This window comes from Sorex araneus, chromosome 6 (assembly GCF_027595985.1).
Source record: "Sorex araneus isolate mSorAra2 chromosome 6, mSorAra2.pri, whole genome shotgun sequence".
In the NCBI taxonomy this organism is placed as follows: Eukaryota; Metazoa; Chordata; class Mammalia; order Eulipotyphla; family Soricidae; genus Sorex; species Sorex araneus.
In genome coordinates this window covers 165,673,486-166,224,745 of record NC_073307.1, presented here as the reverse complement: position 1 = coordinate 166,224,745, position 551,260 = coordinate 165,673,486, and the positions used below count along the sequence as shown (strand labels likewise).

General features: G+C 61.7%; 18 protein-coding genes across 33 annotated transcripts; 9 read left to right on the top strand and 9 right to left on the bottom strand.

Annotated features, from left to right (window-relative positions):
* Positions 1-3,238: 3,238 nt before the first annotated feature.
* On the bottom strand, positions 3,239-6,973 carry SMIM38 (small integral membrane protein 38). The gene is made up of 2 exons (XM_055144128.1): positions 6,883-6,973; positions 3,239-5,657 (listed from the first exon to the last, which is right to left on the bottom strand). Exon 2 carries the CDS (start codon positions 5,223-5,225, stop codon positions 5,070-5,072), a length of 156 nt encoding a protein of 51 aa, XP_055000103.1. The 5' UTR covers positions 5,226-5,657; positions 6,883-6,973; the 3' UTR covers positions 3,239-5,069.
* A 16,852-nt stretch (positions 6,974-23,825) lies between these two features.
* Positions 23,826-36,598, bottom strand: TPCN2 (two pore segment channel 2). Its single transcript, XM_055144119.1, has 25 exons — positions 36,457-36,598; positions 34,112-34,176; positions 33,870-33,946; positions 33,539-33,716; positions 33,167-33,283; positions 32,768-32,874; positions 32,478-32,550; positions 32,296-32,401; positions 32,012-32,077; positions 31,462-31,526; positions 31,228-31,325; positions 30,940-31,021; positions 30,728-30,811; positions 29,848-29,967; positions 29,050-29,109; positions 28,433-28,561; positions 28,283-28,332; positions 27,780-27,870; positions 26,480-26,551; positions 25,974-26,047; positions 25,742-25,820; positions 25,313-25,395; positions 24,940-25,021; positions 24,661-24,755; positions 23,826-24,506 (listed from the first exon to the last, which is right to left on the bottom strand). Exons 1-25 carry the CDS (start codon positions 36,563-36,565, stop codon positions 24,428-24,430), a joined length of 2,241 nt encoding a protein of 746 aa, XP_055000094.1. The 5' UTR covers positions 36,566-36,598; the 3' UTR covers positions 23,826-24,427.
* Positions 36,599-59,059: 22,461 nt separating this feature from the next.
* MRGPRF (MAS related GPR family member F) lies at positions 59,060-60,412 on the top strand. Its single transcript, XM_004618494.2, has one exon. It carries the CDS (start codon positions 59,060-59,062, stop codon positions 60,038-60,040), a length of 981 nt encoding a protein of 326 aa, XP_004618551.2. The 3' UTR covers positions 60,041-60,412.
* A 4,003-nt stretch (positions 60,413-64,415) lies between these two features.
* MRGPRD (MAS related GPR family member D) lies at positions 64,416-65,378 on the top strand. The gene has a single exon (XM_004618577.2). It carries the CDS (start codon positions 64,416-64,418, stop codon positions 65,376-65,378), a length of 963 nt encoding a protein of 320 aa, XP_004618634.2.
* Positions 65,379-73,824: 8,446 nt separating this feature from the next.
* IGHMBP2 (immunoglobulin mu DNA binding protein 2) lies at positions 73,825-86,824 on the bottom strand. Its single transcript, XM_055144110.1, has 15 exons — positions 86,672-86,824; positions 85,455-85,621; positions 83,735-83,924; positions 83,480-83,577; positions 81,831-81,994; positions 80,624-80,824; positions 80,306-80,453; positions 79,892-80,066; positions 78,031-78,213; positions 77,792-77,910; positions 77,529-77,623; positions 76,786-76,909; positions 75,785-76,675; positions 74,577-74,749; positions 73,825-74,203 (listed from the first exon to the last, which is right to left on the bottom strand). The coding sequence occupies exons 1-15, from the start codon at positions 86,755-86,757 to the stop codon at positions 74,009-74,011; spliced, it is 3,009 nt and encodes a 1,002-aa protein (XP_055000085.1). The 5' UTR covers positions 86,758-86,824; the 3' UTR covers positions 73,825-74,008.
* Positions 86,825-86,889: 65 nt separating this feature from the next.
* Positions 86,890-91,625, top strand: MRPL21 (mitochondrial ribosomal protein L21). Its single transcript, XM_055144124.1, has 7 exons — positions 86,890-87,023; positions 88,931-88,988; positions 89,572-89,657; positions 89,885-90,048; positions 90,370-90,422; positions 90,703-90,806; positions 91,336-91,625. The coding sequence occupies exons 1-7, from the start codon at positions 86,924-86,926 to the stop codon at positions 91,398-91,400; spliced, it is 630 nt and encodes a 209-aa protein (XP_055000099.1). The 5' UTR covers positions 86,890-86,923; the 3' UTR covers positions 91,401-91,625.
* A 20,562-nt stretch (positions 91,626-112,187) lies between these two features.
* On the top strand, positions 112,188-159,281 carry CPT1A (carnitine palmitoyltransferase 1A). The gene is made up of 19 exons (XM_055144120.1): positions 112,188-112,302; positions 126,027-126,175; positions 129,058-129,197; positions 131,316-131,487; positions 133,603-133,704; positions 135,056-135,193; positions 135,922-135,999; positions 136,867-136,974; positions 137,654-137,741; positions 141,624-141,819; positions 142,177-142,365; positions 144,121-144,226; positions 147,614-147,730; positions 148,026-148,190; positions 153,219-153,353; positions 154,793-154,945; positions 155,762-155,875; positions 156,987-157,079; positions 157,503-159,281. Exons 2-19 carry the CDS (start codon positions 126,035-126,037, stop codon positions 157,587-157,589), a joined length of 2,322 nt encoding a protein of 773 aa, XP_055000095.1. The 5' UTR covers positions 112,188-112,302; positions 126,027-126,034; the 3' UTR covers positions 157,590-159,281.
* A 4,569-nt stretch (positions 159,282-163,850) lies between these two features.
* On the top strand, positions 163,851-203,274 carry TESMIN (testis expressed metallothionein like protein). Its single transcript, XM_004618573.3, has 9 exons — positions 163,851-164,315; positions 165,678-165,836; positions 168,035-168,155; positions 170,395-170,471; positions 174,789-174,880; positions 194,912-195,014; positions 198,632-198,769; positions 201,712-201,887; positions 203,082-203,274. Exons 1-9 carry the CDS (start codon positions 163,851-163,853, stop codon positions 203,272-203,274), a joined length of 1,524 nt encoding a protein of 507 aa, XP_004618630.3.
* A 1,339-nt stretch (positions 203,275-204,613) lies between these two features.
* On the bottom strand, positions 204,614-211,254 carry GAL (galanin and GMAP prepropeptide). The gene is made up of 7 exons (XM_055143830.1): positions 211,237-211,254; positions 208,649-208,795; positions 208,388-208,468; positions 208,055-208,112; positions 206,233-206,319; positions 206,041-206,118; positions 204,614-204,806 (listed from the first exon to the last, which is right to left on the bottom strand). The coding sequence occupies exons 1-7, from the start codon at positions 211,252-211,254 to the stop codon at positions 204,739-204,741; spliced, it is 537 nt and encodes a 178-aa protein (XP_054999805.1). The 3' UTR covers positions 204,614-204,738.
* Positions 211,255-220,932: 9,678 nt separating this feature from the next.
* PPP6R3 (protein phosphatase 6 regulatory subunit 3) lies at positions 220,933-306,728 on the bottom strand. Of its 7 annotated transcripts, none has more exons than XM_055144111.1 (25): positions 306,616-306,728; positions 273,123-273,250; positions 265,250-265,482; positions 262,809-262,995; positions 261,210-261,347; positions 259,301-259,366; positions 257,937-258,049; positions 252,728-252,841; positions 246,575-246,704; positions 243,974-244,126; positions 242,336-242,485; positions 241,425-241,489; positions 239,858-239,973; positions 238,645-238,730; positions 236,072-236,158; positions 233,552-233,649; positions 232,569-232,623; positions 232,121-232,251; positions 227,964-228,085; positions 227,542-227,695; positions 226,843-226,949; positions 225,702-225,852; positions 223,276-223,293; positions 222,947-223,063; positions 220,933-222,249 (listed from the first exon to the last, which is right to left on the bottom strand). In XM_055144111.1, the coding sequence occupies exons 3-25, from the start codon at positions 265,474-265,476 to the stop codon at positions 222,198-222,200; spliced, it is 2,637 nt and encodes an 878-aa protein (XP_055000086.1). In that variant the 5' UTR covers positions 265,477-265,482; positions 273,123-273,250; positions 306,616-306,728; the 3' UTR covers positions 220,933-222,197. The 7 variants fall into 7 exon arrangements, with proteins under 7 accessions (XP_055000086.1, XP_055000087.1, XP_055000091.1 ...); XM_055144112.1 differs by having other exon boundaries at positions 233,552-233,631; XM_055144116.1 differs by having other exon boundaries at positions 233,552-233,598.
* Positions 306,729-311,772: 5,044 nt separating this feature from the next.
* On the bottom strand, positions 311,773-368,071 carry LRP5 (LDL receptor related protein 5). The gene is made up of 23 exons (XM_055141798.1): positions 367,951-368,071; positions 352,095-352,491; positions 351,050-351,247; positions 348,224-348,420; positions 347,834-347,965; positions 339,027-339,423; positions 338,090-338,261; positions 337,421-337,637; positions 335,868-336,157; positions 334,535-334,761; positions 333,352-333,536; positions 330,856-331,179; positions 328,926-329,125; positions 325,301-325,509; positions 323,713-323,903; positions 323,276-323,485; positions 322,432-322,557; positions 319,364-319,600; positions 316,781-316,891; positions 316,002-316,235; positions 314,258-314,397; positions 312,931-313,028; positions 311,773-312,139 (listed from the first exon to the last, which is right to left on the bottom strand). The coding sequence occupies exons 1-23, from the start codon at positions 368,006-368,008 to the stop codon at positions 311,878-311,880; spliced, it is 4,812 nt and encodes a 1,603-aa protein (XP_054997773.1). The 5' UTR covers positions 368,009-368,071; the 3' UTR covers positions 311,773-311,877.
* A 16,382-nt stretch (positions 368,072-384,453) lies between these two features.
* C6H11orf24 (chromosome 6 C11orf24 homolog) lies at positions 384,454-391,774 on the top strand. Of its 3 annotated transcripts, none has more exons than XM_055141945.1 (4): positions 384,454-384,576; positions 386,631-386,817; positions 389,139-389,302; positions 390,004-391,774. In XM_055141945.1, exons 3-4 carry the CDS (start codon positions 389,227-389,229, stop codon positions 391,323-391,325), a joined length of 1,398 nt encoding a protein of 465 aa, XP_054997920.1. In that variant the 5' UTR covers positions 384,454-384,576; positions 386,631-386,817; positions 389,139-389,226; the 3' UTR covers positions 391,326-391,774. The 3 variants fall into 3 exon arrangements, with proteins under 3 accessions (XP_054997920.1, XP_054997918.1, XP_054997919.1); XM_055141943.1 differs by having other exon boundaries at positions 390,001-391,774; XM_055141944.1 differs by having other exon boundaries at positions 389,134-389,302; positions 390,001-391,774.
* Positions 391,775-406,138: 14,364 nt separating this feature from the next.
* Positions 406,139-458,345, top strand: KMT5B (lysine methyltransferase 5B). 3 transcript variants are annotated; one of them, XM_055141098.1, is made up of 11 exons: positions 406,139-406,635; positions 421,142-421,377; positions 429,235-429,382; positions 435,449-435,517; positions 439,459-439,624; positions 440,440-440,549; positions 441,988-442,154; positions 442,382-442,401; positions 442,485-442,621; positions 449,436-449,632; positions 454,247-458,345. In XM_055141098.1, exons 2-11 carry the CDS (start codon positions 421,218-421,220, stop codon positions 455,722-455,724), a joined length of 2,652 nt encoding a protein of 883 aa, XP_054997073.1. In that variant the 5' UTR covers positions 406,139-406,635; positions 421,142-421,217; the 3' UTR covers positions 455,725-458,345. The 3 variants fall into 3 exon arrangements, with proteins under 3 accessions (XP_054997073.1, XP_054997074.1, XP_054997075.1); XM_055141099.1 differs by lacking the exon at positions 406,139-406,635 and adding an exon at positions 406,846-406,955; XM_055141100.1 differs by lacking the exons at positions 406,139-406,635; positions 421,142-421,377; positions 429,235-429,382; positions 435,449-435,517 and adding an exon at positions 435,687-435,778.
* A 17,615-nt stretch (positions 458,346-475,960) lies between these two features.
* On the top strand, positions 475,961-504,092 carry CHKA (choline kinase alpha). 5 transcript variants are annotated; one of them, XM_004618569.2, is made up of 12 exons: positions 475,966-476,325; positions 487,265-487,376; positions 492,597-492,650; positions 494,915-495,028; positions 496,359-496,492; positions 496,586-496,690; positions 496,859-496,917; positions 497,258-497,345; positions 497,505-497,613; positions 500,267-500,373; positions 500,696-500,777; positions 503,430-504,092. In XM_004618569.2, the coding sequence occupies exons 1-12, from the start codon at positions 476,030-476,032 to the stop codon at positions 503,487-503,489; spliced, it is 1,320 nt and encodes a 439-aa protein (XP_004618626.2). In that variant the 5' UTR covers positions 475,966-476,029; the 3' UTR covers positions 503,490-504,092. The 5 variants fall into 5 exon arrangements, 4 of the variants coding, with proteins under 4 accessions (XP_054998113.1, XP_004618626.2, XP_054998114.1 ...); XM_055142139.1 differs by lacking the exon at positions 475,966-476,325 and adding an exon at positions 481,189-481,272; XR_008630692.1 differs by lacking the exons at positions 500,696-500,777; positions 503,430-504,092 and adding an exon at positions 499,891-499,988 and having other exon boundaries at positions 475,961-476,325.
* Positions 504,093-504,955: 863 nt separating this feature from the next.
* On the bottom strand, positions 504,956-514,038 carry TCIRG1 (T cell immune regulator 1, ATPase H+ transporting V0 subunit a3). Its single transcript, XM_004618568.2, has 20 exons — positions 513,918-514,038; positions 511,840-511,960; positions 511,625-511,703; positions 510,609-510,829; positions 510,434-510,519; positions 510,112-510,238; positions 509,949-510,031; positions 509,514-509,607; positions 509,218-509,430; positions 508,879-509,023; positions 507,618-507,757; positions 507,390-507,547; positions 507,192-507,282; positions 506,989-507,107; positions 506,142-506,355; positions 505,905-506,030; positions 505,742-505,819; positions 505,512-505,629; positions 505,184-505,361; positions 504,956-505,102 (listed from the first exon to the last, which is right to left on the bottom strand). The coding sequence occupies exons 2-20, from the start codon at positions 511,954-511,956 to the stop codon at positions 505,021-505,023; spliced, it is 2,469 nt and encodes an 822-aa protein (XP_004618625.2). The 5' UTR covers positions 511,957-511,960; positions 513,918-514,038; the 3' UTR covers positions 504,956-505,020.
* A 2,086-nt stretch (positions 514,039-516,124) lies between these two features.
* NDUFS8 (NADH:ubiquinone oxidoreductase core subunit S8) lies at positions 516,125-518,833 on the bottom strand. Of its 2 annotated transcripts, none has more exons than XM_004618487.2 (7): positions 518,757-518,833; positions 517,895-517,952; positions 517,770-517,820; positions 517,534-517,623; positions 517,275-517,447; positions 516,587-516,715; positions 516,125-516,498 (listed from the first exon to the last, which is right to left on the bottom strand). In XM_004618487.2, the coding sequence occupies exons 2-7, from the start codon at positions 517,950-517,952 to the stop codon at positions 516,367-516,369; spliced, it is 633 nt and encodes a 210-aa protein (XP_004618544.1). In that variant the 5' UTR covers positions 518,757-518,833; the 3' UTR covers positions 516,125-516,366. The 2 variants fall into 2 exon arrangements, with proteins under 2 accessions (XP_004618544.1, XP_054998181.1); XM_055142206.1 differs by lacking the exon at positions 518,757-518,833 and adding an exon at positions 518,181-518,697.
* A 1,787-nt stretch (positions 518,834-520,620) lies between these two features.
* On the bottom strand, positions 520,621-531,974 carry ALDH3B1 (aldehyde dehydrogenase 3 family member B1). Its single transcript, XM_004618485.2, has 10 exons — positions 531,855-531,974; positions 528,977-529,139; positions 526,909-527,019; positions 526,710-526,830; positions 526,514-526,599; positions 526,117-526,198; positions 524,015-524,401; positions 523,696-523,862; positions 521,867-521,966; positions 520,621-520,880 (listed from the first exon to the last, which is right to left on the bottom strand). The coding sequence occupies exons 2-10, from the start codon at positions 529,136-529,138 to the stop codon at positions 520,690-520,692; spliced, it is 1,407 nt and encodes a 468-aa protein (XP_004618542.2). The 5' UTR covers position 529,139; positions 531,855-531,974; the 3' UTR covers positions 520,621-520,689.
* A 10,463-nt stretch (positions 531,975-542,437) lies between these two features.
* On the top strand, positions 542,438-550,801 carry UNC93B1 (unc-93 homolog B1, TLR signaling regulator). Its single transcript, XM_055142375.1, has 11 exons — positions 542,438-542,608; positions 542,727-542,868; positions 543,394-543,547; positions 545,301-545,462; positions 545,544-545,676; positions 545,834-545,927; positions 546,237-546,361; positions 547,285-547,467; positions 547,851-548,124; positions 548,951-549,069; positions 549,605-550,801. Exons 1-11 carry the CDS (start codon positions 542,513-542,515, stop codon positions 549,938-549,940), a joined length of 1,818 nt encoding a protein of 605 aa, XP_054998350.1. The 5' UTR covers positions 542,438-542,512; the 3' UTR covers positions 549,941-550,801.
* The last annotated feature ends 459 nt before the right edge of the window (positions 550,802-551,260 follow it).

Here is a 551,260-nt window from a genome sequence, read left to right as displayed (position 1 = left end):
ACACCAGAGCTCCTATCTACACATGGACACACATACACGCATGCGTATACGCATGCACACAGCTTGTACATGCAGGTAGGACGGTGTCATGCACGTGTGGATGGTGTTTATGTGTCAGCACACACGGGTCACACCCCGTCCCCGCCCTCGGACCCAGCCCACTGCTGGCTCTTCTGCTGTGCGGGCAGGAATTCTGCTGTGGGGGGCGGGTCTTGCTGTAGGGGCAGGGCCTGTCGTGGGGTGGGGTCTGCCATGGGAGCGGGGCCTGCAGTGAGGGGCGGGTCCTGCCATGGGGGTGGGGGTCCTGCCGTGGACCGCACAGTGGATGGCACTGTGGATGGCGGGGCCTGCCGTGGGGGCGGGGCCTGCCGTAGGGGCGGGGCCTGTCGTGGGGCGGGGTTGCCGTGGGGGCGGGGCTGCCGTGGGGGTGCCCACGTGGCCCTGGCAGCCCCTCGGTCCAGCCGGACAGTCCAGCAACGCTCCGCGGCGCGGTGGTGGGGCCGCGTCCCCGTCCTACGCCCTGGGCAGAGCGCGCGTTCGGGCCCTGTGTCCACGGAGGGGCCACGGGGCAGCCCGAGCTGGAGCCTGGGAGGAGTGAGGGGCTGGGCGGGCCCCACCCCAGGGGCCGGTCCTCGGAGGTCCCTCCCCACTGCAGCTACAGGGCCGACTCAGACGCACGGTAGCGCAGGTGGGGGGAGCGTGGGCACCCCCAGCTCCCGCCGGCCTGCGCCCAGCCCGGGTCCACCCCACAGGCCCAGGGAGCCCGCTGCCCTCAGGCCGGCACGGCGACCCCCGCAGTGGCTCCTCTGCCCAGCACCCTCAGCAGCCGGCCGCCCTCTGGCGCTCGGGGGCCCCGGGGGCTCCTCCACATGGCCCCAGACCTGCGCCATAAGCGCCCCCGCCCCACGCACCCCTGCATCTGCTCCTTGCGCCTCCGCCTCCCACCCCACCTGGCCCCCTGCATCCTGCGACCCCAGCCTCACCCGCCTGCACCTCCCTCCTGTCCCCAGGTTCCGGCCCCTCCGCTCAGAGGAACCCTGAGCCCCATCACCTCCCCCTCGGAGCCCCTTTCCCCGAATCCCAGCAGTGACCCCCACAGGTGCCCCTCCCCCAAGCCCACCCGGGGCCCAGCGAGCCCAGCCAGGCCCAGCTGCCCTTCGCCACAGTGACTCAGGGAGCACCAGGAAGCACGGGGCCAGCAGACACCCAGCTCCAGCCCGGGGTCGGGGCCTCCGTGCCACAGCAGCGACACCAGCAGGGGGACAGGACGGGGCCCCTGGGTCCCTGCTCCTCACCGTCAGGGCGAACCTGGGGACAAAGGCGGGTCTGGAGAGCGTCAGGAGCTGAGGCTCATTCAATTAGGGACACGAGCGCGCGCCGAGTGTCTGATGTCTTCGCCACCCCCGTGTGCTGCTAAAAGGGGGCGAGGGCGGCTGCTGTGGCCAAGAACAAAGGCGATTTCGGGGGTGCGGGGAGGGGGGCTGGGTAGGGCGGGAGGTCTATGCCAGGACCTCCTTCAGGGTGTGAGTTCACCGTGGACTCCAGCGCCCAGTGGCTGGGCCTGACCAGCGGGAGCCCCACCTAGCCCGCAAGGGACACGTGGGTGCTTGCAGGGGGGAGCCCGGCCCAGCCCAGGCTCCCAGGCCGCACCCCTGCAGACGACGCAGGCTGGGCGGGAAGCGTGCAGAGAATAATGCACAGTGGCAGGGATGCCAGCCCAGACCCCGGGGGTCTCCCTCGGGGGGCCTGGAGAAGCGGGGAGGACCCCAAACGCTCTCGGTCACGCCTCACGGTCACCACCCGCAGCCACACTGGCTCCCGGGGCCCGACACGGGTTTGATGTGACAGATGCTGGAGGGGAAGGCCAGGCCGACGGGGGACCAGGCAGGCGGGCCAGGCCCGGGAAGGAGAGGGTGACAGAGCAGAAGGAGGCCTGTGGCCGGGGACAGGGTGCCAGGCCTGGGGGTCAAGGGCCAGGCTCGGGACACCCAGAGTCCCCGGCCACAGGCTGCCTCGTCACAGGGTCACCCTCCCCAGGGCCCCGAGTCGGGGTCAGGGACTCAGCAAACACCCCTCACAGAACCTCCTCCTGACCCACAGTCCCCAGAGTGGGCCCGGCACTGCATCCTTGGTCCCCAAGACAGACCCCGTGACCCCCGTCCCACAGACAGGCCCCGTGACCCTTGTCTCACAGACAGGCCCCGTGACCCCCGTCCAACAGACTGGCCCCGTGACCCCCATCCCACAGACAGGCCCCGTGACCCCCATCCCACAGATGGGCCCCGTGACCCCCGTCCCACAGACGGGCCCCGTGACCCCCGCCCCACAGACGGGCCCCGTGACCCCCGCCCCACAGACAGGCCCCGTGACCCCCATCCCACAGATGGGCCCCGTGACCCCCGTCCCACAGACGGGCCCCGTGACCCCCGTCCCACAGACGGGCCCCGTGACCCCCGCCCCACAGACGGGCCCCGTGACCCCCGCCCCACAGACAGGCCCCGTGACCCCCATCCCACAGATGGGCCCCGTGACCCCCGCCCCACAGACGGGCCCCGTGACCCCCGCCCCACAGACAGGCCCCGTGACCCCCATCCCACAGACGGGCCCCGTGACCCCCGCCCGTCCCACAGATGGGCCCCGTGACCCCCATCCCACAGACGGACCCCGTGACCCCCCCATCCCACAGAGAGACGTTCCAGTCACCAGCCATGCTTGCCTTCTGGAATTGCCTTCAGTTGCTGGGGTCACACCCGGCGGTGCTCAGGGCTGACTCCTGGCTCTGTGCTCAGGCTCACTCGTGGCGGGGCTCTGGGGACCACATGGGTGCCGGGGACCAAATTCCGGTCAGGTCTGTGCCAGGTCAGCACCCTGCCTGCAGGACCGTCACTTAACCCCTCAAGTCTTTTTTTTTTTTTCTTTTTGGGTCACACCCGGCGATGCACAGGGGTTACTCCTGGTTCTGCACTCAGGAATTACTCCTGGCAGTGCTCAGGGGACCATATGGGATGCTGGGATTCGAACCCGGGTCGGCCGCATGCAAGGCAAACGCCCTCCCCACTGTGCTATTGCTCCAGTCCCCCCCTAGCGTCTTTTTAAAAAATACTTTAAATGTTCAATCTTTTCGAGTCTCTGACACACACCAAGCCCATCTCCTGAGAATTTGGTTTCTTGACATCACTGTCGTTACTTTTATTACCATTTTAGACTTCTATGTATTTTTTCTTTTTTTTTCCCCTTCTTTGATTGGTTTGGCTGGCGGGGAGCCTTTTATTATTGGAATATTTCCTCCCTCCACGGTATCACTCAATTGTACACTTGAAAACGGTTAAAGCAAAATGACGGGGGAAAAGTAACTCAAAGGAAGAGCCCGCTGAAGAGGTGGTGGGCCTGGGCCTCTTTCCCAGCCACCCGGTGTTGATAAGACGCCTCGTCCCTGCCGCCCTCCCCCACCCTCCTGCCCTGACCCAGTCTAAGTGTGTTGGTCCGCGCGAGCGATGCGTGATCAGTAACTTCCCTCCTGCAGAGTTACTGATGGGATGTACTGAGTACCATCACCAGTGGAAGCTTCAAGGCGAGGGGTTTTTCCCTCCAGAGTCGCTTCGGCTGCATCTCCGAGGCACCGACCACGCGGCACAGGCCTGTGGGAACTCCCATGTCCCGTGTGTAAGATGCCAATTCTCAGCCTCGTCTGCATCTGGAGATACATGTGGTTTGATTCTGCTCCATGACAGGTAGAACTAAGGGTCTCTGATCCACGTCTCTCCATAGCGCTCTCTGTCTCTGTCTCTGTCTCTCTCCTCTTCCCACCTGCGACTTGCTGAGATGCCCGGTGCAACGGCACCCTCTTTGTCACCATGAAGACCAGTGCAGCCTGCTGCTGGCATCGCCCAGAGGTGTGGGGAGTGTGCCGGCCGACACCAGCGAGCTGAGATACCATAGCCTGGCGGTGCCATGTGGTCGCAAGATAAAAAAGAAAAGGGGCGGAGGAGAAGCTTGTCCGAGTCACCTGTTATTTACACATACGCTGCTGGCAGCCCAAGGTGACTGTGGCCGGCCTGGGCTGGCCAGCCTCTGTGCCCAGTGCCCAGTGCCCAGTGCCTGTCCTCGGGGGGCCAGGGCTCAGCTGGATGTGTCCGTTGTGAGCAATAAAAGCTGCGCTGGTTCAGGAAGCAAGTGGGACCTTGCAGTGGGAGGGGGTCTCCGCAGCCGTCTCTGTCGCGCACAGTGGGAGGGGGTCTCTGCAGCCGTCTCTGTCGCGCACAGTGGGAGGGGGTCTCTGCAGCCGTCTCTGTCGCGCACAGTGGGAGGGGGTCTCTGCAGCCGTCTCTGTCGCGCACAGTGGGAGGGGGTCTCCGCAGCCCGTCTCCTGCCGCTCCAGAGGGGCGCGCCCCCTGGTCAGCTCCGCGGAGGGCCGCCTGCTCCCCGCTTCCGGGCCAGGAGGGTCTGACTCGCACTGCCCAGCACCAAAGGTTCTCGGACCCTCAGCTTCAGGACAGGGGGGCGGGGGTCCCTCCCCCACGCGCAGGACCCCAGAAGTTGAAACCTGACAACCCTCCCCAGGAGCCCCGTCCTGGGGTGCAGCGAGGCCCTGGGGCCAAGAGCATGGCCCCCAGCGGTTGACAGCACGTAGGGGCCCCTGGCTTCTCCCCGGAGGTCCGGGTGGCTCCTGCGGACAGGGCTTGCCCACCCCACCCCTGCCCTGCCCCTCCCATGGGGGGCCCCCAGCACCTCGGGTCCAGCTGAGAGGGACAGTTTGCTCGTGGCCGAGTGACCTGGGCTGTGACTCAGGGTCTCGTACGTCTGAGCCCCTGGTGGGGGGCGGGGCATGTCCTGCGGAGGCCAGTGAGCCAGTGGTCACTGTGGCCCCTGGGGGCTGAGACTGGGCTCTGGGGTCTCAGCCCCAGGGGCCCCTCAGCTCACCCCGCAGGCTCCCAAAAACCCCGCTACTGAGACTCAAGAGCGAAGGAAGCTTCCGGCGGGACAGTTTGGGTCACTGGTGCCGGCCAGCATGGGCCAGGCACGGGCCAGCACGGGCCAGCACGGGCCAGCACGGGCCGGGCCGGGGGCCACTAGTCCTCCTTGGGCTTGTGGGGGAACCTCTGGGCCAGCCTGTAGTCGATGAAGGTGCCGAGACAGAACCAGAGCAGGAAGCGGGCGAGCAGGATGGCCACCAGCAGCACCATGAGGGGGTCGGGGCCCACGGGCCCCCCAAACCAGGAGCTCATGCCGAGGCCGCAGAGCCCGGGCCCACCTGAGTGCGGCTTCCGGGGCGGGACCTGCGCCCCCGCGCCCCTCTCGAGGACGACGGGCCGGTTCTCCCGCGGGTTCCCAGGCTCACCCTGGGCCCGAGCGGGGCCTCCCAGCACGAGGGGACAGAGCGGGGACGGCGCCCTCGGCCCCCCGCGCACCCCTCCGCCCGCCTACAGCCCTCCCCGGGCCCACAATAGCCGCATTGTCCGAGCAGGGCCCCAGCCCGCCCTGCCCCGGCTGACGTAATCCCCGCGGCTGCGTCCGGTGGCAGCTGCCCGGCGAGGGTGCCACCTTCCCGGCTCTGCCCGCGCCCACGCCCGCTCCTCAGGCCCCTCAGACAATCGGGCGCTTTCTCCTCCAATTAACCAGCACGTCGGGGGCCGGCGCTGTCCAGCGGCAGGAGGGGGCTGCGGACATGAAAAGGGGAGAGGAGAGAACAGTCAGCACCCGGCGACCCCAAACAAGGCTCAATTAGCACAGGGCCGCCCGCCGCGCTGGCAAGGAAGGGTCAGCCGCCACCGCAGGGCCGGGGGCTCGGGGACCTGCTCAGCCTCGGCCCGCCCAGAGACCCCGGCTGGATGGGGCCCGGGGTTCCACGTCCACTCCGTCCCTTGGGCCCGGGCACGCGTGCGTTTCTACGGGCAGCATCTCCCGGGTGGGTGCTGGCACCTTCCTCCCCCGAGGCGAGACCCCCGCTGATGCTGCCACACTGCCCCACCCCCGGGTCACAGGCCAGAGGGACAGCACAGCGGGGAGGGCATTTGCCTTGCACACCGTGACCCCGGGTTCCACCCCCCGCATCCCACATGGTCCCCAAGCCCGCAAGGAGTGATTCCTGAGCCCAGAGCCAGAGGACGCCCCGGGCATCGCCAGGTGCGGCCCCCCAAAAGCATCGGCCTGCCTTCCACACCTGCACATGCAAACACAGGCACACCCAAGCATGCACATTCTACTCTCTCTCACACACACACACGCTCACATAGCACAGGTTTATGATCACATGTGTCACACGTGTACCATGCAGGCATTGCTACGTGGATGCCCCACATGCATGGAGTATATACAGGCACACGTGCACATCTCACGCCCCTTACACATGTGCATACAACATGTGCATGCACACTCATAGGCCACACATGTGCTCAGGCCCATGTACACATGCTCATGTATCACACACATGCACCTCTCACACAAGCTCATACTTGTCACACTCACAATATGTGTGTTCACATGCCTCGCACATGTGCACACATGTGTGTCATGCTCCCACACATGCGCACACGTGCATGTATTGCAGTCACACACGTGACACCCGCAGGGCACACGTGCTCCCCGGGGATGATCCGCCAGACCCTGAGCCCTCGCCTGGATCCTTGAGGCCACGCACAGATGTGCCCAGAGGTGGCCAGAACCCTGGGGAGGGGCTCAGGGCTCCTGGGCCGGGCACGCGCCCGTCTGCAGGGCACCTCGGTGCCTTCAGCCCCAGGGCCCTGTGCCACCTCAGGACCTGGCCCCAGGGCGCTAGGGCGCACCCCCAAACACACCCCCAAACACACCAGCATCCGCAGGCCCGCGCGGGCCCCACCCTGAGGGGAGCACGGTGAGCCAGACCCTGAGCAGGAGGCCCCTTACCTGGGGGTCTCCAGACAGCGTGGGGGCACCGGGCGAGCCCCGTCCTAGCCTCGCACCCCAGCCGGTGGGGACGGGCGGCCGTGGCTCAGCCTGTTTGCCGAGCACACCGCGGGTGCCAGCGTCAACAGCGGCTGGTCACGCGCCTCCCCGCCCCGTCAGACGGCCTGGCACCCCGATGCCGAGGGGCGCGGCCAGCCTGTCCTTGGCCCCACCCGGCCGGTGACCCAGACCTCAGCTGCCGAGTCCCCGCAGTGTCGGCGGGACCCCCGGTGTCCCCGATCCCTGGGACAGGCCCCCCCACGCCACTCTCCGTCTGGGGGAGCTGGGGCGAGGGGAGGGGTCTGGAGGCCCCCCCCCCCGTCTCCGTGTCCCCCGCGTCCCCTCCAGCTCCTGCCCTGGCCCTGCACACAGCGGTGGGGACGGGCAGGGCTCACAGGGGCCCCCGAGCCCGACAGACGCCTGTGGCTGCCACGGCCCAGGGTGAGCCCGAGGCAGACGGGCCCTCAAGGTCACCGTGGACTTGGGGCCCTGCCCGAAGTCCCCGTCCCGCTCCCTGTCCCCTGCCCTGAGTGTCCCGGACACACAGTGACAGCAAGTCCCGGAAGGAGCCATGAGGCACCCAGCACCCACCCAGCACCAGCTGGGAGCCCCGCTCACTCGGGGGGGGGGGGGGCGGCTTGGCGGGCGGGGGGGGCGCTGGGTGCCTGCAGGGCTGGGCAGGAGACTCGGACCCCCACCCCAGGGCCAGTTCGCTGCTGGAGGGGCAGCGCGGCCCAGGCGGGCTTCTCCCTGCCTGAGTCTCGGCTCCGTCAGTCCTGGGCCCTCAGTGTCCCCCAGGCAGGGGGTCCGTGAGCCCAACACTGCCCCGACCTCACTGGACGTGTGTGTGTGGGGGGGGCGCTCCTGGCTGGACTCAGACCCCTGGCGGGTGCGAGCTTGAATCCTCCCACTCCGCCCAGGCCGCCCTGATTTGGGGGGTCGGGCGAATTTGTGCGTTAACCCCCGCGTGACGTGCCCTGGGCTTCTGGCTTGAGTCTTTTTCGGATTCTCGCGAGATCCCCGGGCTGGCAAGGAGGTCCGAGGGCAGGTGCTGAGACCCAGACAGAAGGGGCGGGGCGAGGGGGGGACGTGGAGGGCTCCCGACACGCGTTTGCCTTGGCCCCGTGCCTCAGTGGGACCTGAGCGAGGGGTGGGAAGGCTCGTGTCCCACTGGAACCACGTTTGCGAGTTTCCTGTTTTGGCACAGGCAAGGCCGGCGGGGGCGGGGGGTGAAAGCGAGACCAGCCACGGCACTGGGTGCAGGGTAGGGGGACCCACCCCTGCCCGCTGCTGCCGAGGCGGAGGGGAGGGGCGTGGGGGCGGCTGGAAGCCAGCGGCCGCAGCCCCCCAGTTCCCACGAGGCTCTCAGCACCCCCAGAGCAGGTGGAGCTGCAGAAGCCCCAGTGGGGGGGCGGGGTCTGGGGGGGCCCGGGCGGGGTCTGCTGGGCCCGGCACACGCTCGGGGCAGCCTCGGGAGCACTTGGGGAAGAGGGGCCTCGGAGCCGGCTGGCATGTAAGTTGGCTCAGGGAGGATCAAACGGCCGTCGCGGGCGCTGTCAGGAGCAGAATGAAATTCCAAATAAATTAGCCGCGTCCGAGGAGCCAGCGCAGGCGGGATTAGGCGCACAAAGGAGGCCACGGCCGCCGCCTGCCCGCGAGAATCCTTAATCGCCTCGGAGCCTCTCACCTCGGCCCAGGCCCCACGGGGGAGACGCACATGGCCCCCTTGGGGGGTGGGGTCCTGGGGGGGGCCGGGTCTGGGGGCGCTGAGAACATCCCACCTTTAGGTACACATCTGCACCGCCCGATGGGGCTGGTCTGAGGGGGGAGGCTGGCCCGGGCAGGGGCAGGGCTGACCTCAGGGCCCGGGCTCCGAGGGGGCGGGGGGGGGCGGAGAACCTGCTTCTTTGGGGTGCAGAGGATCAGCTCCCCGAGACCCCGGGCGCCAGGCCGCGTGCACGCCCGGGTCTTTGCCAATCATTTCATTTCATCTTTCAAGGCGCCTCTGCAAACCCACCTCCCGCCATCCACCGCCCGGCCCCCACGGAACAATCCCTGTTTATCAATGGGCCCGACTCCTTCTCTTTCAGAGCTAACAGCGGAGGGCTGCGGCTCCGGGCACCTTTGAAGGCGCGGGAGATGGAGCTCGCCTGTCCAGGCCGCGGAGAAGCGGGAGGGGCCCCCTGCGCACAGGGGGCGGGGGGGGGGGGAGCGTTTGCTTTGCAGCAGGGAGGCATTTGCAAGAGATCAAACCGCAGGCAGGAATTCGGGGCCGAAGGACCCAGACGGAATGTGAAGGCCCTTGAGAAGCGCACACAGGGCAGAGTTTCCCAGGGCCGGGGGGCTCAGCGAGGCCCCCCCCCCCGGCCCCACACAGTCCCGGCCGAGGGGCCCCCAGCCCTGCCAGGAGACCCGGAGGCTCGCTCAGGAATGAGCTTTCAGAGGAGGGGAAGGGCTTAGTGCACCGGCTTTTTTTTTTCCAAGATGAAAGGCGTGTTCGAGGCACAGGGGGGTCTCCTAGCGCCCCCAGTCTGAGGGCCACAGGCTGAGGGCGGGGACGCTCACGACAGGCGGGAGAGAGGCCAGACGTGGACAAGACGCACGGCCTCACACGCACACCCCATCACACACACAACCCCCGCCACACTCACACTCACACCCGTCACACTCACACTCACACCCGCCACAATCACACACCCGTCACACTCACACTCACACTCACACCCGTCACACTCACACTCACACGCCACACTCACACCCGCCACACTCACACTCACACGGCCACACCCACACTCACACTCACACCCATCACACTCACACTCACACCCGTCACACTCACAACCTCCGCTACACTCACACACCTGTCACACTCACACTCACACCCGTCACACTCTCACACTCACACCCGTCACACTCACCCTCTCCCTGTCACTGTCTCACGTTCACATTCACCTGTCACACTCACACTCACACCCGCCACACTCACACTCACACCCGTCACACTCACAACCTCCGCCACACTCACACACCCGTCACACTCACACTCACACCTGTCACTCTCTCACACTCACACCCATCACACTCACCCTCTCCCTGTCACTGTCTCACGTTCACATTCACCTGTCACACTCACACCTGCCACACTCACACTCACACCCGCCACACTCACACTCACACCCGTCACACTCTCACACTCACACCTGTCACACTCACCCTCTCCCTGTCACTGTCTCACGTTCACACTCACCCGTCACTCTCTCCCACACCCCCACGTCCCGCTGTGCTGGGGCCGCGCGTGCTGGTCTGCAGGTCCCTTGAGCCTGTGACCACGTCTCCCTGCTTCTTGCCCTTCTCAGTGCTCCGTTTCTTCCAGTGTGGACACGGCTCGTGTTTGCTATGTCAGCCTGGAGGACCTTGAGACCAGGGGCACCCAGGGACAGTGGGAGAAGGTCAGGGACACCCAGGGACAGTGGGGGAAGGTCAGGGACACCCAGGGACAGTGGGGAAGGGACAGGGACACCCAGGGACAGTGGGAGAAGGTCAGGGACACCCAGGGACAGTGGGGGAGGGTCAGGGATACCCAGGGACAGTGGGGGAGGGTCAGGGACACCCAGGGACCGTGGGGGAGGGTCAGGGACACCCAGGGACAGTGGGGGAGGGTCAGGGACGCCCAGGGACAGTGGAAGAAGGTCAGGGATGCCCAGGGACAGTGGGGGAGGGTCAGGGATGCCCAGGGACAGAGAGGGAGGGTCAGGGACACCCAGGGACAGAGAAGGAGGGTCAGGGACACCCAGGGACAGAGAGGGAGGGTCAGGGACACCCAGGGACAGTGGGAGAGGGTCAGGGACACCCAGGGACAGAGAGGGAGGGTCAGGGATGCCCAGGGACAGAGAGGGAGGGTCAGGGACGCCCAGGGACAGAGAGGGAGGGTCAGGGACGCCCAAGGACAGAGAGGGAGGGTCAGGGACGCCCAGGGACAGAGAGGGAGGGTCAGGGACACTCAGGGACAGAGAGGGAGGGTCAGGGACACCCAGGGACAGAGGGGGAGGGTCAGGGACACCCAGGGACAGTGAGTGATTCGGGCACAGCCCAGTGCAGCCCCTTCAGGCCTCCCGGATCATGTCCTTGTCTCTCCTGCTGGCTGACACTGACCAGACTCAGCCTTCAGATGGGTGGTGGGTTTCCCTATTAGACCAAGGACAGTGAGGTGGGCACACGTGCACACATGTCCACATACATACCCACATGCAGATACACATATGTTCACTTCTACATATACATACCTACATGCAGATACATGTGTGTTCACATCTACACATACCCACATGCAGATACAAGTCTGCATATATAGACCTGCATACAACTACTCATGCAAGCACATGTGTGCACACCTGTAAATACTGACAGACCCAAATGCAGGTAAATTATGCAGAGTCATGCCTACACATACAGGCACAGACAGGCATGCATGTATACATACATACAATGCATGCATCTATTCATAGGTGCACATCTGCATAGACACACACAGCCACATGTCTGTGTGCACAGGAGTATGCACATACAACCACACACAAGTGCACATATATGCATGGTCCGTGTATGAACACAAGTTCGCACAGTCCCACATGTACGTGAGTATACATGCGGGCCTACACATGTATGACTTTCCATGACATGTGTCCATGCAGGCATATAAACATGCATGGCATGCATGGCTCATGCATGCACACACAGGCTTGCACGTACAGGCACAGGTGATGCACATACCTGAGCATACACATGAGCACACACTGATGTTCGTGGATACGCATGCTCAGCACACACATGCACGCGCGCGTGCACACACACACACACACACACACACACACTCCCTCTCTCTCCAGACTTGTCACTGCCGGCCTTCCCTGCTGCTGGCATGCCCAGCGGCGTGTGCGGCTGGGGGGCCTAAGCCCAGCACCCCAGGATGAGGAGCGGGGGAGGGGGAGAGCAGGAAAGCGTGACCCGCCCCCACCTCTCCTCCCCCTAGTCCACCTAGGGACACTCCCTGCAGGGCCCCTGGACACTTGGGGCAGTGACCAGCTCCCCGCAGCTGCCTGACTCGGTTCCCTCCTCTGGGAAGAGGAAGAGCAGGCTCTGGCCCACTGGGGAAGCGTCTGGAACGTTCCGGGCGTCCATGTCCAATCTGACAGAGGGGAGACGCGAGCCCGGCCACGGGAGCCTGCAGTGTCCCCTGAACGGCCTGGTTCTGGGGTCCCTTGCCCCGCCCAGCCGTCCCCAGCTCACTCTCCCCTCGGACAATGGGGTCCTGGCTCCCTGGGCCCTTGCCCAGTGGCCCTGGGGGGCTGGCGGGTGGGCGGCTGGGGAGGGAGAGTTGAGCCCGAGGGCCTGTAGGGGAGGGGCGGGCAGGGGCTCAGGCACTGAGCAGAGCTGGGGTCCGAGGGATTCGAGCGTGGTCCAGGGCCCCTCACACCCTGCGTTTCTATTCTTATGCCACACCCGGCAGTGCTCAGGGCTCACTCCTGGCTCTGCGCTCAGAAATCACTCCTGGGGACGCCCGGTGGTCATTTGGGATGCCAGGGGTCGAACCCAGGTCGGGCACGTGCAAGGCAAGGGCCCCACGCACCGTCCCATCCCTCCGGGTCCCCTGCCACCCAGCTGTGACCGAGCAAAGAAGCCTCAGCCGACAGGACAGGTCACTGTCCACAGGGCAAAGGTCACCAAGGAGGCAAGGGCTGGCAGCCCCCAGGGGCGTCCTGGCCGCTGGGCCTCGGGCCTGGAGCTCTGTGCCCGGCCCAGCCCAGACCCGGTTCCACACAGGCCTCTCGGGGTGGCTGGACGACCCAGCACCCCCTGACCACCAGCCTGACTGGGCCGAGTCTAGACCCCCGCCCCCAGTAAAGTAAAAGGAAAGAGAAATTCTTGCAGGCTCTGGCTGGGCAGGCCGTCCTTCGGGATGGCCTGAAGGAAGGAGGCCACGCGGGGATTGTCCTACACCTGACACTCAGAGATGCCACTGGGACATTACAGGACAAGCCACAGAGCAGAGAGGCCAGGGCGGGACGGACAGTGGCTGCGGGCCTCGTCCAGAAAGACCACAGCACCTTGACCCGGGGCTCACACCAAGCTGTGCTCGGGGAGCTGTGAGCCGGGCTCTGGCACGCACAACTGGGCCCCAAACTCGGGCAGATGTTTTAGCAAAGAAGAAATTAGGGGAAGACAGGAAGGAAAGACGGAAGGAAGGAAGGAAGGAAGGAAGGAAGGAAGGAAGGAAGGAAGGAAGGAAGGAAGGAAGGAAGGAAGGAAGGAAGGAAGGAAGGAAGGAAGGAAGGAAGGAAGGAGGAAGGGAGGAAGGGAGGAGGAAGGAAGGAGCCGGTGAGGTGAGAAACTGAGGCCACTTCTCATGGCTGACCCTGGGGGGACGGCCGGGTGTCCGGCTGCTGCCCCTGCAGCAAGCCCAGCATGTGTCCACACTGCATCCTGCAGGACGGCGCAGCAGGGCCGGAGCTGGGGACGCGGTGGCCTGTCCCAGAGCCTGCTGGGCAGCCCCTGCCCCCTGCAGCTCTAGGGCCGGCAGCAGCCAGGGTGCCGGCGCCCTCTAGAGGCCAGACAGCGCCAGTGCCTCCTCTGCACGGGCCCTCCCCAGGCCGGGCCCTCCCCAGGCTGGCCCCCTCACCCCCCAGCCTGCAGCTCTGCTATTTCCCCTCGGAGGTGAGGTGAGGCTCAGCCGTTGTCCACGCCCGACTTGTGGCTCGCGGGGCTAGTGCAGGTGGCTGAGGCAGACAGATAGTATTTCCAATGAAGACCCCCACACCCACCCCTGCCCCACCCCCAGGGAGCCCCTGGAGGCAGCTCCTGCTCCTGCATTAGGGCACGGGGCTCCGGGGCGGGAGGCGCAGGGCTGCGCGGTGCAGGCAGTTTCTCGGGACAGACTCCGGGATGAGGCCGCTGGGCACTCGGTCCCTCGCCACCAGGGGTGTGGCTGGGGCTCTGCCACCACAGAAGGGACGAGCCGGCGACACCCCTCCAGGGCACCCCCACAGCAGCCTGGGGCAGAGGGAAACCGAGGCTGCAGAGGGCGGCCCTTCCTCAGGGACAGAAACAGAAGCTGCTCCCCAGGGCCCGCACCCCCCCAACCCCCCGAAAGGCCCCTCCCGGCCGGGGACAAGCCTCGTCTCCTCCAGCAGGGCTGGGGGCTGAGCCCCTCCCCGAGCCCCGCGTCGCCCCACCTCCCGCCTCAGCCCCAGGGCTCCGGGGACCCCAGAGGCGGCGCCCCCTCCCGTCTGCAGCTACAGACACAGGGCCCCAGCCCCGCAGTGGGCCCTCTGTGGGGTGCTAGTGCTAAGTCCCTGTCACTGAGCTGGCTGCTGAGACCTCGCTCCCCAGGGCCCGCACACTCCCCTCCAGTGCTCAGAGGAAGGGAAGCATTTTGGTGACACCCTCAGGTCCCCCGCACCCCGCACACACCGGCACGTGTGCGGGACTGGGCGGCACTTCCTGACCCCTCCCGGGCTCCGGGGCTCCGGGCAGGAAACATGCTCGCAGCGTGGGCGCCCGCCCCGCCCGCGGCCCAGGAATTCGGGCTGGGCTCCTCCACACGCCGTCATTCCTCACATAGCTGCCCGGTGACCGCGCGCTGGCACCCGGGCCCATTCCACCAGCACCTGGCAGCGGGGGGGCGGGCACAGCTGGCAGTGACGAATGCGCCCCCCCACTGTACCCCTGAAGCTGCCAGCCTCCCCGGGCACAAACCCCAGAGCAGAAAGGCGCTGGCCGCGGGACACACACCTATGCCGGCCCCCCAGGTGGGGGGGCCAGGATCCAGATGGGGGAGGGGGTCCGGCGGGCAGCTGAGCTGAGCGGGGCGGGGGCGGGGGCTAAGCAGGGGACAAAGCACAAGGCCCTGCACGCGCCCCCACTCCTGCGGGGGTCCCAGAGTCTGGCATGTGCTAGTTCGGGGCTGGGGGGGGTGTGGGGTGGGGGCTCCTCGGCCCGACCCCACGCTGTCAGCCACAGAATCTGGGCTTCTGAGATGAGGGTCCACCTTGGGGGTGGGGACAGGGGGTTGGTGGGGGCAGAAGTGGGGCTCCCCCAGGGATGGGCAGTCAGGCTTCAAAGGTCAACTCTGCTCTGGCCCCCCAAGCCCCACCAGCTTCTCTCCACCTGTGACTGGGGTCACACAGGAGGTCAGGGAGGGGACAGAGATGGGCCTGTTCCCGCCTCCCCAAGGACGGCCCCAGCAGGAGGCCGACGGGGTCACTGGGCACAGGAGCGGGGCTCCGAGTGCTCTGACCCCCCCACCATGCCCAGCACCCAGCACCCACACTCTGGGCAGGGACAGTGCTCCGGGGAGGGCCCCAAATCCCGGGTATCAGGTATGGTGGAGAAAGCCGGGCAGGAGCCAAGCTGAGGTCAGACCCTCCCAGCAGGACCTGGTGGACGCGGCCACTGCCCAGGAAGCAGGTACGGAGTCAGGGGTGTGCAGATGGAGGGTCCCTGGGGACCCAGGGGGCAGTGCTCAAGGCCCCTGAGGACTCAGGGGGCAGTGCTCAAGGTCGTTGGGGACTCAGTGTTGAAGGTCACCGGAGACTCGGGTCAGTGTTGAAGGTCACGGGAGACTCGGGTCAGTGTTAAAGGTCAGCGGAGACTGGGGTCAGTGCTCTCACAGGCACGGCCGTGATGGGAGCTTGTGCGTCAGGAGCGTGTGAGCCAACAGCCTGAATTATGCCCCAGGAGGTGGAGATCAGCCATGGGACATGGCACAACCTGTCTGGCCTCAGTTTCCCCAATTAGACAAGGGACCCTGACTCCCGCCTCCCCCGCACACACCAGACCTGCTTCAGGCCCCCACTCTGGGTGGACCGTGGCCTGGGGTCACGCCCCCCGGAAGTGATTCCACTGGTCACTGTGGCTGGGAGACCGAGGGAGGGACTCCAGAGCAGGACAGAGGGCCAGGCGGTGGGCAGCTTCAACGGAGCTGAGGGCGGCCACTGTCATAGTCACAGCCAGGACACCCGTGCGTGTACAGGCAGGGAGTGTGGGTGCATGTGGTTCCAAGGCAAGGAACCGCCCACAAGCTCCCACACACCATGCCCGCACACACACAGGTGAGCAGACACACATGCACAGAGCAGGGCCAACTCACGACAATGCTGTCAGCATGCCATCAACATGCCATCAACATGCCATCAGCATGCCAACATGTCATCAACATACCATCATCAAGCCATCAACACACCAACATACCATCAACACCATCAACGTGACATCAGCATGCCATTAACATGCCATCAGCACATCAACACATCATCAGCATGCATCAACACGCCACCAGCACACCACGACAAGCCACCAGCGTGCCATCAGCACGCCATCGGCACGCCATCAAAGGCCATCGGGATTGCACGAGCAGTAGGAGGGAAGAAGGGTGGTCAGCGGGTGGCCGGGGTGGGCCCCTCTGAGCAGGACGCCCCTCGGCGAGGTGGCTGTGGGGAGCAGTCAGGAGAGGGGGAGCATCCCCGCAGCAGAGACAAGGTGCAGCGTCTGGGCAGCAGGACCCGGCCAGGCCGTGGGGCGGGGTCGTGCGGGGCAGCAGGAAGCTGTGAGGGGGCCTGGGGCGACCCCCTCCGACGCAGCGGGCGTGCTCAGGGCCCGGCTCTTCCAACGCCCTTTGACCCCGCAGCTTTCCTGCAAGGCCGCCCGGAGGGGCCCTCGAGGTCTGGGCGCTGGAGGCCGAGAGGCCCATGGGCATCCCTCCTGCCACAGGCACGGCCTGCACAGACTCTGGAACATTCCTGGCAGGGGAGTCTGCTGGGGAAGAGGCCTCTTGGCAACGAGCACGGGAATGGGCAGAGGTCAGCAGCCCTGCGGGAAAACGCTCTCCCCGGAGGGTGACCCCAGGCCCTTGCCTTCTCCTTCCGGCTCCCACCAGCCAGCCCAGAGCCCAGGACCCGGCTGCCCGGGGAGGAGCTGGGCGCGGGCACGTCTCCGGACAGCGCCCGGCGTCCAGCCTGACCCTGGGCAGGTGTTTGAGACGTTTTATGGCCCCATTACGGCAGTCCTGGGGCTCGGGGTGCCCGGCTGATGATTAACCGTCTGCTACGTGTGGCATTCCGGAGGCCCGCACGCCAGGTCCCGCTGCCCGTGGGGCCGGGGCTGGCCGGGTCAGGCTCGCCCCGGCAGGCGGGCAAATTCCCCGAAAGCCAGCGGCTGGCCTAGGGCAGCTGAACGACGCCGTCTGGCAAAGCCGCCAGCCCACCCCACCTCACCCCACCCCACCCGTGTCTTTCGGGGCCTGTGGCAGCTCTGGGCTCTCACGATCTCCCCGCCACTGTGTCCTGGTCTCTGAGGGAAGGACACGCCGTCACGGGGCCTGAGGCACGGGCTCTGGCCGTCAGCGTTGGGCGGGCCCAGGGGGAGCTGGGCGGGGTGCACCCCCACTCCCAATCGTTATATTTTCTTGCTGGATTTTTTGGGGGGTCACACCTGGCGATACTCAGGGGTTACTCCTGACTCCACCCTCGGGAATTACCCCTGGCGGTGCTCAGGAAAACATGGGATGGTGGGAGTCGAACCCGGGTTGGCCTCGTGCAAGGCAAACGCCCTCCCCGCTGTGCTATCGCTCCCAATCCCGCTCCCCATCGTAAAGGCCCATTTTTCACATTCCCCCAATTCCATCATTTGACTTATTTCATCCGGTTCAGGGGCCACACCCAGGGGTGCTCAGGGCTCGCTCCTGGCAGAGCTCTGGGGACTGTGTGCGGTGCCAGGGCCAAACCTGGGTCAGCAGGTGCCAGGCCGGCGCCTTAAGCCGCTGTACTGTGGCCTAGTGTCCCCCGAGTTTCTATTAAGCTTCTAGAAGTGTCGTTTTGGGGTGGAATGAGAGGCATTTGAGAGGTTTTTGGTTTTTTTTTCTTTAGCTGAGGGCAGCGCACACGGCGGACAGGAGTCGGGAGCGGATGCACCGATGCGCAGAGAGCGGCCTGGGGGCGCCAAGCCCGAGCCCACCCAAGAAAACAGAGAAGTCAGCAGCGCCCCTCGGCAGGGCCCTGCCCAGCTGCCAACTGCCCAGCTCGGGCCCGGATGCTTCCAGACGCCGGCACCATCTCACTCCCGGGCCTAGAACTTTCTGTGGCCCCCCCAGGACTAAAGGCCAGGAGCGACCCCCCAGGCCTGGGTGGGTCCCCTCTGCTCAGTCTGCGCCGGCCGCACCCCTGCTCCCCTCCCCCCCGCAGCCCTGACTCCCCAACTCCCTCCCAGTCGCTGCCTCGCCGCGGGGGTCCAGGAAGGAGGCTGCGAGGCGGCCAGGCGGGAGCCAGGGGGCCGCGGTGGACGGCCAGCCAGTTCCCGAGCCCTGGACACCGTGCAGGGCCTGGTGGCTCAGGTCCGGGCCTGAAGACACGGGACCAGCAGTCCGGGAGGGGGGTCGCAGAGAAGGGTCCGTTGGGCAGGACTCCCCTGCTCACGCCCAGCTCTGGAGCTCTGGGGGAGGGGACAAGCCCACGGAGAGTTGGGGAACTTTGTGGCGCTCAGTGGGCGTTGCGGGACGTGGCGCTAGCACAGTGCATGCTGGGAAAAGGGCGATGCGCGCTGGGAGGAAGGAGGGTGATGCGTGCTGGGAGGAAGGTGGAAGGAGGGTGATGCATGCTAGGAGGAGAGTGATGCATGCTGGGAAGAGGCTGCGGTGCATGCTCGGAGGAGGGTGATGCGTGCTGGAAGGGACTGGCGGTGCATGCTGGGAGGAGGGATGCGTGCTGGGAGGGAGCTGCGATGCATGCTGGGAGGAGGGATGCGTGCTGGGAGGGAGCTGCGATGCATGCTGGGAGGAGGGATGCGTGCTGGGAGGGGGCTGCGGTGCATGCTGGGAGGAGCGTGATGCGTGCTGGGAGGGGGCCGCGGTGCATGCTGGGAGGAGCGTGATGCGTGCTGGGAGGGGGCCGCGGTGCATGCTGGGAGGCGTGCTGCCGCTGGAGCATCGCTGGTGCCAGCTTGCTGTGTGGGCACCTTGTACTCCTGGGCTTATCTTAGCAGGTACGAGCTGCAGCCGGTGACCCCATTCCCTGGATGGCCTCATTGTCCCCCCTGGAAAAGCGACTTAAAAGTACGCAGGTCGGGGGCTGGAGTGATAGCACAGCGGGTAGGGCGTTTGCCTTGCACGCGGCCGACCCGGGTTCGATTCCCAGCATCCCATATGGTCCCCTGAGCACCGCCAGGGGTAATTCCTGAGTGCAGAGCCAGGAGTGACCCTTGTGCATCGCCAGGTGTGACCCAAAAAGCAAAAAAAAAAAAAAAAAAAAAAAAAAAAAAAAAAGTACGCAGGTCGGGGCTGGAGCGAGAGCACAGCGGGTAGGGTGTTTGCCTTGCATGCCGCCGACCCGGGTTCGGTTCCCAGCATCCCATATGCTACCCCGAGCACTGCCAGGGGTGATTCCTGAGTGCAGAGCCAGGAGTAACCCCTGTGCATCGCCAGGTGTGACCCCCAGAAAAAGCAAAAAGGAAAAGCCTGCAGGTCTCTCTGTGCAGCGGCCCGGGCGCACATTCCTGTGAGTCAGAGTGTGGAGCGGGCGGGGGCGCGGCCCTGACCACCGGCCGCGGGCGCGCGGGCACATGACCGCCCGGCACTGCTGGCACCGACTCCGGCCGGCGTGGGCAGGGGGCGGCCGTGCCAGGGCGGGGTGGCCTTTCGCCGCTTGGCACCTCGGCCGGTGACGGCGCCTCCTCCGGCGGGCAGCCAAGGTGTGCGCTGGGAGGCTGGGGGAGGCGCCTCCGAGGACCCCCGACTCCTCAATGGGCGGATGGGCCTTGAGACAGCCCCCTCGCTGACGGGATGCCGGGCCGGGGCACTGTTCCCGCCGTGCCAGGTGACCACAGATGGGGGCACTCAGCCCAGCCCCGCTGCTCTGCAGGGCGCGTCCTGGCTCCCTCCTGCGCCCTGCAGCTCCTCTGGGTGCCCAGGGTTCCAGAGAGTATGGCTGTCCCCCATTCCCTGCTTGCACCTTGCCCACTCTGTGCTGGGCAAGTCCCTCTGGGCAGCTGGGGCACACCTGGTGCCCTCAAATGCTGTCCCCTACTCCAGCCCCCAGGCGCCGGGGAGGGCGGTCTCCAGGGCAAGGGCGGGGGCGTTGCATCCCTGTTTCTCCAGCCCAGGCTGCTCTGGGGGGGGCGGGGCCCAGAGCCACCTACTCCTCGGCCACCAACTCCGCCTCCCAAAGGGCCGGGCCGGGGTCACCACGGCCCAGAGAACGGTCCAGGGGCCTCTCAGCTGGGCAGAAACGCCTTGGGCCGCTCGGGCTGTACCTGCCTGGCAGCCGGAAGGGCCCCAGGGCCAGCCCGAGGCAGCGTCACAAGGTCCGGCCAGCCCCGCCTGGCCCAGCCTCCCTCCCTCCCTCTTCCACTCCCACCTCTCTCCTCCCTCTCTCCTTCTCCTCTCCCCCCTCTGCTCCTCCCTCTCCCTCTTCTCTCTCCCTCTCTCTCTTCTCTCTCCCTCCCTCTCTCCCCCTCCCCCCAGCACCTGATATCCATCAGCCGCATCCTGATAAAGATCAGTGACAGCCCCTTGGCACTGGGCCTGGCAGGCCCCCAGCTGCCCTGCAATGCAGCTGTGGAGAGTGCTCCCCGGTGCAGCTGTGAAGAGTGCTCCCCGGTGTAGCTGTGGAGAGTGCTCCCCGGTGCAGCTGTGGAGAGTGCTCCCCGGTGTAGCTGTGAAGAGTGCTCCCGGGTGCAGCTGTGAAGAGTGCTCTGTGCACAGTCCCCAGAAGCCCCTGTCCACGGCAAAGATCACGGGCTGGCAGAGGGACAGCACCCGGGAGCCTGAGCCTCGCTTTCTCCTGACCGAGACCCCTTTCTCCCACAGCACAGGGAGCCGCGGGTCCCAGCCTCCTGGGTGGGGCCTCAGGGCAGGCGGGGGCGGCGGGTCAGGCTGGGTGGGGGGTCAGCCGGGTACCTGTGTCCGTGGACCCCACGTCAGATGTGATCCCTCACCCGAGGACAAGACTGTCAGGACCCTTCGCGTGGGACGGGGCCCGAGGGAGGGAGGGAAAGGGCCCCTGATGGGCAGTACCTGGGCAGCCGGGCCCCCCACATGCACCCCCGCGGCCCCAGCACACCCCACACGAGCCTTTCGGATGGCAGGAGCATGGGTGGGGCCCCGTGGGCACGGCCCGCACAGCCCCATGCCAGGAACAAGTCACTGTCCACTACACCTGCAACCAGCACTGCCCGCCGGGGTGCTGACCGGGTGGCCTCACAGCACTGACCGCTGGCCACGCTGGCCTGTGGACACCGGCAGGTCCCCCTCTACAGCTGGGGGAGAGCAGTGTGGCGGGTGGACGCTGCTCCAGTCACACTGCCCATCCCTTGCCTGTCCCTGCAGCCCGCCTGGCCACGGCTGACAGGCAGAGCCGGGACAGGCAGACGGGAGGCCCCTGGGCCCTCAGTGGCCACAAGCCCACCTCGATGGCCGGGTCCTTTTCCCTCTGCCCCCTGAGGCCTGCTCACCCCCACACCCCCAGGGAAGAGGCAGGTGCGGGCGGGAGAGGGGGTGAAGACAGTGAGGTCCCCCCCACGCCCCACCCCTGCAGCCCCTGGGCGCCGCCTGGTCCTGCTGAGTTTCTGTGGTGAAGTCCCCCAGTTCTGGCCCCAGAAAGTGATGCCTCTACATGGGGGAGGGTCGCGGGGCCACACCCGCCTGGCTCCCTCAGCTGCACGTAGAATGTTCTGGAAGAACAAGAAAACAAATGCCCATTTCTTTTTGGGGGGAATGGGTCACAGGAGTTACTCCTGGCAGTGCTCGGGGGACCGTATGGGATGCTGGGAATCGAACCCTGGTCGGCCACATGCCAGGCAAACGCCCTCCCCGCTGGGCTGTCGCTCCAGCCCAAAACCCCCAGTTCTGATTGTCCCCCGTACCCTCAATCCTGTGTGTGGACAGGGCCCCCGACAAGCCCCCAAGCATTCCCACCCACCCCCAGGGATGCCCAAAGGGTGCGGGGCCCCTTCCCAGCCTCTCCAGGACACAGGCCCCCCACCCACCCGTCACCTCCAGACGCCCGGCGAGTGGGTCCCCCTTGTTCTGACCAAAGGTGCCCTCACCACCTGCTCCCCCAGACTCAGCCCAGCACGGTCCTCCCAACACAAGCACGAGCCTCCCACTGGAGGGCCTCAGAGGAAGGGGGTTCCAGAATGTTCTGCACAGCAGCTCGAGAGTGAGCCGGGCACACGTGGAGGCGCCGTGGTCAGTCCTCAGCCTGGACTGTCCTTGGAGCCAGCACCAAGGCTGTGGGCTGGTGCCAGGGGCCCGTCCTGGACACTGCCCCTCTGCCCCCAGGGGCGACACGCATAGCCCTGTGGGAGTCTGGGGCCCCTTCCGGGCCCAAGGCAGGGCACACCTCCCCGCGGAGGGGCTGGGATACTGGGGTGTGGGAGATGGGGATGAGGCCTCTGCCCACTCCTTGGGTCCCCCGCACAAACCTCCAAGTTGGTGACCACCAGCCCACCCAGCTCCCAGGAGGAGCCAAGGCTATGGGGGTCCTGACAACGCCCCCCCCAGCTCGGGTCCTGAGAGGTCAGCACTGGTGTATAAACTGGACACTCGCAGCCCTGGACCCAAGGCGGGCTGAGGGGGCCTCTGGAGAGAATGCGAGGAGGGGGAGGTTGGGACTGGTATGGGGTGTAGGGGAGGTGGGGCACGGCTGCTGGAGCACCGCTGCCACCCACTGGCCAGACTCGATACTGCAGGAGGTGGGGGGGTCCCTGGTGTGGGCCGCGCCCTGCAGGGCAGCAGGAGCAAACCCCTTTACTGTGGCGCCCTCTGCTGGCGGCCGGCAGCGCACTCCGGAGTGGGGGCGACCTCAACCCCAAGCCGAGCGGGAGGAGCATGCGGGTGCCCCCTGCTTGGGGCTCGGCTCACGGAATCTGGGAGTACAGTTGCACCCCTCCCCCCCCCGCTGCAGGACCGCCAACACTGCCGGCCGTGCCTTTGGGGGCTCCCTCTGGGTGACACCATGTGACACTGACCATGTCATGCTGTGACCATGTGACACTCCTGCCCGGGTGTGGGCTGGTAGCACCCACATCGCCCCCTCCCACGGCAGCAGCTCCTCACCTGCAGGGCCAGGGCCAGCGCTCCCGCCCTCCCCCCCCCACCCCGGGCCAACAGCGGGCTGGCTGGGGTTGGGGGGCCTCCATGTCCCCCCGCACTGGGCAGGGCCTGTCTCTCCCCCTCTGGGCGTTGGGAAGGGCCTGGCAGGGGGCCCCCCGCGGGCCGGCCTGGTGCTTGTTCACAGCTGGCAGGGACAGCGCCACCGCCAGGGCCAGCCCTGCAGCCGCAGCTCCGGAACTTGCTGGAAAGGACGGGAAGAGCCGGTACCGGGGGCATGCCCGGGACTCTGCACGCCAAGGACCCTCCCAGGCCTGGGCACGGGCCTTGGACTTGCCGTTCTAGAATGTTCTGGGCGCTGGCGAGGGCGGCAGCAGGGCGCCAGGTGGGCCCTGGCCGGATTAGCCAACTGCGGGCCCCTGGGCAGCAGGTGTGGGCCCCGCGCCTGCCAGGCTCCGATTACGTTCCCAGAGTGTGGGTCCCCGGGGACTCGGGGCCGGCTGCATCCGCTGGCCACTTTGATGTGAGGCGCCGGCCACGCCCCCTCGGAGCCCACAGCTGCTGCGTGCTGCTTTCTCAGCGCAAACGGGGTGCCCCCTAGGAGAACCCCCCCCCCCGTTACCTGCACGGCAGGAAACGAGCCAGCCCAGCTGCTGCCCTCCGCAGCGCCCCTCAGGACCCCAGTACAGACAGGGAGCCCACCCGGCAGGCACGGCCCGGCACGCACAGCGCGCCAACGGCCCGCCCCGGAGCAAGGCTGAGGGCAGCCCCACACCGCACCGTCCCGGTTTGTTTCTGTCCAGTTTTATTTAAAAGCCTGAATGTGCGTCTGTCGCCGTGACCCGGGGCAGCCGTAACACTGGGAGGGCTGAGGTCTAGGGGGCTGCCTGGGGGTTCTTGCCCACCAGCGGCTTCCTACGGTCTCCCGGCGGATCGCAGGGCAGACATTCCCTCCGGGCAGCCTACAGGTCCCAGCACGGGCTGAGACCCCCTGGGGTGTCCCAGGGCCCCAGGTGTCACACTGGCGGCTCGGGGGTCTTCCCACGACCATGCCCCGGTGGCCCCAGCAGTGCGGGTGGAGCTGGGGGCACAGCACCGGGTAGCACGCACGCCCCACACTGCGCTGTCCCCCACGAGAGGGCTGGGGGGCGGGAGCCGGGCAGGCTCTGGGCCAGCTGGTCACTCTGGCAAGCCCCGCGGTCAGGGACACAGGGTGGGGCCCGCAGCCAGGGAGAACCAGCTCACCACCAAGAGAAAGGGACCCGGGGCAGCCAGTGGCAGGAGGGCACAGAGGGGCGTGTGCAGCTCGGACCCTCAACGACAGATGGACGGCAGTTACCCACCCCCTGCCACGCCCACCCAGAGACGGGCTCGGCCGGACTCGGCCTGGGTCGGTCGGCGGCTGGGCCGTCACCGGCACAGCTGCAGGTACGAGTAACTGCGCAGCTTCTCCAACAGCTGCTCCTCCGTGGGCTCCTCCAGGATGTCACTGTGCACAGAGGGTCCAGAGAGGAGAGGCCGCGGTGACTCAGCACCAGGGCACGGGCCACGCTCTCAGGGAACTGGGGGGCCGGGGAGGGCGAGCCAGGGCCCACCCAAGCTACAGAGGAAGCAGAGCAAGCCCGGGTCTGACCACCGCCCACCTGAACAGCAGCTCCATGGACACGGCCCGAGTGGCCTCGTGGACCCCATGTGGCAAGGCCACATTGCCGTGCCGGTCCCACTTGCTGAGAAAGTTCTGGAAGGTGGGGAAAGGGAGGCCTGAGACCCCCGTGGGTTGCAGGGACGCTGCCAGCACCCCCAGGTGAGGCCCCGGCTCCTGCGGGAACTCAGTCGGGCCCCAGAATCCTAGGTCAGAGGTCAGTGCACCCGGCCGGGCATTGTGGGCGGGGCCAGGGGTCCCCCTCAGGGCACGCCCGCACCTCCAGAATCAGAGCCAGGAACACATTGACCCAGATGACGGACGACACGAGCCACCACAGGATGAAGTAGACCTTGGACCACCTGCAGGACAGCGGGGCCCCACGCGGTGAACGGGCAGAGACGCAGGACAGGGGCCCCCCAGGGACACAGGCCCCCCAGACTAGGGTCCCCAGGATACAGGAATGCCCCAGGATACAGACCCCCCCAGGACACGGGCTCCCACAGGGTCCCCAGCGAGGCCCCCGCCTGGGCTTGGGAATAACCAGAAGTGGGCCGCGGGGGCCAGCTGCGGGGTCGGAGGTGCGGCCCACTGCCCGGGAGCCCCAAGTCAGGCGCTCCTGCCCCCAGCGGGCCTGCGGCGCCGGCACTCACGGACCAGCGTAGCGCACGAAGGCCTCCAGGAACACCTGCCAGTTGTTCACCACCATCACGTCCCACAGCACCACCAGGGCCGCCTGCGGGGGGCGGGGGTCAGCGGGGGTGGGGGGGTGGGGCTCAGTGGGGAACCTGGGGGTAAGGCGGGGCTCAGTGTTGGCGGGGTGGGAGGGCTCAGCAGGGGGCGGGGCTCAGTGGGGTCCCGGGGGCGGGGTTCAGTGGGGGGTCCCGGGGGCGGGATTCAGTGGGGGCGGGGCTCAGCGGGGGGCGGGGCTCAGCGTTGGGCTCAGTGGGGGGTCCCGGGGGCGGGGTTCAGCGGGGGGCGGGGCTCAGCGTTGGGCCAGGGGTGGGGCTCAGTGGGGAACGGGGGTGAGGCGGGGCTCAGCGGGGGCCCGGGGGCGAGGCGGGGCCCCGCGGAGGACTCACCGCGAAGTCATCGAAGTTGTTGGCCCAGTAGTTGAGCTCCTCGAAGGTGCCGCAGGACGCCGAGGCGTTGGCGGCCAGGCTGGGGGACAGCGCCGTCACCTCAGGGTCTCCGCCACCATGGAACCCCCCCCCTGGGCCCCGAGAGGCGGGCGGGCGGGACGAGACCCCTCCACTACTCGGGCTCAGCCCTGGGCCGCGGGGGGGGGCGCGGGCAGAGCCCCCCAGGCCTCACCTGCTGTTCCCAGGGGGCACGACGACGCCTCGGAAGAGGCTGATGCCGACGATGGCGAATTCATAGTACACCACCTGGGGGTGGGGCCAGCGCCGTGAGGGCAGGAGAGGGGTGTCGGGAGGCTGGGGGAGGCAGGGAGGGCCGCCAGGCTCAGCACCGGGCCCCAGGAAGGCCGCTCTACCCCCTAGGGCCCCCAGGGGGCACCAGAGGCTGCGGGAGGGGCCCACAGGGCTAACCCGGACCCCAGTGAGTGAGGGGAGGCACCCTCCGCGGGCCAGCACCTGACCCCCACAGGGCTCCCTCCGCTCCGGCGCGGTCCCCTTCTCTCCTGGGGCGGGCGTGTCCTGCTCCCCACACCCTGGGCACCCCACCTGGGACCCCTCCACCAGTTCCCTGTGACCTGGCCGGGCGCGCCCCGGCAGGAAAGTCCTCTAATGGTCCCGGGCCCACCTGCCCCTGCCGGCTACCCTGCGCCATGCCTGCCCGCTCTCTGTGCCCAGACTCACCAACAGGATCCCGCCGAAGGCCCGCATGCTCCTGATGAGGTCCAGCACGGTGCTGGCCACCACGGCGATGAGCTGCGGGGGAGGCCGCTCCTAGCGCCCTGTCCGACAGGGGCACCCGCCTGCCCGTGCCCCGGCCCGACCCAGGCACAGTGGACAGTGGCTGCCCATCACCCCACACACATGCACGCTCACCTGCACGCATGGCCATCCAGCCCCGCCCAGCAGACACCCAGACACACCTGTGCCCAGAAACCCCCACGGACACCCAAAAGCACCCCTGGAGACGGATACCTGAGCCCGGAGACCCCATCAGCCCAGTCGCCCAGTTGGCGAGCGGGAGGGCAGGCACGTGTGCGAAGGCAATGAAATGCATTCACGTGACTGTGAGTGCAAAGGCATGCGCACATGATGACTGCTTCATAGACATGCATGTGTCAGGTATGTGCTTGTGTGTGACCACTGGAAGATTACATGGACGTGTGCCTCCACATGCAAGGTCGTGCCTCACTGATAGCATGGAAAGATTCCATGGACGTGTATGATCACATTACGGGCCCCTGTGAGTCCACATGATTACATGTTAGCAACAGCCTGTAGGAAATGACATGGGTGTGTAGGACTGTAAACGTGTTAGTGACTGCAAGAAACACGTGTCACATGTGTCAGCGACACTGAGATACATGACCATATGCAGACAGTCATGTGGGTACAGGACTTCATGTGCTACCAACACCATGTATGTAAGATGCAGGAGTACATGTACGTAGGCCAGTATGGTGACGTCACACCTGTGACGCAGGCAGAGAAGGGGGCGCGGGTGTACCCAGGGCAGGCGGGACACTCAGAGGGGCTGTGCTTCAGCTCCTTCTCTCCAGGAAAGGCCTCAGGAAGCTGCAGGAGCAGCCCGAGTGCCTGAGGGGCCCCGCCTGGCACCGGCCACCCCACAGGGTCACTCCAACGTGAAACGGAGCCATGGCCGGGCTGAGAAAGGTCACACGCCACACGAGCCCCATCCTGGGGCTCCAGAGGGGCACCCCGGCTCGCCAAAACCAACTTCCTGGGTGGGCAGCTCGGGAGAGCAGCCCCCGTGACCCGCGCCCCACTCTGCCCTGGGTCTAAGTGAGCTCCCGTTCCCCGTCCCCCTCCTGCTCTGGCCGGTCCCCAACACCGGGGTCACGCAGCCTAGAGCCCGGGAGACAGACCCTCAGACCCCGGGAATCCTGGCCCACTCGAGGGCAGCTCCCCTGCGCCCCCAAGCAGCCCCCAACGCGCGAGCGGCCAGAGGCAGGGCGAGCCCCACCTTCACGTTGGGGATGACACGCAGGAAGCGGAAGACGATGAACATGTTCACCAGCCGGGCCAGGTCCCACAGCGACAGGAACGGCGGCTTCCTGGGGACAGGGCGGCACCAGGGGCCATGACGGGTGCCCGCAGCACGACCCCAGGCCCCTCGGCGCTGCCACAGCCCCGCAGCACTGACCCCGCCCCCACCTCCTGGTCCCCAACTCCGTCCTGGGCCACACACCCCTGCCCTCTCCACAGGCGGCACAGCGCCCAGCGGGCACGGCTATCCCACCGCCCCCACCGCCCTGCAGTCTCCCAGGACCCCCAAGCGCTCTGGTGCCCGCCCTGAGCTGGCACCCCCAGTCCATCCCAGCGTCCTTCCTGCTGGGGGGCTGGGTTCACTCCGGGGGGCCCCTCCATAGCTCCAAGGCCACCTGCCCGCCAGGAGCAACGCCCCAAGAACGCGAAGGATGTGCTCCCCATCGTGCTCCCCCCAGGTGCTCGCCCTCGGGCACGTACCAGCCCAGGTGCGGGAAGCGGTACACAGCCAGCGCGGAGACCTCCAGGACCTGCGGGCAGAGGAGAGAGGAGCCCGCTGCAGCCACACCGGCGGAGACAGAGCCAGGAGCGGCGGGGAGCCCCTGCCCGCGGGTCGCCCTCGCGCGTTACCAGCAGGACCAGGGTGAGCAGCCCGTCGAAGGCGTTGCTGGGCCGGGACAGGTACCCGCGCGGGCCCAGCGCGAACACCTTGAGCAGCGCCTCCAGCAGGTAGTAGAGGATGAAGATGCAGTTGAGGACCTGCAGGGGGCCAAGGGGGGCGCAGGAGCCCCAGAGTCTCAGGCACGCACAGACGCGCCCTTGGCACCCCCAGGCTCTGGGGACCCACACCCTGCGGCAGACTGAGGGTGCGTCCCCCACTGGCCGCGGGGAGCCGCCCTCACGCATGGGCCCACGAGAGGGACGCGGCTGCGGGCCTGCTCGGCCTCGCCACCACTCGCACCGCAGCTGCAGTCCCGGCTGGCCCGGCTTCCCCCATCACCATGGCACCCCCGGGCGTGACCCCGGGCGCCGCGCCAGGCACTGATCAACCCGACCAAAGAGTGGAGAGCGCAGCGCGGCACACCGGGCCATCCCCACGGGGGGCAGACACCACGCTCCCCCACGGCCCCCCACGGCCCCTCGGTGGCTCCGCACCAGCCCCCCACAACCCACGCACGAAACAGGCCCAGCGCAGCGGGCCCCTGCGCCCCGCGGTCTGCCCCACCACTCTGCAGGCGCAGCCTCACCTCCATGGTGAAGTTGTCCCACTGGCCCGAGGGCACGTCCGCGTCCAGCTCCAGAAAGATCTGTGGGCGGGGAGGAGGGAGGGGCTGGGTGGGGGTCTGGATGGGGAGGAGCCAGGAGACTGGAAGGAAGCTGGGGGGAGTGTAGACAGAGGAGGAGCTGAGGGCGGGGCCTGGGGGGAGTTGCTAGGGGCGGGGCCTGGACGGGAGGAGCTGGGGGCCTGCACAGAGGGCGGGGCTGGGCCTGGACAGAGAAGGAGCTGGGGGCAGGGCCTGTGTGCGAGGAGATAGGGGCAGGGTCTAGTGGGTCAGAGCTAGGAGCAGGGCGGAGCTTGGACTGAGAGCCGCTGAGGGAGGGGCCTAAGTGGGGAGGAGCTGGGGGCGGGGCCTGGTGGTGGGCGGGGACGGAGGCGGGATCTAGATGGGGAGGAGCTGGAGCCTGGCTAGGAGCCAGGGATGGCCTGTGTGGGGTGTTGCTGGGGGCAGGGCCTGTGTGGGAAGGCGATAGGAGAGGGGCCTAAATGGGGAGGAGCCGGGGGCGGGGCCTGGTCAGAGGGAGGAGTTGGGGCAGGGAGTTGCTGGGGGCGGGGTCTGGATGGGGAGGAGCCGGGGGCGGGGCCTGGTCAGAGGGAGGGGTGGGGCAGGGGCGGGGCCTGGATGGGGAGGAGCCAGGGGCGGGGCCTGGCCAGTGGGTGGGGTAGAGGGCCGGCTGAGGTGGGAAGCCGCGGAGGGCAGGGGCTGGGGACAGCAGGGCAGGGCCGGGAGAGGCCGCCCCACAGGCAGCACATACCCCACACTCACACAAATGGACACCAGGTTGCCAAGGGCAACGACGTTCCCCAGGCAATCAAAGCCGGGGTGGCTGAAGACGAACTGGGCAGTCTGCAGGACAGGAGACTGGTACTCAGGCTTCGGGGGGTGCTGGAAAGGGGTGCACTGGCTCAGAGAAGGCCCGCAGGAGCCGGGGCTGCGGAGGTGGGGCTCCCCTGACTCCCAGTCCTGGGCTGCAGGGCTCAGGCCCAGGACACCACCGAAGACACAGGCTCCTCGGTGAGGCAGTCAGGAGCCAGGAGCACATCCCGGGCGCTCAGGTCACTGCGACCCCGCAGGGCCGTGACCACCGTCCACCCGCCCCATGGAGCAGGGCCGGCAGGGGGAGCCGCATGCCCGACCCAGAGCTGGGGCCACAGCGCCCACAGCGAGCCCTCGGCATGGCGACGGCCCTGTCAGCACAAATGAAGGTGCGCTCCAGCCCCCGAGTGGCAGGACGAGCGAGCGGGGAGCCCCGAGGCGGCCAGGCTGTCACTCCTGCGGGGCGCCCTCCCCGCTCACCCCTCTGAAGTGACTGGCCGAGTAACAGGGCGAGGCCTGGGCCTGGGAGGAAGGCTCAGACCAGATGTGCAGTGACACGACCTGGAGGCCCGGAGTGAGGCCTCGGAGACCCCGGCCCCCCGCACCCAGGACCCTCCTCTGGGACAGGAACTGAGTTCCGTACTAAGGCCCGGGTGCGCCCGTCCCGTTTCCTCCCTGAGCCCCGGGCCCTGGCAGCGCAGCCGCAGCCTCTGCACACGGCACGCAGAGCAGGGCCAGGCTGGGCAACCCCGCGGGGGGACACCGAGGCCCCCGCCCCCAGGGCAGCTCCCCGCGTCGCTGCCTGTCCTGCGGGCCCTGGGACACGCACCTCGTTGTTCACCTTCCGGTCAAACTGGTAGAAGAGCTTCTGGAACTCGCTGGCTGACAGCATGCTTCCGTAGGAAAGTGCATTCTGCAAAGAGGGGCCCCAAGATGAGGCAGAGCCCCCCAGGCCAGCCCGGGGCAAAGGGCGCGGCAGCGGGGAGACCCCTGGGCCACAGGACGGCCTGCCACTGGCCTCCTGGGGTCGCCCGGACGTACCTCCAAGATGGCATTTTTGTGGATGCTGGACAGCTGCACTTTCTCCAGCACCTCCAGGAAGTCTTCCATCTTTACCCCAATTCTGTGGGGAAAGAGCCTGGTGGGCCCTGCTGGCTCGGAGCCCGGAGACCCCCATCTGTGGCTGCGCCCCGATTCAATCCAACCGGCCTCCCCGAGTCACCCGGAAGCACAGCCCCCGCCCGACGTGGGGCCAGAGCCACACGGGGTCAGCGGTCCCTGTCCCTGCCAGCAGAGCACCGTCCTGGGGAGCAGAGGGGCCACACTCACCCCTGCGGGTGGCCTTCGTCCTGCACAGCCGTGGCCAGCACCTCATAGGCTGCCCGGGTCCCCAGGCGCCGCCGGAGGAGGGACGTCTGCAGAGACTTCTGCAAAGGGCCCACGGCTCTGCCAGTCACCCACGCGGGGGCTGCGAGACCCCATGACCGCACCACGGGGGCAGGGGGCAGGGCAGGCTGTGGCCCCCACAGGCAGTGCTGGGGCAACGTCCCAGCAGGGGCTCACCATCAGGTAGCCCCGGAACTGGTTGTAGATAATGGCCGTCAGCAGGTTCATCAGGAACAAGCTTCCTAGGAGGGGTGCGGAGGTCAGGGGCAGCAGAGTGGACGGGCCCCTGCAAGCTGGGGCTACCCACAGAGGTGGGGCGGGAGGGCCTGGGCCGGCCCACGGAGCTGCCCGTCCAGCGGGAGGGAGGCACCTGCCAGCCACAGGCACCGAGCCCAGAGTCTCAGGGAGGCACAAAGCACAGGGCTGGGGGTCACACTGAGGAGATGTCACGGGGCCAGGGGTCACGATGAGATGACATCATGGGATGGGATTAAGTGGAGGTGATGTCGTGAGGTCAGGGATCATTCTCCTGATGACATCATGGGGCCAGGGGGTCACACTGAGGTGATGCCACAGGGCTGGGGTCACACCTGGGTGACGTCCCAGAGTCAGGGCCCCGGTGAGGTGCCGTCAAGGGCCTGGGGTCACACTCACAGGGAATTCGAGATCCTACCGTGGGGTCAGCCGCAGCCCACCACCCCCCCCCGAGCACCCCGTGCGGACGCACCAATGAGGGTGAAGAGGATGAAGAAGACGGCGTAGGCCCGGTTCTCGGAGTACACGGGGATCATCACTGGGGGAGCACGCGGGGCTGAGGGGGGCCGGCTGACCCCACTCCTGCAGGGCGGCCGGGCGCCCCCGGGCCACGGGAGGGTGGTGGCCTCGGGCAGGAAGTTCCCGGAGCTGAGCGGGTGTGGCCTCCCCGGAGGGCCCCCCCACGCCCAGGCCTCTGCCCCGGGGACCAGCCCCCCTCCCCCCGAGTGTGCCCCGCCTGCCCCGCCGCGCACGCACCGTCGGGGTTGTTGGCCATGGTGAGCAGCACCAGCAGCGAGGTCAGGGCTTCGGGCAGGCTGCGGAAGTAGCTCTGCCGCTCCCGGTCCCGCCCGCTGCTGCCCTCCTGCGGGGGGGGGGGGCGAGCTGAGGCACCACCCGGGCCGCCTGCCGCGCCCGCCCGCACCGCGCCGCGCGGGTACCTTGTCGCTGGCAAACAGCAGCATCCCGAACATGGTGAAGAGGCACAGGTGCAGCAGCAGCAGCAGAGCCACGCTGGGGCAGGGGCCGGGCGGGGCAGGAGTCAGCGGAGGGGGGCTCGGGAGGGGGGAGGCGGGGCGGGGGCGGGAGTCAGCGGAGGGGGGGCGTGGGGGGAGGGGAGGCAGGGCGGGAGTCAGCGCGGGGCGGGGGCGGGAGGGGGGAGGCGGGCCTTGCGAGAAGGGGCCGTGGGGCCACAACTCCTCCCCAGAAGGCAGAGCGGCCCCAGGCCCACCTGGCCATCTCCGGCAGTGACCACTGGATGCACTTGAGGGTCTTCTTCATCATGGACGAGTTCTGCAGCAGGAAGAAAGGCCGCAGCAGCCGGCGCACGCGCAGGGGCTGCAGGGACAGAGGCCACAGAGGGTCCACCGCCGGCTCGTGCTCCTCAGGCCCGCACAGATAACACGGTCACGGCCAAAGGTCTCTGAACCAGCGAAAGGGGGTGGCGTGGACGCGCGACGGCCCAGGGCCCAGGGCACAGCTGGGCCCAGCTGCCCAAGGGCGCGCGCCTGACACCCGCCGACACAGGGCTTGGGGCCCGCGGGAAGCAGAAGGGGGGTTTGGGCTGGTCGGCCCAGGTCTGGACCCCGCGGGACTCCCAGGGACTCCCAGGACCACGCCCTGCCCCCACCTCCTGACACAGGACACTCAGCGACACCACCCAGTCGGTGAGGGACACGGCGAGCACCAGCATGTAGGACAGCAGCCAGGGGTTCTTCCGGAACCGGGCCGTCTGCACCAGGTAGGCCTGCGGGGTCAGAGCCCGGGTCAGGGGCGGGCGTGGCCCTCAGTCCCGTCCCCGGGGGACTCGGCCTGTGCTGCCCGTGCAGACACCACCTGGGGGGGCGGGGAGGCAGCCCCTGCACAGAGCCAGGAGGGGCCCTGAGCACCGCCGCGCGGCCCCCAAACAAGCAAGCAAACCCCAGGCCCTCCGTGTGCGTGTGTGTGCGGGGCCGGGCCCCGGCACAGCCCCTCCTGCTCCCCGGGGGGCGGCGCGGCTCACCTTCACCGATACGTCGGCCACGAAGACCAGCAGGCAGAGCCCCTCGACGCTCTCCGTCAGGCCGCACGGCGGCTCCCAGGCGGCCCGGCGGTAGCGCACGTCCGAGGTCCAGGAGAAGGAGGACGGGGTCTCCACGAAGGCCAGAAGCAGGATCAGGAAGATGGAGAAGCTCAGGGTCCTGGGCCGGGGCACGGCACTCAGAGGCAGCCACCGGGCCGGGACCCACGCTTCCCGCGTCCGCCGACACCGGCCACGGCTGGGAAGGTTCTGGAAAGGCCCCCTCGCGACCACGAGGACCCCCAGGAGGCCGGGCGGGGACGCGCTGGCTCACCTCTGCCACAGCTTGGAGTAGTACCAGCGGTACAGCCACATCGACCAGACGTCCATGCGGTGGTTGATGGAGCGGTACTGGGGGCCACACGGCAGGAGTGGGTGCCCCTCCTCGCGCCACAGCCAGCAGGGGGCCTGGCCTGGGACCCCCGCCAGCGCAGCTGTGCTCCCGTCCACCCCACGCAGTCTGTGGCCTCCGGGACGCCCCCTGCTGGCCCGAGCTGGGCACCCCGAGAAGCGCACCTGGATGGCGTCCTCAATGAAGACCACAGCCTGCTCCAGACACACAGCCCGCTTGTCCGTGGCATCTGCAGGGGGCGGGGGGGCACGTCAGGGGAGGGGCCCCCACTCCAGAACACACCTGCTTCTGCCCGCGGCAGGGGCTCCCCGAAAGCGGGAGGGAGGCCGCGCTCAACCTGGAACGAGCCTCAGTTCTCTGGGCCCGTTCCCCTCCCGCCCACGAGCCAGAACCCCACGGAGGGCTGCACCGTGAGGGGCCACCAAGCTGCCCTCTGTGCCCCACTGCCCGCCCAACCCACCCCCCACCCTGGGGTGGCCCACAACCCTGCACCCCATCCCAGGAGCAGCGCTGGGCACCAGCGGGACTCTAGTCTTCACGCAGCCAAGGCTCCGGGGACACGGAGGGGGGCGTCAGAGAGGAAACCACCCAAGTGTCCAAGGGTGGAGCCCCGAGCACCCACGTCAGCCGCCGAATGGATAGCCCTCAGTCCCTGCTGTCCCCAGGGCACACGCACAGGGGGCCTCTGCGGGAGCTGTTAGGGCCCTGGGGTGCATGAGTCGGGTGGCCCTTGTCAGTGCCAGGGAGCTGCACACCCAGCTCCGTAGCACCCACTTCCGTGGCACCCAGCTCTGTAGCACCCAGTTTCTTGGCACCCAGCTCTGTGGCCTCCAGGCCCCGGGGCACCCAGCCGTGTGGCACCTGGCAGCCTTGTCAAAGTTCCACGTAATGCGCCTGGGCGGGAGCCACCTGAGATGTCCCCGCTGCAGAAGCCACTTTGTGTCGGAATTGGGAGAAGCTGCCCAGGACCAGGACGGGTCAGGCAGGCAGGCAGAGGGGGGCGGGGCGAGGACATACATCCAGTGGGCAGGGGCGGGGCAGGGCACGGGGGACACTGCCTGCTGGGCGTCTGTCGCAACCTCTCCGCTGCCATGGCTGCTGGTCTCCAAGAGCCTGCGCCTGCTCCCTGGGCTCTCGAAGCCCCTTGGGGAAGGAGCCCACCCTTGCGGCCCCCACCCCTCCATCCCAGGCCCTCGGGAGCACACCCTCCTCCTCTCCCGCGGCCTTCCCCACCCAGATGCAGGGGACTCTGCCAGGCCGAGCTGCCCGGAGCCTGAAACAGCCCCAGCCCTGGGCCCAGCAAGGCCATCACCTGCCCCAACTGCCTCATGGGGCAGGGACCGGGAAGGGGAGTGACCTTCTTATGGCGGCTCCGCCACACCAGCACAAGACGCCCTCCGTGGCCATTTGGGGCTGCTGGGCAGGCCGGATGAATAGCCCTCAGTCCCCGTTGTCCCCAGGGCACATGCACAGAATGTCCTGTCCATTGGCAGAGGACCCCCGTGGTGCCACTTTCCCAGGGCGGGGGCAGGCAAGGGTCCCCACCCCCGCCCCAGTCCCCCCAGCTCAGGCCCTGGGCTGAGGGTCCCCTGGGGTCCCAAACCCCCCACAATGCCCCAGGAGTGGCCACCGTGGCCACCCCATTTCCAGAGGCCCACACGGCACCCCCACGTTCCTGACCAGTCAGGCACGGGTCACATGGGGGCCTGGCCAGGGGACAGACTGCCACCTCAGCCTCCAGTTTCGTCACTGCTGACTCGGGTGGTTCCAAGGAGGCCCCCACCCCCAGCACCCTACCCCGACCCCAGCAGCTCTGCAAAAGGAGGCAGCCGGCGCTGCGCCCCGTGTGAGCTGGGCAGGGAGGGCACCTGACCCAGTGGTGCGTGACCTGGGGGGTCCCAGTTCCCTCCCCTGCACCTGCCCCGCCAGGCTCCGCCGTCTAAACAGGAAGGAAGGGAGGGTGCTGCGGCCGGAAGGGAGGAAGCTGCTCCGGGTGTCCCGAACCCCACCCAGGCACGACACCCCGCCGGGAGTGACCAGCGGCCAGCCAAGAGGAAAGCTGCGGGCCACTTCCTGGTTGAACGTCCCGTCCCGGGGAGGGGGGAGACGGGAGAACGGGCCCCTGGGCCTCAGTTTCCCCGAAGAACCGGGGGGGGGGGGGGGGACGTCCAAGGGCCGCCTCGTGGGCGTCATGGCCCTGCTCCGCGAAGCACGTGTCGGGGCCGGGCCCGCCGGGACTGGCCGCTGGCCGCTGGGCGTCCCGGGCTGTCCCCGGCCGGCCGGGAGCGGCCCCCTCGGTCCCGCGCCGTCGCGGCGCGCCCCAGCCCGTCGCACCCCTCCGCTCCTGGGCCCGGGGGTCGCCGGGGCGCCGCCCCCCCGACCCCGGAAGGCAGCTGCCCGCGCCCCCTCGGCCCGGCAGGGCCCGGACAGACGGACGCGGCCGGCGCGGACCCGACTGGGAGACCCGCGCGCGGACCCGACGGGGCGCCCCGCGCGCCACCGCGCTCACCGGGACCGACGTGGGCGCCGTAGTGAGGGGCCGAGTCCGCCGAGCTGTCGCCGCTGCCGTCGCGGGCGCCGCTCAGGAGCGGCTTCGACTCGGCCCCCGAGTCCGCCATGGGGTCGCGGCGCGCGCCGAGACCCGCTCGGATGCGCCGGGCCCCCCAGTGCGCAGGCGCGCGGCCCGGCCCCCGGCGCGGAGGAGTGGCCGGCACCAATGACGTAAGGGAGTCCCTCCCCGACAGCCAATGAGGACGGGGAGTCTCGCGAGTGGGGCGGGGCTTCATCTGGCCTCGGCCCGTTCGGGGCGGGGCTTAGTCTGGCCTCGCCCCTGGGGGCGGGGCTTCGCGTACTCCCCGCGGGTGGGAGCGATTCAAAAGTTCCCGTCGGAACCCGGCGCAAGGGAAGGAAGGTTTCTCAAAGCCGCTTTTGCATCACTCCGGGCCCGACGTAAATGTAGATGCTCTTCCTTCCGGAGGAATAATGCAGGGGCGTAGAGCCTTGCAAGCATCAGGTCACGAGTTTACACCAAATGCGAGCCGGGGCGCGCTGCTGTTGGAGCCTGGCCAGCTACTCTGCCCACCACGAAAGGGGGCAGGGAGGTGACCTCCAGCGAGCACCGGGAACTGGAGGCAAAAAGAGACGTCCCAGCGCCACCGCCTGTAAGGGCGACCTCCAGCATCCCCACTCCCCACGGGGCCCACAATCCTAGACGTGTGGGCCGAGAGCACTGCCCACCGCGAACCGCGTGCAGACGACGTGGGCGTCACAGCCACCGCGGGGCGGGGGCGCAACAGCAGTAAAGGGAAGGGGCAGGCGGATGGCAGTTTTAAAGGCTAATGTCATAGTCTGCCTTCTCAAGCCCGCCCAGAGCTACCGAATTCTGGAAGTTCAGAGCCAGTGCCGGGAATGAACTCACCGTTGGGACGTGAGTGTTGGGTATAAACTCCAGGGTTGCCTTCTAGCGATTGTGCTTTTTTTTTTCTTTTTTGGGTCACACCCGGCGATGGACAGGGGCCACTCCTGGCTCTGCACTCAGGAATTACCCCTGGCAATGCTCAGGGGACCATATGGGATGCTGGGAATCGAACCCGGGTCGGCCGCGTGCAAGGCAAATGCCCTACCCGCTGTGCTATTGCTCCAGTCCTGCGATTATGCTTTTGATCTTGGAGCCCCATCCGGCAGTGCGTGGAGGCTACTCCCAGCTCTGTGCTCAAGAGTGGCTCCTGGTGCAGCCCCTGGGTATGATGGGGTGCCCCGGGATGGAACGGGCCTCCTGCATGCCTGGTCTGTGCCCAACCCTCTGAGCGCTTCGTCCAGCCCAGCCCTCGTGATGAAACCAGAAAGGTTAAATGTGAGTGAAGGTAAAGTCCAAAGACAAATGACACATTTGCGAAACTATTTACAAGGGCCACCAGGAAGGTCCCCGGTTCTCTCTGCATGGGGGCTGGGAGGTCTGTCTCCCTTCCTAGAGGCCCCTGGATTCCTTTGGAATTTCCAAAACGAAATTCCCCTCAGTGGGGGCAGAGGGTCAGAACCTGGAAATCACAGGTCAGCGAGGAATATTCCAACCAAGCGTCACCTCATCAGCATACAGAGATGCATATCAAGAGACTGCAAATAGGGCCAGATCGATAGTACAGCGGAGTGGGCATTTGCCTGGCACGCAGCTGACCCTGGTTCAATCCCCAGCATCCCATAGGGTCCCCCAAGCCCTGCCAGGAGTAATTACTGAGTGTAGATCCAGGAGTACAACCCCTGAGCATCACTGGGTGTGACCCCCCAAAAAAAAAGAGGGAATGTAGATATTAGGGGTAAGCCCTGAGCACCGTAGGGCATGGTCCCCAACCCCCCCCCAAAAAAGGTAGTGAAGGAAGCAGTGTACTAACGGCCAGTGTCCATGGTTCTTTTTGTTCGTTGGGGGGGGGAGAGCACTCCTAGTGGTGCCCCAGGCTTACTCCTGGCTCTGTACTCAGGAATTAACTCAGGAATGTCTCATGGATCCATATGGGGTGCCAGGGACCAAACCCAGGTGGGCTGTGTGCCATGCCAGCACCCACCTGCTGAACTATCACTCTGGCTGCAGGCTCAGTTTTTGTTGTTTTTGTTTTTTTTTAACTCATTGCTTGTATAGGGACAGCCACTCCACGGCAGGTGACTTCACCCTCTCTCTCCAGCCCAGGGGTATGTATTTTAAAACCTGAGAAAAGTCAGATACGCTTATCCTGAAAACACAGGAATAAATGCCAGCCACTTTTTGCAAAACCCATCCCTGCCCAGCATCCCATATGGACCCCAAGAACACCTCAGCGCAGAGCCAGGAGTAACTCCTGAGCACAGCCAGGTGTGGTAAAACAAAACAAAAAAAAAGAAGCTAAGAAAAAGAAGAAGAAAAGAAAAAAGGAGGAGGAGGAGTGGGGGAAGGAGGGGGAGGAGGATAGAAGAAGAAGAAGAAGAAGAAGAAGAAGAAGAAGAAGAAGAAGAAGAAGAAGAAGAAGAAGAAGAAGAAGAAGAAGAAGAAGAAGAAGAAGGAGAAGAGGCGAAGGAGAGGAGGTGAGGAGGAGAAGGAAAAGAAGGAGGAGGAGAAGAAGAAAAGAAGAAGAAGAAGAGAAGGAGGAGGAGAAGGAAAAGAAGAAAAGAAGGAGGAGGAGGAGAAGGAGGAGAAGAAGAAGAAGAAGAAAGAAGAAGAAGAAGAAGAGAATGAGGAGGAGGAGGAGGAAGGAAGCAGCGGCAGCTGCAGCGTTGGGTGGTGGAAGCAATGGACTGGGACTGGTTTTGTACCTCCCCAGTTTGCTAATGCTGTGCCCACCCTACTATCGCTCTAGCCCCAAGGTGTCCACTTTAAAGCTCTCTGCAAAAGCGGGTGGGGTGGGGGGAAGATGAAGAGATAAAATGGAAACAACCTGGGCACCCGAGAACAGATGACTGGATAAAGAAACTATGGCGCATCTCATCTATACGACAGAGTACTATGCGGCTGTCAGGAGAAACAAAGTGCAAAAATGTGCTGACATGTGGATGGTCATGCAGAGAGCCGTGCTGGGTGAAATGACTCAGGGAGAGGGACAGACAGAGTGATCACACTCGCTGGCAGGAAATGCAAAAACATCGTGTGAGAGTAATATGCAAAGACAGCAGAAACTCTTCCTGCGGGGCAGTTAGGACAGAGAAGGGGCCAGAGGACAGTGATGGCTGGAAATGATCACTCTGGACAGGAACTGAGTGCTGAAGGGAAGTCAGGTGATATGCGTGACACCCTTTCAGTGCCTAAAAGGAAAACGAGAGAGGGTGGGGGAGGTGTCCCCCACAGGGCGGGGGACTCTGGGGCCAGAGAGAGAGAGCACAGCCAGGCAGGCGCTTTCTCTGCGTGTGGCCAGTTCCCAGGTTCAATCCCCAACACCCCGTGCAGTTCCCTGAGCCCCTCCCGGAGTGATCGCTGACCGCAGAGTCAGGAGTGAGCCCTGCGCACCACCAAGCGCGCCCCCAAAAAGGGAAGCTCTGCTCAGGTAGCTTCCTCTAGGCGCCCACACTCAAGACCTCTTTGCCCCCCGCCCTTGCTGAAGCAGATGGGCTCACAGGTCCTTAACCCCGCGTGATTGGCCGCGGCCAGGGATCCAAAGGAAACGGAAGGGAGAGGTCACTGCCAGGGGCCAGCCCAGCAAGGAGACAGCGCTACACTGTCGAGCGAGGGCGCATAGGCTGGACAGAGAGTGGCGCGGGGTCAGGACCAGGCCGGGTGACAGGAGGCCAGCAGCGGGGAGCAACAGGACCAGGGTGTCGCCCTCTGGACAGGGCATTGAGGGACAGGACAAGAGACGTCAGTCACCGGTAGAGAATGACCTTGGCATCAGAGCCAAGACCCCCTAAACTGTGCGATACTGACCTCCTAAGCAACTGGTGTTTTGACTTTTTGGTTTTGGAGGGTTTTTTTTTTTGGAGGGGGGAGCATTGGGGTCACACCTGGTGGTGCTCAGGGCTTTCTCCTGGCTCTGCGCTCAGGGGTCACTCCTGGCAGGGGACCAGGGGGCCATGTGGGGAGTAGGGGATGAACCCAGCTCAGTTGTGTGCAAGGCCAGAGCCCTCCCCACTGTGCTCTGACTCCGGCCCCTCAACTGGAGCTTGAGGGGCTGGTGCCATAGCACAGCGAGTAGGGCGTTTGCCTTGCACGCGGCCGACCCGGGTCCAGTCCTCAGCAACCCTTATAGTTCCCTGAGCACCGCCAGGAGTAATTCCTGAGTGCAGAGCCAGAAGTAACCCCTGATGGGGCTGGAGCGATAGCACAGCGGGGAGGGCGTTTGCCTTGCACGCGGCCGACCCGGGTTCTAATCCCAGCATTCCTATATGGTCCCCTGAGCACCGCCAGGGGTAATTCCTGAGTGAAGAGCCAGGAGTAACCCCTGTGCATCGCCGGGTGTGACCCAAAAACCAAAAAAAAAGAAAAAACAAAAACAAAAAAAAAAACAGAAGTAACCCCTGAGCATCACCGGGTGTGACACCCCCCCACAAAAATAAAGCCAAAAAAAATTGGAGCTTGAATGCAAACCTGTCATACCCTAGTCCAGAACCCACAAGCTCAGGCGCAATCCACTCCCTGCCCCACTCAAGCCTGCAGCCCTAGCCCTGCACTGGGGCTCGGTCTGTGCATCCGTAAAATGGGAGGGAGGGGTTGGTCACACCCAGATTTGCCGTGAGAAGAAGCCCCCTCCTGCCCTGCCCTTCCATGCACTTGCTTGTTTTGTGGGGGTTTTTTTTTGAGGGGGGAGGGTGTGGATTGGGGCCACACCCTGCAGTGCTCAAGATTTGTTGCTGGCTCTGATCAGAAATGACCCCTCGCAGTTCTAGGGGACTCACCCGTGGTGCCACAGAGATTCGAGCCCAGGTCAGCGGCATGCAAGGATGCAAGTGCCTTGACCCCTATCTACCGGCCCAGAGATGTTCTAAATAGGGTGGGGGGAGTGGGGATTTCACGCAGCCAACGTTGGTTCGATGCCCAATGCCACATAGCGTTTCCCAGACCCCAGCGGGAGCGATCCCTGAGCACAGAGCCCCGCCCTGGGATGCTCAGGAACCACGCCGGCCCCACCCTCAGGGGCCACACCCGGCAGCGCTCTGGGGGCCAGAGGCGGTGCTGGGATTTGAACCAGAGCCTGGGTCTCAGCCGCATGTTGGTCCAGCGCCTTAACCTCTGGCCCCAACCTCACACTTGCTTTGGCATCGCCGGCCCGGGAGAAAGTGTGTTTAAGGAGCAGGAGCAGCTGTGGGCATTGACCACGGTGCAGTCCACAGGCTCATCCTCCCGTGCGCGGGGACCTGACACGGGGGGACCTGTGAGTGGTCCACGGTCACTCAGTGAGAGAGGGAACCCTGGACACCGCGTCTGGGCACCACAACCCTGCTGGCATGCGCCCCGGGGCAAATGCTTCCCAGGCCCCCGGGCTCGGCTGTGCTATTTTGAGTCTCTCCCACATGACACAGCCTGCAGGAATCCGGGACCCCCCATCACTCCTCGGGGGTGGGAGCAGCCAGAAAAGAGAGTCAGCAGGAAGGGGGTTGGAAGAGCAGAGGGCCGCGGGGTGGGGGCGGGGGTCGTGCTGGGGAAAAGACCCAAGGGGGGCCTGGGAGAGGCGAGGGGTCAAGTCAGGCGTTCCTGGAAGGCGGGTCAGCGGGGGCAGGACCTGGGGCACTGCCAGCTGCACTCAGGCCGGAATGTTTCCTCCCGGCTGGGAGCCCCCGAGGCTGACCCGGTGGCCCCGCGGGGTGGTGGGGCTGGAGGGAAGGAGGGCCCCGGGGAGCAGGCCGGGCGGGGAGGGAAAACTCGGAAGGTGTTGTGGCAACAGTCCCCCGGAGCTCCAAACAGGAGCGTCAGGGGTCAGAGAAATAGGACGGAGGGGAAGGCATTTGCCTTTCATGCCAGCGTTGGCTTGGCGCCCCGTACCTCAGAGGGTTTCCCAGCAGGAATGGGCCCTGAGCACAGAGCCGGGAGGAAGCCCTGAGTAGGGCGGGTGTGGCCCAGAACCAAAACTGACGAGGCGCCTCAGAGAACCCCACTCCCACACCAAGCACCGGGCAGCAAAGCGTCCCCCCAACTCCCGCCTCACGCTGGTCTTCAGCCACGGGCCGCTGGGGGTCACAGGGCTCCCCGCTTCCGACAGTCCCTGCAGGAGACACACGAGGAGAAGCACTGGCAGAGGCAGAGGGAAACTGAGTCTGGATAACAGGAACTTGTCAGGGCCAGAGAGTCCAGTGGGCAGGGCACTCGCCTTTCACAAGGCTGACCCAGGGTTGATCCTTGGCGTTCCATACGGTCCCCTGGGCATAGCCAGCAGTGATTCCTGAGCACAGAGCCAGGAGTAATCCCTGAACACTGCCAACTGTGGCCTAAGAAAGCAAAAAATAAAAAAAAAGTTTATTTTGTATTTAAACTTTTGATTATAGTACTGTGATTTACCAGTACTATAATACTGTGATTTACAGGACTGGAGAAATAGCACAGCGGGTAGGGCGTTTGCCTTGCACGCGGCCGACCCAGGTCCAATTCCTCCATCTTCTCGGAGAGCCGGGCAAGCTACTGAGAGTATCCCACCTGCATGGCAGAGCTTGGCAAGCTCCCCGTGGAGTATTCGATATGCCAAAAACTGTAACAACAAGTCTCACAATGGAGATGTTACTGGTGCCCACTCGAGCAAATCGATGAACAACGGGGCGACAGTGCTACAGTGCTGTGATTTACCAAGTTGATCACAATACAATTGTTTCAGGCACGAAATGTTCCGACGCCAGTCCTGGGGAGGGACAGTAGTACAGCTGTAGGGCATTTGCCTTGCACATGGCCACGCCGGGCTCCATCTCTGGCACCCCGTATGGTTCTCTAAGCCCACCAGGAGTGATCTTGAGCACTCTGAGCAAAGTCGGGAGTAAGCCCTGTGCATCGCCAGGTGTGGCCCCAAAGCTTTAAATTAATAAACGTTCCAACATCAGTCCCACCACCAATGTGATCTTCCCTCCACCAATGTCCTCAGTTTCCTATTCACCAACCCCTTAGCACTGTAGCACTGTTGTCCTGTCGTTCATCGATTTGCTCGAGCGGGCACCAGTAGCGTCTCCAGTGTGAGACTTGTTGTTACTGTTTTTGGCATATCGAATACGCCATGGGCAGCTTGCCAGGCTCTGCCATGCGGGTGGGATACTCTCAGTAGCTAGCCGGGCTCGCCGAGAGGGACGGAGGAATCGAACCCGGTCAGCCACGTGCAAGACAAACACCCTACCCGCTGTGCTATTGCTCCAGTCCATACCACACTGAATGTGGCCGATCTCGTCTGATTTCAGAAGCTAAGCAGGGTCGGGCCTGGTTAGTACTTGGATGGGAGACCCCTCAGCAGACACAAAAAGATTTACTTCATGTATTTGTTACAACACAAAGACAAATGAAATTTTCTCTCTTTCTCTCTTTCTTTTTTTCTTTCTTTCTTCCTTTTTTTTCTGTTTTTTTTGCTTTTGGGGTCACACCTGGTGATGCACAGTGGTTACTCCTGGCTTTGCACTCAGGAATTACTCCTGGCGGTGCTCAGGGGACCATATGGGATGCTGGGACTCGAACCCGGGTCAGCCGCATGCAAGGCAAACGCCCTACCCGCTGTGCTATTGCTCCAGTCTCTCTTTCTTTTTTTAATGTAGGAGTACTGCTAGTTATTCAGCCATTGATTAAGCTGGTTGAATTGGACATGAACTCCACCTTACATTTATAAAATTAAAAAAAAAATTTTAATTTGGGGCTGGAGCGATAGCACAGCAGGTAGGGCATTTGCCTTGCACACAGCCAACCCAAGTTCAATTCCCAGCATCCCATGTGGTCCCCCAACATTGCTGGGAGTGATTCGTGAGTGCAGAGCCAGGAGTAACACCTGAGTATCATTGGGTGTGACCCAAAAAGCAAAAAAAAAATTAAAAATTGAAAGTAAAATTTTTAATTGAATATCCATGAGATAGACCATTGCAAAGCTGTTCATAATTGGGTTTCAGTCATACAGTGATCCAGCACCCATCCTCCCTCCACTAGTGTATATTTCCCACTACCAAAGTCCCCTGTTTCCCTACCACCATCCCCCAACAATTGCCCCCCTCTGCCTCCCTCTATGGGAAGCACTCTCCTTCTTGCTCTTTCTCTCCTTTCCCTTTCATGCATTATGGTTTACAGTACCGGTGCTAAGAGGTCATGGTGTTTGTTCAGGGCACTCATTATTTTTATTGGGACGATAAGGCTGGAGTAGCTTTTCAATTGGGTGGCCGCTTTGGGGTGTAGATGGGACTGCAGAGGCTTCTGGAAGAACAGGGAGATGGGGGGAGGTAGCCCATCCTGACCCTGAGAAAGCCTGGAGATTTCAGTCACAAAACCCGCAAGCCTGAATCTTCAGCAGATTTTATCTTGGTGAGGTCCGTCCTGAGACCTTGGAATCAGGTCAGGATTATGGTAGTGATTTTGGATTGTGGAAGCAAGCGGCTGCTGGGAGCTCTGCTTAGATGGGCCCCAGGCCAGCTCGCCGCCCCCCTTTCAATTTACCCTGGTCTGTTCAGCCATGCGCAGGTCTGAGGTTAACTGTGGCTGGCAAATGGAAGTTTCAAAACTTAGATCAATAAAAGCCAATCTGGGGCCAGAGCACTAGGACAGCGGGTAGGGTGCTTGCCTCACACACACCTGACCAGGGTTTGATCCCTGTATCCCATATTGTTACCTGAATCCTGCCAGGAGTATATTCTTAAGTGGAGAGACAGCAGTAATCCCTGAACACCATTGGGTGGGGCCCCCAAAAAAACAGAAACAAAGATTTTTTTTTAAGTCAATTTGTGAAAAATTGTTCTATTTCGCAATGGCATCACTAGAATCATTGTCTGAGGATTGACTGGCTGCTTGGAGCTTGGTGCTTAGTGCTTGGTGCTGGGTTATTCTTTTCATTCATTGAGCTTGGTGGGCTCCTAGGCCTCATTTCCATCAGACTTGCTGGGATCCTGCTGGGCTGGTTGTACTGTGGGTTTTGGAAGTGTCGCCACGCCACGAATGTGACTATGTGCTCCAGGTGCCATAGAGCCGGGCAGTTTGGTGTCTCGGCTGCTCCGTGAGGCTCAGCTGTGGGACTGACTCTCAGTTCTCTGTCGGGGTGTCGGTGGGGCCGCAGCTGCGGTGTCTTTCGGCAGAAAGGGGAATCTGCCTGCGCCCGTGCTGGGACGGCCCCAGAGTTCTCAACCTGAGCTGGGAAGGTTCGGTGACATCATGTTCTTCTCAGATTAGTTATGGAGCTGGGGTGTTTCCTGCCACCAACGTGGTGGGTGAGGGTGGCAACGCCGGGGTGTCCAGTGCGGGGAGGGGGGCGTGGTGAAAAATGAAGTTTTTAAACCGCACACGAACCGTGCTCAGAGCAGAAAACCCAGCGGCAACGGCAGAGGAAGCCGAGGTCGTGATATAAGGGAAGGTGGGGAGTGTCGGGGCAAAACCAGGAAATTTTCCAGATGTCATCAAGGGCGCCCAAACCAGCTGCGACGTGGAGGGTGTGCGGTGTTATAACCCCCCCAACTCACTTCTTGGGATTTGTGCTGCCGGAGCAAGCACACCTTTTCCCATCTCGGAGGCCTAACCCCCATGAGTGGTATTTGAAGGTGGGACCTTTGGGAGGTGATGGGGCACAGCAGGTCATGAGGGTGGGGGTCCCCATAATGGAGCAGTCTCCTCCTACAGAGACAGACCACGGGCTGGCGGGCTCCCCACACCCAGCCCAGGAGCGTGGCTGTGTGCAAGTCAGCAAGCAACTCCCAGAAGCCCTCTGCCCACCCTGATCTCGGACAACGAGAGATCACAGGCGTGACTGAGGGTCACCTGTACTATTCAGCTACTGCAGCCCATATGGACACGGGATCCCGTCACCAACCGGCGCCATGGCCACACCCTGCCAAGGCTGGGCATTACATGCACCGGGATTACCCTTCTTGGCCTCAAAAATCTACAAGGGGTCAGGAACCCGGAAGACCCTCTGGGGAGGTCTCCTGCAGGAGTGACTCCTGGCTCTGAATCCACTTTGGCCATGCCTGCGGTCACAGCTGGAGCTTCAGGACTCCTCAGTGTGGACAGTGGGACAGTGACACCCTCCTCACCCCCAGCCCAGCCCTCCAGTCCCTCCTACATCCAGATAAGCCCATTCAGCCCCGCCTACATCGGGTACGCCCATTCAGCCCCGCCTATATCAGGGTAAATCCATTAGCCCCGCCTACATCGCGGTAAGCCCATTAGCCCCGCCTACATCCAGGTAAGTCCATTAGATCCCGTGTCCATATGGGCTGCAGTAGCTTATCGTGGTTACCACATTAGCTCCGCCTACATCCAGGTATGTCTATTAGCCCCGCCCACATCAGGGTAAATCCATTAACCCCGCCCACATCCGGGTAAGTCTATTAGCCCCGCCCACCTCGCGGGAAGCCCATTAGCCGCCTGCACTCGGGTAAATCCTGCACTGACGCCCCTTGTTTCTAGAGAAGGTGACTGGGGAGTGGTAGGCTGGGGACGAGCCCAGAGGTTTAGCTGCACAGCTGGACAAGTTCCAGTTGCAGGGTGGGGGTTACACAAAAAGCAATCGAATGGCGAGCGCAGGGTCCGGGGGCGGCAGCCCGCTTCCCCTCGCCGTCTCCGCCCCAGGACCCTGCACTCTGCACAGGGGCTGCGGGGTGCAGGCGCGGGCGTGTTGTCGCGGGACGCCGGCGCTGCCCCCGCGGAGGGTGCCAGCAGCTTGGCTCCAGCCCCGACCCAGGGCAGAGGATGGGCGCAGCCCCCAGGAATCCAGCCGCTGCCCGTCATCCTGGCAGGCACTCCTCGGGCTGTGCCTTCCAGAGTGGGGAAGGGCGAGCTGGGGCCCAGTGGGGGGCGGGGGGAGCCGAGGGCTCCTTCCAGCCACTCAGTCTGGACTCCAGGGAGCCCCTGGCTGGGTCATGCGTCTCCTGTGCCAGGCCTGGGGTGGACCCCTCAGGAAATAAATAAACGGCAGTGATGGCAGGGCTTTCCCGTATTCCAAGCCCGCATTTTTAAACAGCACTAGAGACAGTTTGCGTCTCAGGACTTTTTGCTGGGGGCTTGCTGTGGGGCACCCGCCTTCTGACTTACCAGCTCGCCCATCGCAGGCCTGACCTCACCACACAGCTGCGTGGGATGTGTCATGGCAGCAGCCATGGGCCCCCCCCCCCCCGCCCGCCCACGTCTGTGGCATCCCAGGCGAGGCACCTGGCAAGGAGGGCGGTGAAGGAACGGAAACTGCAAAGGTTGCTGAGGCCTGGCACGGGCTCAAGTGCCTGCTCAGGCGTGTGGTCGTGAGTTCAAATCCCTGGAGTCCCACATGCACGGAAGCTGCCCCATCCCAAACCACAAGCGATTTCCCATCACCCCACAGCAAGCAGCCCCTGGCGAGCGCCACAGCCCTCGTGTGTGAGCCGTGACGAGGTGCGAGTGCCCGTGTGTGGCGTGGGGCAAACACCGCCGGGAATAGTGGGGGGGCCTCGGCAAGTCCGTTAGCTCTTCCTGCATGTCGGTAAGCCCGTCCAGGGTGTGAGACCTCGCCGTGCCAGAGCAGAGAGGGTGGGAAAGAACAAGGTGCTTTAGAAAGCAAAGGAGGGGCTGGAGTGATAGCACAGCGGGTAGGGCGTTTGCCTTGCACGCGGCCGACACGGGTTCGATTCCCAGCATCCCATATGGTCCCCTGAGCACCGCCAGGAGTAATTCCTGAGTGCAAGAGCCAGGAGTAACCCCTATGCATCGCCAGGTGTGACCCAAAAAGAAAAAAAAAAAAGCAAAGGAGTGGTGCCGACAGATTGGCAGGACTGGCTGAGGGTTCAGAGGTGGGCCTGGACGGTCCCTCTCAGAGGCAGGAAGCGGGCAGGAAGTGGATGGGAAGTGGGCGGGAAGTGGGCGGGAAGCAGCCGCTGGTGCCTGTGGCCCAGAGTGGGCTGGAGGAGCGCCCCCTCCCACAGAGCAGGGCACCCCCACACCAGGCCCGGCTGGCAGGGTCGGGGGTGGTTTCCCGGGACTCCTGGCGTGCTCTGGGTATGGCTCTGCTTCTCCGGGCACCGCCCCGGGCTTCCAGCCGTGGCCCCTCACAGGGACAGGAGCAGGGGTCCCCTTTCCACCCCGGCTGCCTCTGCCCGTGCCCCTACCATCTGCTGACCAAGGGGCGCCCTCTCGGGGCCCACACACACCCACAGACCCACAAACACGGTGAGCAGCACGCCCTGGGGGTGCCCCGCCTGTGCGCAGGCTTTGAAGGTCTGGGGGTCATTTATTCATGTTAAGGTAGGGCCCGACATCTGGCAGTGCTCTGGGCTTCCTCCGGTCCCTGCTCGGGGTCACTCCTGGAGGGGTTCAGAGACCCGCCTTTGGTGCCGGGGATCCAGCTTGGATCTACCACGGCTGGTGTTCCACCCACTGTGCTACCCGGCCCCTCCAGAAGAGAATCTTGAAGCTTTCCTTCGCTGGCGCTTGCAGTGAGCTCAGGTTTTGCATTTCCAAGTTTATGAGAAGGATTCTAAATGTCGCAGTAGAACATACTGCTGGCGTCTTTTCTTTTTCTTTTTTTTTTTTTCCCCAGAGCCTCTCAAAGTTTTTCTGAAAGTTTTTTATTTGTTTCTGTTTCGGGGCCCCACCCGGAGATGCTCAGGGCTAACTCCTGGCTCTCTGCTTGGTCGAGGCTCATTCCTGGCAGGGCGGTGGGGGGCTGGACCTGCGGCCGACCCTGTGCGAGCCCAGTGCTCCCCCTGCCCTCTCTCGTGCGGGTCGATATTTTTAGAAGTGACAGCAGGGCCAGGGTCCCCAAACTTCCTTCTTTCCAGTTCCAGGCCGAACCCTCAGGAGTCAGGTGATGTGAGGGGGTGTGGCGGGAAGGGGGTGGGGGGCTGAGTCACACCCCTGGCTGCCCGCGGGTGGATGCAGGCCAGTGACTCAGGGGGCCACCCAGGAGGAGGGCCCAGAGAGGGGGTGCCGCAAGCCAGTGTCCATGGCGGGGGGGGGGGAAGAAAGTGCCCCTGGGAAAGTGTGGGCCTCCTTGGGGGGGACGTGGGGGACAGTATCGACCCTCACACAGGAAGGAGAAACCCGCCCGGCATGGGGTGTCCCGAGCCCTCAACATCCGCCGCAGCTGTAGGGGGTGGCACGGAGGCCGCAGGACCTCCCCAGCCCCCCCGCCCCCAGAGGCCCCCCAGTCTCCCGTCCACTCTGACCCCCCGTCCTTCCTCACCCCACTCTGCACCTTCTGTCTGTTCCCCGACTGCTTTCTATGGGGACCCCCCGGCGGTGCTCAGGGCTGACTCTGGGCACTGTGCTCCGGGCTCAGTCCTGGCAGTGGGCCGCGGGCAAGGTCAGCCCTGCCCACTGTGCCATGGCCCACCCCGGCCCTTCCTGGTCCCGGCGCGGGTCTCTGCGGGAGCACGTGAGCCGGCCGGCCCGCGCCTGCGCCCCAACACCCACAGCCCTGGGTTCCGAGGCTCACGGGGCCCCGTCGGCCTCACCTGCTGCCCGCACCTGCTGCCCTCTCGCCCGGCCCCGCAGTGCCCCTCCCCAGCCCCCCTCTGCTGCTCCCGCCTTCGTGGAAACCTAAGGGGCCGGGCCAGGAGAGAGAAGGGGCCTTGCGCCCCGCCACACACTCGCACTGGGGGACATAGTCACAGGCTGCTCTCGGCTCTGTGCTCACGGGTCGCTGCTGGCCGTGCTGGCGGGATCATGGGGTGGCGGGGACTGACCCTGGCTGCCGCTGGACCGCGGCCCAGCTCCCCGGGGAATTTCCCATCGCCCTTGCTGCACTGTCCAGTTCCTGTTTGTGTGTATCTGCTCCCGCCCTCGGGGCATTTCCCCTGGTTGCTGACCAGTGACTGCGTGAGAATTGGCTAGGGATGGGGTGGGGCGAGGGGAGCGACAGGGACGGGGCGAGGGAAGCGATGGGTGCATGGAGGCTGCGTGATGGGTGATGCTGAGCGGAAGGATGGGAGGTGGGGGGCAGGTGAGTGATGGGTGACGGATGGGTGGGTCAGGAGATGGTTCAGATGGTGGGTGAGAGGATGCACAGGCTGGAGGATGGATGGATGGATGGATGGATGGATGGATGGATGGATGGAAAACGGGTGACAGATGGAAAAGGTCGATGGATAGAGGGATAGAGGATGGGTGGAGGGGAGTGGAGGGTGGAGGGAGGGACGCTGGATGGATGGATAGAGGATGGGTGGAGAATGGATGTATAAATGATGGTACAGGATTGATGTAGGGGAGTGGAGGATGGATGGAGGGATGGTGGATGGATGGATGGGTGGATGGATGGATGTATGGGTGGGTGGATGGATGGATGGGTAGATGGATGGATGGATGGATGGATGAATGAATGGGAGGAGGGATGGATGGATGGAGGGATGGTGGATGGGTGGGTGGGTGGGTGGATGGATGGATGGATGGAGAGTGGATGGCTGGACAGTGGCTGGCTGGTGGGTGGCTGGCTGGGTGAGGACAGCTGGAGGGAGGACGGGCAGTGGGTGCTGGCGGGGGTGGCGGGTTGGGTGGCTGTGAGGCGGGCTCGTGAGTGAATGGGCACGTGCCTACTTTCCCACGCCCTTGCCGGCTCCGGCCAGCCCTGAGCTGCGTTGGCTTTCTCAGACAGCCCAGCCTGGCTGGGTGCGGGTACCGCACTCCCCACTCGCCTTTCCCCACCAGTGGTGAAAGCCAAGGACCCTGGGCTTCTCCAGAGACACAGACCACCCCCAGGTCTGGGCCACCGCAGCCACCTGGGACCGAGCTGGTCCAGAGTGGGCCCGTCCTCAGGGGCCCGCCAACCACTCAGCCTAGAAGCGTGTCTGTGCCCCGGGGAGGCAGGGCGGAGTAGGCTGCGGCTGACAGAGCGCACGGCTCCTGGCGGGCTCACCCCAGCCCCCTGCACCCCTGCTTCCAGGGCCGGGACCCTCCTCTGTCCCTGGGAGGGGCTGAGGAGAGAACCCCCCAGCACCGGTCTGGCCTGTGGGGGCCCTGGGTTCCATTCCCTGCTGGGAGTGACCCCCCAGCGCAGCCAGGTGTGACCCTCATAAGGAAAACAGGTCCTCCCCGATTAAGGTCTCTCTGTCCCGGGGCTGCGGGCAGGGAGGGGGGCGCTGGCAGGGACAGTGTGCAGCCCGGGCCTGGCGGAAGGGACAGAGAGCCGGCCAGCCTCGCCGTCACTGCACGGAAGGGACGGAGAGCCGTCCTCGCTGTCACTGCACGGGAGGGACAGAGAGCCGGCTGGCCTCGCCATCACTGCACGGGAGGGACAGAGAGCCGTCCGCACCGTCACTGCATGAGAGGGACAGAGAGCCGGCCGCACCGTCACTACACGGAAGGGACAAAGAGCCGTCCGCACCGTCACTGCACGGGAGGGACAGAGAGCCGGCCGCACCGTCACTACATGGAAGGGACAGAGAGCCGTCCGCACCGTCACTGCACGGAAGGGACAGAGAGCCGGCCGCACCGTCACTGCACGGGAGGGACAGAGAGCCGGCCGCACCGTCACTGCATGGGCCCGGAGCAGACAGGGGAGTCAGCAGAGCAGGAGCAAGCCTGGGCCCAGAAGGACCCTGAGGGTTGGGGGCTCGTCCACCTGGAGGTCCACGTCCTCACCCCAGCCTCTGCCCACGCCCATCCGTGCTGCTGATCCCCAGCGTCCACCGCCCCCCACCCCTGCCCTGTGAGGCCCCGAGGCCCCCACGATGCGGCTGAGGCCACTCGCTGCCAGCGGGGCCCCGGGTGTCCAGCTCGGTCCCAACTTTGTCTCTGCAGGGAGGGGATCAGCCTCCCCGTTTTGTCCAGGGCACATCAGACGTGCCTGGACCCAGCTCCTGTCCCCAGGGTCCCCTGCCAGCAGACAGGATGGTCTGGGGGCAACAGGATCCCTCTGAGCCACCTGAGGTGGAGACAGTTTTGTTTTGATGGGGGCCACACCCGGCGGTGCTCAGGGCTCACTCCTGGCTCTGCACTCGGGGGTGTCAGGATCGAACCCGGGTCAGCCGCGTGCAAGGCAAATGCCCTCCCCGCTATCCTGTCGCCCGGGCCCCTGAGACAGATCATCGAAACCCAGGTCTGGCCAGCAGCTGGCCTATGGGGGACCCTGGGCTCCAGTCCCTGCTGGGAGTGACCCTCCCAAGATAGACAGAACCACCGAGATCAAGACGGGCCCCCTCCCCGGGGCTACGGGTGGGGAGAGCACTGGGCCAAGAGTGCACCCTGGGAAGTGTGCACAGCTTCCCCTCCAACCTGTCCTCCCACTGGGCAGCCCTGCCCCCGAGATGGGGCAGTGACAGGGCCGGGCAAGGTACAGCTGTCCCCACTTACCCCAGGAGAACCAGACTCCACCCCCTCGCCCCCTGCTGCAGGGTTAGGGAAAGGAGGGGCAGCAGGGGGACAACGCCCCCCTGGGGTTGGGGGCTTGGAACAGTCTGGGGGACTGCGCTCCCTCCTTGGGGTGCCCCTCACTAGCTGTGGCAGGAACCAGCTTCCAGACCAAATAAGGCGCAGGCGCAGAGCCCAGCCCCCCGGCGGGGCCTTGGAAGTGTCCAGGCGTAATTACCCTTGGAACGCGCAGGATTCCGCCCCTCCACCCCGCCCTCCCCCGCTCCACGTAAACAGCGGCCCAGCTGGGGCCCAGCTGGCCTGCCCGGCCGAGGGGGGCTGGTCACCCTGCCTGCCTCTCTCGTGACCGCACCCCAGGCCGCCCCTAAGAGGGAAACTGAGGCTCTGCGGGCGGAGGGCGCCGGGTGCAGCGCGGGGTGCCTGCGGCGGAGGCACACAGGGGTCCCTCGTGTGCCTCCGTCTGGGCCTCGGCCTCCTGCACGCCCAGGCTTGGCTCGGGGTCCCGGGACCCCGGGGCTCTCTGGGGAGGCTGAGTCACCGTCCCGCGGGGCGCGCGCGCGGGTCCAGGCGAGCGCGTTTTCCATTTGGCCCATCTGATTGCTATTAAGGGGACCCCGGGCGGCTTCCGGGAGGGAGGAGGGGGTACCTTGGTGGTCGCGCTGCCAAGCCACCTCTCCGGGCAGCCACCCAGCCCCCGCCCGCCGAGCCCGGAGTGCCCACTCCCAGGGGCGGGGCGCTCGCGCTGGACTCGGCGTGCAGTGCTCGGGCCAGCGTGACTCACGCGTCCCGGCCGGGCTCCCAGCAGGGCTGGTGGAGGGGGGGCTCGCGCGGGCATTCCTTCTCGCCGCCTCATCGCGCCCCTCCCCCGCGCGGGGCTGCGCTGGGTTTGGGGCGGTGCAGCTGGAGTCCCGGCCGGCCGCTCAGTCCAAGTTTCCGCTGCTCGGGGCTGCTCCGCGCGGCTGCGGCTGGCCGGGCCGCCCGAGGACCGAGGGACCTCGCGCACCACGACAGCCGCAGGTAGCCCCCCGGCCGGGCGGGGCAGCGAGGGGGCAGCTGGGCGGGGGTGTGCAGGCATCGGCTCTGACTCAGGACCGCAGTGCAGGCTCGGGCCCTCCAGAGGGAGGGGTGCGGCTGGCTCTGGCGATGGGTCCACTTACAGCTCCCACTGTCCCAGGGGCTCCCCAGGGGCTCCCAGGCTGGTGGGGGCGGGGGGAAGGGGACACAGGCGACCCTCCTTTGTCCCGCTCCTGCCACCCCATTCTCCTCTGTGGGGCGGCCCTGGGGGACCTCGAGGTGGTACAGAGAGACGGCACCATCCTTGGCCCCATGGGAGGGATTCTTGGGGAGCCGTGGGGAGGGTCCCCCAGAAGGCCTAGGAGTTGTGGCCGGTTGGGGGAGAGTTCCTGTACCTGGGCTGGGGGCCCTGAGGCGGGAGAGGGGCTGGAATGGGGGTTCGGGAGGAAAGCTCCCCCCTGGCACTCTGGGGGGGCTCCCTGAGTCTGCAGGAGGAAGACAGGTCGGGCTGAGGGGGTGGTGTGCGTCCCTGGACTTGTGTTTAGGGGTCAGGACTGATCTGACCTGGCAGCTTTGGGGGTTGCCGGGACGGGGGCTAGTTCTGATAAAGGCCAGAGCACAGACTGAGCACATGCATACACACACGCATGCAACAGCACGTGTGCACACATACATGCACACACACAATCGCATGCATGCACACACACAAGGAACCACACGTATGCACACATGCATGCAATTGCACATGCACAGACATGCACACATGCAACTGCACATGTGCACACATGCATGTGCACATGCGTGCACACGTATGGAATTGCATGTGTGCGCACATATATGCACACCTTTGAACTCTGTACACACATGTTGCCACCGTGACCCACAGGTCTCTGAGGTACGTCTCTGCCTGCAGGTGCTGCCTTCCCTCTCACTCGGGACCAGGCAGGCCCAGGGCACAGACCCAGGGGCGCCGCAGAGGAGTGAGCCGCAGGGCTGCGCTGGGAGGGTCTCCAGGCCCGGCCAGGCCCATCAGGGCGTCTGAGGTGTTGGGGGGTCCTAACCTGGCCAGGGAGAAAGGACCAATCTGTCAGGACATGCAGGGCTCCAGACTCGGGTGGCCTCTACCAGGGGGTCAGCCGAGGACAGTGGAGTTAAGGGGACTCGCCTGGGGCCAGGGAGGGCGGTAGAAGCGGATGCGGAGAGCCAGGTGCCGGGGAGGCGATGGCAAACCCGCTGTGTGCAGACGAGCTGGGGCCAGACTCGGAGCGCTCCCGCAGACCCCCGCCAGCACCCCCCACTGGCCAGACCCCCCACATCCTGGGAGGGGGGCAGCACCCCACCCTGCCCGGCACAGGGCTCAGAGGGACCAAGGGTTAGAGACAAAGCGGAGGGGGGTGGGGCAGGAGCCGGACAGGGGTTCTGGGGAGTCGGCCCAGGAAGAGTCCCTGACCCTGAGCCTCAGTTTCCCTACCCGTGAACTCCTGGGAAGGTCCTGTGCTTGTTTATGAGTGGGGGACAAGTGGGGACCTGGTGAGCGCTGGAGCCACTCCCTGCCCCCCCAGTGGCCGAGGGCCCCCAGAGTGGCCGCTACTTTGTCCCTCCACACCAAGGCCCACACGTGGCCACACCAGAGGGAACCGAGGGTGCCGCCCATGGCTGGTGGCTGACCCGGCGGGACCAAGACCGCCTGTGTCACATGCAGGCCCTCAGTCCATTACGAAGACCGCTGTGCCACTTGCAGGGGTCACCCGGGCCCTCTGTTCAGCACAGAGCAGCCCCTCCTCCAGGAAGCCTGCCTGTCAGAGGTGACCTCTGCACCCTGGCGCAGGCGGTGTGGAAAGGGGGAGACTCTGAGCCCCCAGAAATCCCACGCGAGGAAGGGACCGCGAGGCTGGGCCCCTCGCGGGTGGGGGTGTGAGCCAGGGACCCCCCACATGCTGCCAGAGGGGCTCCCGGGGCCCCCGCCCCGCCCTGACGCGGCCGCTCGCTCACAGGTGCGCCTGCAGAGCCCAGACTCTGGGTCCACGGGCCTGGACATGGCGGCCAACTGCTCCTGGGAGCCGCAGCCAGCCGCCGCTGACCGGAACAAGGCAAGTGCCCGGGCGGGCGGGTGGCGGGAAGGCCCAGCACCCCCTCCTGGGGCCCCAGTTACCCCTGGCTGTCAGCGGGCTGCAGCACCCATCTGGGCCATGGGTGGCCCCCCGCATGTCCAGGGGCCTCACTGGGCTGGGGACCGGATGTCCTTGAGGCCCTTCCGGTGTCACCTCGGGCTAAGTCGCCTCCCCTGCCCTGGACGGGCCCTGAGCCAGGCTCCCTGGGGGGGTGGCACCGTCCCCCACTGCACACAGCCCTGGGGACCCCCCCCGCCCATGCTGCCCAAGGCTCGGTCCCCCAGTCCCTAGGTACCCACGGCAACTGAGACCCTCACAGCTGCCATCAGGCTGACGCCCTCTGCAGCCTCCCCCTGCCTGCACCCCCGTCTCTGGGGCCTCCCCAAACCCTGGCGCCTTCCTGAGCCCCAGGGAGAATGCGAGCTAGCCCAGGGATGCCCCTGCCGCCACTTTCGAGGAAACAGTCGCAGCCCGGCAACAGTGTGGGGGGAGCTCAGGGGGCAGGGCGGGGTGGGGGCCCTTGCCCCGGGCCCCCGCAGTGCTCCACCCTGCCCGTGGCCCTGTCCAGCCTTCCAGAGGAGGTGGCAGGCGGGGGGCGTCTGCAGCGGCTGGCAAGGGTGGCCCCACGCCCTGTGAGTCACCGGCCTCCCTCGCAGCCGGGCCAGGGAACGGCAGGCTTTTTCCACACCCGCTGGGTCCTCCCGGCCAGCCCTGCCCCACCCCCACAGCCCCCCACGACCAACAGCTGCTGGCACGTCTCAGGGAGAGGACAGACAGACAGACGGGCAGACGCGCTGAGCCGGCACATGGAGTGGACTGATGCACGCAGGACGCCCTTCAAGGGCTCGCCCTGTCCCCACGAGTCTCCCCCAAGTTCTGCTGCACCTCAAGTCTGCTTGCCAGAAGCTTCTGCCCCTGCCCCCACGCGCCCCCCCAGTTCATAAAGGGCTGCCTAGCGCATCACTCTTGGCCCAGCTTACCTGGGAGGGGCTTTCTTCTGCCATGGAGCTGCCGATGCGTGAACTCTCTCTTTCTCTTCTCTCTTCCTCTGCTCTCCTTTGTCCTCTCCTTGCCGCTTCCCTTCTTTTTTCTCTTTTTTTTTTTTTTTTTTTTTTTACTTTTTGGGTCACACTCAGCGATGCTTAGGGGCTGGCTATTCCTGGCTCTGCACTCAGGAATTACTCCTGGCGGTGCCCGGGGGACCATATGGGACTCCGGGGATCAAACCTAGGTCAGCTGCGTGCCAGGCAAACACCCTCCCCGCTGTGCTACCTACCGCTCTGCCCCCTCCTCTTCCCCTCTTTCATCCTGAGTACAGGTAACTGATCCCCAGCTGTTAGGGCTGAGAGAGCAGCTGAGAGCGACAGTGTGGGTGGGGGGGGGTTGTGATGCCCCTGGGTACGGGAAGGGGCGTTAGGGGGTTAGTGCTGTCCACTGGGTGCGGGAGGGGTATTGGGTGGGGGTTACTGATGCCCTTTGCATGTGGGAAGGGAACAGTCTTGGCCTCTTGTTGTGAGTCTAAACAGCACCAACCCACGCCGCGTCCAGACTGTACGTTTGGGTCAGCACGAGGTTCTTTAAAGATCAGCCTTTTTAAATAGTAATTTTATATTTTATTAGAGTTTTCCGGGCTGGAGCGATAGCATAGCAGTTGGGCTTTCGCCTTTTCATGCGGTCAACCCGTGTTCGATTCCTCTGCCCCTCTCGGAGAGCCCGGCAAGCTACCGAGAGTATCGAGCCCGCACGGGCAGAGCCTGGCAAGCTACCCGTGTGTATTGGATATGCCAAAAACAGTAACAATAAGTCTCTCAATGAGAGATGTTACTGGTGCCCGCTCGAACAAATCGATGAGCAACGGGATGACAGTGTTAGAGTTTTCCATGTGTAATTGCAATAATCTTCCTTAGTTTTTTTTTTTCTTTTTTTGGTCACACCCGGCGTTGCACAGGGGTTACTCCTGGCTCATGCACTCAGGGGACAATATGGGATGCTGGGGATGGAACCCGGGTCAGCCTCGTGCAAGGTAAACGCCCTCCCTGCTGTGCTCTGGCTCCAACCCCAGGATCAGCCTTTAAAGGTCAGGGTCAGAGCAACAGCACAGCAGGTCGGTCTCTTGCCTTGCATGTGGCCGGCCCAGGTTCGATTCTGGTTTCCTATGCGGCTCCCCGAGCACCGCCAGGAGTGGTCCCTGAGTGCAGAGCCAGGAGTAACCCCTGGGCATCACCGGGTGTGACCCCAAAAGCAAACAAGCAAATAAACTGAAGGCCAGGAAGGTTCACGGCACAGCCGTTCGGCTCCTCTGGGCGGGGGCAGATTATGGGCGCTCTGCCCCGCGTCCTCAGGGCCCGCTCCCTTGGCCAGTGCCCCCCCACACCCCACAGTGCCCGTGTCCATGGGCCTCGGCCCGCCCAGCAGCACGCCCGTGTGGCAGGACAGCTGTCCACACCTGCCCACGCCTGAGCCTTGGCCCCAGACACCCAGGCCGGCTCCCACCCCTCTGCTCGAGCCCCAGCCACGGCCACTTCCTGGGCTTTTTGTGGCCGGAGGTTTCTGCCATTGTTCCTTTCGTTCTGTTTGTCAAAGAAAGTTCCCCACGGTTTAGCGTGCAGAGGGGCGCGTGTTGAGAGCGTGCCCGAGGCAGGGCCCCTCACGGGGCTGCTGCCCTCTCTCCAGACTTCCACTGTTTCCCTGAGACCACCTGAAAGTCAGCCCCAGGCAGGCACCACGTCCGGAAGCCCAGGCAGCGGTCAGCCAGGGGTCCCCGAGCCCCGCCGGGAGTGGTCCCTGAGCACAGAGCCCGGAGTAACCCCTGAGCACCGCTGAGTAGGGCCTTCCCCTCCCCCCCCATAAAAGAGGGCGGCCTCCTCCCGGTGCCCACACGGTGTGTGTCCCGCAGAGGAAGTGGCCTGGGACCTACCCGGCTCATGTTCAGCTGTGACCAGCTGCTGTCCTTGCATGTCCTTCCTCCGAAAGGCGCCTGGCCCGCCCTGGACCTAGCCAGGGGCCTGGTGGGACCCAGGCCCGCAGGCAGATGTGGTCCCGGGGCGGGGCGGGGCGGGGCCCAGATGAGTCCAGAGCGTCCCCCGTGTCCCCTCCCGCCCGCGCAGATGTGTCCGGGCGGCGGCAGCGAGGCCCCGGAGCTGTACAGCCGCGGCTACCTGACCTGGGAGCAGCTCAGCGCCCTGCCCCCGCCCGCGGTGGTCAACTACATCTTCCTGCTGCTCTGCGCCTGCGGCCTGCTGGGCAACGCGCTGGTGCTCTGGTTCTTCGGCTTCTCCATCAAGCGCAGCCCCTTCTCCGTCTACTTCCTGCACCTGGCGGCCGCCGACGCGGGATACCTGGCCAGCAAGGCGGTGCTGGCGCTGCTGGGCGCCGGCGGGCTGGCGGGGCCCGCGGCCGACTACGTGCGCGCCGTGTGCCGGCTGGCGGGGCTGTGCGCCCTGGTCACGTCGGTCAGCCTGCTGCCCGCCCTGGGCGCCGAGCGCTGCGCGGCCGTCGCGCTGCCCGCCTGGTTCTGGCGCCGGCGGCCCGCGCGCCTCTCGGCCGTGGTGTGCGCGCTGCTCTGGGCCTGCTCGCTCCTGCTCACCGGCCTGCACAACTACTTCTGCGCCGTGCTGGACCCCGCCGGGCCGGCCTGCGGCCACGTGGACGCGTTCCTGGGCATCCTGCTCTTCCTGGTCTTCTGCCCCCTCATGGTGCTCCCGTGCCTGGTGCTCATCCTGCACGTGGAGTGCCGGGCACGGCGGCGCCAGCGCTCGGCCAAGCTCAACCACGTGGTGCTGGCCACAGTGTCCGTGTTCCTCGTGTGCTCCATCTACCTGGGCATCGACTGGTTCCTCTTCTGGGTCTTCCAGATCCCGGCGCCCTTCCCCGAGTACGTCACCGACCTGTGTCTCTGCGTCAACGCCGGCGCCAAGCCCGTCGTCTACTTCCTGGCCGGGAGGGACAAGGCGCAGCGCCTATGGGAGCCGCTCAGGGTGGTCTTCCAGCGCGCCCTGCGCGACGGCGCCGAGCTGGGGGAGGCGGGCGGGGCCACGGCCAACACCGTCGCCCTGGAGATGCAGTGCGCCCCGGGGAACGTGTCCTGAGGCGCCCGCCGCCCGGCCCCGGGGCGAGGGGGACACGGGGGGCCCTGGCGCCAGGACCTCGGCCGAGCAGGACAGCGGGGACGCGCCCCGGCCAGAGAGAGGGCCCACTGGGAACCTGCTGTCCGTCTCTGGGGACACTCCGCGTGGGGACCCGCGGGGCCGGGGATGCCTGCCCCCCACCCCGCCTCGGGGCGCCGCCTCTGCCCCTTGGTGAAAGCTCTGTTGACTTCCGGGGTGGGGCAAGGGTGCTGGCCATGGTGAGACATGGGCAGCCTGACCGTCCCCGGGCATCTGTCCTCCTGGCCACCTGCTCATCTCCGGGGCCCGCCCCGGGCCAGCTGCAGACACTGCAGCCCGGACCGGAAGTGCCTCTGAATAAAGGTTTCTCCCTCACACAGAGGAAAGCTGCAGCCTCTGGCCCCTCGGGCCGTGTCCCCACTGTGTGGAGCCCCCGGCCCTGGACCCCTGTCGGGGGACCCTGCAGTGGCAGCCGTGCCTGCTCCGTGCCCTCCCGACTGGCCGGCCCACCCCTACCTGGGTGGGGGAAGGTCCCCCTGTCCGGAAGGGCACCTGACCACCCCCCCGCAGGCAGCTGTCCCCGGTGGCCCCCGCCTCCTGCAGACTCTGCCTTCACCCCAGTCTCGGAGACGCTGGGCCTCCTTGCGTGCCTCGGCACCCCCACTCCCGGGCCAGTGAAGGGTGCTGGGCAGACGGGGACCCCCTGGCTATTCCAGCCTGCAGCCCCTGGAGGGGGGAGGCACGGGGGGCCTCTGTTACCTGCCCCCCGGGAGCTGGCACCCCGCACTTGGGCTTCCCGGGGCCCCGGCCTGCAGGAACACATGCGGGACCCTTGGCACCTCCAGGTGGGCATGTCCCCTGCGGTCCCCAGCCTGTGGGGACAGTTCCCTGGGCTAGCGAGTGCTCAGGGCCCGGGAAGGGGGACGCCGAGGCTGCGGCTCCGGAAACAGGATTCAGACTCAGCCATCCCCCGCTGGCGGGCAGGGGTACAGGAGCTGGGGGCTTGGGGGTGAGCCAGGGGCGCCCTGGTCTTGCTGTCGGGAGGAAATGGAGGCAGAAGGCGACACGGGTGGGCGCGGTCACCAGCCTGGCCGCTGTCATCGGGGACCCTCCCTGCTCCCGGGTTCCAGACGCTGAGCCTGTTCCCCTCCGGTCCGCAGCACCATGGCATCCCCGCCTCCACCCAAGCCTCACCCTGACCCCCGAGATCTGTGCTTTCCTCCCGGAAGGAACACGGAAGATCGAGGCCGCGACTTCCGGAGGGAAGAGACGGGCGCAGGGCGGTGCTGCTGCCTGGCCGTCGTCAGGGGGTGTCGATGCGGGGCAGGACGCCCCCGCCGCAAGCAGGGGACCCCACGGGCAGGATGGCCAGGCCTGTCACAGGGCGGGGAGCTGCCCGCGGTCATCTTCTGCCCCCCTGCGGCCCAGCCCCCTGGCCCTGGCCAACGGAGCAGAATCGCCAGCGCTCCCAAATCTTCCTCCACACGCGGTGGGCCCGGGAGTGGCCAGACCCCCCCCACTCCAGATTGTCTGGCAGAATCTGTGCTGGGACCCCCACGGCAGACAGCGGGGCTTTGCGCCCCCCTCCACAGGGCCCACCTGAGGCGGGGGGGTGCACTAGGAGTTGGGGGCGTTCCCCTCTCCTAGGAAGCCCCCTGCTGTGAGAGGTGCTGGCTCTGGGGCGCAGCTCGGTGAGCCTGTGAGGGGCTGGGGTGCTCCTGCAAGCCAGGGAGACCTTGGGGACCCCTCAGCCTTCCCCCCACTCTGACACCGTGTCCAACACATCCAGCCACCCCCGCCCCTGGCTTCTCCTTCGCTCCCTTTTCTTCCCAGGGCTGACGCCGGCAGCCACGCCTGCTCCTCCATCGGAGGGGGCGGGGCTGGAGCCCGTGACCCCACAGGGTCTGTCCGAGCCCCTGCTTGTGATCACCCGGAGCCTCCTGTCCAGGAGCGCGGGTGGGGGTGTCTGCGCTCACAAGCAGAAAAGTGCCCTTGGTCACCTGGGGAATGAACCCCAAGCAGGGCTGCAAGGCTCGTCGCTTCTGTGGCCACAGGCAGGGCACGGGGAGGCCAAGAGAGGCCATGGGGGCAGCCACGGGCTGGCCAGGAGGAGACCATGGGTTGACCATGAGGCCACAGGCTGGCCACGGGCTGGCCATGAGGAGGCCACAGGCTGGCCCCGGGAGGTCGTGTGGAGGTCTCCGATCCTGTGTGGTCCTGGGCTCGGCCGGGGCTTCCCGGAAGCCTGGTGTGCAGAGCTCTGAGCGAGTCCATTAGCCAGAGTGGCTCTCCTGCGGGCGGCCAGTGCACGGGCGGGTGGGCCGCCCCAGGCCCCTCCCCAGCAGCCTGCCAGGCCGAGGACCCCGGGGGTCCAGATCACGGTCAGGAGGGGGCCTGGCAGCAGGGCAGGGCTGAGGGGTCCCTCCCCGCGTCGCTGACCCCCCGCTCCTCCTCAGCCCCCACCGCAGCGTCCAGTCTAGTCCTCCTGGGCCCAGGGCCACGCCTGGCCAGACCCATTACTGGGCCCGCTCCTCCTCGGAGGCATCTATCTCCAGGGTGGGGCGGCCCCTCGCTGCTTTCCCCCCTCAGATCCTGCCGCGTCTCCTCGGGGAAGGTGCTGGCCTCCGAGGCTCCGGGCGGGTCAGCAGAGCCACCGCCAGCAGCGGGACCTCAGGACGGCCAGCTGCATCGGGAGCAGGTGAGGGCTTTCTCCTCTGGGGGGCCTGGGGGTGCTGGGCGTGCTGGGGGTGAAGGGACAAACCACAGCAGAGTCCCACGGTGACGCGGGCCTAGCTGAGAGCCGTGGGGCTGGGAGCACAGGGTACAGAGACCTTCTGGACCCCCACAGAGAACCAAGAAGCAGCTGAGCAGGGGCAGGGGGCTTCATGGGGGCGGTAGCGCTGCTGGGGATCGAACCTGGGGCCTTGCACTCACCCACCATCTGAGCACTCCCGCCCCGCCCCGGAAAATGCTTCCATGCAGGGAGCACGAAAGGCAACGGGACTTTGGGGAGTGACCCTGCCCAGGGCTGAGTCTGGGGTCTCCTCCCCGGCACCACCTCCGAGGACACATTTGCTCAGGACAGCGGCGCCCTGGCCCAGGCCCCAGCCTGGCTCGGATGTTAGCAGTTAGCGGAGAGGGGGCGCCCCCACCCTACTGGAGCACAGAGCAGGGCCGGTGGACCGCCCGCGCGCACTGGGCAGCCGGAGGGAGGATTCCCCCCTGGAGGGTGGTTTGCCCGTGCAGCAGCCCCTCCTGCGGGCCGGGTTGCGGGGGTGGGGGCTTCTGATTGCCTCCCCCGAGGTCAATGCAGGTGGCAAGGAAACAGACCTCGGTGGGGGCGGGTGCACGAACATCCTGGGGGATGAGCTGGGTGGCAACGAGGTGTCCCCTCAAGGTCCTGAGGCCGCGAGTCCGCACCCCGGAGTCTGTGGGCTTCTGGAAGGATCCCTGGGATGCAGTATTTACCGCCCTTGCCAGGCCACGCCCAGTGAGGGCAGAGTGAAGCAGGCCACGCCCAGTGAGGGCAGAGGGTGGCAGACCACGCCCAGTTAGGGCAGAGGGTGGCAGGCCACGCCCAGTGAGGGCACAGGGGATCAGGCCACGCCCAGTGAGGGCAGAGGGAGGCAGGCCACGCCCAGTGAGGGCCCATGAAGACCGGGGCCCTGTTCTACTAGACCAGGGTCTGTTTGTTGGCCCCTTCTGGGAGTGTCCACAAACTCCACACTATTGACAGGCATAGGGGCTGTGGGAAGAGGGTGCCATGGATTCCTTTCTGAGAGTAGTTTGCAGGTGGACAGTAGGGGCGGGTGGGGACAGCTGCCCTCACTGTGTCTATATGGAGGGGGTGCAGGGAGAGTGGAGACAGTGATGGACAAGAGACAGAGAGAGGGGGACAGAGATGGAGATGGGGACAGAGGCAGAGAGACAGACAGAGACAGAGACAGAGACAGAGAGTCAGGGACAGAGACGGGACAGGGAAGCAGAGACAGGGACGGGAGGGGGCCGGCAGGGGGCAGACCCTCTGGGCTCTCTCCCTCGGCCCTGACCTTCCCGACCAGGCCTGCCCTCATAACCTCCCCCCCGGGCGTGTAGACAGAAACGCCCAGAATGGAGAGAGCTAGACAGAGGGGGTCTTGCCCGAGGCAGGGGGCCGGGGACAGGCTTGAGATGTCTGGTCACTGCCCAGGTAAAAAGCACACGAGCCTAGAGCAGACGCAGAAAGCCCGGTGGTGCGTGTGTGTGTGTGTGTGTGTGTGTGTGTGTGTGTGTCGGGGGGGTGGGGGGCTCCCAGAACTCCGCCCTCGGCCCCAGAGCGAGCCCAGAACCTCACGGGGGCCCTGCTTCCTCCCCTAGCATGAACCGGACGGAGAACGGCAGCCAGGCCCTGGGCCCCGAGACGGACGTGCTGGACGCGGCCCTGTGGGGGCTCCGCGCCTTCATCACTGGCGTCTGCATCCTGGGCATCGCCGGCAACGGCGCGGTGGCCTGGCTGCTGGGCGCCCACGTGCCCAGGGCCCCCTACTGCGTCTACGTCCTGCACCTGGCCCTGGCCGATCTGCTCTTCCTGCTGTGCGCGGTGGCCGTGCTGCAGCTGGACCCCGCGTCGCTGGCCTATGAGGCGGTGAAGCGAGTGAAGAGCGTGGCGGACACGGCCGGCCTCGGCCTGCTGACGGCCATCAGCGTGCAGCGCTGCCTGTCCGTGCTCTTCCCCGTGTGGTACAGGAGCGCCAGGCCACGCCACCTGTCCTCCACGGTGTGCGCACTGCTCTGGGCCCTGGCCGGCCTGGCCAACGCGCTGCTGGCCGCCCTCTGTGTCCGGCACCCGAGCCCTTACGTGCTGCTCCCCGGGGAAAGGTGTTTCCTCCTGGACTTTGTCTTCCGGCTGCTCACCCTGGGCGTCTTCACGCCCCTCATGGCGCTGTCCAGCCTCCTCCTCTTCCTCCAGGTGCAGAAAGTGGCGCGGCGGCGGGCCCGGCGCCGGCGGCCCACGCGGCTGTACTCAGTCATCCTGGCATCGGTCCTGGCCTTCCTGGCCTGCACCCTGCCCCTGGGCATCTACTGGCTCCTCATCTACCTCCTGGGCCTGTCGGAGCGGGCGAACGCCCTGCTCCGGCACCTGGGCCGCCTGTCCTCTGCGGCCGGCTGTAGCGTCCACCCGCTCATCTACTTCCTGGTGGACCGGTGGAGGGGCCAGGGCAGGGGCCGGGCCCCACGAGAGCCTCTGGGCTCAGTGCTCCAGCGGGTGCTGCAGGAGGAGCCGGAGCTGGGGCCCGGGGAGCCACCCTCCCCCGCCACGGGCTCCACGGAGGGGCCCTGAGCGCCCCCGGCCTCCACCACCGGCCCCGCCCGGGGTTCGCCTGGTCCTGGGGCAGAGTTTGACACGGACCATCTGATGGACCTGTGGGGGTGAGGGGGCGTAGGCACCCGGCTCGTGGGAAAGCACCTTCTCCCTGCTCTGGGAGGGGCTGCCAAGGGGGTCTGCGGCCCATTCCTGGCAATCCCAGGCACCAGGGTCCTGGGCACCCAGACCCTCAAGGCCTCTCTGGCAGCGCTGGGGTTAAGACTCGGCATCTGGGGCTGAAGCAATAGCACAGCGGGTAGGCGTTTGCCTTGCACAAGGTCAGCCTGGGTTCGATTCCCAGCATCCCATATGGTCCCCTAAGCACTGCCAGGGGTAATTCCTGAGTGCATGAGCCAGGAGTGACCCCTGTGCATCACCCGGTATGACCCATAAAGCAAAAAAAAAAAAAAAAAAAACTCGGCATCTGCCCTGCCCTGGCCTGAGACCACCCACCACGGCCACTCTGGGGGTCCTGGGGGTCAAACCCGTGTCGTAGCACCCCTGTCCAGATGTGGGCTGTGCCATGTGTGACCTCACGACCCCACCGGTAGCAACTGATGTCTGCGGCCTGCCCGGGGGTCCACAGGGACTCAGCAATCACTGGCTACTCCTGGGCTCCACATGGCCCCTGGATAGGGCCTGACATTTGCCTTGGGGTCACCAGGGTCCACTGACATAAAGAAGGACGTTGGGGCGCTGGCGAAGGGACAGCCAGGGTGGGGGTGTCTCCTGTGTGTGGGCTGACTGTGGCAACGGCACCTCCATGCCACGGGTTCTGACCCGCTGTCCAGGCAGGGGGCGGGGTGGCCCTTCGGGGCATCCACCGCCCCTCTGCACAGGATGTGGGGGACAGGCCCTGGAGAGGTCTCCCCAGCTGGTGAGAGCAGCCGGGGGACACCGGCTCCCTGCCCAGCACCGCAAAGAAAAATAAATGAAGCCACACAAGGGCGGGGACACCTCAGAGAGTCCCAGGGCCACAGGCCCTGTCATTAACCGTCCTTTCCCCTTGTTCCTTTATGAAGTGGGGATGTTGGGCCGCAGCCTTGAGGCCCCAAGACGGAGTCACTTCTGGCTGCAGAGGGCCACACGGCATGATTCTGCTCCCGCGCTTGGGGACTTCGGGAGGCCAGAGACGGGGTCCCCACGCCCACCCCTGCAGGGGTCTCCCTCCAGGGGCTCGTGGCCCTCAGGCATGCACTGAGTCTGCAGCATCCAGCGGAAGGATGGGGCTGGCCAGACCCCGCTCTCCCGGGACTGGACCTCAGGGGTGGGGAGCGGCCGGCCAGAGGTGCCTGCTGGGCCGAGCGCGGAGTTCAGCCCTGTTCTACACCTGCTCCCACCGGGCCAGGGCCCCCCCCCCCACCTCTGTCCCTGTAACTTCCTTCGGGACAGGACGGGGCATGTGTGCAGGACGGCTGGTTCTCACACGTCCCGTGTCCCTGCCACCCCGCTGCTGCCCCACACCCACCGTCACGGGTTCTGCTACCAGAGGCCGCAGTGGGGAAGCGGGCCCGGCGTCTGCTCGGTTCTGGCTCAGTGTTACAGAACTGTCTCAGGCCTGTCTGGCCAATGGTGTCCTGGGGGGTCCAGGAGCGCCTGAGCTGGAGGCTGCTGTGGGGGACACTCTCCCAGAAGGACCTAAGACCCACAAGTGGCCTCACCGCGCCAGCAAGAGGTGGCCGCTTGTGGGTTCAGCTCAGCGTCCCCCCCTCCGGGGAGCGTGTGACCACAGGGGCCACCCCCAGGCAGGCCCTCGAGCCCGGCCATCAGAGCGCAGAGGTCAAGACTTGGAAACTGAGGGCCGGGGAGATGCCTCAAAGCTCTGGTGCGTGCTCAGGGCAGGAGCCCCAGTTCTACCCGGCCACCCCAGGGTGGGTCACGCAGCTCCCCCAGGCGTGACACCCAGCGGCAGGCCGGGAACAGACGCTGGGCACGGGGTGTGGCCCCCAAACAACAGCACGGAGACTCCGCGAGCTCACCTCAACACTGAACCCGGGGCCGGAGACAGACAGCAGAGGACTGGCTGCTCACACGCGGGAGACCTGGGGTTGACACTCCACACCTCATGTAACCCCTCAAGCCCAGCAAGAGCAAGGGTCAGCCCTGAGCACTGCTGGGTGTGGCCCAAATGCAAAACCCAAAAACTGAGCTTGGAAGAAAAACACATGCATCATAAACTATAGAATGGTCCCAGTTTTGAAAGGTTTCTAGGAGACATTTTCGTTTTTGTTCTGGGGGGGTGGGGGTGGGGAGCGCAGAGCCTGCCTGGGCAGACCAGCCCCCCCCAAGCCTGGCTGCCGGAAGCCCACACAAAGGGCTTCTCTTCCTGACTCTGTGTTAATCCTGAAAGAATCCTTGTTCCGGGGCGGGGGTGGGGGGGTGAGCCACAGCTGGCAACGCTGGGGGGTCCAGGCTATGTGGGGACTGAACCAAGTGTGTGTGCTTGCGCCCCTGGAGACACGGCCCAGGCCTCCCCCTTTTGCTCTGAGCCAGAAGCCTAAGGTTGGTCCTGGCGGCAGTGAAGCCCCGGGTTGCTCTCTGGGGCACCTGCGGGTGAGCACATGGCCTGAGGGGCTGCCACGTTCACCAAACACTCTGACCTGACCCCAGCCAGCCACTGTTTGTAGGAGGGGGGTACAGCTGTGAGCCAAGCAGGCACTGGGGGAAGCTTCCAGAAGCCCCAGGGAGGGTCTATGTGTGGCCCCGCCCCTGGGAGGGAATCTGTTTGGCCCCGCCCCTGGTAGGGCCTACTGTGAGACCCCGCCCCTGGGAGGGCCTATGTGTGATCCCGCCTCTGGGAGGGCCTATTGCGTGGCCCCGCCCCCGGGAGGACCTATTGCGTGGCCCCGCCCCTGGGAGGGCCTATTGTGTGGACCCGCCCCTGAGAGGGCCTATTGTGTGGCCCCGCCCCTGGGAGGGCCTACTGTGTGACCCCGCCCCTGGGAGGGCCTATGTGTGGCCCCGCCCCAGGCTGGGTCTGGTGTGTTGTGACTCCTTCCTGGTTGAGGAGAGGCCCCAGGGCTCGGTACTTATGCGCCCCCCCCAACCCTCCTGCCCCTGGCAGCTGAGGGTGAGGAGCGGGACCCCCATGCTAGCAGACAGGCATTTGAGGAGACTGGCTTGGAGGAGGGCTTCGCAGGGGAGAACCCCGCGGACAGGGAGCCCCCGGCCCTTGCTCCCTCCGCTGGGGACTCAGCCCTCGGCTCCGCCCAGCCCTGAGCCTGGGTTGGGAGATTGCGAAGCTGGACACACTCAAAGGGGCTGGCCAGGCGGGGGTGGACAGACCCACCCCATTCTAACAGGGCTTGCAAGGGGTTCTCCCTGGGCAGGGGCTCGCGTTGGGGGCTCACCTGGCAGTGCTCAGGGGATCCTATGGGCTGCAGGGGATGAAACCGGGATAACCATGTGATGGACAAATGCCCTCCCCCCCCCCCGCCCCCGTGCTCTCACTCTGGGCCCAGAGCGCCCCTTTGGGTGTTTCCCTGGGTGGTTCACCTGAGGGGCTCGTACTCCCGCCCGCAGGGAAGGACAGGGACACTGCAGCCTGGTCACCTCCTCGGCCCCACCTGCCGCCACCTGAGCCTGCTGCCGACCTGGGGCGGGGGCTGTGGGATGGAGGGTCTCTGCCCTCTCGGGGGCCTGGGTCTGGGACCCTCTCCCAGCTCTGCACTATGTTCCCTGCCTCTGGGGTGCTGATCAGACCCCTCCAGGACTCCGCGGGAGAGCTGGGAGGGTGCTCCCCAAGCCACTGGAGTGGGGTCCCCGATCACTCCGTGGAACCCAACCCTGCATGACACAGTGGACGGCGAGGCCCGCGCAGGGTTAAGGAGCAGGGCCGGGCGCAGTCGGGAGGCGTGGGGCGCGCGCTCCCTTCCAACTGTTCTAGAAAGATCTGCACCCATCTGGCTCCGGGGTGGAATGAATTCCAGAGGCCTGGCCGCGGAGAGGCAGGGATGAGAGCCAGGGCCCGGGGCGTGGCCGGGGTGAGGGCCGGCCGCCGCCCAGCCTCTGTGCCCTCCCTGGCAGAGGCTCCGCAAAGGGGGCGCATGGCACCCCCAGACCTGCCCTCTGCGCCCCCAAGTGCCCCCGAGCCTGCAGGGAGCTAGTGGTCAGGGCGAGGCGGCGTGACCCCCCAGGCCTGGGAGGAAGAGCGAGGACCTGGCGCCCCGGGGCCTCACCCTGGCCCCGCCAGCAGGGCGGGCAGAGCGTCCTGGCCTCCCCACTCCTGACTCCGCCAAGCACGGGGGTGGGATCACGGGGTGCAGGACCCCAACTCCAGGCACGCGGGGCCCCCTCCCTCTCTTTGTAGTCGTGGTTGTCGTCAAGCCGCGCCCAGTGGGCCGCCGGAGCCACGGTGTTCCAGCACGTTCCGTCCCAGGCTCATAGGGCCCCGCCATCAGCCTGGTGCTCACAGGGCCCCACCCTCATGTGACTTCCACTCACGGGGTCACGGGGTCACGAGGTCACGAGGTCACACCATCAGTGGAGTGCTCACTCATAGGCCTGGGGGGCGTGAGGGCATGGGGTCATGGGGCCACAGGTCAAAGTGTCCATGTGATGCCTGACTGGTGCTCTTGAGGGTTCTGTTGTGGTGCCAGGGGCTCCCCAACGGGGCAGCGAGGGCCGTGCCCAGCACACGGGGGCGGCACCAAGGAGCGGGGCTCTGCCTGGCGCCCTGTCCCCGCACCTGTGTCCTGTCCCCGTGTCTGCGTTGTCCCCGCGCCTGCGTCCTGTACCCCAGTGAGCCGGGGGCTGAGTTTGCGCCTCTGTTGTGTTGCCTGGGAAATGGGCGGCTTTGCCCGATGAGTCAGTGGCTGGCGCGCTCTGGGCTGGGAGCAGGAAGGTGGCACTGCTCCAGCCTGGCGCCCGCTTCCTGCCAGGCCAGAGCCCCGCGGTGCCCGGCCCGGCGGCCTCTGGCTTCTGAAGGGAAGCTGCCTCCTCGCTCCGTTTCTCCAGTGTGTTCAGGGGCGCGGGCAGGACCCGGGCCTGCACCTGCCATAGCTCTGTGACCAAAACCTCTGTCCCACCGCAGGCCGCCGGCCAGGGCAGGGGCCAGGGGTCCCCCCCAGGGACTTGACCCCCGCGCCCCCTGCGCCCCCCAGCTTGACTGAGGTGAGCACAGTGTGACGGGCACAGGGGGGCTTGTCCTGGCTTGGGGGCCCCAGGCCGAGACCTGCAGCTTCCCACACTGCAGGGGCGCCCCAGGACGCTCGGGAGACGCTGCGTGTCCCCGGATGCCGTCTCTGGGGCTCCCCCGGGTGCCTTCAGTGGCATGTCCACAGCCTCTGGGGTTGAGGACTACACAGAAGGGAGCAGAGCCACGGCACTGCGGGGGAGGGGCGGCGCTGGCCCTGCACACAGCCCCCCCAGGGGCCATGCCCAACACTGCACAGGGTCCCCTGAGCACCACCAGCAGTGACCCCTGAGCACAGAGCCAGGAGTCAGCCCTGAGCACTGCTGGGTGTACCCCGCACAGAGGGAAAAAAATGTCAGCCTGGGAAGATAACGCAGGGATCAGGCTGGTGCAGAGCCTGCGTCCAATCCCGCCATGGCGTAGGGTCGCCCGGACACCACTAGGGGTCAGCCCTGAGCAGAGAGCCAGAATGCCCCTGAGCACTGCTGGGTGTGACCCCGCAGAAAGGAAGAGGTGTGATTGCTAAAGAGGCAGGACCGGGTCCAAGCTCCGAGGGATGGAGCTGTTATGGCCTGGTTGGCACCCCAAGTTTGAGGCCGTGCACTGCACGGTCCCCAAGTGCCACTAGGGGTGCTGACAGGGCCCCGGGGCCTGTGGGGTCCGAGGAGCATTGCACCGCCAGGCTGCAGCCTCGATTAGGCCAGTCTGGTCACGTGTCACTGAGCGCAGCCCAGGGCCCCCCAGTGAGAGGTTGGACCCGCAAGACACAGTGCTGGGTGCTTGCCTTGCGTGTGGGCGCTCCTGGTTCCATCCCTGGCACCCTGTATGATCCTCCAAGCCCCCGGGAAGGATGCCTGAGCACAGAGCACTGAGCACTTCCAGATGTGCAACATTCACCCCCCCTAAAGAAGGAGGGGCCACAGATGGACCATAGATTCCCTGCCCAGTTCAGGGATGGCCCAGCCCCGGGCAAACCTCCCCACTCACACAGCCGGCCCTCCTCAGAGGGGTCACAGACGGCACAGAAGTCCTGCTGGGCAGAGCACGCGCGGGGTCCAGCCGGAAGTCTAGCCCGCACCCCCACAGAGGCCAGGGGTCCGTCCTAGAGATGTGAGCAGCTGGGTCCAGGGTCACTCGGGGGTCACACTGGGGGCTGAGACACTTAAGGACAGTGTGGGTGGCATGGTCAACAGAATGGGGGTCCCGGGACACAGTGCAGGGTTCACCTCTGGACCCTGAGCGCGTCCCTTGGTTCATGAAGACGCTGAGCTCGACCAGCCCTGAGATCTGCCCGCTGCGGGGCTGAAGCAACAGGACAGCAGGGAGGGTGTCTGGACTGCACACGGCTGACCTAGGGTCCATCCCTGACCCCCTGAGCACTGCCAGGAATGATTCCTGAGCACAGAAGCGGGAGGAACCCCGAAGCATTGCCTGGTGTGGCCACAAAAACAAAAAAAAGGGGCTGGAGCGATAGCACAGTGGGGAGGGCGTTTGCCTTACATGCGGCCGACCCGGGCTCGATTCCCAGCATCCCATACGGTCCCCCGAGCACCATAAGGGGTGATTCTTGAGTGCATGAGCCAGGAGGGACCCCTGTGCATTGCCAGGTGTGACCCAGAAAGAAAAAAAAATTGCTTCTGAGCGAGGAACACCCTCCCCGCACACACAGCAGTCTCCTTGTGGATTCTGCCACAGGCCCTAAGCAACCGAGGGCCTGTGGGGAGCACCTGGAAGTAAAGGTTGGTTTGATCTGCACCAATCCAGCGACGGAAGGACAAAGCCTGGACAGCAGGTCTCCACGCCTGGAGCCAGAGAGGAAGCACGAGACCCCCAAACCCGCCATGACGGAGGGACAGAAAGACCTGCAGGAGGAAACCGGAGCCCAGCGTGGCCGCCGGCTCAGCCCCGCACGCCCACGGGCAGCAGGATGGGGACACACACGGGATGAGGACACACACGGTTCTCCCCGGGAGGTCACTGGGCACGCCTGAGAGGGGGTGGGGTGCGGGGCACCCCGGGATGAGAAATCCACAAAGCCCTGCAACATGGTGGGGGCGGGGGTTTGTGGATAAAGGGGGTCCCGCAGGGGCCGTGGATGTCCGGCCCGAGGAGTGGCGGAGGCCCGCTGCCACCAGAGGCTGGACACCCTCCACCGTGGGCCTGGCCCTCCCGGGGCAGCAGTCACTCTCTTGCTTGGCTTTTCCCCTGAGCAGAGAAGTTTCCAGACCAAATAAGGTGGCAGCATTTTCAAAACTCCTGGCACAGAACCCGACTCCTTTTAAGTGCCAGGTTAGAGCTCGGGTGTAAAGGGGGCCCCTCCGCCCATGTGGAGGCCCTGGCCGGGCCGGAGATGCGCCCAGCGGCTGTGCGGGGCTGAGAGAGTCCGGCTGGGCCCCTCACTCCCTCTGGCCCGGGCGCCCCGCCTGGGCCTGGACCCAGGAAGGCCATGACTAACTGTCCCTGGGCTGTAGAGCTTCGAGCCTCACCACAGCCCACCCGAGCAGAGAAACTGAGGCCTGGGGCCGTGGAGGGGAACAGGGGGGCTTGGGGAGGGCACGGCTGGAACACGCCAGCCCACTCTGCACGGGCTCTCGCTGGGTGGCCCGGGGCAGGGAGGCAGGGAGGGGGCGTGGCTGTGGGGGCACAGCGGGGGCTTTTATGGGGGCGCTGGCTTGATGACGAAGGGGCTGCGGCCAGTCACAGGCTCACGGACACCCCCGCCTCCTGCCCCCACACCCCCCACCCCTTCTCTGCCTGGAGCCTCGACTGGGGCCACAGCCGCGGGAAAGGCAGGATTCTCTCAGCGAGTCAACACCCCAACCCCGCACAGCCTGCGTGGGGCGGGGGCTCACCCCAGGAACAGCGGTGGGCACCCCAGGTAAAGAGTGACCCTTAGAACCGCAGCGACAGAAATCTGAGGCTGGCCCTCTCCACCGGAAAGTGGACTCGTTCCGGATGCTGGGCAGAAGTGGGAGGCGTCAGGTGTGGCTGCATCCAGGAGTCTGCCACCAGGCGGCGTGGGGGTGGCTACTGGTCCCCGTGGAGGCACAGGCAGGTCTTTCTTCCAGCACCCGTGTGGACCCCGTGGAAACCCGTAGCCCTGCTGACGCCAGCTGGCACGCTCCTGGACACGTGGCGTGGGCGAGAGCTTCCTGGTCCCCACGGCCCCCGGATTAGGTTTACGACCCAAAACACACCTCCTCCTAGCAGGCGCCCGGGACTCCGCCCGCTGCGGCCCCACCCACTGGGCGGCGCTGCCACCTGGGAGGGACAAGTCGAGGCTGGGGCCACTGTGCGTCTGTTTGTTTATTTGGTTGTTGCCTAGCCGAGATGCCAGCGACAGGCCCAAGCCTGAGGCTGGGTCAGCGCGTGTCCATCTGTGCTTCTGAGGGCCCAGGAGGGGGTGGCTCTCTCCCCCGAGGCCGGCCGGAGCCGGGTGCAGTGACCACCTGGGGCGGGCCCAGCGGCCACCTCACTTCCGGTCCCTCCTGCGGCTCTGCCTCTGGCTGCTGAGCTCGTCCAGCCTCCGGTCCAGCTTCCGCTGCAGCTGCGCGCGCTTGGCGGCGTCCAGGCCGCGCTCGCGGGGCCCGCTGCCGGGGTACAGGACCCCCTCCCGGCTGATCCGCTGCCGGGCGTGGGCGCGCGCCCGCTCCCCGCAGCCGTGGACCTGGGGGGACACGGCTGTCAGTGCTCAGCCCCGCGGGGAGGGGGGGGGGCCTCCTCCCGGCGCAGGCGCAGAGGGGGTGTGCGGCCGGGAGACCCCGCAGACGTGCTCACAGCCACTGGCCTGACCCCCTCCCACAAGGCCCCACCCACACCAGCGCCACAGCGGGACGAGGCCCGACACTCCCCTCTCATGGCCAGGCCCCGCCCCCAGGGCCCCTTCCTCCAGGCAGCCAGCCAGGCTTGGCCCCGGGCATTCAGGCCACGACTGCCTGCGGGTTGTCCATCAGGGCCCCACATTCTGCTCCCCAGGCCCCAGCTCTGGGCAAGAGGGGACCCAGCCCATGTGGGCCCTGGTGGGGGGCAGCTGGGGCTACCTCGGGCAGGTGGTGGCTGAGGCAGTAGCGGCGGTTGCAGTGGGCGCACAGCTGGCCCAGGGTCACCACGCTGGCCGCACAGCTGGGCATCCCGCACGTGCTGTCGGCCTTCACGGCCGCCGAGATGAGCGCGTCAAAGTCGTCCCCGCCCGGCAGCTCCGGGGCCGCGGGCCCTGCAGGGAGAGCCGGGTGGGCGGGGGTCTGCGGGGGGCCCGGGAAACCCCCGCCCAGTGCTGGGGGCGCCCCTGAGCACAGCACGCAGGGCGCGGGCCGGGCGGGCAGAGGAAGCCACAGTCACGGGGGTTGCGGGGGTTGAGACACCACGCGCCATCGGGGCGCGCGGGGCTGCGGGGGAGGCCCCGAGACAGTGTCCCCCAAGCTGGCCAGGTGCAGGGGGCACAAAGGCCGGCCCAGGGCAGGAGTCAGGACGGAAGGATGGACGCAGGACCCCAGAGCCCCAGCCACCGGCCAGCGCTGGGAGGACGATGGGGCGGGGGGTGGGGGGGGGCGGCTGAGCCCCGGGCAGGGACAGCGCGAGCACCCAAGGGTGGCCGAGAGCGTGGGCGCCCCAGGCGGGAGCCCGGCCCTCGCCCGGCCCCAGCACTCTGGGCAGGCCGGGAGCACTGGCGGCCCCCCTAGAGATGAGCCCCAGCTGCGGGGACGGGCAGCTGGACTCGGGCGGGGAGAGGCCGTGAACCGCGTGGCTGGAAGTCGCCCGGGACACGGCCCGGGTTCGGGCGGGGGGCCCCCTCACGGCTGTCCCCACAAGGCTCAGGCTCCGGCTCTGTCTGCTTGGGTCTGGGGGCCACAGCCGGTCGTGCTGGGACGGGGGTGGCCCCGGGCAGGGCTGCTAAGAACCGGCCCCTCGCCCCCAGCGCTGCCCCGGTCCCATCTCAGCACTTCAGGGGGCCAAAGCGGCTTTCCCTCCCCGGGGGGTGGCCGGCCACGTCATTCCTGCCACCGTGTGGGCTGATGTGTCACAGGCCCAGAACGGAAGCCTGGGTCAGCAGGGGTCAGCGCCGCTCTCGGGAGTGAGACTGTGTGTGGTCACACCGGGGGAGGCCCGGGCTGGGCGCAGCGCCGAGAGCGGGGGTGTCTGGGATTGCACCCGGGCCCCTCGCCCCACGCCGGCCCTGCCCCGAGGGCGAGCCCACCCCCTGCCCCAGAGGGATGTCGGCCCTGGGCACAGCCTGGGGGCACTGGCTTACCCTTGGGCTCTTTCTTCTTGCTTTTCTGGGGGGCCTTGCGCGCCCCTTCCCTGGCCGGCGGCTCCTGCCGGCCGCGCCCCCTCTGCAGCCTCTCCTGATGCAGCGCCTTCAGGTCGGGCGGGGCCGGCCCGGGGCCTCTGGCCTCTGCAGCGGGGGGCTCAGCCTGAGCCGGGCTGGGGGGCGCGGGGAGGGCGGGGGGCGTGGGGTTGGCGGGGAGGGCGGGGCTGGCGGGGGTCTTGGGGCTGGCGGGGGCGGCGGGGGGCGTGGGGTTGGTGGGGAGGGCGGGGCTGGCGGGGGGCGCAGGGCTTGCGGGGGCGGCCCCTGCCGCGGGCGCCCGTTTGCTGATGGTGATGAAGCGCTGTGCGCCCTCCCCGCTGCTGTCGTGCCGCAGGCCCAGCTCCTCGGCCAGCTGGTGGACGCGCAGCCGGTCCAGGGGGCTCAGTGTGGCGGGGAAGGGCAGCTGTGTCCGCTCGCTGGCCAAGAAGGCCAGCAGCTGGGCCCGGAAGCCCTCGGCCCCGTCGCCGTCACGGCTGGGCTGAGTCCGAGACGGGGCCCCGGGGCCCGGCTTCTTCCGCTCCCGCCTGGCCCCCGCCGCGGCGCCCTTCTCGGGCCGCCTCCCCGCAGGCTTCCCGGCCACTGCCGCGCCGCCTCGCCGGGCGCCCCGCGGGCCGGGGGCCTGGGCCCGCTGGTGGGAGTAGTTTTCGGGCACGAGGTCGTCCAGGTACTCGAAGGCCGTGCGCACCTCCCCGTGCTCGGCGAAGTGGTCGAGCAGGCGCCTGAGGAAGGGGTGCTGGCCGGCCGTGTGCGAGTCGCAGATCAGGGCCACGTGGCGCCGGGCGCGGGTGACGGCCACGTTGAGGCGCCGGTCCTCGGCGAGGAAGCCCACCTCACCTGCAGGGTGGGCGCGGCTCAGGAGGGGGGGGAGGCCGGGAGGCCCCACCGTCCCGGGGGTCTGCTCCCCCCACACCCCTGGGGCTGCTGGGCAGGGGACCCGGCCGTACCTGTCCTGTTGGACCGGACCAGGGACAGGACCACGGCCTCCTTCTCCCGGCCCTGGAAGCCGTCCACTGACTTGATCTCCAGCTCGGGGTGCCGGGCCGCCAGGCTCTGGCGCAGCAGGTCCACCTGGAACAGCGGCCTTAGAGCCCGCCCGAACCCAGTACCAGGCGCCAGCCCCCGCCCCAGAGCCCGCTAGGGAGCGCCTGCTGGACAGGGGGTGGGACCAGGGGCAGCAGGTCCATGGCCAGCCCCTGAGGCCATACTGAGCCCCCCACTCCCTGTGGCGGTCACGTGGAGAGTGACCCCAGGAGCACAGCCAGCAGAGGGTGGCCTTGGGGAGGGACAGGGGAGAGGCCGGGCTGGGCGAAGGCAGAGCCAGCGAGGAGGGCAGACAGACAAGACAGGGGTGGACGGAGAGGCGCAGTGGGAAGGCGGACAGATGGGCAAACAGGTCAGGGGATGGACAGACGGATGGACAGGTGGGAGGGTGGACAGGCAGATGGACAGGTGAGGCAGAAAGGAGGAAAGATGGACAGACGGGTGCGTAGATGGACAGGTGGACGGAAGGTGAGGTGAGGGGCAGGCAGGGGTGGGGGGAAGCGGCCAGACTTGCTCCAAATGCCCCTGGGTCCTGGTACCCGCTGGATGTGGCTGGTTCTACCCGGGCGTTTTCAGGGCCAAGACCCAATAGAGCCCCCTGTGTGCTCGGCCCTGCTGGGCTGGGGTCCTCTGTGCCCCAACGCACCTGGCGGTGGTACGGCGTGATGACGGCGATGTCCCTCGGCTGGACCCTGGCGTCCACCAGGGCCTGCACATGCAGGTCCACCAGGCGCACCTCGCCTGTGGGGCAGGAGGGGCGGGGCCTCGGTGTCTAGGCGCCCCCCGCAGACCCGCCTCAGGATGCTGCCTTGGGGCCAGAGGCGAGAGGGCCGGAGTGGCCAGCTGCCCTCAGCCCCCGGGAGCAGGCTGCCCCCACCCCGGCCCACCCTCACGGCCGCCGCGGCTTACCGGGGTTGCCCCTGGACTGCTCGTCGTCCTCGTCCAGCTCCAGCAGCCCGCAGCCGGCCGTGTCCACCAGCAGCAGGGCCAGGCCCGTCTCCTCCGTGGCGGCCACACCGGGGAGGTCTCTGCGCGCAGGTGAGGCGCAGGTGAGGCCCAGCCCGAATCCCGCCCCCGTGGGGGGGGGCGCCGCCGGCTGGGGGCAGGGGTGTGGGGCTGGGGGCAGGGGCGCAGCCGGAGTCGCTCACCGCAGGAGGTGTTGGGCCACGGAGGGGTGTGCCGTGAGCTGGCCGCCGTAGAGCGCGTCGGAGGCCCAGCGCATGATGGCCCCGTGCATGCGGTACTGCGTCGTCAGCATCCGGACCGCCGCGGCCCCGTGCGCCTCCGCCAGCCGCTCCATGAGGCTGAGGGCCAGCCCTGCCTGCGCCGCCCTGCGCCGGGACGGAGGCCTGAGCGTCCCCCGCCTCCAAGGCCAGCTCGGCCCCCCTCGCCAGGGGCCCAGGCGCCCAGCTCCTCATCCCAGGCCCGGGCGTGCCCTGGCAGACGCGGGCAGGAGGGACTCTGGTTGGGGAGACTGCCTGGATGGCCCAGTGACCCCGCATCACAGGGTGCACCCAGAGGGGGGCGGTCTGGTCTGGTGGGACGGGAGGGGCCGGCAGCCCAGGGACGTGGGCGTCTCCCGGAGCTGGATGGCAGAGAATCCCCCACACCCCCCGGGAAAACTCCAGAAGGGACTCAGGCCCACGCCCCCCACGACTAAAGCCACGGACGCGAGCAGCTCTGGGCTCAGGCGTCCACGGGGAGAGAACAGTTGGCAACGGCAGCTGGCCCGCGGGCACCCCGACCTCCAGACGCTCACGAAGGCCCTCGACACAGCACACCCGGAAACTCCCATCCCCAGCTGCCAGCTGGGGCCGCCCCGACACCAGCTGCGGTGCCAGGACCCGGCCAGGCCGGCTGGCTGCAGAGCCCCGGGGTGCCGAGAGAGACGGGTCCACCCGGGGCTGGGCTTTGCGGCTGGCTTAGAGAAGGCCGAGCTCTGAGGCCCTGTCCCCCGCCCCCCGTGTCAGAGACGCCCCGTTTAACTGGAGGATGAACCCAGGGACACGGTGCCCTGCTGGAGTGACGGGCTCAGCAGGAAAGGACCATGACCCGCCCCCCGCCCCGGAGCCAACTGAAGGGTGCTGTGCCCACGCGAGACCTGGGGGAGGGGTGGCCCAGGCGGGGATGATGGGACTGGGCTGGGGCCGGGAGGAGTGCGGGGTCATCGTGAGGCTGGAGCCGCTGGGTGGCACCTACCAAGGGGCTCCCCAGCTGGGTGCAGCCATGAGGGCTCCCCAGGGGCTCCACTGGGGAAGAAGCTGAGCAGCCTGCCTGCTGGGGGTGCTGGAGGACCAGGCCCTTGCACCCCAACCCCCAGGAGCCCCAATCTAGGTTCAGGCGCCTGGGGCTGAGCACGCCCATCAGGCAGATGCGCCCATGGGGAGGCACAGTGATGGGGAAGTACAGAGGACAGAGGCCACTAAGGCGACAGTGGGTGGGGAGGGCGGGGCTGAGAGCAGACCCGTGAGTGGTCAGGGGCCAAGGGTGCACATGGGCACAGCCGGGTGAGAGGGCGGGGCCGTGGGCGGAGCAGAGACACTGAGAGGGCAGAAGGCAGAAGAGAGACAGTGGTCCGGCCGGCCGAGGGAGGTCAGTGAGGTGACGGGGTGGGCCTGAAACAGTGGGCATGGCCAAGGGCCACCCGAGAGACTGGGCAAATCTGAAAACGGAGCTGAGTGGGCGGAGCTGTGACAGGCAGTGGGCGGGGCCAAGGGCCTGGGATGGGCGGGGCCACGGGCACCAAGGTCTCTCTGCAAGTGGGCGGGACTGAGGGTGGAGTTGTGGCCAGTAGTGGGAGGGGCCAAGGGCCTATCTACGAGTGGGTGGGGCCACGGGGACCGTGAGACAGTAGGCAGGGAAAAGGGAGGAGTTGTGGTTGGCAGTGGGCGGGGCCATGAGGCAGTGGGCGGGCTCGGGGGCGGAGTTGTGGTTGGCAGTGGGCGGGGCCTCAGGCCTGTTGGTGGGGTGGGCGGGGCTGTGAGGCAGTGGGCGGGGCCGCGGACAGACCTGTGGGAGACGACAGTGGGCGGCAGCTGCTTGTGGTCTCCGGCCAGGACGCACTTCCTGGCCTGCAGCAGGGGGATCCAGCAGCTGGCTTCCAGGGCCTGGGCGCACTCGTCGATGACGACCATGTCAAAGTGGCCCTCAGGCAGCAGCTTCAGGGGGCCGTCGGGGGAAGCCCCTGCAGGGAAACGGAGCCCGCGGTCATCAGGCGGCACAGGGAGCAGCCCACCTCCTCAGCGCCCCCTGAGCCGCCGAGCGCGCCCGCAAACAAAAGCAGCTGAAAGAACCTGGGAGAGGGGGAGCCCACGCCCACCAGGCTGGCACTCCGGGGCACACGCTCCCCGAAGCCCGCTCGGGGGTGCCCCCCTCCGTCCCGGACAGCCCCTCCGAGCTGCAGTCGCGGTGAGGACCTCTCACCGGTGTTGGTGGCCAGGACCACGTCCGCCGCCCTCAGGCTGGCCAGCACGGCCGCCTCCTCGCGCTCCCGCAGCTCCCGCCGCAGCAGCCGCACCTCCCCGCGCAGGCCGTGCTTCTCCCTCGCGTCGCGCGCGCTCCTGCTGCTCGCCTGCAGGGGGCGCCCGAGACACGCCCTGCCCGTCGGCGCAGGGCCAGGATGCGGGACCCCGCGGCCCCCACATGCAGCCCGCTCCCTCCTTCCAAGAGACTCCACGCTCGCCCGCCCGGGGACGCCTCCCTCGGGGTGGCCGGGCCAGCTCGGGGCGGCGCGGGCCCTACCAGCACCCGGTCGATGTCCTGGCGGATGTCGGCCACGATGCGGGCGTGGTCGGCGCGGGCCAGCACGGCGTCCAGGCAGTGCTGCTGGATGGAGTCCAGCAGGCGGGCCGGGTGCCCCAGGCGCAGCAGCCGCAGCGGGCAGCGCGCCAGCCGCTCCACGAGGTTGTCCACCGCCACGTTGGAGGGCGCGCAGCACAGGACCTGCGGGCGCGGAGGGGCAGGTTCCGGGCCTTTCCGAGAACGAGGATGCCTGCGGCCCTCAGACAGACAAAGGTGCCCCAGAGCGGCGAGGCTGGCAGGACTCACACAGCCAGTCTGTCCCGGGACCAACACCAGGACAACGGAGACCCCGGCCAGCACTGCCCCCTCCTGGCAGGGCAGCGCCAGGGACTCACCCATGAATCTGCCCTCAGCTCTGCAGCGTGGGGCACAGGGGCGGTCAGCATGCAGAGGGGCCTCCCTGCACGCTGCCTGGATGCCCCATCCTGCCACCAGCTCTGCTCTGGTCAGAGCTGAGACCCTGCTCTGTGGGACCCAGAGGACAGGGTCCCTGCCGCCCCCCCCCCCAGGGCCCCTGCACGCTCAGCACCTGGCCCCATGGCATACTGCCTCTGGGACTGGGGTCCCACACACGCCTCGGCCCTGGGACCCAGGGGGCCTCCTACGCGGCATTCAGAACCGTGCCTGCTCCACAGGAGGCACCCCAAAAACGTGGCTGCAAACGGGCTCAGAATGGCGTTCCCAAAGCGTTACCAGCTGGGCCACAGCTCCTGTGCTGCAGGGTCCCCAGCGTCACCAGGGGAGGCCTGGTTGTCCCTGGCAATGCTGCAGATCACGAGCGTCGCGGCCTCGGGCCCCAGCATCAGCTTGCCCAGAGGGCCAGGACCCACGGGACTGGCGCCAGATTCCCTGCACCCCTCAGGGGGTTCCCACCCTGCCAAAAACATGCCACATGAACAATAACATGCGATATTACGGCACATCCCGGGAGCCAGAATGTGGAGCCTGGAGCCCCCCAGCCCGCAGGGCACACCCAGGCCCTGGGGGCGCCTGTCCCCCCACATCTGGCCTGGGGCTGCAGATGCGGGGTGGGTGGCCCTGGGCCCCAAGCTGCTGCACTCCAGAGGTCCTGGGACCCTTCTCGGCACGGACTCGTCTCCAAACCCGGAGGGGGCGGGGCCTGTGCGTGCCACCCACCAGGACCCACCTTCAGGCCCTGCTTGACCGCCTGCTGGATGATCTCCACCACCGTGGTGGTCTTCCCCGTGCCAGGGGGCCCGTGGATGATGGCCAGCTCCTTCTGCGACAGAGCAAAGCGAACAGCTTCCTGCTGCGAGGCGTCCAGGGAGGCGTTTCCAAGGGCCAGCGGGGCTGCAGGGAAGGTGTGTGTGGGAGGGGGCGTTAAGGTGGAGTCAGAGGGGCGGGAAGGTTCCCCCTGACCCTGGGAGCCCCCACTCTGAGGCCCACAGAGCGCGGCGGCTCTGTGGAGAGGGGAAGGCCAGCAGCGTCTCACACCCGCCCCGTCTGCTCTCCTGGGGGTGCGCAGGGCCCTGTGTGGGTCGTGGCTGCTTCCGGAACAATCTGCCCGAGATTACACGAGCCTCTGCCGGGCGGTCTCTCCCCGAAGCCAGGGGTGACCAGGGGAACTGCTGGTCACTGCAGGCTCCTGTGGTGAGACAGAGCTGCTCGGAAAGCAGCTGTGGGCCAGGGCTGCTGAGGTGACGGGCGGGCACCCCCCCGCCCCCCGCTGTCCAGACAGCAGCGGCGAGAGGCAGAGAGGCCGCGGACGGGACCTTTCCGGGCCCGGGGCGGTGCTGGGTGGAACCCAGAGGCTCGGCACGGCACGTGCTCCACCCGGGATGCTCCCAGCGAGGCTCCTTCTTTGAACAGATGCCCCGGGCTGACCACCCCCGGGCGCTGTGCTACGACCCCCCATGCCCCCCAGCTCTGCCGTCAAACCGCCTGCTCGGGCTCAGGGCACAGAGAGGCCGAGCTGCTGGCTCCATCCCAGCAGCGCAGAACAAACCAGGAGCGAGCGAACAGGCGCCCTGTTCAGGCTGCACCCACCCGCCCGCAACAGTATCTGAAGCCCTGCAGGTGCTCCCGGCAGGCGAGGGGACACTGCCGGACCAGATTCAGGGGCAGGGAAGACCAAGAAAGTTTCAGAACACCTCAGTGTCCTGTCTGAGAGCCACTGTGTTGTGAATGCATGTTTGAGTGTGCACATATGTGTGTGGGGCCAGGCCTCTGTGTGTGTGCATGTGTGAGTGTATGTATGCATGCGACCATATCTGTGAGCATGATGCACATGTATGTGTGTGGCCATGCATGTATGTGTGCACATCTGTGTGTACACGTGACTGTATACACATACATGCACGTTTATACACATACATGCACTTGTGTGCACGTTTGTGATAGCACATGAGTATCACGTATTTAACTGAGCATATGTGTGAGTGTATGAAAGCATGAGTGTGCACGGTTGTGCGTGAGTGTCCGTGTGTGTGGACGCAGTGCCCTGTGTGGAAGGAGAGAGGCGGCCGCGCCTTGGCAGGTTTCCCAGTGGTTCCATCCCAAGTTTCTCCGCTGCTCTAGTCCCATGCCCGTCCGTCCCGGCTGCGCACGAACCGTCTCACAGGTGTGGACTGGAGAAGCGTCGCGTTACGACCAGAGACAAGAGACGAGAGACTGCCAGCGCGCAGGACTGGGGCTGTCCCTATTTCCAGGGCCCAAGAACTAGAGAGCTCCTGTCTTAGGACACAGGGACGAAGCCAGGAGAGGGCCCGGCTCCTGCTCCACGCATGCCTCGGTCCCCACAGCACCCGCAGACCCACCTCCCCCGGCCCTGCTTACGGAGCTCGCCGGCAGCGCTGGGGGCCAAACCCCCAAAGAGGACGTCGATGAGCGAGGAGGCGGGGCCGGAGTGACACTTCCTCAGGGCGACGAGGGCTCTGCACGGGAGCGGGCGGGGAGGCACTGGGGCACCAGCGAAGGCCGCGCCTGCACCGAGCCCCGAAGGGGCCCCGAAGCTCGAGGGCAGCGCCAGGAGGAGCCACTCCGAGGGAGGCTGACCGCGCCCTCACGGGAACTTCCGGCCCACACGCTTACTTCTTCAGCCGCCTGTACGTGACGTCGTTGGCGAGTTTCAGCAGCCGGTAGCTGTGCTCCTGGTCACAGCTCAGCTGGAAGTCCTGGGACTCGTCAAAGGCCACGGTGACGCACCGCGAGGTGATGCGGGTCAGGGTCCCCGTGGCCAGCGGGCTGTCCCCCTGGGCTTCGTACAGACCCACGATGTCACCTGCACAGGGAAAACTTAGTTCCACCCGCCTGAGCATGAGCCATCTGACACCCCAATTCCTCACACATGTGACGTCCCAGCCACTGTCTCGAGGGAGCCAGAGCAGTCAGGCTGCAGCTGGAACCAACAACCGCCCGGGGACGCCTGGCCCAAGGCAAGGGACCAGCCACCGGACACAGGAACGAGGCTCTGGGGGTGGAGGCCCTGGTCCGACCCCCACACACCCCCGAGGCTCCTCCTCCGTGCCAGCCCCCGTGGGAGAAGCCCGGGATCAGAGGTCAGTGCTCAGGGCTGTCCGGAAAGGCCACACAGCTGGGGGACAGCTGCAGGGGCCGGGGGAGCTGACCCTCAGACTGGACATGGGTGGGCAGGGCACGGCCTGAGGGGGAGCCGTGTGGGGCATCACAGGTGGCCCAGAGCTTCCCTGTGGCCCTGAAGAACACTGCCCCCTCCTGGAGGCACAGGGCCCTGCGGGGACACCCACCCAGAGCCCCCAGAGCAGCCATGCGACACCCTATTCTAGGTCACAAGGCGCCCTCTCACCCCTCGCCCCCAACACCCTCACGGATGTGCCCCTGCCCAATCGCATGGAACTGGGGACATGCACTGTGGGGACCCCCGCCACCTCCTTCGGTCCCTTTGGTCCCAGTGAGCGAAGGCGAAGGCTCGGTCCCCCCGAAGCAGGATGAGAGACTTTTCTGGAACGGCCGGAGTGGGCAATGGTGTCACTCTGCGGCTCCGGGCCAGGTCCAGCACGACTGCCACTGGTCCGTGGCCTGGGCACCACTTCTGACGGTCCCGCCCTCCGGCATGGTGGCTGCAGGGAGCCACGGGGACACGGCAGTAGCCTGCGCCCCACCCACGGGCTGCCACGGGGGACAGTGTGGGGTGGGAGATGTCCCTGTGGCCACCGTGAACGGGACCCAGTTTCATCACCCCGCCCCTGCCATACTGCCCGGAGTCAGCTGTCGAGAAAGTCGCACTGAGTCACGTCAACATCTGAGGCAAGCCCAGGGCCCCCAGTCGGGGCGGGGGGGGAGGGGGGGGCCGGGACGCAATCCGGGTTGCTGGGCCACGCGCTGGGGGATAGCCCGGGGCCACACACGCGGCCCCTCACGCGCCCTCCCCTGCAGGTAGGGGTGCTCTCTGTGTGCTCCCCCCAAAAAGGAAGATTTCCAGGGTGCGGCACGGTTTGGCTTGGTTTTTTAGAAGAGGGGGAGGCGGTGGGGCCCGGGTGAGTACAGCAGGGAGGGCACCGGCCTGGTTCCCCGAGCCCCACCCAGAGTGATTACTGAGCACAGAGCCAGGAGGAAGCCCTGAGCATCGCAGGGTGTGACCCCCCCAACAAAAAAAATAAGTGAAAACAAGAGTGGGCGGAGGGCCACAGAGTCCTGAGCCCTGCCAGACCCTCAGAGTCCGCCGCGGCCAGTGGCTGGTTCCGCACCTGCTTGGCACCGGGGACCCCAGGGGCCCACCGAGGAGACCCCTGCCAGACCCCGCCCCCCCTGCAAAGAGCGCGACGCCACCGACCGGAAGTGAAGCTGTTGCTCGGCAGTGCCGGGGCGCCGCCCCTCCGGGGCTCCAGCGTGACCAGCAGCCGCCCGTAGAGTCCGGTGCGCTGGCCCGACACCTGCAGCTTCAGCAGACACACGCCGCGGCTCTGCAGCTCCCTGGGAGACACGCTCTCCTGCCAGCACCTGGAAGGCCCCGGGCCCGGGTTCGAGCCGGCCTCTGCGGTGGCCGTCCCGCGCCCTCCCCTCCGCCAGCCACCGGGAGCCCGGGGCTCAGCCTGGGTCGTGCAGACCGGGACCCCGGTGCCTCCGCCCCCGCTGACCTCCGCACCCCGCAGCCAGGGCCGCACGGCACAGGGTCCCGCGTGCAGACCCTGGCCCCAACGTCCCTGTGCCCCGGCTCCTCCCTGGGACTTAGGGTGCTCCGCTCAGCCTCACCACCAACCGGCAGGCAGGAACAACGCCCATTATACAGGGGAGGACACTGAGGCTGGACGCAACTGCCCGCCTGACAGCCAGAACAGAGGGGGGTCCTTTTGGTTCCCGAGGACAGGGGGGCCTCCAACCTCGCCCGAGAGTCGCCCCCACGCTCCGAGGAAAATGAGCAGCACAAAGCCTGAGGCCTAATCCTGATGCCACGGATGCTCCCCAGCTGTGCTCCCGGCGCTGGGCACTGACCTCTCTGCCTCAGTGCCCCTTCCATACTTGGGAGTGCCACCAGGTCACGTCACTCTGCCTTTTAGCCCAGAGATGCTAAAAGAGACGCCCCGGACGTGGACGCCCCGGGCCCCTCTGCAGCTGCCCCTCCGCTGGGGCACCCCCTGCCCCTGCCAGCATGCGGGGTGCCTGGGGATTCTGTTCCCTCCCACTTGGGGGCTGCCCCGGGAGGTGCCGGCCTCCAGAGATGGGGGCCTGGGGGGCACGGCTAGGCGGGTGACTTAGTGAGAAGCTGAGCCACTGGTGGTACAAACTCTTCAACCTCTGTACGGGCCAGATGTCAGCTGGGAGCACAGAGGCTCCGAGAGGGGAGCACCCCGGCCCGAGGTCACACAGCACGGGGGCACCGGCAGGACCTGGGAGCATCGGGTCAAGAAAACACAGCGCTGCCTCGGTGGGACGGTCTTCCCGGGCCTCGGGCTCCGGCTCCACGTGCCCGGGGTCCCACTGGGGACCCGGGGTGAGCGGCCGCGCAAAGCCGGGTCCCGGACGGGGCAGGACGGGCACGGGCGGCCGTACCTGCGCTCCTCCACCTCCGCGTCCCTCTCGAGCTCCAGCAGGTCCAGTTGCTTGGCCACGAAACTCTCCACGGCCGCCGAGTCCATGGCTGCTGCTGCTGCTGCTGATGCCCAGCGGCGCCCGCAGCCAGCCCGGCCCGACGCAGCGCGGGACCCCCCCACCCTCTCCTCTCGGTGTTTCCGGCCGGGCGCGGTGCGTCGCCGGACCGGGTCCGCGCCGTTCCCACTTCCGCTTCCGGCGGGGTCGGGGAAGATGGCGGCGGCCGTGGGCGCGGCGGCGCTGCCGGTCACCCTGGCGCGGCTGGCGTCGGCGTGCGGCCGCCGCATCCCGAGGGCGTCGCGGCCCGCAGCGGGTGAGCCCCGGGCGCGGGGCGCGGGGCGGGGCGGGCCGAGCCCCCCGGCGTCGCCGCGCGCGCGCCCGTGCGCCTCGAGGCTCCGCGCGGCGGTGGGGGCGGGGTCCCGGTCGTGGCGCGGCCGGCCGTGGGTGCTGGCCACGCGGAGGGCCCCCGGGAGAGCGGGCGGGCCCGGACAGTAACGCAGACGGCGGGGCCCGCGGACGTGCCGGGCCGCTGTCCCCCGCGCCGCGGGCGGCTGGCCGAGGGGAGAGCTGCCCCTTTCGCAGGGGGCTCTCACGCCCTGTTGCGGGAAAGGGGCGGGGCCCCAGCTTCCATCCCCGGCACCTCGTGGGCCCCCGAGCGCCACCAGGAGCCCCCGAACAGCAAAGTGGATGCGATTTGTTAGGAGCTGGCAGCGGACGCCTCCCTGTGCGCCCGGGGCACGAGGTGCCCTTGCAGCGTGGCTGCCACCTGCCGTCCGCGGGGACCGAGCACTCTCGCCCTGCTTTGCCGTGGGGCTCTGGGAGCTGGGAGACCTTGGAGCCCGTTCCGGGGCGCTGCCCACTGCCCAGCCCTGCCCCCGGGGCAGACAGAAGGTTCCTCCAGAGGCCACTGGAGAGGGCCCTGTCAGCTGCCCTTTGTGGGGGATCCTGGTGGGAATTACCCGCCTTATTGGGGGCCGAGAGCCGTCCCGGGCCAGGATCCGAGGCACAGCATGCCCATGTGCTGAAAGACGGGGCAGCCAAGGGTGGGAAGCGGGGAGCACTGGAGAGAGGGGCGAGGGGAGGGTGGGGGCGAGCCCCCACGCGGTGTGGGGCGTTGCTGAGAATGGGGACGCAGAGGAGAAGCCTCACACAGCGCCTGCGGGGCAGGGCTTGGGGAGGTGTAGCAGAAGGGGTATTGGGGGTGGAGGTCAGGACTGGGGGTGCCTGTGAGACGCGGGTGGCCAGGTTCGGCCGGTGGGTCACCTGTTTGGGGACCCACTGTCCTGATGCAGTTGCCCGAGGAGTAGCCTGGGGCCAAACCCAGGCGCCCACCCCGGGACGGGCTGCTCGGGGGTGATTTGCTTTGGGCTTGGGGGTCACACCTGGAGGTGCTGGGCCTGGGTGCTCAGAGGACCGAGTGGCGTCGGGGAGCCAACCCCGGCCTCCCGCGTGCAGAGCGAGTGCACCGCTCAATACTCTCTCTCCAGCACACCCTACCCTTGAGCACGAAAGGTGTGAACAAGGCGTGTGAACCGCATTGAAAACAGCCAGGATTGCCAGCAGGGGCCATGTGAGCCCTGCTTGGATCCCAAGGCCTGAACAGGCGACAGCTGCCAGGCTCTGCACTGAAGCCCCGCCCCACCCGCCCCGCCCCCTCAACATCGCCCCGCCCTCAGCCTTACCCCGCCTCCCCGAAGCCCCGCCCACCTGCTTTCCAGCCCTGCCCCTCACTCAGTCTTACCCCGCCTCTTCCTGAAGCCCTGCCCACCTGCTCCCTCAGCCTTACCCCGCCTCCTCCTGGAGCCCCGCCCATATGCTTTCTCAGCCCCGCCCCTCATTCAGTCTTGCCCCGCCCTGTTTCCTCAGCCTTACCCCGCCTCCTCCCGAAGCCCCGCCCCTGAGGCGTCCCCGCGTCCCTGAACACACCTGTCCCCTTCTGCAGTGTGCAGGAGCCCCCACCTGCAGCCCATCCCTGTCACCGTTAGGGCAGTGGACTCGCTGCTGTCGGGCAGTGTGTCTGTCAGTAGCAACTGACACAGCCATAACCCAACTGCCCAGCAACTCAGAGGGACAGAGTGGCCATGTGGGACATGCGCTGGGCTGGGCTGGGCTGGGCTGGCAGTGGAGGGGGACTGGGGGCACTGGGAGACGCGATGCGGACCTGACCCAGCGCGGGTCCAGACCGCGAGGCCCCTAGTGATCCTGTCTCTTGCTCCTCAGCCTGCCTGTGGCCCGTTTCCAGAAGCTTCAGCTCGCCAAGCAGGTCGTTCCCACCTGGGTAAGACCCCCGTGCAGGCTGGGGATGCCCTGTCAGTGGACTGGCTCAAAAGTCCAACCTCGGAGCCGGAGAGATAGACTAGCGGGGAGGGTGCCTGCCTTGCATGTGTCCGACCCAGGTTCGATCCCCAGCACCACCAGAAATAAGCCTTGAGCACCACTCAATGTGATTTCCCCCCCCCAAAAAAAAAAACGCAGCCCCCTGAGTTGGGGTTTGGGAGAACTCTCGGGTTTGATCTGAATTCATTTTCTGGGCCCCATGCAGGGCTGCTCTCAGCTCACGGCGGGGGTCACTCTCGGCCTGTGCAAGGCTCTCGTGTGACCCTCTTAGCCGTCTCCTCGCCTCTCTGAAACTTTTTCTCAGACCCTTAGCATGTTCCAGGGTGCGGGGAGGGTGGTCCTGGCCCCAGGAGGCATGCAGGGAGGAGGCGCATGTCCTGCTCGTTCAGAAGGCGCTGTGCCCTCCGGAAGGAAGTCGGGCACGGGGGGTTGGAATTGCAGGTCCAGGCCCCTGGGCTCAGGGGACGGCCGTGCCTGGAGTTGTGCCCCTGCAGCCTGTCACGCGTGCGTGCTTGTCACTCCAGGTACGTGCCCCCCACATCCCTGAGCTCCCCGCCCTGGCCCGCCGTGGTTCTGCCGGATCCGGCCGAGGAGACGCGCCATCACGCCGGTAAGGGCAGCGCTGCCCTCCCCTATGCAGCCCAGCCTCCCGTCCGAGGCCCCAGCGGCCCCTGAACCCAGAGTGGGCGGGGGCGGGGTGCCCCGTCTTGCCTTGCTGTGCACGGGGACACGGGTGCAGGGAGAGCTGGGGTGCTGGGGCAGCTCCGGGTCTCCCAGCCCAGGGAGCGGAGCCCCGAGTGCCGCCTGCCCAGCTGGGGGGGACTCTCCCTCCCGCAGCCGTGGTGCAGATGGTGAACGAGCTCATCGCGGGCGGCCAGTACGGCCGGCTCTTCGCCGTGGTCCACTTCGCCGGCCACCAGTGGAAGGTCACGTCCGAGGACCTGATCCTGATCGAGAACGAGCTGGAGGTGCCGTGCGGGGAGCGGATCCGGCTGGAGAAGGTGAGGCCGCGGCTGCCTGTGGGGGTGGGGCTGTGCCCAGCCAGCCCTGCCCACGGCCAGACCCAGGGCGGCCCAGGAGGACAGAGGCCGCCCCGGGGTGCACGTGGGGGTGCGTCTGCAAGGAGGGAGGGGCTCAGGCCCGGTTCCTGTGTTTCTGTGGAGTCGGCAGCGAGGGCGACCATGTCCAGCCGCGTCCCCTCTTGCCCCTCCCCCGTCAGCACCGGGGAATCGTGGGGCAGACGGCGCTGCCCTTCCCGGTGGCTGGGGGGGCCCGTCCGGGCTGGGTGCGGCCCCCTCACCGGCCACCGCCTTTTCTTCCAGGTCCTGCTGGTCGGGGCTGACAATTTCACGCTACTCGGGAAACCACTCCTGGGGTGAGGCTCCTGGCGCGGGCGAGGGGACGTGGGGGCAGCCAGCGTGCGAGTCTCCAGAGACGGCCTTGGGGGGTTGGGCTCCGTCCCAGGCTGCCAGGCTGGGTGCCGGCACCGCGTCCTGAGCACAGGAGGCAGGAGCAGCCCTGAGCCCCGCCGGGCCCCGAGGGCAGCCCCTGCAGCCGTCCCGGGGTCCTTGGGGAGCACCCCTCCCCTCGTGTCCAGTGCGCAGGGCAGGGCGCGTGGAGGGGGACGGCCCGCTGCTCACCATGCCCCTCTGCAGGAGGGACCTGGTCCGCGTGGAAGCCACCATCATCGAAAAGACGGAGTCGTGGCCGAAAATCAACATGAAGTTTAGGAAAAGGAAAAACTACCAGAGGAAGAAGAGTGAGTGGAGAGAGCAGCCGGGCCTTCAGGGTGGGGCGGGGACCCCAGGGGACCCTGAGTCTCCCCACAGGGGTCTGGGTGAGCCCCCACATGCACAGACGCCCCAGAGAAGCAGCAGAAGCCGCGGGCTGCACCTGGTGGGGCTCTGGGGGCCAAGTCACGCCTCGGTTCCGGCCTCTGGTTCCCCAGGCTCCTCCCCCTCAGGTCATCCCTCCTGGTCCCCGCGTCACGGGTGTGACCTTGAGACCGCCGAGACTGCCCCAGTGGAAGCCGGGGGGGGGGGGGCAGGAGGGGGTGCTGAGGCCCCGGGTGTGGCTTGGTCCCCTGAGTGCCTGTGGGGCAGATGTGGCACCACCTGCCACCTCTGGGGTGGAGAGGGGGGTGGGGGGCAGCTTGGCCGGGAGGCACGGAGGCTGGGAGCTGGCCCTCGGGCTGAGAGGAGGGTTGGGGGCGGGGCTGTGGCTGGGGAAGGGGTGAGTCAGGGCAGGCCCAGGGCGGGCGTGGGTGTGAGACCCTCCTCTCCCCGCAGTCATCGTGAACCCCCAGACCGTGCTCCGCATCAACACCATCGAGATCGCCCCTCGCCTGTGCTGAGCCTCCCCGCGGGAACGTGAACCAGCTTCAGTGCCGTGGGCGTGGGACCCTCGCAGACAGTGGCCCCCGGGACCTTGGGAAGGGCCGCGGGCGGGGCCTGCGCACACAGAGACCCCGGGGTCGATCCTGGGTGCCCCATGGGACCCCAGGCCCTGCCGGTTGTGGCCTCACAAAATGAAAACAAAGAAAGAATTCCAGGCCCGGCCTCCCGGGGCCGGAAGTGGACGCTTGTGTGAGCCCAGCCTGTGTTCTTGGCCGCCCTCCACCCGGCAGGTGGCAGGCCGGAGCACACGGGGAGGGGGTGCGGGGGCGCTGGAAGGATCCAGATTCCTCCTCTGGGCGAGGAGGGTGAGGTCAGCCTGTGCCCGGCCCCTCCCCCGCCCGGGACTCCTTGTTCTCTTCCCCTTCAGGGTGCGGACTCGGGCGGGCGGGTCCCCGCGCTCCGGCCCCGCGCTCGGCAGTGCCACCAGGGCTAGAGGCCCCTCTGGTGCCTGGGTCACGTTTGTCCTTTGGGGCAGCCAGGGGGCTGCGCTGCAGTTCCAGGGGCCCCAGAAGAATGGCCAGACCCTGGACCCCCCACCGCTCCCTGGGCTCCCCGTCCTGCCCTCCGTGGCCAGCAGGGGGCAGTCCTGGCTCGTGGGGTGCAGTGTGGGCCTGGTGTGGACTTTGCCTGGGTGCCGCCTGCCCGCTCTGGGGGGCACACCTGGGTGGCACTGCCCTGCCTCTCCCCACTGGCCAAGCCCCCCGAGAGGCCAGGGCCAGCTGAGTGGTCAGGTCAGTGTGACCTCGCCCTCAGCCCAGCAGACCGAGCGTGACCTTGTCCCCCCGACCCGCCGTGGAAGGTCGGACCCGCTCTTGTGGGGACTCGGGGTTCGGGGCCTGTGCCCCTCACAGGCAGGGCGCGGCCTTGGCCCCAACAGCCCGGGTCAGACGGCCTTGAGGGACGCGCAGGGCAGCCAGTGTGCTGGGCCGGCACATGGGGAAGAGTCTCCGCGAGGCGCAGAGGCGGGCGGGGCCGCTGGGGTCGGGCCCCTGTCTGCTCGCCGAGAGGCCGGGTGCAGGGGTGCAGAGGCGAGGGCGCCGAGCTCTGTGACGTGGGTTTGCAGGCGCAGGAGGCCCCAGGGCCGTCCACAGCTCTGCACAACAGCAGGGGTGAGGACAGCTGTCCTGGGCAAGAGGCCCGTCCCCCCGCACCCCTGCTGGGCCCACCCAGCCCGGAACACACCTGTAGCCCAGCTGCGTCCTGCCCTGCCGGGCACAGAGCCAGGGGCCCCTGGTGTGGCCTGAGGCCCCGCACGGCCCTCCCCGCCCTGCAGGCCGCGGGCAGCAGTGCCCAGCAGGAGAGACGCTCTGCCACTGTCCACACGTGACCGTGTTTTTAGGGTCCCCGACCCCCTGGGGCCAGAACCCCCAGGCCCGTCCCTCCTCTGGACTTGGGGCATCTTGTTAGGGACACGCAGACCCCGTGTCACACACCAAAAATAGTAAGGGCAGGACAGCGGTAGGGATCGCGGCCATCCCGTGCGGTGTCACCAGGAGCGGGCCCCCCGCCCAGCCTGAGGAACAGGGCACTGTCGGGGTGCCCAGAGAGCCAAGAGAAGGGGGACGTGCTGGCGGGGCGCGCAAGGGCCCCGAGCACCAAGTGTGACCCCCCAGATGGAAAAGGACAAACGGCAGGTGCTGGAGGGGGTGTCACTAGGACCACGCGTCCCTGGGATTCCTCTGCTGGGGACCCCCGCGGGGGAGAGGCAGAGCTCTGGGGCCAGGCGACCCCGAGGGAGCCCCACGGTCAGGGCCTGTGGGTGCTGCCCTGGGGCTCCCCGGCTTCCTGCAGGACGGGAGCGCTCCCCTCCCGTTGTCCCCACACCCCCCTCCTGGGGCCGCAGGGCACTTCCCAGGAGCTGGCACGCCTGCCGCCCGCCCACAGTTCCCCAGATAAGGCGGGTAAGGCTTGGCACCTGCATGGCGGGTGACCTTTGCCCCACTTCCTGCTCCCACAACGCGGCCCTCGGGAACCCCAAAGGCCTGTGGCCTCCCCTCTCCTCCCCCTTGGTGCCCCCCACTCTGCACAGCGCCAGCCTTGATCTGCCAGAGCCGAATGGGTGGGGGCACAGTTTTAGCCAGATTGTCCCAGGAAGGGGGTCAGAGCAAACCTGCATGGCGTGGGGCTGTGGCCACGGGCTGGGGTCCTGCCCGACAGCGCCTGGGTTCCGGGCAGGGCTGGGTTGGGCCTCAGGGGTGGACAGGGCTCCCAGGGGAAAGGATCGATGCATAGGAGCCGTGTCCAGGCCGTGGGGTCAGCCCCGAGACCTGGGCAGGAGCAGCGCCCAGCAGAGGTGCCAGCACGCCCCAAAGCGTCTCAAAACCTTACCAGGCGTCCCGCCCCCAGTTCCAGACCACGGGCATTGGTGGCTGAGGTGTCTCCTCACCAGGGCCACCGGCTGTGAGGGTTTCCTGAAAGCAGAGGAACCAGTGCAGTGCTGGCCTGGGCCTCAGTTTCCCCTTGTGAAAAGTGCCCCTCCCCCCCCGTGCTTGCCCTGCCCTGCGGGTGTGCAGGACCAGACAGGCCAGGCTTGTTGGAGGCTGCTGGTTGTTCTCATGTGTAACTCCCGCTTTCCAGAAAAGTCTTGGCTCTTGGCGGGAGCCAGGATGAGCCTGCCCCTTTAAGGGACACTGTCGAATTGTTAAGCCCCACCCCCATTTCGCCTTTAATTTCCGCTTAAATTTCCCTTGCACCTGGAATGATCCCCCTACCACCTTCCAGTGGGCACCTTGCAGACCCCAGAGCTGGGCGCGCCGGGGGTCTAGCAGGTGATGGAACTGTCAGCCCCTCTCAGGCTCCCGAGACTCAGAGACCAGTTAGTGCATCAAGAGCTCAGTTTATAATCAGCAGCTCCAACTTCTTCCCATCAAGAAAGAGAAAACACACCCCAACTTTGTCCCTTTTCGACCTGAACATATGCTCCCCAAATTGCAACACTACATTTCTTTTTTTTTTTTTCCACTTTTTGGGTCACACCCGGCTATGCACAGGGGTTACTCCTGGCTCTGCACTCAGGAATTATTCCTGGCAGTGCTTAGGGGACCATATGGGATGCTGGGAATCGAACCCGCGTCAGCTTCATGCAAGGCAAACGCCCTACCCGCTGTGCTATCGCCCCAGTCCCAACACTTTGCTACTTTTGAATAGTCCTCCTGATGTTTAGCTGAATGCCCCCTGAAGAATCTTATTGTAGGGGCCAGAGAGATTGCACAGTGGGTAGGGATCCTGACTGTATGTGGCTGACCCAGGTTCGATCCCTGGCAATCCATATAGCCCTCTGAGCACCACCAGGAATAATTCCCGAGTGATAGCCAGGAGTAAGCCCTGAGCATTGCTGGGTGGTACCAAAAAAAAAAAATTAATTTTGTTAAGACAGCCAGAAGCAGACAATGCAGAGACGCAGGAAAGAGGTGATGAGGAGTCACAGACAGACAATTGTCTGATCCTGGGGACCCGCTGGGGAAGCTGGGAGGGCTCCCCACCCCCAGCCGTGCCGCTTCCCTGTTCTTGGGGTCCCCAACTTCTTTCCCCCTGGAGCACTTGTGTCTTTTGCCAGCAGGAAGTGGAGGTGGCCTCCAAGTCACCTGGTTCTTTTCATTGGTCCTCTGAAATCCCAACTCGGATTCGATCCCTGGCATCCCACGTGGTCCCCAAACACACCACCAGGGGCAATTCCTAAATACAGGGCTGGGAGTCACCCCTGAGCATGGCCCCGGGTGTGACCCAAAAGTAAATAAATGAATGAATCTCACCCACGAGTCCCATGGAAACAGTTGGTTGGGAAATGGCAAGCGAGCAAAGGGGACACCCACTGGCCAACGTCCTCTCTGACCCCCAGGCCAGGGCGGGTGGATGAGAGCGGCTGGCTCACCCACGGGCAAGTGGCTTAAGCACCGAGGAAGACAAAAGGACAGAGAGCTGCCAGGCTGTGACACTTGAGAGGCAGCCAGGGGGCCCGGTGGGGGCCGGGCCTCAGCCGCAGACCAGGAGGACAGTGCTGGACTCGGCATCAGAGCGGCCAGTGGAAGGACGCAGGACATCGCCTGAGGTCTGGACAGAGAATAGGAGGTGTGACCCAGAGCGACTTCCCGCTCTCAAACACGGAGTTCTGACTTCATAAGCATCTGGAATTGCGGGTTGGTTTGGGGGCCACACCCGGCAATGCCCAGGGCTTACTCCTGGCTCTGTGCTCAGGGACCACTCTTGGTGGCGCGTGGGGGACTCTGTGCAGTGCTGGGAATGACATCTGGGTCCTGCTGGGTGCCCGGCACGAACTCTACCCCTGTGCCCCGGCTCCGGCCTGGTTTGGATAAAAATCTTTATCCACCACTCTGACCCTCAAGAGCTGGTCCAGACGTTTGCACTGGCGCTGGGGACACTAGTGGACGCTGCTGTCCTCACCCGTGTGTCCAGTACGCTTCTGACCACGACTCCTGCTCACCATTCATGGTCACGTCAGTGGTCCCTTGTCACCGGGGGCTTTGGGAACTCTGCATCCGGAAGTCCAGTGTCCCCATCCTGGGCTATAGTGGGTCACGTTCCACTCCGTGCTAAGGGTATGCAGTGTGTAGGGGTGAGGCCACAGCCGTAGTTCATGCCGAGCCCTTGGCCGATGGCTGGCCAGGGTCCCACTGTCTGGCCCTGTTGCCGCCCGGCTAACTCTGTAGAAGTGTTTTATTATTATCATTATTATCATTATTATTTGCTTTTTGGGTCACACCCAGCAATGCTCAGGGGTTACTCCTGGCTCTGCACTCAGGAATTACTCCTGGCAGTGCTGGGGGACCATATGGGATGCTGGGAATTGAACCCGGGTCGGCCTCATGCAAGGCAAATGCCCTACCCGCTGTGCTATCGCTCCAGCCCCTTATTTTATTTTTTATTTTTATCATTTTATTTATTTATTTATTTATTTATTTATTTATTTATTTATTTATTGCTTTTTTGGTCACACACGGCGATGCACAGGGGTTACTCCAGGCTCTGCACTCAGAAATTACTCCTGGCGGTGCTCGGGGGATCATATGGGATGCTGGGAATCGAACTCGTGTCAGCCCCGGCAAGGCAAACGCCCTCCCTGCTGTGCTATTGCTCCAGCCCCTGTGAGAGCGTTTAAAGAGGACTCCCGCACATCTGGTGTTCCGCCCCGTCTCCGGACAGCATCACCTTCTCCGTGCTGGAGTCATCTTTTTCAGCCACTGTGTGCACAAAAATCTACCACTAGGGGTTGGAGAGATGGTCCAGTGCGGAGGGCACTTGCCCTGTACATGGCTGACCCAGGGTCCTTCCCAGAGCCCCATGTGAGCCCTGCCAGGAGTGAGCACAGAGCCAGGAGTGATCTCTGAGCACCGCTGCAAATGGCTCCCCCAAACTTAAAACAACAAAATGCACCTGATAAAGCTATCAGCCTTGCGTGCACCTGACCCCAGTGTGACCACGCCCCCCCCACCCCCGCACCGCCTATGAACCTCCAGGGGTCACTCCCGGGGTGTGGTCACACACACCACCTACCGTCCTTGCCCCCAATCACCTAGGGATGGTTTCTACGCTCTACATTTGTGTGTGCTGAGTTGGGATTTGAACCAGAGCCTCCCCCCGCCCACCCCTCCAGCAGGGCAAGTGCTGTACCTCCTCCCTGGCCCCAGGACTATTTTTCAGAGCATCCTCTGTCACTCAGAAGTCTGTCCAGCCATCCTGTCCACCTCCTGCCCTGCTGGCATCCGCCTCCCGGCCCTGACCCAGAAGTCGGGTTTGGTTCTGAGACTTCATCCCACTGACCCCCAGGTGGACTGGGCGCTGATCTTCACACAGTTCTTTGCAACAAAGAACTGTGTTTTTTTTTTTGTTGTTGTTGTTTGTTTTGTTTCGGTTTTAGGGCAAGAGACAGGCATTACCGCCAAGTGCAGGAGAGTGAAGTCCACTGAGGCTGGACTATCCGGTACTCTCCAGCAGGACACACACACGGAAGAGGCTCCATGCACAGATGCCGAAGGACTGGGAAGCTCGAAGAGGAAACCCAGGACAAGACGCCAGGCAGGGGTGCTCAGGCGCGGCGGGTTTGCTCTCCCTAGAGAAGGAAGGAATGTACCTGCTCTGGTGTGCTCCGCGGGTGTCATAAGTCAATTCCAAGGGGTACATGGGAACCAGTAGGGGGTGAGGCAGAGGTGTGGCCGACGCTTTTGTCTTGCTTTGGGGAGGACCACACCAAGCAGTGCTCAGGGCTTCCTCCTGGCTCTGTGCTCAGGGATGACTCCTGGCAGGCTCCGGGATCATCCGTGATGCTGGATCTGGAAGGCCAGCGGCCTCCCTGCTGTGCCAGCCCTTCTCTGCCCCAGGTGAATGCTTTTTTTTTTCCCCTTTTTGGGTCACACCTGGCAATGCACAGGGGTTACTCCTGGCTCTGCACTCAGGAATTACTCCTGGCGGTGCTCGGGGGACCCTATGGGATGCTGGGAATCGAGCCCGGGTCAGCTGCATGCAAGGCAAACGCCCTCCCCGCTGTGCTATCGCTCCAATCCAGCCCCTCTTTTGTATTTTATATTGCAGAGATTAGGCCTTTGGGTGATGGTAGTGATTTCATCCAGCCAATGCCTGACTGGAACGAGAGAAGGGGCTGAGAGACAGTACAGCAGGAGAGGCTCTTGCCTGGCACGCAGCTGGCGCCAGTACCACATATGATTCCCCAAGTACTGCGAGGAGTGAGCCTGAGCACTGCTGGGTGAGCCCCAAATACCCCCCACACACACACACACACCCTCATGAGTGCTGGGGGCACCGGGTGCTGCCCGTCTCTGCTTTGTTTTTGTACTTGTTGCCCCACGAGAGGTGAGCCGCACAGCAAGCACCAATAAACATGCGCGCCAAGAATGAATAACGACCCCAGACGACCCCAGAACATTCCACATACTTTGTAGTTGCAAAGGATAGAATATCAGAAGCGTATTAAGGAAGAAAATCTAAGGTCATGGAATTTCCTCAAGCTACGGGGGGCAAAGGGGGGAGAGAGAACTATAACTCTGATTTATGCCACAGATCCCTGAAATACAACCAAGGATGGAGGGATGTACGTCAGGTGTGATGTAAACGGCGACCCGGGCGCGAGCGTCCCGCCAAGGAACAAGAGCGGCCGCTTCCGAGGGGGCGGGAGGCGACCCTGCCCCGCTGCGCGTCGCCCTTTATTCGCAGGGGGAAACGGAGACCGTTAGGTCAGGAAATACAGCCGGGAACGCGGGTCCCACGCCCCTCTCCCCTCCGCGTCGTGAGCGCGCACAGGACGCCGAGGGGGCTCGCCGGGGGAGGGGAGGACGCGGGCGAGAGAGCAGGGGTGCGGCTGGGGCTGGGGCGAGGGGACAGGCTCTGGGGCTCTCCACGACGCCAGCGCACCTCAGCGCCCCATCAAACGTGTCCCTTAAAGCCTGGGTGACGGGTCTGCGCCACCAGCCCAGCCCGGGCGCGTGGGCGCCGGGCCGCGACGTCGGCGCAAAGCCCGGGGTGGCTCTGCAGCCAGGCAGGGAGCCCCGGGAGCAAGGGACGCGCAGGCTGGGGCGGGCTGGGGGTCCCCGCTGGGCGCGGGGGTGGGGGTTGTCCCCCTGGGTGCGCGCGCGCGGCCGGCGTCCTGGGGGCCGCGCTCCCCCCGCCCCCCCCCCCCACTCCTCCCCGCGCGGCCCGGCCGACCTTGACCAGCGCAGCTGCTGTCCCTGCACGCCCGCCCCGGGCCGGGTGAGCCAGCGGTCATCCCTGCCTGGTCGCCGCGCCACCTGGCGCGTAAAAGTGCGGCCCGAGGGCACCCCAGGATGCTCAGGGGCTGTGAGAGGCGGCTGGGAGGGGGTTCCGACCCCCTGGCCCTCCTTCCCGCGCGCTCCCGCACCCGCGTCTGGGTGGCACCGCAGCCCTGCGGGGTTCCCAGGATCTCGGCCACGCCCATCCCATCGGGGGCGCCACATGCACCTCGGGACCGAGGGGGCCCCGCGCCCCCCGCCCTGTTGGCGCCCTGGGCACTTTCCCCTCCAGCCCTGCACCCAGGCGTCTCCGGCCCCCTTTATCCCACACAAGTTTGGGCGGGTGGCCCAGCCCCCAGGAGATGCCCACTGATCCGGAGGGGGCCGGGAAGACCCCTGGAATTCTAGAAAAAGGCTAGAACCTCTCGGGTCAGAGGATTCCAGCCCTCCAGGTTTGATCCGGTATTTGGGGGAAATCCAGGAAAACTTCTTGGAGTAGGTGGTGTTTGCGTTAAATGGGGAGAGGATGTTGCAGGAGGGAAAGGAATCGCCCTGGGGCAGGGCTGGGGGTCCAGGTCGGAGTGGGCAGAGCTGCGCCTCTGCCAGGGCGTGAGCGGATGAAGGTGCTGGCGGGTCTGTGGCCGAAGGAATGATCCCTCAAGCCGAAAACTCTAGAAAGGCGCCTGGGAGGGACAGTTCACAGCGGGGAAGGGACAGGGACTCTTTCGAGGAAGAGATGTGCTCAAAGACGTTCTGAGTCAGACTGTAGACAGACTGTGAGCCTCTGAATTGTGCACTGGGAGTGGGATTCCCATGGCGAGCGTGAGCCGTTGCTTGGAAGAGACTTACAGAGGGAAGAGGCTGGGCGAGGGGGGTCGGGCCAGGGCCCGTTTCCTGGTGTCTCATTCTGCAACAGAGGAACGGTTCCAGGCTGGGCAGCCACTGAGTCGGGGTCTGGTGCCGCCTGGGGAGTCTCCTCTGGGGGCTTGGAGCCGGGTGGGGAGGTGCCCCAGCAGCAGGAAGCTGAGAACAGAGGCTCAGAGGATGGAAGGGGGCAGGGGTGAGGCGGCAGGAGCTCAGCGCCCAGCCAGGCTGCCAGCCCAGGAGGGGCTGGTCCTTCGGGTGCGGAAGGAAGACACAGCGGTGGGGCCCTGCCTCGGCCGGCGGCTGTCTCCATGGCACCCAGCCGGGTCGCCCGGGGCCACCTTTCAGAAGCACTCTGTGCCCCGCTAATGGCTGGTTGTCATCTTGAAATTGAATAACCGCCCTAATGAGTTTTGCACGGGGGTCTCTGCAGTTTTCCTTTGCACGGGGCCTCACAGACGCCATGGTTAGGCCGTGGTTAGGTCGGCCTGGAGCACAGAGGAAGCCTCAGAGCTTGAGAGTCAGATGGTGCCCACGAGCACTGCACAGAGAAGAAAGACAGGAGTGAAGGGCCAGGGGTCCTTCCTGCAGGAGACCGTGAGGTCAGGGCCAGACAGGAGCGAGAGGGAGAGCTAAGCCTCTAGGGTCATCAGCCCATCCAGCCTCTCACGCACCTACCCGGCCCCCTCTCGACACCCTTCCACTCATCATCCCTCCAGCACCCACAACCATCTAGCCCCTCCTACCCGTCCATTTGTATGTGCACCCAGCCAACTCACCCGTTCATCTCTCCATCACCTTACCATCCACTCCACCCCATCAGCCATCCATGAACCCACCCACCCATCAACCATCCACCCATCCACCCATCCACCCATCTAACTACCCATGAACAATCCACACATCCACCCATCCACTCATCCATCCACCCACCAATCCACGCATCCATCCATCCATCCATCCACCATCCAGCCAGCCAGCCATCCACCCATCCACCATTCACCCACCCACCCATCCACCCATCTATTCGTCCATCCATCCACCCATCCACCCATCTAACTACCCATGAACAATCCACACATCCACCCATCCATCCACCCATCCACTCATCCATCCATCCACTGATCCACGCATCCATCTACCATCCATCCATCCAGCCATTCACCCCACCCACCCACCATTCACCCACCCACCCATCCACCCATTCATTCGTCCATCCATCCACTCATCCACCCTTCCATCCACCAATCCATGCATCCATCCAACCACCCATCCAGCCAGCCAGCCATCCACCCATCCATCATTCACCCACCCATCCACCCACCCATCAACCATCCATGCATTCATCCATCCACCCATTCACCTATCCACCCATCCATCCATTCATCCATCCACCCATCCATCCATCCATCCACCCATCCACCCATTTACCCATCTATCCATCCACCCATCAACCATCCACCCATCCATCCATTCATTTATCCATTCACCCATCAACCCATCCACCGTCTATCACCCATCCCACATCCCCCTCTTCCCCACTCCCATCCATCTCCCCATTCAGCTAAGCACTGTAGCACTGTTATCCCATTATTCATTGGTTTGCTCGAGCGGGCACCAGTAATGTCTCCATTGTGAGACTCGTTACTGTTTTTGGCATATCCAATACACCACGGGTAGCTTGCCAGGCTCTGCTGTGTGGGCGGGATATTCTCAGTAGCTTGCTGGATTCTCCAAGAGGTACAGAGGAATCGAACCCGGATCGGCTGCGTGCAAGGCAAATGTCCTACCCACTGTGCTATCGCTCCAGTCCTGTTTTTGAGATGTCGTATGTAACATTTCCTGTTTTCAAGGTTTTCAGCCCTAGGAGTGTCTGGTGGGTTCCCCCCTCCCCACCATACTCTCTCCGACTCCATTTTGTGTTTTTTCTCCCTGGATCTTTCATTTCCGGGGTAGAGTGTTTTCTCTTATCTCTCCCTCGGGACGTGGGCTCCTGATTCGTGGACAGAACAGACAGCTCAATGGGCTGGGCATGCTGGAGGCCAGTTTCCACCCCGGGGGCCACAGTCTCCCTGCGGCACTGCAGAGAGTGGCCGTGAACACAAAGCCACGAATAACCCCTCAAAAGAAGATGGTCTCCCCGCTTGGCCCCGGGGAGACGCTTGGGTGCTGGTGCCCGTCCTTGGCATGGGGTCTCCCGGGCCCGCCGGCCCCGCCTCTGTTTCCTTGTACAGATGCACTGCCCGCCACCGTCCCAGACACATTTTATTTAATAAGTTGTCATTGTTAAATTATTTATTAGCGTTTGCCACATCCCACCCGCCCTGTCCTCCACACTCACCTTCCGCCTCTCCCCACAGAAGCAGAAAGTGGAAGCCACAAAGACATCGGTATATTTGTAAATAAACCAGCCTGTACCCCCCCCAAAAAAAAAGTTGGGGAGCTCTGGCTCACCATATCCAAGCAAACGGATGACGTGTGGGGAAGACCCAGGCTGCCCCTCTCCGAAGGCCTGTGCACCGAAAGGACGGTGGTGTCTTCCTTACACAAAATCAAAAGACAAACACGAGGGGCTGAAGCGATAGTACAGCAGGGAGGGTGTTTGCCTTGCGCACGGCTGACCCAGGCTTGATCCCCGGCCTCTCGGTGGTCCCCTTGAGCACCACCAGGAGTGATTCCTGAGCACAGAGCCTGGAGTCAGCCCTGAACATCAGTTAGTTTGGGTGTGGCCCCAAACCCCAAACTAACGAACTGAAAATAGATCTGAAACCAAAAGTACATATAAGTACATATACGTACATATAAGTACAAAAGTACATATAACGGAAGTTCTCCTTTTCCCTCAGAGCCATTTGCTGCTTTGCATAGAAGGGCCCGTGGCAGACGCTCAGCTGCACGCACACGGCTTAATCCTTGGCTTCCCCCCACAAGAACTTCCAGTCACCCTCACTGCATAAATTTAGTGGCAGGTCCCAGGCCTGCGCTGGGCTGCAAAGTTGACCAGGGGACAGGACAGCGTGGCCAGACGGTCCTTTACCTCAGTCCTATGATGTGGGTCATTTTTCCTACCCAGTGCAGTGCTCTGGGAACTGGGAAGGGCCTTTGTTATTTTGGTGGCTGCTTCGATTTGGCTTGGGGCCACACCCGGTGGTACTCAGAGCTTACTCCTGGCTCTGTGCTCAGGAACCACTCCTGGTGGAACTTGAGGGGATTCTCTGGGTGCTGGGGTCGAAGCTAGGTAGGGCGCACACACACATACAAAGCAAGAGCCTTACCCACTGCACCATCCCCCCGGCCCCTGGCAAGGGCTTCTGGAAGGCCCTGACGGTGAGGGCTTTGCGCTGTCTTGGGCTGTGTGCATCTTGCTGGCTTTGTAGATGCATGTGAAGACCTTCCCGGATTGGGCTTTATTTGGTGAGTCATGAATCGGGCGTCTCTAGTGACCCAGGGGGTGTACAAAATGGGAAAGTTTATACACAGAACGCACGTGAAACTAGGAGACGGTTTAGCGCAAGAAAGAGGGTTTCCAACAAGGCCTGCCCGTGGGGAGGGCGGCAGGGCCTGGGCTGGTTATTGCTACCTCTCAGGGGGTTTGGCGCTGCAGAGAAGTGATACATTGGACTTGGCCTTGGTACAAGCCACTGCATTTGGGGGCCTCTTGCTGTATTTCTATTGTCTAGGTGTTAGGGGGCAAATCCTCGGCTTCATGCATGCAAGGCACGTGCTCTGCTGCTGGGCCTGGCCCTGGATCTCCCTCCCAGCACTGTCCCTGGGCTTTCAGAGGGTCAGCGAGTGGCCAGGGAGAGGTCAGTGGCAGAGGCGCGAGGCCCCGGGTCCCACCCCCCGGTCCCACCCGCATGCCGAGTTCCATCTCGCAGCTCTGCTGTTGGCGGGTCCCTGTCACACCAGCACCCCTTAGGCCCCCAGCGAGCCGGCAGGTGCCAGCACCACAATCCAGGGGTGACCCCACTGAGCCCCACAGACCACTTGGTGACCCCAGGCGTCCACAGAGGTGGCAACAGGGAAGAGAAGGAAAGTGGGGGAGGAATCGAAGGGTTTTAAGTGTTTGCTCCAGGTATCCCTGCTCGCCCCGGGGGGAGACCCCTCGGTGGGCTTGCTGTTCATGCCGAGGTAGAGTCCCTCCCGGAACTGGAAATCTACACCCCCAAATCTGGGCTTCCCTGCGGTCACCCCAGCACTGAAGTCTTGCCTTTTGCTAATGCTCTTGTTCCTGTCGCTTCTGAACAAAACCTCAGCTGGACCCTCATCTCGGGGCGCTGCACCCCAGTCACCCCCCAGCCCTGGGAACGTCTCTCTTTTTTGTGGGGGGGTCACACCCAGTGATGCTCAGGGGTTACTCCTGACTCTGCACTCAGGAATCACTCCTGGCAGGCTCGGGGGACCTTATGGGATGCCGGGGATCGAACCCAGGTCAGCCCCAGCCCGGCCACTTCTCACAGGCCACTCTTCTGGCCAGAGGGGAGGGTGTCCATCCACGACACTCCCTCCCACCTGCACTGTGCCTTTGATCTGATCATCTGAGCAACTTGCAGGGGTGGGGTTGCGTGGGCTCTACTCAGCTGAGCTTGGGGGCTACTCCCAGGTCTGTCCCCGCGTTGCTCCCGGCTGGGCTCAGGGGTCCATGTGGGACTGGGGGTGGACCCAGGCCTCCAGAGAAGCGGGGGCTCGGCCCTGCTCGTCTCTGCCTCCAGCGCTGCTGCCCGCTTTACGCCACTGAAAGAACATAAAAATAGAAGATAGGGACACGGATTAATCGTCGCTTGCCAGTGTATAGGATGCCAGAGTTTCTCCTTCTGCCTCTGTGTGTGCCTAAGCCTCACTGCGCCCTCTTCTCCCTCTTCCCTCTGGTCCCCACGTGGGTTCCCCCCCACACACCCCAATATCTGGAGTTCTTTTGCAGTTTCCTGCCTGCCCCGTTCTCTACTAATTTCCTCAAATGTGTGAATGTGGGGAGCTTTCATTCCCTCCATTCAGCTCACGCCATGTTATTTTTGGGGGGTCACACTCAGCAGTGCTGCGGGTTACCCCTGACTCTGCACTCAGGGATCACTCTTGGCAGTGCTCAGGGGACCCTAAGGGGCGCTGGGGATGGCACCAGGGTTGGCCACGTGCAAGGCCAGCGCCTTCATCCCTGCGTGCTCTCCTGCCTTGGTGCTCACTCAGGTCTGGACTCCCCCAACGGAGAAGGAGCCCCGACAGGCAGAGTACCTGGATCTGAGGGGCCACAGTGCCCACCTCGAAGTGCTTCCAGCCTTCCTCCCAAGCCCGAGAGCGCACCTCACTGTGCAGCTGCCAAGGAGTCAGGATGAGTTGCAGGGTGCAGGGCCACGTCTGATGGAAACTCACTCCCTGTTGGGAAGGCAGCTGGGTGGCAGGGGCGAGGCAGCTGGATGGCAGAAGTGAGGCGGCTGGGCTGCAGGAGTGAGGCAGTTGGGCTGCAGGGGTGAGGCAGCTGGGGAGCAGGAGTGAGGTGGCTGGGCTGTAGGGGTGAGGCGGCTGTGTGGCAGGGGTGAGGCGGCTGGGCTGCAGGAGTGAGGTGGCTGGGCAGCAGGAGTGAGGTGGCTGGGCAGCAGGAGTGAGGTGGCTGTGCTGCAGGGGTGTGGCGGCTGAGCTGCAGGAGTGAGGCAGCTGGGTATCAGGAGTGAGGAGGCCAGGCTGCAGAGGTGTGGCGGCTTGGCTGCAGGGTCGAGGTGGCTGGGCTGCAGGGGTGGGTGGCTGGGTTGTAGGGGCGAGGCTGCTGGGCTGCAGGGGCGAGGTGGCTGGGCTGCAGGGGCGAGGTGGCTGGGCTGCAGGGGTGAGGTGGCTGGGCTGTAGGGGTGAGGTGGCTGGGCTGCAGGGGTGGGGTGGCTGGGCTGTAGGGGCGAGGTGGCTGGGCAGCAGGGGTGAGGTGGCTGGGCTGCAGAGGTGTGGCGGCTGGGCTGCAGGGGCGAGGTGGCTGGGCTGCAGGGGTGAGGTGGCTGGGCAGCAGGGGCGAGGCGGCTGGGCTGCAGGGGTGAGGCGGCTGGGCAGCAGGGGCGAGGTGGCTGGGTAGCAGGGGCGAGGCGGCTGGGCTGCAGGGGTGAGGCGGCTGGGCAGCAGGGGTGAGGTGGCTGGGCAGCAAGGGCGAGGCGGCTGGGCTGCAGGGGTGGAGTGGCTGGGTTGTAGGGGTGAAGCGGCTGGGCTGCAGGAGTGAGGTGGCTGGGTGGCAGGGGTGAGGCGGCTGGGCTGCAGGGGTGGGGTGGCTGGGCTGTAGGGGCGAGGTGGCTGGGCAGCAGGGGTGAGGTGGCTGGGCTGCAGAGGTGTGGTGGCTGGGCTGCAGGGGCGAGGTGGCTGGGCTGCAGGGGTGAGGTGGCTGGGCTGCAGAGGTGTGGTGGCTGGGCTGCAGGGGCGAGGTGGCTGGGCTGCAGGGGTGAGGTGGCTGGGCAGCAGGGGCGAGGCAGCTGGGCTGCAGGGGTGAGGTGGCTGGGCAGCAGGGGCGAGGCAGCTGGGCTGTAGGGGCGAGGCGGCTGGGCAGCAGGGGCGAGGTGGCTGGGCTGCAGGGGCAAGGCAGCTGGGCTGCAGGGGCGAGGTGGCTGGGCTGCAGGAGTGAGGCGCGGGGCTCCATCCCAGCACTGCAAAGCAGCCTGAGCGTCAGCCGATGGTGGAGCCTGGGCTTCTGAAGAATAAAGGGGCAGAGAAGTGACTCCCATCAGCGTTTCCTGCCTCCAGGTAACAACCCAGACGGCACAGGCGCCAGGGAGGGAAAAACCAAACTGTCAGGGAGCCCCGGGTCCCCGCTAGATGGGCCGTCTGGGCATGGGGGTGTGTCGAGCTGAAGGCAGTTAAGGCCAGAAAGATTCAGGACAGCCCTTTAACCCTTCCCACCCCGACTCCCCGCCCTCCACCCTCGGCCCTATTCAGGCAGAAAACCTCTAGGACACAGCAAAGCCCCGCAGAGTGCAACCAGCGAACCTCAACCTGAACCCCTGGCCCTGGGTGCTGGGCAGGGAGGAAGCCGACAGGCTTTGGAACGCCCTCGACCTCCTGTGGGCGCTGCCCCTGGACCCTGGCGTCACCCTGGAGGCACCTTCCTCCCCCTCGAGGCCCCACAGCTCCGTGGTTTGGGGGACGGGCAGAACCTCCAGCAAGAAGCAGTGCCGGTCGCCCCGGGCTCCTCCGGAAACATCCGCGGGCAGCGCCACCTCCCACCTGGGCCGCTGCCCCACAGGAGCTGTGCAGGGGCTGGCAGTGAAGACCCTGGACACTTCCCGCGGGAGTAAGCACAGCCTTCCATGTCAGAACTCACTTCCACCGCCAGCCCCAGCTCCTTGGGGGGGAGGTCGGGGTGACACCAGCTTTGCTCAGAGGCGCTCCTGGCTCTGTGCTCACTCCTACCACCGCCTTAACTAGTGGACTGTCCCTAAGGCCCTGGGCGTCCCTGTCCTAGAACATCACCTCTCCCTCACCTGGCTGACTCCATGCCCTCACTTCACACACTTTTAAAATTTTTTGTTTCTTTGTTTCTGGGCCACGTCCAGCGATGCTCAGGGGTGACTCCTGGCTCTGTGCTCAGGAATCACTCCTGGCGGTGCTCGGGGGACCCTATGGGATGCCGGGGATCGAACCTGGTCTGCCATGTGCAAGGCACGCGCCCTCCCTGCTCTGCTCTTGATCTGGGCCCCTGACTCTTCTCGTTGTTCGGAGTGAGGTGCCTGATGGTTGGGGACACGGGTGTGCTGGACACGGGCACACAGACCCGGTGGGCCCCCCACACTACCACTCAAGTCACCTCCCCGATCACCTCTACACCTTTCCAAGCGTTTGGTTAAAACATTAACGGGGCTGGAGCAATGTGGGTTCGATTCCCAGCATCACATATAGTCCCCTGAGGACTGCCAGGAGCAATTCCTGAGAGCAGAGCCGGGAGCAACCCCTGAGCATCGCTGGGTGTGACCCAAAAAGCCAACTCCCCCCCCAAAAAATATCTGTCACTAGGGTCACAGCAGGAGTACAGCAGGAAGGGCCTTGCACACGCCGACCCAGGTTCTATGCCTGTCACCCCGTCTAGTCCCCCAGCCCTGCCGGGAATGATGGCGTCCACCCTGAGCACTGATGCATGTAGCCCCGGGGGCTGGGGGGAGGGTGCACCCCCCACCCCCAACTTCCCCACGGTCACACAGGCAGCGCCACCTCGGTCACTGAGGCCCTAAGGCCAGATCACAACGCGTGTGTGCTCACAGCCCTGTAGGCTTTTTCACTTCCCCCCTGCCCCCGCCAACTCACCCCCAGCACAGAGCTGGGGGTAGCCGTGGGCCCTGCCACGCATGCACCCGAAACAAAGCATGACCAAACACGCAACCTGGAAAGGGCCAGAGCGCGTCACGTGGGGGGGTGCCTGTGGGGCCCTGGGCTCGGTGCCCGGGACTGCAAATAAGTAACCGAGCGAATAATAAAGCAACCAGCAGGCCGGCCTGGCGGCAGCGAAGTACAGGGTCACCTGCTTCAGCCTGAGGGACCCTCGCGCACCCCCGAGGCCTCCGGTGCCCCCAGAGTCACACGGCCAGCACTGCCTCCGTCCCCGAGGCCCGGAACCGGGGCCACATGTGTCTGCTGCAGCCCTGTGCTTCCCCTGCTTTCTTCCCCCTTCCCTTGCTGCTCAGTCTGAGCCTTGGGGAGAAGCTTCAGTTTACCCCTCTGATGCCCACGGGCATGGGGCTATGTCTAGAGTTTGGGTCACTGGAGGGAAATTTCTGCCAATGGTTTTGTTTGGTCTTTGCTACAACAAACATTTCCCACCCTCTTTTTCGTTTTTTTTGGCGGGGGGACTATAAGGGATGCTGGGGATCGAACCTGGGTTGGACCCATGCAAGGCAAGCGCCCTCCCTGCTGTATTATCTCTCTGGCCCCAGACCCTTAATTTTTTTTTTTATTTATTTGGGGAGTGATTTGGGCCACACCTGGCAGTGTGCAGGGGAACCATATGCGGTGCCAGGGATTGGACTGGCATCGGCCACATGCAGGACGGGAGTGCCGACCTCTCTGGCCCTCTCTGAGCACAGGGGGGGGGGCAGTGGACCAGGGGGCCAAGCGGTGCCGGGGTGGCACCCGCCTGTGTAGCCTGAGCTCAGCGCTTCCGTTGGCTCCAGCCTTGGGTGACTTTTGAGGTGCCGGCGTGGACCTACTTCCTTTCGCACTCCCTGACCCCGGGGTTGCTGGCCAGCAGTGAGTGTGCCCGGTGTCACCCCTGACGTGGACACACTGCTCCCTGCCTACGGGACTCGGGGTTCCAATTCAGGGTGGGGACGAAGCTCCTGGAGGAAGGGGTGGGAAGGCTGAGGGGACCCCTTTGCCTCCTTGGGAACCAGGTGCTGAATCCCAAAGTCACACGCTTTTGGATCTTGACCTTCTGGGGAGCTGCCAGCAAGATGCGGCCAGAGAGGCGGAGGCTGGCCGGGGCTGCAGTCTTGGCAGGAAGCGGGGCTGACGCGTCTTGTGTTACAGTTGTTCCCCTGCTGTCGCCAGGACAATGGTGCTCCGCCCCTGTATTCTTGAGACTTGGGGGCTGGTGACACAGAGAGGACAGTGACAGCAGGTAAGGCGTCTGTTTACAGTCCAGTGGCCGGCACCGACACCACGTAGGGTCCTCAAGGCCCACCAGCACCGGGGGGGAAGCGGAGGGACTGCTGGGTGTGGCCACAGAACCAGTAAGTTCTCTTAACTTAGAGTTTCGAATTCAAGGACTTGTGCACAGAATGGCTGGATTTTGGGGTTTGCTTTGTTTATTTTTAAAAAATGGGGGTACAGGGACCCGGAGCCAGAGTACAGCGTGGAGGGCATTTGCCTTGCACTGCACTTGGCCGACCCAGATTTGACCTCCAACTTCCCCTAGGGTCAGCCAGAAGTAATTCCTAAGCATCACTGGGTGTGGCACAACAGCCAAATTGTAGTAGTAGTAGTAGCAGTAATAATATTTCAAAAATCTTAAAAAGGGGGCGGGTGCGGGTACAGGGCCAGCATGTTGGGGCTAGCTTGATGGTTGGAGCTCCGTTTTCGTCGTTATGCGTGTCTCATTAAATTTTTACATGTTTGGCTTTTTTTTTTCCATAAAAACCTATTTTTGGAGTTATAAAAGGGAAATCTCTCAGGGTTAATTAAAACATTACATGCAGTAAAATAAAAAATTGTGCCCTCATAGCCACAAACAGGCAGCGGGCCGAGTACCTTAAATTCTGTACTAGCAGGGGAAGAATTCGGAGGGGGCGTGGCGGGAGAACCCAGCGCGGGCAAGCTCAGCATCCGGGGATATTGTGGGTCCAGAGGGACTCGGGAACCACATGCAGCCCGGAGCTCCCAGGGCGCCGCGGGCTCTGGATTAGGTGCCCGGGTTGGCGGCCCCAGGTTGCTGCAGGCCGGGGTGCCGCCCTCCCCCCCCCCTCACGCAGGCCGCTCCCAGGGCAAGACTCGGGCGCTGGCCCCGCGAGGCCCGGCCTGCAGGTGGCCCCGAGACACGCACGGGCCCGGACTGGGTCAAGGGCGCGGAGCCAGGGAACAAGAGGGGAGCAGAGCGGATCCCGCGGGCGCACGAGCGGCCCCGCGCGAGGCAGCAAGTGACCTTGGGCGGCCACAGCTGCCTTTCTAGGGACAGGAAGGAAGGGCACTGGAGGGCACGGGTCAGAGGCCGCAAGGCCAGAGCAGGGGGAGGTGCGGGCGTCACCTCAGCCCGGGTAAGGACAGATGCATCGCCCCCTCCTCACCTCCTGAAACCTGCACGTTGGCCGGCTCACGGCAGCGCGGGGCTGCGGTGTTGGGGGGCGGGGGTGTCAACTTGTATCCCCCTGAGCAGTGCAAACTAAACGGGTGAAGGGGTAGCTCGGAGCGGGCGTGTGGGTAGGGGAGATACTTGCTTTTCCTTTTACTCCGCCTCCCCCGTGCAAAACTAAAGTGAGGAGAGCTCCCACACTGCCTTATAATCGTGACAAAAATGAAAAAAAATCAATTAAAAAGGAAAATAGTGCATCGTGAAAGTGCGCGGGAGGCAACCTTTGTTGTTCCTGGTTTGGGGTCTCGCCCGAGCTCTGCGCTGCGCTGGGCTGGGGGTCCCTGCGGTGCTGGGGATGGAGCTGCCCTGCCCCTCCCCCGCCCCCTCTCTCCCCGCGCTTCTCCAGAGGGACCGCAAGAAGTGTCACCAAAACGTCCTCCAAGTGTGGGAGACGCTGCCCTTTGACCTCCGCTTGCTTCCCCTCGGGGATGTGCCGGGAACAGCCGCTCCCGCGGGGCACCGGTGGTTCAGCTTTATTAAAGGAGCGGGGGAAGGTCCCTAAAGGTCCCCGGGAGGCGCTTCCCGCCGCGCGCGCGCCGTTGGGAGGAAATCCGGGGAAACATGGGGTAGCGCCCGGCACCTCCGGGGACCTCAGGCCGCGCCACCCGCCCCGGGAGAGAAAACGCGACAGTTCGAAAGCGCGCCCGTGACGTCGCGGCGAGCAGCTGGGCGGGTCCCGGCCGCGGCTTTCGTTTTCTCTTCTGGACCTTCCGCGGCCCGCGGCTCCCCCTGCACCCCGCGCGCAGGGGCGCACCGAGCCCCCGCGGCCCGCCGGGGCGCCAGCCTGCAGGCCGGGCCCGGGAGCACCGCGCGCCGAGTCGCCTAGGCCGGCCCCGCCCCGTCCCGTCCCCGCACAACCGCTGCCCTCTGTCCAGCCGGTTCCCCCGCGGGCCTTCTCGCGAGCTCAGTGACCGCTCCAGAGGCTCCCGGGTCATCCTGGCCCCGTGTCCAGCCCTTTCGCTTCCGGGCGCCCACTAAATGTTGCCTCCCCAAAGCCTCGGCGGCCGCTCGGGGACGGTCCCACGGGGGCCGCGGGCTCTGGAGAGCGCCCCGAGTGGGCGTCCGGGGGTGCTGGGTAGGGGGCAGCCAGCGTCAGAGGGTTGGACGGCGCAAGGCCTCCGCTTTCGCGGGGTGGGGGCTCGGGAGTCTGCCCGTGTCTCAGAGGGGGGAAACTGAGGCTCGCAGGCGGCGGAAGCTCGCCGCACTGCCAGTCTGGACGGACGTGGAGGCGGCGCGTGCGATCGCGCGGGCCTCAGTTTCTCCACCTGCCACGCTCCCGGGGCGCCCCGCCGAGCCCCGCCCCCGCCGGCGCCCCGCCCCGCCCCGCCCCCCGCCCGCCGGCGCCGCAGCCCCGAGCGCCGGAGCCAATCGGCGCGGCCGGCGTCGGGCGCACCCGGACTCGCCCGCGGCCCTCCCGCTGCCCGGCCGCTCGCCGCTGCTGTCCGCTCCGCCGCCGCCGCGCCTCGGAGCTCCCCCTCGGTAAGGCCCGGCCGCGGCCGCGCGCCGGCGGGCACGGGGGGCGGGCGCCGCCCTGCAGGCTGCCGCGCGGCTCCGCGCCGTGGGGCGCGCGGGGACCCGGACCCGGCTGGGGACGCGCAGCTGCTGCCCGAGGGGAGCCGCCGGGTCCCCCCTGGGACACCGGGGTGCGGACACAGCCGGAAGCGGGAGTGGGACGGGGACCCTCCACTTATGACAGTGGGCTGAGTCCCCGGGGAGGGCACAGGGGGCAGCCCCGAGGTCGCTGCGCGCGGGGCCGGGCTGGTCCAGTGGGCAGCCGGAGGGATGCTCGGCTCCGGACATGGCCGAACGCTCTGGCCCGGGGCCAGGTGGGTCCCGAGTTCTCTCCCAGCCCCGCGGAGTGGATGAGGCCCGGGATTCCGACGGAGCCCCGTGGGTTCCAGCCCGTGGTGCCGGGAGCGCGGGTGATGCCCCGTCCTCTCGGGCCGGGGGCACTGGGGCGCCGGCTCTCCCGCATTCCGCCGCATCCCGCAGTGGCACGGGTCTGGGGTCTTCAGCTCGTGTGCCGTCCCCACCCTGCCCCGCCGAGGCGGGCCTCCGCGACCCTCTCTGTCCCTCTCCCCTCGCGGGTGGTTTGGGTCTGGGCAGGGGTCGTCCCAGTTCCCGGGCTGGCCCCATGCGGGCGCTCCTGGGACCGTCCCCGCTCGGGAAGGTGCGTGGAGCGGCGGAGTCTCTCCCCACGCCGTCGCCGCCGTGCAGCGTCTGGACACGCCCAAGGCGCGGGGACTCCCGGTGTCCCGGTCGCCCGCGGTGGGCTCGGGCCGGGTGGCCGGGGGTCTCTCGGCTTGCGCCCTCGCAGTCTGGTGCTGGGCCTGGCACCGGTGGGCGAGGCACTTGGGTGCTGGGCCCGGGAGATCTGACCAAGGTCGCGCTGGGTCCCCAGTGGTGACCGCGCCAGGGGTGGGGGCGGGGGCGGCACGTGACCAGGCCTGGGCGAGCTTGGCCTTCGAGCCCCGAGCCCCGACGGCGCGACCCGGCGGCCGAACGTCCGAGGCTCGGAACGGGGCGCACTCGGCTGGGCAGCCCGGCTGCCCCCCGCCCCCCCGCTAGCCGAGCGCCCGCTCCCCCGGCTGGGCACGGGAGGGACCGCGCGGCGTCTTTACAATGTAACCCGGGGCTTGGCTTCCCTTTAACGCGGGCGAGACAAGGGTGCGAGCCCGTCCGACTTCTGCGAGCCGAGAGTCGGAAGCGCCCGGCGCTCGCCAGGTTGGCCCCGGAGGGCTCCCACGCCCCGCCGGGCTGGCCGACGGCCCCTCCTGTCCCCGCCCGCCTGGAGGACCGCGCGCAGCCGGGAAGCGGTAACTTTGTCAGTGACGGAAGAAAGTGAAAATCAGTTTTACCCCTGGAAGCGGGTATTTTGTTACACTATTTTCTTGCCCCGGCGTCCGATTTCTGGTCATTCCAGATATTCAGGCTTGTTTGATTCCGTGCAAACCACACGCGGAAAGAATAACAATAATAACAATATATAAAATGGCCGCACTCCGCGGGTCCGTAATTTAGCCTCGCCCCTTCCCCCCCTTCCCGAAGCCTTCAGGGGGGCTGGCCGCGCACGGGGATTAGTGCAGACGCTGGGGATTCTCGCGAGGGAGGGTCTGGCGTCAAGCCACGGGGCGCGCCGCGGGCGAGGGAGCGGGTGCGGGGGTCGGGGTGGTATCTGGGGGGTGGCCCGGCCTCTGTGCGCCCCGGGACTCCTTGGAGAGCACAAGTGACAACAGGGCTTCCTTCCCCGGAAGCATCCCTGGGCCTGGCCTTGCGCTGGCCACTCTATTCTAACAGCTGTTGAATGGACCAAAAAAAAAAAAAAAAATAATAATAATAATAATAATAATAATAATAATAAGGGGGGGGGCGCGGCGCCCAGGCTCGGTGCCAGCGCGCCCGTCGGGGTGGCGGGGCTCCGGGTCCCGCGCGAGCCCTGGCGCCGTTTCGAGCCCGAGGTGCGGCGGGGATGAAACCTGCGCCCGGCCGCCGCCGCCGCCGCCCTTGGCCCGACCCCGACCCGCTGCCAAGGCCGGGCCCCTGGGGAGTCCCGGGACCGGGGCCCGAGGCTTTACGCAACGGCGGCGCCCGGTGCCCATTCATAGAAACACCGCGGGCCGGTCTGCGGGCCCCGCCGCCGCGCCCCCCCCCCCCCGGCGCCCGCCCCCCTCCCCCGCGCCCCTCCGCCGCGCCCCCCGGGGGCACCGCGCGCGGCCCGCCGCCCCCGCAGACGCCCCGCGGCTCCCCGCGCCGCCCCCGGCGATGCGCGCCAGCTCGCGCCGGAAGGTTCCTGCGGGCACGGCCGGTGGAACCGGATCTGAGCGGCGGGGCCGCGCCGCGCGGGGGCGGGGTTCGCGCTAACCTTTCCCCTAGTTTTCTCCGCCGTCACGTGACGCCGCCGTGCGGGGGGTGCGGGGGGTGCGGGGGGCGGGGCCCGGGCCGCGCGCGCGGCCTCCCGAGGACGCGGGCCAAGGCTGCAATTACGGACGCGGCCGGCAGTGGCGGGGCGGCGGGAGGGGGAGGCGGCCCGGCCGCTGCCGTACTTTGATCGTTTGCATTTTTTTTCCTTTGTTGGAAAAATTGTTTAGTCACCCCGGCGTGGTTCAGGGTGTGTGTGTGTGGGTGGGGGGGCGGGGGCCCGGCACCCCGACTCCCGAGCCCCGAGCTGGGGCTTTTTCCGCAGAGAAGCGGCCCTCGAGCGAGGAAGTTGGCGGGGTTCAGCGCCCGGGTGCGCGCGGGCTGCGGCTTCGCGGGGCTGGAGCCCGGCTTTGAACTTGAGCGTTGCCGCGAGGACTTCTCTGTTCCAAACTGTTTGCAGATGCAGTTCCGGGACTGAGCTGGTCGCCTCCCTCACTCCCCTGCAGAAGCCGTTAGCCATTTCTTGGACGGTTCTAGAAATAGAATGGGCTGCCCAGGGCACGTTGCGGTGGTTGTTTTTATCGGTTACTTAACACAAGCGAGGAACATTTCCTTCTATAGCCCCAGTATCCCGTGGCCTTCCGTGAACTTCACCTTTTACCCCATGCAAATATTGGGCGAACTTTGCCGACGTCACTTGTTGCCCCATGCAAATATTGGGTGGACTTTGGGCTCCCAGCGGGGCCTGGGCGCAGGCCAGCTACCCTTTTTGGGGCCAGGAGACGCGGAGTCTTCGCTCGGTGGATCGGCCACTTTCCGTGGGGTTGTTTTTTTTTTTTTTAAATCCAGGCTTGTTTGGGGGAGTTAATAATTGAACGTTTATCATTGCAGAGTGATGCGCTGTCCCCAGGTGGACGGCCCCGCGGTGGGTTGGGAAATACATGGCACTCCTCCCCGGGACTGGGCCAGGTGTGGGGCCCGGACCGCGCTAGGTAAAAGGAAGGACTCGGTGCCCCCCGGTCTCTGTGGCACCCGTCCCAGGAAGCCGGAGCACTTGGATTCGCTGTTGCCTGAGCGCCGCCTGCCCCCGTCTGCCCTTCGCCCAGTCCCTGGGCATCCAGCAGGCTTCGTCGGCCCAGTGGCGGATATTTGAGGTACCCGGATTGTTCCAGCCCTGGAATGGGGCCACACTGGGCGAGTGGACGTTCCTGGGAGGGATTAGGGCCGCAGGAGAAGATCTTGCTGTAGCTGGTTTCCAGCCTCAGGGGAGGGGGAGGCGACCCCACACCGCAAACTCCTTTGGTCCATGCCCAGGGGGGCCCGGGACAGGGCATCCTGGGTCAGGGGCCCCAGGCCAGGGGGTCACGGACTCCTGGGCCCCTCCCCCGCCTTCCCTGTGGGTGCTCTAGGCGGCTTGGACAGAGCTCCCATGCAGTGAGCCGTGGAGAACAGGATGTGTGGGGCTCTGCCGGCTTCCCGTCACCCCCGACTAGAGACTTGAACATTGTTTGTGAGCACCGAAATCCATCAGCCTTCATGGCCCTGCCCTTCCCGGTGTCGTCCTTGTGATGACAGACTGGGGTGCTCGCAGGGGACATGGGGACATAGGCCCAAGGGGGGGGATGGTTTCGATGGTGGCATTTCTTTGTTTGTTTGCTTTTTTGCTTCTTGGGTCACACCCGGCTATGCTCAGGGTGTTACTCCTGACTCTGCACTCAGGAATTACTCCTGGCGGTGCTCAGGGTCAGGGGACCCTATGGGATGCTGGGAATCGAACCCGGGTCGGCCGCGTGCAAGGCAAACGCCCTCCCCGCTGTGCTATTGCTCCAGCCCCTCGATGGTGGCACGTTCTGCCCCTGGCACTCCCAATTCATTTTACGTGCCAGGGTGTTCCCCCCTCCCCCCTGCGGGCCACCCAAGCGGTGGGGCAGGTGCTCAGGGCAGGGGCCCGGGGATGTGGTGGTGCTGAATGCTGGGTGTCAGGGGTCACCTGAGGTTCCCAGGGCCTCCGAGGCTGCCGCGTGGCGGTGTTTGGAAGACCATGTGTGCAGGGCATGAACTGCCCTCCCCCTCGTCCCCTGCACCCCTTTTTGCGGTGCTTACACTCACCTGGTGTGGTGTGGTGGGAGATAGACCCCGGGGGTGGCACCGCAGCAGCTGCCAGGATCGTGCTTCACTCATGAGGGCCCCTGGGGGTTTGAACCTCAGACCACATGCCACTCGGCAGGTACTCGAACCCCCTGCATTATTTCTCTAGCCCCCAAACAGACTTGCTTGCCCGCTGCTCTGTTTCTGTCTGGGGCCACACCCCTCAGTGCTCATCGATTACTCCTGGCGCAGTGCTCAGAGGTCCCTCCTGGCAGGGCTCTGGAACCCTGGGACCCAGGGGGTGGACTTCATGCATGGCTAGAGGCATCCCTCAGTACTCCCTCGCGCTCTCTGGCCCCAAGTACCCTTCTAAGCACTTGCCAGTTCTGTTTTGGGGCCACCCCTGGCGATGCCCGGGGATTCCTGGCTCTGTGTTAGGGGATCACTCCAGGCGGTGCTCAGGAACCTTATGGGGTGCTGGGATCGAACCCGGGTCAGCTGCATGCAAGGAAGAGCTACCCACTTTGCTCTCTCTCTCTCTCTGGCCCCCAGTACCCTTGTCTCGGAGTCTCCCCTGCTGTATGGCTCCACTTTGCTTTTGTGAACCGATGTTGATAAGATGACGCGTTTCTAGCAGCTTTCCTGGGCCGTCTTCTTTAGTGCCCCTTGGAGGGTTTTGTTTATTTGGTTTTGGGGGCCACAGCCAGAGACACTTAGGACTTATCCTGTTCCTGTCGTCAGGGAACACGATGGGTGCCCGGGATGGAACCCGGGTCAGCCGTGTGCACCACGAGGCCCTCCCCGCTGGGCTGTCACTCCGGCCCCACCCAGGGTTCCCTGCAGGCTTTAGGCTTCCTCCAGCTTTTCCGACACTCTCTCCTGTTGCCGCTGTGAGGGACAATCAGGTGCACTGAAAAATCGGCCGCCGCCCCGCTGAGCCCCACATGTCAGAGCTGGGTGACCCAGGTCTGGGGTGCAGAGAGGATGGTTGGGAACCACATTTGTTTCATTTTCAGGCCACCTCAGGAGGTGCTTCGGGGCTACTCCTAGGTGAGTCAGAGGTCACTCGGGGTCACTTCCAGTGCACTTGGGGCACCCACTGTGTTGGGGAATGAATTGGGGTTCATGGGGCCCCTGTGCATGGCCCCGTGAACCATCTTCCTGGAGCCTACTCAGTCTTTTTTTTTTTTTTTTTAGCTTTTTGGGTCACACCCGGCGATGCACAGGGGTTACTCCTGGCTCTGCACTCAGGAATTACTCCTGGCTGTGCTCAGGGGACCATATGGGATGCTGGGAATTGAACCCGGGTCGGCCGCGTGCAAGGCAAACGCCCTACCCGCCGTGCTATCGCTCTAGCCCCCTACTCAGTCTTTTCTTTTCCTTTCTCCTCCCTCCCTCCCTCCCTCTCTTCCTCCCTCCCTCCCTCTCTTCCTTCTTCCTTCCTTCCTCTCTCCCTCCCTCCCTCCCTCCCTCCCTCCCTCCCTCCCTCCCTCTGTCTCTCTCTTTATGGTTTTTAGGGCAACCTGGTGGTGTTCAGGGCTTACTCTCGGCTTTGCGTGCAGGGGTCACTCCTGGTGGGTTTGGGGGACCATATGGGGTGCCGGGGATGCACTCGGGTTGGCTGCGTTTAAAGCAAGCGACTGCTGGCTGCGCTGGCTCTCTGGCCCCCTCTGGTTTTGTTTGTTTGTGTTTGGGGTCCACACTCAGCGGGGCTGGCTCCTGGCTCTGGGCTCAGGAATCACCGCCGGCAGGTTTGGGGGCCCATAGGGGATGCCGAGGTTCGAACGTGGGTCCATGGGTGAAGGCACGCGCCCTCCCACTGTGACATCTCTCGGCCTGTTTTTTTTTTTTTTTTTGGTCTTGGGGCCACACCTGATGATGCCTAGGGGTTACTCTTGGCTCTGCACTAAGGGATCACTCCTGAGGGTGCTTGGGGAGGAGTATGGGATGTGGGGGATTGAACCAGGTTCCCAGGTATGAGGCAAGCGCCGTACCTGCCGTACTTTGACCCCCATTTGCAGGGGGGCGTGGTGCAAAGCTCTTTCTGGAGCACAGGGCTTGCATGCAGGAGCCCCGGGGTTGACCCCCAACAACACACACGTCCCCCTCAGGGGCCCAGGCAGGGCAGAAATCCAGGATGGGCCCTAGCGACGTTTCCCCAGTTCTGCCCTTGGGGAGGCCCGTGGGGGTGTGCAGAGCGTGCCGGCACTGGGGGCTGGTTTGGAGAGCCCCGGGGCGAGTCCCAGTCCCCATCCGCCTGTCCTTGACTCGGCGTCTTTCCCTGCAACGCTGAGACAGAGCGTAGCCACTTCAGCACGGGAAGTGGCCGCGCGGGTAGTTTAGATGCCGAGGCCGGGGCGTCTGTGTGGGGGCTGATCGCTTTGGCCTTGAAGAATCCCCTCAGAACAGACAGTGGGCCCAGGGTCTCCCTGACTTGCTTGTAAGAGCCCCCCTCACCCCTGCAAACTTGCCCGATCTTAGTCAGAAGCAGGGTGGGGGAGCGGAGCCCCCAGATGGGCCCACCTGCATGAGTCTGTCTCAGGGGCGGCCCGTCTGGAACCTTCCGGGGACTTTTGTGAAGGGCTTGGAGTAAGCGCTGGGGCCAGGCGGGTGCTTTATGGTGACTGCCCAACCCGGGAGGTCCCCAGTGGGGCCTGGGGGTGGGGGTGCACCGCCTACGTGTAGCCCTGAGCTTTCGCTGCTCTGTTTTGTTTTGGGGGCACCCCTGCTCAGAGCTTCCTCCTGACTCTGCTCCGGGATCAGTGCGGGCGGGTTCGGGGGTCCTGATGGGGGTGCACCCCTGGCAGTGCTCAGGGCTCTGTGCTCAGGGTTTGGTGCTGGCGGGACTCAGGGGTTCTAATGGGGTGCTGAGGACTGAACCCCGGTTAGCCTGTGCTGTGCCAGCTCTCCGCCACCCTCACCCACCATGGAGCTTCTTAAACTGGGGACTGGGACCTCAGGTAGGGCCGTGTCACTGAGTCTGGGGTCACGGAAGATTCGGCAGCTGTCGAAGACGTCTGGAGGCTCGGTGACCCGAGTCAGACGCCTCCGGAATCCCAGGTGCAGTTCTCAGGCAAAAACGAAAGAGGGGTGCGGGGGGAGGGGTTGGGGTAGAAAAGGCAAAGTCCTGGGCTAGGTAACGCAGAGCCCCCCTGGGCAGGCCACCCCAGGCCTGAGCCCCTGACCAGGCGGCCACTCCCTGCCTCGCGGCGCTGTGTCCTGCCCGCTCCCCTCCCCCATGCTCCTGCTGCCCTGAGCAGCTGCTTCCTGCAGGCCACCTCTCCTCCGCGGACTCCGCTGGACGCCCTGTGTGGCTGCACTGGAAAGAAGCGGTCACTCTGCTGCCGTCACCAGCTTTTCCTTGCCGGTCCGCAACTGACCCAGTTTTGGGTCTGTCACGTTAGGAATGTGAAGTGGAGCCTTGAGGGTCACCTCAACGGAGCCCTGGGGTGCGGCCGGTGGGGCCGGGGGCTCAGGAGCGCTCAGCACAGCCTTGACGGTCTGGTGAAGGGGGGACAGTCTCCGCCTCTGCGGGGTGGACTTGGGGGGCTAGAAGCGGGGAGGTGAGGGGTCCAGCGAGCTGAGGCGAGGGAGGGAACGTCTTCTAGGCACGTAATGCAAAGCCCCAGACTGACGACGGAGGCTTAAGTAAGCCTGTCCACGTCAACTGTCAAACCTGGCTTTCCCCGCTGCTGTTGAAACAAGGTGACAACAGTTTGGTTACATATTTCCTTTGCTAGAGTGTTGCCTTGCCAGTCGGGTCCCCCAGGCAAGCTCTTATTATTTATTATTTGCCTTCAGTTTCAGGGCGGTTTCCACACCCGCAGTTTCCTCGGGCTGTGTTTTGAAATCTGCTCGTGCACTTGGAGCTGGGATTAACCTTTCCCCCGGATTTGTGCGCGTCTCGGAGTTGCGGGAAGCCCAGGGCCATGTGTGAACCTCGGCTCTTGGGGGGTCTGGCCAGGAAACGCCTGACTTGCAAGCGGGTGGCGGGTGGCCAGGGCGGTCGGAATTGCGGGCTCTGAGCTCCCCTGGGCATAGTTCTTATCTTTTCCCCTCCTTCCTTCAGAAGGATTGATCGTGGAGAAGGAGGGCGGTGAGGCTTTTGTCCCAGTGCGTAGTGACTGAGCACCTGGGGACCAGCAGCGGAAGTTTAACTGGACTGAACCTGGCTGTGACCTGAGGTTTGAGCGGAGCGTCAGTGACTGGGGCCTGGAGAGATGGGTCTGGGGGTGGCGCGTGTCCCCAGGTGGGGGACGGAAGCCTGGGCTTTGGGACTGTCCGTGCAAGGGGCGAGGCCTGAGCTGGGCACCGAGTGGGGGCCTCTGTGAGCAGGTGGGGCCCGGCCACTGGGCAGGTGGCAGGAAGGTGTCGGGAACGGCGGGGGCGGGAGGCGAGGTGTGGGTAAGCCCCTCAAAAGTAGGTCGAGGCCCCCCACACCAGCCTCTCCTGGATCGTGGCACTATTTTTCTGGGAGTGGATTAGCCTAAGGGGCTTAAGGGCTCTGGCCGGGGCCTTGGTGACGAGCGCCTCACCTTCGGTGGCCCTCAGGATTTCTTTACAAACTTTCTTGTTTCCTCTGGGGACCAGAGTCGAAATACAGCAGGTAAGACGTTGGCCTTGCTCGCGGCTGACCTGGGTTCCATCCCCGGGGCCCCCTTTCGGTCCCCCGAGCTGTGCAGGAGTGATCCCCGAGCACAGAGCCAGGAGTAACCCCTGAGAATGGCAAGGTGTGAGCCCCCGAACCAAAAGGAAATAAGCAAATAAAAATGTTTTTGCTCTGGGGGCGCGCCGGGCAGGGCTCTGGGGCTGCCCCCCGGCTTGGTTCTTCCCCGGGGCCCAGGGACGCCCGCGGGGTCAGAGCGCGTGTGCGAAGCGAGTGCTCGGCGTGCTGGCCTCCCCGTCCTTGGCTCTGGCGCTCGGCCGGGCGGGTGCACCCCCCAGCGCGCTCCGGGCGAGGGGGCTGACCCCCGCAGCTGACCCGGCTCTGCGACCCACGGAGGCAGACTCTGGGCGTCTCCCTGGCCACTGTGGCAGGGTGGGGAATTGGCGGTCGCGTCTGGCTTAGCCCTGAGCAGGCTGGCAGGGTCAGCAACACCCTCACCCCCCAGAATCTTCCGGTCACTCCGCCGCCCCCAGCCGTTGGACATTGATTGGAGGGAAGGAGAGGGGCCCAAGAGGTCACTCTAAGAAACACTCGGTTTCTGTGGGGGGCTCCTGAGTGGTGCCCAGGGGACAGGCTGGTTCCGTGTCGGTACCTGGTGATTCTCAGGGGCCCAGAGGTGTGGGGGGGGATCACGGTGGGTGGGGACTGACCAGCATATGTCCCTGAGCTGTCGCCATGGCCTTTTCTTTGGGGAGAGGGGGGTCCTAAACGGTACCCAGGGGGTACCACTGGTGGCCACACTCACTCCATGGGCCCGCAGTTCAGTGCTCAGCCCGAGGACTCAGTGTGCCAGGCTGTGAGTGGGCACATGCAGGGTGCCCACCCCCCACCCCCTGTGCTGCTCTCCTGGGCCCCCTGCCCTTGCCCGCTGTTGGTTCTGATTGGGGGGTGACACTCTGCAGTGCCCGGATGGTACCCGGAGCTCCGCTTCTGTGGCAGCTCTGAGATCCTCTGTGCCCAGCGCCCCCACCGCGCCGAGCTCCCCTCAGTTCTCGATCCTTCTCGCCCGCGCTCGGCCCCCCTGCACCCGCCCAAGAAGGCGGGGACCCCTCGGGCGGCTCCTCTCCCGGCCAGATGCCCAGGTGGCATGCACTGTGGGCCCAGCGGCCCCCGTGGCCAGCACGGTGGCGGGAGGCCAGCACCGCTTTGGGACTCGTGACTGGCTTTACTAGTAGGAGAACAGAGAGGGGGGGGCGACCGGGTGGCTTGAACCCCCAAGGCAGAGTCCCGGGGGTGCAGAGGGCCCGGAGGGCGCATGACTGCTCTCCCCAAGCCCCAGGCAGGAGGCCAAGCTGGAGGTGTTCCCGTGGGCTGCACCCCGGGGTGCCCCGTGTCCTGGGGATGGCCAGAGCGAGGCCCGGCCTGGCTGGCAGCTGGCCCCGAGCCCCCCCACTTCCTCCTGGCACGTTGCCCTCCCTGTGGTACTGGTGGGGGACAGGGCGGGGTGCTGTTCCGGGGTGCGTGCCGCCCCCAGAGCCGTGTCCGCCCGCTGACAGCGTGAGCCGGGTTGGCCGCCTCTGGGCCAGGGGTCCCCATGGGCGGCGGGTGGGGGTGGAGGCCGCACCTGTGGCAGGTGAGTTGCGACACGGGTGTGGGGAGCGGGGGCGTGTGCGTCCTGCTGCTCTGACCTGGGCGCTGTGGGCGCGCTTCCGGTTTCTCCCTGGCACCCCGCCGGGCACCCCCGTAGGCGCAGAGGAGGACGGCTCGGCCGGAGAGCGTCCGTGCCCGCTGCAGCTGACGCGAGTCTGCGGCACTGAAGTGCATTTCCTGAAACATCAGGGGCCCCGGGTTCGAGCCGCAGCACCGCCAGGGAGCGACAGCCCCCTGTCCCCTGCCCCGTACTCGTGGGCTTGCCCCCAACAGCGGAATAAGGCGTTTGCTCGTGACGATGCCGAACTCCCGAGGAGGAAGGGCAGAGGCAGGCGGCCCTGCTCCGGGAGGCCCCGAGGGCCAGTGCTTGGCCCCGGGCTCGGCTCTTGCTGCCGTCCTTTGGGCCACTCCCGGTGCTGCACTCAGGAGTCGCTCGTGGCAGTTCTCAGGGGGCCATACGGGGAGCCTGCCCGGTCCCGCCAGCCCCAGAATTCAGCTATCACCAACACCTGCGAAAGATTCAACATTGTTTCCTGCTGGCCAGGAGGTGACAGTTACTGCTTTGGTGGTGCCCTGGGGGGAATCACTTGTCACGTCACATGCCAGGGGCTTGCTCTGAGCCCCGTTCCTGACCCAAAAATGGTTATTTGAAGGAGCCCTAGTGGAAATGGGGTGCCACCGTGGACCCATCCGGGGGCAAGAAGGCTACATGTCTCCCCCGCCCTCATCCCCCCATTGTTGTGCGTATGGTGGAGGGTGGGAAGTGTATGCATGCGTCTGTGTGTGTGCATGTTGTGTGCGTTCATGCACGTGCGTGCATGCGTGCACATGTTCGTGTGTGCACATGCATGCACATGTGCACGGTTGTGCGTGTCTGTGTGCGTATGCGTGTGTGTGCATGTGTGTGTGCGTCCGTGCGTGTGTGTGCGTGTGGTCCAGACATCAGACTCGGGGCTCGTGCATCAGTCTGCGCCTCGTCACGGAGCCGCCGGCCTTTCAAGTCTCTTTATTGCGCCCTAACTCACAGCCTGCCCAGCCACTGTGGCACCGAGCCGGGACCCGCCCAGCCACTTCTGCCGTCCTCACCTGCGCCGGGAAGGCTCCTGTCCCTGCGCCTTAGCCCCCTCCCCTGCCGCCCACCTGCTCCGCCCCTGGCGGCCCTGGCTGCTGTCCTGTTTGTTCTTCCGCCCGTGCTCGGTGCCGGTGCCCTGCGGTGCCCCTGGGCGCGGGCTCCAGGTGTGGCTGTGGAGCTGCTCGGCGCTCTGCTCCCTTAGTCAGCAGCGGCTGAGGGGCCTGCGGGTGTCCCGGGCAAGGCGCTGAGTTTCCTCTGCTCGCTGGACACGGGCTGGGGGTGAGCAGGGGGCTCGGGTCTGTCTGAGCTTGTTTCCAGGCCTCTCGGGTGCGCCCGGGGGCGGGGTGTGGGGGTGCACCCCTCCCCCGCCCCGGGGTTGGGCCTGGCTGTCCCTCCAGGGGGGCCGGCGCCTCTTTCCCCACCCCCCACCACCTTTTGAGCCCCGGTGGGGTCCAGGGTGTGGGCGGCAGGAAGCGTGACCGGCTGCGTTGGTGGCGGCGGCCCCCTGGGAAGCGTGGGGGGTTTCTGCCCTTCCTGCCTGGCCTGGCTCCTGTTCGCACTCGAGGCTGCAGGGCCCGGGCCGGGGCATCTGGCAGCCGCTGTCCAGGCAGAAAAGCAGGGGGTGGGCTTGGGGCCCCTGGGGGGTGCATTTGCGGTCCGGACTCCCGTGTCCCACCCCAGAACCTGAAGGCAAGAGCAGCAGCGAAAGAGCCCGGCTGGGGGGGGGGGTCCGGGTGAATCTCCCGCCGCCTGCGAGTTTGTTTAGAAGACTCTGGGGCATGGGGGTACGTGGGGGTGCTCTCATGTCAGCCCCCTGCAGTGAAGCGTGTGTGCGCGCGCGCGTGTGTGTGTGTGTGTGTGTGTGTGTGCGCGCGCACACGCTGCTGTCTGTGTGTGACTGGGTCCTTGCACCTGCTCGGAACACACACACATAACATGCTGACTCCCAACACACACCCACTTACATGCACACACACATACACAGGCACACATAAACACACACCCCGATACACATAACACACACACATACACGCGTCATACAAACATGCACAATGCACACTTATGCACACACTGACACGTATGCATGTGCACTTGCACTCACACATGCACTCATGCAGACACACATGCATTCACGCGCACACACACATATACCTTCACACACACACTTATAGGTGCTCACACACTTACCAACACTCACCTACTCACACTCACACCCCCACCCCCATGCATGCACACATTCTCACACTCAGGCACGAGCACACATGTGTGCACGCATGCGCGAGCGTGCCAGCCTCTCCTCCCCTGCTCGCTCCCTTCCCTCCGTGGCGTGCCCGGCGACAGACGGGTTTAGACAGTCCCGAGGCGACAGTGCTGCCCTCCTGGCTCCCCTGGGTGGCTGGCGGAGAGAAAGGAGGCAGCCCGGGTGAATGGCTGCAGCCGAGGGCTGCTGTCTCAGGAGGCTGGCAGGAGCGCAGTTCAGGGCACCCAGAATGGTCCGTGGGCAACCAAGAAGGGAGTTGCTTGTGCTTTTCCCTGTGTGGCTGGTGTGTGTGTGTGGAGGGGGGCTGGCCCAGGGGCCTGGGGCATGCCCTAGCCCGAGGAGGAGGAGGGGGAAGAGGAGGAGAGGGAGGAGGGGAGGAGGAGGAGGAGGGGGAAGAGGAGGAGGAGGAGGAGATGGAGGAGAAGGAGGAGGAGGGGAAGAGGAGGAGAGGGAGGAGGGAAGAAGGAGGAGGAGGAGCGGGAGGGGGGACCTGGCCTCCCCCAGCAGCGGGCCGCGCCCCCGAGTGGTCTGCCTCCGGGAGGGACGTCTGTGGGGTCCTTCCACGCTTGGCTTTGCTCAAGAAAAATCCTCCGTTTGGTCCCGAGGGGGCGGCTGGGGGCCGGGCAGGCCCTGGCGGGCCATCGACGTCTCCTCCCGTCTCCCCCCAGGAAGGAAGATGGCGGAGGCACACCAGGCCGTGGCCTTCCAGTTCACCGTCACCCCCGACGGCATCGACCTGCGGCTGAGCCACGAGGCCCTGAAGCAGATCTACCTGTCGGGGCTGCACTCCTGGAAGAAGAAGTTCATCCGCTTCAAGGTGCCTCGGGCGGCTGGGCAGGGCGGGGCTTGGTCCCATCCCCAGGGTCACTGCGGCCGCCCTCTCTGGGGCCTGGGGCACTGCACCCCCTGCTGCGCCAACTCCTGAGAGGCCTCCAGGGCCACTGGCAGCCTGGAGCCGGGCGGGCGGGGCGGGGGTGGGGGTGGGGGGCAGCACAGCTGGAGACCGAGCACTGTGGCCCACGAGGGTCAGTGAGTGCCCGGGTAACTGTCCCGCGGAGCCCGAGTGCAGCACTGCGGACGGCGCAGGGTCCTCGGGACACTGGGCAGCGCCTGGCCTGCGGTGCGGGGTTGGCGCTCAGTTCACCTGCCGGGCGAACGCCTTACGGCCGCGCGCCAGCCTGGCCGCCCGGTTGTAATTTCCTTGTGTGGTTGCTTTGGTTTTGGGCCCGCAGCCAGCAGTGCTCAGGCCTATTCCTGATTCTTTGCCCAGTGCTCAGGGATCACTCCTGCAGGGCTCGGGGGACCGCTTGGGTCCTGGGGCTCGAACCTGGGCCTGCCGCGTGCAAGGCCGGCTCCTTCCCTGCTGTGCTCTCTCTCCGCCTCACCCCTCCCAGTGGTGATTTCTTTAAAACACCCCCAAAGGGAAGAATGAGTGGACAGAAGCTCGAGAACAACACGGAGGGTGTGTGGGGCGTGTGTGGGTGTCCCCCATTGCGTGCCCCCCCCCCCGAGGGCTGGTGGGCCCCCCAGCACCGCCCTGCGGGGTCCAGCACAGAGCCTCAGGCCGGGGCCAGCGCTGGGAGACACCCCTGACCTGACGGAAATGAGGGCTCTGAGCTGGGGGGTCTCTGCAGCTGCCCCCCGGTGTGGTCCATGGGGCATGGGGAGGCGTGCCCGGGCAGTCGGTGACCCTTGGGCCAGCCTGGCTGGGTTCCTGCCAGCAGTTTTAGCAGGTACCAGGCTACCAGTGTGTGTGTATGTGTGTGTCTGTCTGTGTGTCTCTCTTTGTCAGTGTGTATGTGTGTCTCTCTTGTGTCAGTGTGTCTGTGTGTGTCTCTGTGTATATCTATATATGTCTGTGTGTGTCTGTATGAGTCTGTGTGTGTGTGCATGTGTGTCTGTGTCTCTGCATGTGTGTGAATGTCTGTGTCTGTGTGTCTGTATGTGTGTGTCTCTCTGTGTATATCTGTATGTCTGTGTGTTCTGTATGAGTCTGTGTGTGCATGCGTGTCTGTGTCTCTGTGTGTGTCTGTCTCTGTGTCTGCACGTGTGTGTATGTCTGTGTCTGTATGTGTGCGTCTGTGTGTGTCTCTGTGTGTATCTGTATGTCTGTGTCTATGAGTCTGTGTGTGCATGTGTGTCTGTGTCTCTGTGTGTGTCTGTCTCTGTGTGCACATGTGTATGTCTGTGTCTGTGTGTCTCTGTATGAGTATGTGTGTGTACATGTCTGTGTGTGTCTGTGTGCACGTGTGTATGTCTGTGTGTCTGTATGAGTATGTGTGTGTGCATGTGTGTCTGTGTGTGTATGTCTCTGTGTGTGTGCACGTGTGTGTGTGTGGGGGGGCTGCCTTTTCTAGGACTCCTGCTTACCTGCGGGAAGAAGGGCATCCTGCAGGTGAGGTAAGACTCGGCAGGTGTGCGGGGACGTGGCCGGGTCTACGTGGCCAGGCAGGTGTAGCTCATTGTCTGCTGTCGAACCCTGGACAGGGCCCGAGGTGTGGCAGTCCCTTCTCTGAGCTGGGGCGGGGCGGTGCTGAGGGAGGCCCTGCCAGGCTCCGTGACGACTCCCATCTGCCCTGTTCCTGCCGTCCGCCGGGTCCCCTTGCTTTATCTTTGTGTGTGTCTCTGAATCTCTGTTTATCTTTAAACAACGTGACTCGTAACCGCGGGAGCTTTCACAACAAGCCTCCTCGGAGCTCCTCCTGCATTTCCGCCAAGAGGGTGGCGGGCGCTTCCAAACCAAGCTCAGATAAAGCTTTTTTTTTTTTTTTATCATGTATGTAGGCAAAAAAATTCTCCAAGACCCAGCTCTCACACTGAGGTCTGCCCTGTCTGACGGCGCTGCCCAAAATGCACCCAGGGGCCATGCGCTAAGGCTCCGAGGGGCCGGAGTGGTAGCGTAGTGGGGAGGGAGGTGCCAGCCTTGCAGGCAGCAGACCTGAGTTCGATTCTTGGCACTCCACAGGGTCCCCCGAGCACTGTAGGCGTGATCCCTGAGAGCAGAGTCAGGAGGAAGCCCTGAGCATCACCAAGTGTGGCTCCAAAAGCAAATAGGGAGAGAGGGAGGGAGGGAGGGAGAGAGAGCGGGAGAGAGGAGAGGGGGCACTTTGAGATGAAGGAACTCGTGGGGTAGGGCGGTCCCTTAGGGCTGGACACCAGCTTGGCCTGTAGAAGGCTGGTTATTCCCAGCTCTCCTGAGCACCGTCAGGCGTAGCCCCTCGAAGCCCCCCGTCCCTTGTCTGGGTCAGGCAGTCCCATCAGGGATGATTCTGCTGCCTGCCCATCGTCCTGCCAGTGGAGTTTTTAAAATGGTTTTGGGAGCAGGGCCGGGCCCGGCTATTCTGCACCAATTCTCAGTACGGGGGAGCCCCTTCAGGCACACTTGGGGTGTAGACAGAGTGTCTGGACTCCGGGGCAACGGGGTGGTCTTGGAGTATGAGTCTGGGGTATCCTCAGTGGGTGCAGCAGGGGGACGCGTCTCCTGGCTGGCTCTGACACCTTCGTTCCCAGGGCTGCCAGGGATCTCTCCGCTGCTCCTGTGGGTGACACGTGTCCTGTGTCCTGGGGTCCCCCGGGGCGAAGCTCTCGGGAGATCTGGGGCTCGGGAGTAGGTGGGGGAGGCGCTGCAGGAGGTTCCCCCCCCCCCGTCCCGGCCCGGTGCCACCACCCGGTGCAGCTCACGGCGCATGTCTGTTCCAGAATGGCATCATCACCGGCGTGTACCCCGCCAGCCCCTCCAGCTGGCTCGTCGTGGTGGTGGGCGTGATGTCGACCACCTACGCCAAGATCGACCCCTCCCTGGGGATGATCGCCAAGATCAACCGGACCCTGGACACCACGTAAGGCGCGTCGGCTCTGCGGGGGTCTGGGCGTGGCCGGGGCTGGCCTGGCCAGCTGAGGAGACCCTGTCTCCCACCCTGCCCGTCCTGAGAGGCGGCTGTGATGGTGCCGGGGAGCCCTTCGCCCTGGTCACCCCAGTCCCACTCCCCAGGACCCCGAGATTTTCCTTTCTTGTTTCCCCACGAAGTCCACTGTGACCGGCATCCCCTGCCCAGCCCCGGCTCCGGGCAGCTTCCTCCCACCATCGATTTTTCTCAGAGGTTGAATCTTGGCCGGGAGGTGCCCTGGGCTCGGAGTTATTTCTCTGGAGGTCCCAGTGCCAGGCACCCCCCATGCAGGGCGTGGCTGGGACCCTCTGAGGTCCCCCGGGCTCTGTGTCATTGGAGGACACGCTCAGGTGCCCAGTCGAGGGGTGACCCACCTGCCTCCCCAGGCTGCCCGCCCCCCGCCCCGAGAGCCCCCCACAAGCCCACCGCAGGATGAACGGCTTCTCTGGGCCCCTGTCCGGCCGTGGCCCCTCCGGGAAGCCCGTCTCATGTGCTGGTCACGAAGGACTCGGCCCCTGGGACATGGCTGGCTGGACCCTGGGTTCGCCTTGTGGGGTGCAAGATACCTCAGCAGATGTTTTGGGGAGATCCTGAGTCCTGTCCACTAGTCCTGAGGGGACAGGAGCTGGGGGGACACCCCAAGGGATGGGGTGCAGCTAGGGTGTCCCCCTTCCCCATCCACGGTTGGTCTCATCAGCCACTGGTGGGTGTGTGCCAGCAGGACCCACCGGGAGGGCAGGGCGCCAGGGAAGCCCCCAAGACCGTGGGAAAGAGAATGAGCTGATGGCTTCGTGCCCGGACCCCACTCCAGCCCGGAGCCCCTGGGGCCGGGGGTGACTGAGACGCATCTAATTCACCCCCAGTTCTGCTGCCCCTGGACAGTCTCCGAGAGACTAGAGTGAGCTCCCTCGACCTGGGCTGCCCGGGGCGAGAGGGGGGACCTGTCTCCGGTGTCTGTGGCCCTCGCTGCTCTCCCCGAAGACCCCCCGCCTGCCCCTTCCTGCCCCTGACCCGGGACACAGCTGGCCTTGAACTGGGCCTGGGTTCTATTTGGAGACGGTCGGGCCAGGCCTTTTCTAATCCAGGCCCTTACGTGGTTTGCCCCCTCGTTAAACCTGCCCAGTGAGCCGGGCCGCCCGGCTGGCCCCGTGGGAAGGCCGTGTCTCGGTGCAGCTCTCCCAGGCGTGGGCGACTCTGGAACATTCTTGCTGTGAGGTTCCCAGGGCTGTGGGCTTAGCAGCGGGGCCTTGAGGGGACACATCCCTTCGAAAGAGCTGCTCTGCCGACTTCCTTCTCCAAGGGCTGGTGGGTTTATTAAAGATGACTCCCCCCCCCCCCCATGGCCCCGTGGATGCAGGTCATTACCTGGCGCTCGTGTCCCAGTCAAGACTCTCCCAGAGTCACCAGTGGATTGCTCAAAAGCCAGATACTCGGATTCCCCAAATCCAGGCTCGCAAATCTGCCTTGCTGTGAAATATTTCACTTCTTGATTTTGGGGGTTTTGGAGTGGCCACGCCCCTGGCCGTATTCAGGGGGTGCTCCTGGCTCTGTGCTCAGGGTCCACTCTTGGCCGTGCTCTGAGGAACCGTACGTGGGGCCGTGGAGCAGACTGGGATGGCCACCTCCGGGGCAGTGGCCTGGCCCTGGGACTGTCCCTCCGGCCCTGGAATATGCCCCTTTCCCTGCACATGAGAATCTTTTCTCCCTTCAGGCTTGTCTGTGGGTTGGCATGGCGGGTGGGGGGTGGGACCCAGGCCTCACGCATGAGGCTTGCGTCCCGCTGTGCTGTCTCTCTGGGCCCTGGGGTGTCGTTGCACGGGGCCTGGCCACAGCCTGGCAGCGTGTCCTCTGTCCCCATGCGGTGTCCCCGGAACTGCCGTGCCCGCTGAAATGCACCAGCCCCCGTGCCTGCGGGGCTCCCCCTGCTGGTGGGGCGCAGCTCTGCAGGAGGCCCTGGGTGTGTGGGGGGGGCGCTGTTCCCCTCTGCCGGGGCCAGGAGCGAGGTCTCCTTCCACCGCCTCGTTCCCACGCCTGCGCGCACGTGTGTGTGTGTGTGTGTGTCCACCGCAGGGGCCACATGTCCAGCCAGACCAAGAAGGTGGTGAGCGGCGTCCTGTTCGGCACGGGGCTGTGGGTGGCGCTCATCGTCACCATGCGCTACTCCCTGAAGGTGCTGCTGTCCTACCACGGCTGGATGTTCGCCGAGCACGGCAAGATGAGCCGCGCCACCAGGATCTGGATGGTAAGGCCTGCGCCCGCCCCGCTCGCCTCTGCCCGCGCCCGCGGCTCTGGCTGGACAGGGCCACTGCTGACACCGTCGGGCCCGGCCTTCCCGTTCCTTCTGTGGCCAGAGCGTGGAACCAAGCCCTACCCACCCCGTGGAGCTTCGTGTGTGTGTGTGTGTGTGTGCGCGCGTGCGCATGTGTACGTGTGTGCATGTATGTTCATGTGTGTACTTGTGCATACAAGTGGTGCTTGATTGGTTTGTGTGTGCAGATGAGTGCATGTGTGTAGTTTACGCATGCACGTACATGAGTATATGCGTGTGTTTGTGGGAGTGCATGTGTGTGTGAGTGTGCATGTGTACATGGGTGTATGTGTACATGAGTGTGAGTATTCATGAGTGTCTGTGCATAAGTGTTTGTGTGCATGAGTATTTGCATGAATGTATGTGTGCATGCGTATGTGTGAGTGTGCATGAGTGTGTGCGTGAGTGTATTTGTGTGCATGAGAGTATGTGCATGAGTGTGTGCATGGGTGTGTGTGTACATGAGAGTGTGAGTGTGCATGAGCGTGTGTGTGCATGAGTGTATTTGTGCTTGAGTGTATTTGCATGTGTGCGTGTGCTTTTGCATGAGTGTATGTGTTTGCACGAGTGTGTGTTTGCATAAGTGTATGCCTGCATGAGTGTGTTTGTGTGTGTGTGTGTGCACGTGCTGCCAGGTGCCGTCCCAGGCCCCACCTCTGTGCAGACACACTCTGCCCCTGAGCGGCTGCTCCCCGCTCTGTGCTCAGGGGACCACACTGCACCCCTCCTGGCCCTCAGCCTAGTGTGCAGTCGATGACTCTGTCCCGTTAGCTGACACCCCAGCTGAGGGTGGGTATCCGGAACTTTCCTCACACACCTGCCGGCTTATCCACATTGGCAGCCCCCGGCCCCCGGCCCCCGGGCATCCCCTTCCTGGCCCCGTTTCCCTGAGCCCCTTGGAGGTTCCTGTATTTTGTAATGACTGACGGGACGGTTGACGGACAGACCTGGGGCCTCGCCGCCCCCTCCCGGGCCCCGAGGGAGCTGAGAGAGACGCGCGGGGCAGTGCGGGTGGTTCTGGCCCGTGGGAGGAGTCCAGGGCCGTGGGTGTCCGCGCGGGGTGACCGCACGGCCCAGTTCCCACGGGGCTGTTCTGGTGCCTCTGGCAAGTCCCGGCCACCGCGTGTCCTCTGGCCTCTGGCACGCTGGAGCCTGTCTGGCCGCGTCTTGGCGGCTTTTCCCGCTGGCCTGGAGCCGGTGCTCAGGGACTCCTTACACGGTCCAGCCCGCCCGGGTCAGCCTTGACTCGGGCTTGGCTTCCAGAACATTCCCCCGGCTTTCCTCAGCCCTGGGGTGGAGGCTGGTTGCAGTTTCGCCAAGTATTGGCTTGTTCCACGGCCGCAGCCGCTTCGCCCCGACCCACTTCCTGCTGTTGCTCAGGTCTGGCCTTTCGTGCGCCTCAGGGTGACGGAGGTGACCGGTGTCCCCGGGAGGGCCCCACGGGTTCGCCTGGTCCGCCTGGACAACAGGCCACCACACCGGAACTTGTCACTGCGGCTGAGCCGGGGTCCAGGGCAGGCCCGGGGGAGGGGGGTCGGCTGTCCCCGCGTTTGGGAGGGGACAGGGCCAGGCTGTGTGCCGGGGCCTGGCCTCAGGCCAGCTCTGCAGCTCAGCCCCCCCCGCCCGGCTGGGCCCCCGAGATGGGGCTGGACACGCTGGCTCTCATTCAGCCTGGGAGGTCGGTGGGGAGGCCTGGGGGGCTCCCTGGAGGGGGCCCAGGGCACAGCTGGGGCAGGGAGTGGCCTGAAGGACACAGTGCAGTCCCCTGATACTTGTGAGGGGGCAGGTGGCGGCTGAGCCAGGCGGGTGTTTGGGGGGCAGTGGGCTAAGCGGGCCATGTTTGGGGGCGGCGGCTGAGCCAGGGGGTGTTTGGGGGGCGGCGGGCTGAGCGGGCCGTGTTTGGGGGCAGTGGGCTAAGCGGGCCGAGTTTGGGGGCGGCGGCTGAGCCAGGGGGTGTTTGGGGGGCGGCGGGCTGAGCGGGCCGTGTTTGGGGGCAGTGGGCTGAGCGGGCCATGTTTGGGGGCGGCGGCTGAGTGGGTGTCTCTGCAGGGCATGGTGAAGGTGCTGTCGGGCCGCAAGCCCATGCTCTACAGCTTCCAGACGTCGCTGCCGCGCCTGCCCGTGCCGCCCGTCAAGGACACCGTGAGCCGGGTAAGGCGTCGGGCGGGGACCGGGAACCCTCTCCTGGGCGCCCACGCAGTGTGGGGCGTCTTTGTGTTTCTTCAAGCACAGTAGCTGTTAATAATGGCCCAGGGAGATAGTGCAGAGGGCAGGCCCCTCCTCGCACCCGGCCCACCCAGGTTCAATCCACGGTACCACAAGGATCCCCTGAGCCCTGCCAGGAGTGAGCCCCGAGCACAGAGCCAGGAGTCAGCCCTGAGCACAGAGCTGGGAGTGAGCCCTGAGCACGGAGCTGGGAGTGAGCCCTGAGCACGGCCCATGTGCACCCTCCCCCCAAAAAATGATTTTATTGAGAGAAATACGAGAAGGGAGGGACTAGGGCGGGGAGAGGGGAGGCAAGAGAACAGGCCTCGGGGGCCAGAGCGATGGGACCGTGGGGGCACCTGCACACGGCCCACCCGGGTTGAATCCCTGGCACCCCGAGGAGCCCTGAGTTCTCGTCAGAGATTCCTGAGCGCAGAGCCAGGAGGGAGCCCTGAGCACAGCAGGGCGAGGCCCCAGACGAAACCGACAGTGAAATTGCCGCGCGGCAGCCTCTGGGAGGGGCCGTGGGGCTTCGCCGGGTGGCTTCATAGACAAGTGCTCCGCAATTCTTTTTTTTTTTTTGCTTTTTGGGTCACACCCGGCGATGCACAGGGGTTACTCCTGGCTCTGCACTCAGGAATCACTCCTGGCAGTGCTCGGGGGACCCTGTGGGATGCTGGGAATCGAACCTGGGTCGGCCGTGTGCAAGTGGGTCGGCCTCGTGCAAGGCAGAAAGGCAGAAAGGCAGACGCCCTCCCCGCTGTGCTATCACTCCAGCCCCCCTAGGCAGCTCTCAAAAGCAGCTGTCCCCGTGTCTTTTGTGGTGCTGGGGACGGAGCTCGGGGTCCCACGGCGAGCGCCGTCGAGCCCGCCACCCCGCAGGCTTTATCTTTCACTCTCTTTTGCCCCCCCAGCAGTGCTCAGCGGTCTGGGGTGTGCTCCCAGTAGTCGCGGGAGGTCCTGGGGGGCGTGGCTGTTGGGACTCCAGGCCAGCCCAGCAGTGCTCGGGGTACTCCTGGACCAGTGCTCAGGGAACCCTGGGGGCTGGCTGGGGCTGCAGTGGGGCCTCCCGCCCAGGCCAGCGCGCGGCCAGCCCGGCCTGTGAACCCTGTCGCTCGGGGCCTGACTTCACAGCATCAGAGACATCAGTTGGGGGCTTCCCTTCGCGCCCCCCGAGGGCTGCTGCGTCAGTCACTTCCTCCCAGGAGAGGGGGCCCTGCGGCGGGGTGTGCAGAGGGGCGGGGCCCGGGGCCGCTGGCCGAGTGTGGTAGCGACCGCCCCGCCCCTCGCCCCCCAGTACCTGGAGTCGGTGCGGCCCCTGATGAAGGAGGCCGACTTCAAGCGGATGACGGCGCTGGCCGAGGACTTCGCCGTGCAGCTGGGGCCCAGGCTGCAGTGGTACCTGAAGCTCAAGTCCTGGTGGGCGACGAACTACGTGAGTCTGGCTTTTCCTTCTCTTTCTCTTTCTCTTTCCCTTTTTGGGTCACGCCCGGCGGTGCTCAGGGGTTCCCCCTGGCTCTGCACTCAGGAATCACTCCTGGCGGTGCTCGGGGGACCCCGTGGGATGCTGGGGATCGAACCTGGGTCGGCCGCGTGCCAGGCAAACGCCCTCCCTGCGGTGCTGTCGCCCGAGCCCCGAGTCTGGCTTTCCTACGGCTGCGGGGTTCCGCCCCCGGGGATGAGAACTCTCCGCCGCCCGTGGGTGGGTGCGGCTGGCTGAGGAGGGTGGTCTTAGCTGCGGCCACGGGGGATGCCAGCAGTGCTCCGGGCCAGCCAGCGGACAGTCTCAAAGTGGCCAGGTGGTCAGTGGCCATGTCTGGGGGCAGGAGGCGGGTGGGCACGCGGCGTGCTCTGGTTTTGACCCGGTTCCTGGAGACCCTCCACCCTCGGGTGTGCCCCTCACTGCACGCCCCCCCCCCACCCCGTACACAGCACGGTGGGCCTGGGGCAGGCTGCGGCAGGCGGGGTCCTGCCCGAGAGGGGCGTCCCCGAGCCCCCCTCCTCGGCCCATGGTGTTGGGGTGTGCCGTGAGGTGAGCCCCGGGCGCAGGAGCTGAGACCCCATCTGAGGGGCCGGTCCCGGGTGTGTGTTGGCGGGGTGGAGGGTGGAGGGTGGGGACCCCGCGCACGAGGCCGGGGCTCAGCTGGCCTCGGGTCCCCACAGGTGAGTGACTGGTGGGAGGAGTACGTGTACCTGCGGGGCCGGGGGCCGCTGATGGTCAACAGCAACTACTTCGCCATGGTGAGTGCCCGGCGCTGCCCCTTGGGAGGCGCTGGGGGGAGGGGCGCAGGCGGGGGGCGCCTGGCCTGCCTCTCCCTCCTCCTCCTCTCCCTCTCCTTTTTTTTTTTTTTTTTTTGCTTTTTGGGTCACACCCGGCGATGCTCAGGGGTTCTGCACTCAGGAATCACTCTTGGCCGTGCTCAGGGGACCATGTGGGATGCTGGGAATCGAACCCGGGTCGGTCACGTGCAAGGCAAACACCCTCCCCGCTGCTGTCGCTCCAGCCCCCTCCCTCTCCTTTCTTTCGCTGGGATTTTTTCCTCTTGGTTCTGTGTGTGGGCCACACCCGGCAGTGCTCAGGGCTGACTCCCGGCTCTACACTCGGAACCAGAACTGTGTGGGCATATGGGGTCCCGGGGATTGAAGCTGGGTGGGCCGCATGCGCCCTCCCCGCTGTGCGCTAGCCCCTCCCCTTCCTCCTCATGCTTCTGGCACTATTTTCCACCCCGAACGTGGTGACCGTCTAGTGCCTCGAGGCAGCTCTGCCCGCGCCCGCGGAGCAGCCTTGCCGCTGGGGGGGAGGAGGGGGTTGGGGGGCCGTCCCCGCTGGTCTGTCCTGGCCCGACCCGGCCTCTGGGGGCAGCCACTCTCCTGGGTGCTTCTGCAGAGCCGCGCCCGGTCTCCCCCCTCCCCCCCCACACCCCCGGGTGGGCGGGGCTTTGCTTTGCCTTCCCGCTCCGTGGGCGGGCCCGGGGCCCTCGGTTCTGCCCCTTGAGGATGCTGCTCGGTCTGGGGGCCAGGGTGTGGGGCCGGCTCGGGGTGGGAGGCGTGGGGGGCCCGGCCTGGGTGCAGGGGCGTGCCTGAGCCTGCCGCCCTCTCCCGCCCCAGGACCTGCTCTACATCATCCCCACGCACGTCCAGGCGGCACGAGCGGGCAATGCCATCCACGCCATCCTGCTGTACCGGCGCAAGCTGGATCGCGAGGAGATCAAGCCGGTATGGAGGCGGACAGGCCGTGGGGACCAGCCTCCGGGTGCCCCTGCCGGCGTCCTGAGCCCCGCCCCCTCCCCTCCCACCCTCCCCTGTCCCCCGGACTCTGGCACTTTCCAAAACGGTGTCAGCGGCCCAGGCAAAGGCTACTTTCGTGGGTCTGCTCACGCCACGGAGCTTTTCTGGGTTAAATCTCCCGAGTACCCCAAGGAAAAGTGGCTGAGCGCTGGGATGAGTCCGGGACCTCGGGAGGAAACCGTTTGCTGTGGAAGGAAACCACGGAGCTGATTTGGTGCTCCGGGGGAACCAGGCCTTGTTTATTGCTGGGGTCTGCGTGTGTGTGTGTGTGTGTGTGTATGGGTACATCTGTGTGCATGTGTGTGGTGCACGCGTGTGTGTGCACGCGTGCGTGGGTACATCTGTGTGTGTGCATGCATATGTGTGCACGCGCGTGCATGTGCAGATGCTTGGGACCACCAGGGCTACACCACAAAGTGCTGAAGGGCCTCCTCCCCCTCCCCTCACTTCCGTCCCTCCCCTTCCCTCCCCTCGCCCCTCCCTGCAGGGGTCCCCTGAGCCCCACTGGACCTGGGCCCCTCTCCCTTAGCGCCCTGTCAGGACGGGCTGTGCCCCTCTGCTGCAGGCACTGGCAGTCTCAGCACCGGGAACATTCTTGTTGTTCCAGATTCTTCTGCTGGGGTCCACCATCCCGCTCTGCTCGGCCCAGTGGGAGCGGATGTTCAACACGTCTCGGATCCCGGGAGAGGAGACGGGTGAGGCCCTGGGGCCCCTGGGAGCAGCCCGTCCTGCCGCCGGGTCCCTTGGGATGCTCGGTCCTGGCTCGGTCCCGGCTCCCCGGCTCGTCTCTGCGTCCAGGGCTGGGCCGGCCCTGGCACGGATCCCGAGACCCAGCGCCATGGGGGAGTGGGGTCCCGGGGGGGGGGGTTTCCAGGTGTCTGTCCCTTCTCCTGCTAAGTCCTTGGCGTCCTTCTGTCGAGACGAGGCAGCGCGGGCCTTGCCCACACGCTCTGCCGTGCCCTCACGCTGCTCTGGCGTGGCCCCACACGTGGGGAGCAGCCCCCTCGCCGGGGGTCTCTGACCCCACTGACGCCCCCTGGGTGGTCCCTGGGTGACAGGCGCTCAGAGCGCTCGGGGGCAGGCCGTGTGCTGTGTGTCGGCCTGGGGACCCTGGCTGGGCCCCTCCACACCTGGGCACCTCCTGGACGGCAGCACAAGGGCCTGGGGTCACTGGGGGGTCTAGGCTGTGCCCCTCTGCTCCTGCTCCAAAGACATCTCAGGTGTGGTAGCCAGGAAGGACTGTGGCCTGGTGGTCACGCGTGTGCCCTGCAGAACACGGTGTGTGTGTGGGGGGCGATCCCCAGCCCCGGCTCCACCACACGGGAGAGCGTGTATCTGCGTGTCGTCTTGTCTCATCCCGATCCTTCCTTGCTCGGTTACGTGTCCGGGTGGGGAGGGAAATGGGTCTGTGTCTCCAGGCTCGGGGGTGGGGGGGACAGGGGGCAGGAGGGGTGACATTCCTGACCCTTTGGTGGCTTTGAAACATTTGGGGGGGCCACACCTAGCAGTGTTCAGGGGTTCCTCCTGGCTCTGCACTCAGGGGTCACTCCTGGCGTGCTCAGGGGACCCTGTGGGATGCCGGGGCTTGCACTCCGGTCAGCCACGTGCAAGGCAAGATCCTCCCTGCTGGACTATCGTTCTGGCACCTATTTTTATTTTTTTTTAATTTATGGGCTGGAGCAGTAGCACAGTGGGTAGGGCACGCAACTGACCCGGGTTCGAGTCCTCTGTCCCTCTCAGAGAGCCCAGCAAGCTACCGAGTGTATTCCCCCCCCACACACATACCCACAGGGCAGAGCCTGGCAAGCTCCCCTTGGTGTGAACGAAAACAGAAACAGTAACAACAAGTCTCACCATGGAGACGTTACTGTTGCCCACTCGTGCTGCTACAGTGCTGCTACGGTGATGACTCATACTTTTGGTTTGGGCCCACACCTGGTGGTGTGCAGGGGACCCTCAGCAGTGCCCGGGATGGAACCAGGATGGCCAGGGGCAGGGCGGGTGCCTTCCCCCCGCGCAGTCCCTCCCGTCCCCGACAGACTGAGCAAGTCAATTCTGAAATCAGGAAGTGCGAGCCCCCCCCGCCCTCCCGCCCCCCACCCGCCATGTTGCCCTATTCTGAGGTCGGTCGGCTCCCTGGGGGTCCCCTGACACCGAGTGGGCGTCTTAGGGTGAGTTTTCCTCTTTCTGCCAAGAGCGCTGGGGTCTCGAGGCGCAGGGTCCCGAGCGGCTCCAGACTCTGGGCGGTGTAGACGCGAGTTGTGTTCGTGTGTGGGCTGCAGTGCGTCCGTGGAGGTGCGTCTTCCTTTCCTCTGGGCACTGTGTGGTCGTCACTGGGTCTCTCCCGCCTGATGCCCGACGCTCTGTTCTTCCGGACGCTGCTATCGGCACATTGTTTCTGGTTTCCTGTGTCGGTACCTTGGGACGCAGCCCCCGGCGCGTGTTGGTCTGGTGTCGGGGTCTGTTGCCGCCTTGGTTCATTCCAGCAGGATTTGGGTGACTTTCTTCCGGTTTTCTTTTTTTTAATTTTTATTTTTTATTTTTTATTTTTTTGCTTTTTGGGTCACACCCAGCGATGCTCAGGGGTTACTCCTGGCTCTGCACTCAGGAATTACTCCTGGCGGTGCTTGGGGGACCATATAGGATGCCGGGGATCGAACCCGGGTCAGCCGTGTGCAAGGCAAACGCCCTACCTCTGTGCTATCGCTCCCGCCCCCCGGTTTTCTAAATAAAGATCCTTTCCTGTGAAATCTGGCTTCTTCTTTCCAATTTGGTTGCTTTTTATTTATTCATTTTTACTTCATTTTTTGCTTTTTTGGGTCACACCCGGCAGTGCTCAGAGAGGTTACTGCTGGGTCTGCACTCCAGAATTACCCCCTGGCGGTGATTGGGGGGACCAGATGGGATGCCGGTGATCGAGCTCTGGTCTTCCGCCTGCAAGTCAAACGCCCTCCCCGCTGTACTGTTGCTCCGGCCCCCAACTTTTAAAAATTTTTGCCTGGCTCCGCCCCGGCCGGAAGTCACAGTGCCGTGTGGGCATCCTGGCTGCTGTCCTGCCCACCATCTTTCTTCTTTCTTTTCTTTTTCTGGGGGTCGCTTTAGGGCCACTCCTGGTGGTGCTCAGGGCTTCCTCCTGGCTCTGCACTCAGGAATCCCTCTGGCAGGCTCGAAAGCTCGAGGAACCATATGGGATGCCGGGAGTCGAACCCGGGCCGGCCGCGTGCAAGGCAAGTGCCCTCCCGGCCTCCCTGTCACATTTCTGAGGTCCCTGTCATGTTTCTGATGGTAGGAGACTCTCTGTGCTGGCCGTGGAGGGTCCGAGTCCCCCTTGGGGCCCATGGCGAGTGCGGGCGTGGGAAAAGGGCTGCTTTTTCTTTCTTCTTATGGGTCTCGCCTGGCAGTGCTCAGGGATCACTCCTGGCGGGGCTGGGGGGACCCTTTGAGGTGCCGGGGACCAACCCCCCTGGGTAGGTTGCGTGTATAGCAAGTGCCCTCCCTGCTGTCCCACCACTCCGGCCCCTGGAATTTGTGATTCTGAGAAGCTGCCCACTTCATCGGTGACCCTCGGCCTGTTGGAGTGGAATTGTTCTTCTTGTTCTTTATTTAACCCTTTTTTTATCTCTGTAGAGCCGATATGTTGCCACTTTCGCTCTGACATTAGAAATAGTCGTCTCTGTCTTTTTCTTCTTTAGAGGGGTGGTGTTTGGGGGCTCACGCTCCAGTGCTCGGGGGACCATGCGGTGCCGGGGCCCAAACCCTGAGTGCCCACATGCGCAGCGCGTGCTCCAGTGCGGGAGCCGTTTGCCCGGCCTTGGCTCGCTCTCCTCAGCGCGTCTCTTTCCCGGGAGCAGGACCCCAGCCTCCCCGAGCTGCCATTTATCTCTCCCCTAATCGTCGTCTTCTTCTCTCTCCCCCTTTTTCTTTTTCTTTTTGGGTCACACCCAGCGATGCTCAGGGGTTACTCCTGGCTTTGCACTCAGGAATTACTCCTGGCGGTGCTCAGGGGACCATATGGGATGCCGGGGATTGAACCCGGGTCGACCGCGTGCAAGGCAAACGCCCTACCCGCTGTGCTATCGCTCCAGCCCCTCTCTCCCTTTCTTTACTCCGTTTTTTTTTCTTGTTTTGCTTTTTGATTTGGGGGGCCACACCCGACTGCTCAGGGCTGACTCCTGGCTCTGCACTCAGGGGCCACTCCTGGCAGCGCCTGGGGGACCCCTGGGCGGCCGTGAGCAAGGCCGGTGCTCGACTCACAGTGCTCGTCTCCCTCGGCTTCTTCCTCCTGGCTCTGGGCGGACCCGGCCTTCTCCTTTCCGGGCCCCGGGCAGGAGCGTTCCTGTGGGCTTGAGGCCTGGTGTTGCCCTTCACCGCACCGTGTTCTCTGACGCCGATGCTCAGCGGTCGTTCCCGGTGTCGAGGGAGCGTGTGCTGCCAGGGTGCTGCTGACCAGGGTCCGCCCGAGCCCGGGACGACGTGCCCAGTGAGCTCCGGCGGCCTGCGCCCGCTCCGTGGCAGGGTTGATGGTGGCGGAGCCCCGGCCCCGCGCTGAGGCGCCACCGTCTCTCTCCCGCCCGCAGACACGCTGCAGCACCTGCGCGACAGCAAACACATCGTGGTGTTCCACCGCGGCCGCTACTTCAAGGTGTGGCTGTACCACGACGGGCGGCTGCTGAAGCCGCGCGAGATCGAGCAGCAGATGCAGAGCATCCTGGACGACCCGTCCGAGCCGCAGCCCGGCGAGAAGAAGCTGGCAGCCCTCACGGCCGGGGAGAGGTGCCCGCCCCGCCCCGGGCCCGGGAGGGGCGTCCAGCCGTGGACTCGGGGTGCAGGGGCCGGCCAGGGCCGCCTCCCACGGTGCTGCGCCCAGCGGCACCGAGGATTGAACTCGGGGCCTCCCGCGTGCTCGGCAGGGGCGCTGCCGCTTGGGCCGTCTCCTGGCCCGGCTCGCTCTGCGGTGGCCACGGGGCGTGCACACGTGGCCGTGGCCCTTGCACACTGAGCCCTCGGCGGGCCCTCGGCGTGTGGGGGGAGGGGAGGCCCGGGCCGGGCCTCACTGTGGCTCCTCCCCGGGTCCTCGGCACGTAGGGAGGGGGGAGGCCGGCCCCGAGCTGACGTGGGCCCTGCCCGCAGGGTGCCCTGGGCCAAGTGTCGCCAGACCTACTTTGCCCGCGGGAAGAACAAGCAGTCCCTGGACGCCGTGGAGAAAGCCGCCTTCTTCGTGACCCTGGACGAGACGGAGCAAGGCTACAAGCAGGAGGACCCGGTCAGCTCCCTGGACAGCTACGCCAAGTCGCTCCTGCACGGCCGGTGCTACGACAGGTAGCTGGGGCCCTGGGGGTGGGGTGGGGGCTCTGCCGCCCCGAGGGTCCCTGGGGCTGGCACTACGTGAGGGGCCCTGGTCCACCGCGGCTGCAGGCTCCTTCCTCTGTAGCGCCCACAAGAGCCCTGTCACTCGAGCCCTGTGAGTTGGGGTGCTGGGGGTCGAACCCGGGCCTGGGGAGTGCGTGGCGAGGGCTTCCCTCTGGCCCTCTTTGTTTGTCTTTCTGAACCACACCCAGCAGTGCTCAGGGCTGACTCCTGGCTCTGTGCTCACTCCTGGTGGAGCTCAGGGAGCCGTGCGGGGGGCCGGGGCTCAAACCCGGAGCTAGCTGCGTGCCAGGCAGGCGCACTGCCCCTCCAGCCCCTTCCGTGGGATTCGCAGAGTGGGTGGCGTCCAGGCTGAGCTCTGGCTGGGCCGGGGAGGCTGGGCAGCGGGGAGGGCCTTTGTTTGGCGAGCGCCTGCCCGGGCTCTGTCCCTGGCACCGTCTGGGCTGCCGGGAGTGAATCCTGAGCAGGGCCAGATCAGCCCCTGAGCACCACCAGGCGTGGCCCCCAAACACACAGAAAAGCAAAACAATGAATTTGGGGGCCAGAGAGAGAATCCCGTGGGCCCGACGCGGGGAGATCTACTGCATCACCGCAGTCCCCGCCCGTGGGCCGCACCCCTGCAGCCCCCAGCCCTGCGACCTCGGGCCCAGCGCTCACTGCTGCTCTGCGGGGCCCAGAACCACTGGGAGTGGCCCCGGGCCCCCAAGTGCCATTTGGGGGGGTCCTGCCAAAAGAGCCTTTGGAGGGGGAGTGTGAGGGGCTGAGCTCAGCCTGTGGGGCTCCACCCTCAGCGCCGCAGCTCCCAGAGGGAACGAGGAAAACGGAGCCTTGGGCCTGCTCTCCCCCCAACTGGCCCACGCACTCGCACAGACTCACACACGCACACACACACACATACTCAAGTACGCATACACGCATTCACCCGCACATACACACTCACAGACACATAAACATTCACATGCACTCACACACACAACCACACACACACACGCACGCACGCACTTATAGTCATACGCACACACACATACGCAGTCACAACCACACACACTCAGACACGCACTTACACACACAGACTCTCACACGTTCATATACACACACGCACAGTCTCACACACAGTCAGACATGCACTAACACACATGCACTCACAATCCTGTTCACACATGCGCAGACACATACTCACACACAGACATAGCACATGTGGCAATGGTGAAGTCCTGCCCTCGCACACCCGGCCCTGTTTGGAGACAGGAGGAGAGAGGGCAGAGCCTTCCCCTCCCTCCCTCCCTCCCTTCCTCCCTCCCTCCCTCCCTCCCTTCCTCCCTCCCTCCCTCCCTCCTCTGCTGGTGGGTCCTGGACACCAGTGTTCTCTCAGAGGCTGCCCTGTGTGGCCTGTAAGTGCCCTGTCCTACCCCTCCCCTGTCCCGTCCAGTTCTAGCTCTGGGACTGCCCAGCGTTGCAGCCGGCATCAGAGAGGGAATCGGAGTCGGTCTTTGTCCCTGGGTGATGCAGAGTGACTTGCCGTGGGCAAGAGGGATCCCAGCCGTGCTTGAGGGCCAGTCCTGGAGGTGCCCGGGCCCCCTGTGTGCAGGGATCGAACCCGAGGCCCCACAGACAGAACCCGTGCCCGCCCCTGTGCCCTCTCCCCAGCCCTGCTGTTGCCACCCCCGTGAGCCGTGTGTAACTTCCGTACGTTCCTGTCTCCCACAGGTGGTTTGACAAGTCGTTCACGTTCATCGTCTTCAAGAACGGCAAGATGGGCATGAACACCGAGCACTCGTGGGCCGACGCGCCCATCGTGGGCCACCTGTGGGAGGTGAGTCCCGGGGTAGGTGAGTTCCGGGGGGAGGTGAGTCCCGGGGGAGGTGAGTCCTGGGGAGGTGAGTCCCGGGGGGAGGTGAGTCCCGGGGGGAGGTGAGTCCGGGGAGGTGAGTCCGGGGAGGTGAGTCCCGGGGTAGGTGAGTCCCGGGGAGGTGAGTCCCGGGGAGGTGAGTCTGGGAAGGTGAGTCCCGGGGGTAGGTGAGTCTGGGTAGGTGAGTTGGGGAGGTGAGTCTGGGAAGGTGAGTCCCGGGGGTAGGTGAGTCCGGGGAGGTGAGTCCCAGGGTAGGTGAGTTGGGGAGGTGAGTACTGGAAGGTGAGTCCGGGGAGGTGAGTCCCTGCTGTGGGCTGAGTTGTGTGTGGAAGTTGCAGCTGCACATCCAAGCTCCGGCGGAGCCGGGTGTTGCCCCTGTGCCCACCCAGTGAGAGCGACGCCAGGCGTCCCCCAGGTGCGCCCCCTCAGCAGGGGAGCCTCGGGTCTCGGGTCTGGGGCTTCTTCCTTCGGGTGCGCCGATGCTGGCTGGGAGACCAGCTCGTGGCAGCAGGGGCCGAGACTTGGGGGCAGAACCCCGACTCTGGACGCGCACGGCCCCCCTCCCCTCTCGCTGTGCTCCCGGAGTTTCTTCTTGTTTACGTTGCTGTGGCACCCCAGGGCCGGGGCTTGGTCTAGGGGTCACCAGAGCCACATCCGGTTCTTCAGATTTTTCCACGGGCTACAGGGGGCCAAGTCCCACGTCCTCATTACCCAGAGTTGACCACCCTGGGGCTTGACCCACCGACGTTTAAAACCAATGTATCTGTTTGCTTAGGGGCCTGGGGTCAGAGCCGAACCCTCCGCCTGCAGGGCGCGTGCTCCAGCCCGGGTGCTCATGTGCTCCGGCCCTGGTTTTCCTTATTCCCTTTAAACTGTTTCATGTGTGATATGAAAATATCAGAACGAAACGCTGAATTCTTCTGTTAACGTTCTCGGGGAAAGAAATCTCTCCAGTCTGGGGTTCTGCGCGTGGCCTTGACCCCAGAGGGTTTTCTCTTGCTCTCAGGAGCTTCTGGCCATGCTGGGCGTCTGTGGTTTTCACAGGTTTGGGGCCTCGACCCTTCTGGTGTCAGCTTGTGTGCCCGTGTTGCTTCTGGAATGGACCTTGCTTCCGGCCAGTATGTGCCTCCTCCTGCAGGCAGGATGCCTGGCTTTCTTGCAGAGTCACTTCTGAGGGGGAGAGTCCCTTGCCCGCTCCCCAAGCCCGGGTTAGGACGGGGCTCAGACCACTCAGCGGTCTGTTCTTTGTCTTGACTTTTCTTTTTGTTTGGTTTTTGGGCCGCGCCTGGCAGTGCTCAGGAGTATCTGGCTCTGCACTCAGGGATCACTCCCGGCGGGCTCGGGCTGTGGGGGTGCTGGAGATGGGACCCCGCTGTTCCCGTTGAGCCCTTGCTCCCGCCTGCCCTTCTGCTAGGGTCTTGCAAAACTTCTGGCCCTGGAGGTGTTGCAGGTGGGGAAAGTCCCGGAAGGAGCGGGCGGGCGACCTCTCCCCGGGGTCAGCTCCTTCCCGCAGGGGCCGACAAAGCCCTTTCCGCTGATAAGGCGGCACAGCAAAGCTCCCTCGGCGTTTCCGCATGACGCAGCCCCTTTGTGCAGAGCCGCTGGCCCGGCCTGTCCTGTCCCGGGCTCTCTCCGAGGCAGCGGCCCCGCCTGAGCCAGGCCGGGCACGGGCAGGCGCCTGCCCTGGAGGGACCCTGTCTCGGATGGCCCCGGCTTCTCAGGCCGAGGCGGGGTGAAGGGTGTGTTAACACCCCACCAGGGCGACCATCGAGAAGTGCCGTGAAGTCACTTCCTGCCCCACTGACACCGGAGCACGCGCGCGCGCACACACACACACACACACACACACACACACACACACACACACACACACACACACACACACACACACACACACACACACACACACACACGGGGGGGGGGGGCTGCTGTCTCTGAGGTCAGGGGCAAGTTAAAAGAGACTGTGCCAGGGGTCAAGCCCCCCTCCGGCTCTCCCTCCCCCCAACACCACCGCCTCACCATCTGCCCTTGCTTATTTTTCTCCTTCCCCACAGCAGTGAACTCCCTGAGGCTGGCCTTCCCTCCCAGCCTCCTTCTGAATGTGTGTGTGAAGGTGTGAATGTGTGTGTGTGTTTGTATATGTGAATGTGTGTGATGTGAATATGAGTTAATGTGTGTGAATGAGTGAATGTGTGTGAATGTGCGTGTGGATGTAGGTGTGTGTGAATGTGTGTGATGTGTGTGTGTGAATGTGTGTATGTGTATATGTATGTGAATGTATGTGTGAATATATGTGATGCGAATGAGTTGAATGTGAATAAATGTGAGTGTGTGAATGTATGTGTGAGTGTGTGTATATATTTATTATGTATGTGAATGTATGTGTGAATGTGTGTATGTTTGCATATGTATGTGTTAATGTGTGTGGTGTGAGTATGAGTGTGAGTGTGTGTGTGTGTGAATGTGCGTGTCGATGTGTGTATGTGTGTAGCTGTGTGTGTGTTTTTCCCTTTGGGGGCATGCAGCTCTCATTCCATCACCTTAAGCCTCTGAGTGGTATTTCGCCAGCGCCCCTGCGACCCCCAGCACTGTTAATCCCGGGACAGTTTCATTACCCCTCAGAAGCCCCCCAGCCCTGGTGACCACTTCTGCTTCCTGCCTCGGCCCCTGGGCCCGGGTGAGGGAACCCCGGGTCTCCTCGGCTTCTCCGGCCGCCCTCCCTGCTTCCTTCCATCCCTTCGTCCTCGTTTTGTTTGCTGGCTCGCCTCGGGGGGCACTGACAGGCCCCTTCACTGCCCTTCAGCAGAGGGGCGGGAGTGGCGGGCACCCGGTACTGCGTGAACGCGGGGCAGGGCCGGAGTCCCGCCTGGTGGGGTTCGGTGCTTGGACACGTGGTCAGTGCTGTTGACAGAGGCGTCGGGTGGACCCCAGTGAGGAGAGACGCCCCCCAGCCCCCGATCCTGCTGTCCTGAGCGTGGGAACCGGGGTTAGCAGTGGCACCCAGGGGGCCTGGCACACGGCAGGACTCACGGCTCCCTCAGATGCTCTGGGCGGGCCTTGAACCTGGGGGTTCTGGGGACCGAACCTGGGCCCTGGGCCCCAAGGCTCCACCCTGACCCCCAGTCTCTGCGGGCCCGAGGGTTCGGGGTTCGGGGCGGGTGTGCACTGACACCCTAGTGTGGGGTGGTCAGTGGTGCTGACGGGCCCTGGGCGCTCCTGACCCTGCTTGTCTCTGTGGTGGGGTGCGGCCCGGGCCCCTTGGCGTTGGGTGCCGAGAACACGCAATCCCGGGGCTCAAACTTGGGCCCTGTGGCCCGGGGGCTCCTGAGACGTTCCCTCTGTCTCCCGCAGTACGTCATGTCCACAGACTGCTTCCAGCTGGGGTACACGGAGGACGGTCACTGCAAAGGCGACGTCAACCCGAGCCTCCCGCAGCCCACCCGGCTGCAGTGGGACATCCCGGAGGAGGTGAGGCACCCGGCAGCTCGCGCTGTTTCTCCCTGTGAATGGCGTGCAGCGGGCCTGGCGACACTTTCTGCCCCCCCCACACGTCCAACCGCCTCATAGAACCCCGTGCCAGCAGGGTCCCCCGGGAAGCTGGGAGCCCCGAGTCCTCTCGCGTCCCTTCCACTTGCAGCCCCCACAGTCCTTCCGGGGACCGGGGCCCCCAGGGCTGCCCCCGGCAGCTCCTGGACAGCCCGGGAAGGGCACCCCTGTGGTTGCCCGGACATCGTTAGTAAAGACCCCTCTGTCCCTTTCTCAGTGCCAAGAGGTCATCGAGACGGCCCTGAGCAGCGCCACCGTGCTGGCCAACGACGTGGACTTCCACTCCTTCCCCTTCGACGCCTTCGGGAAGGGCCTCATCAAGAAGTGCCGGACCAGCCCCGACGCCTTCGTGCAGCTGGCCCTGCAGCTGGCGCACTACAAGGTGGGCGGGGCGGAGGTGGCTTTCCTGGGAGTGGGGTCCTCACGGGGAGTGTGTGCCCCAGACCTGTGGCGTGTCTTGGCACCCGCACGCAGGAGCACGGAGGGCGGAGGATCTTAGCATCTCTCTTTTTTTTTTTTTTTGGTTTGTTTTTGGGTCACACCCGGCGATGCACAGGGGTTCCTCCTGGCTCTGCACTCAGGAATCACCCCTGGCGGTGCTCGGGGACCGTCTGAGATGCTGGGGATTGAACCCGGGTCAGCCGCGTGCAAGGCAGACGCCCTCCCCGCTGTGCTATCGCTCTGGCCCTCTGGCCATCTCTTTCAGTAGAAGGGGTGTGCAGCCCCTGGAGAGGCTCCGGACAGGAGGGTCCCCCAAGCCCCGTCTCCTCTCTGGGCCCCTTCACGCTGTGGCAGGTGGGGCGGGTGTAGAAAGAGGCCGTGTGTGTCCCTCCCGTCGCGGGGCGGGGGTTGAGGACACGGTGCTGGAAGCAGCCACCGGGCGGGACAGTGGCTCCAGCCAAGAGGGGGGGTTCCCGGAGAGAAGCCCCAGGCGGCGACCAAGGTCCCAGCAGACCAGGGAGCGGCTGCCTGCCCCCACTCAGAGCCCCTGGGTCACGGGGCCCACACCAGGGGCCGCTCGCAGGAGCCAGCCGCCGTGCCCTCGCTGAGGCGTGTCCGTGGGCTGTGGAACTGCCTCCCCAGGACACGCTGCCGGGACTGAGAGCCCGGGGAGCCCCGGAGTGGGCGCGAGGGGGAACTCGGGCCCCCCCCCCAGTGAGGGCTGAAGCAGACCCCCAGGCAGCCGGCACGAAGGGGTTGAACTCTGAAAGAAGTTTTATACGTTAAACACGTGTGACCCTTGGGGCTGGAGAGATAGCACAGTGGGTAGGGCGTTTGCCTTGCACGCGGCCGACCCGGGTTCAAATCCCAGCATCCCATATAGTCCCCTGAGCACCACCAGGAGTAATTCCTGAGTGCATGAGCCAGGAGTAACTCCTGTGCATCGCCAGGTGTGACCCAAAAAGCAAAAAAAAAAACAAAACAAAACAAAACATGCGTGACCCTTGGGTGACGTCTGCGGACGCTTTCATAAGACAGTTGTTGGGCAGGAAGCGAATATGGGCTGGGGGGTGGGACGGTGGCCAAGGTACCCGCCTCGCCCGTGGCTGACCTGGCTCCACCCTCCGCATCCACGCCCTGCCAGGAGTGAGCCTGAGCACGGAGCCGGGAGTAAGCGCTGAGCAAAACCTACAATGACCAGAAGGTTCCCGTTCCGCTCCTGGGCATCTGTCGGGGATGCACAGAGACATAAACCTGACAGGCTACTCGCTGCACAGTGCTCACTCAGTGCCGTTAGTAACAGCCAGGGTCTGGAAACAGCCCGAGTGTCCAAGGATGGGTGAGAGGACACAGAAGTCGTGGCCTGCACGCGGGAGGGAATACTGCCCAGCTACCGGCAAGGGGGACGTTTCGCCACCTGCCGCCCCTTCGCCGGGTGCTTCGTGTTTAGGGAGCCGAGTCGAGGGCAGGGCCAGTGCTGTGCGTCCTCGGGGGCAAGTAAGGAGCAAAGCCAAGGAACTGGGGCGGGGCCAGTGACCGCCCCTCCTCAGACGCTGTGTGCAGAGCAGAGGCCAGCGCGCGGGGAGCAGGGGGTAGCAGAGTAGAGGGGAAGCAGGGAGGTGTGGGCGCCTCTGTTGCTGGGGGCCAAGCCGTGACCTCGCCCCTTCTCCCTGCCCTCGACTATGCGGTTTCCCATCCGTTGCCGTTGTCGCATAGACCAGCAGGGGGCGCCGTCTCACAATCCCCGAGGTAACTGACAAGCGCGTGTTCCCAGAGAGGGTCCTCGGCCTCCCGTGTCCATGTCCGTCATGGCTGTTGGCCTCCTGTGTGTGACGCCGTCCGCACTCTGTGCCCCACACTTTCCCCACTGTCTTAAGGAATCAGGTGCTTGTCTGAAGTGCAGGGTGATTTGCTGTGTGTCGATTCTCTTCCCTCTCGGATCTCTTCAAACTTGCGTCCAGTCTTTGTCCTCTGATGGAAACCGCCAGCATTTCATCATTGGCCACCACACTGATTTTTCACTGGGCCTGTTAAACCATTGCAGGGTGGGGCCAGGAGTGAGGCTTAGCCACAGAGCACACGTGTCCCATACCTGAAGGCCTGGATGGGCGGCTCGGAGCAGGAGAGGTGCGTTGGTTAAAGGGAGCTATTAAGACTCCATCAGGCAGGCTGGAGCCGTAGTACAGCAAGGAGGCGCTTGCCCTGTGCCCAGCCGACCTGGCCTCGGTCCCCAGCATCCCGTGTGGTGCCTGAGTGTCACCAGGAGTGATCCTTGAGTGTAAAGCCAGGAGTAACCCGTGAGCATCGTTGGGTGTGTGTGGGGGGGTAGGGCTGCATCGGGGCGGGCTGGAGAGGTCATCCAGTGGGTCAGACGCTTGCCTTGCATGTGACTGACCCAGGTCTGATTCTCAGCACCCCGGAGGGTCCCTGAGCCCATCAGGAGTGATCCCTGAGCACTGTTGAGTGTGCCCCACCCCTCAAAAAACAAAGACTCTACGTGGAGGTGGGGGGGCAGAGAGATAGTCCAGGGCTTACAGCAGTGGTTGGCCCATGCTGACCCGGGCAGTCCCTGGCACCACATAGGGGCCCCCCGGGCACCGTTGATAGCGGCCCCGAATAAACCAAAATAAATCAAGAGCGGGGGCTGGAGCGATAGCACAGCGGCTGGGCTTTCGCCTTTCACTCGGCTGACCCGAGTTCGATTCCTCCGCCCCTCTCGGAGAGCCTGGCAAGCTACTGAGAGTATGGAGCCCGCACAGCAGGGCCTGGCAAGCTACCCGTGCATATTGGATATGCCAGAAACAGTAACAATAAGTCTCTCAATGAGAGACGTTACTGGTGCCCGCTCAAACAAATCCATGAGCAACGGGATGACAGTGAACAGTGACAGTGACAGAATCAAGAGCACCTGCGCTCGTTCTGGGTCCTGATTGTCGCCCTGGGCAGGCCCCTGCAGGTCCTTGCTGCCCGCTAGAAGCCGCCGCGGGTTCCGATTCAGCCCAGGGGTCCTGTGTGCTTCCGGGGGGGGGGGTTGCGGCTTGAGGCACTCAGGATGCCTCGAGGTCCCAGGGCACCAGGGGCTCCTCGTAACGTGATGGCGGGGATGGGTGGAGGGAAATTGCAGGCCTCGGGCCCCTTCCACGCATGTGTCGTGTTGCCATGTGGGCTGTGCGGGTCTGGGGCGGCCCTGGAGCCCCACGTGTGGGTGTGGGCAGCGGCCCCGTCCCCTCCGTCCTGCCGGGCTTTCTGGTGTCTGGTGGTGAAATAGCCCCAAGGGTCCGTTCAGAGGCTCAGCCAGCGGCTCCGGGTTCCCGGAGTGTCCAGACCGCCAAGTGTTCTTGGAAACCCAGTAATGTCAGTTTCTGTCCAAGAATTAACGTCCCGTCCCCCAGGTGCAGGGACCAAGGTGCCCGCAGCGCCGAGTTGCGTAGAGCTAAACTGGCTCCGTGCCCCGGGACCCCTGCCCGCTCCTGAGAGAGCCCCGAGGAGTCTGCTGAACCTGACATCTCCCACTGGGCGTGGACAGCGTCCTCTGGGCGTGGACGGCTCCCACTGCCCCATGCAAGCCCCGTGAGGGTTGGCGCATCACCTGTCAGAACGTTGGCTGGTTCCTGCGGGTGGACCCCGGGGCCCCGCCTGCTTGGATGTGCTCCCGCCCACTGAGCCAGCGAGCTCCCGTTGGCTCTGTGAGAGCAGAGATCTCACTTGCTCCCGTGGCCCCGGGGCCAGGAACACGTGAGCCACAGAGGAACGGGCGCCCCCAAAGGTGCAGCACCTGGTGGCTTAGGGTGTGTAGTTGGCTGCTGCCACCTGCCTTGGTGCTCTCTCTCTCTCTCTCTCCCCCCTCCCCCCTTCTCTCACAGCTTCCCTCCCTCTCTCTGTCCCTCCCTCCTTCCCTCCCTCTGTGAGCCCCTGTCCCCTGCCCTCTGTGACCTTGCCCTCAGCCTCCGTCTCTGATTCTGCTCCTTAGATACGGGCCATGTGCTGGCAACGGCGGCGGCTTGTGGCAGGTTAAGTGAGGCTGCAGGCGTGGCCCAGCTTGCAGGGAGGGGTTTGTGCATGGGGGTGGGCGGGGTGTCCGAGTGGAGGGGCGGCGTGCATGGCCCTGCTGACCACTCGCACGGTGATAAAGGTTTGGCGTGGAAGAGCTGCATCCTGGATCCCCATTTAACTTCTGTGGAATGACTAAAACGCCCGGTGATGTCCCCCTGGTCCCTTCCCTCCCTCCACCCCCCAGCTCCAGAGGGAACTTGAGGGTTAAACTCGTCTTGGCCTTGGCCTTGAGCATCATAGCACAATAGTCTGTTTGATCTCAGTTCTGTTTGATCTTGCACCTCCTGGGCTTTCAGGCGGGGGATGGATCAAACCGTCCGCGCGTGCTCCACCCGTGGAGCCTCCTCCCTAGCCCAGGAGGGCTGTTCGGTGACAGTCTGGGCCCCCCACCCCAGAATAGAATGGCCCTTGGGCCCTTGGGCCTCAAGGGAGGCTGAGCATGTGGGGTCAGGAGAGGGGTGCTGTGAGTGGGGGTGCCCTCAGGTCACCAGTGGGGACTTTCAGCGTGCCAGAGGGAGTGGCTGGTGACCACTGTCCACTACCAGAGCCCAGCTGGGGAGAGTCCGCTCCCCCAATTTCTCAGGCACACCTTGTCTCTGGGTGTCCCTGTCACCCGAGGTCACTGGGGCCTGTGCCAGGCACCCAAAGGCCCCGGATGCCCCGAGGGATGTTGTCTGCTTCACAAGCTGCCACTTGCCCCCTCAGGCCCCACCTCTGTCCCCTGAGTGATGGCGGGGGCGTGCAGGACAGGAAGGCGCCCCTGGGAACGCAGCCCGCCCTTGCTAACCCCCTGCTCCCCGCCTGCCACACCCCTGCCCCAGCAGAGCCGGGCGGTGACTCAGGAGCTGGCGGGGCCGCACCGCGGTGTGGGCGATGGAGCCAGCCTGCCGGGTACTGACACCCCCTGTCCCCCCAGGACATGGGCAAATTCTGCCTGACCTACGAGGCGTCCATGACGCGGCTCTTCCGAGAGGGGCGGACGGAGACCGTGCGCTCCTGCACCAGCGAGTCCTGCGCCTTCGTGCTGGCCATGATGGACCCTGCCAAGACGGTAATTGGGCCCTAGGCGCCCCCTTCTCCCGGGACCACCCTCCCCGGCCCTTCTCCTGGCCCCGCCCCTAGGTAACAGGCCACACCCCTTTCTACTGGTACCCACCCCTTTTCCCTTCCTGCAGGGGCCCCACCCCTTCTCCCGGCCCCACCTCTTCTCCTGGGTCCCTTCCTGTCATCTGGGCCCCACCCCTTCTGCCCCGCCCCTTTGCCCGGGTCCCGCCCCCTTCTCCCAGGCCCCGCCTCCTGCCTGCCCCTTGGCTCCTCCTCCCTCCTGCCCTCTGCTCACAGGTGCAGGGTGAGGGGGGGAACCTAACCACAGCGGGCAGCCGTGGCACGGGGCATTGAGCAGGGCTCTGGGTGTGGGGATAGGCTTGTGGGAGCAGGGGGTCACCTCCGAGCAGACTCTAGCCCCCCACACCCTGCCTGGGAGCCCTGCAGCCCAGCTGAGGGATGTCCTCAGGCGACTGTCAGGTCATAGGAAGGAGAGACCAGGAGAGCAGTGACCAGCCTGAGGGGGGTCAGAGCATGGACAGTGAAAGGGTCAGTCAGGGAATGGTTTGACGTGGCTCGTCTGGAACGTCTGCATTCATGAGCAAGCGTCGTTTTTCATGCTGGGGACAGAACCTGGGGCCACCCATGTGCAACCCTGTGCCCGAGACCCTCCCATCAGCGGTCTTTGTCAGCATCACCTCTGGCTCTGCCCCTTTCTTTTTTTTTTTTTTTTTGTTTGTTTTTGTTTGGGGCCACACTCGTGATGCTCAGGGCTTCTTCCTGGCTCTGAGTTCAAGAATTACTGCTGGCAGGGTTCCAGGAATCGTATGGGATGCTGGGAAGTGAACTGTGTCTGCTGCATGCAAGGCAGACGCTTCCCTGCTGTGCTCTCGCTCCAGCCCAAGGGAGCGAGAGGTGAGGGTCTCTCGCTTGCGTCCCCAGAGATGAGGGGGTGGCCATTGGGTCCCACTCAGAGCCTGCCCAGCAATCCCAGCTCGGCCGACGGAGGCACGTGGGGGGCTGGGGATGTTGAGTCCCATCTGGGGGTAGGATCAGAGACGCAGCTGAAAATGGGGGGCTGGTGCCCCACTCACTGGTGTGCGGGCAGGGCCCAGCTGTGCCCGGGCTGTCAGGGACGGTCTTGATGTCTATGCAGAGAAACCTGTGGGCACCACGAGCTGCTGCTGAGGCCCCGTCAGAGCCACTCCTGAAGGGGGTCAAGGGTCAGCGCCTCACAGTGGGGCCTACGGCTGTGTCCCCTCACCCTGTGGGTCCGCCTGGCCCGGCGGTGGCCCGAGACTGTGTGGGCCGTGTGGAGGCGTTTCCTGCCTGCGGATGGGACCCCGGCTCTGGCTCCATCACGTGGCCGGGCCCCAGAGTGGCCCTCCGCCTTCCCCCCCCCACGGGCCCCTTTGCCCGGGCATGGCTGACCCGCCTGTCCTTTAGCTGGAGCAGAGGCGCTGCCTGTTCAAACTGGCCTCGGAGAAGCACCAGCTGCTCTACCGCCTGGCCATGACGGGCTCCGGGATCGACCGCCACCTCTTCTGCCTCTACGTGGTGTCCAAGTATCTCGCCGTCGAGTCCCCTTTCCTCAAGGAGGTGAGCCGCCCTTCCTTCGGGGGTCCCCCGCCCCCGTTCTGTGAGTCCAGTGAGGATAAGCGGGTGTTGGGCAGCCCCACCCCTACCCTGCCGGGCCCGCAGTGCTCCCCCTGGAGAGTGCTCCTTTGCACGGCTCCGGGTCCCCGGGCTACCAGCCTTGAGCTGAAACAGTCCAGCAGTCATGGGCACCGAGCACAGCAGACCACGCGGGGGACCCCGAAGAGCCGGGGAGCAAACCCAGACCCTGCCCCCGCCCCCCACATTCACACCTTCACACCGTCTGTCCCAGCCACTTCCTGCCTCCTTGCCTTCTTGTTTTTGTTTTGGGGACCACACCAGGCGTGGTGCTCAGGGATCACTCCTGACAGGCTCGGCGGGGGGGGGGGGGGGGCGGGGGTCATGTATGGGGTGCGGGGGATGGAGCCTGGGTCAGCTGTCTGCGAGGCAAGCGCCCTGCCCCCTGTCCTCTCTCTCCAGCTTTTTGTGTTTGATACAGTTTAGTGGGGGTGGTGCTGAGGGCATCGAAGGGGTCTTGCTTGCTTGTTGCTGACCAGGGCTCGAACTCGGAGATGTGGCTGGTTCCGGGGCTGGACCCGAAACTGACCGGATCTCAGTTTCCAAGTCTGGCCTCCAGTGACCTGCAGTGTGGTCAGCTTCCGGGGTGGGGAGCCTCATCCGCCCCGCCTTCCCTAACAAGAAGTGCTGGCCCTCGGTCAGGGGATTTCCCCCCTGGTGGTGGACCCGTGCACGGGCCCAGCAGACAGAGGGGACGCCGGGGGACGCTCTCACGGGGTCATTTCTCGTGTCCCTCACCAGGTTCTGTCCGAGCCGTGGAGACTGTCCACCAGCCAGACGCCGCAGCAGCAGGTGGAGCTGTTCGACTTGGAAAATAACCCGGAATACGTGTCCAGCGGAGGGGGCTTTGGGCCTGTGAGTGACCGCGCTGCAGCCCAGGGCTCCCGCTGCGCCCCATCTTCCGAGCACCCCACGTTCGGTCTCTTATTGGCGCCCACCCTAACTGGAGGCATTCCTGGGGGCCAGGGAACCCCTCAGAGGCATCAGCACAGACTTCCCTGGAGAGGCTCGGGTTCAAGCCCCCACACTGCAGGGAGCCACCCCCAGCCCCAGAGAGCACTGTGGGGTGTGAGGGAGGTCCTGTGGCTGGAACAACAGGATAGCGGGAAAGGTGTTTGCCTCGCACATGGCACCGGGTTCGATCCCCGCCATCCCATATGGCCCTTCAAGCACCACGAGGAGTGACTCCTGAGGGCAGAGGCAGGAGTCAGTCCTGAGCATCACAAAACCAAAACACTGTAGCACTGTCATTGTCGTCCTGTCAGTGTTCTTCGATATGCTCAAGCGGGCACCAGTAATATCTCCATCGTGAGACTTGTTACTGTTTTTGGCATATCGAATACGCCACGGGGAGCTTGCCAGGCTCTGTCTGCCGTGCTGGCGGGGGACTCTCGGTAGCTTACCAGGCTTTCTCAGAGGGACGGAGGAATCAAACCCAGGTTGGCTGCGTGCAAGGCAAACACCCTACCCGCTGTGCTGTCGATCCAAACCAAAAGAAAAGGAAGAAAAAACGAGAGAAAGGCTTGTTCCTGCTGATGGCTGCCAGAGGCTGGCGCCGTCATCCACCTGCCCTCCCTCCCTCCTCTCCTGCGCCTGTCCCCACCCCCACCTCCTCAGTCCTGGGTTTTATTTATTTATTTATTTATTTTTTTATTTTTTGCTTTTTGTGTCACACCTGGCGATGCTCAGGGGTTACTCCTGGCTTTGCACTCAGGAATTACTCCTGGCGGTGCTTGGGGGACCATATGGGATGCCAGGGATCGAACCCAGGTCGGCTGCGTGCAAGGCAAACGCCCTACCCGCTGTGCTATCGTTCCGGCCCCCAGTCCTGGGTTTTAAACGTGGCACAAGCTCCTGGATGTGGGGGAGCACGGGCCCCAGGCTGCTGGGTTCCCCCTGAGCCCTAGGCTGGGAGGGCCCCCCCCACGCCCTCGCCGGGGGCTGATCCACCGCGGGTTCTCGGCAGGTTGCGGACGACGGTTACGGGGTGTCCTACATCCTCGTGGGCGAGAACCTCATCAACTTTCACATCTCTTCCAAGTTCTCCTGCCCAGAGACGGTGAGCCAAGCCCTGTTCATCTCAGGTCTCATCCTACGGTGGGGGCGGGGGGTGGGGGCGCATCCTTGTTCGCTGGGAGTTTCAGAATCCCCTCCATGGCTGAGAACGCTTGTCTGGCTGGAGGCGATGGTTTCCTCTCGTAGTTCCTGAGTGGGGAGTCACTCGGGCTCTGGGACGTTGGGACGGGGGCGGGGTGCGGAGATGAGAGTGCATGGCACGAGGCAGGGGGCTCCAGTGCCCCGGCCCAGCGCCCAGCCCTCCCTCCCATGAGGCCCTCTCCCCACTGGGCCGCGCCCGGCAGGCAGGGCCCAGGGCCCCTGGGGTGTGCCCCCATCCCTGCCCCGCCCCGGGAGCCCGTGGAGCAGGTGGCGTGGGCGGCTGTGCCCACGTCCACGCTCACGTGCCTCTGCTTTGCTTCCCAAGGACTCGCACCGCTTTGGGGCGCACGTGAAGCAGGCCATGATGGACATCCTCGGACTCTACAGCTTAGGGCCCAACTCCACCAAGTAACGGCCCCTCGGGACCGTGGCCGGAAGGAAGACGAGCTTGGCGAGGAGCCAAATCCGACCCGACGTGGCCGCCAAGCCCAGGGCTGCCGTGCAGGACGAAACCTTCCTCCTCGCCAAGACGCTGCGGTTTTCCTTCTCGCCAAAGTGGGGTGCTCTTGTCGGACTCCGTCCCGGGGTGGGGGGCAGCGCATCCGCGGCCCCTCCCGGGCAGGCCTGTGGCTTCGGGGAGGCTCTAATCCCTCCCTGGGGATTTTTGATTCCACTTGTATTTGTGAAGGGATTAAAAGATTGTTGTGATCACTTAGGTGTTAGCAGGCCTGTGACTTCTCACACACGGGCCTGGAGAGTAGCTCCCGTCGGCTCGGCCAGCGGCCACTGAGGGCTGGGGCCGGCCGGGAGGTGGCAAGGACAGCCGGGTTAGAGCGAGAGATGTTAACCATTCACCACTCACATGCCCATAACTGACTAACTGAAGACGACCAGCTGTGGAGACCGCGGGGTCCCCCAGGGTCCCTCCCTGGCCCTGCCGAGACCCCTCCTGCTGGGGGGGGGTCCACGTGTGTGTCCCCGTGCCACAGGAGAATACTACGCCCCGATTCATTTCACTGAACCCGCATGTCTTTCAAAACCCCAGTGCCTTAAAACAGAGACGGCCCTACCAGTAGGGCTGGGGGGATGGGTGGGGGTCCCACCCCGGGGAGTTCCCAGCCCCCCTCCCAGCTTCTATTAGGAAGCCACAGAAGTAGGAATGCACAGGAGGGGACTAAGGAGAGTGGACAGCAAGACGCTGTGTCCAGAACCTGTCCGAGGAGAGCGTTAGCTGGGCCTTGGCGGGGAGGGGGCAGGACCCGAGAGGAGGGGAGCACGTGCCCGCCCGGCCCATTTCCGCTGCCCGTACCGGGCCAGGTGGAGCACAGCCGCCTTCCGGCGGGGCGACCCTCCCCAGAGGCGTCTGAATGACCCCGGCGCCGGCCCGGCACCCCACACAGTGTCCAGCGTTCCAAGGTGCCCGCCGCAGGATTGCGGGCGTTAAGCCACACAGCCTCTGGCTGTGCCCCAGGCTGCCCCGTGTCTGCCCGTCCTGCTGGCCACCCTGCCCGCCCAGTGGACAGACGCCAGGCCCTTGTGTAGGACACAGCTCCTCCGCGTAGCCACAGAAGCCTCACCGGAGCGGGCCACCGGCTTCTTTGCTCTTGGAAAAAGAAAACCAGTTTTTTTTTTTAAAAAAAACAAACATTTCACCCCCCCACCCCCAATTCATCTGCCATCTGTCGGGGGCATTTAGGAAGGAGGAGCCCCCGGCCAACCCTCTCGAGCGGAGGCCAGGCACCGTCCGCTGGGTGTCCACTGTGAGTTGGCGCGTGGCCACGCGGCACGCGTGCCCGCGGCTTGTCTCCGGGCTCGGGTGTTTTCTTCCGTGCCCCTGTTCATCCGCAGTCATCAATGCAACTTTGTGTTTTTCGCGCAAAGGAAGAAGAGCGGTTTCTCTCGTACCCGGCCACAGCGGGAGAGAGGGAGGGCTAGTATGTATTTAATTTAATTTGGAACAAGCCATGGTCTTGACGGAGCTGTGGTTTGAACTTGTAACCCTCGACTCTCCATTGCATGTAAATACCGTCCGTTCCTTGGGATGTACATCTTAGAGTGCAGCACGAATGTTACCATTAATAAACATTAATCTCTGTCTACTGCAGCACCCGTTTCCGTCTCTTTGCTTACAGGAAGGAGGTTCTAACTGGGCTGGTAAGTTTGGCTGCCTGGTTTGGCTTTGTAGTTTTGGGTCTCCTCAGCTGGGGGCCCCTGGAGCTCTGCCCTTGGCTGTGCTCAGGGGGCCCGGGGGTGACAGGGAGGGATCTCAGGGCCCAAGCAAGTGCTTCAGCCTTTTGAGCCATCTCGCAGGCCTTAAACTCCTGCACTTGGAATCCAAGTGAGAGGCTGAGGCCTGTGGCTCTGAGGGTACATGTGTGTGACAGGAGAGTACGTGAATAGAGTGCATGTGTGTGTGTACGAAGTGTGGATATTTTGTGCATGTGTGGAGAAGGCTGGCTAACTTTTTAGATGTGGTAGAATCCCATCCCATTGAACTGGGTGGAGTTCGGGTTCCAACCTGGGTTTGGATCTAGAAGGATCTAGAAGGCACCAACTCTATGCAAGACCCTGTGCTTACACCGTGGCTCATTGGCACCATCTCGGCAAGCGCACAGAACTCCAGGGGCCCTGCCACTCGTGTCACATTCGACCGTGTGTGCCAATGGGTGCCACCTGTGCCCTCCTGCACAGTCCCGTGGGCACACCACCAAGTCCCACAGTCTCTGCCGCTGAGCTGCTTCCTTCTGGTGCCAGATGTCTGCCCAGGGTCACCTCAGGCGTCCTCCACATGCCTGTGATGGAAGCCAGGGCCTTGCACACACAGGACAAATGCTCTACTCGGTAGAATTTCCCTTTTGCAGGTTTTCAATCACATCCACCGAATTTTGTTTCTGATAGAGACCTCAAGCAGAAGTGCTCGGGTCCACGCCCTGCCGTCCTTGGGGGGCTCAGTTTGTAGCTTCAGACCTGCAAGGAGGGCACTTTGCCACCTGAGCCCCTTCCACAGGGCTTTGAGTCTGGTGGGGTACAGCTGGCTCTCCAGTGCCAGTCCTGGAGCATGTGGCAGACTCACAGAACCGGGAGAAATCGGGCCTGTGTGTCAGTGGATCAGATACTGACTGAGAGACTCCTGTGGGTCAGGTGCTGCTCTGGGCTGGGGGTCAGGGAGGGGTTCACAATGAGTGTTGGAGGGGCTGGAGCAATAGCACAGCGGGGAGGGCGTTTGCCTTGCACGCGGCCGACCCGGGTTCTAATCCCAGCATTCCATATGGTCCCCTGAGCACCGCCAGGGGTAATTCCTGAGTGAAGAGCCAGGAGTAACCCCTGTGCATTGCCGGGTGTGACCCAAAAACAAAAACAAAAACAAAAACACAATGAGTGTCGGAGAGAATCTGTGGGCCCACTTTACACACCCCTTTTCGGTTGCGGTAGATGAGGGTCCTAGCAACGGTCACCCCATACAGTTACACGCACATACATCATGAATTAGAGTGGTCTGAAGCTCCACTTGTTACAGGGAAGTATTCTGGTATCACATAATTAAAGAGAAAAATTGCTGGTTTTCATCTTAAGAGACCTCAAACACTCTGGGCGACCTGCCCGGCAGGGAAGCTGCAGCCACCAGCTCCCCGGAAGCAGGCTGCTTCTGCGGCAGGGCGTCTACTCAGTGCAGGCTTCTAGTCGGAATGTTCGTAAGGAGCTGGTTGCTAGGAACACAGATTAGGTTGTTAGTACAGCAGGAGCGCCAGTGTCCTAACTTGATTATGACTACATTTCCTTCTTTAATGTTTTGCAATGTCAGGGGGAATCCAGCTGGCACCTGGCCCCTGTGAAGCTAGCACATTACTGCCGAGTCACATGCCCGACCCATCATGTCTTTCAAAGTCAGTTTAAAGACTCAGGACAATTTATTGGATGAGAAACTCCTAGTTGTCTTGAAGGATTCTCAAGTGTGCAAACTTCTTGGAGTTTTTGGGGGGCGGCATGCCTTAACTCCTCTACTATCTCTCCAGTCGTCCCTTAGGGGTTTCTTGAGTGCCGAAGTGTATAATATTGCTGTTCACAGTGCTCTGTGGATGCCGACCATGTGCTTCTCATTTCACCAGGGACACCCTGTTTGGTTGCACAGCTGGAGCTCCAGCACCAAGGGCCTGAGGTGACCATCTCAGGTGGGAATTAGCACTTGCTAGCCTCTAGCATACCTGCCACCTGTGGCTCAAAAATATATATTTTTTTAAAGAAATATTTATTGAACCACCGTGAAAAAAAGGAAAAAAATACAAAGCTTTCAGGTTTAAGTCACAGTCAAATACTGATTAAACCACCATCCCTTCACCAGTGCACCCGTTCCACCACCAAGAACCCCAATACACCCCCCTCCCACCCCACCCCCCATCCAAGTAGCTAATGATATTCCCGGCAATATATATATTCTCTATATATATTGAGTACATTCCATATTTCCATACAGAACTCACTATTATTGATTGGAAATTTTCCCCAACAATCAGGCCTGCTGAATAGGCATCATTTAATAATTTCTCTTGATTGCTAAGAGTGAAGACTTTAGCTATCGCGGCCGCGCGGTTTTGGGTTTTTAATATTTTAGCTCAGTTCACAGTCAAAATGGATGGCTGCAAGAATCCGCTCTGGTGCCAAAATGGGTTAGGAGACCTCAGGATCACAGTCAATAGGCGAGGAGGGTCTGTTTCTTGTGCCTCGGCTCCCGGTTCATCTCTGGGCGGAAGGCGCGCCGGGAACGCCCCCCCTCCCAGGACCACCTACAGGCTACGTCACTAAAGAAAGTCCTACCTCCTGGTGGAGGGGTCTTAGAGGGTGGCTCTTACCACGTGGCTGCTACCGCTGCCGCCATTTTCGCTCAGAAAAATGGGGTGGAGAGGGAAAAATATCCCTCCCCGGGCTGCACGAGGTTGTAGCTCAGTTCACAGTCAAAATGCATGGCTGCAGGAATCCGCTCTGGTGCCAAAATGGGTTAGGAGACCTCAGGATCACAGTCAATAGGCGCGGAGGGTCTGTTTCTCGTGCCGCGGCTCCTGGTTCCTCAAAAATATTTTTTAAAAACTAAGGTCAGTGGGGCTGGAGCGACAGCACAGTGGGTAGGGTGTTTACCTTGCATGTGGCCAACCCAGGTTCGATTCCCAGCATCCCATATGTTTACCCCCCCATCCCCCCAGCACCACCAGGAGTAACTCCTGAGTGCAGAGCCAGGAATAACTAACTCCTGTGCACTGCCGGGTGTGAGCCAAACAGCAAAAGAACAAAACAAAACAAAACAAAAAAACCCCTAAAGTCAGGGGGCTGGAGCAATAAATAATACAGCAGGTAGGGCATTTGCCTTGCGCATGGCAGGTTCGATCCTCAGCATCCCATATGGTCCCCCAAACACCTCCAGGAGTAATTCCATTCCTGAGTGCAGAGCCAGAAGTAACCAAAAAGCCAAAATAAACAGATAAAGAAATAAAAGGGGAAAAAAGAGAAGAAGGTCAGGCAGGAGAGGTAATCCAAAGTGTGAAGGCATGCCTCGCCTCTGCGTGGGGCTTATCCCTGTCCCACATGATTCCCAGAACTCCAGAGGGACAGTACCCAGCAGCAGCAGCGGCAGACAAAGCAGGGGTGTCCCATAAACTCCCACGCCTGATACCAGCCCCGGACCCGCCCTCCGGACCTTGCCCCGCCCACAATAAGCCACGCCCACGCCCCATGACCGCGCCCTCTTCCGGCCACGCCCCCTCAACCGCCAACCGCCGCTCGCTGGATGCTCCAGGGGCCCGCGGGTCGCTCTGAGGAGCCAGGACGGGGCGCCCCGCAGGTGCCTGGACCCCGTCACCGGCAGGGAGGGGAGGGGAGGGGAGGGGAGGGCGGGCCTCTCTCCACGGGGCTTCCCTCCCGTCAGCGCCCCGGGAGTGCGGGAGCCCCTGTGAGCCCCTCGGGAGCCGCGGGGTTGCTTCCACCCCCACCCCTCGGAACCCGCCCAGTCAGCAGCGGGAACCCCCGTGAGCCCCTAGGCAGCGCCCCCAACAGCCCCCCTCAGCCAGCGGCCCCGGTTCCCCCTCAGGAAGGGACCCCCGTTCACCCTCAGGTAGCGCCCCGCAACCCCCATTCCCTTCGTCTGTGGGTGGGGACTCCCATTCCCTCAGCAGAGCCCCTCACAACCGCCAGCCAGCCCGTGCCCCTCAGGAACCGCCCCCACAGCCCTCAGTTCGGACCCCCATTCCCACTCAGAAGTCGCCCCCCACAGCCATTAACTGGGACCCCCAGGCCCCCTCAGGAACCGCCCCTCCTCACAGCCCTCAGTTGGGACCCCCCAGGCCCCTTCAGGAATCGCCCCTCCTCACAGCCCTCAATTGGGACCCCCAGGCCCCCTCAGGAACCTCCCCCCACAGCCCTCAGTTGGGACCCCCAGGTTCCCTCAGGAACTGCCCCTCCTCACAGCCCTCAATTGGGACCCCCACAGCCCTCAGTTGGGACCCCAGGCCCCCTCAGGAACCGCCCCCCACAGCCCTCAGTTGGGACCCCAGGCCCCCTCAGGAACCGCCCCCACAGCCCTCAGTTGGGACCCCAGGCCCCCTCAGGAACCGCCCCCACAGCCCTCAGCTGGGACCCCCTCGGGCTCGCCCCAGCCTCAGGCCGACGTGGCTTCCTGCAGGTGGTCATGGAGGAGGCGCCGCTGCTGGACCCCGAGGACGCGATGGTGGGGGACCTGTTCGGCGCCGAGGGCCCGTTCGTGGGCGACGCGCTGGCGCTGAAGCCGGCGGCGGTGGTGAAGCAGGAGGAGGATGAGTTCCAGGTGTTCAAGGACGCCTACCTGAGCGCCGCCGACGCCAAGGAGCCGCTGCTACACGCCTTCAACCCTCCGCCGCCCCCCGACGGCAAGGGCAAGGTGAAGGTAGAGCTGCTGGGGGACGGCGCGGACGAGGACGGCGCCCTGGCCGACTTCCCCAGCCTCCCGGAGCTGCACCCGCTGGAGGATGCTGCGCTGCCCGCGGTGCCGCCGCCGCCCTCCTACAACGTGCATTTTCTCTCGTCGCTGCTGACACCCCACCGTAGCCCTGCCGTGCTGCCCCTGGGCACCTGGGCCCGCGACAGCGCCGCGCACCCCGGCGTGCGCGTGATCCCAGTAAGATACGGGACTACCCGCCCGCGCCCCAACCCTGCACGCCCTAACATCAAGCCTCAACCCTGGGGCCCCATCCACACGTCCTGTCTACAACCCCTGGTGAACCAGTCCCCCACAGTGGATTCGTATACCCCATCAGTATTATTTCTACCCAAGGGTGAATGGAGTTGTGGGTGGGTAGTCCAAATCCTGCCCGCCCCCCCCCCCCCCCGCCCCTGCAGGAGCATCTGGGAAAGAGGCCCCGGGTGTAGCAGGTGGGTAGCAGAGAAGCCCTGTTTGGGACGAGTTATTCTAATCCTGGGTAGAGCAACCAGTGGGAACAGTGTCATTGACTTTTCCGTGTTCACATTTCACAGGTTCCCCCTTCAGTTATATAAGGCCTCTTGATTCACAGCAAGCTGCCACAGTTAATAGCTGTATTTCCCAAGCCTTGACACCAAGTTGTTAAGCTGTTAACAGTGATTGTTCAAGAGTGGATAATATAGATTGCTCAAGTGTAGGTAATATAGTAAATTGCTGCCAGTTTTGCTAAGTACCCTCGACTACGGAGAGCCACTGACAGTTCAGCTGCATTGGAAACATCAGTTTTGAAAGGAACTAAAAGAGCCTAAGCAAAATTGCTGGTTCCCCAAAGGATTCACTTTGGGAAATTCCATTCATTCTTGAGCCAGTAAGTCATTGCAGTAAATTAAAAATCAGCTACAAATGAAGTCTTTGTAGAGCATTTTGAATTGGTGTTGAGCTGTCCAGAGCCTAACTTTGAAGATCATAAGCCACAGAAGCAGGAGCCTGGGTCTCTGCTGTTGAACCCGAGTCAGCTACATGCAAGACAAACCCTCCACCCACTGTACTATTACTCTGGCCCTAGTATGAATAGGTTTAGTGGGATATTTAAAAATATAAAACCAAAAAAAATTAAAAAATAAAAACCAGTAAATATTCATTAGCAATTCACTTTGACATATGTATCTTTGTTTCTCTTCTGTAAAACTTTGATTTCACCTACTTCACATATTGGTTGTATGGGGCTGAAGAAATTATATACATTCATTACACAAGTGTTTGTTAATAGTAAGAGAGGCACTCTTTAAAAAAGATAACTTCTGAATTGTGGAGATAGTTCAAAAGAGCTGGAGCACAAGCTTTGTATATAGGAAGCCCAGGTTAAGTCCCTAGCATAGCATGTCTCCAGAGCAATTCCCAATGAACCAGGAGTAGTCCTAGCAGTGTGCTCCCCCCTGAAATTTAACTTCTAGATCAAGGGATCTGACTCAGTGGTAGAGTGTATGTGTGAGGCCCTGGGTTTCATGCACACACATACACAAACCAATGTCCACATTATAATTTATAATTTTTTTTCAGGTTGAAATCAAAGAAGTAGGTGGTACTATTACAGGTAATAGTCCAGAGGAAGCAACTTTCCAGAACACTCTTGCTCAGGAAAATTGTTGCAAGTTCACTTCATCCCAAGAAACAGAAGACACTTCCAGCTGCTCTCACAAGAAAGATTCTAACCCAATGGTAATGATGTCAAAGAAAATGTGTCTTAATTTTATGCTGTGTTCAGCCCTTGTTGCAAGGCCAACAGTTATTGTTTCAGTTACTGGTTTGATCAGTAGTTTGGGTTGTCTTATCTATTAAAAGGACAGAGAGGCTTTCTAATGTTTCTTTCCCATCAATAATTCTCATTTCTTCTTGATCTTAGCAATACAAAAACGAGCACAGTGCGTGTTAGTTGGAGAGAATAGCCACTGTTGCAATAAGTAATAGAATTCTTCTTGTCCAGGTACAGACAGTGACCAAGCTGTATGCCTCCATGTGGTGATGGGAGCATGGTTCTGTGGGTGTAGGTCTCAGCGTGGTGAAGGCTGTAAGGAAGTGAGCCGGGAGTCCTTGTCCCAGTCACTCCTTTAGCAAAGAGCTTAGAGTACAAAGAACCCAAGAATGACCTTTCCCCCAGAAGCTCTTTATTCTGAGGAAACCCTGGCGCTAGACATTTCTAGTGTTAGGAAATGCTTGAAAAGCAAAATCCTTGCAAATTTGGGTATAGCTATGGCAGACACCAGCACTTACTTCTCTATGGTTCTGCTCAGGCCCCTTGGTTCTGAGAGCAAACTTTCCAGGGCATCCGAGCTAGGGGAGGCAGGATGAGAACCTTTCTAGAAAATGACATTAGACTACTGAGTAATGATACTACATTCCCTGAGGGGTTGGCAGAGCCTAGGGTTGTGCAATAGAGGCCTGAGATTTCTCCCAGTGTTTTTTTTTTTTTTTTTTTGCTTTTTTGGGTCACACCTGGCGATGCACAGGGGTTACTCCTGGCTCTGCACTCAGGAATTACCCGTGGCCATGCTCAGGGGACCATATGGGATGCTGGGATTTGAACCCGGGTTGGCCGCGTGCAAGGCAAACGCCCTAGCCGCTGTGCTATCTCTCCAGCCCCCCAGTGTATTTTTTTTAATGCATGTGTGAAGGTATATGATTATGGTAAATGTGAGTATATGGTTATCATCCAGATATATGCTGAGGATGTGACTAAGAAGTAGATGACATATGTGAGGTCTTATCTTTGATCCTTAGCACCACATAAGAAAAAAACTTTTCCCCAAATACAAATAAAATTTCCACTGAACATGAGTGTTCATATGAATCTTCTTACCATGAGATCTATCTATGCTATTATTTGTACCACATGTTTTGTGTTTATATGAATTTTACTATCTAGGAAGCCCAAAGCAAAACCATTGTCTCTCTGAGTATTTGTGGCTTTCCACGAGAATTAGAGACTGCTCACAAACCACTGCTTCTCTTTTCTTCAAAAAAATTATTTTAGAGGTTATATAGATAGTACGGAGGGTAAGGTGCTTGCTTTGTATGCAGGTGACCTGGGTTGGATTGCTAGCACCCTATATGGTCCCCCAAGCCTGCCAGAAATGGGCCCTGACTGAGGACAGCCAGGCTGTGACCTCCCCAAAATAAAATAATTAATATAGTTTAGGTATCATGATTCTAATGTTGTTAAAATGTATAGTTTTGGTGTATACAGTTAATTACACTCACTACCACCAAGTGTTTAAAGGACATTTACCACTATCCTTATGTTGCTTCTAGTTTGCTTAGGAATTATGGTTGGAATCCAGCTAGGCAATCTTGGCAGGTGTAGGAAAATTGATGTGGTTTCTTAGTATTTTCAGTAGTTGGATTAATTTTTCAAGTTGTACTTGTAGAAAATAAGTGGCCATTAAAAAAATCCCATAAATACTAATAATGTGTATGTAGCAGGAAAGAACTGTCATAAAATGAAAGATTATGCTCTATATGTGGTCCACTACAGAGATAAGAAATAAAATCGGGAGAGATAATGTATTTATTAGCGTTAACTCTTGCTTTTCACACTGGAGTGTAAGGGCAGGAGAACAGTCTTTGGTGTGTGTCACCCACTCCTTACCCTAAACTTTAGTGGCCAGATAACTTTCAATAAAGATATGAACAAGAATTTTTATTTGCACACTGAATACAGCACATAAAATATTTCCTGGAGGTCCCCCTTGTTACCTCTAAAATTTCCACAGATCATGTTACTATAGAGTAAGAAATTGAGAAGTCTGTCATTTTTTCATTAAAACTTAAATTCTGTATTAAAGATGTTTTCTTAACTTTATTTAGGCTTATGTTGCTGGATAGCTTTAAAAATGAAATCTGATTTTTTTTACTTTTAGGTGATATGTCAATTGAAAGGTGGTACACAAATGCTGTGTATAGATAATTCTGGCACAAGAGAACTAAAAGCACTTCATTTAGTTCCTCAGTATCAAGACCAAAATAACTATCTACAGTCAGGTACAAAGTGAATTTATTAAAATATATCATATTATATGTAAAGTGATAAGTTGATGTATTTGAATTTGTATGTAGAATAAAAGTGAAAACGAAGCTGTTATTATTCTAACCTAATTCACTATGAGTTCTGAAGTAACTATGATGCTCACTTATCTAACATTTGTCTGTTCAGAAACATCTTTAGTACAGTAGTAAATGACCTATAAATACTTGATTGTTCTGAAATGCCTTATGAGTGGTTACGTATGAGATGACCCAGTTTTAGGATCATTAGAGAAGTTTGACACTAATTGTTTGAAAACTAGACATCTCTTTGTAGATGACTCACAAATCTTGAGTTAGCAAGAAAATCACATTATCAGATGATTCACTGGCCTTGCCAAGATGTCATTTCACTGGGCCTTTGAAGTGCAGGGAATAAAGAAAGAGTTGGACTCTCCATCCCCAAAGTCTTTTTTATCCAGAGACAGATATAATGCCATCAAGATATTTTCTTTTCTGTGATGAAGAAGCAGAATTAGGGCTTTGGTCTTCAGAAGCCCTTTGCTATGTGTCAGTTTCATATTTTCTGTCTTCATCTGACCCTCTCTAACAGCTTGGAGAGCTTCTCTCTTGATTCTGTTCCTTCTGCATACAGCATAAGTCCTCATGACTAGATTAACAATTTTTTATATGATGTTCTTCAAATATAGTCCCTTGTCACCTAATCACTTCCCCTTTTTAATAAGCTACATGTATATATCATGTTTGAGCAGACAGGCACCAGTAACGTCTCCATTGTGAGACTTCTTGTTACTGTTTTATAGCACAGTGGGTAGAGTGTTCGCCTTGCACGAGGCCGACCCGGGTTTGATTCCCCCATTCCTCTTGGAGAGCCCGGCAAGCTACGAGAGTATATTGCCCCCATGGCAGAGCCTGACAAACTACCCATGGTGTATTCAATATGCCAAAAACAGTAACGGTAACAGAATATATCATGTATCAACAGAAAATAGATGCACCCTGTTAGATCTGAGTCTTTTTTTTAAATTTATTTATTTTTAATTAGAGAATCACCGTGAGGGTACAGTTACAGATTTATACACTTTTGTGCTTATACTTCCCTCATACGAAGTTCGGGAACCCATCCCTTCACCAGTGCCCATTCTCCACCACCCGTAAACCCAGCATCCCTCCCACCCTCCCCAATCCCATCTCCCCCCCACCCCACCCTGCCACTGTGGCAAGGCATTCCCTTCTGTTCTCTCTCTCTAATTAGCTGTTGTGGTTTGCAATAAAGGTGTTGAGTGGCCGCTGTGCTCAGTCTCTAGCCCTCATTCAGCCCGCAACTCCCTTCCCCCACATGGCCTTCGACTACAATGTAGTTGGAGATCTGAGTCTTAAGGTAGCATCATTCAAGCATGCATAAGCAGGTCAGATAGTAGTACAAAGGCTAAGGCACTGACCTCGCCTGCAGCTGTGGCTGTCACTCTGACTTGAATCTCAGCACCACATAGTCTTCCAAGCACTGCCAGGACTGGTCCTTGAACACAGAGTCCGGTGACCCTGAACACAAACCCAAGTGTGGTCCCCAGATGCTGCCAGGAGGTGACCAAACACTGTCAGATGTTTTCTTTCACCTCCCTCCCCCCAAAAAATGTTTCATAAGCTTGGAGTAAATGAGATTTAAGAAACTCGTCTTTCTCCTTTGACTGAGACTCAGAAGGTTTACAGGGTCTTAATTGTCTCAGGAATGTTTATCACAGGTCTCTAGACAAAAAATATTAACAATTCTATCAGTTACAGTTAAGTATCAAATCGCCCAATAAGTATTTATATCCTAACAACTTTGTAACCTCTTGAAGAGATGCCACAAAAATTCAAAGTAGTTCACACAGTGTCCAACAGATGTCACTGTGCTTTCTTTGAAAATGTCAACTAGCTAATGAGTCCCTGATGTGGGCACTAGTCAGGTTTTTTTTGTTTTTTGTTTTTTTTCCCACATAGACTTACCCTGAGAACTCAAGTAGCTTTTAATATGAAGAAACTGAGTGTAATAAGTTAAGGTAACAGCCTCACACATAAAATACATTAACCTAAAAAAGTTTTATACAATAGAAAATACAAACAGGATTAAGATAAATTTAAGTGGCTTTTACATGACATAAATCCACAAAACATCATTTTTTGCTTTTTAATATGTGCAAGTGGGAGAAGAACAATATATGCTATCAGTTAATTTTAATTATCTTCCTTACAGAGGTCCCTAAACCAATGACTACTTTAGTAGGAAGATTTTTGCCAGTACCAGCAAAGTTAAATCTTATTACACAACAAGTGAGTCCTTGTTTTAATAAGAATTGCATGGGAATTGTTTCTTTAAGTGTTGATTGTCAAAATTGGAGTTACTCAGGAAGTTTAATTTACCCTAATTTAAAATCAACAGCTGGACCAGAGAGATAGTACAGAGGGTAGGGTGTTTGCCTTATATACAGCTGAGATGGGTGTAATCTCCAGCACCCCATTTGGTCTCCAATCCCTGTCAGGAGTGATCCCTGAGCACGGAGTCAGGAGTAATACCTGAGCACTGACTTTGTGGCCCAAAACCCCAAACAACTACAACAACAACAACAATAATAATAAATTAAAATTAACAGTCAAAGATAACATAGTGGGTAAGGTGCTTGCCTTATATGTAGTTTAATTCCTGGTACCACATATGATCCCCTGAGCACCATCAAGAGTGATCCCTGAACACAGAGCCAGGAGTAAGCCCTGAGCACTGTCAGCACTGTCAGATGTGCCCCCAAACATTATATGTGTATGTATGCATGTATGTATATAGTAAAAATATCAGCAACCAACACTTACTATATGACCAACTCCTGCACCACTGTCCCAGGCACTGAGAGGAGTAGAGAACCTCTAAGCCGCCATTGCGGCTCCCTGAAGCTGTCTTGTCTATGAACTTATCCTTGGTGTTTTGTCAGCATGTAACCTCCCATTTGGTTTAAGATATACTTCAGGAAATGCTTTTAAAAAGTTTAAATGCTTCTGTTATTTTATCACACTATGCATATGTTACATACAGTTATGACACATTTTCTTTTTTTTCTCCCACTTTATTTAAAACACCACATTTTACAAAGTTGTTCATGATGATTTGCTACAGGCATTCAGTATTTCAGCACCAATCCCACCACAACTGTCACCATCCCTCCACCAGTGTCTCCGTTTTTCCAACCACCCCTCAAGCCTGCCTCTATAACCGTCCTACAATGATTTATTTTATATTGCTGAAGACACATTTTCTTTGCTTTTTTTCCTTAGGTCTTTTATAAAAATAAAAAGTCAAGTTTATGGCTATATGCTCCTACTATAAACTATCAGTTATACCTACTAAAAAGGCTAGAAATTTTTTCTTTTTACCACAGTTGTCTAATTTGTAACAGAAAAGAAATTATGGTGCTGTTCTTTTGGGATGGGCTGGAGTGATAGCACAGCGGGTAGGGCATTTACCTTGCACATGGCCTATCCAGGTTCGATTCCTCCGCCCCTCTCGGAGGCTCAGCAAGCTACTGAGAGTATCTTGCCCGCACAGCAGAATCTGGCAAGCTTCCTGTGATGTATTCAGTATGCCAAAAACAGTAACAACAAGTCTCACAATGGAGATGTTACTGGTGCCCGCTCGAGTAAATCGATGAGCAATGGGATGACAGTGATACAGTGATACCTTTCCTCAATATCTTGATATAAAATGTCACCTCCCCAGGAGGGTGTTCTCTAACTCCTCAGTGTATACAGCAGTCACTGTCATGATCCTCTTTCATTCTCTTTACAGTATTATCACTATCTTGTGCATTTTGAATTTATTTGTCTGCATTCATTCCTGGGAATGCAAGTGACATAGGAGCAAAAAGACCTTGTGGGTCTTGTCTCTATACAGTGGGAAATAGAATAGAGTTGGCACATACAGAGCATTCATCCTTTAGAAGGGATGCCGCAGATCTGACACCTAAAGTCTATCAGGGAACTAGCAGTAAGTGAACCCCAAAACAAAAGACATAGGGGCTGGAGAGATAGCACAGCGGGTAGGGCATTTGCCTTGCACGCGGCCGACCCGGGTTCGATTCCCAGCATCCCATATGGTCCCATGAGCACCGCCAGGGGTAATTCCTGAGTGTAGAGCCTGGAATAACCCCTGTGAATCGCCAGGTGTGACCCAAAAAGCAAAAAAAGAAAAAAACACACACAAAAAAAAGACAAAAGACATAAATCTACCCTTCTGCAGCTTATATTTTGTGTGGGTGTCAAACAATAAGCATATCTACTAAGTAAATGCTAATTAAGCTAGGAGAACAGAGGGTGGGCGCCGGAGAAGGGGTTAGGGGGGGTTGGTGGGTGGAAGCAGTTTGCAAGTTTGTACAGGATGGTCCCAGTTGGCTTTTCTGTGTAGGTGGCACCTCATAAAGGTCTTGAGAGGAAGGGGTGAGCCTTGTGATATCACATGGAAGCACATTCCAGTCAGAAGGAACAGCATTGTACAGGGTCAGTCTACTGTAGAGACAACGAGGAGGGACGGTGAGAGGGAAGGGCAACAGGGGAAAGTGGAAGGTGATGGGAAGACAATGGCTTTTACGCAAAAGAGGCTGGTTTGGAGGAGGACCAGGTAAAGGCAGGTGAACCCTGATATTGAAATCATCTTGTTGAGAGGGGGAGTGATTCAGACCAGGTGATGGCAGTGGAGATGGCAAGGAATAGCCCGAGAGGAAAGAAATGTAGAGTTGGGGAGGGAGGTGGAATTCTATCTGGAGTAAGACCTGAGCTGTCTCTCACATGTACAGATGAAGATGTTGTGTCAGAGCTGGATGTACAAGCCCAGCAGTCAGAGGGAGGAAGCTTCGGGCCACAGGGATGAAGCGGCCAGTGCAGAGATGGTGTGGAAAGCAAACAGTCTGGAGGCATTCTCTGAGACATAAATAAATATGTTAAATGAATGAAGAATTCCTTGAATGATGCATTAACTAGGAAAAGAGTATAGTAATCAGTGTGGGAGATCACAAGACTGAGCCCTGATCCTGTGAGCACGACAGGAATAATCTGTTGATACTGTTTGCCTGCTCAGTCTCTGCTCTAATTTCCTTTCTTCCCACTTCAGCCCCAATCAGAAAGGCACACATTGAGCTTACTCCAAGATCTTTCATTAGAAATATCCCTTTGAACTACCAGGTGTCTGGGGACTGTGAAAGAAATGCTGATTTTAGTAACTTGTGAATGTAAGCTTACCTCAGCCTGAGGGACAGGGGCCAAGCCCCAGAGCTTAGCCAGAGAGAGGAAGTCTGGGGATTGAGTATTCCCAGTTTTCCGCTCTTTCTATACGTCAGCTCCCCAGACTCAGGATTCATAATGAAGAAGTTGAACCAAGAGTATTGCCTATGTCTTCTAGCCAGGACAGGTATTGATCACACACAATTTTAAAAGGGGCAGAAAAGGATGGAAAATGAGTATCTTACCTAAGCTTATACTCCTTAAATGAAGCTTATTTTTAAACATCAAGTTTTAGGGGAGGAGAAAATAAGGTTAGTTTAACTGATACAAATATTCTCAAAACTTAACAAACTTGATCCATTACTTTTGGTATCTTCTAGCTTCTAGGCTAGCAGTGATTTTATTACTTTCTCTATATAGCTGCAAATATTCTCTGTGAGTCACACTAATGAGTAATAAAAAAATTCACAAGAAATGAGAAAGCAAAGGGCATGAATAATGCAGAAATTATGACGTAGCTTTTGAATTTTTAAAAATTGATAACAAAATATGTTTTAATAGATAAATGAGGCAATGGTTGCTAATGTGACTTCAAAATTTCAAAGCATATTATATTATACAAAGAATGCAATAATTATCATTAAGAAAATTTTAGATCCAAACAGATTTAAAAATAAATGCTTAATTTTATATACTTCACAGTTTATAGTTTATGACAATAAAAAAAATATTCTAGTATTTCTCTGTAGCAGAATGAACACTCTGTTCTGCTGGCCAGGCTGTGCCTGTGTCTGGGGCTCAATTCCCCCTGTCCCGGCCTCGTTAAGGCGGCGACTGCAGCCTGCTCAGATGTTAGTGGAATTGTCCTGGGAAAAGACCCCGATGTTGTTGGAAAGAGATGATGTAAATGTTGGGAAGAAAAGGAATTATCTTGTGATGCGGGCCAAATATAGACTAGAGACTGAACGCAATGGCCACTCAACACCTTTATTGCAAACCACAACACCTAACCAGAGAGAGAGAACAAAAGGGAATTCCCTGCCATAGTGGCAGGGTGGGGTGGGGGGAGACGGGACTGGGAAGGGGGGGTGGGATGTTGGGTTTACTGGTGGTGGAGAATGGGCACTGGTGAAGGGATGGGTTATCAAACTCTGTAAGGGAGAAACATGAGCACAAAAATGTATAAATCTGTAACTGTACCCTCACGTTGACTCACTAATTAAAAATAAACTATAAAAAAAAAAAAATAAAATAAAATAAAAATTAGAAGCTTAAAAAAAAAAAAGAAAAGGAATTATCTTGATTTGTACCTAGGGTCTGGCTATGGATGGAGCTTACTGAAAACACAGGCTAATTCAAGTTATGTTTGTCTTTGACTTTCGACAGCTTGATAATGGATCCTTACCATCTGTAGCCAATGGGTCTACTTTCCCCTCAGGATCAACTCTCTCAGGACCACCAAAAATAGCTTTGGCAGGGTAAGGATTAAAAGCCATCAATTGCTCTTTGCTTTTATATAAAAGTTTGTGGAACTTTTGGGTATATTTGTGATTTTCTTCAAAGTTATAAATTATTTTTACCTCTGAACTGTCTGCAAATTATGATTTACATGAATCAATGCCACTCCCAGGCTCTGTGCATGTTGGTTTGCTGTTGTTTGCATTCTACTCACTGGGCTGCGCCGGGGTTTCAGAGGGTTGCTGCCATTCATACCGAGTTGCATGATGGTCTAAACTAAGCTGCTTTGTTGCTTGTCTGTTGCCATCAATGTAAATGATGGTGTGGCAGTTGTTTCCTGTCTGCGGTAGTCTGAGTGTACTTTCATGGGCTGCTGCGGCCCACTGCCTACCCTGCTGGGTCAGCTCATACCTCTGCACGTGCTGAGCATGCACCCTCCAGAGGCACTGAGGCTGCATTAGCCAGGTCCTCGTCTCGTCATTTTAAAGTTATGTTTTTACTCATAACTGAACTAACCAAGATGTTTGAAACTCTTGGTCCAGTTAACAGTCTTATATAACAGTGAACTGGGCAGCCTATTTTGCTCGTTGATGGGCAGCCTATTTTGCTCATTGAGTCCTGAAAGTTGGTTATGGGTAACAATTTATCCCCAGATAAGAGTTTATAGTTATGCAATCTAATGTGGCCATAAATCTCAGAGCCTGAAAAAAATTAGGACAAACCATTTCTGTAAAGTAGACTGTGGCCTCTAGTGCTTCCGGGGCTCCTACTGTCAACGTATCTTCATTGTGGCATGGGTAAGTGTGCACTAGAGTTTTTGGGGGCAGTATGAAAGGTGGAGTGACCCAAAGACTTGATGGAGACGCAATGGGATTTAATCAATGCTTTCACCCCTGCACTGCCACTGAAGAGGGGGGACTGCTTCAGTGACTCACAGCTTTGGTGCTCACAGTTGCTCTTTCAGCAGGATGTAATACTGCGCCACTTCAGTTTATGACTGTCAAGTTTAATGGAACAAGACTGTACTGAGATTTTTCCTTCTCTTTCTTGTGCGATGGCTTGTGAGGAGATGCAGTTGCATTTACTGTAACTGGTCCTTGCTGTCATGCTCTTAACACTTCCGAACCAACTGAAAAGTACACAGTCAAATTGCAGCTTCTGCTCTTTGCATGACATCTTTGGATACAGAGGATGACCCCAGACGTGACCCAACCCTGAAGAGACTCTAACTCTTTGACTCTCTTGTAACCTGGGGACATCTGACCACCAGTACTGCTCACATGAACAGTGAAGGGAATTTGGTGCTTGTAATACTTTAGTTCAAGGAAATATTCCTGCAGACACAGAGCCATTTGTGGTTGCTCTGAGGATTAGCTGCTGTATGTTTTCATGGGGGCTGGAGCTATAGCACAGTGGATAGGGCATTTGCTTTGCACGTGGCCGACCCGGGTTCAATTCTTCCACCCCTCTCGGAGAGCCGGGCAAGCTACCGAGAGTATCTCACCCGCACGGCAGAGCCTTGGCAAGCTACCCCTGGCCTGTCCGATATGCCAAAAACAGTAACAACAAGTCTCACAATGGAGACGTTACTGGTGCCTGCTCGAGCAAATAGATGAGCAACAGGATGACAGTGACAGTGACAATGATATTTTCATGGAGAAACAGTAATGAATATTTGCCCGTATGATAAATTTTTTCTTTCTCTCTCCTGCCTGCCTCTCCTCCTCCTTACCAGTATATGTATTTTGCTTTATTTTATTTTGAAGTGATCATCAAGTTGCAAGCGATTTTTCCTACAAATTATGTGCCAGGAACAAATGAACTTTGTGTTTGTATTTAAGTTACTCAATTCTGCGTCACTCCACTGATGACTTTTGCCTCGGCACGCATAGTGCTCATGGCATGCTGGAATTGTTCTGGGTTTTATCAACTGTGCTAAGAGAACAGGTGGAATACTCTTTGCTGTGGTTTTATGCTGTTTGAGTTTCTAGTCATGACTACCATATCTCTTCACTTCTTTAGATACTTTTTCTTAACCTTATTTTATGTTCCACTAGCTAACAGACCCATACTGTGCCTGAAGATGTGAAAGGCAATTGTCATCTCAATATGACTCAGCCATTGCTAACCTACTCGTAGTAGATTGCAAAGGCTCAGGTCCATCTGGGCCTTTGGCTAGGGATCTAGATGGGTGAATTCCACTTAGTCATCATTCTCTAAAAATGGGTTGTCAACTGACTCACTTGTTAAACTCGCTTATCACAGTAGTAAAAACCCTTTTAATAAAAAGTCATGTCCTTCTGCTTTGTAAAGCTTTAATAACCTGATTATGAGTCATCTATCAATGCGACTTGTAAAACATCTTTGATAAATTATTTTTGCTAGTGCAAGGAGCATTATAATAAGGAATTTCTATGAGTCTTCTCTGGAAATTTTACCCTCAAGGATGGGTGATATCCCATCATGGTAGAGTCTGTAATGCTTCTCTGAGGCAGATCTGTGCAGGTGTCTTCTAACTCTGTAGTATTCAGTCTGGCAGAAGAGAGTTCTCAAATGCTGGTGAAGCCAAGGAAACCTGCTTTCTGCTCACTCCTAGTATTGCATCTTTGCTCATGCCATTATTTCAACTAAAGTGTGGTCAGTAGTGAACTCATAACCTTAAAAGTTAATGTCAAGTTTTATGACTTCAGAAGTATTTTAACTTTTTCCATCTATATTCAATTTTCTTTCATCTTTGTCTTATACCATTTATAATCAATATTCAACAATTTGACACCTGATTATATAATATCTTCTGTTTTCTAATTTTTCCATTGTTTATATCTCATCCCAGATTATTTGGTGGGTTCCTTTGGAAAAGGCACCATAAAACATTTTAAAGCGGATATTTTTGTGTCTCAAAGCATTACCACAGTTCAAGCCCTATGATTTTTCTTTAGTAAATGCCTATTGACCTCTTTCTCACCCCATATTTTCATTTAATTATCAACTACAACTCTTTCTGTCCTTCCACAAGTCTGGTCGGATGGCATTGGAATGTCTCCATGGCCTCACATCCTTTATTTTGGATTTTGTTCCTCTGGATAAGGAGTTCCAGGCTACTCTGTGCCCCATTTTGTAGGCAGATTTAAAGGACCATGGGCAAGGGCAGTGAAATGCAGGTGTCCATGACTCCCTCTGAAAAGCTCATGTCTAGGTAGAGGAGTCAGGAGCAGGACAACCCAACCTGTGACTCTGGGCACCCTCATGGACAGAAATATGCAACCCTCTCTGAAGAACAAAAACTAAACTGGATGCAGAGTGTTCAGTGACATGGTGTGGGGTGCACTGTTATTTCCCCAGAAATAACAATCAGCAACTCACTCATGAGTCAGCTCCCATTAGCCACTTTGAGGGAGCAGCAGGGCGGGGTCACTAACTAAGAGTGTGGGTAGTAATGAATACAGTGCAGGTGAGCCCAGGGCAGGGCAGAGAGGACTGAGCCAAGCCCCACGACTGCTCTCAGTCCTGACAGTTATTCCAGAGAGGCGAATATATGAGAGCACAGTGGTTTTCCTGGCACCTCAGCAGGCTGATTGCAGTAATTCTTCCCCCCACCAAGACCCTCCTATCCCTCAACCAATTGCGTTACTTCTAGCCATAGAGCATGATGCAGGATAAGACACAGGCTCTAGGTGAGGGCAGAGACTCAGCACCTGCAGTGTGCAAGTGCTGAGTTAGGGCCGGAGTCTAAGACCAAGCTGTGCTCCTGCCCAGAAGCAGCCAGTGTTGCAGTGGCGGAACTCGTACATATTCTCCAGGAGCTCATTGTCCAAAGAGAAGAAGACATGGCCCCCACCCCAGGGAAGGCCACTTCCCACAACTGATTTCCTTGGGAAATGGCCCATCCTTTTCACCACAGGCGATCAAGCCTATTACATTGCTCTGGTTTGTAGACAACAGCACCCCTTGTCTATAACAGCATCTGGGATATGTGAGTCTCTCCTCCTCCAGGGCCCTGGAGGCAGATTCTGACCAATCCCCAAGAGAACAGTTAGGAAAGGGGGTGATCACATAATACACCCAGGCCAGGCTTTGATAGTACTGGTAATACTGTAGCCAATATTTTCCTGCTAAAGGGGCCAGAGCAATAGTACAGAGGGTAGGGCATTTGCCTTGTACATGGCCAACCCTGGCATCCCATATGGTCCCCCGAGCACTGCCAGGAGTAACCCCTGAGCATCTCCGGGTATGACACAAAAAGAAAAAAAGTGTTTTCAGCAATCTCAATAGAGGTTTACCTGCTGTTGTATGATTCTTTCCACCAGAATTTAGACTTGGGAAAACACAAAATAAAAGGATTTGGCATGGGGCCCACACATGAGAGGTCTAACAGAATAATAAGGGATGTCTTCTTTGGGGAAGGAGTAACCATAGGGACCCTCTCTGATTCCTCCAATGTCCTGTGCAGGCTGGAGTTGGTGAGGCTAGTTCCAAGAGGTCGAGAAACTGGCATGCCATGTCCATTTCATGATCAGGTCCACCTAGAAATAAAACCTAGAACTATCTGGTGTTGAGATTTTCTGTATTTGTTCAGACACCAGATGTTTAGCTAAATTTAAAGAGTAACTATCTGAATACATTTTCTTTTTTAATCTTTATAGAGTAACTGTTAGTTCATGGGACACAAAGTCTAAAAAGCCATGTAACTGTACCAAATCCCAGTGTCTGAAATTGTAAGTAATCACAAATCCTTCATTATTCAATAGAAATAAGGTTGTTTAGAAGTCACTAAATGGAGCAGAGTCCAAACCAGTCGAAATGGCTAGAGCCATAAACCAGAGCAGCAGGAAGCCCCCTTCTCTACAGACCTGCTTCAGCTATTTGGTATCATCTTGGTCACCAGGACATGGCTTCCACCTACCCTTCACGTAGTGTGCTGTTCTGCGGTTTGGGTCTATATTCGCCAGTCCTTCAGACAAGTACTAAGGGCTCCTCGCTGAGCACCAGCTGTACTATTTCTAATTTCTAGAGGTTGATGAATGAATTTACTCTATTGTGAAGTCTTCTCAGAAAAATTCTCCCCAGGGACACCTGTTCTCAAGAGGGTGGTAGACAGACTAACAGAACCACCAGCTGGGGTGGTCGGGCACTCCTGACAAAATAGTAGGTAGACCTAATGAGCATGAACTCCAGCTTCCTCCACACCCAGTGTAGACCCTTTGCTGCTGGTGTCTGCCTGCTCTCGGCTCTTGTCACGGGCTGCTTTTCACTGCCCCAAAGGCCCGTCTAGCTTAAGTCATGAGTTGGAAGGGGAGAATATGTCCAAGTCCGATACCACCCTAACCACAGTCTCCACGTGATTTTTCCGTTGCAGAGCTCCTGCTGAAGTCACTGAGAGCTCCATTGATGGGACAGTGATGTGGGGGTGCAGACGTGGGTAAAAGTCCAGACGCCCGTGAAACTTGGTTCACAAAGCTGAAAAAGCAAATTGATTTCTTTAAAGTAATGCTTAAATCTAGGGTGACTGTATGAAACTGTTTGAGCTGTCATTGGTTTAGTCTGTGAATGCAAGTCACATGCCTCTCTGAACGTTGGAGACACGAGGAGACAACTGATCAGGAAGTCTTACCAGTGCAGCTCGGGGTCAGGAGGAAGGAGAGCAGAGGGAAAAGCCGGACCCTGTGACACTGTCAAACCCGACGGACAACCTTGCCATGCTGTGGAGGACAAGGTGGTAGTGTCTAGAATGGACAGAGCCAGGAGGGGTGGTAGGTCTCCTGGGACCAGGGACTGAGGAGCTGCTGGCTGGCTTTGAGGCCTGGGAGGCCAGATAACCCAGAGTGAGGTCTAGACAATGGTGGGGGACATAGCGCGGTGGACCCTAAGGATTTGGAAATAAGACGAATCTCCTAGACGGGTTTAACTTCCTGATTACCTCACCACAGAAGGCCAAAGAAATAGCTTTTTGCATAGAAGCAGCTTTGCAGATCAAGCAGGAACTCCAAACAAAGAAAGAATCCACCATCACCAGGTGTGGGCAGCATTGGCACCAAGGAAAGGAAAGCTCAGAGAGTGTCCAGTACTGCCTGGGGAGGGTGCCACTGTCTCTGGGGCCTGGGCCCTGCCTTCTCTGCGAAGGGCCAGGCTCCGCGTGCCTGGTCACAGCCCTCACGTTGCTGCCTCTGCGCCTCCCACCCGGGCCGGCCACTGTGGGAACAGCTTCCTGCAGCATGCCCACAACTCAGGCATGTGCTTAAGGCGACAGTGTCATTCTTTGGGATTTGTCCTACTCTCTTGGGATATCTACTGGATAAAAGTCAATAGTGCTTGACCGTGGTAATGGTCGTAGCTGGTCCATTGATAGAAACACGTGACTGTATTTTTTATAGCCCAAAGTGATGCCTACACAGGGGTAAAAATCAATGACTGTAGTGAGTGCAATGGAAAGCAACAGCGCCCTGCTCCACCTCGCCCTGTTCTTCCAACTCCTCCCTAGTGTTGGCCACTTTACTGCCTCTGTTTTCAGGCTCTCTGTAAAGACCATCTGTCTGCCTTCCTGCATTGGGAGGAGTCTGCACTCACCCCTCCCCTCCTCCTCCAAATAGAAAACCATCCTTACTAGTTTCCGCGTGGCTCCCTCGGCACCTTAAATAATCTACTTCAAGCTTTTGATGATGTTCTATTAACCATAAAACATTGGGAATTGTTGCTCAATGACAAAATCTGTATGCTGATAGTGGCTTTGATGTAAACTTAATAAAAAGGTAGTTAAATGTTTGTGATTTTATTGAAAATTATTAAAAACAATTGTAAGATGTTTAAAGTTCATGTCTACATTTCCATCCCTGTTGCACATGTCTTTTCTTGTTTTATACATTTTAAACATTGATTTGCTTCATAAGTGGTTTATCAAATCATATCATAAAACCCTCTTTTATAAACAGTACCTTTAAAATGTAGGAAGCAACATGGGAACAGAATTCCAAACCTCTGAGCAATTTTATACAGTGAGAAGACCCTCTGCAAAGGAGACAGTTATTGTTACTTTTACTCTTTAAAAGGAGGAATTGGTCTCACGGTATAAATATTTTCAAGGACACTTAATTATCCTTAGATACTTATTTTGAGCAAATGCAAACTCAGAATTTTAAGCATCTTCCCTCTCAGTTCCATTTTTTTTTTTTTTTTTTGGTTTTTGGGTCACACCTGGCGATGCACAGGGGTTACTCCTGTCTCTGCACTCAGGAATTACTCCCGGCGGTGCTCAGGGGACCATATGGGATGCTGGGATTTGAACTCGGGTCGGCCGTGTGCAAGGCAAACGCCCTACCCGCTATGCTATCACTCCAGCCCCCCTCTCAGTTCCATTTTTGCTGAGATACTGGGTAGGATTAGTTAGGAGCTAGTGTGCTACCTATCTATTTTGGTGGGGGACTCAGAGAATGGAACAGACATTGGAAATATGTGCTGCACCACCAAGCTACATCCTCGATTCCACCATAGTTTTTGAACTCAAATCAAATCTGAATCAAGAACGTAATTATAGATAAGGCAGTTTCTAATATTGCTTTTCAAATGGCTGTTATCTCTGATAGTAACCAGAAGAGTGAGTTAAAATTGGTCAGTTATGTACAATAGAAGGTCAAAGCTGGATGGCCACTTCTATATCTTAAATCATTGCTCCTTTAAGTCTTTTAGTTTATGTTTTAAAATAGTAACTAATTTATATTCTCTAGTTTATGATTCTCATACTGTGTTGACTTCCCCGAGTCTTGTGTTTGCTTCTTGATTTTTCCCTTGGGTGACTTACTGCCACATACATTTTGTGACGTTTTAAATTGTGAATCAGGGGCTGGAGCACTAGTACAGCGGGTAGGGTGTTTGCCTTGCATGTGGCCAACCTGGGTTTGATTCCCAGCATCCCATATGGTCCCCTGAGCACCTCCAGGAGTAATTCCTGAGTGCATGAGCCAGGAGTAACCCCTGTGCATCGCCGGGTGTGACACCCCCCAAAAAAATAAATAAATTGTGAATCATTGGAATGTTATATGTGGGAGGCCTTTGAGGCTGGCCTGAGAACACTTTTCTTCTGGAACATTCGTTTGCTTCTTCCTGGGGCACCCTGAGACTGGGGAGCATGGGCCTTCCCCGCTTCCTTCCTGCTGAACCAAGGGGGAGTTTGCTGAGATCAAGATGAACACCGTGAGCAGACTCGGCCTTTCAGCTCAGCCATTAGCATCCTAACTGTGAAGAAAAGGTTCTGTTTGCAAGACTGAATGTCAGGAAGATGGGAACTGTCTTATTTACGACTCGTGGGCTTAGTCTAGGCCTAATGTCCTGTCCACGTTTACAATACACATGGATTAAAGTAGTGACTTTTGGATGAACCAGAAGTTTTTCACTGAATGCAGCCAGAATGATCCCTCTGTTGTCTATTGTTAGTGCCTTTTTGTGCCTTGTTTAAGAAATTAACTGTCTGCCAAGGCTAATAGGTGTGCTGATGGCTGTCTTTGAAATGTCGTAAAGAAAAAACAAATAAACTTGCCATCTAAAATCGATTCTAGCATTAGGCAGGGATCTGATTTAATGTTTGTTCTAAGGATAGTCAATCAGTTGATACCATTTATTGCCAGACTCGAATGTCGTCCCCATGATCTCAATGAGTTGACAAACAGACCCCAGTCCATTCTTGGGTCCCACTTCTTAGTTGTAAGAATTCATTGATGATTTATTTCATGTCTATTTCCTTTTTGGTTTTGGTCTTGGGTCTCGCCTGGCTCTGCACACAGGAATCACTCCTGACAGTGCTCAGGGGACCATATGGGGTGCCATATGGGGGCTCTACCTGTTGTACTGTCACACTGACCCCCTGGTTTCCTTCACGTTTCTAATTAACCACTGCCTGCGAATAGAGACCAGGCTGTCTCTCCCTATCTTTTCTTTGGCTTTTTTTTTTTTGGGGGGGGGGTCACACCCAGTGATGCATAGGGATTACTCCTGGCTCTGCACTCAGGAATTACTCCTGGTGGTGATTAGGGGACCATATGGGATGCTGGGTTGGCTCCATGCAAGGCAAGCTCCCTCCCCGCTATACTATAGTTCCAGCCCCCTCCTTATCTCTTCCTTTTTGTTTTTTCCTTTTTCCTGTCCTGCTGTCTCGGTTGAAGGCCTCTGTGATAGAAATGGGTGGAATTGGGCTCTGTTGCTTAGTTCGGATTTTAACAATGATTGCAATAGAGATCCCTCTGCCTGCCCTAAGAAAGCTGTTTGCTGTGGGTCTGGAGAGCTACTCTGTGGTAGGCAGAATCCATGCTCAGATGCTGTAACAGACTCTAAATCATAAGGCTTTCAGGGCTTCAGGTGGAGTCTTTCACCCTTGAACCTGTCTCTCTAATCAGCTGCTTGCTCATCCTCAGTGGAGACCTTCCATCCCATGGCCTAAGAAGTGCCCACCCTCAGGCTCATATTCTAGCCTCTGAGGAAGAGAAGAGGCGAAAACACCTTCTGATCTTTCAAGGCATAATCACTTCCACTCCATTGGTCAGAGCTATTGGTAGGGTCAGACCACACTCTGGAGGAAGCTGGAGAAATGTCCTTGCCCCCTTCCCTTGTCGAAGTCTCCATTGCAGTGACATCACTTGTACTTGGTTACTGGGCACCTAAGGTGGCACACTTTGTCATAGCACTGGAGGTGCCAAATGGCCCTGGTACGGGGTCACACCTAGTATGTGAGGTGGTGTTGGGTATTGAACTAGGGGCCGTTTGCTGTAGTGAGGTGGTGTTGGGTATTGAACTAGGGGCCGTTTGCTGTAAGGCAGATGCTGTCCAATAAGTTAACTCCAGGACCTAGAAATAATTTGATGTGGAGCCAGCCTTGAGCTCATCCAAAATCACTATCCTGGGGCCAGAGCGATAGTGTAGCAGGCAGGCATTTGCCTTGCATGCAGCTGACCTGTGTTCTATCCCCATGTGATCCCACTAGCCTGCCAGTGGTGATCCCTGAGCTCAGAGCCAGAACCCTCAGATGGAAGCCCTGAGCACGGCCTGGTGTGGTCCAACCCTCACTGTCCCCAACGACACCCCTCCCTCCCCCCAAAGAAATATTGCTGTCTTGTTGCAGAGTGTATTTTTCTTGCATTTGTTGAAATGTTTTACTTTTTAAATCTTCCATGACTTACTGTAACATTGACTTATTGTAACATATTCTCTCTCTGTCTCTGTCTGTCTCTTTGTATCTGTCTCTGTCTTTCTGACTCTCTATCTCTCCCTCCCTCCCTCTCTCTCTCTCCTGGCTCTCTCTCTCTCTCTCTCTCTCTCTCTCTCTCTCTCTCTCTCTCTCTCTCTCTCTCTCTCTCTCTCCTGGCTCTCTGGCTCTGCACTCAGGAATTATTCCTGGCAGTGCTTGGGAGACCCTATGGAATTGTGACATTTTCTAAAGTTGAACTATACTTTTTTTTCCCTCCTGAGATGGGGTTGGGCTATACCTGGCAGTGCTCAGGGCTTTCTCCTGCCTCTGTACTCAGAGCTCACTCCTGGTGGGCTCGAAGGACCATAAAGGGTGCTAGGGATTGAACTGGGTCAGCCACATCCAAGGCAACCACCCTATCAGCTGTACTATCACCTGGACCCCTAAACTATACTTTCATACCAGAGATTAAACCAGATTTGATTAGGACATACTGATTTTATCTTTTGTATGCCTCATAAGATTTAATGTTAAATATTTTGACTTTTTCTTAAGTCAATGTTAAGTAGACTAGATCTGTAACATTCCTATTTTCCTTATTTGGTTTTGCATCAATATTAAATTGCTATGTCTGTAGTTTTATTGTGCCATCTACTTTAGCAAATAAAATGTATTGGGCACACTTCACCATCCTTACTACTGCCTCTTCTTGGGCTTCAGAAAAGGTTTGGCTAAAGTAAAATTCATTTGTTCAAACTACTTAAACTTTGTAAAACTGTTTGGGTGGGTTGGCGCTGGAGAAGAAGATAAAATTCCCATTCACTTTCTTCAAGTTGTTTAAGTTTATATTGCTTCTTGAGTACCTTTTGATATTTTGTATTTTTGTTTAAAAATTATTGATTTCTTCAAGTTGTCAAATCTGTATATTTCTATTCATATAGCCTTAGCTTCAATGCTATCCCTGTCTGTAATTTTTATTTTTTTCTTTTTTGGATCATACCTGGCGATGCACAGGGGTTACTCCTGGTTCTGCACTCAGGAATTACCCCTGGTGGTGTTCAGGGGACCATATGGGATGCTGGGAATCGAACCCGGGTCGGCCACGTGCAAGGCAAACGCCCTCCCCTCTGTGCTATTGCTCCAGCCCCTTGTGTCTGGCTTTGTGTTTGTAATTCTGGGCTCCAGGTGATGACAGTTCAGGGCTCCGGGGCACGTATTTTCACTGAACCCTGGTTCAATCCCTGGCCCTGCACGTTCCCCCTGAGCACTACCAGGTATTGTTCTGCAGGCCCCCGAGTACCTGGGGGGTCCTGGTGGTCCCCAGCACTACAGAGCTCAGACGCTGAATTGTCTATCCAGGTTGGCCGGGTACTGCCAGAGTGGCCCCAGGCCCCTGAGCAGTGCTGGGAAGGCTGCCACCTTGCCATACTGTTTGTAATTCTGATTTCTACTATTGTTTACTTGAACCTTGTCTTTTTCAATTGTCACAAGAGAGATTTGTAAATTTTGTGTCTTTTCAGAGTATTGGCTTTTACTTTTATTAATTTTTCTCATTTGCATGCTACTTCCTATTTCATTGAGTAAGTTAATTTTTACTCGGTGTGTGTGTGGATATCGAGCCTAGGGTCTCACACACGTGCGGCAAGCTCTCGACATTGATCTGTGCATCCCCAGCTCAGTTTTTACTCTTTAAGAATTTCTCCCCACTGGGGGCTGGAGCGATAGCACAGCGGGTAGGGCGTTTGCCTTGCACGCGGCCAACCCGGGTTCAATTCCCAGCATCCCATATGGTCCCCTGAGCACCGCCAGGAGTAATTCCTGAGTGCAGAGCCAGGAGTAACCCCTGTGCATTGCCGGGTGTGACCCAAAAGCAAAAAAAAAAAGAATTTCTCCCCACTATTTTATTTTACTGTCTAATGGGTGGTAACTTTTTGTGTTTAATGCTTAGCTTTCTTACTTTCAGTCTTTTTTATTTAATAGAAAATGCATTTAAAGCTATATACTGCCACATACGTATTATTTTACTGCATCCTACTCTTGAACTGTTACGAGATAATTTCATTGTCACTCACTTGAAATGTTTTGTAATGTTCATTGTAATTACTTTACCTCATGAGTTATATAGGTATACATTTTAAAGTATCTAAGTATATGTATGTATGCATTTATATGTATGTATGTTTATATATTTTAAGCTACATTTTTACTGTTAATTTTAAAATATAACTACACTGTGATCAGACAATGTGGTCTATGTAATATTAATTCTTAGAAATTAATGAGAATTTATGGCATAATGTTTGGCCAATTTTTAAAATATTCTATATTAACTAAAAAATATATGTATTCTCTATTTGTGGGTACATATTCTATCCATTAGCTCAAGTTTAGTTTTCTGATCTTCCAAATGCTTATGAATTTTGCAATTTATCTGTTTTTTTTTAAAGTGTTAAGACTTCTTACTATGATTGTGAACTTATATATTTTTTCTATTTTATTTTAGTTTATATGTTTGAATCTATAGTGTGAATCACATACAAATTCATTATTGTTATAACTTTTTGGTGAACTCTTCCATCGGCTATTAAATATGCCACTGTATCCAGTTGCTTTTTGCTATTTTTCAGTCTAGTATTAATGTTATTATGCCAAGTTTTCTTTACTTAAGATTAGCTATTTATACTTCATAACATCACTTAATTTTCATATTTTCTGTGTGTGATGGCTTGAGCTATTTGTATGCCCTGTAAGCTAAATATAGCTGAGTTTTAAAAGAACACATCTCGTAACTCATGTCTTCTAATAGCTTCTTTATATTTTTGTTGTATTAGTAGTACATGGGGATGTATTTGTATCGTTTGTTGGAGCGGGGGTTGGAGTGGGGGCAACACACAGCTGTGCTCCGGGGTCACTGCTAGCTTTATGTAGGAGGATCCTCTGTGGTTCTACGGGTTGAACTAAGGCTGACTGCATGCAAGGCCAGTGCCTTAACCCCTGTGCTATCTCTCTGGCCCCTGGATCTTTTTTAAAAGGTTTAAATTTTATCTTACTGGGGAAAAAATAATGCCATTCTACACTTGATTTTAAAAATTGTGGTAGAAGTCACAGTCACAGTCATCCCGTTGCTCATTGATTTGCTCAAGTGGGCACTAGTAACATCTCCATTGTGAGACTTATTGTTACTGTTTTTGGCATATCGAATACGCCACAGGTAGCTTGCCAGGCTCTGCCATGCAGGCGCGATACTCTGGGTGGTTTGCCGGGCTCTCCGAGAGGGATGGAGGAATTGAACATGGGTCGGCCGCATGCAAGGCGAATACCCTACCACTGTGCTATTGCTCCAGCCCATGGTAGAAATAAACAATAAAATTTACCATTTTATCTTTTGTAATATGTCATTCAGCGGGCCTGAGTATATTCACAGGCCAGATATGGCCCCCAAACTGAAAGAGGCAGAGGGGTAAGAGTTAATAAAAGTACTTGGTGAGACATGTTGACCAAGAGAGGCAAAGTGCTAGCCTAGTGCTCTGTAGACGAAGCTGGACTTGGTGACATATTCTAAGGGCCAATTGTGTTTATTTGGGGGGAGCAGTTGGGCCACACCCAGGGCTACTCAGGGGCTATTCCTGTCTCCGTATTCAAAGGTGATTCCTAGTGGGTGTGGGGAGTTATATGAGGTACCAGGGATTGAACCAAGATTGGCCACAGGCAAGGCAAGTGGATTCCCCCTGTGCCGGGTCCCCAGCCCCTAGACAACAGCTTTTACCTACGGCTCCCCCTGATGGCCAACCAGAAGCCATCTGTCCAGACTTATTAGCCTTCTGAAATAGAGGATCTCCCACTTGATCGGTTCTAGAAGGTTCACCAGTACATCCTCAAAAGGGCTTTTCTAGCCCTCTTCCCTCTCCTGTAAGCAGGAGAGACACGGCCCCTTCTGACCATCCATTGCTTCTCTTCGCTCCCAGATTTCTCATCTCTATCTTTTTGCACTGTCTCTGGATCGTTTTATTCTTCAGTTTATTGTATTTGTTTAGTTATAATTAATTTCAGGCAACCCTGACTGATGTCACTGTTGTCCCAAAATTCTAAACGGAATCAGACCACTGTCTCCTTTGTGCGAAATGCTACTTCACGGAGCAGGGAGAAAGGGCTGCAACGTTTAAGAAGAGAACTCCCAGAACAACCACCAACTGGGAGCTCTTTGGCACTATTGCAGCAATATGGGAAGATGCCGTCGTTGACAATATCGACTGGTTCAGTATCTCTGCATTCCTCCATCATTGTGTGAGGAATGCAGACAGAGAGAAAGCCACAAAAAGTCGCCTGTCTTCGGAAACTCTCGAGCTCATTTGCCAGTGTAGTCTGGTGTGAGCCTCAGGCAATCACAAGCTAATGTCCGAGCTCGCAAAGCTGTGCAGAGAAGCAATAAAGGAAGACCTCAAAGAGAGAAGAGCAGCAGTGTTGGCCGGTGGAGCATCAGCTGGGGAAAGTATTTGCAATCTCCCCCCAAATAAACAAAAATTGGCACTTAGAATATGTCACCAAGTATAGTCCTTCACCAACTATAAGACCAAGATGACTGCCCTCTGACATCCTGATGGATATCACATCTTCCAGAAGGGCAATGGAAAAGGTTATCCACAACTTCTACTTGGATCTCTGATAGCCACGTCCACCTGCCCACATACCAAATTCCGCAGAATAGATATGTGGTTCCCAGTGTTCTCCCTTCTGAAATCTGACTCACCATTTTGTCAGTAAAGAAGCATACAGCACCCAGTCCAGACAAGGTCAGACCCGAACACCTGAAGAATCTGCCACCAGTACTCGTCAATACACTGGCTCGGCTCTTCACACGCTACCTGTCTGAATGCACGGTTTCATCCCAATGGAAAACCAGCAGGACCGTCCTGTTGTACAAGAAGGGAGACATCCATGATATTGTTAACTATTGCTCGATCTGCCCATTGCCTGTCATCTACAAGTTATTCACTTGAGTCATCCTGAATGGGATTGGCAGAATGCTAGATGAAGGACAACCATTCAGGCAAGCCGGGTTCTGAAAAGGATTAAGCATATTGTCAATTGACTATATCCACACAGTGACCAAGCTCATTGAGATTTCGTGGGAGTTCAAGATGCCTAATGTTCATTGATTTAAAGAAGGCCTTTGAGGGGCTGGAGTGGTAGGGCGTTTGCCTTGTACGCGGCCGACCCGGGTTCGAATCCCAGCATCCCATGTGGTCCCCTGAGCACCGCCATGGGTGATTCCTGAGTGCATGAGCCAGGAGTGACCCCTGTGCATCACCGGGTGTGACCCAAAAAGAAAAAAAAAAAGAAGCCTTTGATTCTGTTGAGACTGAAGCGGTCATCGAAGCCCTCGACAAACAGGGCATTCACTCAGTACATCAAGATCCTCCGCGAGCTGTATTATGGATTCATTACCAGGATAGAGAGGGGTTCAGCAGGGTGACACCATGAACATCATGTGATGACTGGAATGGGAAGGGATGGGAATGGAATGGGAAGGAACCATCTCCGCTTTGCTGATGGCATCGTTCTAATAACACCAAATATCAGCCAACCGGCACGAAGGCTGGCCATCTTCAACCGTGAGTGTGGAAACGTCAGACTGCAGCTGAATCTCATGAAGACAATGTTCATGAGAAACGGACTAGTTCCTGATGTTCCATTTGCCCTAAACGGAAAGAACATCTCCAAATGCAGCAGCTATGTATATCTAGGTCGAGAACTCAACATGATAAACGACCTGGCACCTGAACTGTGCAGGAGGAAGATCGGCGTGGAACACCTTCAAGAGTGTCGTAGAAGTGGTTAAGGATGAAGAACCTTTGGCTCAGAGCACATATTTTTGACTCCTCTGTTCTTCCTGCACTAACATATGCCTCAGAGGCCTGGGCCCTATGTAAACAGGATGAGAATGCTATTCAGGTATCCCAGAGAGGAATCGAAAGAGTCATACTTGGAATATCACGTTTCACTCAAATGAGAAGGAATCTGGAGTTCTGACCTCCTTCGACAATCAAGAATCAGGGACGCTGTCTTGTTTGCCAAGGCACTGAAAATCAGATGGGCCAGACATGTAATGCAATTTAGAGACGACCGCAAGACTAGAGCTGTTACCAACTGGATTTCATGGGACGTCAAAAGAACACGTGGCCACCCACCTACGAGATGGTCAGACTTCTTCATCAAGACCCTGAATGAACGGTTTGAGGCTCTTCCTGTTCCTGAAGCGAGCAGACGCCATTGGGCTACACTAGCATGTGACAGGGACGAATGGAGACATTACTGTCGCCCACTCGAGCAACAGGATGACAAGTGATACAAGTGATACAGTTAATTTATTTGGGATGTGTGTTTGGATCATACCCGGTGATGCTCAAAGGTTGCTCCCGGCTCTCTGCTCAGTCAGTCTCGGCAGTGCTCGGAGGACCCTGTGCATTGCTAAGGATTGCGCCACAGTTGTCTGTTGCAAGTGCCGTCATGATCCTGTCCTATCTCTTCGGCCCCTTAGTCCTTGTTTTTATGCAGCTGATACATATTTTAAAGCCAAGTGCTCATTTAAGGTTTGTGGGGGGATGGTAGCGGCCTGATTATCGCTCTTGCACCTGGGAAGGTGTGGCTTGGCTCGTTTCCTCTGCCCATGCCTTCTTCCCACCTGCCCACCTGCAGACCCCTTTGACAGTAGCAGGTGCTCCTGTGTCTGAGGGTGGGAGCGCTGACAGGGCTGGGGCTCAGTTTCTTCTCCCCCGCCCATGCACCTGCCCTCAGGGCTCGGCTTTGCTCCCTCTGCACAGCCACTGACCTAACAGGACTCTGCTCTGGCTGCGTGACCCTCGGCTCCACATGCTCAGACCGCTGAAGTGTGTGGCCCCTCCGGCCCCTTCTGTCGATGTTTGCTCACTACAGGGCAAGGGGCCGCTACTGGCCACACATCCCCTGGCTCTCACTCTCCCCTGGAAAAGAGCTTCTGTTTTATTTTTCTGCAGCCTTTGGGGATGCCCCACCCACCTCCAGGCTGAGTCCTGTTGGTGGGGCCCCCTCCAGTGCTTCCTGGGAAGACGCGTGGAGAGACACTCGCCCGCTCCCCGAGTCTGCCTTTGCATCGCCGTGACCATTTGGGGCTGCTCAGTTGCGTTTCCAACTCAGATCCACCTGCAGCGAGTTGAGTTTTCCCTCAAGCACTGCAAAGGTTTTGCTGCCTGCTCCCAGTCTCCAGTGGGGCTGTGCGTGGAAGCGGTTCATTCTCTCATAGGATCTTCCTTTGCCCCAGTGCTGGGAAATGCATAGGCCTATCCTGGCTTGGTTTTTGTTCCTCTGTCGTTCCGGGCCCTTGGCAGACCCGTTCACTCTGGAAGCCCGGCCTCTTTCTGGGGAACGCTCTGCAATGATCTCCTATCATTGGAAAGAAAATATTTCTTTTGTCACACCCAGAAGTGCTTAGGAATCACTTGCTCTGCACTCAGGAATCACTCCTGGCGGTGCCCGTAGGGTGCTGGGGATCAAACCCAGGTTGTCCGTGATTGCCCTCCCAGCTGTACTATTGCTCTGACTCCCCCATCTGAAAAAATCTGAGCACTCATGATGTCAGTGTTGAGCTTCATCTGATCCTCTTGTTCTTCTTTTTTTTTTTTTACCTTTTTTTCTTTCTCTTTTCCTTTTTACATCTTTTTCTAGCCTCCTCCTCTTAATTCTAGATTTTATAACTTCCATTACAGTTTTTAATTTTTATGAAGCTTTTTTATTTATAGAACATTTTTATACTGCTTTTTAGCCATTTTTTTTTTTTTGCTTTATAGAAATAGAAAAGTTTGGGGGCTGGAGCAATAGCTCAGCGGGGAGGGCATTTGCCTTGCACACGGCCGACTTGGGTTCAATTTCCAGCATCCCATATGGTCTCCTGAGCACTGCCAGGGGTGATTCCTGAGCACAGAGCCAGGAGTGACCCCTGTGCATCGCCGGGTTTGACCCAAAAAGCAAAAAAAAAAAAAAGAAAGAAAGAAAAGTTTGGTTCCAGGACCCAAACCCAAACTCCTTCTACAGGCCAGGCAGGAGCTGCCCCTTGAACCATCTCCACGACCTGTCCGAGGCTGGGCAGAGCGCCCACCCCCTCGCCTTTCCCGACACAGTCATCCTTCACTGGGCCTTTGTCTTACATCTCCAAGACTCCTCAGAGCGTGCTGGGACTCTCTTCCTATTTAAGAATGAGGCCTCAACGGGCCGGTGCGGGGGGCGCATGGGGGAGCTTCACGGGGCCTGTGGCTGAGACGCTTACTGGGGAAACCCCAATGTCAGGTTCTTCCTTTATTTTCTCTTGGGTTTTCCCGACTTCCTGCTAGAAGTCTAAGAGTGAGGAGAGCTCTGCCTGGGGCCCTCAGCACCCCCTCCCCCCTTTTGTCTGGCCACATGCAGCTGTCTGCATTCTCCTGCATTGGGGTGCACTCCCCCTGACCAGCCCTTTCCCCAGCATCCTAGTGGCAGCCGAGTCCTTGGAGCCCCCTCACTTTCTCTGCACTCAGGGATGTGTTCTTCCTTTTGTGGGATTCTTTTGGGGGGTTCATGTCCAGTGATTTTCGGGACTGCTTCCAGCCTGGAGCTGGGACACAGGGTATGTCGCTCCTAATATTCCTTGGGGACTCCAGGGCCCCCCCATCAAAGCTCGCACCCCGCAGGGCCAGTGCCGTGAGTCTGTATTCAGTGACCGCGTCCTCTTGGGCTCTGAGGCCTCTGGACACGGACTGAGACTGGGCCCAGAGGGGTCAGCACCCCGTTCTCTCTATGGAGCAGACTCGCGAGGCGGTCACCTTTTAGGGTCACACTTCAGAGGGGGTCGCTTTCGCCTCCCGTCATACGAACAGGCTGTGGGAAGCAGCCTGGGGCCCGGCAGACGCTCCAGGCCGGGACTCGGTGGGTACTGAACTCACCCTCAGGGCTCACGGTCTTGTCGACGTGCCCTTGGGGCCTCTGCTACATCCCTCTTGGCGTGCCTGCACTAGATACTTGGCGATACTTAAAGAGCCGCATCAGCACCCCGTGGCAGGGTTCCCTGCGGACACCTCGCTGACCAGGGAACCCTGGCCCCTGCAGTGCTCCAGAGTGGATGTAGGAAGTGTGCGGGTTTCTGCCCTCGCTGCCCGTCTCCAGGACTCCCTCAGCTCGTGACGGCTGCTGCTGACCCAACTCAGGGAACAGGGACCGGGCAGGGCAGACGTTGGATTTCTTGGTTGAAGCCCGCTTTGGCAAGTCTCCCAGAGCACGGGGTGGCTTTTCTCTAGGCGGAAGCTGGTGCAGAGAGTAGCTGACCAGCTTCGGAGAACCTCCCTGGACGGCAGGTGGTAGGCGGGTGTTGAAGTCCCTGGCGAACCTCGCTTTTTACCTGAGCTGAGGACGGGATCTTAGCCCGACCACACAGAAAAACGTCATCACAGGCCTGTCTGTGCTCTCACCCACTGACCACACTGCAGTCGGACTCCGAGTCTGTGGACCCCGCTGACCACTCCCGCCCCCGTGGCCTCAGCGGGGAGCAGGCTGGTCAGAGCCCTGTGGCGTCTCCTTTCGGCCCCCTCCTCAGCAGACCCAGAGTCTGACCCAGAAGGGAGCCCCCTCAGTTGCGTGGGCAGCGTCGGGGAGAGTTGGTGGGGGCACTCTGAGATCTCTGTGGGGCTCCGCAGTGGCCTCCAGGGCAGCAGGGCGTGGCCCTCTAAAGTCCTGCTCCACGGAACGGAAGGTTTAACCTGCTCTTTCCTCTGTGTCTGCTCCGGAGACTCCGCCGCTGTCTGGTTTGCAGGGAGGAAGGAACCACGTGGTGCTCACGCGTGCGGACGCGTGCCCTGCTCTGACGCCTGTGCTCCTCTTCCAGGTACTGTGACTGCTTTGCTGGCGGGGACTTCTGCAATAACTGCAACTGCAACAATTGTTGCAACAACCTACGGCATGAAATTGAGCGGTTTAAGGCCATTAAGGTAATCCATTTTCATTACATGCCTGCATCTAAACAACATTTCAAAGGGCTTGAGTTGGTCGTCTGCACTCTCCAGAGGTTCCTAATTTTAATATCAGAAAAAGGGGGAGGGGCGTGGAGGGGGCTACAGGCAGGAAGACAGACATGAGCCCAGTAACCAGAGAAGCAGAGAAAGTGCCTTAGTCTCCCCTGCAGGGGTCTGGCCTGGGGTGGGGGCTGTGGGATCTTCAGTTGAAAACCATGGCTGCAAACCATGCAGGTAGGAACTTCTGTCTTGGGTTAAGAAACTTAGGGTCGCCGTATGGAGCAGATATGCCTGAGGTTTCAGTGGTGCGGTGGGGATGGCGTGGCCAGGCCACTCCCTGTTTGAAGAGGGAAATAAGCAGTTTGCCCTGTCAGTGTCTGATCTCTACCCCGGGGATTGGGGTGAAGGGTGCAGGGCCCAGGGCAGGCAACGCTTCAGGCAACCCGGAAAATTTCTTGCTAAAGTTTCCATACTGGAATTTGTCGTTTCATTCCTTTGTATAGGCACAAGAGATGATCAGAGACGGGTCAGTTAGGTCATTTAGGCTGGGACCAACCTACCTGAATCTCCCTCCAGGGACACTCACGTGGGGGCCGTCAGATTTACAAAGGGAGCCCAAGGGATGTCACCTGCACATTTGCCACTGTCCTGCTATATCATCGTTGGTCTGTTTCCTTAAAATAAAATTTTTTTTTTTTTGCTTTTTTGGGTCACACCTGGGGTTACGCACAGGGGTTACTCCTGGCTCTGCACTCAGGAATTACCCCTGGCCGTGCTCAGGGGACCATATGGGATGCTGGGATTTGAACCCGGGTCGGCCGCGTGCAAGGCAAACACCCTACCCGCTGTGCTATCTCTCCAGCCCCTAAAATAAAATTTTTGATTAATAATTTTTCTAAGGGCTGGAGCAATAGCACAGCGGGTAGGGTGTTTGCCTTGCACATGGCCAACACAGCCAACGGGGTTCGATTCCTCCGTCCCTCTCAGAAGCACCTGGCAAGTTACCAAGAGTATCCCGCCCATACGGCAGAGCTTGGCAAGCTACCCATGGTGTATCGATATGCCAAAAACAGTAACAAGTCTCACACTGGAGATGTTACTGGTGCCCACTCGAGCAAATCGATGAGCAACGGGATGACAGTGACAGTGAATTTTTCTAAAATAATTTAACTTTCCTTTCAATTGATCCGTTGAAAATCTATTTTGTTTGGGGGACACACTGATAGTGCTCAGAGCTACTCCAAACTCTGTGCTGGGGGGGTCACATGGTGACAGGGGACACAGAGTGCCAGGGAGAAAGCCTGGGCCTCACACACGCTAAGCCTGCGAGCAGCGAGCACTGCCTGCGGCCCTCTCAGTCTGGTCAGCAGAGATGGCCTGGAGAAGCCAGTGTTCCCTTCAGCGGTCAGCCTGCCCGGGTCCAGAGGGAGATGAGAACTGCGACCATACAGGCTTGACATCCAGCCACATTTGCTTTACGAGTGAAAGGTGCTCTCCACGGTTAACAGTGTCAGCAGAATTCACTGTGGTACGTAAAAATAATAGATAGTGTCACTGTCACTGTCATCCCATTGCTCATCGATTTGTTTGAGTGGGCACCAGTAACGTCTCTCATTGAGAGACTTATTGTTACTGTTTTTGGCATATCCAATACCCACGGGTAGCTTGCCAGGCTCTGCCGTGCGGGCTCTATACTCTTGGTAGCTTGCCGGGCTCTCTGAGAGGGGCGGAGGAATCGAACACAGGTCGGCCGAGTGAAAGGCAAACGCCCAACCGCTGTGCTATTGCTCCAGCCCAAAAGTAATAGATAGTAGAAGACCAATATCCATGGCCAGGGCAAACAGGGGCTAGGAGGACTGGTGAGTGGTTGGAACTAAGCACAAGTGTGCATGGGACTGAGGGTAGGTAAGTTAGAAAAGAGACCAGGATGACAATAATAGCAGGAAATGATACGGTGGACAAGATCTGAGTGTTAAAAATAGGTAAAGGGATATTCTTGATAACATTTCAGTATCAATATTGCAAGCCACCGTGCCCAAAAAGAGGGGGGTTGAGGAGAGAGAGAGAGAGAGATAGGAGAGAGAGAGAGAAAGAGTGAGAGGAGTCTGCCATAGTGGGGGGTAGGGGTGAGAGGAGGGAGCCTGGGCACACTGGTTGGTGCTGGGAAACGGTGGAGGGATAGGTGTTAGAACACTTTATGACTAAAATCTAATCATAAACAGCTTTGTAAGGGTCTGTCTCACAGTGATTTAATAAAAAAGTTTAAAGAAAAAAGTGTCAGCAGAGCTGGAGCAATAGTACAGAGGATAGAGTGTTTTGCCTTGCACATGGTTGGCTCACTCAGGTTTATTTTCTGGCACCCATCACATCCCCCTGCACCGTCAGGAGTGAAGTGATCCCTGAGCACAGAGCCAGGAGTAAGTCTTACGCATCACCAGGTGTGGCCCAAAAACCAAGGAAACACAAGTTTTGGCATTTTCACTTAGACCCTGTTGGAATTGTCATGCATGGCCAACGAGAGTACCAACTGGTGTAATTCAGGAAATTCAGCTGACCCTTCCTGTGTATTATCACCGAGAAATCCCACGTCCGAAAGCATAACCCGAGAAAGCGAGTGTGACTATCTCCCAGAGACACCCACGGGTCGGAGTCGCTTCAGCGGCACTCGCCCCGGAGAGGACACCCCCAGGTGTCTGCCCACCCATGCACCGGAGACCCTGCAGCAGTGGGTCAGGTGATACAGCCTCGGACAGCAAGGACACGGGCTCAGGCCTCCAGGCGCAAAGGTGGACGTGCGTGGGGCTGCGCTCCCGGGAGGGGTGGGCGTATGGATAGTGGAGGGTCACACGGAGGGCCTCTGGGGACTGGACTGTCGCTAGCCGACAGGGGTGTGCACAGAGCACCCCCCTCCTCCATGCCCACAGATCTGTGACTCTGCCTGCCCCGCGCTGCAGTAAAGACACACCCCAGGGCTGCGGTCAGCCCTGGGCAGCGGAGGGACGCACAGGGCAGGCGTTCACTTGGTCCAAGCGTGTTGGTCTGTCTGGATAGCACAGAGATATTTTTCCCTTTTAGAGTTAAAATAAACAAGTAAGGATTAAAGGCCACGCGTGATGCCAAAGATACAATCCAGACACGGAGACCTGGTCTCGGGTGAGCGCGGGGACCAGGAATCAAAGCTGCCAGAGCTGTCTGATCTCTCGGCTCGCCAGGCCCGGCTCTCCGTCCGCAGGGCCGCGGCGACGGCTGCTCTGAGGCTGCTGGGGGCTGGCACGCGGATGCTGGGGCAGTGTGCAGGGCGGTGTTAGCGTGGTAGGAAGAGGAAGGCCCTGTGGGCAGGGGGGTTGCTGTGCAGCTTCCCTGGCCCTGGGTTCCAGCATTCTGAAAAAGGAAGCCTGGCCTGGAGAAACTGGGGTGCAGAAGGCATGGAGGAGCAGACGGGTGGAAACTGGGGAGCCAGTGTCTGGGCCGACTCAGGCCTGCTGGGCCCCTGCCGACACGGGAGACCGGATGACAGCCCTATGGACGGCGTCCACACGGCAGTGGTCGACGTGAGACGCCCCGTGTGACGGGCTTTTGCGTTTCTGTGTCAGGCGTGTCTGGATAGGAACCCGGAAGCTTTCCAGCCTAAGATCGGGGAAGGGCAGCTGGGAGCCGTCAGGCCTCGCCACAACAAGGGCTGCAAGTGCAAGCGTTCGGGCTGCCTGAAGAATTACTGCGAGTGCTATGAGGTGAGTGGTCGAGGCCCTGCCTTACTGTTTCCAAAGGCAAGTGCTTGGGTCTCAGTGACCTCTGTGGTTTAAAACAAAATGCTGCTAGGGGCCAGGAGTGTGGCTCAGGCAGGAGAGCGCATGCCCAGCACCCCAAGTGTTTGGTCCCTGGCACCCCAAGGCCTCCAAGCACTGCCTCGTGTGGCGCTGTAGTGAAGGTCTGCTGTCATTTAAGAAGTGTGGGGACGGGGCCTGGAGCCATCGTGCAACATGTAGGGCATTTGTTTTGCACACGTTCAGCCTAGGTTCGATCCCTGGCGTCCCATGTGGTCCCGGGGCACCATCAGGAGTGATTCCCAAGTGCAGAGCCAGGAGTGACCCCTGAGCATTTCCAGCTGTGGCCCCAAAACAAAAAACAAAAAGTACACGAGCTGCCTTCCAGGGCTTCCGCCAGGAGGCACATCTGTCAGATGTGTCCGATGTCAGTGCACCGGGAGGGGCGCTGGGCGTGCAGTGTCCCCGCCCCTGGGACCTGCTTGGCGGGGTGATCCGTCTCTTCCTCCCTGAGCAGAGTGGGGGGCACTCACAGTGGAGGATGACGGCACGTCCACAATGGGCCTGGCACCCGTGTCCCCTGCCCAGTGCTCTCAACAGGGCAGTTCCCCGCTCCCCCGCCCTTCAGGGACAGGACCCTGCAGTTGTCTCCTGGAGAGAAGAACTGACAAATCCAGGTGCAGACCAGTTCCCGGACCAAAGTAGGGAGACGTGATCTCTCCCCCGCCTCTCTCTCACTCTCTCCCTCTCCCTGTCTCTCCTTCCCTGTCCCTGTCCTCCCCCTCCGCCTCCCTTCTCCTCCCCCATCCCTCTCCCTCTCCCTGTCTCTGTCCCTGTCCCCCCCCTCTCTGTCCCTTCCTCCCCCCCTCACTCCTCCCTCTCTCCCCTCTTTTCCTCTCCCTGTCCTCTCTCTCCTTATCTCCTCCCTCCCACCTTAGTCAGGCTCCTTCAGGGAAGCATCCAAGAAACCTTTTCTTCAAAGGAGACTCTCCAGTCTCCGGGGCTGGATAGTCCAGGGGGGAGGCGCTTGTCTTGCAAGCAGCTGCAGGTTCAATTCAGGAGTGACCCCTAAGCATAGAGCCAGGAGTAAGCCCTGGGGGGTGTGGCCCATGCAAAAAAGAAGAAATAAGGCTCAGAGGGCTACAGTACACATCTCGCATGTGGGAGCCCCTGGGTCCCATCCCTGGCACCTTATGGTCGCCCAGGAGAGGCCTCTGAGTACCGATTTAGAGTAGCCACTAAATATGGCCTCTCCCTCAGAAAGGGGATACCTGTGTATTTGATTTTTTTAAAGTTTTAAAGGGCGATTAGATTTAAGAAAAATCCCCGTGGGGGGTCGGGTAGATGCTCAAAGGGCCGGAGCACATGCTGCACACGTGGGACCCTCAGGTCCTATCTCTTGGCACTGCAGGTCCCCTGAGCACTGCTGGGAGTGACCCCTCAGCTCTGTTCTGTGCCCCAGAACCAAAATTAAAATGAGGTGGGAGGAGACTCACCTCAGATCTGAGCGTCCTGGAGGCACTGAGAGAGGAATAAAGCGACCTGGCAACCTCCCAGCTAGGAATCTGGAGGCTTATTGAGAAATACTGCAGAGAGGGCCCAGAGTGATGGCACAGCGGGCAGGGCGCTTGCCTCACTGCGGCTGACGAGGGTGCAGTCCCCAGCACCACACAGGGGCCTCTGAGCCTGCACGCACTGATCCGGCAGAGCCGGGAGTCAGCCCTGGGCACAGCTGAGCATCGCCCCCAAACAAACAGAAACTGTAGAAATTAGTTTCCAAAGTGAGTAACATCGCCCCAGCGGAATCGTTTTCAAATGTGCTTATGGCATCTCTGCTCTTCACGGCGCCGCCGCTGGCAGCAGGGCACAGACACTGAGCCCTTCTCTCTGTGGGCACTGGCACGAGAGGGGCAGGCATCCCGAGAGTCTGGCCTGGGAGCAAGTAGAAATCCTACACGCAATGCCCCCGTGCAGAACCAGGTGCCCAGGAGCCCCCGGGAAGTGGCTCTGGGCGGGAAAGCGTTTCTGGGCCTGGAAAAGAGGGTCCAGCCCGCCGTGGGCGCAGTGCCAGGCCTCAGATGGCTCCTTGCACTGGCACTCTGCACTCTGCACTGGAGCCGAGCTGGCACAGCTGATTGCACTGCCATGTGGGAGAACCAAGCCCCCCACCCCGAAGCCCACGGGGTCCCCTTGAGCACCCCTGGCGAGTCTCTGTGCCTGCACCAGGCCAGCACCGTCCCGGGCCCTGGGCCGCACAGAGCACTGTCGGGCTAGAGCTCCTCCACCAGCTCCACTGGCTTTGTGCGAAATGAGCCTCAAGGCAGAGTGCTCTGCCCCTTCGCCCCTGCTGAGAACCCACGGCACGCCCCCCCCCCCCGCCCACCCATTGTGCTGCCCCCCTCCCCATGTGATGCTGCTGCGTAATGTCCCGGGGCATCCGCGCCTTCTCCCCTTCCCTTGGTTGTTGCCATTGGCGACCTGGGTGGGCCCACACCTGGCTGAGGTTTGTGTCCCTCTCGTGGCCATGCTCGCTGAGGTGCTTGCGGGGTCCTGGCCCTGCGGTGCCCACAGTGCTCCCCATGGATGCCTTTCCCGCCGGCACTGGCACAGCCTAGCCACGTGCGGCTCGCCTGGCGTCATGCCCCCTTTGTGGCGCGCACACAGCTGTGAGACCCCAAGGCAGGGCTGGGAAACATGCCCGGCACATGTGGGACCCAGGGGCTCGAGCTCGTGACCACGTGCCTACAGGGCGTGCTCCCTCTCCCGTGCCCGCCCTGATGGTGAGAACACTGGGGGCTACATGCACACACTCAAGCAGAAACAAAGGGTTTCTTTGCAGCCCAGAGATAATTTGTTATTTGATGAATTACAGGGCAACTTAATTTTACCGAAGCCTTCTCTATTCCCAGGCCAAAATTATGTGTTCTTCTATTTGCAAATGCATTGGTTGCAAAAATTATGAAGAAAGCCCAGAACGAAAAACTCTAATGAACATGACAAACTACATGGACGGTGGGGACCTGGACGGCGGCCGTCACTCACCACCAAGCAGGCTGTCCGTGCCGCCCCGGGTGAGCCAGGAGAGGTGAGTAAAGACGGTGAGCGCTGGGGTCGGCACTGCCCAGAGAGGGCGGGGGAGGGGGCGGGAGGAGGTGTCCTGAGGTCCCTCTCATCGGGGGGCTTGTCCTGCTTGGACTCCACTCAGCTTGTGCTGCTTCTGTCGGTGTGGCCTGTGGGGCTGACCGCAGAGCCTCCGAGAGGGGGCAGAAGGCATGGCCGCAGCGGGGAGCCTGCCGGGAAGTGGGGCACCGCGTTCCCGCGCAGGGGAGCGTCTCCTCCCGCTGGCCTGGCCTGCCGGCACCTCTCAGGGCTGAGCCGAGAAGGGTTTTACTGATTCGACTCTGCCCCCCACTAATAGACTTTCTTTGGGGCCGGAGTGACAGCACAGCGGGGAAAGCGCTTGCTTTGCGTGCGACCAACCCGGGCTCGATCCCCGGCATCCCATAGGGTTCCCCGAGCACTTCCAGGAGTAATTCCTCAGCGCAGAGCCAGGAGTCAGCCCTGAGCATTGCCGGGTGTGACCCAAAACAAGGGACTGGCTTTGAGGCCACGTGATGGCTCGTGTGAGGAGAAAGTGCTGGAGGCTGCTCAGTGCCGCCGTGAGGCGGGGGGGCATGGCCGTCAGGAGCCTCCTCTGCAAACAGAGTGGCCTGGCCCGGCCGGGGGGTGGGGGGGGCAGGCTCTCAGAGTCGCCCGTCTCCCCTCCTGAGGGTGGCCTGTCCCTGTCAGCCATGTCATCTCCACTCCACACGCGCGGTGTCGAGTGAGCTGTCGCCGCTCCAGCCCGAGCCCGGGAGGCTCCAGGGCAGTCAGGGGGCTGGTCTGAGGGGCTGCTGCCCACGGCTCAGAACCTCATTCAGAACCGGGGGGCGTTAGTTGCCCTGTCGGTGCTTCTGGGAGGGGGAGGGCAAATCCTCGGGGCCCCTGACTCCTGGGGCCGGTGCCCAGTGCGGGGGCGGCTGCCCGCCTGCACGTAGTCTCGAGCACAGAGCTCTGCCCAAGGCGTGTGTGTGCCAGCCCTGTCTGCCTCCCTCCCCCCACCCCCAGGCTGCCCTGCCCGTGGGTGTGACTCTGAGACTGACTCTGGCACCAGAGGGAGGCGGCGTGGCTGCGCCATCTTCCCCATCGCGTGGGCACTCGGGCTCCCTGTTGGCTCTTCCGAGCATGCACCAGGCAGGCCCCTTGCCCGGTCCCCGCCCTGACCCCCTGTCCCCCACAGGCGCGCCGCCTCCTGCATCTCCTGGGAGGTGGTGGAAGCCACGTGCGCCTGCCTGCTGGCCCAGGGCGAGGAGGCCGAGCGGGAGCACTGCTCGCAGGGCCTGGCGGAGCAGCGGGTGCTGGAGGAGTTCGGCAGGTGCCTCTCGCAGATTCTCCGCATTGGCTTCGAGGCCCAAGGGCTGAAAGTGGAGTAGCCGCGGGCGAGAGGGGCCACGGGCGCCTCGGTCCCGAGAGAGCGCAGCGCTCAGCAGGTGCTTAGGAGCGCATGGCCGTCACGGCCCCCCAGTATTTAGAAGCAAGCCCCAGCTGCACCCTGAGATCCCTGGGGGCCTCCTGGGAGCCCCCAGCCTCGCGCAGGCCTCTCGGCTGAGCCCGGGGCGGGCAGGCTGGGGGCCCGGGGACAGCTCACTCGTCAGTGAGTGTTTCTGCAAGTTTCTGTTTGCGTTGCGGAAAAGCTCCGTCACCCAGTTAACCTCCCCCAAATTACTGTTATAATATTGTACGTAGAATATAGTTTAAATGACTAGTTTTGCCGACTCAGTGGGAAAGAGCAGTTACTCGTTGATTCGTTCTTTGGTCCTGTTGTAAAAACAAAGTGGAATAAAAAGCTCGAATGCTTCCCTGTGCAGTTGACTCGGGGACTGGGAAGGGCTCAGCACTGAGTCCTTGGCCCAGACTCTCGCCAGAACCTTCCGCTGCTGTGCCGGCCACCCGGACTGCTGGGAAAGCGCGTCTGCAAGCAGCCCCTGGGGGGTGTGGCAGGGCGGGCCAGGGGCTGAGGAGGGTGCTGGCCTGTGTGGCACTGTGCCACGGTCGGTCTGGTGCCACCCCATCTGCAGGCCTTTCGCTTTGCCGACTTGTCAGGGCCCCCGGGCTCCAGGTCTGCTCCGCTGCTGTCGGAGCCTGGCTCAGCTGTGGCTGTCGTGTGGCCTCGGGCAGCACGAACGGGCACTCAGGTGGCACTCTGCTCCCCGCCTTCAGGAGACACGGCCGGGGGGGCCCTTTCCGTCATGGCCCCAGGAGCCAGGAGGGCCCCACCTGCCGGGGCTGTCCTCTGCAGGTCACGCGCCACCTCACCTGCACGCGAGCCGCCACGGGTGCCCCTGCTCGGGTCAGGCTGCCCGTACCTCCCGGCCAGCGGTCGCCAGCTGCTCGTGGTGAAACCGCAGCCAGAGCAGCTCGAAAGTGTGGCCTTGTCTCTCGGGCGCCCTCGGCTTCAGAGGAGCCCCCGGGACCCCATGGGAGGGAGGCGAAGTCCCCCTGGGGGGTTGTGAGCCCCCCTGCTCTCGGCCCGGCCCCTTCCCTCCGCCTGCACTCACTCGCACAGCCTGACAGCGCCGCTGCCCGAGCAGCCCTGTGTCCAGCCCCAGACCTCTGAGCCTGTCACACCAGCCCAAGGGCCCCAGAGACGGACGAGATGGACGTGCAACGCGCCCGGCGGGGGCGTCTGGGTGCAGCACTGCTGTCCTGCCCACGCGCGGGACAGAAGGACACTGCGAACAGCTGCTGGGTTTTATTTGGCCTCGCCGGGTCATAACGAAGGGAAAGGTCAAAGCTGAGAGGAGGGGAGGGCGCGCCCCGCAGGGACCAGCTGAGGACTGTCGTCGGTGTCCAGTCCAACCCCACACGCACGCCCGGCGAGCGTGGCCTGACCGTCCTCAGGCCAGTGCCTTGTCGTCGGGAACAGCCGAGGGGACATCGGGTGGGCTCCCCGGGACGCGGGCATCTGCGGGAAGATGGCAGGAGGAGGCTGCCGCTGCCACGTCTCACACTCCCCGGGGCCAGCCCCAGCGGGCACTACTCCCGGGATGTGTGCCCCTTTCCTGGCTGACCCCCCACTCGGCAGGTACTGGACATGGTCAGCCTCACATGTACGCTGTAGAGAAGTGTGGTTCCCGCTGAGGCAAAACCCACGAGCATTTCTGATGAAAGAAAATGACCCCTAACCCGGAAAAGCAGCCCCCAGCCTCTTGGGGCCCTGGTCGCCGTGGGTGGCTCAGAGGGAAAACAGCCGCCTGAGTGCCCCCTTCCCCGAGCTGCCAGGGCAGCAATCCAGAGATCCAGCCAGAGCTCCCTACACCTACCAGCGGCACCCCACACCGGTGAGGCGTGAGATGTGGGAAGGAACGTGCCTCCCACACCCCCGCCTTCCCAGGCACTTCCGCCCTGGGGCGAGACCTACGGCCATCCCCGGGCCATAGGTGACACCCAGAATGCACAGAAGAGCCACCAGGAGGCCTCACTGATGCATCTGTAGGACATACTGGAAGTCAGGGTGGGTACCATAGAGCAGCAGCCTGGCCCCCGGAGTCTGAAGAAAGGAGCGCACAGTCAGAAATACGGGGGGCTTGGGGCCGGCCAGGGAGATTGTGGCAGGGAGGGTACTTCTTCCACGTAGCTCACCTGGGTTCTATCCCCGGCACTACATAGGTCCCCTGAACCCTGCCAGGACTGATCCCTGAGCACAGAGCCAGGACTAACCCCTGTACACCTCCCGAGTGTGACCCACAAACCAAAACAGAGAACATGGGGTCCTTGGGGCTGGATGGTAGCACAGCAGGGAGGGCGTTTGCCTTACACGCTACTGACCCAGGTTCGATCCCTGCATCGCATAGGGTCCCCTGAGCCTTCCAGGAGCGTCCCCCCCCCACAAAAGAAAAATAAAGTATATAGGGTCCTCATCTGGGGGGCTCAGGCATCATGCTCACAGACGTGGCTGACGTGGCCTACATCCTGCCTGCGTGGCCTAACAGCGGTGTGGCCACCCCGGCGCTGTCCCCTGCTATGGGCGAGCTGCCCCCGGGATGCTGTGGGCACTGTGAAGGTGAGCAGCACGTGTCCCGCCCAGCGCAGCTGCAGAGGGTGCGGACGCAGCGCCCGCAGTTCCGTGGCACCCTACGCAGGCTCCGCAGGGGTCCAGGCCCTGAGCGGCGGGACTGCGTGGACGGTGGTTCACGTACCTCTGACACGCAAGATGTCCAGCAGCTCGAGGACGGTGCGCACGGCATCGCTCTTGGCCAGCGGCCGGTGGAAGCTCCCTGGAAAGCAGCCTGGGTGTCTCCCCAAAGCGGAGCCCCCTGCAGCACCCCCGCCCCCAGCCCCGGGGCCCCTCCCGCCCCCCACTGTCCCCCGCGAGGCCTCGCCCCGCTCACCAGGCCTCCCGTCATCCTCAGGCTGCAGCTCCCGCTTGCCCGCGAGGCTGCTCTGATCCGGGAAGGACCTGTGGTTGTCGATGGCGTCTGGGTGCGAGCAGAGAAAGCTGCTGGTGTGCTGCCTGTTGGGCTGCAGCCCAGACCCCAAACCAACCGGCAGAGACGGGGTAGGGGAAGGGGGCGCTGGCGGGGGCGTGAGGTGAGGGTAAGATCTGCGGGAGAGCTGTAAGTGTGTGAGGTGTGTGTGAGGTGTGTGTGTATGAGTGTGTGTGTGAGGTGTGTGTGTATGAGTGTGTGTGTGAGGTGTGTGTGTATGAGGTGTGTGTGTATGAGGTGTGTGTGTATGAGGTGTGTGTGTGTGTGAGGTGTGTGTGAGGTGTGTGTATGAGGCATGTGTGTGTGAGGTGTGTGTATGAGGTGTGTGTATGTGAGGTGTGTGTGTGTGAGGTGTGTGTATGAGTGTGTGTGTGAGGTGTGTATGAGATGTGTGTGTGAGAGGTGTGTGAGGTGTGTATGTATGAGGTATGTGTGTGTGTGAGGTGGGGTTGTGTGAGGTGTATGTGTGAGGGGTGTTGTGTAGTTGGTATGTGTGAGGTGTGTGTGAAGTGTGTGGTGGATATGTGTGAGGTGTGCATATGTGAACTACATCTGTGTAAAGTGTGTAAGCTGTGTGAACTATATGTGAGGAATGTGTGAGCTGTGTGTGTGTGTGAGGTGTGTGGTGGGTATGTGTGAGCTGTGTATGTGTGGGGAGTATGTATGTGTGTGCTGGCTGTATGTGTGGTGTATGTAATGGGTATTTGGTGTTTTGTATCTGGGCTGTATCTCTGTGGTAGATATGTGGGGTGTGTGGTATGTGGAATGCATGTGTGTGTGTTGCATGTGTGTCAGTGTTCAAATGCAGGAGCCGTTTATGATTGCCAGCAGAGCGATCCCTTAAGAAACGTTTGGAAGGAAAGGGAGGGAGGGAGGGAGGGGTGCAACACCAGGGCCTGGTTTGGGGCTCCTGAGGTGGGGCAGGGCTGAGAGGCCCCCGCGTCTGGCTCCCAGAGGAGGCCCGAGAGCGTTGGTGCCCCAGCCCTCCCGCCATAGGGCTGCCGCCGCACTCCCGTGTGGCCGTTCCTGGCCGTTTCCGGCAGCTGAGCCCGCGGCTGCCAAGCGGGAGGTTCTGTGGCGAGTGCAGGCCTGCAGCCCGCGCACGGCAGATGCGAGACCCGCTGAGGTGCCCAGCCGAGCTCAGACATTCTGCCCTGAGAGATGCTCCCGGAGCCAGCCCATCCCCCGGCCCAGGAGCCACGGCTCTCTCCAGGGGAGGACTGTCATTAGCAGATCAGCTGGGGGAGGTGAAAGGGCCCAGCGACCTGGCACGTGGGCGTGTGTGTGCAGAGGCAGGAAGGGGGGAGGGGGAAGGTCTGGGAAAGACCCTCCAGGCAGGTGGGGGGGGTCACCTGGAGCCTGTCCCCCAGGGTGGCAGCTCCGGCCACGCCCTGCAGGACCAGCCCAGTTCGCTGCCTGGACTCTGAGACTGTCCTTGCTGGCCCAGGTGCCCGCACTGTCACGGCACCCTCCCCCCACCCCTCGCGAGCAGGGAGGGCTGAGGGCCCCTGCCCACGGCTCAGCCAGGCCGGCCAGACCCGCACGTGCCATCACGGGGCACTCCCCAGGTGCTCCCGACCCTGCCCCTGATGCATCCACAGGGGGCCTGGCCGCTGTCCCCAGGGAGCGGGCACTGAGTGGGTGCCGGACGCCCCTCCCTCTGTGCGGATGCGCCTGCACGATGTAGAGGACACAGGGGCAGTCGCGGGGGGCGCTGGTCACTCACGTGGACCCAAGAGGTAGCCGGCGCTGTTGAGGGTCCAGCCTCGCTTGTCCTTGCGCTGCTGGAGAGAGAGAGAGATGGCTCGGAAGCCCCCAGACAGCTGCTGCGAGCGCGAGGGGGACACATTTCTTACCCACTCCCCTGGAAGGAAGTGGGGTGCAGGGCAGAATTGCGCGGGCATTATGCGGGGCCCCCAAATGAGCGATTCTCCCCTGAGAAACTTGACCAGATCCTGCACTGAAGTCCGGGCACCCCCGTCTCCCTGCGGCGGCCGGCGGGGTCCCAGTCTGCGCAGACGGTTAAGCGCCCCTCCCCCTCCCCTGGGGACCCACTTACCGGCGCCCTGAGCCCCGGGGTGGCGGGCAGGGCAGCAGCCAGCAGCAGGACAGAGAACAGCAGGGCAGTGGCCCTCGGCATCTGCGGGGATTGGCGGGCACACGTTGGGCAGACGGCGGGGGTCCCGGGGGCCCCCGCGGAGCGGGGGGTGGGGTCCCGGGGGCAGCCGGGGCGGGGGCGGGGAGAGGGAAGGCGGCCGGAGCAGAGGGTCCCAGGGGCGGTCGGGGCGGGGGTCCTGGGCGCTACTGGGCCGAGCGCTACCTTGGGGTGGGTCCCGGTGTCGCTGGGTCCCGGTGTCGCTGGGTCCGGGTGTCTGCGGGCGCGGGCGGGGGGCGTCACCGCATGGCGCGGAGGCTGGACGCGGCGATGGGTCCGGACCCTCCGACGTGCCTGCAGCCGCCGCCGCGACTATTTATCGGGACGCGGCAGCGCGTCACGGCTCCGACCCGCCCCCGCGGGAGCGACAGCGACTCGGCGTCAGGGGGCTGGCGCTGGGGCCGTCCTAGCGACCCGCAAGACCCCAAGCCCTGGGGAGAATCCCCACCCCCACCCTGGCGGAGACCCCGCACCCCGCACCCCGCACGCTGGTGGGGCCCCACCCTTGGAGGAGACCCCCAAAAAAATATCCCTTGGGCAGATCCCCCCCCCCCCGCAAGGTGGTCCCCAGCTGTGGGGGTGGGCTGAAAGTGAGTCCCCCCAGCCAGCTTCTCTGGGACCCTCAACCCTCAGCCCAGCCCCTGTGCTGTTTGCTAGGGTGCCCCTTCCTGGGGCCCTATTCAGGCTCACAGTTGGGGGGGGGGTCTTGGCAAATAATGGACTTAAGCAGGTCCCTAAAATGTCTGTCCCAGCAGCAGACCCCCAGCCTCCCAGGAACACAGCCTTGATGTCGCAGGGGACCAGGCGCAGGGGTGCTGACCACACGGGGACACCTTGCTCCCCCCCACACCTGAGACCACTCCGAAGTGTAACAGCAACCAACGCCCTGGGCCGTCCCACCCGCCCTGAATCCAGGTCACGTCACAAAGCTCCCCATTTCCCAGGGCTCCCAGGGGTGACCGGCTCCGTCTCTCCTGTCCCCCTTGCTCTGTGTCGGGGGCTGGGGGACCAGGAAGGAGGCGCTGCTTTTCGGGTGGCCCCACTCGGACAGGACCCAGCGCTGTCCCCGGCACAAGCTGCTGAGCCCGAGGCCGTGTAATGGCTCTGCCGCCACGGTGGAGCATTGCCAAACTGTCACCGGGAAGGCGCCCAGAGTGAGGCGGACAAATGGGGCCCCATTAGAGTAATGGAAGCCAAGCAGGAAGCGTAATTGCGCGGGTCGTGAGCGGTCCCTTCCTTAGAAGCCTGTCCGTCACCCAGAGAAGCAGCCTCAGCCTCTAAGCAACGCTCCCCGTCACCACAGATCCCGGACCGAGTGCTCCACGCACCCCGGGCCGCAGACTGTACCCCGGAGTCCTCCACACGCCCCAGGAGACGGGCTGTGACCCCTGGGGACAGCAGCAGGTGTCACTGCCCGCCACAGATCACACCTGCAGACACCTACCCGGAATCACCAGCCACAATCCAAATACCCACTTTGTCACCACAACGAAGAGGTTTGTCGATTCAGGGTCTGACCTGACAGAGGAGTGGGACTGGCAGGTAGGTGAAGCCCAGGACGGTCCAAGTGGAGAAAATCGCATGAGACGTTCCCTACTGGGTCCCTCCTGCCTGCAGCCTGGAATGGGGATGTGAGGGGAGGAGCTGGGCAGCCATTTGGGAGCAAGAAGTACCGACGGAATGAGAGTGGGACCGAGTGGTCCCGAGCCCTGGGATGCTGGCCTGCTTGTCCGACAGCACACAGAAGGACATGTTCTTACTTATGGCAACATTCCTGTCAGCGTCCTATTCTATATACTTGTGACTGCTTAAAAGTAAAACAATGTCACCCAACTACTGGCAAGTGTTGGATTCAAGAATTCCGGTCAGAGCTAGTTCTAGCTTCGTGGGCTAATAAAATGGTGAGGTGGGCTGGATCCGCAGTATGGGGTGAGGCCGTATGCAGCCAAGCCTGTGGGACCCCCAGCACTGCCAGGAGTCACCTCTGTGAGAAGTGGGGGTGACAGCCCGTTCTGCTTTCTTCTGGAATTTGGATTGGGGGTGCATTTAGTTTAGGGCTTGGTAGGGGCAGATTTCAGGTTCTTGGTGGGCGAGAGGGAGGGGCTGCTGAGGACATCCCGGCCGTGCCGTACCCACAGAGTGGCCGCGGGGCTGGCCGCCCCCCAGGACAGGAACTGGCTCGCGCTGGGGTCCCAGGAAGACCAGCTGCAGCTCGGGAGGCCTGCACTCGCTTCCCCAGCCAGACACCCACGGGCAGGGTCCTGGGGTCCACCGGGACCTCACGCTGAGCCCAGCAGGCCCTCCTCAGAAGCAGCTGGACACTTCCCGAGCGTGGGGGACCGTCGATCCCAGAGCGGGAGGCCGGGGCCGTGTCCCGGCTGGTCCTTCCTGGGGGATTTTCCTTCTTCCTACATTCACCGCCACTCTCCCCAGCAGTCTCCTCCGCTGCGCCCCGCTCCATTTCCCACCCCAGCTGCTGCCTGCATCCACCGAGCCCCTCACCCGTCCACCATGTGTCCAGTCCGTCTCTGACCAGCCCGTAGTAGCGGGTCCGGCTCACCACAGGCCCAACCTGTCGCAGGTCCCGCCCACCCTGTGCTCTGCCAATCACACCGGCATGCACCATTTGTCCCGCCCACCACTCGCCCCGCCCATACTGTGCTCCGCCAATCATCCAGCACCCACCATTTGCCCCACCCCCTTTCGCCTCGCCTATTGCCGGCCTCGCCCACTATCCCCCTTGTTCCACCCACCACATCCACACCTACCATGTCCCGCCTGCCACGGGTCCCACCCACCACCACCCCGCCCACCCTATGCTCCACCAATCACACCGGCCCCCACCATTTGTCCCGCCCACCACATGCCCCGCCCATCCTGTGCTCCGCCAATCATACCAGCACCCACCAAATGCCCCGCCCTCCTTCGCCTCGCCCACTTCAGGGCCCGCCCACCGGTACTCTTTTCCCTCCCTGCCCCTCTCCTTTCCTGTGGCCCCTCCAGCCACCCCACCGGGAGTCCATTGGTCCCAGAGCGGCCTCTGGGGCCTGATGACCCCGGGTGACTCAGCCCGGAGGAGGGAGAACCCATGGGCTGCAGCTGTGACTCGGCCTCATGCCGAACGCTGGGCAGCTGTGCCGGCTCGTGGCCTAAGTCAGGCTCCAGGCTTACGAGCCAGGGTGAGGGGGGCTGGAGGTGGGGGCGGGTGGGCTCAGGGAGGGCGGGGTCAGGGTGAGGGGCTCCCGCTCTCTGCCATCCCAGAGCTTGCAGGGGCCATGGCCCCGGCCGGACTGACCCATGAGACCTCCATCCCCCAGAACCTCGGCGAGGGGGGTTGAACCCATTCTTTTGGGGGCTGCGGGTGAGGTCACACCCTTGGGTGCTCGGGGCTTACCCCTGGCTCTGCACTCGGGAATCACTCCTGACAGGCTCAGCGGTGCAAGGGATCGAACCCAGGTCAGCCACCTGCAAGGCCAGCGTCCTCCCGGCTGTCACGCCGGCCCCTGGCATGTGCACTTCTGACAGGGATCTTGGCCTCCCTGGGGGCAGAGGGCACCGTCCACAGCGCCCGTCCCCCACCAGGCCCCGGGCCCCTGGCGGGTGCAGTACCACCCCCCTCTCCCTCTGAACAGGGGCCGTCCTGCTGCCGCTCTGGGGTTTCCCCTGGTGGGGGCTCGTCCTGTGACAGACCCCAGTGTCCGGGAACGCTCCGGCCAGGGCCTGGGGCCTCCGCGGGGCAGCACTGCGCGTCAGCCCCGAGGCTCTGCCGTGTGTCGGGGGTCGGCAGACGCACCCCTCACTGCTCATGTCCACTGTGTCACGCCCTTTGCAGACAGACAGACAGACAGACAGACGGCCACGAGCCGTAACAAGGAGGAAGGCAGGTGGCCGCGCGGGGCGTGAAATGCTGGCCACGGAGCAGATTGTGACCGGGGGCGCAGAATCCAATTCCCCGGCCCCTTATTGCATTTCAAGGGTCAGCCTGGCTTTCCGGAGGAAGGACATGGCCAATTACCACGGCCAGGACCGTCCCTGCAGGCCGAGCCGCTGTCCAGGCGCCCCCCGCCCGGCCACTGCACCCGGAGGACAGGTGTTGGGGCGGTGACACCCGGCTGGCAGCAGGAAATGGCTCTCGGGGCCAGCTGGGAGCCCCTGGCAGGCTGCTCGGGCCCCAACCCAGGTCCCGTCTGGACCTGCCGGCCCCCACTCGAGGGGTGGGAGGTGGGCAGCCTGAGACACTGGCTGCCTCCCCGAACACCCGCGTGGAGCCGGGATGGGACGGGTGGGGGGGGGGGTGGTGCTGGGCCAGGGCTCGCTCCCAGCACGGGCCCCCTCGACTCTGTGGAGGGAGCTTGGGGCGGGCAGAGGGCCAGCGGGGTGCAGGGAGGCGGGAGCGGGGCCTTGTGGGGCATCAGAGCTCACGGGGGCAGCTCGGAGGGGGCTGGCCGCACCCACAGCCCCCAGACAGGAGGACCCAGGTACCCTGGGACATGTGTGAGGGTGTGTGTGAGGGTGTGTGTGAGGGCAAGGGTGTGGGTCTGGGTGAGGGTGAGAGTATGGGTGTGTGTGAGGGTGAGTGTGTGAGAGTGTAAGTGAGGGTGTGTGTGTGTGTGATGGAGAGTCAGGGTGTGTGTGAGGGTGAGGGTGTGAGAGTGTAAGTGAGGGTGTGTGTGTGTGTGTGTGTGTGATGGAGAGTCAGGGTGTGTGTGAGGGTGAGGGTGTGAGAGTGTAAGTGAGGGTGTGTGTGTGTGTGTGTGTGTGTGATGGAGAGTCAGGGTGTGTGTGAGGGTGAGGGTGTGAGAGTGTAAGTGAGGGAGTGTGTGTGTGTGTGTGATGGAGAGTCAGGGTGTGTGTGAGGGTAAGGGTGTGAGAGTGTAAGTGAGGGAGGGTGTGTGTGTGTGTGTGTGTGTGTGTGTGTGTGTGTGTGTGTGTGTGTGACCGTGACATTGGTGGCTGCTGTGTGGGATGCTGTGGGTACTGGACCTGCCCTGTGTGTCCATCCCTTGTCCTCTGACTGGGGTACGGGGACCCTGTGAACGGCCCTTGTCCCCTGGCAGTGAGACGTCTTCCCGAGCGTCCCTGGTAGCTGCCCTGTGTCCCATCATGCGTCTGACCCCGCCGGTGGCCCCGACTCCCGGGGGAGCGTTTGGCCTCCCGCTGCCAAATTGAATCTGACTTATTGGGTTACGGCTGCCCTTTCGCAAGCGTCAGCGCGCCTGGCCGCGGGCCTAATGCAATAACGCGCCCAGTGCGCCCTCGAGCCTGCACCCCGCCATGAGGCAGCCCCTTCCCGGCATCTGTTGCTCCTTCCTTCGGGAGACAGTGCTCCCACACTGTGCCGTTCCTCGGTCGCTACTAACCGGGCCGGGCCTGGGGTGGTGCTGGGGCCAGGGCGTCAGCTGGGGGAAAGGCCGACGCCCGCTGCTCACTCGAGCCCCCGACTCTGGTTCAGGCCCACAGGGCACCCCCGGCAGCACCCAAGTCTCTCATGTCTCGGCGCTGTGACCTTGGCCATGGCACCCCGAGTGGGGCCCCGTGCCTGGCAGAGTTGCGGCACCCCAGGGCCCTGCCCCCGAGCCTTTGCGGCCTCCTGCAGAGCTGGCATGTCCCCACGCACGGAGTGGGGTGGCCTGAGCCTCAGAAGGACCCTGTGACAGGAGCCCACCCGCGGGCCAGCTGAGAGGCGGTCTTGGACGCACCGCCAGGCCCTGTGCCCCGAAAGCCGCGCGGGCGCCCCTTCCCCAGCGCCGCCCTCGCACGCCCCATCCCTTCTCCGTGGTGCCTGTCCAGGGCCAGAGTGGAATGGGGGGGCGGGGCTTCACCCACAGACCTTCCCCACAGGTGCAGCAGACGGGCGGCTACACCCGGCCTCCGCCTCTGGCTGCCCGCACGGACACAGCCCCGCGTTTCCTCCTACGGGCGCTAATCCCAAGGTGAGTCCCTCACCTCACACACCCTCACCTCCACACCCTCACCTCTACACCCACACCTCACACACCCTCACCTCCACACCCTCACCTCACACACCATCACCTCCACAGCCGCACCTCACACACCCTCACACTACACCCGCACCTCACACACCCTCACTTCACACACCCGCACCTCACACACCCTCACCTCCACACCCTCACCTCACACACCCTCACCTCATACACCCTCACCTCACACCCTCACCTCACACACCATCACCTCCACAGCCGCACCTCACACACCCTCACACTACACCCGCACCTCACACACCCTCACTTCACACACCCGCACCTCACACACCCTCACCTCCACACCCTCACCTCACACACCCGCACCTCACACCCTCACCTCACACACCCTCACCTTATACACCCTCACCTCACACCCTCAACTCCACCCCCTCACCTCACACACCCGCGCCTCATACCCTCACCTCACACACCCTCACCTCCACACACCCTCACCTCACACACCCTCACTTCACACCCTCACCTTATACACCCTCACCTCATACACCCTCACCTTCACACCCTCACCTCACACCCTCACCTCACACCCTCACTTCACACAACCTCACCTTCACACCCTCACTTCACACCCCCTCACCTTCACATCCTCACCTCACACACCCGCACCCCCACACACCATCACTCCGAGCTCAGCAATAAACGAGCCCATTTAGTGTGTCTCTCAACTATGCGTCTGCCCTTCTCGGCCACCACGTCCCCTTCCCAGTGACCCTCCTGTGCTTGGCAAAGCCTGAGCCTGGGGGCCCAGACGGCCAGCGCCCCCCTGCGCGCTCCGTCCAGGTGTTCCAGACCCTTCCTTCGGGTCAGCTCGCAGCTGGCCGCACAGCGCCCCCTTCCGAGAGTGGGGTGCGGCTCCCCGCCGTCCTGCCGGGAGACAGAGAAGACAGAGAGTCTCCACCGGGGCGTTAGCCTGGGAGCTGGGGCGTGGGGCTCTGACTGGGGCTGCAGCGCGGCTCTGAGGGCCTTTGGCCGTGTCCAGCCCCTTCCACGGGGTTCGGAAAGGCTGCGCCAGGCCGGCCAGGTGCTGACCCGGCCCCCACCCGGCCCGCCAGCTGCTCGCTTGTCCTCTGCCTGCTTCGATATCTGCGACGCTCAAGGCAAATGGAGATTTATCTTGGAATTTGCTCCGCATCACCAAACAAGATTTGGGTTTCATTTGGGGCTATTAAAAACACATTTCAAGAAAATTTGCCAGCTCGACGGACGTCAGCGGAGAACATTCCAGAGACCTGACCTTTCGGAGGACCGGCGCCTCGGAGCTGACTAACTCTGGCCGGTGTGGCCCGGACGGAAGCGGCGGGGGCTGTGGCGGGTGTCGGGGCTCAGGCCCGGCAGGATGGGGCGCAGGGGCCCTTGGAAAGCAGTCATCACGTGGCCAGGCCCGGCTCAGGGCCCTGCAGCCCAGCAAAGGGTGTGATGCAGGCGGGGGTGGGGGGGAGGCGGAGGAGGGACATGACGGGGTACGGGTGGGAGGAGGAGGCGGGGAGCACCAGGCCGGCACAGTTGCCCCGAACCCTCCTTCCACCTGAAGCCCAGAGGAGGCCGAGACGTCGAGTCCGGCAGGAGAGGGGGCCCGAGCTCCAGGAGGGGTGGGAGCTTCCCCGGAGCCCCCCGAGCTGATACTCCGGGTCCTGCTGGGTGGGGCCGGGTCACTCTGTGGCTCAGCTGCTCCCTGAGGCGCCCCCCCCCCGTCCCTGCCTCCTCACAGAGCCCCCCTCTGCACTCGGGGGTCACTGCAGGCCCGGGAGTGCTGACACCGATTCCAGCCCTGAACCCCAACTCCGGGGCTAGGGGCCGCCTCTGCCCGTCACGGGTAGCTGGACGGTCAGCGCGGGCGGGGGCTAGACCCCTATGGGGACACAGGCACAGAGACCCCGGCTGGCCAGCTCTGGGGTGCCCCCAGGGCGCCTGTGCCAGTGTCCCCAGGGCACCGAGCTGGCTCCCCAGAATTCCCCGTGGTCACTGCCTGAGTCTGTGTCAAAGGCTCCAGCAGACGGGGCGGCCGGCGTCCCCGGCAGGAGCGAAGCCCCCCAGCGCCTGTCCATGGGTGCCCGTCTCTGCCGAGTGCCCGGTCCCACAGCGCCCATCTCCCCTGACTGCCCCTGACCCCCAGTGCCCGAGTCCTGTGCTGACAGCTGCTGGGACACCAAGTGTCCCCTCGCGGACAGAGGACAGATGTGCTGAGGGGAGCCAGGGCCCCGCCGGCCTGGAGAGTGGCCGGACAGAGCAGGCGCCGGGAGCTCTAGGGTGGGGGCATGCGCCCATCTGCCCGCACCCAACCCTAGCCCCGGAGTCTCGGACCCAGAACCGAGCTGAGCATGCAGGGCCCGGCGGGCAGCAGGTGTGGGCCCCACGGGGTGCAGGTGTGAGGGCCCTGCAGCCCCTCAGGCGAGGCAGACTGGGGCCCGGGGGCGCCGCCCTCACCTGTATAAGTGGGTTCAGGTGCTGCACCCCTGGACGCCTCAAGGCCCTGCGTCAGTCAGATGCTCGGATGGGGGGTCTTGGAGGTCCCGGCCCCGGGCCCTGTGGAGGCAGCTCCACACACCTGGGCTGGTCCCCACACCTGGGGCTGGTCCCCACACCTGGGGCTGGTCGCCCATACAGGGGGCTGGTCTCGCACACATGAGGGGCCGGTCCCCCACTTCTAGGCCAGCCGGAGACCCAAAGCTGCTGCAGATGGGCTGGTGTCGTCCCCGCCGGCCCTGCCCTGCTCCTGCCCTGTTTGGTGGCATCACATGGGGACCCGCTGGGCTTCCCTCTCACCGCTTCTCCGGAGGGGGTATCCGGGGCACCATGCAGCCCCTCCTAACTGTGGCAGGACCCCCTCTCCCGGCAGGGAGGTGTGCGGGAGCCCAGGGCATCCCTGGGAAAGGCGCTAATGGCAGCGGCCGCCTCCTGCAAGGTCCCAGGGGAATCTGGCACAGACCTCGGCCACTTAGAGCAGAAGGAGGCGCGACGCTGCGGGGAGCCGCCTCCCGCCCGGCTCTCTCCCTCTCTGCGGCTCAGTCCTCCCGCGCCCCCTGCTTCTGCCAGTGGAGGGTACGGGGATCTCGGAACCTTTGGGGCAATGCAGCCGGTCACTAGGGCCGTGCCCGTGCGCCAATCACGCTGACCACAGCCGTGACAAAGGCCAATCAAGAGGCAGATTCTCTTTTCAGTCCTGGAGGCCAGGGGTGGAGGGAAGAGGCCGCATGAGCCAGGAGCACAGGCCAGATCTTCTCTGGCCCCCATGTACCAGGTACTTAGAACTTGGTTCCCACCCACTTAAGAAACCCGGGACCCCCACAGAAGGCCCTGATGCACTGCACGCTATCTGCAGGGCGCAAACCAGGTCTCTGGGAGGCCTGGAGCATCCCCTGAGCACTGGCCCACGAGCAGTCCCTGAGCACTGAACCTGGAGCATCTCTGAGCACTGAGCCTGAGCCCTTTTGGGTGGCCCTGACCCTGTAGCACCAGACTTGAGCGTGGAACCATGAAGCTTGGTTGGCGAAGTCTTGCCGGGAAGGACCCCCCAGGCCCCTGAGCCCTGCTTGGAGCCCCCTTCCAGCCAACTGAGCACAGGGCCAGGATGTGGGGGTTCCTGCGCCACACCTGAGGCGTCTGCGTCTCATCGCTTCTCTCTCTGCCTGTTTCCCGGCACCATCGGGGCCGGCGAGACACAACGCAGCAGGAGCTGGGTGGCAAGAGCTGTCGGGGAGCAGGAAGAGGAAAGGGGCGAGAGGGGGCGAGCCGGGCCCCAGCCTGCCACATGCAGCGCCAGGACAAAGGTCCCGGGGCAGGGGAGGGGGGTAGCGCCGAGCAAAACTGCTGCTCAGGGTGGGTGGCCTCTGCCCCACGGAGAGACAGTCAGGGCCCGAGTGAGCAGCGGGCACGACCCTGCGACCCTGGCTCTGCCTCTGGCCCGCGGGATGACCCCTCCGGTGACCCCTCCCAGAGGCCCCCGAAGCGCCCACGCCAGGCTGAGTCTGGTGCGGGGACGGACACCGGGCCAGTCTGCCCACCTGGGGGGCTCCCACGCGTCCCTGTCGCCCGAGACAGCTCTCCTGCTGGCCGGGACCCCCCCGCCTGCAGGGTCACGAGGAGCTGGGTGCCCCCATGGCAGCGCACAGGGCACGTGTACCGGGCCCTCTCTGGCACCCCGGGGTGCACACGTGTAACCCTGCGGAGCCCGGTGTCAGAACACCCATGCAGGGGGCCTGCTCCCCCCCTCTAGTCCCGGGAACCCCAAGTGCTGGGGACGAAGCTGTAGCCTCCGATTCTCTGGCGCCCCCTTGTGGCCATCAGGGGCAACACAACCCTCTCCCGTGAATTCAAATGCAGGGACGCGAGCGGGGCTACCCGCTTTAGGGAGGCCAGTGGGCCCCTCCCCCCTGCCTCACTGAGTCCCGCAGCTCAGCGCCTGTGACCCCCATGGGGTCCTCGCAGCCCCGCGGGGGGAGCAGCCGAGGACCCCGTGTGGAGGACCCAGCAGGATGGAACCTCGCCCTTCCCTCCCAGATGCTTCCAGAACCTTCTCGCTCTGCTGTTTTGCCACTGGTGGGTGTCGAGGAAGACGTGGCTGCCGAGTCCCGTGTCAGGGAAACTCTCCCGTCCCCCGGGGGCTGGAGACACTGTAGCGGGTAAGGCCACCCTCAGGGAGCCCATGGAGTGCCAGGGATGGATCCCGGTGATCCCCTGCAAGGCCCTCCCTGCTGTCCTGTCTGCCCCCCCGACGCACACCCGGCCCTGTGCCTTGGGGCAGCTGCTGGCCCTCAGCACGGAAGCTCTGCCCGGTCAGCGGCTCCTCCTGGGACTCGGGCTCTGAGGCCTCCTAATAATCCTTTTCATTTCTCCCGGAGCTGAGTTAGGACCAAGGTTCCGGCGATGCCCTGTGGGTGGGCTTCTGTCCTTCCATGCTGCCAGCCAGCTAGTCCCGCGTGGAGGCGCCCGGCGTGCTCTACTGTGTTCTGTCCGCTTCCTTCATACCCAGGGGTGCGTGGGCGGCCTGTGACCTGACTGACCAGCGGCTTCTCTGCCAAGGGACAGTGGCAGGGGCGGGAGGGGGAGCCAGGTGACCCCAGTCCCTCCTGGGGCTCTGTCCCTTCCTGTCCTGGCTCTCAGCTGGTCGCCAAAACCACGGAGGTTTAGATGCAAACAGAGAAGGAGCCGTTGCCGTCGCCACGGCTGCTGTGGAGCCTGACCAGTGGGAGCCCTGGGACACGGCCCCGGCCATCCCGGGCGTAGTGGAGGCGGCTGGCGAGAGGGTCACTGGGAAGAAGCTGCCAGACACAGCAGCCGGGATGCCAGCGGCCTCGTGCCCGTGCCATGACGCCTGCAGCTGTCAGGGACCCCGTCTGTCTGCCCTGGTGCCCTGCCCCCAAGCACTGGGCGGACATGAAGGTGAGGGTGCCCGGGGCGGGGGCAGGAGTGAGGGCAGGGGTGCCCAGGGTGGGTGGACCTGAGGGTGAAGGCGCCCGGGATGGGTGGACATGTGAGGGTGTCCAAGGGGGCAGACATGAGGGGAGGGCGCCTGCACCCCGGCGGCACTCGGTAGCTCCGGCCAAGGCCCGTATGGCCATGCAGTGGCCTGGCTGGCTGTGGCCATCTGTGGGAGGGGCACGGGCTGTGCCACTGACCAGGGCGGAAAGCGCGTGGGGGCCTCTGGCACACGGGCCTTGGGTCCAGCGGACTCCAGGGCTGAGTGGCCAGCGGGGAAGGCCGGGCCGAGGTGACAGCCAACGCCACCGTCCGGAGACCAGGGGAGACAGATGCCAGGCGCAGGGCACGTGCGGGAGCGGGCGGGCTGTGACTGACCCCGCGGGGGCCCAGTGGCCTGACCGGGCCGGGCTGTCTCTCCTCGCCGCGCCCCGTCTGGTGAGCGAAGGCCAAGCAAGGTCGAGAGGTTTGTGTCTAGAACAGATCAGGCTTTATTTGTCATTTCCAAACAGGTGGCGCGGCCGTGGCCTCACGGTTCCGTCTGGCCAATACAGAGCTGGGTCACGGCGAGACGACGGGCGCCTGCCCGGGAGAGGCCCCTTGGCCCACCCCGCCGCACTGAGGCCTCCAGGAGAGGAGCTGACCGCCAGGGACACCCCCGGGAGCCAGAGCGGCGAACAGCAGCACCGAGACCTGAGCCACGGGGACAGGACGGGGACAGGGATGGGGACGGGGACGGGGGCGGGGAGAGGACAGGGGTCGGGACAGAACAGGGACAAGGACAGGACGGGGACAGGAGGGAGACGGGGACATAATGGGAACTGGGACAGGACGGGGCTGGGGACAGGGGCGGGGACGGGATAGGACGGGGACAGAACAGGGACGAGGACGGGGCGGGGACAGGAAGGAGACGGGGACGGGACGGGGCCCCTAACTGCCCCCGCCATCCGTCAGTGCTCGGTCGGCCGTGGCAAACCTCTCCACGCCTTTGACACCATTTCCAGTGGAAAGTAAATAAGAAATAAGGCATCAGACATTTGCTTTTCTTTATTTCCATATGCAATGTATGTGTAGGCACGCTGCTTGGGATGCTATTTCTAAAAAAATCGTTGGCCGTTTTTCAGAATATCCTTTTGGTTTTAAATACTGGTCAGGAAAAACAAATGCTGTAAAAATACGTGAATGATTTTCTATTACAGAAATGAAAAACTGATTTGCATCTAAAAGTGCAAGAGGTGAGGTCATTGAACCCTTTCACCGGACGACAGGGCGATCGACGATGTATTGCTTCAGCTGCTGGAGAAGGCTGGGATGTATTTTATATTGACATAGAAAATTATAAATTACATTGAATTAGTATCCATAATCACTATATATATACACAAACCAGTTCTAAAAAATACACTGGCTTCGCGTTTGCGAGAGGAATCTCGCGGGTCCAGTGACGGCGAGCGCGGGGCGGGGACCTGGTGTCCGGCCCGAGGCAGCCCGAGCGCGTCCCGCCTCAGCCGCGCCGACCGCTCCGCCACGCTGGCTGGTGACGCCGGGTTTTGGTGAAGGGGCTAGAAGGCAGGTGAACTACCGAAACGAAACGAAACACGGAACAGAAGAAAAACCCAAACCACAAGCCAGGGCCGCTCGGGAGCCCGGGGTCTCGCCTGCAGGAACACGCGTGTCCGGCAAACAGGACGGGAACAGAACATATGGCTTTACAGGAACATCAATTTATCAGCTAAGCTGTAGCAATAAATACTTAATCTCTACCAATAGACTTACGTTTTTGATCCGTTTTAAACGATACAGAAAACAGTTACCAATCAAAAACTGGTTATAAAAAGAACACCAAATATTCCTTATTCAAAATCACTTTTGTAAGTCAGAACAACCAAAGTAACACTTGGGGCGTCTGAATCCTGCCACTCCTCGCCAGCCTGGGAGGAAAATGGATTCCGAATTGTACACGGTGAGAGAAATGGATGCAACTGCCTAATACTTTGGTCAGACTAATATCTGTCGGGTCCAGATCCAATCGCTCTGTGTGTGCCCGTTTCCGGGCGAGCCCGCGGCGGCTCTGGGCGGGCGAGGTCTCCGTCCACAGGCTGCCCGTCCCCAGAGCGGACGGTCTTGGCGGTCGTCAGTGTGCAGTGTCTGTACACGGCTGCTCTCTGTACAATGTCCGAGACTCCGGGAGAGGAAGTTGCTGGTCCTGATCCGTGCAGGGAGGGCGCGGGGCGGCCGAGGCCCCGGGGCCCTGCCGATGGCAGTCTGAGTCCTCGGCGAGCGGTGGCGGGCGCACATCATACCGGGCCGTTCACCGACGAGTCGCCGGGCAGGCTGGGCTGCTCGGGCCTGCGGGGAAACACAACCTGAGGCCCCGCCCGCCCGAGCCGCCCGGCCCCACGCGCAGGATGGTGCCTTCCAAAGCCTTCCGCCGCCTCCCGTGGGCTCCCACTGCTCGGGGCACCTCCAGGGCGGGGCAGCGCCCTCGGCAAGGGGAGCCGAGCCGGGCTTGAGGATCTGAGCCCGCACCACTGTCTGGCCTCGCTCGGGCCCCCCGAGGGGGCGAGCAGCACGTGGGCGCTCGGCACACGGGCGGGACATGCTTGCGCACCCGTGAACGACCCTGGCCCCGCAGCCCTCCCTGCTCGCCGCCGCTGCGGCCAAGCTCCCGGGACCCTGGGCCCACTCCCGCCGGCGCTGCACCCCGAGAGCCGGCACACAGACCCCTCGGCCTCCCGGGAACCAACGCACAGGCGAAGAGACAGGGCGGAACTGGGCACTCGGACCCGGCCACTCGCCCGCGCTCAGGCTTCAGGCAAGCTGTCCTCCTGCCCGCAAGGCCACACGCTGACGGCCGCAGAGACCAGGAGGTGCCGGGCCGGCCCAGAACCTCTCCGGGCACAACGCGGGGAGCACGTGGGCACTCGAGGGGGGCCATAGCCCCGGTCAGCGTCCATCTGCTGGACGCCGGAGCGCCAGGGACGTCACTGGCTCTGCACAAACGCCCGGCTTTGGCTCCGGGGCGGAGCACTGTGGGGGGAGTTACCTCTGCTCGGCACTGCTGGGGGGCCGGGGGGCCGCGGACTTGGCCTCGGGCGCGGCGGGGCTCTCCTCCGCGGCGGTGCAAGCAGCATCTTGAGAGGTAGACAGTTTCCCGTCCTCGCTGCGGAGAGAGGGCGGCGTGAGGCGCGGGCGCGCGCGGGGCGGAGCGCATGCAGATGGCGCTGACGTCATGACGCCGGGGGCCGGGCCCGGGGCTGCACATGCTCGGGCAGGGGCGCACGCCACGAAGGGAGCCCGCGGCGCTGGCGCACGGGGACGCAGAGGGGCACGGGGTGCGGCCGTGTGGTGGAGACGGCGCGCGAACGTACATACCGGTAGGATTTCAACACTCTGAAGCCAAGTGTGCAAAACAGAAAAAGAAATGTACAAGAGTTTCAGAACCTCCTAGCAATGCGGGGCTGGGGCACTAGGCACCGCTGCGCTAAGCACGGCCGCAGACCCGCCGGCCGCACCGACCTGTTTGAAGGAAGGAGGCTTGAGTCACGCGGCTGCGGCCCCCCGACCCGCCACGGCGGCGACGCTCCACGCGCGGCCCTCGTCCCGCCCGCACTCACGGACGGCCCCGGCTCTGCGGCACGGCCCCACCCGCGGCCCAGCGGCGGTCACCTGCCCCTCCCCCGCCCGCTGCCCCGGCGCTGCTCAGGCCAGCGGCCGCACCCACCGCGGGGGCACCGGCCGCTGCCCCCGGCCCGTCAGACGCAGCCCAGGCCGTGACCCCCTCCGGCCCGTCCTGTGCCCACCGGCCTCTCCCCCAGCCCCAGGCAGCGTTTCCACCGAGGCAGGGCCGGTCACCACACGCCTTCTGAGGGGTTCCGCGCGCCTCGCTGACCCTCTTCTCCGCGCCCCTCCTCGCCCCGCGGGGGCAGGACTGGACAGTCTCCAAGTCTCGGGGGCTCCCGCGCGGGCCCGTGAACGCCCCTCTGCTCCTTCCCGGCTCTTCTCTCCTCTCCGCGATGACTCCTTTACATTTCTGCCTCCCCAGCGCGCTGGGACCAAGCGGGAGTCGCGGTGGCCTGGACCAAACTCGGGCCCCACCGGTCCCCCGCCGGCGGCTCCGGCTCCCTGCTCTCGCGCGGACCCTCCCGGCACGGGCGAGTCAAGTCAGCCGGGCTCGTCCTCTACGGTTCGGCCCTTCACCTCCTTCTCTGGAGCCCGCCAGGGCGGCGGCAGGGCTGAGTGTCCCGGGGGCCACAGTGCCAGGTCCTGACTGCCCCCTCCGCGCCGCTGTGGCGCCTTCCGTGCCAACCCAGGCCGATCCCCAGCGCCCGCCCTGCGGTCCCCCTAAGAACACACAGCGGCCCCTCCGGCTCTCCTCGGACACGGCTGCCTCCCGGGCCTCTGGGAGCCCCCTCGGTGTGATGAGAAATCCACTCGCTCATGTGTCTTACTAGCAACCAAGACATACCCCCCTTACGAGTGCCATCACTCCAGACCTTGTCACGTCGCCCAGGGAGCCTTGCGCAGAGCAGGCCTCCTCTCTCGGCCTCTTCGGTGTCCCCAACTGGCCACGCACCCCGCCCCGGGCACCCCTGCACACCTGGGGCTTACCAACCGGCTCCTGCGTCTGCTAATTTAATTACGAGTTTCCAAAACTTTTCTTTTTTTTTCTTTTTGGGTCACACCCGGCGATGCACAGGGGTTACTCCTGGCTCTGCACTCAGGAATTACCCCTGGTGGTGCTCAGGGGACCATATGGGATGCTGGGAATCGAACCCGGGTCGGCCGCGTGCAAGGCAAACGCCCTCCCCACTGTGCTGTCGATAGCTCCAGCCCCTCCAAAACTTTTCTTTTCCTAATGGTTTTTGGGTCACATCCGGTCATACTCAGGGCTCACTGCGGGCTCAGGGGACACCGAGTGTGTCTCTGGGGATCAAACACGGGCCGGCCGCATGCAGCTATACTCTCGCTCCAGCTCTCAATGTTCAAATTTTAACGCCTTTGGTATTTTTCTGATTTCTAGGCGAAGACCACAGTGTAGCACTGGAGGGAAGCGGGGACTTCAGCTCGATCTGTCTTGGGGCTTTTGTTGGTCCGGGGGCCGCATCCAGCAGAGCTGGGGGCCACTCCTAAAGGGGCCGGAGTCGGCTGCAGGCAAGGCCCTGGCACCCCCTCTGGCCCCGAAGTGAGTTTCTAGAACTCCTACGGGTACAGGTGGCTATAGATTTACAGTCGATGGTGTTTACCAGTTTCATGCGCTACTGAAATGTCCCCAGAGTTTGGATGTATCTGTCCTGTCACCTGACTGCCCCGGGGACAGCAGTCGTGGTGGCGCTGGGGACCACGGGCTGGACTGACCCACGAGGCCGGCGCCCGGCCCCGCACGGGAAGCTTTCCCTTATCCAACACTCTGCAGTCCCGCTCCACCCTCCTGCAGGGCCACCCCAGAGAGGCACGAGGCCGGTCTCCGGAAGCGCCTCTTTCTCAGTGCCGAGGCCAGGACTGACCAGGCCCGTCGGCCGTCGCCTGTGACAGCCACGGGGCAGCCTGCCTCTGGCTTCCTTCCGCGTCAGGGAGCCAGGTCCGGCCCGCGCGGGAACCCCAGCGGCCAACCCGTCCATCAGCTGCTGGCTCGCGGGGAGCACCCAAAAGCATTTCTACTGTGAATTCCAATGTTTGCACTTTTCAGGTTTCGAGCACAACCAACGCAGGCGCCAGGCTCCGGGCGCACACTCTCCGTGCGTTAGTGAGGCCGAGCACGCCAGCTTCCTCCCCCCCGCCCGCGGGGGCAGCGCCGTTACCTTCTGAAGACGGCAGTTTCTGTCCTGGCATCGACAGTGAGGCTGAGGGTTTCCTTCACGCCGCCATTCATCACTGTCTCAGTTACCTTGTCTGCAGCCTCCGCGTCCTCCTCCCCGTCGGAGCTGGCTTCCATGGCCACGCTGCCTGCAGCTGGACACGCAAGCCACCAGGTCACAGGCACTGCGGGAGCGGCCCCCCGGCCACCTCCTCCCGGAGGGGACCCGCGCCCCGACAGGAAGCGGCGCGTCTCATCCCCGCCTCCCCTTGGCCTCTCTGAAGTTCCCGTCCACAGCACAGGGCAAAGCAAGCTCGCCCAGCAACCCCCTCACCAGGGCACACGCCCTGCACGCCCTCAGGGCACACTGCACGCCCTCAGGGCACACTGCACCCCCCTCAGGGCACACTGCACCCCCTCAGGTCACATTGCACCCCCCTCAGGTCACACTGCACCTCCTCAGGTCACACCGCACCCCCTCAGGTCTCACCGCTCCCCCTCAGGTCACACTGCACCCCCTCAGGGCACACTGCACCCCCCAGGTAACACTCACTGTACCCCCTCAGGTCACACTGCACCCCCTCAGGTCACACTGCACCCTCAGGTCACACTGCACCCTCTCAGGTCACACCGCACCCCCTCAGGTCACACCGCACCCCCTCAGGTCACACCGCACCCCCTCAGGGCACACTGCACCCCCTCAGGTCACACTGCACCCCCTCAGGTCACACCGCACCCCCTCAGGTCTCACCGCACCCCCTCAGGTCACACCGCACCCCCTCAGGTCACACCGTACCCCCTCAGGGCACACTGCACCCCCTCAGGTCACACTGCACCCCCTCAGGTCACACCACACCCCCTCAGGTCTCACCGCACCCCCTCAGGTCTCACCGCACCCCCTCAGGTCACACCGCACCCCCTCAGGTCACACTGTACCCTCTCAGGTCACACCGCACCCCCTCAGGTTACACTCACTGCACCCCCGCAGATTCCACTCCCCGCACCACCTCTGATCCCGTCCACTGCACTACCTCAGACCACCCTCACTCCCGAGGAAGAATGAGGTTTCAGAATCACGCTACGTGGACAATTTTCAGACCCAGAAACCTAACTGCAACATCTGAATGACTGACGGCTGCACCCACCTTCCGGCTGGGCCGCCAGCGCAGTGCCGCCGGGAGTCAGGGGGCCCACGGGCTCCGCGCTGGTCTCCATGTCCACGGGAGAATTGCTCCGTAAAGAGTCTTTCGTACTTGAGGAGAGAGAACAGCCAGGCGTCAGTGCAGGGCGGAGGGAAGTCCCAGCCGCCACGTCCTGAGGCAACGGGAAGAGGGGGGCCTCAAGGCGGGCACCCGGGGCCTCTCCGGCTCCAGAAAGCTCCTGCCTCCACCCACCCACCCACCCGGGCTCCACCAGCGTCTCAGCCAAGCAGGGCGGGCCCAACAATGCCAGAGTCTGAGGGTGCGATGCTTTAGGGTCCCACAGTGCCAGGGACCCCCCGATGTTAGTCCTGAGGGCGCCAGGGCTGCACTGGGCCACGACTGGGTCACATGCCAGGCACATGCCTGGACCCCATTCCACACCCGGCCCGGGTGGCCCGTTTGCACAAAGCTCCTTCCTTACTGGGAGCCACGACTGCCAAGAGTCTGGCCGGGCCAGGGGACAGCGAGGGGGCCTGGGCACGGGGCAGCGGGTCGTCTCAGCAGGGCGCAGGGCTCTGGCTGCCAGCGGCCAGCTTGCTGGCTTTCCGGGCCGCCAAGGAGACGGCCGCAAGCTGACACCTGGGGCCCCCATGGCCACTATGGGATGGCACCTCCCCGGCTCGGGTGAGCACTGCGCCTCACCTCAGGGAAGACGTGAACTCCGAGAACGAAGCCCAGCCCGTCTCCTTGGTGGGCACGGGCTCCTCCGTGCTCCAGACGTCAGACCCCACGGAGTCCAGGGGAGCACTGTGCGTGGTCTCCATGGGGACGTCAAAGTTGGCCGACCAGCTGGGAGCTAGAGGAGAGGAAGACAGAAATCCCCGTGGAGCACAGTTCAGAGCGGGCAGCCCTGGGCGGCGGCCGGGCTCGGGGCCACACGGGAGCCCTCCGCGGGGTAGCGCCCGCGAGCAGCCCGGGGGCGGGCAGAGGGGTTTCCTGAGTGGACGGGGCTGCTGGGCGACCCCCTCCCCGAAACCCGTGGACACGACGCCCCCGAATTCCGTTTCTAAGGGGAAGGGGGGCCCTGGAGAGCCCGGACGGCCCAGGCTGGGCCAGGCACTCACGCTCGTTCAAGTCCACTTCCATCTTGTCCTCCGTGCTGGCGCTGCTGGGCTCGAACAGGTCGGGCTTGGCGCCGTCCTCCTCCTCCGAGTCTGTGCTCTCCTCGCTGTCGGTGCTCCCGGAGCTGAGGGGAGCGCGGGCGCCGTCAGCAGGGACGCGTCCCGCAGGGACTGCGGCTGCAGACAGGCCGGCCCCTCTTTGGGCTGCACCTGCGTCCCCCCGACTCCCCTCTCGGTCCCCATCCTCGCTGGTGTCTGCCCCGACTGTTCAGCCATCGGAACGGGCTCTCGGGCCTGAGCGGGCTGAGGGGCCGGGCACGGGCCTTGCACGCAGAGGACCCGGGGTGGACACCGGGCATCTCAGGGCTCCCCCAATCAGAACTGGAGCCGCCCCTGAGCACCGCCGCGTGTGGGGGCGGTGAAGGTGTGGAGAGAAACTGGGAGGGGCTGGTTGTTTGTCCGCAGCTGGCCAGAAGGGGCCTGACCTCTCAAGAGCGACTTTTTTTTTTTTTTTTTTCTTTTTGGGTCACACCTGGCGATGCACAGGGGTCACTCCTGGCTCATGCACTCAGGAATCACCCCTGGCGGTGCTCAGGGGACCATATGGGATGCTGGGAATCGAACCTGGGTCGGCCACGTGCAAGGCAAACGCCTACCCGCTGTGCTATCGCTCCAGCCCCTCAAGAGCGACTATTAAAGACACTTTAACTTTGATGAAGTTATCAGACTGTGGTGCTTTTGGTGCTGCCTCTCAGAAACCTCTGATTTTTCGCCACAGTACTTCAGTGAGATTGTATGCGGACGGTTCACGTTGAGTTCTAAAAGCAACTTCAAGTTAACAAGTGTAAGTGTGACCAGAGGGTTTCTAAAGTAGGTTGTGATGTTGCAACATTTGTTTAAGATGTAACACTGCCCTTCCCCACTGACTCTGCGCCTCTGCCGAAACCCACCGGCCTCTCCCTGCCAGACCGTCGGAGTCTGACCTGCGCCCAGAGCGCTACCCCGTTCACGCCTGTGCCCTGACCGGCAGTACCGGCCCTGCGCTTACGCTAAGTCCTTTGCGTTTTCGTGAGTCTAGGGCTCAATCTGTCAAAAGCCTGTGAAGAGCGCGTGAGGCTTCTGTCTGGGATGGTCTTAGGCCAAGAGGTCACTCTGGAAGGAGTGCCCAGGAAATGCTCTTCTTCTTTTTTTTTTTTCAGGATACATTTAAAAAATGTATTTAAAAAATACATTTTTATTGGATCACTGTGAGATAGACCATTACGAAGCTGTCCATGATGAGGTTTCAGTCACTGTTCAACACCCAGCCCTCCACTGGGGTATGATTCCCAGCCCCTGGGTCCCAGCATCCCTCCCATCACCCCAGCCCCCACCCCCTCCAGCCTAGGCACTTTTCCTCCCTCTCCCCCTCTCTCCGCACCCCCCATCTCTTTCTCTTTCTCCCCCCCTTTCTGTCTCCTTTTGGACTTCGTGGTTTACAACACAGACACTGACAGGCTATCAGGAATACCCCTTTACCTACTGTGAACACTCAGTTCTTGTCCACGTGACCATTCCCACTATTACTGTCACACCAGTCCCTTCTCTATCCCACCTACCCTCTGTCCCACACACACTGGAGGCTGACTCCGACCACTGACCAGTCTTCCCAGCCCGTTCTCCCGGCTGTGGTATGAGTGCTTCTGCAATGCTTTTCCCCACTGAAAATACTCTTCTTCCAACAGACAACGGTCAGAGGACATTTGCCCTCCACGTTCCCCTGAGTGCGGGGGCAGTGTAGCTTCTAGGGCACCTCTGATTCCCAGACTCCTCTCCACACAACTGACTGACTCCCGCTGCTCATGGCGGCATGCAGAAGTAAGACCCGCGCAACCTGGACAGCCTCGTCCAAACCTACGAAACGCTCTTCCCCGAGAATCCAGCCGATTCTCGCACTGACAGCCGGGCAAGCGTGGCTCTGCCGCTTCACCCCACACGGAGGCGCCTTCTCGTGTGCTGTCTGCTTGGTTCACACCTGGCGGCGCTCAGGGCTTAGTCCTGACCCTCCTGGTGGTGCGGGGACCGGCCCCGTGTGCGTTCTCTTGATTTGGCGTCTCCTTGTCCTGCCGGGAGCATGCCGCCCACAGGCCGCGCTGCACAGGAGTTACTCAGAGGGGCGAGTACAGTTCGCAGAGAAACCCGCCACTACAGTAGACCACAAGCAACTGATGCTCGAACGTGCTGTCAGGACTGGGCTGCCGAGAGCTACTGTCGGGGTCTGTGCTCGTTGCAGTACTGGCTAACCATGCTACAGGAGCTTGTGCCTGCGTGAATATACGGGGCTCCTCACCCTCCCGGAAATGGACGGGTCTGACAGGCATCTTTCTGGTATGTGCCTATTTTGGTTTGGGGGCCACACCCGGCGAGCTCAGGACTCACTCCTGGCGGGGATGACGGGGTCACACCCGGGGCACTGGGCCCCAGCACCCCCTCACTGCCGCGCTCTCCTGCTCCTCCGCCGTGTTCAGGGGCTCCCGGTGACCCGCAGTGTTGGGGACTGTTTAGGACCCTGAACAAACCGGAAAATTCCATTACCAGCGTTTGCATAACCTGAGGCACAGGTGCCCTTGTGACAGAGAAAATAGCTAAACTCAAGAAGTAAAAGTAGCCCAGGACTTGGGGCTGGAGCGATAGCACAGCGGGTAGGGCGTTTGCCTTGCACGTGGCCGACCCAGGTTCGAATCCCAGCATCCCATATGGTCCCCTGAGCACGCCAGGAGTAATTCCTGAGTGCAAAGCCAGGGGTAACCCCTGTGCATCGCCGGGTGTGACCCAAAAAGCAAATAAATAAATAAATAAATAAAAATAAAGCAATGTCCTTTAAAAAAAAAAAAAAAAGTAGCCCAGGACAATTAACCACGAGACCCTCAGGGCCCCTAGAGTAGAATACCTTACTTAAAAGCCATACCCTAGCTTACGAAACCTTGTACGTTCCTCCCGACAGATGTTCCTGCCAGATAGCTAGATAAACCCTTGTCTACGTGACCACTCTTTCCCCTCCCCACTATTTCTCAACCGACTCTTAGAGAATATTGTAGCCCACCAAAGAACACCCCGAACTTTTCCTTATTTGGTCTGAGAAGACACTTCCCTGATGATTGACAACTCATGTACCAACCCCCTGCTAAGAAAGGTATAAAACCAGCATGACTGATAATAAAGATGCTCTTGATCAGCATGTGTTGTCTTGAGCCTCCTTCTTCCTAACCTCACCAGTTTTATTCTCAGGTCGGGACCGCTCACGAAACCCACTCAATTAGGAGCGCTTTCCACTGTTGTCTCTCCGCGGGCCGAGAGATTTCAGGGAAACGCGCATTGCAGAACAGCTTGGCGGGTCTCGCCGAGACCCGGGTGGGCCTTCGGTCTGTGTGGGAACTGTACACTGAGCACCGCGGCCCCCTCGGACTGTGGCGTGTCTGTCTGTCTGCAAAGGCGCCCTGAGCGGCTGGAACTGCCGAGGCCCCGCGAGGCCGCCTCTCCCTGCCGCCTCGCTGAGTTCACTCATCTTGAAAAACAACTTTGTTTACAGTCATTTCTGATCAGTTTTATGAATCATTAATTTCTGTTCTCATCCTCTCGTCTGTTTCACACCCCGCGGCGCCCAGGGCCCAGGCTGGCCTGGCGCGGGGCAGTGGCTTCTCTCTGCCCCGCCTCTGCGCTAGTGTCTGCGAGTTCTTTATTTCCATTTACTCTGGGTTGTTTCCTCTTTCTAGTTTTTAAGGTAGAAAAGGAGGTCACAGGGGGCCAGAGCTCCCAAGACTCCCTCTGAGCAACGCCCTCCTGGGCCAGGCCCGGGGCGGCTATGGTACGGCTCAGCCCTGAGCTCTCGGGCCCGTGCTCCGGGCGTGTCTGCCCGAGCCCCCGGGCTTCTGCTCAGCCGGGGCTGGCGCTGGCTGTGGGCCGGGCCGGAGCCGGGCTCGGCTTAGACAACGGGCTCATGACAACCCCGGCGGCTCTCCGGAAGGAGAAGCAAAGCCAGGCCGGCCCGACTCGGGGCTCGGGGGGCCGCCGCCTTGGCACAGCCCGTGCTCGGCTCCCGGCAACGGCAGAGCTGCGACTCTGAGCCTGCGTCCCTCCTGCCAGACTGCCCGGCAGGTCCCCCGGCTGTCCCTAACCGTCACCTGGACCGTCGCTGGGACTCGGGCGTGAAGGTGATGTGCTTCTCCTCCCAGATGTCCTCCTCGTCGGAGCCTCCGTCGTCAAACTGCTGTATCCGCTCCTTGCAGCAGGCCTCGAACAGGGCGATGTTCCCCTGCGGGGGGGGGAAGGGGGAACGCCAGCACCACAGTGAGAACAAACACGCTCTGGAGCTGACAACTGACGCCAGCGCCCAACGCCAGCACCCAAAGCCCGATTCTGCCCCTACAACAGGGAGAGCTTGACCCCCACCCGGCATGGCCCCTCGGCGCCATCCAGCCCAAACTCTGCAGCCAGGGCCCAGCTCCGACCCCGGGCATCACTCGGAGAAGCCCCCAAGGCAAGGCCCCCAAGCCCCCTCGGCACGGCCCAGAAGAGCCCAGGGTGTCACACCTCCACCCAGGGCTGCCGCTCAGGGCACTCGACACTTACGCTCTCGTTTGTGTTCAGAGTGAAGTTGATGTCTGAAACGCGATCAAAAGAAACACTGGAAGCCAAAGAGAAGCAGAGGGGCGGTGAGTCAGACGGAACAGGGGCCCGGCCACCTCCAAGGTCCAGGAAACCCGCGCCCAGGTGTCCAGTGAGACAGAGCCCACAGGAGCGCTGCCGCCCACACACGGGCTGGGCGCCCTGGGCCCTGCCTCCGTAAGCCAGAGGGACCCCCAGTCCCTCACCCTCCCTGCTTGGGGGCCCCACCTGGCGTGCTCGGGGGACCACATGGGATGCTGAGGACTGACCCCGAGGCAGCCGCGTGCCAGGCAAACGCCTTCCCCACTGTGTTACGTCTGTGGCCCCCCCGAAGGGCCTTTGCAGAGAAGTCAGTAAAAGCATCAAAAAGTGCGTGAAGCTGCCAGACACTGAACTCTTTCCAGGCAGGGCCACACTCCTACACAAAACACGGGCTCAGGGCAAGCCAGAGCTCCTCAAAGCCATCTTCGGAGGGGGCCAGCTCCGCCCGCCGGCGCCCTCTCGCCGCTGGGGCCTCTGCGCACTCACTGGGGCCAGCGCCAACCGCCCGTGTGCGTCCCTCTTACCCTGGCTGCAGAGTGAGTGGTCTGCCTGCCTGGCGCCTGCAAAAACCCAACTCTAGTTGTGGTGAGGGACCTAGAGAAGAGAATACACACAGGGTGGAGCTGCCCCTGCCGGCAGGAGGCCCCGTGGGCACCACCGAGCTAACGCTGAGGGCACCGTGACACCTCGACTTCCTGCCGGAGTTTCAGCCCATCAAAATGAACCCGGGTGAAACGGGCCGGGCCCAGAGGCACTGGCCTCTCTGTGGGGGGGGGGGGCACTAACGCTACAGAAACCACAGCCAGCGCGGAGGGCAGGGTCTGGAACCCGGGCAGCTCGGGTCCCCCAGACGTCATTCCCCGAGCGGGGCAGGCGGAGTGAGGGGGGCAGAGAAACATACTCACTTGCCAATGTCATCTTGATCTGCAAACTTCTCATCGTTGAAGCCGAACTGGTCAATAAAATTGGACGTCATTTGTTGCATCTGATAATCAGAAAAGGCCTGGCAACCCCAGGACCAGCGACAGTGACATAATGATTCTAATGACACGCCACACACCATCTGCCCACTTGTGATCCAGAAACCATCTTATTCACCTTGCCATAGGGCTTTACAAGTTGGTGTGTTTTTCTAAACAGAAACATCAACCTCAGGCACAATTTACCAAGAAAGGGAAATGTGCAAATTCGGTCACAAATTAATCGTGTTAGTGCACATCACTGAGGAACGGCCGGCTGAGCCTGCGCCTGCTCCCGGGGCTCTCGTTAGAGAGGGGCCTGGGGGGATTAACGAGGTGGCCGAGTGGCCTGGCGGCCTGAAATGACATGCCGCGTCACCTCTGCACACAACCAACCTTCTGATGTCCAAACAGTGCGGACCAACTTCCTCCCGAACAGCCCCCGCCCCCTGCCCCGCCTGCCCCCAGAACAGGAGAACCGTAAGCCCCGCCCCATCCGGCGCCATGCCCGCAGCGCGGCCCTTCCCTCACAGAGCCTCAGGCCGAGGGGACAAGGAACACCAGGGCTCCCGGCCGCAGGGAGGCCCTTCTGGAAGAGCCCAGGCTCCTCGGGAGCTTCTCAGGGGGCCGTGCACCCCACGAGGGGCTCTGCCAGCCCAGCAGAAGATGTACCGGGCCTGGCTCCAGGAGGTAGCCGTGGCCCTGTCCTGCGCCCCCAACGCAGCCCCACATCAGAAGGCGCCGCCCCCGATTCTCCTGCCCAGACCACATGCCCACGGGCACCTTGAACCCGGGTGCTCACCCTGGGGACAGGGAATGACGGCATGGGCCATCTGAACTGCGGCCCAGCTGGCCCACGGGCACCCCGAGACGTGACACCGAGTCTCTGGGGGCGTAAGGAAATGTCCTCACAGCGCCCACGTGAAGGGCTTCCCGGGCATGTACTAAAGGCATCTGGGCACAGCTGGGGCCCCGGGACGTGGCGGACAGACATGGCACCCCCCCGGACACACGTCTGTGGGCTTTCTCCCGAGAGACACAGCACCGACGGGAACCCCAAGCGACCTGGTGGCTCAGTGGTCATCATTAGTATGGTGGGTGGGGGGGACGTTGTTAGGGGGCGGGCGGGAGGCTCCCGCTGGCCGAGAACAGTCTCACTCCCGACTGACTCGCGGAGCCATGAAGACGCCGCGGGACCCTGTCACTGTCGTCTGTGAAGCTGCGTGACGCGCTGGACTCTACGCGTACGACACGCTGTGTGGCTATTAGAAACTACTCCGAAAGCAGACAAAAAGGCCTGCCGCCTCCAGACGGCCACTCGGGCCGGGCCGGGCCGGCCCTCTTCCCCACCACTCAGCCTGGGACCCCGGCGGTGGCGTCGGCCTCAGGGGTCTCCACTTAGACCATGTTAACTCCAAGGTGAACGGGCGCTTCAACGTTCACAGAGAAAGGAGCATTCGGGTTAACGAAGACCAGCGTGCGGTTCTGGGATTCCCAAGTTCCAGACAAGGGCCGTCTGGAGGACACTCCACGCCTCCCAAGTGCGGCTCGGCCGTGGGGCTGGGCTGGACCCGGGGCCTGGGGGCTCAGGGCTGGGCAGGCACAAGCCTGGGAGCCTGGTCAGCCAGCGGTCAGGAGGCAGCAGTGGCCAGAGCTCGGAACAGACGGAGCATCACGCAGTGCTCCCAGCAGGGCGGCTATTTGAGTCCTTCGCTGGTGCCGGCCCCAGGAGCCAGCAGCCCTAGGACTGTCCGGAACTGCCCGGCGGGCGCTGTCCGCAACTCCCCGGCTGGCAGACTGTCACTGCGCCAAGAGCCACCAGCTAGTGGGTCAATCTGCTCTGTCTGCGCCCCGGCCTTCCCTCCCTCAGGGGTGACGAGTGCCCCCCACGCTGGACACAGGTCTGGGGGCCGGGCGAGAGGCCGCCTTGCATGGGAGAGCCCGGGTTCGATCCCTGGCACCACCAAAAGAACAAGCAAACCGAGTCTTGCTCCTCTTTAGCGACCTCTTTAAGCCCCGCCCCCCGTGCTGGGCACATGAGGCCAAGCACCGGGTGACCCCGCTGTGTCCGCTGCTTTAACGCAGGGAGCACCGGCGACCCCGGCCCGCGAGGGATGGACTCCTGGGCTACAGAAGCTTCACTTCCTTACTCCCGGACCACACTCAGGGGTCGCTCCAGGCCGGCTCGGCGCCATGTGGGTCAGCCGCGTGCGAGGCCGGCGCCCTCCGCTGCCCTACGGAAACCCGCCTGCTCTTAAGCTCCTCCCGAGCACATCTCAGGAGTCTTTCATGCACCGCTCCAGCAACGTGCCCGCATCAGCATCGTCCTGTCACGGACACTCCCGCACATGGCCTGTCCCTGCCGCGGGGCCCCGTCACCGGGGTGCACTGCGAGTCGGCGCCGCGCACGGGGCAGCTGACCGAGCATCGGGTAGGACAGAAAGCAGAGCGCCAGGCGTGACTCACTTGCTGCAGAGAGGAATCCTGCGAGAAACCCGTTTCCTTAAAGTCAATCTCATCATCACTGGATGAATGAATGTGGCAGGCTGTGACCTAATGCACAAAAACGTAGAAAACTATTTAACAGAAAATTAGGACATTTGCATCGGCATTATTTTTTTTGCAAAAATCATCAGTTTTCCTCTCATTAACAGCAAAAACAAGAGCAAGCGACAACCGATGGAGCATCCGTGCATTCAAGGGCAGGGGTCCTGACAGCCCTTCCCTCAGGCCGCATGCAGCATCTGGACGGGCCAGCCGTGTCCCCCTCAGGCTGGTTAGGATTTGTGCTTGTTCCTTCTCCGCCTTTCACCCAGAGGGCAGTCGGGCCCGGGCCGGGGCCACACTCCTCACCGGTTCCCGCAATGCTGGAAAGAGTGAGGCGGCCACAGCCGGTGGGCACTGGGGGACGTGCTGTCCCCTGTGATTCTTGGGCCGCTGGGACCGTGGCACCACCCCTCCCCGGCCTGAAGGCGCTGCGGGCCACACCGGGCAGAGCGCGGCCTGACTCGGGCACTCTGGGCAAACCCTGGCTGGAATAAAATCCACCTCACTCCCCACCGGCTGACCGAGTGAGTGGCCCTCTGTTCGCAACTCGCCTCCCGAGGGACAGAGATGCAGCTGGGAGCCCCAGAAAGGCCAGGCCAGAGGAAGAGGGAGAGACGCTGGCCACAGCAGCCGGGGCGGGCTCCACAGGGCAGTGAGCGCCATCGAGCTGCTGTTCCCAGCACGGCTGGGCCCTAACGGCAGCGCTTTCAGCATGTCCTCAGTCACTGGGACTTCCTCCAATGGGCTCTTACCAGCTCACTAGCCAAGAAGGAAGCTCGCTTTAGCTGAGCAACTATTATGTGCCGGGCAACATGACCCCTTTCTTGCGTTCTCTTTGACTTCTCCAGAGCATTCAGTCATTTTCCCCTCTAACCAGGAAGGAATTACCAATCCCGCCACACACACGTCAGGGCGGTGACACCAGGCCCACTGGGATATGACGCGCTGATTCTGGCTCGACAACCTGCTTCTTTGCACACGTGCCCTTTCTCCTCTGCTTCTCTCGGGCTCCCCTCAAACTGATGTGCCCTCGGGCCTTCTCCCCAGCATCCCCCCACCCTCCGATTCACGTCACCTCGGTCAGCTAGCCAGAGCTGCCAGAGAAGTTTTACACAGTCCCAGGCAAAGAGGTTATACAACATGCATGCAAAACAATTGCCAACGGTGAGTCTGAATGAAATTTATTTGAAAACAGGCACCGAGAAAGCTCTGGTGTAAGAAGCTCGGTGCTCTCCTGCCTGTCCCCAACTCCTGTTCCCTAGAACCCGTCTCCCAAGAGCTCCAGTCGGGCCCCTTTCCTGCCGCAAACCTAAGGCTCAGCTCACCAGAGTCTGCCCAGTGCCCGGCCCGCGGCCTCCGGCACTAACTCTGCCCTCCGGCCCTGCTGGCCTCCTGCCGCCGTACCTTGGTCACCTTCTTCGTGTTCATGAGAAGACCCCGCCCGGTGCTTCACCCTGACATGGTACAGGGCCTTCAGAGTCTGGGCGGTAGTCACCCAGAGAGTCACGGAATGAGTGACTCCATATGAACGCAGTAATAACTTTGTTTAAAAAAAAAAAGGGGGGAGCTGGAGTGATAGCACAGTGGGTAGGGCGTTTGCCTTGCACGCGGCTGACCCGGGTTCAAATCCCCTGTGCATTGCTGGGTGTGACCCAAAAAGCAAAACAAAACAAAAAAGCGCTGAGGTAAATGCCACCTCTCCGGACAAAGAATTTTCTTGAATGATCTCTGTGGGCTGGGTGGATGAGCGACACCCGGTGGCGCTGGGGACCGGCTGACAGGGTTTCTGAGAAGCCTCGGAGGCGCCACCGCCTCCTATCCAACACCTGCCATGTGAGGAGTTTCAGGGAACGGAAGCGCTTTCCCTGGCCCGGCCGTCAGGCTGCTGTGTCTGTCCCAAGCCGGAGACCCTCAGAGATACTCCAGGGCTGGAACAGATACGTAACCCGGCACGACAGCCCCCAAAACACTGGTAGGAAGATGAAGAGCCCGTTTCCCGACTGCCAGGCTCTCTGAGGAGACCTGAGGCCCGAGGCTGAGGCCCCGGGGTCAGGAGCAAGAACACACACGCCTCCCGCCCCACGGTCTGAACCAAGGCCGCTGACCGGAACCAGGGCGGGAGCTCTGAGAAACGCTTCTCCTCTTCTTCAAAAGCCAAAGCGACACTTACCTTTCATCAATGTTAAAAAGAGAATACATTCCAAAGTCAGTCTGATGTAAGAACACACCCATCCATGTTCCCTAGCTGAAAGTGCCAATCTGCAGAAGATTCCAAGCCGGGGGGGGGGGGGGGGTCAAAGCTGTGCACGGCACGGCCCGCGGCCCCGGAAACAAGTAACGAGGCCGAGCCCCAGTCAGCGCCATCAGACAACAGTCAGGGCCACGCCCGGGCCGCCGGGGGAGACCCCAGCCAGGCTGCACCTGGCTGCTGCCCACTGCCCACGTCCCCTCTGCAGAAGAACCCGGGGCCGCGAGCCCCGCGGGGAACCTACTAGATCCACCGTGTTCCTCTTGTTGGTCTCCCCCAGGGAGCTCGCACAGAACGTCTCCCACCGCTCCCTGACGCCGTCCGGGAGCTCTGCAGAGAGAAGAGGTCGGGCGTCACCAGCCGCGAAGGACACGGCGCAGTGACCCACACCCTGTGCCCGCTCGGCTCTCAAGTGGGGCTTATGGGGTCGCCAGGAGAGCAACCGCCCACCTACCCCCCAGATCGTCCACAACTGATGCCAGGAGTCCCCAGCAGCACCGAAAAGGCGTCACGTGAAACATGTTTGTAGAAGCCTAACCCGGGCTGCGGGACCCCAACACTCCCCCGAGAGGGGCGGCGGGCGCGGAGGGCGCCGTGTGCACGCGTCTGTCCGGGTGAGAGACGCAGCCGGGGCCACACGCACACATGGGTGTGCGCTGCCAAACGGCCACAGTGCCCAGCGCGGCACCGCGACTGGCTAGGTAGGCCCGGTCCGGCACAGGGCGAGCACGCAACACGGAGCTGAAAGACGGACGCCTCTCTGAGGAACTGGAGCCGCCCTAAAGGGCTCTGGATCCGACACACGCGCGGGCCTGGCTGTGTCCCTCTCGAGGCACCGTTCCAGGCACGCAGGCCCCGCTTCCAGCTGGGAACAGCCCTGCGCTGAAGCCAGCCCCCGGGAGCCTTCTCTAACCACATCCCCAAGGTGACGCTCGTCTGACACAGGATTCAGGCGCACATCAGGGGCGTCTGTATGGCATCTGAACCTGTGCCACCATGGTCACACCTCGTGAACCTCAAAGCCCTCCTGTAAAGGAACGGGCGGTGGGCTGGAGCGGTAGCACAGCGGGGAGGGCGTTTGCCTTGCTCGCGGCTGACCCGGGTTCGATTCCCAGCATCCCATATGGTCCCTTGAGCACCTCCAGGAGTAATTCCTGAGTGCAGAGCCAGGAGTAGCCCCTGTGCAACGCCGGGTGTGACCCAAAAAGAAAAAAAAAAAAAAATGGTGGCTAGCTCCCCCAGGGAGCTCGCAAAGAACGTCTCCCACCGCTCCACGTTCATTGAGTCGTGCGCCCGGTAGCCCAAGGCTCCTCACTGGGACACTCGCTGGGACCCGGAGCCACACTAGAGCGAGCGCCGCGCTGCTCCTGCTCGGGAGGAGACAGTGGTTCTCCAGCGCCGCCTTCTGCCCGAGCCCCCCGGAGGACCCTGGGGCTGCCCACCGGCCCCGCCCTCACCTTTGATGAGCTGCTGCACCAGCGCGCTGTTGGGGCCCTTGTCAGTGCTGTGCACGATGCAGTTCGCTATCCTCGTCAGGTGCCCCATGTAGCCGTGCCGCCGGCCGCCCTCGGCCCTGCGGGAGGAGAGGGCAGTGAGCGCCCAGGGCGTTGGGCGAGGAGAGCTCGGCAGAAGCTCCCAGAAACCCAGGCGTCACAGAGGAAGAGACTCGGGCGGAGACTCCTACTCCATGCAGCCGCGCCCCAGGACCGGGGCTGCTCCAGGACGGCCAGCCCCTGCTCCTCAGCAGCGCGGGGACACCACGGCCGGCGCTCGCCGACACCCAGGATTCTGTCGTCTTCCTTGACGCTCTCCGTGACGGAGATCTGGAGCCCTCCCCAGGCTTCTGGGCAGCAGGTGGGCACAGGGCTGGCCTGCCCTACCTTCCGCCCAGCAGAGGAGCCGGGGTGGCATGAGGAAGGCCCCGTGCGGGTGTCTGGGGGCCGCTGCCTCCCACGTGGGGCGTCTGTGACGGAGCCACGTTCCCACCGTGCTCCGTGCAGAGTCCAGACTCACCCAGCCGAGAGCCCGAGGCCGGGCTGACGGTGGAACGGAGCGAACAAAAGGACACTTTGGTCCCAAGGGAGAAATTTCCAAGAGCCGCAGAAACCCACAGAACGGAAGAGTGTCGGGAAGCAAATCCGCACCCGCAGGGGCCTGGGGACCCTCTTGGCTGTCAGGGGCAGGTCCACGCCAAGCCAGCCGCCTAGCGTGGGGCCCTAGGAGGGCTCTCCCCGGCCTCACCGTGAAGGACGTGCCCGGGGAGGGCGCAGAAATGGCCAGCGGCAGCAAGGGAGGTGGGAGGAAGTGGGGGGCTCCGAGGGCCCGATCCCATCGGATCCCACCGGGCCTGCTCGAACCATGCGGAGAAGACACTGCCCAGGCCAGTCTCAGCCGGGCTGCCAGAGCAACTGAACAAAATCCGAACCTCACAACATCCGCCTGAGCGCTGACCTCTCCCGGGGCCTGGGGGGTCGGAAGCACTCCTGGGAGGGGAGGGGCGTCTGCTGAGGGGCGGGGTCCAGCCCCACTGGTCTGTGCCCGGGCCGACACATCTGGGCAAATTCGAGAGATGCACCCCAAAGAGGGAGAGTCTATTCTGAGGCCCACTCATGAGAGACTGAAGAACCGGCCCCAGAAGCACACGGTCCCGCCTCTGCTCCAGAGTCCCACAGCCCCGGGGCCGAAGCCGGGTCACACGCCGTGACATCAGGTAACGAGCTTTCTAGAAGGGCGTGAGGAGCTCCCCCACCCCCTGCCTCCAGCTCCCTGCACACAGGTTCTGTCCCGAGCGGGGCCCCAGGACAACTGCTGGGAGAGGGCCCGAGGGTGACTCGGGCCTGAGGGTGACGCTCGCCCGAGGCTGCAATATTCCGTTAATGGAAAGTCGGTCAAGGCCGGGGCAGGGCGGGACACAGCGCCAGGCGCTGTTGAAGGAATCTCGGCATGACACTATCAGACAACCAGCCGCGAGCCCGGGTGCCTGCAAGGGTGCCCTAATCGCTCCCTTCCCCGGAAACTACTTACTGCTTCTTCTCGTTCATTTCCCAGGCTTCAAGTATACGTTCTATTAACTGACACTTTTGAAAGAGCTGAATGGAAAGAGAACACTCGGTTAATGGCAACGCACGCGTCCGAGTTAAGTGAACTACAGCCACCACTTTGACTTAGCAGCGGCGGGGTGACCGAGAGCTCAGGACAATCACGCCCGGAGCGATGCCCACTGCAGGGCCCACTTCCGCTAAGGAATCGCAGCCAGGGCGGCAGGCCGAGGGGACGAAGCCCCGGGGGTGCGAGCAGCACTGCGGTGGCACGACCGTCACTGTGACAACACTGTAAAATCACCCAGTTGCTGAATTCCTGCTGGGGAAACCCAAGTGCTGGGGGGGGGGGGCGGGGGACACGCCGGTCTGTGCAAAGCCTGCTGGAGTGAGGCACTGTGAGAACCCCACCCCCGACGGACTGAGGGCCCCCAAGAGGGGCGCATGGTGCGCCCGGCAGCCAGTCCCCGAGACTCTGGGCACAAACTCGACACCAGTCCGACGGCAGGTGCCGAGTAACAGCTCAAAAGCCCTCCGCAGTACCTGATGGGGCCCTGCTCTGGGCCTCGGGGCCATGCTGCTCGTGCCCAGCCACCTGGGGTCCCTGGGTCAAGCAGGGCCGTGGGGGGATCCACCCTGAGACCACTGAGCGCCCTCTCAAGCAGATGCCGTGACTCCTTTCATCACCCCAAGACTTTTAAATCTCCGTTAACTGGAGAAACGCTTTTCTCTCCAGCGAAGTCCACCTGATGACCATCTGGACTCACAGACTCCCTGGCTCAAGCAAGCGCAGCAAGAACATGACGGGATTAATCCTGAGGCCCGGGGACGCCCCCATCCATGCCACGGAAACGGGCACTCACCAGGAGCGCCAACAACAGCCCCACACATGCTTACATGTTTCAGTAACACATTGTCGCCGGCGGAGTCCTGATCGGTGATGGTGCCAGTTTCCGTGTTTTCCAAGGGGCTCGCAAGGATCAGAGCGACACAGATCTCCACTTGTGTGTGCAGGAAGTTATTCCACGTGTATTTGAAGAACATGTCCTGCAAGACAGAAAGCGCTGCTGTCTGCGGCGGCACCTCAATGCACACTCAGGTTTCCACGACACGGAAGCGCACGCTCAGGCCTGACAAGGAGCGGACACACATCCCGGGGGCCTGAGGGCCTAACAGAGGCCTCTACTGCCCCAGTGCACCAGGCAGGATCCACTCAGGGATTCAAAGCCAAATGCAGACGCCAGACCTGTGAGCCTCCTGCAAAGACAAGGGGTCTCAAACTACCGGAGAAGACAGTCGCAGCACGAGAGACAGTCCCCCGAAGTAGAGAATGTTTGATGTATATATTCAGGATATCAGCTGGGTTCGATTCCTCCGCCCCTCTCGGAGAGCCCGGCAAGCTACTGAGAATATCCCGCCCACACGGCAGAGCCTGGCAAGCTCCCCGTGGCGTCTTCGATATGCCAGAAACAGTTAACAAGTCTCACGATGGAGACGTTACTGGTGCCCGCTTGAGCAAATCGATGGGCAACCGGATGAGAGTGACAGTGATTCAGGATATCAATAAAGCTGGTTTTTAGTCTCCCAATGAAAGTCTCTTCAGGAGACTCACCAAATTAGGTATCATTCCAAAGTAGTCCCAAAGATTAACAATGAAACTAACAAGGGACAGATATTGCCCGTAACACAGGAGACTGGTGGTGGGTGAGTCCTGGAGGGCAAAGGTGTCCACTACAGGGCGTCCTGTCGGGGCCACCTTCCACAGTGCCCGCTCTCCCCGTCATCAACATACGAGGGGTCCTGGCAAGTCACTCATCCTGAAGCAGAAATGTCACGAAAGCCACCTCGGGGCACTGGGTGGCGTGAGGAATGGTCAACCAAGCAGGGCTGCGGCCTGCCGTGAGGGCCACCCTAGCCTCCTGCCACCTCCTGCCCAAACAAACGCGCTCTGGGCACTCTGCGCACAGTGCGTCCGAGGGGGACTTCCCGGCAGTGACGCCCCAGACCTGCCTCTGAAACACCCTCCAGACTCTCGGAGCGAGCTGTGCCCCTGCCACCCGTGCCCCGTGGTGCTGAGAGCAGCACAGAGCCCACGGGGGACCAGAGCTGGGCCCGTGAGCGTAAGTGCCAGCCCTGGAACTGGGGGATCCCAGGCGCTGGTTCTGCTTTCAGTACCAACCGGACGGGCCCGTTTCTGGAACAAACCTGGGTAAAAGCAAAGAGCAGCAGAAGGGCTGGGAAGAGCAGGGCGGGGCAGCCTTGCACACAGACAAGCCAGGGTCACACAGGCCTCCGGGGCAGCCCCGGGCCGGAAGGAAGCCCTGCGCACCTGCCTGGGCGCGGCCCCTGCCCCGTGAGAGGGAAAACCACACTGACTCACTTCACACAGGAAGGAAGTGCCGCTCGGCTTATGAGAAATGAAAAGGATTCAAAATTCAGCGTGCAGGTGAAAGACCGCCTGCGGACCGTCAATCAGCGTGTCACCCGAGCCGGCCCACCCCCGTCAGGGCAGTCAGGGGTGTGTGGGGGTCTTACCAAGATGACCCCAATGCTGTTCAGCTCCATCAGGTCCCCGTTGATGCTGCTGGTGTTTGTCTGAAGGAGGCTGGAGATGAGCCTGATCACATTCAAGCGCGTGTTCCCCACGGGAGGGTCGAGCACACCCCACGTGGTCTTCATCACGCTTTTCTGAGGAAGGAAAAGCTTCCTGGGTAAATGCAGTCTGGAGACGAACCAGCGACGGGGTTCACCACTGAGCACAACGGTGACGGGCTAACCGGAAACGAGGCCTGACAAGGACACCCCACAGAAATGCTGGGCTGCGGCTGACAACTTGGAGGTGTGAGGAAGCAACGAGAGGGAAAAGCCGAGTGACTGCCCTAGCCTGGAGGGCCGGCAGAGGCCAGGGGATGCTGGCTCCAAGAGAGCGGGGCTACCCAGTCCGCTGAGAAATGAAAAGTGCAGGAACGGCCAGAGAACAGCAGGTAGTGGGCGCTTGCCTTGCCTGTGGCAGACCAGAGCTCAATCCCCGGCATCCCATGGTCCACCGCGCCGCCAGGAGCCATTCCTGAGCGCAGAGTAAACGGGAGCGATGTTTGGTGTGGCCCAAAATACAATTAAGCTTATGAGGGAAACATGAGCACAAAATTGTATAAATCTGTAACTGTACCCTCACGGTGATTCACTAATTAAAAATAAAAAAATATATATTATAAAAAGAAACACCAAAAAAAAAAATTAAAAGCTGGGGGTAGGGGAACGTAGAGTGATGAGCAGACAGTGGGTAGGACGCCAGCCCGCATGGGCTCCCGAGCACCGCCAAAACCAGATACGGCACAGAACCCGATCAAGTAATCCAGGGTAGAGAAGGCTACAGGGCAGGGCACCTGCTGCGCACGCAGCCAATCAGGGTTCGGCCCCAGCACCCCAAAGGGTCTGCTGATCCCCACCTGGACTGATTCCCTGAGCACAGAGCCAGGAGTAAGCTCTGAACACCGCCAGGTGTTGCTCTAAAACAAAAACAAACCAAAATAATAATGAAATGCCATTTGTCCACGCAGGGAAGGAGGCCACCGAGACCCGGCCTCTCTCTGCCTCAGCGGCCTGTCACCCCGGAAGCTGGCTCGGCCTCCTCCTGCCCCCGCCTCCACTCCTGCACAGGAGCCGGCCATGGGCAGAGAGGCCAAGCAGAGGGCGACAGCACACGAAGGTGCACAGCCAGAAGCAGAGGACAGGCAGAGTCCCCGCGAACACTGTCGCATGAAAACAACCAGGCCCCGGGCAAGGATCCAAGTGATTAAACAGAAGTGGCTGAAAGGTCACAAACCCTGAGGACAGCTGCCTTAGGAGGAGCAAGTCATTCTAGTGGCTGACGGGAGACAGCGCCGACCAACTGTGGGAAACGGGTGGACAACCGTGGAAGACACCACTGACTGGCTGTGGGAGAGAGCACTGACTGGAAGAGACAAAACCGTTGGACTCTGGGAGACAGGTTTGGGAGAGACAGCAATGACTGTGGGAAACAGAGCTAAGCGACCAGTGGAGACAACGCTGACTGAGAGAGACACACACTGACTGGGAGATAGCGCTCATTGGGGAGACAGGGCTGACTAATTGTGGGAGACAGCACTGACTGACTATAAAAACAGTGAGGTCTGTGGGAGACAGCGCTGACTGACTGTGGGAGACAGGGCTGACTGACTGTGGGAGACAGGGCTGACTGACTGTGGGAGACAGGGCTGACTGACTGTGGGAGACACGGCTGACTGACTGTGGGAGATAGCGCTGACTGACTGTGGGAGACAGGGCTGACTGACTGTGGGAGACACGGCTGGCTGACTGTGGGAGACACGGCTGACTGACTGTGGGAGACAGGGCTGGCTGACTGTGGGAGACAGGGCTGGCTGACTGTGGGAGACAGGGCTGACTGACTGTGGGAGACAGGGCTGACTGACTGTGGGAGACACGGCTGACTGACTGTGGGAGACAGGGCTGGCTGACTGTGGGAGACAGGGCTGGCTGACTGTGGGAGACAGGGCTGACTGACTGTGGGAGTCAGCGCTGACTGTGGAGAGTGGGAGAACTGCCAGACCATGACCAGCCCTCTACTGTGGTGTTTCCAGTGATCTCCAGAGTGAATAATCATTTGTTGTTCATACCCCACCGATCCCAACCGAAAACCAAACGTTCACCCTCCCTATGGTCCACCAGACGGCTCCGTCTCCAACTATGAAGAGGACTTAACTTCAAAGGTCAGCCCGTAAAAGTCTATCTCACAGTGAGGACATAACACTCAATCAGAAACAGGCTTTTCTTTCTTGCCCGTCAGAGCACACTTTGCCAGCAGGAAGCCGGCTCGACCCCCCAACACTGCCGTAACAGCCCACGCGCCGAGCTGGGAACAGCCAGAGCACTCCTGAGTCGGTGACAAAAAATTGTTAATAAAAACACTCCAAAAAAACCCCAAGAATTTTTATGAAAGAACAAATGAAACACTGTTCCCTAGGGAACCACTTTGTTTAACTCTAGTTTGTCCATCACCCGGACAGCGCGGGGACGCCGCTCTGCCCTCTAACGTGGACAGACCCTCTCTCAATCCAACGAGGAGCCGCCAACAGGCATACGGTAGCTGCCTACCTTCGGTGGCTCAAGGAGGAGCTCGTGGAAAGATTCAAGTCTTCCTCGGATGGCTTCTAGAACGCTCTTGTTGACCGAACAAGCCGAGTGACTCATGCCTGGCGGGCAGATCTCTATGTGGCCTTCAAATCTTGAAACAAAGCAAGTGAACTTGACTTAGTACGTCTCGAAACACCGCTCACAGGGCTCCCTACCCGCCGCGCTGCTGCGTGAACCAAAGCCCGTGGGACTCTGCAACAGCGATGCTTCTGAAGGGAGCGGAAGAGGGTGACGGGAAAGCCAGGACCTGCCAACATGACCCGAAAGCCATAGGACAGGCCCCTCTCCTGGGCTCTGGCCCCAGAGATCTGAGCCCTGAGCTCCGGGACGCGCCACACTGGGCCTGGGCAAACCAACAGGCCGGGGCACCGAACGACACGCAAATACTGAGCCGAGGGGAGGAGGCAGATGGAAGAGGGAAGGGGTCACTAAGAAAGCGACAGCTGGGGGAATCAGTCGGGATGGGAGATGTGTGCCGAAAGTAGATAATGGGCCAAGCATGATGACCTCTCAGTGTCTGTGCTGCAAGCCATGATGCCCAAAAAGGCGGGGTGGGGGAGGAGAGAGGGGGTATACCCGGGATATTGGTGGTGGGGAATGTGCACTGGTGGAGGGATGGGTGTTTGATCATTGTGAGACTGTAACCCAAACATGAAAGCTTGTAACTATCTCACGGTGATTCGATAAAATTAAAAAAAAAAAAAGGAAAGAAAAATGACAAATACTGACCCCCTGGACTGTATACCCCAAACCTCTACATCATATTTAATTTTAAAACATTAAAAAAAAGAGAGTGGGGCCGGAGCGATAGCACAGCGGGTAAGGCATTTGCCTTGCACGCGGCCGTCGATCCCCGGCATCCCATATGGTCCCCCCCAAGAACCGCCAGGAGTAATTCTTGAGTGCAAAGTAACTCCTGAGCATCGCTGGGTGTGACCCAAAAAGCAAAAAAAAAAAAAGAGAGAGACACACACACACACACAGAGAAACATATAGCGGCGGGTCAGGCCCCCTGAGCACTGCCAGTGAGTCCGAAACAAAGAGCACTAAGAACGGCCCTACACATCGGTTGTTTTGGATAATAAACAGTTTCCCGCTTTCTAAGGCGGAAATTACCCTCTTATACCCCGCTTGGTCTCCACTTGGGGTAAACCATTCCTAACCGCTCAGGCGGCGAATGAGATCCTCAGCTCCCAACTGTGATGAGTGACCAACTGGCAGGACAGACCCAGGGGAGGGTTCGAGGCCGGGCGTGACCCTCAGGCACGGCCAGGGTGGCCGCCGTGGCCTGCAGCACCCCAGGTGCCAGCACCCCTGCGGAGGCGCCTATACAAAACCCCAACAAACCCAGCTCCAGGGAACAGCTGTACCTGATCAATGCCAGCGAGTGGCTACAAGAGCAGCGGGTGTCAGGGAGGACGGGACAGTGGAGGGCGTCTGCCTTGCACGTGGCCCGCGCAGGTTCAATGCCCAGCACCCCAGGAGTGAGCCCTGAGTGCAGAGCCAGGGAACCCCTGAGCGCTGCTGGGTGCTGGGTCCCCACAGAGAAACAAAACAAGAACCCAAACGTGACAGAAGAATGAAAACGCGGAGCTGGAGCAAGCTGACTCCCGGCCCTTGCCCCTCAGTCCCCTGCTGTGCTGACCCCTGGGCTCAGAGCTGGACGCTTGTCCTGGGCTGTTGTGAGGTTCATGCTGAGAACAACAAAGCACCCAGAGCACAGGCTGGCTGAGTGCAAGCGGAATGGCAAGGGCCACGCTGGCCGCTCCAGAGTGCTGAGGGGGCAGTGGCTTCTCTAGTCTCTGGAACCCCTTCCTTCAATGAAGAACTGAAACTTTTTTCCAGAGTATCTTCAATTACTGAGGATTGAATCTCCTGCCCCTGCGACTGGCTGTCTTCACCGGAGCCCCTCAGAGGGGGTCGGGTTGAGTTTCCCTCCCCGCCCCAAGCAGAGCCCCGGCAGCCGAAAATCTCCAGAACCCAGCTGCAGCCATGCTCGAGGTCACTCTCCACATGCTTGGGTGAGCCTCACGCATGATAAAATCGGCAGAGGAACTCAGATATGTGGGACCCGTGGCTGAGATCTCCTATCCTGCTCAGATCGGGACTGGGCCTCCTCCACCCAGATCCCCATTTTTCCCAGTAGCTTGGCAGTCACACCCACAAACTGCCCCCGGCACTGTGTAATCTCATCAATGATCAAGATCCAGAGACTATAAAACCAAGCTCCCGGAAGAGAGCGATGCAGAATCTCGAACAGCAGAGCCTGGCAAGCTACCCATGGTGTATTTGATATGCCAAAAACAGTAACAATAACGTGCCTCATTCTCCTAACCCTGAATGCGACAGACAATGGAGACGTTACTGGCACCTGCCCGAGCAAATCGATGAGCAATGGGAAGACAGTAATACAGTGATCTTCAATTTAATTCACCTGGAATTCTTTTTTAAATGTAAATAGCAGGTATAAACATAATTATTTCCCCAATGGGCAAGTTACTTTCTTAGCCACTAATTTGGAGGTTTTTTTTTTATCTTTATTCACCTAGGTGAAAACTATGTATTTAACTGTCCATGTAAAGAGAGAGTGTGCTTGCGTGCATGCGTGTGTGCATGTGTGTGTGTGTGTGTGCGTGCGCCTGCATGCAGTGCTCGGGCTGGACCCCAGAGCTGTAGGTCTGCAGCGTGAGCTCTGGTGCTACCCTACTCCCCTGGCCTGTTTCCGCATCTCAAAACTCTGAGGTGAGCACCGCTCACCTACAACCCTGACCGAGATACACGGCCACAGCGTTTAGTAAGGCGGAGAGGCAAATCCCAATGAAGCCCGCGGCCCTCGACAGAGACTCCGAGGAGGAGAGCCCGGGAGAGGCAGCAAGCGGCCATACAGAGGCAGACTGACATCCATTCAGGTCATTTACGAAGGTGACAGGCACCGCAGAGGGACTCTCATGTATTGTTAGACTTGGGCAAACATCAAAGGCCAACGAGGCCACGTAACCCCTGGGGCTGATCTTGCTGGGACAGACTGAGAATGTTCTGCCCGTCCCCGTGCCGCCTGCTGAAGGGCAGGTCTCAGCCGTGCAGGCCTGCTGTGGGCCAGCTCTGCAGGAAGGCCCCCGGGAGCCCCCCAGCCTGTGGCCGCCTCCCCCAAGAGGTAGGAAGGGCAGCGAGGCAGGCGGCGACGGTGTCCGACAAGCCCGGAGAGATGGCCTGGCCTCCCCAGGGTGCACAGTGCCTTCGGGAGGCTTGATTCAGGGGTGGGGGCGACCAGAGTCTGGGATCCCGGTCCCCAGACTGCATCCCGCAAGGCTGAGTGGTGCCGGGAACGAGCCCGGGCCGGGTGCGGAAGCGCTGTCCTGCCTCCAGCTGGGGGCACGCTAATGCCAATGACATCGCTTGTGGCCTCACGCGGTGGCTGGCTATACGGAAGCTGTCTGCTCAGAGGCTGGGTTCCAAGTGTTTCTTTGTTTAGGTGGTTTCTGTCTATCTAAAGATGCGTCCCTGGTGTGTCAGAGGTGCGCGCTGTGGCAGGTGCTTTATTGGGCTCTGGCAAGAAACCTAAGTCACCTCTGATTCTGGTGAAAGACTTTTTTTCCTAAAAATTTTAACTCTGGGGATTTAAATTTAGTTTAAGACCCCCTTAAGAATTACTTTGGGGTGTCTGGGGTGACAGTACAGGAGGTAAGGTGCTCGCCTTGCACATGGAAGACCTGAATCTAGTCCCTGGAAGGTCCCCCAAGCCTGCCAGGAGTGAACCCTGAGCACAGAGCCAGGAGCCACTCCCGAGTACCACCAGGTGTACCCACCCCCGGCCAAGAAGGAAACGGAAGGACTTCCTCTGGCATATGGATGTCACTTGTATTCTGGCACCATCTGTGGGATAAGCGACCTCTCCGCAGAGCCCCAAGCGCTCAGAGAGCCACTGGGGCCCACACCTGGAGGCTCCTGTTCCAGTGCTCGCCCGCTAGCGCCACAGCTCCAGCAGAGCACCTCCAGTTTTCTCCTCAGCCTGCTTCTCTTCAAAAGATTCTCTACGTCTCTGCCTGGGCCCGAGCTCAGGGCTCCTCAGCAACGGCCCCTCCCCCATGCCCGTCCACACTGGCACAAAACAACTGTCCAGAGTCTGGACTGGGCACCGCGACTGCCCTGGTGTGACATGGGTCCACGGGCTTCTCACTTCACCCTGCATGCCCCGGGCTCTCTCAGAGCCGCCTCTATGGGTTCTGACTCATTTGGGGACATCTGTCCATCATTATGGTGTCACACAAGGTTCTTTCACTGCCCCCAAAGTCCTTTGTCCCTTTTATTGGCCTCTTCTCCCCCGCCAACTACTGGTCCGTTTTCTGTCCGCGCAGTTTTCCCTGTTTGAGACCGCCGCGTGGCTGGAACCACACGGCATACAGCCTTTCAGCAGGCACACAGCCTTTCAGCAGGAGTTCTCTCCCTCAGCGGGGGGCGGCGGGGCTTCTCTCGTCTTCCCACGCGCGATGGCTCCTGCTGCTCGGTGCTGAGCATCATTTCACTGTCTGAAGGTCGCGTCTCATCCAGCTACTCGCCAGCGGAATCACAGCTGGGCTGCTTCCGTTCTGGCACGATGGAGAGACATTGGCGTGCAAATGCTCCTGTGGGTAGCTGCTAGCTGCTTGCACTGCGGGACGCACGTGTGGTCAGTGTGCTTAGCCTGAACACGGCTGACCCCTCTGCTTTCCTGAAAGCAGAGAGCGGGTGTCCCCGAGGCCCCAGTCTCGAGACACCTGCCACCGTCGTGTTCCTGATACTGCCCTTCTGGTTGGCTCTTTGAAGAAGCTTTGCATGCCCAAGATAAACTCTTTCTGGTCATTTTAACACTGAATCTGCAGATATTTTCTTAAGGAATTTTGCATGTAAGCACAGGAAGAATCTTGGTGGGCAGTTGGCTTCCAGCTGCCGAGAAACGCCGGCCTCATTAAGTATGTTTCTCCTTCCGGCGGTCTTACAGCGTTGACAGAGTCCACTGAAGAAGTCATTCTGAGCCCACAGCTTCTTTCCTCTTTTTATGGTGCCACACCCAGTGGTGCTCGGGCTTCCTCTAGCTCTGCGCTCAGGAATCTCTCCCGGTGGTGTCCGGGGGGCCACATGCCGGGGTCGAGCCCAGGCTGAGCGCAAGGCCAGCACCCTGCCCGCTGCACTCAGACCCGAGCCCGGCGTTTCCTCTGCTGGGAGGTTCAACTGTGGACAGGGGCCTGAGAGCCCATCAACTGTGACACAGGGTTCCCCGGGGCTCTCCCCTCACTCCGGGCTGTTGGACGGACCCAACAACGGGCCGAGCATAAGCTCCAGCTTGGGACAGAAGCCCGAGTGTTCACACAAGTGCTCCCGAGTTCAGACCCCAGGCCAACCGAGGAAACCTGCCGTGAGAGGCTCGGACAGTGGCTGCAGAAACCAAAGCAACGAGCAGGAGCGGCTGGCCAGGCACACGCAGGGTGGAGCCCGGGGCCTTCACACACGCGCCCTCCCGGGGAGCCGCGTCTCCAGCGTCTGAGACTGCATGTGACTCTCAAGCACTCAACACAGACGTTTGCTCCAGTCTGACGGGACCCACCCTGGCTTTCGTAGCCGTCTGAGGCGCTCGCTGCCCTTGTCCAGGGAGCGCCGACCCGGGTCCCAGCGCCCCCTCAAGCAGGGCTGCCATCCAGCAGGAACACTTTGCTCTCATTCTCTTAAGCAAGAAATAAGTGTTTGTGTGTAACAAGCCACTACACACCTTTTATTTAAGCACGTACTAGAATTACGCCACTGCAAAAACCCAGTGACAAGAATCTGAGTACTTTTTTTAAATTTTAGGCACCATGATTTACGAAACCCAATGCTGAGTCTCTTGTACTAAACATTCCATAATGCCCCGCCCCAGGGCCCGAGTCCCTCCCGCTGCCCGCCCCACCCACCCCCCGCCCCGCCCCACCCTGTGGCCAGACAAGTCCTTGGCTCAGCCCAACACTGTTTCTTAGAAACACGTCCCTCGCCCCAATCACAGCCTAGCACCTGACAGTCGGGCCATAATGTTCTAGCTCACTAACATCTCGTGAGTGGTCTAAGCGCAGAGCAAGCGCGCGGCCGGGCCAGGGAGCAGCTTACGCGGGCCGCCGGGTCTCCAGCAGGGTCAGCAGGATCTGGATGGCACTGACGATGGCCGACTCGTTCTTCTCCTTGTGGAAGATATTGGCTAGAAGCTGCTCTATAATTTCTTGCCTGGGGAAACAAAGCAAAAGTCAAGTGCTAATTGTGACACTGCTTGATTACTCTCGAGTCAGACACATCATGCAAGAATTTAAGTTCACTGGGTCTATTTTTTAAAAGAACTTGAATGCATTTGTCACTGGAGGCCAGTGGCCTGCGTTGTATAAATGTGCGTCTCCCGCAGAATCTCAGCCACCCCTCCCGCCCCTTCTCCTGGGCGCTGCTCATCCTTGCTGACTATCCGAGAGCCAGCGCGTGGACACCAAGTCACTCCCCATCGCCACAGAGAGCAGTGGCGGTGCCTGGGGAACGGCACCTTCCCCCGGGCGGAAGGACAGGGACTGTGAGGGCCACTCAGAACCCCTTATGGGGTGGAGCGACAGCACAGCGGGGGCGGGGGAGGCACTTTTGCCTTGCACACAGTCGACTGGGTTTGATCCCCAGCAGCCCACCTGGTCCCGAGCTCCTCCAGGAGTAATTACTGAGTGCAAAGCCAGAGGAACTCCTGAACCAACGGCGGGTGTGAACCCCCCCCCCAAAAAAAAGAATTCCCATGTGTCCTCCTTCTAAGGCACTCGTGTGGAACCCACAGAGATGCAAAGCGGGTAAACATCAACTGCCGCACGCGCTACAACGAACAGTCGGCAAACCACAGGAACTCGGCAGGAGCAAGACAGGCTGGAGTGAACTGCGAGTATTCTTTGCAAATTCTTCCTGTTCTTCACATACACACACACACACACACACACACACACACACACACTCGCGAGCGTGCACACGGACGCATGCACACGCACTAACAGCAGTCAGAGAAATACATTCTCCGGCTCATGAACGTTTTGGAGAATCTGCTAATGTCCAGCCATGAGCTTCTGCGACGGCCTCTCCTTCCAGTGCCCACGGGAGGACAGGCCATCCCAGGCACAGCTGTGTCCCTGTCTCCTACACCGCCTGCCTTGCCACACCAGGACAGCAAGTGAGACAGAACCGCTTTCTGTTTGGGGGAAACAAATAAAATCGGTGAAAATCCCAAATAATAATGGTGGGCTTGGTGTCAAAATATTGAGTGTAATCAAAGTAGGAGAGAGAGTAATGTGGAAATGGCCCGCCGCACAGGTGGAGGAGGGTGCAGGATGGGGGGGGGGTACTGGGCTTTGTGGTGGTGGGAAATGTGCACTGGTGAAGGGTCGGGTGTTTCATCACTGCATGACCGAGACTTAAACCGAAAACTTTTGTAACTGCTCTCACGGTGTTTCAATAAAAAATAAACAAAACAAATAAAACTGGTCTGGAGCCCAACACAGGGGTGCCCCCTCCCCCCACTGGTGAGACCCTGATCAGCAGGGGGAACAGACCTGGGCTGGGACCGAGGGGCACGTTTCCCCAGAGAGCAGGGGTCCCCTCAGGCGGGGGGAGAAGGAACCGGCACCCACATGGAGAGGCCACCAGCCTGCCACCACCAACCATCCTGGTCCCCAGCGTCCCGGGGGGGTCGCCTTTCCCGCCGTGTGCCTGGAGGGAGTCTACTGCAGCAGGACAACGAGCACTGCTGGCACACAAGACGCGATCAGCAAACAGCTCAGAGTCCAGACGCAAACAACCAAAACCCAGAAGACACCAGAGCGGCAGGCTAGCCCTGATCAAACAGACGCGGGAAACGCTGTTCTTTTCTTTCACTCGTCAGGCTCACAATGACCAAACTGGACTTCTTGGGTCGGCACCAACAGAGCCGGGATCTGAGCTGGGCGGCCCTGTAAGTGCATACAGGGAAGCTGTGTCTCGTGAGAGCTGCCCGAGCAAGACTCACTTTGACAGAATGAACCAACTCGACAGGAATCAAACCCAACTGCAGGATAACACTGGTTTGTCCTTTCTCCCTGCCACAAGGAGCTTAGGTTTATTGGGTTACACCCTTCACAGTGCTCAAAAGTCACTCCCATTCCTCTGTGCTTATCCATAACTTCTCTATGCTCTCTTCCCCAACCAGTTGATCAGCTTTTTCCCCTAATCAGAGTCTGCTAACTTGTAAGGTCAGATCCTTCTAGGACACTGAACTTGTATTGTAAGTTAATATTGCCTTTCTCCTCGCCTTGTATCTTTTGAATAGTTTACTTTAAAGCAAGACTGGAGGGGGCTGGAGTGATAGCACAGCGGGTAGGGCGTTTGCCTTGCACGCGGCCAACCCGGGTTCTAATCCCAGCATCCCATATGGTCCCCTGAGCACCGCCAGGGGTAATTCCTGAGTGAAGAGCCAGGAGTAACCCCTGTGCATCGCCGGGTGTGACCCAAAAACCAAAAAAAAAATAAATAAATAAATAAAGCAAGACTGGAGTGATAGCACAGCGGATAAGGCGTTTGCCTTGCACTCAGCCGACCTCGTTCGATTCCTCCATCCCTCTCAGAGCCCGGCAAGCTACTGAGAGTATCCCACCCACACGGCAGAGCCTGGCAAGCTACCTGTGGCATATTCAATATGCCAAAAACAGTAACAAGTCTCACAATGGAGACATTACTGGTGCCCGCTCAAGCAAATTGATGCACAGCGGAAGACAGTGCTACAGTGCTACTTTAAAGCAATGCCCTTTTTGTATGGACAAAGGAAGACAGTTAATATTATGCTTTTATAACTTGGGAGTAAATTGTAAACAATCCGCACTCCGGGGCATCTGCTTCCTCGATTTAAGCCTCGGTTGCCCTTAGTTCCTAGCACCCCAAAAGCAGGGTCCCGACGAAGGACTGAATGGGTCCACAGCAAGCTGTGAGCTACCCTGGCATCGAAAAGCCAAAGCGCCACAATACTCAACTATAAGTTGAGAGCATGGTCATGGACAAATGCTGTCATGATCCAAAAGTAACGACGAGATAAGGACCCTGCTAGGGATAGGGAAGACTAATCTGGCCTGAGCACTGTAGTCTGAGATCGAGATGGCCCTAGGAGACCAATCCTATAAGCTTAATCTCTTACTGTGTCCATACAGAATGATTAATACCATTTTATGATATCATTTTAACGATTAATGATTAAAACTTATCTCTTACTGTGTCCATACAAAATGATTAATATTATGAATGTTTATATGTTAGTTGGACAAGGAGAGGAGAAACACACCCACGGGATTCCGCCCTTGGGTGGGTCGTCCTGCTGAAAGAGAATCTGTCCTAGAAGAAGCATCCCCTGAGGGAAAGACTTTGCCTCTGTTGACTGTACGACCACACCTGGAGTAATTATTACCCCAGCCCCTCACGCGTTGGGATTTAACTTAACTGTGAGAGGGGGCTGGGGAATCGAGGGCGAGAAGGAGGAGGAGAGGCGAGAAGGAGGAAGAGACTCAGAGAATGGAGATGAGAATGAAGCCAACTGCAGCTGACACCAACCAGCCTGACCCTTGCCTTCGGCCTCCCTGGGGTGGGGAAAGCGGCTCAAGACTACCGAAGGCAGGCGGCAGCGAGAGAGAAAGCCGCTGCGCGGCCCCTTCGTATTTTATTTTAGTGAATATACACCCAACTCAGTCCAAACTTACTACCCTCACGAATAGAAAGTTGCCGCTACAGCCCGGGTGGCAGCTGCTCCCACGGGAATTCCGTCCACACTGTTTCCCACCCACCTTACGCCCACCGCGCCCGGGCCGACCCTTAAGCCACCCCCGGGGTCTCCTTCCCGGGCCTGCTGGGGTCCAAGCAGTCTGGAACCTCCTTCACGTCACACATCCCCCAAAGCTCACGATCCGATCCTCCGGGCCTCAGGACAGTGTCACGTGCCCCAGCGCAAGGCGGCACATGTGGCCCAGAGCGCGCACAGGTGCTACGGTCACACAGGCTCACGGGGTCCACAGAAGCTGGGGTACTTCCTGAGTCACAGGCCCTGACGGGGGAGAACAGGAGCACTGTGAGGGCGGGCCTCCCGCTGAGCAGTGACGGCTCCTGCCCCCTCGGCTCTACTTGGCCGGGAAGTCTGCTGAATCCAGCGTTCCGTGCTGTCAGCCTCCGCCTCCCGGGGCCGCCCGAGACTGGACAGAACATAAAAGGGGCGCCGAGAGGCAGGAACGGCGCTCAACACCTCAGTCTGACTCCTTTGGAGACGGCACCCCAAAGGCTAGTAACTAGTCTATGTCACTGTGCTAAGGGAAATTTTTCTTTTTTTGCTTTTTTGGGTCACACCCAGCATTGCACAGGGGTTACTCCTGGCTCTGCACTCAGGAGTTACTTCTGGCGGTGCTCGGGGACCATATGGGATGCTGGGAATCGAACCTGGGTTGGCCACGTGCAAGGCAAACGCCCTACCCGCTGTGCTGTCGCTCCAGCCCCACTAAGGGTAAATTAAGGGCAGGATTTTCAGAACCCTGGAGAAAGAATATGATAATGATTTCAAAAGAAGAATCTACAATGAAGAAACTCACACCCGTTAACTGAATGTGTGGAAACTGATCCTCTCGTCTTTTACTTTAACGTGGCCACTGGGACAATGTGAACCCCCACGGCCCCCGCTCCGCGCCCAGGGCCAGCACTGTCGCGCGGCCAAGAGCAGCCAGCCACCTCCCTGCACAGGCAGCCGAGGCTGCAGCTCACTCCAGCCCCCCGGGGAGTCTGGCCTGCTGGGCAGGAGCAGCGTCCTACCCCAGCAACAACTGCGACGCAGCAGGAAACGTGACACTTCCTGGAAAGCTGATCATCTCTGAGTTTGGCTATTTAAGTCCTTCCAATGCGACACGACACGCTGGGAAATATAACTTGACTTCTTAGAAGGGTCAAATTTAATAAAAGGCCATTCGACAGGCAGTTCCGATCACAAGCCGCCGCGCGCCTCAGTCCGGAGAAGGACGACAGACACGCTGGCCTCCGAGGGGCCGCCCTCGCGCTCCAGGAACCGCCCGGCCAGCCCCGGGCAGGAGGATTTCCCTTGGGAAGCCTCAGGCGACCCCAGGTGCCTCCACCCGCCCAGCTGCATGGCGGGGGCGCCCCTCCCCGGGGAAGGCGTGTCCACGCCAGGCAGGCATCGCTGTCCCCGTGCCCACCTGCCCACCCCCACGGTGACTTCCCACCGACACACACATGGAAGTACGTCGAGACACACGGGAAGGGAAAGACAAGAATTGGGCTTTGCACGTACTTTTCTAGCGTGGCAAGCAGGGGGTCTGGTTCCGGGCTGTTCTGAATTTGCAACATCTGGTCTCTGCTCAGGCGAACAATTTCACAAAGTGACTGTGATGCATTTGAGTGCCGCTGAAAAAAAAGCACAATTTTAACTATGAGACACACCCAAAGTTAGATTCGTAATAAAAAGAGAGAGGAAAGTGTTCAGGAACATTAAATAACACTAGCCACAGCAACAATGAATAAGGTTAACTCAGAAAACACATGCGAAGCCTGGGAGTTTTCTTCTGCTGACACTAATGAACCCTATTTAACAGGACCACAGAGGACATACACTAAACAGAAAGATGAAATCAAAGTTCTGGAAAGGGAAAGAATACTACAATTGGCCAAATTTGGGGAAAAAAAAAAAGAGCTCAAATGAAATATGTTTTAGCAGCATAAAAAATATAATCAATTAAGAAACTTTTCTAGAACGCACGGTGCGGTCAATACCACCGCCCGCCCCTCCTCAGTTCTGCCTCGTGGAGAAGCTCAGACCCGGTGCCCAGGCCCTGCCCTTCCGCTGCCCGTGCACGGGTCTGCACTGCCCAGTGGCCCCGCAAGCCCCTGGCTGCTTGTGCTCACTGTCTAGGCCTTTATGCGGCAATACGGTGCTGCCACCTGTGCGGGCATGCCACTTGCTGCCACGTGCCGCAGAATGGAAGGGGCTGAGACGAGGACTCGGAGCTTTCTGGAGAGGTCCCACGAACACCTGTCTGTGCCACACCCAGCAGTGCTCAGGGTGTGACGCCAGGGACTGAACCCGGGCCCCTGCAAGCCAAGCACAGCCCCTGCGCACTGCTCTGTGAGCCCCGCCCCGACACAGCCCCGGGGGGGCAGAGTCTGTAGGGAGCAGTGGCTGACACTCACGGCTTGGTGCCCCCGAACACCAGGAGTGCAGACGTGGCCACTGGGGCAGCACAGTGCCCCCCGGCTTTGGCTCCTCGAACCAAGGCCACGGTGAGGGCACTACGCCCACAAAAGAAGCCCGCGGCACAGGGTCCAAGGCTGCCGAGCTCCCGCCCTGCCGCCAGAATGGGAAATCCCAATGCAGACGGGGCCACGTCCCGAGGGTGAGGGAGGTCACAGAAAACGTGCGGCTGGAGAACGCGAGGGCCAGCAGTCTGGCACTACGCAGTCCCGGGGAAACAGACCTCGGGCCAGGCCTGCTGTCACGTTTCTGCAAGCTCTCGGGGTAGAGGAAAGCAAAATGCAACAGATGTTCAAAGGCTTTCAGTGCTCGGGAGAGCAGAGGCCCCGGGTCGGGCTGTCCCTGGGGGCGCCTCCCACAGCCCCGCGCTCCTCAGAGCCCCACTGTACAGCAGCGAGAGAACTTACATCTTCTTCCTGCGACGGGTGAACTATTTCTACCAGCCTCTGGATGATCTGCTCCTCATTTAGCCACTGAAAAACACAACGCAGGGGCGTCACAGCATTGACTGCGCTCGTTCCCGCCCACGGCAGACTTACACGTGGGAAACAGCCGCCACATTTTAAGGAGAAGGGTACGGGCCTCCCTGGGCTCTGAATGCTACGGGAAATTAAAAGTCCCCCAAGGAAGCGAGCAGTAAACACACCCTCGGAACAGCCACCCCCAGCACCACCGACCATGTGACCTCTCTAAAGTGCAGCGGGGCAAAGCTTGGTGACCAGGGCAGAGGGAGGGAGAGAAAGTGGGAGCCATTCCGTTTCTCAGAGCAATCAATCACTCAAGAGAGCGTCAGAGAGACTAAGAAAGACCAAGAGCCCCAACTGCAAACAGCCTCGGGAGCAGAGATGACAGCTACAGCCACGACAGGGCCATCTGCAGGAATCGACGACAGTGTGAGGAAGAGGGGGGCAGAGAAGCCCACTGCGAGGGAAGCACCCTCCTCCTCAGAAGACAGAGGAAACGGGGTCCCAGAGCACCTCCGAGACTGGCACCGACAATGCCGTCAGCATCCGGGCCTGTGCTCGTCGCGCACGGGTCCTCACATGAGGTTGGCGCCTGCGCTTCCCACCTTCCCGAGCCGCAGGCCAGCTGGTCTGACACACCCGGGTGCGAGTCTGTTCACGAGTGGACCCCAACACGGGCGGGGCGGACAGAACTCTCATCATTTAACAAGAGCCACAGGGGTTATCTGCCATGCGCCCTCAAGCAGGGAAGTTCTAGAAGGGCTGGTCAAGAACAGGGAGGAGCGGGGCTGGAGCAACAGCACAACGGGTAGGGCGTTTGCCTTGCACACGGCCAACTCGGGTCCGAATCCCAGCATCCCATATGGTTCCCTGAGCACCGCCAGGGGTAATTCCAGAGTGCAGAGCCAGGAGTAACCCCTGGGCATTGCTGGGTGTGACCCCAAAAGCCGGAAAAAAAAAAATGAACAGGGAGGAGGGTCCCAGGGGTAAGCGGGTCGACAAGTCCCTACACTTGCCTGGCTGCTAACAGCCACATTCCAAGTCCACTCTGGGGTGCTGGGAATGGGAGACTCTAGGAGTCTGTAGGATGCCCCCCAACTCGGGCCTGGAGAAGCACTTGACTACGCCCTCCAGAAGCGCGTGTCCTCCTGGAGAGGATCCGAAACGCAAGCTCAGGCACCCAAGGGTATTTCTAAGAAGCCGGACTGAGTAACTTCCCCCTAGAATAACCCAAAGAGAGCGGCGTCGGCTTCCTCTTCTGAGAAGGACCTGGACACCCCCGGGCCTCCGGCCGCGCCCTGGCTTTCCTGCCCTTCTCTGGGGCACAGCCGCAGACCCTCCTGTCTGCCCCGCTGCTCACAGCGCCACAGTGAAGCTTGGCACGGAGCAGCCAGGAGGTCAGAGTCACACAGGCTCAGCTTAGGCGCTTGCCTTGCGTGGGGCCAACCCCAGTTTGATCCTGGCATCAAATGACCCCGAGCACTGCAAGAGTGAGCCCTGAGCACTGCGAGGAGTGAGCCCTGAGCACAGAGCGAAGTGTGGCTCCTATGTACCCTTGGGTATGGTCTAGAAACTTCTTAAAAACCCCAAAGACGGGCCAGGTGCGAGAGGAGCAGGGTGGGAGGCAGAGGGACAGGAGCTTCTGAGGAGAACGCTCACTTGCTGCCCAGAGCCCCCAGAGGGTCCCCGAACGGCCCGGCCCGGAGTCCCCCTCCCCATCACGAAGCACAGACTGCACGGGCTCGGTCCTGGCCCTGCACATGGCGACCCCTCTCCTCTTCGCCGTGAGAGAGGAGGAAGCGTCCGAGGGGACAGATGAGCGGGTCCCCCGCGGCCGGGGCCGCCTACTCACGTTCAGCACGTCCTGCCTGGGCTGCGGGGGCTCGATGCACGTCAGCAGCCGGAGCAGCAGGTCCATGATCGCCGACGTCCCTATGTGCTTGATGATGAGGTCTACGAAATCCCGCTTCTTCTTCAAGAAATCCACAATCTGGAGGCGCACAAATCAGAACGGAAAGAAACGCGACCTAAGTGGGAACGCTTTCAGCCGCTGGCGCCCCTCGAGCCCCCCGCCCCTGAGGGGGTGCCTGGCACACAGGGAGGGAGCAGGAGAGCACTGTCTGCAGAGCAGCCCGCCTGAAGCTCCCGTCAGTCCCCGCCCACTCCACATGCCCCGCGACTGAGGGGCCAGACCCAAGACCCTGCCACGAACGAGCGAACCCCCGTCCCGCTGCTTCTGAGGCAAGGGCGGGCATCTGGAAGCCAGATTACACCCAAGCAAGAACAGACGGACACATCCAGGGCCCTGTCCCCTGCCCTCCGGCCGGGGATGCCACGAGGCCCACCGCGGGGCGCCCCAACTCCGTGTCGGAGCCCAGGGAAGGAGGCTCCGGCCGGGGAGGTACACCGGGGCTTGGCTGAATCCCAGGGTACAGGCTGCGTGACCCGAACACACTGTGGCTCCAGCAAACGTCAGCAGCGTGAACGGAACCATCTCACAGAGTCCTGCGGTGGCTTCCGCAAGCATGTCATGTCCCGGGGGGGGGGGGACGGGACAGGACCCCTGGGCGAGGGTCACCCGTGGCACTATCCCAAGCCCTGCGTGGCTGGCAGAGGGCAGCCCGCAGGGACAAGTCGCCCTCATTACCGAGAGCTCCCGCAGTGGGAAATGTTCCCTCGGGTTCCCAGAGACTAGCGAGGCCGGGGACGGCGTGGACCCGGAGCCAAGCACAGAGGCCAGAAAGCCTCTCACCTCCAGGCCACCTGCTCCACCGTCCAGGCCGGAGAGGGCCCATCCCCCGCCCCGGCCTCTGTCAGGAGCACGATCTGCCCCTCTGTGTCTGCCCAGGCCAGGCGCGGGGTGGGAGGTGCCAGGTCTCTGCCTGGCTGCATCACAGCCGTTGCCGCCCAGCCGGGAGGCCAGGGGACAGGGCACTCCCTCGGCCAGCCAGCGTCTACACCTCGGAGAGAGCCACACGGCCCCCAGGCAGTCTGAATGGCAGTGTCCCGAGGGGTTCTGAACAAAGCAGTGCCAAGGCAGGTGAGGGCAGGAGGCAAGGGAGGCGCAGAAGGCACTGCGGCAGGAACGCACGCGAGGCGATTTTCATCCGGGCAGTCTGTACCCGGATGCCGAGAGCCAAACGCCAAAGTTTCTGTGTCGATTCAACACCAAATCCACCATCCGTACAAACCAAGAAGCCCCTCCACGGAGAGCAAAGGCTTCCGATTCAAGTTTCACTTGGGGCGACTGGGATATGCAGCTGCTCGCCCAAAGTGCTCGCGTCCCAAGAGCCACCAGACTCGCCATCTCACTCGGGGCAGCTGCCAATGCGCCTCCGGAAAGGGTATCAGGAGGGGTGTGCCAGTGTGGGGAGTGGGTGGGTCAGGAGCCCCAGGCAGAGTCCCGGGGCGCCGTCCCGGAGTGGCCGTCGGGGCCGACGGGGCCAGTTACCTGCTCTGGCTTCCTGCTGATGAGGATACTTAGCACCTTGCTGAAGAAGCTGGCGAGCAGTGGGTTGAGGGGGGAGTCGTGCAGGAGGAAGCTGTACAGCCTCATGAGCAGGGCCTCGTCCCCGCCCAGCCTGTCGTTCATCTGGGACACGTCCGAGGTCAGCAGCTCGCAGGATATGTTAGGGTACCTGGAAGGACAGACACGCTCAGGACCTCGCCGGAGACAGGCGCCAGGAGGGCTGCGGAAACTCGTGCAAACTGTCTTCTGAAAATGAGCAAAGCCACTCGGTCACCTGCTACCCCCTCGAGGGAAGAGCATTTTCTACTCCGCCGAGGTTTCAAGACTGCGTCACGAGGAAGCCATTCTCCCTGAAGCTAGAGCTGCGGGCCCAGAGCCGCGAGCTGCCGCCCTGCAGGGTCCATGCACCTCTCCGGGCCCTGAGCACATGGCAGGCGAGGCCGGGGAGTGCAGAGCGTGGAGGAACACCAGGAGGCGGCGGGCTCCAGGAACGAGCACTGCACGCGAGCTGCCCAGGGCCCTCCTTGCACCTTCAGGAGAACCGACTCCCCAAGGCACTATGCCCACAACAGGCTGGTACCCGTCACGGGTCACCACGGTGGGCCAGGCGACTCCAGCTGCAGCCCTGGAAACCCCTGCCTGGCGCATGCCCCACACTGAGCAGTGCCCACAGCGAAGGGCGAAGGGCCAGTGTCCACGGCACGCGCACACCCAGGGCTGGTCTGCTGAACCGCTCCCTGCCGACAGGCCAGGGGCAGCAAGCCATGCCCTGACCAGCACAGGGCAGGAAGGTGGACACAGGCAAAGGCCACAGCAGGCCAGAGCAGGGAGGCTGCGGGCCACCACAGCACTCGGCATAGCAGAGCCAAGCTAAGGGCAGTGTCCAGGGGCAACTGGGACAGCAGAGCCACAGCCTGGGCCATGTCCCAGCTTCTCAGCACCATGCGGGCCCTTCTGCCACCCCACTGCCACCTGTCCCTGGGCAAAGAGCAGGTGCCACCTCCCAAGGGCCCCCCGCCCGCTCTCCCCTCTGCTCCTGGCTGACCCTGCACATTCTCAGATCCGGTGCCTTTCCATTCCGAGGCTTCCACCCAGACCAACCCCACTGAAGGGCAGCGAGCAGCCTCAGGAAGGGCCACGCTGAAGCCACCGCAATGTTGCTCGGTCCGTCCAGCCGGCAGCGGTCTGGCTCCCCCCACCCCACAGCTCAGGCCCAGCTCGGACCTGCTGCCCACCACACACAGCCGGTGACCTGTCGTGGCCACAGGACTGCCCTGGCCGGCTCCTGAAATGGGCGGGGCGGCCCAGGAGCCACGTGGCCGGGGGCACAGCTACCCTGGCACCCTCAACGGGAGCCCGAACACCCCTGGCATGCGGGCTCAGCCGATCACGAGCACCAAGGGGTCACGTCAGTTCTGCCCAGAAGCACGGCCTCGTGTCCCCAGGGACGAAGTCATGCCTTCGGTCTGGGACAACACAGACCAGGGCCAGGCAGGGTCCCGCTGGACAGAGGGGCCGGCCTGAGCAGAGCCCCGCACCCGGCGTGCCAGCAGCGAGGGCCCCACGCGGGCGTTGGTGGTGCAGGCGGGGCTGGCGTGGGGGGTTGGGGGACGGGTGTGCGAGCCCCCTGCACAGCTTCCTCGCCCTCGCTCTGGGCGCTGAGCTCTGGGCGCACACTCAAAGGCTGGCAGAGAACAGGACTCCCTTGAAGAGCCAGGCCCCGGCCCCGTGGCTGTCCAGCTGTGCCCGGGAACAGAAAGGTATCTGAGCAGAGGGGCAGGGAGGACCGCGACAGGCGACCTTCCCAGCCCACCGAGTCTACTCGATGCCCAACAGGCAGCTGCTTTGCCTGAACGCGTTCTGCTGTTGGCGGGGTGTTGCCCAGTACCTCAGGAGTTGCAGATAAAACCAAAATGGAACCCCGATACTTTCAACTCCGACAGAAGGCTCCAGCGACTCTGCAGGGACCGCGCCCGCCACAGGGACAGTGCGGGCCGGAAGGTGGGGGGCCACAGCCACCAGCCCACACGACCACGGCCCACCCTGCGCAAAACGGGCGAGTTCCCGGAGACCGAGGTGCTTCGTTTCGGGTCACGAAATGTCAGGATTAAATTTACCAGCGATGTTCTTCGCTGTGGCGGCTCAGGCTGAAATGGCCCGCGTGAGCCCGGGGAGTCACTTAATCTCGCTTTTCCAATTTGCTAAGCAGAGGAAACACTTACTTGCACTGCCTTACTTACTATTTTAAGAAACTCCATCCCTGTTTATAAAGCACTCTGCTCTTTAGCACAAACCGTTCCACTGGAATCTGGGGTGTCGTGGCTCGGTGCTCGGCGAGCCCGCTGCCATGGCCATCAGACCCACGCGTGGCCAGATTGCCGCCCCCTGCCCGGAGTCCCACGCCAGAGACCGAATGCTCTTACTTGTATCTGATCTTCTCGTCCATGTCTTGAGGTGGTTCTTCTATAATGAACGAGACTAAATCTTCGAGGCATTCTGCTTTTAACAGAAACTCGATAAGTTTGCGGTTCTGGGCTTTACATTCCTGCAAAACATCTTCCTCATCCATTAACTCCTTCAGTGTCACATCTTCTCTTTCTAGAAGGGTGTCTATGTGGGATGATGAGTGAAGATCAAACTTCCAAAACATGCTGGTCTAAACAAAACGCAAAACCAAGAGTATTTAAAATACCATTTCTACTTGCATGAATTCTTCAAGTGTCAGTTTAGGTTCACGGTCTCTTTAACTACAATGTTTCAAACAGAACCTGCAGAACGATTCAAGGCAGGCAAGGTCTGTCCCTTCCCAGAAAATATTCTTATTCACTACAACCATTCTTTACTTGCTAGTGCTGAAAGGAAATCAGAATTTCAGAGAGGAGGCTAACAACTGGAGGGTTTGAGGACAGGGCAGGACAGCAGCCCAGCCCACGCCAGCATCACCGGGAGTAGCCCTGCCCGCTCCCCAGCCTGTGGGGGTTTCAAGGTATCAGGAGCACTCTACAGTCAGCATACGGAGCACTCCAGAGCCAGTGCCGGGAGCACAGCAGTCAGCGGTAACCACGACTGCCAGCAGCCATGACACGGTGAAGACAGTGTCCTTCTCCAGGAAGCAACAGAAACCTGCCTCCAGAAGCACTGCCAGGAGCTGGCCACGAGCTGGCCAGGAGCCGGGGAAGCGGCTGTGCAAAGCCCAGGGCCGTTCAGCCGGGCCTGCCAAGCTGCAGGAACATTCGGCCACCACATCCTTCAACTGCTGTCACTGTCCCTCAGGTGACAAGAGGGTGGGAAGGTGCCCAAGTGCTGGGGGGGACCATGCTGAGCCCCCCGCTGCACTCATGACACTCACTGCGCCTGGTGGAGGGGCCGGCGTCACTGGCGCCAGGAAGGGGGCTTTAGTGCGGTCCTGGGAAGAGCTGGCGCGTGGCACGTGACACCTCGTGGGAACTGCTGTACTAAGCCCACGCCTCTGAGGACATCGGGGTCCATTCGACGCTCTGATCTTGCCTACCTCAAAATGCTCTTTTGGGGGTCAGAGAGGGCACACAGCCCACCTGGCGGCCAGGCCCACACCGAGGTGGGACACCGCTGTCCTCTCTCAGGTCCCTCAAAGAACGATCTTCGGCACAAGGGAACCTGGACAGAAGTGCGGTGGTCCTGCTGGCGGCATGGACAGCTCCAGGGGCCAAAGGACCGACTGCGTCCCCGCAGCCCGGACGAGCAGAGGCTGTGCTAAACGCGGCCCCTGAGCCAGCAGGGCGGGAAGCCCCAGGACCCAGATGTTCCGAGAGCAGCACACCAAGATGATGGGGTGAAGGCAGAAGGCAATTGATCTTGATCCAAAAGTAAATCAATATTAGCACATAAATAAAGGCTCAGCCTGGCACAAGATGCTAGTGCTCTCTTATGCAAGGGCCTGGTGGCTCTAGGGTGAGATACAACAATCTTCATGCATTTTCCTCTAGGGAAAGGGTTTTTGGATTATTTTTAACGCATTATTAATAGAAATCCATACAAATGAAAATTATTTAGAAACTCCCTTTGGGGCAGGCTTGGGTGGTGGTGGGAAAATTCGAAATAATGGCGGTGGGAAGGTGTTACGGTGGTGGGACTGGTGTTATCACTTTTTTTTAACTTACCACTATTTTTAATTTTGTGGAATTTCAGGAATTTAGTTTTAACCACATACACACTTACATGTATGTATGGCGTCACCACCTACAAGCAGAAAGGGAAAAAGAGGGCTGGAGTGACAGTACAGAGGGGAAGGCCGACACGGGTTCCATCTCGGGCTCCCCACACGGTCCCCTGAACCCCACCAGGAATGATTCCTGGGTAAACCCTGAGCATTGCCACGTGTGGTCCAGAAACAAATAAAAAAGAAAGGAAAAAGAAAAAAAAATCTCTGTCATATGTGGGATGTGAAAAAACAGAGATGAAGAAGCACAAATGGCCAACAGCACTGAAACTGGGGATTCTGTCTACAAGCTGAGCTTGGGGCGTGGGGGTGGCGCTGGGAGACTGGAGCGCGCAGTGGCCCCCTACAGTGCAGGGGTGTGTGTGTGCACGCGTGTGCAGTGGCCCCTGCGGTGTGTGTGTGTGTGTGTGTGTGTATATGGGGGGGGGGCGATGCGTGAAAATGGTAGAGGGAGAAAGCAAGCGGCGCCCTCAGGCAGTCTGTCTACGCCAACCCCGGCGGGCGCACAGCAGAGGGGCGGCTTCCCCGGGACCACCAGAGGCGGGCCCAGCACAGCAGGGGAGTGCCAATGCGCTCCTCCTACCCGCAGAGGAGCAGCGAGCCGGGGAACCACAGAGGAGCCTCGCCACGCAGCCAACTCAAGCAAAGGCCAGAGGCAGCTCAGAGGGGAGGTCGCTGCCGGCCCCGCTGGCCAGGCCGGGCCTGATCCCCGGCACCATTCAGTCCCCCAAGCACTGCGGGGTGCGCCTCCACCCACACGTCTCCACTTGAAAAATGAAACTCAGAGCCCTCGCAGCCCCCTGCAGCCCTGGGGCCCTTCGGGGAGCCAGCACTGCACACCGCATGCTGGGGTCACCCCAGGGCGGGGCCGGGAAGAGCGTCAGAGTGAAAGCTGAGTCAGAGCAGAGGACAACTACCTGGCACCACAGGCCAGCCCACGGGCCCTTCCCCAAGCGACTGAGCTCAGCACCCCCACCGCTGCCGCCAGAGCAAGCTGCCAAATAACCTGCCCCGGAGAATTCTGAGGAAAGGCGTCCAGGCAACGGGTCAGAAACTCAGTAACTGATAAAGAGGTGCCAGGTGCCAGAGTCACAGTACAGCAGCAGGGCACTGGCCGTGCATGATGGTGACATGGTTCAACCCCTGGCACCCCATAAGGTCCCCTGAGTCATGCCAGGAGTGAGCCCTAAGTGCAGCCAAGTATATACCTTGCAAGAAAAATAAAACCAATAACAAAAAAGTGTGCCCCAAAGGGAAGAGGAAGCGACAGGGCCGCCCCTGGGGGCGCTCTCCACACGGCGGGGCTGCTGATTGTCGTGGACCTACCCAGGATCTTGATGGAGGAGTTTCTCCAGAGATAGGAGCGACAGCACAGCGGGTACGGCATTTGACTTGCATGCAGCCGACCCGGGTTCGATTCCTCCGCCCCTCTCAGAGAGCCCAGCAAGCTACCGAGAGTATCTCGCCCACACGGCAGAGCCCGGCAAGCTATCCAGGTTGTACCCAATGTGCCAAAAACAGTAACAACAAGTCTCACAATGGAGACGTTACTGATGCCCGCTTGAGCAAATCGAGGAGCAACAGAAGAACAGCTCATTCAAAACTACAAGGCAGTTTGGGAGGGTCACAGGGTCAAGAATCCCAGGCCCGGCCTCAAACCTCCTGGTCTGAGTCAGAAGCAGCCCTCACCCCACGCCAGGCACATCCCAAACCAACACGCCCAGTGCCCCTGCCACAAAGGGGAGAAACAAGATGAGGGAAGCGGCCCCCGGCAGCCGGCAGACCCAGGGCACACAGCCCTCGCACTGCAGCCACGACCACAGCCACCTCTGGCCACCTGGACAAAACAAAAGAGAGGGCTGTGAGGCTGCTCTACGGGCACCAGGACCTGGGAAGGCAAGGCACATGGTGGGCACAGCCGACAGGCAAGGGGGCCGCCCCCGCCCCCGCCTCTCGCCTCAGCACCGTTCCTGCAGCGCCAAAGCAAACGTGCACAGGCCGAGGCAGAGCCAGGTCCAGGGGGCAGTCAAGACCTCTGCGGAGGGCGCCCCATGGACACCCGCCACTGCCCAGCTCCCGCTCCTGGCCTTAGGCGGCCCGAGGCACAGCAGCGTTCTGACCGTCACCCGCTGTGCGCGGGGCGGCCCGCGCTCTCCCAGCTTCCCAGGCCTGACCCGCACTCTGGGCCGGCCACAGCGGCCGTGGGCCCCAGAGGCCTCTCGTTTCGGTGGGGGTGCAGGGGCTGGCCCGCGAAGCTGGGTCAGCTGTGTGCTTAACCGCGGGCATCTCTCGGGCCTGGGCTTCGCGCGTGGGCGGCCCATGAGCCAGTTGGGCTCACGCTGCATGGCGTCCTGCGCCTTACTCGCTCTCTCTTTTTGGGGGGTGCGGGGAGACACCCACCCAGTGCGGCTTTGAGCGCACCCTTGCTTGGCTCTGCGCTCATCCAAGACCAGCCCCCTGCCCGCCGCACCGTCTCCCCGGCCCCTCTGGTGTCGGGGTGTCATGGCGGGGCTGAAGAAGGCATTCAGCATGCGCAGCCCGAAGCAGCCATGTCAGAGCAAGAACACCGGGGCAGCGCGTCACCCAGCAGGGCCATTCCTACCCGGGGATCAAGACTGAAACGGAGCGTCCATCAGAAGCGGCCAGCCATGCCAGGGAGCCGGGATGCGCCCGCGTCCGACTGACTCGCCCCGGGCCGAGGTGGACAGCGTGCAGCTCCAGCAGTCTGTCAACAGTCTCAGGGATGGCTGTGACCTCCAGGAGATGCTGGAGGATGCTGACCGGCTCCCCTGGGGAGGGGCCGTGGACGTGCTCAAAGGGGCGGCATGCCAGGCACGAGGTCAAGCTCCTGGGTTCAATCTCCAGTTCCACGTGGTTCTGGGGGCACCCCCAGGTGTGGCTCTCACAAGAGGGCGAGAGGGCACAGGGGCGCTGCAGCTGACCTGGCCAGGCACACCAGGGGGACCCTCGAGTACAGAGCCCAGGAGAACCTGAGCACAGCCACGAGTGGCCCCGAACCAACAAAGAACCCTGCAAATAGAGCACAGCTGGGTCCTACTAGACAAAGTCACCGAAGAGGAGAAAACCAGCCATGACAGCTCACCCTCCCACTCTCGGCACTGGCACCCTCACCCTTAGCAGAGGTCAAGGGTTCTTGTGAGCTTTCCATTTCTAGGCTAAATCCCGGATTAAACTGCTCTGAACGAGAAGAGCCTTGAGCACCGCTGCCGAGCAATGACTGCTGGGCCTTGACAGCGCTCAGTAACTCCAAGCTGAATGCAAGGTGACCAGCTCTAAGAGCGGACACGGTGCAATAGCTGCCGACTGCAGGGCCCGGAGAGAGTGCACCCAGAGCTGCCCCCAGGCAGTGAACATGGCCCCGAGCCCCCCAGGAGCAAACCCCGAGCACTGCCAGGTGTGGCCCCCAAACAACACAAAAGCAGGGAACTCTCTGGCCGTGGGTGTGCCGCTCTGCACCTCTCTGCACTGCCCGTCCCAGGAGGGCTCACGGCTCTCGCTGCAAACGGGCAGCAACAGGTGATCCGCGCGCTCAAACCACAGCGAAATTATGGTTTTTCAGACCCTAGTGCAAGCTCAGAGGAAAATCTGGTAGTACAAAATCCACTCAGTTAAGCAACTGGGTGTGTTTCACCCATCTTCAATCAGAAACTATTTATCTGCTGTAGGATATCATCCTTTCTTCCTTGCTATAAAGACTTTAGCTTTATCTGGTAATAATCTCTAAACAATTCTAGAGACATTGGTATGTCCTGCTCCCCTTGCCACTAGGAGCTTAGGTATATCAGTCACACCCATCAAAGTGCTCCAGTCGCTTCCATTCCTTTGTTTATCTGTAATCACTTCTACCAGTTAATCAGCTCTTCCCCTAATCAGACTGTTAATTTGTAAGGTCAGACCTTGCTAGGACAGTGAACTTGTATTATAAATTAATATTGCCTTTTCTCCTCTCCTTATGTATTTTGAATAGTTTACTTTAGAGCAATGTCCTTTTTGTATGGACAAAGAAAGACAGTTGTTAATATGTTTTGGTAACATGGGATTTAATTGGCTTCGAATATTATTCACTCCCGGGCATTTGCTTTCTCAACTTAAGCCTCAACTGCCCTTACTTCCTAGCACCCCAAAAGCAGGGTCCCAACGAGGGACAGGACGGACCCAGGGCAAGCGGTGAATTATGTGCTACCCTGGCATCAGATGGGCCTGGCCGAAGTGCCTAATGCTTAACTATAAGTTAAGAGCTTGGTCATGGACATGTCATGTCATGATCCAAAAGCAACGACGAGACTAAGGCCCTGCTAGGGGAAGGAAAGACTAATCTGGCCTGAGCACTGTAGTCTGAGATCGAGGTGACCCCAGAAAAGCAATTCTATAAGCTTAATGCATCTCTTGCAATGTCCATACAAAATGATTAATATTATGAATACTTATATGTTAGTTGGACAAGGAGAGGAGAAACACACCCATGGGATTCCGCTCTTGGGTGGGTGTCCTGCTGAAAGAGAATCTGTCCTAGAAGAAGCATTCCCTGAGGGAAATAACTTTACATTCCTTGAGGGAAAGAACTTTGATGGTAACCACACCTAGTGTAAGCCCCAACCCCTCATGCTTGGGGATTTAATTAGGCTGTAAGAGTTGGGTGGGGACCGGTCCCAGGGCCAGTCCCAGTGAGTCCCAGAGCCAGATCTGGAGAAGCTAAATCGAGATCCAGATCTAGAGGAGAAAGAGAATGAAGTAGCATGGGGGAGGAAGAAGCAGGAGGAGAATCAGAGGAGAATGGAGATGGGAATGGAATAAACTGCAACTGAGACCAACCAGCCTGGCCCTCCTTCCTTCCTTCGCCTGCCTCATCATCGCCATCAACCTCCCCGAGCTGGGGAAAGCGGCTGGAGACTACCGAACTCGGGCGGCGGGAGAGACAGCGTCACTGCCCTGTGCCCACTGCTCGTGTCCCCTTTCTTTCTTTTTTGTGTTTTTACACAATCTGCAATTTAATGACCAGCTACAGGCAAAGACTAAAATTCGATCCTGTACCTGCTTTATAAAATTCCCAAACATGAAATGATCCACACCGTGGCTGCCGAGACTCTCAAAGAGGGGCTAGTCGGTCCCCCGCCCCCACACAGTCCCCTGGGCACACGCCCTGTGGGTGTGTCAGCTAAGTGGAACCTGTAAAATCTGGCGACCGAGTAACAGAGGGATCAGCTCCGTATTGGCAGCAGGTGTCCGTGGGAAATGAACTCTGAGCACCACAGCTGAGAAGCTATAATCCGGAAAAACAAAACAATTTTCTTTCTCTCAGGTTCCTATTACAGAAAACTGAACGAGCTTATTTTTATATTTTCAAACTGTATTAATAAACTCTGTAAAAATGTTTCCTTTTCAAAACAGGGACCGGGACCTCACACATGCAACTCTGTTTGACGATGAGCCACACCCAGCCCCTGTTCCACGGTACCAACACCTTCAATAACACTGTGCTTCCTGGCCCGGAAAGCCAATACACTCACCATGAGGACCTCTGCAACACAACCTGAGCAGGACGCAGCCGGAGAGGTATCACAGTGGGCAGGGCGCTTGCCTGGCACACAGCCAACGGGGGTTCGATCCCTGGCATCCCATATGCGCCCCCCCCAACCCCCAGGAGTAATTCCTGAGTGCAGAGCCAGGAGTAACCAAGTACCATCAGGTGTGGCCCAAAAGGGGAGGTTAACCAAAAACAACTGGCCCGGTTGAGCAGGGCGCTCAGTAAAGGGGCTTCGGAAGCAGCTGCAGTTTAGCTCCTATCACCAGTGACACGTACGTGCAGCCAAGGACAGAGTGGCGCCTTGCTCATGGCCCACGGGAGTCCGAGAGCAAAGCCCTGGGCTGACTAGACAGAGCCTAGCAGGCAGTGCAGCACGGCCCGGACGGTGCTGGACACACGGAAGCTTGCCGCCTCTCTCCTGCAGGGCCTCCAGCCCGTGGAGTCCTGGCGCCCGACGCCCCCACTGGCTCTCCTGGCCTGGCTGGGGGCTCAGCACAGAGGCTGCTTCCCCATGAACAGCTGGGAAAACCCCTGAGAATCTGAGCGGGCTTACCTTTCAAACCAAGTTTAAAACTAAAAGAAACGTCTTCTTCTCTGTGGCTCCTTGCCCATTACAGGCTATCGTGGCAAGTCCTTCCCGGTCACCGCATCAGCAGGCTGCAGGGCCACAGGGAGCGCTGCCTGCAACGGAGAGAGCACAGGGTCGTGACTGTGGCCAGGGTCTGACGGAGTCAATACGCAGCCACGCAACACAAAGGAAAAGCTGAGCATCCCCGGGTCAGAACCACGGGAGCCACGTCCCAAGGAGACACAGCGTGAAGCGGACAGTGATGTGGGGAGACAGGAAAGCCAAAGGGACACAGCGGTGGGGGCCGAGTCTCGCAGAGGCCCTGGGCAACGCTCGGCCACTCTGCGACTCTAAGGACACGAGGTGTGAAAGATGGGAAGGAGTGGAGGGGCCGTGTGCTGGGTGCGTGTTCTGGTCCCCAGCACTGGGAAGCCAACCCCAGTTCCATCCCTGCCCCACACGGTCCCCCAAGCCCCACGAGAACTGATCCCTGAGCGCAGAGCACCCCTGGGTGTGGCCTCATAGTTAGGAATTGGGGAACAGCTCCCCGGGTGCAGGCTCTGCAAGCAGGGCCTGATTCTGTTCCCCAAGGGCCGCTGGGAGTGACTCTGAGCCAGCAGCAACCCCTAAGCACACTGGTGTGGCCAGAAAGCTAATAATAATAACAATAAAAGATAAAAATAAATAAAACCACAACGGTTAAAGTACAAAGGTCAGCGCCTGACTGGATGACCTTATCATGGCCACAGATCTGAGAACATGACAATCTGCCCTGCACAGGAAGCAGCCCATCCACACGCCCGGACCCACCATCAGTCTGGAGCGCCCACTCTGCCTGTCCAGCAGAGCAGCCACACGGGGTGCGATGGGCACGGGTCACTGCCATGGGCCCCTCTCCCGGGGGCGCAGACACTGCCGTGGGCCCCTCTCCCGGGGGCACAGGCACTGCCGTGGGCCCCTCTCCCCTGGTGCAGACACTGCCGTGGGCCCCTCTCCCGGGGGCGCAGACACTGCCGTGGGCCCCTCTCCCCTGGTGCAGACACTGCCGTGGGCCCCTCTCCCGGGGGCACAGGCACTGCCGTGGGCCCCTCTCCCCTGGTGCAGACACTGCCGTGGGCCCCTCTCCCGGGGGCACAGGCACTGCCGTGGGCCCCTCTCCCGGGGGCGCAGGCACTGCCGTGGGCCCCTCTCCCCTGGTGCAGACACTGCCGTGGGCCCCTCTCCCGGGGGCACAGGCACTGCCGTGGGCCCCTCTCCCGGGGGCGCAGGCACTGCCGTGGGCCCCTCTCCCCTGGTGCAGACACTGCCGTGGGCCCCTCTCCCGGGGGCGCAGACTGCCGTGGGCCCCTCTCCCGGGGGCACAGACACTGCCGTGGGCCCCTCTCCCGGGGGCACAGACACTGCCGTGGGCCCCTCTCCCCTGGTGCAGGCCAGGCCCCAGCAGCCAGCCAGGCAGCAACAGGGACACTGAGTCCCACGGAACATCACCCCAACAAGGTCACTACATCCACAGGTTCTGGCGGAACCAACCCAAGGGCGACACAGGACAGGAGGGCAAGGGACAGCCCAGGAGCCTGAAAGCTGAGAATGAAGCAAACCAGGTTCCCGACTGCTGTCTGGAGAAATGACGGAGCCCAGAGACGCCCCGAGAGGCCACTCCTGCCCGGTCACCACTTTCACTTCCACGCGGCAGTTTGACTGTTTCACCCCCCTCTGTGGCTTCTGAAGTCCCCCAAAGGGAAAGGGGTTGTGCTCTGTCAGTGGGAACGCCGACCGTCAGCCCTTTGGAAACAATACGGGCATTCCCCAAGTAACCAGAAACTGAGCCCCCATGTGACCCAGCAATACCGCCTCTGGGAATCCACGCCGCCCGACACTCCGCACAGCCCTCTGCTCTTCTCCGCGCACTGCGGCCCATTCATGGCAGCCAGAGTCTGGGAACAGCCCGAGTGCCCGGGAACAGAGGAGTGAATAAAGAACCATGGTACATCTACACAATGGGGCCCCACACAGCCACCAGGAAAAATGAAGTCATGAAATGTGCTTATAAATGGACGGACACGGAGAGGATCATGCTGAGTGAAATGAGTCAGAAGGAGAGGGACAGATACAGAATGACGGCACTCATTTGCGGGATATAAAAACACAAAGTATGAGACTAATACCCAAGGACAATGAAAACGAGCGCCAGGAAGACTGGTCCACGGTCGGAGCCCGCCACAAGTGGGGGGAGGAAGGTGCAGTTAGGACAGAGAAGGGACCACCATGACAATGACAGAAACGATCACTCTGGACAAGAACTGAGCGCTGAAAAGCAGTAAAATGATATGCCAAGGGGGGAGGGACGCGCAGAGAGGGGAAAACTGCCATAGGGGCAGGCTGGGGATGGGGTGGGGGTGGGAGGGAAACCGGGGTCACTGGTGGTGGAGAAAGTACACCGGTGAAGGGACGGGTGTTGGAACATTGTATGGCTGAAACCCAATCATGAACAACTATGTAACTGTGCATCTCACGGTGACACATAAAATTAAAAGAAAATCATCAAGTCCTACAAAACTCGTTTGCCATGCAAATGAGTGAGGGGAATGACAGGAAGGCCCACTGGGTAGCGCCACTCTGAGGCACACTACAGACTGAGCAGAGGCCAGAGAGGGAAAGAGGCTGCCTTAGTTTCCCCGGCCAGCTGGGGTGAGCGGTCCGGTTTCTGACTGCACCATCCTACATTTTTAACAACCCTGGGAATTCCTGGACTCTTTCTGAGAAATGGGAAGTTAACAATTCCTCAAGATCTTGGATTCTGCCAAGACCTCAGGTGGGAGACTAAGAGACACGATACAGGGTACTCCCCGTGGCCAGTGACCAGAGATCTGAAAAGCCCAGAGCAGCCACACATCCAGCAGAATCCTCGCATGTGATGTCAACATTCTTATCACTGGGTAAGAAACACAAATACCCCATTTTCCTATTAAAACAAACAAAAAAACCCCCCACAAAACCAGTCATATTTAGTAATCCTGTACGAAGGTCCCCCTAGCCTAGGAAATTTCTTTCCTCTTCTACTTTCCAATAAACTTTCTTATTTCCAACTCTGACTCTGAGCATCTTCGTTACTCAGGATTCTCCATCTCTGCACTGCGTGTGGCCCCAACACTCAACACTGCGGGGAAGGACCCTGAGCACAGGGCCAGGAGCGACCCACGAGCAAAGCCGGGTGTGCCAGAAAACAAGACAAGGGAAGCCAAGCGCAGGGCAGAGGCGCAGGCCCTCCGCCTGCTGCACCCGGGCCGCCCGCCGCATCACAGGCCTCAGAGCGTCTCTGGGCGTGGCCCCTCAAAAACAGCCAAGTGAGAGCACATGCTGAGTGAGTCCTCGGGCCGGAAGTGGCCCTGCGGTCCCACCCAGCAGCACTGGGCGTGGCCTCTCCCAACACACCCGCCACAGCATACAAGGACGGGCCGGCTCAGCTGAAGGGCCTGTCCTGCAAACGTGGGTGTCAGTCCCCGAAGCCCTGCACGCACACGGGCCCGGTGGCTCTGCAGCTCCTCTCCCCCCACACGGCTACCAGGGGACACCAGCCACCACAACAGAAAGCACACCTCCCCCCGCACCCCTGCAAGCACCACGACCAAGTAGGTGACACAACCAAGTGTGCAGCCGCTGGTGAGAAGCAATGCGTGCGTGGCCCCTGTCCTCACAGCGGCCACACAGAGGGAGAAGGACTCCAGCTGGACCGTCTCCAAGACCACACACGCACTCTGCAGAGCGAAGTCCTCACTCACAGACGCAACGTCATTAAACACACACACCCTCACAATTACGGCGGTACCCCAGCCTGCTGACGCAGGCCAACACGGCCCTGCGGGGCTGCCGGGATGGAGCCTCATCTCTCGGGGCTCACCTCCCCAGCTGCAGGACCGTCGGAGACAAAAGAGGCCCCGAAGAGGGTTCCAGAATCCCAAACCAATCCTCCCCACGGCTCTAAGAAGAAAGAAACAGACCAGGGGAGACCAGAACTGCAAATGAAGGGAATGGATGCCAACAGTCTTCGAACTCTCAAAAACTGCAAGAAGCAAGCTGGAACAGGAGCTCAAGAACAGAACCTGAGGGGCAGAGAGCAGAGGGCTCGCCTTGCACGCGGCCAACCGGGGTTCTAGCCCGGCACCCCACACGGTTCCCCAGCCCCCAGGAGGCACCCCCGGTACTGAGCCAGGCTAAGCCCTGAGCACCACGGGATGTGCCCCCACACCAAACCTAAACCACACACCCCGCAGACCCGCCTTCCCACTCCTCCCACCCAGAGAGTGACGCGCTGCTCGCCCAAAGGAAGCCCCAAGGCAGAGCCCGGGAGTCAGGTGGCCCGGTGTCGGGACAGGCTCCCAGCCCTCAGGCAGAGGTGGGCAATCCCGACCGTGACATTCCAGGTTCTCAAACACCACCCAGGCCTGCGGACCCTGCCAGTGACCCACAGCCCAGCAAGCCGAGGCTTTCCTGCCAGGCTGCGGTTACTTTCACGAGCAATAAAGGAAACCTGAGCGGGACACGGCGGGAACAGCAGCTCCTCAAAGGCCTATTTCCAAGCACGGTCTGCGGCCGATAAAGCCCCCCAGCACTCTCCTTCCCACCCCTCGGACGAGGGCCTGAGAGTGAGCGCGGAGGCCTTGACGGGGTCAGCCGGGTTCCAGTCCCCGCGTCCCATATGTGCTCCGCACCCCGCCAGCAGTGATTCCTGAGTGCAGAGCCAGGAATAACCCCTGAGCACCAGGAATGGCCCAAAAAACAAACAAAAGCTTTGGCACTCCGCTCATGCTCCATGCCGTGGCCCAGCATTTTCTACAGTAAAGCTGGAAATGGAAACTTGTCTTTAAAAAAAAAAAAAAGCAAGTTTACAAATTCAATTTATAATATACTTTTAAGAAAACAAATAAATAAAAAACACCTGCTTTTTTGGGGGGGCCTTTTTTCGGGGGTCACACCCAGCGATGCTCAGGGGTTACTCCTGGCTCATGCACTCAGGAGTAATCCTGGCAGTGCTCGGGGGACCCTATGGGATGCCAAGGATCGAACCCAGGTTGGGCGCGTGCAAGGCCAACGCCCTCCCCGCTGTGCTGTCACTCGGTGCCCTACTTTATTTTAGGGTGCATGAGCCTTACACTGCGTTTCCCCCCTGGTGTGCTCGCCCTGGACGGCCCCAGCGTGCGCCCCACCTCGCCGTCCTTTGAGGGCCACCTCCACCTTCCCACGGCTTTGGAAGGAAGAATACAAGGCCTCTTCCACTCTCCTCGGCGTGACTGACATTTTCCACTTAGTCTGAATTCAGGAAGAGGAGACACTTACTCTTTCCATAGGGAAGTTTTCTCCGCTCACCGACAAAGCACCTTCTATACCTCAGCCCAACCATGGAGGCCTGCGTAATATTATTTCAGTTTTAGAGAGAACATGTGAAAAAAATCACAGATTCCATCCCACAAACAACTTAAACGCAGCAACCACAGAAGTGGTTTAGATGCTTAAGGTATGTGCCTTGCACGCAGCCCACCTGGGTTCGATCCCCGGCATCCCATACGGTCCCCCAAGCAGCACCAGGAGTGATTCCTCAGTGCAGTGCCAGGAGTAAGCCCTGACATCGCTGGGTGTGACCCAAAAAGAACAAAAAGATTAAATAAGCGGTTTAAATGCCAAATGTCTAGGCCGTGGGCCAAGGCTTTCTGAAGGCAGGCCGGCTACGAGAGGCGAGGGGCCCAGTGCTCGCTCTCCAGACATCCCTCGGCCCCAAGCACCGAGCACGTTCCGCCAAGGGCATGTCAAAACCCCAGGGTGGTGGTCCAGGGGCAGCCTCGCAGAACGGCACGAACTGGCATGGACTGCCATGAAGGGCCCTAACACCGTATCCACCCTACAACACCCGGTCATCAAGGACAAGGAGAAAGGACGAAGGCAAATCAATCGGGCCACCAGAGGTACCTGCTGAGCTTCCAAATGTTACTAGTGCAAGGAGAGAAACTGTTTGGTGCTCCCTGATTGTTGCACAGAGAACCACGGCGAGATGCCCGCTGCCCACACTCGCCACAGTACCAGGCAGCCTGGGCCCCGCAGGCTCGATCCCTGTACTATATATATATATAGTCCCCAGAGGCCACCAGGACTGATTCCTGAGGGTGGAGACAGGAGCAAGCTTCTGAGCACCTTGAGGTGTGGCCCAAAAACCAAGAAAAAAGAGGGGGAGGGATAAGAACGGAGATATCAAAGAGGATGAAGTGACCCAAACTCGCTTGAACAACCACGGACAGAGCGACAGCCACTGTCCCCCCAAACCAGACCTGAAGACACCTGTGTCCAGGGGAGGTGTGTTCCCTCCCAATGAACCGTGTGATGGAGTGTCCAACAGCAAGAACAAAGAACTGCAGGCATTAACGCGGACAGCGCCGCAACCAACGCCGTGAGAAAGAGCCTCGGATGAGGGCAGGTTACAGAAGCCTACACGCCAGCTAGGTGGCATCAGGGCATCGGTGGCCTGCTGGCAGGAAGGGGCTACGTAGGACACAAAGGGGACATTTGGGGACCAATTATCCAGGTTGGTTTCCGCCTGAAGAACCCACTTATGCCACGGCGAGAGAGAGCAGCCACGAGTAACCGTGGCGGCCGGGCTGGTGTGTGCACGACCGTACTGGCCCCGAAGGTGGGGCCCGGGGAGCTCTTTTCCCTTTTAAGTCAGAGGGCCACTAGCCGCCATCAGCATGATGGCTGCCCGCCACGGCCCCACAGACACGTCTCAGCTCTGTGCGGCTCTCGCTGCCCCATCGGATTAGACTGCTCGCTGCCACCTCGGCTGGGCTTGACGGGAGATGAAGTCTGCGGCAGGCACAGGAGCAATGTCAGGCCCCAAAGACCCGACACCGCTGTTCTGTCCCCAGCGACACAGAAACAAGGACGTCCCGGGAGCCCTGTACACCTGACGATGCACGTAACGCCAGCAACAGAGGCGACTGTAGAGTGGTGCGGCCACGAGCTGGAGAGGCGACGCAGAAGGCGAGGTGCCACCCTGCACGCTGGGGCCAATCCTGGGGCCATCTGGTCCCCGTCCCCCGGGCACCGCCAGGAGTGGGTGCTCCTGAGCACAGCAGGGTCGTCCACGCCCACAATCTTCTTAGATACACACGCTGACCCTTAGGGAGATGCAAATGGAAGCTGGTCAGGAGTTTCTTTGGGCGTTACTGGTCTGGACCTCCCTCTAGGGCAACAAGCATGAGAGGTCAGCAGCGAGCGGGTCACAAGCCTCCTGGTCCCAGGCAGAGGGAGTCTGCGTCCACGCCAACTCCCTGGGACTACACACTCCCACGCAGCCACCGTTCACCATGCACGACAGAGACGGCGGCGCCCCAGGCCTGAGCCAACCAAGACGTCTGCTCAGCATGTTGTAAGCGCACCGGTCTCATTCCTGTCCGTCTGAAACCCACCCCGTGCCCTTCGGAAACAGCAGGAGGGCTGGTAAATGTAAGTAAAGCCCGGGGGGAAGCCTGGTCCTCTCCAGAGCCCACAGTGAATGAACGAACCCGGGCCCAGAGGAACGGTAAGCGGGCAAGGCGCCAGCGGCCAACCAGGGCTCAATCCTCCTCACAGAAGGACCCCTGAGTGCAGAGGCAGAAGTAAGCCCTGAGCACCATCACGTGTGGCCCCAAACCAAAATGCATGATAAAAATCAACTGAGTCAGTCCACATGCAGGCAAGGGCTCCACCACTGAGCTGCACCCGGCCCGGTGAAGATCTGTCTCGACAGAAAAGCTGCGGAAACTGATAGTGAAAGTACAGACAGCTGCTAGTTCTCTGACCACAGGTATCAAAAGAGGTCATATTACTCAAAAAAGGGCCAAAAATAAAGTGTTAATATTAACTCAAGAACCAAATGAGTTACTCGGAAGGCGTCCTTCGGCCAGCTATCGCCCTGTCTCCCGAGGAAAGAGCAACGTGCAACCATGTCTAGCGCGCGTACCAGACAGACAGTCAGGACGCCGCACAGTGCTAGTGGTCAGATAAAGCCGGTCGCTGAGAGCCAGAGGGCGCCGAGTGCTGCGTGACGGACACGCTGGCTCTGCCCTCCACTGAGGAAAAGCAGCCCGCGAGCCCCGTGAGCACACGGCGAGGCCTATGCCAGAGCACAGGCTCGCCACGGTCGGACGCTCACTGCGGCGCTGCCCCACCACAGCCCAACTCTTCACGCCCACACAGACACCTACTCAGACGTTCGCAGCGGTTTTAGGCATACTTGTCAAAACTTGGAAGCAACCAAGATTGTACCAGCATCAGTAAATGGATGAACAAAAAGCTGATACATCCCCAACAATGAAATACTATTCACCACTAAAATGTGGGTACAGGCTGGAGCAATAGCACAGCGGGTAGGGCCAACCGGGATCCCATATGGTCCCCTGAGCACCGCCAGGAGAAATTCCTGAGTGCATGAGTCAGGAGTAACCCCTGTACAATGCCAGGTGTGACCCAAAAAGCAAAAAAATAAATTAATTAAAATTAAAAAAATTGGGGCTGGAGCAGTAGCACGGCCGGTAAGGCGTTTGTCTTGCACATGGCCGACCCGGGTTCCATTCCCAGCATCCCATATGGTCCCCTGAGCACCACCAGGAGTGATTCCTGAGTGCAAAGCCAGGAGTAACCCCTGTGCATCGCTGGGTGTGACCCAAAAAGCAAAACATAAATTAATTAAAATAAAAAAATAGTGGGTACGATGTTGGGAGGCAGGGCCACAGTGACAGCACAGCAAGTAGGACACTTGCCTGGCATGGCCAACCCAGGCTCAATCCCCACTATCCCATAAGGTCCCCTGAACACCCCCAGGAGTACTTTCTGAGTGCAGGGCCAGGAGTAACCCCTGAACACCACCAGATGGGGCCCAAAGCACAAAACCAACAAATCCGCAGCATTATGTGGCCAGAGAGAGAGTCATTAGAGGAAAGCACCTTCTTTGCATCTGGTTCAATCCCTGGCACATAGACGGTTTTGCCCTAGCAAGGCCTGCGTGACCCCAGAGCACAGAACCAGGAGTACCCCTAAGAACCACCCGGTCTAGGCCAAAAAAAAAAAAAAAAGTTCTGAAAGCATACACACTCATAAAGGACCTTTCAGTGTAGATCACTAAATGCAAGGAGCCGACCTGAAAAGGCTACGAAGCATGATTCCAACGACAGGATGTTCTGGAAAAGAAAAGGAACAACAGCGAAGGCAGCGGAGTGGCTGACAGGATGTTCTGGAAAAGAAAAGGAACAACAGCGAAGGCAGCGGAGCGGCTGGAGAAACAGGCCGAGCTGAGGTGCCGCCGTGCCGTGAGCCTGATGCCCCGCACACCAGGAGTGACCCCCGGAACAGGAAGTAAGCCCTGAACAAACAGACACCGGGAGGGCGGTGCTTGTCCTTTGGCACCGTAGGTGGCCCTGTGAACCCTGGACCCTGGGAGAGGCCCCGCCCCCCGTCAGGAAGAGTAGTGGCGAGAGCTCTCGGGGCAGTGAGAAGTCAGGCATGACCCCACACACGACCTCGGCACCCTCAAGCCTCACAAACGTCAGCCGCCCAAGTGAGCCCCACGGGCATCGCCTGCCAGGTGGATGATACCGCTGACGGGAGAGGCTGGGGTGTGGGCGAGGCAGGTGAGAAAGCAGCAGCGCCCTTGCAGTTTTGCTGCGTGAAGAGTCTTAGAAAGGGTTTTCCTTGGTTTTAAGCCTAAAAAGGAATGTAAAACTCACAGAAGAAAACAGGTCGGAAAAGCTGACTTCATCAAATTAATTTTGTACTTAATGGATTTATTTACCAAGAAAGCAACATAAACTACAGAACAGAAAGATATACCTGCCCATCAGGTAAGGACCTGTCGCCAGGCTACGTAAGACACGAGGGGGCTCGAAACCAAAGTGCCACAACGAAGGAGCTGGTTGTGATTTGATGCTAGAGACTATTCTGAGAGTTTTCCAAACAGTTTCCCTTCAACAGAGGAGTCCTATGACCTAGCAGGCCCACTCCCAGGCACACAGCCAAAAGGAAAACAAGAAAGCAAGCACAGTGAATGGCCACTGAAAACCGAGCGCACAGGTGTTCACGGGAGGCTCATTGCAAAGGGAGAAACCCCAGAACACCACGGTGCAGCCGGGGAGAGCTCCCCCTCCAACCAGAACAGCCGCCCCCCCCCCAATAACTGACACATGACAACACAGAGGAATCTTGGAAACGTCCTCAAGGAAGAAAGCCAGACCCCAAAACCACGTGTTATATATTCCCTCGATAGGAAACGTCAGCACTGACAAACCTAACGTAACCAGGGCTTGTCGGGGCAGGGAGGATGAGGGCGAAACGGGGAGACCAACTGAAATATTCTCTCCATGACTGGAGCGAGACTCACAGATCTAAGAATATGCTTGAAAAGCACTGAACGGGGGGGTGTGGTCCATCCAGCAGGAGGGCACCCGCGCCCCGTGTGTGGAGCCCTGGATTTGAGTCCCAGCACTGCAGAAAAATAAAAATAAATAGTACATGTGTGGATGTGCAGACTGTACGGTGAGCTATTATACCTCAATAAAGCCTTTATTAAAATTATGTGACCTAGGGGGCTGGAGTGATAGCACAGAGGGAAGGGCGTGTGCCTTGCACGCGGCCGACCCGGGTTTGATTCCCAGCATCCCATATGGTCCCCCAGCACCGCCAGCCAGGAGTAATTCCTGAGTGTACAGCCAGGAGTAACCCCTGTGCACCGCCGGGTGTGACCCGAAAAGCAAAAAAAATAATAATAATAATTATGTGACCTATTTGCAAAAGAAAATGCAAAGAAGAAAGCTGCGTAAGGCTTCCAGGGCGCCGGAGCGATGGCACAGCAGGGAGGCGTGTCCCGTACAACCCCCAAGGCCACCAGAGCAGGCATTCCGGAGAACAGCACATCTGTCTCTCCTAACTCCACCCACAGATGAAGGCGCGGATGCTAAGGAGTTAGGAAGTCAGAGCAGGAGCGTCTGCGAGGCAGAAGGCCAGGCTCAAGGCAAGGCAAACCAAGGCACTCATGGACACCCCGGCCCAGAGCCCCCGCACAGGAGCCCCGAGGGCCAGAGGCTGAAGCCCAAAGCCAGCAGCAACGAGGACATGAGCTGGCCTGACTGCGGTCACTCTCCGTCACCAGCACGGCCTCACAGTCAAGCCATCGACAGGGGCCGGGGCCGGGAACCCAAAGTCCTTTCCAAAAAGGGACAAACTCAGAACGCCAGAGGGTCACTTCCAAGCATGTAAAATGCCTCCTGGAGGGCCAAAGAACACTCATGCAAGAAGACACAACATGCCAAAGACATTACGACGACTAATTCGTCAACACAGAAACAGCTTGGGGGCTGGAAGGACAGTGGAGCGGGTAGGGTGCTTGGTCCCTGGCCACCAGGAGAAGCCCTGAGCACCGCTGGGTGAGGACCAAAACCAAAGTGGCAGAGGCAAACCAAGAGGCCCTGGGCGGGTGGCCTACGGAAGGCCGGTCTGCACCTTCGTTTAGGAAAAAGGACGTGTCACAACAGATGAAATTCGAAGACTTTAAGCCTGACCAGTCACGAAAGAAGAAACACCGGCTGACTTCACTCCCATCAAGTCTAAGCAGTCCACCGCAGAGTCGGAGGGAGGAGGCAGCGGAGAGGGGTGCCAGGAAAGAGGAAGGAGTTTGGGGGGGAGGGGGAGGGAAAACCAGGCGCCCGCGAAGGCCACACCCCACAGAACTTTCACCCTGGGTGCCACCGACAAGGCGCCTGGAAGCCACCGCTGCACCCCGGCGGCAGCAGCAGGCTGACCAAGCTGGAAAGCCGGCCCCGCCGTGACGATCATGAGGCTCCACGGAACCAGGGCACAGGCTCTTCCCTCCCCTCCACCAGCTTCTGCGGGTTTTCATGTAGGGAGCTCTTGAAGGACCCGCTGTCTCGGCAGGAAGAAGCTGCGTCCTGAGCAGGGGTGGGGAGGTAAGGTGACTTCCCCGGAAAGCCTGGCCGGCCACGGGGGGTCTGCCAGTCCCCTCTTCCCACTCGCGCACACACCGACAGAACAGCACCGAGAAAGGCACCGGGCGATCGGACCAAAACGAACACAGCGAGCCCGGCCTGTGAAGGCCAGCACAGCCCAGCCGCCTCGGCCACTGCCCCGGGCAAGCCCGGGGTCCCAGACAGCACCCGCCACTCCCCAAGCCCCCAAACAGGGACTCTCTAGGCCTGACGCTACGGTAAGGGGCAAGAGAACTCCTAGGCCAAACCCCAGGCTGTGCGCACTGCTTGCGGGGCTGGCTTTCCCATCTGGGGCCACATCAGGCTAACTCCTGGCAGGCGCAGGGACCATGCAGGATTCTGGGGATGGGCCCAGGTGGGCTGCGTGCCAGGCCAGCACTCGGGTCTCCTCCGCGATTGATTCAATCCCTGCCATTGGGCTGAAGAGGCCTCGCTCCCCACCTCTGCCTGCCTGTCCTTCCTCACTTTTTCCTCATTGCCCTGGAAGATCATCAGGCTCTCCTTCTTGGAAGCTTGATGCGAGAAACAGTTACGCAATCCTTGACTCCCTGCAAACGAGTGAAGTCTACTCCCAGAGTCCCCTCGCCCGCAGGCAGGACCCTCCACAGGCACAGGGCTCTGAGCATGTGGCCACAGGCTCTCTCCAGGGCTGGAGCAATAGCACAGCGGGGAGGGCATTTGCCTTGCACACGGCTGACCCAAGTTAGATTCCCAGCATCCCATACAGTCCCTGAGCACCGCCAGGGGTAATTCCTGAGTGCATGAGCCAGGAGTAACCCCTGTGCATCGGCAGGTGTGACCCAAAAACAAACAAACAACAACAACAAAAACACAGGCTCTCTCTCAAGTGACAAGGAACCGCCTGAGCCCGGGAACTCATGTCCTTGAAGCAGCCGGACAGGCGCGCTGGCCCTGCTGCACGGGGCCTGGGTCAGCCCCCACCCTGCCCACAGCCCTTTCTGGCCTCGCTCCGTTTCTCTGATTGTCCTTTTCGCTCATTAGTCAAAGGAACAACACTCAATATACAGAAATGAGCACAGAAGTCTCTTCTCCGGCTAGAACAGGTCAACAGTGGTTCCGGGGCTGGCCCGTTCACAACCCAGCTCAGTGTGGTCCCCCGAGCCCTGTCAGGAGGATCCCTGAGCACAGTCGGGCGTGTCCAAAACAAAAGTCTCTTCTCCCTCGGACGGACGGGCCTGGAGTTTTAATATAAATGCTGAATTAGCGTTGCTTCATATTACCGCTCCGCTCCACTTATTTCTACTTTTTTAAGTCTCCTGAATATTATCACGTTATTTAAAACATGTACCTGGCATTTGGGTAGTTAGAAGCAGTAACATACCAAAAGTTATCCAAATTGAAAGATAAAAACTGGGGTAAAGGGTGGGGATCAACCTGACCTGCCGGACAGGTCCATGACCAACATGTGAGGCACAGGAACCCCAGACTCTTCAGTAAGGAGCTACTGAGTTTAGTAATGTCTAAACTCACGCAAAAAATGGAGAAATGCAATATAAATACAGACAAAATGCAAAGGAAAATTAATCAACTGCCTAGAACTGGCTATTTGGCAAAATACCTTTATAGAAAGGAGAAAAGTCATGCCTGAAATGTGTGGATTATCAATCTCTCCCAAACAGGCGCCCGAACTCTGTACAGAGTCAGACACAAGCCTGGGGCTTCTTCGTCAGAACATACCGTGCAGTCTATGGCTTAACTTGGCTTAGTACAATGCCCTCCAGGCCCTGGCTAGGCTGCAAGCTAACGAATTTTCACCTTTTTATAGTCAAGTAGTATTCCTCATGCACCTCCAGAGAGAGGCACTTAAGGTGTTTCTATATCGTCTACTGAAATTAATGTTACAATAATAATACAATAATAATTTTAATAATAGAATTATTCAAATGAGTTTTTGTAGTTTTTCATATTCCTCAAATTTGCCCCCAGAACTAGAATACCTGGATTACATGGTATCGCTAGTCTTAATTTTTCAAGAACTTTCATGTTTTCCAAGATAAAAGCAAGGACCCCCCGATGCTCCCCTTTTCTCAACAAACTCACACAATTATTCTCAAGGTTTAGATATCTCATTGTGACTTCAATTTGCACTTCCCTACTGATAGTGAGATGAATAATATTTTTAATTTCTAGTCGCACCTGGCAGTGTTCAAGGGTCATTCCTGGTGGGCTCAGGAGACTAGAGGGGCTCTGGGGATAGAACCCTGATCAGCCATGTGCAAGACAAGTTGCTGCTACACTATCAAACCAGCCCAAGACAAACATTTTTATGTAATTGTTGGCCATCTGTACTTCTGAGAAGTTTCTGTTCACATCTCCTGCCCATTTTTTAAAATCATTTTAGATTGTGTGCGTTCTTTATGTATTTTGGATCTTAATCCTTATAGATGTCGGATTGCTAACATCTCCCATTCAAGATGCTGCCTTTCCACATGTATGTTGCTTTCTCTGGTTCTGGCTGCACAGAGCCTTCAGCTGAATGCAGTGCACAGTTCCACTTATTTGTTTCCCTTGCCAAATCCCCAAAACTTTCTCTAAGGTCAACGTCACCGACCTACAGCCTAAGGTTCCCTCTGTGTAGCTTGTGGTTAAAAACATTTACATTCATTTTGAATTTTTTTTTTTTTAAGAAAGCCCTCCCAAGTGATGCTAAAGGGTCCCTGGGACCCTCGTAGAAATTCCTGGCCAACAAAGCTGGTGGTTCAACGCGAGGCCCCAGGATGAGATGCTGTCGGGGCCTGCAGTGCCAGGAGTTAGCAAGCCCCGCTGGTGGCACTCGGGGGCTCCAGGCTGCCCCTGCCAATGCTCAGGGGTCCTTACGGTGCCAGAGACAGAACAGGGTCCAGCCTCATGGCAGATAGATACCCTCACCCCGTACTAACCCCTCAGCCCTGTACTACCTCTTGAATTTTTTTTTAATTTACTGAATCACCAAGTTATAAAATTACTCCATGTCAGGCACACAATGCTCCAACCCCAAGGCCTTCCCCAGGGTCTCCTTCCCTCTTCCCTCTAGCAACTTCCCTGCCACCCCCGGCCTGCCTCTACTGCAGACACTTCTCCCTCTTCCCTCCAGGGCACCGGGATCCAGCACTCTACTGAAAGCGCATCACGCCTACCACTTGACCTCCCTGCGGCACCCACTTTTCATCCAAACTGACCACTTGCCCCGGGTGCTGTCTTAGCGGTCCCTCCCACTCCCCACAGAGCCCAGTTCTGCCCTTCGCTTCCATAGTCTTTGGACATTAGTCTCCCACAACGTTTCTTTTATCTCCTGAAAATGAGTGTGACCATTCAATGCCCGTCCCTCCTGGGCACTTCCCCTCAGCACGCTCCTCTCCAGAGCCTGCTAGGAACCTGCGAATTTCACCTTTTCCAATGGCTGTGTAGTACTCCACCATGCATACTTACCATAGTTTCTCCATCGAGTCATCTGTTCTTGGACACTTAGGTTGTGCCCAGATTCGGGCTACTGTAACAGGGCTGCAAACAAACACAGGGGGCTGGAGCAATAGCACAGTGGGTAGGGCATTTGCCTTGCATGCAGCCAACTCGGCTTCAATTCCCGGCATCCCATATGGTCCCCTGAGCACTGGCAGGAGTAATTCCTGAGTGCAGAGCCAGGAGTGACCCTTGTGCATCGGCAAAAAAAAAAAAAAAAGAGCACAAGATGCAGCTGTTGTTTCTAAATTGTGCTTTCGGGCCCTTGGGGTCTATTCCCAGGACTTGCTGGATCACTGGGGTAGCCCCACTACCAGTTTATTGTTTTCCCAAACCCCACGTGACTGAAGCCCCCTTTCCTGTATCCACACTGCCAGTCCCCTTGGTGTGAGCCGATGTCTCACTGATGTTATTTGCACTTCCCCGACTCTAGTGACCTAGTAACAGGACTTCATCATACGCCTTTTAGCCATTTGTAGTTCTCAAGGAAGTTTCCGTTCATCTCTTCTCCCCATTTTTTCGATAGGGATGTTTTTTCTTGTGAAGTTCTAGCGGTGCCTTATATACCTTATCAAACTGAGTGGTAGGCAAATAATTTCTCCAGTCTGTGTGCTGTCTTCGTATTCTGGCCATCTTTTCCGCTGAGGTAAAGAAGCTTCTTAATTTACTATAGTCCCATTTGTTTATTTCCACTTCCACTTGCTCAGTCAGTGGCAATTCATCGTTAAAGATCTATTTACTTTTTTTTTGTTTTTGTTTTTTTTTGTTTTTGGGTCACACCCAGCGATGCACAGGGGTTACTCCTGGCTCTTCACTCAGGAATTACCCCTGGCGGTGCTCAGGGGACCATATGGGACACTGGGATTAGAACCCGGGTCGGCCGAGTGCAAGGCAAACGCCCCACCCGCTGTGCTATCGCTCCAGCCCCAAGATCTATTTACTTTCGATGTCATTTAAAGTGCTGCCACATTTTCCTGTATGGACCTTATGGATTCAGGTCTTGATTTTGATTTGGCTTTTGTGCATGGTGCTAGGAAGGGGTCTGGTTCAGTTTTCCCAGTTTCACTCCACACTTCCTGCTCCTTTACTGATTATTCCACCTGAGGGTCTGTCGCTGAATTTCCAACTACAGTCCACTGCAGGTCTGTCTTTACTGCAGTACCATGCTGTTTTCATTACTACTGCTTGGCGTAGTACAGTCCCTTGTTCTTTTTCCCAAGGACTGCTTTGGCTTTGGGGGGAGTGGGGGCGGGGTGGGGGAGAAAGTATTCCATATGAATTTCTGCAGCATTTGATCTATTTCTTTGAAAAGTATCATTGGGTACCCTTATCATTACTGTATCAAATCTGCATAATGCTTTGGGGGAGTACTGCCATTTTAATGTTGATCTCCCAACCCGTGGGGGGGTTCCCCTTTATTAGGGTGGGGAGGGGCGCGCTAACCGGCAGTGCTCGGAGGTCACTCTTGACTCCACACTCAGGAACTACTCCTGGCAGGCTTGAGGGACCACGTGGGGTACTGGAGATCAAACCACACGGTCCCGCTGTATGCAAGGCAAATACCCCACCACTGTATGACCATCCTGGCCCCCTCTTTGTTTCTTTAGTGTTTGTGGGGTTTGTGGTATTTTTTGGTGTGTGCATGTTTGTTTTGTAGAGGTCTTTGACCTCTTTGGTTAAGTCAATTCTAGGTACTTGATTCTCTGAAGCACAACTGTGAAGGAATTTTTAAAAACATCTTCTGAGCTTCTGCATGTCTGACACTTTACCAAACAAATCCATTGTTTCTAGGAGCTTTTTTGTAGAGCCTTAGGGTTTTCTAAATATAGTATGTCATCTGCAAAGCATGACAACTTGACCTCTTCTTTTCTATCTGCATGACCTTAATTTCTCTTTCTTGCCTAACGCTTTGGCAAGTACTTCCAGCATTAAATATTGTAGGCAGCCTAGTCTTGTGCCTGATCTTAGAGGGAAGGTTTTTAGTTTCTCCCCGAGTATAATGTTTGCTGTGGGCTTGTGATAAATGGCTTTGATACTGCTGGGTAAAATTTCTTCAATTCCCAGTTGGAAAGATTTTATCATGAATGGGTGCTGGATCTTGTCAAATGCTTTCTCTGCATCTACTGATATGATCATGATTTTAATTTTTTTCTCATGTGACATGGTGTACTACATTGATTTCCTTACATATGTTATAAACCATCCACTTGATCATGGTGCGTGATCTTTTTGGTGAGTTGTTGGATTAGATTTGCTAGTATTTTGTTGAGCATCTCTGCATGTTCATCAGGGATATTGGTCTGTAATTATCCCTTTTTGGGGTGTTCTGTCTGTTTATATACCAGGGTAATGTTTCATCATAGAAACTGGGAGTTTTTGTTTCCTCAATTTGCAGAAAAGAGCCTAAAAAGGACTGGCAGCTCTTCTTTAAAGGTTTGGAAGAACTCTCCAGTGAATCCATCTGGACCTGGGTTTTTGTTTGGGCGAGAAGTCTGATTACTATTTCGTTTTCTTCAAAAGTGATAGGTCAGTTCAAGTGTTCCTTATCTTCTTGGTTCTGTGTCGGGAGGTTATGGGAATCCAAAAATTTATCCATTTCTTCTAGGTTCTCTTGTTCCATGGTATGCAGATTTTCAAAGGAATCTCTGATAGTCCTTTGAACTTCTGTGATGCCCTCCCCACCCCGCATTCCTGATTCAGTTTATTAAGTTTCTCTGAATCTTGTTAAAGATGTATCAATCATGTATATTTTTCAAAGAACCAGCTTATTAATATTTCAGATTGATTTTGGGGATTCCAATTCATTCATTTTTGCTCTAAATTATTACTTCCTTTTGCTTCTTCAGGTACCTTTTGTTGGTCATTTTCCAGTGGGGTTTTTTTTTTTGTCTTTTTTTGGGGGGAGGTCTTTTGTTGTTTTGTTTTGGGCAATACCCACCAATGCTCAGGGCTGACTCCTGGCCCTGCTGTCAGGAATTACTCATGGCAGTGTAACACCACCAAAAAAAAAAAAAAAATACAGACTGATATCCCTGATAAACATAGATGTAAAGATCCTCAACAACAACAAAAAGTACTAGCAAATCTAATTCCACCTGAGGGGCCACATGGAATTTCAGGAATCAAACCTAGATCAGCTTCCTGCTAGGCGCGAGGCACACCTGCTATACTTTCTCCAGCCCCCGCCCCCGCCTTCCCTGTTTCTTAAGCTGGAAAGTTATTTATGTGGGCCCTTTCTTCCTTCCTAAGCAAGGCCTGCAGAGTTATAAACTTCCCTCTCAGGACCACCTCTGCTGTCCCCCACAAGTGATGGGAACTCGTGCCTTTGTCCTCAGCTATTTCAGGTATCTTTTGATTTCCTCTTTGACCCACTGGAGGTTCAGTAGTGAGCTGTTTGATGTCCAAGTGTCTGTTGCTCCGTTTGTCATACCAACTTCTACTTAAGTGTGTCATGGTCTGAGAAGATGACACTAGTTCTACCCTCTCAACATTATAGCAGGAGGTTTTATGACCCAGCACGTGGTCTATCTTGGAGAATGTCCCATTGCACTGAAGAATGTGTGAAGATTTTGGGGGATTAAAAGCCGTGTGTGTGTGTGTGTGTGTATGTGTGTGTGTCTTGGTTTTGTTTGGGGGCCACACCCAGCTATGCTAAGGGGTTACTTCTGGCTCTGCACTTAGGAATTACTCCCAGTGGCACTGGGGGGACCAGGAGATGACTGGAATTGAACCCAGGTGAGTTGCGTGCAAGGCAGGCACCCGACTCGCTGTACTCTCTCTCCAGCTCTGGAAACCCATCTCTTCCATTTCCTTCCAGGCCAGTATTTTCTTGCGGAGTTGTAGTGTACCCGGGCTATGGAGAGGGGACAGGCAGTGTTCAAGTCTGTATTACTGTGTTGCTATCAGTGTCTTCCTTCAAGCCTATTAGCAGCTCTAAGTATTCTGTTGACACCCCATTGGGTGCGTATGCTTAGGCATGAATTCTTCCTGATGCACCTATCCCTTAATCGCTAATGATCTTCTCCAACTTTTTTAAGCCTAAAATCGATATAATCTGGTACCAGTATGGCCACTGCAGCCTTTTTGTGGAGACTGTTTCCATGAAATGTCTTCCAACCTTTGACTGTTTGCCTTTACTCTCACAAGGTGTCTCTCGTACGCAGAAGGTTGGATTCAATTTTGTCTTGATTGGTTCATTTAGGGACTGGCATTGAGATTAATCATGTGTATCACTTGTCATCCCGCTGCTCATCCATTTGCTCGAGTGGATGCCAGTAACGCCTTCTTTTGTCCCTGTCACATACTAGCGTAGCCCAATGGCGTCTGCTCGCTCCAGGAACAAGGAGCCTCAAACCATTCATTCAGGGTCTTGATGAAGAAATCTGACCATCTTGTAGGTGAGCGGCCACTCGGTCTTTTGACGTCCCGTGGAATCCAGTTGCTAACGGGCTCTAGTCCAGCAGTCGTCTCCAAATCGCATTACATGTTCAGCCCATCTGATTTTCGATGCCTTGGCAAATGACACAGTGTCCCTGATTCTCGATCGTCGATGGAGGTCGGAACTCCGGATTCCTTCTTTCACTTGAGTGGAAAGTGATACTCCAAGCACAGCTCTTTTAATTTCTCTTTGGGAGACCCGAATAGCATTCTCGTCCTGTTTCCATAGGGCCCGGGTCTCTGAGGCGTATGTTAGTGGAGTGGAGTGGAAAAGTGGAAAAGATATGCCCAGAGCTGGAGGTCCTTCATCCTGTTAACAATTTCAATGCTCTTGAAGGCATTCCATGCCTCTCTCTTCCTCCTGAGCAGCTCAGGTGCCAGGTCTTTCGTTATGTTAAGTTCTCGGCCTAGGTACATACACCTGCTGCATTCGGAGATGTTCGTTCCTTTGAGAGCAAATGGAACATCAGAAACTAGTCCGTTTCTCATGAACATTATCTTCCTGAGATTTAGCTGCAGTCCGACCTTTCCACACTCACGGTCGAAGTCAGCCAGCCAGCATTCGTGCCGCTTGGCTAATGTTTGGTGTTATTAGAACGATGTCATCAGCAAAGCGGAGGTGGTGTAGTTGCCACCCATCTATCTTCACTGGTGTTCCTTCCCATTCATCACATGACATTCTCAAGGGTGGCACTAAAGAGTTTCGGTGTCACCCTGCTGGACCCCTCTCTTTACGTCACTGACCACTTCCTTATAGAAGGGTGAGATCCTGGTGGTGAATCCATAATACAGCTCACGGAGGATCCTGATGTATTGAGTTTGAACTTGACATACTGATGAATTTGAGTTTGATATTGAGATTAATATCATGTGATTTTTATGCCATCTTTCTATGAAAGTTTGGCATGCTTGTGACGTTTGTCTTACCTTAGAGTAGCCATATCAGTTCTCATAAAGTTGTTTTTGAGTCCATGAAGTTCCTGAATTGTGTATCTGTGAATATAGTACTCCTTCATATCTGAAGGCAAGTACGCTGGGGATTCCCAGTGAGATGTTTATTCCACTGAGTTTGGGTTTTTATTAACCATACTTCTCACACCCATTGTTTTCAGGGCAGAGGGATGTTCTTTTGTACGTAATTTCCGTCACTGATTCTGCTTCCAGTCTTCTCTATGGTTTTCGTCATTGTGATGAGGATGTGTCCTGGGGTCTTTTTTATTAGGGTCTCTTTCAGCTGGCCCCTTTTTATCTGGGCCTTTTGAATCTGGGAACACGCGCTCCAGGTCCGGAAACTTCTCAGGGATGATTTAACTATTGCTTCTTCATTAGAATTTCCTTCCTGGCCCTCTGGGACCCGATGATTCTTATGTAGTTCCTCTTGAATTCATCCCACGGTCTCTTATCTGCTGTTCATTTATTTTGAGGCTTTTTTCCCATCTCCTGCTGCCTGGAGATATTCTGCTTCGCAATGATTTTGTCTTCGGCTACTGACTCTTGCCGAGGCCTTCCAGAGTGTTTGTCATTTCACCTACCAAACTCTCCAGCTGTCATTTCTGTTCTCTTACACTCGTGTTTTATTTGCTGTTTGTTCCTTTCAGCTCCCTAAATATCCTCAACATTTCCTCTCTAAACCCCTGTCAAAGAGGTTATGTAACCGGTCGTAACTGGTTAGGCCCCTGGGGATAACCCCATCGCTCATGAAGCACGGTGAAGGTCTACACTGCTTTCCCATCGTGACTTCTGCAGTCTGGTGTTGTGTTTCTTGTGTTGCATGGCAAAGTGACCAGAATTAGGATGCTGATATACACTCACTGTAAGAGACGAAGACATGAAGGAACATCTGGCCTCACCAGCAGTTGCGCACCTCACGGGGTCCTTAATCTAGGGGACAAAATGGTGGATGGCCCCAATACAGCTTCCTAGCAGGGCTCCAACAAACACATGCCCCTGACCCGGGGGGTGATATGGCAGGAGGGCCTGCGTAACACTTCCTGACATGCTCTGAATTAAGTGTCTGAGTAGTGTGACTGTTTTGCCATGTAGCTGCCGTGTGTGTGTGTGTGTGTGTGTGTGTGTGTGTGTGCGCGCGCGCGCGCGCTCGGGCGTGCTGGGGGTAGGGGTGGCGGGGGAAACTAGACACATAGACATAGATCCTCTTCTGTCATTTTTATTCCATGTTTTCAATAAACACATCTTAAAAATTTTTATAAGCACAGTGCAAAGACAAGTCACATAATGGCAAAATCTATTTGAACAGACAGTGGAAGACTGTTAATGAGAATATAAAGGAGCTCAGCTGGAGAGCAGGTAAGGCACACCTGCCTGGCACGCAGCTGACTGGGGCTTGACCCCAGCACCAAATATGGTCCCCCAGGCCCCACTAGGATGATTTCCAAGTGTAGAGCCAGGAGTAAGTACTGAGCATAAAGGGCATGGCTCAAAATCCAAAAAGGAATATATAAGAATTCCTACAAATAAGGAAAAGTAAAGCACGCAACAGAAAAAAAAGTACTTCACAATAAAATCCAGCCAAACACTATCTCAACTTCATGAATCAACAGAGAACATTAAAACCATGTAAAAAGAATAACCACAGATGGGCCAGAACGATAGCACAGCAAACAGGGCGCGTGCCTTGCACACAGCTGACCCTCACCCCATCTGGTGCCCCAAGCCTACCGGGAGCGACTCCTGAGCTCAGAATCAGGACTAAGCTGGCACTGCCAGGTGTGCCCCCACCCCCGCCAAAAAATAGATGGGGAAGGATGCCAATACTTTAGACATGTCGTGAGTACGTGCATGCATGAGCATCAGGTAAAGCAAACCCACACCACAGCGACCACACTGCTCTGGCGCCGGGGAGGCCACCGGGAAGCCGCGCTGACAAGATGGGGGGAGGTGCACTCAGGTCTTCAAAATGTCTAACGGACTTACCACACGGTCCAAAAACTCTATCCCGAAAGACGTGTAGAGGGTAACACAGAGGCCCACCCAGACCTGTCCACAAATGCCCACTGCAGCCCAAATGCCCACCAGCTGGTGAGCAGATGGTAAGACAAGAACACTGTACCCCCGGGAAGGGCCGTGGGCCTGAGTGCAGGCACTCAGGTCAATCCGGCCAGGCTAGGAACAAGTGACCGCCTACTACAGGACTCCATTTAAGTGAAACGGCCCGAACAGGAGAATCTACAGAAAAATAAAAGCACATTAGGGTCCCTCAGGAATCAGGTGGAAATGGGGAGTCACTGCTAATGGTGCAAGGTTGCTTTTTAGGGTGAGGAAAATGAAAATTAAAGTGATCACTACGCAATTCTGTAACTAAACTAAAACCCACTTATTTAAACAATTTAGGTGAGTGAATCCTAACGCTGGAGCATTTAATCCCAATTAGCTGCCAGAGTTCAACGTTATGAAAGTAGAGGCTGGAGAGTCAAGCAGGGCCAACCCATGCTCGATCCCCGCATCCCACCTGGCTCCCCGAGCACCACGAGCACTGAGTGCAGAGCCAGTCACCTCTGAGCACTGCCTGGTGTGGCCCCAAAACAAAACCTGCTGAACGTGGTGTGACATTCACTCTGCCGGTGTCTCTAAGTCCCCACAGCCCTGACAGAGAGCCCAGTCACAGGGAGGGCCACACGGCTGATCAGGACGACGCTGGGCAGACGGGAGTAATGCCGTGACCCCGCAGGGCGCGTGCGTGTGGAGGGCCACGCTAACTCCACTGCAGACCCCGACTGACGTGAGGCTCGCTCGTCAACCGTTCCTCCCTCGAGCACATATCCCGGGTGCTGTCCCCATCTCTGCTCGCTCTTCCAAGCTCGTGTCTCTTTCCTTTCCCCCCCCACCTAAGTTCCACTCAATAAAAACTATCTCACATCACTAAAAAGTTAAATTATTTGAAAACTATAAAGTCATTTTTAAAAACTAACGATGTACAGGGCTCGCAAGGATGCAGCAGATTCCTGCTGGCTTTGGGGGACCTGCGACACCCAGGCCTCTGGACTTGGATGTTTTTTCCCTGGAAGCAGACACACCCTCACCGGCAAGGCCAGATCCAGTCTGGACGAAGCAGGTGCAGAACTCCCGCCCTCCCTCGGGTCGCTGGGGGGCGCTCTCCTGGGGGGGAGGCGTGCCAAGAGGCTGATCCATTCCACTCCCCTCCCACAGGTGCGCTCCTGACAGGTCCCCTCCTCCCCTTACGCGCGCCCCCTCTTCCTCCCCACGAGACCCCCAGATCCCCATTCTGGGCCCTGCCCTGCAGCCTGCCTAAGAATAGGCCCCGGCCAGGCCCCGCTGGCTGCATCCAGCTGCTGACAGCAAGCAAATGTGTCCCCAGGCCTATGGCGACTGGGCCTGGAGCGCCATGGCTGTGGTAACAGGAGTGCGCAGTGGCAGGCAGTCTGGGAGACTAGACAGCACCACGGGACCACGGCCAGGCCTTCTCCCTTCTCAGGTCCTGAGACCCCCCAAGGCAAGTGTCCAACATCCCCCAGGCCCTCAGTCCCTCCCGTGCCCCTCCTGTCCGCTGCCTCAGAAAACCCTCGCCTGCTGCCTCTCCACAGACCCCCAGAGCCATCCGCACACCAGCTGCAGCCCTGGCCCGCCCTCAGCCACCGTCTCCGGGGGCTCTCTGCCAACTGCACCAGCACCTCCAACCCCAACACTGCCCTTCCTGCACACAGACCCACCCCGGGGCTGCTCCCTTCTCATGAAGGGCAGCGCCCCTCGGCCAGCAGCCCCAGTCACCTGCACACCCGCCTGTCCCCCTCAGTCCAGGATGCCGAGACACTGTGCCAGCGCCTCCCAGAGCCAGAAAGCCGCTCCAGACACAGCTGCAGACGGGCAGGGCAGGAAGATGCTCAAGGGCCCCGCCCACACTGGAAAATATATAACAGCCCGGCTCCTCTCCTCACACCTACCTCTCTCGCACAGCCCCCACCTGGGCGCCCCCCGGGCCCCCACTCCCTCTGTTCAAAGGGCACCTTCGAAGGGGGTGCTCGGGACGGAGCACTGGTAGGGCAAAGAGGAGGTCCTGGGTCAGTCCCAGGCAACACCAAAACAAAGGAACAGCCACCGCTCCTCAGGGAGGCCACGCTGACCCCTTCCTCGCAGGGCACAAACAGCCGCCAGCACAGAAACACCTTCCCATGCCACAATCAGCCCCCCCCCCCCGCCCCGCACCAGATGCTGTCCAGGCCCCGCCCTGACACTCACATCCGCATTAACCAATCAGAAACCACCTCGGAGGGAGGAAGGCACGGAACAAAGTGAAAGCCATGCAAACGTTAGGTGTCTGCAAGGACACAGTCACAGTGCCAGGAGCCGCTGCTGGCCTTGGCGGTGGGGGGAGGGAGGAAGCAGCTGGGGTGCCAAGCCCCTCGAGCGGTGGGGAAACACCTGCTGGCCTCACACTCAATGTCGACATGCGTGCCGAGCAACACTGACACATGCAAAAGGAGATGGGATAAAGATCAGAGCCAGGCTGCCCTCAGCCCCACAGGAAGTTAGAAATGGGCCCATCACACACGCTGGCCCGCTAAGCTAAGGGGTCCGTGATGGTCCTACGTGCACAGGACACCGAGAGAAGAGGGGCTCTGGAACAAGGGAGGCGTCAATGCAAAGTCACCTTTAAAATGTCAGGAGAGGGGGCCGGAGCGATAGCACAGCGGGTAGGGCGTTTGCCTTGCACGCGGCCGACCCAGGTTCGATCCCCGGCATCCCATATGGTCCCCCAAGCACCGCCAGGAGTAATTCCTGAGTGCAAAGCCAGGAGTAACCCCTGAGCATCGATGGGTGTGACCCAAAAAGCAAAAAAAAAAAAAAAAGTCAGGAGAGCCAGAATGAAAGTTCAAAGACAAATGTAGCGGCGGGAGCGGGCTGCTGGCTTTGCTGCTGCCGCCTGCCTACGTTCCGGCTCACACCCAGAGTGCTCAGGGATCAGTCCTGAGAGGTTCAGGGTGCCGCAGGGGTTGCTGAGGCTCCAACCCGGGCCAGCTGCGTCCAACACAAGCACTCGACCCGCTACTCCATCTCTCCAGCCCAGGATAATGTTTCAGAAAATAAAGTGTAAAAATCTCTAAGCATCTGATCTTTAATTTCACCACCAAAACAAAATTGTCTAGCAGGTAAAACAGACATCACACGCCCCAACTCTGAGAACAAACGGACTAACCCTCGGCCTCCTGTCCCTGCCGACCTGCCACCCCCACGGCCTCCTGTCCCCGCTGACCTGCCACCCCCACAGCCGACAGCGGCAGCAGAGGTCTGGCCGCGTTTCCGGAGGTCAGTCCCTGCACAGCTGCCCGTGTGCTGTGAACCCACTGCGCTAACAGCGGGCTCTAACAGCCCCCGGGTCAGCCGGAGCTGGCTTACATGCAATGCCCCTTTCCTAGTAAGTAAGGAACAGGGAGACAGGCTCTATTTTAAGCTCGCACAGCTGGAAGACGGTGTTAAGCCAGAACTCTGAAGCCAGCTATTTGAAAATAAAAACGTGGGGCTAAAAGAGCTGGCCTCCACGGGGCCAACTGGTAAAATTCCGACACCACATCCGGCCCCCAAGCATCATCGGGGGTCACTCCTGCGTCAGGAATAGCCCTACGCCCCCCGACCCCGGCACATCAGGTGGGGCCCAAACCCACCACCCCAGGAAAACTACGGGCCCAGAGTGAAAGCGTACAGGAGGTCGGGCGCTTGCCGTGGCCCGGGCCCAATCGCCAGCATCCCAGATGGTCCCCCAAACCTGCCAGGAGTGATTCCTTAACGCCTGAGCACCGCCAGGTGTGGCCAAAAAACAAAAACAGAAACAACAGAATTCTCATTATGGGGTCAGAGAGACAGTGCAGGGGTCATGTGCACGCGGCTGAGCATGGTTCAATCCCAGCACCGCCAAGAGCCTAAGCGGGAGAACAGCGGGGTGATCCGGGTGGTGCCCAGCCCTGACACGAAAGCACCGTCTGCTGAGTTAGCAGAGGGCTCCCGCAGCCTCCTGGCACCGCCTGGGAGGGACCCCTCCAAAAAGAGAGTACAGATCAAATGTTTCAAGTCGGCTGCTTGAGACCCTCTGCATTCCCGGCCCCCGGAACGTATCCTCAACGAGCACTGACCTGCAGCAACCCCCATCTTAAAATAGGTGCCAGGTGCCCGCTACGGGCGCTGACCACACCCAGGGCGAGGCGGTGGGAGCGCCAGAGGAAAGGGACCCACTCTCGGGCCACACTGGCCACAGGCGGACACTGGCCCTGCAGGGGGAAAAAAGGAAAGGAAAACCGAGACGCCACTGTGTCCACTCCAAGTGCCCCGTAGGGGAAGGCGGCACAAGTCACCTTCCGGTCTACGCTCCCCTCTGCTAGCCAGCTGCGACTGTCCTTCCTGAAAAGCCAATGACTCTTTGGGACTGTTCCTTAGGGGCCACCCGGGATCTCGCGGCTCCAGCGAGGCGTGTTCTTCCAAGAATGACGTTTCCTTGCTGCCCGGATCCCCCACAACCTCTGCTCCAGTTCCGAGCCACAATCCCCATGAAAGGGGCCCGACGGGGGCTCGCAGCGGAGCACTGCTGGCCTCATCCCCACCCAGTCCCACCTGGGGGCGCTCTCCTGCAGCCCTGGGCTCCCCCTCTTGCCAACCCCATTTCCCTCCTGTCCGACCAGATGCCCCTTCGTCTGGTGCCACACCGGGGCCACTGCGGACGCTCTTCCCCCCGGGGGCCCGTCAGACTATCCTCCCCCACGCACCGTGGCCCACTGGGGTGAAGGGCACCAAGCAGGCTCGGGCAAGTCCCCGCGCTCCCGTTGTCAAAGCTCGTCCCTGGTGCCGGCTGCCCCACAGACGCCCAGGCTCCGACTGGAAATCCGCAGGGCTTTCTCCCAGGCTGACTCAATGCCCCGTCACTCCGCTGACTCCTGCAACCTTCCCAGCTCTGCCCCCTGAGAGCCTCCCATCCCTGGCCCTTGCTTCTTGCCCTCTGGACACTGGCCAGTTGCAGCCAACAGTCCCACCGACAACACGCGGGCCCCCCAACAGCCCGAGTCTCCGGGCACTGAGCATAGCTGTGGAGAGCCCGTCCGTGACTCACCATGCGCCGGGGGGACGTGACCAGGCGTGACCGGCTGTTGCTCCTGAGGCAGGCCCCGAGGAAGAGGCCTGGCCGCTCACGCCCAATTCCCGCCGCTTTCTCCACCTTAAAACCAATGAACCTGCTGGCCAGATGTGCCCGTTCGTGACCGCTGAAATGTGAAGCTGAGCAGTGATGCGTGACCTCCCCTCACCCACCAAGAAACACACGCTGGCGAGGGCACAAGCAGGCGGCGCCTGTGGCCGCTCCGGCTAAGCCTGGACCCCACCGCAGCACCAGCGCTCGCGTCTGAGCTGACACGACCCCTCTGGCGCGTGTGAGACCGCGGGGGATTCGGGTTAGACAGCGACAGCACAGGGACACCGGCACTGGTTTAGACTCGTGAAACCAACGAGCCCAAGAAGCCACTGACCCAGGAGAAACAAAGGGGTGACACTTTCCTGTCCGGCCACCTCCACCTCCAACCAGCAGGCACGGGCCGCTGTCGAGGGCTTCTCACTCGGGGTGCTGCCCCCCCAAGTCTAACCAGACGGTTTCCGGCCACCAGCCGCCACTGCACCTCCGACTCCTGCCTCTTCCTCCGGCCTGAGAATCCAACCCGTACGTTCCTGAAGGAATCCCCCAACCAATTCCTGGCAGACTAAGGGTGCAAAGAGCCGATCTGCTGATTAAGCCCTGTCACTCCTGGCGGAGCCGCGGGCCCGGCCTCCAGCCCGAGTCAGCAGTGCCCGCCCTGCCCCACCGGTCCAACGCCGCGGACAACACTCAAGGGCTGCAACGTGCAGTTGTTAGGAGAGAGCGCCCCAGCTCCCAACACACTCCATTTCTAACCCTGAAGAGTGCGGCAGAGGAAGGGCGCCGCTGCTCTCCCCTCGGGCACCTCATCTCCCCAGGGCACAGCCGGTCCCGGTCCTAGCAGGCAAGGGTCACCGCACTGACAGACAGACCAGGTTCTCTCCTGCAGAACGGGAGCCCGGGCGCAGGACTCACACTCTGAAAATAGTCCTCCATCAAATGAAGACAAGGGTGATGATGAAACTGGCATCTAAAAACAGAACTGGTGGGCCGGGGAGGTGGCTCAGCGGGAGGAGCACTTGCCGGTTCAATCCCATCGCCACAAAAATAAACAAAACCGAAGGCCTGGGGCGAGGAGAGGGAGGGGCCAGGAGGTGGAGGGAAGTGTTAGACAGGGGAGGGGGTGCTAAAAGGGGGCAGAGTGTTAGGTATGAAACCCTATCTGCCACAGCACTGTAAACCACAGTGCAAACATTCATTTTTTAAAAAGGAAAAAGAAAAAAAAGCGCCCAGAGGCAGACTGGTGGGAGGCAGGGGAGCCGGGTGCAGGGAAGCAGATGCTGAGGGGATCTGTGTTGAAACACTGTATGCCTGAAGCCCAACCACAAATAACTTTGTAATTTCACAGTGACTAAAAAGGAAAAAAGAGACATGACTGGGGTGACTAGGGTACAAGGTAACTCAAAACGACTGGAGCACACTTTGCAGGTGGATCTCCAAACTCGACACTTAACACCACACGGCCCTCTGCGCACACTGGGAGTAACCCCAAAATACCGTCACGTGCGGCCCAAAAAGAAATAAGAAGAGAATGGACAAACGGACAAAATCAAGATGAAAGATTCCAAACTCAAGCATCACTGTGGTGGGCTGGCTTGCACCAGAGCTAACACCCAAAGCAGCTAGAAGCGCAACTAAAATGTTTCAGCAGTGGCCTGGTATAAGGGTAGTGTTTTCCTGAGAAAAGGAACCCAAAAAACGCCATCTAAATCACTTAATTAAACTGAAGGTTCGGCAGGCTGAGTATGCTCTGCAGACCCAGGAGGCCTGGCGGGGTGGGGGGATCCCTGGCACCACACGGGGTGCCCAGAGAGGGAGCAGTCCCTGAGCACTGCCAGCCATGGTCCAAAGTGAACAGGAACGAAAACCAATTCACTTCGTATCGTTTCAAGTTCAGACTTTGGGCCCCAAAGAGACAGGACGGCAGAGACGGCATTTGCCATGCACGTACTCAGTGGACCCCGGCACCCCACATGGTCCCCCAAGCATAGCAGGAGTGATCCCTAAGCACAGAGCCAGGAGTAAGCCCTGAGCACCGCTGGGTGTGGCCCCCAAAAAAACTATTTTTCATTTTACCAAGTTCAGTCTTTGCATGTGAGAACTACACCGTCCCTCCCCACTGCCGAGGAGCCCCAGGGTCCTGCCACCGACATGGCATGCTGGAAAGAGCCTTTCACCCACAGCAACCCCCAAGCTGTGGTTTCAAACAGTGTCAAGGGTTGGGGCTGGTTCAGAGGCAAAAGTTCCTGCCTTGCAAGTGTGACACCGCGGGTTCACTGCCCGGCGCCAGCCTGCCCGGATGCGACCGGCCAGCACCAGCGCGGACACTGCGGCAGCTACAGAAGGGAAGGGAAGGGAAGGGGGAACAGAGCGAGAAACAACAGCAGTTCAGAGTTATGTGTGGAGCTTTTTCTTCCTGAGGCCGGAGCAAACAGTACAGCAGGGAGGGCGTTTACCTTGCATGCAGCCAGCCCAGGTTCGATCCCCAGCATCCCACATGGCCTGAGAACTGCCAGGAGTGATTCCTGAGTGCAGAGCCAGGAGTAACATTGCCAGGTGTGGCCCCAAATCCTAATCCGCTCCCCCCGCCACCCCGAAAAATAGAAGTATTTTCTTCTCTTGGGCCAGGGAGACAATATGCTTGCCTTGCAGTGTCTTGTTCCAGTTTCTACCCCCAGCATCTCACACAGGTTCCTCTAATTCGCCAGGAGCCATCCTTGAGCACTGAGCCAGGAGTAAACTCTGAGCACAATTGTGTGTGGCCCTCCCTCCCCAAAAACAACTTTATTTTAGGGTTTTAGCGTCACCCACATTCAACGATGCTCAGGGCCCTGCACTCAGAATTACTCCTGATGGCGCTCAGGAGTTAAGCACCCTACCTGCTATACTTCTCCACAGCGCTTCCCAAAAAAATTTAATTAAATCAACAGTTTTTCAGGAGCCAGGGAAGATCTGGAAGCGCTAAGGTGTATGCGATGATGCGGAGGTCCCCAGTCTCAGCCTGATGCCACACGGCCCCAAACACTGCGTCCTGGGGACCAGGAGGGGTGCGTGTGACCCTCACCCAGCACTGCAGGCTGTTGTGAGCAATAAGACTCTTGCCCCCGAGTTTTATTTTTCTCGTCTCATCACAAATGTCCAGAAATAGGGCCCAACATCCATACTCCAGTGACCCAAATGCACCCGGGCCAGCACTCCGTGAAGCTGGGTTTCTCGGCCTCTGCCCTCTGCTCTCTGGCTCCTGTCTGTGCTGGGGTTCGCTGTCCTGACCTCTGTCCTCTAGGCGCCAGCCTCGCAGGTGAAACGCCAGAGTGCATCTAGACACCATGAAGTTTCTTTTCTTGGGCCTGTGAGACAGGGCAGGGGTTGGATCCCAGGTGCCATGCACCCTGCCCCCCCCCCCCAAATATTACTCCCCAGCCTGGAGGGCCCAGCTGGGCCGGCACAAGGAATCCCACCCGGAGAGGCCTAGTCAGGAAGCCCAAAACCTTCTGGGGTGACAGGGCTGGGTATGGAACCCCGCCCTCATGTATCTAAGACAACCACGTCCCCGACCCTGAGGCTTCTTTGGCGCCAGAAGTCACTACCACTCCCCGCTGAGATCAGCACTGGATTCGAGAGGAAGTCAAAGCGACAACCATGGGGTCCAGCGAGACTGAAGGGGGTGAAGGCTCCTGCCCATGCATACAGCCGACCTGGCCTCCATCCCTGGCAACCCCATATGATACCCTGAGCACTGCCTGAAATGATCCCTAAGCAGAGTCAGGAGTAAGCCCGGACCACAGCCAGGTGCGGCCCCAAATCCCCAAACAAACAAAAAACAATCATTTATGGCTCTCACGGTGAAAGAAGCTATTTGACAAGAAGCCAAATCTATTTTCTGAGCCCACCCACCCCAGTGACGGGTCCAACACTGCTCTGCCCACACAGGCCCCAGGGAGGGGGGGCATGCCCCAGAGGGGGGCAGGGGAAAAGTGGGGGGGTCAGGAGGGGGAGAGGGAGGGGGAGAGGAAGAGAGAGGGAAAGAGCGAGCGCCAAACCACACACAGAGCCTGCACTCCTGAAATAAACAGCGCCCAGTCGGAGCTGCACCGCATCACCAGCGTCATTTATTCTTCGGCAAACACTGTTCAACTTCAGACCAACACAGGCGCTCCCCCTGCTCCCCCCTACCCTGCCAGGAGAGACCCCTGAGTGCAGGAGTGCGCACCGCTGGGTGTGGTCCAAGAAACGCCCGGCCCCAGTCGCGCAGCTGATCAAACCCAGTTTCTCCTGGACACTAACACCAGTCCCGACAACCGACGCCGTGGAGAGGGGAAAGAGCCCGGCCCGCCGCCGGCCCTCGGCAAACCGGCGCGCTCCGGGCAAGGGCCGGACCTGGTCAAGCCTCCCTCCGCCGCCGCCGCCACTCGCGACTCCCCTTTGCTCCCCACACCCCGAGCCGCCCGCGCGTCTCTCTCGGAGCAGCCCCGCGCGCTCGGGCCCCGGAGCGGCCGGGCGGGCTCCGCGCAGGGCGGCGGCGAGCGCTCGGGGGAGCGGCGGCCGCACCCGCCGGAGAAAGTTCCCGTCACCTGCCCCGGGGCCGGCGGCGCCCGCGGAGCGCGCCAGTCCCGAGAGCACGTCGGGGCCCCGCTCCCCCGGCCGAACTCGGGGCTCCCCACGAGCAGCCCCACCGCGGAGGCGGCGGCGGCGCCGCGGGACCGGCCCAAGGTCACGGAGCCGGAAAGCGGCGCGCGCGGCCCGGCCCGCCCGGCCCGTCCGGCCCGCCCGCCCCGGCCCGGCCCGGCTCGGCCCCGGCCCGGGGCTCCCGGGCCGCCCGCTGCCCACCGGCTGCCCACCGGCCGCGTGACCTTGAGTGCGAGACGGCAGCCCCCGTCCCCCGCGAGTCGCCGAGGGGGTCCCCGGCCCGGGACCGCGACGGGGGTCCCGTCCCCGGCCCGCGCCCGGGCGCATGACCGGCCGCTCCGCACTCGCCGCCGGGCCCGCCGGAGCCGCCCCAAGTTCGGGACGTGCCGGGACCCGGCCGGGCCGGGGGCGGGCGCCCGCCACACAACTTGGTCCCCGGCGCGGCGGCCGCAACAATGGCCGAGCCCAGGCCGGGCCGGGCCGCCGCCACCGGACACGCGCGCGGGCCGAGCGGGACAAGTTGTCCGCGGGCCGGGCCGGGGCCGCGGCGGGGTCCGGGCCGGCCGGGGGGCCGCGAAGTTCGCCGCGGCCCCGAGCCGGCAGGGCGGGGAGCGCCGCCAGCACCTCCCGGGCCGCCGGGCAGCGAATTCCGGGGGGGAGGGGAGGGGACCGGGACGCTCCCTCCCGCGCCGCCGAGCCCGCGCGACGGGCCCCGCCGGCCGCCCGCGCCGCGCAGACCCCGCGCCCGGACCCGCGGGGGAGACAGCCCCGCCCCCGGCCCCCCCCTTACCTGGAGGTGCCCGCGACCCGCCGCTAGTTGCACTCAGGCGGGAAACGCGCTCACCGACACCATCAGCAAAGCGCCCAAGATGGCGGACGTATCCAGCAGGCCTTGAGTTCCCCCTGCCCGCCCTCGGGCCGTCTCGCAGCCAATAGCGGCCCTGTCCCCACCCCCAGGTGCACGCTTATTGGCCTTGCTTCCCCTCCCCCTGCAACCTATTGGGTAGCCTAGCGACCCAGCCGCGCCCCCTCCGATTGGCCCGCAGAGTCAGTCAGTCAAGCGCGAGGGACGCATTCTTTCCCATGGAGTTAATAAACGCGGAGTCTAGGACCCAGAAGCCTAGAGAAACAGTTCAGAAACCGGCAGCCACCTGGCCGGGTCCCCCCGACGCCGTAGCAACAGCTGGGCCTCCGCTTGACAGACACATGTGCCCGCCAATCCGACAGCCAGTACTTTTTAAAACTACAGAGAGCCAAACCAATCGTGGCCGTGGAACTGGGGGAAGCCGTCGGGGAGCCAATGGGGCAGCGGGACGGACGCGGGGCGGGCGGCAGCCGGGGAAACCGGCGGTGACGTGCGCCACAACACAGTCCGCGCCCGGAAGTTGCGCGGTACGGGGGGAGTAGCTCAGGCGGCAGAACGTCCGGTTAGCGTGTGGGTGGTAGCGGGATCGGTTCCCGGGCTCTCCACGACCAAGTTTTTAGGAAAAAGCGCGGGACTTGGTCTCCACCTAATCGAGGTACTGCAGGCCCAGGACTGTCAGAGGAAGAGAAAATGCAGCGTGTTTAGGGGGTTCGCTTCCCCCCCCAAGTACCGGGATCCCCAGTGTCTGTGCAGGACGCCTTCCTCCCCGATTCTGCGCTTGGCGGCAACGGTGTGTCTCCCATCCTTTAGGGCCGCTCGTCCCCATAGTGCCAGCTTGTCCTGAGGCCACCCCAGGAGAATACACACCATGGTGACTGCGCCTGTCCCAAAAGCGACAGCGACGCCACCTCCCGGATGCTCAGCATCACCCCTGCCCACCCTTGGCACCAGCCCAGCGACCTGAGGCCCGACCACCTACTCTTGGAGCACCTAGGGCATGGGCCGGGCGGGGGGTGGGGGGCGTCGGAGTTGTTCCCATGTGTCGACCCAGGGCCCGGGCTTGCCCCTCTCCGCCCTCCCAGGGGTTCATTGCAGGCGACACCCCCGCTGTTTTACAGATGAGATCCAGAAAGCACGCAGAGACCCTGTCTGCTGATCTTGTCTGGGGCGCCCCAGTTCTTATCTGTAAAGGACTCATCATAATGGCTGCAGGGTGTCACGCAGCTGCCCCCGATGCCCAGGGGCCCCTCAGCTGGCCACTCAGCTGGCTGGGAGCAAGGTCTGGGAGAGGCTGGGTGCAAGAGTCCCCAGGGCGGGGCGCAGCGCCGGGCAGAGCCCAGAACTGAGGCTGAGATCGAGTGGGGGAGGGGCGGGGAAGGGGCAAGTCAAGCTTTATGCCGGGGCAGGGAGGTGACCTTGGGGGCAGGGAAGGGCGTGGCCCGGGCTGGCCAGACTTGCAGAGAGGAGCACTGGGCGGTGCTACAGGGCCAGGGAGCCTGGGAGCCGCCGCAGGGAAGCCCCAGGTCAGGAGCTGAGGCCTGGGAAAGCCGGGCGTGGGCAGGAGGCAGCTAGGACCCGGCCCTGCCCTCCTGGGGCCCAGCCACCCACCCATCCCCTATGCCTACACCCTGACTCACCCAGCATCAAAGGACTTGCCAGCCAGCGCCTTCCTCAGTCGCCTCTGTCCCGACTGACGTGGGTCCCAGGGCTCTATGCCCTCTGATTAAATGAAATGACACAGTACCTCACCCAACATAAGTGGTCCCCAAGTCTCCAATTATACCGAGCCCCTAAGCTAGCTGGAAGGGTGGAAGTCACAGGGGGCTTCCTGGGGGCAATGTCTGAACTTAACCCACCCTGAGGGCCAGAGGGAGCCCTTCAGACAGTGATCCTGATGCTGTACACTGGCTGAGCCGTCTTAAAACTTTAACACAGGGCCACTTTCTTTTTTCTCTGAAAACTTTTGTGGAATTTTTGTTTGCTTAGTTTTGGTTTTTGGATCCCACTCAAGTGGTGCTTAGGGCTCTGTGCTCAGGGACGCTCCTGGTGGGCTTGGGGAAACATATATACTGTTGAAGATTGAATCTGAGTTAACTGCATGGCACGCTCCTTCCCCACTATACTATATGGCTCTTGGAATTTATTTTGAATGTTTAAATGTTCGATCCCTTGCATACGGCCAACCCCGGTTTGATCCCCGGCACCTCATATCGTCCCCTGAGCACCCCCAGGAGTGATTCCTGAGTGCAGAGCAAGGAGTAACCCCTGAGCATCAACAGGAGTGGTCCTACCAAAAAAAATTAAATTAAAAATATATATGATGGGACTGGAGCAATAGCACAGCAGGTAGGGCATTTGCCTTGCACACCACCGACCTGAGTTTGATTCCCAGCATACCATATGGTCCCTTGAGCACCGCTAGGAGTAATTCCTGAGTGCAGAGTCAGGAGTAACCCCTGTGCATTGCCAGGTGTGACCCAAAAAGCAAAATAAAATAGATAGATAGATAGATAGATATGAATCTTGGGGTTGGAACGATAGCACAGTGGGGAGGGCATTTGCCTTGCATGCGGCCAACCAGGGTTCAATGCCCGGCATCCCATATGGTCCCCCAAGCACCGCCAGGATTGCAATTCCTGAACACAGAGCCAGTAGTAACCCCTGAGCGCAGAGCTAGGGGTAACCCCTGAGCATTGTTGGCTGTGACGCTCCCCTGCTTCTTTTAAGCCTATATATATATATATATATATATATATATATATATATATATATACATGAATATATATATATGAATATATATGAATCTTTTCAGACTTGTTCCGCAGTAGAATGGAGAAAAGTAGATTGAGCCCTGCACACCCGTCACCTCCGTGCGTACTCCTTAACTTCTAGGGACAAACACGAGAACTGACAGATTTTCACTCTATCAAGTAATGACTATTTTTAAATTCCATTTACTATTTCCATATCTCAGCAGAGAAAGCCCCTTTTAGCAGCCTAGACTGCGATTGGGCTAGCGCGTAGGAAGGAAAGACGCCCCCCTTCTTGCTCAGAGGTCCCGGCGTGGGGCTCCCCTGGGCCCCCAGGAGTGGGTATGGCTGGCACTGCCCGGGCAGGTGCCCTTGGGGGCAGAAGGGCCCGTTTCCGTGTGGGAAAGTAACTGTTTCTCTCTCTCCTGCATGAAGATTCAGTCTGGGCTGGGAAGCCGGGGAGGGGGGATCCCCCGGGTGCTGATGGCTTGGGAGCTGGAGGCTGATGGGCAAAGACAGAGAATCTGGGGGAGGTGCAAGGGGGTGGGGGAGCAGGACTTCCAGGGTCAAATGGGGTTCTGGATGAGGGGAGGAGGGGGGGGCTGGGCTGTGGGGCTCAAAGGTCGAGCTCTGCTGAAGGAACCCGGTCCTGTACCCCACATCCTACCCAGCCCGGTGCTGCCCGGCCCAGCTGTCCTAGACCCCGGAATGAGCAGAGCTAATAGCTGACCTTGAACGGGGCCAGCGGGTGAGAGAAACCAAAGCAGTGGCGCCCCCGCAGAGGGGAGAGGACGGGAAGGGCCTGTGACTGTTTGGGTCACACTGCAGAGCATCCAAGGGCCAATGAGGAATGCGGAAGGAATAAGGGGATGAATGAATGAATTTCTCCCTCCGCCCGGCTGTGTTTCTCCCTCCCTACCTAGGCTACCGACTCCCACCTAGACAATAGTCCACCAGCTTCCTCATCTGAGACACAGATACCTCCTCCTCCAGGAAGCCCCCCCTGCATTCCTGTCTGAAGAAATGGGCCCCAGAGATAGTACAGGGTGAAGGAATTTGCCTTGCACAGAGCCCCCACTGGCCTGATCCCAACCCCCAGATACGCTTCCCCAGGCACCGCCAGGAGTGTCCCTGAACACTGCAGGGCATGACCCCCAAAGCAGCAAACGCCTCCAAGAACCTGGCACCCTGGGCCCCAATATCTCTCCCACACAGGGCCGAGGGAGGGGCCCCCAGCCTAATCTCCAGGGTGCGGCCAGCCCAAGCCGCCTTAGTGCTGACAGCTGCTCTAGCGCCCCCTACAGGCACCCGTGGCAGAAACGTCCGTCCCAGTGACCTGGGCCTCAGATGGCAGATGGTGGGTGGCGTCGAGGGGACCCTCTCCCAGGCCCTCCGCAGGCACTGGGCAACAGGACCAGGAGACGGACAGTGGTATCTTCTGAAGCCAAAATCCGCTTTCCTGGGCACCCGGCCCAAGCAGAGACAAGCCTGGGGGCTCCAGGCGTGGTGAGGACAGGGGACCCTTCCCCCAGCCCTGAGCGGCGTGGCCTGGGGCAGGATGGCGCCTCTCCCTACTCAGACGGGCCACTGCGGGCATTTGGCCAAGAGGGGGCGCTGCCCCCACCTCCCGGGAGAAGGGACGGGCTGGTTGGAGATATGCGTGTGGGCGTGGGGGGTGACACAGAGCCCAGACCCCATCTGCAGGGGAGCTCGAGTTCCCTGGGGGTGCCCAGGGTCAGTGTCCAGCGCTGTTACTCTGCACTGTCCTGCCGTGAGCTTCCAGCTTCCAGCAGTGCCCGCGCCCGGGGGAGCAGCAGCCTGAAGACGGCGGGGCAGGTGTGACCGGCTGGGCAGTGTGTGGAAGCCCAGTCACCCCCACACACACACAGTGGTCACTGCCAGGCCAGACGGCGGGGGGGAGGGGGAGTTCTTCCAGATGTTCCCATAGCGTCTCCGCCCCCCTCAATGTGCGACTGGCCATCCTTGCTCGCACCCCGAGTGCCCCTTCCTGCAAGGGCACCACCTCCGTGCTCACCATTACTTATTTCCCAGCTGCTCCCAAGGATGGGGGACCAGGCTTGATCCCCGACTGGGCACCAGCAGAGGCCTGCAGGGATGGGCGGGGGGGGGCAGGGGCACCCCGCCTCCCCATCCGGTAGCCCTTTCCCCGCTGATGCCCGGGCCGGTGGCTCGGGAGGGCGGGGCCCCGCTGTCCACTCCCTGGGGATGCAGGACTGGGAGGCACACGGGGCAGGAAAGAATGGCAGTGACGCTTACGAAACACGAGCTTTATAAATACTTCCTCTGTACAGTGTCCCCACCCGGCCCGCCCCTCACACCCCAAGTGTCCGGTGAAGCTCCAACTCTCTCTCTTAAGTCATAAAATATATTTTTTTTCTTTCCGTATTTAAAACTATGTACAGCGGCGGGCGGGCGGTCAGGACGAGTCCGTGCAGGGTGACGGCGGGGGTGGGAAGAGGCGGAAGTAGCTGCGCTCGGTGGCGGGGGATGGCGGGCAGCTGTCCTCCGCCGACAGGTACTGGCTGTGGGGCGTGGGCGGTGGGGGGTAGGGGTCCGAGTCGGAGTTCAGGTCCAGGTAGTACTTGCTGCCCTTCCAGCGGCTGGCGCTGTGGTCGCTGTCACACACGTCTGTGCTACAGGGTGTGGTCGGGGGCGCCGCGCCCCGCATGATGTATGGCCTGGGTGTGGAGGGGGGGGACAGGAGAGGTGAGAAGCGGGCCTAGGAGTCCCGCAGCCCCCAGGCACCTCCCAGACCCCAGGACCCATGTCCAAAGGGGCTCACAAGCCGTCGGGAGCTTCTGCGTGGAAAGTGCCAGAAGCCGGACCACCTTCCCTATGTCCCTATGGCACTGCTGGGATAGGTCGGCGGGCACATGCCCACAGGGACACCTCCCTCGTGGCCCCAAGGCCGGAAATCCGGATGAGGCCGGTACCGTACGGCAAACACAGGCGTCTGGAGCATTACAGAGGTCACGGGCCGAGGAAGGAAGGGCCCCTACAGGCCGGCAGAGACTAAGGGGGCTGGCGGGGCCAGGACAGCGCCCTGGGCACAAAGGGGTAACGCCACGTCTGCAGTCCCCAGAAGCGGCCACCAGGGGGCAGGCGGCGCCCCCACGCTTGTGTCCACAGGCGCCCCGCCGGGTGGGCAAAGCCGCAGTTCACCTTCAGCACCCCACAATGCCCGGGGTGCCGTGACAAACCCCCACCCACCGCGCCACCTGCTCTCAGGGAGGGGAGTGGCCACCCCGGAATGGACAAGTGGGCGAAGGGAGTGGGGGGCATTCAGGGGCTCGGGAGGGCACCAGGAAAGACAGGAATGACCACTCAGCAACGACACCAGGGCCAGGCAGGAGGGGTGGACGCAGTGCACTCGGACCCCGAGTCCGTTCTCCCAGTGGGCCAGGTCGGGGGGATCCAGGCACCCCCTGGGCTCCCGGGAGCCCTGGCGGGTCAGCGTCCTGCGGGGTACCTGTAGGGCCTGGCGGGCGCGGGCACGCTGGCGGGGTAGAACACGTCCGCGTTGTACAGGGAGGGGTCAGTGGCGGGGGACGGCGGCGGGTTCAGGACCTGCAGGAGGAAGCGATGACCAGCCTGAGGCCCCCATGCGCCCGAGCCTGCACCCGGGGCCAGCACGGCCGCAGCCCCGGGGCCTCCTACCAGGCGCCCTACCCCACTCTACCCCACCTCGCACCCGCACTGCTGCGCTGGCCTCTGCGGGTCCCTGTCCGCTTGTCCCCGTGGGGTGCCCGCCGGACCCGCCTCCGGCCTCCCGGGGTGACCCCCTCCAGGCCCGCGCTGGGAAACTGCGGCCAGCGCACACTAGCTGCGGGGCCAGAGACCCCTAGAGGCCACTGAGGGAAGTGACCCCAGGGGGCCCTGCCCCCACCGCCGGCCGGCCGCTCCTCTCACTGCGCAGGCGCAGGCCCTGGCGCGTCCATCTAAAAATAGCGCGCCCACCCCTGCCCGGCTGCTTTGGGGGCGCTGAGGCTGTTCTAAAATTAGCACGAGCGCTGGCGCTTATCTGCAAACACGCTCCGCGGGCAAACGGTGCTGTGGGAATTACATAAAAGCCCAGGGCGGGCCCCGCGCCCCACACAGTGCTCCGGGGATGGGCCCGCTCCCCGCACCGTGCTCCCCTGGGCGGCCCCGCTCCCCGCACTGTGGGGAGGGACAGGCCCGTTCCTGACCCCCCCAACTCCACCTCTGCAGGGAAGGGCAGCGTCAAAGGCTCGGGGGCGTGGGGGCTTCGCCTGGTTGGAGGCCACACGTGGCAGTGCTGAGGGGCCGGGTGGTAAGGGGGTCACACCAAGTCTCGGGCATGAGAATGTTGGACCCCATTTCCTGTCCCTGACCGGAGCAGGGCCTGGAGCCTCTCAGGGACTCAGTTCCCCTCCCCAGGCCAGACGGACAAGGGATGATGCCCAGAGGGAGGGGTGCAGCCTGGCCCCAGGGGACAGGGAACCTGGCGCGGGCACACAGATAGGCGGCCCCGGGTGGGCGCGGGCTGGTGATGCTGGGGGGGGCCCACACCGGAGTGTTCTTCCCAGTTCTAGACTGTTCTAGATTGCAGCACCCGCAATGCTAAGGGCAGCTTCTTCTGAACAAAGCAGGGGCCGTTAAGAGAAAGTCAGTTTGCACCAAATGGACCCCTGAGCACTGCTGGAGTGGCCCTTCCCAACCCCCCAGGCCCCCCAAAAAATAGCGCTGACAGGGCTGGAGGGGAGGGGAGCAGCCACCCGCCCCTGTCTGCAGCAGCAGAACAGTCTAGAAAGGGCGCAGCCGCAGCGTCCACTCACCGGCGGGTACAGCGTGGCCTTGGTGCTGGAGGAGCTGCTGGACGAGGCCCCCGTGACGTGGTTCCGGTCGTAGGGGGGCGCCCCGCCCCGGCCCCCCATCAGGCTCACCGAGCTCATCATGGACTTGCCACAGGAGATGCCTGCGGGGGTGTGAGCGGAGGTCAGGGGGCGCCGCACACCCCTCCCCTGCATCTGCGCGGAGGGCCCTGCGGACGGCAGAGGCCGGGCAGAGGCCACCCCTCCAGCTCGGGACACTGCCGCACGGACACCCGGTCCCACCACGAGCCCCAAGGGTGGCATCATCGTGTGCGGGCGCTGGAGCACTTCAGGCCGAGGCCCGGGCCCGGCTCCTGGTGGGCCGCATCCTCTGATCACTGTAACCTTGTGGCCACAGCCCAGACCACGCGGGGGACAAGCTGCCGGCCAGACCCGGTGACCCTTCCAGCTCCCCAAAGGGCTCAGCTGCCCCCCACATCCTCTCGGGCACATGCGAGTCTGAGGACCACTCAGGGCAGGGCCCACCGGACAGCAAGAGTGGGGGGGCAGCAATCGTGCGGCGGACAAGGTGTTTGCCTTGCACGCAGCGACCCTGGGTGGGTCCCCCGAGCCCGCCAGCAGTGATCCCCGAGCTCAGAACCAGGAGGCCCAGAGCACCGCGGGGTGTGGTCCCCCATGACACAACAGAAACAAGCAACAACAGCAAAAGTTGAGTTCCACGGGGTCATCCCACACCTTCAAGGGCACAGTCACGGCAAGAGCCATGGGATGGCAGATGAGGCATTTGTCTTTCATGTGGCCAAGCCGGGTCTGAGCCCCAGCACCGCAGAGGGTCCCCTGAGCACTGCCAGGAGAGATCCCTGAGTGCAGAGACAGGAGAAGCTGCGAGCACCACACACACACACACACACACACACACGGTGGGGTGGAGGGGGTGGACAGAAGCTGCAAGCACCCCTACACACACACACACACACACGGTGGGGTGGAGGGAGTGGACAGAAGCTGCAAGCACCCCTATACACACACACACACACACACACACATACACACACACACCACACACACACACACACCTGGGGAGTGGACAGAAGCTGCAAGCACCCCTACACACACACACACACACACACACACACACACACACACACACACATGGTGGGGTGGAGGGAGTGGACAGAAGCTGTAAGCACCCCCTACACACACAAACACACACACACACATACACACACACCACACACACACACACACACGGTGGGGTGGAGGGAGTGGACAGAAGCTGTAAGCACCCCTACACACACAGACACAGACACAGACACACACACACACACACACACACACACACAGGGTGAGGTGGAGGGAGTGGACAGAAGCTGCGAGCACCACACACACACACACACACACCCGGGGTGGGGCGGAAGGAGCGGCCCAGCTGGAGCTGTGCTGTGACACCGCCGTGCTGAGGACGCAGGTGCCAAGCACGGCTCCGGGAGAGACTGGCGACCCCCGCCATGAGGTAGTAACAACGCTTGCCCGGTGCACAAATGCACAACTGACAAGGCCAGGCGTGAGCAAGCTGCCCTGTGCGTCTAACCAGGGCCACGTGCAGGAGGCGACGGGCAGTGTCTGTGAGCCGGGGGGTGCCGAGCGATCACAGCGCCTGCCACACGCACAGCCCCGCCTGGCTGCCCCGTCCGGGGTCCGCTCCCCCCGCCCACCTGCCGAGGCCCCGCAGGCCACGAACTCCTACCTGGGAAGGGGCCGTGCTGTGCGCCGCCGGGGGCTATGAAGTTGAGGGGCACGTGGGGGGCCGCGCTGACGTACTCGTGCGGGAAGGGCCCCGTGGCCCCTGAGTAGCGCTGGCACACCACGCGCTGGCACACGAAGTAGACGCCCCCCATGACGAAGAGGGAGAGGATGATGCCGACCACCGGCCCGATGGCGCTGCCGTGCACGGGAACGTCGTCGGCCGGCGGCTTGATCTCTGCAGAGACGGGGACAGCAGGGAGACATGCTGGGGGCGGGGGGGGGGACCCACAGAGCTCCCGGGGCGGGGGGCGCCCAGCCAGGAACACGAGCGCCGGGCCGGGCGCGGGGCTGCCCAGGTACCCCCAAGCCTTCTGGGGATGCACCGTGGACCCCTGGACCACGGCTGGCTGACGGCCGAGCACAGGCCCAAGGCTGGACACCAGCCCGGCGGCCCCGCGCAAGGAAGCCCTGGGGCCCTCCAGGGTCAGCACCGCCAGGAGGTCCTCCCTGACTGCCCTTGTGGCCCTGTATCCCTACTCAGAGCCGGCAGGCTGTGTGCGTGCACACGCGCATCCACTCACTCCTGGCCCGGGTGGGAATGGATCCCCCCAGCCCCCAAAACTCTCATCCTGACACCTGGCAGATGCCGTGCCAGGAAGATGATGCTGGGCCTCTGTGCTTCTGTTCCCGCTGGCCGCCGCCTCCTCCTCCGGGAAGCCCTCCTGCCTCTCCCCGGGCCGAGGACTCTCTGCACCCCTGGCCCCAGAGGTTTCTGCTCACCACACATGAGTTCATCGGAGCCATCCATGCAGTCGGGGAAGGAGTCGCACTGCTGCTTGATGAGCACGCACTGGCCGCTGCTGCAGCGGAACTGGTTGGGCAGGCAGCTGGCTGCAGGGGTGCGGGGGTGGGGGCCACGTCAGAGGGGCCCCAACTCTGCCCCCTGAGCCAGACCCAGCAAAGGTCTGGGTGCTGAGTACAGAGCAGACGTGGGGGGCTTTCTGGGGCTGGGTGGGAGTGACCCCGCAGAGCCAGCCCCCGCTCCCTGTCCCGTGGTCCCTGGCCACTGGCAGCGGGGAGCTGGAGGGGCACAGCGCCAGGTAGCGGAGGTCCCGACCCCCAGCAGGGGAGGGGCGGGGAGGGGCCAGGGGCCAAGCACACTCCAGCTAAGAAGGCACCTGGCCCCAGAGGCAGAGGGGCCCATGGCACACACAGAGCCACCTGCCAGCCAGATTTGTTCTTTTTTTTTTTTTTTTTTGCTTTGTGGGTCACACTGGCGATACTCAGGGGTTACTCCTGGCTCTGCACTCAGGAAGTAATTCCTGGCAGTGCTGGGGGACCATATGGAATGCTGGGAATCGAACCTGGGTCAGCCGCGTGCAAGGCAAACGCCCTATCCACTGTGCTATCGCTCCAGATCCTTTTTTCTTTTTTATTTTTTTGCAGATTTGTTCTAGAAGCTTCCCACCCATCCTGCTCTAAGAACAGGAGCCTGCAGTCTCCCGGGGGTTGGTTACGCTCCTGAGACACAGGCGGGCCGCTGAGGCAGTTTCAGGAGGCTGGCTGTCGTGGGGAGAGCCTCAGACTGGGACCAACACCCCACCCCGCGTGGCCTCAGAGTCTCTGTAGAGAGGGTGGTTGGGGTTTGGCCTTCGAGGCTCGGCCACGCCAGGACCAGCTACAATTGAGAAGTAAGAGCATGTGGGTGCATGGCCACTTCCAGAGTCTCCGTTACAGCCTCGACTGCAGTCATGGTGGCCCTGAGCACCACCAGGTGTGTCCCTGGAGGGCCCTGAGACCTCCGGGGGCGGTGCTGGAGGGCCCGAACAGCTCTGAATCCTTGGGACCATCTTGCCGAGCTGCTCTAGTCTGGGGATGGTCCCAGGGCCCCTAAAGATGCTCAGGAGAGTCAAAAGAAACCCATTTTTGATCTGATGATGACATGGGTTTTGGTATCTTTGGCTAGGCATCTTTTGTGGTATGTTCCAAAAACCTGAACTTTTTGATTTGGGGCCACACTCGGCAGTGCTCAGGGCTTCCTCCTGGCAGCGCTCGGGGACCCTGTGGGATGCCAGGGATTGAACCCAGGTCAGCCACGTGCAAGAAAAATGCCCTGACTGTCGTACTACCTCTCAGTCCCCAAATCTGTAAAGCCCTTGACTGTACAGACCAGGAGGGGCTGGAGCGGGCAGAGCGGAAGCACTGGCTCTGCACGCAGCAGGTCTGGGCGTCCAACCCCGGCACTGCACGGTCCCCCGATGTGACCCCTGAGCAGAGCCGAGTGGAGCCCTGAGTACCACCAGTATGGCCCAAAACAGAAAGAAAGACTGGCGGGGGGGGGGGGGGGGGGAGGCGCATGACATGAACGTCTCCCCGCCTCGAGCTGAGGACGGATCATTTCCTTCTGGGCAGAGTGACCAGAGCGGACCTGTGCTCTAACCGCTTCTGGGAGGGGCTTCCTGGCATTGTAAGGGTCAGAGTGGGAGAGGGCAGGGCTGGAAGAGGCAGGAAGGGGAGGCGTGGAAGGAAAGACTAGGCTGGGCCTGGGGCTGAGGACTGGAGGAGCCAGCTTAGGATCTAGCAGGTTCTGCGCTGCAGGGAAGCGGGAAGGAGCCAGGAGGGGCAGAGCCTGGGAGAGGAGGGGCCTGGGCGAGGCCAGGACAGGGGGTGGAGCCAGCGGGAGTGGCATGATCTGGGCGGGGCCAGGACAGGGGGTGGAGCCAGCGGGAGTGGCATAATCTGGGCGGGGCCAGGACAGGGGGTGGCGCCAGTGGGAGTGGTGTGTCCTGGGCGGGGCCGGACAGGGGGTGGAGCCAGTGGGAGTGGTGTGTTCTGGGCGGGGCCGGGACAGGGGTGGAGCCAGTGAAAGTAGCATGTCCTGGGCGGGGCCAGGATGGGGTGGAGCCAGTAGGAGTGGCATGTCCTGGGTGGGGCCAGAGTAGGGTGTGGAGCCTGTGGGAATGGAGCGTCCTGGGCAGGCGGGGCAGGGATGGAACCTGTGGGGTGTCCTGGGCGGAGCCAGGATAGGGGAGGGGCTTGCGGAAGCCCATGTCCAGTTGGGAGTGTCCCCTGTGGGGTGGGGGTGGGGCTGGTGGGAGGCACGTGTCCTGGGAGGGCTCTCAGGGAGGGGTGTGGGCTGGACAGTCAGATGTGGGTGTGGTCTAGACGGGCAGGTCGGGGCGCCAGGTGATGATGACCCGGGCAGAGCCCGCGTGGAAGATGAACGGCCTGTCCCGGGCTGAGAGGGAGCAGCTGGGCCTGCCTGGCGGGGAGGCGGGGACCCGGCGGTCAGTGGTGCGGGGACCCGGCGGGCAGGGGCGCGGGGACCCGGCGGGCAGGGGCGCGGGGGCCGGGCCGACGCACCGTCGCAGTCGGCCTCGTCGGAGCGGTCCTGGCAGTCGGCCTCCCCGTCGCAGCGCAGACGCAGGTCCACGCACTGGCCGCGGGCGCAGGGGAACTGGGCGGCCGAGCACACCGGGCAGCCCTCCTCGTCGCTCTGGTCGTCGCACTCGGGGAAGCCGTCGCAGCGCCAGGCCCCCGGGATGCAGTCGATCTCCCCGCTGGCACAGGCGAACTGGTCGGGCGAGCAGGTGGGCGGCTCTGCGGGGCAGAGACCCCGTCACTCGCTGCCCCGCCACAGGCGACAGGGGACAGGCCCCTCGCTGGGTGCGGACAGGGAGAACGTTCACAGGAAGAAGGAATGAAGGGTGGATCCGACCGGGAAGCTGCAGCCCCCGACTCTGGCTCTGCTCTCCTCCAGGGCTCTTGGGACCCTTCCAGGCCCCGCTGCTGGGTGAGAGAAGTCAGGGGTCCACAGATGGCCAATTTGGTGCCCTGGGTAGCACTGTCCTGGGAGCCCTGGGGTGCTGGACGGCGAGGCCAGGGCTCAGGAACACAGAGCTGGCACCCAGCGGGAGAGGGCAGTGTAGGGCGAGATCCAGAGATCCAGGGTCCCTCCCACCCCCTTCCTCCCCCAGGGCCACCCCTCCAGCTCCAGGGCCGCACACAGACTGGCACGGACACACAGGCATGGAGCAGAGAAGTGCTCAGCTGGGCCACCTCCCCCCAGCCCCCCAGCCCCCAGCCCCAGCCCTCCCTCCTCTTTGTGGAAAAAAAAAACATGAGGCGGCTGGAGGAGGTTCAGGGACACGAGGGTGTCGGTGTCGCGTCACCCCGCAGATACCCCGGGCAAGGGGCAGCTTCAGGTCCCAGCACCTCCCAAGCACGAAGGTTCCTGCCTGGCACCACTGCAGAACAGAGCGGGCAGGGGGGCAAACCTGGCTATCCACACTGGGGTCCGGCACGGGGCTGCAGCCCCTGCCCCAGCCCCCGGCCCCCGGCCCGGCCCCTCATTCGTCTCCACTGATCCCCTGCCAGAACAGAAACAGTTGTTTTGGGTTTGGTTTTTTTTTGGGGGGGGCGCGGATCACACTCGGTACAGGGGTTACTCCTGGCTCTGCACTCAGGAATTACTCCTGGCAGTGCTCGGGGGACCATATGGGATGCTGGGAATTGAACCTGGGTCTTGCGTGCAAGGCAAACGCCCTCCCCGCTGTGCTATCACTCCAGTCCCGACAGCAGGAGCACGAGGGCAGCAGAGAGGACCGCAGCCTGCCCACCCCCTCATCTCTCCAGCACCCTGACGGTGGGAGAGGGGCACCCAAGCAGCTCCTGGGCAGTGAGCCAGCACTAGTGGCTGAGGCCCTGTGGTGTCAAAGGGCGACACCCAGCAGGGCTCGGGGCCACGTGGTGCCAGCCTGGAGCCTGGGATCCAGGCACACAATGGCTGGCTACCGCGCCACCTGTCAGGACCTTCCAGACTACATTCTGGACCACTCCTCACGCAGCTAAGGGAGGACGGGGACCAGGGCGCGAGGAGGGCTACGGAGAGGAGTGAGCGAACATGAGCACTGGAGGTGAGCCCATCCACAGCGGGCAGCTCGGGCAGCAAGCAGGACGAAGAGAACCCTGAGAGATTCAGCACCTTGAGAGAACCCACCGAGGCAGGGTCCACACCCTGGACACTGCTGCACTCACCCCCAAACCCATGGGGGCTGGGGAGACCGCTGGATGGCTGAGAATCCCGGGGTGTGGCCCCAGCACTATCTGGCCGCCCGAGCGCGGGTGCAGTGACCACAGAGTGTGACTGGGACAACCATGAATGACTGAACGGGCCGGGCCGGGGACACAGCTCGAGGATGCTTGCCTGCGTGTGGGGCCCAGGGTTTGGTTCTGGACACCACGTGGGGGAAGAGCAACCGAAACAAAGTTGAAATCACAGAAACCTGCGCTCAGGTCACCATGCAGTTACGCTAGCAATCAGCAATAGGCAAGGCCCTTTTCTCTGTTCTTTGGGTTTTGGTCCACACCGCTCTGCGCTCAGGGAGAGCTCCTGTGGGGCTCAGGGGGTCCTGTGGGGTGCCAGGGACAGAACTGCGGTCAGCGACACACAAGGCCAGCGCCCTCCCCACTATACTACTTCTTCAGCCCAAGAAATTCCTATTTTGAGATCACATGATATCCTTGTAGTTAAGACAAAGAATAACAACAGCAACCAAAAAACAAAAAAAAATCGCAGGAGAAATTTAAAAGTAATCTGAATATGAAAATACAGGGTCTGGAGCGATAACACAGCGGGGAGGGCATTTGCCTTGCACGCAGTCGACCTGGGCTCGATCCTTGGAGTCCCATATGGCTCCCGAGCACTGCCAGGAGTAATTCCTGAGTGCAGAGCCAGGAGTAAACCCCTGAGCATCGCCGGGTGTCACCCAAAAAGCAAAAAAAAAAAAAAAGAAGAAGAAGAAAATACAGGTTATCAAAACATCCGGGATCCGGCAAAAGCAGCTGTCAAAAGCAGCTGTCTCCACATCTTATGGTTCCAATCCGGATGAACCAACCCGCTGCGAAATGCAAACGTCAGGAGCAGCTGTCTTGCTGTAGGCTCGCCCTCAGGTGGGCATGACTGAGTGGGGGACATGGACGCAGCCCCTGCCCAGTGTCACAAGAGCACATCTCACCGCAGGCAGGCCATAGCGCAGAATACTCAACACCTGAGCCACATTTTCCCTAGGAGCAGGTGGTTCCGTATAACATGACCCAGAGACAGCCCAGAGGCGCCCCGGGAAGTTGGGAGCTGGCTGGATCAGCGGAGCAAGGGGGGCACAGGGAGGGAAACTGCTTCAGGGAGCGGGGCCCCCACAACAAGGTTTACAAAGGGTGCCAGGAAGTGATGTGGCAGCGTCCCAGGTGTCCCAACAGATGGTCCCACCAAGGGGGGCCAGAGAGACAGTACAGGGATTAAGGTACTGGCCGTGCACACAAACAACCAGGATTCGATCCCCACCAGTACGTGTGGTCCCTGAGCACACAGCGAGGAGTGCTCCCTGAGCACTGTCAGGGTACAGCGAACCGAGCCCAGCAGCGCCACCTACCGCCACAGGTGAGCAGGTTCTGCAGGAGCACCAGGTGCATGGGGCAGGAGCACCGAGGCGTGCCGTCGCCCTTGGCAATGCAGAGGTGGGAGCAGCCGCCGTTGTCCCGGGCACACGGGTGGGCTGCTGAGGGGGGAAGAGACGGGGGCCAGTTGGGTTCTGACTCTCCCCTCAGCCATGCTCGCTGCAAGGCGGAGAGCGCCCAGGAACTGTGCTCCGGGGGGTCCAGCTCCCTCCCGGGGCAGCCCACGCGCCTGCCCAAGACGCTGCACTCATCGATGAGCAAAAGGCAGTTCCCGGGCCAAGCCCTGGCCCATGGCGCCCACCCAGGCCTGCCACAGGGGGCTGGCGCCGCACGCAGACGGGCATCACGACACCTGGATTGGGCGAAGGACCTTTGCCAATGGGACCCCGACTAGGACCCCGAGCCAGTCCTCCTGGGTCCTCTCAGTGGGTCCTAACCCCTGGGACAAGTGTCTTTAAGGGATAGGACAGAGATGCAGGGAGATGCCCCGAGACAACTGGGCACAGACTGGGCCACGTGGCACGAGGAGCACCGCCCACCACAGCAGGGAAAGGGACCCTCAGCTCCGGGTGGCCTGATGGTCACCTTGCTTTTGGCTTCAGACCTGGTCCCATGGGGCTGGGAATCACCAGCGGGAGCGCCAGAGAGCTAGTCGGAGGTGGTACTGCAGAGGTCCCAGCACCACAAGGCCCCCCAGCACAGCTAGGGGCAGCCCTCCCACCCCACCCCGAGCACGGAGCTGGGAATTAAACACACACACACACACACACACACACACACACACAGGCCCATGCCTGCCCTCCCAGCCCGGCGACCTACAGAAGTCCCCCAGGCTGATGTCCTCCACCGCGTGGATGCCGGTGAGGTGGGGCACGCGGCCCTGGACCCGAGTCCGCTTGTCCCCCGTGGCCTTCTCCACGCGCTCGATCAGCTGCTGCTGCCGGTCCGCCCAGTAGAGGTGCTTGCCCAGCACGGCCAGGCCCACGGGCTGCACGATGCTGGCGTCCACCAGGGTGAGGCGATTGGCCCCTGCAAGGGCAACAGACCCCATGCAGCTCAGTGGGGCCCCTCCCTGCTCCCGCCAGCCCCTGGGCGCCGCCGGGCCCAGGAGCGGGAGGCCAGAAGCTCGCACGGCCACTCCCGGCCCTGCCTGGCGCCTTGGGTGCCACCTGGAACCCACGGGGGAGCCCCGGCGGTGTCCACTCCCCGGAGGACCGCGAGGGACGCCATGCCCAGGCCAGCCGCAGGGCACCCACCTGACAGGTCGCAGCTCTCGATGCGTTTCAGGTCTGCGTCCACCCAGAAGAGCTTGCCCAGCACATTGTCCACCACGAGCGCCACGGGCCGGATGAGGCCGCTGGTGAAGAGGCCCTCCCGCTCCGTGCCGTCCAGCGCCGCCCGCTCGATCCTGGCCGCGCGCTCCTGCATGTTGGTGAAGTACAGGTACCTGTGGGCCAGGGACAAGCGTCAGGACTCCCTCCTCACGGGGACACACGTCACGTCTCCCACCGCACAGGACACGCATATCACGTCTCCCACTGCAAGGGACGTGCATCAGGCCTTCCACTGCGCAGGGACACGTATCATCACTGCGTGTCCCTTGCAGTGGGAGTGTCATATCTCCCATCAGGCCTTCCACTGCATGGGGACACGTGTCACATCTCCCGCTGCAAGGGACATGTGTCAGGCTTCCACTGCACAGGGACACATGTCACATCTCCCACTGCAAAGGACATGCATCACGCCTTCCACTGCACAGGGACACGTGTCGCATCTCCCACTGCAAGGGACATGCGTCAGGCTTCCACTGCACAGGGACACGTGTCACATCTCCCACTGCAAGGGACATGCGTCAGGCTTCCACTGCACAGGGACACGTGTCACATCTCCCACTGCACGGGACATGTGTCACGCCTTCCACTGCATGGGGACACGTGTCGCATCTCCCACTGCACGGGGCCCCACTCACTGTTCTGCCCCAAGGCCAGAAGTGGATGCACTGAGACGCGCCCAAAGGCCCAAAGGCAAGCCCAGAGCTCAGGGGCAACTCAGGGTCAGGAGGGGGCCAGCCCAGCTCCACGCCCAGCACCACTGGGAGAGACCCTCTGAGCACGGTGTCAGGAGTATCCCAGAACACTGCCAAGTATGGCATACAGGCCCGGTGCAGACCCCTCTGAACGCCAACCGCACCAAGCTGAAGAGGCAGGAAGGACTCTCCGTGGCAGCCCTGGGGGACACACACCCGGGGCGGCCTCACCCCACTGTCCCTCAGCCCGGGACCCTCTCCCCGGCACCCTCAGCTGTGCCCGTGAGCGCAGACCCCGCCTGTGCCCTCACGAGGAAGCTGCTGGGAGCGCGGGGTGCTGGGGGCCGCCCCCTGCCACCGCCTGCCCCAGGGTCTCCGCAAAATTCACCCTGCCCAAAGCAGCGACAGCGAACAGGGACCCCAACAGGGCCTGCCCAACCCCTGTACCTGCCCCAGCCACGCCATCCCCTGCCAGCACACACGAGCCGTGCCCGACCCCGCACTCGCCGCCTGGGGAGCCTCAGAGACCTCCAGGAAAGAAGGGCATGGAAGCTGTACCCAGAAAGGTGCCCCAGCTCGGGGGGGGGGGGGGGGCGGGGGGGATGGCTGCGAGGGCGACCCCGGCCTCCCGGGGACCCAGGGGAGGGTCTTTCTCCTCCACGGTGACGAGAACCAGAACTGACGGCCCGGCCGCGCCTCGCAGGCCGACCCCTGTCCCTGTGTCCATGTGCTCGGGCCAGCTCCAGCGCCCTGGCCAGGCCCTTGGAGAAGCCCACCGGGGACCGCCCCCCGCCCCCGCACGGCCCCGCCCCTCGCACCCGCGCTCGGCATTGACGGCGATGGCCCGGGGCCGGTCTCGCTCCCCGCGCAGCACCACGCCCACGGTGCCCCCGTCCAGCCGCAGCACGTTGATGCTGTTGGTGACCTCGCACGTCCAGAAGAGGGTGCGGCTGTAGATGTCCAGGCTGAGGTCGTGGGGCTGCCGGTCGGGGCTCTGGCCGGGGCTCGGGGCGGTCAGGAGGGCGGGCTGCAAGAGAGGGGCACCCCTCAGAGCCCGCCGCAGCCCAGGGCCCCGGGAACCCGACCCACCACCCACGGGGGCACAGCCCGCACCTCACCCGCCGCCGCTCGGCACCCCAACCACCTGCCCTCAAAGGGACCTGGTTTCTACACTGAGACAGGGTGGGGGCTGATGCCCCTCCCCTCCCCCGCCCTGGGCAGCCCGCGCAGCAGCTGGCCCTGGGTCCCAGCCTGAGCCCGGCTAAGGGCCGCGTTTGTCTCCACATTCCTTAAGTTGTGTCCGGGCTGGGCTCCATCCCAGCAGTCACTTCCCGTTCCCCAGACCCACCAAGTTGGGCAGCTGGGGTGCAGGATGTGGGGACGGCCACCCCTGCACTGGCTGAGTCTCCATGGGGACAGGTCACAAAGCACGCACAGGGGAGGGGCAACAGCACAGGAGGAGTCAGTTGGGTTCGACCCCCGGGCACTGTGTGGTGTGGCCCTGGGGGCCCTCACATGGCACCCTCATCCTGAAAGGGGTCCCAAGCTGCTGGACACCACTTGAGAGGCCCCCAAAAGTGGGGGCAAACTCCCCAGGGTTGGCCAGCTGGACAAAACCCCAACTCCAGTTTCTTCTTTTTTTTTTCCTTTTTTTTGTATTTTGGGTCACACCCGGAGATGCTCAGGAGTTACTCCTGGCTCTGCACGCAGGAATTACTCCTGGCGGTGCTCAGGGGACCATATAGGATGCTGGGACTTGAACCCGGGTCGGCCGCGTGCAAGGCAAATGCCCTACCCGCTGTGCTATTGCTCCAGCCCCCAATTTCTTCTCTTTTATTTTTGTTTTTTAGGCCTCACCCACCTGTGCTCAGGGCTCACTCCCGGCTCTGTGCTCAGGGGTCACTCCCAGCTCTGCACTCAGGGCTGACTCACAGCTCTGTGCTCAGGGTCACCCCTGGCTCTGTGCTCAGGGCTCACTCCTGGCTCTGTGCTCAGGGCTGACTCCCGGCTCTGTGCTCAGGGCTGACTCCCGGCTCTGTGCTCAGGGGTCACTCCTGGCTCTGTGCTCAGAGGTCACTCCTGGCTCTGCACCCGGGGCTGACTCCCGGCTCAGGGGTCACTCCTGGCGGAGCTCAGGCCCCCACATGTGTGCCAGGGATGTAACGTGGATCGGCATCACCAAGGCAGGTGCTCTCCCCACTGCACTAGCACTTTGGCCCCCAAATTCCAATTTGTTTGGTTTTGGTTTTGGTTGTTGGGCCACACCACCCAGTGATGCTGGGAGTTACTCCTGGCTCTGTGCCCAGGAATCACTCCTGGGAGTGCTCTGGGGACAATATGGGATGCCAGGATCAAACCTGGGTTGGCCACGTGCAAGGCCAGCGCCCTCCCTGCTGTCCTATGCTCTGGCCCCTTCACCTCCACTCTCTAAGCTGGAAGCAATACTTTCCCCCCTAGCAGACTCGAGGCCTGGGGCTCCCTTCTCCAGGAGCCCAGCAGGGGAGCGCAGGGCAGCCGCCATGTGGCCAGACGGGCCTGCCTGGCACAGCCCGGTGCTAGCAGGACGCTCTCAGCTGCTCCCACGGAGGAGCCTGGAGGATGTCTGCGGCGTCAGACACAGGCCCCAGTCTGTGACGTCTGGAAGTCAGCAGGCCGGGGCGCAGTGAGGGCCAGAGGAGGACCATGGGGGTGGGGAAGGGGACAGGCTCTGGGATGGGTAGTGGACACAGCTGGATGGCACTGTGAATCGTGGGTGGGTGTTTCCCACATAGTGGATGGCTGAAAGGGGGTCCAGGGAGTGAGGCTGGAGGCTGGAGTGCCGGGTCTGCGCGGGAGAGCCCACCTCACTGCCCTGAGCGGCTGAGCAGGGCTCCTCCAAAGTCTCAGCTGAGTGGCTAATACCATGTGCGGTGTATTTTCAATAAAAATAATGGGGCCTGGTGCAGGCTTTGCATGCGGGGGGCCGGGGTATGAATCCAGATCCCCCAAGCACCACCGAATGCAGTTTAGAAAAAAGAACCAAGGGGAGGATTTCAAACACCCGGTGGGCGCCCTTAATGAAACACAGAGGGGGTGCTGGCTCTCCACACTAGGTGGACGCCCAGAAGTCCATCCAAGGGTTCTTGCTTCCCCTGACACTGCTCTGCGGGGTCCTGAGGCAATTTGCACCAGAAATTCTCCCTGCAGGGAGCCACAGCCTCCACTCCCCTCCCGCCCCCTCCTCCTAGGAATCACGGATTCAACAGGCCTGTCTGGCTGCCAGATGCAAAGCTCCACTCCCCACCCAGCACCAGCCTGTCGCGCTCAACCAAGGACCCAACCTGTGAATGGCTGACTTTGCCCTTGGGTGAGTGATGGTGAACCCTCCTCCTCTTCCCCGCCCCCCCAGCAGTCGACCACGCCCAGCAGAGTTGAACCATGCCCGGCAGCAGTAAACCACGCCCAGCAGCGGCAAGCCACACCCAACAGGTTTAAACCACGCCCGGCAGGGGCAAGCCACGCCTAGCAGCAGTAAACCACGCCCAGTACCGGCAAGCCACGCCCAGCATCAGTAAACCAAGCCCAGTAGAGGCAAGCCACAGCCAGCAGCAGTAAACCACGGCCAGAAGTGGCAAGCCATGCCCAACAGGTTTAAACCACGCCCAGCAGCGGCAAGCCGCGCCCAACAAGTTTAGACCACGCCCAGTAGCGGCGAGCCACGCCCAACAGGTTTAAACCACGCCCAGCAGCGGCAAGCCACGCCAAACAAGTTTAGACCACGCCCAGTAGCGGCAAGCCACGCCCAACAGGTTTAAACCACGCCCTGCAGCGGCAAGCCACGCCCAGCTACGCTAAGCTCAGAGCCACCTGCTCAGGGTCCAGGCAGCCAAGGCCACAGACACCAGCACCTTCCCCAAGTCTCCCCAGCTTTTCCGCATCGCTGGGCCGAGAGGGCCCAGATCCCACGGGATGACCACGGCTTCCACCCTGCCCGACCACTCGACAAAATGCCAGGTCCCGAAAGCCTTGACGCCTGTCCAGGGCTCCCAGCTGACTGCCAGTGTCTGCTGGCAACGCCTGTCGGTGGCCACGGGGCCGGGAGGCCCTGACACGCAAACGCAGCCCTTCTGGGGGCGTGGAAAAACCCCAGTGTCCAACTACATCCTTGCTCTACACATTCTAACGGGCCAGGAAAACAGGAGAGGAGGAGACACGTCCCGTCCCTCCTCCCGGCCCCCAGCTCAGACCACCAGCCTCCCCCTCCATGCCAGCCGCAGGGGCAGGGGCTGGGGAAAGCGTGAGGTGTCCCACTATGATCCCCAGACGCCGCGGGCAAACTGCCAAGCCCACGCGTAACCCCTGGAAATAGGAAAACAAGAAGCCCCCTCCCGGCCCGGAGCCCGGCCAGAGCAGCCCCCGTGTCAGGCAGCCTGCAGCAGGGTCCAGCCGCATGGTGACACTTGCCTGGGTACCGTCGTCCTTGGCCCGCTTGATGTTCTGCCGCCCGTCCACCCAGTAGATGAACCTGTCCAGCGGGTCGTAGTCCATGGCCCGGACATTGCGCAGCCCGTGCAGGGGCAGGACGAGGTCGGGGCTCTGCTGGTCGTCGGGGATCATGCGGCTGATGGCGCCCTTCTGGCTGAACAGCAGGAAGGTGGTGGGCGCTGGAGGGAGGAGCAGAGGGGCCGCGGTCAGGGCCGGGAGCCGAGGGCAGACTCGGAAGTGACCAGCTAGCGGACGCAGTCAGGGGCTCTCATGGGGGCCCGCTGGCCTGCGGGGGCAGCAGGGGGACCGTCCAGGCCGCGTCTGCATCCCTGGTCCTGGTACTACAAACGAGCCTGTGTTCCTGCTAACGCCCAAAGGCTCTGCATAGTCGAGGCCAGCGCTGGGTCCCTGGTCCCACACAGAGAGACCCGGGAGCACCGTGCCAGGAGCAGTCTCGGAGCACTGGCAGGTGTGCCCCATAGCCGACATGGAAGAAAAGTAAAATGCAAGGGGTGGGGAAAATGGTAGCTAAAAGGGCTACAACACGTGCATGAGGCCCCGAGTTCAGCACCCAGAATGCACGCCCCTCCGCCCCCGCCAGGCTGCCTACAGTCAGGGGGGCCCCAGAGAGAGGCTGGGCCCCAGCACGGAGCATCCCAGGAGGACCCCAGGCTCCATGAGCACCGCTGGCAACATCCTCCCTTCTCTCACCACAGACTGTCCTGTCACTGTCCTATCATCCCATTGCTCATCGATTTGCTCGAGCGGGCACCAATAACATCTCCATTGTGAGACTTGTTGTTACTGTGTTTGGCATATCGAATACACCACTGGTAGCTTGCCAGGCTCTGCCGTGCGTGCGAGATACTCTCTGTACCCTGCCGGGCCCTCCGAGAGGGGTGGAGGAATCAAACCCAGGTTGGCTGCATGCAAGGCAAACGCCCTACCGCTGTGCTATCGCTCCCACACAGAAGTGGCAATAAATTTATTGCAAATTATCAAAATCCGAGAAAGCAATGGGGCGAGCACAGTGTGTGTGTGTGTGTGTGTGCATGTGCGTGTGCACGCGCAGGACTGGGGGGGGGCAATAGCTGCTGTCCAAGGGCACAGAATGCTCGAACCACGGGTCGAGGTGCCGGGGTCCACGTGCCCCCGGGAACTGGTCTTACAATCTGAAACATCTCACGTGTACACACCAGGCTGGACCCCAGGCGTGCCCCTGCCTGGACAAAAAAACTCGTCCGGGGGTGCTGGAGGCCCTGAGTGGGGGGGGGACACTGTTAAGGAGTGACCGTGGGGCAGGTGGAGCGAGTGGTCACCCCAAGGTGGCCAGCAGAGCACGGGAACTGCGTTCTGTGGGGGTCTTCAAGGCGGGCCCCGGAGTGGGGCGAAGGCTCTGGATCAGGCCCCGGTACCCCGGGAGTCCCATCCCCCCACGGGTGGGGACCAGGCAGGCCGGGCCCCAAGGCTCGCGTGGCAGCTGCTGTGCCTGTGTCTTAGGGGAGCGGGGGCTGCTCGGGGCCTCCTCAAATCCCAGGGAGACGGACCGTTCACCAGGACACGTGAGGCCAAGGGAAGAGACTGGATTCCAACCTTAGCGCTGTGTGGCTCGGGGTGGCTTCCTAGGCATCTCTGTGCGAGGAGGCACCTACGCATTAGGGAGCCAAGATGAGGCTCCCCCTGGGCTGGGTCTACCCAGAATGGTCCGGCCCCTCCAGGGTCAGCATGAAGCTCCACGGCCCCCCAGTGACCCAGCCTGGGCCACTCGGTCACGTCATACGGTGCAGTGCGCGACCTGCCCCACTGTCCACGTGCCCCAAGGGGCGCCCTCCCCCGCCCCGGTCAGGAACTCCTCTCCCGCCGGTGTGGCGGGTGGGGCGGGGGCGCGGGGCGTCACGGAGCCACTTACGGCTGCAGTTGCGGCTGCTGGGGTCCAGCGTGTAGTGCGAGGCACAGCCGCAGCGGTGGCCGCCGGGCACGGCCAGGCACAGCTGCCCACAGTGCCCGTTGCCGTGCACGCAGTCGTTCACGCCATCCTGGCGGGAGGAGTGGAAGACCAGGATGTCCATCACGAAGTCCAGGTGGCCCTGGATGAGGGTGCGGTTCCGGCCGCTGGTCTTGTCGGCCCGCTCGATGCTGTGCAGGTTCCAGTCCGTCCAGTAGATGTAGTCGCTGTACTGCGTCAGGCCGAAGGGGTGCGGGAGGTCGTCGGCGATCACGACCCGGTCCTGGCCTGTCGGGGACGCGGCAAGATCTCACTCAGCCTGGCACGCAGGCCGGCCCCGCCGAGCCTGTGGCCGCTTCGGAAGCCGGGCAGGGGTGCGGGTGGGCAGCCGCGCCCCACGCCTACCCTGGATGGCGGCGGGGCCCGGGAACCCCGAGCACACACGGCTGGCTGAGGCGTCCGCGCTCGCCTGTGCTAGGAGACCCGGGAGACGAAGCGGCAGCCCGGGAAGGGGCCGGGAAGACGCCGCACGCGCCAGGCCCCGGGGGTTTTGCTTCAGCGTCACACCCGGTGATGCTCAGGGCTGACTCCCGGTGAGGCCCAGGGAACCACAGGGGGTGCCGGGGAGCCAGCCTGGGTCGCCCACGGTCCTCCCGCTCAGGCCTCAGGCCGCCCCTGGCCCCCTGTCGCTGCCTGCCTGGCACCAGGTGCAGCCCCTGGCCCAGAAGGACAGGACCACGGGCGGAGTCTCGGACCTGATGGAGTGAAGTCAGGTGCTACCGACGTACGGGGCGAGAGCACTGGTAGAAAGTTCTAGACTGGCTGTGAGGGCATCGGTCGCCCAGGCGTCGAGGGCAGGCCGTGCCCCGGCTGTCTGCACACACACACGCCCTCCCCTGGCCCTGAGGGCTGCTCTCACCTTCCTGTGTCCATCACAGTAAGAACCTTGCATCCGAAGCTCAAGAGTGCCCGCAGCACGCCCCGTCCTGGCCGCCCACGCCGCCCCCGACCACACGGGAACCCGGAAAACTGGCTTCACTCCAGGACCTCTAATCTCCCCGTCTGGCGATCGAGGGGTGCTGGGGGGAGGGCACGAGGTGCCAGGGGCCGACCCAGGGCTTCATGAATCACTGGGTTCTGTCCTCACACAACACCCCCGTCAGTGCTTATTCTTTTCGCTAGGTGTTTGGCCCACACCCAGCGGTGGTCAGGCCCACCCCTGGCTGGGGGATCACACAGTGGTCAAACCATCGGATGCAAGTGCTTTAATGCCCCCTACTCTCTTTCTCGTCCCAGAATATTTATTTGTAAATATCAATATTTTATTTTTGACTTTTTGGGGCCACACCCGGCAATACTCAGGGGTTTCTCCTGGCTCTACCCTCAGGAATTGCTCCTGGCGGTACGTGGGGGACCATATGGGATGCCAGGGGTCGAACCTGGTCAGCTGCGTGAAAGGCAAACGCCCCACCCACTGTGCTATCACTCTGGTTCCAAATCAAAATCTTTAAATCTTAAAAAATGCTCAGGGACTGGAAAGAAATCTGGCCCTGGGGATATTGATCAGGGCAGGGAAATCAGGGCCATCGATCAATCACTTCTTTTCACAGACTTCTGGACTCCAGAAAGGGGCGAAGCTGACTGTTACATCACTACAGAGAATGTCATGAAGAACGCTGACCCCACACACATGTGAACACACCTGCACTCGCACACGCCAGCACACACCTGCACACCAGCACACGGCAGAACACGCCTGCATACACCAGCACACACACCGGCATATGCCAGCGATCACCTGCACGGGCTGGCGCACGCCTACACACACCAGCACATGCTACCACATGCCTGCACACACCGCACATGCCAGCAATCTTCTGCACACACCTTCACATGTTTGTACACAGCTGCACACATGGCACACACCTGCACGCATGGCACACACCCAGGGGCGGGCCGGGAGTGCATTTCTGTCCTGTGCTAAGTGCTCAAGACAACACCTCAGGCCTCTAGGGATAAGGACCGGGGCACAGAGAGGTTAAGGAACCAACTAAGGTCACACAGCAAGTGAGTGGCAGTGCCAGGATGGCCCCCAGCGTCCCCGGTCATGCTCCACAGATGCCACACGGAGGCCAAGTGACGCTCCCTGTGCTTGGCCTGGGGGGCCCCCAGCGGTGCCGTGGCCAAGTTTCCCCGGGCGGGGCTGGTGTGTCGCTGACTGCGGGCAGTGGCCACCGGGGACGAGGCCAGCTCAACCGGCAGCCACAGCCAAGGCGCCCCGGCGAAGCGCCCCTCTGCCCCTTGCTGTCCAGGCACCCCGGGGCTGGCCCCAGGTGGCTGGACACTCCCTGGGCCTTGGGGTCAATGACACTGGCCCAGGGTCTGAGGCGCTGCCTCAGTTTCCCCGCCAGTGGAGTGGCGTCAGTTACAGAGCCAGGGCCGGGCGGGCGCGGGCCTCACCCAGCATGTCGGAGGACTCGATCATGTTGGTGTCCAGGTCGGTCCAGTAGAGGCGCTGGTCGGCGTAGTCGATGGTGAGGTCGTTGGCGCGGCCGACCTTGTCCACCAGCGTCACGGCGCCGCTGCCGTCCATGCAGGCCCGCACGATGCGGGGCTTCCCGCCCCACTCGGTCCAGTAGAGGTAGCTGGCGGGAGACACGGGGCCGCGCGGTGACGGGGGCTGACGCGCCCCGACTCGGTGAACGGGCCCCGTCCTCCCGCTCCCCACAGAGCCGAGGGCAGACGCGGGTTCCAGAAGCAGCCAGGACGCGGCCACTGTCCCCCACGTCCCTCCCCTCAGGGGTGCCCGGGCACACAGCGGCACACGGCGGCCCGCCCTGACCCGGGCACCGACCGTGAGGACCCGCCCTGGCCACAGCCATGGAGCCTCCCGGAGTCTGGGAAGCGTCAGCCGGGCGCACTTGGCGGAGGCAGGGGCAGGCACCAGGGACACGGGCAGGACACGGGCGGGACACGGCCGGATGTGGGGACTCCAGACACGAAACGCCAGAAGCACAAGGGCAAACCGGAAACGCGGGTAGAAGCCGGCCGGTGGGCAGGTGTCCCTCCGTCTCTCAGTCCCTTGGTGTGTCTGTCCCTCTGTCCCTCAGTGTGTCTGTCCCTCTGTCCCTCGGTGTGTCTGTCCCTCTGTCCCTCGGTGTGTCTGTCCCTCTGTCCCTCGGTGTGTCTGTCCTTCTGTCCCTCGATGTGTCTCTCCCTCTGTCCCTCAGTGTGTCCGTCCCTCGGTGTGTCTGTCCCTCCATCCCTCAATGTGTCTGTCCCTCCATCCCTCAGTGTGTCTGTCCCTCAGTCCCTCAGTGTGTCCGTCCCTCCGTCCCTGAGCGGCCCGGACACCCCCCAGAAGCCTCTCCCGCCTTCTCCCCAGGCCTGGCGCCTTCTGGGTGCCGCGTGCCGACACCATCCCTCCCTGACAGGCTGAGCGAGGGCGAGCCCGGGTGGGGCGAGGCCAGGGCCGGGCCCGTCTGCCAGCTGGCAACGGTCACCGCGGGGCGGCAGGGCAGCCACGGGCTCTTCTCCACCCACCCCGAGGACCACAGACCACAGGGCCTCAGCCCCCAGGACACAGCACCACCGGGGGCCCCGGCACACGCGCCCACCCCAAGCACGCACCCACGGCCCTCACCCTCGGGTGGGGTCCAGGGCCAGAGAGCGCGGGTTGTCCAGGTCCTTCCAGACGAGGACCTGCCGGAACTGGCCGTCCAGCCGCGCCACCTCGATCCTGTTGGTCCCGGTGTCGGCCCAGTACAGGTTCTTGCCCATCCAGTCCAGGGCCATGCCCTCGGGGTAGTCGAGGCCGAACTGCACCACGTGCTCCACGGAGCTGCCGTTCAGGAAGGCACGGCTGATGGTCTGGGGGCGGGAAGGGGGGTCAGCGCCGGCCTCCCGCCCACGGCCGGACCCTCCGCTTAGCATCAGCACGCGGAAGGCCACAGCACAGAGCTGGGCGGAGAGAGGGCGGCGGGCCCGTCCCCAGGTTCACAGAGTGCCTGGGACGGGAAAACTCCAAAGAACCCGTCAGAGCATCCAAGCAGGAGGGCAGGGCAGAGGGCAGAGGGCAGGGCGCACGGGGGTAGGGATGGGCCAAGCATGGTGCTTCGGTTTGTTAACTGGGCGGCTCGGGGCCCCTCCTGGAGGTGTGGGGGTGACTGGGCCACACCCAACAGTGCTCGGGGCCACCCAGGGGCTCCGGCCTCGAGAGCTGAGTGGCCCCCACAGCCCAGATGGCACCTGTGAGACACTTCCTCCTTTTTTATTTATTTTGGCTTGGGGTCCAAACCTGGCGGGCTCAGGACTTACTCCTGACTCTGCTCAGGGGTCCCTCCTAGTGGGGTTCAGGGGACCATGTGGGATGCCGGGGGATCGAACCCGGGTCCTCCATGTGCAAAGCAAATGCCCACCCTGCTGTGCTACAGCTCTGGCCCCTCTTTCTTTTATTTATTTATTTATTTATTTATTTATTTATTTATTTATTTATTTATTTTTTGCTTTTGGGTCACACCCGGCGATGCACAGGGGTTACTCCTGGCTCTGCCCTCAGGAATTAACTCCTGGCGGTGCTCAGGGGACCATATGGGATGCTGGGATTCGAACCCGGGCTGGCCGCGTGCAAACGCCCTACCCGCTGTGCTATCGCTCCAGCCCCAGGAGCATGATTTTAGAGGGTGCGAGGAGGGGGTTGGGCCAAGTCCAGGGGTGCAGGGACGGGGCGGCCACACTTAATTATTGATCATTATAATCAATAATCGCCTTGATTATGTCCCTGGGGACTCACACGCCCCAGGATCCCTCGGGGCGCCCACCCGGGTCTCTGCAGCCCCACGCGTGGAGTCCAGGCCGTGGCTCCGCCCCCCAGACAAGGACGTCCCCGCGCCACCACTGCGCGCCCACGGGACACCCCACTCCGAGCGGGACACGGGCCCCGTGGCAGGGGCCGGGGCCAGGGACTCCGCACCCACCTTCAGGCCCACGTCCGTCCAGTAGATGCGGTTGTCGGCCACGTCGAAGTCGAGCGCGGAGGCCTCCTTGACGCCCGTGAGCGGGATGGCCACCTCGTTGTTGCTGGTCTCCAGCGAGATCCGGTGCACGGCGGCGCGGCTGGTGAACACCAGGAAGGCCTCGGGCACCACGCACGTGCGCAGGTCGCCCAGCAGCTCCAGCCCGATGGGGCAGCCGCACTTGGTGGCGCGCGGCGTGAAGAAGCAGAGGTGGCTGCAGCCGCCGTTCCGGTCGGCGCACGGGTTGGTCCCTGCAGGACGCACACGTGAGCCCAGGCTGGGCACCGCGCACGCGGGGGGGGGGGGGATGTGGCCCGCAGTACGGGTGGGTGGTCGGGGTCATGCCTCCAGGGGCAGGGGCACGGGGGAGGATGGGTCAGGGGGCTCGGGGTCATGCCCTCTGGGACCCGGCGCTGAGAGGGGGCGACGAAGGTCACTGCAATACGGTGGCCCCTGGGCCTTGGCTCGTTCCCTCCGTCCACACCGCAAGCTGGAGGGGTGACCCACCCCACGGCCAGAGGATGGGCCCTGAGCGGGGGTGGAGGAGGAGCGGGGAGGACAGGAGCAGGCGAGGAACCCCGACCCGTCTCCTGAGCGGAGCTCGGGTGCCAGGGACACAATGGCCACCGCACACCCCAGGCCCTAAACTCGTGAGACGCCCCCAGTCCCCGCAAGCAGGTCCCTCCCTGCTGAGCCCCCAGGCCCCATGGCACAGGGAGGTGCCCCCTCGCCATTCTCACTCGTACAGGGGTGCGGGGGCCAGGACAGGGCCCTCCCCACCCCGCCCTGCCCCGCCCATCCCCTCCCAGCCCCACCTCCAGGCTGTCACTCAGGGACCCCAACTGGTGAGCCCCCATGTCCAGCGGCTCCCTAGTTCCAAGCACAAATGACCAACCCTATTCTTTTTTTTTTTTTGCTTGTTGGGTCACACCCGGTGATGCTCAGTGGTTCCTCCTGGCTCTGCACTCAGAAATCACTCCTGGCAGTGCTCAGGGGACCCTATGGGATACTGGGAATCGAACCCGGGTTGGCCACGAGCAAGGCAAACGCCCTACCCGCTGTGCTATTGCTCCGGCCCCGACCAACCCTATTCTAAAGCTTCCGGATCCCACTAACGTGCGACTGAAACTGGGGCACAGCAGAGGGGGTGTCATCCGCCAGCTCTAACTTGAAGGCAAACATTGAACAGCTCCACTGACCCACCCACCGCCCATTTGACCACCCACCCACCCACCCACAAAGCCACCCATTCTCACCCACCCCCCACCCACCCACATCCCCGCGCCACCCGTTACTCTCCCCCCACATCTCTCCACCCTCTGCTCACGCCCCCAGCCCCCCTCTGTGCCCAGAGCCCACCGCCCCATTCCCGGCCCTGCCATGGTGGCCGTGCACCGAGCCCCGTCCACAGCCCGACCGGGCACTGGGCCTCGTCCCCCGAAACCATTCCCCAGCAGCCCAGACCCGCTGCCGGCCCACCGCCTGCCCTCCCCCCAACCCCGCCCCGGACTCACCGAGCACCTTGGCCACGTTCACGGCTTTGAGCCCCATGAGGTCGGGCAGCTGGTCGACGATGACGTCGCGGCTGGCCTTGACCTTGTGCACGCGCTCGATGCTGCGCCTCTGCCAGTCGGTCCAGTAGATGAAGTCCCCGAGCAGCGTGAAGCCAAAGATGTGCGGCAGCTTGTCCTCCAGCAGCGTCCGCCTCTTCGTGCCGTCCACGTTGATCACCTGCGGGGCCGGACACACAGGTCGGGATGGGGCGGCCCCCCCCCCCAGGAGGGCAGGAGCCCCCCGCGCTCCCCGAGCACTGCACAAGCCGGGACCAACAGGACCCAGATGGCTCCCACAACGGAGGCCCACCAAGGGGGTCCACGCAACAGAGGCCCACCAAGGGGGCCCACGCAACAGAGGACCACCCACAGCAGTTGTGTTGGCTCGCAGAACCTGGGGTGCACAGTCCTGTGAGTCTCTGGGGTCACCCACGCAAGTCCACGGGCTTGGGAAGGAGCCCCCAGACCCAGCCCCCAGCACCGCCCCCACGGCTGAAGTGACCCCATCGCTTCAGCTCCGGGTCTGGGTGGTTCCCCGGACACCCAAGGCCCGTTTGCTGCCCCAGTCACCCGAGCAGCGGCGGTGGGGGGAACCCAGCCCTGGTGGGGGGAGCAGCAGGCACCACCCACCTCAATCTTGTCCGTCTTGGCGTCGCCCCAGTACAGCTTCCCCTCCTGCAGGTCCAGGGCCAGGCCGTTGGGCCAGCCCAGAGACGTGTTGACCAGCACGCGCCTGTCCTGCCCATCCAGGCTGGCGCACTCGATCTTGGGGTGCTCCCCCCAGTCGGTCCAGTACATGAGGCTGCAGGAGAAGCGAAGCCCGTGAGCCCTCCAGGGAAGGCGGCCCCCCGGACCAGGTGCCCGGGGTGGGCAGCGCGCATGCGCACAGGCCCCGGGTCTCGGGGCTGGGGGCCGAGCCCTGGGGGCGGAGGCGGCATCAGGGCCTGGGGGCAGCTGGGGTGTGAAGTCAGCTCGAGGTCCGGCTGGGGGCCACTGCTCCCACCCCTGCCTGTGACCCCCCCCTCACCACCGGACTCAGACTCACTGGGGGGGGGCACCTGGGACTCGGCCCTCACAGCCCCTCGAAACACAGGGAGCCACTTCCCACCGCCCTGGCCCTCCCCCACGCCTTCCGCAGCTTCGGGGCTGCACTGCCTGTCCTTCCAGCCCCCCACCCGGACAGGGGTCCCCCACAGCCTCATCTCTCCCCCGCCTTCCCTGGGCAAGCCCCTGGCCAGCTGTCCCCCTGCGTTAGGGGGATGGGGCGTCTCCACCAGGGTCCGGCACAGACTGCCCAGCTCTGGGGTTCACGGAGCCCCAAAATACTTGGAACCAGATGGCCGGGGGCAACCAGACCTCCTGCTGTGTGGGCCCGGCCCCTCCCTTAAACCCCCGGCTAAGCAGGAGGGAGAGAGCGCCGGGATGAGACGCCGGGGTGAGCCACGGCCCCACGGCCCACCAGGCTCCCGGAAGGGCAGCCGAGAGCCCGGGGATTCGAGGACACGTCCACGGGCCCTGGCTGGGGCCCCGGGGTGGGAGAACATTCCAGAACGCGGGGGCCGCTCACCCCCTCATGGGGTGCACCACGATGGCACGGGGCTCGTCCAGGTCCTCGGACACCAGGATCTTGCGGGAGGTGCCGTTGAGGCGCGTGACCTCGATGCGGTCGGTGCCCGTGTCCGTCCAGTAGAGGTTCCGGGCCACCCAGTCCACGGCAATGCCGTCGGGGTCGCTGACCTCAGAGCTGACCAGCGTCTGCGCCCCGGAGCCGTCCAGGCGCGCCCGGCGGATGGCGCGCACCTCGTCGTCCGTCCAGTACACGTGGCCCTCCAGCGGGTCGTAGTCGATGGCGATGGCGTGCCGGACGTCGGCCACCTGCAGCACCATGTCCGTGAAGTCCGGCGTGTCCAGCGAGATCCGCCGCAGGTCCGTGCGCCGGGCCAGCAGCAGCACCTCCTCCGCACCTGCAGGCACGCGGGTGGGCTCAGAGGCACCGCGCGGACCCCCGAGGCAGGCCCCCACGGCCCGGGCCCCCAGAGGCACAGAGAGGCGGAGTGAGCGGCCACAGGACACACAGCCCGGGCACCACCTCCTCCGCCCAGCTTCTCCCGCATCCGGTCCAGCCCTCGCCAGACAGCCCGACTCTCCCGTCCTTCCATGCCGGAGCCCAGAGGCCACCTCTGCCCGTGGCCGGCCCAGCGCACGCGCTCAGCGCCCTGCCCGGCCTCACAGACCCAAGGCGAGGGGCCAGGACCGCCCAGGGCACTCGGGGGGGGGGGGGCTGCCCGCAAGGATCCCAAGGAGGAGGGAGGGAAGTCACCCCCACCCCGTGGGCCTCACCCCCCACACCTGCTTCGGGCACCTCGACCTCCACTAGGGGGCGCACGCCTGACAGCAACAACCTAGGAAGCCAGGGAAACTGAGGCCTGGGCCGGGCGCAGAAGTGCTCCGAGCGCCCAGATCCAGGCTCCAGTGGGCGGCGCTCCTGCCAGTCCTGCCCAGCGTGCACAGTCGAGGGCACAGGGTTCCGGATCTCAACACCGGCCTCGGTCCAGCAGGCCATACGCAGGCCACACGCAGGCCACACGCCACCACACCATCCGGACAGCGGCGCCTGACGCCGTCCCACACCCAGCGACGGTCGGCAGGCCGAACACACAACACACACACACACACACACACACTCTCAGCATTCACATCCGCACAGCTGAACACACACACTCACACCCAAACACACACTCAACACAGCCAACACTCACACTAATACACTCCCTCTCACCCTCACACACTGAACACAGCCAGTGCACTCTCACACACTCTCACACCCACACCCCACCCAAACACTCACATACCATGCTCCGCACACCTTTATGCACTGAAACATTCACACACACTCACACCCAAATACACACATTCATATGCCCACATTCACACATGCCCTCACTCACAAACACACATTCACACATTATGCTCACAGACACACATACCGTCACACACAGACTCGCTCACAAACACACACACACACTCGCTCACAAACACACACAGGCTTGCCTGGGCCTCCTACTCACTGCCACATCCAACCCAGCCCACGAGGGGCTCTGCTCAGGTCCCCTGGGGTCCCCCCACAGGCGGCCGGGGTGCGGTCAGCCCTGAGATGAAGGTCAGTCGGCCGCAGAGGCGCCGTCCCTGAGGCCACACGTCACGGGCGCTCACTGTGAGAGGGACACTGGACAGACACCTCAAGTGTCACCACACAAAACTGTGCAAAGGCGGGAACTGGCACCCGGTACCCAAACACGGTGACCCCCGACCCCCATCCCCCAGACTCAGTCTTCTAAGACGCCCCTCGCTCATGCCAGCTCCAGGGAGACGCCCGGTTCCCACAGAGGCTGAGCCGCAAGCCGGGGTACTTGGCAGCAGTGACCCCAGGGCTGCCCTGCAGAGAGGGTCAGCAGCGCCCCAGACCAGCCCGGGCTGCCCCTGATCAGGAGGGGCTGGGCTGGGGCTGGGCCAGGGGCTGGGCTGGCTTTGGGCCTGGTGCTGGACCCGGGGCTAGCAGGACAGGCCCCTCCTCGTGACTCTCGCGCCCCCTGGGCGAGACCCCTCAGCCTGACCCCAGGGGAGCTGCAGCAGGAAGGGGAGTCTGGGTTCTCAGGAGCCTCTGGAGTTCAGGGGGGCTATGACCCCCCACCAGAGAGCTCTCAGGGAGCATGTGCACCACAGCCCAGCCCCCCAAATCAGCTAGCCCAAAGCCCGCAGCCTGTACATCTCACACCCCAGCAGGGAACCCCATTATCGGCTTCCCATAGTATGTAATTAAGTGCTGGGTTAGATCTGGCAGGTGTTAATTAGTTCCAAGGGGGGGCCTCAGACCCCCCACCGGGCAGAGCCTTTGAGGTTTTCCCGAGTTTTGCTGAGGAGGAGAGTGAAGGGGGGAGAGGGGCAGACAGCAGGGGGGGCTGGGAGCCACGAGGTAGTGGGACCAGCTTCTGTGGCCTGTTGGGGGGAGCACAGGGCACTGACAAGGTCACCACATCTCCAGGCACAGAGCGGGCAGGAGTGTTGAAAGACAAGGAAAGTAAACTAGAGAAATGAGCGGGGCGGCCCAATGGTTTGTGCTGGGGAGGGCCCCCTACCACCTGCACTGCAGTTCCCAGAGCCTCCTTCCTGCACAAACGCACACCTGCCCACAGGCGGGAGCCTGGACCCGGGTGCCCGCACGTGGCCAGGCAGGGGCTGCCCCCTACCCCCGCCACCCCGCCATCAGGGTCAGGGTGCACTTCTGAACACCCAGCGGCCAGCTCACGCCCCGCCCCGGGCGGAACCACCGCGGGGGACCCTGTTCGGGACATGTGTTGGGAGACCCCTGCCGTCCCTCCCTCGGCCATCTGTCACCCCCCCCCCCGTCCCCATGGGTCCCTCCTACAAGGCCCCTGGCTCGGGGCGCCCCTGAATCCAGACTCGGGCAGACTAGACTTTGTCCATGTTCCAGAACATTCTTTTGCTTCTCTTCTCATCGGGGTATAGATGTGAGCCCACCCTCAGCTCACAGGCTGCGCCCAGCGGGGGGCTCCCAGCCCAGCACCAGCTGCTGGGGGGCTCTGGGAAGTGACAGTGCCCATGGCAGGTGACACCAGAGGGGATTTGCCACTTGAATTTCCTGCAACTAAAAACTGTTCTAGGGGCTGGAGTGATAGCACAGCAGGTAGGGCGTTTGCCTTGCATGTGGCCGACCCGGGTTCAAATCCCAGCATCCCATATGGTCCCCTGAGCACCGCCAGGGGTGATTCCTGAGTGCAGAGCCAGGAGTGACCCCTGTGCATTGCTGGGTGTGACCCAAAAAGAAAAAATAAAATAAAATAAAAACTGTTCTAAAAAATAAAACTTTGGGGGCCAGGGAAAGCTGGACGGGCAGGAGTGAGCCTCTGCAGGCCAGGGGGGGGGGCGCTTCGGAACTTGGGGGCCCCCAGGCTCAATCCTGGCACCTCCTGGCTCCCCCGTACAGCAGGAGCGGCCCAGAGCAGCGAGATGGGTTAGTGCCAAGCACACCGCGGGACCCGAGAAGCAAACAGTAATTCCAGGGCACTGGCCTTGCACGTGGCCGACCTGGATCTGGTCCCCGGCACCCCACAGGGTCCCCTGAGCCGCGCCAGGGGTGATTCCCGAGTGCAGAGCCAGGAGTAAGCCCCGAGCATCGCCAGGTGAGGCCCCGAACCAAACCACAACAAAATAATTCTAAATAAAGTCCATGATCTGAGTGAATCAGGAGACATCAAGGCCAGCACCCCAACTTATCTGAGGGGGCGGGGCAGAGAGAGCCCGTGACAACAAGAAGGAGGGGCCCCGGGGCCCAGAAGCCAGAGGCCTCCAGCGCCCAGGGGAGGGGGAGACGGGGGGCCGAGGGCAGAGGCACCCACGAACCCTCCGTGCGGACTCACGGCGCCAGCAAGCCCCGGCACCCCACAGAGAACACCGTGGGACAGACAGACTGACGGGGCCCGGCTCGGGGGCTGCGGGCACGGTGGGAACACCCGCAGTCTGGCAGCAGCGAGGTTTCCTGGTTTTATCCCCCATCCCCACCCCACGCTTTTGTTTTCCTTCAGAGGGTGAAGCGTCCTGTGTGCTGGGCAATGGACGAGACCTTCCCCGCCGGGGCTTCCTGCAGCTGTCCGTCCGTCCATCCGTCCGTCCCCCGAGGCAGGAAGGAACCCCACCTCTAGGAAGTGAGATTTACGTGGCCTCAGATCCCAAGCCCCCTGGGAGGGAAGAACAGAAGGAAGGAAACGGGCAGAAAGCCGCGGCCCCTGGTCCCCACACGGCCCCCGCGCGGCTTCCCCACCGGCCCGGGCCACGCGAGGTCAGGCCGGCCCGCAGGGAGCCACACCCTGGCGGTCCCGTCCACGCTGGGCCTGGAGCGTGAAGGCCGGCCTCGGCTCCTGGCGCAGCTGCGGAGTCTCCTGGGGGGGCCCCCGCCCCCTCCCGGGGCAGCCTCTGTCCACACCCGCATTTCTCAGCCATAAACAACGCCGCGGGGAGGCCCCTGGCTGCCCGCTTCTCCCTGCGCCCTGGCGGGGGGCTGGACAAAGGCTGAGACGCGGGACAGGCCCAGAGGAAGTGGCCGGGCCAGCACTGCCCCTGGAAAGCTGAGCCGGGAGCAGCTGTCGCAGGCGGGGGGTGCCCTGCTCGGCCCGCAGGCAGGGGGGCCCCTGGGCCTGGACACCGGGACAGCGACCCCTGCGGCCAGCCCCGGACCACCCCTGGCCTGGGGCCCGAGGGCGCCTCCAGCTCCTGCCCAGCTCCCGATCCCCTGGTCTCGCACCCACACCCAGAGGTCTCTGGGCAGACCCCGGGCCGGGGCGCCACCCGCTCATGAGCCTAACGGGCAGGACAAAGACCCCGAGCCTGATGTCAGGCACCGCAGGGTCCCTGAGCACAGCAGGCTGAGCATGGCCACTCCCTCGGCACCCGGGAGCCTGAATGAATGAATGAATGAATGAAGGGGCTGAAGCCAGTGGGAAGAAGCTGCGTCTCCCACTGCTGTAAAGGCCCGGCGACCCCTGCAGGGTGTGCCCCACCCGGCCCCCAGCCCCGTACCTGCTCCCAAGAGGCGCCGAGACCCTCCGCCTGAGTGTCCCCGGGGCCCCCAGGGGGACCACGCGTCACCCCAACTCATTCTCTGGGTTACGGGTACAGGGAGGGAGAAGAGGGGGCTCGGGGAGGGGGCAGGGAAGGGGTCTGATGTGGGGGTGCAGGGAGGGGTGGCACCGCGGGTCCCTCCCTGCTGGAACGGGCCCCCCAAGGTCACAGAACGGGGGCTGCGGGGGGCAGACACTCGGGCCCAGGGGGGCGGAGCAGACCAGGTGGGGCGGGGACAGGCAGGAGGGGGGACAGGCTGGGGGACACGTGTGGAGAGCCCGGGGCCCCCAGGGCAGGCCTGGAACCTGACACCAGAGGAGAGGAGTGTCTGAGGCAGGCCGGGGGGCCGGCTGGGGGCGCGGAGCCAGGGTGGGCTGGGGTGACAGCTGTCCCTGGGGGGTCCCATGTGGCTCTGCAGGCCTAGGGCACCCCTGGACCCCCAAACACACGTCAGCCCAGGCGACCGGCGTCAGCGTGAAGGCCCCTCTCGCTTGCTGTCCCCTCCCGGGCCCACACGGGGCCCCGTCTGTCCCCCCAGCCCCCAAAAGCAAGGTCAGAGCTCCGGCCGCGTCAGCAGCTGGCGGCTCGGGCCTCTGTCTGTCCCCTCTGACCTACTTCCCTGGCTGGGCCCGTCCCCAACACCAGCCCGGGCCAGCCCCTGGCAGCCCCCCAGCTGTCAGCACCCGGCAGACCCCCCTCTGCTCCCCGTGTGTGACCCCCCATGGCGAACATCTGTTCCAGCCGCTTGTCTGTGAAGAGTTCAGAGCCTCCCGCCCTGGGGGGGCGCGGCAGGGGGTGCCTGCACCCCCCCCCGCTGACCCCCTCCGGGCCGGGGGTGCCCCTGCCCAGAAGCCCCGCTGAGAGCTGGGGGCTGGTTCCGCCAGGAGGAAGGAGGGCTCCCCCCAACCACGGCTGTTTTTAGCTCATTCCCCATAATTGAAAAAAGATGGGCCGCCAGAGCGGCAGCTGGACGGGCGTGGGGGGGGGCCGCGGAGAGGCGCAGAGGGCTGCAGGCTAGGGGGCACCCCAAGAGGCCCCGCCCACGGGGACGGGGAGCACTGTCTGCGGGGGGGGCTGTCCGAGCCCCAACCCTCTAGGTCACGGGACACGGCACCCCGAGCCAGAGCGCGACCCCACCCGCTCGTGAGCCTAATTCACAAACCACAGGCAGCTCTGAGGGCGGGCGCCGGCCCAGTCCCGCCCCTCGCTCCCCGGCACCCAACACGCAAAAGTAAAAAGCAAAACAGAACGAGGAGGGGTAGCACAGAGGGTGGCACGGGTTCAACCCCCCGCGCCCATACGGTCCTCCGGGTGGTCCCCGGGCCGCGAGGGGTGGTCCCTGAGGCTGCTAGGCGCGGCCCCCAAGACAAGGCAATGAAGAACCTGCTTCTCCTTGAACTCGTCTTCTCTGCGCGGCCGGGAGGGGCCTGTCCAGTGCCGGGGACGACGCTGGCCCAAGCAGGGCGGGACGGGCCGGGCACGAAGTCAGGCCCTGCGGACCCCCACTTCCTCCGGCTGCCTGCGCGTCGCATGTGCTGTTCTTTCTCGCTTCCTGCCCCCCCCCGCTAGTCCTGCTGGCAGAAGACCCCAGGACCAGGCGCCCACACCTCAGGACAGCCCCCGCCGCAGCCCTCATCTGCGGTCTCGGTGGCTCCGCCCCAGACTCCAGCGAGCTGCGCCTTGTCCACACGTGCCAGCAGCACGTTTCTGAGGCCCCCGCCAGGCTCCCGGGAGCACACGCCTGTGCGTGACCGTGGCCGGGAGGGACAGGCACGCCCACACGCACAGGAGCGGCCAGTGACTGTCGTGGCCCCTCAGGACCCTACTCCTTCCACACACCCCCATGGCCACAGAACCCACAAGACCTAGAACCTCTCCGCCACACCACAGACCCATGGCCACATCTCAGAACCCACAGGCTCTGCCACGGAGCCCACGGCCCTTCCACAGAGCCCAGCGTCACGCCACAGAAACCACGGTCATGCCGCAGAGCCCACAGTCAGAGTCACGGTCAGGCCACAGAACCCACAGTCAGAGTCACAGTCAGGCCACAGAACCCACAGTCAGAGTCACGGTCAGGCCACAGAGCCCACGGTCAGAGTCACGGTCAGGCCACAGAGCCCACGGTCAGAGTCACGGTCAGGCCACAGAGCCCACGGTCAGAGTCACGGTCAGGCCACAGAGCCCACGGTCAGAGTCACGGTCAGGCCACAGAGCCCACGGTCAGAGTCACGGTCAGGCCACAGAGCCCACGGTCAGAGTCACGGTCAGGCCACAGAGCCCACGGTCAGAGTCACGGTCAGGCCACAGAGCCCACGGTCAGAGTCACGGTCACGCCACAGAGCCCACAGTCAGTCACGGTCACGCCACAGAACCCACAGTCAGAGTCACGGTCACGCCACAGAACCCACGGTCAGAGTCACGGTCACGCCGCAGAACCCACGGTCAGAGTCACGGTCACACCGCAGAACCCACGGTCAGAGTCACGGTCACGCCGCAGAACCCACAGTCAGAGTCACGGTCACGCCACAGGACCCACAGTCAGAGTCACGGTCACGCCACAGGACCCACAGTCAGTCACGGTCACGCCACAGAACCCACAGTCAGTCACGGTCACGCCACAGAACCCACAGGCAGAGTCAGGGTCACGCCGCAGAACCCACAGTCAGAGTCACGGTCACGCCGCAGAACCCACGGTCAGAGTCACGGTCACGCCACAGAACCCACGGTCAGAGTCACGGTCACGCCACAGGACCCACAGTCAGTCACGGTCACGCCACAGAACCCACAGGCAGAGTCAGGGTCATGCCACAGAGCCCACAGTCAGAGTCACGGTCGTGCCACAGAGCCCACAGTCAGAGTCACGGTCACGCCACAGAACCCACAGTCAGAGTCACGACCACAGAGCCCACGGTCATGCCACAGAACCCAGAGGCAGAGTCCACAGTGGTGCCACAGAACCCACAGTCGGAGTCCACGGTCAGGTCACAGAGCACACGGCCATGCCACACAGTCCAAGGCCACACGGCGCCCGTGCTGTGCCACAGCACCACAGTCACACAGAGCACCTGCCTCCACGCACCACCTGCAGCCACAGCTCAGCGCCCGCAGCCCGAGGAGCCCCGAGTGCTGCCCCTTCTCCTTGCGGGCTCACCCTCCCATCGCCGTCACCCTCACGGCTGCGCCTCCTCGGGGTGCCCTGGCCACACACTCCAGGAAGGAGCCCCGGCAACTGGCAGCCGGGAGGCGCCCCAACAGCTCAGCTCCAGGCAGGACGGCCCGGCAGCAGGGCCGGGAGCGCGCTGCAGGGTGCACAGCGCCCGTGTCCCATGCTGCAGTTCTCTCTGCAGTGACATGGGGGTGGGGGGGAGCCGGGTTGTCGGTCAGGGCCATCGGAACCAGAACCGCAGGACAGCAGCCTGACATGCGGGCATGGAGCCGAGACTGGGGCCACCCCCAAGAGTACGTCCCTGGGAGGTAACCCCCACTTCCGGCCAGGTCCCCTCCGGCCCCGCCCCCCGCCAGCCCCGCCCCCACCACCTCCCAGCATCCGGCCCCGCCCCCAATCATAGGCCCTGCCCCTCAGGGCCTACTCTGAACCTGCAGTTCCCATCCCTGAAGGTCCCGCCCCTGCCCGCAAGCCCCGCCCTCATTCCGCAGGCTCCATCCCACAGGCCCCGCCCCAAGCCCGCAGGCCCCGCCCCGAGCCCGCAGGCCCCGCCTCTCCAGCCGTCTCACCTGCCTTGCATGTCTTGCCGTCGTCCTGCAGCCGCACGCCCGTGGGGCAGGCGCACGTGTAGGAGGGCTCCCGCGGGGACAGCAGGCACAGGTGTGAGCAGCCGCCGTTGTCCTCCTCACAGCGCGTGTGGACTGCGGGGTACGGGGCAGGCTGCAGGCAGGGTCCCCTCCCTGCAGCGCTCCTGACCCACCTGTCCGCCTCCCACCTCCCGGCCGGGAAGGCCCCTGGCAGCCCGCCCCTGGCTCCGGGCACCCACCCTGGGCCCGCCCCCATCTCGCCTCTAAGAGCAAGGCCACCTCCACCAGGAAGGCCACCAGGTTTCCAAGGCAGGTTCCCAGGCGGGACTCTGAGGGGCCCCTGAGGCAGGGGGTTCCCGCACCCCGACCTACAGTGCGGCTGCCGCTCGGGCCCGAGCACCTGGATGTCCATGGGCGAGTAGAGTGCGCCCAGCAGCTCCTGCTGCCTCTCGCCCGTGCGCTTGTTGCAGGCGTGGATGGAGCGCGTCTGCCAGTCCGTCCAGTACAGCGTGTCTCCGGAGAGCGTCAGGGCGAAGGGGTGCATCAGGCTGCCCTCCACCACCTTCTGCCTGCGCGGGAAGGGGGCTCAGCCACGCGCGCGGCTTCCGGCCCGCTCCACGACACCTTCCCTTTAGGGTTCTGGGGTTTTGGGGTCTCTTGGGGGCCACACTGGACAGTGCTGGGGGCTCTCAGGGGGACCTTATGGGGTGCTGGGGAGCCGGCCCGGGTCAGCTGCGTGCGAGGCAAGTGCCCTCTCTGTCATCCTGTCGCCCCAGCCCCTGAGGCCACTTCCCCACAGGGCAATGCGATGCCTCTGTCCACTCCCCACACGCGTCCATCCGCCCAGCCCGAGTGCCCGGCCACGGGGCAGCACGACAGTCTGAGAGTCGGTAGGAGCCCCCGGAGCCTCCCCACCGACCCTGAGCACAGAGCTGGGAGTAGCGCCCTGCACTGTCAGGGTGCCCCCGCCCTCACGAGGAGCAGAAACCCAAACCCTGGACTCCAGCAAGAAGTTCCCGCCCTCCCTCGACCCTGGCACCCTCTGATTCCAGTGCCGAGTCCATGGAGACGCCGCCCCACTCCCCGACACCAGCCGCAGGGGCTCTGGGGTCCTGGGGATGGAACCCTGGGCCCCTCGTCAAGGCCAGAGCGCTGAGCTGACTCGCCCGTGGCCCCAAGGACACAGAGCGACGGCTCTGGGCCCTGTCCCTTGACCATGGCATGGTGCCCACCCCGGGGCCCACAGTCGCCTCCAAACACCAGCCGGCTGCAGAGGGAAGCAGGTGAGGGGCCTGAAGAGGAGCAGGCAGGGGACCCCAGCACCTGCACCGGGACATGGGTCCTCTCGTGCTGTGTGGCCCGGGGAGGCTCATAGGCGCCTCTGTGCACCCAGCAAGAAGGGCCACAACAGCGAACACTGCAGAGGGACAGAACACTGGGGCGACCACTGAGCACCGGCACATGTCTGCACAGAAGGATGGTCTACACGGCCACTCCACACACCCGCGCCGTCACCACCTACGCTGCCGTCATCAACACCATCACCATCACCGTCAACACCTCAACCACCGTCACTATTACCACTGACACCAACATCGCCGCTATCACAGCACCATCAGGACCACCAACACTATCCCCAACATCACCTCCATCACCGTCACAACCACCACAAACACCGTCACCATCACAACCACCGTCACCATCACAACCACCATCACTGTCACAACCACCATCACCTCCACCACCACCACCACCACCACCACCACCACCGTCACCGTCACAACCACCATCACCATCACTAGCACCTCTGGTGCCCCTTCCTGTCACCCCCAAACCATGATCCCCGTCCCCGGCACTGCTCCTGCCAGCTCCCCCACCGCCACCCCGCCATCACACTCGTTCCCACGTCTCCCGCTGTGGCGTCATTCTCACGCTCACCGTGGCCGCAGACGCCCTCACCATGCAGTTCGTGCCACCCACAACACCAGGCTTGCTTGCAGTGCCACCGTCCTCACCACCGTCCCCGCTGTGACCCGTCCACCCAGGCCTCTCCATCTATCCTGCACACGTCACGTGACCCCCGGCACAAGGACCCCCACGCTGCCATGTCTTCAAAACCCCAGCCAGGCTCCGGGGCCAGCGGGGACGAGGGGGAGCCGGCGGGGCCTGGCGCAGCAGGAGGGACTCCCCGGAAGCCGCCGGGCGCAGCGCCTCCGACCTCCAGCCTGGCCTGGCAGTGACCACACGGCCCCGGCCAGCAGCCTGGCTGCCGCCCAGAACCAAGCCAGAACAGCCGGCCGGCTGTTTCTAATTCCTGACGCCTCCCAAACCACTGCTGCTCGGGGCTGTGAAGGTCCGGGGTGGGCAGTGTCCACCAGCCGCTCACCGCAGTGAGTTTCGGGCGGCAGCGGGGGGCACATCTGGGCACCCGAGCACCAGCAGAGCGAAGCCGAGACCCCCAACGGCACTCGTGTCCCTTCACTCCTCCCTTTCCTGACTCCGGCCCGGGAGTCGGAGCGTCACAGGCCGGTCACAGTCCTCGGCCACTGTCGTCCAGCTCAGCGCCCCCATCGGCTGCAGACCCAGGCCCAGGCATCCTCGCAGCAGCTGAGGATGAGGGTCTGAGGGGATCGGCTAAGACGTCGAGGGCGGGCGTGAGTCCCTCAGCCATTCACTCACCGGACCCGCTTCCCTAAGCCCCTCCGGGCCGAGGCTCCCGCACAGAGCCAGGCTGACCTGTCCAGCTGGAAACCCAGGGGGGCCAGAGGGTCCTGGCCCCGGTGTCCACGGCCCCTCTCGCCATCCTGAAACCTTTTGTGGCCAATGTGGATGTGTGGCTAAGGGGCTCTCCTCCATGTCTGCCGAGCACGAATGTGGCTTGTTTGGGTATAAAAAGGTACAAAAATCCGCATGTGGGGCCAGAGCGACAATCCAGCGGGGAGGGCTCTTGCCTTGCACGCGGCCGACCCAGGTTCAATCCCCGGCATCCTATATGGTTCCCTGAGCACCGCCAGGAGTGATCCCTGAGCACAGAGCCAGGAGTAACTCCTGAGTATGGCCAGGTGTGGCCCCAAACAAACAAACACCTGCACAAGCAGACGGCAGAGGCTGCCCCGACCCTCTGGGGAGGGTCCCAGGGGGTGCTGGGCCGAGGAGCAGCAGAGGCAAGGGGAGCCCGGGGCAGTGGGCGGCACTGACCGGAAGGAGCCGTCCAGGTTGGCTCGGTGGATGAAGCTGAGCTTGGCGTCAGCCCAGTACAGCTTCTGCTCGTCCAGGTCGATGGCCAGCCCGTTGGGCCAGTAGATGTCCGAGTCCACGATGACCTTGCGCGTGCTGCCGTCCATCCCGGCACGCTCGATGCGCGGCGTCTCGCCCCAGTCGGTCCAGTACATGTACCTGGGGGCGGGGGCAGAGGCAGGAGGGGGCCGTGAGTGTCCCCGTCCAGTGTCCCCACCTTCTTCGGGCTCTGGGGGACCGTGACTCCCAGGCCCTCAGGCAGCAACAAAAGCAATTGTGTCGTTGTTAACTGTTCATTTATTTAGGGTCAAAACCACAGTGCTGGGGCTGGAGCAATAGCACAGCGGGGAGGGCATTTGCCTTGCACGAGGCTGACCCGGGTTCGATTCCCAGCATCCCATAGGGTCCCCCGAGCACCGCCAGGAGTAATTCCTGAGTGTAGAGCCAGGAGGACCCCCTGTGCATCGCCGGGTGTGACCCAAAAAGCAAAATGAAAAAGGAGACCGTGACCCACTGAGCTGGCCAGAGCTTTCCCACGCGGGGTCCCAGCCCGGGGCGAGGGCCCATCCATGGGGCGCTGGGACTCGTGGGGATGGCCGGGCTGGGGGCCGAGGACTGGAGCGGCCCCACCTCCAGGACTGGGGGACAGGGTGGGCACTGGGGGGGCTACCCCTCTGCAGGGACATGACGCCCGCACTCGGCCACACCCGACGCCCAAGGGGGTCCTGGGAAGCCCTGGGCCCCGCTGGGAGCTCAAACAGCCCCAAACAGGACCATGGCCAGGACGCCCTGGACACACCCGGCCGCAGCCACCCTGTGGTCGCCGGAACACGGGGCCAGCAGCAACGGTCCCTCCCCAGGTGCAGGACTGCAGGGGCCAGGGAGTCTGGGCGGGGGGGCAGGGGGCACAGGTTAGGCCCTGAGGCCCCAGCAAACAAACTGTGGAGACTCGGGACGCAGGGCGGGCGCGGGAGGGCAGGGCAGGGGGGCGGCGGGCGGGGCCTACCCGTGGGCGGGGTCCAGGGCGATGGCGCGGGGCTGGTCCAGGTCCTGCCAGAACAGCACCTTGCGGGACGAGCCGTCCAGGTTGGCCACCTCGATGCGGTTGGTCTCCGAGTCCGTCCAGTACAGCTTCTTGCCCACCCAGTCGCAGGCCAGCCCGTCGGGCGACACCAGCCCCGACACCACCACCGTCTGCAGCGCGGCGCCCGAGCCGTTCAGGAACGTCTGCTTGATGGCCTCCTCGCTCACGTCCGTCCAGTACACCGCGCCCTGCGCAAACTGGAAGTCCACGGCCGCCGCGTCCTCCAGGCCGCTGACCACCACGCTCGACTCCGGCCGCACGCCGCCCGCGTCCACCAGCCGCACGTCCCGGCGGTTGGCAAAGAGCAGCAGGGGCGAGGCTGCGGGAGGGACAGCCGGTGAGGGACAGCCGGGACCTCCCCCCTCCCCCCCGCACTCCTGCCTCACCCCCTCGAGCACTCGCTCCCACACGGGGGAAAGGAGCAGGCAGGCCCTGTGACTGCCCAGGCCACTTCTGGGCACTGCGGCCTCAGTTTCCCTCCACGACCCTTGCAGGGTGAACGAGCTTCCGGGGCCAGCCGACTCCGCTCACAGCCGTTCCCCAGGAAGGCCGGGGGTCCCCTTGCCCCTGAGGAGGGGCCAGGGCACGGCCGCGGCGGATCCCAGCTGTTCTGGCCGCAGCTGCTGGACGCCAAGAACATCTGTGCCACGGCCTCAGGGGCACGAGCAGTGGACAAGGACGCCGGCCATCAGAGTCCCCTGCGCCCAGGGCCCGCGGGTGGGCCAACACAGGGCCTTCCTGCCCACGCCATCCAGACCCCACGCGGCGACTGGGCCCGGCAGAGCTCGAGGGGCCAGAACCCCAGCACCACCCGGGCCGCGGGCACGGGGAGCCCCCAGCCACCCCCGGGGTGGCAAGTGTGGCCCCAAAGCAGGCCGAGGGGGCGCTGTTCTCTCAGCTGCAACCAGTATCTCCCCCACGGGCCTGGACGGGGGCCTGGGGGCAAGGAGGCCAAGGCCAGACCCGGAGCCCACCCGGCACAGACACGCGGGCACCACGGGGGCGCCCACAGCCCCCACCTGCGAGGGGCGGGGCCCGCACACGGGCGGCCACAGGGGGCGGATGTGGCCGTGGGGTCCGAAGGGGTGCACTCAGGCCGAGGGAGAGAGAGAGAGAGAGAGAGAGAGAGAGAGAGAGAGAGAGAGAGAGAAAGAGGGAGGGAGGGAGGGAGAGAGGGGGGAGAGAGAGAGTGAGAGAGAAAGGATAAAGAGAGAGGTGGGGCTGGAGCGACAGCACAGCGGGGAGGGCGTTTGCCTTGCACACGGCCGACCTGGGTTCGATTCCCAGCATCCCATATGGTCCCCTGAGCACCGCCAGGAGTGATTCCTGAGTGCAGAGCCAGGAGTAACCCCTGAGCATCGCCAGGTGTGACCCAAAAAGCAAAAAAAAAAGGAGAGAGGGAGGTGGGCAAAGTGGGGGGCTGCGCGGGGGCAGAGCCACAGCAGCCAGACCCTGCCGCACCCCCTCACGCCTCCTCCCCCTCAGGGTTCACTGCAGGAGGGTCCCAGCGATCCTGCAGCAGAGGCGAGGCCCAGGGGGGCTGGCAGAGACGCAGGTGCTCTGGGACGCCGACCCCTCCCCCAAACACAGGTGCCCCCAAGGGCCTGCGGGCACCCACTGAGGGCCCCGGCGTGAGCGCCCTCCTCAGGGGGGCAGAGACAAGGCCCAGGGGCGGGACCCCAGGGACCCCAGGTGCCGGCCCCATGGAGGTCCAAGGCGCGCATGAGAGGGAGTGCAGGAAGGGGTGCTAGGCGGGGAGCTGAGGGAGGGGTTCAGGGTGAGGTGCAGGGAGGGGGTGCAGGGGTCCCGCTCAGTCCGCCACGAGGAGGGCACCCGCCCAGGGCCCCCCAGCGCACGGTCCCAGGACCCCTGTGCCGTCCCAGGTGAGGGAGTCCTGAGGAAGGCCCCATCCCCACTGCCCCGGGACCCGGCCGTCACCACCCCCTGCAGCAGGAGGAGCCTGAGAAGGCCAGGGCCACCAGCAGCTGGACGCACCTGGGAGGCTCACACGAGGCAGAACTGGCCCGGGGGACCCAACCCTCCCCCCAGACCAACTAGACAGAGGGTCTTGCCAGGGCCCCCCGGGCGCTAGCCCAGCTCCCTGGCGTCCACCCGCACACAGTGACCCCTAGTCCTGCAGGAAACCAGGGGCCATGGCCGACACTGCTGCTCAAGACATTCCAGGCACACGTGCACGCAGAGACACACGGGGACACGCGTGTGCACACAGGTGAGAACATAGTACATGCACACATGGACACACGCAAGCAGGTGACACCCCCATGTGGCAACGGTGAGGGGCCCCAGGAGGAACCTGGCGCTCCCCAAGGCACAAGATACCAGAGCCTGGCCCCCCCACAGGAGACCCCTCGCCCTCCCACAGCCCCTGGCCTCCTCCCAGGACCACACTCATTCCACACACAGCCTGGCCGCTGGAACCACCCAACACGAGCAATCACACACTGACACACACACACACACACACACACAAACACACACACCACACTCCACACATGCCCTGGGCCCCGCAACCACCCAATGTATGTGTAGTCACACACTGACACACATCACACACACACACACACACACACACACACACACACACACACACTCCACACATGCCCTGGACCCCGCAACCACCCAATGTATGTGTAGTCACACACTGACACACATCATACACACACACACACACACACTCCACACATGCCCTGGGCCCCGCAACCACCCAATATATGTGTAGTCACACAGTGACACACATCACACACACACACACACTCCACACATGCCCTGGCCCCGCAACCACCCAATGTATGTGTAGTCACACACTGACACACATCACACACACACACTCATACAAAATACTCACACACTCACACAACACACACATGCATACACACACTCACACAACATATATACACTCACACCTACTCACACTCACACACATAAAGCCATACACGCTGACACAGCACTCACACGCGGTCACGCACACCGGCTCGCGCGCACACACACACACACACACACACACACACACACACTCCCTGAGCCCCCGCTCCGGCGGCCGCTGCCCCAGCTGGGGGCGGGCAGGGCCCTGGCAGCGCCAACAATAGGGGCCTCGAGGTTCCTGCCTTTTATGGGCAGATCCGCGCCGGGACCCAGCCGGACGGTGGGGCCAGGCGCCCAGCGTCCCCTCTGCCTGCCCCGGGGCCCAGCCTCCACCTCCTCCGTCTGACCACTCGGGACGCAGCGAGCCAGGACCACCCCGGCCTCAGCGCCCACCCCCGCGTGCCTCGGAGCCTCCCTCCTGGGACGTGCAGCCCGTGTCCCCCGGGCCCCTCCTCCTCCCGGGCAGGGGACAGTGGCACCTCCCGGGCCGGCCCGGGCACGCAGCGCCCGCCAAGGCTCCCCTTGTGCCCACGGGAGGCACGTTCCTGCCCTGCAGGGCAGGCCAGGGCAGGGCGCCTGCCCCCGGCACCAGGGCCAGCACGGGGCACACGGCCCTTTACCCCGGCTGGCAGCTATGCACGGGGCGGGCTGGGAGCGGCTGCAGGAAACTTCCAGAATGCTGCAAGCTCTGCTCCTCGCCAGGTCACCAGGGAACAATGCGGGCACTGGCCAGCTGGCACCGCCCCGGGTCCCAACCGTCCAACCCGCCCTGGTGCTAGGCATGGGGCTCCCCTGAACCTCACACGTCTGCCTGCTCCCCTCACCCCTGCCCTGTCTCCTAAACCCTGCCCACTCCCCTCACCTCTGTCCAGCTCCCCTCTCCCCTCACCGCTGCCCAGCTCCTCTCTCCCCTCACCCCTGCCCAGCTCCCCTCCCCTCTCCCCTGCCCAGCTCCCCTCTCCCTTTACCCTTGCCCAGCTCCTCTCTCCAACTCCTGCCCAGCTCCCCTCTCCCCTGCCCAGCTCCCCTCCCCTCACCTCTGGCCAGCTCCCCTCTCCCCTCACCCCTGCCCAGCTCCTCTCTCCAACTCCTGCCCAGCTCCCCTCTCCCCTGCCCAGCTCCCCTCCCCTCACCTCTGGCCAGCTCCCCTCTCCCCTCACCCCTGCCCAGCTCCTCTCTCCAATTCCTGCCCAGCTCCCCTCTTCCCTGCCCAGCTCCCCTCCCCTCTCCCCTGCCCAGCTCCCCTCTCCCTTTACCCTTGCCCAGCTCCTCTCTCCAACTCCTGCCCAGCTCCCCTCTCCCCTGCCCAGCTCCCCTCCCCTCACCTCTGGCCAGCTCCCCTCTCCCCTCACCCCTGCCCAGCTCCTCTCTCCAACTCCTGCCCAGCTCCCCTCTCCCCTGCCCAGCTCCCCTCTCCCCTCACCCCGCCCAGCTCCCAGCTCCCCTCACCCCTGCCCAGCTCCCAGCTCCCCTCACCCCTGCAGGCTCTCTGGTTATACTGGCCCTGAACCCTCTTCAGTTTCCCAGCACAGCTCGAGCTAATCTCTTCCCCCCAGCTCAGTCACCCCCATTTCTGCCATCCCTGACCCCCATTCTAGTCTGTGCTAACATCTGCGCACACGCACAAACACATGCAAAGATGTATGTGCACAGTCACTGACACACATGCTCTCTGTCACAGCCGTGAATGCTCATAAACGCAGGGCCACGAAGGCGGCAGGGTGAGCCCGTCCAGCCGACCCCAGCGGGCCCACACGCTAAAGGCGGAGACAGGCCCCCAGGAAGACAGGGAAAGAGGGTCAGGAGGGCAGGAATCACGGCACGAGACGGAAACACGGGGAGGGGCCGGGCTAGCCACCTGGACGGGGTGTGGGAGGGTCCCACTGTCCCCTGCAAGCCCTGGACTGGCCAAGCATGGCCCAGGGCACCCCAGGGCCCCCACTCTGGGCCGCTCACCCCAGGGCTGGGCACGTGGTCGCTGCAGGCCCCGGAGTGAGGTGCCGGGGAAGGGCACTGCCATCAGGCGTCTGTGCCCCGTCCCGGGCCAGGAGCCTGCCCTGACCGGACACTGCTCACCCGCGCACCCGCGGCCACAGCCTGAGTGACACCCCACGGGCACGACCTGCTACACAGGGACCGCCTGGGAGGGGGCGGGAGGGGCACAGCCACCGGGGGGCCCTCGGGGCGCGCGTGCGCCCACACTAATTAGACGGCTTGGGGCAGAGCGGGGCCACCGGCCTCTCCCAGGCCCGGCGCTCGCCAGCGGCCAGCCCGACACGAAGGCGCTCATTTCCGACAAAATATAGCAGCTGATTACACAGCGCGCCCCACGCCACTGCCCGCACCTGGCACCCGGCCCAGCCCACGGCCAAGCCCAGCGGGGCCCAGACGGAGACGGGCTCGGGAGCCGCCAGGCAGCCACCGTCAGACCCCCAGGCCGCGCTCAGGGCAGCGCCGGACCCCCGGGCCTGTGTCTGTGTGCACACGTGGAAATGGTGTGCATGCGTGGAGATGAGCCCGTGTGAGTGAAGGCATGTGCACACATGAGCACAACATACATGTGCTCCCGTGCGTGTGGGTGCATGTGCATCGGGGCATATTCATGTTTGCCTGTCTGCACACCTACACGTGTGTTCCTGTGTGTGGGAGTGCCCGTCCGTGTATGCATAACTGTATGCATGTGTGTGCCCATAAGGGAGCACATATTGAGTGTGTAGCTCTGTGGGGGAGTATTTACATGTATGCACGCGTGTGGGGGCATAATGCATGTGTGTACAAATGTGAGTGTGGCATCCATGCACTCCCGTGTGTGTGGGTGCACGTGCATGGGCCTGCACAGCGACTGTGCCTGTGTCCCATGACACATGTGTGCCACACACACGGGTCTGTGGTTCCCGGCCCCCAGAGAGCACCAGCACAGGCGTGCACACACAGGACACACATTCCTCAAAGGCACACGGGGCCCCCAGCAGCCCCCCAGCTCCCGGCCCCTCCCCCCAGCTCTTCCTGCTCTCGGGCGTCTACCAGAGACTGAGCGCCGAGGCGGGCAGCCGCACACAGGCCGCTGGGCCCCACCGACACCCCCGCCCGCCAGGGCAGCTCCCAGGGGGCCGCGGGGCTCGGACAGCAAGGCCGGGTGCAGGCCAGCGCCCGGGACGGAACGGGGTACAGAAGCGCCTGGAGCCACATGACAAGCCCCCACCACACCAGGCCTTCCGGTGCAAACAGAGGCCGGGGGGCCAGCAGGGAGGCACGGCTCCAGCTCCAGGCGCCCGGCCCAGGGTTCCCCGAGAGCAGGGCGGGCGCGGGCCCTGGGGTTCCTGAGAATCGGGGATGTCCAGGGCCGGGGCTCTGCAGGGTCCCGGGGAAGGCAGACGAGGCTGAAGCCCCCACCCAGCCCCGTTCCCCGGTGGGACCTGCTCATGGCACCGCCCCGCCCCCACCGTGCCCGGCTCCAGGGGCTTGGGGCGCAGACTGGGGGTAACTGGAGACACCCAGCTGTCCCTGGGGCCCAGGGCTGCAGCCCTTCCAGGGCAAGGGGGCCCCCAAGGGTAGGACAGGGAACGTGGCCACAGGTACATCTCCTGCGGCTGCAGCGTGCAGGCGGCGGTGGGGTCTCCCACCGACGAACGCTCGGCCGGCTGGGACCCCCAGAGCCACGGCGAAGGGCAGCGTCTCCAGCCCGGTCAGCCGTGAGGAAGCGTGTGACCCGCAGACACGCACAGCTGCCTTCCAGAACCTTCCTCCTGCCTGCATGTCGCCCTGGTGATTTCTGCTGAGCCGGGTCCCCGGGTGCTGGCAGGAGGGGACAAGGATTCCCAGCACCTGAAGTGGGAGCTCGGGGCAGGTCCCGGCCACCCTCACAGCTCAGACAGACCCTCCCATGGGCCCGCCCCCACCCCTCAGGGGCGCCGCGGGGTCTGCCTGTTGGAGGTGCCCGTCCCCCCCCCCCCCCGTCCTCACCCCCTCACCCGACTCTGCAGGGGCTCCTCCTCCCAGCCCAGGATCCAGCCCCCCACCGACTCCTGTCACAGCCTGTGTCTCTCTGGAAGCCCCCTGTGGAGGGGGGCAGGGTCAGGTCACGCCTGGTGGCGCTCAGGGGTCCCCTGGCTCCGGACCCAGGACCAGGCGATGCCGGGACTAGGAGCCGGGTCTCCGGCAGGCGAGGCAAGTGTGCCCTGCAGCACCGCCCCCCCCGGCGCCCCCCAGCTCTGCAGGAGGAAGCTGGCGCAGCCCCCAGCAGAGAAGGGGGAACCCTAACAGCCATGGTCCCCAGGCCCCTGTTTTTAAGGTTTTTTAGAGATTTTTAAAAAAATGTTGGGCTCACACCCGGCAATGCTCAGGGGTTACTCCTGGCTCTGCACTCAGGGGTTACTCCTGCTCAGGGGGCCCTACAGGGTGCCGGGGATCAAGCCCACCCAGGCCAGCTGCGTGCAAGGCAAACGCCCTCCCCGTTGTGCTCCGGCCCCACCTCACTGGGTTCGGCCACATCCTACAAACCTGTGACCATTCCCAAGCAGAGCAGGAAAGAAGAATAACGTACCACACGCTAGCACGAAGACAGAGACAAGCCTAGCGTGTCTCAGTCACGGCCACAGCGGGGCGGGAGCAATCGGAGGGCAGCAGAGCGCTGGCCTGGCATGCGCCCGACCCGAGTTCGATCCCCGACAGCCTGCAGGTTCCCGCAAGCCCGCCAGGAGGGACCCCTGAGCACAGAGCCACGAGTACGCCCTGAGCACCGCCAGGTGTGGCCCCAAAACAAAACCACAGAGCAGCTCCGTGACACCTGTGTAGGGGAGGGGTCCCCACTCAGTGCCTGGGAGACCCGGGGGTCCGTCCTGGGGCCTCCCCCTCCAGGCCAAGGTCGCCACAGGGCGGCACTATCTCTCCAGCTCTGCCATGCTGATCTGCTTATTTTCAGGGCTCACCCCTGGCTGGGCGAGGGACCCAGAGAAGGGACCGGGGTCAGCGGAGCACAAGACTAGGGCCCGGGGCTGTTTTCCAGCCGGGCTGGTCTTCCTGGGGGGCCCTCACGCCTGCTGCACCCCAACCCTCCAGGGTGCTCAGAGCCAAGCTTGCACTGGCAAAGTCCAAGGAAATGCCCCCCACCCCGCACGCCCCAAAAAAAGTAACACCTCAAGGGCCAGCCCACTCCCCCCACTCAGAGGACCACCCGAGGCCCACCACCCCTAGTGGGGAGAGGCCCTCAAAGCTCCCAGGCGCCGCATTCACAGGGGGTCAAAGGTTGGCGGTGCGGGCGCGGGCATCAGGACGGGCCCGGGCAGAGAGCCGAGGCCTCCCCAAGCCAAGCCCGGCTCAGTGCTCCAGAGGGCAGAGTCCAGCCCCGCCGAGGCCGGCCAGCTTGTGGGTCCAGCCCGTTGACGCCTATCGGTCACTGACCGTGCCCCAGCAGGAGATCAAGGACGTGGCAGTCTTTGACGCTGATCTCGGGGCAAATGGACACCCAGTGACACACTCTGAAAAGAACCATGTTGGGGCGGGCGGGGGGACCCACACAGGTCTCAGAATATCCCATGGGACCCCGGAGACTAAAACAACATCAGCTGGTCCCAGACGCTGCACGAGGCCGAGTCGGGCTGGGTCCCCGGCACCCGGGAGGGTTCCCTGCTCACCAGGAGTGAGCACTGAGCTCAGAGCCCAGAGTATGTCCCGAGCACTGCCAGGTGTGGCCCAGAAACAAAATTTTTTAAAAAATCAACATTTTTACAAATTAAAAAGGGGCTGGAGCGATAGCACGGGGGGGGTAGGGTGTTTGCCTTGTAGGATGTTTGCTTGCACGCGGCCGACCCGGGTTCGATTCCCAGCATCCCATAGGGTCCCCTGAGCACCGCCAGGAGTGATTCCTGAGTGCAGAGCCAGGAGTGACCCCTGTGCATCACCGGGTGTGACCCAAAAAGCAAAAACAAAAAAAAAATTAAAAAGAAAACACTGATACGGATTATTAGTTCCGACAGGCCGCAGAGCGGGGCGGGCGGTTCCAGGCGCCCCGTGTGAAGGGCTGCCCGAAAGAGCAGCGCTCTTAAGGGACCGGGCCAGCTCCCGCGGCACTGACCAGCCGGGCAGGACACACTGACCGTCCCCAGAGTCTCCGCCCTCCCCAAACTCGCAGACCACCGTCATATCTGGGATGCAGAACACAGGAGCAGGAAGACGCCAGCGGGGGCGAGAGGGCATTAAACACCCTCAGCCGACACGGGCCAGCCTTCCGCAGCGCCACGACGCCAGGGAGCGTCCACACGGGACGGTCCACCGTCCCGGCAATCACAACTGCCCACACGAGCATCATGGACCTGCCTCGGGACAGAAGGAAAAGCGGCGGAAGTCAAGAGAGGGACCGACTGTCCACTGCAAACACAGAGCAGCACTGACCGTCCACCGCAAACACAGCGCCAGCGGGCATGGGCCGAGGCGAGAGCAGAGACTGGCGGAAGGACCAGCAGCCCTGGGGACAGTGGGGACGAGGGGACACGCCTCTGAAGGCACCGTGCGCTGGCCAGTGCCGGGGCTGCAGGGGGATGCTCGGGGTAAGGGGCCGGAGCCATAGTACAGCAGGGAGGGCATCTGCCTTGCGCACGGCTGACCCGGATGCCACCCTGGCATCCTATATGGTCCCCCGAGCTCTGCCGGGAGTGATTCCTGAGTGCAGAGCCAGGAGTAACCCCTGAGCATCGCCAGGTGTGGCCCAAACCCAAAGGAACAAAAACAACCCCGGCGGGGCGGGGGGACTGGGGGACTGGAGCAATAGCACAGCAGGGAGGGCATGTACCTTGCACCTGGCCGAACCAGGTTCAATTCCCAGCATCCCATATGGTCCCCCGAGCACTTACAGGAATGATACCTGAGCGCATGAGCCAGGAGTAACCCCTGAGTATCGCTGGGTGTGAGCCAAAAAGCAAAAACAAAAACACAACAACAAAAAAACCCTCAGGAATAGGAGGCAGAGAAGAGAGACGGCCCCGGGGGAATGTGGTCGCCTTGCACGGCTGACCCAATCAATCCCGGGCACACGCGGGCCCAGGCACAGCCAGGACGGCCCCAGACACAAGCAGTAAGGAGTGTCAGAAGCAATCACACCGTCCTGTGCCTGAACACGGACAGGCGCGGGTTTGCCTTTGGTCTGCCGAGGTGTTTTCTTCTAGGTTCCTTTTTTGACCGGTGGGAAGTTGGGATTTGGGGTCACACTTGGCAGGGACCGGGGATCTCTCCGGGCAGTGCTCGAGACCATATCGGGTGCCGGGGACCGAGGCCCGGTGGCCGCTGTGAAAGGCACCGCCCTGGAGCTGCACTGTCTGCCTCGCCCATTAATTTTTTTTTTTCTTTTTGGGTCACACCCAGCGATGCACAGGGGTCATTCCTGGCTCTATGCTCAGGAATTACCCTTGGCGGTGCTCAGGGGACCATATGGGATGCTGGGATTCGAACCTGGGTTGGCCGAGTGCAAGGCAAACGCCCTACCCGCTGTGCTATCGCTCCAGCCCCAATTTTTTTTTTTTTAATGGGCAAACAAGCCTGTGGTCCGGGGGTCATGTACAGAAGCACCGTCAGTCACCGGGAGAAGCGCAAACCGAACCCACAACCCCCACAGCACCCCTGGCGGCCCGGGGACCCCAGGGAGGGCCTCGAGGGGCTGCCCCAGTGCGGCGAGGTGGAACCCCACAGGCAGAGTGAAAAGGCCAGCGCCTCACAAACCAGAGCTCCAGGACCCAGCAGGCACGCGGCCCGGGTCCCCTCCCCAGCCCCCCAGGGCCCTGGGCTCCATCCCCCGCTCTGGGCCCCAGAAATGCAGATGACCACCATATGGCCCAGCGAGCCCCACCAGGGCTCCTGCCACTACGGCGGCAACGGCAGAGCCCCGCCCCCTGCCCCCCTCACAGAGGCACAGCCAGGCCAGCCCACAGGCCCCCCGCTCCCCGCACCCCGCCCTCCAGCCCCTCCTTTCCGGCCTGTAGGCCCAGCACGGCAGCCCCCGAGGGGGCACCTGCATGTCCTTGGAGAGAAGGGACCTGGGCCCGGTGTCACTAGCAGGGAGGGCGTTTACCGTGCATGAGGATGACCCGGGCTCTAGCCCTGTCGCCCCATGTGATCCCCGACCTATCAGGAATAACCCCTGAGCGCTGAGCCAGGAGCCAGCCCCGAGCACAGAGCCGGGAGTCAGCCCCGGCACCATTGGGTGTGACCCAGAAACCAAGCACAACCCTGGGGTTCCGCCCCTGTGGCAAACACTGCCCAGGGCACAGTGACCTCATGGTTCTGACCACGAGGACTCACCTGGACAGGCCGGGATCTCAGAGACAGAGAGGCTCAGGGGTCCCCACAGCCTGGGCTGACCGCCCCGAGGGGCAAGGCCCCTCCCCCAGGGCAGGGTTTGCAGCTGGAGCTGCAACTCAAACAGCTGAGACCCCCTAGACCCTCACCGGCCGCGCCCTCTTAGACGGGCACGGGGCCCCCCGGAATCAGATCGTGGGGTTGCAAGTGCCAAGAGGCCTGGGGAAGGGTTGGGGGGCCGTGGCTCCTACCACCGCCCCCCGCTTTGTGAGCACGAGCCGACGGACCAGCGGCCATGGCTGGGGGTGGACATCATGGCACAGGTCCAGCCCGCGACCCAGCCGACAGCCCATGGCCGAGGGCCCTACACCCTCCGGCTTCAGGGACGCGGCAGGAGCCCTCCAGACTCCTGCCCACTGCTTGGGAGATCCCCAGGACTCAGCATCTCACGCTTCTGAGATGCTGGACTCAGCCAGAAGGTGCCACCCCCACCCCTTCCCCCGTCCCTCCTCTGCACCCCCTCCGCCTTCTGGCGGTGAGGGCCCCGCCGAGACCAGCCCCAGCCCCGCGGAGGCCCCCAGGAGCAGCGCGGCCAAAGACAACGGGGCGCCAGGCCAGGCTGCAGCCTGAACCCCAAAACATTCTGTAGTGTAGAGAAGCCACCCCTGAGACTCCGGGTGCACAAACCCCAGAAAGACAGACAGCAGACACACGGACAGACAGCAGACAGACACACGGACAGATAGCAGACAGACACACGAACAGACAGCAGACAGACACACGGACAGACAGCAGACAGACACACGGACAGACAGCAGACAGACACACAAACAGACAGCAGACAGACACACGGACAGACAGCAGACAGACACACGGACAGACAGCAGACAGACACACGGACAGACAGCAGACAGACACATGGAGAGACAGCAGACAGACACACGGACAGACAGCAGATAAACAGACACATGAACAGAGAACAGACACAGAAGACAGACACATGGACAGATAGTAGACACATAGCAGAGACACACATGGACAAACACACGCACAGACAGCAGACAGCAGACATATGGACAGATAGCAGACACAGCAGACAGACACGTGGACAGACAGCAGACACATGCACAGACAGCGGACAGACAGACAGCAGACACATGGACAGATAGCAGACACACAGCAGACAGACAGCAGACAGACAGCAGACAGACACACAGACAGGAGACAGACACACAGACAGACAGCAGACACACAGACAAACAGCAGACAGAAACACAGACAGCAGACAGACACACAGACAGCAGACAGACACACAGACAGGAGACAGACACACAGACAGACAGACATCAGAGAGACACACAGATAGGAGACAGACACACAGCAGAGATACACACAGACAGCAGACAGACACACAGACAGGAGACAGACACACAGATAGGCATCAGACAGACAGACAGATAGGAGACACACACAGCAGACAGACACACAGACATCAGACAGACACACAGACAGCAGACAGACACACAGATAGGCATCAGACAGACAGACAGATAGGAGACACACACAGCAGACAGACACACAGACAGACATCAGACAGACACACGGACAGACAGCAGACTGGCACAAAGAGAGGAGACAGACACAAGGACAGCAGACACAGCAGACAGACACACAGCAGACAGACACACGGACAGCAGATACGGCGACAGAGAGCATAATAGTGGGACAGGGTCAGAGCAACAGGAAGTCACTCCTGAGTGAGCATGGATCTGTCTTCTAGTCAGGGTAGTAGGAATGTTCTAGAACGCGAGAAGTGGTGCGCCCATTATAAAGCTGTGTCCACCCACGCAGGCTTTACAGAGGGTCCTTTAGCTTTACTCGGATTAGAGCTAAAGCAATAACATCAATGGGCCAAAACGATGACAATACAACAGATCGGGGTCTGACTTGCATATGGCTGATCTGGGTTTGATCCCCGTCACCCCAAGGCGTGATCCCCGAGCACCGTCAGGAATGAGTCCTGAGCACGGGGCCAGGAGTGATCCCCGAGCACCGTCAGAAGTAAGCCTTGAGCACCGCTAGGAGTGAGCCCCAAGCACAGAGCCAGGAGTCAGCCCTGAGCACAGAGCCAGGAGTCAGCCCTGAGTACAGAGCCAGGAGTCAGCCCTGAGCACAGAGCCAGGAGTAAACCTTGAACACTGCTAGGAGTCAGCCCTGAGCACAGAGCCAGGAGTCAGCCCTGAGCACAGAGCCAGGAGTCAGCCCTGAGCACCGCCAGGTGTGGCCCCAAAACAAAGAATTCAAGTCAATGAAAGCTCTGTCGATCACCTCCCCCAGGACGCCTCGGCTTCCTGGTTCCAGGAGGCTCTGGGCGTCCTGGGCTGAGGGCACCCCGACCCGCACACATCCTGCCAGGCCCACGGCCCAGGGAGCGGCGGGAAGCGTTTCCACCCCACGCTCCAGAAGACGGAGGCCCCCTCAGGTCAGCCGCCCAGGCCCCCCATCCGGTCAGGCTGCAGGTTAACAAGCTGGGGGGCACTGGGCTCCCCAGAGGGGCTGTAGGTCAGGTGCCCAAAACCCCGAGACAAGTCTGCCGGCCACCACGGACCCCGCGCTGGCCAAGGACCTCGCCCAGTGACCACGTCCACCTCCCAGCGTCCCCTCCTGGGAAAAAGGCACCAAGAAGCAAGGACCTGGCGCCAGGCCAGACGGGTGACCCCCCAGCCCCGCCCTCGACCCCACAAGCCTGCACTGCCGGCAGGAAACCAGCTGAGTCCGCAGGAAGCCCCCAGACCCCCGCCAAGTCTGCACGCTGTGGGTGGCCCCCACCAGCGGAAACCCCCGTCCGGACCGAAGGGGTCCAGGCGCCCCGGGGGTCGGGGGAAGTTGCAACGGCTGGCCCCCGGAGCCTGGAGAAGCAGCGGGGACCGTGGGGGACCCTCGCAGGGGCTCCCGTAGGTCTGGGCTGGCCACCTGCTGGGGAGGTGGCCGGTCCTGGAGCCGGTACTGCACAGGTAGCAGAGGGAAGCGGGGCCACCCCCCACCCTCCACCAGGACCCCTAGAACAAAGGCGATTCCATGGGTCCCCGAGTTTCAAATGGTAACAGGAAGCAATCGGGAGAAATAATTAGCCACCAACGTACTGGCCCGGGTCCAGGCTGAAACGCAGAACTGGCAGAGGCCGTGTGGGACAAGCCACCAGGCAGCCTCCCCAGCCCCGCTCCAGGCGGGTCCTGCGGGAGTCTCGCACCCGGGCGCCCCTTCCTGCCTCCTCCCGAGGCGCCCAGACAGGCTCCAGCAACGTCACCCCCAAAAGTACAGGAAATCCAAAACTACAGGCGAGCGAAAAGCAACGCAGCTGACTGCAAAACCCCACCTTCAACACAAACACCGTGCACCCCCCCCCCCAAAAAAAAAACCCTTTGGCTGCAGGATCCGGCCATTTCCGGAGAGAAAAGGCACAGCCGCCCCAAGGACCCAGATGCTGTCATTGTTTGGGTCACCTTGTTTGGCCACTATCAGTCACAGCGGGAAATGCAAACAGGCTGCAGAGAGCGACAAATTGAGGGGCTGGGAGTGGGGGGGGGACACACTATCTCCATGCTCTGGGGTGGGGGAGTCTCAGTGGTGTGACCTCAGAGAGCCAGGCCGGGGCGCTCCCCGCGGTGCCCACACTGGAAATATTCGGGGAGACAGCTGTGCGCCTCCAAGAGGCCCAGACAAAGGGACCCGGCACCCCCCACACCACCAACTGCCACCGCGGTACGGGAGGGGCCGGGGGAGGGGCGGCGGGCTGACAGGGGCCCCGCCGGCCCCACCCCGGGCGGCTGCAGCACCCCAAGCCCGGGCCGACTCGGGAGGGAGCGCGCGCGCGCGCGGGGCGGTGTCGGGGTGCGGGGACACGTGTCGCTCTCACGGGGCGCGCAGGTTCCCGGGCCGCGGACCTCGGCCGCACCCCTGGCACGCACGGAAAGTTGGAGCGAGACGGGGCGGGCCGGGCCCCGCGCTCAGCGCCTGAGCGTCGCCCCGCGTGCGGCCGCGGTGCCCGGCCCTGTCCCGGCCCGTCCCGGCCCTGTCCCGTCCCCCGTCCCGGTCCCGTCCCGGCCCCGTCCCGTCCCCGTCCCGGCCCCGTCCCGGCCTCTGTCCGGGCACCTGGCAGGTGTCGGGCCGCGGGCGGCGCGGGGCCAGCGGCCGGGCCGGGGCGACGCGCCCCAGAACTTGGCGGGCGGCGGGCGGGCCGGGCCGGGCCGCGGCCCTCGGAGACCGGCCCGGAGCCGGGGCGGGGCGGGGCGGCCGGCCCGAGTCCCCGCGCGGTCCCCGCGGCCGCTCCCGGCGGGCCGCGCCCCGGGCCCGGGCAGGTGAGGACCCGCCCGGCCGCACCTGGCGCGCCCTCCCCGGCCGCCCGGGGCGCGCGGTCCCCGCCAGGGGCCCCGGGGTCCCCGCGACGGGCCCGGGCGGCCGAGACAAAGGGCCCGCGCGCGGCCAGGGGCGCCGGCGGGGGGCGGCGGGGACCCGCGGCGCGCGCCCCAACTCGCCCCCAACTTGCAAAGTGCCGTCCCGGGCACCCCCCCCCCGCCCCGGCCCGGCCGCGACCCCCGCGCCCACCTACCCGCCGCCAGGGCCAGGCTGCAGCAAAGCGCGAGCAGCGCCAGCGGCGGCCGCTCCATGGCGTCCCGCGGCCCGACGGCCCCGCTCACTCGGGCTCCATGGCGCGGCCTCCCCCCGCGGGCCCGGGACCGGCCGGCAGGAGGCGGAGAAGCGGGCGGAAGCCGCGCCGGGACCCGCCCCCCAGCAACGCCGCGCCCCCCGCCCGCCGCGCGCGCCCGCGCCCCCGCGCTCACGCGCCCCGGGACCACGCGCCCCCGCGGCCACGCGCCCCCCGGGACCAGGCGCCCCCCGCAGCCACGCGCCCCCCGGGACCAGGCGCCCCCCCAGATCACGCGCCCCCCGGGACCAGGCGCCCCTCGCGGCCACGCGACCCCCCCAACCGCGCGCCACCCGGACCAGGCGCCCCGGGACCAGGCGTCCCCCCCGGACCACGCGCTCCCCGGGACCACGCGCCCCCCGCGGACACGCGACCCCGCGGACACGCGCCCCCCGGGACCAGGCGTCCCCCCAGATCACACGCCCCCCGGGACCAGGCGCCCCTCGCGGCCACGCGACCCCCCCGACCGCGCGCCCCCCGGGACCAGGCGTCCCCCTCCCCCGACCACGCGCCCCCCGGGACCACGCGCCCCCCGCGGCCACGCGCCACCCCGAGCGCCCCTCAGGACCACGCGCCCCCCTGGGACCCCGCGCCCCCCGGAGCCCCTTGCAGTCCAGAGCCCCCGGCAGCCACCCGCCCCCTCCCGCGGACCCCCCAAGACCACCCGCCCCCGGGGCCCCCGCCGCAATGCGCCACCCCGCGCCCCCGCCGCCGCCGCGCCCGCGGGGCTCTCCCGCCTGCGTCCCCCCCTCCCCCCAGGCCCCACCCAACCCCGTGCGCGCCCTCCGAGCCCGGCACCGCCTGGTCTCCCGGGTTGGGTGGGAGGGGATTGAGAGCCCACCTCTCCCCTTCTGACCAGCCAGCCCGGGAAGCAGGTGTGTCACCTGTGGAGCTGAGTCCCCTGTGGGGAAACTGAGGCTGGGGCGGGGCGTGGGAAAGGCGCTGCTCCGAGGGGGTCACAGCGTGGCAACGCCGGGACTGCGGGACCTCTTAGGGCTGGGGTCCGCAGCCGGGGAGACACCTGCCGGGAGCAGAGAGCCGGGGGCGCGTGAGGAGCCTTGGGGGCGAACTGTGCGCCCCGCACGGAGCCTGGTGGCGCCTGGACAGGCCCTCACCTTGGCTTGGGTCCACAGGCGCCCCCAGGTCTCCAAGCTCCAGATGCAGCTGCCCTGACGCCCACCCCTCCAGGTGGTGGGAGGTGGAGTGGTCACCTGCGGGGGGGAAGGGGGGGGCGGGGAGGGGACCGGGACAACTCGGGGACGGAATTCAAACCCTGTCCCGCGGTTTCCAGCGACCAGCTGTGCGGGGCAGGTCACCAGCCTCAGACTCGCGCCCTCACTTCTAGAAGCAGGAGGCGGCGGGGGTGGAGGCCGCTGCACCCCTCACCCCCTTGCCCGCACTCTCCCCCGACCCCTCCAGCCCCCGCCCCTTCCTAGCGAGGGGGAGGGAAGCACCGCTGCGGGTAGGAGTCAAACCCGGGTCAGGGTACCCAGCTGCCAGCAGGGGGCAGTATCCAGGGCCGGCAGCCTGGCCGCTGACCCCAGGAACTGGGAGGTCAAGGATGCAGGAGAGGGTGTGGGGAGCCGGGCCAGGAAAGGGAGGGGGGTAAACTGCCCGGAGGAGAAGCTGGGCCAGCGCGTGGGAGGGACAGAAGTGGCCAGGACGTGCCCAGGAGCAACACTGGGGGGGGCGGGGCAGCCAGGCCCCCGGAGTAGGAGTGACAGGAGAGGAAAGGCATCTGTCTCGCACCCAGCCGCCCTGGGTTCCGTCCTGGCACCTTAGGGGGCCCTGGAGCCCCGCCAGGAGTGAGCCCCAGCACAGAAGGAACCCGGAGTGAGCTCAGAGCACCGGGGTGTGGCCCAAAAAAGAAAAAGGAAAAAAAAAGGTGGGGGGAGGGACTTGGAGTGCCAGTCCAGCCCATAGAGCACCTGCCTGCACAGCTCCACCCCTGGCACCTCGTGGGTCCCCGAGCCCACCAGGGTAAGCCCTGAGCACCAACCTGGTGTGGTCCCAACCCCCAGAACGACTGTCCCCCCAGTCCTCACACGGAGCAGGACCCCGACTCCAGCTCCCTCCTACCCTGCCTGGCACTTCCGCCCCTAAGGGCCTCCGCTTCCTCCAGGCAGCCCCAGAGAACCCCACAAACTAGCAGACCAGGTGCAGTGGGTGGGAGAGGGTGGGAGAGCGGCTCAGCACCCGCCCGGGGCCCCTGCCCTGGGCCCCTGCTGTGTAGGGGGAAGGGGGGGCCGGATTTCTAATCTCTGCTTGCAAGAGCCCCAAAGAAGGAGCTGGTCCGGGTCTGGACAGGTGTGGGGCAGAACTCGGCACGACGGGCGGAGGGACTTGAGGGCCAGATGCTGGCTGGTGGACAGAGCCCCGGGGCCAGCCCTGGGGGCTTTGTACTCAGGGAACCCTTCCAGTCACCGGCATTTTAAGGCAAGTCCCAAAGGGAAGGTTCCAGAGAAGCCAGGGCCCGCCCCCCCAGTTATGCAAATGACGCAGGAGAAAATGACCCTTGGCCGATTCTTCCTGCCGGAAGGGGGTGCAACACCCGGATGGGAGCCCAGGGACTCAGAAGCTGACTGGGGGGACACCCAACAGCCCTGGCCCTCCCAAAGAACTGGGGCACCCAAAGGAGAGACTCAGGCTTCCTGGTTCTGTGCAGAACCTTGAGGGAAGTGACAGGCGGGAGGGCCTGGAGAACTGGCCGCGCTTTTACTCCATCCCCGGGCACATGCTCCTGGCTTCCTCGGGTGCAGGAGTCCCAAGTCCCGTTCCCCGGTGGGTCTCCCAGCCCGAGCTAAGTCCCCAGATAAGATGCCTCGGCTCTGCCGGGCCCTGCGGTCACCTCCAGGAACGGGCCTCTTCTGGGGGCCTCACAGGGTCCGTCACGTAACGAGGAGGAAGAGCTGTCACAGTCCGGCCCACCCCAGCGAGAAGATGCCACAAGGGGCTGGAGCAATAGCGCAGCAGGTAGGGCCTGTGGCCCTTGCACGCGGCCAACCCGGATTCGATTCCCAGCATCCCATATGGCCCCCTGAGCTCCGCCAGGGGTGATTCCTGAGTGCAGAGCCAGGAGGAACCCCTGTGCATCACTGGGTGTGACCCAAAAAGCAAAAAAAAAAAAAAGAAGAAGAAGATGCCACAAGTCTGGTCCGTATTGCTGGAGCCAGAGGACCCCGGGCTGGCCGAGACACACGCTGGGAAGGGCCCGGCCGTGGAGGGGGAGGGTATGGCGGGGTGGGAGGGCTCAGAGCAGACAGGGGCAGGGCGGGGGCATCGAGAGCAGACACAGGTGCCGCCGGCCAGCAGGGTCCGAGTTCAAGACCGGAGAAGCAGTTGTTTCTGATGAGAAAACAGAGGGGCGTGCGGGGGGCTGGGAGGGCCAGGACAGCCGGGCCCCCTCAGGCTGGGGAACAGAAGGGCAGAAGCCCAGGGGGCGGCCGGGGAGCACCCTTCAGCCCGCGCGGGGCTGAGCCCCCAGGAGCTGTCCCTGTGTCCCTGGGAAAAGTGAGTGTCCAGGGCCTGGGGCTCAGGACAGAGGCCTGGGCTGGGCCGGCAGGGGGAGGTTCAGGACCAGCCCGTGGGCCAGAGGAGCGGCTAGAGGGAAAGAGGGTCTGACTTGGCGCCCCCAAACGCAGTCGTGGGGGCGGGCACGGCGGGGGGGCAGGTCCAGGCCTGGCAGACAGGGGCTGACCTACAGGGGGGGCACCCGGAAGCTGGGGTGCCTTGGGACTCAGAGTGGGGGGCAGGGTCGGGCCACCCCCGCAATGCCGGGATGAGCCCAGAGCACAAGGCCAGGAGCAATCCCTGGAGGCTGCTGGGTGTGGCCCAAAAACAACCCAGAGAGGAAGAAGCTGGCGGCTGTGGAGAGCCAGGCTCGCGGGCTTGGCTGGGGGCAGGCGGCCCTGTTTCTGGGGCAGAGCGGGGAGGCACACTCGCGCTTTGGGCAGACGTGGCTCCAGCCAGGCACGATTTTTATTTATTTTTAATTTGGGTCACACCCGGCGATGCACAGGGGTTACTCCTGGCCCTGCACTTAGGAACCACCCCTGGCGGTGCTCAGGGGACCATATGGGATGCTGGGAATCAAACCCAGGTTGGCCACGTGCAAGGCACGCTTTGACCCAGGCCCTGCCCCAGAAGGAAGGCCATCGCTCGCGATAACAGGCGCCGCATAGAACTTCCTAGTCCTGAGGGGGCCAGAGAGATGGCACAGAGGTTTAGAGGCTTGCTCTGCCGGCTTGGATCTGATCACCCCAGCACCTCCAGGAGTGATCCCTGAGCACAGCCAGGAGCAAGCCCTGAGCACCGCTGGCTGTGCCCCCTCCGAAATACAGAAACCAAAGGGGAGGAGCTGAAGACCCCATTTCAGCCCCATACAAGGTGCCCTGAGCTTCCCAGGGCTGAGACTGGCTTTCTGCTCCCCGCCCCTCCCCTCCCCCGCCCGCAGCCCAGACGCTGGTCTGTAGTAAGACATTTCGCCACGAGGGGGCAGCAGCGGCCCGCCCGGCCTGCTGGTCCAGGCTCCCCAGCCAAGTCCAGCTGGTGACCTGGGACCTCTGCTGGCTTCCCAGGGCACAGCCCCGACGCCGTCAGGATAAAAGCATGCTGGTGCCCAGGGCTGTGGCTTTCGGTATAGCACACGCCTTGAACCCATGAGGGATGGGTTTATCCTCAGCATCACCAGCCCAGTAAGAGTAACAATACTGGGGCTGGAGTGATAGCACAGTGGGTAGGGTGTTTGCCTTGCACGCAGCCAACCTGGGTTCGAATCTCAGCATCCCATATGGTCCCCTGAGCACCGCCGGGGGTGATTCCTGAGTGCATGAGCCAGGAGTGAGCCCTGTGCATCGCCGGTGTGACCCAAAAGGCAAAAAAAAAAAAAAGAGTGACAATACTAAAATTGAGGCTTTGGAGCCATAGGACAAAGGGCAAGTGTTTGCCTTGCACACGGTCGGCCTGGGTTCAATCCCTGGCGTCCCTCATGGCCCCACGAGCACCACCAGGAGTTATCCTTTAGTACGGAGCCAGGAGTAAGCCCTGAGCCCTGTGGTGTGGCCCCAAAGCCGAAAAACAAAACCAAAAACAAGAAGAGGTGAAATAAACTGGACGGGGCTCAGGTGTCCACTGCCCGACCAGCTGCGCAGGGGATTAAGAAAACAAGGAAGAAAGTATAAAATGTCTCTGCCGGGAGCAGGGCCCCCCGGGGTCAGCAGGAGGGGGCACGGCCAGCAGGAGCCAGCCTCCGCACCAATACTGGGGGGCCGGGGGGCCACCCTGTGCCTCGGAAAATGTGGGGGGGTCCTCCCCAGCACCAAGCTGGGCTTCCGTGCCATGCCTTGATGGGCGGTGGACATCGTTCCTGGTCCCTGCCCACCCCCGAGTCTGTGGTCTCATCGCCCCTCAGCTTGCTAATGAGGTCTGGCTTTTTGCTTTATTTTTGTTTGTTTGGTTTGGGCTTGGAGCCCACACCTGACAGTGCTCAGGGCTTGCTCCTGGCTCAGTGCTCAGGGATCACTCATTCCTGGTGGGCTCTGGAGACCATGTGGGATGCCAAGGATGGGACCTGGGTAGGCCGAGTGCATGGCAAACCTTTGCCCCAGTCCTTCTCCTCCACGCACACCCCCCCACCCCCCGTTTTGTGATAAGGAAACAGATTCGGCAAGGCAGAGCCCCTGGCCTGGGGCGGATGCAGGGCCTGGGGGCCTGACGGGGGCAGCTGGAGCCCTGCCCTCTGCGTCCTACACAGCCCGCAACAGGCCCCTGCCCAAAAGGGCCGCCTTGGTCAGACAGGAGCCACAGCACGCAGGTGGGGCACCCGCCTTGCATGTGGCTGGCCTGGTCCCATCGCTGGCCCCGCGGAGGGTCCCCAAGCACAGTCAGAGCCCCGAGCACAGCCAGGTGTGGCCCAATGCCCCTCTCCAAAATACATTCCTGCCTAGAGCCAGAGTGACAGTACAGTAGGGAGGGCATGTGCCTTGCACGAGGCCAACCCGGGTTTGATTACTGTGGTCCCCTGTAGGGTCCCCTGAGCACAGCCAGGAGTAACTCTCGAGTTCAGAGCCAGGAGTAAGTTCTGAGCATCTCTGGATGTAGCCCTCCCCGCAAATTCACATTTGTTGCAGAAATGTTTGGCCCGGGTTCATCCCCCAACACTGCATACAGACCCCGCCACCCAGCACGTCCAGGGCCATAGTCGGGGTAAGCCCTGAGCACTGCCGGGTGTGACCCCCAAGAAAGAAAGGGAAGAAAGAAGGAAGGAAGGAAGGAACGAACGAACAAACGAACAAACGAAGGGAGGGAAGAGGGGCCGGACGGACAGTTCAGCGGGGAGGGCATTTGCCTGGCACGCTGCCAACCCAGGTTCGATTCCCAGCATCCCATTTGGTCCCCCAAGCACCGCCAGGAGTAATTCCTGAGTGCAGAGCCAGGAGTAACCCCTGAGTTACCCCTGGGTGCGACAAAAAAGAAATTAAAAAAAGAAAGAAAGAAGAAAGAAGGAAAAAAGAAAATAAAGGCAAGAATAAACGCGAGAGCAGAAACCTATAAAACTATGTACCGAGCTCAAACTCCGTCGTTTCCAGATGCTTCCGTCTGATCTTTCTTACCAGTTTTCTAGCACGGGCACAGAGACAAACGTTTTCTTTATTTATCTGAGGTAAAAGCTTTATCGTTTTAAGGTTTCTTTCTGAGGGGCCATCTCAGCGGTTCTCAAGGCTGACTCCTGGGGACCCTAAACAGTGCCAGGGGTCAACCTGGGTCAGCCCTGGCGAGGCCAGCGCCCTGCCCCCAGCGCCATCTCTCCGGGACCAAGAGTCCTCTGGTATCAAGGCCACGAAGACACAGCAGAGCCAGAGTGAGCCCGGGGCCCGGGGCCACTCCCAGCAGGGCAGGTGCCAGTGCTGGGGTCAAGGGCTATGCTCCAGGGCCGTGTGGCACCGGGAGCCACACCTGGGCCTCACACACACCCCACGAGCCGTATCTCCAGCTCAGGGGTGATGCTTTTGTTTGTTTGGGTCTGGTTTGGGGGCTGCCCCTGGGAACACTCAGGGTTCACTCCTCACTCTGTGCTCAGGGATCACTCCGGGAGGTGCTCAAGGGACCATACGTGGTGCCAGGGATGGACCCTTGGTTGGCCGTGTGCAAGGCAAGTGTCTCCCCTACTATACTAACTCTCCAGCCTTAGCACAGATGATATTTTTTGGGGGGGTGCCACATCCAACAGTGCTCAAGACTTATTACTCCTGGCTCTGTGCTCAGGGATCACTCCTGGCAGTGCTCGAGGAACCATAAGGGATGCCAGGGGTGGAACCTGGGCTGGCAGCTGGCAAGGCAAGTGCCCTCCCCACTGGCCTATCGCTTCAGCCCTGCAGAGGATATATATATATATATTTTTTCTTTTTGGGTCACACCCAGCGATGCTCAGGGGTTACTCCTGGCTCTGCACTCAATAATTACTCCTGGTGGTGCTCGGGGGACTATATGGGATGCCAGGGATTGAACCCAGGTCGGCCAGGTACAAGGCAAACATCCTACCCACTGTGCTATCACTCAGGCCCCTGCAGAGGATATTTTTAAAGGAATCCATGGCCAAGTGTTTCTGGTTTTGACCAAATAGCTGACAAACTCTCCAGGGAGCTCCTTTTGGTCCCGAGCCCATTAAAATACTCGAAGAAACACTGTTTTGAAAGTGTTATTTTAATGCCTGGTAGCATTGGCAGGAAATGTGTCGGCCTCTTGAAGTGGTCAGGAAGCCATCAGCATTAACTTGGAGGCAATTGGCAGCCCAGACACCAAACAGAAACCTGGACATCAATACTCGAGGAAATTATTACTTAGAAGTGTAGAGGTGAGGGGGCTGGGGCGATTGTCCAGCGGGTAGGGCGTTTGCCTTGGACTTGACTGACTTCGGTTTGATCCCCAGCACCCCATGTGGTCCCATGAGCACGGTCAGGAGAAATTCCTGAGTGCAGAGTCAGGAGAAACTCCTGAGCATCACCGGGTGTGGCCCCCAAACAAATAAACAAGCGTAGATGAGCATAGTTACTGCAGCTCTGTTTCTCGCTGTTGTGACTGTTGGAAGCTTCAGACACTGAAGTATTTTCAGATGAATTGTTGGATGTCTGGAATTGGGTTTGTGGTGTGGGGCTGGAGCCCCTGCACCTCATACATAGGAAGCACGTGTCTAACCACCGAGCTGCATGTACCGCCCTGGTGTTAGCGTTTGCTTTCACTTACTTATTTATTTTTGCTTTTTCTGGGTCACACCCGGCGATGCACAGGGGTTACTCCTGGCTCTGCACTCAGGAATTACTCCTGGCAGTGCTCAGGGGACCATATGGGATGCTGGGAATCGAACCCAGGTTGGCTGCGTGCAAGGCAAATGCCCTCCCCACTGTGCTATCCCTCCAGCCCCTGCTTTTATTTTTTTTTTCTTTAATTTGTTTTAGATTTTGGGCCACACCCTGCAATGCTCAGGGCTTAGTTCTAACTCTGCACCAGAGATTATATCTGGTGGTGTTCAGGGGATATATAGTGGGCTGGGGATTAAACCCCGGTCAGCCGCGTGCAAGGTAAGTGCCTTCCCCATTGCACTATTTCTCTGACTCAGCATTTGCGTTAAAACCAGAATTTGGGCCAAAGCAATACCACAGCGGGGAGGGCATTTGCGTTACATGCAGCTGACCGTGTTCAGTCCCGGGCATCCCATATGGTCCCCTGAGCACCACCAGGAGTAATTTCTGAAAACAGAGTGAGGAGTAAGCCCTGAGCATCACAGGTGTGGTTCCAAACCCAAAATAAATAACCAAACCAGAATGAAGGTGAGGGGCTGGAGTGATAGCACAGCGGGTAGGGCGTTTGCCTTGCACGCGGCTGACCCAGGTTCGATTCCCAGCATCCCATATGGTCCCCTGAGCACTGCCAGGGGTAATTCCTGAGTTCAGAGCCAGGAGTGACCCCTGTGCATAGCCAGGTATGACGCAAAAAGCAAAAAAAAAAAAAAAAAAAAGAATGAAGGTGAATGGGCTTCAAGAGTGGCCGGCGCGGGGACAGGGGGGTGTCCACAATTGCCAACACATTCCTACAGTTGCGGAAGCCACGGAAACAGTATTTACTTATCTCACTTTTTTACGTACTATTATTGGCGTATTCGATATGCCAAAAACAGTAACAAGAAGTCTCACAATGGAGACGTTACTGGTGCCCACTCGAGCAAATCGATGAGCAACGGTGACAGTGACAGATTATTGTTTTTGGGGGCCACACCCAGCGATGCTTGAGGGCTCCCCCGGGCTCTGTGCTCAGGGCTGGCTCCCAGCAGTGTCCGGGGGTCCGGCCAGGCTGCGGGCGAATCTGGGGCTCCTACAGGCAAAGCCAGGCTTGAGGCCCTGGGCTCAGTCCTCAACTGAGACCGCCATGGCCACCTGCTTCCGTGAGCTGCAGGTGACCAATGCCGGAGGTCGCGCTGGCAAACACTGCACGCCCAGCTCTGGACAATCCACGGAGCTCAGTGAGGCGGGGGAGGGGGGGCGCCGGCCTCGGGAGCCCTCCTCGGAAACCGAGCGGAAGATTCTGGTGTGAGAGACCTTGGGGGGTGCCGGGAGGGCCCAGGAAATCAATTTTCAGCTGTGTGATAGCTCCTCCTACCTGTCGGACCCGTGTAACAGACGGTCCTGCCCAAGCTGGGATGGAGAAGGGGTCACTGAGTCAGGGGTGGCTGGAGGGGTCACTCGGGAGGGGCGAGGTGCTGAAAGTAGATAAAGGACCCAGCATGACGGCCTCTCAGTGTCTGGATTGCGAACCATAATGCCCCAAAGCAGAGAGAGAGTACGGGGGACATTGTCTGCCATGGGGGCAGGGGAGGGTGGGATGGGGGGATACTGGGCACATGGGTGGTGGGGACTGTGCACTGGTGGAGGCACGGGTGTTCGATCATTGTATGATTGTAGCTCAAACATGATCGCTTTAACTATCTCACTGTGGTTCAATAAAGAAAAAACCTGGGGCTGGAACAATAGCACAGCAGGTAGGGCATTTGTCTTGCACGCGGCCGACCCGGGTTCGATTCCCAGCATCCCATATGATCCCCCTGAGCACTGCCGGGAGTAATTCCTGAGTGTAATGCCAGGAGTAACCCCTGTGCATCGCCAGGTGTGACCCAAAAAGCAAAAAAAAAAAAAAACAACAACCTGCCCTGCCTAGCTGTGCCCCCCCCACCAGCCCCCCACCCCGGCCTGCAGGGACTCCTCAGCCCTGGGCCAGCCCGGGGCAGCTTGTCCCTTTGCTGCGGAGACTCAGTCCTGTCTGTCTGGTGCTTCACTGCGGAAAGCACTCGCCTTGCACACGGCCAGCCCCGGCTCGGTCCCCAGCACCACCCGGGACCCCACCAGACAGGGCACCCAGAGCACCGCTGGGGATGGCCCGAACAACCCCCCTAATAGGGACTCATTGACCAAGTTTGAAAGCTTCATTTACATTTGTGGAGAGAAAGTCCTTAGGACTGAGGAGATGCGAGTGCCGCATGTGGGGTAAACCTGGACCCCACGGGGCGCTCGGGGTCTGGACCTGGGGCAGAGTCAAAGGGAAGGGGGTCAGGAGAAGGGTGGGGGAGAAGGAGACTCCTTCTCGGGGCATGGGCTGGAGGCGGCAGCTGGGAGCGGGTTTGTCCAGGCAGGGGTGGGGGAGGAGAGAGGGGGTCCGGGTGCAGGCAGGGGAGGTGGCCAGCTGGTTTCCGGTTTGGTTTTTTATTCCTGGGCTGTTGGGCCCCACCAGCAGTCAGGGGCCTCGCCGAGGGGGCTGCATCAGGGGCGCTGCACCCCGCCCTTTGCTGTGGAGACTCGGGGCTCCCTGCTGGCTCCCCACTGGGCCCTGACCACGGGTCCGGGCGGTGTCCTGGCTCTGCCCCTGGCACAGGCCTGTGTGCTCACTGGGGCGCTCAAGCTCACAGGAGTGGCCCGGGTGAGGGGGACCGCCTGGCCTGTAGGCGCGGACCCTGCGTCCACTTCACGTCTGCCCTAGATCGCCAGAGGAGGGACAGGGACAAAGGGCCACCCGGTGACTTCTGCCCTGGGAACGGAGTCTCTGATGCACGCTCCACCCCTGCTCACAGTCATGGCGGCGATGGACGCCCCAGATCAGAGCCAAGGGAACGCCCCGAGGCCCCAGAGAGCAGCGCTGCTTCTGGCCGCCACCCGCTGGCCCTGACGCCCCCGGGGACCGAGGGAACAGGAAGGGCCACGGAGGGTCAGCCTCCAGGACAAGGGAGAGACGCGGAAGCCGAGCGGGTCCCATGGCAGATCTCGCCGAGGGAAACGTGCTCAGACCAGAGGGAGGGCCGCGGGGAGGGGGCCGGCAAAGGCAGGAAGCGGGGACGTGTGGGAAACCGGACAGACGTGGTCCCAGGGGGGACGCAGAGAAATGCCGATGACAGGGCAGGATGGGGAGGGCCCGGACCACTCCAGCCCCCAAATGACCAAAGATAAGAAGCAGAAATGAGGCGAAGGACGTGGTCACGGTGCCCAGAGATCGGGAGGGATGGATGGAGTCGGGGCATCGGGGATGAGGGTAAAGCACGGGATGGCGTCGGCCTTGCACAAGCTGAGGGGGTCCATCCCCAACACCGCATCCAGCCACCACGCAGTGACTCCTGAGCACGGAGCCAGGAGTCCGCCCTGAGCACCTCGGGAGGGAGAAACAGCTAACACGGACACTCCTGTTTCCAGGAGTCGCGGAAAGAAGGAAACACAGCGTTCCTGCGTGTGCGCTTGCCTCGCGGCGGGGGGAGGGGGGCGGGGGGACGACGTTCGTGGATGCATTTGCTGGAATCTTCCACCAGAAGAAAGGAGGAAGCCGAGAAACGAGTTAGAGCAGAGACGGGAGCTGACCCCAGCACTGCTGTGTGAACAGAACAAAGGGGGCAGCCTGCTTGCCTGTTGGGGGCACCCACAGTGCTCAGGGCCTGCCCTGCGCCTCCTCCCTGCCCTGATAAGCGTCTTCCAGGCCCGGAGCTGAGAAGCCTTTTGCGCCCTGGCAGGTGGCTGGCCCGGGTGCTGTGGGGGCGGCAGAAGCACCCCAGGAGGCCCGGCAGAGAGAAGGGGACAGTGGCCCAGGCTGGGAGTGAGGCCAGGACGGAGCCGGAGTTAGGACAGCCGTGCGCGGTCAGCCGCTGGACACGCTTCCCGGAGAGCAGGGCAGGGCAGGAGGGGAGGGGAGGGCAGGGCAAGGGAGGAAAGGGCTGAGGAGGGTGGGGTGGGGCAGGGCAGGGGAGTGCAGGGGAGGGAGGGGGCAGGGGAGGGGAGGGAAGAGCTGGGCGGGACAGGAGGGATCAGAGTCTGGACGTGGCTCCTAGTGGGGTTGGACGGGGTGGACGACAGAGCCTCTGTCCCTTGCTCTCTGCAGAAAGAGGCCAGACCTGTGCAGAGGGGGACAGCCTGGGCGTCCTGGGGCGGAAGGTGATGGGGTCAAAGGGTGAGGGGGTCACAGGTGCGGAGGAGCCCCAGGTGTGACAGATGGGGGGGCACTGGGAGCACCAGGAGGGGTGCCTGGGAGCAGGCCTGGGAGGGGGCCCAGGTTGAACTTGGGGTGAGAGGGGAGAAGTCAGGATGGGCCCCAGGTTTAGGAGGCAGAAGGGCGGCTCTCAGTGGGGGCAGAGATGGGGACAGTCGGACCCCCAGGTGTGGCTGTGAGCACCAGTGCCCGAGCAGCTGGTGCAGGCGGCACCTCTCCCGCACCCCACCAGGAGGCCTTCCTGGGGGCAGCAGAGGGGTCCCCAAGGTGGGGCAGAGCAATGCCCCCGAGATCAGCAGGGTGTGTGAGTGTGAGAACAAGTGTGCGAGTGTATGAGAGTGTGAGCAAGTGAAAGTGAGTGTGCGCAAGTGTGAGTGTGCAAGTGCGGGAGCAATGCGTGTGAGAGTATGTGTTGCATGTGTGTGTGCATGAGTGCATGTGTGTGCAAGTGTGTACAAGAGCGAGTGTGCGTGCGTGAGTGTGCACGAGTATATGTGAGTGTATTCATGTGTGCGAGTGCGTGTGTGTGTTCAAGAGCGAGTGTGCATGTGTGAGCATGTATGAGTGTGCATCTGTGTGAGTGTGTACGAGAGTGCATCTGTGTGCATGTGTGCGAGTGTCCGGGTGTGAGGGTGAATCTGTGAGCGTGTGAATGAGTAAAACTGGTTCAGTGAGCGTGCATGAGTGAGCGTGCATGAGTGAGCGTGCATGAGTGAGCGTGCATGAGTGTGAATGGATGAGTTTGTGTCTTTGTGCGTGAAAGTGTGTAAGAAAGTGTGTGTGACATGTGTGTGCACGAGCGTGTGTGAGTGTGTCAGCTTGTGTCAGTGTGAATGTGTTTCCTGTAAGCAAACTTGGCTAGGTGGTGGTTGTTGTTTGGGGGGGGTCACTGTTTGCAGCGCTCAGGGGGCCAGATAGGTGCCAGGGATTGGCCGTGGGTGAGCCTGTGCAAGGCCCCCACCCTCCCTGCGGAACTGCTGCCGGGACCCTCCCAGAAAGCAAATTTACATCCAGCGAGGGAGGAAGGACCTCGGGACCAGGCCGAGCATGGGGTTTGTTTGCACAAGATTAGGCGGAGGCTTGCCCACGCCCAGCCCAGCGGGTTTGGTCCCTCCAGCACCCGGGAAGGCGGGCAGGAGTCCCCCGCAGAGGATCAGAGACACAGGAGTCACCTACGGGTAAACAAAGCGCCTGGCGCGTGACAAGTCCCAACGTCTGACTAACAAGAAAGTGCCCGTTTAGAACTCGGGCGCGCGGTAGCTCTGGGGCAGAAGCATCTGGGGACAAAGAGGACAGAAGGGCTCGGGGGAAGCAGCCCTGGGCCGCTCTTGCCCACAGTGGGCTGGGAAGAATTTGCTCTGTCCAAGCGGGACTCAGACCCCCGAAGACGCCCCCCCTCGGCCCAGTCAGCGCCGGAGAGGGTGGGTGCTTGGGTGGGCCGTTCAAGGGGCCGGCCCAGGGTGTTCCCACTGGCCGGGAGCCAGAGTCAGCACTGCCCGGTCCCCTGCTGGATGGGCCACGGGCCCACACACACTACACAGAAGTTCTCAGTGGCCACTTTCATGATTTGGCTTTGGGCCACGCCCACCACGGCTCAGGAGTTACTCCTGGTGCTGTGCTCAGAAACCACTCCTGGTGGGGTTCAGGGTATTATACGGAGTGCCGGAGCTCGAACCCCGGTCAGCCTACCCTCTCTTTGTACTATTGCCCTGGTTCTCTGAACCCCCCACACACCTAGAATTCTCTACATGCAGAAAAGCCAATGAGTTTTTGAACATTGCAAGGGACAGGTCAGAGGGTGGATCCAATAACACACCTATAGTCCTCGGGGCTGGAGTGATAGCACAGGGGGTAGGGCATTTGCCTTGCACGCGGCCGACCCGGGTTCAAATCCCAGCATCCCATATGGTCCCCTGAGCACCGCCAGGGGTGATTCCTGAGTGCATGAGCCAGGAGTGACCCTGTGCATTGCTGGGTGTGACCCAAAAAGCAAAAAAAAAAAAAAAAAAAAAACACCTATAGTCCTGTATCAATCTTCTCCAGTTCCTTGTTTGTTCTTGGGACAGTCGGTGCCAGGGATGGAACCCGGGCCGGCTGGGCTCCAGCTAGAGCTACTCAAGTGCTTTACTCTGAACTGGCTCTCCATCTCGCGGGGCTCCACTTTTAAATATAACGTCCTTAGGACAGGGCTGAGGTCTGGGCTGGGTGGAAGAGGCGTTCCCAGCCCCGGTTTCATCCCTGGCCCCGCAAGGGGTCCTGTGAGCACTGTCAGGGATCACTCCCGAGCAAAGTCAGGAGAAGCCCCAGATGTGGGCCCCAAACTCCCCTTTTGATTTTTGGAGTCACACCCGGCGATGCTCAGGGGTTACTCCTGGCTCTGGAATTACTCCTGGTGGTGCTTGGGGGACCATATGGGGGCCAGGGATCAAACCCACTCAGCCGTGCGCAAGGCAAACGCCCTCCCCACTGTACTGTCATTCCTGCCCCTCCTCTATTCTCATCTATGAACTTCTTGGAGCTGGTTTCACTGTTAAAAATACCCCTGGTGGGGCCAGAGTTTAGTACAGCAGGTCGGCACTCATCTGGCATAAAGCCCATCTGGGTTCTATCCCTGGCAACCCAAACGGTTCCCAGAGCACTGCCAGGAGTGAGGCCTGGGTGCAGGGCGAGGTGTGACCCCTGAGCACTGCCAGATGTGGCCCAAAAGATAACAAACAAAAATGGCGCCTAGAGCCTGGAATAAGCTCATGGCACATGCCCAGCTTCTCGTATGCCCTGTGCTCACCCCCCTGTGGCGGGCGCAGACCCCCACCCCTCCCGGCACCACTGGCGGAGGCACTGGTGGTCCCAGCACAGCACCCTGCCCCAGCCCCGTATCACTGGGAATGGCTCCTGGGTGCCCAACTGGGGAGGTCCCTCAAATAAAATAAAAGCAATGCTGGGCTGGGGAGATAGTACAGCAGGGAGGGCGCTTGCCTCGTGCGTGGCTGACCCAGGTTCGACCCCCGGACCCCGTATGATCCCCTGAGCACCGTGTGATGCCAGGTTCCTCAGGCCGAGGCCAGAGCTTCCAGCCACGAGTTCAGTGTCAACAACGTGCAGGAGAAACCAGCTTCAAGGGCTGGGGGGGATGGTCCAGAGGGCTCAGGCTTTGCACGGGGAGTCCCAGGTTCAATTCCCGGTACCACCGGGTCCCAAGCATCGCTACGAACTCTGAGCACCTCCCTGTGTGCTGGCCCCTCCAAAAAAGATGGTGACACAAGCCAGGCACAGAGTCTCAGGCGTCTTGCCTGCTGTCACTCAGCTGAGCAGGGAAGGGTGAGCTGGAGAGAGGTGGACTCCAGCGTGCAGAGCCCGTGGGCGCCCAGCGAGGCCACCTCGGCCACCGCGCTTCCTCCGGAGCTCGGCCCTGGTAAGTCCCTGAGCCTGTGCCTGGACAGAGCACGAGGCTGAAGGGGCCGTGTCCACCGGTCCGGTCTCTGTCGGCGAGTCCGCGATCGCAGATGCCCCTCAATGTACTGGCGGGTGCAGACGCGACAGCGCGAAGGCGGGCACGGGTCTTGCCCACTAGGGTCCTGGTTCAGCACCCGAGCACGCTGGGGGTGACCGAGCCCTGAGCTCGGAGCCCTGAGCACCGCCGCGTGGTCCCCAAATTAAAAAAAAAAGTTTTAAACGCTCAGCACGGGTCTGGACACAACGTGAGTGCTCCTCAAGAGCCGGCGGCCACGCCAATGGCCCGGGCACCCGTGTGTGCACGAGCGCGGGAAAGGCGCGGGTCCACAGCAGCCGGACAGCGACCACTTCCGCCCGAGGCCGAGCCGCTTCCGGTCACCAGCCGGCCCGCCCCGGCCCCGCCCCGCCCGCCGCCGAGGCCCCGCCCGCCCGCTGACGTCACTTCCGGGCCGCCCGGGCGGGGCCCGAGCGGGGCCGTGGACTTGGGCTGTCCGCCCGCTGCTCCGCTGCCGGCCACGTCCCGCGCCGGCTCGCGGGCGCTTCCCCGTCCCAGCCTGCCGCGCCCGGGTAAGGAGCGCACGGGTCGCCCCGGGAGGTGCTGTCACCGCGGCCCGGGGCAGGGGGAGGCTGAATGTGGCGGGAGGAGGGGCACTTGGGGGGGAGGAGGGAGACTTGGGGCGAAGGAGGGAGACTTGGCGGGGAGGATTGATGGGCTCGAGGCCGCTGAATGGCAGCAGGAGGAAGGGGAGTGAGGCACTAGGGGCAGGAGGAGGGTGAAGGGGGCTGAAGGCAGGAGCGGGATGCATGGGGGCAGCGGGGGGGAGGAGCACACCGGACGGAGCAGTGCCGGCCAGAGTCAGAGGGAGGAGGCAGGAGCTCCAGTGGGACGGGAGAACCGAAGGGGACCCCCAGCCCGAGCGGAGGAGGCCTAGGTTGTTCCAGTTTGGGGGTAGAGGAGGAGTGGGGTCACCCCTTAGGGCTCTGCCCAGCCCCCCCCCCCCCCGCCTGCCATCCTGGTGAGACTGGATGGCACCGGTCAGGCTGAACGCAGGGGGCTCCGCCTGCCGCTCGGGTGGGTCCCTGCGTCTCCAGCCTTTCCCTGGGAGCGGCAGGAAAGGTCGTTTGCAAACACATCCTCTGTGTCTGTGCTGAAGGCACCACTGTGCGGGCAATGTCACGTTCCCCCAGGTCGCCAGCAGAAGCCAGACCCTTGCCCAGCAATTCACTGTGATAACGAAGGGTGTGTGTGTGGGGCGGGGGGAGTGACGAAGGCCGTTGAGCAATGCCTGGCGCCCCAGGCCCCCATCTGCCGTGCAGGCACAGGGCAATGTCCAGACACACCAAACCTCCAGGCTCTGCTCCTTGAGCCCCGCTCCCGAAGTGCCGCCGGTGACGTGTCCCGGTCGAGGACCTGCCGTTTTCCAGGACTTGCTCCCCTGGTACCTTGTCCCCGGGTGCACGTGGTTCAGATCTGCTGGCCGTAGGGACCCACAGTTAGAAACGTCACACAGGTGAGCTCCGTCCCGGCCTGAGGACCACGGTCTTGGGGATTGGGCCTGAGCCAGATCAAGGACCCGTTTGGCACCTGCGCCTGTGTACCTGACACGCGGCACGCCACAGCCCGACCGGAAAGGGATCTGGAAGTTGACACCCGGCACTCGGCAGGGGAGGGCACGCTCCAGGGGGTACTGCTGAGCTTTGGGGTGCTGGTATCTGAAAAAAGGGGGGCCCGAGTGATACTACGGCGGGTAGGGCCCTTGTCTTGCATGGAGCGGACCTGGGTTTGATTCCTGGTACCCCATTTGGTCCCCCGAGCCCGCCAGGAACGACTCCTGCGTGCCGAGCCAGGGGTGACCCCGGAGCATCACTGGGTGTGGCAAAATAGAAAAGAAAAGCTCCTCCTGCCTTTCCGCCTGGCCCCTCAGTCTCCTCTTTCCGTTGAGGATGTGCTGAGACCTCGGTCCGGCCGACCGGAAGGTTCCAGAACAGGCCAGCCCTGGGTCGGGGAGAAGGGCCCTGAGCCTTGCGGGGGCGGCAGGGCCGCCGTGTGTGTGTGAATCCGGGTGGCCCCGAAGTGTCCGGCCTGCTCCTGTCCCCGCGGGCCGGTCAGGACACTTGCAACGCGGATACCCGTCGTGCCCACCTCCGTGTGACAGTCACCCGCATCACGTGCGGCAGTGGGTGACACAGATGGGGGCACACGCACGGGGCTGGGTGAGGACGCAGACCACCGGTGTTGCCTGGCACCGGCGCCCCTCAAGGGGCTTGAGCTCCCTGTGCCCGGCTGACGTGGCAGGAGTGACGGGACCCCCTGCGCGCGCGCAGTGGCGCTGTGTGGTCTCACTCCCGGACGTGCCAGCGCGGCGTTTCCCTGCTGAGCTCTGTGCCGGGCCTGCCCACCCCCTCCTGCCCCTGGAAGCTTGCTGGGGCCCCGGGTCTCTGGCACGGGCCGCAGCGCCCACCCTGGCACGCGGTGGGAGCGGAGTGGCTTCCTGGGCAGCGCCGGCCGTGGTGATACAGAGTGTCCTTGTCCGGAGCTGTGGGCAGCGGCGGGCAGGCGGCCGGCCCCTCCCCCACGCCCCCGCGTCCAGGCGTGGCTCAGGAATCTTCTTTCTCCCCAGATGCGTGGGCCCGCGTGGCCGCCCGCCCATCCCCGCGTGTCCTGCGTGCCATGGCCTGGGCGAGCCCCTCCCAGCCCTCCGCCCGCAGCGCCCGCCCTCGCCTGCCCGCCACGTGCCCGGGCCCAGCCCACCGCCCTTCCCGGAGGAGGAGGCCGGCCCAGGAGCGCGCCCTGAGCAGCCGCCTCTGGTGAGTGGCCGGGCCTGCAGGCCACTGTGGGGGGAAGGCGGGGGAGGAGGGGTCTCCGCAGGTCAGTGAGGGGGCGGGGAGGGCGGAGCAGCAGAGTGCCTGGCCGAGCCCCCTGGGAGCAGACGTCGACCCCCCGGACACTGCAGGAGGCCGTCCACTCGGGCCGAGGGCACAGAGCCCCCCAGGGCGGCCTCCCGGCCCCCGGACCCCCACCGCTGCTCAGTGCATCGTGCTCCCTCCACACCAGGACGGGGAGGGCCGGTTGGGCAGGGGGCGCGTCAGGCTCACCAAAGCACAGGCGGGGGCGGTGATTCCTCGAACCCTCTTTCTTCCCCCCGCCCCGTGCCCTGTGCCGCCACCAGCTGGGGAACACCCCCTCCTGGGGCTGGGCAGTAGTCTAGTGGGCAGGGCACTGGCCCTGCGCGTGGCCGGCCCAGGTTCAGTCCCTGCAGCCCTTGTGGTCTCCTGCGCCTGCCAGGAGTGATTCCAGAGCACAGAGCCAGGAGTCAGCCCTGAGCACTGTGGCTGGGGCCTTGCTGGGGGCCCTGTGCCCTCTGGCCCTGCCCCCAGGTCTCAGCAGATGGTACCAGCCCTGGGCAGCCGAGGCTCAGCCTGGGACCCCCACGCCCCACGCCCGTGCACCATGGGCCTGAGCGCGGGTGAGTCCTGGGGCCACGCCCTGCCCCTGGCCTTCGCCCCCCCCGCCCCCCTCCCCCCGGCATGGCCTGTGACACGGGAGTGCGTGCGCAGAACCACGCCCTGCTCCGTCGGGAGGGCGGGGCGGGAGCTGGTGGCTGTGCCCAGATGGGTGCCCACGGCAGTGCCCGCGGCCGTGCTGAGTGGGTCCCACCCGGGCCGGAAGTTCATCTTGTGGCTGAGCCAGACCCCGGCCCCCCTGTGTTCTGGAGCCCGGCGGGGTGGGCACTCAGGGGACAGGCTGGGGGCACCCAGGAGCTTGGGGGTCACCCCAGAACCTGAGGGGCGGGCGCCATGGGGCAGGTCAGCTGGGGGGCCGGGACCCTCTGGGAGTGACTGAAGGGGGTTCGGCTGTGCTGATGGGGTCGGGGTCCACGCTGCCCTGAGAGCTGCCCGAGTGTGAGGACAGTGACCCGTCCTCGTGCCAGGCTGGACGCAGTCTCGGGACGCCTCTTCCGGGCTGAGGAGCTGCACGCAGGGAGCCCGGGAGCAGGGCAGGACCCCTGGAGCCCGTGTCTCCCTGTGTCCTCCCGTGTCCCCCCGTGTCCTCCTGTGTCCCCCCGTGTCCCCCCGTGTCCTCCCGTGTCCCCCTGTGTCCCCCCGTGTCATCCTCCCTGTGCTCATCCTCACCCGGCCTCTCTGGAGGCTGCCGTGGTTGTGCCGCCGCCTCCCCGTCTTGTGGGGGACCCCCTTTCTCAGGCCCACGGTCCCCGGTCTGCCCGTCCCCCCGCAGGGCCTCTCCTGCCCCTGCTCCTGAGGCCCCTTTCTGCGCCCATGGCCCACCCTGCCCCACGCCTGAGAGTTTCTCCAGACCCCCAAAATGCCGATGGCCTTGTGCCTCCAGCCCAGCTTCGGGGGCCTTCCGGGGCCTTTGGCCTCCCCAGCACCCCCGAGAGGTGGGCCCCACCCACCTTTAAGGAGGGAGCCCAGGCGTCACTTGGTCAGGACACCTTCCTCAACCCTTGCCCCTGGCCCCTGCCACCACACACACACACACACACACACACACGTACACACACATACGCACACACACACTCGCACACACATATGCACATACTCACACATATACTCACGCGTACACTTACACACATGAACTTGTGCGCACACACACATACACATACACACACATGAACGCACGTGCACGCACACTTGCGCATGTACACACATACACACTCATGCACACACACACACAAACTCTGACTTGGGGCCACTCCTGGTCACGTGGGGCCCTTTCCCATGGATCCACCGTCAGAGGCCCCTCAGGACCGCCGGGACCACCTGCTCCCTGTCACCAAGTCAGGCCTGCGCCCGCGTGTCCCCGCGTGTCCCCGCTGCAGGGTGGCTCCCGGGAGGGACTGGCGAGGCTGGCGCCTTTCCGCACACAGCCTGGCCCAGGCGTGCCGGGGAGCACTGGGCGGGCGAGTGACCGGAGTGGAGCTGGCCGAGCACTGTCCGTGAGGTGCCGGGCAGCGCGGGGAGGTCGGTCCTGGCTCTGAGACAGGGCCTTGTGCGGTTCTCGTGCCTCCTCGAGCTCCGAGCTCCAGGGGCGGCCAGGTGGGGCGGGGGCGGGGTGTCTGCGGCGTCCAGCGGGGTGGCGTCCCTGTCATGCCCTTTTCCCAGCGCAGGTCCCTCGGCCGGGCCTCGGGAGTCGCACGAGCCTGAGCAGCAGTCGGCCGGTCACCCCGGCACCGCAGGGCCTTCGCCACCTGCAAGATGTGGACGGCGCTGGTGCTTGTCGGGGTTTCCTTCCTGACCTTCTCCGAGAGCCAGGAGCTGCCCCTGACGCCGTGTAAGTCTCGGGCTGCGCCCACGGCTCCCCACAGCCGCCCCGCACCCTGGCCCATGTGCGTGGGGAGCCCCCAGTCCCAGGGCCAGGCCTCGGGGTCCTGAGAGCACCCCTTAACCGAGCCCCAAAGCTTCATTTCTTTTTCTGTGATTTTTTTTTGGGGGGGCACACCCAGTGTGCTCAGGGGTTACTCCTGGTTGTGTGCTCAGGAATTGCTCCTGGCGGTGCTTGGGGCAGCCTCTGGGATGCTGGGGATTAAGCGGGTTCCTGCGTGCGAGGCAAACACTGTCTACTCGGCCCTCATTTCTTCTTTGCTATTGTGGGGGCCACACCTGGCAGTGCTGGGGACGGGCCCGGGGCCGCGCTGCGCCAGGCAGGGACCCCTGCGCCCAGCTCAGTGTGCCAGCCGCCAAGTGGGTGGGATGTCTGGGCGGGAATCCAGCTGGTGCAGCGGCTTTTCCCGGGAGCCTCACCTGTGCCTAGACTCAGCGACACTCTCGAGTCTTGGTGGCACCAGAGACAGGACAGTGGGCAGGTGCTGACCTCACGGTGACCACTGCCACCCCCCTCTCAGCACGACATGCTCCACCCAGCACTGCCGGGAGGAACCCTGGGCACCGCCGGGAGAGGTTCTGGAGTCTTTGCGGGTGTCTAAGTGACAGTGACCCTCCCGTCTCAGTCCCTCTCTCTCTCCCTCTCAGCAGCCAAAAATGTCTCCCTGGACACTGGGCAGCCCAATGCCACGGACTTGGGACACGCCAAAAACACATCACCTGCAAATGTCTCCCTGGGTGCTGGACACACCAACGCCATGGACTCTGGATACACCAACGCCACGGACTCTGGACAGACCAATGCCACGGACTCTGGACACGCCAACGCCATGGACTCTGGACAGACCAATGCCACGGACTCTGGACACGCCAACGCCATGGACTCTGGACAGACCAATGCCACGAATTCTGCACACACCAATGCCACGAATTCTGCACACACCAACGCCACGGACTCTGGACAGACCAATGCCACGAATTCTGCACACACCAACGCCACGGACTCTGGACATGCCAACGCCACGGACTCTGGACACGCCAATGCCACATCTCCCACACAGATGGTGGAGGCGGCCTCTTCCATCCCGCCAGCACTTCACACCTCGGCCCCCACGCCCAAGGCGCCTGCGGTCACATCTCCCAGGTCACACGGAACAGACGCGGGCCCCTCGGCAGCCACAGGAGGTGGCCCTCAGCCCACGTCCCCCAAGGTGCCCACGCCCCCCAGCTCGGCGTCAGCCCCGCGAACCCTGGCTTCCACCGCCGTCCCTGGCACCCCTGGGCCAGCCATGAGCAGCCACCCGCCATCCCACGGGACAGCTCTGACCTCACATACCCTGAGTGTCCCCGAGTCCCCCGGTGCAAAGACCAGTGCCACCACCGCCCCCTCGGGCACGCCCGCCACGTCCCCGCACACCCCTGCCAGCTCCCCAGCTTCTAACGCACCCACACAGGCCACCCCCCCCAGGACCACAGCCACCCCCTCCGGCACGTCACTGGAGCCCGCGACCCCCACTGCGGCTCCCGGGACCCCCACAGCAGGGACCACCCGCAGGGCTCCGGCCCCGACGCCAGCCACCAGCACTGCACCAGCGCCTTCTGCCAGCCCGGGCTCCAGCCGCCCGGGTCACGTGACGCAGCCAAGCCCTGTGCCACCCACAGCCCCGACCACCGAGCCACCCAGACCTGAGGCCACCACTGGCCCCACGCCAGGGCACTCAGGGGGCCCCCAGGTGCCAACCACAGAGGCGTGCCCGCCCAGCTCCCCGGGCCCGTACCTGGTCACCCCCGAGCCCCTGGCGCCCACCCCCGTCAGCAGAAGCTTCCTTCTGGCGGCGCTGGTGCTGGGCGTGACGCTCCTGCTGACCGTGGTGGTGCTGCTGGCGCTGCAGGCCTACGAGAGCTACAAGAAGAAGGACTACACGCAGGTGGACTATCTCATCAACGGCATGTACGCCGACGCCGAGATGTGAGGCCAGCCAGCACCGAGACGGGGGCCCGCGCCCGCACTGCACCTCGCTGAGATGTGGGCCCGTGCCTGGCACTGCACGTCGCCGAGACGGGGTCCCGTGCCCGGCACTGCACCTTGCCGAGATGTGGGCCTGTGCCTGGCACTGCACCTCACCAAGATGTGGGCTTGTGCCTGGCACTGCACCTCACCAAGACGTGGGCTTGTGCCTGACACTGCACCTCGCCAAGACATGGGTCCTTGCCCGGCACTGCACCTCGCCGAGACGTGGGCCCCACGCGCTTCCCCGGCCTCCCAGCTCCACACTTGCTCGCCGGCAGACGCGGCCCGGAGGCTCAAGACTCGCCATGTTTTTCATATTTATTTTTATAGCCGATCGTGATGGCGCAGGCGGCTGCCCTGCCGCGGGGGCCGGGGGGACCCTGGCCGGAATTAAAGCCATGAGCGCTTCCTGCGCCACGCGTGTCGCCCCGCTTCACCCTGCGCACCTCCTTGGCCCCCTGACCCTGGGGAAACCCCCACCTCAGAGGGGACCCCATTTCTGGGCGCCTGTGAGGGGCGTGGTGCCCAGGGCCGAACCCCACTGACCACCGGGTGCTGCGGGGGTCTCGGCACACCTCACTCTGCCCCACTCGCGGCCTTGGCCCCACTGTAAGCCCCGGGTGGCTCCCCCAGCCCGAGCCCCCCCCTGCGGGGCCACGCAGAGGCCCCGGGCTCCAGGGCGACTGGAGATGGCCCAGAGCCTTGCGCACATGGGGTCACGGCAGCGTCTGTCGGGGCTGGGGCTACCGGGGCTGTGGGAGGGGGGGCGTCAGCAGCAGGACCCATCCCCCGCCCCCAGAGCCTGGGGGGGCACCTCCCTGCTACGCCCAGTGACGGGCTAGGGGGTGCTCCGCGGGAACCCCACCCCCGGGAAGGGGCCGTGGGACTCAGCACTGCCGGCCCTTGTTTCCTGAGAACGGTCACACCCCCTCCCACCCGAGGGTCCCCTTCCCGACCCCACACAGCCCCGCGGCCCCACTTGGCTGCACCTTGCACTTTTCTCATGTGCCACCGGCTCGCACAGCAGGGGTGCCCCTGCCTGGCCCCACCCAGCTGACCTCACTGACCGCTTCACACAGGAGCCTGACCACGCCCTTACCCCCTGCGCCCCGGGAATCCTGGGCCCCATGGGAACTCAGGCACCCGGGACGCTGGGGAGCCCCCAGTGGCCTGTCCCGTTCCAGGGGGACGCAGGCCCAAGTGCCCGTCCTAGAGGTCACCATTTGTGCGGAGCTTCAGGAAAGTCCCTGCAGGTCCAGGAGAGGCGCGGGCCCGTCACCCGGGAGGATCTGGGGTGCTGCTGGAGGAGCTCAGACACCCCCTCCCCTCCGCCTGTGGCAGCCTTGGTCAGCCCTGGCCCTTGGGAGCTGGACGGAGACAGAAGGGGCCAGAGGCAAGGGTGACGGTCCTCTGAGGAGCCATGCCGCCCTCTAGTGGCCGCAGGGCAGAATTCTCTTGGTCTTGGAGCTTGGTGGCTGCAGGGACCCCAGGCCTGGGAGGTTCCCGGGGAGGGGTGGGAGGGTCCTGGTAGTCGAGGCTGCTCCAGTCTCCCTCCTTCTGTATCAGGGGGCCGGGCCTGTTCAATGTTCCCGTGCACCCAGCCCCACCCCCAGGTGGTCCCCAGGGTGGGGGCCGTCCCAGCCACTGGGAAAATTCCTCGAGGAAAGATGCCCACGGGAGTGAGATCAGACGGGGCCTGCTGCCGTTAGGCGTCTTGTCCCCATCCCGGAGGACGGGGCCAGGGGGGCTGCGGGCTCAACCGGTCACTTCCTCTCCTTCCCTGCTGGCATAGCCCAGTGTTGGGGCAGGCGGGGGTGTGCGGTCATCAGGACCCCCAGGGATGGCACTCAGCCTCGTGCTCCCCACAGCCCCCATAGCTGCAGTTCGGCTTCAGGCCGGGAGAGCTCCAGGGGTCCGGCATGAGCAAAGTGTGGGGTGCCTGGACCTGGTCCCCCAGCCCTGCCGGCAGCCATGCTGGAGCACCGAGCCAGGAGTAGCCCTCGGCACCCCCAGGTCCCCCGGATGCTGCCCCCAAACAAGCTGGTGGGGGTGGGGGGTATCCGGGGTACCCAGAGCAGAATCTGGTCCTAGTGGACACCAAGCACTGCCCAGGGCCAGGCTGATGCTCTCTGGCTCCCCCCTGCCCCCGGCGGGGCTCCCACTGCCCAGCCCTGCCGCGGCCCAGGCCCCCTTTTCCTGAAACTGAGCTGAGAACACACGAGGCCCTGGGGGTTCCCCAAAGGTCAGACAATGGGGGACAAGAGCTGCGAATCAGGAGTGCGTGGGGAGCAGAGGAGAGACGCCGGCGCGGGGACGAGGCTTGGCTGCTCCCAGGCGCAGTGCTCTACTCTCACATCGGGTTGACTGACTGGTGGAATGTGGGCTGACGTCACGGCCAGGGGACACTGTCCCCCGGCACCAGTTCAGAAGTCAGCATGGGGCCAGGGGTTTCGTATGATGGAGCCCCGGGCCCGCGCCCAGCACATCTGGCCTCCGGGGGCACCCCCGGGAGCACACCGAGCCCCCTCTGCACACACAACAACAAAAAAGCAAGTTCCCAGCCCTGAGGCCCCTGCCTCCTGCCCTGGCACCCTCCGCTCTGTTTGGACCCAGGCTGGAACAGCCCAGCCTGGGGGACTCTGCTCCCTGTGCTGTTTCTGGGGGTACACCTGGCAGCTCTCGGCGGGGGGGTCCAGGGACTCGGCCTCTCCGGCTTGTCTCACATGCAAGAGGCCCCAGGTTCCATCCATGATTCGCCAAGAAAAGAAGAAATGCAAAGGAGACAGGGCAGGGGGGGTGTGAATTGAGCCACACTCTGGGCTTGATCCCCAGTCTTTATGGTCTCCGGAGCACCCCCAAGAGTAGCTCTGGGGCCCCCAACAATCCCCGGAGATGCCCAGGAGTATTTTCCTGCTGCAGGCAGGGGTGCTGGGGGCAAACGCCAGGGGGCGCCTGTTTGGGCCACACCCGGTGGTGTTGTGGGTTACTCTTGGCTCAGAATTGCTCCTGACAGTGCTCGGGGGACCATATGGGATGCTGGGGATCAGACCTGGGTCAGCCACGCCCCATGTCACTGCACACATTGATTTCTTTCCACACGCCCTACTGACCCAAAGCAGAAGGCAGGTTGGTTCCAGGGATCGTGGAGGCCCAGGCTTGGAGGAGGTGCTCGCTCTCTGCATTGTCCTCCTCACCATCCCTGAGCCAGAAGGGAAACAGGCCGTGGGCGTCAGTGCCCGCCCCAGCCCCCAGGCCCAGCGCCTTATAAGGCAGCATTCATGGGGAATGCGTCTCTGTGGGGTCCTGTGGGCCTGGAGTAGGGGTCCAAAGTATAGGAAGACCCCTGAGGAGGAGGAATCGGGAGTCAGACAGATGGTCAGGGCAGGGGGATGAAGACGGGGAGACTGGCACAGCAGGACAGGAGAGAGCACGGCTCCCCTAGGAGCAAGCGGCACCCCCAAAATGAGTTTCAAGAAGCAGGAGGTGGGAAGCCCAGCAGGAAAGGATAAAGGAATGGCCGCATGGCCGCTGATAAAGGCGATAGGTCTAGGTGGTCTTGAGGGGTCTGGGCAGCAGGGCTTGAGCTGTTCAACCAGAGAGGTGGTTGGAGTTCTGGGAAGCTTGCTGGTTCTCAGATGCTGTGCCAGCTCTGGAAGGTTGTGCTGGTTCTGGAAGGCTGTACTGGTTTCAGGAGGTCGTGCTGGTTTCAGGAGGCTGTGCCATTCCCGGGAATGGCTGGTCTCAGGAGGCTGTGCTGGTCTCAGGAGGCTGTGCTGGTCTCAGGAGGCTGTGCTGTTCTCAGGAGGTCGTGCTGGTTTCAGGAGGCTGTGCCATTCCCGGGACCGGCTGGTCTCAGGAGGCTGTGCTGGTCACGGAAGGTTGTTCTGGTTTCAGGAGGCTGTGCTGGTCTCAGGAGGCTGTGCTCGTCCTGGAAGCTTGTTCTGGTTTCAGGAGGTTGTGCTGGTCTCAGGAGGTTGTGCTGGTCTCATGAGGCTGTGCTGGTCTCAGGAGGCTTTGCTGGTCTCAGGAGGCTGTGCTGGTTTCAGGAGGCTGTGCTGGTCTCAGGAGGTTGTGCTAGTCTCAGGAGGCTGTGCTGGTTCTGGGAGGCTGTGCTGGTTTCGGGAGGTTGTGCCAGCCCTGGAAGTCTGTGTCGGTTCTGGGAGGTCGTGCTGGCTGGCTCAGGGAGGTTGTGCTGGCCCCAGGGAGGGACAGGGAAGCGTGGGAGGTGGACAGGGGACCAGGGAGGATCTCGGCTGATCTCTTGGTGTGCTGATGAGAGTTCGCCGTGTTGAGAGGCTCCTTCCGCAGCCCCCGGGCTCTGATGGCGCCCACTACTCGTGCCTGTTGGCAGAGGGCAGGCCTGGCCACAGACAAGGAAGGCAGAGCAGCCTGGGCCACCCGCCTGGCTTCCATGCTCCCACCCTCATGGGCTGTGACCCCTGTTTCCTCACACCTGCCGGCTGGGTTCCCAGCCAAAAGCTCACCAGCGGGGGCTGGGTGCCACTCACTGCCACAGGCCAGGGACCGCAGGAAGCAAGAGCAAACCGCTGACTGGGGTTCAGAACACTTCCTTTGTGGGAACCTGGGGTTGAAGACCCAGCACGCCCTCAGCACCATCAGGAGCAGCCTCTGAGCACTGCTGAGGGAGTTCCCGAAATGATGACCAGGTGGGCCAAGAAAAACCACCCAGGTGGCTCTAAGAGGGGGACTCTGATGTGTGAGTTCTTGGGGGTCTTGTCAGTGGGAAAACTAAAAAAAAGACCGCACCCCTACCTCTGATCTCGCTTGTGAATTTCGGGAGCCCCCAGCCCTCACTCAGTGCTTGGGAAGAAGTATTGGAGCCTGGAGCAGCCGAAGAAGGGTGCGGGGGGCTGGTGCCATCCAGAGGATGCGGGACCCCAGAGCCCCCTTCTTCTGGGTGCCTGTTTCCCCTCACAAGACCCTTCCAGGGACTCTGACCTCCCGCCCATGCTGTCCACAGAGGGGCCAGGCCTGCGCTGACGTCCCCAGCACAGCACAGGGACGGAGAACGTGCTCCTGCCCCCCAGACGCGGCAGGTGAGGGGGCACAGTGCAGGGGGAGAGGGCCTCAGGGTGGCCAGGGAGAGTGGGGTGCAGCGTACAAGGGTGCGCCCTCCTCTCTCTCCTGCCCCCTAGTGGCAGGCGTGGGGATAGCAGAGAGCCCTGAAGGAGTGCCACAAGGAGTGAAGGGTGCTTAGAACGACGGAACTCGGCGGACAGGGAGTTTGCCTTGCACCCACCTCCCGGGGTTTGATCTCCGCCATCCCATATGGTCCCCTGAGCCCCGCCGGGAGTGAGTTCTGAGTGCAGAGCCAGGGCCCTCGACACCATGCAGGGTGTGACTCAAATGCAGAAAGAAGTGTTGTTCCGTGAGCTGGGGGAGGACTGGCCGGCCCAGTTCGTAGAAACACACCTGGGGGCTGGAGCGACAGCACAGCGGGAGGGCGTTTGCCTTGCACACGGCGGACCCGGGTTCGATTCCCAGCATCCCATATAGTCCCCCGAGCACCGCCAGGAGTAATTCCTGAGTGCAGAGCCAGGAGTAACCCCTGAGCACTGCCGGGTGTGACCCACAAAAGCAAAAAAAAAAAAAAAAAAGAAAAAGAAACACACCTGGAAGAGAACAACTTGTCTTTTTGGTTTGATTTGGTTTGGGGCCACATCCAGCGATGCTCAGGGCTTACACCTGGCTCTTCACTCAGGAATGACTCCCGGCGGTGTTCGGGGGACCTGACAGGTTGCTGGGGCTTGAACCCGGGTCAGCCATGTGCAAGGCAAACGCCCTCCCTCTGTGCTATTGCTCTGGCCCCTGCCTGTTCTGTGTCCCCTTTGAAACCTCTTTTTCCTGGATTTTGGTATTGCTGTTTGGATTTTTGAGCCACCCAAACTATGCTCAGGGCTGACTCCTGGCTCTGTGCTCACGGCTGACTCCTGGCTCTGTGCTCAGGGATGACTCCTGGCTCTGTGCTCAGGGATGACTCCTGGCTCTGTGATCAGGGCTCACTCATAGCAGCACTTGGGGGAAGGTGTGTGGAGCTGAAGCAGGGCTGGCTGGGTGTGAGGCTGGCTTACCTTGGGCCCTCTGCTGGCTTTGTGCTTCTATCTTTACGTGGGACCTTCTAGCCACCCTGCAATGCCTGTGGGAACAGAAGCATCTGCAGTAGCACTGCCATTACTCTGCTCCCAGGGCTCAGGCTGCTGTTATCAAGCATCTTTGCTTTTGCATCAGGCCCACAACAAATGTTTCTCACCTTTTACAGTTACTTCATAGTGAGGCTTAAATAAGAATCGCCAGGGTGTGGCTGGAGCAATAGCGCAGTGGGTGGGGCATCTGCCTTGCACGCCGCCGACCCGGGTTTGCTTTCTAACATCCCATGTGGTCCCCGAGCACCGCCAGGACTAATTCCTGAGAGCAGAGCCAGGAGTAACCCCTGTGCATTGCCGGGTGCGACCCAAAACAAAACAAAACAAAAAGTGCAAAAAAAAAGTTAAAATTTAAAAAAGTTCTCGAGGCAATTCAGACCCTCCTGGTTCGGGGTGCTGATCCCCCCTGCTGGCTGACTGTGGGTCTGTGGGCCCCAGCAAACCTCCTCTCCTGGCACTAACTGTGTGGAAGAAACAGACGTGGCCGGCATCAGTCTAGCTGCTTCCCCAGGGAAGGGGAAAGGGACCTTCATTCCCAGGCCCTGAGCATGCACGAATGGAAGCCAGGCTCCGCCACGCCGTGCACAGAACTCCGAGGACAGAGTGTTCTAGAAAAGATTGGACATAGGGGACCAGAGTGATCGTACAGTGGGGCGGCACTTGCCTTGCACAGGGCAAACCCAGGTTCGATCCCTGGTCTCCTATCTGGTCCTCCGGGTCAGGAGCGATCCCTAAGTGCAGAAGTAGGAATGAGCCATGAGCACTGCCAGGTGTGGCCCCAAACAAAAACAAATGACAAGGGGGGCTGGAATGATAGTACCGTGGGTAAGGTGTTCGCCTTGCACAGAGCTAACCTGGGTCCGATCCCATAGGGTCCCCTAAGCTCCGCTAGGAGTGATCCCTGAATGCAGAGCCAGGAGTCAGCCTTGAGCTCTACTGAATGTGGCCCAAAAACACTGTCACTGTCACTGTCACCCCGTTGCTCATCGATTTGCTCGAGCAGGCACCAGTAACATCTCCATTGTGAGACCTGTTGTTACTGTTTTTGGCATATCAAATACGCCACGGGTAGCTTGCCAGGCTCTCTGAGAGGGGCAGGGCGGAGGAATCGAACTCAGGTTGGCCCCAAAACAAAGAAAAAACTTTTTTTTTTGCTTTTTGGGTCACACTCAGTGATGCACAGGGGTTACTCCTGGCTCTGCACTCAGGAATCATCCCTGGCGGTGCTGGGGGACCATATGGGATGCTGGGAATCGAACCCGGGTCAGCCTCGTGCAAGGCAAATGCCCTACCCGCTGTGCAATCGCTCCAGCCCCCAAAGAAAAAACATTTTTAAAAAAGAGAAAAGTTTGTACTTAGAGGTTTGCTTGGCCTGGGGGATGGGACGGTTGTCCCTGACCTTTGCAGCGGTGGTTAAAGCGGCTGTATGCAGAGCTGACATGCAGAGAAGCGCTGACCCAGATAAGCAAAAACCCTAATTGAGCCTTGTTAAGAAATTTCCACTGTAGGGGCTGGAGCAATAGCACAGCGGGTAGGGCGTTTGCCTTGCACGCGGCTGAGCCGGGTTCGATTCCCGGCATCCCATAGGGTCCCCTGAGCACCGCCAGGAGTGACTCCTGAGTGCAAAGCCAGGAGGTAACCCCTGTGCATCGTCAGGTGTGACCCAAAAAGCAAAAAAAAAAAAAAGAAAGAAATTTCCCCACTGTATTGGGGCCTGAGCAATAGTCTATCAGGGAGGGCTTTTGCCTAGCACGGGGCTAGCCTGTGTTTGATCCCCAGCATCTCATTTGGTCAATTGAGCACCTCCAGGAGTAATTCCTGAATGCAGAGCCAGGGGTAATCCCTGAGCATTCTGGAGTGTGGTCCAAAAACAGAAACAAAACACAGAAATTTCCACTCTAGGGGCCAGAGAGATAGTACAGCAGGTCCGGTGCTTGCCTTGCACACGGCCAACCAGATCCACTCCCCTGCATTCCATATGGTTCCCCGAGCTTTTGCTGGGCATGATCCCTGAGCACAGAGTCAGGAGTCAACCCTGAGCACTGCTGGGTGTGGCCCCAAAACCAAATAAGATAAAATGAAAGTGTTCCTAAAAGAGAAAAGAGGGGCTGGAACAATAGCACAGTGGGCAGGGCGTTTGCCTTGCACGAAGCCAACCCGGGTTCGATTCCCAGCATCCCATATGGTCCTCCGAGCACCGCCAGGGGTGATTCCTGAGTGCAGAGCCAGGAGTAACCCCTGTGCATCACTGGGTGTGACCCCAAAAGGAAAAAAAAAGAGAAAAGAAATTTCTACTACGTGTGACAGGAGGCTGAGGGTGGGGACAGGGTCCAGGTGTGTGCAGGGGACAGTGCGTGGGGCTTGTTGGAACCAGGCTGTCCTCTCCTTCCGTCTCAGCATGGCTCTTGTCCTGAGCTCCCCAGCAGTTCCAGGGGCTGGGGGCAGAGCTGGAAGGTTCCTGCTGGGGCCCAACCCTCCTCCTTCCAGCACCTTCCCTCTGCACCCCGGAAGTGAGTCCCACCTCCCAGACCACTACCCCGTCTGCCCTTGGCCCAGCTCCTGCACGCTTCCTGCTGAGTGCCCCACCGAGTCCCAGCCTTGTAAGTGTGGGAATCAAAGAAAGAACTGGGGGAGCCTGAGGGGCTGCAGTGCACACCCAGCGGGTGGGATTCTGGGTGTGAAGCCCTGCACTGCACAGTGCTCCTGGCACTGGGCCAGGTGTGGCCCCCCAAAAAAAAAGAAAAAAAAGAGGAGTCCAGCAGGGAGGGCATTTGTCTGGCACATGGCCAACCCAGGTTCAATCCCCAGCATCCCATATTGGGGTATTCAAATTTTTACCTCTCCTTTGGCCAGCTGTATTTTTTTTTTTTGCTTTTTGGGTCACACCCGGCGATGCACAGGGGTTACTCCTGGCTCTGCACTCAGGAATTACTCCTGGCGGTGCTCAGGGGACCATATGGGATGCTGGGATTTGAACCCGGGTCGGCCACGTGCAAGGCAAACGCCCTACCCTCTGTGCTATCTCTCCAGCCCCCGGCCAGCTGTATTTTATTCTCTTTTTGTGAGACGTGCACTTTCTGCCACTTCTCCAGTGTGTCAGGATAGATATGTTTATGTGTATGTTCATATGTGTATGCGGCTTTTATTTTAAATAAAAAATGATTAGGGGGCTAGAGTGATAGTATAGTGGGTAGGGCGTTTGCCTGCAGGCGGCCGACCTTCGTTTAATCTCCAGCATCTTATATGGTCCCCCGAGCACCACCAGGAGCGATCCCTGAGTGCAGAGCCAGGAATAACCCCTGAGCATCTCCGGGTGTGACCAAAATGCCAGGGAAAAAAAAAGAAGAACGATTAGAGCCGAATACAAGTCAGAAAAATCAATAAAGAATTAGCAGAAGGTGGCCAGAGAGATAGTGCAGCGTGTAGGGCGCTTGCCTTGCATGTGGCTGACTTGGGTTCAATCCCCAGCATCCCATATGGTTTCCCAAGTACCACCAGGAGTGATTCCTGAGTGCAGAACCAGAAATAACCCCTGAGCATTGCCGGGTGTGGCCCAAAAACTAAAATAAAGAAAAATTAGCAGGAGTTTGGAGACGGCGGGAGCTAGCACAGAGAGGGGCGGGCGCCTGGCGTGCAGAGCCCGGGCCGAGTGTCGTCCTGGCCTGCCCCCCCGCCCTGCTGGGTCCACACACCAGCCCCTCAGCCTTGCCTGCGGGGGGGCTACGGAAACCCACGGCCTGCCCATTGCTTTGCTGCTCTAATCGGGCGATGATGCGGGTGGGAGAGTGGCCGGGGCCCCCAGAAACCAGGCTGGAGCGACCCTTTCAGGCTCTCTGCGTGGCTCAGCATTGAAAAAAGGACAAGAACAATGGATGGAGTCGAGTCCACAGGGGGGCTGGTTCCACGCTCCCTGGCCCTGCACGGTCTCCCGAGCACCATGGGGTGTGTCCCCCCCACACAAATAAAAGCCTGAGAACGTGAGCAGGGGGTGTCCGTCACGGCAGCCGGGCACAAGGTCTGGGGGGCCTGGTGGAGGGGAGAGGGCAGCAGCCTGGGGGTGCGGGAGCCAAGCAGGAAGAGGGAATGATTTGGGAGGGCAGTTGGTGGCGGTGATGGGGCTGGAAAGCGGGGTGGGGGGCAGGCCGAGAGGGGCGTTTGGAGCGGGCTGGAGTGGACGCCTGTGTCCCCGTTATCAGCAGGGGTGGCAGGCGCTGGACTGCTGTGTGGCGTCATGCGGCCATGCTCCTGACAGTGCTGAGCCGTGGGCACACCCGCACCCAGGGTGCCCCCCAGAGAAGCCAGAGCTGGCTGGCGGCTCTGAGGGACCCCCCGCATGTGGGGTGCTGGGGCATCAGAGAAAAGAACACGGGCGGCACCTAACTTCGGTCTCCAGGCGCTACGGGGACCCCCAGAGCTGTGGGGGGCTCTGTGAGGAGGACCCCAGTGCCCGCGGGCCTGAGCTTGATCCCTCCAGTCTGAGGGTGGATAGGCCCTAGGGGACACAGGGACCATCAGGGCTGGGGGAGCCCGGGCGGGGTGGGGGCACTTTCCGTTTCTTGGCTTAAAGAAGGGAGATTTTCAGGGGGGCACTGAGTGGTTTTTTTTCTAAAAAGAGGCCAGTGGCCCAAATAAACTCGGGAACCTCGGAACACCACGGCTGCTCCCCGCTCCCTGCTCCCTGCATAATTATCCCAGGTGGGAGGAGCTCGAGGGGGGCAGGCGCCCCCATGCGTGGGCAGGGCCAAAGCACTGTAATACTCAACTGTAAGTTAAGAGCATGGTCATGGGCAAATCCTGTCATGATCCAAAAAGTAATAACTAGATCCGGACCCTGCTGGGGTTAGGAATGCTTGATCTGGCCTGAGCACTGTTAATCTGAGTCCGTGGCGAGATGTCACCCTACAAGCCTAAATGTGTCTATTGCTGTGTCCATACAGAATGGCAAATATTAGGAAGTAGAATTAAGATGTTAATTAAGTGACTGGCCTAAGGAGAGGAGAAAAACAGTACTTCCAAGTCAGCAGAGTCTGATCAGGAGGCAAAGGTAATGGACAGGCCGGGGCAGCGAGCAACTGGCCCCGGCTCCCCGCGGCCAGGCAGGAAGGGCAAACCCATGTCGGCCTACACCCGTGGGTGTCAGGGAGGAGCCTCACCCACCTGGCCCTGGTGCTCGCCGGGCGGGTGGCGGGCCGTGGGCCGCTGGGCCGGCGCTCGCTGGGGCGGGAGTGCGTGCCAGGGAGAAGCGGGAAGGGCTCACGCTCGCAAGGCCGGTGCTCCGGCCCAGCCCGCCTGAGCTCCCAGGACACCAGTCTCACAAGATTTCCTCGGCTGTGAAGCAAGTCTGGCCAAAAACCGGTAAGGAATTCAACTCACTTCTGTCTCCAAGTGTGTGATTTGTTGGTATTGTCGCGGGGCTTTGGGTCACAGCTGGCTGGGCTCAGGGCAAGGCTTGGGGGACCACGTGTGGCACCAGGGAAGGAACCGGGGGGTCAGCCGTGTGCAAGGCAGGCGCCATCTCTCAGGCCCAAAGCGGAGGACGATGCAATTCTTTTTGGCCACTCCCAAGGGTGCTCAGGGCTTGCTCCTGGCTCTGTGCGTGGCGGTCGCTCTCGGCGGGGCTTGGAGGACCCTCTACTGGCCGGGGTTGAGAGGAGATCTGCTTCACGCAATCCCTGTGCTACCTCCTGCCCACAGAGTGTAACTGATTTTTTGTTGTTGTTGTTTTGGGCAACACTCAGTGATGCTCAGGGGTTACTCCTGTCTCTGCACTCAGGAATCACTCCTGGTGGTGCTCGGGGGACCGTATGGGATGCTGGGGATCGAACCTGGGTCAGCCGCGTGCAAGGCAAACGCCCTCCCCGCTGTGCTCTCGCTCCAGCCCGAGTGTAACTGATCTTAGCAGCACGGGCGAGGCGGAAGCCCGTCTCACTCGCCCGTCCCAGGAGCTTCTGGGTTCCCGTCAGTCCCACGGGGCCAACATTCTGCTTGGACACCCACGTTTGGAAGCAAACAATTTGGAACCTCGGCTTCTACTTTCTTTTCTTTTGGGGGGCAGCAGCCAACAGTGCTTGGTCCCTCCTGGCTGGGCCCTGCGCCCTCCCCGTGATGTGGGGGCTGTGGGGGGCGAGGGACCACTCCCCAACCTCTGGCTTGTGCGCTGGGAACTGCCCCGGCTTTCTGGATCTTTCTGCCGTCTGAAGCCCACTCATCCCGCCCGGAGTGGCGCTGCTCCCCGTCCTCGTGGCCCAGGAGGTCCGGCCTCGGGGAGGTTGCAATGCGTCAGTCAGTCTGTTCTTTTCCGAGGGGGCTACGCCCAGGGCGGGGTGCGGGGGGGCCTGATGGTGAGCGGCGGGGTCCTGTCAGAGCTTGGGCGCCACGCCATGCAGGGGCCGGATCTCAGGACCCAAGAGGCCCCCGAGTCTATTGATTCAGGCATCTGGAGTGTCACACAGCTCTGGGGCAAGGAGAGGGGGACGCGCATAAAAGGCAGGACATCAGAAAGGCCCGCCCGGGGCACATCCGCGCCCCCCCAGAGCAGGACGACTGTCGTGGGGAAGGCTGGAGGCCTGAGACAGCCCCAGACACACCCGAGGGGAGAGGGGAACCCCGAGAGGAAGCTGCCCCTCCCATGATCAGAAGTGTGGACAGAAGGTTCTGGAAAAGCACCCTTCCTTGGCCAGCCAGGCCGGCGATGTGGCCTGGGGTGTGGAGAGACGGAGCTGCCCGCACCTGGGCACCGTCTAGAGGCCGTGCGGGACAGCTCTGGGGGACACCAGGATGCGCGCGCGCTTGAAAACAGGCCTCGAGGCACCCAGGCCAGAAGAGCTCACGTGTGCTCTCGGAGCCCCCCGCACCCTGGGCACCCCCCAGGAAGGTCGAGCGCCAGAAGGGAGCCCCCCCCCCCCCCGCCCCGGCCCCCAGGGTGCGGAGCAGGCACGGGGCTCGGCTGCCTCAACAGTGGATGCCCAGCGGGCTGCCCCAGAGGCCTGAGGGAGGCACCCCTGGGGTCCCCAGAAGAGCCCTGACATCGGGCAGTGTGGGGGTGCACACACCTGCAGGCTCAGCAGCCGCAGGGGTCACAGCAGGGCGGCCCTGGCACTGGAAGAGGGGGAAGCACGCCCGCCTTGCTGGGTGGGGAGGAGGAACCGGGGGCGTGTTCCTGGAGCAGACGTTTGGCTTGGGGCTACATCGCCACCCCCTCTTCCGGGCTGGCCAGGCATCTCCTGCCTCCGTCCTCATGTGTCCGAGGGTCCGTGCCGGGCGGGGGAGGGCAACGCGGGCTTAGCACTTCCACCCTGGGGCATCCCGACTCTGCCAGGAGTGCCAAGGGCCCTGTCCGGGCGGGGCAGGTGGCCCCACTCACTTCCTGTACCCCTCCCCCACCCTGCCAGCCGGTGGCAGCGGGAAGTCAAGCAGCGTCTCCCCAGGACCCAGGCCGGCTCCTGGGCTCTGCCCTCTGCCCAGCTCAGTCCTGGCCTCCCCGGGGCCGACCCCCAAGCACCACCTTCATTCGGCTCCACCAAGGTGATAAACTCCCTCCCCCCCATAAGACTGGGGGCTGGAGGTGGGCAGACAGCAGCGCAGGGGCTGGGGGCCCGCAGCTGTGTTGGGGTCTGCTCCCGTGCCCTGCTGGGCCAGGGAACGCCCCCTGCCCCTCAGTGACTCACGAAGGTGACAGCATCTGGGGTGTGGGCGGGCTTTCAGGTTGGGGGGTCAGCCCCCCGGGGCCGGGGGAGCGTCGCCGGTGCACTTGGTTGGGCTGGACTTGGGGCTCGCCCTGGGGCTGTGGGCACTCCTCCACCCCAGGCTGACAGGGGTCCCCGTGTGCCCTACCTGCAGGGCACCGGGGCAATCCTGGGGAGACACTGACCCGAAAGGCGTCAGAACAAAGCCGGGGTTTGTCCCGCGGTGGGCCCGGAGCTCTCGGCGCGGGGGGTGGGGGGCTATGGCTGGGCTCGGGAGGGGCAGCTGGGGCCTTGGCGCAGCCGTGCCCCCGGAGGAGGCGCACCTCCAGGAGGGTGAGCGCGGCGGGCAGGGCAGCCCTTCTGTCCCGACCTGTCCTTGGAGGGACGCGGGGGGACACTGAGGCCGGGCGGGGTCTTCCCGCAGTCCTGCCCGAACACCCCCTTTCCCCTCCTCCTCCCACCGGCCCGCAGGCCGAGGGTTCCGGCGGCGTTCGGCGCGGTGCCTCAGTTTCCCCAAGCGCCTCGTGGAGTCCGCACGGCTCCCACTCCCTGCGGGACGCCGCCAGGAGTGGACGCACGGGGGCCCCAGAGCCCCGTGCCCAGCAGGGGCTGGGCAGGTGTTCGCAGCCGGGGCCGGCCGGCGGGGCGCTGCCCCGCGTCCAGCCGCCCCGGCCGCACGGGCCGGGCCTCCCGCGACACGGCGCCCCACAACAAAGGAGCTCGCGTTCGTGGGGACACCGCCCCTCGGCGCCACCGGGAGGCGCGGGGGCGAGGCGGCCGGTCGCGCCCGGGGCCGGGGGCGCGAGGGGCGCGGCGGCGGGCGGCGGGGCCGGGGGCGGCGGCGGGCGGCCGGACGGGCGGCCCCGCGGGAGAGCGGGCGCGCGTGAAGCGCCGGGGCCCGAGCGGCGCCCGAGGGGAGCGCGGCGCCGCCGCCGCCTCCAGCGGCGATTTAAAGGGCAGCGAGGAGCGGAGGGATCCCGGCGAGGCGCCGCGCAGATCCCTCCGCCGCGAGCGCAGCGCGACGGCAACGGCCCGGGCGGCCCGGCAGGCGAGCTGCGCTTTTTTGTCCATCCGCTGCCGGGAGCTCCCGGCGGGAACTCGTTTCTTTCTCGGGTTTCTCCGCCTCCCCCCACCCGAGTCCCGTACGAGACACCGAGGCGGCCGCGGCGGCGCGAGCTCGCGTGGTGTCCCTCCGCCGCCGGCCGCGCACTCCTTTTCGTGTCCTTCCACCGTGCCCGGGCTGCGTCCGGGCGGCTCACCGGGGGCGGCGGCGCGTCTGCGGCGCGGGCGGCGAGGCTCCGGGGCGATGAGGTGAGGCTACCCGGGCACCGGAGGCGGCAGCGCGCGGCGCCAGCGACCCGGGACGCGGAGCCCCGCGGGCGGCGGCTGCCTCTGGGCCCACCGCGACCGCGCGAAGACCGAGGTGAGGCCTGGGGCGCGGGGGGCGCGGGGGCGCGGGGGCGCGACGGGGGGGTGGGCGCGGGGGCGCGGCGCGGTGGGGGCGGGGGTCTCGGCGGCGGCGGCGGGGACTCCTTTTCGCCCGAGCGGAGGGAGCGGGCGGTGCTGCGTCCGCGCCGCCATCTTGGATCTCACTCTCCATTTTTCTCGGGAATTATTTTTCGGTGATTAATTTTCCGCGGGGGCCGGCGCCGTGCCGGCCGGCGGCGCGACTCCCAGCAGCGCCCCGCGCCTCGCGGCGGCGGCCGGGCGGCGGGGCGGCGGCGCGCCCGAGGCGGCGCCGGGGTGAGTGGCGGGGGCGCGGGGGGCGGCGGGGGCGGCGGGGGAGGGGCGCGGGCGGCGCCGGGCTGCAGTGGGCGCCGCGGCCGGAAGGGAGCGGTAGCGGCCTCGGGCCGGGTGCCGGCGCTCGCGATTGGCGGACGCGCTTCCCCGGTGCGCCAATGGGCGGCCGGGAGCCGCGGGGCCCAATGTGCGGGGCGGCCGTGCGCGGGGCTCCGCCTCCTGCCCGGGCTCCGGGGTCCCGGGGAGACCCGGCGTGGGTCCCCGCCCGCCCGGCGCCCGTGCGGCGCGTTCGCTCGAGTTGGGCCGGCGCGGGGAGCCCCCCGGCGCGTTCCGCGTCCCCCCGGCCCCGGCCAGCCCCGCGAGCCCCACGCCGCGAGCGCGCGCCTGAGAGCGAGGCGCGCCCGGGCGGCCCCTAACCCCGCCGGGACCCGCCGCGCCGGCATCTCCGGGGGGTCCCGCGGGCCCGTGCGGGGGGTCCCGCGGGCCCGTGCGGGGGGCGTGCGCCCCGGCCTGTGCGCGGGAGCAGCTGGCGAGGGAGGCGGTGTGCGGCCCGCGGCGCTTGGATGAGCTTGGACTTGAGTTACTTTGGTGGACTTTTTCGGTTTGGGGGCCACCCCTGGCGGTGCTCCGGAGACCAGGTGGGATACCCGGGAAACTGGGTCTGCCAGAACTTAGGCCTTAGCCTCTCTCTGGACCACCTTCGCGGCATCTGAAGTTTAGTTACTTGGGAAATGATTTTTTTTTTTTTTTTGGGCAGGGCAGAGAAACTTACCTGACGTTGTGTAAAGCTTTTAGTTGTTCGCATAAGAGCTCACTCCACGGTCGGAGAGAGTACCCTGGCTAGGGTGCTCGCTTGTCCTGCACGCTCAGCCTTGCTTCCCTCCCCAGCATCACATATGGTCCCCTAAGTACTTAGCCAGGAGTAAGTCCTGAGAACAGCCAAGTGTCGTCCCCGCCCCCAAACCAAAAGAAGCACAACTCAAATTATTGTCTGTTGTATTTGGGCCACACCTGGCTGTGCCCAAGGCTTCCCTCTGCGTCTGCGCTCTGGGCCCTGGCAGACTCGCAGGGACTATGTGAGGTGATGGAGATTGAACCTAGGTAGGCTGAGCGCCAGGTGTTCCCTCCCAACTGTACTATTGTTCTGGCCCCTTTATCCAGATGATCGTGTTAGAGAAAACTGATATGTAACCAGCAAGCATTAGTGGGTCCTGAGTCTAGAAGAGTGGTTTGGAAAGTATCCCCTCTTGGGTAGACACCAACTTGGAAATCTCATCTGCTTTCTGAGTGTTTGGAGCCCTTTGAACAGGGACTGATCCACGTAGCTGGGCGGGACGGGCTCTGGCAGGCAGACAGGGGGGTGCTGGGTTTGGGGCTCAGGGGTTTGTAACTGAAGGAAGTTTAAATTCCGTGTACCAATTTCTTTAAAGTTTTCTACCAGTTCTACATGCCCCTTAAGAGAAGTCTGCAAAGCTGTGTTTAATTCTCACCGAAATCCCCTTTGTCCCTCCTGAATTGATATTCCTAAGAAGTCTTTGCTGAGTATCTTTGTCCTTATTATTGTGATCTGAGATTCGGCTTGTCCTAGTCAATTTAAATAAAGCTCCTTCACTTGCAAATATATCTTGTTTTATTCACAGGCGTGTTTCCAAATTTTAGTCATGCACATCTTATTTTAAATGCATTACAGGATTTTCCTATTTTAAAGCTGTGCTGTAGAGCTTCCATCTGTACGGGAAAGACTCACCACCTCATTTATTCTTGTGAGCCCATGTTAATGTCTGTTAGCTTTTTTTTTAAAAAAAATTCTTTCTCCCCACACGGCTGGAAGGCAAGGAGTTAGTTCTGGTTCCTGGAACCAGAACCGTTTGCACCCTAGCCCCGACCCGTACTGACTTCCAAGAACTTTCATGATGGGGAAGGACTCTCGGCTAGCCGAGCGCTGAAGGACCACCCAGTGGATTTCTTCTCCACCGGCTATTGCATCTGCCGCCCAGATACGGGCCTGGCCGGTGGCTGAGACATGCACAGACATCAAGCAGTCTTCTGGGTCGCATGTAATTACAGCTCCTGTCCATACGTGTAATTCTGGGGCAGGAGAGTCGGTATCTCTTCAGTAGGCTGTCATTATTTATGTCAGACACCCATGGGGCCAAGCCTCAGTTTCTCATCATAAGATAGCATTAATCTGCTGATCTTCTAGAGTCATAATTCATCTTCCAGCATTTAATTGCCATCCTGTTTTTCACTTCTTAGAATTTGGGGGTGGGGCTGGAGGGAGGGTGTGGGGTCATGCCCGGTGGTGCTCTTGGGTGGCCCCTGGCAGTGCTTGGGGTACCTCCTGGGTACTAGGGATTGAAGCAGGACCGGCCACTCAGGAGAGCGCCTCCTTTTCCCGGAACCATCTCTGGCCCCTTGACTCTCTCTAGCATTGGACGGCTTGCACACTCACCTGTGTGTATAGTTTTCCTTCTATTTTCCTTTGAGGCGTCACTCAGTGGATGGTGTCGTTTGTGTCATCGTTGGCGCTGAGGTTGGCGAGCCTGGGCCGTTCCAGTGGTCTCCAGCCCGCCTGGCCCCCGATGGCCCTGTGTTGCTTGCCAACTTACAGGATACCTTATGTTTTCTGGAAAATGATCCAATAACAAGGAAAGTAACTGGATCCTGGCACCTTTTGGAGTGAGAAGCTCCTGCTTTGAGGGTGGCGCCTGCGTGGCTTGGTAGCCCGGACTGGTTTAGCCACCAGGGAGGGCTGTAGGCCAGCCTTGCGCTTAATAGCAGTTTGCTTCAGGAACGCGGCTTGGTGTCTGAGCTGCGGCCATGACGCCTGGGCGATCGCTCCTGTCCCCTGCCTGACCGGGAGCGCAGACCAGCTCCTGCCCGCGGGCCAGCCTGGCTCGGCCGTCCTGCTCCCTCACACCTGCCCGCCCTGTGGTGCAGACGCTGCCGCGCGCGCGCCCCCTGGCGGTCTCCGGACGCCCTGCGTTCCAGCACCACGAACAGTGCCCGGTGGGTTGGCCCCAGGGCGGGCTCTGCCCTGCGGTGGGGCTGATTGCACGGCTTGGTTCATACACAGGCTCTGGCCTCTGGCTCAGGCTCACGGTCTGGGGGAGTATTTTCATTTTCAGGGCAGTGCTTCCATTGCATACTAGAGAGGGGTAGGTGTTCTTAGCTAGGAAGCCACCCTGTTCTTCCGGGGGGAGCGGGGTCGGTCGCAACCCTGCGGGGCTGCCAGGCCCGTGAGCAAAGCGGTCGGTCGTGAGCTGTAGGCCTCACGCAGAGGGGCAGCCTTCAGCCAGAGCCAGTCACGGCCGGGGCGTGGACAGCCACTGGAGTCACTGTGCCCCTTAACAAAGAAAAGCATAATGCCTTCAGGCTTTAGGCAAAGCCAGGTGCTCCAAAAGTCAGTCAGCGTCAGGAGATGCCGGGGGTGGGTTTGTTTGGAGGCGGGGTGCGCCTGCTGGTGGTGTTCAGGGCTCACTCCTGGCTCCGCACTCAGCAGTCACTGTTGGGGGCTGCCCGGGGACCAAATGCAGTGCCAGGGGTCAAATGTGGGTCAGTTGCGTGCAAGGCCAGCTATCCAGAGTACTCTGGTACCAGCCGGTATAGGTGGGTTTAACCCAAGTGATGGGGCCTGAGGTGGGCGAAGTGGCACCCATCGCTCAGGGACGTTTGTTTCATTGAGTCGCCATGAGATACACGGGCGCAAAGTTGCTCATGGTCGAGTTTCAGCCATCCAGTGTCCCATCACCCGTCCCTTCACCAGGGTACTTGCCCCACCACAAGTGTCCCCGGCCCCCCACCCGCAGCCTGCCTGTGGCAGACACACCCCTCTCCTCACCCCCCATCCCTTTTCCCTTTTCCTTCAGGCACTGTGATCTGCAGAACTCCTGCTGAAAGGGTCTCGTGCACTTAAGTGATTTTTATCTGCTTCCCTCGAGAGGGTGAGAACTTACTTGAAGTTACCAAAAAAGAGTCACCCAGCACCCTTGGTCACGCCTGTGGCCGTGTCTCTGTTGCTCCAGTACCTCCCGGGGGCGGCCACCCACTCTGGGAAACGGCCCCTCTGCCACCCTACGCGGAGTGTGGGGTCCTCACCGGGTGGGGGGGCGCTGGCTTCCTGGCCCTGTGTGTCGTGGGGGGGGAGTGTGCTCTCAGCCTGCTGGCCGCTGGTCGCCCAGTCTCAGCCCCGTGTAAGCGGGACGGTGGCGTGTGTCCGGGGGGAGGTGTACCAGCTGAGTTCGGGGCACAGCCCCCGCCCTGGGAAGGGCTGGTTTGAGACGGTGCCCGCAAGCTTGCCCAGAGGCCAGGCCCTCGGCAGCTTCCTGCCCCGCCCGGGAGGGGCTCCTACCTGCCCGGTCCACTGCCGCCCGGCCCCTTTGCCAGGGAGCCGGGGCTTGGGTTTCCTGTGCTGACCGCTCGCTGTCCTGCCCACCCCCCCCCCCCCACCTGTGTGCGTGGTGGCCGGCAGCAAGGCTCCTTCATGGAGAGCAGTTTCCACCCCCGCTCCCCTCCCCCGTGACCCGGACTCGGCTGCACTCAGGCTTGGTCACCTCTCCCGGAACCCTGTTGGAACCCTGTCGTGGCCCGGGAGCTCCTGCCCACTCCCCGGCCGGAGTTGCCCTTCCCCTCTCCGCCCGCAGCTGCTGGTCTTTCCCCGCACGCGCCCTCCACCCAGGCCCACCGGCAGGGAGCTTTCTGGAGCACGGCAGAGCCCACCCCAGCCCCTCCCCGAGTGTTTCCTGTTTCTGCTACTCTGGCAGGGCTCGGGGGACGGGGGGCAGGGGGGTCCAGGACAGGACCTGCCCCCGCTGACAGAGGGTGGATCGTAGGGGCTCTCCCGGTCCTGTTGCTTTAAATGGCGTTTAAATAGGAAAACAGCTTTAGCCGGTGTGCGGGTTAAACCTCTACCATGACCATTGGCGGCGCCTGAGGTTGCAGCAGGACCAGCCCTCCAGGGGTCTTTGTCTCTCGCAGGAGGGGCTGTGGGTTACCAGGCTGACGGGAGGGGCGGCTTCTTGAAGGCTGGGGTGTGACCAAGGCATCCACCTGTCTTGCCGCCTGTTTCTCAAATAGTTACCTGGGAAGAGGGGACCGTTGGAGACCTTAATTGAAACTTTTTTTCCTTTTTGGGTCACACCTGGCGATGCTCAGGGGTTATCTCCTGGCTCTGCACTCAGGAATTACTCCTGGCGGTGCTCGGGGGACCCTATGGGATGCTGGGAATCGAACCCGGGTTGGCCACGTGCAAGGCAAACCCCTCCCCACTGGACTACCGCTCGAGCCCCTGAGGACCTTAATTTTGCCAGCACTCTCGCTCCTTGAAGCCTTGCTCCGGTGAGAGGAGGTTTTCCCTGTGACGTGTTGACAAGCTTCGGTGCCCGTCCCATGGTCACCCCCAGCGTGGTCGGGGAGCCCAGCCTTCCGGCCCGTGGGAACAGTGTTCGCAGCCCTGCTCTGCCCCTTCGTGCGCTGTCCTGGCCTTCCAGCCTGGCCCGCGGCCACCTCTGGGACTTTGCCCTTGCCCAGAAAGTTGTCTGCTGCGCTCATTGCCCGGTCCCCTGGTCCTGACGCTAGGTGGCATCTGTCTGTGGACGCACAGGCGTGCTCGTGTCTTAGGGAGGCAGTAACAGCGGAAGCATCCTTGATTTTATTTATAGGAACAACTAGGTAGGCAGATGAATCATACACGGAGAAATGAGGTAGCAGGTGTCTTTCTGGAATTTTCCTCAACAGTCACATTAGCTGAATGCTTTTAGAAATACATACTGAGACCAGACCAGTGTTTGTGGGGTGTTTGTGCTTTGTTTTTTGGGTCATGCCCCGCGGTGCTCAGGGGTGACTCCTGGCTCTGCACTAGGAATTACTCCTGGGGGTTCTCAGGAGACCGTATGGGATGCCGGGATGAACCTGGCTCCTGTAGTCCTGTAAAGTCGTGTGTCAGCACATGCAGGACGTTCTTTTGTTTGGGGGCCGTTCCTGCTCAGGCTTCCCCCTGAACCTGCACTCGGGCTCTCCCGGCAGAGCACCGGCGACAGTGGCAGGCAAGTGCCCTCTCTCGCTGCTCCGCTCTCCGGAACTCGGAGTTCTGAGGCACTGGCTTCTGGGCGGGCACTGAGCGGAGCTTGTTGCGGACCCAATGTTCGCTATAGACCCAGAGCGGGTCAGTGCCAGAATGTAAGTGTCTCACCTTAGACCTTCCGGGTGGATTTTCTTCTTTTTTGGTTTTTGGGTCACACCGGGCAATGCACAGAGGTTACTCCTGGCTCTGCACTCAGGAATCACCGCTGGCAGTGCTCAGGGGACCATATGGGATGCTGGGAATCGAACTTGGGTCGGCCGCGTGCAAGGCAAATGCCCTCCCCGCTGTGCTATCGCTCTAGCCCCCCCCCCCGGTCAATTTTCTGTGTAGAATGTGTTGCTATATACAAAGCTATCCAAGTTGAAATTTTATTAAATATTTTTTTTTAAATTTTTGGTTTACATGCCTCAGTGCCCACGGCTTACTCCTGGCTCTGTGCTCAAGGATCACTCCTGGTGGGTTCGGGGGACCGTATGTGGTGATGGATTTTGAACCTGGCTTGGTCACATGCAAGGCAAGCGCCTCCCCTACTGAACTACTGCTTCGGCCCGAAGACTTTTTTGCTTTTTGGGTCACACCTGGCGATGCACAGGGGTTACTCCTGGCTGCACTCAGGAATTACCCCTGGCGGTGCTCAGGGGACTATATGGGATGCTGGGAATCGAACCTGGGTCGGCCGCGTATAAGGCAAACGCCCTTCCTGCTGTGCTATCGCTCCAGCCCCCAGCCCCGAAGACTTTTTGTGTAAATCTGAAAATGCCTATCTACTACCTTATTTTCGGTTTTACTTTTGTTCTGGGGCACATGCAGTGGTACTCAGGGCTCGCTCCTGGCGGGCTCGGGGGACCGTTGTGGGACGCCGGGGCTCGCGCTCCCGTCAGCCACGTGCAAGGGAAGTGCAGCCGTGCGTGTGTAGTCGGAACGTGAGGTTCAGCTGCAGGACCAAATCCTCTCTCGGACCCTGCGCGTGCAGCTGCGGTTGGAAGTGACCTTTTTTCAAAAGCGTTATTTAGGGGTTGGAGAAGTAGGATCCCAAGCACCACCAGGAGTCACGAGCACAGAGCCAGGAGTAGCTTCTGAGCACCACAAGTGTAGCCCATCCCGCTCTGGCGGGGCAGGGGGCACACCCGGGAGGCTCAGACTGTGCACTCAGGCATCACTCGGGGGAGGGGGCGAGGGGGTGTGTATTTAAAAGCATCTTAAAATCTTTTTTCATATGCCACATCGTAATTCTATGTATCTCTGGAGTTAAAAGTGAGTAGTGCACTAAGGCACTGTTACGCTTGTTTAGTGACTTCCAGTGCTTTTCATAATGATGGTTTCTGCACATAATTCCAGCATCACACCCGCCTCCCAGGGACCTCGGTGCCCCTCCCCGCAGCCCCCGGCCCCCGCCCATGCTGTATTAGTTTCTCGTGGTAGCTGTAACAAGTCACCACAGATTTGGTGGATCAGAACGAGTGGCAGGACTCACAGAGGAGCAGTTGCCTGCGTCTCTGGGACCTTGATTTGCTTTCCTGGCACCACCCCAAGGAAATAAATTTACTGATTGAGGGGCCAGAGAGACACAGTCCCACAGGCAGGATGTTTGCCTTGCATGTGCCTGACTCAGGTTTAGTCTCCAGCACCCGCCCTGGCCCCCAGGCGTGACCCCCAAACAAAGCAATCGGGTTGAGGGTCACAGTTGACAGGAGTGTTGAGGTGTTTGACGGTCACAGCGCTGCTAGGCCAGTCCCTCCCTCCCTCTGTCTCAGGACCCACCTTTGTGCCTCCCCCGCCCCTGCGTGCTTGTTCCCCGTTCTGTTCATGCATTGGGCGTTGTCTCATTCCTTTCCTTGTTTCTTTTCACACTGCACGTGAGCAGGTTATCTTTGGGCCGGGAGTGGGGCGCTTACTCTTGGCCTTACGCTCAGGAATCGCTCCTGGCACAGCTCAGGGGACCGTATGTGACGCTGAGGATCGAACCCAGGTTGGCCGAGTGCTGGGCAAATGGCCTGCCTGCTGTACGTCTTTGCGAGCTGCAGGGTTTCTCGGCACAGCCAAGCGTATCCTGTGGTGTGGATACACCCTCACCCGTCCGTTGTAAATAACATGTTGGGGTTTTTGTTTGCTTTGTTTTTTCCTTTTGTTTGTTGGGTCACACCCAGCAGTGCTCAGGGGTTGCTCCTGGCTCTCCTGGCGGTGCTCCGTAGACAGTAGTGGGATGCCGGGGATGAATTGCCATGTGCAAGGCCGTGACTCCCAGGAGTGGAATCGTGCGTCCTGTGGAAGTTCTCTCTGGAGTGTTGAGAGAGCGGAGCCCCGCGTGGGTGCATGGAGCTATGGTGTGGCTCGGCTTTGCTGGGGGCCACCTTCAGGCTGCGTCGGCCTCCTCTGGCCAGTCTCTGCTGGGCCTGCCTTCGCGCGCGCACTGAAGGACGGTGCGTAGGGCCCACCTGGATCATCGCTTTCGGATTAAAATCTATAGTACGTCCCAAGGACACCATTCCTTAGACTGCTGTTCACAGGTTCCAGATTCAGACCTGATAAATAATTGGGAAATTCCCGTCACTGCAATCCCTTAGGGACAGTCAGCGAGTCTGACTCGGTGCCGGCAGTGTCTTCCAGGAGCGTTGGTCCTGGAGAGGCATGAGCGAGTGCGGACGGAGGGACACGGCTGGCCCAGCAGGCCCTTTCCTTGGTCTCCTGGAGAGCTTGTGCCCCCTGAGGCTGCCTTGCCAAGCAGTTAGACTGACGGAACAAATGTCTGGGAGTTGAACTCTGAAAAAAAAAAAAAAGTGGGTGGGGCAGCTGAGCGAGAGTCCGGCAGGTAGGGCGCGTGCTTTGCATGTGGCCAGCCCAGGCGTGACGCCCAGCACCCTTACGGTTCCCCGTCAGCCAGGAGTGAGCCCGAGCGCAGAGCCCGGAGTGAGCCCGGGAAGGTGCCGGGTGGCTCCCTGGGGGTGCAGTGGAGTCTCATGAATGATTGGCCACAGTGCTCCTGTCGGCTTTGCAGAGCTTTCCGCAGCGGCCTCATCCCTGCGCCGGGTTTCTTTCCTGGGGGCTGGGAGTCCACACCAGCACTGCTTGGGGGTCCTTAGGCCACGGAGCGCTGTCACTGGGCCCCGTGAATCCTTACCATAGAATTCCATGGAACCTTGAAAGGATGTTCGTTGCACGTAGATACGGGGTTGTTTTTGGCAAAGACTGACTTGAAATTCTTCGGTGCATCGTATAGTTCAATTCCACATCTGAGGATGACCGAAGGGCCTTCCTCAGAGCGGTTGGTCTGCGGATAGTGGGGGTCGGGCAGGGTCACTCACTCAGATCACTGGTTTCCTGTGCAGAAGCCTGAGCGTCCATCCCTGCAACCCACGGCCCCCGAATACTGGGGCCCTGAATACTGGGGGCGAAGCTCTATCCCCTCCCCCAAAAAGGATGGAGTGGGAGGGTGTAGTGGGGTGTGTAGGGGGAACGAGAGGGTGTAGGGGGGAGGGCGCCTGCTGTGGCTGGTTCTGAGGTAGGAAGGAGCCCCTCAGCCAGTCGCCTGTGCCGAGTGCAGAAGGTGGTTGTGTTGAGGACTGAAGGGAAACGGGGTGGGGGGATGGGGCGGGGGGCTAGGTTGGCAGCACTCCGAGCACCAGGGCTTGTGGACAGTCAAGGGGTGTAAACTTGGACTGTGAGCCTGGAAGGGCGGCAGGTCAGATGGGCAGGAACTGGCCGGCCTTGGTTGGGGTCCGTTCTGCTCCTGGAGAGGGCCAGAGAGAGAGTACGAGGGTCAGGTGCCTCCCTTGCGCGCAGCCAGCCCAGGTTCTGTCCCCGGCCCTGCCTAGCATCCTCCGAGCACTGCCGGGAGTAAGCTCTGAGCACAGCTGGGTGTGGCACAAGAACAGTAAATTTAAAAATTAAATTGAGACGGGGCTGGAGTGATAGCACAGGGGGTAGGGCATTTGCCTTGCACGCGGCCGAGCCGGGTTCGATTCCCAGCATCCCATATGGTCCCCTGAGCACCACCAGGGTAATTCCTGAGTGCAGAGCCAGGAGTGACTCCTGAGAATTGCCGGGTGTGACCCCAAAAAAGCAGAAAAAGAAAAAGAAAAAAATCAAATTGCGGTGGGGCTAGAGATGGAGTACCGTCGGTAGGGCACTTGCCTTGCACACGACTCACCAGTCGTCCCCGATGGTCCCTCCCATGCCGCCGGGAGCGTCGCCAGGTGTGGCCCCGAAACAAAACCAAAAAAAAGAAAAGAATGCAAAGCCAGAAACAAGTGGAATTGGGCTGAACAGAGGCGAGGGAGCCCAAAGACTGGAGCACGTCTTCTGGGTTGGATACTTGACACTGCTGGGAGCGCCCCCCAGCACCCTGCGTTAGAGACCCCGAAGCTCAGGGCGGTGTGCCCCACGGGGGCCTGTGCTGCCTGCCGCGGGGGACAGAGTCCTCCACGTGGGGGGCGCCCCGGTGACTCTCAGCGCGGGCCAGTAGTTGAGCGCAGGGGTCCAGAATGTGGCGTGAGCGAGCCCCGTGGCGGTGGGAACGCCGCGCTGTTCTGCAGTGCCAGGAAGGACTTGGGGGCAGCACCCCCATCGCTGTCCTGTCCCCGCCCCCGGGTTCTTCGCTTCCTTCAAATAGGCGGTTTAAGCTAGGGGCCTCTTCCTGATTCTCCGTTCTGTGCCCAGTGACGCCGCCAGGGAGACGGGGCTTGGACACTGGCCGCCGTAGACGAGCGCAGGTCGTGACCACGGTGCAGTGGGCCCGCACTTGCCTTCCGTGCACCTGACCCGCGGCTGCAGAGCCACACCGGGCGGGGCCAGAACCTGAAACCGCTCCCAAGGCATTGGGTCTCTCCAGGGACTTAGAGGTCGGCGCTCCCTCCCTTGGCTCCGTCCCAGCCCGCGGCTCTTTTCCTGTTCCCCCTGGTTCTTTTCCTGTTCCCTCTGATTCTTTTCCTGTTCCCTCTGGTTCTTTTCCTGTTCCCTGGTTCTTTTCCTGTTCCCGCTGGTTCTTTTCCTGTTCCCCCTGGTTCTTTTCCTGTTCCGGTGTCCAAGCATACTTTTGTGTTCTTTTTTGCCTCGGGGCCCGAAGCAGTGGTGCACGGAGCTTCTGAGCGGCCTCACTGTCCTTGGGGGCCACTCCCGGCCTCCCCGGGGACCGTGTGGTACCAGGGACTGACCTGGGCCGGCTGTGTGCACGGCAATTGCCCTCTCCCTGTTCTCGCTCTCCAGCCCCTGGAAACACGTTTTTCAGTCACTGTTAGGAGTGGTGTTTTGCACGTGGTTGCTTTGAGACGGGTTTCCTTAAGGACAGCAGCCGCTCTGCCTTCTCTCTAGGGGGGAGAGCGGAAAGCCCCCTCTCACCTCCCTCGGCTCGTGCTGAGCAGGACCATCTCCAGAAGAGGTTTCGAGATCGAGGAGTTAACTGCGTTTATAGCTTTGTTTCTGGGCCACACTTGGCAGTGCTCAGGAGTCACTCATGAGGGCGAGAGGGGAGTGCGGGGGTGGCCCCGTATGTGGTGCCAGGAACCAAACCCAGGCTGGTCTCATGCGAGCTGTTCTGTCTCCCTGCACTCTTAATTCATACTTTAAAAGCTTCAGGAATAGGTTCTGTTGGGTGGTTTAAATCACAGCCTCATTTTTTGACTTAGCATCTCAGATCTCTTTCGTACTTACTGTGCTCGGTACAGAGGTTCGAGAAAGTGCTTGCCATCAGAGGTCTTAGTCGCTGTAGGAGGTTCCTGTAGGACTCTTAAAATTAAGTCAGTCTCGCCTCCTGTGTCCTGGCGTCTGGGCGGGGAGGGGTAACCGAGCAGGAGCAGTAAAGGAAGCGTGGCTCGGGGCACTGCCTCTTCCCCACGGCTCTTTGCCTTGCGTTTGTGTGACGCTGAGTTCTGTGGCATTGAGAAAAGCAAAATAACAACTATGCTGAGTCCTTTGCTTATTTGGGGGGAGAGGGGACACACACGGGGTGCTCGGGGGTTCCTCCTGGTCCTGCGCTCAGGAATTACTCCTGCTGGGCTTGGAAGACCATATCTGGTGCTGGGGATTGGTCCCGGGTCGCCGTGTGCAAGGCCAGCGCCTGCCTGCTGTGTTCTCATGCCGGCCCTGAGTCCTCTGCCTTTTTCCTAAGTATAAATATTTGGTTATTAATGTGTGGTTTAATGTTAATTTGATAAGATTTAATCATTGAAAACGTTCAGCTCTTAGCAATATAAAGTTTTACCTGCTCTGTCCCATTACTAAGCATTTCTCTAAATTTAGTAAAAAAAATAAAAATCAAGTGATTGGTGTAATAAAACTATTTAAATATAAAGGAATGAGGAGAAAAATGGTGCCCTGGGGAGGCCCCGGAGAGATCTCGTAGAGAGTAGGGTGCTGGCCTTGCATGCGCTGTCCATGGTCTGAGCCCGGCTCTGAGCCCCCTCCTGAGCAGTCAGGTGTAGCCCGAACGTAGGAAAGGAGAAGAGATCTCTGGGGCCGGAGAGATGGCTTACTGGCCAGCGCACGCCTGGCATGGGCACACCCGGCCCCTCTCGTCCCCTGGACACTGCTAGATGTGACCCCCAAATGGAATATTTTGTGGGGTTTTTTGGGGAGCCATACCTGGAGATGCTCAGGGGTTAGTCCTGGCTCTGCACTCAGGAATCAGTCCTAGCAGTGCTCGGGGGACCATAGGGGGTGCCGGGGACCGAACCTGTGAGGCAAACGCCCTCCCCGCTGTGTTCTCTCGGCCCCTGGAGTATTCTTAGTATGGACAGCTGAGTCACAACCTTTGGGCCAAGCACGTGTCACACGTTCTACCCACACTGGAACCCCACAGAATCTCTGGGCCACAAGTTTGAGTACAGTTAGTTTTGTGTTTGTGCTTTGTGTCTGTTAGGGCGTGTCCAGAGGTGCGTGTGAACACCTGAGCACAGCAGCACATCACTGACGATGGGGAACTTGCCCTTCTTGGGGAACCAGGCCGCTGGGCAGCCGTGTGTGCGCGCGGCTCCAGCCCGTGGCCCCGTTCCTCCCGCGCCTGCCCTTCAAGGCCTGCCAGCTCCAGATGGCCCGTGTCTGTGCTTTCTGGGGAATGCTGTTAATTTGGAGCCGCACTATGCAGTGCTCAGCGTGGCTCTGCTCAGGGATAATTCTGGGTCTGGCGGGGCTTGGGAAAGATTTGGGGTGCCAGGGATTGCCCCTGGGCCAGCCCCGTGCAGGGCCAGTGCCCTCCTGGCCGCCCCTCCTGGAACGTTTCCCAGTCTGGTTTCCTTCTGATGCGCGCCGTAGCCGTGCTCGCTCTCCCGGACGCACACTCCGCTGGCCCTTTCTGCCGGGGGCCCGAGGAGGCCCAGCACCCATCCCTGTCCACGTCCTTGGGTTGCTGGACTCACACAGAGCGAGGCAGGAGGAACGCCTTCCTGGGAGCGTGAGACGGTGACTTGGTTTGTGCTGTCCCCGAGGCAGCCGCTTCCGGAGAGGTGGGACTCGATGCCCGATGCCGGGACCATTGTCTTCCAGCCAGCAGCAAGAGGTGTGGCAGTGGGGCTGTGGGCAGAGCTGAGCTTACTGACCTTCCGTCCAGTGAAACAGAGTTTTGTAGTTAGCAGGAAGTACCTGAGAGCTGGATAAGCTGGGAAGGCGTTGGCTCGGCGTGATCCCGCACCCAGGCTGGTGTGTGAGAGGAGAGTGTGGTCGAGCAGAGGCTACAGCCTGGCCGTAGGCTCAGCAGAACCCGGAGCAAAGTGGCTCCCCTGGGAGAGCGTCTGGGCTGTGCTGGGCCAGCGATGCCCAGGGCTGGCCCTGGCCCGGGACCGTTACGACCATGGCCAGCAGTGCTCAGGAGTCCTTTTGCCTGGGTGCTGATTTGGGGTGCGGTGCATGCAAGGGACTCTGGTGTTATCTTCCTGCCCAAGGACGATTCTTAGCCAATAAAAGGGGAAGGTTTATTGCAAGGTTTATCGCGCGCTCGCTGCGTGCCGGCCGCCGTGGCGAGGAGAAGGTCTTCCCGCCTGGCCGGTGGGGACGCGGCCGGCGAAGGGTGGAAACAGCCGTTACTCCTAACGATTTTCTCTTTCTCAGCGCTTTCTGTCCGATGGTCTTTGGTGTATTTATCTCCCCCGTTTTGTTTTTCATATTTTGTTTCTGTTAGGAGAGAACGTTGGCATTATTCTCTGAGCTCTTTGAAGAGAGAGACTAAATGCACCTGGGCCAGGCGGTCTGTGGGTATGAAGTGGTTGGGAGAATCCAGGAACATGGTGGTGAATGGCAGGCGGAGTGGAGGCGAGTTGTCTGATGGCCACCAGCAGAGCCGGTCAAAGGCGCAGCACGCGGGGAAGGACTCCGTGAAGGCGGGCAAAGCCGCGGTCGAGAGGCGCTCGAGCAGATGTACGTACACCCGCCTGTCGCTTTCCTGGCCTCCCCGCCCCCCTCCACTTTATAATGTTCTTTTCGCTGCTGTCTGTAAAAGCCTTGTTTTCCTGGTTAGCAGTAAGTTTTTTACTGATCCGAGGTTGTGTCCGTTTTTATTCTTACCAAGCAGTGCATACAGCTCCCATTTAATGCTTTCAGTGAACTCAATCATGCTTTTACATCTATAACTTTCTGCCGTGTGGAATTTATACTTGCGGTTATTCTGTTCTATAAAAGGATTAAATTACTGCTACTGAATTTAAATTCAAATTGTTGTATTTGATATTAGCATAAGTATATTAAAAATTTTAAGAAACAGTACAAAGAATAAAGTCATTTCTAACATACGTGATGAATAGAATTGAGAACAGCTTTTACAAATTGTTGCCGTTTTTTCTCTTTGCATAATATATAGTCATTTTCCCTGAGAGTAGAGACTGTTGGTAAACGGTCACTTTCACCCCATCACCTCTCGGGACAGACTCAGATGGTTATTGGGCATATTATTAAAGTGATATGTTTTTCATATAGTTCTCTCTTTCCCTTTTTTTTTTTTTCTCTTTTTGTTCTTATTTTGGGGCCACACCCAGGTATGTTCAGGGCTTACTCTTGGCTCTGCACTCAGGGATTACTCCTAGTGGGTTCAGGGCACCATTTGTGGGGCTGGGGGTCAAACCCAGGTTGTGTGTGAGGCAAGGGCCCTCCCTGCTGTCCCGTAGCTCTGGAGCTCCTGAGGCAAAGAGGAAGGTGCCACAAGGGACGAGGGAGCTGAGTATCTCAGAGCCCGTGAGGGGGCTCGGAGGTCACCAGGCATGTCCCACATGTGCAGCCCCAGGTCAGTCTCCTGCATCACACACACACACACACACACACACACACACACACGAACCCAAGCACGAAGATAGTCCAGTTGTATTTTACCATGCTAAGGACGAGCTTTTCTCTTGCACGAGGGGCTGTGTGTGGGTAACCGGGTTGGGCTGCCCCTGGTAGTGACTGAGAGATGCTTCTGACTCTGGGCGCAGGGAACACCCAGGACCGCCTTGGGACTGTGTGGGGTGACGGATCCATCTGGGATTGGCCCTGCGAGGCAGGTGCCTTACCCCTGTAACATCTCTGGTCCTATGACAATTTTTTTAATTTCCTGCTTTTTTCTTTATTATTTTTTTAATTTGCTGTTTGCTTTTGGGTGACACCCAGCAGTGCCCTGGACTTCCACCTCCTGACTGCGTTCAGAGGCTCAGGGAACCGTTGTCGAGGGTTGAACCTGAGTCACCACATGCAAGGCGAGGACCCTTCCCATTGTGCTGTCATTCCAGCCCTCTGCTTTTTTCTGAGGTTAAGTTAGTCTTTTTTTTTTTTTTTGAGTCACACCCGGCGATGCACAGGGGTTCCTCCTGGCTCTGCACTCAGGAATTACTCCTGGCGATGCTCGGGAGACCATATGGGATGTTGAGAATCGAACCCAGGTCGGCCACATGCAAGGCAAACACCCTCCCCGCTGTGCTGTCGCTCCAGCCCCAGTTAATTTAGTCTTGGCTTGTTTTGAAATCATCTTACTCCTGGTAGATTTAGATTAGCCAGAAGTTTGCTATATTGTTAGAGATACATAATCCCATTGCTAATATAGTTGATAGATTGTCTCAATTATCCTTACCTTTAATGGCTTACTGCTTTCTTTGTTAATTTTGTTTTGTTTTGTTTGGGGGCCACACCTGGCAGTGTTCGGGGGTTACTCCTGGCTCTGCGCTCAGGAATCATTCAAGGGACCATGTGCCATGCTGGCGCTCAAACCCAGGACAGGCACGTGCAAGACAAACGCCTGCCTCTACAGAGTGCTCTTCTAGCACTCTGGCCCCTAGTTTGAATCGATGTTAATGCTTTTTATTGAGTCCAGGCTGATTATAACGTTTCTTTAAAAAAAGAAGAAGGGGCTGAAGTGATAGCACAGTGGGTAGGGTGTTTGCCTTGCATGCAGCCAACCCGGGTTCGAATTCAGCATCCCATCTAATCCACTGAGCACCGCTAGGAGTAATTCCTAAGTGCAGAGCCAGGAGTAACCCCTGTGCATCACTGGGTGTGACCCAAAAAGCAATAAATAAATAAGAAAGGAGACAGTCAGAAACGTGGGCTAGGCATAGAGAGAAAGCCCAGGACTGAAGAGCTGAACAGAAATGTCTTCAGAGAAGATGCTTGATACATAGATGCCAGAAAGCCTCTGAGAAGATGCTCCCATCATTACTATCAGAGGAATGCATGTCAGGAGGTATCCTCACACCGCGAGCCTGACAGGGAAGGCAGAGGGACGTAGCCGGTGTGTGCGGCCGTGGAGAACAACACGGACACCTCAGAGTACGGAGGACTTAAGCGTCCATGTGACCCCAGGTCTAGAAAACTCTTCAGAAAAGACCTTGGCACGCCGGTGTGCATTGCAGCCGTCTTCGCAGTGGCCAGCGTCCGGAGATACCCGTGTGCAAGAACAGATGAGAGGAGAAAGAACTGTGGGACCCTGCGGCTGTGGGGAAGGATGGACGCAGAACCTCTGGACGGATCCGGAGAATGTCTTGCTGAGTGGAGGAGAGTGACAGACAAAGCCTTCTCTTTGCCCTGTGGGATACAGAGAAACGCAGGCGGGGTCTGACAGGGTCCACGGCAGCAGAAACGGATCGCCTGGCCTTCAGTAGGAGGGAGTCACCGGGGGAGGGGCACGGCTGAAATGTGTCTGCACAAAAGCCTGTGTTGGACAGGACCGGGGCTCGGGCCGTCTCCAGGGGTGACTTCTTGCCTGCGCTCCTGGAGGAGCTTGAGCGACCCTACGCAGTGCCGGGGTCTGGGCTGGGGCAGACGGGGCAGAGGCAGACACCCCGCCCGAGGTGCTCTCTCTGGCCCTCACAGGGACGGGATTGTAAAACAAGGATGCCTAAAACGCTTTTAAAATTCTGAAGAGTTGAGCCTGTTTGTAACAGACTGGTAGCCAGCCCGGTGGGTAGAGTGCCGGCCTTGCACTGGGCCTCCGGGTGCCGTCCCTGCCCCCGAGCACAGCCAGTGGTGGCCTCAGAACCCCTCAGAAAAGACAGGAGGTGATGAGATAAGATTGGTCCACACTCGTCATGAGTACTAAGTATGCATGTAAGGTTCATGTAGTCTATTACAGTGTAAGTATGTAACATTAAGGGCATTGCAACAGTAACCATTGGATACTGTGTAAACCCATCATGAAGCACTTACTGTGCAGTGTTACATGTCAGATTTACCCATAGACAATAAACAGAATTGGGCCCGAGTGATAGTGCAAGTTTATGGGCGGGGGGGGGGGAAGGCCATATAATAATCCAGTGAATGGATTAAAAGCATCTGACGAAATTCAGCACCCTCTCAGGAAGACAGCCCTGCACAATTGGGAATTGAAGGGAATTCCTCGGTCTGATAAAAAAACATCTCTTAGCCCGAGAGATGGTACATTGTGTAGAGTGCTTGCCTGGCACCCTACATGCCCCCTGAACCTGCCAGGACTGATCGCTGAGCGTAGAGCAGGGTCAGGTGTGGCCCCAAAACAGAAGACAGCTCTGAAAATTCACAGTGAGTGTCATATTAGTGGCAAAAGACTAAAGGCAAGTCTGTATGGCGGAGAGGGAAAGCCACTGAAACACCCCTTCTCTTAGGTGCCAAAGAATGTGGCTAATACGTGGCCTGGCGAGTTCTAGAGCTAGACTAGATGGCAGCCATCACTGTGAGGTCTGGTCCTCCTGGTGTCCAGAAGTCCTGAGCATCTCTAGGCTGGAGGACTGCTGGGTCCAGCCACTGCTGCAACCCCCCCCCACCACCACCACCAAATACATGCATCAGAACCAAGGAATTCAGCAGAGGTGCAGGATATACGGCCATGTGCAAAGTGTATTTTTATGCAGTTGCCATGAACAGTGGAAAAAGGGACATCCAACTGTGTGTAGGTATAAAATGTAAAATTTGGCAACTAGAAAGCATTGTTGGAATAAAAATCTAAATTAGATAGGGGCTGGAGTGATAGTATAGTGGCCTGCCTTGCAAATGGCCAGCCGGCCTGGGTTCAGTCCCCGGCGTCCCATACGGTCTTCCGAGCACTGTCAAGAGTCGTTCCTGAGTGCAGAGCTGGAAGTAAGCCCTGAGCACTGCTGGGTGGGCTCCCAAGACAGAAAGATACAAATAAAGTAACATTTACATACAAGACCTAAAATTAATATTGAATATTGCCCATGGCCAACAGACTGAAGAGGTTTACAAATTTTGACTGTCTTGGCTGACAGTAGCAGGAGACTGAGAATAAGCAAAACCGTCTTCACAAGCAGAGTCGGAGTCCGCCTCTCGCTTTCCGACTTGCTTCTGAGGATGAGTGTAGCATGTAGCCACACCTGTGTCCGTGGGACAGAACTAAGAATCCAGAACTGAGCCTTCATGTTTGCAGCTTATTTTATTTATTTTTTGCTTTTTGGGTCACACTCGGCATTGCACAGGGGTTACTCCTGGCTCATGTACTCAGGAATCACTCCTGGCAGTGCTCAGGGGACCATATGGGATGCTGGGAACCCGGGTTGGTTGAATGCAAGGCAAATGCCCTCCCCACTGTGCTATTGCTCCAGCCCCTGCAGTTTATTTTTTTACAGGTGCCAAGAAAATTAGTAGAATTTTTTTTTAGATAGTGGTTGCGCTGATTGCTGGGTATACATGGGGAATGGATGAAGTTGAACTTGACTCTCATGATACGTAAAAAATTACCTCTGTATGTGGCTGGAGTATAATGCAGCAGGTAGGGCATTTGCCTTGCATGCGGCCGACCTGGGTTCGATTCCCAGCAGCCCATATGGTCCCCTGAGCACCGCCAGGACTAATTCCTGAGGGCATGAGCCAGGAGTAACCCCTGAGCATCACTGGGTGTGACCCAGGAAGCTAAAAAAGAAACTACCTTAGTGACGCAGAAGCTGAAAATCTCTCCCGAGACTGGGGAGAGCACAGCCTGTAGAGTGCTTGCCTTGCTGCTGTCGACCTGTGTCTGATCCCCAGCCCCCCAGCACCGCCAGGAGCGACCCCTGAGCGCAGAGCCAGAAGCAAGCCCCAAGCACAGCCAGGTTGACCCCAAAACAAAACAAAATTAAAAGCTGAACAGACTCCTAGAAGGCCACATAGCTATTAATTTTTAAGACTTCAGAGTTTTTTGGGAATCCAGTATCAAAATACTGGATTCAACTGGTGCACAGATGTAAAAAGACAGATGCCCGCTGCATTAAAAGTAGGGGACCTTGGGGGCCGGAGGGGACCTTGGGGGCCGGAGCGATAGCACAGCGGGTAGGGCGTTTGCCTTGCACGCGGCCGACCTGGGTTCGATCCCCGGCATCCCATATGGTTTCCCGAGCACCGCCAGGAGTAATTCCTGAGTGCAAAGCCAGGAGTAACCCCTGAGCATCGCTGGGTGTGACCCAAAAAGCAAAAAAAAAAAAAAAGTAGGGGACCTTTACAGGGGTGCCATCAGGGACATGAGAGGCAGTTCATAGAGTGGGAGGAAATACTTTACTTTATAAAATACTAGGAGTAATTCCCGAGCATGGATGGTAGTGCCGCCCCCTCTTCCCCCCCCCATACACACTCTCCACATTCTAAAATACAGAGATCTAGTACAAGGGTTGATGCGCGTGCCTTGCATCCTTCTGACACTGGATTGAATCCTAACCGCAAGCTAGGAAAAATAGCATCAGTGAGCATAAGTGAATAAGGCCCCAGCCCCTGCGATACCTTAAAAAATACTAAAGACCACAGTAAAAGACACACTCTGACTTTACTTTTTCTTTTTTTCTTTTTTTTTATAAGTCTCACAATGAGAGACGTTACTGGTGCCCGCTCGAACTGATTTTATTTTATTTTATTTTATTTTATTTTATTGCTTTTTGGGTCACACCTGGCAATGCACAGGGCTTACTCCTGGCTCTGCACTCAGGAATTACCCCTGGCCATGCTCAGGGGACCATATGGGATGCTGGGATTTGAACCCGGGTCGGCCGCGTGCAAGGCAAACGCCCTACCCGCTGTGCTATCTCTCCAGCCCCTTTTTCTTTTTTTTTTTTTGGCTTTTTGGGTCACACCCAGCTGTGCACAGGGGTTCCTCCTGGCTCTGCACTCAGGAATTACTCCTGGCGGTGCTGGGGGACCATATGGGATGCTGGGAATCAACTCGGGTCAGCCTCGTGCAAGGCAAACGCCCTCCCCGCTGTGCTACCGCTCCAGCCCCCAGACCCTGATTTTAAACCGGGCGAGGGGAGCCGGGGAGGAAGCTGGACAGACAGCGCGTGCTCTGTGCACAGGAGGCCGGGTTTCGGTTGCAGCTCGGCATGACCCGAGTGCTGCCAGGAGCGAATAAAAATGGACCGTCTCTCCACAGATACGGGTGGCTAGTAGCAGAAAAGATGCTCAGAATCAGTCGTTAGGGAGATGCAAGTCCAGAGCCCCGGGCACCACTTCAGAGTGCTAGGGTGTTTGAAATCCAAAGCCCGTGTGTTCGCTGCTGTTGTAGATGTTGTGGACACTTGTAGACGACCTTCAGCTCACCTAACTAACAGGCCCAAGATGTCAGTCCCGAAAGACTCCACCTGCGGGTTAGAGTAGGCAGGCCCGTAGTGAAAGTGGTTGCCTTCCAGGGAGCTTCTCCGAGTTGTGAAAGTGCTTCCCAGTTGGTCTTGGTGACAGTCGCACAACTTCGCAAACAAACGTGATGAGAGTCATTGAGTTGGGGCCCGGGAGAGTGTGGCGAAGGCGCTGGTTTGCACGCAGGTGACCCTGGTTTCGAAGCCTGGCAGCGCTGGGTGTGGACCCCCCAGAAAACGAAACCTACAAATGTAAATTGTATGCTCTTCACCCCCCCCCAAGTTGTCATAGAAAATGCCAAGCTTGGGACAGAGAGAGCACGACTTTGGTCCTGCCGGTGGCCTTCCAGTGCCCTGCGCTTGCCAGTGGCACTACCCAGCAAGCAGGAGGCTCCGTCCCCGCATCTGGCCTGCCCTTCTTTTCTTTATGTTTTCTTCCACAGCCCGTCCCTTGACTGTGCTCATGTATCGGTGACTTCCTGTTTTTATCCATTCCTTCAGAATCTGCTTCCAGCCGCTAGACAGACAGACGAGGGCTGCTCTGCCTCCTCCCCGCACTTATTCCCGCTCTTTGGGTCCCGGATTGCCAACTCGGGCCCCTGCCGCCCGCAGCGTTAGGAAGAGAGTCCCTCCTGTGTCCAGCAGAGGGAGAACTCTCGGCAAGGCCAGGGCGGGAGGGCAGCAGGGAGGGCCCTCGCATGTGGCTCACCTGGGGTTGAGTCCCCGGCACTCCAGATGGTCCCCAAGCTCCTCCAGGAGTGATTCCTGAGCGCAGTCAGGAGAAACCCCTGCGTGCTTCTGTGTGCGCCCCTCCACCCCGACAAAGGAAAGCTAACTCCTCGGGCGTCCCTCTGGTCCTTGGGGTGCGCCTCTGTGTCTTCCTGCACCCAGCCCCGTGGGTCTCTCTCCCGTCCTGCGCGCCGCGGCCCAGGCTGTCCTACGGCCCTTCTCTGGCCAGGGAAGCGGGCGCCAGCCCACCCCACTCCTCCTCTGCGCCTTACAGACCAGAGGGCAAGGCTGATGCCAGACCTCGCTAGAGGAGCGCCGCTGAGCCGCCTGCATTTGGTTTTCTGTTGATGCCGAAGGTGCTTGATTGATCGTCAGATTGGTTGAAATAAGCACTTAGTGCTTCTTTATTAACTTGAATGGCCAGTTGCGCCCCAGGATTTTAAGATGGATTTAAGTCTCTTCCTCTCTGAGTTATTTCCCTTTCTCTTCTTCACAGGTAATGGTAATTCGGGATTTGAAGGGCAGAGTCGCTATGTACCATCCTCTGGAATGTCCGCCAAGGAGCTCTGTGAAAATGATGACCTAGCAACCAGCTTGGTTCTTGATCCCTATTTAGGTTTTCAGACGCACAAAATGAATACGAGGTAATTTGACATCTTTATCCTGAATGGAACAGATGATGTTGAATTTAAGAAAATAGATGGCTGCTTTTATTTTTAGTGCAAAGTTAAAATTACATTAAAGTAAAGTTCTTTGCTACACAAGGGGTTTCTGTATGTGCGCCAAGAAAAGCAATAAAAGCTTCTGAGAGCCTTGTCAGTTTTAATTCGTTGTTCTTATTTTATCTCAGGCTGTTTCTATTAAAACATAAAGCTGGAGAAGCAACTTCATACTCTCTGTCAAATGTTGTTGTTGATGATGATGGTCTTGGCTGAAAAGTCTTACAAGCATCCCATCAGACCTTGAAAATGTATAGGATTGGTTTTTGTCTAAGTAGGTTGCTTCAAGTTTTTTTCATGAATTTATTACAAATTTCTCAAGTATTTGTCATGGGGTATAGGGAATTTTGCCAGCATGTTTAATTTTTGAGATGAAGAGTACTTAGTTATTCATAAGAACAAACATATAAGTAAAATATTTTTAATCATGTGCTTAATACAGTATACAGGCACGAAAGGAACTGTAAATGCTTCGCTGAGTATCAAATACCATCTTCAGAATAATATGATCGCATCATTTTAAAGATCTCTCATCCTTTAAGTCTCTTTGTTCTCATTTTTTTCGTGGGGGGAGAGGACCAGGGCTGACTCCTGGCTCTGCCCTCAGGACTCATCCTGGCAGTGTTCAGGGGACTATATGGGGGCCGCGATTCAAACTTGAGTCAGCCGCGTGCAAGGCAGACCCCTCCCCATGTCCTGTCTCCCCAGGCTTCATTTTCTTAGGCAGTCTCTCGGTCCCCCAAACGCACTTAGATCGTTGCGTAACTGACTCTGCTACCACACACTGGTGGTTTTCTGGTGTTGTGTTTTGCTTATTTTTTTTTTCCCCCGATTTTTCTTTTTGCTTTCTATCTTGGTTTTGGGGCCACACCCGGCATTGCTCAGGACTTACTCCTGGCTCCGCTCTCAGGAATTACTCCTGGCAGGCTTGAGGGCCCATGCCAACCCGGGTTGGCCACATGCAGGGCCAGCAACTGCCCCCTGGATTATCGCTCCAGCACGTCACTTACAGCTTCTCTTTCTCTTACCATGGCAGAGGGTTTTCGGGCCAGGTAGAAGATTTGAACAGCTGGGTGTTTTGTTCGGTTGGCTTGGAGTTTCTGGTTTCTATTTTGGGGGGGTTCGCACCATCCCCAGCGGTGTTCAGGGTTATTTCCTGGCACTGCAGTCAAGAATTAACTCCTGGCAGTATTTGGGGGACCCTACAGGGTGCCGGGAACTGAATCCAGGTCGGCTGTCTGCAAGGCTGGCTCCCATCCTGGTGTTCCCTGCCCCTCACACAGCCACTGTGGTCTGTGGCTCCAGTGCCCAGGACCTTCCACGGACTGGGCACTCCCGGGTGGGCAGGACGGGTGCTGGGTGAGGAAAGGAAAATCTCTGTCCGTTTTCCAGTGAGTTCATTCCCTAGCTGGATACCAAGAGGGCTTTATTAGTTACAAACTTAGAAAACATGCAGGTCAAAATGTGCCTTTGGGATTTCCACATCAATTCTTTTTTTTCTCTCTCTCTTTTTTTCTTTTTGCTTTTTGGGTCACACCTGACAGTGTACAGGGGTTACTCCTGGCTCTGCACTCAGGAACCACTCCTGGCAGTAATCAGGGGACCCATATGAGATGCTGGGAATTAAACCCAGTCGGCTGCATGCAAGGCAAACGCCCTACCCACAGTGCTATCCCTCCAGCCCCAGACGTCAATTCCTGTTGTCGTGTTTTACCGAGACGGGCTTTTCTCAGTGGGCTGAGGTGTGGCGAGACCATCCGTGGCTTTGTGCTGTGGGTTCGGCCTTTGCCTTTCCTCGCTCAGAGCTGCAGGAATAGACCCCCGGGCACAGCCCAAATCAGGTCTGTCCCCCTCTGAGAAGAGCCTGAAGGAGAAGGAGGGGGACTGATGGTCACTCAGGGCCTTTGTCCTGCGTAACGCATGCCAGAGAGATAGTCCCTGGCCTGCTGCATGTGGCTTGCCTGATTCCACCCCATCCTTGACGGGTCCCGCCAGGAGCAAGCCTTGAGCATGGCCGGTGTGGCTCAGAAACACAAGAATGTGCCTCTGGCCGGTCAGCACGGCGTTGGTTGAGGCTGGGGACACAGGACAGTGGGGAGGGCGCTCGCCTTGCACACGACTAATCGGTGCCACCCCTGGCATTCTCTGTGGTCTCTAAGCACCCCCAGGAGGAATTCCTGAGCGCAGAGCCTGGAATAAGCCCTTGAGCACTGCCAGGTGTGGCCCAAAAACCAAAAAGAGAAAAAAAAAAGAGCCGTGGGTGTGGAAATAACAGAAGGCTCCACTCTGCCGAGGTGCGCTGGGTGCTCCCAGCCATGCCTGACCTAGTCTTCGGCCTGACATGCTCAGCCCCAGTGCTGGGGACACCAGGCCACCCTGTAGTGTGCAGGCAAGGCCATTCCCCCCGCGAGCCATCCTCCCTCAGTCACAAAAATGCTTTAGTGCCGTACGAAATAGCTGAATTTCTCTGTTCAGAAACCCTACGCGTTATTTCAGAGAATGAACGTTTCCCTGCTCGGACTTTTATGAGAGGAAATGCCTTCTGTCCTCTGTAAAAGTCCTCCTTTGCCGCTGCATGCCGGCTTACGTCTGAGTCCACCGGAAGTCTTGTTACGGAAGGAGGCAGTGATTCACACCCAGGGCTGAGGCGGACGCTTCATGGCTGGGAGCATTCCACAGCTCTGAGACAGCAGGGTCCCCACCGCCACTGCCAGCCAGGGTGGAAGGTGGCAAGTGGGTGGCAAGTGGCCCGTCAGGGTCGGGGAGGTGGCCCACATGTGAAATCTGCCTGGCACGTTAGGCACCACAGGCGCCCAGCCTGGCAGGCTGAGTGTGGACGTGGCTTCTTGGTGTGTGTGTTGGTTTTTGGCGGGAGGGGGCGGGGGAAGGGCTGTGCTACGGTGCTAAGGGCTTATTTCTGGCACTGTTCAGGGATCACTGCGGTGGGTCTCGGGGACTGAACCCCAGTTGCCTGTATGAAAGGTAAGTTCCCTACCCACTATGACCCCCGTGGCCCAGGAACTTTTGTTTTTATTTTTATTTTATTTATTTTGGGGTCATGCAATGCTCAAGGGTTACTCCTGGCTCTGCACTCAGGAATTCCTCCTGGCGGTGCTCAGGGGACCATGGGATGCTGGGAATCGAACCCTGGTTGGCTGCGTGCAAGGCAAACGCCCTACCCGCTGTGCTATCGCTTCAGCCCTGGAACTTTTGTTTTTAAATATCCTTTGAGTTACTTTTTTTGGGGTTTTGGTTTGTTTTTTAGATCCCACCCAGCAATGCTCAGGGGTTACTCTAGCATACTTTAAAAATGCATAGCCATGGGGGCTGGAGTGATAGCACAGGGGGCAGGGCGTTTGCCTTGCACGCGGCCAACCCGGGTTCGATTCCCAGCATTCCATATGGTCCCCTGAGCACCGCCAGGGATAATTCCTGAGTGCAGAGCTAGGAGTAACCCCTGTGCAGAGCCAGGTGTGACCCAAAAAGCAAATAAATAAATAAATAAATAAAATGCGTAGCCTGGGGGCTGGAGAGATAGTACAGTGGGTAGGGCGGTTGTCTTACATGTGGCCAATCCAGCTTTGATCCTAGACATCTCATATGGTCCCCCAAGCGCCGCCAAGAGTGATTCCTGAGCACATAGTCAGGAGTAACCCCTGAGCATCACTAGCTATGGCCCAAAAATCAAATATGTAGTTCTCTGGCCAGAGTATTAGTACAGCAGGTGGAGTGCTTGCCTTGCACATGCACACCCAAATTTGATCCTTGGCACCCCATATGGTCCCCTAAACCCTGCCAAAAGTGGTCCCTGAGCACTGCTGAGTGTGACCACCCATGTACCCCTTGGCTGGGGCTCTAGTACAGTGGGGAGGGCGTTTGCCTTGCAGGGAGCCAACCCAGGTTTGAACCCCGGCAGAAGTGATCCCTGAGTGCAGAGCCAGGATTCAGGCCTTAGCGCCACTGGATTCAGCCCAAAAACAAAACCAAAAAGAATACAGTTATGGAATAGCAAGGGATCCCTAGCACCAACATAGTGTCCCCCTGCTCTGAGTACTCCAGGTGTGACCTCAAAGCCCCACTTCTCAAAAATAGTAGTTCTCAGTTGCAGAGCTCAGGAATGCCACAAATATGGTAAATTCGAAACTTTTCTCGGTCCATGTACCCCTGAACTCAAATATATCCAGTAAAAAAAAATTATTATTTTTTTAGCTTTTTATTGGTGAATCTCCGTGAGGTACAGTTACAGACTGAGAAACTTTCGTGCCTATATTTCAGTCATACGGTGGTTGAGTGCTCAAGAAAGGGAGTGACAACACCTTTATTGCAAACCACAACAGCTAATTAGAGAGAGAGAACAGAAGGGAATGCCCTGCCACAGTGGCAGGGTGGGGTGGGGGGGAGATGGGAGTGGGGAGGGTGGGAGGGACGCCGGGTTTACGGGTGGTGGAGAATGGGCACTGGTGAAGGGATGGGTTCCCGAACTTTGTATGAGGGAAGTATAAGCACAAAAGTGTATAAATCTGTAACTGTACCCTCACGGTGATTCTCTAATCAAAAATAAATAAATTATAAAAAAAAAAAAAGAAAGGGAGTGAATGTTTGGAGGTAGACTCATGGCCAGCCGGACTGTGGGCACAGTGTCGGGGCGTGAGGGTGCCCACTGTCCAAGGGGCCAGTGGAGGCACCAGCTCGTGCCTTACATTCTCAGCCCGTGGAACTGGAGTGCCCTGGAACCACACTGTGCCCGAGATAGCACAGCGGCTAAGGCCTGGCCTTATAGCACCTGGGTTTGATCCCTGGCACCCCGCTGGTCCCTGAGCCTGCCGGAGTGATTTCCTGCCCACAGAGCCCGGGGTGACCCAAAAGCGAAACCCGTGTCAGACGTGCAGAAGGAGGAGCAACTGCTCACGTCAACGCGACGTTTGACTCTTCCTGCAGTTCCTAGCGGCACTGATGGTGTAGATCCAAGAGGCTGCAGCCAGGCCTCCCCTCGTGCCCAGTGGGCTTAAGGTCGACCCCTGACTCCACGTAAGGGCCCCAGAGCACTGCAGGAATAATCTCTGGGCACACAAAGTTACACGACCCCCATGTGGGGGTCTTGACCCACAGTTTGAAAACTTGGGTCTACACAGCTCTGCCCTCAGGTTGGTTCCGTGGCATCGCTGCCACAGAGGCCGTGCGGTTGGGCAGCTGTTGCCCTCCCCCTGAAGTCAGGCCTCGCAGAGGGGTTTTCGCACAGCTGTAAACCGCCAGGTATGGGACATGCGCTTCTGGCTCTCTTCAGTCCCGTGACAAGCATACACTTTCCTGAGTGAAGTTATTGGAAAATAAAGTCGTCACTACCAGTTCTCCTGAACAAGAATTTATAAGAAGGTTGACTTACCTCATTTTCAAAACTAAAATAAAATGTGTGGTGCTTTATTGGGATGGCCAGAAAACATTCTTAAATCAGTAGCTTTCGGACCTTCTCTTGAGGTGCAAAGTCACTTACCGGGGGACAATGGCTCGGGTTTTGTTTTCTAGACGCACCTGTAGGATTTTATTCCCTAGTGCACATCTGGAATCTAATTGTCAGGCAATGCTCAGGGGAGCATGTGGGGTGCTGGGGATCGAACCCAGGTCAGCTGCATGCAAGGCAAATACCCGCTCCACTGTACTATCACTCTGGCCCTAGTGTTTTGCCCTTTCTCTACCGCCCGCTTCTTCGGGCAGATAAGGAGTGTTCAGAAAGGCTGCAGATGAGTGATCTGAGGTCAAGACTGTTCTGTTCTGCTCCAGTGTATCCCTGTTTACTAACAAGGCCAGGAGACGGGGTCAGTCGAGCCGGCACGGGCATTACTATTTATTGAGCAAGTTTTAGACGTGACTGAATTTCGTCAATGATGACACGTTTCAGGAATTTTGCTATCACATTGTGCATCTGCTCTGGTCGTTACAAATGCAAATTGGATGATTAATGTTTTATTATTTGTGTTTGCATTTTTAATACAGCACCTTTCCCTTGAGGAGCTCCAGGCATTTCTCGAAGTCGGACGGTTTTCCTCATGCCCACCCCGTGAGGTAGGTAAGAGTACATTACGAGCAGCGAGACACCAGCTCACCTGTTTGCACCTTTGTGATGCTTGTCTGTGTTACGTATTAGAGGTGTCCGTATGCAAGACTTTTAAACATTTTGCAAACCTTGTAAAATAATTTGGTCTTAGTAATTAGCAATATTTAAAAAACCACTTGTACTCCATAACAGGGTACTTTTAAGAGAATCACCAAAAGATCAGGAGTCTCCATGGGATTAGCTGGGCACTGGTTGCAGGACTCAGCCAGGTATGTTTCTGGTCGTTTCTTTTCAGGTCAAGAAGGAGTGAAAGTGGGGTGCGAGCGTGCCCCGGGGGGCATGGCCATGCTCGGCCCCCCTGGCTTTCTTACTTGGTCTCAATGGCGGAGCGCTGGGCTCCCCTCAGCCTGCCTCGCTCCTGGTTTCCCTCACTGCCCGCGATGCCGTCGGAAAGACAGCGTCACAGCCGACTGCCCTGGCGCCCGGCTTCCCGCCGCGGTGCGGCCCGGGCGCTGCAGACGCAACGCCGAACAGTTCCAAGATGAGGAGGGGGTCTTGCTGCCCGAGAAATGCCAAACGCCTGTCTCCCCCCTGCCCCCCACCCTGCCCTCCCTGTGCTCTCTCCCCTCCCCTGCTCTGTCCTACCTCCCCTCCCCCTCCCCACCCCTGCACTGCTCTCCTATCCTACGCTACCCCACATACCCTCCCTGACCCCCCAAAGACTGAGGACGTCCCCTGAGTGCAGGGCCAGGGTCGCCCCGAGCCCTGCTGGGCCTGGAGTCAAAAGGCCTGGTCTGGGGGCTGCAGCGATAGCACAGCGGGGAGGGCGTTTGCCTTGCAAGAGGCCAACCGGGTTCGATTCCCAGCATCCCATATGGTCCCCCGAGCACCACCAGGGGTGGTTCCTGAGTGCAAAACCAGGAGCAACTCCTGAGCATTGCTGGGTGTGACCCAAAAAGCAAAAAAAAAAAAAAAAGCCTGGTCTGGGGGACTCCGAGGGGGCACGAACTTGGCGCATGGGAGGCCACATTCGGTCCCCAGCACAGCTGAGGGCAGCCCCAGACAGAGTGCCAGGAGTAGCCCCTGGGCGCTGTGGGGGAGCTGCGAGTCCGTGGGTGCGCCGCCCCGTCAGGCCCTCTGACCCCTCCCTCCCTCTGGAGCCGTGGGGTCAGGGTGCCTTGGTGCGGTCCGTGTGGAAGTTAGCGCCTGGTCCGGAGGGGAGCACAGTTTTCCGCTGAATAGGAACCTCCGCGCTGTGGTTAGATGGCCTCTCACTGTGGTTAGAGGACCTTTAACCCCCACAGAACGCCACCTGAGCTGTCCTCCTCACAAACGCTGCTCTCAGCTCCTCCACCCGCACCCAGAGCCAGTCTCTTCCGAGTTTTCCTCACTGGCTTAGCCCGTTGGCAGTAGATCCGTGTGTGCCAGGTGCTGTGGGTGGCAAGGGGCCACTGGGCTTGTTCCACGGTTTGGAAAAGGAGAAACAAAAGCAGGAAACGCGGAGGGTACACCGTCACCAAATCCAGAGTAAATGTTGCACTGGTTTTAGTTTGTGAACTATCTGACATCGGAGAGGAAGAAGCAAACTAAAGGCCTCGAAGGCCTCGCGCAGACCCTGGCGTCCCACTCTGAAGCCTGTTCCTTCCTCAGGCAGCCGCCAGCCCGGCTCTCACTGACACTCGGAGTCCAGGGGACCCAGAGCCCTGACGTTCAATGGGCTTGGGGTCCCTGCTGGCCTCACAGAGGCTCCTGCCAGCTGCCCTGGGGGCCGTGCAGTGAGGGCCAGTGTCTGGCGCTGGCCGGCTGGGACCCCCCCACCCCAGTTCCTGTTGGGCTCCAGCCCCTGCAGGACCCTCTGCTCAGCATTCCTCTCGCTTGCCCCCTTCCTTTGGTTATTTTTTGCCTGTAGTAATACTCTTCCTTTTTTTTTTTTTTTTTTTTGAAGTTGAATTCACTACTTTGCTCTAAAAAAAAAAAAAAAATCTAGGTCTGGAGCTGTAGTACAGCAGGGAGGTGTTTGCCTTGCACTTGGCCAACCCAGGTTCCAGGTTCGATCCCCAGCATCCCATATGGTCTCCCAAGTACTGCCAGGAAGGAGTAACCCCTGTGCATCTCCATGTGTGACCCAAAAAGCAAAAAAAGCAACCTATAGTACACAGGGTAATAAACACTTGGCTTGCACACAGCTGACACGGGTTCAATCCCTGGCATCCCCTAGGGTCCCTAGAGCACCACCAGGAGTAATTCCTGAGTGCAGACAGGAGTAACCCCTGAGCATTGCCCGGTGTGACCCAAAAAGCAAAAAAAAAAAAAAAAAACCAACTCTTTTACTCTTTTGAAAATTAAGCCAAGTGTGATTGGTATAATCAGTTTTGACATTATGATTCCAGTACCAGGCCATGAGCTAGCCGAAGGGGCTGGGGCGGGCAGAAGGTCAGGGCGCTGTCCGGCACACAGCCCTGGGCACTGTCAGGGGCAGGCCCCCCACAAACGAAGGGCAGGTTCGGTTATTCATAGCACCCATTGTACCCGAGTGTAGTTCGAGAACGAGCAGCTTCCAGCCGTGCCTCGCCGGGGTGCTGTCCTTCGCTAGCGGACGTCAGGCAGCAGGCTGCTCTGACATCACGGTGGCTGGTCTTATAAAAGAAATCTAAAATTGGATCCTGATGCTTTCTGGGGTTTTATTTTTTGCACAGAATGCAGCATATCTGCCAAAACCTTCCTTTCTCACTCTGCTTAGCCAGGATTCGCTCACGGGAGCTTGCGACCCTGGGGAGTGCCCGGCTCCCGGGGTTCTTTCTTTGGAACTCCGTGCACACGGACAATATTTCTGTGTGGGGCAGGATTTTGTTTGCTTCATCATTCTTGTGAAGTTCATTGCTTTGCATTCTTCTGGCTTGATTCTGCATGCTTGAGAAATTCTTGTCATTCTAACAATCACAGAGACCTCTCCTTTTGTGCTCTTCGGAGTGGGTGACGAGAGTAAGCCTGAGTCAGCTTCCTTTTGCTTCATCTGCCACCTTGTTATGGGGCAAAGAGCAAAGGAGGCGGTGGCGGGGGCTGGAGAGATTATACAGGGGGGCGGGCGCTGGCCTTGCACCCGGATTCCATCCCCGGCGTCCCATAGGGTCCCCTGGGCACCCCAGAGTGACTCCTGGGTGCAGAGCCAGGAGTAGGCCCTGAGCATCACTGGGTGTGGCCCCCAAACACAGCCAGCCTGAAAGAGGTCAGCGGAGACACTGGAGAGAGCACAGGGGGCCGGGGCCCGGCTTATGATCCCCGAACACCATTAGGACTGATTCTTGAGCACGGAGCTGGGCGTGGCCTGAAAAATAAGAAAATAAAAAGAAATGTAAGAAGGGAGCAAAGAACTAGCATAGGGATCAGGTGCTTGCCCTGCAGTTGGCTGCCCCAGGAGTGATCCTTGAGCACTGAGCTAGGAGTAGGCCCAGAGCACCACTGAGTGTGAAACCCCCCCCCCCAAAAAAAAGGTAAAATAATAAAAGGCCAGAGATGTGATTCAGTAGGAGATCACGCCGGGCTCGCTCCCCGGGGCAGGTCCAGCTCTGCTGGGTCCCCACACTGCCCCTCTGGCTCCTGAACACACGCTCCAGCATACTCGGGGGCCGGCGTGAGGGCTCAGCGCGCAGGGCCCTTGACTTGCACGCAGCTGACCTGGGTTCGAGCCCAGCACCCCCATATGGTCCCCCGAGCCCGCCAGAAGTGATTCCTGAGTGAGAGCCAGGAGTAACCCTGAGCTTGATCGGACGTGGCCCCGGAACAGAAAGGATCAAGTGCGCTGGTTCCTTTCTCTGGGGGTTGGTCTCTGACAGGATCCTCTTCTCTCTCCCTGGATCTGGCGGACTCAGGTTCTCTGCTTCGCCCGTTGTTTCAGCTCCGGCCCAAGAATGGTGGTGACACCTAATGCCGTTGTTTTTGTTTCTTTTAGATTTCGGCCGATTAAAGGAAGGCAAGAAGAGCTCAAGGAAGTGATTGAGCGTTTTAAGAAGGACGAGCACTTAGAGAAAGCTTTCAAATGTTTAACTTCAGGCGAGTGGGCGCGGCACTATTTTCTCAACAAGAACAAAATGCAGGAGAAATTATTCAAGGAACACGTAAGTTTATTAAGAAGATGGATCCTGGGGCCGGAGCGATAGCACAGCAGGGAGGGCGTTTGCCTTGCACACGGCCAACCCAGGTTCAATTCCCAGCATCCCATAGGGTCCCCTGAGCACTGCCAGGAGTGATTCCTGAGGGCTGAGCACGTGCCTCGCATGCAAAGCCCCATGTGCAGTATGGGCCCCACCCGGAATACCAGGAGTGGGGAGCCGGGAGCCCTGCCTCTTACCCCGCAAACAGTACTGTTGATGTGAATGGCTAAAAGCAAAGGAAACTGGGGGGTTGCAGCAGTGGTCCAGCCAGTAGGGCACTCCATGCAGCTGACCCGGGTTCAATCCCCAGCATCCCCTGTGGTCCCCTGAGCACCGTCAGGAGTGCAGAGCCAGGAGTACCCCCGAGCATTGCCAGGTGTGGCCCAAGAGAACAACAAAAGAACAAAGGAAGCCAGTCTAAAATTATTTTACTTTTATTACTTAATTTACATAATGTAACGTATCTTAGGCACCATGATTTGTAATACTGTTAGTGACAGCAATCTAAATTGTAAGATGCTAAGACTTTAGTTTTCATAAAACAAATCAGTATGCAAAATAACAATGCATGAGTAACAATACAGAGAGAAAACTGTAGTAGTGAGATTATCTTACTCAGTTACATGCTCCAAATCATTGTAGGTACTCCAATATGTGACATTTATAGAATAAAGCTTGTTAATTATCTTGAAATTTTGTATTATTGATGATTTTGTCATTGTGAGATAATTAGCAGTATAAACTGCTTAATACAAAGTTAATATTTTTTTCTGTTTCAGGTATTTATTTACTTGCGAATGTTTGCAACTGACAGTGGGTTTGAAATCCTGCCTTGTAACAGATACTCGTCAGAACAAAATGGAGCCAAAATAGTCGCGACAAAAGAGTGGTAACTATTACACTAGGAACAGCCCCGCATAAGCCCAGTTTCTCTCACGCTCTGTCAGTCAGGCGCTTTGGGTGCTGAGGAAGTTGTGAGGTTCAGTGAAGCAGAGCGCGCCTCGAAAGGGCCAGGGAAGCCCCAGGGCTTCGCCCAGACCCCGTTTCTGAGCCTGTGGCCTTTGCTGGTACTGAGTCTGGGGCGCTCTTGGTGACAGAACTAAAGTCACCTTAGGGTCTCTGTGTTGGCACGGCCTGAGTTCCTCAGTCAGACTTTGGCTGGAGTCCTAAGGACGGGCCCGGGAAGTGAGTGCATGCTCAGGAGTGCAGCACCTCCTACACACTGTGTGAGTGTGTGTGTGTGAGTGTGTGTGCACGCGTGTGTGTGCACATGTGCTCACCTAGCTTCAGTCAGAACCGTTCAGTGGAGTCAGCTGTCAGGGCCAGCAGACATCCTCGCAGGCAGAGTCTGAGGCCAGTTGCCCGCCGAGCGTATCCCCCAGGGAAGCACGGAGCGCTCTGACGCCTCGCTCCCGATACTCGGATACGTGTTCATCGCTCACCTGGGTTTGGGTTGTGTCGTGTCACTGTTTCTTGGCGCGTGCTCCCAGTGCAGCACACGTCCCCGTGGCCGGCAATGACTGGCCGTCTGGGGCGTCTCCCCGGCCTCCCGAGTACTTTTTCCAGCAAAACTTTTCGGGTCATGCTCCTGACAAAGTAATGGATACGGCGTCCCTTCCTGGGCTGGGCTGGGTGCGTCCACACGGGGACATTGTCTCGGGACTCGTGTGGAGACGAGCATGGAGATTGGGGACCTTCATCTCCAGAGGAAGCACAGAGAGTCGCCGCTGGCCACGCGGGCGGGTCCCCCCCGAAGGTGTCTCCTGTGACTGACAGGCGCGGTCCGTGTCCGGGCCAGATTTTGTACTGAATTGTGTTGCCTGTCAGTGTTTTCACGTTGATGACCTGCTCAGGGAGTGTCGGGAGCAGATTCAAGTTTAAGGTCAAGTTTAAGTTGTTTAAGGTCATCGCAGTGGCCTGGGCTTCCTGAGGCTGCATGGCGGCCTCTCTGGGCCTCTGGCAGCGCGGCTGAGAGCGGGTGTCCCTGCGCCCCGTGCAAGGCCGCGTGTCCCGAAGGACTGTCCCTGTCCCTGTCCTGGGCAGGTTCAGTTATTCATAGCACCCATTGTACCCGAGTGTAGTTCGAGAACGAGCAGCTTCCAGCCGTGCCTCGCCGGGGTGCTGTCCTTCACTAGCGGACGTCAGGCTAGCTGTCCTGGGGGTAGGCCGGCCACCGGCCCCGGGGCCCCGGGAGGACGGGGAGACATCCCGGCGGGGCCCGTGTCCGCCCCTCTCTCTCCCGGTGTGTAGCGGACAGGTTTAATTTGTTAAAGCCTGATCAGTTCTAATTACTAGTAATTTTTTAACCCATCACATATTTTAAATAGGAAACGAAATGACAAAATAGAATTACTGGTGGGTTGTATTGCCGAGCTTTCAGAAATCGAGGAGAACATGCTTCTTAGACATGGAGAAAACGACTTCAGTGTCATGTACTCCACAAGGAAAAACTGTGCCCAGCTCTGGCTGGGGCCGGCCGCCTTCATCAACCACGGTAAGCCGCGTCTCCGTCCGGGGGGCTCGCGCCCTAGGGGCTAGGCTGAAGAATAGGCGTTATTTTCCACGAGTCTTAACTGTCCGTCCGCGTGTACTTCAGCTCGGTAGCTAAGCTGTGTCAGAAATGATAAAATTGCATAGAAAGCTTATTTCAGATTTCTGTAATTGTTCGTGTTTCAGATCTTATCTACAGTTAATTGACTTTATCTTTTGGACATTTTTCAGATTGCAGACCTAACTGTAAGGTAAGCGCACTTTTTTTCTTCCTTATTTCAAGTCGTCCGTTGGCCTGGGGTGCGAGGCGCTCAGCGAGGTCCTTTCCTTTCAGTTTGTCTCGACCGGCCGCGACACGGCGTGTGTGAAGGCTCTCCGAGATATCGAACCTGGAGAAGAAATTTCTTGTTATTATGGAGATGGGTTTTTTGGAGAAAATAACGAGTTCTGCGAATGCTACACGTGTGAAAGGTGAGTGTGCCGCGGGGGGCTCGTCTCGGCAGCGTTTGGCCCTCGCCGGCCAGAGGCGCCGTCCTGTCCCTGGAGCCGCAGCTTGAACCGCGCGCGGGCAGCCGAGGGACACGAGCCGTCGGGGCTGACCCTGGCAGGTTACAGGTGTGCCAGGCAGGGCCGAGGGGACCTCCGCGCTCTGTCTTCAGGAGTGTGTCCCTGGCTGCTGAGTCCTGTCACTCCCTGCCAGACGGGGGGACCCCCAGGCGTGCCTTTTCAGAGTTGCTTGATCGGGACCCTCCGCGGGGGAAGGAGTGCCGGCCGCCTGCGGGCTCCCGGCCGTGTGGTGGTCACTCAGAGACGACACTGCGGCCCCGGGGACCGCCTCTGCCTTAGAAACATGGTCGCTCCTCAGGCCCACCCCCAAGGGCCCACCGAGTCCCTGGGTGTCGTTGGACAGTGCTCTGAGTCATTCCGTGGCAGCAGTCGGTCGTTTCCTGAGTGGCCGTTACGCGGGGAGAATGACGGGCAGGAAGTGGCGCCAGCGCTGGTTTGTGCGACTGGCGATGAGGCGGGCGGGCCGGCACCGCTGGGCGGGGCCCTGGCCAAGGTTGTTCTGTGGCTTCCGGGTGTTTCCCCTGAGGCGTGTGCCCCGAAACACGCGCTTCTCCCCGCGGAGGGCACTGGGACAGCGGGTGGCTCGGGGGCTAGGGGGGCACTTTGTTTCCTGAAAGGGGTGTGGGCCAGGTCGGTTGGGGAGCATCCCCTCACGGCGGCGCTTGCCAGCATTTGGGGCAGAACCTGCCCCCCGGGTGCCTTTCGAGTACTCTGTGAGCGTGTCCGTGCCGACCAGCGCTAAGCCCGTGCAGGGGCAGGGGCCCCTGGCCCTGAGCGCGGCCGCGGACACAGGAAGCGCTGCCGAGGCGGGGGGTGTCGGGAGCTGGGGAAGCACCGAGGTTGTGTGGAGTCGGGGCAGCCGGGAACAGGCCCGGTGTTTGGTGCTCAGCGGTGTGGGAGGTGCCGTGCCGTGGGCTCAGAAGTGGGTGAAACTGAGGAAGAAGCTCTTACCAGAAACTCGGGCTTGTCACCCGGTCCCCTTAGGAGAGTTGGCCGAGGAACTGTCCGGCCAGAGAGAGCGAAGAGTGAAGAGGCGTGTGAAGAGTACACAGGCCCCCCAGTATGTGGTGGAAATGCAGCGATTCACCAGGCCCGGAACTGTGTCACCCTGTTCCTGAGACAAAGCCCCGCTTCTCTGGTCAGGCGGGGGTGACGCTGGGGAGAGGGCGGGGCGGCTCACCGCCGTCCCGGGAGGCCTAGGCTGATTCCCAAGCCCCCCACCCCACCTAGTGAGAACAAGTCAGTGGAAACTTCACCCAGTACCAAACGGCGTGGATGACCTGCGCGCTGTTGGCTTAAATCCTGGCTGTCGATATGACTTTTCCCATGTGGGGGCCTTTACCAGTTTGGGGGGTTTATGTGGTGCAGGGCCTCAGGTATCGGGGGCACGATCTCTGCCTCACGGTGAACATTCTGGAAAGCCTCAGGAACACCAGACTCTTTCGCCTTCCCAGAGATTGGGTTAAGGAAACCAGAAGAAACTAAGGAATTTATTGACTCCTCGTCTGATACTGACTGGACGTTACTGTGTCTTAGAACTGGAAGTTGCAGGGGGTACCGGGGTGCAGGGACCTGGGGGCTCCATGCAGGGAGTCTCGCCCGGCGCTGGCCAGGGGAGCCACGGGCTAGGGCAGGCGGGAGAGGCAGCATGAGGAAGAAACGAGGGAACAGAGTGAATGTTATAAGAGTAAGATCATGGGTAAGGTGACACGTTTCGGAAGTAAAATCCAACAAGGGACCAAATTACGTAGACTTCTATGAAAGTGCCTGATGATAACTGGGAAAAAAATATTCGGGCCTAGAGTGGGTAGGGCTCTTGCCTCGCATGTGGCTGACCTAGGTTCGATCCCTGCAACCCATATGGTCCCCCGAGCACTGCCAGGAGTGATCACTCTGTGCCCCTGTGCAGAGCCTGGAATCAACCCTGAGCACCGTCGAGTGTGGCCCTAACACATGGAATAAGGATCCAGAGAATATTGAGTTTTGAGGCTGTGTCTTCCCTGAGGCCCACCCGTGTTTAGTCCCCACATTGCACACTCAGGTGGTGCTCAGGGTACACTGTCGCCTTGCCAGCTGTGGCCCAGAAGCAAAGCTGGAAAGTATACTGGAGGATATTTGCCTTAATGTTGAGGAGATCGGGGGCTGGAGCAATAGCACAGCAGGTGGAGCGTTTGCCTTGCATGATGCCAACCCGGGTTCAAATCCCAGCATCCCATATGGTCCCCTGAGCACCGCCAGGAGTGATTCCTGAGTGCATGAGCCAGGAGTGGCCCCTGTGCATTGCTGGGTGTGACCCAAAAGAAAAAAAAAAAATCTGTTGCTATGAAATGTTATCAGAATCTGATAGTATCAGAAATGGACAGTCAGACAAGAGATCAGAGTTAAGATAGAGTTAAGTATATGGAGATTTTTCTGTCAGATGGGAAACAGTGGTTTCTTTAATGAATAATGTTGGATAATTCATTCCACTTCTTGAAAGAAGCAAAGCTAAATTCCTGTCTCTCACCATGCGCACAGTCCCGAGTAGTAGACAGCCAAATTTTAAAACATAATGCAGGGGCTGGAGTGATAGCACAGCGGGTAGGGCGTTTGCCTTGCACGTGGCCGACCCGAGTTCGAATCCCAGCATCCCATATGGTCTCCTGAGCACCGCCAGGGGTAATTCCTGAGTGCATGAGCCAGGAATGACCCCTGTGCATTGCCGGGTGTGACCCCAAAAAGCAAAAAAAAAAAAAAAAAAAAAAAAAAAACATAATGCAGACACAGTTACCAAAACGTGGCGATCTTTTGAAGGAATGGAAACGGTTCCTGCCCCTGTTGCCCCTCCCCCCACGCAGACGCACACACCTGCCCGTGGTCTCAGCCCCTGAGGCACGCCCGCGGCCATGTCCCTGGCATTGCATCATTTCTTGAGTGCCAGAAAGTCAAAATCCAAATAAAGTTCTCCAGGAACACTCAGAGTGGCGGGGCTGGTGCCGTGGGGCACCGGGGGCGAGACCAGAGGGCTGGAGACGGGCGAGGGTCGGAACCCACTCGTGTTGGTGACCCACCTGGTCAGGAACACGAAGACCGGGAAGCCGTGGCAGAGCCCCTCTGTTCCATTTTTCCACCAAGGGACAAGTGGCCATTGACCTTTCCTGGGCCCGTTCCTCCTGCCGGCGCAAAGCCAGACCCCGGGGTGAGTGGCCTGTCCCAGACGACAGCGGGCCTGGGTGTAGGGCGCGTGTAGGCAGGAGCCGCTGCCGGGCCTCCCCTGGCCCCGCTGTCCACTGGGCCGCTGGGGGCACGGGCTGGGCCAGCTCCCCGTCAGCACGCTGCTCTGGGCGGCCCTTCTCGCTGGCCGCGTGTCCGAGACCCACGCCGGCAGCCCGCCCCACGTTCCGTCCCAGGGGAACACAGCGGTGACTGAGGGGGGGCTGGCCTGTGCGGTCAGCGTCGCATCCTGCTGGCGAACGCTCCGCTCCGTGAGCTCGTGGAAAGGTAGAAGCCACAGGCAGGCCGCTTCCCTCGCCTGCAGCCGACCCGGTTCAGTCCCCAGCACCACATAAATCCCCCTAAGCCCGCCCGGCCATGAGTTAGCCCTGGGCGAGCACCGCCAGGTGTGGCTCAACAGCTAGAGAGAAAAGCTCGAACCCTGTGGAACAGAAAGATGAGGCTGCTCGTAGAGGGTAGCCGGCAGCGGGCAGGGCGCGGGTCTTGCCTGCTGCCGACTCGGGTTCGATCCCTGGCACTACATACGGTCTCCCAAGCCCCAACGTGAGTGACCCCTGAGCACCACCCGTGGAACCCCAAAACAGACAGTCCAGAATAACAGTGTTCGTGGTGGTGAAGCTGGAGACCGAGGGCCAGCTGTCACTGATGGAGCGTGACCAAGTCAACTGCGCAATGTTTGTTTTGTGTAAAAGTTCAGCCTTCAGGGGTCAGTGGACCCTAGTTAGGGAGGCTGGAGCACACGTCTCGCTCACAGAGACCTGGGGTCAGTTGCCTGTGTCACGCGTTCCCCAGGCCCCACGGGATGTTCCCCTTTCCCAGAAAACCTAGAACAACTTTTAAAACATGTTAGATTCACATTAACCTATGTGATATAAAATAAGAAAATTGGTTGAGTAAGACCCATCGTATCTTTTTTTTTTTTTGCGTTACACCTGGAGATGCACAGGGGTTACTCCTGGCTCATGCACTCAGGAATCACTCCTGGCAGTGCTCAGGGGACCCTATGGGATGCTGGGAATCGAACCCGGGTCGGCTGCGAGCAAGGCAAACGCCCCACCCGCTGTGCTATCACTCCAACCCCCCATCGTATCTTCGAGGTCTTGTTTGTTAAAGGAGCCCAGGCATGCAACCCGAGTGGCCCTTCATTCATTCTTTGGGGGAGAAGAGTGACCTTTATCTAAGTCCTGACACACGAAATCGCTATTTCTTCTTGGGGGAGTAGGGGGCACGCCCACAGCACTCAGGGCTGACCCCTGGGTCTTCTCATTAGGGGTCACTCCTGGCAGGGGCTTAGGGACCATATGGGATGCTGGTGATCGGACCCATGTTGCCCCCCGCCCTCACGCAAGGCAAATGCTTTCCCCACTGTACTGTTGCTACAGCCCCAGAAATCACTAGCTCTTAACTCCTTTATGAACTGGAGCACTGTCGTCCTGTTGCTCATCAGTTTGCTCAAGCGGGCACAAGGAATGTCTCCATTGTGAGACTTGTTACTGTTTTTGGCATATCAGATATGCCATGGGTAGCTTGCCAGGCTCTTCCGTGCGGGCAGGATACTCTGGGTAGCTTACTGAGCTCTCCGAGAGGGATGGAGGTATTGAACCCAGGTTGGCTGCGTGCAAGGCAAACGCCCTGCCCGCTGTGCTGTCGCTCCAGTCCATATGTGTACAATACTGCTTTTATAATGCAGCATGGTTATAATTCTGTCAAAAGCTGTTGCTTTCTATGATTTTCCTTAAACTAAGCTCTCTAAAAGTCAGTGGGGGTGGTTTATTAGAAAATATTCTTGGGGCTGGAGTGATAGCACAGCGGGTAGGGTGCTTGTCTTGTACGCGGCCGACCCGGGTTCGATTCCCAGATCCCATATGGTCCCCCGAGCACCACCAGGAGCAATTTACCCCTGTGCATTGCCGGGTGTGACCCAAAAAAAACAATTTCACAATTTTTAAAACAACACAGTGCTTTTCTAACACCAGGCCATGTATTAGCCCAGAGCAGCAGTGCAGCAGGGAGGGCATGAGCTTAGCTTGCAGCCAGCCCAGGCTCAGTCCCTGGCACCTGTAGGGCCCCTGAGTACCAGGAGTGATCCCCGAGAGCAGAGCCAGGAGTTCCCTGAGTATTGCCAGGTACGGGTCCATTTCACCACCACCCCCCTAAAAAAGAAACACCATTTTTTAAAAATTAAAGTTTAAAACAGAAATTTGCCATAAGGCACTGAGTATAGAAAATATCAGAGTTTGAGTCATCATGAAGTTTAGGAGCCTCTTATTAGGGTCTGGAGAGATGCCATAGCAGGTAGGAACCTTGCCTTGCTCACAGCTGACCCGGGTTCTTTGTCTTGCATTTCATATTGTTCCCCAAAGCCCAGCAGGAGTGATGATTCCTGAGTGCAGAGCCAGAAGAAAATCCCGAGCATCACTGGGTCTGGCCCCTTAGACCTCCCCCCGAAAAAGAAAAAAGTAATGTAAGCTCTCGTGACTGGAGGCAGAGTATAGTGGATAGGGGGCTTGCCTTGCACGTGGCCAACCTGGGGTCAATCCCTGAGTGAAGAGCCAGAAGTTACCCTTGAGCATCACCAGATATGGTAAAAAATAAAAGGGGGTAAAATTGGGGCCAGAAAGATAGTACAGTGGGTAAGGCATGTGGCCAGCCCAGTTTCAATCACCAGAACCCCGTGTGATCCACCAAGCACCACCAGGAATAACTCTGCATGTGGTCCAAGAACCACCACCACAAAAAAAAAAAAAAAAAAAAAATGAAGGCTTTTCACTTGGTGAAGTAAAATTTTGTCAACTTAATGATGATCATTATGGTTCTGGTATTTGGGTCTCACTTGGCCGTGCTCATGGTCTGGTCCTGGCTTTGTGACTCCTGGCAGGATCATTCATTTCTGTTGTTCCAGAAGTCAGATTTTCAGTATCACAGTCTAGCTTTCTTCTGTTAAGGTTTCAGTGAGGGAGCTGGAGCTATAGCACAATGGGTAGGGCGTTTGCCTTGCATGCGGTCAACCCCGGTTAGATACCCAATATCCCATATGGGCCCCCGAGCACTGCCAGGAGTGATTCCTGAGTGCAGAGACAGGAGTAACCCCTGAGCACCACCGGGTGTGACCCAACAAGCAAAAAAAAAAAAAGATTTCAGTTAAGGTTTACTATAGCTAACATTTATGTTCTAAGTAATGATGTATAGAAGTTCTCTGGTTTCATTTTTTTAATTCATGCTGCTAACTTGTACTAAACGAAGACGTAACAGAATTCAGGTGAGTTACTTAGGCGTAGCTGCTACCTATTATGCTGGCAGTGTTGAAATTGAAGGATTCTTTCCCTGCACATGGAAGTGCACGGGGTCCGTCGTTTCTCCGGAGTTGGTAATTGCTCGGAGCAGCAGCCCTTGCCGAGCGTCTCGTTCCGTCTGGAGTTGCTTTGCTTCCGCCTGCGGGTTGCGTGGTTCGAGCCCCCGCTCCTGCCGGGACGGGCGCCTTAACCTGTGCTGTTTTCTCTTGCAGGCGGGGAACTGGTGCTTTCAAATCCAGAGTGGGACTGCCCGCGCCTGCTCCTGTTATCAATAGCAAATACGGACTCAGAGAAACAGATAAGCGCTTAAATAGGCTCAAAAAGTTAGGTGACAGCAGCAAAAACTCCGACAGTCAGTCTGTCAGCTCTAACACTGACGCAGACACCACTCAGGAAACAAACAACACAAGTAAGTCGGGGCCGTGACGAGCGTGTCTGTGGAGGGTCTGGCCGGTCGCTTTCCCACGCTTGCTCGGGAAGTCTTGGTCTTTGCGAAACGGGGAGAAGCGCGGGGCCCCGTGCCCGCAGCCCTGCCAGCTTCCAGAGTGTCTGGAGCCCTCGGGAACGGGTAGTCAGTCGTTTGCGTGTCCCACGGTGTCGGTGTCCTGCCCACGCGGTGTTCGGCCCCCCCGGAAGCCTGTCGGCCAGGGGTCTCGGCAGGCACACGCGGGGGCCGAGCCCGTCTGTTAGGAGAAGAGATCAGACGTGCTGAGTTCGTCGTGCCCACTTGTGAGCATGTGCTTGCGACATGCAAGGTGAGCCCCCCCCCCCCCGCTCGCCACAGCGCCAGGGCCAGACGCAGAATCGCGGTGACACAGCTTTCGCGTGTAGCTGTCAGCCAGCTGAGTGAGCCAGCGGGGGCCGAGCAGGGAGAGGGGCGGAGAGGAGCAAGCCTGAATGGGCCGAGGCGGCACGGTGTGTGACTTGTGCGCGCCCTGCTCGTACGTGGGAACCCAGGTGTCCGCTTGTCGTCACCAAGGAGGCTCTCGAGTGTGGCGTGTCTCGGAAGGTTGGACATGCTCGTCCACACGGGAGGCCCATGTTGGCACCGTCGCGCCCACACTCTGCGTGACTGCTCGTTTCAGCCCCCGATCCCGGTGCGTGCAGCCCTGCGAGGGAGCAGGGGGTCCCCAGAGTGAGTGTCACGTCACTGCCACCACCCGAGTCTCCTACCGCTGGGAGACGGGCCGGGCGGTCCTGTGTCCGCGCCCTGGTCTCAGGGTCCCGGCAGGCCCGTCCGCGCTGGACTGCTGGTTCCGTAAGAAACGCAGCATGACCAGCGTTTGTTTTCGGAAGCCGTGGTGACACCGAGGCTCTCAGCGTTTCGTGAAGACACTCAGGAGTGGGCCAGGGGGCCGCGCTCACTCTGGGGCGCGGTGGTGCCGAGCCCACCCCCCTCCCCCCCCCCCCCCGGTTTGCAAGGTCAGCACAGCCTCTTCGGGACGTGGCGCGCCAAGTCCTGCGTGACCCTCCGGGCGGTGTGACTAGCACAGCGGCCTTAGGGGCCTGCCCACTGGGCACTCGGGCCTGTGCCGTGGTGCCAGGCCTGCCCAGGGACCTGCTGAGCGTCCCCCAGGGCCCGTCTGTCCAGGGTGGAGACCTGTGCGGAGACCGAGAGCCTCGGGCTTGGCGGAAACTGGGCCTAGGGGACAGTTGGGGACACGGCCTGCAGCTCTGTGCTCGGGCACTTCAGGCCTGGGCTCTGGCTCGGCCCGGAGCGTCAGCGCCTCGAGCAGGTCCCCGGTGGTCCTGGCCTAGCCCCAGCCCTCGGCACGCCTCCGTTGGGAAAAATGATCCTGTGATGGGAGAAACTAAGGCTCTCGGAGGGTTCCCACCCCGCCTGCTGCCCAGGCCTCCCGCTTCATCTAGACGGTTCCAGCAGCCTCCAGGGCTGGTTCCTTCGGCAGCGAGTTTGAGTCCTCCGCAGCAGCTTTTCCGCGTTAGGGACCGAAAAATGATCCCTTCTTCCTGCTTCCGTACTTCTGTCCTCGAGAGATGTCTCCAGGGCAGCACTGGACCGTTCGTACCCGGAGAGGACGCAAGGCCCCAAGGGCCGGAGATGCGGCCTCAGACTCGAGTCTTCCTGCCTCGGTGCCAAGCCCAGCAGCCGCTCTGACAGGCGGCGGGGGGCGCCGTGTCTCCTGAGCCAGCACAGCCCTGCCCGGCTGGAGGCCGGCTGCCTCCCCGCCCCTCTGGCCGGTCGCAGAAGCACCGGCAGGCCCGGACACTCGTGCTGGCGCCTCGACAGCTTCCGCGCTCTGGCAAGTGCTGTTCCAGGAGCCGGGCCGTGTGCTGTTCCCGTCAGGTGCCCCAGACACGTCCTCAGGGCCTGTCGAGAGTTCACTGGATCCCGGCCTCGGGGGTGTGGCCTTGGCCCCACCTGGCTTGGAGTCTGTGGACTGCAAGAGAAGAAAGCAGAACCCTCGATCCCGGGCCGTCGCTGTGAGTTTGAATCTGCTCTGTGCCGCTCACCCGCTTGCTGCTCTCTGGCCCCCCGGGGCCACAGGAACCAGCGCCATGTCAGCTTTACAGAGAGCCCGGCGCAGGGTCAGGGCACGGAGCAGGGAGAGCGGCTCAGAGACCAGCCTGTCCCGGGACGGGAGAGCACAGCACGGAGGACGCTGAGACAGGCCCAATCCCGGCAGCCCAGGAGGTGCCCCGAGCACTGCCAGGAGTAATCCCAGAGCACAGTCAGGCGTGACCCGACCCTCCTCCTTCAAAGAGAGAGACTATGGGGGCTGGAGCGATAGCACAGCGGGCAGGGCGTTTGCCTTGCACGAGGCCCACCCGGGTTCGATTCCCAGCATCCCATATGGTCTCCCGAGCACCGCCAGGAGTAACCCCTGAGCATCGCTGGGTGTGACCCTAAAGGCAAAAAAAAAGAGAGAGAGACTGTGGGTTGCAGGGGGCAGTTTGGGCCACACCCAGCAGGCCCCATGGGCCCAGACCCGAAGGTGGAACGTGGGTCAGCCTTGTACGTGGCGAGCACCTTGGCCGCCGCACGGCGTCTCTCCCCCAAGTGCGCGGAGCTCGGCGGGCTCCTGGGCCAGCCTCCCTACACCCCCTGACGCCGGGAGACTCGTCTAGCCTCAGGGTCTGTGCTCGGGACAGCGCAAGGCGCTCTGTCCGCACAGTCCCCAGAGCTGGCAGGAGGCCTGGGTGTGCCCAGGGTCAGACGCAGGGCAGATCTCGGGCACACTGAGAGTCTGGGAAGACCCTTGGAGAAGCGTGTCCCGGCGGAGAGAGGCCCAGCAGGAATGAGAAGTCGGCTGAAAGACGCCCCTCGGCGCAGGGTCGAAAAGGAGATGGGCCGGTCCAGGGCCCGCAGCTGCAGGGGCGGTGGACGCATGCTGGCCACGCAGAGCTGGACTTCCAAGGCCCTGGACTATGGAAAGGGGGTCGGGCCCGAGACTGGCTGCTGCGTGGTGGAGGGTGGAGCGCTGAGGGACGGGTGGGGGCGGGCAAGGGGTTTGCCCGGGCTGGGACATGGTGCCAGCGGCCTGAGGCCGTCCCAGAGAGCGGGCAGGAAAGGCGACTGGCTTCCTGTGGTCGCCGGGGTGCCGAGAGGAAGAGCGGTGTGAGCGGAGAGGCTTCCAGGCTGCCTGTCGGAGTGTGGGCTGGCGGGCTCCGTGTGGTCAGTGCAGGGAGATGCAGCCGCCCCTGGCTTTCAGCGGACGGGGGTGTCGCTGGAGAAGCTGGGGGAGGCGTTCTGGGGCTGGGCAGAGAGAAGGGCATTCAGGGCCCGAGGACAGCGCAGCGGGTGCGACACTTGCCTTGCGCGTGGCCGACCTGAGTTCCACCCTCGGCATCCCATGGGGCCCCCCAAGAACCGCTAGGAGCGACCCCTGAGTGCGGAGCCAGGAACGAGCCTGCGATGTGGCCGCAAGAGAAAAGAGGGAAGTGTGTGTCGGGTGCAGCCGGGGAGGGCCCTCGAGTGGGCAGGACTCCCGGGAGCACTGCAGCAGACGGCTGCTATTCTCTTGGCCGGGATCAGGCCGAACTCGCGCCGGCCCCTCATTCTGTTTGCAGACTGAGGGTGCTTGCTGCACGTGTTCTGGTTCCTTTTTTTTTTTTTTTCCCTTTTTGGGTCACACCCAGTGCTGCTCGGGTTCCTCCTGACTCCGCACTCAGGAATTACTCCTGGCGGTGCTCAGGGGACCATGTGGGATGCTGGGGATCGAACCTAAGTCGGCCGCGTGAAGGGCAAACGCCCTCCCCACTGTGCTATTGCTCCGGCCCGAGTTCGTGTTCCTTTGTCCCAGCAGAAACCAACGGTAACTTCCTTGGCCTGAGCCAGGGCTGTCGGGCCGAGCGCGGGCCGGCCCTGGGGATCACTGTGCTTGTCTCGGCTCCCGTCTCGAGCCCTTTCCGAGGAAGTCGCTTCCTGAGCGGGGATGGGAAGACTAAGAGTTGGAGAAATTGGGGGGCTGGAGCGATGGTACCACAGGGAGGGAACTTGCCTGGCACGTGACTGACCCAGGTTCAATCCCCGGCGCCCCGTGTGGTCCCCTGAGCCCAGCAGGAGTGAGCTGTGAGCACAGCCAGTGCGGCCCACACCCACAAAACAAGAAAGAAGGGTCCTGGAGAGCTCCCGGGACTGTCACTCCCACCCCTGTGAGGCCTGTGCCGTGAGGAGTGGCTCTCCGTGGCCCGCCTGTGGTCCCGGCCGTAGGGGACCCCCTGCAGCCCCCAGCCATGAGTGCATGGCATCCAGGGTCTTGGGTCGGGGAAGGTTCTGTCCAGAAAATTGGCCGATGGTTCTCGGGATCTGTTTTTCCTCGGTTTCCCAGGGATAGAACGCGTCTTGTTACCCTCACTCCTGTGGCATTTCTCGCGTAGGCTGGAGGGCGTGGCCCGAGCACTGCTGGCTGTGGCCCCAGGGCCAGGAGTACTAACGTGTCAAGAGTGGGGGGGTGTGGGGATGGGCCCAGGGGCTGCCTCCCCACGCACGGGTGTGGGGCGTTGTGTTTGAACAACGTGGTGGTCCCGGCGCCGTTTTCATCTTCTCGTTTCCGTCCCGCAGGTTCTAACCGGAAATCTTCAGTGGGTGTGAAAAGGAGCGGCAAGAGCAGGACCCTTGCGAGGCCGCCCATGTCGAGGCTCCCGGCTCCCGCCCACTCTACCTCATCGAAGCCAGCTCATGTAAATAATTCCAGGGTACCAAAGAAACTGAAAAAGCCGGCAAAGCCTTTACTCGCCAAGATCAAACTAAGAAATCATTGCAAGCGTCTGGAGCCACGGAATGCTTCGAGAAAACTCGAAATGGGGAACTTAGTACTCAAAGAGCCGAAGGTCGTCTTGTATAAAAATCTCCCCCTCAAGAAGGACAAGGAGCCCGAGGGCCCGGCCCACGCCGCGGCCCCGAGTGGGTGCTTGACGCGGCACGCGGCGAGGGAGCACAGGCAGAACTCGGGGCGGGGCGCTCCACCGCCCGCCGAGGGCTCGCCCTGTGCTTACGTAACCCGGAGGTCCCTGCGGACAAGGGTGCACCCAAAGGAGCCCTCCACCACCCTGCTGGAAACCCCCACGGCCGAGGGCGACAGGAGCGACGGGGCAGAGGCTGGCCCAGACGTGGTGGTGCAGCCCACCGGCCCGGCCCAGGACGAGCAGCCTCAGGAGCCGGCACCCGCGGGGGACACCGAGTGTGCCAAGAGCGACGGCAGCGCCAAGAAGAAGTCGCGGCCGGGAAAGCTGGCCCTGCCGCCGCCGGCAAAGGCAGAGGAACCGGCCGCGGTACAGGACTCCCCCGGGAAAGCCGGTGGCGCCCCAGACCCGGTGGGCTCCCCCGCCGAGCAGGGCGAGCACCCCAGCCCCGAGGGCGCACCCGGGAGCTACCCGGACTGGGCGCTCTCGCCCGTGGGCGGCTCGGTGGTGCCCTCGGACGGCTTCCAAACCAAGGACAGCTGCAGAACTGCGAAAACTAAGAAGAAGCGGCGCATCACCCGGTACGACGCGCAGCTGATCCTGGAGAACAGCTCGGGCATCCCCAAGCTGACCCTGCGCCGGCGCCACGACAGCAGCAGCAAGGCCAGCGACCCCGAGAGCGACGGCGTGAACGCGTCCAAGATCAGCATCAAGCTGAGCAAGGACCACGAGCGCGACAGCAACCTGTACGTGGCCAAGCTCAACAACGGCTTCGGCGCGGGCGCGGCCAGCAGCGCCACGAAGCTCAAGATCCAGCTGAAGCGGGACGAGGAGGGCCGGGCCGCCTACGCCGACGGCCTGCGCGACGGCGGCCTGTGCTGCAGCGACCCGCTGTCGCTGCTGGAGTCGCGCATGGAGGTGGACAAGTACAGCCCGTACGAGGAGGAGGGCAGCAGCGCCTCCTCCTCCGAGGGCGACGACGACGACGACGAGGACGACGACGACGACGACTTCGAGGACGACTTCATCCCGCTGCCGCCGGCCAAGCGGCTGCGGCTCATCGTGGGGAAGGACTCCATCGACATCGACATCTCCTCCAGGAGGAGGGAGGACCAGTCCCTGCGGCTGAACGCCTGAGCCGCCTCCCGCCCGCGCCCCCCCAGAGTGTCCCGCCCCGCGTCCCCCGCTGCCCGCGCGCGCGCCCCCCGGCCTCTCGGAGTCGCCTTTTCTGCGCGGTCGCGAGAGGGGGAGGCCTGCCGTGCGGCCGGGGCGCCCACAGCCTGTACAGTGACCGAGACTCCACCCGGGATTCGGAGACGATAATGTGGCTACACGATACTTTTGTGGTTTTTTTTTTTTTAAACTTCAAGAGCGTCGGCTGGCTCTTTAATACGACTAAACAATAATTGGAAACCAATCATAGTAGCAGCATATTAACGTTTTCTAGGATATGCTAATATCACCAGCAATGATCTTTGGCTTTTTGATTTCTTTGCTAGATGTTTCCCCCCCCCCTTGGAGTTTTGTCGGTTTCAGTTTGCCGGCCCAGTGTGCCCTCGGCGGCCCTGCCGGGGAGGGCGGGCCGTTGGCGGCGGGCAGGTTGGCTTCCTTACTAACAGAAGTCTCAGTCCGTGCGTGACCGCTGACTTTCCAGTACGTTCTATGTACGAGGGTCGCCATGTGCAGGATGAGTTAATACACCGCGTATTTATTGCTTGTCATGTAAATTAAAGACCTTGTATTTAACACTTTTCAATCCTTTTAGATAAAAAAAAAATTGTTCTTTGCAAGAATGATTGGTGCTTATTTTTTCAAAAATTTGCTGTGAATAATGTGATGACAACAAGCGACATTTATCTAATGGACTACAGCTCTCTTCATTTGGGTCTCCAAGTCTTCTGTTGCACTTGTAAAATGCTACAAGGAATATTAAAAAGAAACTATTCACTTTAACTTATAATAGTTTATGAAATAAAAACATGAGTCACAGCTTTTGTTCTGTGGTAACCTATAAAATGTTTGTCTTTGGAATTCAGTGTAAAGAACTGAGACGATGTATATGTTGTAAATATTTGTGTGTTGTGAGAAATTTTTGTCCTAAGAAATTAAAAGAACTTACCAGGAAGGTTTTTAAGTTCAGAAATATTCATGCCAATAAAATAGGAATTATAAATATATAGTTTTAAGCACTGCATCAGTGGACGTTCTTGGTTTATGTTTATGTATGAAAATATCAAAGATTTTTTGACTATATTATCAGTTAAACGAAAAGAGGAGTCAGATTTAATTTGTTTTTGAAGCACTTTGAGAAGAGAAATTAATTTTAAGTAACTTAATGAGCAAATTTTTTTGATTACTACTTTATGTCCAATACCAACCTCTCGTTTCTCTGCATTATTTTGCAAATCATTGGACAAGCAATTTGGGGATATAAATCTGTAACGGGTGTTTGACGCCAGTGGGTCTCTTTATTTCTGGGAAATGTGTACATGTGCTTTCAGCTAGACCGTGTTCCTGAGTAAACCAAGTTAGGGGGTTCATGTAGTGTCTCTAGGAAGGTGTAGCCCCTGTCTTCAAATATTAAAGAATCTTCAGGTCATGAAAAAAAGTCCAGTGCAGAAAACCTCAATGCTTCCACTTAGTACTAACGGATTCTTAACCGTGTCCAGGTTTGGGGACAGCGTTTAAATTAAGTTCCTTAAAGCGATTGTTCGTCGTAGTTTCCAGGTAGAAATTAGTATTAGTCATGGAAGGTTTTTACATTTAGAATTGTTTTCGCCTTTTTTCTTCAAGGAATTCTTTCTGTAGCCCTCCGAGGCCTCATTCCTGTTTGCTCCGGGCAGTTCAATCCCTCAGGTAGTAGTTTGGGGGCCTGAGGCAGGCTTTCCCCCCTCACTCCCCCCCACGCCCCCTCCTCCGGCCCTCGGCCCCTGCCCCTCCTGCTGCTGTGGCTTTGCGTACAAGTGTGAGACTTGGCGCCACTCAGGAAGGTCCCGCTTCGGCCCTGGTGTCTGGCAAGGCCCAGCGGAGCCCTCGCAGGTCACCTCTCCCCCCAACCCCAAGTTTGGGGTGCCCGGAAGAGGTTCCAAGACGAAGTGTGTTGGCGGACCTACCATCCATCCACATCTGTTAGCATGTTCGGTTTGAAGGGGAAAGTAGCAGAAGATCCGCTTCCCGCTCGCCCCCGTTCTCAGCTTCATCTTAGTAACTTATTTATGGCCTTTGTTTTAACTCTGGGGGGGTCTCGAGTGGAGGCCCGCCCCGGTGGGTCCAGGCAGGAGAGTTAGGTGCTGCCCTGCCTGGGGTCTGTGCACAAGCGCCCGGCAGCCGCCGGCGCCTCCAGGGAACCTCATTTCCGTTGTCCAGTTGGGGGGCCCAGGAGGGTGCGGCCCCGCTGCAGACTGTCACGCCGCCGGGCTCGGAGGAGGTCGCAGTCCGTAAGACGTAGCTTGAACTTATGCAATGATTGGTGAAGAGTTTGGCGTTGTCATAATTAGGAAATGATCGTAGAACTCTATGTAAAAATACTCAATTTTCAAATCATTTTTCAAATTGCTGTTTTAAATTGTTTTGCTGAGTTGTAATACTTTTGAGATACAATGTATTCCTTGTACTGAAAGAATGAAAAAAAAAAGGATTTTTTCAGCATTTGAGGTAAGTTCTTTAACGTTTCATTAAAAACATTTTTTACAAATATTTTGTACATGCACTTGCAGTATTGAGGTTAATCATTTTAATAAATTCGGAAATTAAAACTACCTGGCCCGTGTTCACTGTATGGGGGGGCGGAGGGCGGGTAGGATTTCTGGTTTCCGTAGCTCCCCGGGATCTTGAGCGCCCAGTCGCTCCGTCCCACCCGCTGGGGTCGAGTTTGGCTGCGAGGAAGGGGAGCTCCACCAGAGTGCGGACTAGAAGCTTCCGTGGGGTGGTGCGAACGGGAGGGAGGAAGGAAGTGGCTTGATGGGCACAGGACGGTCCCCTGGGGAACAAGAGGTGCTTGATGTGGGGGCCGGTCGCTGTGGCATGAGCGGAAGACTCTCGGAGCTGAGGGCTCCCCGGGGAGCAGCGAGGAAGCCGGGGGGTGCACGCGGGCTGGGTGAGGCGCCAAGGTCAGGGCAGCTGGACCTCAGGACGGGGACCCCAGACCTGCACCCCCTCAGCAAGGACAGGACCCCGGGTCTTGAGGGGGAATGGCTCGGTGGCAAGACCGGCCCCCGTTGTAGGTGGCGAGTCGGAAGGAGGCCTGACATTTTGCTATGTTTGGTTTGTTTTCATGTTTGGGGGCCACACCCAGCAGACTTCCGGGCTCAGTCCTGCTCTGAGGTCAGGAGTTAAGTCCCGGCAGGACTCAGGGGACCGGATGGGGCCCTGGGGATCGAGCCCCGGTTGGCTGCAAGGCAGATACAGATACCCTCCCCGCTGTACTATTGCTCCCACCCCTTTTTTTGGGGGGGGACTTGGGGGTCACACCCAGCGGTGCTCAGGGCCTGCTCCTAGCTCTGTGCTCAGAGATCACTCCTGGTGATGCTTAGGGGATGCCAGGGATCAAACTCAAGTCAGCCACATGCCACCAGCGCCCTCCCCCTGTGCACTCCAGCCCCGCCGCTACGTGTCTGGGAGGCCTCGCTCCGGGTTCATTCCAGCCCGGCCCGGTGGCGGCCCTCTAGTACCCCTCTTCTGAGACTGTCAGGTGCCAGGAGAATTCCGTGCCAGGCTTCCCAGACAAGCACCAGTCAAGCACCGCCCGCCCCAGTTAGGCAAACAGCAGGCGCGGGAGCGGCTGGGTGAGGCGGGACCGGTCGAGGGAGGCAGGTGTGTCCTGAGGGGGGGAACGGAGAAGCCTGGGCGACACGGGGGGCTGCGGGGGGGGGGGGTGGACACAGGCTTCTGCCCGCACCCACTCCCGGATGACTCAAGCTCAGGGGTGGGCTTGGCGGCCAGGGGCGGCCTGGGTTCCCTCCAAAGTACAAAGTGCTCCCAGAGTGTCCCCCGGGGCGGGATTGGCAGGAAGGCCATTCCGGGAACAGCTCAGGTTTCTCTGGGAAGCGGGTGACGCCCACGCCAGGCCCGCGGGCGCCAACGGAAAGCGAGTGGCCTCTCCCCAGCCTCTAACCCAGAGTGAGAACAGAGCCCCACCGGCCGTGCCAGCCTCCACGGGCACCTGAGCCAGGACACGGCTGGCAGTGCCCACAGCCCCCAGGCTGCTGGGAGCCGGGTCCTGGCCCCTCCCGGGGTCTCCAGGGTCTCCGTCCTCTGTCTTCCTCCCCAGTTAGTAGGGAAGGTGCCAGGCGGCCCACAGGTCCCAGGGGTGATTCTGACTCAGCCCCTTCCCGGTTTGTGAGAAGCAGGGAGAGAGCAGAGGAGGGAGTGCCCCTTCTTCCTGCTGGGAAAATCACAGTAGGCTTCAAGGAGGAAGTGCTGGCAGGAGCCAGTGCAGGGGTGAGGCACGCTTGCCTTGTTTAATCCCTGGAGCTGCTTTTTTTGGTTTGGCTTGTGGTTTGTGGTTTTTGATTTTTGTGGTTTTGTGGTTTGTTTTGTGGTTCTGTGGTCACAACCAGCAGTGTTCAAGACTTGACTCCTGGGGGGCTAGAGTGATAGTATAGTGGGGGAGGGCATTTGCCTTGCGGGCTTTTGATCCCCCGGCATCCCATATGGTCCCCCGAGCACCACCGGGAGTGATTCCTGAGTGCAGAGCCAGGAGTAACCCCTGAGCATCACTGAGTGTGACCCAAAAAGAAAAAAAAAAGAGGAATGAGCAGCTCTGGGGGAGAGGGGGACTGTGGGGCCCTGGTGGTGTCCGTGGGACAGGGGGGGAGGAAGGGAGTCAGGGTACACCAGGTAAGAGACTAGGGCCCAGTGGGGAGGGGGTTTGCTCTGCAGCACGGCCAACCCGGGTTCGATCCCCAGCACCCCATGTGCTCCCCAAGCCCCACAGGAGTGATCCCTGAGCACAGAGCTAGGAGTAAGGCCTGAGCACTGCTGGGTGTTGCCCCCCCAAAAAAAACCACAAAAGGACGAAATCCCTGGGGAGCGCTGCTGTCCCAGCCCAGCAGCTGTCCACGGGAGGGAGGCCCAGGCGTGTCTGGGGAGGGACAGGAAGGGGCCGGCCAGGCCAGCGCCCCCTCTTCCCTGGCTCCCTCGCCCTGGGCAGGCGGGAGGGCAGGCGGCCGCCCCTCGGTGGCGGTGCCCAGCAGGGCTGCCTGCACCCCAGGCCGGACTCAGCACTGCAGAGTCCACTTCCCTGCCTCCAGGCTGGCCACACTGCCCGCACCCCAGGCCGGGGCTGGGCCAGCGCGGCAGCTGCTGTTGGCGTGCGATAAGCTATTTGTGTAGCCTCGGCCGCCCGTCACCCGGTTAATGTTCAACCTCTCCGGCCCCTCGGAGCTGGGCTGAGCCGAGTGAGTGGGCCCCTGGAGCAGGGGGCGCGTGGCCGAGAGTCCCCCCGTCCTCCCCACAACAGCGCCCCAAGCCGCAGCTGCAGCGACTCCCAGGCCCCGCCAGGAGGGTGGGAAGGGCCCGCCGGGACCGGCATTCGGGCCCCACGAGGGACTGGCAGGGTGGCCCCGGGGACCACTGGGTTCCGGGGTCCAGTTGCTTTATCCTTCCCGCTCTCCGCCCTGCTCCCCTGAGGGTCCTCCCCAGCCACCACGCCCACCGCCTGCCCCGTCCTGACCCCTGACTCCCGGAGGCGGGGGCCTGTTGGTCAGTGTCACCCTGACACTCCTGCCACCTGTTCTCATGGGAGAGGAGGGACCCCCGAGATGCCAGCACTGTCTCTCTTCCTCCCGGAGAAGCCGCGCTCTCCAGACGTCCTGCTGGACCACGACGGGCACCTGCTGCCCAGGGCCCCCAGCCAGGAAAGGACAGGGGCAGGGGGCAGTCATGAGCTCCAGGTCAGGCCTGAGAATGACCTGCGGCAGGGGCCGGGGGCTGGTGGCCAAGAGGGGTGGCCAGAGCCTCTCTTGCCCCCACCTGCCACTCTCATAGCCCTCGGGCCAGTAAGGTGGGAGCACTGGACGGCAGAGCACCCCGGCACACAACGGGCCCGTTGGGGCTCCACACAACCCCGAGGGCTGGACTCCCACAGCTAGCCTCAGCCAGCCTCCAGGAACCTTCCAGACCTGCGGGGCCCAGCCAGGACTAGAGAGAGAGAGAGAGAGAGAGAGGCACCCCGCAATGGCCCAGGATGCATACGGGACAGAGGTGAGCAGATGGCAGGACCGACTCTCCCGCCGGCCACTGCTGTCCCAACACTGCAGAGGGCAAAGCCGGAGGCGTGAGAGGGAGAAGACTACGGAGGTTGTGGGGTCCCTGGGGAGAGGACGGGGCCCTGCAGCAGCCCCACCCTTATTGCCAGTTTGGGGTCCCCCAGGTGGGATGTCCCCCCTGTGCTGCACACTGACCAGTGGGGACAGTGGGGACACGTGGCCCTCTGGCAAGTCTGCGTGTAAGTGGCCCTCCCGTCAGCTCCGCATGACACGGAGTCAACCAGGCAGCATCCGGGGACACAGCGGGGAACTGTCCACGTGGCTTCCAAAGGCCAAGGGGTCAGCTGGTATGGGGATGAGCTGGCCTTGGGCTCTGGCCAGTAGGGGTTCTGGGGCTGGACACTCCCTCCCCTGTGCTGGCCGGCCGGGGCAGAGGCGCCCAGCGCTGACAAGCAGCCACCATCCCTGGACCCCTCTTGGCCTCCTCGCTTCACCCAGGGGTGGCGGTTGGCCGTGGTCTTCCTGCAGCACCGCAGAGTCCACTTCCCTGCCTCCAGGCTGGCCACACTGCCAGAAGCGCCCAGGCACGAGCGTCCCGGAGCCTCAGGTGCTCCGCTGGATTGGCGGGCTTCCCAGAGGAAGTGGCCTTGGAGCAGGGCTTTGAGGGGTGAGGAGAAGGGCCACGAAGGTGTGGGGAGGGTAGCCAAGGCAGCCGGTCCGCGCCTCTCCCACCCCTCCCGGGCCTCTGTATCTGGTGTCCAATCTCAGGTCAGGGCTGAAGGTCCTCAGCACCTCGCGGCTGAAGGCGCGGCCCGTCCTTCCGCCCCGCATCACCAGGGAGCGACAAACCGCATGTCATCTAGCCCAGGTGATGCACGAACTTCAGGGTTCCAGGTTCAGTTTCTCCTGCGCATGCGCATGCGGCATCCCCGGGTGGGAAAGCAGCCAGGGCAGGGGGCCCTCTCGGGGGCATCCCAGGTGGACAGGCCTGCACCGGGGCCTGCGCTCACCCCAGCCTTTGTCTTGCCGAGCCTGTCCCCTGCAGTCACTCCCGAGGCGGCTCCCCAGGGACTAAGCTCAGTGCCAGGCGTCTCATCAGCTCCCAGTGGCCCCTGATGCCCGCGGCTGGAGGCGGGGGCCACCCGCAAGGGCAGGCTGGCCCAGCAGGCAGTGTCGGGGGGAGGGGAACGCGCTGCTCCCTCTGGGCCATGCCGCCCCGCCATCGCCTCCAGACACCGCCCCACTGCCGGGCTCCTGACTGCCCAGGAGGCCGGGGAGAGAGGTGGCCAGTGTGGCAGCCCCAAGCCGCACTGTCCTGTCCAGCGACGCCTCCTCCCCGGGACCCTCCGCTTCTCCGGAAAGCGGCATTTCCTGGTTCTAGCTTTGTGCCGATCCGATTGGAAGAGCCGGCTCCAGAGCTGGCCAATCAGGGGGCGCGGCCCCAGCCCTCGCCCAATGAAAGGCAGCCTTGGGATTTTTTTCCTCTGACCTGAGGGCGGGGCCCGTCTGCTCCCCTGGAAGGCTCCGGTGCTGGACAGGCGCCCACTCACCACTTGGCCACCACAGAACGAGGCTATGGAGAGGGAGATGCTGGTTTGGAAAAACTTTTGCTGCTGCCCCAGTGTCCTCCGCCTGCAGCTCCAAGACTTCAGGCTTTTGACCCCTGGCTCGGGGCGCAGTTGTCAGCCCAGCCTGGACCACTGGGCCCAGAGATGGGAAGTTAGGCTGGACATCAGCCCAACCTCAGGCCAGGCAGTGCGCTGGTATTAGCCCAGCATGGGGCTAGCAGGTCCTGCGGATACTAAGGCTGGGTGGGGGCTGGCCCACTGCTCCACTTGGCAGCTCCCGTTTGAGGTGGGGGGTGGGGAGGGGTGCAGGCTGGAGACCCCTTGCTTTTGCGTTGTCACCCAACACAGACAAGCGCGCACACCCGGGAGGGTTTGAATCCTGTGTGTGTCTTTCCTCTGAGGCTGGTTCTCACACCTGCTGAGCTGTGCCCTACACACACACACACACACACACACACACACACACACACACACACACACACACACACACACACACCCCAAAGCACTCTGATGGGGGACAGCATGACTCAACAGACCCTGGACTCTAGAAGGAAGCCCTGAACCCACATGGTGACCCAGCCACGCCCCCCCAGTACTAGTTTTGTTACTTCAAGACCTCCGTGTCCACCCTCAAAGCCTCCAGGGTCAGGCTCTGGCATCTTCCGGCAAAGAATCAAGAGCACCGTGAGCCTCCCCCTGTGACATGTCATTCTGGTGGCACCAAGCACCGTGGTGGCAGCTGTGGTCACCGAGCTGCCCGGAGCCGCCCGTCCTGGGACCCAGGCCGGTGGCTCTTCCTTCCTTCCACTGTGCTCCTCTCTCCCCTGGGGGCGGGCAGGCCCTGCCTCTTGCCACAAGCTTCGCTGGTTTCTCAGCTTAGCATGGGACTGCGATGTCAGTCAGGGGACAGGGGGCAGTGCTGTCCTGTCCGTCCTGGGGAAGGATGTGCTGGCATGTGAGTGTGAAGTAAGTTTATCCCCAGAGGGACAAAGGCGCCCGGGGCAGACTCAGGATGGTCACCTGGAAAATGTCCCCGGGCAGAGCGATCATTCTGAATGGAGAGTGAGAAACGGGGGCCTGGAGAGAGTCCAGTGGGCAGGTGACTGGCCTTACACCTGGCAGGGTCCCACACCCACCAGGAGTGATCCCTGTGCACAGAGCCAAAGAGTAAGCCCTGAGCAGGGCTCAGTGTGGCTTCAAAAACCAAAATAAATAAAATTAGAAATAAAGTTGGGAAACAAGAGAAAACATTTACTCTAACTCTATACCCCCCCTGAAGGGAGATCAGTACCCCAGGTAAAAGGCACCCCAGCACCAGCAGGTGGGGGACATCCTGCTTGGCAGATGGGGGTTCACATGAACCCCCTTATGTTCAGCTGGGCTTGTGGCTCGGGCTCTTCAAATCTCACTTTGTCTTGCCATTCTTTTTTTGTTCTTTTTGGGTCACACCCGGCGGTGCTCAGGGGACTATATGGGATACTGGGAATCAAACCCTGGCCGGCCGCGTGCAAGGCAAACGCCCTCCCCACTGGACTATGCTGCAGCCCCCCCCTTTTTTTTTTCTCTTTGAGTCACACCCAGCGATGCTCAGGGGTTACTCCTGACTCTGCACTCAGTAATTACTCCTGGTGGTACTCGGGGATTATATGGGATACTAGGGATCAAACCCAGGTCAGCAGCGTGCAGGGCAAATGCGCTACCCATTGGACTATCCCTCCAGTCCCGTTGCCATTCTTTTTTGTTTGGTGTTGGGGCTGGTGGTGCCCAGGATTTACCCCTGGCTCTGTGTCAGGGAGCCAGATGGGGTGCTGAGGACTGAGCACAGGTCGATAACACATGAAGCAAACGCCTCCCTGCTGTCCTGTCGCTGCAGGCCCACGTCTTGCCCTTCTTTATGAGCAGTTTCTTTATCTGACAGGTGTGGATGTAAATAGAATTTGCAATCACTATTCTGACTCTGCGTGAGGCCTTCCTAAGCATGAAATGATACAGGTTTTACCTCCTGTTAATCTACCTTGCATCAATTTAATTATTAGATTAGACAGGGCCTGGGAGACGGGCCAGTGGTTGAACCCTTGGCCGGCATGGGTAAGGGCCTGGGTCATTCCCTGAGTCCTCAGGGGTGCCCAGCACCACTGGGCACAGAGCTTAAGGCGCAGCCTCTGAGCATCACGGGGCGCGGCCCCAAAGCGAACAAAACATCTTAGACGAGGCAAACACACTCAGAAGAGAAAGAGAAATTTTTTCCTCTTACACCACGGCAAGAGGTGTCTTTCAGGGTTTTCAAGGGTTTTCTTGAACATTTCAAGGGTCAGAGAAATAAAATAGTACAGTGAGTTGGGCGCTTGTTTTGCCTACCAATGACCTGGTTCAATTCCTGCCACCCCGTATGGTCCCCCAGCCCACCAGGAGTGACCCCTGAGCACAGAACCAGGACTAAGCCCTGAGCACCACCAGGTATAGCTCCAAATCAAAACAAAAATATTTTAAGGGGCAGGAGAAATATTACAAGAGGTTGAGGCCCTTGTTTTGCATGCGGCCAACTTGGAATAGATCCCCAGAACTTCACAGGGTGTTCTGAGCCCACCAGGAGTGATTCCTGAGTTAAGAGTAAGCCCTAAACACAGCCAGGTATGGCCACCACCACCCACCCCAGGAATATTTCAAATGACTCGGGTGGGGCCAGAAATATAGTACAGCAGGGATGGCATTTGCCTTGTACACGGCTGACCTGGGTTCAATCCCCGGCATTCCATATGGTTCCCTCAGCACTGCCAGGAGTAACCCCTGAGCTTCATTAAGAGAGTTTTTGACCCAAAAAGCAAAAAGAAAAAAAAAGTCAAATGATTTGGGAAAATGCTCATATGCATGTTTGAGCTGAGTGAGATCCAGTCTGCATGTTTTAATATACAGGACAATTGCTCCCAAGACGGATCACTGCCAGCCCAGAGGCCTTGCTTCCCGTCCCGGAGAGAGGCCTCAAAGGAAACCACTCTTCAGCTCCTCGTCCCTGAGTTGCTGTGCCTGTTCTAGAACCTTCTTTCCTGGGCCCACGGTATATTTCACCCAATAGGTCCCCTAAGCACTTCCAGGAGGACCCCTGAGCACAAAGCCAGGAGTACTTTTGTACTGTTGGATGTGGCCCAAAAAACAAAGCAAAAAATAAGTAAAGACATTATTCTGTCAGCAGTCCTAAAGTGGCCGGTCCAAAGGCATGATGGCTGGACCCCTTGTTTGTTTTCTTTCTTTTGGGTCACACCCAGCGATGCTCAGGGGTCGCTCCTGGCTCTGCACTCAGGAATCACTCCTGGTGGGGCTCGGGGGACCATATGGGGTGCTGGGTATAGAACCGGGGTCAGCCGCGTGCAAGGCAAACGCCCTCCCCGATGTGCAATCGCTCCAGCCCCCAGGTCTGGACCCTTTTGTGAACTGAGCTGCTGGGGCCACGCATCCCCGAGAACCCAGGATGAACTGGGGGGCGGGGCGGGGAGACCAGCTCCAGCACTGTGAGAATTGAGGCGATGTCATGGGTTCTTGGCGAATTTCGCCCTTCGGATGGGGAGACGGAGGGTTCAGCCTGCAGAGACGCAGCTAGCACCTCCCTTGCTCCCCACTTCTTCTTCTTTTTTTTTTTTTTTTGCTTTTTGGGTCACACCCAGTGATGCTCAGGGGTTACTCCTGGCTTTGCACTCAGGAATTACTCCTGGAAGTGCTTGGGGGACCATATGGGATGCCGGGGATCGAACCCGGGTTGGCCGCGTGCAAGGCAAACATCCTACCGTTGTGCTATCACTCCGGTCCCTTTTTGGTTTTTTGGGTTTTTTTGGGTTTTTTTTGCTGCTCCCCACTTCTTTCAAAGGCACTGGGGGACCCCTGGAGCCGTCCACCTTTGGGGGGAGGCGAACCATTCAAGTGATGACATCCAAGGGAGGCGAGAGCACGGCTTCCTGAGAGAGGCAGGGCCCGCCGGACGGGTGTCCCAGGGGTGCGCCTTGGAACTGCTGGCGCTTTGCCTGTGAGGCCAGGGAGCAGGAGGGACCGGCTGGAGACTGCAGCAGCAGGAACCACTCCCGGGGTCTGGGAACTGAGGCAGGAGGGGGCAGGGAAGGCCAGTAGGAGAAGACCGGGTGGGGGCAGGCGGGGAAACTATCCTGGGTCCTGGGGACTTTCAGAGGGCAGCTGGGTGGGGAGCTGGGTGGGGAGCCCCCAGGTTGGATGTGGGGAAACAAGGGCGCAAGGGAGGGGGGGTGCAGTGGAGGGGCCGGGCACCACCTTCCCTCATTTCACTGACCAGGTGCAGGGCTGTGCAGAGCTCATGGGAAGTGCCCAGCCATTTCATCCCTCCAAGAACCGTGAGGCTCCTTGGGAAGGGGGTGACCTGGGACCCTAACACCTCTCAGTAAAGGGAGAGGGGGAGGGGGAGAGGGAAGGGGAGGAAGAAAGGGAGAGGAAAAGAGGGGGAGGGAGAGAGGGAGAGGAAAAGAGGGGGAGGGAGAGAGGGAGAGGAGGGGAGGGGGAGGGAGAAAGGGAGAAGAGGAGAGGGGGAGGGGAGGGGGAGAGGGAGGCGGAGGGGAGAGGGAGCCAGAGGGATGGGGAGGGGTGGGGAGGGGTGGGGATGGGGAGGAGGAGAGGGAGGACCCTCTGTTCCCGGATGCGGGCGGGCCTGGGCCGCCTGGCCGGTCGGGCCGGCCCTGGGGACCAGATGGGGTGCCGGGATACCCTCCACACGCCCCAGCTGATGCGGGGCGCGGGCTCCGCGGGAGGCGTCGCCGGGGTCCGCCGCCCCCGCGGGCGGGAGGGACTTTGCCCGGCCCGGGTGGTGCCTCGCGGTAACCAGCCGCTTCGCCGCCCGATTGCGAAAGCCGCGGCCGCCCGCGGGGTCCGAGCCTGGCTCGAGGGCGGGGACGGCACTGCCCAGCCGCGGGCCGGCCAGGGACGGCTGGGCCGGGGGACACCGGCCGTGCGCACCGACCGGCCCCTCTCCCCGCCCCCGGCTGTGGGCACAGGAATCTCGCCGGGCTGGATTCCTGGCCCCCCGGGCGGCGGGTCACCTTGGAATGTGACCTTGGCGGTGCGAGGGGGGCGGATTCTCCCCAGACCCCCCCAGACTTCTGAAGTTGTTTCCCTCTCTGTCCCGGGCTGACTCTGAGTAGCCGCCGGGGGCCAGCGGCCAGCAGTCACTGAGCAGGGGCGGGGGCAAGCCTCAGGAGGGACCACCGCTGACTTTTTGTTTTTCCTTTTTTTTCAGCAGCGGGGAGGTTCGGGCCACACCTGGAGATGCTCAGGAGGGTTTGCTCCTGGCTCTGCGCTCGGGAATCACTCCTGGTGGTGCTCAGCAGCGTGCAGGGGATCAAACTCGGGTGAGACACTTGGCCCTGGGTTCTTTTTTAGCACACCCAGCTTTTTGTTCTTCAAATTACCTTTAGAGACGCCTGAGAGTTGGTACAGTGGGGAACCTGGGTCCCATCCCCAGCACCCCATATGGTCCCCTGAGCCCTGCCTGGAGTAATCCCTGAGCACAGAGCCAGGAGTCAGCCCTGAGCACCACTGGCGGTGGCCCCCAAGCAAAAAGATTCTTGAGGTTTGGGGGCCCACAGTCAACAGTGCCCAGGGACTCTGAGCACAGTGCTCAGGGGTTGCTTTTCCCTGTTCCCATGTGGTGCTGGGGACCAAGTCTGAACCTCTCACATGCAAAGTATATGCTCGGCAACGTGGGCTCTCTCCCAGGCCAAAGGAAAGTGGGCCTGAGCACACTGGCTTTGGGGCCACCGGAAATAGACCCTGAGGCCCTGAAGATCACTTCCTGTGATGCAATGGCCTTGCCCGGGGTTGGCACTTAGCCCAAGTCTGTTTTTTTTTTTTTTTTTCTTTTTGGGTCACACCTGGCAATGCACAGGGGTCACTCCTGACTCATGCACTCAGGAATCACCCCTGGCGGTGCTCAGGAGACCATATGGGATGCTGGGATTCGAACCCGGGTCGGCCACATGCAAGGCAAACTCCCTACCCGCTGTGATATCGCTCCAGCCCCCCCAGTCTGGTTTTTGTGCTGTCTCTCAATGAAGGCAACCAGATCGTCCCAAGCTGGTGGTCAGCAGGGAAGATGGCCTTCCCCCCACCTAAGGGTGCTACAAACCAGGGTTCTTCCTATTATTATAGATTTTGAGGCCACACCCAGTGGTGCTCGGGGCTGACTCCTGGTCCTGTGGTCAGACATCACTCCTTTTTGCTTTCTGGGTCACACCCGGTGGTGCTCAGGACTTTCTCCTGGCTCTACACTCTGGGATCACTCCTGGTGGGCTCAGGGGACCCTATGGAGTGCCAGGGATTGAACCCACGCGTGCAAGACCTTTCTGGCTATTGCTCCAGCCCCCTTATTTATTTATTTATTTTTGCTTCTTGGGTCACATCCAGCAGTGCTCAGGGGTTACTCCTGGCTCTGCACTCAGGAATTACTCCTGGTGGTGCTTGGGGGACCCTATGGGATGCCGGGGATTGAACTCGGGTCGGCGACGTGCAAGGCAAATGCCCTCCCCACTGTCCTACCGCTCCGGCCCCTCCGGGCCCTTTCATAGCGCGAGATGCTAGTACCACACGACTCTCCCACATGGATCTCGCGATACATATTCAAGGCTCTGATTTGTGGGCTGGGATACAGTACGGCCAGCAGGTGCCCATCCTGGGTCTGATCGCTGGCACCTCCCGGAGCCCAAAGCACCACCAGCTGCAGCCCGAGAGGGCCCCAAGTACCACAGGCCCTCGGACTCCACTGCCCATCTGGTTGGCCAAGCGCCTTGGGGTGTGGTCCCCAGGCCCCCTGAGCACCGTTTGGGAGCAACCTCCCAGAACATGGTCTGTGCTTTGTCACCCCAGGTTCTACCCCCAACCCTGCACAGAGGTCTGACCCCTGAGCACAGAGCCAGGAGAAAGTCCTTAGCACTGCGGTGTGGTCCAAGCTCCACTCCAAAACAACAGAGGCAGCTGTCCCCGAGGGCCTGGCGCGGGGCCTGAGGGGTCGGGGCAGTGATGCCGTCCTCGCAGAGAGGGGGGACGCGTCCTAGTCCAGGGCAGGCAGAGAACCAGCCCCACAGGCCGGGTTTCTCCCCAGTGCTGTACAGAGGCCGGGAGGGGAGGCCTGTCCGCCTGCCACTGGGCCTCGAATCCCCTGATTTCCTTAGACCCCCTGGGCTCTGGGCAGGAGGGCGCCAGGTGTCCTTGTAGGACGTGGCCACAGGCTGGACCTCCTTTGGGCCGGGACGTCTAGCCCGCAGAGGTGCCTGGCGCTCTGCAGCAGCACCAGAGCCAGTCTCTCTCTGTTTTTTTTTTTTTTTTTTTTTTTTTTTTTTTTTGCTTTTTGGGTCACACCCAGCGATGCTCAGGGCTTGCTCCTGGCTTTGCACTCAGGAACTACTCCTGGCGATGCTTGGGGGACCATATGGGATGCCGGGGATCGAACCCGGGTCGGCCGCGTGCAAGGCAAACGCCCTACCCGCTGTGCTATCGCTCCGGCCCCCTCTCTCTGTTTTTTTTGTGTGTGTGTGTGCCTTTGTTTTTTGTGTCACACCCGGCGATGCTCAGGGGTTATTCCTGGCTCTGCACTCTGGAATTACTCCTGACTGTGCTCAGTGGACCCTATGGGATGCTGGGAATTGAACCCGGGCCAGCCACATGCGAGGCAGACGCCCTCCCCGCTGTGCTATCGCTCCGGCCCCCAGAAGTCAGTGTTGAGTGTGGAGGCTGCGGCCTGCCGGCCTTCCTGCTCTCACGTCAATCTGTTTTTTCCTTCTTTTATTTATTTTATTTATTCATGTGTCTTTTGGGCCACACGTGGCAGTGCTCAGGGGTTAACTCCTGATTCTGCACTCAGGGCTTGCGGGACGGTGCGGGATCCCGGGGATGGAGCACCAGTGGCCGAAGCGAAGGCCTTACCTGCCGTCCTCGCACTCTGGCCCCTCAGTCAGTCTTTCAAGGTTCAGCGCAGATGTGAGGCGCATGTGTGGTGCCTGGTGCAGCCTGGAGGGGGTGAGCCCCGCCTCTCCTGTCCTTGAGGGGACCCCACAGCACCCGAAGGAAGAGGCAGATCGTGGGTGCCCGGCTCTGCCCCTTTGAGCTGCCTGCGTTGGCAGCGGTTTTACCTCCACGCAAGGCTCGGTGCCCACCGTGATGCAGCCTGAGTGCAGGCGGGGGTGGGGGGTCTTCCTCCCTGGCTCCTGACCATGGGCCCACCGGCGTGGGGAGGCAGGTTTAAACCACCCTCCTCCGGGCCAGAGACACGGCACAGCAAGTAAGCAGCTGCCCTGCGTGGAGTGGACCAGGCTGGGCTCCACCCCCGGGGCCCCAGGTGGTCCCCTGAGCCTCACCAGGAAGGATCCCAGAGCACAGAGCCAGGAGTAAGCCTGAGCACCCCCAGGCGTCGCCTGCAAACCAAAAGCACAAAATAACTGGCCTTTCTCAGACCCGGGTACGCGGCTGGACTCCTCTTTGCCGTGGCGGAGGCCACTGGCATGCCCCGGGTAGAAACCGAGCAACCCGTCAGCCGCGTGCCAGGAACTGTGAGGGGCTTCCTGGCGTCCCCATGTCCCCTTCCTCCTAAGGCCCATTTCCCGCAGCTCAGGGCACTGACTGCAGCTACCCAAGAGCTCTTGGAAATATCCTCATGTTGCAGGAGAGATGTCATTTATTCATTTATTGGTCACACCCAGAGGTTCGAAACTTAACCCCTGCACTCCCTCTCCAGCCGGGATTTGTTTGCTTTTGGGGCCAGAGCAATAGTACAGTGGGTAGGGCATTTGCCTTGCACACACGGCTGACCTGGCTTCCTTCCCTGGCACCCTGTGCACCTTTGGGTGGAGTAACTCCTGAGTGCAGAGACAGGAGTAAATCCTGAACATTGCTGGGTGTGACCAAAAAAAAAAAAAAAAAGATTTGTTTGCAGTACCATAATGCAGCCCGAGATTGAACCCAGGTTCCTCTCTGGCCCTGTGCTAGGATTGTTCAACCGAAGTCATAAAGGTTGATAACTTTTGCCTTCCATGTGACCAATCTTACCTTCCATGTGACCAACCCTGGCTTGGGGCCATCGGAGTCATCCCCAGTGGTGCATGCTCAGGGCTGACTCCTGGCTCTGGCTCAGGGATCACTCCTGGCAGGGTTGGGGACCATACATGGTGCCAGGGATCAAACCTGGGTTGGCTGTGTGCAAGGCAGGTGCCCTACCCGCCATCCAATTGCTCTGTCCCAATTTCTCCTCTCCTGGGTGAGTGCCGCCAGGACGGACAGTTTCTGCTGTCTGGAGGATCTCTGGGGAGAGCCTGGGCACCGGGCTCACTGGCACAGATGTCCCGAGAGGTTCCCCCTCCTGGATGGTGTGAGTCCGGCTCTGTTCCTGTGTGCTTCTGCGACGGGGTCTGACCTTGCTTATCAGCCTCTCGGGGTCTCCTGGGACGTGGGCTCTGCCCTACCCAGTGCAGTGGTGCCAGCCTGACGCCCGTCTGCCTGCTCGAGGCCTCTGCACCTGCCCAAGCCAGGTCCAAACACCCCAGGGTAGATTTCGTTTTGTTTTTTTTGGCATCTCCCTGCTCAGTGCTTCGGGAATCGGGCCATGTGCTAGTGGAGAGCAAACCGCAGGCAGTGGCCACGTGTCCACATAGAAACCTGCCCTTTGCGCCACCTCCCCTGGCCCCGTTTTCATGTAAAACCTATCACGGGGTGGGGGGTGTGTGCAGAGAGGTAGCACAGCGGGAAGGGTGCTTGCCCTGCACACAGCCAACCCAGGCTTGATCCCCGGCATCCCCTACGGCCCCCTGAGCCCACCTGAGTGCCCCCTGAGGGTAGAGCCAGGAGTTATCCCTGAGCACTACGGAGTGTGGCCCCCAAGCCCGAACTGAAACCAAAAGATCTTTTTTTTTTTTTTTTTTTTGGTTTTTGGGTCACACCTGGCGATGCACAGGGGTTACTCCTGGCTCTGCACTCAGGAATTACTCCTGGCGGTGCTCAGGGTACCATATGGGATGCTGGGATTTGAACCCGGGCCGGCTGCATGCAAGGCAAACGCCCTCCCTGCTGTGCTATCTCTCCAGCCCCGAAACCAAAAGATCTTGAGGTTATCCTGTATTCCAGCATTACGCCACGCAGGTGCCCCTGTGTCTGGCTGAGCAGACCCGGGCTGGACCCCGCCACTAAAGGCGGCTCAGACTGACCCCCTCAGGCTGGGCCAAGCGGGGCGCAGGGCTTTAATCCTGTGGATGAAAGGAGCTGGAGGCCAACTTGCCTAAAAGGGAGCAACAACCACTGGAACTTTTCCAACATCATTGTTTTATTTGTTATTACTTTTTTTGGGGGGGGTGGCTGGAGAGATAGCACAGTGGGTAGGGCGTTTGCCTTTTAGGCGGCCGACCCAGGTTCAATTCCTCCGTCCCTTTCGGAGAGCCCGGCAAGCTACCGAGAGTATCCCACCCACACGGCAGGGCCTGGCAAGCTCCCTGTGGCGTATTGGATATGCCAAAAACAGTAACAACAAGTCTCACCATGGAGACATTACTGGTGCCCGCTCAAGCAAGTTGATGAACAGCGGGATGACAATGATGGGTGACAGTGATTTTTTTTTGGAGGGGGAGTCACACTTAGCTCAGGGATCATGCCTGGCCAGGCTCGGGAGCCATACGGGATGCTGGGGATCGACCCCGCGTTGGCCATATGCAGGGCGAGCACCCTCCCCGCTATACTACGGTCCTGGCCTCTACCCAATAGCTTTAATGAGGTGACCACCGAGAGCTGGAGAACGCAGACCCCAGAAAGGTGACTGCGGTCCTCCCAGCCTGAGCCCGCAGCCACCCAGCCGTCATTTCGAGTGACAGGACAGCCCCACCCTACAGGGCCTCAGCCTCCTGGCCAGGTCATTCACATTCCTTTGAGATGACCCAACTGATGCCAGGGGACAGTGGGACAAAGGGCTTGTCACCTGGGCAGGCCATGCCATATTGCACTTCCTGCGGGCTAGTATTTTTATCCAGAGTCCTTGGCTCCATTCGAAGGGCCAGCCTGGGGGGCTGGAGCGATAGCACAGCGGGCAGGGCGTTTGCCTTGCACGCGGCCGACCCGGGTTCAAATCCCAGCATCCCATATGGTCCCCTGAGCACCACCAGGAGTAATTCCTGAGTGCAGAGCCAGGAGTAACCCCTGAGCATCGCCGGGTGTGACCCAAAAAGAAAAAAGAAAAAAAAAAAACAAAACGAAGGGCCAGCCTGGAGCCCACGCGGCCGTGCAACCCTCCGGGCTAAAACTGCCCCTGCAACTCAGTGACCAGGCACACCCTCACTGTCCGTCTGTGGAAAAGCCCCCCTCCTTGGAGCAATTTCATACTCGATTATTTTGCTTCCGGATCTGGTGAGACCCCCACACTGCTGGCCACTGCCGCCACCACGGGCCAGTCTCCCGGACAGCCAGGGAAAGCTGCAAACCGAGAGCTTTGCCTGTTTGTATTCGGCTGCGCGCCGTTTCCAGAAAGGGTGAAGGGCGGTGGGTCAGCGTGGAGGGAGGGTCTTGGGAGTGGAGGGTTGAATGTCTCATCCCCTCGATGGACAAAGGTGTACAAAATCAGAGCCACGTGGGGGCGGGGTGCGGGCCGGGCGCGACTTCAAGGCCAGCAGTCCGGTGGCACTCACCTTTGGTCACTGTTCTAGGCAGCGACATTGGGGGGTGGAGGGCACACGTTACTGGCAGGGAAGGCGCCACGCCCGCCAGAAGCCTTTGAGGTCCCGGCGTTCTCAGCACCACGGACAGGGAAACTGAGGCAGCAGGCGGCCTCAGTGGTCCTCCGTGCGGCCCGCAACTCGCCTTTTCCTCTTTCCGGGGGCCTGGCCTGGTTCGGCACCCAGGAAACGAGACTAAGAATTCCCCGGGGCCCCGGGCGGGACGGGGCGTGGCCACCCCGCGCGCGGAGCGGAGCTGTGCAGTGCAAACAGTCGCGCCTGCAGCAGGCGGCCGCGCCGCGCCCCAAGGTCACGCGGGACCGGCGCCGTGTCCAGCTCGGGGGCCCCCTCCCTGTCCCCCGGCCGCGCTGCCCTGGGGATTCCCAGAGGCCCGAGGCAAGCTTCCGCCCGCAGGCAAGACCCGGGTGCCCCTGAGGCCCAGAGGCAGGTCCCGCTCTCAGCTCAGCCGGCCGCGGGGGTCTCCTCTGCGACCCCCGCACCCCTCCGCCCCGCCCTCAGCCCCAGAGCCCGCGGGCGCCCGGTGAAAGCTCCGCCCCGCCCACCTGTCCCCGCCTCTCACGCCCCGCCCCTTCCCTGCCCCGCCCCCCGCGCAGCGCCCGGGGCGGGGAGCCCGAGCCGTAGCCAATGGAAACGCGGCGTGGCGAGGGCGGCGGCGGTTGTGATGCGCCGGGGCGGGCGGCGGCGGCCAATCAGCGGCGAGCGCGAGGGCGGCCGGTGACGCGGCGGGCGCTCCTCGTGCGGCGGCTGTATAGGAGCGCGCGCCGCGGCCAGCAGGGCCAGCCGAGCGCCGCCGCCGCCGCCGCCACCGCTGCCCGCCCGCCGTGCCCGCCGTGCCCGTCCGCCCGCCGCCCGCCCGCCGGCCTCCGAGCGCCGCCGCCCGCCGCCCGCCGCCCGCCCCGGCCTCCGCGAGGGCAGCGCCCGCCCGCCCGCCGGACCCCGCGCCCGCCCGGCCGGCATGAAGACCAAGTTCTGCCACGGGGGCGAGGCGGAGGCGCCGGCGCTCGGGCTGCTGCTGAGCTGCGGCGGCGGCCCCGCGGCCCCCGCGCCCGGCCCCCCGCGCGACGCCGCCGGCGAGCGCGAGCCCAAGGCGCGGGCCCGGCCCGCCGCGCCCGCGCCCCCCGCGCCCCCCGCCGCCGCCGCCGAGCAGCCCGAGCCCCGCACGCGCCGCAGGGCCTATCTGTGGTGCAAGGAGTTCCTGCCCGGCGCCTGGCGCGGCCTGCGCGAGGACCAGTTCCACATCAGTGTCATCAGGTCGGTGGCAGTCAGCTGACGCGCCGGCGGGGGCGCGGGGCCCCGGGAACAATGCGGCCCGGCCTGGGGGGCGCCCGGGCCGGCCGGGGGGCGCCGGGGCCGAGGTTGGCGTCCCCAGGTGGCGGCCGCTGCGCCGCACCGAGAGCGAAGGCCTCCCACCCCTCGTGGGGCCGCACCTCGTTCCTTTGCCGACCCTCGAGCCCCCAGATGCGTCTGGTGTGGGACCCGCGGGGCGGGGTGGGGGGACGCGGAGACCCCCGCCTGAGTCTGGCTGGGCCCCACTGTTGTTAGGGGGCCCCGAGAGACAGACTTGCTTCGTGCTTGAGCCCGGCCAAAGGGATCCCTGAGCACAGAGCCAGGAGTCAGCCCTGAGCACCGTGGGGTGTGCCCCAACTGCCCCCCAGCTAGGGAAAAAAAAGGGCAAAAACGGGCTGGAGAGATTGTATGGGGGTGAGTCACCGTCACCTGCCTTGGGTTCCAGCCCAGGCACAGCATATGGTCCCTCAGCGCCAGGAAGAGTCAGCACTGAGCACCCTGGGGTGTGGCCCAGCACCCTCCCCCTCCCCGCCCCCCAATAAAAAGCCAAGTCAGGTTGGAGAGATCCTCCTGGGGCAAGTTGCCGCCTTGGGTTCCAGCCCCAGCAGGACATATGGTTCCTTAGCGCCAGCAAGAGTGAACCCTGAACACAGAGCCAGACACTTGGGGGGGGCCCAGACAACCCTCCCCCTTCTAGTGTGGGCCCTTTGCGGACACCTGGGGACTGTTGGGGCGGGGAGACAGAGTGCTTGGGTGCAGTCTGAAACCTTGGGCGCTGTCTCCACAGCCCTCCCAGTAGAAGGTCTGTGCCGGCTTCTTTGGGGGGTGGCGGGGGGGCCCTCCGGCAGTGCTTAAGGGGGGGTGCTCCTGGCGCTATACAGGAACCAGGCCCTGTGGTGCACTGGGGACACCTCAGGGTGCCGAGCGGGGTCCTGCTATGTTGGGAACCACCAGGACCACCTCGGGGGCTCAGACGCCTTTAGGGCTCCAGCTGGAGGGGGGTATGTGGTAGTGGGGTTTGGCCCTCGTGTCCCCTGGGCCACTGAGCTGCTCTCGGGTCTCCAAGCTTCCTTTTTGTTTGTTTTTGGGCCACTCTCAGGAATTACTCGTGGCGGTGCTCAGTGGACCATATGGGAAGCCAGGGATCGAACCTGGGCAGCAAGGCGTTCAGTGGCCACTGAACTCTCGCCCTACCCCCTGTGCTATTGCTCTGCCCCCACCCCCCCCAGTTTTCTTATAATTAGCTGACCAGGTTGCTACCACCAGTAACCCCCAAATGCAGCTTTAGTCATGTGACTCCCTTTCATGCCGGTCTTTCATCCGATCTGCAAATGCAGCAAAGTGAACTGAGCTTCACTTCCCTTTTTTTTGTGTGTGTGTGCCTCTGGCCTCTGGTACAAATAACGTTTATGAGTGCAGGAGTTAAGAGGCAGTTAGCTGGGACTGCGGTGAGCAGTGGCAAGGGTGCTTGCTTTGCATGTGGCTGACCAGGGTTCAGCCCTCGGTAATGCATATGGTCACTTGAGCACCACTAAGCAGTGACCCCTAAGCACAGAGCCAGGAGTAAGCCCTGAGCATCTTGGGGTAGGGTTCAGTAATAGGGAAAAAAAAAACCAAAAGGTAGTTAGATAGAAGCAAACAACAACAACAAAAACAACAACCCCAACGTGTGTTCTTTTATTCTGTAATCTGAGTTGCCTACTGGAGCGGTTCACATTTAGGGTGGCCTTGACAGCCCGCAGAAGGTTGCCGGGACTCCCTGCAAGGTGCCGTGAGCTCGGCTGGAAAATAAAACCCTGCAGGCCGGCGGCTGCGCGCCCGCGTCCCCTCCCGTGGCTCGACCCTGTGTTCCCTGCTGGTCGGGCGGTCGGAGGGCACCTCAGGAGCGGGCCCGCGCGCCCTGCACGTCTGGGGCCCTGGGTGTGATCCCTGGCACCAGGACAAAACCCAGACACAAAAAGAGCATTGAGGGTGCTTTGTTCCTTCCCCCCTGAAATTAGTATTCCTGGAAGGCCGTGTCCATCCTGGACCGGGGGTGCCCGGGCACCGGGGCTGTGCGCTTGACCTTATCAGCCCTGCTTCCTGGAACAGGATGTCGGCGTGGAGTGAGCGTGGTGATCTGAAGTCGGGGACAGCACGCCGGCTCGCTCAGAAAAGGGGGAAAAAAAAGGGCACGCGGCGGTCAGGGGAGGGCCGGGAGGGCTCGGCCCCGGGGGCTCCGGGATCCTCCCGGCAGAGTTGCCCACGGGGCCTGCAGCATATTTGCACACCCTGACACTTTCGTTTCTTGTTTTGGGGCCACACCCAGCAGTGCTTACTCCTGGCGGTGCTTGGGGGTCCCGCGGGATGGCGGGGATTGAACCCCGGCTGGCCGCGTGCGCTCTCGCGCCGGCCCCGATCCGCACTCTCTAATCTCTCTCCGCAGCCTGGGCTCTCCGCGGAGTTGCCCCTGTTTATCAGAACTCCCTGCCCCGACCCGACCCGGGCGTGTGTCTGCCTCGACGTCCTCCCGTCACCCCCTCCCGCCTGAGTGCACTCTGGGCGCCCTGAGCTCGGCCCGCCGGGGCGCACAGGGGCAGCCCAGCCCCCTGGCCTGCTCTGGCGCCCACGCCTGTCCTGTCCCTGCCGGGACCCTGGGACGGGAGGTGCCTGGGGCTGGCTCTTTGCCCGTGTCTGCCCCATGTGTTCTGTGTATCCGATGACATATTTCTTTGTTCCAACTCCTGCTGTTGCTTCCTGTTGCTAGAGTGCTAACCCCAGAGTTTGTGTGCGTATGTATGTATGCATGCATGTATGTATGTATGTATGTATGTATTTTTACGTTGTTCTAAAGTCCCCCCTGGCCCCTAACCGCCAGCAGCTCCAGTGAGCTGGTGACGTGGGACTCTGTGTGTCTCGCGTGGGCTCTGTCCCCCCGGCCTCCAGGCCTTTTCCTCGCCCTGCTTTCTGCTTGGCAACCTCGCGCTTCACGTTTTAAAGTTCTCCCTTCGAGGCCCGCTCAGTGAGAATCGAGCAGAATTAATGTCTTCCACCAGGCCGTCTCTCCGCAGCCCGCCTGCCCGCACGCCTGCCCCCCACAGCCCTTCCTGGCGGGCGAAGGCGTTTGTCCGTCTCCCCGTTAGCGAGAATTCCTGGAAGGCGCAGCGTGTTCCGCTCTGTATCTCGAGCAGAATGGTGCCTGACTGGATTCGCCCTCAGCGTTTTGCAGCTCGCTTGGTGTGAAGACAGGGGTCTTTGTTACCCGGCGGCAGGCTGCCAAGGCCGCTCCAGCGGAAGAATGAAAATGCCCGTTAGTGGGCTGACTGCTGAAAAGTTTGGGCCCGGCCCAGGTGACACAGCTTGAGTCCAGCCCCTGTCCCCTGCCCGTCAAGTCAAGGGTTGGTTACTCTTGCCCTTACTCTTCTCTCCCAGTTGTGAGATGAAGCGGCAAATCTTTCCAAAGACATGGGACTCTGGTGACAGAACCCGGGTTCAGGCGCTTGCCTTACACCCCGCCGACCAGGGTTTGATCCCAGATGGTCCCTGAGTGTGGCCCCAAAACCAAATGAAACACAGAAAATAAAAAAACAGTTCAAGTTTCACACGGGCATCTCTGGATACGTTTCAGAGCCAGGCCTGGACAGGTGAGGACCAGGGGTCCGTGTCTCAGGCCTCCAGAGGTCCGGGTTCAGGGGCTTGCCTACAATGCGGACCCTGGCCTACCCCTTTCACCACATGGCCCCTGAGCACTATTGGGTGTATTGGGTGTAGCCCCCCCCCCCCGAGCATTGCTGACCTCTGAACTCTGCGCAACCCAAAACCAAAAGACAAAATATCAAAAGTCAGAGCTGGGGCGTGAGGGATAGCCCAGTGGGTGGGGCATCCTCCACCCACCATCAACCCAGGCTCGAACCCTCAGCACCTCCCAGCCCCCCCCGCCCCCCCCCCCCCGATCAGCAGTGATCCCTGAGCACAGAGCCAGGAGTCAGCCCTGAGCACTGCTGGGTGTGACCCAGAAACAAAAGAAGTCAGAACCCCTTGGAAGAGTGGCGACGGCCCCCTGGTCGATTGACACACGTGCAGATGCCTGGTGCGGGGTGGTGGGGTGTGTGTGTGTGTGTGTGTGTGTGTGTGTGTGTGTGTGTGTGTGTGTGTGTGTGTGTGTGTGTGTGTGTGTGTGATGGGGTGGGGTGGAGGGTGTGTGTCACACCCAGCTGTGCTCAGGACGTAACTACTCCTGGCACTGCACTCAAGGATCACTCCTGGTCGGTCCCTCCTTGGGGAAACTTAAGTGGTGCCCAGGATGAAGCCTGGGCAGCTGCCCTCAGGCAGGCGTCCTCCCCTCTGACGCCCCAGGTTTGGTCCCAAGCCGCGTGCAAGGCAAACGCCCTCCTGCCGTGCTGTCTCCCGGCCCCACGGCCTCTATTCCTGACCGCTGCATATCCTTGCTCGCATTTTACTACACGTCCCCCCCATCTGAACCATCAGTTTTTAGATGGTTATAAAAAAATTTGGCAAAGGTCTGTCTTTTAAAATTTTGTGTTCTGAATGAAGTAGTTGCTTTGGTATGAAAGCTGTATTCTGTTTGTTCGGGGCCACACTGGGTGTTGCACAGGGCTTGCTCCTTCCTGGGGTGCACTCAGGAATCACCCCTGGCAGGGATGCCGAGGATCGAGCCCTGGGCAGCAGCGAGCAAGGCAAGCGCCCTACCCACTGTGCTATCTCTCTGGCCCTTCTGTTTTCTGTATCTGGTACAGTGGATTTGTGGATCATTTTTCGGTTGAGATTTTGAGATTCTGGTCGTTCTTTGAATTTGCTTTTTTTCTTCATGGTGATTTTGATTTGCAGATGATACTCTTGAGACTGCGGGTGGAGACCTGGGCCGCGGGGATCCCCATGTGTGCTCAGCCTGATGGTGTGACTCTCGGAAAGGTTTGAAGTTTTTGTTTTTCTTCGGGCCACACTGGTGGTGCTCGGGGTCTGCACGGTGTTGGTGACGGAGTGGCGAGCAGCCACCGTCTGCAGGGCGAGCGTCTGAACTCCGGGGCCGGGGCCCGGCTCTGCTCAGGGACCAGACCAGGGCAGGCTGCACGGAACAAACGCCCGAGACCTGGTACTGCCCGGCCCCTGTGGCCCCACTTCTGAAAAATTTGTCAGGGAGATGGGGTGGGTTTGAGTAGACCACCTAATTTCCCGTGTCAGCGTGCGATTAAAGTCTCAGTGTTCCAGTCTCTCTGGAGCTGGTGTATCTCGGTGTATCATCGAGCCTCGAACTGACTCACGTGGATAGGAACCCTTTGCCAAGAGACTGAAAATATGTTAACTTTTGGCGTGGCTGAAGGGGGAGGAGGAGTTTACATTCAGTGGAATACTATTCAGCCATGAAGGTGGAGAGTCCGGCTTATGCTACAGCCTGGGTGAGTCTTGTGGCCATCGTACAGAGTGGAATTAGCCAGTAGGAAAAACCCACTTATTTTTGGGCTTGTTTTGGTTTTGGATTCACCCTCCACGATGCTCAGGGCTTCCTCCTGGATCCGTGTTCAGGGATCACTCCTGGCAGGGCCTGGGGGGTCGTCTGGGGTGGCCGGGAACGAACCCGGGCCGATGTGTGCGAGGTGGGGGCCTTTCCTGCTGAGTCAGCAGGGAAGAAGTGGCCCCGGGTTCCACTTCTGTGTGAGCTCCGTACCTCACAGTTGCAGAGACCCAGTGGACTCGGCCCCGGGGCCGGGCCTGGGGCAACGGAGCGTTATTGTTTGACGCGCCTAGAGCTCCGTTCCCACGAGAGTTCCGCGTGGTGCCGGGACGGTTGCTCAGAGTGTGCTGTCATCTGCTGGACGTAGGAAGTTGGTGACGAGGGTTATTTGTGTGACAAGTATTACATTACAGTTTAAAATTGGGGTGAAACACAGGTGTTTCACAGACAGCGCATGTGTCAGCAGCTTTCCTTCCCCACCCCCCCTTTTGTGCTTTTTAAAGGGTCACACCTGGCGATGCTCAAGGGTTACTCCTGGCTCTGCACTCAGGAGTTAGTCCTGGCAGTGCTCGGGGGACCATATGGGATGCCGGGGATCAAACCGGGGCCAAGCGAGTGCAGGGCAAGCGCCCTCCCCGCGGTGCTGTTACTTGGCCCGTGTTCCAGCGTCTTGAGTAGCCTGAGGTCTGCGGCTGCAGGGCAGGAGAGGAGGCGACTCAGGATGTTTCCTACAGCGGGTCGGTCTTGCCACCCTTGGGCTTGGGGATCGGAGAAGCAGGCTGCAGGCTGTCAGACAGCTCAGACAGAAACAAGCCCAAAGCACGTTAGTTTTTATGTATTAAATCTCACGTTGTTCCTTCTAGTCGATCCGCTGCTGCTCAGGTGGGGGCCGTCCTCGAAATCTGGGGCACTTCTCCAGGAGCTTTTCCGACCAGCCGGTGTGGGGCACCGAGGCCGATGGCCCGGGGTTCCAGGTCTGGCTCCTGGGCCGGAGGGAGAGTCCGGGCATGAGGGACTTTCCCTGCCGCTGACTCAGGTTCTGTCCCGGGCAGCGAGGCAGCCAGGGCCGCCCGGGAGTGACCCCTGGGCACAGACACGCGGTCGCGAGGAGACGCCGCGGGTGACCTGCTGTCTGTGGACTCAGCTTCCCCGGGCCTGGGTCTGGTTCTGTCCTGGGGGGAGCCGAGGGCCGAGACTGGGCAGGGGCCCTCGGCGCCGTTTGTCACGGAGCCCAGAGCCCAAGTCGTGGCCTGGACGTGGGCCAGGCACTGGGGCTGGGCACGCGCCACTCCCTGACGTGCCGTGAGGGCACAGCCTCCCCCGTGGGTGGGGGCGGTTCGGTGCCGGACCTGGGTTTCTGTTCTCGGGTTTGGTCACCGCCCGGAGTTTCAGGGTGCTGAGTCCAAGGCCGCCCTGGCGGCTTCATTCTCGGGTGAGGGCGGCTGGGGTCAGTGCAGGTGAGGGGGCTGGGGTCAGTGCGGGTGATGGGGGCTGGGGTCAGTGCGGGTGAGGGGGTGGCTGGGGTCAGTGCAGGTGAGGGGGCTGGGGTCAGTGCGGGTGAGGGGGGCTGGGGTCATTGCGGGTGATGGGGGCTGGGGTCAGTGCGGGTGATGGGGTGGCTGGGGTCAGTGCAGGTGAGGGGGGCTGGGGTCAGTGCGGGTGAGGGGGCTGGGGTCAGTGCGGGGGAGGGGGCTGGGGTCAGTGCGGGGGAGGGCGGCTGGGGTCAGTGCGGGGGAGGGGGCTGGGGTCAGTGCGGGGGAGGGCGGCTGGGGTCAGTGCGGGGGAGGGGGCTGGGGTCAGTGCGGGTGAGGGGGGCTGGGGTCAGTGCGGGGGAGGGCGGCTGGGGTCAGTGCGGGTGAGGGCGGCTGGGGTCAGTGCGGGGGAGGGGGGCTGGGGTCAGTGCGGGTGAGGGGGGCTGGGGTCAGTGCGGGGGAGGGGGCTGGGGTCAGTGCGGGGGAGGGGGCTGGGGTCAGTGCGGGGGAGGGGGCTGGGGTCAGTGCGGGGGAGGGGGCGGCTGGGTTGTGATTTGTGGGGGGTGTAGAGTGGCCTTTCTCCCGGTCAGTGTTCGCAGGGCAGCTAATGTGCCCCCTGGCCGGGGGGCTGGTCCCAGCCATCCGGCTCCCCCTGGAGAGAATCACGCTGCAGCTCTCGAGCAGTGAGGCCGGGAGAGAGAAGTGGCGCCTCTAGAACATTCCCTGAAGTCAAGAGTGAAGCATTCCGGGAAGCAGCTAAGGGTGAGGGAGACAAGTGGACCGGAGGGCAGTCTGGCCACTGTTCCCGTCAGGGCCCCCGAGTGGCCCTGGTGGCCCCCCGCGCCACACGGTCTGGCCCCTCAGGCACAGAGCCGCGGCTGAGCACTGCGGAGGTCCAGGTCCCGGCAGCGGGCACCGGCAGGAGTGGCCCCTGGGCACTGCCGGGTGTGGCCCCCGCGGGGAGTTCAGACCCAGGCAGCATGTGCCCTGCAGCTGAGCTGCGCTGCGGCCCCAGGAGATCTCCTTTCTTGTGGGGGCCCGTAGCTGGTGGCCCCGGGGGTTATGCTCGGGGAAGCATATGGGGCACTGGGGATCGAACCCGGGTCAGCCATGTCCGAGGCAGGTGCCTCACCGCTGTCCTATCTCTCCAGCCCCCCGAGGTGAATAGGCTTTTTTTTTTTTTTTTGGCTTTTGGGTCCCTCCAGGCAGGGCCCAGGGACCGTGTGGGATGGTGGGGAGGGGCTGCTGTCACTGCGGGCTCGGCTGGCATTTCTGTGGCGTCTCCTCCTCCGTCTCCCCGGTCGTCTCCCTGGCAGTGACCTTGTTTCGTTGCCGGGATTGTCCCTTACGGAGAATCGCCCCTCTGCTTCCTGCCGCGGAGGCCTTTTGGCGCGGGCCGGCCTCGGCTCCAGGCCGCGTGTGCCCCGCTGGCGGGCGGCCGCCAGGGGCCTGGCTCGCGCTGCGCCGGGTCCCACGGCCGGGAACAGTGGCGCGTCTGTTCCCCTCGGCCTTGACTGCGCTCTGGGTGTGTGACAGGAAGGGAAAGGAGGGCTCCCTCCCCACCGGGCCTGGGAAAGCCCCGCACCTTGGCACTGAAGCTGGAGCACTGGAGCACGGTGACGCGCCCGCCTCTCGACCCCCGGGCGCCAGGGTACCCGCACCGGGTGGCGTGGGAGGGGCCCGGTGGAATTGGGGTTCTCTCCCCAGGAAGGGGGGCTGCTCCCCGCTGTCAGTGCTGACGACTTGCCGGCACGGCCGACGACCCCAGCCCTGCTGGTCCCTGTGCCCGGCGTTCTAGAAAGCGGTTGTGGGATCAGCCAGTGGCTTCTTTTGGGGGCGGGGGCACGGGGATCGTGCCTGGCGGTGCTCAGGGATCACTCCTGGTGGGGCTCAGGGACCCGGCTAGGGTGCTGGGGATCGAACCCGGACCGGCCGTGTGCCAGGCCAGCGCCCTGCCGCTGGCCTGTCTCTCAGCTCCGTCCCTTGGTTCCGTCGCTGTTTCTGGGCCTTGCCCGGTGGGTCCAGCGGGGCCTCCTCCCCAGGCTGCGGTGCTGGTGGCTCGCGGTCAGGCCGGACTCTGGGATCTCTGGGCCCGCGGTAGCCGCCTTGAACCCTAGCTCGCAGGCCTTGCCCACTTCATTACAGGGAACGGTGCCTTTTGGGTGGGCTCACACCGGGCAGTGCTCGGGGGCTCGTCTGGGCTCTGTGCTGGTGCTGGAGGGACCGTGAGGTGACAGGGACTGAGCCAAGGGCAGCCGCGTGCTGTGTGGCCCCTGCAGAAGGATGTTTCTCGGGGCGAGGCCGGCGCACACCCCAGTTTATGTTGTCAGAGCCTCCAGCTTCACGCCTTGCTCCGTGACGCTTCCTTAGGGTCTGTCGTTCCTTACGGTCAGGGCCAGCTTGTCCCCGGGCACAGGGCCGGGAGTGACCCCTGAGCCCCTCTGGGTGTGGCCCAGCCCCCTCTGCCCCAGACTGAGTGTTGAGATAAGAGCAGAATCCAGAGTGTCCAGAGAGAGCCTACAAGATGGCTGACCCGGGCTCGGTCCCTGGCACCCAGTGTGGTCCCCTGAGCCCACCAAGATAGTCCCTGAGCACTGCCCGATGTGGCTCCCAAAGCAAAGCCCGAAAAGTAGACTTTAGAGGCCCATAGAGATAGTGCAGGGGTTAAGACGCGTCTCTTCCTTTTGGGCCGTGCGTGGCGACGCTCAGGGCTCTTCCTGGCCCTGCACTCAGGACTCGCTCCTGGCGGTGCTCAGGGGACCCTATGGAGAGCTGGGGCTCGAACCTGGGTCGGCCGTGTGCACGGCCAGCACCTTAGCAGCTGAACTGTGGCTCTGGCCCCTGAAGTGCTCGTCTCAGCCAGGAGTGGCTCCAGAGCAAACGTGACCTTCCTCCCCCCCCCCCCACACACGGACACACAAATTGGGAAATTTTTGCTAACATTGGCATGAAGTGGCAGATGGAGGAAGGATACATTCATTTCTTCGCTTGTTTGTGTTGGGTTTTGGGTCGCACCGGCGAGGCGCAGGGCTTACTCCTGGCTCTGCATTCAGAATCACCCCGGCAGTGCTCAGGGCGCCTCAGGGGGTGCTGGGGGTTGAACCTCCCTCTGTGCTGAAGCTCCTGCGCTGCTCTGTCTGGAGAAGAACGTTCTGGAGGAGATAGCTTAAGGGCCGTTACAGTGGTTTACAAAAGTCTCTGAGACTTTTTTTTTTCTTTTTGGGTCACACCCGGCGATGCACAGGGGTTACTCCTGGCTCTTCACTCAGGAATCACCCCTGGCGGTGCTCAGGGGACCATATGGGATGCTGGGATTAGAACCCGGGTCGGCCACGAGCAAGGCAAACGCCCTCCCCGCTGTGCTATCGCTCCAGCCTCAAGTCTCTGAGACTTCTCAGGGGGTGGAGCATTGGGTCGCACCCGGAGGTGCCCAGGCTCACTCCTGGCTCCGCCCAGAGGGTCACCGCACGTGGTGCGGGCCGGGACAGCCGCCTGCAAGCTGCCCCGTTGCCCCTGCTCTGGCCCCAGGAGTGGACATTTTTAATTTTTTTCACGTGTGTGGGTCGCACCCGGCTGTGCTTGGGACTTACTCCTGGCTCTGGGCTCGGGGACCACCCCGGTGAGCTTCAGGGACATTGGGGTGCTGGGACCGAGCCCGCGTCGGCCTTGTGTGAGGTGGGCGCCCTGCCTCGTGTCGCCCCGGCCCTCGTGGTGGGGCGTTTGTAGCTCCATGATTCTTTTGGTTCTGGATATGACACTCGGGGTCTCTACTGCCCGGCCCCTCCCTGGCCAGCGGGGGGACTCGGGGTGAATTCATAGAAGGATCTGGACTTGCAGGAATGTTCCGGGGGGGGGTTCTCAGGCTTGTCCCCGCGGGGCCCCTTGCTCGTGCGGGCGCACACACCGGGTCCCAGCACTCAGCAGGGGGGAGGGGGCCCCGCCCGCGGCTGGACACTCACTGTCCCTTTGTCTCCCACAGAGGCGGCCTCAGCAACATGCTGTTCCAGTGCTCCTTCCCCGACACGCTGGCCACCGTGGGCGACGAGCCGCGCAAGGTGCTGCTGCGGCTGTACGGAGCCATCCTGAAGATGGTGAGTGGCCGGGCCGGGGCGGGCCGGGCTCCCGGCGTGTCCCTGCGGACGCCTGGACAAGCGGCCCTGGCTCCTCTCCGGAGAGAGGGATGCTGTTGGTGACGTGTGCTTTCCACGCACGACACCCAGTGACACCCAGTGACACCCGGCTCGGCCGTGCGGTGGCAGTGCGGTGACCCCGCTGCTCGGGCTTGTCCCCGCCGCCCGACCTCAGAGCGCCTCGGTTGCTGCCTCTCGCTCCATCGTCCCGGCTTTGGGGGCCATATGGCTGAAGGGGAGGGGCCGGGCTTGGTCACCAGCGGGGCCGAGGCCACACTGCCCCCGGGTCGGGCCGGCCTGGCTCTCCCAGCCCCCAGGACTGCCGGGAGACTCAGTGAGACAGGACACATGGCCTTGGGAAGGGGCACACGGCAGTGCCGCTCAGCACCCTTGGTCGGGCGGGCGCTGCTCTGAGCTGCAGGTGGTGTACGAGAGGGGGTTGTTTCCTTTAGCGTCTTACTTGGTGGAAACTGAGTTCAACCCAAAAGCCATCATCAGCCAAAGCAAGATAGGAAATAGCCGTTTGGAGGAGCACCAGCCTGCCTTTGCGGAAGGAAACTTCTAGAAGAGAGCTCGGGATAGCAGAGCTGCTCTCAGCGCAGCTTGGCTTCCCCCTCTGACACAAGGAGCGTGGGCTCCGCGGGCCCGGAGCCGCCGTCGCCGAGCAGGTGGCCGTTTGCTTGTTGATCCCGATCCCACACTGTGCAAGACTCAGGTGTCCTCGCGTCCTGTCCTCTCAGCGTCACCCGTGCGGGCCCCTCTGTGCGCGGGCGAGCGACTTGGCCTTCCCGGGCAGGGTGCTCACGGCTCACTCGACCGTCTCCCGAGTGTCGTCTGGGAAAAGGTTTTGTTCCGTTCACCGAGTGACAGAAGGCGAAGCGCGGTGCCTGTTTGGCTCCTAACCTTAATAAAACGGGAAGCGCCGAGGCAGGACGCACAGACGGGTCGCTGACGGGGACGAGTGGCATTGGGGACACGGTCCTCATCGGTCCCAGGAAAACAGTGGCGTCGGCCCTGTTTTCTCTGAACCTCAGCGATTGCACATTAAGCCCCAGTCAAAAACGCGGACAGAGGCGAGCAGCGCGCCGGGCGGTGACTCCGAGAAGGGGACTCAGGACCTTTCCTGCCGGGCACGGGCGCCGGCCACGTAGACGCAGGCGCCCGGCGTGCTACCGGGGCGTGCAGCCTGGCCGCTGGGGCCCGCTGCCGAGAACCAGCCGGGTGTCTCTGAGTTAAATTGACTTTTTGCTGCTTCAGAAGCAGCCGCCCGGCACCTCCGTGCAGTGTGGCCACAGGCAGCCCAGGCCGTCCGCGTGGACGCAGATGCTCGGCGCCAACACCTCGCCGTGCCCTGCCGGCTCCCAGGGGCCTCGGGCCTCGTGTTTCTGGGCCTGTCCTCGGCGCATCCTCCAGGGACTCGCCAGTGCCTCCCGCCCTCCCATGCCGGCCTCGCCGCCGGCCTCTGGGAACGCACCGCACGCTCCCGGGTAGCCTGGGCCTGGGGGAGTCTCTGCGGGCCGGGCCGCCTCTGCCGTCCCCTCTGCTGCAGGTCTGTCCGTGCCGTCCGGGGCGGGGGGGGGCACTCCGGTTTCCAGGTGACAGACACGAGTCACGTGTCATGTGAGCCCCCCGAAGCCGAGCGTTCTCCACAGCTTCCGTGCCACGCTGTCCTTCTGGGCTTTAAGAAATGCTTTTGAAAAAGAAAGCTGCCACGCTTTTGCTCGGGCACCGGCTGTGGCGTGGGCCAGGTGCGAGGTGCGGTGAGTGTGGCTCTGAGCGCGGCCCCGCCCGCTCCTGTGTCCTCAGCAGGAACCGGCCTGCCTGGGGCGTCGGGCCTCTGTCCCGCTCTCGGCAGAGGAATGCGTGATGCCCGGCGGGTGAGAAGCAGGAGCCGAGCACAGAGCTTCGCCCCCGGCCCCCTGGGCCCCGGGCTGAGGGCCCCGCGCACGGGCCTTCTGGGGCCTGGACAGGGCGTCTCTGCTGGCCCCACGCTTCTCAGCACTGCCTTTTCTTTTTAGCTTTTTGGGTCACACCCAGCGATGCTCAGGGGTTACTCCTGGCTCTGCGCTCAGGAATTACTCCTGGCGGTGCTCGGGGGACCCTATGGGATGCTGGGAATCGAACCCGGGTTGGCCGCGTGCAAGGCAAACGCCCTCCCCGCTGTGCTATGGCTCCAGCCCCCTCGGCACGGCCTTTTGCCTGCCCGGAGCGTTGTCGAAGTCCTGGTTTTGCCAGGGCTGTATCGCGGGGGTGGTGCCTCGCCTCGAGTGCTCGGTGCTCTGGGTTCAGCCCCTCGCGCTGCCAGAGACGCTTTCCTCTCGGAATTCCGCCTCCTAGCGCCCGGCAGGTTAGCACCCGGGCCGGGCTGGAGCCTCTGCTCCTCGGCGCCCGGGTAGTCCCCCAAGTGCTTAGTCCCCCCAAGCGCTCCCAGCAGTCATTCCTGAGTGCAGAGCCAGAACTGAGCCCTGAGCACCCCGGGGTGGCTCCGAAACCGAAACCGAACAGGGCCCCAGCTGTTCGGGGCTAACTGGGACGGTATTTGTCACTTCCTCATTTTCCACAAAGGCCCCAATGTTGCCTCGTGGCTCTGGTGTTGCTACACTGTGTCCACTGCCGGGAAAGGTCCTTCCTCCGCCCCTGGTGCCCCTGAGGGTAGTTGAAGGCTCTCCAGAGAGATCACTTGTCTGGGGCTGAGCGATTGGACAGCAGGGAGGCGCCTCCTTTGCACGTGACTGAGCCGGCTTCGGTCCTCGGCATCGCGGAGGGTCCCCCGAGCCCCGCCAGGAGGAACCTCTGAGCAACGCCAGGTGTGGCCCAAAAAACAGAACAAAGGAAAGTACCCCTTGGGCTGTATTTTTTTTTTTTTTTTTTTTTGCTTTTTGGGTCACACCCGGTGATGCTCAGGGGTTACTCCTGGCTCATGCACTCAGGAATTACTCCTGGTGGTGCTCGGGGGACCCTATATGATGCTAAAATCGAACCGGGGTCAGCCACATGCACATGCAAGGCAAACGCCCTCCCCGCTGTGCTGTTGCTCCAGCCCCTGGGCTGCATTCTTAAAAGCCACAGCACGTGGGGGCTGGAGCAGTAGAACAGCGGGTTGGGCGCTGGCCTTGACTCAGCCGACCTGGGTTTGAGCCCCGGCACCCCATGTGGCCCCCGATCATGGCCAGGACTAACTTCCGAGTGCGGAGCAGGGAGGGAGCCCTGAGCATCGCCAGCTGCCAGCTGCGGCCCAGATACCAACACGGCCACAAAACAAAACAAAACAAAACAAGCGCTGAAGTCACGGGAGCTCCCAAAGCTGAACATACGTGAGTCATGGTCAGCTCAGATTTTAATGTGGCTCCGTAAAGTCTTCCCATGAGCTACTTCGAGAAGCACAGACGCAGGAAGGAGGGAAACCGGGCAGGGCCGGCTAGGGCCGACCCGGGACGCTCTCTGCGTACCTCGGACAGTCCCTGGCTGCTGTCCACTCTCGGGCAGCCTGCCCAGTCTCTCTCTCAGGGTGGGGGGGAGCCCCGGGAAACCGAGCCGGCACTGGAACGTTCTTTTTGTCTTAAGCACAAAAGCTTTTTTAAGCGAAGTATTGCAGGGAAGTGGCGTCTGAAACCTGTACCAAACGCATCATGGAAGCACCGGGCGCGTCTCAGAGCTGCCTTGGGTCTGGGCGCTGAGGTGCCTACTAGGCTCACGGAGCACTCCGCACCGAGTCCCACCCCGCTCCCGACACTCAGCAGGAGTGCGAGAAACTCAGTCTCCTCAGCCGCCTTGCCAGAGGGTGGTGGTACCTTCTGGAATTTAAGTCTTAAATTTTAAAGTTTGTGAGTGTCAGTTTCTGAGGTCAGATGGAGAGAGATTCCTGGCAGCGCCTGGGCCCCCCTGAGCACCCCCAGGAGCCACCCAGGGCACTGCGGAGTGTGGCGCCTCAGTGTCCCCGGGACCACCCAGGGCACTTCGGAGTACAGCCCCTGAGCGAGCACCCCCAGGAGCCACCCAGAGCACTGTGGAGTGTGGCCCCCGAGTGTCCCTGGGACCACCCAGAGCACTGCGGAGTATAGCCCCTGAGCGAGCGCCCCCAGGAGCCACCCAGAGCACCGCGGAGGGCGGCCCCTCCCTCCTGCCTGCCTCCCCTCCCTGTCCTTACGGTCCGCAGCCACGTGATGCCCAGACTGCCCGGGTGGCGGTGAAGGGCAGAGGCGGGTCAGCGCCACGCGCCTTCCCTGTTCCCCCGTCACCCGCACCGCGTCCTGTTCCATTTCCTCTCGCACAGCGCGTCCTTCCTCCCCTGCTCCCCCCCCCCGCCCTCCCCCTTCAGGCCACACCTGGTAGAGCCTGGTGAAGGGGCGACTCCTGGCCCTTCACTCAGAAGTCACTCGTAGCGGTGCTCGGGGCGCCACACGGGATGCCGGGACCGATCCCGAGTCCCGCCACCCCGTACTGTCGCTCCAGCCCCGGCCTCACCTTCCTGACGGGGAGTTTTCTGTTCAGGACATCCAAAGTCATTAAAAAGACACGAGCACTGTAATTCTCACATCGGTTCTTTAAGTAATCACTGACTATAAGATCATTTGTCACCAGATCTTTAACATGTGCGTTTGGGCCTTATTGTCTGACCTACGGAGTACCTGGCTTGTCTGGGCCGTGCTCAGCTCGCCGGGGCTTTCCTCCCGACTGCCGAGGGAGCACTCCTGGGGGAGTACTCCTGGCTGGTCTCCGGGGACCTGGTTGTGTTTGGGTCCCAACCTGGGTGTCCCCCTGTATTACCTCTCCAGGCCCTTACGAAATATTCATTAGAATATTGGGAGGGTGTGTTCCTGGGGCCTTGGCGCCTCCAACGCGCTTCCCTGACGCGGGCCCAGTGCCGCGTGCAGGAGCCTTCCCGCTCCCGTGCTGGGGCGGGAATCCTGACACGAGCGCGTCTCGGGGGCTGCCCTGGCTGAGTACCGGGTGCCCGTGCCACTCCCTGCTCCCTGCTGAGCACAGCCGGGTGACCTGGGGTCTGTGGAAGGCCTGGCTGAGGACCCCGAGGGGCGGCCGAGAGCGGGCCGGGGCGAGTTGGAGCACGGGTGTGGGCCGAGGAAGCCTGCTCGGGGCTGGGCTGCTCCCGGCACCCGGCCCGGGCCGCGCTGTGTCGCACGGGGCCGCCCTCACCGGCAGTGTTTGCTCTTTCTCGTTTAGAGGTCCTGTAATGAGGAGGGGCCCGAACAAGCTCAGAGAGAAAGTGAATTCCAAGTAAGTAACTCAGTCCCCGCGCGTCCTGGTGGGGGCGACCTGCCCTGCCCTGCCCTCTGGGGCCGCGTGTCCCGGTCCTGCCAGGAGAGCAGAGTGGGAGCGGGCGGGCGGGAGCGGGTGCTGTGCTTCCGGTCGTGTGTGTGCTCTGGGGGGCGCCCGGTGCCGCTGCTGCCCGTGGTCCTGCCCTGCACCCGCCCGACGGCCACGCTGGCGCCCGGGAGGCTCCGCGAGGGCTGATCTGTCCCCGCAGCCACACGCGTCTTGGAGGGAGGCGGGGGGGGGGGGGTGACAGCTGCACCCGAGGGACGGGCGGGGGGCGTGTCCCGGCTGCCTCCCCGTCTTCCCTGCCCCGGAAGGGTGCTCCCACTCTGCTCTGGCTGCGTGTGGCCACACGGCTCCGGGCCGCGCCTCTGCGGCCAGTGCAGATGGTGCCTTTGGGCTGGCGGCTGGGCTCGGGCGACCGCGTCTCTGTGCTGGGAGCCGCTGGCCGAGAGGGGCCCTCCCCAGCCTCCTCGTGGCTCAGGTCCTCAAGTGCCCTGAGCCCGCCCCTACCTCCACGCCCCGCCCCTGCCCAGGGTCACTGGCGTCCCTCTCTCCTTCCACGCCCTTATCCTGCACTGTGCGACTTGCTGGGCCGCAGCGCCAGGTGCACGGTGGACACCCCGTTTCCCGGATAGGTAGACGGGGACCCGCTTTTGGAGCCGAGAGGGCGGCTTCTGCCGTAGGCCCCGAGGTCTGTCCCGGGCAAGGGGGCGCCCTCCCTGAGGCCCAGAGAGCGGGCGCAGCCATGGCACGCAGGCCCTGTCCAGCGGCCCCCAGTTAGGTGCTGGGGCTCCCGCAGAGCCGCGTCCAGCCCCCTGCCCGCCCCCACCACCCTTCATTCCCTCCGGAGGGGTCCGGCCCTGCGGCTGCTCTGCCCCCCAGGTGGTCCCGTGTCTGCACACCGGGGCTGGTGCTCCCTGAGCCCGGCGACTCCCCGCTCACCCCGGGGGGGGCCCGGCTAAGCACGGGTCCTGGTGACGACCCGCCGAAGGGGACTGGAGCTTTGGGGACTCCTGGCCGTGTGCTCACCAGCTGGGAGGCGCCGAGAGTACCAGGGACAGCCCGGGCGCCGCTGTACGAGAGCTGCACGCACAGGCCAAGCTCCTGCGTCCCGGAGGGTGGGCGCGCGGGCACAGTTGGAGCCTCGGGCCCTCGGAGGGGAGATGGTGTCAGGGCCAGGAGTGAGCCCCGAGCACAGCCGGGGGTAGCCCCAAGCCCCACACAAAGCAGGTCAGATGCAGGGACTCTGGAACCCGTCCACCAGGGGCCCTGTCACGGCGCCCTCGCCGCAGTCCACACGGTCAGGTCACCGTCCCCGGGCCTGCCCTGCAGACAGGACCCGGCAGTCAAGACGCAGTATCCGAGCCTCGTGCGTGTGTATGTGTGTGTGTGTGTGTGTGTGTGTGTGTGTGTGTCTGTCTGTCACGCCCAGCTGTGCCACATTCACTCTGGTGTCTGTCTCCCGCGTCCCCTGCTCTGTCCTGCCCGCAGGCACGTCCCGCACTCTGGCTTTGTGTTTATGCGAAGAGTTTATAAGAGGGCAGGAGAGAGCATGTGTCTCCCCTCCTGGAGGCTTGGGTTCGAGCACTGCTCCCCAGCTGCAGTCCTGGGGCCCAGAGCCCCGCTGGGTCCGTTTGACAGGTTCTCTCTCGGGGGTCACGCCCCAGCCGCCTGCCGGCTCATCTTAACTGGGGCGACTCTGCGGCCGGTGTTGGGCGGAGGGTCAGGGCAGCGGGTGGAGCACCGTCCTGCGCCGGCCGGCTCTGGTCCAGTCCCCAACGCCGTGCGGGGGCCCTGCGGCCTTTTGGGAGTGAGCCCTGAGCACTGCCAGGTGTGGCCAGACCCAGGCTCCTGGCCGGGCCCCGCCCCTCTGTGCCCAGCACCCCCGGGTGGGAGGGAGCTTGGGCTAAGCAGCGGGGGCGGGGCTGGGTGGCTGCGTCCGCCTCGGTGCCCTTGGCCGGGTGGCCGCCTGCCGCACCCCGGGAGTTCACCTCAGGACGGCCTGTGCCGCGAGCGCCCGGCGGGGCGTGTGGCTGCGGCCTTTGAGTAGGTGCCAGGCCAGGACTCAGGGAAGTTTAAGAATAAACAGAGCAATAACATATTGATCGAGGTTCTATTTTGGGCGCCGGTGACCTAGATCGAACTTGAGTGTGGGCCCCATCAGTGAGGCGTGGGGCCCGCGGCCTGGCCCCCGTGACCCGCGTCCTGCCCGTCTGTTGCAGGGCGCCGAGGCCATGGTGCTGGAGAGTGTGATGTTCGCCATTCTGGCCGAGAGGTCGCTCGGGCCGAAGCTCTACGGCATCTTTCCCCAGGGCCGCCTGGAGCAGTTCATTCCGGTGAGAGGCGCGCGCGCCCGCGGTGGCGTCACGGGGGTTTGATCCCCGCATCCCATATGGTCCCCGAGCCAGCCAGGAATCAGTCCTAAGCACTGCTGGGTGTGACCCCAAAACAACAACGAGAAACTGCAGCAGCCGGGCTGAGTACCTCTGGGAGTGGCCCCAGGCCCTTGAGCCCTGCTTGGGGTGCCCCATCTGTGTGGAACCAGAGCAAGCTGCTGAGGGTCAGGGGGTTTTGTGGTTTGGGGGCCACACCCAGCAGTGCTCAGGGGTCACTGTGGGGGGCTTTGGGGGGTGGGGGAGTGGCGCCCGGTGAGCTGTGTTTAAGGCAGGTTCCTGTCCCACGGTCTTACCTCTCTGCCCTGGGTCACAGAAACCGGGGCTTCCTTGGTGGCCGTGGCTTTTGCCCAGCTCGTCTCGAGTGCTGGGGCGCTGGGTTCTGTCTCTCCCGGTCCCCTTCCGCAGGGCACAGGAGGGCAGTGACCGCTGAGCACGGGAGACTGTGTCATTTCTCAGCGTCCCGAGATCGCCTGTGAGCACTTTCGCGTTTCTGTCCTACTTACTCCTGCAGCGGTGGGCTGGACTCAGGCCTTTTGCACGCCAGGGGGTCCCGCAGGCCCACGGGGGTGGACGGAGCTCGCCGGCGGTGCCTTGCGCCCAGGGGTCTTCCCCACCTGCCTTGTGGGCCCTCCAGGCGTGGGGCGCAGCCTCTCCTGCTCGTCGCTGGTGGTGTCCCTCTTCTCTAGCCAGAAAAGGGGGCCCAGAGACGTCGGGGTCTTGCCCTTGGCCACAGCATCAGCGCGTTCCCGGGGCTGCTGCTCCCTGCAGTTGCCCGAGTCCGCTCTGGGCTGTGCCGAGCCCAGCAGCTGCCCGGGCCAGGCCTCCCCAGGGAGATGCAGGCACCGAGCACGGGGCACCAGCAGAAGGTCCGTATGGAGCCTTGGCCTGGTCGACCTTTGCCCCCAAACCCAGTTTGGGGGTGTCAGGCGCCCCGGAAGAGGTATGGGAAACGGCTCTCCCCAGAAACGGAGCGCCGCTGCTGCCAGACCCTGAGCCGAGTGTCCGAGGAAGGCGGGCGTGGGCTCGCGAGCACTGCAGCCTGGATGGGGGCGGGAGGGCGCCCAGAGGCCGGCGGGGGCCAACGGGGAGCCCGCCAGGCTCAGGCGTGAGCGTCCCTTACAGTGAGGAGCCTGGGGTAGCGACCCCCAGCCGCGGGCCTGGCGCTGTGCCCTGCATGAGACTCGGGAGCCCACCAGGTCGGGCGCGGGGAGCCCGCGGTGCCCTCGGGGCCTCGGCTGGTGCCGTGTTCCGATTCCCCGCCCGATTTCAGAGTCGGCGCCTGGACACGGGCGAGCTGAGCCTGCCGGATATCTCCGCAGAGATCGCCGAGAAGATGGCCACGTTCCACGGCATGAAGATGCCGTTCAACAAGGAGCCCCGGTGGCTGTTCGGGACCATGGAGAAGTAAGTGGCGGCCGTGGGGTGGCGGGCGCCGGGGCCTGTGGTGATGGGCCGCCGTCACCTGGTGCCAGCCCGGGTCCGTCCCTTCATCGCCAGGTATCTGAGCCAGGTGCTGCGGGTCAAGTTCACCGGCGAGGCCAGAGCCCAGCAGCTGCACAGGCTGCTCGGGTACGACCTGCCCCGGGAGCTGGAGAGGCTGAGGTGCGTGTCCTCCCCTGGGTCTCTGAGGAGCCGCTGCTTCAGCGCGAGGCAGTGAGCAGTGCCCGGGGCAGTGAGGGGGCCTGTCCCGGGGGCTGCGCTGGGTCTGGGCGGGTGTGGGCGGGACGTGCGCATGCCTCAAAGCTGGCTCTGGCCCCGGCCTTCCCCCAGGTCCCTGCTCACTGCGACGCCGTCTCCTGTTGTCTTCTGCCACAACGACTGTCAGGAAGGTGAGAGTCGCTGCCCGGTGTGCCCGTGAGCACTGTGCCAGTCTGCACGTGTGTGCTGTGTGCATGTGTGAGCACACGTGTGTGTGTGCGTGTGCGCCTGTGTGAGCCCGTGTGCATGTGTGAGCCTGTGTGCGTGTGAGCCCGCATGCATGTGCATGCGTGAGCCCGTGTGTATGTGTGAGCCTGTATGCGTGTGAGCCCACATGCATGTGCACGTGTGAGCCCGTGAGCGTGTGGGAGCTGCACGCATGGAGAGCCTGTGTCCGTTGGCCGCGCTGGCAGGCTTGGGCAGGGCGTCCCGGGCCCAGAGTGAGGCCTGCCGCCCGCCCGCCCGCCGCAGGTAACATCCTGCTGCTGGAGGGCCGAGAGGACTCCCCGACGCAGAAGCTGATGCTCATCGACTTCGAGTACAGCAGCTACAACTACAGGTGACGCGCCCGCCTGGGGACGGTTCCGGGGAAACTGCCGAGAGCGCCCGCGGGCCGGGCCTGCCTTCCCCGGGCACAGGCACCCCGGGAGGTGGGGGGGCCCGCGGGGGCTCTGCTCGGTGCCTCCCTGACCCCTTCTCGGCCTCTTTCCTCTGCCAGGGGGTTCGACATCGGGAACCATTTCTGCGAGTGGATGTACGACTACAGCTGCGAGAAGTTCCCGTTCTTCAGAGCCAGCCCGCACCAGTACCCCAGCCGGGAGCAGCAGGTGGGCGCGGGCACGGGCGGGCGGGCGCGCCGGGCTCCTTCCCGCTCCTTCCAGAAGGGAAAAGCGGCCTGTGCTGGGCCTTCCGGTCCCGTTTCGGGGCTCCTGCACCCTCGTAACTGCAGGCTTCATGCTGCGCAGAGCTCCCCCTGGTGCCGGTGGGATGCTGCTTTTACCTCCTGTCCCAGGTTAAGGGAGCCGGTGAATTCCCCTGTGGAGAATCGTTCCCGGGCGTTGTCTCCTGGGAACCCCCTTCCATTCCTCAGCCCCCAACAGCAGGAGGGAGGGGAGCTGGGGACGGGCCAGCGCGGCTGCTCTGCTTGCCAGGGGCTCGTCTGCAGCGGCCTTGGCGTCTGTGGAGGTGAAAGCATCCTGGGGTGGCTGAGATAGACCCCATCTGAGGGGGGCTGTTGGCTATGTGCCGCAGGCCCAGGTTTGACCCTTGGTACCCCATGCTGCCCCCTAAAGCGTCTCTGTCCGCCTACGTGAGTGATCTTTTGGGTTCATTTCAGCCGTGTCTGGTGCTCACTGTGCAGTGCTCACAGCCTCGTGCTTCTGTGTACTATGATACATGGGCCAGATCCCCGTCCCCATGAGCCACATCCCCGTCCCCTTGGATGTTCATTTGAAAAATTGTTACTAAGATTCAGAGCAGTAGGACAGCGGGCACTGGCCTTGAATGAGTCCAGCACCTCGTACTGTCTCCCGAGCACTGCCAGGAGTGATTCCTGAGTGCAGAGCCAGGAGAAAGCCCTGAACATCGCCGGGTGTGTCCCCAAAACAAAACCAGCTTTAAAAAATTAAGCAGTCTATGGGGCTGGAGTGATAGCACAGCAGGGAGGGCATTTGCCTTGCACGTGGCCGACCCGGGTTCGATTCCCAGCATCCCATATGGTCCCCTGAGCATCGCCAAAGATAATTCCTGAGTGCAGAGCCAGGTGTGACCCCCCCCCAAAAAAAAGCAAAAAAATAAAAAAAATTAAAAAATTAAGCAGTCTATTTGCAAAAGAAGATACAAAGAAAAAACACTATAGGGGGCAGAGAGATAAAACAGCAGGGACGGCGCTTGCCTTGCACGCAGCCAACCCGTGTTTGATCCCCGGCATCCCATGTAAACCCCTGAGCACCGCCAGGAGTAATTCCTGCGTGCAGAGCCAGGAGTAACCTCTGAGCATCAAAAATAAATGCTCCCCCACAAAAAAACCTGGACAAAACACAAGCTGTGGTTCATGGTCGGCTCTTGCTGCCAGTGCTCGTCACCTGGTCCTGGAAGGACGGGTCTCCTGCTCCCCCAGGGCAGACCGGCCCCCCAAACAACACAGGAGCGCTCTGCGCTCAGACGCAGCTCCCGGGGCCAGGCTGCTCTGTTCGGGGGTCTCTCTCCCTGTCTGGGGGTCCCCTGTCTGGGAGTCTCTCTGTTCTCTCCAGGGGTCGGTCTCTCTCTCTGTGCACTGTCCGGGGGTCTCTCTCTGTCTGCACTCTGTCTGCGGGCCTCTCTCTCTGTGCTGTGTTTGGGGGTCTCTGCACTCTGGGGGTCTCTCTCTCTGTTCTCTGTCAGGGGGGCCTTCCTCTCTCTGCACTCTGGGGGTCTCTCTGTTCTCTGTCAGGGGGGTCTCCCTCTCTCTGCACTCTGGGGGTCTCTCTGTTCTCTGTCTGGGGGGCCTTCCTCTCTCTGCACTCTGGGGGTCTCTCTGTTCTCTGTCTGGGGGGCCTTCCTCTCTCTGCACTCTGGGGGTCTCTCTCTCTTCTGTCCGAGGGTCTCTGTGTTCTGCCTGAGGATCTGTTCTGTCTGGAGGTCCCCCTCTTTCTGTTTCCTCCCGGGGTCTCCCTCTGTGCTCTGGGGGTCCCTCTCCTCATCCCAGAGTCAGGTGTGGAGCCCCTAGCAGGGCCTGGTCAGTGGTGGTCTGGTAGTGTGGCCCCGTCACGGCCAGTGTCCCTGTGTCTGCTTCCGTTGCCTCGTCTGCAGGGAGGGTCTGTCGTCATTCATGCAGAGAAATGGTCAGAATGTGCCCGGGAGGTTGTAGCAAACATCCTGGGGTCATTCTGGGCCTGGCCCAAGGTGGGTGGAAGCCCCTCTGGACTGTGCTTGACCCTGGAAGTCTCCTCTGCTGGGGGGGGCAGCGCTGGCATCCGACGGGGCTGGTGGGGCGGCCTGCAGGGAGGAGGCGGCGCTGACCTCCTGGCGTGGCCGGCGTTGGGCGGATCCTGTGTCCAGGCGTGTTATGTTCGTCGATTCCCGAGCGGGGCGCGGGGCCCGGGGTCAGCGTTGCTTCTCTGTAGGGAATTAAGTGAACGAAGCCCCTCCGGAAGGAGCCTGCAGCCTCGCCGGCCCCAGAGGCTGCTCAGCGCCCGCAGCGAGCCAAGGACCCGGCGCCCAGGTCTGTCCCGCGGGGCGCCCGGCCAGACACGCCCCGGGGCCCGTGTCTGCTTTTTGTTTGTTCTGGGTCACACCCGGCGATGCTCAGGGGTCCCTCCTGGTCTGCACTCGGGGCTCACTCCTGGCGGTGCTCGGGGGCCGGATGGGGTGCCAGGGGCAGAGTGCGGGTTCAGGGCGAGTGCCCTCGCTCTGCGCGTCGCCCCGGCCCCAGGGTTTGCGCGGCTGCCCGTCTGCCGGGAAGTCTGACCTGTTGCTTCTGTTGTTTTTGTTTTTTTTAAGCTCCATTTTATTTCCAGTTACTTGGCGGCATTCCAGGAGGAGTTTGCAAGCCTCAGCAGTGAAGAACGGTCCCGCATGGAAGAGGACATGCTGGTGGAAGTCAACAGGTACCCCGAGCGCCCGCGGCACGCGCTCCGGCCCCGGGGCGCCCAGTGCGGGCCTCGAGACGCTTGCGTCGCATGCGGCGGCTTTGCTGTGTCACGGTTGGAGTTCCACGCCTCAGGTGGTCCCCAGAGCACCCCCGGGGTCCTTCCTGAGGCCCGACCCAGACACCAAAGACACCAAACTGCAGAGAGCGCCCCGGCTTCTCCGTGTGGCTCCGCTACTGTTGGCTCAGGCTGCCAGAGCCCCGCCCCGTCCAGCCCGCTGACCCGCCCCGCTGGCCCGCCCCGCCCTCACCATCTCACGCACACCCACGTCTGCTTGCAGGTTCGCCCTGGCATCACATTTCTTCTGGGGACTCTGGTCCATCGTGCAGGCCAAGATCTCGTCCATCGAGTTTGGGTACATGGTACGTGCGGCCACTTCCCCTGCCCAGGGCGCCCGACCCCGACAGGCCGCACAGGGGCGACTCCCCTACTTCCAGGCAGGCTCTGGCTCCAGGGTGTCTCGGGACCTTTGCCCTGGGGACCCCGTGTGCACGCTGGGGGCAGGAGCCCGTGCTCGGTGCCCTGTCCCTGCAGAGCTGGCGGCTGGTCCTGACGCAGACGATGAGCCCGGGGAGTGCTGGGGGCGTCCCCAGCGTCCAGGCGGGACAGGGTCCACTTCTGGCCCCAGGGCAGCAGTGCATGGACGCACTCGGGTGAAGGGGGGCCCAGGGGGCCACAGCAGGGTCGTGGCACATGAGGCCTTCAGAGAAGGGGGTTGCCTGTGACGACGCTGAGGGTGCCCTTTCCTGATGGAAGAGTCGCCCCTTCATCAGAGACGAAAGCTGCTGCTTTAGCGATAAAGCAGGCCCGGGCAGACGGCCCGGTGGGTGGCGCGCGGGGGTCTCGGGTTCAATTCTAGCACCACATGGTCCCAACCATGCCACCCCCACCCCACACCCCAAGATGAGTAGCTGACAGTTAGGGAGCAAGGCAGACGGCGGCCCGGGGCTTGTGAGGGGAAGCGCAGGTGCCCGTCCCAGGGGGTCACACGACTGACCCCCTCGGTGGCACAGGGCACGCGCTTGAGGTAAGAGGACAGCGGGAGGCTGGGGGTGGAGGCTGGGGAGATGGACAGAGAGGGCCCGTCCCTGGGCGTGTGGGGGCCCCGGGGGCGACCCCAGCTCTGCTGCGACCCCCTGAGCACTGCCAGCTGTTGCCTAGTAGCTCAGATGGAAGGATTGAAATAGGAGAGTGTTTCCACCACAGGGGATTTAACCGGACGTCAGTTACCAAAAGATCTAGGATATTCAGTTATTTGGAAATGAAGCAGAGTACTTCTAAATCTGGGATTAAAGAAGAAATGAAAAGAACAGTCACTTAGTTTAAGGTTTAGTTCACCATTAACTCTTTTTGGCTGGGCCGGAGAGACACAGCACGGGGCTAAGACTCTTGCCTTGGCTGTGGTTGACCCAGGTTCAGTCCCTGGCGCTTTGTGTGGCCTGAGTCTCCACCAGGAGCGATCCCTGCGTGCAGAGCCAGGTGTGACCCCCAAACAAAAATGAGCTAGAAAGAGGGTCTGGGGAGACAGGGCAGAGGGCAGGCACGGGCCTGTGTGGTCCCCGAGCAGCCAGGCAGCCCCGGAGTAAGTAAATAAGCAGTGAAAAGAGGTGTCGGGCAAAACGAGGGCGGCCGGGTTTGCATTCGGGAGGCGAGGTCCAGTTCCTGGCACCCGGTCCCCTGAACGCTGCGGGGTGTAGCCGAAAACCCGAAAAAAAGTTAAGAAAGGAACTAGGAAGAGAAGCCCATCAGCATAAGGACTTTAAGACGAGGGCCTGGGGAGATGGCTCAGAGGGCCGGGCCCACCCCAGCGCTGCTCAGCAACCCCGAGCACTGGGTCAGGAGCAGCCCCCACACCACCGCATGCAGCCCCCTGAGGAGTCTGGTAGACCAGATGTTCCCTCCCACTCGCCCCCAGGTCAGGGGACCCCAAAATACAGGGCAGGGAGGACTGCTTCCACTCAGGGTCTCGGGGCAGTGCCGGAAGCGGAAGGCTGGCGTGTGACGCAGGCCTCAAGGTCAGTCTGGAAAGGCCAGTGGTGGGGGGTGGGCGTGCCCTACTCTGGCGTCACTGTCTGTGCCCCCTACAAGCTGTGAGCACTTGTCTGAGCACCTGGGCTGAAGGGTCCCGGGCACAAGAACAGTCCCTGGGGGTCGAAGCCGTAGTGCAGCAGGAAGGGTGCTTGCATTCCGTGGACCCGGGTTCGATCCCCGGCATCCATACGGTCCCCAGGCACCGCCAGGAGTCACTCCTGAGTGAGGAGTCAGGAGTCACCCCGACCGCTGCCGGGTGCGACCCAAAACTAAACGGAAAAGGCCCTTCCTCCCCACGCTGATCTCGGGTCTCTCCCTGACAACGTCCCGGTCACGCTGTCCGCCCGCACGCCAGGAGCAGCGCCCACGGCTGAGGGGGCTTCCGCACACAGTGGTCCTGGCCGTGACAGTTGCTTGGGTCACATCAGCACTTGCCTCAAGGGCCGGGCCTGGGCTCGGCGGAGCTCTTGCACCCCGAGGCCCTGAGTTTGACCCCAGGCAGTGCAGACAGGGAGAAAACCCTCGTTAGACTTCGACACTCAGAGCTCTTGCTCTGAAAGGCCACAGAAAGGCCAGCCAGAGACGGGGGAACGGTGACCAGGACATGCATCTAGAAGGGCCTCGGAGCCCAGCAGGCGGCCAGGGAGCATCTCCCCGTCTGCTCTGTGGAGCCAGCGGGCACAGGCACGCGCAGCTTCCGTCACTGTTACGCCCGTCGGCGGCAGGGGTAAGGGGGACAGTGTGGCAACGGCCAGGGCGGTGACCGGGCGTGGGCACGGACAGCGAGGACCCGGGAGGTGACGGCTCCAGACCTGCATCTTCTATAGCAGTGTCTGCACCGAGCACTGTAGGCAGAGCAGGTACCACATGGACAGCAGGTGGCCCAGGGACTCCTTGCTCCCCTCACAGTACTCTCGAGTCTGGAGGCTGCAGGGAGCCTGGGCCTTCCAGCGGCCACGCTGAGCTGACCCTGTGTCTTCCAGGACTACGCCCAGGCCCGCTTTGACGCCTATTTCGAGCAGAAGAGGAAGCTTGGAGTGTGACCTGCAGGACCCGACACCTCAGCCCCGGCCGCGTGGGCGCGCCCTGCCCGGGCCTCCCTCGTGCGCCCGTGCCCGGCCTGCGGGCAGCACGGAGGCCGGATGTCTGACTACTGAGCACAGACGTGTCTGAGACGGAGGACTGTATTAAAATCGAGTCACATTTCTGTCCTATCTCCTGTAAGATTCCGCTAGGACCTGGGCCTGCGTCGGGAAGCAGAAGTATAGGAACTAGTGCAATAGCTCCCGCCGGCCGCCTGCAGGTGGCGCTGTGAGCAGCCCTCGCCTCCGGGCTGGGCCTGATGCTGCCCGCGCCCCGCTGCGGCCCCCGTGGGCCCGACGCTCCCCGGGCTCTGGGCTGGGCGGGCAGGGTGCCAGATGCGGGACGCGCGGTGGCCACCCGCTACATGCCGGCCCGGCCCCCGCGCCCCCACCTCTGCTCAGCCTGGAGCTGGGAGGCGGCAGCCCGCCTGAGGCCGTGAGTGCCCCCGCGACGTTTCTCACTCTGAACTCTGACTCGGCTGTCCCCCCGTGTACACATTTCTGCAGCTGGACTGTACGCGACAGGCAATAAAGAGCTGCGACCACCTAACTGTGCCCACCGTGGATGTGTGTGAGCTCGTCGTTCCTGCTCCGCGTCTGCCCCCAGTTTGTTTTGAGTGCCCGCGCCCCACCTGGGAAGACAAAGGGCTGTGGAGGCGTCTGCATGGTGGGGGTCGGGGGGCTGAGGGGATCCCAGATGTCAGAAACGGCCACGGGGACCGAGACTTAGCACAGCAGGGAAGGCAGCTGCCTTGCACGTGGCCGACCCCCCTCCCACCCCGTGCATTCCATAGGGGCCCCCAGCACTGCCGTGTATGCCCCCCCCATCAAAAGCCTCTGGGGCACTGCTGGCCTGGGGTCAGCGCTGCGCTGGGCCGGCCCCCTTGGCCTTTCCAGGGGCCTCTGGCTGCACCTGAGAGTCTGAGGCCACCCCTCCCTGCCACTTAGGCTCACCCGCGTCCCGACCCTGGCGCTAGACGGGCTCCCGTGCTGGGGCCTGGTGCCTGGTGCAGCAGCATCACAGCAGCGGTGGGCGCGGCCGTGTCCACCACCTGTCCCCAGCTCCACCCTGCAGGTTACCGCAGATGCGGTGGACGCTGCCCAGAGCCTGGCCAGGTGCAGCCGGGGAGGCACTCTTGGAAGTGGCGCCACGTGGCCATGACACGGGCCCTGTGTGGACTGTGCGGGCCCTCGGGGCAGCCCCCTGCTGGGCACTGTCCCTGCAGAGCAGAGAACAGGAGCGCCGACCCCGGGGCCCAGCCTCTGCCTTCTCGCGGGACAGGCAGACGCCTCCTTCCAGCCAGCGGACACCCGCGGGACGGAGTCCCTGACCGGCCCTGCCCCTCGGCTCTGTGCCAGCCGGGCTCAGAGGGCATCCGGCGGGGCAGCCGGGAAGCGTGGCCGGGTGGGAGCGGAGACCCCCGCAGACAGGACCAGGACGCCATTCCCATTCGCCCCTTTATTCCGCCCCATCGCGGCGAGGCCCGGGGTGCTAGTCCTCTTCGTCCAGGACGAAGGTGAAGGGGGTGAGCTGGTAGCCGGTGCCCGAGTAGAACTTGTTCTGGAACTCCACCCTGGGGGCGCGGAGGGCGGGGGGCGGCGTGAGGCTGGACAGGCCCGGGGTGCCCCGCCCGCCCAGCCGCCCGGCCACTCACCAGTGCAGGCGCAGCGCGTGCAGGAAGGCCGAGAGCCCCTCCATCACCAGCAGGATGGCCACCGTGAGCACCGCGAAGGCGCCGAACACGGGCACCAGGGCCACGGCCACCACGCCCATCTCCCGGCCCAGGCCCAGGCCCACGCGCATCACCATGGCCCACAGCACCTCCGACAGCTCTGCGGGCAAGGGGGGCGCTGGCACCGGGCGCAGGGGGCCCCTTCCGGGGGGCCCAGCTAGGCCAGCACTACCCCTCCCCACTCACCCACTGAACAGGACTATGGCCCCCAGGATGTGCAGCTCGGGACCCAGGGCAGCCGGGCACTTACGGGCGTGGGCCAGGCTCAGGGCCCAGAGACGCAGGTAGGAGGCCGTGTTGGACACACAGCCCAGGCAGAACTCGATGGTGTGGATGGCCTGGTGCATGAACACCTCGGACGCTGCGAACTGTGGACACGGAGGCAGTGAGGGGCCAGCGGGATGGGCCAGCGGGCTCGGGATGGGCGGAGGCCAGGGGGTAATGGACTCCTGCTGCCCCACCAGAAGGCACTGCAGATACCTCGTCGTCCTGGTCCCCGGGGCACCCAGCCAGCTCCTCGTCACAGCCTGATGCATCCAGGAGCCCCTGTTTGTCGTCCTGGAGGTGTGGGGACATGAGCCGTGGTGCTTGCCCATGGCCACCTCCCCGACACCCCCGCCCTGGACGCCCTCCCGGGCCCCACCGGCTGTCCTCCAGCGGGCCTCGCCCTCGCACGCCGGTGCCGGCGGTACAGGAAGAGTGGCGTGCCGAGCAGCAGGATGGGCACCATGGCCAGGGCCAGGACCACCAGCGTGGACTGCACCGCGGCCTGCAGGGGAGGGGACACCAGTCAGGGGCTACTCGAGGCTGTACCCAGCTTGGGCGGCGGACCCCGAGTGCACGGGCCAGGGGCCGAGACCGCAGCCCCACCCCCGCGCACCTGGCCCCGGAAGAGCGCCCGGTTGCCGGCGCTGCTGCTGAAGAGGAACATGTTGATGAAGTGGATGAGGATGCTGGGGGCCCCCGCAGCGTCCGCCGGCCCCACGCTCAGCCACTTGTAGCCGATGAGGAAGACGAGGTAGCCGAAGAGCCCGAGCAGGAAGACCAGCTCCGGCGCCGTCTCCAGCAGCAGCCGATGGCGCTGCCTGAAGTGCCTGGTGGGGAGGGCTGGTCAGCGGGTCAGCTGCCCCGGCACCGCCCTCGGTCCCCGCTCCCACCCCCACTCGGACCCGCCTGTCCTGGGCCCGCTCCTGCCAAGCCCACACGGACAACCCCTTCTCCCAAACTCTGGCCCCGCCCTCCACCACATGCCCCACCCCACGCTTTGGCCACGCCCACACCCATCCCGCCCTTCACATGCCCCGCCCTGCTATCGGATCACGCCCACACCCATCCCGCCTTTTACCACATGCCCCGCCCCGCACTCTGGTCACGCCCACACCCTCTGCCCAGGGCCCCGCCCCTGCCCCATCCCGCCCTCCACATGCCCCACCCTGCGCTGATTATGCCCTGCCCTCCACCCTAGGCCCTGCCCCTGCCCACCCCGCCCTCCACCACATGCCCCGCCCTGTGCTCTGACCACACCCTCCCTCCGCCCTAGGCCCCGCCCCTGCCCCATCCCGCCCTCCACCACATGCCCCACCCTGCGCTCTGACCACGCCCCTCCCTCCGCCCTAGGCCCCGCCCCTGCCCCATCCTGCCCTCCACCACATGCCCCGCCCTGCGCTCTGGTCACGCCCACACCCTCCGCCCAGGGCCCCGCCCCCACCCTGCACCCCCTTCCTCACAAGTGGTTGAAGACACCCAGGACCACCCCGAAGGCCATGTGGGTCACGCCCAGGATGACGGACATCTTCATCTTGAAGGAGTTGAGGAAGCTCAGGCGGTTGACGGCCAGGCTCCAGATCTGGGGGAGGGCAGAGCCGTCAGTGGGGCGCCCCGACCGCACCCCGCGCCTGCCGGAGCACCTCGCCCTCCAGCTGGGACTCACGGGGTCGATGCCGAACGGGTAGGGCCCCAGGAAGACGCCGGTGATGTTGGGGTCCAGGCTGAGCAGCGGGTTCTGGGCCAGGAACGTGTCACTGAGGCAGGAAGAGGCGGGCGGGGTTGCACAGCGGTCAGGGGCAAGGGCGGGGGAGAGGCCAGGGGCGGGGTGCCCAGCGGGCGGGCCGGGGCTGCGCCCGCTCACCTCCACCCGGACTGGTTGGCCATGGCCGCCACGCTCCAGCCCGAGGGGAAGATGGCCGTGGCGCGGCTGAAGCACTCGTTGTAGATGAAGCCGGTGTAGACGGAGAAGAGCCCCATGAGGAGGAGCAGGTAGCGGCCCCCGAAGAAGGTTCTCCAGATCTGGGGCGGGAGCCAGTGAGCCCCGGCCCTGCCCGCAGCCCGCCCGCCGCCCGGGCTGGCCCCTACCTACCTCGTTCTGCGCCTTCTTCACGGCCGGCCGGTCCTCCGCCAGCACCATGGCCAGGGCGAAGAGAGCCATGAGCAGCCCGTGGCCCACGTCCCCAAACATGACGGCAAAGAGGAAGGGGAAGGTGATGATGGTGTAGGGAGCTGCGGGGACAGGGGCCCGCGTCAGTCGGACCCGGGGGGCGGCCACGTCGGCCTCAGCCCTGGCGCCACCCACAGGGATGCCAGGCGGCCACAGATGAGCCCACATGCTGTGTGACCTCAGGCGAGTAACCCGACCTCTCTGAGCCCCACTTCCTCAATCACTGCAGCAGACGCTGTCGCTACACAGCCCCTCAAGTCATCAGCTCCCCCACCCCTGCAGAACTGGCACAATTCCTTTGGGGGGCTCCCAAAAGGAATTTTCCCATGCACCTACCCACTGAGGTCGTGAGGGTGGGAAACCAAGGCTCAGACGGGGGGGGGGGGACATGGGAATGCGAGCCCCCCACAGGGAGCACTGGGTCCCCCTGGGCTTGGCCAGCAGCTGCCAGTAGGCCAGTCCCTGCTAACACTGCGGGCAGGAGCAGTGGGCACCTTCACAGCTCCCCTCCCCACTGCACTCACAGCCCTGCTCCCCTCCCCCTGCACTCACAGCCCTGCTCCCCTCCCCCTGCACTCACAGCCCTGCTCCCCTCCCCCTGCACTCACAGCCCTGCTCCCCTCCCCCTGCACACACAGCCCTGCTCCCCTCCCCCCTGCACACACAGCCCTGCTCCCCTCCCCCTGCACACACAGCCCTGCTCCCCTCCCCCTGCACTCACAGCCCTGCTCCCCTCCCCCTGCACACACAGCCCTGCTCCCCTCCCCCCTGCACACACAGCCCTGCTCCCCTCCCCCCTGCACACACAGCCCTGCTCCCCTCCCCCTGCACACACAGCCCTGCTCCCCTCCCCCTGCACTCCCTCTCTTCCTTACCACCTCACTGCCTGCCCCCCCAACACCATGTGGTCCCTCACTGGTTCCTCACTCCAGCCCCCTAACAGACCACCTGTAGCAGTAGCTCCTGACCCGAGGCTGAGCACCAGCAGGGGGACACTGGCCCTGGGACCCCCGAGAGTTAGACTCAGGACAACAAAGAAAACTGAGGTTCAGAGCAGCTCAAGAGCATGTCACGGGGAGTCACGCTCAGACCCGCCAGCCCCTGGACACAGGCATGCTGGCGCCCTCCAAGCACGACGGGCTTCTGGGGAGCCACAGCGTGTGGGGGCACCTGTGACGCTCACCGGGGTTCACCTCCTGGTACCGGCCCACGCCGTATGCGTCCACGATGCCCTGGAAGCCGGCTGTGAAGCGGTTGGTCCGGATGAGCGTGGGGGGCATGTCCCGGCAGGGGAGGCGATGGGCCAGGGCGCTCACTCCCTCCTCGCTCTGCAGGGGCGAGTGGGAGCTGCTGGGGGGCCCTGCTGCTCCACCCCACCGGAGAAAGGGCAGCCCGGAGCTCAGAATCCAGACGCCACCCGCCTCAGTCGCCCCATCGCTGCCCGGGTGGCACGGTGCCCACCCTCGGGGACAGGAGCCCCAGCCGCAGCTCCTGGGGGGCCTGGGCGCAAGCCCCGACTCACCGAGCTGTCCCGCAGCGCCCCCTGCAGGGCGTGCAGGTCCCGCGCGGCGCACCAGCCCTCGGCGATGAGGCACTTGTGCGTGGCGCTCACGCTGCACTGGTTCAGCACCAGGTACACGGCCTTCATCTTGCGCACCTGCGTCTGCCAGGGCGGCAGCAGCTGCTGCACCCGGCCCAGCACCTGGCTCAGGAAACGCTCCGTCTCGCCCAGGACCTGCGGCCAGAGCGGCGCTCAGTGAGCGTGGGGGCCGCGGACCGGGAAAGGGGGGCTCCGTCTGCCCAGCCCGGGGCGCCCACCTCCTGCAGCTCCTGGCTCTGCTGCTGCAGCTGCTGCAGCCCGCGGTGGCGGACGTCCTCCTGCTCGGCGAACGGGAACACGTGGCAGTGGAAGCTGGGGAGAGCGGGACGGGTTAGCGTGGGCGGAGGGGGACGGGTTAGCGTGGGCACTGGGGCGGAGAGCGGGACGGGTTAGCGTGGGCGGAGGGGGGCACGGGGGCGGAGAGGGGGGACGGGTTAGTGTGCTTATGGGGGCGGAGAGCGGGACGGGTCAGCCTGGGCACCTGAGGGAGAACGGGGACAGGCTGGCACAGGCACCAGGGCGAGGGCAGGGAGAGGGGTGGTGCGGACCCCGGGGCGGAGTGCGGGCCAGGGTTGAGGTGGGCACTGGACGGGGTGCAGGGACGGGATGGCGCGGGCACCGGGGTGGAGAGCGGCCCCGGGCCTGGCACTCACCAGGCCGTGATCTTGCGGATCTTCTGTCCGATCTGCTCGCCCCAGTAGGAGATGAGGAAGGTCATCCAGGTCGCCGGCTCGCCCTGCGGGGGCGGGCGCGTCAGCGGGGAGCCCCCCACCCCCTCGCCCCGCCCCCGTCCGGCCCGCCTCGCCCACCGCCCACCGTCACGGGGTCCTCCAGCGGCCGCTCGCTCTCCCGGAAGCTGGCGATGAGGAAGCCGCGACAGGCCCTCCAGAGCAGGCGCTCCAGGGCGGCCGCCTTGTGGGGCTCCACGGCGCCTGCCACGAAACTGCCAGGCCACGCCAGGCTGGGGGGCGGCTGCCACGGGCCCCGCCAACCCCCTCGCCCGCCCGGGGAGGGGCACGCGGCCTCCAGGGGGCCCGGAGAGGATAGGTCTGCGGGTGGGGACCGTCAAGGAGGGTGAGCACTGGCCAAGGAGTCCACCCGCCCGCGTGGTCAGGGCGGAGCGTGACACATCACCTACTTGACCCTCAGGTCCTGGTGTGGCCCCCCGGGGCTTTGGAGCAGCGGCATGGTCTCTAAGGTCGCGTCCACGTGGGGGGCGGCCAGCTGCGGGGAGGAAGCGCCGTGAGCCCAGAGCAGGCCTGGCTGCCCCAGCCCCACCCCTACCCCCCCCAGCATCCGGGGCCGCCGCTGACCGTGGGACCGTGGCCTTGGCCCAGCACCTCTGCGTGCAGCTGCAGCTGGTGCAGCTGGGCGCGCAGGGCCTGCTGGTTGCCCCGCACGTCGCGGAGCTCCTGGGCCAGGCGGTCAGTGTCCTCCTGGATGCGCAGCAGGTCGCGGGGAGGGGGTGCGGGCAGCCCGGCTGTGGGTGGGGCCAGCGGCAGCCCCGCCCGCCGCACCTCCTCCTGCAGGAAGGCTGGGAACAGGGGCAACAGGGGCGGGTCAGGGGAGGGCCACTGTGAGCCAAGAAGCCCCTCGAGAGGCGCCAAAGCCCACCCCAGGGTCAGGGCAATAGCGCAGCGGGGAGGGCGCTCGCCTCCTACGCGGCCAGCCCGATTCAGTCCCCGACACCTGAAACGGTCCCTGCCAGGGGCGGCCCCTGAGCACAGAGCCGGGAGGAATCCCTGCGTACCACCGGGTGTGCCCCCCCAAGCTGCTGACACCCACAAACTCCCAGGCCCCGTCTGTCCCTGCAGAGGCGCCCCTTCTTCCGGCCGGGGCGAGCACAGCACAGGGGCCGGGCACCCAGCAGGGACGGAGCCCCCGTAACCCCGTGTCCTTAGGGCCCCTCAAGCACCAGCTGTGTCGGGAAAGGCTTTCCTGAGGCCCGGGACGGGGGTCCTCTCAGCTCCGTTTGGGGAGCTGCTCCTTGGGGACCCCCATCCCAACTCTGGCCCACACACTCAGCCTGTCTGCGGCGGAGAAAGCTCTGGTCCTGCCTCTCCCCTGCAAGCAGCCCCCCTGGCCTGGCGCCCTGCGATAGCCCCAGGGCCCAGCCTTTCCCAAGGTGCCTGGGTGCTCTGCTCAGATCACCCCAGGTGTATTCCGTGAACGTCCCCCAGACTACGGCCGGCCTGGCCTGACGCTTCCCGCCAAGCCCGGACCTTCGTCCCTGGCCCTCCGCCTCAGTGATCCAGACTTCCTTCTGTCCAAGTTCGGGGGCACCTTCTCCAGGAAGGCTGCCTGGGATGGGGCCTTGGGGCCAACTCACTGAAGGTCTTCTCCAGTTCCTCGCAGCGCCGAACATCCCCCACAAAGCGTCTCTGGAAGGCACTCACGGAGGCATTAAGCTGGCACGGACACACACACATCAGGCGCCAGGGAAGGGGCATGAGGAGCGGCCAGGGGCCCAGGCCTGAGCCCCAGCAGGAGCCACTCCAGCCCCCGCGCGCGCATGCCGGGAAGGGCCTTCCCCAGGGCACTCACATCTCGGAACTCCACGAGGCCCAGCTCGCCCAGCTGGCTCACGCAGGAGTAGGCCGAGGCCGTGGGCAGGAAGAGCTGCACCAGCGCCACTTCCTCACTCCGGAACATGGAGCCCATGGTCCTGCGGGCACGTGGGGACGCGGCGCGGCTCAGACACTGACCTGCCTACCCCGACAGGCGGGGAAACAGGCCCACAGAAGTCGCAGCAGTGCAGACTGGGCCCAGGGTGCAAGGAAAAGTCCTGCGAAGGGACCGAGGGACACTGGCCCTCCTCTGACCTGCTGTGTCTACTCGTCTGGGGGCTCCCACTAAGCAACCCCCCATCAGTACCTCCTGACTGCTGCAGCTCTTGCTGGCAGAGGGGAGCTCCGGCCTCTCACTCCAAGGGTCACTGACACCCAGGGCTGGACTTGTCCCAACGGGTAGGTGGCTCCCTCCTCCCCAGCTCTCAGGGTGGGTGGGGGGAGCTTTCACAGGTTCCCCTGGGGCTCAGTGAGGGCAGAGAGGCCTGGTCATGTGGTGGGCGTGGCGCGAGCACTGTGGGCGGAGCGAGAACGCTGTAGGAGAGTCAGTGGGCGTGTCTAGCGCGATGGGCGGGGAGAGAACCTGTCTGCAGGGCGCGGTGGGCGTGTCTAGAGAGTGATGGGCAGGGCGAGAGCCTATCCGCAGGGCGCGGTGGGCGTGTCTAGAGCGCGGTGGGTGGGGCGGGCGCGAGCGCCCTCAGCGGAGAGGGAGCAGCCCTAAGGGTGGGGAAACTCAGAAAAGTGAAACTGCAGCGGGCGGGAAGGGCTGGCTGGCCTCCCTCCACGGTATGGCGGGACGGAGGGTCGGCGGCCCCGCAGAAGTCTGTAGTCTGGGGCTCCGCTCTCGTTCTCGGGGGCCCAGAGCCCACCTTTGGCCTCCGCGCGACTGTTTCCGAAGCCCGCAGGCTGGGGTGTGTCGCGGCAGGCTGGAGGGCCGGCGCCGAAGCCCCGCCCACCGCCTGGGACAGGCCTGCGGTCACTTCCTCGCGGGGCAGCCCCGGGGCCTGCTTTACCCGAAACAAAAATACGGAAGCAGAGCCCTTCCCTGGCCCATCCCGGAGACAATGGCCCGGCGGGCGGCAGCAGGCCCGGACAGCGGGGCTGTGACCTGGGGACAGCTCACCCTCTCTGGCCCCCACTTCTTCAGGTGGATGGAGCTTAGCCACCCCCAGCCAGAGACGGGATCTGGGGGTGGGTGAGCAAAATAACAGATCCCTTCCCCACGCTCCTGCCTGGACTCCAGGAGCAAGGCTGGGGACGGCGGGGCAGCGTGTGTTCTCAAGGAACCTGGAAGAGGGCAGGCCAGGTCACGTGGTGTGCAGCGGCCAGACCCAAGCCACAGCGGAACCCGTGGCAGCTCTCGTCTGGGCAGGGCTGTTCTCTGCCCGGGAACCCTGAAAGGATGGGCTGGCCAAAGCGGGAGGAGCCTTGGAAACTCCAGCCTTGCGGCAACAGGGTCCTGGCTCCCCGGGCACCCTCCGCGGAGGTGGGCAGGGTGAGAGCCACTCCAGGCGCAGCCCCTCTCTCCTGCCCTCTGGCGCTGGACCAGATATCTGGGCCTCCAACCTGTGACCTTCGGGACCCTGCAGCCCCTTCCTCCCTCTGCCATCAGGCCTGCGTGGTCTCTGCCAGAAATGGAGACTAAAGCCCCCACCTCCGGGGCACAGCGGCGCTCCTCAGACCCTGGCCCGCACGGTGACCTGAACTGGTGGCGGGGGTCGGCTGCCCACCCCCATCACCCCGAACTGGTGGGCTCCTGGGGAAACAACCCGCTGCCTCCCGCACTGCGTACAGAAACTGGTGAGTGGGACCTCAGTTTTCGCATCACTAGAATGGGTCGCTCCCTCCGCGGCTCCAGCAAAGAAATCTGCGCGCCCGCTGCCCTCGCGAAATGAGGCTCAGCGGCGATGAGCGGCTGGCTCCTTTCTCCCCCCTCGCCCGGGAAGGCGCTGCGACCCACCCGACTGAGCGGCCTCCACTGGCACAGCAGGGTGGGGGCGCCAGCACCCGCTTGCCGGGCCCGCAGGAAGCAGGGGTGACAGCGGCGACACTCACCCCGGGGCGACTGCACGCCGCGTCGCTCAGCGCCGAGTTCCGGGCTCTGCGGTCCGAGCCCCGCGCCCGCGGAACTCACTCTCCGCGGAGGCGGGACTGGCCGCCCCGTCCCCGACTCCGCCAGCCCTCCCGGGAAGCCCCGCCCCGCCCCAGGCCCCGCCCCCAGACTCCGCCAGCCCAGGGCCAGAGCCCTCCCGGGAAGCCCCGCCCCGCCCCCGCGCCCCGCCCCCAGGCCCAGCCAGCCCAGGGCCCGAGCCGTCCCGGGAAGCCCCGCCCCGCCCCGCCCCGCTTTGCCCCTACAGAGTCAGGCCTGCCCAGGGCCAGGGCTAGAATGGGGCGCAGCCTAACTCCTGGAGGTGTTAGGGGGTCGGGGTCGACATAGACGGAGATGCTGGGTATCTCTCCTGTACCTCTCCCCTCTCCCTGGTAGGGGCTGACGGGTGGTGGGCAATCACTGGGACCCAGCATGTTCCTCTGCCCGGTCCTCCAGGGCATGGCCACTCACAAATGCCCTGACACCGCACCACCGGCCCAGGGCTCCTGCACAGCGGCTGTCTCAGAGGACCAGGGCACAGGGCCCCGCAGCAGGTGGCCTCCACCTGGGGGAGGGGTCCTCCTGGCTCGGGGGTCCTGGCTGCTCCAAATGGAAGTCAGGGGCCGGCACTTGACCCAGGAAAGAGCAGAACGCACCATGCACCAGAGCCCCTCAGCTCTGGCCCCTCTATACACGCACCCTCAGAAGCGTGCAGTCCTTTCCACAACAGACCGTCAATGGGGTCCAAGGTCGGAAGGTCCCTGTTTGGGGAGCAGAACCAGGTGGCATGGGGTAGTGGTGGTGGGGTGCTCCCAGGAGGGAGCTGGTTTGCAGCTGTGGACAGCTGCCAGATAACCTTCCACTGGCCATCATGGGGGCCCTTTCTGCAAAGGCTCTGCCTCCTGTGGCCACCAAGGCCAGCAGAATAGGGACCCAGAACACTCCATTTTTTTTTTCTTTTTGGGTCACACCTGGCTCTGCACAGGGGTTACTCCTGGCTCTGCGCTCAGGGATAATCCCTGGCGGTGCTCAGGGGACCATATGGGATGCTGGGAATCGAACCTGGGTCAGCCGCGTGCAAGGCAAATGCCCTACCCGCTGTGCTATCGCTCCAGCCCCAACACTCCATCATTTTCGCTTTTTTTTTTTGCTTTTTGGGTCACACCTAGCGATGCACAGGGGTTACTCCTGGCTCTGCACTCAGGAATTACCCCTGGCCGTGCTCAGGGGACCATATGGGATGCTGGGATTTGAACCCAGGTCGGCGGCATGCAAGGCAAACGCCCTACCCGCTGTGCTATCTCTCCAGCCCAACACTCCATCATTTTCAACTTGAGATCAGCAGGCCTGGCCCGGAAGCTGGGGTGGTGGGGCTCCCTTGCTGGACTTCTCAGAGCCTTGACAGCAAGGGCAGAGCAGAAGGGGGGGCGCCTGGGCCTTTCCCAGCACTGCGGGTCTCGGGCCCCTGAGGAGCATTCTGAAACGGAAGGGCTCGCAGCAGCTCTTGCCGAGCCCAGATTACAGGGGTGTCGTCTCAGGAGCTCCAGTGTGTGAAGACACGTGCCACAATGGAATGGGGGGTCCCAAGGGAAGCTGCCACCCAACCTCCCACCCAACCCCAGAACTGAAGCAGAGGCCTGAGCATGCGCCAGAGCGGGGAGCGCGTCGGCCCTGCATGTCGCCAGCCAAATTCGATCCCCATACGCTCCTGCGAGCTCACCTGCAGTGATCCCCGAGTGCGGAGCCAGGAGTAACCCACGAGCACTCCTGCCCCCTCCCAGCCCCCCCAAAAAGTCCCAAGCAGAGGAAGCAAGTCAGCCAGAGGGCCTGGGGAACTTGGAGAAAAGGAAGTGGCTGGGGTAAGGACAGCTCAGGGACAGCAGGCAATGTGTCACGCCTCGTGACAGTCACCCTCAGCAGCTTCCTCAGCTGGTCTGTTTCTGCCAGAGGCTCGGGGATCCCCAGGTGCAAAGGGTCTCACTGTGGGTGACCGAGGGCCAGGTCAGGCCAACAGCAGCCCTGAGGTCGCCTCTGGGGAATGTGCCCAGAACAGTGTGTGGGCAGAGGCCCAGCGTCCCCAGGGGTGCCCTGCCAGTGGACCCGGTGCTGGCTCTGCCAAGGGGCCCATCCCAGGGGTGGCTGTGTGGGCGGCGCCTTCAGGACAGGAGCCGAGCAGGGGGTGAAAAGTTTATTGGGGGGGACGTCACCGGTACAGGCGGTCAGCCGGACGTCGGCAGCAATCTCTGCCTTCCAAGGGCAGAGAGATTCATTGGGCGTCACGTCACCGGTACAGGAGGTCTGCCAGATGTTGGTGACAATCTCCACCGCCCAGGAGTGAGCGGTTTACCGGGGGCCGTTACTGGTACAGCAGTCGGCCAGATGCCGGTGGCTGCGTCACTGGCTCTGGCGGCCACATCACCGGTACAGGTAGTCGGCCTGGATGTTGGCGGCGATCTCGGCCTCCCATTTGTCCCCGTTGTTGAGCAGCTTTTCCTTGTTGTACAGCAGCTCCTCGTGCGTCTCCGTGGAAAACTCGAAGTTGGGGCCCTGCAGGTGGGGAGGCCGTCAAGGGGGGGGGTCCCAGGAGCCCCCCCCGCCCCCCCCTCCCCCCGCACCCGCCCGGGCCCGGCCGCACCTCCACAATGGCGTCCACGGGGCAGGCCTCCTGGCAGAAGCCGCAGTAGATGCACTTGGTCATGTCGATGTCGTAGCGCGTCGTGCGGCGGCTGCCGTCGGCCCGCGGCTCCGCCTCGATGGTGATGGCCTGCGCATGGGGCACGGGTACAGCCGCGGCCCGGCCCTGCCTCTGCCCCCTCCCTGCGGCCGGCCCCCGTGCTCCTTGCCCGGTGTTCCTGGCGCGGGGGCTAGGACGTCAGCACAGCGGGCACGCGCAGGGGCGCCTTCTACAGTCACCCCCATTTCCCAGGAAAACTAAGGCCCAGAGCGACTGAAGGGATCCCCAGGGCACTGCACGGAGCCAGCGCAGAGCTGAGAGTGGGAATCTCACTTTAGGGCAGTCCTGGGGGCCGAAGGGGCGGGGTGCAAGGACGGCCCCGCCCAATGCCGCTTGATTGGCAGCTCATCTCCCGGCTTCAGCTCCATCACCTGCACTGGGCACTAATCCCCTCGGCCCAACCCTGAGCCGGGCACAGAGCCCGTTCCCGCAGGGCCAAGTTTCCCGGGAAGCCTCCATCTGGGTTGCTCGCGGGCTCTGGGGTTGCGGGCGCCAGTCAGGCTGCAGCGGAGCCTGGGGCAGAAGCCGCAGGAGGTCGCGTGGGACCAGCCCCGAGCCTGGGGGGGCGCTCCTCGGGGCGCCCACTCACCTGGGCGGGGCAGATGGCCTCGCACAGCTTGCAGGCGATGCAGCGCTCCTCGCCCGACGGGTAGCGGCGCAGCGCGTGCTCCCCGCGGAAGCGCGGGCTCAGCGGGCCCTTCTCGAAGGGGTAGTTGATGGTGGCCGGCTCCCGGAACAGGTAGCTCAGGGTCATGCCCAGGCCTGGGGGCGGCAGGGAGGGGCTGGCTGCGGGCTCCCCACCTCCCGCCCCCGGGCCCCCCTGCAGCGCGCCCCAGGCCCGCGCCCACCTCGGGCGAGCTCGGTCCACAGCAGGGTCTGGGCGGCACGGTCAGTCACGGCCTTCATGTCCATGGCGGGCTCCTGCATGTTCACATACTCTGCAGGGAGACAGAAGCGCGTGGCGGGGACTGGGCCATCCCCCCTGTCGGCCGGGTCCCCTGGAACGCTGACCCCCGTATCACAATGAAGCCTGGTCTTCACCCTCATCTCAGCGAGGGGAGCCCGCCGCCCCCTGAGAACTCACTGTAGGTGGCAACCACGGTGCTGCCATGGAGACTCCGGCCACCGGGAGGCCCTGCAGGGAGAGGTTCGATGAGCAGCGGGACCCGATGTCGCGGGAAAGCCCCCGACCCTCACACCCCTTCCTACCTGCGCGGGCCGCCTGTGCCAGGGCCCGGAGCAGCGCGGGTGAGGTCAGGCAGCGCATCTGCAGGCAGAAACAGGGAGGTGAGGGGGGTGATGCGGCACCTAGAAATTCACTCTAAAGGTGTCACTGCATCACCCACCCCTGTCCCAGGTGCAGCTCTCCTGTCCTGCCCCCAAGCCCCCACCCCGCTAACCCGGCTGTGCTGGTGGAGATCCAGAAAGTTCTGTCTCACCAACGAAAACAGCCAAGACACTAACCCCCTTCTGCGTCCCAAATCAGACCCCTTACCCTGTGCCAGGGGTCACACACGCGTCACTGTCCCCACGACCCGAAAGTGCTTCTGCACTGGCAGAAGTCACAGCTCAGTCGGATGAAGGGGCTTGCCCGAGTCACAGCTGGAGGGTGTGGGGGGCTGAAAATCCTTGGAAGGCTTAACGAGCCCCTGGCTCAGGGTCCTGTCCCAGCACCGCGTCCTTCTGGAACTTGGGGCAGGTGAGGTCACCTGACCGTTTCTCACCCCTGAGATGGGGGTCCTTGACAGTGGGGATCGGGCAGCAGGTCCAGAACCCGGCCCTTGGCGGGGGCTTGACTATACCCTGCCCGTAACCTGCGACCTCTGGCCGGCCCATCTCCTCCTGCCCACCGCGTCCACGCTGGGCACCTTCCCCGTGACCTCTGACCCGGGCGGCGCATGCGCCCTGAGGCTGCGGCGCCCCGCGCGCCCGCTGCACGCTCAAGGGCAAGGAGGCCGCGGGCCGGGGCGCGCCCCGAGCGGGCCCGGTGCAGGTCCGGAGGGAGACACGCGTCCGCAGTGGCCCCCGACCGCCCCGGCTCGGCCTCAGCAGTGGAGGTCAGGGCACCCACCTTGAGGCGCAGCCGCTCCTTTCCGTGCCGAGCGACCAGTGCGCCGGGGGGCGGGGCCTACACCTGAAACCTCTGCCATTGGGCCGGCTGGCTGGGCCTTTTCCGCCCTGACTCTCCATGCGGTATCCTGATTGGCCTGTGGGGCCGCCGCGTCTATTCTGATTGGCTCGCACAGAGTCGCCCTTGCGCTGAGTTGGGCGCCGCCATGTTAGATTGGAGAAGCCAATGAGCGAGGAGTCGCGAGCCTCTGGGGGGCGGGACTTCCGGGGCTTAGGACGCGCTTCTGGGTCCAGCCGGAGACCTCGGTCATGGGGAGGCAGCTCTGCGGGCGTCTGTCTGCTGGCAAATTCCCGACCTGTGCCCGCGCTGAACTGGAAGTTTGGGGTTTGTTTTTGGGTCTCAAACGCTTACTCTTGGCTCTGCACGCATCGATCACTCCTGGCGGTGCTGGGGGGCGCCCTTATGGGAAGCCGGGGATCGAACCCGGGTCTGCCGGTGTCCTATCTCTCCGGCCCCGTGCTCAGCCTTTATCCAAGGGCAGCACCGAGGCGAGGGAAGATTATTCTTCCTTTGCAGATGGGGAAACAAGCACGGGCTTATTGAGTGCATTTGCCCATGCCCGGGGCTGCGAAGGCTGCACCAGCGGCCCCAGGCCTGTGTTTTCTCCCAATAAATTGTAGGGCAGAAGAACCCTGAGGCTGTGTTCGGAGTAGCGTTGTTGGACAGCGGGGCAGGAGCAACTCCATCATGCCTGGCTCCTGCTTCACGTTTTGTTTTACTTAAACCTTTTTGTTTTTCTTAAAACCCCGCTTCTCCCCGCCCCCCAGCCATCTGTAAGGGAAGGACAACTGGGCTGCAAACTCAGCCTTGGCAAATAGTCTCATCATCGCCATTCACTGTCTATAGCAGCCACCAGACACAAGCAGGGTGGGTAGCTGCCAGGGTGTTCTGAAAACACGTCTAGATCAACTATCTGTAACTGCTTGTTTGTACTGTTTGAAAGTATGTCTTCTTCTGAATTATGAAACTTGTATTTTCACTGAAGGTTTTTGTTTTTTGTTTTTTTGCTTTTTGGGTCACACCTGGCGATGCACAGGGGTTACTCCTGGCTCTGCACTCAGGAATTACCCCTGGCCGTGCTCAGGGGACCATATGGGATGCTGGGATTTGAACCCGGGTCGGCGACATGCAAGGCAAACGCCCTACCCGCTGTGCTATCGCTCCAGCCCCTTCACTGAAGTTTTTGTTAAAATTCATAAGTGCAGGCTATAACGTAAGCACTGACTATAAAGGTTGCGGCTTTTCCCTTGTTCGGGGTCTTGCTTGGGCCCGCGTGCCCAGAGGCCTGACCCCAGCTAGCTGGCTTAATAAACTCCGCTTCTGTATTACATTAGTGGCTGAACTCTTTGTGCGGGTTCGGAGAGGGGGAAATTATCGACACTGGACGCTAACAGTGTGTGTTCAGGGGCCCAACAGGTGATCAGGGAAGGCGTCCTGGAGGAGATGATGGCCCAGGAGGCGGAGTCCCTCCCGGAGGTGTGTGTGACTTGCCTGCTGAGGACACTGGACCCTGGGCAGGGCCCGTCCCGGTGCAGGAGGGAGGCCGGCCCCCAGAGAGACAATGACATTCTCCCTTCAGTGACCTGGGGAAGAGGTGCTGTGGGCCGGTTCTGGGTGGTGGGCGACATTCTCCAGGCAGGGCTCTGGGGGTCCACGGGTCGCACAGCACCAACCATGGGGAGTGGGCGACAATCCTGTGCCCTGATCGGGGGCAGTCACCACCCGACCTGGACAGGGCGGGGCAGTGTCCAGCCCTCCGCAGCCCCCGCGGAGAGAGAAGCCGAGCTGGGCACAGCTGCCTTTATTAACCCCCGACGACCCCCCCAGCGTCCTGGGGGGCAGCAGGGGAGCCGCGCCCCCCATCCCCCGGGTCTCAGAGCAGGGTGCAGCTGCAGCTGGGGCTCTCCATGGCCGTGAGCAGCAGCCGCAGGCGCCCGGGCGAGTAGGGCGGGTAGCGGAGCCCGTAGATCCGCTCCAGCCCCGACGGGCGCAGCAGGCAGGCACGGTGGTGCGAGAAGGTGTCGAAGGAGAACTTGCCGTGATAGTTGCCCAGGCCGCTGGCCCCTAGGGGGGAGCCGGGGCCCTGAGACGCTGCGGCTAGAGGCTGTCACCCCAAAACTGCTGGGGTGGGGGGTGGGGGGGGCGCAGAAAGACAGGAGCAGGGGCAGAGAGCCGGGGGTGGCTTCCCCAGCGAGGCCCTCGGGTAGCCGGGTCTCCTGCGGGCAGCAGAGCACCCACCTCCTGGAATGCCGGGGCCCAGGCAAGCGCTCACCCGGGAGATGGTGTAGGGAGAGTCAGGGGCCCCACAACCCTCGGGGGAAGCCCTGGGGACCTAGTTGGAGAGGCAACCCAGGAGGGCTTCCTGGAGTGGGTGAGGCCAGAGATGTGGAGTTGTGACAAGGTGGGGCAGCAAGTGAGAGCCATCCGTCCTCACCAGCGGATGAGGACAGTTCAGAGAGCCTGTGTGTATGCATGCGTGTGTGTGTGCGTGCGTGTGTGTGTGCGTGTGTGTGTGTGTGCGTGTGTGTGTGTGTGCGTGTGTGTGTGTGTGCGTGTGTGTGTGTGTGCGTGTGTGTGTGTGTGCGTGTGTGTGTGTGTGTGCGTGCATGTGCTTGTGTGTGTGTGTGCGTGTGTGTGTCCTGAGGCAGGTCAGGAGCTGGGCAGAGCCCAGTGCCAATGGTGGGGGGCAGGGCAAGCCCAAGGCCAGGCCAGGAGGCTCAGGGGCCTGGTTCCGGCCTTCCTTGCCCAGTGCTCCCCTGCTCCCGCCCCCAGACTTCTGGGAAGGTGCTGGGGGCGGAGAGGGAGTCTGGGGGGTCACTCACAGCCCATGCGCCGAAGGACCTGCTCCCCACAGCTGTGGGGCCGCAGAGTGGACGCCGCCCCCGAGGAGCCCCGGGAGCAGGTCTTTGCCCCGGTGGTGGGGCTGGGGGTGTCCACGCCCACGTGCCCGGCAGGCAGGTGCCCTGGACAGCAGGAAGTGGGTGTGCGGGATTTGGAGCCCCCCTCCCCCGGGCAGGGCGCCCCCCCACCCCCCGCGTGCTGGGACCTACCCACGCCCCCGAAGGGCAGGCTGGACAGGGTCATGTGCATGAAGCCGTCGTTGCCACAGAAGCCGCCGCTGCTGGTGGACTCCAGTACGCGCCGCACCACCTGGGGGCGGGGGGGTGGTGAGCGACAGGCAGCCCGCGGCCCCCGGGGACTCGGGGAGCAGGAGGTGAAGTGGCAGGTCGTCAGGGAGGGGCCCTGGGGAGGCAGAGGTGCGGCTGCGGCTCCCCTCCCGGGAGGGGCAGAGGCAGGCAGGGGGGCCCCTGCAGGCGGGTGAGGGGTGCGAGGGTCTTGCCCGGGGTGGACTCGCACAGACCCCTGGACTCCTGGTGGGGGGCACGGGGCCAGGCCCCTGCTCTGCGGGCCGCCAGCCCCCCTGTCCTGCCCAGCTCAGCGCTGCCGGGTGAGGGCAGGTCCCGCGGGGCCGGGCGCGCTGGGCGGGGAGGGGCCCCATGCCCCCCCCCTGCATGCAGCCTGCTTGCGTGTGCTGAGGGCCACGGGGCCACTGACAAGCTGCAGCAACGGCTCTGCAGAAGGTTCCAGAACCAAGGGCTCCCTCCGGGCGGGGAGGTGGGCCACGCGTGGGCACTTGACCCCAGAGAACAGAGGGATCGGTCACCCCTCGACCGGCCCCGGGGCAGACACAGGCTTGACCAAGGGGTGCCCCGACCACCAGGGCCGAGGGCATGTGGGTGGCACAGGGTGCCGGGGACCGTGGCCGGGCCCGTGGGTGAGAGAAACTGCGGGCCCCGGAGATGGGACAGTCCCCTCGAGGCCAGAGGGCACACATTCCCAGCGCCCCCCTGCCCCCCGGGACCTCCACTGTTTTCAGGTGGGAATCGTGTTGGGCTCGGGCCAGGCGAGGCTCTGAACCTAGTTCCTTCTGCGGGCGCTGTCCCGTGTGGAAGTGGACACTGGCGGTGGGGTCGGTGTTGGGGCATCGAGTGCCTGAGACTCCGCTCTGGGTAGTTTTGCCAGACTCAGTGCCTCAGAGAGCACTGCCCAGCCGAGAAGTGAAAAAAGTGCTGGGGCCGGCGCCGTAGGGCAGCAGGGAGGGCGTTTGCCTTGCACGCAGCCAGCCCGGCTCCATCCCTGGCAGACCTAAGCACCACCAGGAGTGAGTCCTGAGTGCTGAGTCAGGAGTGAGCCCCGAGCACCTCCGGGTGTGGCCCCCAAACCAAAACAAGAGGGGCTGGAGCGATAGCACAGCGGGGAGGGCGTTTGCCTTGGGTTCGATTCCCAGCATCCCATACGGTCCCCTTAGCACCGCCAGGGATAATTCCTGAGTGCAGAGCCAGGAGTGATCCCTGTGCAGAGCCAGGTGTTACCCAAAGAGCAAAAAAAAAAACCAAAACAAGAAATAAAATTGCCGTCAAGGCCCAGAAAGATAGTACAGTGGTTAGGGCGCTTGCCTTGCATGCAGCTGACCTGAGTCCAATCCCTGGACCCCCGGTGGACCCCCAAACAGCAGGAGGGATCCCTGGCTGCAGAACCAGGAAGAAGACCTGCGCCCCGCCGGGGGTGGGAGCCCCAAAACCAAAGCAAAGCAAAGTGCTGTCGGACCCTGGTGGCAGCGGGGAGGGGGCACCCTGAGCTGCGGCCAGGTGCCACCCACGTGCTCTCAGGCAGACCCCAGGACTTGAGCAGGGAGGGGGGTCCTGGGGGGCTGGAGGTGCTGGTCATCCCCTGCGCCATCCCCGAGGAGCCCAGGGAAGGAGCCACTTGCCCCAGATGAAGGACCAGGGCAGAAGCACCAGGGCCACCGCCCAGGCACGTGGGCCCAGCCCAGCTTCTGCCCTGGTCCCCGCTGCCCCCGCCTCCCTGGCCGGCCCACCTGACGGCTGCTGGAGAAGGCGTACAGGGCCAGGGGCTTCTCCCGCCTCTGCATGAACTCGATGGCCTCGCCCAGGCCGCCCACCGTCACGATGGGCAGGATGGGCCCGAAGATCTCCTCCTGCATCACCGGCTCTGCCTCCTGCACATCCACCAGCACCGTGGGGGCTGCGGGCGAGGCGGCTCAGCGGGGGCGGGGGGGCGGGCCCTGCACCCCCACACCCAGGCTCTGGGGCAGGGCGAGCCGGAGCCCCCCAGCGCCCTGAGAAGGGCCCGCGCGGGGGTCCCCGGGCTCTGGGGGACGGGAGGGCGGGGCTCACCGATGTAGCGGTCCCGCTCGTCGCTCTGGCCGCCGATGGCCACGCGGCCACAGCCCAGCAGCCGCTTCAGCCGCTGGAAGTGCCGGTCGCTGACGATGCGGCCCAGGCAGGGGGACGTCTGCGGGTCGGCGCCGTAGAAGCGCGTGATGGAGCACTGCAGGGCGGGCAGCAGGCGCGCGCGCATCTCGGGGCTGCAGAGCACGTAGTCGGGGGCCACGCACGTCTGGCCCGCGTTGAAGAAGCGGAAGAAGGCCACGCGGTTGGCCACGGTCTGGGGGTCGCAGTCGTCGTCCACGTAGCAGGGGTTCTTGCCCCCCAGCTCCAGCGTCACGGGGGTGAGGTGCTTGGCGGCCGCGCTCATGACCAGCCTGCCCACGTGCGGGCTCCCTGGTGGGGGAGAACGGCACTGGTCCCGGGTCCCAGACCCCAGGGGTGCTCCCACCGCCGGCCCGCAGATCAGGGGCTGCATCCCTAGCTGCCTCCCCGGGGCGGTTTAGTCGAGCTGGGTCAGCCCGGCCCTGGCCTCTCTGGTCACCATGCCGGGGCCCTGCCCACACCTGGCCCCTGGACAGCCCAGGCCCCGGGTCGTGTGCAGCCAGCCAGGGCGAAGAACCCGGTCCCCACCCAGCTGCAGTCCAGCCCAGGGCTCTGTGTGGCTGCCTGGGGTCACCTGGGCTCGGGGTTCATCTCCTGCCTCTCGCACCCACTCTCACCCGAGCATCCCCCATGCCTGTGAGCTCAGGACACCCCTCCCCATTCTGCTGCCTACCCAGTGAGTGAACGGGGGAGGGAGGGAGTGAATGGGTGAGTGGGTGAAGGGGTGAGTCAATGGGTGGGTGGGTGAGTGAGTGAGTGAGTGAGTGAGTGAGTGAGTGAGTGAGTGAGTGAGTGAGTGAGTGAGTGAGGGAGTGAGGGAGTGAGTGAATGAATGGGTAGGCAAGTGGGTGAGTGGGTGAATGTGTGGGTGAGTGGGTGGGTGAGTGGCTGAGTGACTGAGTGAATGGCTGAGTGAGTGGGTGAGTGATTCGGTGGGTGAGTGGGTGAGTGGGTGAGTGGGTGAGTGAGTGGGTGATTGAGTGAGTGGGTGAGTGAGTGGGTGGGTGAGTGGGTGGGTGAGTGGGTGAGTGAGTCGGTGGGTGAGTGGGTGAGTGAGTGGGTGGGTGAGTGGGTTGGTGAGTGGGTGGGTGAGTGGGTAGGTGAGTGGGTGAGTGAGTGGGTGGGTGGGTGAGTGGGTGGGTGGGTGAGTGAGTGGGTGGGTGAGTGGGTGAGTGGGTGAATGAGTGGGTGAGTGGGTGAGTGAGTGAGTGGGTGGGTGAGTAAGTGGGTGGGTAAGTGGGTGGGTGGGTGGGTGAGTGGGTGGGTGAGTGGGTGGGTGAGTGAGTGGGTGAGTGGGTGGGTGGGTGAGTGGGTGGGTCTGCACATCTGTGGTCTGCACAGGCCTCCCAGGCACTGCCCAGAAACCAGCCTCCGGGGGTCTTCCCGGCCTCTACACCTTCACCCGGGGGGCTCTGGAGCACCCATCTGAGGCCTACAGGGACAGATAAGGCCCCGCACCAGCGTGTACTGGGCATGGCCGACTGTTTGTCCAGTCAAGGACAGCAGTCTGGGTCATGTGTAAGGTCACAGGCAAGCCTGGAGCATGTTAAGTCATGTCAGGATCAGGTCAGATAGAGGCTGTGGGTCAAATGGAGGCTGTGGGTCAGATGGAGGCTGTGGCTTAGATGGAGACTGGGGTTAGTAGGAGCTGTGGGTTGTGGAAGCTGTGGGTCAGATGGAGGCTGTGGTTAGTAGAGGCTGTGGAGGCTCTGGGTCAGATGGAGGTGTGGGCTGTGGAGTCTATAGGTCATGGAGGGTGTGGTTAGTAGAGACTGTGGGTCGTGGAGACTCTGGGTCAGATGGAGGCTGTGGTTAGTAGAGGCTGTGGGTCGTGGAGGCTGTGGGTCATCCATAGGCTATAAGACAAGGGTGTCTCAGCCTCTGGTGCTCGCCAGAGCAGATGCTGTGATGGTGACGAGCTGTCTCCTGGCTGCGCCCGGCGGCCCGTGCTCTGCCACACCCCCGTGTGCCACATCTGGACCCCGCCGGCCGCCTCCCGTCCTCACCCGTGAAGAAGATGTAGTCGAACTTGTGCTCCAGCAGCTGAGCCGTCTCCTCGGGTCCCCCCAGCGCCACGGCGAAGCAGCTCTACAGGGCACAGGGGGTTCACGGTGACCCCCGCCCCAGCTGCCTTCCAGGACGCCCCTCAGCATCTGTGTGGGGCGGGGGCCCAGGATCTGGGTGGAGCGCGGGGAGGCAGGGGTGGGTCAGCTTTGCCTGGGGCCGTCCTGGAGTAGGGGGTGGGGGGGCTGGGCTGGAGTCAGGGGGTCACCCCGGGGCTGGCTCCTGGGGGCTGCGGTCACCCCTTCGGTTCTACTGTGAGGACAGGCTGGGCAGGGCCGCGGCCACCCTGGAGGACGCGGAGGGAGGCCCGGGCTGTTGGGCCGGGCCCGACCCACTCACCGGGTCCAGGTAGCGGGGCAGCACCTCGGCCAGGACCTTCTCAACGCTCTTGCTGACCTCGGAGGGCTTCAGCACCACGCAGTTGCCTGCGGGCGGAGCGGAGCTGGGTGTGCGCGCCCCCCCCCGCCACGCCGCCCCCTCGCCCTGGCTCTGGGGGTGGCCCCGAGGGAGGGGACCGGCCGCGGGCGGCTCTCACCTGCGGCCAGCGCGCCCACCAGGGGCACCATGGTGAGGTTGACGGGGTAGTTCCAGGGCGCGATGATGAGCACCAGGCCGTAGGGCTCCTTGCGGATGAAGGCCGAGTCCAGCTGCGTGGCCTGCGCGGGCCGGGGTTGAGTGGCCGCCTCACCTGCCCCCCGCGCCCGCCCGGCCCGGCCCGGCCCGGCCCCACTCACCAGGTTCTTGGGCACCTTCTCGTCCTTCATCCAGGCCCGAAGGTTCCTGAGCGCCAGCTTGATCTCACTCTGGCTGATGTGCACCTCAGAGAGCTCAGACTCGAAGTCCGACTGGAGTGTGGGCAGGAGGGGCAGAGCCGCGTGAGAGGGTCCAGCCCCCGGCAGGCACGGCCGCCTCCAGGCAAGGCCTGACAGACTCACTCGAACACACACACACACACACACACACACACACACGCACACACGCACACACGCACACACTCACACACGCACACACATACATCGTCTCACACACTCATAGCCTCACACACACTTATTCATCCACTCACACATATGCACTCACACACACTCACTCACTCACTTTCAAACACACACACACACACTCACAACCTCACATTCACTCACACACACACACCCTCATTCACTCACATATGCACACACTCATTCACAACCTCACACACATTCGCTCAAACACTGTCATCCTGTTGCTCATCCATTTGCTCGAGCGGGCACCAGTAACATCTTCATTGTGAGACTTATTGTTGCTGTGTTTGGCATATCGAATACGCCACGGGGAGCTTGCCGGGCTCTGCCGTGCGGGCGGGATACTCTCGGTAGTTTGCCGGGCTCGCCGAGAGGGGCGGAGGAATCGAACCCCAGGTCGGCCGCATGCAAGGCAAACGCCCTACCGCTGTGCTATCGCTCCAGCCCCACTCAAACACACATGAATTCATTCACACACATTTTCATGCACACTCTCACACACTCATGTCTCCAACAAACTCGTTCACTAACACATGCACTCATTCACACACTCACTGATTCACTCACTGTCTCTCACCGCACCCACTCACGTACTCATTCTCTCCCACACTCATTCATTCACCGTCACTCATTCACTCCCACACTGATTCATTCACTAACTCACTCGCACACACTCATCCATAGTCACACACCGTTTCTCACGTTCATTCACTCACACAATGCTCACTCCTATCCTCGTCCAGTGCTCACACACCCATTCCTCTGTCACACTCACTGTCACACACTCGCCCACTCCTCCCCCAGCTCTCGCCTGCCCACACTCCCTCGCTCACACTCCCCTGGGCAGGCGCGGACTGTGAGGCCCCATCACTAGGCCCATCGTCCACTCGACGCCGTGCCCAGGTGGACACTCCTGGCCAGGGTGTCCGGCTGTCCTTCCTGGGACCTGTGGCCCCTCAGCGCGTGCTCCCCTGCTAGAGGGGAGGACAGCGGACCCGGCGGGGACCCGGGCAGCCCGGGGGGTGGACCGTCTCCCAGAGGAGCACTGCGGGAGGGCACTGGCCCACAGGCCAAGCCAGGGGCCACCCCTGCCAGGAGTACCGGGGGACCGGGGCCCTGTGGGGGGCGGGGGCGGGCGGGCTGGCCTCCGGGGGCCACAGGGCAGCAGAGCAGGCAGGATGGGCGGGTGAGCTGCCCGGGGGAGCCCGGGGGGACGTTCTGGCCCGTCACCCCTCTGTTCTGGGGCCGGGGAGCCTGGCGGGGTGGGCAGACTTCGAGTGATGGGGCGCAGGGGTGCGGGGGGAAGGGACAGGGAGGGCAGCACTGGCCAACCCAGGGTTGAGCACACGGGGACGGTCAGGGTTCGGTGTTACGTCCCAGGGGACTCAGGCTGGCCCCAGTCAACTCCTGCCTTGGGTGGACTCTTTCCAGGGCTGAGGGGGCTAGGGGCTGGCGGGTGACCTCGAGGAGTCAGGGGGCTGGTGGCTATCTACTGGCCCAGGAGGCAGGAATGACCATGGGACCGGCTGGACCCTACCTGGGTGCTAGAAAAGCATGAGTGAGTGAGTGGGTGCCGGGTGCCAGGTGCAGGGCATGAGTGAGGGTGCTGGGTGCTGGGTGCAGGGCATGAGTGAGGGTGCTGGGTGCTAGGTGCTGGGTGTGATTGAGGGTGCTGGGTGCTGGGTGCAGGACCTGAGTGAGCGGGTGCTGGGTGCTGGGTGCTGGGCCTGAGTGAGGGTGCTGGGTGCTGAGTACTGGGTGCTGAGCCTGACTGAGGGTGCTGGCCCCGCCCCCCCCGGCCCACCTTGCGCAGGTCGTCGGCCAGCGCCTGGCGCAGCAGCTCCTGGTTCTCGCGCAGGAAGCGCTCCAGGCCCCGCAGCTGTGCCTTCCGGAACTCGGCCGGCCGCGTCCGCCCCGCACACACCGTGTCCCGCAGCCGCCGCAGCGTGTCCGCCCAGGGCTCCATCCTGCGGGGGACGCGGCCGGGTCAGCCCCTCCGCCCCGCGGGCACCCCCACGCACGCACACTCGCGCCTGGACCGTGCCCTGGGCCCAGGCAGGGCCACTCTGGGGGCGCGGGGGGCTCCGCCCCTTCCTGCCTCTCCGGGGGGCCCCAGAAGGCTTTGGGAAGCCCAGGGACAGCCGCCAGCCGCCAGCCCCCGGTCCCATTCTCGGAGCACTGGTGCCGCGAGCAGTGGCCTCCCGCCCCCATGCCCACCTTCTGCCCACCCACATGGGGAAGGGCCAGGTCCGGGACTTCCTCCGTGGCAGGAGGGTGTGATGGTCCCCGGGGCCCCACCTGTTTACCCACAGCTCACGGGAGGAGCACATTGACGAATGCACTCCGGGGCTCGCTGCCAAGGACCTGTGGGAACCCTGTCCTTCCCCTCTGGCTTCCCGCCACTCTGTCTCACATGGACAGATGCCTCCTCCAGGCAGCCCATCTAGGTTACTCCCCTGTCTCGGCATCTCCTGGCTCTCTGCTCCCTGCCAGAGCAGTTGCCCTGTGACCCTGCCTGATTGTGTCCTGTCGACTCCCTGCCTACCCACCCCCCACCCCAGCCCTGCTCCTCCCTTCCGTGAGAGGGCCCTGTGCCTGCTTAGCTCAGCGCTGGGCTCTTTGCACCCCCCTCAGCGGCGAAGGGGACTGACACCCCGTCCCCCAGCACACACAGCACGTGCATCAGTTCAGGCGGCAGGACGCCCTGAAGGCTGGGAATTGTGCAGTGAACACAGGGTTTGCCTTTTCTGGAAGGTTCCATGACCCCGAGGTTTGGGTTGTTAGAGCCCACAGGATTTCAGGCCTGGGGGACACTGTCAAGAGCTTGGGTAGGTCCACAGGGTGATGATTCCGTGGGGGAACTGAGGCAGCCCACCGGGCACAGGACGGAGATGGGGCATCCCGAGAGCCCCCCACCCCACCCCTGCCCCGTGCCCCACCCTTGTCCCCCGCCCCACCCCTGCCCCAGTGTCCTCCCCTGCCCCGCCCTGCCCCACCCCTGCCCCAGTGTCCTCCCTGCCCCGCCCTGCCCCGCCCCTGCACCCTGACCGGGCCTCAAGCTACTCTCCCGGCTCATCTGTTTTCCTGTCCGTAACTGGGCGGATGAGTGAGTGCCTGGTGACCCAAAGTGCTCCTCTGATTTAGTGCTCAGGAGTGGCCCCGGCAGGCTGAGTGCGCAAGGCAGAGTGTCAGTCCCGAGCAGTGTGGGTCCGCGTGGGTCCTTCCCCCAGGCCTCTACAGATATCGATTCCCCCCACCCCCCGTTCCCCAGTCCTCTCCGCACCCCCGGGCAGCCTCACCCCCTCCTGCCGCCCAGCTCCCGCCCTGTCATAGGTCTCACCCACAAGAATGCAAGGCACGCAGCCCAACAGTGCTCCCCAGGCAAGTGGGGCCTGGAGGGCCGGGGCTGGCGGGAGGTCGGGGAACATTCCAGCAGCTTCTCCTGGCAACGCCAACGGCAACTCACCCAGCAGAGTGGCCGGAGGCTGGTCACTGCGGGCAGAGAGCCCGGGGGTGCCCTTTCGGGGTGCAGAACGGGACATGCCCAGGAACGAAGACAGGCTGGGCCTGTGACCTCACAAGGGGCCTGAGGTCCCGGGGGGGAGCTCAGGTGGGGACCCCAAACCCACCCCCCACGCCGCATGGGAGCGTCCTGCCCGGCTCGTGACCTGCTCGGAAGGGGCTGGGGACCCTGGCCAGGGGAGTGAGGGCCTCACCCAAGGACACAGAGCCTTCCACTGCGGGAACCAGAATCTCACACACACATCGGCACACACACGCACACAAACCCACACACACGGGCACACACACATACAGGGTTCACATACATACACACAGAAGCACACATACGGGTGCACCACATGGGCACACACAGATATACAGGGTGCACATACGTGCACACAGAAGCACACACACCGGGCATACCACATGGGCACACACAGACATACAGGGTGCACATACGTGCACACAGAAGCACACACACAGGTGCACCACATGGGCGCACACACATACATACAGGGTGCACACACACGCAAACTGGTGCACACACACTCACATGGATGCGCACACACACTCGTGGACACACACACACACAGGGTACACATACATGTACACAGAAGCGCACACACACATGGGCGCACCACATGGGCACACACACATACATACAGGGTGCACACACATGCACATGAGCACACACACATGGGCGCACGCACATGGGTGCACAAACACATGGACTCACACACATGTACATGGGTGCACGCACAGGTGCGCACACATGGGGATACACATGCACACACAGGCAAACACACATGAACACGTACACACATACACACGCACACAGGCTCACACACACACACGAGAAGGGGCTCTGAGCTGTGCGGGTGCGTGTGAGGAAGAGGCAGGGACTGTCCCACCCGCTTCCCCTTCCTGCCCCCGCAGAGCCCGTGGAGAAGCCGTGCCGCTCCCGGTGCCTGGCCCCCAGGGGAGCCCTCTCGGGAGCACAGGACCCTTGAGTCCCCTCCGCACACCTGCGGCAGCTCGGAGGACCCCTGAGCACAGCAGGCGGGACGGGCCCACCCAGGGCTGTCGCCAGCCGGGCGCGAAGGGAGGCGCATCCCCTCGGCCAGGCAGCGGCCGCCGTGGGCCCCGCGCCCTGCTCTGCCCAGCGTCCCGGGACAGCGTACCTGCGCCCTCCAAGCCGCCCGCCGCCGCCGCCGCTGCCCGCGCCACTGCCCGCAGTTATGTAATGTCCACGGGGCCTGCCCCTGGGCGGGGCTCCTGGCCTGGGGCCCGACCTTGGCCTGGGGCCCGACCTTGGCCCGGCGCCCAATTTCGCCTTCTCCTCCCTACGGGCCCTGGAGCTGGTCTGAGACGGCAGCGCTGCCGGGCCCAGAGAGGGCCAGCCCGGGGCCAGGCCACACAGCAGCGCGTGGCCACGTGGGGCCCAGCTCAGCCGGAGCAGGAGAAAACCCTGGGCAGTGGCCCTGGGAGTCCCGGGGTGCGACCAGGCCGTCTGGAGCCGCGGGAAACGGCGGCCCGGCCGGCCGAGCCCAGCTAGCAGCGGAGGGAAGAGGCTCCGGGAGCTGCTCCGCCCACGGCCCGGGTCTGAGCCCGTCTGCGGGGGCGGGGCCCGGCCCACGGGGAGCTGCTCTCTGCCCCCAGCCCCGTCCCTCGGGTGATGACAGGTGTCCCCGGGGTCCTGCCCCCCCACCCACACACCTGCTGACCCCCGGCTCTGAGGGTTATTAGGTTACAGCTGTGGGCGCCCCGCCCGCTTGCCCGCCGCACCGCTGCCTCCTCCGTGCCCGGCGCCTGGGCGCTGCCCCTGCCCTCCCGCTCCACTCCTACCTGGGGGTGCAGGAGGAGCCTCGGGACCCACACCTGCTCCCCGGGGCCCCCCGCCGGCTGGGTGGCAGGCCAGGGGTTGCCCAGGCCCCCTCCTGAGCGTGGGCTGGAGCCCCCAGCGCTACCAGTCACGTGCCTTGGCATGTGACACCTGCTGTCTGGAGCCGTGCCAGGCCCTGACAGTGCGGGTGAGGGCGGGGCAGGGCAGGGCGCAGAGGCCCAGAGAGGGCCAGGCACTGGCCTCAGAGCACACAGCACAGTCACACCCAACTCAGGAGGTGCTGGCCCGGGGCGGGGGCATCGTAGGGCCCTGGGGGCGCCTCCCTGAACTTTACGGATCTGGAACGGCCTGGGGGGTGTCCCCCCAAACAGGGGGCCCAGGGGCCCCGCTTCTCCCCTCTCCCAGCTGAGCCTCAAAGGCTGAGGGGGTGGGGATGCAGGTCACAGCCGTCCCAGGGGGTGTCTGCGTAGGGACAGGCCGGCCCACCCTGCAGGAGTGTGATTGCAGAGACCTTCGCCCCACCGGACGGGGCCTGATGCCTGAACTTTCACCTTTGGTCTCCTCGAGGCTGTGAGCTGGCTGTGGCCGAGCCGAGGTCACCTGTGGGCATCGGTTCCTGGGGGCAACGCTCTGGGCTCTCTCCGGCCCGGCCAGCCCCCAGGCTCAATTCCGGCGACGGCGGAACACATGACGCTTTTGCATTTTGGGGTCGTGCCATGAGCGGTATCGCTGGGTCCTGTGGCAGCTCCATCCATACGTTTTTTTTTTTGCTTTTTGGGTCACACCCGGCGATGCTCAGGGGTTACTCCTGGCTCTGCACTCAGGAATTACCCTGGCAGTGCTCAGGGGACCATATGGGATGCTGGGAATCGAACCCGGGTCAGCCACGTGTAAGGCAAATGCCTTACCTGCTGTGCTCTCGCTCCAGCCCCTCCATTCATACTTTTTGGGGGGTGGGCAACAGCCAGCGATGCTCAGGATTCACTCCTGGCCCTGTGCTCAGGGCTCACTCCGGGGAGGGCTGAGGGGACCGTATGGGGTCCCCGGAGCCCAGCCCGGGTGGCAGCGTGCAGGTGGGCGCCCTCCCCACTATCCTGTCACTTCGCCCATTCACGCTGGGAGGAGAAATCTCCGTCCACAGGGGCTGGACAGCGGCACGCAGCCTGACGAGTGCTTGTGTTGTTGGTGAGTGTCGTCGCTCTTGGACGCCTGCGACGCTCCCGGGGCAACACACTGGCTCGCTGGCGTCCTCACCGGCCTTTCCCGGCAACAATAAGCGTTTATTCCCCACACAAAAGGTCACTCTGTCGGTCGGCCTCTTCCCCCCGTTTGTGACGGGTTTATTGCATTGGTGGCTGTGGTTGGTCTTGCCGGTGCTTTCTGGATTTTGGACAGTAGCCGTTTACGCGATGAACTGGGTGCAAGTATCTTCTCCTGAACAGCGGGAGGGCGTTCGCCTTGCCAGCGGCTCACCGGGACTCGATCCCAGGCGCCCCACATGGTGCCCCGAGCACCACCAGAGGCGATTCCTGAGCAGGTGTGACCCCAGAAAGGCAAAATGAAACAAAAATCTTAAAAACACATAGTCGCCCATTGAGTAGAGTGTGCTTTTTTGGGGGGATGGTCACACCTGGAAATGCTCAGGGATTACTCCTGGCTCTGCACTCAGGAATTACTCCTGGTGGTGCTCGGGGGACCGTATGGGATGCCGGGAATCGAACTCAGGTCAGCCTCATGCAAGGCAGACTATTGCTCTGACCCCAATCCAAGTTTCTTTTTTTTTCCTTTTTTTGCTTTTTGGGTCACACCCAGCGATGCACAGGGGTCACTCCTGGCTCTGCACTCAGGAATTACTCCTGGCGGTGCTCGGGGGACCATATGGGATGCTGGGAATAGAACCCGGGTTGGCCTTGTGCAAGGCAAACACCCTATCCACTATGCTATTGCTCCAGCCCCCCCAATCCAAGTTTCTTTGCCAGGTAAAAACCTTGCATAATGCAGTCCCATTTGTTTACTTTTTTTTTTTTTATCTTTGCTATTTGACAAATAAATCATTGAAGAAGTCCTTAAGGTCCAGATCCTTGAGAAATCTGTGTATTTTTCTCAATGATTTTGCTGGATTCCAGCCTAATCTCAAGGTTTCTCTTTGTTTGTTGGGTTTTGTTTTGTTTAGTTTTGCTTTTGGGTCACACTCAGTGACGCTCAGAGGTTAGTCCTGGCTCTGCACTCAGGAATTACTCTTGGCAGTGCTCAGAGAACCATATGGGATGCCGGGAATTGAACCCGGGTCAGCCGCATGCAAGGCAAATGCCTCCCCGCTGTACTATCTGTCGGGCCCCCATGATCTCAAGGTTTTTAATCCACTTTGAATCACTTCTGCGCTTGGTGAGCCGTGGACCCAGACTCCTCGCCCTCTTGCCTGTGTCTGTCCCCTTTCTCTCCCTCCCCTCCCCCGTCTTCCTCCCATTGGCTGAATGTGCCGGGACCCGCCCCAAACTCTGACTCCAGGAGCCTTGGCCAGCATTTCCAGCCCCTTCTGGGCGGGCCCCAGCTCTGAGTGCCGGCAGGTTGGGGGAGCCTGACCGGAGGCCCTGAACCCCAGTTCCCACAGGGGCGCTGGGCAGTGGTGCGGGCAGACCCCCGAAGCCTTCCTCAGCCCTCGAGGGCGTTCTCGGTCGGCTCACGGTTTGCAGCTGGCTGCTGGACTCATGGCACTGCCCGGATGGAACCCGGGGCTCCAGCCAGCCAAGTCCTGACCTGGGTTTCATTCAGGTCCCTGCCTTTTGCATTGGTATGTATATAGCACAGCGGGAGGGCGTTCGCCTTGCACGGGGCTGACCCTCTCGAGCTACCTAGAGTATCAGCCCAGCCCGCACAGCAGAGCCTGGCAAGCTACCCCTGGCGTATTGGATATGCCAAAAACAGTAACAATAAGTCTCACAATGAGAGACGTTACTGGTGCCCGCTCGAGCAAATCAATGAGCAACGATGACAGTGACAGTGACAGATTTATTTTTAATCAATAAATTTATTATTTTTTAAATTGAGTCACCGCGAGATACATAGTTACAATGTTGATCATGACTGGGTTTCAGTCATACAGTGTTCCAACACTCGGCCCTTCACCAGACCCAGCCTCTGTGGCCGGCGCTTTCTCTCCCTCCCTCTCTCTCCCCTGTCTCTCTCTCTCCCCCTCCCTCTCCTCCCCCTCTCTCTTTCTCTCTCTCTTTCTTTCTTTTTTTTTTCTTTTTGGGTCACACCCAGCGATGCTCAGGGGTTACTCCTGGCTCTGCACTCAGGAATTGCTCCTGGCAGTGCTTGGGGGACCATATGGGATGCCGGGGATCGAACCCAGGTCGGCCGCGTGTAAGGCAAATGCCCTACCCGCTGTGCTATCACTCCAGCCCCTTTCTCTTTCTTTCTTCTCTTTCTCTTTCTTTTTCTTTTTTTTTCTTTTTGGGTCACACCTGGCGATGCACAGGGGTTACTCCTGGCTCTGCACTCAGGAATTACCCCTGGCTGTGCTCAGGGGACCATATGGGATGCTGGGAATCGAACCCGGGTCGGCCGTGTGCAAGGCAAACGCCCTACCCACTGTGCTATCTCTCCAGCCCCTCTCTTTCTTTTTCTTCCCCTCTCTCCTCCCCCTCTCTCTTTCTCGCTCCATTTCTCTCCCTTTCTCTCTCCCGCTCTCCCTCTCTCTTTTCCCTTCTCTCTATCCCTTTCTCTTTCTCTCTCTCTCTCCTCTCTTTCTCTCTTTCTCCCTCTCTCTCCCCCCTCCCTCTCCCTCTCTCTCTGTCTCTCCCCCCTCCCCCCTCCTGGGCATTATGGTTTATAATACAGATACCTGAAAGGTTACCATGTGTATCCCTTTTTATTTTTAATCTTTGAATTCTTATTTAATTTTACTTTTCTTTTGGGTTTTGGACCACACGTGGCAGTGCTCAGGGCTCCCTCCTGGCTCTGCCCTCTGGGTGACGCCAGGCAGGGCTCAGGGATGCCGAGGACTGAATCTCCGTCACATCCTCCCCATGGGACCAGTTCTCTGTTCGATTATTCTGGGGGTGTCCAGACAATGCTCAGGAGAACCGGGGTTCCCTCCCGGCCGCTCTCAGCTGCTGGCCACTCAGCGCGAGGCCCAGGCTCTGAGGCTGCGGAGGCCATTAGGTGCCGCGATCTCCTGGGCCCCGGGCAGTGCCCGGCAGCCCGCAGAGGGCCTTGTGGTGCCAGGGTCGCACTGCCACTGTCGCAGGGGAGCACGTGGGTCTCTGTGCTGCTCCGGACCCTCCCCATTAGGAGAAGACCGAGGGCTCGCTCTCCCGTGCCCACGGCAACAACCCAGAGAAAGGAACCGGCCTGGGGGCTCATTTTTGGTCTCTGTCTCCACCTTCCCTGCGCCCGCACCACTGTTGGGCATCTAGAAGCCTCCGATGCTTAGGAGATGCGTGGAGTCGTCCCTGGGTAGGGGGTGGGGGGCTAGGGGCGGACCCGTAGCCAGAGATGATGACCCAGAATGTAATAGCGGGGGTCATCCTCACCAGGGCGGGTTCTGATTCCCGGAGCCGGAGTGGAAGAGTGTCGAGGAGAGGCAGGGGGCAGCCGGGCAGGGGAGGCCACCGGGCATCTCTTACAGTGCAGGCAAGGGCCCCAGAGACAGTACAGCAGGCAGGTGTTTGCCCGGCACATGGCTGCCCTAGCTCGATTCCCGGCACTCCATGTGGTCCTCGGAGAACCAGCAACAGTGCTCCCTGAGCACAGAGCCAGGATCAATCCCCGAGCACCGCTGGGGGTGGCCCAGAAAAGAAGGAGCCAGATAGGGCCAGAAAGAGAGCACAGTGGGCAGGCGCTGGCCTTGCACGTGGCCGTGTTTGGTTCTAGCACCCACACGGCCCCTGGGGCCTGCCAGGAGTGATCCCTGCGTGCAGAGCCGGGAGTAAGCCCTGAGCACCTCTGGGTGTGACCACCCCTCAGAAAATAAACCCACGAAAGAGAGGTGCAGCGGGCGTACGGCAGCCTGGAGCGACACTGCTGTGTGTCTCTGTGCTTCCCTCAGGGCTGGTCCCACCCCACGCCCCGTAACTATCCTGTCATCTCTTCCTTTCCCTAAACTTTCTTTAAGCATTGGCATACAAAGTCACTCACAGTGATGTAGGCAGGTAAATAGGGAAAGGTCCTTGGCAATGAAAATTGAGATTTAACAGAGTGTCTGGGAAGGAGACTCTTAAGACTTGCAGATTCAAGAAAACAAAAGACCCAGAGGAAACCATCAGCAGACCCTGAGGATAATGGACCCCTCCCCAGGAGGTTCCCCAAAGAAGGCCATCACTGCTCCCAACCTCCTTGGTAACCTTAGCAATGAACTTTTACCTGGAAAGAAACCCCATGTGGGTGGGGGCAGGTTGAAGAAACCCTATAAAGGCCACCTTGAACAAAGGAAGGGCGCGCATATGCTGCCTGAGCCCATGTGCTGCTTGTGTCCATGTGGCCGAGCACATGTGTCGCCCGCATCTCCCTCCTTGAGATGTGTACTTTCATGCTTTCGTGTCCAGTGCTAGGATGTGTGTGGAGCTTCCTCCACCCTTGGAGAAGCCCGCGTTCTTTCTTGAGCGTGTTACCCCTACTGTTTTTTCTTTTCCACTTATCCCTTCCTCCTTCCCTCAGAAACCTCTAAATAAAATCTGTTTACTTCACTGCTTGTCTACTCCTGAAATTCTTTTCCACGAGCGAGACAAGAACCCAGTAACCCTGGGTCCCGGGTGGTAGAGGTGGCTGGGGAGAAAGTGACTGTCTTTCTCCTCCCCGCTTCACGTAAGTCACCCGTGGGGCCCACCGACATCAACAGGACAGTTATTTCGGGCATTCACTGTTCCAACACAATCCCCCCACCAGTGGGACCTTCCCTCCACCACTGCCCCCAGTCTCTCACCCACTCACCCCCAAGCCTTCCCCCTTGGAAGGCACAAGATTAGTTGTGTAAACGCTGATTACGACAAAGTGGTCAGTGGAATTGTCAAAAACAAAAGTTCAGTGAAACGAGTGAAATTCGTTATCTATCTTACAATGGACTAGAGTGATAGCACAGCGGGTAGGGTGTTTGCCTTGCACGCGGCCGACCCAGTTTCGATTCCTCCGTCCCTCTCGGAGACGGAAGAATCGAAACTACCAAGAGTATCCCGCCCACACGGCAGAGCCTGGCAAGCTCCCTGTAGCGTATTCAATATGCCAAAAACAGTAACAACAAGTATCACAATGGAGACGTTACTGGTGCCCGCTCGAGCAAATTGATGAGCAATGGGACAGTGCGACAGTGCTATCTTACAAGAGTGTCACTGAAGCCATTGAATGAGGACTTGTGACCTGTCGCCAGCTCAGTGAGCTGTGTTGGCTTCTGTGCGACTCTCCCCTTACTTGCCGAGCTCCTCCCGCGTTGTCGGTGTGGTGGGATTTGGAGGTGTCGTGTGGCCACATGTGCAGCCGCATACCCCAGGAGCTCCAGCATCTACACGCCTCGGAGGATTCTCAGCCCACCCCTCTCCCGGGCTCCCTAGAGGGCTCAGCCCTGAGGCCGTGTCCCCTTGAGTTCCATCGACTTGTCTTAGCTGTGAAGTTGGGCGGCTTCCGTGGCAGGGGCTGCTGGGAAACACCAAGCGTGAGTCCGAGCTAGTTTAGTGCCCGTCTGTGTGTGTGTGTGTGTGTGTGTGTGTGTGTGTGTGTGTGTGAGCTCAGGGCTCCCTGCGAGGTCACCACCCCTCCAGCCCCTGAGATCCGTCACTCCCCTCTGGGTTCCTGTTCCCTGTCCCAGCCCGTGGCCTGGACATTGCAGCACCAGTCAAGAGCACAGTGGTAAGGCGCATGTTGCAACGAAGCGGGTCTCGTGGATCTTCTGGTTTTCCCAGTGCTCGTGAAAGTTGGGTTTGCACTCATCCGAACATGGTCTGTTGAGCAGAACACAGCCTTGTGCCGGAAAACCACCACAAGCACCGTCGTGAACTGTTGGGGCAGTCTCGGAGCTGTTGGCTGGTACTCGCCGGGGGCGGCTCCGGAGCTACCTGGGGCCTACAGTGCAGCCAAGCCGGGCCGTGCAGCCCCGTGTGCCGTTCACTTGCTGGTTTAGCCCTTCACACTGACGGGTTTTTGGCGGTTCCCACTTCCTGGGTGTTGTTGCAATCCATAGAGAGCACAGGGGCAGGCCTCAGCGCTGACCGGCCTGCACCCGGAAGCAGGGGCCTGGACCGCAGGGTTGGGTGGGGGTGGGGCACCACCAGCTCTGTGCTTGGGCGCTGCTCCTTGCAGAATCTGGGGGACCAGCAGTGCTGGGGGTCAAAGCTGGGCCTCGTGCATGGAAAGCCTCGGACCCCTCAGTTTGGCTCAGGGGTTTGAATTCTGAGGAACAGTCATTGAGTTTTCCATCACGGTTGGGTCCCACCAACACCACACAACGGCCCTGTCCCCACATCCTCAGCAGCATGTGATGTGATACATTTGATTTGATTTTGTTTTGTTTTTTTTACTTTTTGGGTCACCCAGCGAGTAACAGGGGTTACTCCTGGCTCTGCACTCAGGAATTACTCCTGGCGGTGCTCGAGGGACCTTATGGGATGCTAGGAATCAAACCCAGGTTGGCCGCATGAAAGGCAAACGCCCTCCCCGCTGTGCTATCCCTCCAGGCCAGCCCGTGATACATTTGTGCTCATCCTTATGTGTGAGGCCCCAGTGCAGGCCTGAGCCTCGGGGACACGGGCGCCCACGCCTGTGTGTGTCAGGAACCTGGAAGCTCATGTACATGTGTCAGGGATGTGGGCGCCCATGCATGTGTGTGTCAGGAGCCTGGGTGCCATGCACATGTGTGTTAAGGATGTGAGTGCCCACACATATATGTGCGGGCCGTTTAAATGGCCCTTTCATTCTTCGGCCCCTCCACTGTGGGGTACGCCCAGCAGTGCTCAGGGCTTCTTCCTGCCTCTGCGCTTAGAAATTACTCATGGTGGGGACTGGAGCAATAGCACAGCGGGGAGGGCGTTTGCCTTGCATGTGGCCGACCCGGGTTCAATTCCCAGCATCCCATATGGTCCCCTGAGCACCGCCAGGGGTGATTCCTGAGTGCAGAGCCAGGAGTAACCCCTGTGCATCGCCGGGTGTGACCCAAAAAGCAAAAAAAAAAAAAAAAAAAAGGAAATTACTCATGGTGGGCTCAGGAGTCCACACGGTGAGCCAGGGGTTGAACCCAGGTTGGCCCAGTGCAAGACAAACACCTCTCCCCAAGCTCTCCCCCTCCCCCGTTCTCTGGCCAGTCCTGTTCTGTGCCCACTGTACCGTGTGAGTTCCTTACACAGGTTGGGTCTTAGCACCTCATCTGATGCTTGGGTTACAGCCATAGACCCCCCCCTCCCCATTCGTAGGTTGCCATTGGTGGGGAGGATTGGAGGGCGACACCCAGTGGTGCTCAGGGCTTACTGCTGGCTCTCAAGGGTCACTCCTGGTGGGCTCAGGGGACATATGGGATGTTACGTATGGAACCAGGCAGGCCACCTGCAGGGCAGTGCCCTACTCACCTGTGCTGTCACTCTGACCCCTGTAGGGTGCCTTTCATTTATTTATTTAATATTTTAGTTGGCTTGTTTGTTTGTTTGGGGGCCACACCTGGTGGTGCTCAGAGCTTACTCCTGACGCCTGACTGCACTCAGGGGACCATCTGGGGTGCCGGGGGTCGAATCTGGGTTGGCCTTGTTGCAAAGCCAGTGCCTCCCCGCTCCGCTCTCTTTCCGGCCTGTTTCTCCACTGTCCTGTTGTTTCTTTGCAGGAGAGAAGCGTCCATGTCTGTGTCATCTCACTGGCTGTTTCTTCTTGGCTTGTGCCTTTATGTCTAGACAAAATATCACAGCACTCAAGTCCAGATGCTCACTTACCTCTATATTTTTTCTAGGTTATTTTTTTCTTTTTGGGTCACACCCGACAATGCCCAGGGGTTACTCCTGGCCCTGCACTCAGGAATTACTCCTGGCGGTGCTCAGGGGACCCTATGGGATGCTGGGAATCGAACCCAGGTCAAGCGTGTGCAAGGCGAACGCCCTCCCCGCTGTGCTATCGCTCCAGCCCCCTTACTCTAGTTTTGATGGCATCAGTTTGGTCACACCTCGGGTTAACTCTGAGCTGGGTTTTCTGAGTGACGCGGGGGCCAGCGGTCAACTTTCACTTGGGGCAAAGGAGTGTCTGGTGTTCCCAGCGCCACTGATGGAACCATGCTCCCAAGAGCCCCCCTGTTTTCAGCAGAGGAAACTGAGGCACAGCAAGTGGAGTGAACCCCCCAATTACAAAGCAGGAAGTGATTGGGGCCGGAGTGATAGCATAGCGGGTAGGGCGTTCGCCTTGCACGCGGCCGACCCGGGTTCGATCCCCGGCATCCCATATGGTCCCCCAAGCACCGCCAGGAGTAATTCCTGAGTGCAAAGCCAGGAGTAACCCCTGAGCATTGCTGGGTGTGACCCCAAAAGAAAAAAAAAAGCAGGAAGTGATTAAATGGGACTGGATCTCACATCTCTGACAGGGACACACACGGGCACCCCTACACACGCGCACACACACACCATAGACGGGACTCATGGGTTGTAGGGTAGCCTGAGCACAGAGCCAGGACTCATAGGCATCCCTTCCCCCACACTATGGGCCACAAGGGGGCGCACGGGCACCCGGGCACAGACCCTGGCGCATGGGCACCCCTGCACACGTCGGGATCATCAGACGCCTCTGGCCGCGCCGGGACGCACGGGCACCCTTGCACAGACCCCAGCGCACGGGCACCCCTGCACTCGCCGGGACGCACGGGCACCCCTGGCCGCGCCGGGACGCACGGGGGCGCACGGGCACCCCGCACACTCCGGGCGCTCGCGGAGGCGGCGCCGAGGCGGGGCGGCGGGGCGGCGGGGCGGGTCCCCGCGCGGAGGAAGCGTCTTCCCCGCGGCGGGACAGCGGCCGGCCGGGCTCCCCGCGGGCTCGGGCATGGAGGAGGAGCCGCAGGTGTACCCGGTGGCGGGCGCCGCGGGGCCGCAGGACGATGAGGACCGGCGGCGGGTCCCCGACGGGCCGGCGGCCCCGGTGAGCGGCGCGGGGGGCGCACGGGGCCCGGGCACGGGGCGCGGGCACGGGGCGCGGGCACGGGGCGCCGGCGGGGGCGCGCGCGGGCCGCGGGGTGACGGCCGCGCGTGCCCCGCAGCTGGACGAGCTGGTGGGCGCGTACCCCAACTACAACGAGGAGGAGGAGGAGCGCCGCTACTACCGCCGCAAGCGCCTGGGGGTGCTGCGCAACGTGCTGGCGGCCAGCGCGGCGGGCGCGCTCACCTACGGCGTCTACCTGGGTACGGGGGCGCCCGCGGCCAGGGGGGCGGCCCGGGCGCGCCCCGCACACTCCCCCCCTGCAAGGCCCAGACTGGGAAAAAGAAACCTAAGCGTTCGCGGGGTTCCTTCCTCTTTCGCTTCCCGCCTGCCGTCCCCCCAGCTGCCGCTGCGACCGCCCGCCCACCCACGTGCTGGGGGCGAGGAGGTCCCCGGGTCCCGACCGGAACCTCGGAGAGGGACCCTCCTAGACCGGGGCTGCGTGGGGCGGGGGGCTGGAGTCTCAAAGTGGGGAGAGCTGGCTGGGGGCTCCCGGGCACCTCACATGGTTCCCTGCGGGCTGCCCAGAGCAATCCCTGAGCACTGAGCTGCGAGTAGCCCCCGCACCGCGACCCCCGAATCACAAAGGAATAGAAATTCAAGAATGGGGGAGGCCAGCTGGTCTTGGGGGGGGGTCTGCATTCAGACGTGGGCTGGGTGGCAGGATGCCCCCCCTGCACTCCTCCTGGTGTTGGAATTGGGGTCCCCGGGGCCCGCGCGGTGCCCAGGCCTCCTGCAGATGCAGCTGGTCCTGCACTACGACGAGACATACCGCGAGGTGAAGTACGGCAACATGGGGCTCCCCGACATCGACAGCAAGATGCTCATGGGCATCAACGTCACCCCCATCGCCGCGCTGCTCTACACGCCCGTGCTCATCAGGTGCGCGCGCAGCCACGGGCCCCACCTGCTAGGGGGCGGGGAGGGCTTGGCCCGGACATCTGCTCTGAGACGCAGGACTCACCAGCGTCGCCAGCCGCCTGCCGGGGTCTGCAGTCTGGGCCACCAGGAGCTTTCTGGCGGCGGCGGCGCGAGGTGAGGGGTTCCCGGAAAGCATCGATCAGGCACCCCACCACCGCCAGCCCCGGCAGCGGCGACAGCTGTTGGGGGGGGGTCATTTCTCACAGACAGGGCACAGCATGACAGAGGGGCTTAACCGGAGCCCCCAGGCAGCAGAAAGCCGCCCCCAGCCCGCTCCCGCCCCGTCGGGTGGAGGTCTCTGACGGGCTTTAGTTCTTCCACGTCTCAAAAAAGACAGAACCTCCGCGAGCCCCCCAGCATGGAGGGGCCGAGCCACAGCACAGCGGGGAGGGCGCTGGTCTTGCGCACTGCCAACCCGGGTTCGATCCCTGGCATCCCATAGGGTCCCCCGAGCACCACCAGGAGTGATCCCTGAGCGCAGAGCAGGAGTAACCCCTGAGCATTGCTGGGTGTGACCCCAAAACCAAAACCAATCATCGGCGACACCAGGACGAGACCCTCTTCTCCCAGGCAGTGCAGTGGCCGCTGTCTGCGGTCCTTGGTCCTTGGCGGGAGCGAGTGGCCGCTGTCCACTGCCCCTGCTTCTCCCTTTGCGGTGCTGGTGGTCAAACCCGGGGCCTCACATCTGCAAGGCAAAGGCAGCGCCCCCTGAGCCGGGGCCTGGGCTCTCTGCCGGCCGCAGGGGGGTGCCGGTACCCTCTGAGCAGACACCACAGCCACACGGTGCTTAAAGCCGGTTCCTTTTTTGGTGGCATGGGGAGGGTGTTGGGCCACATCCAGCGATTTTCAGGTCTGACTCCTGGCTCTGCACTTAGGGATCGCTCCTGGTGGGCTCAGGAGACCACCTAGGGAGCCGGGATGGGACCCGGTCAGCCGCACGCAAGGCAAGCGCCCTCCCCGCTGCACTAGGGCTCCCACCCCTCCCGGCTGTGCTTTAAGCGTAACCAAAGAACTGGCTCGTTTATCCCTGCCTTGGCAGAAGAAGTAATTGTACCCCCAGAGCTCTGAGCTCTGTGGAATCTAGAGGGACCTTACGGACAGGAATACCAGTAAATAAAACCCCCAAGGCCCCCTGGAGTTCTAGGCTGGCCAGCCTCTGTGCCCTACGGGGCCCCTAGCCGGTCAGCGGGTGACTTGTCAACCCCAGCCAGGCTTGTCCTGGGGGCCCACGGAGAGGAAACCGACTGGCTGGCCACAGTGGGTCATGGCCAGGGCAGGAGCCCAGGTGTGGACCCAGTGATGCCACTTCCCTCTCTGCCCGGCTCAGCGGGGCTGGCTTCCTGGGCGTGTGACCCTTAGGGCCCCCGCCTCCTGGGCTGGGGTCTTGGCCCAGCGGCCAGGTGGACATGGCCACGCAGGCCAGAGTCTGCACCCGCCATGGCTCATTTGCAGAATGGGGGGTAGGGACTTCCAGGCAACACGCAAGGGATCCTGGGGCTGGAGTGACAGAATCAGCTGGCCTTGCTCACAGCCAACCTGGGTTCAACCCTTGGCACCCCCGACGGTCCCCTGAGCCCGCTAGTCGTGATCCCTGAGTGCAGAGCCAGGAGTAAGTCCTAGGCATGGCCACGTGTCCCCAAACCAAAATAAAGAAGTAAATAAACTGGTCCCTGACCCCTGACCCCTGACCTAGCCCCTCCCCTCCCTGCCACAGGTTTTTCGGCACCAAGTGGATGATGTTCCTGGGCGTGGGCATCTATGCTCTCTTTGTCTCCACCAACTACTGGGAGCGCTACTACACCCTGGTGCCCTCCGCCGTGGCCCTGGGCGTGGCCATCGTGCCACTGTGGGCGTCCCTGGGGAACTACATCACCAGGTGAGCCTGCGGGCCGGGGGGCCGGGGGGCCGGGCGGCCGGGCAGGAAGCGGGGAGAGCCTGCCCCCTCGTCTGTGCGCAGGATGGCCCAGAAGTACGAGGAGTACGTCCACTTCAAGGAGCGGGAGGAGCGCGGCCCGAAGCAGCGCGCGCCCCGGGGCTCCCACGCGCCCTACCTCCTGGTCTTCCAGACCGTCTTCTACAGCTGCTTCCACGTGCGTGCGGGGGCGGGGGACTCAGCTCCAGCCCCTCTGCCCTGTGCCGCCCCCAGCTGCCCACACGGGGGAGGGGGGAGGGCTCCTGCCCCCTGCCCCCTGCCCCCAGACCACACCCGTGCCCCCTGCTTGGTCCAAGCTGCCGTCCCGCCCACAGCTGAGTTTCGCCTGTGCCCAGCTGCCCATGATCTACTTCCTGAACCACTACCTGTATGACCTGAACCACACGCTGTACTCCGTGTCCAGCTGCGGTGAGTGCTGCGGGGACTTACTTCCCCAAGGCCTGCACAGAGTGGAGGGGAGGGGGGTGGGTATCAGGGAAGGCTGCCTGGAGGAAGTGCCACCCGTGCTGAGGCGGGAAAGCTATCTTTAGGCCCGGGTCAGGCCAAGTGAGTGGAGGCGCCCCTCCCGCAGTACTTGAGGCTGTAATTCAGGAAGTGGGAGGTTGCTCCTTGCCTGGGTTGCACCCAGCTCCAGCCTACTCGCCCTGGAGCCTGCCTTCGCCAGCCCCGTCTATCACTTGGGGGGGGGTCTCACAAGGCGGGCCCCGCCCTTCGCAGGTACCAACAGCCACGGCATCCTCAGCGGCTTCAACAAGACGGTCCTCCGCACGCTGCCGCGCAGCCGCAACCTCATCGTGGTGGAGAGCGCGCTCATGGCCGTGGCCTTCTTCGCCATGCTGCTGGTGCGGGCCCGGGCAGGGCTGGTGGGCAGGGGGCGCCTGGCCTGGTCTGGGGGTGAGGGCTGTGCCGGGAGGGTGCTGAGACCCAGCCCCAGCCCAAGGAGGGAGGGCTCAACCTGGGGGGAGTGGTAATAACAGGCAGTATGAGTGAGATTGGGGCAGTGACCGTGACCTGGAGGCGGAGTGGTGCGGCTAGGGGCTGGGGTCTGAGGCTTGGAGGCGGGCCAAGGTCTGGGGTGTGGGTCTGGGACTCGGCCTGGGCTGAGAGGGCGGGGTTGCAGTTGGGGGCGGAGCCCAGGTCGGACGGGGGCGGGGTTGCCGTTCAGGGGCGGAGCCTGGGCTGGGGGAGAGTGGGTTTGGGGTTCAGGGGCAGAACCTAGGGGGGGATGTGGTGGGGTTGCAATTCAGGGGTGGAGCCCGGGTTGAAAGAATGCCGGGATTTCGGCCCAGGGGTGGAGCCTGGGCCCGGAGGTTGAAGTTACGGTTCAGGGGTGGAGTCTGGGCTGGAAAAAGGCGGGATTGAGGTTCAGTGGTGGAGCCTGGGCTGGAAGAGGGCGGGGTTTCAGATCAGGGGCGGAGCCTGGGCTGGAAGAAGGTGGGGTTGTGGTCAGGGGCGGAGCCTGGGCTGGAAGAGGGCGGGATTGTGGTTCAGGGGCGGGGCCAACACCTGCGGAGTGTGTAAGGGGCGGGAGGGATCTGAGGGGCTGAGACCTAGGGGTGATGTGTTATGGAAGGCGGAGCTGAAGATGAGGGTGCAGGGAGAACCGGAGGAGGTGGGTTGATGCGTGATACTTTTGGGGGTGGGGCCACCGAGGCCAGGGGCGGTGCCAAGGTTTGTGGGCGTGTTCTGGTGGGTGGGACCTCGCTGTGGGCGTGTCCCTGGGCGGGGCTGGTTGCAAACCCTGCCTTTCCCACCCGGTCTGCAGGTGCTGGGTCTGTGTGGCGCCGCCTACCGGCCCACGGAAGAGATTGACCTGCGCAGCGTGGGCTGGGGCAACATCTTCCAGCTGCCCTTCAAGCACATCCGCGACTACCGCCTGCGGCACCTCGTGCCCTTCTTTATCTACAGCGGCTTTGAGGTGCTCTTTGCCTGCACGGGCATCGCCCTGGTAAGGAGAGCCAGCGAGCCGTGAAAAGCGAATGTCAGACACACGAGTCGTCTTGAAATACCTGAGTGTGTGCGCATGTGTGTCTCCAGTGTCCATCCCGCGCTTTTCTTAGCTTAGGTGACCTTGCTGAGTGCTCGGTCAGGCCGCGGGAGGGTCAGGTCCACACGCACTCGGTTCCATGAGGGCTGGGGGGACAGACAGCCTGGAGCTTTGGGGACTGCCCAGACATTTTCTCACCCTCTGTCTCCTGGACCCTTCCAGGATGCTGGAAGGGCGCTGGCCCCGGTGGCCTGCAGAGGGCAGAGTGTGACCTACAGTGAGCTGCACGCAGGGGGCAGGGCCCGGGCCGGCCAGCTGCCTCCAGCGAGTGCCCCTCTCCGCAGGGCTACGGCGTGTGTTCTGTGGGGCTGGAGCGCCTGGCCAACCTCCTCGTGGCTTACGGCCTGGGCGCGTCCGCCTCGTCCCTCCTGGGCCTGCTGGGGCTCTGGCTGCCGCGCTCGGTGCCCCTGGTGGCCGGGGCCATGCTGCACCTGCTCCTCATTCTCGGCCTCTTTCTGTGGGCGCCGGCGCCACGGACCCTGCAGCACATGTGGACCCTGTACGTGGTGGCCGTGCTGTGGGGCGTGGGCAGCGCCCTCAACAAGATCAGCCTCAGCAGTGAGTACCGGGGCCGCGTTAGGATGTGGGGGGGGGGGCACCAGCACCCTGGGGAGAGTGGCCTGGGTCCTCTGGGCCGGGACGCCGGTCACGGGCTCCCGTGGCCGTGGGGGGCCTGAGCCACCATGCCAGGAAGTCGGTGTTTGTAGCGTGAGGAGTCGAGTCCCCTTGACCCTATAGCTGCGGGGCGCCCAGCTCTGGACAGCGGCCAAAATAGGACTGGACGTGCGCCAGGCCCAGCTCCCTGTGCGCTCTCTCTTATTTGAGGAGCCTAGGATCTGGGGGCCTTCTTTGGAGAACGAGTGCAGCCCCCTCCCCATGGTTTTGGGTTTTTTTTTTTTCTTTCTTTGGTCATACCTGGCGATGCTCAGGGGTTACTCCTGGCTCTGCACTCAGGAATCACTCCTGGCGGTGCTTGGGGGATCCTGTGGGGTGCAAGGATCGAACCTGGGTTGGCCTATGTGCAAGGCAGATGCCCTCCCCTCTGTACTGTCTCTCCAGCCCCCCCACCCCACATGATGGTTTGCTTTGCAGAACACTTGTTTCCCCAGGCTGTGTGCCCTCCCCAAGCCTGGCGCGCCCTGCAGGGTGTTGTATCACCAGGGGGCCTAGGAGGGTGGGCGGGAGGGGGTCTCCCAGCAGCTGTGGCCTTTGGGAGCGGCAGGAAGGGCCCTGAGCAGCTTCTCACTCTCCTGGCGGCGTCACACCCAGCATCACCACTAGGGGGCGGGCCAGGACCCACAAACCCGGGGTTTCTAGGTGCAGGGTGGGGGGGGCGCCAGGAGGGGGCTGGGCGCCAGGGGACAGCGCCCCTCTTTCTCCGCAGCACTCCTGGGAATCCTGTACGAGGACAAAGAGAGGCAGGACTTCATCTTCACCATCTACCACTGGTGGCAGGCCGTGGCCATCTTCGTGGTCTACCTGGGCTCCAGCTTACCCATGAAGGTGGGCTGCCTCCGGGCGTCAGCCCCCCTCGCCACCTCGGGGAACAAGGTGGCTTCTAGGGTCCCCCTGGCCGCCAAGCTCTGTGGGCAGGGCCACTCACCAGATCCGGCGCTTGGTCCTGCACCCCTCTGCCTCAGCTTACCCGGAGTGAACTCCTTCACTCTGCTCTCTCTGGGGCTGCACCCCAGCTCCGGGGTGGGTGCCCAAGGCTCGTCTCTCCCCGTGGCCGGCCCCGTGCCCCAGCCACTGCCTGGCCCTGATAGAAGCCCCCCACAGCCCCTACATGAACCAAGGAGGACGGACAGAAAGACGCAGCCAGGCCACAGCACGGCCCCCGGGGTGGGGGGCACAGAGCAGACCCCCCTCTTGAATGGCTCTGAGCAGTCAATGCCACTGTGTCACCGTCACCTCTAGAGGCAGAGAGGCTGCCGTCGGCACTTGGGGAAACCGAGGGACGCGACCCTGAGGGGCACGGCCGGGTGGGCAGGGCTGGGGGGGGCGTGGACTGCCCTGACCCCACCCCCGGCGCCCCCAGGCAAAGCTGGTGGTGCTGCTGCTGACGCTGGTGGCGGCCGTGGTGTCCTACCTGTGGATGGAGCAGAAGCTGCGTCGCGGCCTGCTGCCCCGCCAGCCCCGCATCCCGCGGCCCCAGCACAAGGTGCGCGGCTACCGCTACCTGGAGGAGGACAACTCGGACGCGAGTGACGGGGAGGCCGAGCAGGGAGGTGCTGGAGCAGGAGGAGGCCCCGAGGACTGCCTGGAGGAGGAGGCCCCACCTGCCGGGACCCGGCCTAGCCCTGAACCCGCCGTCTATCGCCGGCCTTGCCCCTACGAACAGGCGCAGGGAGGGGACGGGCCGGAGGAGCAGTGAGGGCCCCGCCCGTCCGCCCCTGCTCAGGGCCAGAGACACCTGTGTGCCATTTTCAGGGAGGACCCCTGCACCTCCTCGAGAGGGGCGTCCCCTGGGGCCTGGGCTGAGCCACCTCCAGGGCGGATGGGGGCCTGAGACCCACGGGTGAGACCTCGGGTTTGAGAGACAGCACGCAGCCCCCACCCCGCGCCCTGGCCAGGCGACCAATAGGCTCTCTGTCTGTCTGTCTGTCTGTCTGTCTGTCTGTCTCACTCTCTGCCTCTCCCTCTCTCTTGCTCTCTCTCCCCCTCTCTCTCCCTCTTCCCCCCTCTCCCCCCTCGCTCTCGCTCTCTGCTCTCTCTCTCGCTGTGCTAACTCGCTGTGAGCTTTGCACCCCCTGTGGGGCTGAGGCGCGACTGTCCCCGGAACAAGCAGTAAAGAGCCCTGGGGGTCAGGCTGTGTGGGATGTGCACGGGGCCTGGCTGACCCCGGACTTGACTGGAGCCCCCTGCCCCGCCCCCGCCACCCACTGCGGCTGCCAGCCCTGTCCCATCCTCCCCAGAGAAAAGCCCAGAAGGTCCCCGGGTGCCCGCAGTGACCAAGGGGGCTGCCAGTTCCCTGGGGATTTAAAGATCGGCCCCGGGGCAGGACAGTTCCGGGTTAGGCCGTTGGCTTGCGTGTGCTGGGCTCCAGTTCTGCCCCCGCTGTGGACACTTGGACCCCTCCCAAGCACCAGGACTGATCCCTGAGCAACACTGGGTGTGGCCCAAGCCCAAAATCATAAATAAGATTGAAATAAAGGACGGCCGTCCAGCGGGCAGGACTCTCGTCTGCAGCAACCGACTCGGGTTCTATCCCTGGCGTCCCACATGGTCCCCTGAGCACTGCCAGGAGTAACCCCTGAGCATCACTGGGTGTGGCCCCAAGAATAAAAGGACATTTCTGAGGCCCAGGCTCTGGCCTCCGCCCCCAACCTTTTCCTCTCTGGGGCGTTTCTGCCGGCCTCTCCCGAAGGGCTCCTTCGGGGGCAGGACCCTCAGGTCAAAGGTGCCCAGTTTGTGGTGTCTGAGCCCAGGTCAACTGTCCACCCCCTGCCTCAGCCCCTGAGACGCAGAGCCAGTGGGGGTCCAGAAGCTCAGGGGCCCGCCGCCCCCAGGTAGGATAGCCCACTGGGCAGTGCTGTCGAGGCTGGACTGAGGGCAGTCAGGGAGTCAGCGCTCAGGGAACCCCCCAGGGGCGTCTGTCCCCTAAGCGCCCCCTGGCCTGTCCACACCCACCTGACAAAGCCCCTTCCCTCTGCCCCCAGCGCCTCCGCCCGGTGCCCCTGACCTTGGAGCCTCC

Coding starts and splice junctions, on each gene's coding strand:
- SMIM38 (XM_055144128.1), bottom strand. CDS start 5,225: ATGAGCTCCTGGTTTGGGGGGCCCGTGGGCCCCGACCCCCTCATGGTG.
- C6H11orf24 (XM_055141943.1), top strand. CDS start 389,227: ATGTGGACGGCGCTGGTGCTTGTCGGGGTTTCCTTCCTGACCTTCTCC. Junction 389,303..390,000: donor GGAGCTGCCCCTGACGCCGT/GTAAGTCTCGGG, acceptor TCTCCCTCTCAG/CAGCCAAAAATGTCTCCCTG.
- KMT5B (XM_055141098.1), top strand. CDS start 421,218: ATGAAGTGGTTGGGAGAATCCAGGAACATGGTGGTGAATGGCAGGCGG. Junction 439,625..440,439: donor AGAAATTATTCAAGGAACAC/GTAAGTTTATTA, acceptor TTTCTGTTTCAG/GTATTTATTTACTTGCGAAT. Junction 442,622..449,435: donor GAATGCTACACGTGTGAAAG/GTGAGTGTGCCG, acceptor TTTCTCTTGCAG/GCGGGGAACTGGTGCTTTCA.
- MRGPRF (XM_004618494.2), top strand. CDS start 59,060: ATGTGTCCGGGCGGCGGCAGCGAGGCCCCGGAGCTGTACAGCCGCGGC.
- ALDH3B1 (XM_004618485.2), bottom strand. CDS start 529,138: ATGGAGCCCTGGGCGGACACGCTGCGGCGGCTGCGGGACACGGTGTGT. Junction 527,020..528,976: donor TGGCCGACGACCTGCGCAAG/GTGGGCCGGGGG, acceptor CCCACACTCCAG/TCGGACTTCGAGTCTGAGCT. Junction 524,402..526,116: donor CGACTACATCTTCTTCACGG/GTGAGGACGGGA, acceptor CTCCCCCACCAG/GGAGCCCGCACGTGGGCAGG.
- LRP5 (XM_055141798.1), bottom strand. CDS start 368,008: ATGGAGCGGCCGCCGCTGGCGCTGCTCGCGCTTTGCTGCAGCCTGGCC. Junction 334,762..335,867: donor GGACGGACGTGGGCCTGAAG/GTGGGTGCGGAG, acceptor TCCCGCCCCCAG/ACCATCAGCCGTGCCTTCCT. Junction 325,510..328,925: donor CCAAGGACGACGGTACCCAG/GCAAGTGTCACC, acceptor CCTCTCTTGCAG/CCCGCCCTCCTGACCGCCCC.
- CHKA (XM_004618569.2), top strand. CDS start 476,030: ATGAAGACCAAGTTCTGCCACGGGGGCGAGGCGGAGGCGCCGGCGCTC. Junction 492,651..494,914: donor AGAGAGAAAGTGAATTCCAA/GTAAGTAACTCA, acceptor CGTCTGTTGCAG/GGCGCCGAGGCCATGGTGCT. Junction 497,346..497,504: donor TACAGCAGCTACAACTACAG/GTGACGCGCCCG, acceptor TTCCTCTGCCAG/GGGGTTCGACATCGGGAACC.
- PPP6R3 (XM_055144111.1), bottom strand. CDS start 265,476: ATGTTTTGGAAGTTTGATCTTCACTCATCATCCCACATAGACACCCTT. Junction 236,159..238,644: donor AGAGGAACACGGTGGATCTA/GTAGGTTCCCCG, acceptor TTTGTGCATTAG/GTCACAGCCTGCCACATTCA. Junction 233,650..236,071: donor AGGATTCCTCTCTGCAGCAA/GTGAGTCACGCC, acceptor TGGGGTTGCCAG/GCCTTTTCTGATTATCAGAT.
- TCIRG1 (XM_004618568.2), bottom strand. CDS start 511,956: ATGGGCTCCATGTTCCGGAGTGAGGAAGTGGCGCTGGTGCAGCTCTTC. Junction 509,024..509,217: donor GGGCGCTGCGGGACAGCTCG/GTGAGTCGGGGC, acceptor TCGCCCCTGCAG/AGCGAGGAGGGAGTGAGCGC. Junction 505,820..505,904: donor GGCCCGCTGGAGGACAGCCG/GTGGGGCCCGGG, acceptor CCACACCTCCAG/GACGACAAACAGGGGCTCCT.
- CPT1A (XM_055144120.1), top strand. CDS start 126,035: ATGGCGGAGGCACACCAGGCCGTGGCCTTCCAGTTCACCGTCACCCCC. Junction 136,975..137,653: donor ATCGCGAGGAGATCAAGCCG/GTATGGAGGCGG, acceptor TTGTTGTTCCAG/ATTCTTCTGCTGGGGTCCAC. Junction 155,876..156,986: donor GCGGAGGGGGCTTTGGGCCT/GTGAGTGACCGC, acceptor GGTTCTCGGCAG/GTTGCGGACGACGGTTACGG.
- NDUFS8 (XM_004618487.2), bottom strand. CDS start 517,952: ATGCGCTGCCTGACCTCACCCGCGCTGCTCCGGGCCCTGGCACAGGCG. Junction 517,821..517,894: donor GGCACAGGCGGCCCGCGCAG/GTAGGAAGGGGT, acceptor CTCTCCCTGCAG/GGCCTCCCGGTGGCCGGAGT. Junction 516,499..516,586: donor CCGTGGACGCCATTGTGGAG/GTGCGGCCGGGC, acceptor CCCCACCTGCAG/GGCCCCAACTTCGAGTTTTC.
- MRPL21 (XM_055144124.1), top strand. CDS start 86,924: ATGGCGGCGGCCGTGGGCGCGGCGGCGCTGCCGGTCACCCTGGCGCGG. Junction 88,989..89,571: donor AGCAGGTCGTTCCCACCTGG/GTAAGACCCCCG, acceptor TTGTCACTCCAG/GTACGTGCCCCCCACATCCC. Junction 89,658..89,884: donor GGAGACGCGCCATCACGCCG/GTAAGGGCAGCG, acceptor TCCCTCCCGCAG/CCGTGGTGCAGATGGTGAAC.
- MRGPRD (XM_004618577.2), top strand. CDS start 64,416: ATGAACCGGACGGAGAACGGCAGCCAGGCCCTGGGCCCCGAGACGGAC.
- UNC93B1 (XM_055142375.1), top strand. CDS start 542,513: ATGGAGGAGGAGCCGCAGGTGTACCCGGTGGCGGGCGCCGCGGGGCCG. Junction 548,125..548,950: donor CAACAAGATCAGCCTCAGCA/GTGAGTACCGGG, acceptor CTTTCTCCGCAG/CACTCCTGGGAATCCTGTAC. Junction 549,070..549,604: donor GCTCCAGCTTACCCATGAAG/GTGGGCTGCCTC, acceptor CGGCGCCCCCAG/GCAAAGCTGGTGGTGCTGCT.
- IGHMBP2 (XM_055144110.1), bottom strand. CDS start 86,757: ATGGACTCGGCGGCCGTGGAGAGTTTCGTGGCCAAGCAACTGGACCTG. Junction 83,925..85,454: donor GAGCAACAGCTTCACTTCCG/GTCGGTGGCGTC, acceptor TTCCCTGTGCAG/GTGACATCGTGGGTCTGTAC. Junction 76,910..77,528: donor TCACGCCGTACCACCGCCAG/GTGCGTTGGGGC, acceptor CCGCTGTTCCAG/GTGGACCTGCTGCGCCAGAG.
- TESMIN (XM_004618573.3), top strand. CDS start 163,851: ATGGAGGAGGCGCCGCTGCTGGACCCCGAGGACGCGATGGTGGGGGAC. Junction 174,881..194,911: donor CCAAAAATAGCTTTGGCAGG/GTAAGGATTAAA, acceptor CTCCTCTTCCAG/GTACTGTGACTGCTTTGCTG. Junction 198,770..201,711: donor ATTACTGCGAGTGCTATGAG/GTGAGTGGTCGA, acceptor CTCTATTCCCAG/GCCAAAATTATGTGTTCTTC.
- GAL (XM_055143830.1), bottom strand. Junction 208,113..208,387: donor CCCCGGGGCTCAGGGCGCCG/GTAAGTGGGTCC, acceptor CTCTCTCTCCAG/CAGCGCAAGGACAAGCGAGG. Junction 204,807..206,040: donor GGACATCTTGCGTGTCAGAG/GTACGTGAACCA, acceptor ATCTTCCCGCAG/ATGCCCGCGTCCCGGGGAGC.
- TPCN2 (XM_055144119.1), bottom strand. CDS start 36,565: ATGGCGGACTCGGGGGCCGAGTCGAAGCCGCTCCTGAGCGGCGCCCGC. Junction 29,968..30,727: donor ACCGGAAGGTGAACAACGAG/GTGCGTGTCCCA, acceptor ACCCCTTTCCAG/CACCCCCCGAAGCCTGAGTA. Junction 25,396..25,741: donor ACAACTTCGATGACTTCGCG/GTGAGTCCTCCG, acceptor CGCCCCCCGCAG/GCGGCCCTGGTGGTGCTGTG.